Raw genomic sequence first — 576,716 nt, 5'->3', positions numbered from 1 at the left:
GGGAATGACAGATGGGAAAGAGGCCTTTTCTGGCCTGGATCTGAGAATACAATAGATGGAATATAAGGAAGATGAGATGGGGATGGAAGAGAGAATATGGGAGAGAGAAAATGTTTGATGGAAGGTTTTTCTAGCTACTTTTAGGGGTTTACATTCCATCAGAGAACTAATGAGAAGGCAGTGCTGTTTTTTTCTGATAAATATAGTGATAGTGAATAAAATAGAAAGTTATTATTGGGAAGGCTCTTGGGAGCCTTCTAGTCCAGTAATGTTAAAATTATATAGAAATGAATCCCTCCGGGGAGCATATTGACTTAGAAAACCATAAATTAATATTATTTGTTAAATTTGTTAGTAAATTATTTCTTTATTAATATTATTTATCTTGTATTTAAAATTTTTTTGTTAAGTATTTCTAATCTGGTTCAGGTGCCCTGGCCTGAGTGTTTGATACCTCTGATCCAGACTAACCTCCTCATTTTACAGATGTAGGAACTAAGATGACCAAAACATTTTGCAGTTCAGCTTTATAAAGGTCAATGGCTTGCCCCTATTTATGTCAAAGACCTAGAAGTGAAGATACAACTCATTTTTATGAACAGAGAACAGTACAAGAATCCTAGAATCAGCATCACAGGGTGATCAGGCCCATCTTTCTCTGTCTCTGAGCTATGGTTTTGTGTATTTATAGGGGCCATCTGCTTCCTGAGTCACTTCTTATATCTGAAGCACACTCAAATTGCAATAAGATAAGGCCACCCAAAATGTACAAGTGGGGTTAGGTCAGTTAACCTACTTTTCAAAGCTACTACACAAATGTCAAATTTCTCACTGACTTGAGTTATTTAGGGTGACAACCTTCCTTGGCAAGAGTTATCGGTAGATGTTGCTGAGGTAACTATTTCCACAGAATTAAAATATTTTATGAGAGCATAGGGCAGCTTCAAATGCAGAATGCTGGGCCTGGAGGCCAGGAAGACTCATCTTCCTGAATTGAGATTAGCTGTGTGACCCTTTGCAAGTCCCTTAATCCTGTTTGCTTCAGTTTCCTTACCTGTAAATGAGCTGAAGAAGGAAATGGGAAATCACTTTAATATCTTTGCCAAGAAAACCATGAATGGGTCACAAATACTCATACATGACTGAAATGACTGAACAACAGCAAAAATAAGAGAATTGTACTTCTAAACTCTAGATCAGAGTTTCTCTTTAATTAATAATGATTGAGGGAAAGCTTTAACCCTTTGGCACCTATTTTCCTCTTTTGGAATTTAGTCCTCTTTATTGAACGTTATAATTATAACAAAAGTCTGTCTCTTGACTTGGAAATTATCTAAATCTCCAAATTATTTGGTCCAAATTATGTCCAGATTAGGTCCAAATTAAATGGCATTCCTGCAATGCCATTCCAGAACTCCAATATATTTGAGGATCCCCTTGTATTCCTGAACTCCAACAAAGGTGCTACTTGAGTTGAATTCAGAGAAAAGGGAGAGATTCGATAAGAAAGGCATGTGTTGCAAGGACAGGAGCCAGCTAGGACAAAGGCAGAGATAGAAGAGGGAGTAGCTTTTCCCCTACTTTATCATGCTCCCCTATACAATCTGGACTGTGTGTGTGTGAAACTGAATTGATGGGATTGGCCCAAAACAATGTTAGAACCAAAAGTAGATTTGGGTTCATCTAATCTAATTTCTCCACTTAACAAAGAAGGAAACTGACACCTGGCACTAGAATGGGAATCCATTCTTACTTGATAATAAATTTGTCTGGAAACTGCTAAATTTGCAACTTTTCTGGTAGCTTAAACCAGGCCTAAAGGAGTTTGGGGCTCACATATAGTTTGTGAGACACCCATCCTGAAGCCCTTTGGCCAAAGTACATCTGGGTGATCTCATTGTATGAGCCACCATACTTTACTTAGTGTTACAGTTATAATAAAACTCTGCCTCTTAACTCAAACATCATCTGAACCTCCAAAGGCGGAAAAAATATCCAACTCCACCCAGAGCCACAAAGAGGAATCTTAAGAGCTGCAAATAGCTTCGATCTGATGATGGCTTCAGTTGCACTGGAAAGGAAAGCAGTGTGTCCCCCAGAGAGTCTAGCCTGTGACCCTAAAGGTATTTGGGAGTGAGGGCAGAGGTCAGGGATGGGTGTTAGAACAAACATGTCTTGGGAATAGCGGTAGTGGATGGAATAACACACCTAGTGAAGAAACTGGGAGTTAAGCATGGAATGCCAGTTACTGTCAGGAATGTGCCATCCACTGGGGAAGAAATATGCCCCCTTAGATATCAGGATCCAGAGACAAATGCCAGTCAGTCCTAGCTACGACTTTGCCTTTATCATCACCCCATTAAGCCTATTAGAGAATAAGGGAAACTGTGGAAAATATTCAGGAGCTCAGTTTCAACTACAGCTTATGACCATCTGGTCTCCCTTCCTGCCTAAAGTCTTTTTATCTATCCTTCCATCTGCCTATTTATTTATTTATTTATTCATTCATTCATTTATTAATGCAGATTTCTCTAGAGGCATTGGGGCATTTGATGGAAAGAGGGCTAGACCCAAGCATTCCCACTTGCTCTTCCCTGAATTCTGCATACCGTGGAATCTTTGTGTCAAGGATGCTCCATGCTCTGCCTTTGAGCTCCCAAGCTGCTTTCAAACCTCAGTTGCTTTGCCTCCTCCTACAGGAAGCCTTCCCTGATTCCCCTTTTTGTTAGTATTCTCTCCCTCCTCAAATTACTCCAAATTACTTTTTGCAGTTGTCTAATTGTATCTGACCCTTGTGACCCGTTTGGCGTTTTCTTGGCAGGAATACAGAGTGCTTTGCCATTTCCTTCTCCAGTTCATTTGACAGAGAAGGAAACTGAGGCAGACAGGGTTAAGTGACTTGCTTAGAGTCACACAGCTAGGAAGTGTCAGATTTGAACTCAGGAAGATGAGTTTGTGACTCCAGGGCTGCCTCATTCACCTCTGCCTGCACATGAGGTGGTCTGGTGGAGGGTCAGAGTTTTCCCTTTTGTCTTTGGCCAGTGGCAGGTGTTTCACAAAGGCTTCTTGGGCTGAAGTGAATCGGGCAGTTGCCCAGATCAGGCTCTTTGCAGACCCTTATGGCCCAGCTCAGGTCTGATGGGATTATTCTGGTCCTTTGCTCTGCAGACCCAGTGACAGCTTGGGGCTGTGTCAGACTCACTCTCTCTTCCAGTGTCCAGTAGGAAAATAGAAGTCAGGCCGGCTGCCTGGGACTGAGAGGCAGGGATGCCCCAGAACTTTCCTGTCTAAAGGAGCTCTAAGCACTCCACAGCACCTGTTTCAGCCGCCCCCATGGCCATCTCCTGTGCCCATTCTTCCGCCAGGAAAAGTCTCCCCATGCCTGGGCTAGACAAGCCCCTCCCTCCTTGAGCCTCAAGCTGGCTCCCCTCTGCCCAGGCAGTTTCAGCAGGGTACAGGGGGCTGCTGGGCATGTGACAGCTGCTTGGAGTCATGGGTGGGAGCTGAGGGCAAAGTGGCTATCAGAGGTGGCTGAGCAGCCCTGAAAATGTCTCAGCAAGCCCTCACCCCTGAGGGGCAAGTCCTCACATCCCATCATCCCCTCTTCAAGTCCCATTCCTCCAGGAAGCCCCCCCCCCATTGGTGTTCCCATAGGACAGGACAGCCACAGTCCTGCACCCAGAGATCCTAGATTAATTCTGATGATAATCATGTCTCCCCAGTAGATCAGGAGTTCTGTGACAGCAGAACTGGGGTCACACGTCTTTGACCCCAGATGGTGCCCAGGACACAAAGGCTGCTGGGTGAAACAGTTGGCAGGACTCGACCATCATTCGGGTCTTGCTTCTCAATCAGCAGCATCCTTTGCACTTGCTCTTCCCCTCCCCTTGAAGTCCCCCAAAGCTCACCCCCAGGAAACTCATCAAAGATATGACCTAGCTTTGGGAAGCAGAGCTCACCTATACCCCCTTTGCTTCTCTGATTGAGGCTCAAGAAGGGAGCAAATATTTTCTCATTCGTTTCTCATCAGTGTTCGTACCCTTGGATTTGACTCCATCCCCATCATCACCCTGCACTAGAATCCTAACCCTTTGTAAGCCCCCAACCCTTTCAGCTTCTTTTTGAGCCTTATCTCCCCATTAGCTGTAAGCTTCTTGAGGGCAGGGTCTGTGTTTCCTTTTCTCATTTGTATCCCCAGTGTTTAGTACAGTGTCCAGCACATAGTAGGTGCCTAGTAACTATTTTTTGTATTGTGTATTTCTTTTAAAATTCTAGTTAAGAATGCCAGAGTGCCCAGAATTGCTAGAACAACCCTGACCTCCAGTGTTTGCCAGAGGAACTGGAACCTGGCTGCTGCCTCTGGATGCATCAAAAACTGGGAAGCTTCTGCATATTGATTAATTTCCCCAAAACTGGCTTGGGATGTCCCAAGGACTCTGACCACGAGACAGGAAGACCATGTAGAGCCTCAAGTTACTTAGAAAACTGTGTAGGATTTCCCCTTAGGTCCCTGAGCAGAAGTCTGACTATCTTGGGGTAAAGGAAAGAGGAATACCACTCCATTTTGTGTTCTCTCTCCTTCCTTTTCACTTTCTCTATCAAACTTCTTTCTGAGCCAGGGGACAAGTGTAGAGTGTCCTATGATATGATTCTAGAATTGAGGCCCCCTTGCAGGCCATCTGCTCTAAAGTACTTCTAAACAAGTGACTTTTAAATCATCTCAGAGGAATGAAATGATTTCCCTTAACCGATTTTCATCAGCATCATTCTTTTTTTTAATGGCATTTTATTTTTCCAAATATATGTAAAGATAGTTTTTAATATTCGCCTTTGTAAAACCTTGTTTTCCAAATTTTTCTACCTTTCCTTCCCCAAAACAGCAAATAATTTGATATATGTTAAACAAGTCATTCTTTTTTTTTTTTTTGAGAATCCAGTTAATATAATTTTTTTGGTAAAAAATATGATTAATTTTATTTTTAAAAATATCCAGTCTTTGACATGTCCAATACTTGCCAGTACTTTTTTTTTTTAATTTACAAAGCATATGCGTGGGTAATTTTTCCTTTTTTTTTTTTTTTTTTTTAAATTTTTTTTATTTAATAGCCTTTTATTTACAGGATATATACATAGGTAACTTTACAGCATTAACAATTGCCAAACCTCTTGTTCCAATTTTTCACCTCTTACCCCCCCACCCCCTCCCCTAAATGTCAGGATGACCAGTAGATGTTAAAATATATTAAAATATAACTTAGATACACAATAAGTATACATGACCAAAACATTATTTTGCTGTACAAAAAGAATCAGACTCTGAATTATTGTACAATTAGCTTGTGAAGGAAATCAAAAATGCAGGTGTGCATAAATATAGGGATTGGGAATTCAATGTAATGGTTTTTAGTCATCTCCCAGAGTTCTTTTTTCTGGGTATAGCTAGTTCAGTTCATTACTGCTCCATTAGAAATGATTTGGTTGATCTCGTTGCTGAGGATGGCCTGGTCCATCAGAACTGGTCATCATATAGTATTGTTGTTGAAGTATATAATGATCTCCTGGTCCTGCTCATTTCACTCAGCATCAGTTCGTGTAAGTCTCTCCAGGCCTTTCTGAAATCATCCTGTTGGTCATTTCTTACAGAACAGTAATATTCCATAATTTTCATATACCACAATTTATTCAGCCATTCTCCAACTGATGGACATCCATTCAGTTTCCAGTTTCTAGCCACTACAAAAAGGGCTGCCACAAACATTCGTGCACATACAGGTCCCTTTCCCTTCTTTATAATCTCTTTGGGATATAATCCCAGTAGTAACACTGCTGGATCAAAGGGTATGCACAGTTTGATAACTTTTTGAGCATAGATCCAAACTACTCTCCAAAATGGTTGGATTCGTTCACAACTCCACCAACAATGAATCAATGTGTGGGTAATTTTTCCAATATTGACCCTTGTAAAAGCTTTTGTTTCAAATTTTCCCCACCTTCCTCTAGCTGGCAGGTAGTGCAATACATGTTACATATGTTGAAATACAAAACAAATCATTCTTTTAAAAAATGTTTAAGTCTTGAGATTCTGCATCTATATTGGGTATCCTTCCCCTGAGAGTCAGAAATTTGTTGTATAGGTTGATCTTTTAAAAGAATTAGAGTAGAGAAAGATAACAATTCTCTTTATCTTTTAAATACCAAGCTCAAATGGAATTTCCCTTTATATCTTTCCTTCCCTCCCTAGTAAGATACAATCTTTCTTCTTATCTGATTTTTTTCATTTGTGTGAGATGCTAAATTATACTTAAATTTATAGTTTCTTATATACATTCCACAGGCCCTTCACCCAACAGCAGCACTCACTGAAGGCATTAATTGTGTATGACTACCTTCATGGTATAATGGTGAGGGTAGCTACCTTTCAGATTATAAGCTCTCTGAGAGCAAGGATTGTGTTTTCTTCATCTTTATGTCTCAGCATTTAGAACTGTATCTCATACATAATAGGAGTATGTATATGTTGGTGGAATTTTATTTAGACCAAACCTCACAGCTTCATGTGAATAGTAGCATGGAACAAAAGCCTAAGCAGTGAGTATCAGAACACCTGAGTCCTATAATAATGGTCAATCCACAAACATGTGCTGAGTATTGGACTAAATTCTAGTTAAAAAGACAAATTACTATATTCTATAACACATTCCAAATGGATCTTCAACCTTAATATTAAAGATCATACTTAGAAGAGAAAAAGATATGTATCTTTTCCAGAATAGAATATGTATTTTTTACCAGACAAAAGATACAATTACAAAAATAAAATAGTTAATACTGATTACATCAAGCTGTATAGCTTCTGTTCAGACAATATTGATATATCTAGAAAGTGGTCAAATGAGGAAAAAAAACTTTGTATCAAATTTGTCTGGTAAAAGTTTGGTATTCAAGATATATAGGTTATTATAAATATATATGACTCAAAGTGATTACTCAATAGATAATCAATGGATATGAACAAATGGTTCTCAAAAGAATAATTGCATGACTGCACATATTTCACCTAGATCAAATTGCTTAATATGAGGAGAGGGTAAAAGAGGGAGAGATAAAATTTGGAACTCCAAAGAATGTTTTAAAATTTATTTATTTTTAATACACATTGCTTTATGAATCATATTGGAAGAGAAAAATCAGAGCAAAAAAAATTAGAGAGAAAAAGAGAAAAAAGAAGTGAACATAGCATGTGTTGATTTATATTCAATCTCCATAGTTCTTTTTCTGGATGCAAATGGCATTTTCTGTCCAAAATCTATTGGGATTGCTTTGGATTAAAAGAATTTTTAAAAAATGAATGTTAAACGTTGTCTTTATATGTAATTGGAAAAATATTATTTTAAAAACTTTAAAAGAATAATTGTAAAACATTCCCAACCATGTTAAAGAATATCCCAGATGGCTAAAAAGAGAAATACAAATCAAAACAATCTGAAGGTTTCACTTTATACCTTATAAACTGGTAGATGAAAAATGTCAATAGCACTGTTGGAAGGGCTGTCGAATGATAGGCACATTAATGCATTTCCTGGGATGGTAAATCAGTTCAATTATTTTAGAAAGCAATTTGAAATTATGCAAATATATTTATTTAAATGTCCATACTCTTTCAATCAGAGATTCTTTTAGATGCGCTTAAATCCACAGGAAGCCATTGATAAAGAGAATGTTCCCAAATACATTAAAATATTTATAAAAGCACCTTTTGTAATAACAAAGACTTGGAAGCAAATAAACTTATTGCTCTGTGAGCCTGTGCTATCCCTGAGTAAACTCAGTTTCCTCTTCCATAAAGTAAACTGATAAAAAAAAATCCAGAATCTTTGCCAAGAAAACCCCAAATAGGGTCACAAAGTATTGGACATATCTGAAAGATTGAACAAGCTCAACAACAGCACAAAGGTTAATCTCAGGCACCTTTTAGCAACTACCACATAGCTTTCAATATAATAAGCGAAATGTTTTCAAGATTCCATGAGGAATCTCTCCTGTAACTTGATGACAACGTCCTAGAGTGAGGTACTCTTTTCAAATTATATTAGGATCACACCTGCATGAGCCCCTCTCTTTGCGCAACTTAATTTTCTAACCCCTTGGGATAAGAGTCTCCTTTGGGGGGAAGACTCATCCCTTAGGTCTTCCTCAGGTAACCAGAAGAAAGGGAGATGGTTAAGGGTGAAGGCAGTGGGAACATCAGCCCAAACAGGTTTTTTAAGCAAAGGGAGAGAACATTCGGAGGAAACCTGGCAGAGAGGAGGGCATGATCAGGAAGAGTGTTCCAGCAGGAAGCCTTCCCAGCCGTGAATAATCAACATTTACAGTAACCGTCTTTCTTCCAGGGTCAATGGGATGACTGGGGAACTTCGGTACCTGGGAAATAGGAGGATGTACCAGGAGGGGTCCCAGGATGGAGAAAAGAGGTTCTCAGGTATATCATGACCTGAATCATGGCCATCACTGATCAAAGCTGGTAAAGCCCAGATCAAGAAACATGCCCTGAATGGAGTGCACTTGTCATGATCCAGTGTGAGATGGTTCTGAGAAGGAGTCTATGAATCTCCATCTGATGCCGTTTGAATAGCACGTTCCCTCCCAGACAAAGCCTGAGAAGAACATCTTCAGCAGCTGCCAGGACCTGTGGGGATGGAGGGTCTCCTGACTACTCATTGAGTACTTCCCCATCTTCTCCCACTTCCCCTTCCCTCCAGAAAATCCCAACTTTCTTCATAACTTTTTTTTATTTCTCTGAAAACACATGGCCACCAAACAGATCTTAAATGAGCATTTCTACTCCAACCTTAACAACCTTTATTCTAGTGAAAAGGTTAAGGAGGAATTTAGCAAGAAGTGTGGGTGGGATCAGGTTTCTAACTGGCTTGGAATCAAGCTTATCAGATATAAAAAGAATATTGGGAAATTCTAGGGAGAGACAAATATCTTTGGAGCTCTGAGTTCCCCTTCTTCCATAGGTGCTGGCTGTTCTACCTCCCTGCATCTGAAGCCATGTTTCTGGGGATACCAGGGCTCAGTGGAGCCTCCTACTTTAGCTCTCAGGTGGAACTGCTGTTACTCAGTGGATGCTGGGGGTTATGGATATAACCTGAAGGGAGGCCAGATCTATATTCCTGGAAAATGAGGGATAATGTGGCTGGCAAGAGCCTGACCCTATCTGTGACATCCCCAACTGTAAACCCTGGATGAGCTCACTCTAACAGGTCTGATTGATCCATCCTCTGCCTCAGGGGTGAGGGAACATGGGAGTGACCCTTGAATAGGACAAGGCATCCAGTGGATATAACTCAACTTGAGAAGTATAAGGCAGAAGTGGAGGAATACAAATGGGGTCTCTGATCTTTCCTATTGGTCTGGTTTCTTCAGTTTCCATCTCTCTCTCACATGATTTCCTGCCCTCATCTTTATTCACCCTACTTATCCACTCTAGAATTAGGAGAAAGTCCACCGTGCCTGCCCAGAGATGGCAAAAATGAGCCTACAGCTTCTGGATCGAGGACATAAACCTTGTTTTCCTATACATCCTACCCTCAAGACAGTTCTTTTTTTTTTTTTTTTTAAACCCTATATTCAACTTATTGTAAACTAACAATCATTTGGTAAAAAAGTGTCTGACTCAGGTATCAAGAGAGTTTCTGCTATTTTAGAAAAATGTTGACTATGCTTTGAGCTTTATTTTTTAAAAAAGAAAAGGAAAGCATAGGGAGAAATTACATAAGAATTCTTGGATCTGAAGACTGGATTTTAATAGGATTTGGAAAGATCCCAGGAAACAGGGGGTGATAATATTTCCTATTGTAACCCCAAACAGAATGGGAGAGATTGCTTTAGAAACGGAAAAAAAAGACCAAGTTTTCCTAAAAGTTCAACTTATCAGGGATTTGAATTCTTCACTATTTAACAAATACTACTATACATCTATTAGATGCCTGGTACTGTTATACAAAACCAAAGAGGAATACTTACCTTGGTTTGTATTCAAGGGCACTGTCCCACTAGACCTTAAAGGAAACTAGACTTATTTTATATTGTCCCCCTTCTCCTTCCCTAAAAAATGTATAACTATCATTATAATTTCCTTGTTTCTTTAAAGGAAATCTTCTTTAAAGGTCCTTTAAAGAAAGGACCCCTCCATCCTTTTAGGTAGTCACTCAACTTTGAAATTTTAATGTTCTGTTATCATTCATACTCATGCAACTGGTGGCCAAATCTTCATTCTTCTTCTACAATACCTTTCATAACTTTCCTTTCCTCATACACCTCCTAGTTCTGGCCTTTAACCTCTCTTACCTGTACTGTTGCTATAGCTTTCTGATCTTGAAGACATCCTCCATAGATAACTCTCTTTATTTATAATATATTTCTCTAATAGATAATCAGTTCCTTGAGGGGAGGGATTATTTCTCCTTTTGTCCTTTGGACAGTGGTTGATGATTAATAAATGTGGATAGGATGGTAGTGAATCTGAGAGTTGCCAAGGTCAGGGTTCTTTCCAGTCCTTTATGTTCCAAGTCAAGTCTATTTCTTCCTTGAAGCCCTCAGTAATGTCCTTCTCATTTGAATTCTTGTAGGATGAGACTTTCATAGTCCATACCACATCAATAAGCATTGGATTAAAAAAATTCTTTTTTTTTTTTTTTTTTTTTTTTAAACTATAATCATGTCTTTCCAGCTAGATCATGAGTTTTGTGACAACAGGTACTATGCCCCATACAGAAGCTAGTTAGTGAAATGGATAAGACTCTAGGCCTCAGGGTTACCAAAGTTCAAATCTAGCCTCAGACACTTTCTAGGTGTGTTATCTTGGGCAAATCACTTAGTCTCTATTTACCTCTGTTTCCTCAATTTAAAAAAATAACAATAATACCTCTCAGAATTATGAGGATCAAACGAGATAATCGTAAAGCATTTGACCCAGTATCTATTATATAAATCTATCCTTCCCTCTCTCCGTTCTTCCATCCCTCCATCCTTCCTTTCCTCTTCCCTCCTTCTCTTCTTTCTTGCTTCTTCCCTTCTTTCCTCTCTCCTTCCTTCCCTCCCCTGCTTCCCTCCCCTTCCTTTTTCCTCCCTCTCCCCCTCTTTTCCTCCTTTCCTTTCTCCCTCTCTTTCCCTTTATTCTTTCTTCCTTTCCTCCCTCCTTCTATCTCTCCCTCCCTTTTCCCTTCCCTCCCTCCTTTTATCTCTTTCGTTCTTCCTCCCTCCCTACTTCCCTCCCTTCCTCCCTTCTTTTCTTCCTTCCTTCTTCTCTTCCTTTCTTCCTTCCTTTTTTCTACTTCTGATGGTACGAAGCACAATGCTGGACCTAATAGGTGCTCTGAAAGTACTTACGAAATTGAATATGAGAGCTATACTCGATCATTTCTCCCAATTACAAAATCCAGGGAGTGCCAGGTATTCCTAGATCAATCCTGACCTCCAGTGGCTATCAGAGGTACTGGAGCATAGCTGCTGCTTCTGGATGCACCAAGAACTTTGGAAAGCATCTGGATAAGGCGATTTGGGATGTTTCAGGGACTCTGGTCATGAGACAGGAAGCCTAGGGCTTTTGAACATTAAAAAAAAGTCATGTATCCTCCCCAAGTAAAAACCACTGCATTATTGTATTGAGAAAGCATAAAATGGCAAAAAGTTGTTCTGAATTCAGTAACATTATAAAATAAAATTAATCACATTAATCAAGTAAATTAATTGAAGTGTCATTAATCATATTAAATGTATTCATCAGAGCAACATCTAGATATCTATGAAAAAATAGAATGTATGATATAGTTAGTCTCCAAAGTATATATTTGATTATTGTGGATTGAGAGGTAACTTGGTATAGTAGATCTCTGGCCAAGCCAGAAAAAAAAAAAAAACGGATACAAGTCTTACTCAGACACCTATTTGCTGTGTGATTCTGAGCAAGTCATTTAATTTCTTACTGCTCCAAGCTGAAAAATCTGAAAGTATCTTCTGAGAACCTCTGTGGGTTTCTTTCCTGGAGGACAAAACTTCTTTTACAAAAATACTAAAACTCATTCTCTCTCAATATACAGTGGAGTTTTCTTGAGTAGTCTCGGTTGTTCAAAGACATGTAATTTACCTTATTGTATTTTACACAATAGAAAAATTACAAATAGTATTATGGTACCAATTAATTTATGACATCATTTACAGACCAATCATTCAGAATTTAAAGAAAAAGAAATTGAATATTTTATTTCTTAATAAATATCTTTTTCTTTCTTGGGAGAAAGTGGAGATCATGGGACTTGTCCAGGATCACACAGTTAGTAAGTTTCTGAGGCATTATTTGAACTCAGGTCTCTCTAACTCCAGGGCTGGTACTTTGTTTACTGATCACTTACCTGCCCCAGAATTTGATATTTTAAACATTGAAATGATGAGTTAAGAGCCAAAAATTGTTCGTTTCAGCTTCTTAAGTAGAAATTTAAAAAGTCACAGAAGTATCTTTACAAGGTTATTTTATTGCAATAGCTGGAAAAGTGCATACAATAGCTGAAAGACAAATAAAGCTTTGAACAGTTGATATTGCTGAATACCTGAAAAGCCAGTAAAAGAAATCACATCCATGCCCCTTTCCATTTAGACAGAAATTCACTGAATTAAAGATTTAGCTGCAAACACGAAGACTGTTACTATTTCATGTGCAAAGTTATACTTTTGCTCAACAAATGGATAAATCTATAGACATGACTAGACTGGCTGTTTTGCCTCGTCTATTAGCAATATCCACAAAGCATTGAAAAAGTCTCATGTTCTCGGCATATAGTAGGCACTCAATAAATGTTATTTGATAAATAGAATGATTATGTCAATTGTTGGCAACAAAAAGGTAATGAAAGATTCAAAGTGTTGAATAACCCTTTTGAATCTTATGGTTTATACTGGTTCAATTGTGTTGGTATTTGTATCTATGGTCCAAAAGCAATAACTGCCAAGCTGTTGTTGCTTTAGTGAGAATCAAGGCATTACACTAATCATCAATGTATTCTTCACCGTCAGGCACTCACTGTAAAAATTAAAAATGAAATAAAAATAAAATAGCAGTTTAACTTGGAATGTTCTTGGTGAAACAATACAAATGATTAATTTTATTAAGTCTTGGCCTTCAAGTATATTTTTAAAAAAATAGTCAGTGTGACAAAATGGGAAATGCTCAGAAAGGACTTCTACCACCTCCCGATGTAGGACAGTTGTCTCAAGGGAAAGCTCTTAGTTTGTCTTGTTGTTGTTTGTTTTGCATTTTAATTGAAACAGCATGAAAAGTTTGGAAATAAATTACCATTATAAATTATCAGCCATGGAAGTTTATGGTGGGGGGGGGGGGGTGTCTAGCTTTTACTTTTTATTTTTTAATAAAAAATTTTTAGTACAATTCAGACATTTGCCCTTTTATAGAAAACTACGGAAATGGGCTTTTTTTGTATGCAAACTAACCTTTTTATTTTCTTTTCTTTTTTGTAAGTAATATCTTATTTTTCTAATTGCATGTAAAGATAGTTTTCGACATTCTTTCTTTTTTTCTAATTTTTTCTCTGAGGCAATTGGGGTTAAGTGACTTGCCCAGGGTCACACAGCTTAAGTATCTCACTTAACTCAGTTAAGTATCTGAGATCAAATTTGAACTCAAGTCCTCTGACTTCAGAACTGATTCTCTATCCACTGCACCGTCCAGTGGCCACCTAGCTGCCCCCCTCCCCTTTTTTATTTTGTTTTTTTTTTTTAAAGATTATGAGTTCCGATTTTTTCTCCCTCCCTCCCTTCCTCCTCTCCACTTCTCTAAGAAGACAAGTAATCTGATATCGGTTGTTCATGTACAGTCATGTTAGACATATTAAAGAAAAGTCCTGTTTAACTCACAAGCTAAGCACTTTCTTCACGAAATACCATTTTTACTTGAAATAATGACTGACAGACAAACTATAGTTACTCAGACTCAAGTATTTGGCAGACATTTTCCAGAAAATGAACAAAGTAAGTCTGTCACTTCAAGAAAAACAGCTGACAGTATTTTTTGCCAATGATAAAATATGAGCTTTCAACTGAAAATTAGAGTTTTAGAAAATTTGTAGCTGCAATCTTGACACCTCCCTGAATTGAAATACTTTTCTTTTTCTTTCTTTTTTTTTAAAAGGTGAAAATAACAGAGTATGGAAAGTTCATTAATATGATCTCAGACTCTATGTTGCAACTAACCTTTAAGAGCATAACTAATTGTTGGGATTTGGTACACTTTCAAAGGAGAGTGTGCACAGCTATCTGAAAAGGTTAATTATATTAGTCAACTATATATCTGTAAAGTAAGATTGCCTTCATATATTTCAACCAAAACAACATAGTGCAACAGATCTGATATGGAAACAAATAAGAAAAGTCATATTTAATCTTGTCTTCTATAAAGTCAGACATAAAAAATATTTTCAAAAAAGGTAAAATAATGTCACTCTCATTAACTTTTTAATGATTATTTTTCATAGAAATATGTTATGTTAACTTGTCTATTATTTTATTTAAATGAGTTGGTAAATATTTCAATTTTTTTTTCAATTTTTAATATAGTAAATACGAATAGATATAATCTAAATAAACAAAAGCCTTTTGAAGTCCTCAATAATTTTTAAATGTCAAGAGAAAATGATAGAAAGGGAAAATGACAAATGTTGGAGGGCATGTAGAAAAATTGAAACACTAAAACACTGGTGGTGGTTCTGTAAATTGATTGAACTATTTTGGAGAACAACCCAGAGTTATTGTCCAAAGAGTTATAAAATTTTGTATACTCTTGGACTCAGCCATATCACTATTATGTCTGTTTCCCAAAGCAATCAGGAAAAAAAAAAGAATCTATATGTTTTGAAATATTTATAGTAGTTCTCTTAGTTGTCAAAAAACTGGAAATTAAGAGGATGCCCATCAACTGGAATAAACAAGTTGTGGTATATGATGGTGATGGATTACTACTGAGCTATAAGAAATGACAAGCAGATTGATTTTAGAAAAGCATGGAAAGACTTAAATGATATAATGAAGAGTGAAATGAGCAGGACCAAAAGAACATTGTATATAGTAACAGCAATATTGTTTGAAGAATGACTGTTAAGGACTAAACTATTCTAAGTATTACAAATATTCAAAACAACTTCAAAGGACCTATGAAGGGAGATACTGTCCACCTCCAGAGAAAGAACTCATAAATAGAAGTATGCAAATTAAAATATTCATAATATAGTGTATATGTATGTATTTGTGCACATACATATACGAATGTAATCTCAAATGGAGAGAGGTCTTCTCTAGTGCAGGCTGGGGACAAAGGGAGGGAGATAACTTAGAACTTAAAATGTAACCAAAAAAATAAGTAATTTTTAAAGAGTGTAAAGGGATCTTGAGATCAAGAAGTTTGAGAATTGATGTTCTATTCAGCTCCTTATCACTCTTAAGTTGCAGGGATGGTGCTTGATAGACAGAGTACCTCTTTTAAGAGTTCCCTATCCTAATGAAATCACAAATCTAATCCCTATGCTTCCTTTTAAAAATTAATATCAACATAATTTCTTGGCTATGCTAAATAATAATGACACTTATAAGTATTCAGATAAATTATAAAGGGTCATTGTGAGGCTTGAAGCTAAGGCTGCTTCCTCATTAGGATAAAAAAAAGAATTACTGACTGGGATCTTTTTGCCAACTGCTGTTAAGATTGCTCTCAGCTCTGCACTTTTTTTTTTAATACTAACTTTTTATTTTCAAAATATATGCAAAGATAGTTTTCAGCATTCACCCTTGCAAAACCTTGTGTTCCAAATTTTTCTCCCTCTCTTCTCCCCACTCTCCTCCTCTAAAAATTTTACATTCGATTTCTGAATAACTTGGTGTAGGGAACTCCCAGGGCTGACACTCTCTCTTCCAATGCAAAAGTCTTTGGTCAGTTGCCAAGGTCATTGACCTGGGCAGAACTTGAAGTTAGGTCTTCCTGAATCAGAAGCCAGTTAATTATGCTCCTTGCAATAATTGGCTTTCTGTTTGAAAAAAATTCCTTAACATTGATTATTTATCTTTTTCTTGTCCTAAATGTAAAATGCATTGCAAAACCTAAGCCCCCATATAAATGCTATTATCATCACAATCACCATTGGTCTTATCTTTCCAACTAGTGTCAATATTAGGTACCTACCATATAATAGATAATAAATAAATATTTGTGGATTCCCTGATTGAGTCTGATCATACTCTTTAGAACAAGGAGGGATCCTCTATATCTTCTAATCAAGCCCTTTAATTTTACAGTAGAAAAAGAGGGTCAGTAACCCAATGGGCACAACAGAATGACTACTGGATTTGCCCTCAGTGTTTCCACTACCTGTGTTTCCACTGAAACTACTCTCTCCAAAGTTACTAATGATCTCTCAGTTGCCAAATCCAATGGTCTTTACTTAATCCTCATTCTCCTTAGCCACTCTGCAGCCTTTGACACTGCTGACCACTCTCTTCTCCATGACATTCTCTTCTCTCAGCCTTCTCAGGTCATCCCTCTCTCCCATTCTCTTCCTACCCGGATGGTGGCTCCTTCTCAGTCTTCTTTGCTGTTACCTTCCTCCCGATCTTGCCCTGGAACTGCAGGTGTTCCCCAGGTTCTGTCTTGCTTCGTTTTATGTTGCATAATTTAGTGACCTGTTCAGTTTATATGGTTACTCACCATCTCTGTGGCACACAGTTAGAGCGCTGAGCCTGGAAGCAGAAAGACTCATCTCCCTGAGTTCAAGCCTGGCCTCAGGTACTTCCTAGCTCTGGGGTTCTGGATAAGTCATTTCTTTCTTTTTGCTTCAGTTTTCTCATCCATGAAATGAGCTGGGGAGGGAAATGGCAAACCACTCCAATATCTTTACCAAGTAAACCCCAATGTAGGATCACAAAGAGTTGGACATGACTGAAAACAACTGAAAAACAAAATACTAATGATTCTCAGGTCTATTTATCTGGCCCTAACCTTTCTTCTGATCTCCAATCGCATGCCCCTGACTGCCTTTCAGAGATCTCAAACTGGATTTCCAGAAGACATCTTAAAATTGACATGTCCAAAACTAAACTCTTTATCTTTCTTCCCTCCTGACCTCTTGGCTACAAACAACTCTCCATTTCTTGACTCTGGGCATTTTCTCTGTTTCCTATGCCTAAAAACCTCTCCCTCCTCTGCTCCAACTACTTACTCCCTGGCTTCCTTTAAATCATAACTAAAATCCTATCTTCTATAGGAATCCTGTAGGGAAAAAAATCTTTTAAATTTTATCATAATCAAAATCATCTAATTTACATCTCCTCTAATTCTTGTTAATTCCAGTGCTCTCTTTTAATTATTTTTATTTATTATAAATATTATATCATTAATATTATTTAATTATGTTGATCAATTGTTTTAAAATTATTTTGTATATGTATATATTTGTTTGCATGTTGTCTCCCCCATTAAATCATAAGCTCCTTCAGACAGAGACCCTCATCTTTTATTGCATCCCCAGTGCTCAGTGCAATACCTTGCATATTTGTTGTTCAGTCACTGTTCAGTTGGGTCAGAATTTTCGTGACCCCATTTGGGCTTTTCTTGGCAAAGATACTGGACTGATTCGCCCTTTCCTTCTCTGGTCTATTTTGCAAATGAGGAAACGGAGACAAATAGGGTTAAGTAGTTTGCCCAGGGTCACACAGCTAGTATGTGTCTGAGGTCAGAGTTTACCTTGGGAAGATGAGTCTTTTTCTCCCAGGACTGGCTCTCTATCCACTTTATCACTTAGCTGCCCTACCTAGTATATAGTAAGTACTTCGTAAACACTTACTTACCTACTGACTTTGATGGGTTGGGGCACAGGATTCTCAGGGTATATTTCCATAAAAGAATGCTTCTTTTTTCCCTATCTCCTTGGTCCAGTGACTGTGGAAAGCCTAAATCCAGCTATCCAAAAGTTCTATGGGCAGCCTTGTGAGTGATTCTGTCTCCAAACCAAGATCAGAAGATCACTCTGTGGGGATACTGTGGTAGGAATTCCCACACGTCTCTCCTTTAGATGGCTTCTGAAGCTTCTTCCATGGCCGTAAGACTGAGACACTGTCTTTGAATATTTTCAACTGGTGCCACGTGGAAGAGGAAATAGAAATGTCTTTGTGTCCAAGAAAAGCAATCTCAGTTCAGCATAAGGCAGGAGTAATGAGAAATAGTTAACAAGTGAAGGGGCTGTCTGGTAGAAATGAGTTACCTTCTCACATCAATATTCAAGTAGACACTATTTGTATTATAGTGATATTATAGCATGAATCCTGTCACTGAACAAGAAGGAATTTGAACTGGATGATCTAAATTCTTTCCCAATCCAATGGTTCTTCCACCACTACCACCTCTTCCCACTGGATCTTCCCTGAGAATTCTCAAACAGGAATTCTCTCTACCAAAGCAACATCTTCCCATCAACTTATATTTCTGAAGAGTTGCTTGGGGGCACCGATAAATGACTTGTCTCAGAATCACACTGTACTATTTGTCCAAGGCAGGATTTCAACTCAAGTCTTCCTAACTCGGAAGCCAGTTCCCTATTATATCACACTGACTTTACAATTCTAGATATTCTAAACATTTCTAAAATAACATTTATTTCAATCTAATTTAGCATTGATCCTTAGATAGAGGCAGGAATATAAGCTCAAGATACCTCCTCAACTCTCCAAACTGGCTTCCCTTTCTTCAGGATCCTCCTCCCTATTAAGAGGCCTTCCTGAGGAATCTTCATAGGTCACTTACTTTTTTGCAAGTATCCAGTCTGTTTTAATTTCCTAATTTGTCTGTGTGTCCCTGACTTTTAAATCAATGTTTGAGTTCTTTTTTCCTCTCTGATTTCATCCTGACATTTCTTGACATTTTTGCTCCCTGATCCCATCCCTATCCCAACACACACACCCCTAATCTCCATAGCAACTTGCCCTCATTGTTCCCCATTCTGTCACACATTAACAGTTAGTTATAAGCATCGAAAACTTATTAAACACTCAACACCATAGAATGTTAGAGCTGGAAGAACCTCAGAACTCACCTAGCTGAACCTCCTAGTTTTTTTTTTAAATTGACAGAACTGGAGATCAGGAGGCAAGGTCTTGGTCAGGATGATACAGATGATTTTTGCCTGTAGAAAGTTGGAAATCAGAAAAATGTAAGTTCTAGTTCAGCTCAGCTACTTAATGTATGACCTTTCCAAAACTCAGTTTATCCACTTGGGAAAGGAGTCTCAATACTATAAAGTATTGTCTCATAACTATATGAGTTACAATAATATTATAATGAGTATCAACTACAAAAGACTGAGCTATTCTGATCAATTCAATGATTCAAAACAGTTCCAAAGGACTCATGAGGAAAAATGCTATCCACCTCTAGAGAGACAACTGATGAACTCTGAGTGCAAACTGAAGCATATTTTTTCCACTTTCTTTATTTTTCTTGTTTTTTTTTAAACATAGATATTATGGAAATATGTTTTGCATAATTGATTTCTTATGTATAATTGACATTGCTTGCCTTCTCAAAGAATGGGAGAAGGATTAGAGGAAAGGAGAGAATTTGGAACTCCAAATTCAAAAAATATATAAGAAATAAACAAATAATAAATTAGTAAAAATTAAGAGAAAAAAAAAAACTACATGACCTCTGAAGTCCATTTCAACAATAATCGATTCAGAACTGGAAAGGATCTTAGAAACTATCTATAAAGGGGAAACCAAGTCTTTGGGAGGGTTAAATGATTTTTCCAAGTTCATACAGCTTGCTGGTCTGGGACTGACTCAAACCCAGATAGTATTCTAGAATGGAAGAATGAATATTCATTGAAAAAACTTCAGTGAAAGAAAAGAAACTTAGCCTGCTCCCTCTGGACAGTCACTTGATGCCAGGCCTACTACTTCAAAAGGTTTCTCCCTCTAAGTTACAGTAGAAAAAATCCAGGTAAAGATGTGAGATCCAGGGGATCAGGGGAGGTGGAGGAATGTATCCAGGAGGCTTTGTCCAAAAATTTTCCTTCCTGTCACTATGACTCAAGATGTTCATGGATGGCTGCACTAAATTCTTCCACACGGTTCAAAAGGGAGGCAAATTTTCATAATCATTTTTGGTTTTCATCACTCTTCCTCTTGACTGTGGTCTGATGGTTATGATTGTGTTAAGAATCTGAGAATGAAAATGCATTCTTGTAGCATGTTGCTACAAGCCCATTCTTGAGCTGGGGCTTTGAGCTTCAGATGACCCAGACTGGCAGCTGAGATCTTATCACAGGGCCACATAGACCATTATTCCATAGTTGGGGAGGGGACCTAGATTTTCTGCTATTCCAGTTGTCTTCCTGAAAATTTCTCTGTCTCTGTTTCTTTCTCTATCTCTGTCTCTCTTTTTCTCTCTTCTTCCCTCTCTCTCTGTCTCTGCCTCTTTTTTTTCTCTTTTTTTCTCTCTCCCTCTTTTCTTCTCTCTCCTTCCATTCTTCTCTCTCTTTTCTTTCTCCCTATCTTTGTCTCTCTCTATGTGTCTCTCCCTTTCTCCTCTCTCTTTCTCCCCCTCTCCCTCCCTCCTTCTCTCTGTCTTTCTCTCCATCTCTTTATGGCTCTTTCTCTTTTTTTTCTTTTCTCTTTCTTTTTTCTTCTTTCCCCCTCTTTTTTCCTCTCTCTCCCTCTTTTCTTCTCTCTGTCTCCGTCTTTCTGTCTGTCTCTGTTTTTCTCTGTGTGTGTGTCTCTCTCTCTCTGTCTTCTGTGTCTTTGTCTCTGTTCTCTCTCTTGTCTCTGTCTGTCTCTCTGTCTTTCTCTGTCTCTCTATCTCTCTCTGTCTCTCTTTGTGTGTCTCCGTTTCTTTTCTCTTTTCTTCTCTCTTCCCCTCTTTTTTTCATTCTCCCTCTTCTCTTCTCTGTCTGTTTTTCTCTGTGTCTCTGTCTCTGTCTTTCTCTGTCTCTCTTTCAATGTGTGAACCTGTGGCCAAATCCAAGAGAACAAGTATTATTATTCCCATTTCACAGATGAAGAAAGTAAGATTCAGATACCTAAGGTCACTTAAAACCTTAACAATAGCCCACATCTCAAGGTCACTAGAATCACCTTTTTCCCATCCAGTGTAGGAGGAAGGGAAAGTGCCCGTCCCAGGATCACGGGATGACACAGCTGTTGCTCTCAGCCAGTCCCAGAGGCTCACGTGACTGTTGGCAGAGGGGGGGACGCTGGGAGGTGAGCTCCAGCTCCGTCTGCCTCAGCCCACCTTGGGTCAGAGCCCTCGGAGCTCAGATTTGGGCGGGGGGGGGGGGGGGGGGGGGGGGTGGGGGGGGGGGGGGGGGGGGGGGGGGGGAATGGAGAGAAGGTCAGGCTTCATTGGGAATGGAGGGGAGGAGTAGGAGAAATATTTGTCTCCAGGCCACACATAGGTGCTATGGCCTCTTTTCACCATTAGCCTGATTTATGGCTGTCTGGGCTAAGCTCCAGGGGAGCAGAATAAGCCAGATCAAGCCAAATGTCTGTTGATTTTATAGATCCAGCCTCCCAGCTTGCTGCACAATGACAGGACCTGTGCCAAGGGGGGAGGGGAGCACAAAGTGGTATAAATGGAGCAGGTGATGAGGTCCCAATGTTCTTGAAAACAGAGTTGTTCTGTGCTTAGAGAACCGGGGGCAACTGCCATTATTCTAGTTTAATACTGAGTCTCTGGGAAGTCTGTCTCTGGGAAAAGGATTAAAATCAATATCCGAGCTTCAGTGATCTATAGAAGTCTCCTAACCCAAATGCTTCATTTCACGGAGAAGGAAACAAGCCCAGAGAAAAGTAACTCGGTCATGACTGTAGAGATGCTAAAAAGCAGAATTAATAGAACCTTCTGACCCCTGACTCGATGGGTTCCATTGTGCCATCCTGCCAGTCTGTGCTGCTGGTATGGAGGGAGAAGAGAAGGTACAGTAGAGAAATGGGGCTAGCAGAAACTCAAGAGGGAGAGAGAAGATAGTGAAAGACTAAAATGCATCCTATGCAAAGCTCAATATTTGGAGAAAATGAATCATGGACTTGGATCTTGAATGGTCCATAGTAGCCAGAGGCAGTGTAAAGTAATAGATAGAGGACTGGACTTAGGAAGACTCAGATTCAAACTGCCACCTTAAATACTGAGAAAATCACTTGATTTTTCTGTGCCTCAGTTTACCCAGTTAGAGTCTAATATAGATCTAAGGCAATCCCAAAGAACTCATGATGGAAAAAATCCTGTCTCAGAGAAAAGAACTGATGGCGAATGAATAAAGACAGTTGCAGGAATTGGTCCCTCTGGTGCCTTCTACCTATATTCTATACCCTATGAATGGGGTGACAGTATGGTTACTGGAGAAAGTACTAGATGGGAGGCAGGAGATTTGGATTCTAGTTCCAACTCCCCTATGTTCCCAAGAGGCTGATTTGCTGTACCTTGCTTTGCAAACCTAAAGGCTTTCTTGGGATGTGGCTAATGTTGGGAGTCCACGCTAAGAAAAGTGTATAGATGTAGATGGGAAATGGATAAAGGTAGTGGAGATAAATAAGGCCATTTAGGAAATGTAGCTCAAGACAGAAGAGAAATTTTGAGCAAAGAAAATGGCAAATGTTCTAGCTACTCTTACCCATTTAGCTGGGCTCAGGGGCGGCTGCCATCTTCTGTACTTCCTCTGTAGCTTCTTCTGTCCTTCCTCTCAATGTTTTTCTTTTCACAAAAAGTGGAGAACTGACCTGTAGCCATTAGATAAGAAGGTGAGATTCTTCACTGCTCTACCACCCCTAAGCCTCATTCCATCCCATCCAGGCCTGAGGTGGGATCAAGGCAAACCTTGTCAGCCAGGAAAAAGTTCTCTACCAGCCCCTTTCACTAGGGAGAATATAGACTTATTTCATTAGCTGGAGGTGAATACAAAGTATGGAGAAAGACACAGGCCCTCTCTAAAAATGTCTCAAGACTGAAAGGGGCCAAGATTATAAGCAGACCCAGAGAAATATCAATTTGAAAGAATGTCAGAAAATTTTCTAATAAGATGAAAAGGAAGAATCATGGCATCATGGATTTATAGTTAGTTAGAAGGGACCTTGGAGAATATCTTAAAGGCCAACCCCCTCATTTTACAAACAAGGAAACCGAGCTCCAAAGAAGGAAATTAAATTACAGAAAAGAAAACAACAGAGCTGAATTCTCCAACTGATCCAACATTCTTGCTATTGAGAATTGCTAAGAATGCAATACAGATATTAACAATGTTCAAAGCATCTTTCAGTCACTTTTTTTCTTTTCTTTTTTTCTCCCCCACAAACTAGGTCTCCCTATTTCACTCAAGTTGGACTTTAGAGGCTACTTATAGGTCAAATACCCCTTTAATCAGCTAAGGAACATTAGCTTGCTCTGTTTCCAACCCGGTCTAGTTTGCCCCTTCTTGGATAGTCTGGTGGCCTTCTGTTTCAGGGGGAGGGAACATTGGGGATATCTTCGCCACGAAGGAGCAAGACTTAGTTCAAATGAATCTATTTTGGTTCAACCCACAATGTTTCAGAACTTAATAACTCAAGAAACACATGTTTCCAGCTTCCCATTTAACTGGAGTCTGTACCACTTCAACTAGTTTAATCATCTTTTTTTGGGGGGGAGGGGCAATTATAGGGTCTAAGAATTTTTGGAAATTTTTTTAAGATAACTTGGGAATTGTTCTAACAAACTCCTCAAAATTGGGTCACTCCTATCATAGACCTTATCTATCTATCTATCGATCGATCGATCCTTGATATACAATCCAACTATTCTTACAATCTTTGCTTTCTTCAATGTCATTTCTATTTGCTTGAAAAAAACACATTGGGAATTGTGATGCTAAAGTCTAATTATGGATCCAAGGAAATCCCAAAGGATTCATGATGAAAAAATGCTACCTCCAGAGAAAGAACTGATGGCAAATGAATAAAGATGGAAATATGCAATTTTTCTTTTTTTTGGAGGGGGGCGCTAATTTTTTTTAATCATACCTTTTTATTTACAAGTTATATGCATGGATAATTTTACAGCATTGACAATTGTCAAATCTTTTGTTCCAATTTTTCCCTCCTTCCCTCCATCCCCTACCCCAGATGGCAGGTTGACCAATACATGTTAAATATGAAACACTATTTTTCATTTCTTTTTTTTTGTTTGTTTGAGTTTTCTTCCACACAATGACTTATATGGAAATGTTTCACATGATATCACATGTATAACCAATATCAGATTACTTATTGTCTCAGGGAGGAGGCAGGGAGGGAGGGAAAGATAGAATTTGGAACTAAAAACCTTTTTTAAAATATTAAAAAATATTTTTACATGTTGTTGAGGAAAAATAAAATATTATTAAAAATAAAGCAAAATCCAAATATGGTAGCTTCATGCTCATTGATGAAGAAAATAAAAAATATAATTATAAAAATCTATAAAGATCTTTAAAAAATCTATTTGGTATTGTCCTCTAAAATGTCATAGGGATGATTTCATTAACACTATTTTTTTAAATGTAAAAAGGAACTTATCCTGACCCAGGTACACTACTTCCAGAAAGCCTTTTCGTATTAAAATTATCCATTCTTTATTATGTCAGCACAAGAATGGTAGAGTAGAAAGAAACAAGAACCAGAGGTACAAGGAGCTTCACACCTTGTCAGACTTTAGAGCAAAAGGGAAGAAGAGTCCTTTTCCCAGAGTCCCTAGAAGCATGCCCAGGCAGCTTGCTACAGTGGTAATAAAAACAGGTTTATTCACTGCTATGTCAATTAAAAGTCTCCAGTGACCAGTTCTGTAAGGATAAGTTATGCAGCTGCACACTTTCTGTACTCTAGGCAAAAAAACAGTTACTTGGTATTTTAATTAGCTTCAAAGGGTCAAAAGATCAGGACAAATGCTATACCCCCTTCTAAATCTATAAAATGAGTCCCATGAAAAGTGAAATGACTGGTATTGGTGATAGCATTGATTGACATTTGTATTTGTAATTGCATTTATATTGACCTTCCAGCACTTTTTACAGATGAAGCAAAGTTAAATGATTTGTGCTCCTTATACTATAGTTGCTTCCTGTGGAGGGTCCCTCTTGGATGCTTAAATGCCTTTTGAATCATCAAAGATTCTTTTTTCCCCTTTAGTAGAGCATAGAGGGAAGTGAATTCTTAGGAATACAAGAGTGATCACACAAGAAAACCACTTGCAATCCTTTTAGTACCCCTAGCACCTGAGGGGTACAAAGTAGCTCCCACCTTCTGGGGACCCAACTCACCAATCTTGAGTTGAGATCTAGAACAAGAAGCTCAGAGCTTATGTTAGAATTATAAGTATGCAATACACACAAGATTATAAAAAAATATACAAAATTTGTGACTGTGACTCCATTTGGTGTTTTCTTGTCAGAGACACTAAAGTGGTTTCTGTTTCCTTCTCCAGTTCATTTTAAAGATGGGGAAACTGAGGCAAATAGGGTTAAGTGACTCACCCAGGGTCATACAGCTCATATGTATCTAAGGCCAGATTTGAACTCACAAAAGTAAGTTTTTCTGACTTTAGGCCCAGCACTCCATCCAAAGCATCACCTAGCTGCCCTAATTAGTAGGGAGTCAAATACAAAGTAATTACAAAAGAAGAGAAGGCACTAAGGTTGTTGGTGAAATTAGGAAAGCCTTCTTATGGAAAATAACATTTAGGCTGAGTCTTGATGTACAGAGTTTAAGTCCATTTAGATATTGAGAATAATTTGAGTACTGAGGTAAGAGATGGAGTGTCAAGTGTGAGAAACAGATGGAAAGCTAATTTGACTAAACTAAAGAATGCTAAGAAGGGGAGCAATGTATGAAGCAGAAAGGTGGATGAGAATGCCTTTAAAAACTAAAACAAAAGAGCTTGTATTTTACCCTACACTCAACAGGGTAATACTGATTGAATGGGGGTGACACTTGAAGAGAAATCTCTTTAAAATCTGTGTGGTAGGTGAATTAGAACAGAGAGAGACAGTTCCAGGGCAAGAAGATCTTAGAATTAGGATTAAAAAAGGGAAGAGATAATGAGAACCTGAAATAAAGTGCATGTTCCATGAGCAATGAGATTTTGTGAAGAATGTGGGGTGAGAGAGATTGAGAAAACAAGGATGATGCTGAAGTTGTGGACTTGGGAGACTGCAGAGGTAGTGAACTTTGAAGGAATAGGAAAGTTTAGAGGAAGTGTGGGTTTGGGAAGAAAGATGATGAGATGGTAAATTCTCTTAGATATATTGAATTTGAGATGATTGAGAATCAAGAAGGTTGAAAGTGACTCAGGACTGCTAGGTATGGTTATGTTACCAAAAAGACTGAGTAGGTAAAATCAGGAGACCAAGAATTCTGAGCTTAGTGGGCTAAGCTGATGAAGCATTCACACTAAGCTTGGCACCTGTACAGTGAGCCCCTGGGAATGGAGGGCCACCAGGCTGTTGAAGGAAGGGTGGGAAAAGCATGTCGCTCAAGAAGGAAGGACAAACAATAACTATAAAGGAAGAGAACTCTCAGAGGCAGCATTAAGGAGGGAATGTATTTCAGCCATGGAGGATGACTTGCACAAAGGAACAGAGATGTTCCTGTCCTGTCCTATATGAGGAATAAAGAAAAAGCCAGTTAGGCTGGACCACAAAATATGGGAAGTGGAAGGATGTCTAATCAGGTTAGAAAGATAGATTAGGGACAGATTATTCCAGGGAGAGAGATGTATTAGGGCTTCAAAAGCCAAAGAGAAGTTTACAGTTGTTTCCACAGGCAATAGGAAGCTGCTGGAATTTCTTGAATAGGGGAGTCACATGGTCAGATCTGTATTTAAGGAAAACAACTTTGGCAGCCTTGTGTAGGTTTTGTACAAGCGGAGAGAGTGGTGAAGGAGGGAGAGTAATCTAGAGGTTGTTGCAATAATAAAGGGGAGAGGTGGTAAGAGCTAAACCGGATTGGTAGCTGTGAGAAGGGAGAGAAGGGTTGGATTAGAGAGGTATAAAGGTAAAAATGGTAATGTTTGGCAATTGGTTCAATATGGAGCAATAGAGACAAATTTAGAGAAAAATATTGAGAAAGAGAGACAGAAAAAAGAGAACAAAGAAAGAGAAAAGAAGGGAGGGGAGAGAGAAAGAGAGACAGACAGACAAGGAGGGAGGGAGGGGGAAGAGAGAAACAGAGAGAGACAGAGAGAGAGAATTCTGAGGTGATGAATCTAAGAGACTTCTGGTGACATTTTTTTAACAGAAATAGGGAAGTTTGCAAGAAGTGAGGGATATAGGGCAAGATAATGAGTTCGGCTTTGGACATGTTGAGTTTAAGATGTCTAGTTCAAAAGGTCCAATAGACAATTAGAAATTTCACTGAAATTTCACTGGTGCTCTACATGCAGATCCTGGAGCCACCTGCATCAATAATAGTTAAAATCAGGGGAGCTGATGATGTTCTCAAGAAAGAGTGTGTATATATAGGCAGAAAAGAAGAGCTCCTAGGACAGAACTTTTGGAGGAACACTCAGAGTTAGGAGACATGATTTCTATGTTGGCCAGAACAAGCGTCTGAGGAGTACTTAGCAATCATGATTCCAGAGCAATGATGATGAAGAAAGAACATTACCCACATCCTGACAGAGAAGTGATAGACTAAATATGCAGAATAAGATGCCTATTTTAAAATTTGTTTTGCTTGATTGTGCATATTTGTTAAAAGGCTTTCTTTTTCTTGTGGGGGGAAGGGAGGGAGGAGGTAGAAGGGTGAAGAAAAATATGCTATTTTTCAGTTTCACTCATTTTTTCAGTGCTTGTTTCTTGAAAAAGAATTTTTAATTAATAAAAAAAAGAGTAGGAAGGGTCACACAGGTAGGAGAATCAGAAGAATCATGTCATGAAAAATCTAAAAAATGAGAGCTCTTTCCAAAGGTGAGAACATTTCAAGTCAGAAATATTATACTACTGTATAGACTTGTTTAAAAAGGAACTTTTCAGTTAAAGACTAGCACTTCAACTTTTTTTTTTATTATTATAGCTTTTTATTTACAAGTTATATGCATGGGTAATTTTTCACCTTTGACAATTGCAAATCCTTTTGTTCCAATTTTTCCTCTCCTTCCCCCCAGCCTCTCCCCCTGATGGCAGGTTGACCAATACATGTTAAATATGTTAAAGTATAAATTAAATACATACATATATATGTATACAATATATACATATGGTACATATATACATATACAATACATACATACAATAAATACATATATATATATACATGTCCATACAGTTATTTTGTTGTACAAAAAGAATCAGACTTTGAAATAGTGTACAATTAACCTGTGAAGAAAATCAAAAATACAGGCGGACAAAAATAGAGGGATTGGGAATTCTATGTAGTGGTTCATAGTCATCTCCCAGAGTTCTTTTTCTGGGTGTAGCTGGTTCAATTCATTACTGCTTTATTGGAACTGATTTGGTTCATCTCATTCCTGGAGAGGGCCACGTCCATCAGAATTGATCATCATATAGTATTGTTGTTGAAGTGTATAATGATCTCCTGGCCCTGCTCATTTCACTCAGCATCAGTTTGTGTAAGTCTCTCCAGGCCTTTCTGAAATCATCCTGTTGGTCATTTCTTACAGAACAATAATATTCCATAACATTCATATACCACAATTTATTCAGTCGTTCTCCAATTGATGGGCATCCCCTCAGTCTCCAGTTTCTGGCCACTACAAAAAGGGCTGCCACAAACATTCTTGTACATACAGGTCCCTTTCCCTTCTTTAAAATCTCTTCGGGATATAAGCCCAGTGCACCTCAACTTTTTAAACAATTTTATTTAGAGTTATTTGCACCCCAGCCTGCCCATTATTGTCTCTAGTCCTAGGAGTGAACTGCACTGATTTAGAATATAAGACAGGAGTGAACTGCACTGATTTAGAATATAAAACAGAGAACAAAATTAAATTATTAATTAAGAGTATTAATATAATAAACCAATTAAATATAAAATTCACTTTAAGTAATTCAGTAATAATTATAATTAAATGCATTTATTATTTTAATTAATTCAAGTGGAATTGCCTAACTTTGTTGCTAATAAACCATGTGATCTTAAGTCATACATTTTACTTCTTTTGGCCTCAGTTTTGTCATCTGTAACATGATGAGGTCGCATGAATACCCTTTGACCCAGCAATACCACTATTAGGTCAGTATCCCAAAAGAGACAAAAAAAAAAAGGAAAAAGACTTACATGTACATATTTATTTTTATATTTATTTATAGCATCTCTTTTCTGGGGGCAAAGAACTGGAAATTGAGGGATGTTAATTAATTGGGGGATGACTGAACAAACTGTGGTACGTAGCTGTGATGAAATACTAACTACTGTGCTACAAGAAATAAGCAGGATGCTCTCAAAAGAGCCTGGAAAGACTTGCATGAGCTGATTCAAAGTGAGATATACTGTGGACAAACAGCAATATTGTAAGATGATCAGCTGTAAATGACTATTTTCAGTAATACAATAATCCAAGACAACTCTGTAGGACTTTTGATGAAAAATGCTATTCGTCCCCAGAGAAAAAACTGATGGAATCTGAATACAGATTGAAGCATGCTTTTTTTTACTTTATTTTTCTTGAGGTGGTTTTTTTTGGGAGAGGGATCAGTGCTTTCTTTCATAACATGTCTAATATGGAAATATTTTGCATTACTACACATGTACAAGCTATATTGAATTGCTTGCCTTTTCAATGAAGGGAATGAAGAAAGAAGAAGAAAATTTGGAATTTAAAGTTTAAAAAACTAATATTAAAAATGTTTTTTATCTATAACTGGAGAAAAATAAAATAAAATACCAAATAATTTTTTTTAAATGATGGGATTTGGACGAGATGATTTCTAAAGTCTTCTCTGATGACATAATGGCCAGGTCTATATCATATTCACATAAATCCTACCAGGAATGATCAACATAATTATCTCAAAAAGATTTTCTACCAGGATTACTCCCAATACATAAACATTTTGTTCATAATTAAACTATTTGATCTAGGGGAGTCAGGGAGGGGGAAGTGTTGGAAGGAGGACTTTAGAAAGGTCACATAGTAGTGGATGGGGGGGGCAGAATTTGGAGTAAGAGAATATGAATCTTAGCTCTGAGACTTTTTATTTTCCTGTTTCAAAGGACAGTGTAGTATCAGATGGTCCCTATGATACTTTGCAGTTCTTACATTCAAGTTGAGTTTTCCCTCATTCCTTTTCCCCTGATTTTATCCTCTTTGTTTATTTGGTCACTCAATAAGAATGAATAAGAAAAGAAAAGAAGTGACTAAAGACCTCATTCTAGATCATTTGTACAATTATCTTCCTGCACAAGAAAGATTAGAGCAAAAAGGAAAGAAAATGAGTAAGAAAACAAAATGCAAATGAACTACAACAAAAAGAATGAGAATGTTATGTTGTGGTCCACCCTTAGTTCCCATGGTCCTTTCTCTGGGTGAAGAGGGCTCTCACCATCACAAAATCATTGAAACTGGACTGAGTCATTTCATTGTTGGAAAGAATCACGTCCATCAGAATTGATCATCATATAAGATTATTGTTGCCATGTCCAATGATCTCCTGGTTCTGCTCATTTCACTCAGCATCAGTTCATGTAAGTCTCTCCAGGCCTTTCTGAAATCATCCTGTTGGTCATTTCTTATAGAACAGTAATATTCCATAATATTCATATACCACAATTTATTCAGCCATTCTCCAACTGATGGACATCCATTCAGTTTCCAGTTTCTGGCCACTACAAAGAGGGCTGCCACAAACATTTGTGCACATACAGGTCCCTTTCCCTTCTTTAGTATCTCTTTGGGATATAAGCCCAGTAGTAACACTGCTTGATCAAAGGATATGCACAGTTTGATAGTTTTTTGAGCATAGTTCCAAATTGCTCTCCAGAATGGTGAGTTCCATTCACAGTTCCACCAACAATGTATCAGTGTCCCAATTTTCCCACATCCTCTCCAACATCCAAATGACCTTAATCTTAACTTTTTTAAGTGTCAAATTCCTTCTCCATAAAGATAATAATGATCTTCGTCCCACAGTCTCACAAGGTTGTTGTGAGAAAAGTACTATGTAAATGTGAATTGGGAAGGGCATGGAGTCAGGAAGACTCCCCTGAGTTTAAATCTGATCTCAGACCTTGTTAACTGTGTGACCCTGGGCAAGTCACTTAACCTTGCCTCAGTTTTCTCATTTTTTAAATGAACTAGAGAAAAAAATGGCAAATCACTCCAGTGTTGTTGCTAAGAAAAGAATCAGACATGATTGAAAATGACTAAAAAAAAGGTGTGATTTATCATTATTATAAATAAATTAAAATTATTTCCAGGATCCATGCTTTCCATGATCTAGAAATTCCTTCCACTGATGCAGATAGCAACCATTCCCTGACTTAGTAGACAGGATTCATAAATTAAAATGGTCTAAAAATTGTTACTTGGTGATCAGTCTTGTGGTGAGGGGCCTCTCTAATTCAGTCCGTCCTCAGATGGCAGGTCTGGTCTGTCGCTCAAAGTCTTTCTAGCTTGGGAAGGTCTGTCAGAGTTTCTGTTACAATAGCAAAACCTTAGATTTTAGAATCCAAGGTCATCTCCCCATCAGCATGAAGCATGGAAGGAAGAAGTCACTGGAGGAATTATAAATAAAGCAAGTACAAATTATCTACATTTTTAACGAAAGCTGTGAAGCCACCAGTGTTGGATAGAATTCAGCACCAAAAGCTTGGAGGAGGATTATCAAGTTGAATTTTAATGAAAGAAAAGTCCTGGGCTTGGTGGAGGGGGAAGGGTGGCAAGGCACAGCCATAAGAACAAGAATGCATTTCACTGGAGGGTATTTCACTGTGGGAAAGACAAACCCAATGGCTTTGCCCTTGCAGCCCTACCTGGAAATGCCTCCCTCCCCTTGCCAGAACAGGACTCAGGAAAGCTTTGGCAGCCTTACCACTCCATGGGTCTGCCTCCTGGACTTTCTTGGAGCTTCCACACCCCATTGGTCTCAGCAGCCTTGTACACCTTGTAAATACTTAAGAAAACAATCCCTCCTGGGCACACCTCCTTCCTAACCCCATCTTATAAGACACCAGCCACAATGTCTTTCAAGGCCACCGTGGGAGACAGTGCCCAGAGGAGCCATGGCCATCCTCGTGGGCAGAAGGGGAATGAGGAGAGCAGGGTGGGACAGGACTAGGTCTCTGAAGCTGTCTTGCCCATCTGCCACCTGGTTGCCACCTACCCTCTTTCTGTACCCTGAAGACTCGCAGGAGCTGGGGATGACTCTTTGTGAACCTGGGGAAGCTGAGAACCTGGTACAGACTTCCCTAGCCCAGGTACCACCTTCTGGGACTGATTGCCTACAGATCTGGGATGTAAAGCCAAGGGTATTAATCCATTGTTTCACCAAGCCCAGGACAGGCATGAGACAGCCAATCAGTTACATCTTATTCTCTAGGACCCTACTTGGAGTTTTCTTGGCAACGGATACTGCAGCAGTCCTCCATTTCCTTCTCTAGCTCATTTTACAAATGAGGGAACTAAGGCAGATAAAGTTAAATGACTTATCCAGGGTCACACAACTAGTGTCTGAGTCCAGATTTGAACTCAGGAAGATAAGTTTTTCTGGTTCCCTATGGGATGCTTTATTCAATGCTCCACTTAGCCAAGAGCAAGGGAAAGGAAGTGACTTCCCAGGGGAAAAAATTTTGTAGATTTTTGACAAAGTTTCCCTTTTTGCTCAGGGTGAAAAATTCAACGGATCCCTGTGTTCTTTGGGTCCTTACCACACCACCTTTGCTGGAAGCTTCCTTCTCTTTCTCCATCCTCCCCTCCTCCTCCTCACTTTTTCCAAAGCTTCAATAACAAAAGGGAAGGCATGGGCTCAGTACTGATGACAGTACCTTTTGTGACAGATGGATATGATGGTCATCTTTATTCCAGCCTGGCTCATGCTGAAGAAAGACCTAGAAGTGCTTGGCTTTGGCTCTGTTTGGGGGTTTCCAGCTGCAACTCGCCTTCCTCTTTCCTTTCTTCAATTAAAGATAGGTGCCAGGGAGCATGGCTTGGATTTTGGCCTTGAGTGTTCAAAGCGGGACATGGTCTGCAATATTCTCACTCAGCCTGATCCCCAGAAGAAGCCAGACTGTCCTCCTTGATGGGAGGAGTTTGGGGACCCCTCCGAGGTAGATGGCCAAGAATAATGGCCATCTAATTGGCAGGAGGAGAAGGCCAATGGCAATGATCACTGCACAAGGACAGAACACGCAGAGAATCCAGCCCACGCAAATTTCCTGACTCCCTGGATGTGGTTCCCTGAGACCAGAATGGCCCAGGGGGAGGTGACATGCCCCAGATATCTCTTTGGAAGGGAGGCTGGTGTCTCTTAGACCACTTCCACTTGGGACTTGGTTTTTCCTCAGTCAGGACCTCAGGATAGAGGAAGGGTTAAGAGTACTGAAGACTAGATAAAGCAGAGACTGATGGATTTAAACCCATTTACCTCCTCTGAAGGTATCTTATTATTCTCCAGGTAGAAAGTGGATTTCTTAAGGCTTATTTCTCAAACAAAATTGTTGCTGAGCCTTGATCAGGAGTTGCTGTGAGTGGGAAGAAGGGAAATTGTGGCAGGATAGAATTCTTGGATTGCTATAAAGAAATGTCAGTTCCTTGTTTTCTTCCCTGAATGAAAACAAGGAACACGTATGAAACCCCTTTTGTATTAGAGTACTTTGTGGGTCACTAGAGAAGATACAAAGCATCCCTGTCTTTATAAAACTATTGACAGATTGGTAAGGGGATGACACAAACACTATAAATCATGAATCACAAATAATGAACACATTAGGGAGAGACAAAATGTTACATGAGGTCTAAGAGGGTGAGTTCATGAGACAGCTAGGGAAGATGGTAGATTCATAGTTGGCCATATAGTCAAGAAGACCAGGCTTGGATTCCTTACTCAGGCACTTACAAGCTCAGGCTCAGTTTCCTCATCTCAGAGATGGGGAGAATATTAATACCTACCCTATAGTGTTATATTGAGGATCAAATATTTGTAAAGTGTTTTATAAACCTTAAAGTGCTATGTAAATATTAGTTGCTATTATGATTATTGATATTGATATTATTATTACTTATGGATGGGGAACAGAGCAGGCTTTGGAGATGATGACATTTGGTCTGGCTTTTAAAATATGAATAGAGATTTGACAGGCAAAGTGGGGGACAAGCATTCTAGGAATAGGGCAAAGGCATGAGCCAAAGGAATGGAGATGATATATCATGGTGTGTGTGTATGTGTGTGTCCATTCTAGCCTGAGTATAGAGTATATGGAGGGAAATAATAATAAGGGTAGAAGTGGGGAGAACCTTGAATGCTAAGCAGGAGAGTTTGAACTTTATTTATTGGGCATTAGGGAGCTAATGAAGATTCTCGAATGAGCAGTGATAGTGGACAGTACAAAAATGGAATTGGGAAGACCCATAAAGAATCCATTGCAATAGTCTAAATGGGTGGTACAAGAGCCTTGTGCCTGGGTTCTGGCAGAGGAAATGGAAGAGGGGATGAGAGATATCCTAGAGATAGAATCAAGTAGACTTGGAAAATTTTTTACAAGATTACCAAGAAGCATTAAAGATACCTACAAGATTACAAACATGGGCAGTTGGGTGATTGGTGGGTCAATGAACAGCAATTAATCAATAGGTATTTATTAGGCACCAGATACTGTGGTAGGTACTGGGGCTACAGGTGCTAAGAATAAACAGTTCCTACTCAAATGGAGCTTCTGACTTCATGGGGAAAAAAGTAAATTTCATATATGTATATATACTTATGTATGTGTCTATGCATATATGTGGGTTTTTATATACATACATGTATATATAGTGTGTATATATATATATATATATATATACAAACGTACAGCACAAAAAAGTACAAATAGATAGAAAAAAGTTAAACAGAGAATTCAACTAGTAGTTTGAGTGTTCAGAAAAACTTTTAGGCAGAAAATAGTACTTGAGCTACATATTTTTTCCATTTAGTAATATTTTATTTTTTCTAATTACATGTAAAGATAGTTTTCACATTTACTTTTATAAAATTTATTAAAAAAATTTTTCCCTCCTTTCCCCACTCCACTCCCCAAGAAGGCAAGCAATCTGAGATAGGTTTTAAATGTACAATTATATTAAACATATTTCCACATTAATCACATTGTGAAAGAGAAAGAATAAAAGGGAGAAACACACACACACACATACACACACACACACACACACACATACAAAACCAAAAAAGTAAAAATAACATGCTTCAATCTGAATTAGACTCCATAGTTCTTGCTTTTGATGTGGATGGCATTTTCTATCATGAGTCTTTTAGAACTGTCTTATATCAATGTAATGCTGAGGAGAGCTAAGTCTATCAAAGTTGATCTTGCTCAATATTGTTGTTATTGTATACCACATTCTCCTGATTTTGCTCATTTCACTCAGCATCAGTTTCTATAAATCTCCAGTTTTTTTCTGATATCCACCTGTCGAGCTGTATTGTAAAAGAAAAGAGGAATTTCATGAGGTGGAGGTCTGGAGGCAGTTCATTCAGACATGTAGTTTTTACCAGTGTAGAGGTAAAGAGATGGGAGATAGAGCATCCTGTATAAGGAACAGAGAAAAGGCTAGGCTGTTTCTGAGAGTAAAGGAGGGAATATAATGTCCAGTGAGGCTGAAAAGACAAATAGGGACCAAGTTGTAGAGGGTTTCAAAAACTAGCAGAGTTTTATCTTTGGTCCAAGAGCCAATAGAAAGCATCATAAATGGGGAGATTCAGTGAGATTCTAGGTAAAGTTCTTAGTATATTGCCCGGCACCTGGCAGATGCTTTTCATAAATGTTGGTCCCTTCCTTTCCCTTCAGTGGAGTCACATGGTCCCATCAAAGCTTTAGGAAAATTACTCTGACAGCAGCGGTTAGAATAGACTGGAACGGGGAGACTTGAGGCAGAGAGAGACCAATCAGGAGACTATTGCAATCATATGGGTGAGGTGATGAGGGACTGAACTAAAGTGGCAGCGGTGTAAGTGGAGAGATGTATGAAGGTAGAAATCATAAGCTTTGGCAACTGTTTGTGTGTGGGCAGAAACAATGAAGTCAGAAGGGGAAGCAAGATCACACAGAATAACAAACAGCTCAGCTTGGGACATGAATTTGGGTCTGTCGCACCCAGGTAGAGTCATAGAGCATACATTTAAACTTGGAAAGAGCCTTAAATGTCACCTGGTCTGACCATATCATTTTACAGGTGAGGAAATTGAGTTTTAAGAAAACTAAATTAATTTTTCCAAGGTGACACAGGTAGAAAATTATTTGCTCCCAGAATTTTTTCTCAGAGCATATATATGACTCCAAATCCAGTATTTCTCCTATCACAAATTTCCTAAATGTGCTATGTAGGTAGTAGGAAATGTGGATTCTGAGCTCAGCAGAAAGGTCACACCTAGAGATATAAATGTGGGAGGCAGCCAAAGACCAGAAGTAAATGAGATTGCTGAGGGAAAGAGCATAGAGAAGAAAAGGCTGAGGGCAGATTCTTGGAGAACACCCACATTAACGGCCCCAGAAATGGCTAAGAATCCAGAGCCAGTGACAAGGTAAGAAAGCCTAGAAAGTGGTTCTCTGAAGTCAGAGGAGAGATTAATGGTTAAGAATATCAATTTTAGAAATCCAAGTGGACAAAAAACTGAAAAAAGACATTGGGTTTCATGAATAGGAGATGACTTAATGGCCTTGAAGAGAACCATTTCAGTAAAATAGTAATTGATAAGGGAAGTGGAATGAGAAACCCAATAGTAAGGGATTAGACTAGTGAGAAAGTGGAGGCATTGAATACAAATAACATTTTTTCCCTCACAAATTTTAAAAAAATCACAAGTTCTTTTTGTAGATTAAAATTATGTAAGGAAACCACACCACAGACTGTTAAGAGGTCCAGATTTTTGGTCCAGATTCATCATTGACTAAATATATGACCTTGTACCAAGTTACTTTTTCTCTCTGAGGCTTCGTTTCCTCAACTATAAAAAAGAAAAAGAAAAAGGGTTGGACAATATCATATCAGTAATCCCTTCTAGCTCTAGGAATCTGTGAGTTAGGGCCTGTTGGGAGAGAACCCCTTCCTCAAAAGTGGAAAGCTTGAGCTTGATTATCATTTTTGACTAAGACTGAGATGTCACTTGCCCTAGCTTGAGGGTGATCTTCACAAAAGGATAAATTTGGGGAACTGTCCTCTTGACAGTGAGGTCAGGAATGAGGCCAGATAACTCCAATAACCAGTCCATGATGGCTGGTTGGTTGTGATGGTTTGTTCTTCATTTTCAAAGAAGGCCATAATATCAGAGAGGTGACCCCATGACATGTAAGTGTTTGGAGCTAAATGAGGGAGTCAGTAATTAAGGAGTTAGTGAAATAATTATCATCCTTGAAGTCAGTTTATTATTATCCAGGCACTATCAGCCTAGAATGTTATTACTAGAGGGGACCTTAGAACAAAGAACTTTGGAACAAGGCATATAGAATGCAGAACTGAAAGGGAACTTTAGAAGGAAAGGGAAAAAGTATTTATTGAGTATTTATTCTATTTCAAACACCGCGTTAAGTGCTTCACAAATATTTCATTTGATCCTCACAATCATCCTGGGAGGGAGGCACTATTATTACCCTCATTTTACAGGTAAAGAAATTGAGGTAGCAAAGTTAATTTATTTGCCAAGGGTTACACATGGGACAGCTAGGTGGTGAAGTGCACAGAGCACTGGGCATGGAGTCAGGCAGATTCATCTTCCTGAGTTTAAATCCAGCCTCAGACATTCACTAGCTGTGTGATCCTGGGCAAGTCACTTCAACTTGTTTGCCTCCATTCCTCAACAAAATGAATTAGGGATGGAAATGGCAAACCACTCCAGGATCTTTGCCAAGAAAACCTCAAATGAGTTCACAAAGAATCGAAAATGACTGAACAATATGCTAATGAGTGTCTGAGGCCAAATTTGAACTCAGGTTTTTCCAATTCGTGTTCCAGCCATGTAGCTACTATGCCTCCTAGTTGCCTTAGAACATAGAATGTTAGAAAAAAGAATAGGGAATAAATAGCTGGAAGGGATTTTAAAGACCATCTCATCCAACCTTATCATTATATAAATAAGGAAACCAAGGCCCAAAGAGGGTGTGTGATTTACTCAAAATCACATTGCTCATGGCTTTGCAGTTAAATACAAACTTTAATTTAATTTTTTAAATTTTAAGTTTTTAGTTAAATTTTTTTATTACTGGAGTTTTTTTTGCAATGAACCTTGTTATGTCACATGGGTAACATTAATACATTAATAACATGCCATATGGTGCTGATCACATGTTTTTGCATTTTTAGAACAGTTTCCATCTCTGAGTTTCTTTTCCATTGTCTTCGTTAGTTATTCCCTTCAGTTATATCCTCAGGGGTAAAAGTTGCTATTCTTCACAGGAGGAGGAACCCAGAAGTTACATTACTGAGGTTTCTATAGAGAAAAAAGTTAACTTAAGGGATTCACAGTCTCATAGTTTTCTGCATTTCTAGTCCCCACCCTTGTAAGACTTAGAATTGCAAAGGGCATCTTTTCATGATTCCAAATCTCACAATTTTAATGTGACCTTCTCAAGGTCAGAGAGGTGATAAATGGGAAAGCTGAGATTTGAACCAAGATCCTTTGTTGGTGAGCAGCAGCACTGTGAACAATATTCTGAATTAGTAAACATTGGTCAGGAAATTTGGAGGAAACTGGCTTTCTAGGTTCCTTAAATTTTTTTTTGATAGTGTCTCTGTCTGCTCTCTCTCTCCTTCCTTCTTCTGTCTGCTCTCTCTCTCCTTCCTTCTTTTGTCTGTTCCCTCTCTCCTTCCTTCCTCTCTCTCTTTTCTTCTCTTCTTCCTCTCTTTGTCTCTCTCCTTCTGTCTCTCTCCCTCCTTCCTCTCTTTCTTTTTCTCTCTCCTTCCTCTGTCTCTCTTTTTCTCTCTTCTTCCTCTCTCTGTCTTTTCCTCTCGCCTTCTTCTCTCTGTCTCTCTTTTTCTCTCTCCTTCCTCTCTCTGTCTCTTTTCCTCTCTTCTTCCTCTCTCTGTCTCTCTTTTTCTCTCTCCTTCCTCTCTGTCTCTTTTTCTCTCTCCTTCCTCTCTCTGTCTCTCTTTTTCTCTCTCCTTCCTCTCTCTGTCTCTTTTCCTCTCTTTTCCTCTCTCTGTCTCTCTTTCTCTCTCTCTCTCTTTTTCTCTCTCCTTCCTTTCTGTCTTTTTTCCTTTATCTCCCTCCTTCCTCCATCTGTGTCTCTTTCTCTTCCTCCTTCCTCTGTGTCTTTCAGTATTTATCTGTGTTCTCTCTCCATTTCTATCCCACCTTCCCCTCCCCTATATGTTCAGCTTGGGGCACCAAGTCTTAAGAAGGACATTGATAAGCTGGACGGGATCAGGAGTTGGGCAAGGTGGATAGTGATGCACCTTGAGGTCATGCCATATGAGCACCAATGGAAGGAACTTGCAGTATAAGTTCTTAATATATTTGTCTTAAAATATTTGTAGAACTATCATGTGGAAAAGGGACTAATATTATTCTGCTTGACCTCAGAGGGCAGAACTAGAAGGGTTGGATAGAAGTTGTCATGAGGTCAATGGTATACTTTATGTAAGGAAAATATTTCCTAACAATTAGAGCTAACCCAAAGACAGGGCTGCCTCCAGAGGCAGAGGGTGGATAACCCCTTGTTAGGGAAGGTACAGAAAGGATTTTTGTTCAGTTATGAGATGGGCTAGAGAGCTCTGCTTTCCCTTCCATCCCTGATGGAGGATGCTGGGACGAAGCAGAGATATGCTGCCTTTTTAGTCACTTCCTGTCTGACTTTAGCATCCCAAAGAGATCTCATTATGTAGCCATGCTTCTGGCACAGGCCAGGAGCTGGGGCTGTAGAGAAAGCCTCCCTCTGTCATCACCACTTCCTGAGGTGACTCTGAGGGCCCCGTAAGGCCCAGGAGAGTGTCTGTTCCATTGGAGGAAGGGTAATTGCTGCCATGGGAATGACCTTCAAGGGTGAATTCAATCCCCATTTCTCCACACCTCTGTCTGACTAACTTGAGTCTGGATACCCAGTGTTTGGGAGAATGACTCAGGAAGATTAAAACCTAGAGCTTGAGTCTCCTTCAGTGGCTGTGCTTTCTGACTGTAAAGGAGCATCCTGCTAATAATAGTCTTCCAGGTCCTGCTATTACAGCTGCTAGATGGGAAGTCCTCACTTTGAGAGCAGAAAAGGTCCTGGAGTAAAATAGCCCCAGCCGGGCTACACTGAAAACACTGCAGGCCAGGGAAAGGTTTAGGACTTCTTAGACCATAGATGCCTCCTGGACTCCTCAAACTCCCTACCGGTGAGACTGTAGTAGGCTAGGTTAAGCTAGGACCATATGGAATCCGAGAGAGGGAAGGGACCTGAGGGGACATCTGTTTTATCTCATTTTATAGATAGGAAACTGCAATTCTGCCTTTTGGGTCATTAACCCTCAGCTTCCTCCACTTCCCTATATCAAGTACAGGCTCCAAAAGGATCATAATTTCTGGCTAATTTCTTCCTTGGCTAAAAATCCCCCTAGATTTTTAGGGGGGATCCCTCCCACTAGACTTAGAGACCATCCGGTCTAAATCCTCAATTTATAGATAAGGAAACTGAGACCCAGTGACCAGCCCAAGATCACACAAGTTCAAGGAAGCAGAGCCAAGAATAACCCAATTTTCTTTTCCCCGTCCCCTACCTCCAGTACCCTGTGACAATACCTGGGGTTTCTTAGATATAGACTGCGACTCTGCATCCTGTAACCTGAGCTCTGCACAGACAGGGCTGTGGTTTGCTCTTCAGAGGCTTCCAGCTTCCTGCTCCACCTGGGGCCAGGTAGCATTCAGTCTCACGTGTATCCTCTCCCCATCCCAGAAGGCATTAGGTGAGGGGAGTCCTGCCAACCCCTCCTCCTAGTTGGGTTGGGTTTTTTGGTTGTTGTTCTCCCTCCCCTCCTTCTCCCCCAATCTCAGATGGGAGTGGGTAGGGTGGAAATTGCCACTGCTTTCATCCCTGGAGATCCTCTTCCTTACACCTCTCCTCTCTGACCTCCACACAGGCAGCAGCCCCGAGGACATGGACAGACTCTATTTTGGTAAGTCAAATACAGAGCCTTGATCTTTTCAGGCTAGGAGATCCTTCATCCCTAGGTGTAATCCTGTGGGTGAGAGATTCCTAGGACTTTGGGCAACAGCATGAAGAACAAGAATGGAATAAAAAGCATTTATTTCATATCATCTAGTTATCTAGCTGAGAATGGGATTAAGAGTCCCAAGGTCTGTGTCCTAATTCTGTTTCCATGATTTTCTGGCTATGATTAGATATTCATTAACTCTTTAAAAATTTTTTTTCATTCACTTTTTTATTTATTTATTTTTTTGTTCACTCTTTTAGCCTCAATTACAAGATTTAGACCTAGAAGGAGCCTCTGGATTAACTACTCCAACTCCTTTATTTTAGAGATGAAGAAATTGAGATTCAGAGGCATATGCTGACCACCTCTGGTTGCACAGTTGAAGTCATAACAGAGCCAGGATTTGGACTAACAATGGCTTTCTCTCCTATACGGTGCTTATGGCACTGGGTTTTTGGGGGAATACCTAGAGATCATGCAAGTGAAGTTACTTTGAGAACTATAGAAGTCAAGGTAGACTTATTGAATCATTGTTCATGTAATAACTTAGTGTAAAGAAGCCTGAGGATCTGGGGTTCAATCTGCTATTTACTACCTGTGTGATAGTGGCAAAATACCTTTCTCTGAATCTCAATTTCTTCTTAAAAAAATAGAGGGGAAAGGGATGCTGACCTGGAAAGTTTTAAGGGTTCTTCCAGCTTGACATTTATTATTCCATGACATTTATTGTGTGATAGGAAAACTGGGTATGTTGGAAAGAACATTGAACTTGGATTCAGGAGACCCAGATTCAGGCTCTATTTCTACTACTTATCAGGATGGTGACTTTGGCAAAATGAATTCACTTCTCTATCCTGTTTTCTCATCTGTAATGTTGTGGCCGTCAAGCAAGATAATGTGCCAAATCAGCCAGTAAATGCAAACCTTTACCTTTCTGCCTTTTCTCCCCTTCCACGCCTATCTTTTACCAATGAGGAAAGGGGAAGGAAGAGGGATCTAGGTTATACTGTGTTATCTTACAGCTGATGTTCAACACCTGGCTAATATCCACCAGTGTAAATGAAACACAAGAGCATGATTCCTACCCTGCCCTGCCTTTCTTTCTTCCAAAACGTGATTCTTCACATTTGACAGTCTCTGGGAACAGAGACAAAGGTGGCCTGGTACTCCCCAACCCCTGACAGGCTCCATAGTCTCTGAACATGAGAAGTGACATCCACCTGAGCCCTGGCTTGGGGGCCAGGTGGCTGACTTGGGGAGAGGGGGATGTTGGCTCTCCACCCCTACCCCAGAATCGCCTAGGGTTTCTCAGCCTTGTCCAAAGTTCCAGCTGTGGCTTGTTCACCGGACAGAATGACGCCATGACTAAGGCCCGCAGCTCAGAGTGTTGGAAATTTCCTTTGGAGGGATGTGTTGTACTATTTCTTCTCAAATTCCTCCTCTTCATCCCCCCCTCCCCCCGCCCCGTGCAGGGATACGCGCACTCCCTTGTCCCTACATTCGGACTGTATCCCAAGCCCTTCTTACTTTCCCAGAGCCTCAGATGGCTCTTCTCCTTCACCCACCCCCAGCCTGCCCAGAGCTCTCCTTGTGACCAGGGTAAATATTATCCTGGCGTTGTTAATGTTTAATGCCCCCTTCCAGCCCCACAGTCTTACCTTCCCTCCCACCACCCACCCCAGACACACTCCTAAAGCGGGCAGCCACCGAGAAGACTTAGCCAGTCCAATGTCAGAGATGATGATGGCCCAAAGTAAGTGTGTAGGGCATGGATGCATGGTGCATGCGGGCGTGTGGGTAGAGGGAGATTTCTTCCCCTTTGGAGCTTTCCTGGGAGGAAAGCAGAGCTAGATTTGGGAAAAGTGGGGAGGGGAAGGCCGTCTGTTTCCCCTCATGATGCTCCCTTATATTATATCTGAAGAGAGAGTCTTCTTTGCTGCCAGAGCCAAGGCTCTGATGGAGAAAGGTTGGGCTCAAGCAGAGAACTGGACCAAGGCCAGGCTGCGTAGTCCCAACCCAGGCCCATCTCTCCAGGGCCCAGATGGGGGAATCAGGGAAGCTAGCTTCAGGAAAGGGATGTAGCACAAAGGGAGACTTGTTTCTCCCCCTCCCAGTCTTATTCTAGACCCTCTACAGAAAGTAATTGCAAGGGGGTGGTACTAGGACGCAGGGGTCTGGGTTTTTTCCTTGACTCCTAAAGACTAAGTGCCCCTGACCTCCCTTTACTTTAGGCTCTTCTCAGGAAGAAAGAACTCATCTCCCTTTAATTCCTGCCCAGAAAGGGCAAGGTTGGCCCTGCTCAGGAGCCACTCCCTGAAGGGCTCGCACCCCATGGCGCTGACAGGTGCATTTTTATAGTTGCCAATGCTGCCCAAGGTGCCGGGGGATGTGCCCGTGTGAGGAGGCTCCCTGGCCAAGGACATCCAACACTCGTGTCACTCTGGGCTGCCCTGGGTCCTAGGGCCTGGCTTGTGTTACCCAACAGGTGGTGCAGTGCATTAATACCTTGGGGGCAGACATCCCACCCCACAGCTTACTAACTGACCCTGGGAAACTGGGTCTAGGTTATAGACACCCACCTAACAGTGTTCGGGGGCAGCCAGGTGGCACAGTGGGGAGAGCACCAGGTTTGGGGTCAGAGACTCATCTTCCTGAGTTCAAACCCATCCTTAGACACTTACTGGCTGTGTCACTCCATCCTGTTTGCCTCAGTTTCCTCATCTGTAAAATGAACTGAAGAAGGAAATGGCAAACTGTTTCATAATTTCTGCCCAAGAAAACCCCCAATAAGATAGGCTTACAAAAAGTTGGACACACATGAAAAGACTGAACAACAAAAACAGGGTATTGTGAGAATCAAAATGAGATAATCTATGTAAAGCGCTTTGCAAACCTTGACGTTCTCTCCAAACACCAGCTATGGTGTTCAGTGAGAACCATCACCGAGTTTGGCTTGGTGAAGAGGCCACAGGGCAAGGCAAGGTGACCTGTTCCTAGGGCAGGAACGCCATGACGGCCTAGAAAGGAGTCCCAGGACCTGGGTTCCAAACGCAGCCCTGCCACCAGAGTGGTGTGAGCCTGAATAAGTCATTTCAGTTGTCATTTCCTTCCCACCCAGACTCTCCCCGGATTTCAAAGGCTGTGCCAGTGACATGATGGTTCCTTGTTTGCTCTGCATTCTGACCCTTACAATGATTCCTGTGTTAGCCCCTCTGCAGCACTCTCCTCACCCCGTCCCTTCTGATCACAATGTGTCCTATGTTCTCCAAACCGAATGTATTTCCTCCTTTGTAAATGGAGGATGTTCCAGCCTGTTCCTTTCTAGCTCAGGCCCCTCCTGTCTCTCTGGGTTTCTATTAAGAAAACTCACCCCGTCTTTTTAAAAAATGTTTTGTGAGGCAGGGAGAAGAGAGGAATTGAAAGCTTTCTCGAACCAAGTCATCAGGGATCCCCAGAGACACAGCATGCTCTGTATATTTCAGTTTCTTGTTCCATTTTTTGCTGCTGGGTTTCTAATGGTTTTACATTTGAGCCAAGACATACCCCCCAACGTTCATCCTCCCCTAATCCATCTGCAGTTTACTTACTGCACCCTACTTTGTTCCCTGTAATAACAAGGACATTTCTGCTTTTTCAAGCTAAAACCTAGAAGTGCCGCGTGGGAATGATGAGCCTTTTAAAGGGGAAGGGCATACACAAGGTCACACAGCAGGTAGATGGCAGAGCTGGGTTGCAAATTGCTGTCCCCACCCGGCCCAGCCTCTTCTTCCTCGGGGGGACCTTCTTAACTTCATTAATTATATTTTCCTCTGCCCATGGCATACATGTTGTGTTGAGGGAAGAAAAGGAGCCCTGGCTGGGGCTAGTCTGGTCCCCGCTGGTTTTCAAAGGTTTCTTCTTTGACTCTTTCTCTTTTCCCAGGTGGTGGTCCCAAGGGGGACGAGGACAGATTCACCTATGGTAAGCCCTATTGTAGCACCTCCCTGTCCTAGAGCCCCGCCCCATATTATCCCCACCTTATTCAGAGGCTGCTGCAATGGTTCCTGGAGAGGTGGGGTGAGGGGTGGCTGGATGCTAAGGACCACTGGCACATCTGGCTTGTCAAGCTTCTCTACTAAGGGAGGAGTCCTATTTACCTTTCCTGGAGCTGTCCGGTCCCCCCTCAGCCAACCCCAAGGTTAACTCACCTCCCCCAGATCACACTCCTCTTCTTTTTCCCCTCCCTGAGACTATGACACCATCCGAAATGGAGGCCTGATTTTTGCTGGCTTGGCATTCATCGTGGGGCTGATCATCATCCTAGGTAAGTGGGATTTGGCCAACTTGGGGCAAGGGGGAGAAAGGAAGAGTCAGATCCAGCTGCGGGGAGAGTGTAAGATGACCACACAGCTAGTAAGAATATAGGCATTCTCAGGGAGTGGAGAGGGACCCCATCAGCAGTGGGGACCAGGAAGAGAGAAATTACTAGAAGCTAGTCATGACATTTTGGAGCCCACTAATAGGGAACGTGAGCTGGGATTAGACCATTGTGAGACAGGTTAGTTTTACCCTACTGATGATGGAATGTAGGTAAGGGAAGTCGGCAAGCCGGATCCGTAACTTCGGGATAAGGATTGGCTCTAAGGTGTGAACCAATAAGCATTGTATCAATTCCATTGAGTTAACACTAGGATTCTGACATCTCCCTTGAGTTTTCACCTTGTTTTAAGTTGAGTTGACACTGGGATTCCAACAATGACACCTTTAAAACAAATAATAGCTTTATATTTTCAAAATACACACAAAGATAGTTTTCAACATTCACCTTTGCAAAAACCTGTTCCAAGTTTTTCTCCTTCACTTACCTCCACCTCCTCCTCTAGACAGCAAGTAATTCAATATATATTAAACATGTGCAATTCTTCTATACATATTTCCACAATTAGCATACTGCACAAGAAAAATCAGATCAAAAAGGAAAAAAATGATAAAGAAAAAACAAGCAAACAACAACAATGAAAAAGGTGCAAATACTATGCTGTGATTCACATTTAGTCTTCATAGTTTCTCTCTGGTGCAGATGGATCTCTCCATCACAAGACCATTGGAACTGGCCTGAATCGACCCATTTTTTTTTTTTTGTTTGTTTGTTTTTACAGCTTTTTATTTACAAGTTATACAAGTTATATGCATGGGTAATTTTTCAGCATTGACAATTGCCAAATCTTTTGTTCCAATTTTTCCCCTCCTTCCCCCAGATGGCAGGTTGACCAATACATGTTAAATATGTTAGAATATAAGTTAAATACTATATATATACACGTCCAAACAGTTATTTTGCTGTACAAAAAGAATCGAGATTTGAAATATTGTACAATTAGCCTATGAAGGAAATAAAAAATCCAGGCGGGCAAAAATAGAGGGATTGGGAATTCTATGTAGCGGTTCATAGCCATCTCCCAGAGTTCTTTCCCTGGGTGTAGCTGGTTCAGTTTATTACTGCTCTATTGGAACTGATTTGGTTCATCTCATTGCTGGAGAGGACCACGCCCAGCAGAATTGATCATCATATAGTATTGTTGTTGAAGTATATAATGATCTCCTGGTCCTGCTCCTTTCACTCAGCATCAGTTTATGTAAGTCTCTCCAAGCCTTTCTGAAATCCTCCTGCTAGTCATTTCTTACAGAACAATAATATTCCATAACATTCATATACTATAACTAATTCAGCCATTCTCCAACTGATGGGCCACTCAGTTGCCAGTTTCTATAAAAAGGGCTGTTACAAACATTTTTGCACATGGGGGTCCTTTTCCCTTTTTTATAACATCTTTGGGATACACACCCAGTAGAAACACTGCTGGATCAAAGGGTATATAAAATTTTATAGCCCTTTGAACATAGTGCTAAAATGCTCTCCAGAATGGTTGGATGAGTTCACAACTTCACCAACAATGTGTTAGTATCCCAATTTTCCCACAACCCCTCCAGCATTTATCATTATCTTTTCCTGTGTGACACATGTTTAATCTATATTGGACTATTTGCTGTCTAGAGGAAGGGAAGGAGAGAATGAAGGGAGAAAAATTTGGGACACAAGGTTTTGCAATGGTAAATTTTGAAAACTGTCTTTGCATGTATTTTGAAAAATAAAAGCTATTAGTAGATAAAAATGAAGCTAGTAGTGACAACAGAGTTTCTGACTGCCCCATAGTCCCTCCATCAGAGTCTTGGGGCAACAAAAATCCCTAAATTTAGAATCAGATAGCTTGATTTCAAATCCCAACTGTCTCTATCACTTGTATTACTTGTGTGACCTTAAGAAAGTGACTTTTTTGCTATTTACCTTAATTTCCTCTCCAGAGATATGAAAAAGGTAAAGTAGAGCTAGAAGATGTGGGTTTAAATGATAACTCTGTTATTTACAATTCTTGTGACCTTGAACAAGTCATTTAGCTTGCTGCACTTGAGTTTCCTCATTCATAAAATGAGGCAGTTGAACTAAACGAATTCCAGAGTATCTCACAATTTAAAATCCTGAGATCCAATGAGTTCTAAGGTCTCTTTTTCCTTTTCTTTCTTTCTTTTTTTTTTTAGTAATAATATATATTTTTAATTTTTCAAAATACAAGCAAAGATAGCTTTGACATCCACCCTTGCAAAACTTTTGTGTTCCCAAATTTTTCTCTCTCCCTCTCCCCTACCCTCTTTCTCACAGACAGCAAGCAATCCAACACAGATTACACATGTGCATGGCACTGCTTGACTTTGAGTTTTTAAATCCACCTTCAGGTTGCCCTCTGGGCCCATTCAAAAACCCTTTTGGAGCCGTGGCTCTGCCCTTCATTTCTCTGAGGATAGGAATGCTAGTTTGTCTGTCAGAGTTGGAGCCAAGGACCATGTAGGGCTAGGGAAATTACTGAGACAAAAATGTAGAGAAATGAGAGATTTCTTGCCTTCTAGGAGGCCTTAGCCTTCCACCTTATACCCAGGCATGGGGAAGGGAAGTTCCTTACCAAGATCATAAAGCTGGCTTGTGGCAAAGCCCAAGATTTGGACACAGGTCCGGAGGTCCAAACTGATTATAGTTTTTGTTTGTTTTTTCCTCTGCATCACACATTACCTCCATGGCATACAATGATTGACTGAAGGTCTGCATGATATAAAAATATGATTTTAGAGAGGGAAGGAGGGAGAAGGAAAGGGAGAATAGAATAGGAGAGAAGTAGGTTTTTCTTGAAGGCAAAAGTTAATGAAAATAAATCTTGTTTGTCTTCAAAGGCAAAAGACTTCGCTGTGGGGGCAAGAAGAAACGCCGGTAAGTTTCTGAACAAGTTGGGGGTGAGGAGAAGGGAAGAGAGGAAATCCCCAATTAGAGCCACAGAGATGTAGAATCTTAGCATTAGAATCATATAGTTTACAAGGGATTAGATATAGTGCAGTCCAATCTCTTATTTTCCAGATGAGGAAACTGAGGCTGGAGAACAAGGTCTCCCAGATTTGTGCCATTCATCTTCTCAGTCTAGCTTCCCCTTTTCTCCTCTCTCTTGTCCCTTCTACCTAGCATGGCTTAACAAAGGACTTTTCTTTCCTCTCTCCTCCATAGGCAAATCAATGAAGATGAACTTTAACTACAGGTAGGTGTCAGGAGGGTGGAATTTGAGAGTGGGGAGGGATGGAGAATTCAGGGATTGTCCTCCATGTTGATAAAGAACCAAAGCAGAAATAAAGCAGAAAAGCTTGAGGTTTAACTTTAAAAAACCCACACAACAAAAACAAAACTTAAAAATAGAATAATTAGTCAGATTTTAAAGTGTCTATTATGTGCCCAGCCCTGGGCTAAAAGCCTTGTAACCGCTGTCTCAAATTCCATTGATATGGGACTCTCTCCTTATTGGTACAATGAAGATTAAGTCATCAAAGTATCATCTCATCCAGAAGGAGAGTCCCGTACCTTCTTCTTCACCAATAAGGAAAGATTCCCATACCTTCATCTCCACCAATAAGAAAAGAGTCCCATACCTTCATCTCCACCAATAAGAAAAGAGTCCCATATTTCATCTCCACCAATAAGTAGAGAGTCCCATACCTTCATCTCCACCAATAAGAAAAGAGTCCCATACCTTCATCTCCACCAATAAGGAAAGAGTCCTATGCCTTCATCTTCACCAATAAGGAAAGAGTCCTATGCCTTCATCTTCACCAATAAGGAAAGAGTCCCATATTTCATCTCCACCAATAAGGAAAGATTCCCATACCTTCATCTCCACCAATAAGGAGAGAGTCCCATACCTTCATCTCCACCAATAAGAAAAGAGTCCCATACCTTCATCTCCACCAATAAGGAAAGATTCCCATATTTCATCTCCACCAATAAGGAGAGAGTCCCATACCTTCTTTTCCACCAATAAGGAAAGAGTCCTATATTTTATCTCCACCAATAAGGAAAAATTCCTATATTTCATCTCCACTAATAAGGAAAGATTCCCATATTTCATCTCCACCAATAAGGAGAGAATCCCATACCTTCATTTCCACCAATAAGGAAAGATTCCTATATTTCATCTCCACTAATAAGGAAAGATTCCCATATTTCATCTCCACCAATAAGGAGAGAGTCCCATACCTTCGTTTCCACCAATAAGGAAAGAGTCCCATATTTCATCTCCACCAATAAGGAAAAATTCCCATATTTCATCTCCACCAATAAAGAGATAGTCTCATACCTTCATTTCCACCAATAAGGAAAGAGTCCCATATTTCATCTCCACCAATAAGGAAAGATTCCCATATTTCATCTCCACCAATAAGGAGAGAATCCCATACCTTCATTTCCACCAATAAGGAAAGAGTCCCATATTTCATCTCCACCAATAAGGAAAGATTCCCATATTTCATCTCCACCAATAAGGAAAGATTCCCATACCTTCATCTCCACCAATAAGGAGAGAGTCCCATACCTTCATTTCCACCAATAAGGAAAGATTCCTATATTTCATCTCCACTAATAAGGAAAGATTCCCATATTTCATCTCCACCAATAAGGAGAGAGTCCCATACCTTCGTTTCCACCAATAAGGAAAGAGTCCCATATTTCATCTCCACCAATAAGGAAAGAGTCCCATATTTCATCTCCACCAATAAAGAGATAGTCTCATACCTTCATTTCCACCAATAAGGAAAGAGTCCCATATTTCATCTCCACCAATAAGGAGAGAGTCCCATACTTTCATCTTCACCAATAAGAAGAGTCCCATACCTTCATTTCTACCAATAAGGAAAGACTCCCATATTTCATCTTCACCAATAAGGAAAGATTCCCATATTTCATCTTCATCAATAAGGAAAGATTCCCATACCTTCATCTCCACCAATAAGGAAAGGCTTCCATATTTCATTTTGACCAATAAGAAGAGTCCCATACCTACATTTCCACCAATAAGGAGAAAGTCCCATACTTTCTTCTCCACCAATAAAAAAAGTCCCATATTTTCACCTCCACCAATTTAGAGTCCCATACCTTCATCTCCATCAATAAGAAGAGAGTCCCATGTCAATGAAGACTTTATTTCCACCAAGAAGGAGAGAGTCCTATATCAATGGACTTTGGGGCAGGAGTTATACTGTAGAGTGGTCTAGAATGGGAAACTACAGACTTAGCTGGAAGTTCTTCCAGAATTAAAAATACCTTTATTTAATCATTCCCTGCTGTTATCTTAATCTAGGGCTCCCCTGTCACTATTGCAAGAACCTCTTCACCTGTCTACTTGCCTCCAAATCTTTTCTTGGTTATTGAGTGAATGGACAGTGATAATAAGAATTAATTTTTTACATGATTAATAATCATTATTCACAGACATGAAACGTTCAGTTGTTTTTCAGTCATGTTTGACTCTTCATGATCCCATTTGGGTTTTCTTGGCAGAGAAACCAGAATGATTTTTTGTTTCTTCTCTAGCTCATTTTACAGTTGAGGAAACTGAGGCAAACAGGTCAGATAGTAAGTGTCTGTGGACAGATTTGAACTCACAAAGATGAATCTTCTGACTCCAGTGCTCTATCCGCTGCCCTACTTTATTTAAAGTTTACAAAGTACTTTCTACATATAGCAGAAAGAATTGTCCTTGGAATTGAGGTTTCTAGACTCCAGTGTCATCTTAGCAGCTGTGTAATTATGACTAGCCCATAATTGATTGAGCCTCAGTTTCCTCATCTGTAAAATGGGGATAATAATGGTTGTCATTCTACCTCATGGAGTTTATTTTCAGGAAAGAGCTATGTAGTCAGTTATTTTAACAAGAACCCTGTGGAATTCATTGTGAAAGTATTTTTGCTTTTGTGGAAGTATTTCTTCAACTGAGGAAGCTCCCTGTCTCCCCCACTAATCAAGGGACATCCCTCCACCAAAGGGGCAAATTGATACCCAAGAAAGAAGCCAGGAGTTCCATTATAATTATATAAGGAGTTTAATAATCACATGGGTTACTTACAAAGAGGGTCTCTGGAGCCACTGTCAGATGATTCAGTAGATCTCTGATCTCTGCCATGCAGTCTAAGTTATCAGCAAGACTATTCAGTGGATCCTCACAAAGACCCCCAAAAGGGGTCTGCGGGATCATGACTTGTATGAAACAGACAAATGTCAGCTATGAGCCTTGACAGTTTATACCAAAGATGCCATCCTGGGTTTAGTGACCTAGGATGTTTGGGAAAGAGGAACTCATTCAAAGAGCGTTGCAACGTTAAAAACAAACACACACCATCTGATTTAAATGTCTCCATGAAGAATGCATCTAATAGTCTATGAAGAGCTTCCTTCACAACAGTCCTGGGTGTCACCCTGAGATGTTGAAGGCTATAGCAATGGAACTATACCTACCCCCCGACACATCCTATTATACTGAAAAACTTTACCTGCATGGCCAGCAATTAACAGTATAGTCATAGTTTGGTGATTAAAAGACTCAACCACAGAGGGCTGACTACCGGGGGATAATTGGTTTTTGACCCAGAAACTCTACATGTCATAAAGCATGAAGGAGTCGGAGGCAGGACAGCTCTGTTATGTATTTAAGGATATACAATGTAGTTGTGCACTCAAACATACATACATATGCATATATACATACATGTACACATATATAATAAATCCCTATTCATACTTATGTATATGTGTATATATAATGTATGTCTGTGCATGTGTATGTGCTTGTGGGTACATGTAATACCTACTTAGAAATGTACTGGGTGAAAAAAAAATCACTACCTCAAATTCTCTTAGAGCACTTTGGCCATAGGCCTTCTTTGCCCCTCCCTTCCCATTCCTTATTTTGTGTAATATTGTTCTGCATCCTCCACTAGTCTTTGTAAGGTCCTTCCTGGAAGGCAAACTCCATGACTTTCTTCTTTGTGTCTTCCCTGGTACCTCACATAGAACTGAATTGCCTTGAATAAACCTGAAACAATCTGAAAACAGCTATGATGGGGCCTGGAGGGTTGAGGACTGGGGTGAACACTGAGGTTAATAATACCAAAAATGCTGACTGCACACATCTCTAAACAAGAAGACACAATCTCTGGGTCTGACAGAAGATGTCCTGTGTTCTCCATCCATTAGTTTTAAGTGTGACCATGACAATGAATGAACTGGATGTAATAACCAGAGCACTGATTACACAGAGTACATCTCTGGGGCACTTTTGTTTATATCAAAGTCCTTTCAGGTACATTATGTGTCATTTAACTGTGATACACATTTCTATAGTGCTTTGAGCCGGGCAAGCCATTTGCCTCATGAAACAACCTTGAAAGACTGAGGGGTTGATTTATTTGGGCTCATGAAGCTACTAAGAGTTTAAGATAGGATTCAAGCAAGATATCCTGACCTCAAATCCAAAACTTCCTCCATATGCTGTCTCTTATTTTGATCCTCACAATGTTCCCATACAGTAGATATTATTAATATTTCCACTCTATGGACAAGGAAACCAAGATATGAGGATTTACCAAAGGTCACAAATATATTTAATGACAAAACCTACAGCTTCAGCTCAATGCTCTCCCTTCCCTGCTTCAGGGAGCACCTCTGGCCTGGAACATTCTGATTTTGGGGGGAACTTGGATTCTCACTAAAAGGATTCTAAGGGGAAGTGGAAATACTACAAGTAGGTGAGCTGAATAGTAATAATTTACATTTATTGAAGAGGCATCTGGGTGGCTCGAGCAGTGGGCTTGGACTGGGGAAGACCTGAATTCAAATGTAACCTCAGATACTCACTAGCATTGTGGCCCTGGTTAAGTCATTTAACCTGTTTGCCTTGATCCACTGAAGAAAGAAATGGCAAACACTCCAATCCTTGCCAAGAACCCCCATAGCCAGTACTGACATGCTAAGGTCCAGGGAGTCACAAAGAGTGGGACATCAATGAGCAACTGAACAACAACAAAGCCCATTTAAGTTTACAAATTGCTTTCCACACAACTCCATGATGTAGGTAGTGCAAATGTTTTCCCAATTTTCCAGATGATAAAGACTGAAGTTTTGAGAAGTGAAATCAATTTGTTCATGAAATTATATTGAGTCAGAATTTGAATCCAAGTCTTAAGATCCTAAATCCAGGGAATTTTTACTCCACAGCCTCAAGGCATAAAAAAAGAATCTGGGACTCCACTACACTGCTCCACGCTGACTCTTAATTCCACAATTCACTGGGCAGAGTTTGCTGGGGAAGTTACTTTGGAGGACCTCGGAGCAGGAGGGCTGCTTTTTAGGGACCTCTGATATATCATATTGTCTTTATCTTTTCAGGGCCAGTCACATCCTCGCTTGCAGATTCTGCAGTTGGTTTCCTTTTACAAGGTTGCTGTGTCTATTCTGGAACCTGCCTCAGTTCCCGCTATCATTTATGCCTTTGCTACTGGAACTTTCCCCCAAGGCCAAGACTGGTTTGGGCTCTGTGGTCTGCATCCCCTGTCTCCCTCCCTCCTTCCCTCCACAGCCCTCTTTGAATTAATAATAAAGCTGGCTCTTGAGAGGATGCCTTCCCTGTAGTGTTCTGAATCAGTATAAAGGGATTCTAGTACATCTGATCATAGCATCCAAAAAAGGGGCTCATTACTTGACGTCTGATTTTTTAAAATATTTTGATCACTACTTCAATGTAATTGTTTTCCTTTGAATCATAAGTGTTTTTTTTTTATTCTATGTGTTGAAAAACATTCTTCTGAGGGATCCACACACACACACACACACACACCTTGAAAAACTCCTACTGGAGAAGGAGGGGGATGGTTGAGATCACCTCGTCTTCATGTCATAGATGAGGAAAGATGTACAGAGAGGATGGCCTAAGGCCACCCAGGTGCTACATGTCAGACCCAAGGATCTCTCCTTCTGGCCAGATAGACAAGGTTAGTCAGAGACTTAAATAATTCACCATCATCCCCACTAACATTCATGGAGTGGCCTCTGTGTGCCAAGCTCTTAATAGCTACGATCTTATTTGATCCTTACAACAACCCTGGGAGATAGTGCTCTTTTTATAGAAGAAAAAACTGAGCAAATAGGCTTGCCCCAGTAGGTCTTCTGGATGACAGGATGGTGTTCGGTTCACTGTGCCGTGTAGGTAATTCTCAGCGATGTACTGGGATTAGAGGCACCTCGTCCCACCTCCTCAGTTTACAGACTAGCCTCTCTGAGGCTGGGAAAGATCAGGATATTTACCCAAGATTACACAGTAGTAAGGGCCAGGTCTGGCCAGGGATCAAACAGTTCTTCTGCATCCAGATTTCATGCTTTTTCCACTAAACATCCCATGCTACAATTCAAATCCACATGGAAAGGACCCGACATGACTTAAGTACTGTGTTAACCCTGGAGATTCAAAGATGAAAATCATAGTTCTTATTTCATGACACAGAAGAAAGCCTGCAGGAATGGAGTCAGGAGAAGTTGACCCAGATAGACTGATGGAAGAGCATAGGGGACATAGACAAATAAGTGTATACATTGAGGCAGAGTGGGTGAGGGCTGAGGAGAGTGGGGGAAGGTGCCTTAAGAAGTCTTCCCCCCAGGATCACCCACCCAACCCTAGAGCACAAGGGATATCCCTGGGGTCATGGAGGATCTGAGCTCTCATGTACCTGACACATGGCGCCATGTTTGGGCAAAGCCATGGGGCCAACGAGGTTCGTTTCTGAACCCCAGGCAGAGATATGCTGGGAGCATCTGGCAGGGGATGGGGCACCTCTAAAATAATGAGTGTATCCATAAAAGGCCTCCATTTCCCCTTCTCAGTTTCCCAAGTCCCAGTGAGCCTACCTGATCCAGGAGTACCTGACGGATGACTGAGACAACTGCACCCTCTGGTGGCTAAGAGTTTGGCTCGGATTGAGGATTGAGGATAAAACCCCCCCTTTTTTTAATGGGATATTTCTGCCCCCTCTATCTCTCTCTTCCCCTGTTCCTGTCCCCCCCCCCCCCAACACTAAAGTAAGCCCAGTAGTCAAAGGGAGTGATGTAAGTGAGATAATATTTGTAAAGCAAAAAGTTAGATAAATGCTAATTTTCATCAACATCAATTCTCCTCCTAGTTATTGCCATCATCATTATTAGTGTTTTCACCAAACTGGGCAAAATGGAGACGAGAGATGAGACAGAGAGGAAGAAAAAAATCATTTGGTGAAGTCCAGAAAGGGAAAGCATAAAGATGGAGGGGGAAGAGGGGCAGATGGAAGTAATCAGGAAAGAAGTGGCCTGAGGGAAGGATGGGGCCGGGATCCATTAAATGTACTTCATATCAGCAAATCTTTATTTGTCATTTAGAGAACTTGCTAATGTACCCAGCTCTGTTCTGGTCCCCATAAAAGATTCAAAGATGCCCTTCCTACTATCAAGGAGTTTACAATCTACCTGGAATAACAAGGACTTTTTACACATGAGAGAAGAATGGGAGAAGGCAGTCTGTGACCAGTTCAGTGAGATGACCTACAAGGACCACTTGCATCCAGGAGAAGCAAGACGAGATCATTTCTCTTATGATGTATTTATGTGACCAATCACATAGAACCTTCACTTAACATTATTTCATTTCATCCTGTGACAACATGTTACTCAGAGAGCACAGGTATTAATTACAATCTCCATTTTATAGATGAAGAAACTGAGGCTTTGAGAAGCTAGACGACTTGCCCAGGATCACACAGGTAACTAGAATTATCCAAAAAATTACTATAGTCCAGGGTCCTTTTTCCATTTTGATGTTTATGGTCCCCATGAGCATGTTGTCCTTTTCTAAGCCTTTATTGGGAAAAGATCCATAATTTCTTAATAGGATTTGACCTAACCATCTACCCAGGAAAAACCTAGTGGATGAAGAAGGCCTGTTAGCCTAGCTATAATATACAGTTGGATGGACAGCTTCTATAGCTCATTAGTCACCATACATGTCTTGGATCCAGAGTTAAACAGGAGTAGAGTTGGCTAGTTTGACCTTGTTCTTCTAATAATCCCAAATTTTCCCCTAAAACAAAGACCTATCTTTTTGTTATCAGTATCCTGGTTTTGGTTATTGTGTGGCTACAAGTCAAGGAGCATTAGTCTCTGAAAAGCTGAAATCAGAGATCACCCAAAGGACAATGGGGAGGCTTATGGTAGGTGTGAGCCAACTGTAAAAGATTATAATCAAGGAGGACTCAAGGGGCATGATGAAACATTTACTTTTGGACATGTCCAATTCAAGAATTTGTTTTACTTGATGGTACATATTTGTCACACCGGTTTTATTTCTATTTTTTCTTTTTCAGTGGAGGAGAGGAAGGTAGGAAAGAGAAAACATAAATTTTTGGTAAATAAGAAAATAATTTGATTTTTAAGAAATAAAATGAGGCAGTTGAACTTTACCTCCAAGGTTCCTTTGAACTAGTGAAAGTTGATGGACAGTTCATGTGCTCATTCCACTGGTATTCTTGATATGTCAAGAGAAATCAAGAGAAGTCCCCAGAACATTGGATTAATTGGCTGTGGTGAGTTTATGAAAAGACCCAATGAGCATATATGGAAGAATTGGGATCTCTATTGTTGGAGGGAATACCCACAACAATGAGATCATATATCCATAAAAGAACCAGAAAGTATATGGCATTGGTACAAATTAGATCAAAGAAAACCTTTTTTTGCGGTTGAAAGAAGGCATATTTGTTGATCCATTTATTCCAAAGTAGCCAAATTATTTCTATGATTTCTTTAGCCCTCCTAGTCAGCACTTGGTTCTGATCTCCAGAAATGAAAATTGGGACTTGACTATGAGAAGTAGTATCAATAAATGCCCCCAAGGGCAATCTATTTCCAATGGACCTTCCAAGGCTGTACTCCATCAAATTTTGTTCTCTAAGTCAGTGGTTTTCAAAGTGTGGTCCAGGGAACAATGGGATGCCCTTTTAGGGCATCCATTGGGTCAAAAATTTTCATAATAATACTAGTGCATTTTAATTTCTATTGTGTCAAATATCAATAACTATAACCCACATAAATAAGAGCCATTAAAGATGCTCAATAACTTTTTAAGAGTGTAAAGGGATCCTGAGACATAAAAAGTTGCTCCAAGAGGCCTATAGAAACAGTTCTGAAGGCAGAATTCACTTTCTGTTACAGCAGCCACCAACTACTCTCTACCTAACCTGGACCCTAGCCCTGGCTTCTGTTATGACCAGGTTATTTCCTCCCAGCTTTCCTGGTCTGGTAAGGAGTAAAAGTTTTTATCTGATTCAACAGGGTGGGGTTAAAAAAACAATAACCACAACCAAAACATAAAGTTTCAACAGTTAAGTAAAGGAAGAAGTAAAAAACAAGCTCCCCCACCCCCTCCAAAAACCAGAAGTACATATTGACAAGTCTATAAAAATGTAAATCATCAAATCCCACTTCTGCTACTTACTATTCATGTGGCATTGAATGAATTTTTAAAATTTTCATGGTCTCAATTTCTACACCTTATAAAATGAGGGGACTAACACTTCCAGAGGACACATGGTAAAACATGCTGCCCATCTCATGAAAGAAAGTTGATGAATTCAAGGGATTGAATGTAACATGTTTATTTGTTTTAAAGGGCCAGTGTAGAAATTTGTTTTGCTTGACTGTGCATATTTGTTAAAAAGGTCTTATTTTTTCTTTTTCATTTTCAGTGGAGGAGGCAGAAAAAAGGAAGGAGAAAAAAATAAATTTATCTTATTTGAAAAAAATCAATTTATTATTTAAAAACAAAAAGAGAAAGTTGAATTTGATGTCTAAAGTCCTGTTGAATTCTAAATCTGTGACCTTGATTAATATGCTATTAATTATTAATTAATAATTAATTCTGAACATCTCTACCCAGACAGGACTCAAATCCTATTTGATCTGTTTTTGCCATCTTCAATTTTGCCCATTTTTCTGTCTTCTTCTTCTCTCTCTCTGATCCCAGTTTTATGATTTATAGTAAACATGGACTGATCAGATGATTTGGCCTTTTCATCATTCCCTTAACTGTCTACAGATGGAAGCCTCCTCCTCCCCAACCCCAGTAGTGTTAGAGAATGGTCATTTCTAGGTGATGTTGGAATATTATACTAGGATAAGTCACAAATGGAGAGAGGCTAGGAAGCATAGGAGTAAAAGGAGGGAGGCAAGGAAACTGTAGCTCTGAGAGAAATCTGACTTTTTGGGACTTATCAGGGTGGTCTTCATGACAACCCAGCAACTCAGAAAAATTGATGGGGAGAGCTTGGATGTGAAGACCATAAGAATTACAGTATAAAATGTGAAGGAACAACATGAAATCAGAGCCAAGTGTCTTTTGATTTTCATGAGGTTAAACACATTTTCAGTTGGTGAGTGAAAGAGAACTAGAAGAACAAGGTTATATATTGACCTTGGCTTACATCTATAAGGCAAATTGATACAATATGGCCTGCATTCACAATAATTCTGTACTTAAAAGCATCTTTATAAAATGATTCATGCCTCTTCCCTCAGTCAGAGAGCAGAATTCTCTTTAACAATGGACTTGAGGTGGCTTCCAGAGTGCTAGGAAAGATACCTCTCTTCCCTGTGGCTCTCATTGTGCCCTCATGATGAAAAACAAAAGGATTTCCAGCAACAAGTTCAGTGACAGCTCTTTATGAGAAAGAGCAGTAAGTCAGGCAAATGTATTCTTTAACAGAATAAATTTTTTAAAATGCAATTAAGTGGAAGTAAGTCTGACCCATTTGTTCCTCTCAGCAGGCTTATTTCTCTTGGCAGTGCTATCAAGGCAGCTCCTAAGCTAAGAACACAGTCACCTCCCAACTTGTCCATTTAAAAGTCATTTCTCATAGTCTAAAAAAGAGAATCACAGCTGAAGCCGACATCGGCTGTGACCGTAGTCAGCATTAGTTCCATGGGCCAGTTGTCATTTCTTCCTTCTCTATTTGTTTTCCTTGAGAGTCCCACTATCATTAAAAAGTTCTACTCCCTGGTCAGAGATGATATTGTATTAGTTTTCTCTCTGACTTTGCACAGCCTTCCTCCCTTAAATCCAATTCACTTGCGTGTCATGGTATCATCTCCCTGGTGTCATGGTCCTCTTGGAGAACGAGGGACAAACTGTGAAGACCGGGTATTTTAAAATCAGCCGGAGTCAGGAATTCAGGTTAGGGTAAGGGTTAACTACAAATGCTGAAAGTGGGGGAAGAGGGTGGGTTGTGGCTACCCAGCCCCTTGTTATATATTACGGGTGCAAGACATGTCTGGGGCTAGGAGATCTTAGCAGATGCTTAAATGATGTAGAAGAAGTTTCATACACAGGGAAGTGAGAGTTCAGGGGGAAGTTTCAGACCTATGGTTCAACATGGGAAAAGCTGCGGCGATGATGGGGAAAGTCATTCTGAGCAGTTTTTCTTCCTTTTCATGCTCACCGAGATTATCATCCTCAGAGGGGAATTCCTATGCTATCTGAGAAGACAAAATAATAATAGTTCTCAGGCTTTAAGCACTTTCCCTTTTTTATCACAATAACTTTCCTCTTGGAGCATTACAGTAGGGGGATTCTGCCTCCAATGTTCACTTCTCCCAGCCTCCCAGCAATCCTCAGCTGAGTTTAGACACTCGAGAGGCAGAATGAGATATCGTAAAGAGTGCTGTACTTGGAGTTAAAGATAAGGATTTGAATCTTTATGACACAGGAGCTATGTAATCTTGGGTTTCGATTTCCTTACATTAAACATTAAATTAAAAGGGGGTAATGACATCTGAACTGCCTAATTCACAGAGGAAAACATTTTGTAAATTTTGAAAGAGATTATACTAATGAGGATTGTCAAACATTATGGGAGGCCAGGTTAGGAGAGGACTTTAAAATTACAAGGTGTTATTTCTTCTATGTCCCTTAGAGGGAGTATGTGATTCATGCTGAACCTACCCTGAATTTAGGTTTCTGATACCTGGTCCTCTCTTCCTGTTTATCCCAGGCATCCTTCCTCCTTGGCAGGGTTACGCAAGAGGGCAGACAAAGGGGCATTTGCCCACTGGCCTGAAAGGGAGAGTCTCCATTTAACTCATATCCCTCTAACCTAATACACTTTTCAGGGGAGAAGAAAAGGAGTGATCTTGGAACTAGAGAATCTAGGTTTGAATTTTACCTCTTATTGATGGAGGCAGCACAACACAACGGAAAAAGTGCAGAAAAATCGGAGGATTTGGGTTCAAATCTCACTTCTGACATTTTCTACCCTCCTGATCTTAGATCTAGCACTTCATCTGCCCAAACTTCAGTTCCCTCATCAGTAGAATAGGGGAATAGGACTAGATGGCCTCTGATGTCCCTGACAGCTCCAAAATCTATAATTCTATGACAGTACCATAGCCCTAGTGAGTGGGAAAGGCATTTTTCATAGTAGACACAGTGTGGGACTTGGTTTCTCTATATATGTATGCATTTTGATTGTGATTTTTTTTTTTTGCTATCTTCTCTGACATTTACTTCTAGCTGAATCCTCTATTATTTTTTCTCAAAAGCCTCCAAACTTTTTCTTAAAACTCAGTAATACTAATACAAAAGTCCTCAACTTTAGGCGTTGGGGATCATTCATTCAGGATCTGTTAAGTACCTGAGTACTGTGTACTCAGGGTTGGACTAGGGCTCAGTATCTCTGGTACAAGCTTAAGGAATAAAATCAGCCACATTCTTGTATGCTTGTAATCAAGTGCCCAGATAATGATGTTGGTGGTGATGATCTTGATGATGATGATGATAACTGACAATTTAAATAGCAATTAACATATATTAATTACCTCATTTGACCTTTATAAAAAACAAACTGAAGTATCTCTATTTGGCAGATGAGGAAATTAAGGCCTAAAATACTTTAGGGATTGATGATTATGTCAATAAGAAGGCATTCCAGCTTAGCTACTCCCTTCATCAATGCAGATAGCAAACAAGAAATCAAAGGCGTTTATTAAGCATCTGCCATATATCTTAAGAGACAGAAAATGAAAGAATTTCTGCATTCAAGTTTGCATTCTGTGGAGAGGGAGAACATTCTTTTTTTAAAATAGCTTTTTATTTTTCCAATTACATGCAAAGAGTTTTCAACATTTACCTTTGTAAAACCTTGTGTTCCAAATTTTTCTCTCTCTTCCCTCTACCTCCTCCCACAGATAGCGAGCAACCCAATATAGGTTAAATATGAACATTCCTTCTCAAAATATTTCCATATTCATCATGCTACATAAGAAAAATAAGATTAAAAGAAAAAAAACCTCACAAACAAACAAACAACAACCACCACAAAAAGGTGAAAATACTATGCTATGATCCATATTCAATCCCCCATAGTCCTATCTCTGGATACAGATAACTTTCTCCATCAAATCTATTGTTCTGAATCACCTAATTGTTAAAAAGAGTGAAATCCATCAGAGTTGATCATCACATAATCTTGTTGCTGCTGTGCACAAGGTAGAGAGAGAATTCTCTATGCATACATATAGGTTGCTAGGTGAAGCAGTTGATAGAAGGCCAGGCTGGAGTTGGGAAGACCCGTGTTTCAGATATTTACTAGCTGTGTGATCTTGGGCAAGTCACTTAACCCTGTTTGCCTCAGGTTCCTTATCTGTAAAAAAACAAAAAGAGTTGAAGAAGGAAATGGCCTTTATCTTTGCAAAGAAAATCTCAAATAGGGTCATGAAGAATCAGACATGACTGAACAACACACACACATATAGAAACTACATTAACTCAATATTATTTATAAAGAAATATGTATTTTAAAAGTTAATATACATGTATAACCAGAAAAATAAGACAATAAAAAGAGCCTAAAAAGGAAAGAAAAAAACTACATTAAGAAAAAATAAATGCAACATAATTTGTTTGGGTGGAAGCACCAGCATCTAGGAAGATGAAGAAAAGGACTTAAGTAGGAGGTTGCACTTGGACAGAGCTTTGGGGGAAAAAAGGATACTAAGAGGTGGCAATGAAGAGTGGGAATTCCAAAAATAGGGGATAGTTTATGCAGTCATAGGAAAATAGGAAATGGAGAATTCTAAGCCAGGAACAATAGGAGTCAGGCCGCTGAGTGTGGGAAGGAGGACAACATAAACTAAGTCTGGAAAAATGGTTGTGGGCTCCACTATCTTGTGTGACTAGTAGTTGAATCCTAGGGCACTAAGGCACTTGATCCTCTTGCTATATCCTCTTGCACCTGATGCCATGTTGTCTCTTAATTCTAAATTATCCAGAGATCTGTGAGCTCAGTGATGAGGACACTTCCTCCAGAGGTGTAAGACATCACCTACCCATTCCTCCCTACCCTATGTGACTTTCACAAGGTGACACACTAAACACTAAATTAAGAGCCTTTTCTTTCTCTCAACACCTGTGAGAAGCCGACAAAGAGCCTAGGCATCCATTGGCTATCCCAGGCGTTGTACAAGCTAGGACATTTACCTTGGTTGGGCACAGAGGGAGGGCTATTTCTTCCCTCCTCAAATTCATCTCTTACTTTCTTTCAAGATTCAGCTCAGACCCTGTCTTCTGCAGGTTTTTCTGGTCTTGTCTCCTGTCCTTTCCTTAACCCCATCCAGAATTTTCCTCTCTTATATTAACTTTCCTCTATTCTATATAGACTTTGTATGCATGTGATTATATACATCTTCTCTCTCCCATTAGAATGTAAGCTCCCTGAAGGCAGAGATTATTTCCCCCCTTTTCTTTGTATCACTTTTAAAACACTTAATAAATACTTATTCACTGATAATAATAAGCAAGCTACCTAACTTCTCTGAGACAGTTTTCTCATCTGTAAAAGTGAGACAATATTTTAGAACTTATCTCAAAAGATTGTTTGGGGCATTTTAGAAGAGATATGTGTTAATCTGCAAACTTTAAGGCATTATATAACTGCCAATTATTGTTACCTTTGTATATTCCCCAGACTTAGCAAGGTTAATAGTCACACATATATTTGGTAATCTGAACTAAATTACATAGAAAGAGAGGGAGAAGCACAGAGAATGGGAATGATCAGATCTTCTTCCAAGGTTTTTCCCACAGCAGAAGGAGGTAGATCAGGAATCCAGTTTCCCAGGCCACTTGTAGGCCCCATAATCCTTTTGCCATCAAAAAACTTACCTCTCATATGTGGAATATAACTGGGATGGAAGAGATAAGTAGAAAATAGGTAAATTCCCAAGGGAGGCTAGTCCACTGGCCCAGGTCATTGGGTTCCCCTTTCTTTTTCTTTCTTTCTTTCCTTTTTTTTGCTGAGGCAATTGGGGTTAAGTGACTTCCCAGGGTCACACAGTTAGTAAGTATTAAGTGTCTGATTTGACTCAGGTCCTCCTGACTTGAGGGCTGGTGCTCTATCCACTGCACCACCTGGCTGCCCCGTTCCCCTTTCTTTTTGAAAAAAAGTAGAAAAACTGTAGATTCCTTCCCAAGGCCATATCCATGCATGCATACAAACATACATGTATATGTGTATAGGTAGGTTTATATATACATACATGAATGAACATTTGTGTATGTGTGCTTATATGTATATGTGCATGAGTATGACGTGTCTATATACACCTATGTATATGTATGAATACACGTATACCTATATATACATACTTATGTAAATACATCCTATTGCTCTCTGGGAAAGTTACCCTTTCACGCATCTCCTGTACCCAAATTCTCTTCCTAAGTAAGACATGTTCAAATGTGAAACCTCATCCTGGTTAGGAATGAAAATGATATGACTCTATTAAAAACTCTGAAACAGGAAAAGTTGATTTGGGGCACTTTGTGGTACAGCAGAAAAAGCACCGGAGAACCTGCACTCCTATCCCATTTCGGATACTTATTACCTGACCCATATTAGGTCAGTCATTTAGTTTCCTTGGATCTCATTTTTCTCATTTGGAATATGAAGGGCCTTTGAGGGCCTTTACTTTTTTAAAATTAAAGCTTTTATTTTCAAAATATCTACATGGATAATTTTTGACATTCACCCTTACAAAACCTTGTGTTCTAATTTTTTCCCTCTCCCTTCCCTCCCCCCTTCCCATAGATGGACAATTCTTCCATATATGTTAAACATGTGCAATTCTTCCATACATATTTCCACAAATATCATGCTGCACAAAAAAAAATCAGCTCAAAAAGGAAAAATATAAGAAAGAAAACTGAGGTTCTTTTCAATTCTTAGAACTATGATCTTACCATTCTCTAATCTGGGTTCAAATCCTGCTTCTTATGAGACCTTGAGATCCTTGCGTTGCTCTTCCTGACCCCCTGGTGAGCATTTGCCCTGTGGAATTCTCCATAAAACCATCTTTTTGGCAAGCCTACATCTGGCATCTGAACAACAAAGTTGTGCTCTCTGCAGCAGAGTTTAGTGGTTGGCAGTCCAGCTTGAGAAGTAACCTCAGAATCTGGTACCTCATTTTGCCAGATGATCTTCAGAATCTTCCTAAGACAGAGATAGGGGTTCAGTTTCGGGGCACGACACTGGTCTGCTGTTCAGGCTTCTTTCACAGGCCACAGTAATGAGATCAGCACGATCGGTACAAGCAATGTGTGCATCCTTATCAATCACACAAAATCCAAGGAACCTGAAAGACAAAGGGCTCTTGTAGTGAGAGAACTCAACAGACAGCAGCTCTGAATGGAGCAAGGTTGGCAAAAGAAGGCCAGCTTGCTGAGTTGGAGCTGGAGTCACATGCCATCATCATCAGTGCTTATGTTTCCACCATAATATAACTCTACCAAAAAGCTGATTTGGGCACTTTGTGGTACAGTAGAAAAAGCAGGACCTGAACTCCTACCCCAGCTTACTGAGCTGGGAGCAGGATCAATATTTTTTTTGGAGTAGCCACAATGAAGGGGAGTGCTGTGAAACTGGTGCAGGTTTTGCAATCAAAACTCATTATTTAACAAGCTCATATGCCTTCCACAAGGAGTGAAGGATAAGTTCATGAGAATGCAATTGCTATTTGCAGGAAAACACCACACCACCATGATCAGGGCCTTTGCTCCCAGCATGATGATTCCTGATAAGGACAAAGAAAAATTTTATGAAGATCTGGAGGCCTTATCATCAATGTGCCAAAAGAGGATCCTGTCCTGAATATCTCTATACCTTTGAACTATGAGGAAACAGATTCCAACACTCCCTGGGGTTTTCTCCTTTTTCTTTACTTTCTACCCTAGTCAACCTCTACTTAGAGAGTCAGTCCCTTTCTGTATCTCTGTTGCTTCTACCAAACCATGCTCATTCGTGGCAAAAATGTTGTCAAGCTACTAAGACAGTGAGTAGATTTCTCCAAACAATTTGATGAACATTTAAAATCACTTTGACTCAGTTTTTTAGAAAATATAAATTTTTATTTTAATAGGAGCTTAAGAAATGATTATTGGAGGAAACTGAACTGAAGCAGGATTGGATTACAGCGGGTACTGAGTTACTGTGCTTATGGCAGAGAGGAGGAGAAAATAATTTGGGATTGGGGATAGCAGATCTCTGAATCCAGAGAGCCAAGTGGGCTTAGGGACCAAGATGATATATAGACTTGGTCTTTTTGATGTAGTGTAACTCCTAGGGAATGTGTAGCAATAGGCCTTAACCCTAAAGCCACCTGGCCTTGGGAGTGCTGTTGTTCCACAATCAATGCTGGCTGTCAGATTATTATCTGTTGGTTAGTAATTACAAATTTTTTGAGACAATCTAAGCCATAGAAATCAATGGGGTACAACTCCATCTCTAAGCCAAAAAATTCAATACTAAGACCACTTCTCCATTCTACCTTTAAGCCATAAGATTAGCATATCTTTTTCCTATAAATTTATCTCAATTATCAAATAACATATATTTGATTACTTGCTGTTTAGGGGAGGGAAAGGAAGGAGAAAAAATTTGGAACACAAAGTTTTGCAAGAGTGAATGTTGAAAACTATCTTTGCATATATTTTGAAAATAAACTATAATTAAAAAAAATTACCTTCTTGTTTTTTGCTAAATTCCTTTGAAACTTAGCTGATTTTACTATTAAGAATTAGGCTTTAGTGATAAGTAAGAATTGAGAAAGTAGTTAAAAGCAAAAGAGTCAAGGGCAAGGTCTCTGGAATATATTTTTGTTGTTGTTTTATTTTTTAAATTAAGTAATTAAATTCTTCCTCTCCCACTCCTATCCTCACTCAAAGCAAAAGAAGAAAAAGAATTCTTTGTAAATATATTCCTTGTTAAAAAAAATATGCAGAGTCAAGCAAAATAAATTCCCTCATTAGCTGTGCTCAAAAAATAGATTTCATTCTGCACCCTGAATCTATCATCTCTGTGTTAGGAAGTGATTAGCATGCTTCATCATTGGTCCTTTGGCTTCATGGATGGTCACTGTATTGATCATAGTTCTTACAACTTGCAAAGATATTTATTTTTACAATTTTGGGGGTTTGTCCTGGTTTTATTCATTTCGCTCGCCACAGTTTATAAAGTGTTCATAGGTTTTTGTTTTTATAATATTGAGGTCAAAACATAAATTATTCTTCTGGCTCTGCTTACTTCCCTCTAAATCAGTTCATAAATATTTTTCCATGTCTCCTTGAAATCATCTATTTACTCATTTCTTTTTTTAATTTTTAATAGTATTTTATTTTTTCTAATTACATGTAAATATAGTTATCAACATTTATTTTTTATGAGATATTAAATTTTAAATTTTTCTCCCTCCTTCTTTCCCCTCTCCAAGATGGCAAGCAATCTGTATAGGCTATACAAATGCAATTATGTTAAACATTTTCATATTAGTCATGTTGTATATTTCTTCATTTCTTATAGCTTATTAGTACTCCATTATTACTGTGTGGAGGCAGGGGAGAGGGAAAGAAAAAAAGAAGGGAAGGACAAGGAAGGACAGAGAATAAGTATTTATATAATGCTTATCCTGTGCCAGGCAAATATTAGAAATTTTCTAGTTAGTAGGTTTTCCCCTCTTTGGAAGTTTTCAAGCAAGGGCTGAATGACCACTCAAGTGATAAGTGGATTCTCAATCAGGTATGGGTCAGGCTAGAGAGCCTCTGAGGTCCTTCCCATTCAGATTCTAGGATTCTGTAAATTCCTAAGAAGCCGAGACCAGCAACATTACTGACAACTCATTAATGTAGAGCTCTCAAGGCTTACAAAGCACTACTAAAGTTCCTAGGACAAGTGCTAGGATTCATGTTTGACATGTGAAGTAACTAAGTTCAAGTGCTCACAGTCACATTTCTGGTTGAGCATCAGAACCAGGATTCCAACTTCAGGACTGGGCTCTTCCACAACCCTTAATAAGAAGTTTTCTAGCAGAACTTGCCATTAACAAGGGTGAAGACTCATTAGGCAGGCAAAGTTCCTAGAAAACAAGTTAGGCAGTTTTTAATGAATCCTAGACACCATAATGCAGGCTAAATTCCTAAAGAAGTCAAGGAAGAAGTGGGGTACCATTAGGCTCTTTTATAGGAGAAAAATAATCTTTGGGGTTGACATAAATTGGCCTTCTGATTGGATACAGTAACGGTGATAATTTTGTTTAGCAAGGAATCCACAAGGGTCTACTGCAATAAAGATCTATTTAAGGACTGAGATAATCCTATCAGAAAAAGCTTGGCTTCTGATTGTTTACAATAATTCAGGTCCTCTCCTGCAAAATCTCTCCCTATGACCTACCCATCTACTAAGGACCAAGAACTCCATTAACTTAACCCTGTTTGTCTCAGTTTCCTCATCTGTAAAAGGAGCTGGAGAAGGAAGTGGGAAATGGCAAACCACTGCAATATTTCTGCCAAAAACAAAACAAAACCCAAATGTGGTCATCGAGTCTGATGTGACTAAGAAGAAAATAACAAGTAGTACAATGAATAGAGTGTTTGGGGGTCAAGAAAATCTGTGATCCTGGGTAAGGATCTTTACTGCCTCAGTTTTTTCAACTGTAAAAGTAGAATGATAATAATTGAATGAGATAGTATTTTTTAAGTATTTAATACAATACTTGATATATGGCAGGCATTTAATAAGTCCTTCCTTCTTTTAAGTCCTGAGATGAAGCCATGAGCTAAGGAATAAAGCATCTTTAAGTGAGCAGCAGACTTGCCATCCTGAAGGATATCCCATCAAAGAGACCCACAAAAAAATATTTATAGTTTTAGGGGGGAGGAATAGAAGGTAGTATGGAGTAGCAAGACCTGGTCATGAGATCCTAGTGGTTCAAGGAAAACCACTTCATTCTGGCTATTTTGTCCCTCATGCCATGAATCCCAATAGAAGGAAAGGGGCAAGGATACTAGTAGCTGAGCTCCACCTTGATCTGGGCTCCCCACAAAAACAAATTCCCTAGATGGGGGGGACCTAGAATGTGGGACAGCTTTAATCAAAAGTAAATTTCTTAAGAGTAGGAATATAGGGATATAGGGATATTACTGAAATTCTGACATTACAAAAAGAGTGGCAGTTCATAGTACAATTTTCGTATTTGGTATTAACAATATTTGTCATTATATGAACATTTTTTTTCCTTCCCTTTCCTTTTGAAGGGTGGAAGTATGTGGGATGGAACTCACCTCACCATTTTGCAAGGAATTGTCTATTAGAGGGGCAGAGGTCTCGGGGCATACTAGGGAAGGGGACAAGGAAAAGGTCTAGAAGGAGGTGAAAAAGTCACCCACACTCCACCCCCAGGACAGATGAATTCCCTTCAATGACATTTTCCTTAAGTGTCACTGAATCATATAACAGCCTCATTCCTAAAGCAGATCTTCCTTCCTCAAATCTTTCCCCACTTCAGTCTATCTTCCACTCATTGTCAAATATGATCTTCCTAAAACACAAGTTTGACCACATCATCCCTTTTCAATAAACCCTTCCTAGACTTCTTACTCCTACCTCCTGCTCTCTTTTCTGATGACACTAACCTCCTTGCTTTTCCTTGCACAAGACACTTCATATCCCAACTCTGTTTGATTTCTCTGGTTGCCCCCCCATGTCTGGGATGTTCTCCCTCCTCATTTCTGCCTCTTGGATTCCCTGGTTTTCTTCAGATCACAACTTTCACCTGCAAGAATACAACCTTAATCTCCTTTAATGCCGGTGCCTTTGGCCAGTTGATAATCTCCATTTTATTTAATATATACCTTTTTTGTTCATAGTTGTTTACACATTATTTTCCCCAGTAGATGTAAGCTCCTTGAGAGCAAGGACTACTTTTTGGTTTTCTTTGAATCTTCAGCATTTAGCACAGTGCCTTGCACAGAGAAGGTGATTAATATGATAGAAAATTGTTAATTAATGACAGAAAACTGTTAATACCAAATGTTACTTGACATTCCCTTAATGACACTAGGAATGTCAGAAACTCAATAATGTCTTCACACTCTTGGTACCCCAAATCTCCCAACCCAGAAATTTAACCTTATAAAGATAAGAGGTTTAAACAAGAGCTCAGCTTCTAATGTTTCTATCTCCTTCCATTGGGATTCATGGCACAAAGGGGCAAAACAGCTAGAATGAAGTGGTTTTCCTTGCCCAGAATGCCATGGGCCACTGGGTTTCACGTTAAAGCCTTACTATCTCATACTGTCTCCTCCTCCTCTCCTCCTAAAGGAGATCTTTTTTTGGGGGAATCATGAAGTTAGGAAATTCATTGTGTTCTGCACTCATATATTCCCCAGGGTGGTAGGTTTTATTTTAGGACTTGACAAATATTTTTGTTGAGATTTTTTTGTCTCCAAAAATGGAGTCTCCGTGACCCCATTTGGGGTTTTCTTGGCAGAGATACTGCAATGATTTGCCATTTCCTTCTCCAACTCATTTTCCAGATGAGGAAACTGAAGCAAATAGAGTTAAGTGATTTAACACAGGGTCACATAGCTAGTATGCATTTGAGGTTAATTTGAACTCAGGTCCTCCTGATTGTAGGGCCAGAGCTCTATCCACTGTGCAGGATGATTTAAGCTTATTCTTCCTCTGTGGGTATCATGATTGAAGTGTCTGAATACTTCTCAGCCCCTCGAGGTGACAGCACATAGAACTGCAATGTATTTTTGCTGCTGCCCACTTGAAGTTGACATTCTGGGTTTGGGATTGAGAGATATTGTAAGTATGCACACATTTTCTCATACCCCAAGTCTCCTCTTACCTGTGCCTTGATTCTTTATACCTGTCTAATCTTGTCTGTGCTCAGCACTTTCAGATTCTCCTGCATCCCCTACCCCACCCCACTCCAACCTGGGACAGTCTCAGAGACTCTTTTCCCCAAACCCCCCTAGAGTTGATGAGGCTCCCCAACCAGCCTTCTTTATGACCATGTTAATGGTGAGAAAAACTGAGGCCGAGAGAGCTGATGTGATTCATTTGGACAGTGGCAGGTTTAAACCCGAAGTTTCCAATGGTAAAACAAATGAAATGTTGTCTCCACCACAGCTCAGTGAAGCGGTGGTTGGTAGGTCTCTCCCACCGCCCCATTTCCCCAGCAGACTTCTCCTTTAGCATCTTTATCCAAGTCTACAACTAATCAGATGAGCAGCACCCCCATTCCTGTCTGTGGGGAAGGACCAGGAAGGGAGGGTTATTCCTCCCAGTGACCCTTCACTCCCTCCTCCATAGCCCCCCCAGATGCCACCGACCCATACCTCATGGAGATTAATGGCCTTCCTCCTGATTCATGGACTGAGATGGCCAGAGCACTAGATTGCTATTGGGTGGGGGTCTGTCGGGCAGCGATCCTATTCCTCACCAACATTTGTGTTTGTTCTTCACTCCCTCAACGACAAACAGTGGAACCAGAGCATAGGCGAACCACAGTCCCAGCTTCTCTGCCATCCTTCTAGCCAGAAAGATGAAGAGGGAAGGGGTCCCCTGGACTCTGACTGTGGGTGTCCCATAGGACTCTCCCTGAGGCTCTCTTCTTCCTCTTTCCGGCTTCATTTGGTGATCTCATTGGCCCCCCTGAATTCCATTCTTCCCATGATGATGATCCTCAGACCCACCTACCCAGAGTTCATCTCTCTGCTGACTTCCAGTCTTGTCTCACATCTCCAGCTGGACATCTCCAACTGCAGATCCCGCAGACGTCTTAATGCAACATGACCAAAACTGAATTCATTATCCTTCCCTTCAAACCTTCCTCTCTTCCTACCCTCCCTGTTCTGTCAAGAGGTCTGTCATCTTCCCAGTCACCTAGGACTTTACCCCTCCTATCAGTGAGTTGCCAACGCTTCTGGATTTACCTTCGCACAGGGTCCATTCTCCCCTCCGATAATGTCATCATCCTGGCGCTGGCCCTCAGCACCTCATTCTTGGATTGTAGCAGAAACACCCTGCTTGTCTGCCCAAAGTCTCTCGCTGCTCCAGTCCATCTTCCGCTCAGCAGCCAAATTGATTTTCCTAAAGAGCAAGTCTGATCAAGTCATCTCCCTATTCAATAACCTCCAGTGGTTCCCCATTATCTCTAGAACCAAATACAAGATCTTCTGTTTGGCATTCAGATCCCCTCATAACTGCATGCACAAGTGCACGTGCACACACACATCCCTTTCCAGTCTCTTACACCTTACTCCTTGCTACGTACTCTGAAATCTAATGATACTGCTGATAGGAAATTGTTAATATAATGACAGAAATTGTTAACACCAAATGTAATATGGATCAACACCCTCTTAAATGATCCTGACAATGTCAGAGTCCCAGTAATATCCTTACATTAGGACTGGATTAAGCTGAGCCACACCTTAAGCCTGGATCCCATCTTGGAATCTTCAAGATCCCATCTCAGAATCTTCCCCAGTTTTTAAAAAAAATGGCTCCTGTCAGGTTGCTTCCTTCTTTTGAGATTCATGACATGAAGGTCAGGGCAGCCAAAATGAAATGGCTTTCCTTGTCCAGATTGCAAGTCACCAGGTTCTCATAGCCAGGTCTTGCTACTCCATGATGCCCACTCCTCTACTGCCTAAAATTATAAACACTTTTTCATGGTCTCTTTGGTTGGGAAATCCATTGGACATCCCCTAGGGTAGCAGATTTGCGTCTCTATTATCTCAATTGAATTTATTCCTCAACTCATGACTTTGATTTATTTCAAGACTTGATTCTACCTTCCTTCCTTTTCCTTGCTCAAGATACTGCATCTTCCCAGCTCTGGCTGGTTCCCATGCTTGGAATGCTCTTTCTACATCATCTGTACTTCCCAGCTTTCCCAAGTCCTAGCTAAAGTCTCACCTTCTATAGGAAGCTTTTCCTGATCTCCTTAATTCCAATGCCTTCACTCTGTCATTCCGATGTAAACTGTCTATAGCTTGTTTGTACATAGTTGTTAGCAGTTTGTTCCTCTATTAGACTGTGAGCTCCTTGAGAGCAGCAACTGTTTTCTGCCCCTTTTTGCATCTCTAGGGACAGTGCATGGCACAGAGTAGGCAATTAATGTTTATTGACTGACTGTCTGACCACAACTTCAACCAGGGGCATATTTAGAGAAGGAGAAGTAGGAAAGAAGTGGGGAAGGAGAGTGAGGAGCAAGCCCTGGATATGAATGGTTTCATCAATTTAGAGCTCCTTCAATTTTACAGCCAAAGACAAAGTACTTAAATGCTTTTTGCTCAGTGTCTCTCTCTCTCTCTCTCTCTCTCTCTCTCTCTCTCTCTCTCTCTCTCTCTCTCTCTTGTCACACACACACACACACACACACACACACACACACACACAGAGTAATTAGCAAAGTCAGAATTCCAACCTTGATTCTCTAGCTCTAGATTAATGGTATTTCTTCTGTAGCTCACTCCTTCTCTTGAGCCTCTGGAAAATTAATTCCTGAGACATTCCCTACTTTATCCTCCAGACAGTCCCTCACTCAGAATATCTTTGTTCCAGACTGGGGATGGTGTGAGGGGAACATTTTAAGTTGTTTTTAGTTTGAGCAATTAAGAATTCAGAAGAAATCCAAACATATGCAAGATCTCTAATTCTGAGTTTAAATGAACAAATTTATCAAGTTATCTTAATAAATTGATAAATGTGTTCATTTATAGTTTTTTAGTGAACCTTTATTTGGTTGAACTATTCAACAAAATAGTTTTCTCTAAATTTTTGGATAACTTTTTTTCAAAATGATGCTTTCAAGGACCCCCAGCACCATTTTAATAATTGGAAAAAAATTCAAAAATAGGCACTGCAAAATTAAAATAAAATCCCAATTATGTGGTATCTTGAACAATTAAATTTTGACCATTTGAAGTGACCTTAACTTCTATGTTCCTTGAAGAAATGTCAAAAAACTATTTTCCTAAGATCAAAAAATTTCCACCTTTTCTCCTTTCATCTACACCAAAGGTCACTGTAGAAGCTAGAAATAACTAAAAAAAAAAAAGCAAGGTGTGTCTTAGAAAATCAGAGGAATTGCTTGGAATCCTTCTGGTGCCTCTGGGCTGGACCTTAAGGTGCTCAATGCTTTTGTTAAATGTTTCTAGCTTCTACAATGCCCTCCTCACTACTCCCTTAGTCCTCATGATTTATCCAGCTCCCTTGGAGCATCATTGTGGCTCTGACCTTGAGTTATTGCTTTGGGAAGCTGTTCATTTACTCTAAATACCTGAACTTGGTCTCAAGCAATTCTAAAGTTACCCTTTGCTCTTTAATTGGACTAGTTTCCTTTCCAGGGAATTCCTTCTGCTCTTTGTCTGAGACCCTATACTCAGACCCTATACTTTGAGAAACCTCTGTGGAGAACTGGATTATCTTTTGCTTCTTTGTGTATCTCTAGAGCTTAGCATATTGCCTACAGAATAATCATTTAATAAATGCTTATTGATTGATTGATTGAATTTCTCTCATTAGGGTGATCCCAATATAACTAAGTTAATTCCTTTAATGAAAGGAGAAGAATAGTTCTTATTTATATATATTAAATCATGGTTTTCAAATGTTTTTACTTCTATTACTTCTTGTGATCTCCCCAACAGCTGTTATTATGAATATTACATTGACTATCATGATATTATAATTATTATTTTAAAGATGAAAAAAATCATTTTAGTGATCAAGGTCACCCACCTAATGAGTAGCAGAGATACATAGAAATCCTGACCTTTTAACTCCATATTTAGAAGTCAAGACCAGGGGCAGAAGGAATTTTACTAATATCAACTCCAGAGCAAAAAAAAAAAAGAAAGAAAGAAAGAAAGAAAAAGGAAGATTATTTGGGAGATATAATAGAAGATGACAGAGATGAAAAAGGAGGTTCTGTCGTATATGTATTAACCTCGGACACAGCCATTCTCTGGTTCCAACTCTGGGGGAGGAAAGACTCCAACAACCAAAATACCTTGAAAAATCATAAGGATTAGACCTGGATGGGACCCTAAAGATTTCCTCATGTACTCCGGTTGTTTTACATGTGAGGAAACAAGCTCAAAAAAAGGATTCGCTCATACAGAGACAGGCTCTGAATCCACTTCTCATTCCAAATGTTGTGCCCCTTCACAGACACATTACTGTTCCTAAACTAAGCGTTCCAAGGGGATTTAGTTCATCAACTGATATTTTACAATCATTCTACCCAACCTCTCCCCCAACACACACACACACACACACACACACACAACTTGACTACCATTTTTGGCAGGCCCGTGGCAGGAGCATCCAAGCTCAGAACAGGAGAGATGGAAGACAGGGCACAAAAGGGGAAACACCATGTTGTCTCTGGCTGACCCCTTGTTCCCTCCTGACCCCCTTCCTTCCCCACCCAGAGCAGCCATTTTTAGTCATGAGCCCACATACCACCCATCCACACTGACACACACACATGCTTGGTCCTCACATTAGCTAAAACAGAGAAGCCTCGGAGAATGATAAATGCAGACAAAAAGAAATACTTGACAAAGCAGAGGAGATGAGGCTGCTTTGGCAGGGAGCCAGGAGCCAGCCGGGTGTATTCTCCCTGGGTTTTTGTTTCCTGAAAGGCCTATCAATCAATAACAGAGTGCAAGCCAAAAACACAGCCCTACATGGTAATAAATTGTCCTCTCCTCTAAAGTAAATACGATTTCAGTTCTCATTTCGATGTTACATATGCCCCCAGAGCAGTTTTTTATTAGGGATTGACCTAGGTCACCCCAAAGTGGTGTTTGCCAGCTGCGAGAGTGGCAGAGAATGGCAGGCCGGGATAGCCGGCATCAGGGCCCTGCCCTGTGGGAGAGGGCCGTCCGAGGCCCTGGAGCCCTTTGAAGGCCACAGCCAGAGCCAGGCTCATGTCTCCGAGGGTCCGAGGTTCTGTTCAGGGACTTCCTCCCAAAGTGCAATCCCCACATTCCTGCAGTTTTAGGGTTTGCAGGATACTTTAATCACAGCTGCTCTCTGAGACAGGGAGTGTAAAAAAATATTATTCCTGTTTTACAGATAAGGAAACTGAGACTCTCAGAGGTGAAGTAATCTCCACGGACACACACTGCTGGAGCTGAGACCTAACCCTAACTCTAAGGGTGATGCTGGGGGACACAAATAGTGGAGGCGACTGGGGGAAAAGACTGGGGTTACAATGGCGCAGGACTGTGAGGATGGCACAGGGACTCCTGGGACCACAGAAAGGAACCACCTGAGGACCCAAGCGCAAAGTTCTATTTGCTCCATGCTTAACTATGGCCTAGCACCAGCTTTTGACTCTAATCGCTCACCATATTGCCTTTGTAGTGTTAATAGAATAACTTTGTATCTGCTTAACGGAGGCTATTGAATTAAATGACCCTTTCTTTGAGGGGATGCCCATCAGTTGGGGAATGGCCAAATAAGTTATAGTATATGAATGTTGTGGAATATTGCGATAATATAAGAAATGAGCAGCAGGATGATTTCAGAAAAGTCTGGAAAGACTTCCATGAACTGATGCTGAGTGACATGAGCAGAACAAGAGATGGCTGTACACAGGAACAAGAAGATTATGTGATCACCAACTGTGATAGATTGGCTCTTTTCAACAAGGAGGTGATTCAAGGTAATTTCAATAAACTTGGGATAGGAAGTGCCATTCACATCCAGAGAGAAAACTATCCAGACTGAATGTGGATCAAAATGTAGTATTTTCACCTTTTTTGTTGTTTGCTTCTTTTTCTCATGCCTTTCTCCCTTTTGATCTGATTTTTTTCTTGTGCAGCAGGATGAATATGGAAATATGTTGAGAAAAATTGCACATGTTTAGATATAAGATTTCCTGCTATCTTGGGAGGGAGGAGGAGAGAGGAAGAAAAACTTTGCAAAGGTGAATGTTGAAAACTGTCTTTGCATGTATTTGAAAAAATAAAATACTATTGAAAAAAAATGACTCTTTCTCTGCCTCTTTCTCCTTCAACACTGGACCAGCTTCTCAGGAGACAGTTCATCTATAGATAAGGTACCATTTGTGTCTTCCAGGCTCTCTTATCCCCTTAGCAACTTTTCCCCACTGTTCTTTTCTCTATCCCAGGGCTTTGAGGGTATAAATCTTTTTTTTTTAATTTTTTGCTTGCATGGAGGATAAATGTATTGAAGGTTCTTTGAATCTTACCCCTAGGACATAACCCTAGGCGATACAGAATCTATCTAGTGTTGGTTGGCCAAATTTGGAATTCTCAACACTCTCCCCACTCCAATTTCTAGGTGTCATCAAGTATTAGGTAAGACAATAACACCTGCCCTTTCTCGTCTCCTCACCCAGCTGCAGCTTAAAAAAAAAAAAAAAAACAGAAATGAAAAGGAAAAAAATCATTGCAAAAGCCTGTGCAAAATAGGATGAGGTTGGGTGCCCGTGGTATAATCATGAAGTCTTCTGCTTTCTCAGCAGAGCTGGAGGAGGGGCTAAGTGGATAAAGAGGAACATAAACCCTTGGGAAACTGAAAAACAAATTCCACCCCCCCCAGTATACTTACAATACATATACATATCAACTTCTCCTTTCACACATCTATTTTGTTAGCAAACCCCCTTGCTACTATCCCATTCCTTTCCCATAACACTAGAGGGAGGCAGTCAACTAGATTCACTTCTTGGAGGATGTGGAAGGGCCAGCCTGCTTTGGAGGATAAGGTGTTGTGTTCAGCTTCCAGCTAAAGAAAGGGTAAGCAGACATCTCACTCTCAGTGGGATAGAGAATATCCTTCTGAAAGGAGGCTGGGTACATCCAAGGGGCAACACATAAATGTACCTTCCTTCAGGACCATTGCTGCTATTTGTCTTCCTGGATAATGTGCAAACAATCTAGGACATAGTTCATAGAACCTGGCTGGTGTCCCCTTAGCCTGGGACCTGGACTGGGGCTCTCTGTGTGTGCTGCTTTTCCTAGGGCCATAAATACCCAGAATATTAGATCTGGAAGGGATTCCATAGACCATCTCATCTAACTCTTCTTTTCACAGGTGAAGATGAGACCTGGAAAGAAAGAGGTTGTAGAATCATAAATTTAAAACAGGAAGCAGCCTCTTAAATCACCTACCTCCAATCTATCATTTTAGGCAGGAGGAAAAGGAGAACCAGAGAAATTAAATAATGTGCTCAAGTTCACGCAGGACCACAATCAGGTGTTCATCAACTCAGGCTCATGTCTTTTCATTAAAACATAACCATTGGGTTTCTGGGCAGGGAATTTCACTCTTTTCTCCTCAAAGTGTGACTTCGTTCTGTGTTTCAGTCACCAAAGACTAAAATTTCTCTCCTCTCCAATCATCAGTGGAGGAAGGGAAGACACTTGTGAAAAACTTGTAGCAATTGTACCAGACAACAGTGTCTCTAGAATACAAGTCTCTCAGAAATCCAGGCAAGGAATAGATGCAGGTAGCAGAGAATTCCACCAGAGGACAGACAATAAGCCATGAGTTTGGGAACGGGGAGTGAAGGAAGCTTACACTTTGTAAACTATTTAAGGAGGAAGGCAAAGCAGTTCCTGGTGTCTCTGAGTACTTCTTGCATTGACTGAGCACTTGGGTCTGCTCTGGGGAAGATATCTCCTCTCCTGTGACAAGGTCCAGATAGTTTGGGCCAGAGTAAAAGGTGAATAGATTAGTTTCCTTCCAATTCCCCAAATTCTAAAAACATGAGTTAAATCCTTCCTTCCTTTACCTGCCCCACTCAAGAGCTAGAGCTGTCTTATAGAAACAATCATTACTTTCTTGATAGGCATGGTAGGAGTCTTAAACTTTGCTGAAGATGAGAGGATTTGCCTAAATGACAGAATTAGTGTCTCCTTACCTAGAGAGGCCCCATATAGACTGGGAATCAAGAGACTCATGGTCAGAGTAACTCACTTTGTAAAAGATAGTACACATCTCTGGTCCTGAATTTCTTTATCTATTAAATGGAGTTGGTATATTTGATGGAGTCTTATCTAACTCACAGGGTTATTGTGAAGATGAAATGAGATCATATAGAAACATAATGAATATTTGGGTTTTTTTGTGTTAATGGAGAAATCTCAGAATCTGATTTTGAGTTCCAGTTTCAATAATTACTCACTTGAAGAACTGGTAGATTTCTATGAGCCTCAGTTTCCTTTTCTGTAAAATGGGGATGACAATACTCACATTACCTATCTTTTTTATTGTGAAGAAAGTGCTTTGTAAATTAAGTTAAATAAAAATTATTTATGATCATATTGTTGACTGCTGCCACTTGTTGGTCACAGGAAATGGTCTGTCTTTTGGTCAAACACCAATTTTTTTTTATTAAAGCTTTTTAATTTTCAAAAGATACGCATGGATAATTTTTCAATATTAATTCTTGCAAAATCTTGTGTTTCAGGTTTTTCCCTCCTTCACCCCACCTCTTCCCATAGATGGCAATCAATCCAATATACATTATACATGTTAAATATATGTTAAATCCAATATGTGTAAACATATTTATACAATTCTCTTGCACAAGAGAAATGAGATCAAAAAGGAAAGAAAATGAGTAAGAAAACAAAATGCAAGCAAACAACAAAAAAATTGAGAATCTTATGCTGGCAGTTCCCAAAGTCCTCTCTCTGGATATAGATGGCTCTCTTCATCTTAAGGTCATTGCAACTGATCTGAATCTCATTGTTGGGAAGTGCCACGTCTATCAGAATTGATCATCTTATAATTTTGCTCTTGCCGTGTACAATGATCTCCTGGTTCTGTTCACTTTACTTTCTGAAATCATCCTGCCAATCATTTCTTACAAAACGATAATATTCCATAACATCCACAACTTATTCAGCCATTATCCACCTGATGGGCATCCACTCAGTTTCTAGTTTCTTGCCACTACAAAAAGGGCTTGCCGCAAACACTTTTGCACATGTGGATCCCTTTACTCTCAAACACCATTTTAAAGTTACATCTTTCCAACTCTTTTTAGTTTAATGGATGCTATGGGAATCCATCCCCTCTTTGTGGATTATTACCTTCATTTAAGCTCTGAGGGTTGTGAAAGATGGACATATTCTATGAGCCAGAAAAGATGACGCAATGTAATTCAAGAGATCAAGGAGGAAGAGTTGAAGTTGTTTTCTCCAGGGGAAGAGAAAGTAAAAGAAAGAAAGAAAGAAAACTTAAAAGAATAGAATATAAGAGGTGTAGGGGAATTCAGAAATTGCCTAATTAAGATGTTTTTCATCTTTTTTGTGTCATGAACTGTTCTATCAATCTAGTGACCTCTTCTCAGAATGATTTTTTAAATAAATTCTTTTTTTAAAAGCTTTTTATTTTCAAAACATATGCATGGATAATTTTTCAACATTGACCCTTGCATAGCCTTGTGTTTCAGATTTTCCTCTCCTTCCCCCACCTTCTCCCCTAGATGGTAAGCAATCCAATATATGTTATATATGTTAAAATATGTTAAATCCAATATGTGTAAACATATTTATACAATTATCTTCCTGCACAAGAAAAATCAGATCAAAAAGGAAAGAAAATGAGTAAGAAAACAAAATATGAGTGGACAACAAAAAGAGTGAGAATCTTATTCTGTGATCTACATTCAGTTCCCACAGTCCTCTCTCTGGGTATAGATGGCTCTCTTCATCACAAGATCATTAGAACTGGTATCAATCATCTCATTTTTGGAAAGAGTCATGTTCATCAGAATTGATTATCATATAATATTGATGTTGCCATGTACAATGATCTCCTGATTCTGCTCAGTTCACTCAGCATCAGTTCGTGTAAGTCTCTCCAGGCCTCTCTGTATTCATCCTTCTGGTCATTTCTTATAGAACAATAATATTCCATAACATTCATGTACCATAACTTATTCAACCATTCTCCAATTGATGTTTTTAAAGATAGGAAATAGAATACATAGGACTGATTACAAAGGAAATTGATTAAATTGAAATAAAGATGTAGTGGTTTTTTTTTTTTCTCTTTCAAGTTCACAGGCCCTCTGGAATCTAAGAATCTTTGATTTAATTCAACCTTTTACTTTTCAGATGAGTAAATCGAGAAGGTGCAGAAAGGTTACTAAAGCAACCAGATAAGTATCTTCAAGCATGTAGGTTGCTAAAGTAGATTTCTAAGGTGAGGGAAAGAACAAATTGTTTTCCTCATCACAAAGGTCAAAACAAAAGGGAATGGGGCGTAGGCCTCAGCCACAGACTGGTATAACATGAGGAGGAACAACTGCACTGAAAGATAGTCTCTAGTCTAGCAAAGGAAGTTCTTAGGAGTCTTTGAGAATACAAAAGAAACTCTTTGGAAGGAGTTCAGACAGTTAACTGCCCAAAGGAGGGGTCTGGATTTTTTTTTTAAAGTCTGTTTAAGTCCCGGAGTCTGTAAAACTATGATAACTCTACCCTCCATTAACAAATTTGGTCAATTCAATAAAAAAGATTAGTCTAAATAATTAAATGACAATCATCAATGGTCAATTCATCAAAGATTGAACTGGACTTTTCATATAGATATAGATATATATCTTTACAACCATATGTAATTCCTTTAATGATATAATAACAGAGACAGCTTTGCTTTTCAATCTTGTGATTATCAATACTGAAGAAGGCATAAAGTCACTTATAATTACGCCCAGGAACTATATAAGCGAAAAGGTAAGAAACACATAATAGAAGTGTCTCCAGGAATGTTTCTAACATACCACTGGCCCATTTTCTCTACCTTTCCCCTATAACAGATAATGAGCATGGTAAATAGAAAGTGTGTTGAGTCCAGACTCAGAGGATCTGGGTTTTAATACTACTTCTGCCACTTTTTGTATGACCTTTGGTAAGTAATTTAATCAATCAGCAAACATATATTAAGTACTTAATATGCCCCAGACACTGTGTAAATGATGAGGATATAAAGAAAAGCAAAAAAAGTGTCTGTCCTCAAGGAGTTTACATTCTAGTGAGATAAGACAAATAATTGGGTAAATAATTCTTTTACATATCAATTCTGTCATCTTTGAAATAAAGAGATTAGACTAGATGATCTCTAATATTTTTTCCAGTTCTAAATTTATGATCCTTATCTTTTCTAGAGATGACAAAAAAAAAAACTTTGGTGCCTTGTCTTTGACTACCTATAGCTTGTCCATCTTCTTCCCTATCCTGGAAGCTTTCCCTAACTTCTCTAAACATTTTTTGTTTGCTCTCCACACTAATCTACAATGACCATTTTCTTTACCATGTAATTTAGAGCCATACAATCATGGGATGTTAGGAGGAGCTAGGAGGGACCTTAGAGATAATCTAATCCAGGGCTTCCTAAATTTTTCTACTTGCTACCCCTTTTGGCTCTAGAAATTTTTATGTGACCCTGGATATATAACAATATAAAATAGATATACAAAACAAATATTTATTGATAATAAATCATAATTTTGTGACCCCTACATTCAGTTATAAGACCTCATAGAGGATTGTGAACCACAGTTTAAGAAGCTGGGATCTAATCAAACCCTCTCATTTTGCCATATTTGAAAACTGAGCCTCGTATAACCTTGAAATTTGAGGGAACTTTGAGGTCATTTAGTCAGCCTCCTGACAAATGCATGAATTCTTTCTACAACCCAACAAAAGGTCTACTCTGCTGGACCTTTATCTAGTGATGGAGAACCTAACTCACAGAGCTGACTATTTTGTTTTTGAACAGCTCTAATTGCTATAAAATTCTTATTGTTGAGTTGATTTCTGTTTTCATGTATCAATCCTAGTTGTGTTTTCTGGGGGCCAAGAAGAGTAAGTATTTATCCATCTTCTACTTGACAATTCTAGAAATACTTAAAAATAGTGATAGTGCTTATTTCTTCTTTTCTCCAACTTTATCTTCTGATTTCTCTCACTTTTTTTTAATAGGACATGACTTCCAGTCATCTCACTATCCTGACACTTCAATATCCTGAAATGTGGCACTCGAATACAATGGTTAAGATGGCCAATAGTCCAATAGATCAGCATGAAGTACAATGCAATTGCCACCTGCCTTTTCTAGAGGAGAGGTTATTTTGAATGCCTTTGTTTTTTGAGTCAGCCTGCTAATGAAGAATAATCAAATATCTGCATGATTTTTTTTAGATGGGGAGAGATCAACACTAACCTTCAACATTTTTTCTAATGGACTACAACTTTCTGAATTAGATAAGGCTGCTCTGTAGAGGTTCACTCCATGATATCTGTCACTTCTGTTCCTTTTGCTCCATGTACATCGTCACCATTCAAGTACTGGCCTTTATCACCTCTACTGTACTGTAAGAGCTTCCTAATTGGTCTCCCTGATTTTAGTCTCCCTTTTTAAATCAAGGCACTCTATAGCTGCTAAAATAATCTTCCTGAGGATCCTGGTCGCTTCCTTTCTCAAGAACCTTCCATGGTTTTCATTGCCTTGGAGGGCAAAATTAAAATGTAACCTGGAATTTAAAGCTCTTTATAATTTGGCTCAAACTTGTTTGATATTTCACAATACCCACTTTTGTGCAGAACTTCCTTCTGGTCAAACTGCAATATTGGAATAGGGCTTCAATTTGACCTACCATCTCTTATCTACTAGATATGAAAAGTCATTTTCCATTCATCCCTCATTCAGGTCTTTGTTGCTTTTCATTTGAACTATTATAATAACCTCCTAATTGGTTTCTGAGGTTTCAGCATTTCATTTCTCCAATCCAGGCCATACAGCTGTCAGACTGACATTTTTTATGTTGTCAATTTTTTTTATTTTAATAGTATTTTATTTTTCCAAATACATCCAAAGATAGTTTTCAACATTCACCTTTACAAAGCTTTGTGTTCCAAATTTTTTTCCTTCTTCTCCCTAAGAAAACAAGCAATCTGATATAAATTAAATATGTGCAATTCTTCTAAACATATTTCCTATTTATCATGCTGCATGCAGAAACTCAGATCAAAAGGGAAAAAACACGAGAAAGGGGGAAAAAATCAAACAACCAACAACAGAAAAGGTGAAAATATTATGTTTTGATCCACATTCAGTCTCCATGGTTCTCTCTCTGGATGTGGATGGCATTTTCCATCACAAATCTATTGGAATTACCTTGAATTATCTCATTATTGAAAAAAGCAAAGCCCAGTTGTAGATTGATATTTCTAAAGTACAGGCCTAACCGTGCCATTTCTGGGATCATGGAGCTTCAGGGGCTTCCCATTGCCTCTGAGATAAAATATAAATAAAATAAAAATAAATAAAATATAAAATATAAATGAGTCATTTAAAGCTTTTCACTGTCTGGCTCTTACTCCACTCTGTATTCCCTATGTTCTGTTTCCCATATACAACATTCCATCTCCTTGCACAGGGTATCCCCCTTTTTGGAATGCTCCTTTTCCTCAATTGCAACTCTTAGATCTTAGCTCTCTTAGAGGTCCAGTTTAAGTAAAGCTTTCCACAAGAGAGCTTTGCTGATTTACCCAGTACTCTGCCCCTCTCTATTACTTTCTAATGATTTCATATATAGTTTGTATTTACTTTTCTGTGGATGGGCAGTACCCATTTCTCAGTAGAATGTTAGTTTTTTATGAGCATAGTTTTATTTTTTGTCTATCTTCAAAGCCTAGGACAGTGCTGGGAATAAGGTAAATGACAGTTTAGAAACACTTATTGAATTTACTGATTTGAATTGAATTCTTCCTCTACCCCATATCTGAAATCATCTACATGACCCATAAAATCTTACCTGAGTTCCATATGAGAAGTTGGCTCAAGAGATCTGAGATGAAGCGTAAGAGATAATGATTTCAGATTGTGATAGTATTGAGGGTTTAGTAATAATTATAGAGGAAATTTCCCCTATCCTTTTCCTCTACTAAATTAATCAATCCATCAGGGTTCCTGCCAGTTCTAGAAGGTGTAATTTTAATTTCATAGTGATAAAGAGGCAGCTAGGCGACACAGTGTATAGAATGCCAAGCTTGGAGTCAATAAGACTCATCTGAGTTTCAATCACTCGTTAGCTGTTTGACTCTGGGTAAGCCACTTAAGTTGATTTGACTCAGTTTCCTCATCTGTAAAATAAATTGGAAAAGGAATGAGCAAACCAGTATCCTTCTCAAGCAAACCTCAAATGAGGTCACAAAGAATCAGACATGACTGAAATAACTCAACAGCAACAAGAGTGATAAAGTTCCAACCTTAGGTGAGAATGAGGACAAGCAGTCTCCCAGGACCTGGGAGCTGACCTGAGTCTTAAAAAAAAAAAGATGTTTTTCAACAGTTGTGAAAGAGGAATGAATGCATTCTAGGAGGATGGTTTATGTAAACTTATAATGATAAGAAATGGTGAGTCCAGTTTAAGGACATGACTGAACAAAAACAATATTTAGTATAGAAAGTCTTTGGATGATGCTTTATCTGTGGTGATGCTCTGTCTTCTTACATTTTTTTAGACTAAGGTGTTCTAGGACCTCCTGAGCAGGTGTGTCAAAGTCAGTCTGGTATATATCCTAGCTTACTCATGATTCTAATCAATACATCATCCATTCTTGTACATAATTAACAAGGCTGCAGTCACAGGTCTGGGAAAATTTGTCTTTAAACTCTAGGAAGTAGAATTCCTGAATCATATCCTGAAATTGTTTCATTTTTTCAATCTGAATCTCTAACATTTAACATAGTACCTGACATAATAGATGCTTAATAAATATTTGTTGATTAACCGATTGGTTGATTAGCTTCCTCTTAAGCCTTTAGTTGGATTCTCAGGAGATGAATATCATTCTTCAAGAGCACATCCCAATAAGCACCAAGGACTCCTAAGGATTCTGGGAGTGGCACAGGGTCTGGCCACAAAGGTTCATGCTATTGTTCTCTTATCATGTGGTGGCTTTTCAGAAAAAACCAAAGCTGGTGGTCTGTTCCCATGGCGCTACTTTTGTCAGGAATTAAACCCTGCTGAGTTCAATTATTCAGTCTGAGATTTTCTTTGTGTGTCTTTATATGTCTATATCTATATCTATGTTGTTCTTCAGCTGTTTTCAGTTGGTCCAACTCTTTATGACCCCATTTCAGGTTTTCTTGACAAAGACACTAAAATAGTTTGCCATTTCCGCCTCCAGCTCTTTTCACGAAGGAGGAAACTGAGGCAAATGGGGTTAAGTGACTTACATAGAGTCAAACGGATAGTGTCTGGGATCTTACTTGAACTCAGGAAAATGAATTTTTCTGACTCCAAGCCTAAAAATTCTACCCACTGCATTCTCTCTTTCTCTCTCTGTCTCTGTCTCTCTCTGTCTGTCACTCTCTCTCTTTCTTTCTCTCTCTCTTCTCTCTCTCTCTCTCTCTCTCTCTCTCTCTCTCTCTCTCTTTCTCACTCTCTCTCTCTCTCTATATATATATATACACACACACACATATCTATGTATAAGTGTAAATCCTTCATAAAAGCAGAGTTCTTCTTTGGCACAATGGAAGGGTCAAAAAGTTTTTCAAGGACTTTCCAGATCTAGATCCAGATCCAGATCCAGGCACTTTGCTCCTAACCCCCAGGATAAGTGTAAAGGGTTTTTTAAATCTTAAAGTACCATATAAAATTTTATCATTATTATAATTATTACCATCATCATCATTAGAAAATCACAATAACTTCAAGAAAAACAGGTATTAATCCCATTTTTAAAAAAAGTTGGTTAAGTTGAAGAATTTTGCAGGAGGCACCCAAGTCACACACAAGTCATAATCCCAGAATTCATTGAAATTGTATTTATTCTGACCCCAAGTAGGATTTCTATCTAATACAAAATAGATGTTCAATTAAAACTTGTTAAATGAATGAAGCCATATTAATAGAAGGCATCTGAAGTTAAGTAATCCAAAACATCAAGTAATTCAAAAGTCAACTATACCGAATTTTGAAACACATTCTATCATTACTTTCCTAATTTTGTTTTCCTTGGGTTGATTTTCAAATCACCTGACATGCTCTCTAAGCTTCAATGACTGGAGGTGTCAGGATGTGGGGGGAGAAGGCAGTCATGAGAATGAGGAAAGCTGTAAGTGGAAGAGAAGGTGAGAACTCTGATCCAGGGGTTGAAAAATCCAGCACAGAAAATGTGTAAAGTAGTTTACCAGAAGTAGAAGCCTTCTAAAAGCGACAGAAGGCAGGGGCTGGGTCCCCTGTTTGCTCCCAAGATGCAGTTTCCCAGGCCTGATTAGGGGCAATGAGGATGTTTACAGAGGCTGTGTCAGCTTTTGTAGGGCTGGCCTTAGGCAGAATCCTGAAGAAGGTAAAGTTTGCTGGCTTTCTCTTTCTGTCCTTTCCCTCCTGCCAAATGCCCTCAAGCTCTCTCCCCGGCTTTTCACCATTGTGAACTCTCAGATCCTTCATTTTTACTAAGGTGAAAATGATTGTTAACAGCTTTAAGTTAACCCACTCTCAGAGATCCTCTCATTCTAGCAGACTCTTAATTTTAAGTTAAACTGAGGCTCTTGTCATTCAAAGGCCTGCCTTGCTAGGGAACCCTTCCAGCGCTAAATTTAAGATAGTATGATCCTAGCATCTGCAAGAGTAAGGGTTGGTCAGCACTCCCCTCCCACCTTTTCTGTTGTTCAGTAGTTTTTTAGCCATGTCTGAATCTCTGTGACCTCATTTGGGGTTTTCTGGGCAGAGCTATTCGAGGGTTTCCTATTTCCTTCTCTAGCTCATTTTACAGATGAGAAAACTAAAGTAAACAGGATTAAGTGACTTGCTCAGGGTCACACAGGTAGTACACGTCCGAGACCAGAAATGAGCTCAGGACATTAATTCTTCCCGATTCCAGGCACTGTAGCCAGTGTGCCATCCCCCAGCCTCTCCCTTACGCACAACACAAGAAAATGTTTACATGTGTATGTGCCTCCCCATCCACACCTTTACAGACATATATATATATATATATATATATATATATATATGTTTGTAAATACATGTACACACAGGATTATGTATCTATGTATCAGGGTATCTATCTATGGATTTCTGTAGTCTGCATTTATGTTTGCCCTGGGTGCATTTTTTTTTTTTTTTACAAACATGTCTTTTTTCTTTAAAAATTGATTGCTATTTTTTTTATATCACCTTCATTTCTAAATCTATCTCTCTTACCCAACAAGTTATCCCTTTAAAAAGAGGTGTGTGTGTGTGTGGGAAGTGGTTCATCAGAACTAGCCAAAATAACAACTGATTTTTGACAATATAGCCAGTAGTCCACACCCATAGCCTCCCACTTTTCAAAGAGGGGAAGAAGTGCACCTACATCATTCCTAAGGTGAGTAAGGACCTTGGAGACTATCTAGTTCAACTCTTTCATTTTACTGGTGAGGAAACTGAGATTCAGAAAGAAATGGCTTCACAAAGGAACAGCTATTTAACTAAAGAGACAGCAGGAAGTCCCAAACTAGTGTCCTTTCCACTATACTTTACTGAAACATCATTTAAACATTGAGAAAGTAGGGAAACTTGTCTTTCTTTATACAGCCTATGAATAAACATGAAGCAGAAGAGAGACTAAATTATCTGCATGACCATATATTTTAAGATTTTCCTATTAACATGGCTAAAAGTCAGAATGTATTAAGCTATATTTACAAATGAAATCAAATAGATTAAAAACACATGCAATGAGCATGACATTGTGCACTCAATGCTGGGAAGGGGGGGGAAGAGTAATGTCAGCCCCCAGAAAAAACTCCATTACCAGAAAGGAGGGACCTGAAAATCAGGGAATCCCTCTGTAGGGCAGAGATCCTGTATACTTGTTTTCAGGATTAATGGGAGAGAGTTAGAGAGATGATGGCTAGTCTGTACTAAGGGGAAGAAGAGATGAAACCGTTAAGTGTTGGGGAAAGTGATGTTGACTCCCACTTATTTGATCATAGTCAGCTAGGTAAAAACCTCCAAGTTTTACTCTCTCTGCTTCTTGGGAATTGGATCAGGACTCAAGTGGGGGGGAAAAAGATGGAAAGAGTCTGTCAGGGAGAATGTGCAGCACATTCTCTGCAGTCCATTATGTGCATGCTAGGAGCTTTAACATCAATATGTTTTACTCTATTTTATTACTTTAATTAAATGCTTTTCTAAACTAATGACCTTTGCAGTAGGATTCAATAAACTACAGTATGAAGGAGAGAACCTTGTAGGAGAGAGTAAAGATGAGACTTTCAATTTAGGAACACACAACCAGCTCACTGTCCCCTCAAAGGATGAGGCTTTTGGATCAAGCAGCTGCTCAGGGAGGAAGAGCAACTTAATTTGGCTGAAATTTATAATGCCCTCTGGTGGTGCACACTCATTATGTAAATACAGTAAAATCAGAATTTTAGAGATAGAATACCTAGTCCAATTGCCTCAGTTTACAAATGAGGAAACAAATGAGGGTAAATGGCTTTTGTGACTTGCTCGTGGACCCACAGCCAATAAATCCCAGATAGCTATTCCATTAAAATAATGAAATCTTTTTCACATCAAAGAAAAATTCCACAATATGTGAATATTTTTAATTAAATTTCAAAATTGTCATTCTTGGTGATGATTATTGTCCTAATACGGTAAGGCAATAATATATACCCTCAGCATAATAATAGTCATTTAAAAAGTATAATTTCCATTGCCTTTCCAAATACGATGAGGCAAGGCACTTATTTAGAACTTTCAGGATTATAGAGAACCTTCTGATAATGACCCGGTCTAAAAAGGCTGAATTTTAATGATTCTGTTTTACTGATGAGGAAGTTGAGACCCGGAGAGGTAAATGACATCCAAGGCCATGTAACTAATAGAAGGCAGATTGATTGTCTTGTTAAAATAATCATGATTATTTGTTGTTGAATACAAATATTAAACTATATGATTTTCTCCTTTAATTAGACATATTGTGTTGTGTGGTGGATAAAGAGAACCAGTCTTGAAGTTCAGAAGATCTGGGTTCAAGTCCTACCTTTGACACATACTATGAGTAGGGTATAACCCTGGGCAATACTCTAAGCAACTCTCTTAGGCTATAAGTTGGAAGGAAGGAAGGAAATAAATATTTATGTGATACAAACAAATATTTATGTGATAAGTACTTACCAAATATCTCATTTGATCCTCATGACAACCCTACAATGTAGGTGCTCTCTTTATCTCCATTTTACAATTGAGAAAACTGAAAAAGATAATCTAAAATGACTTGCCCAAGTCATACATCTAGAAAGTGTCTGAGGCTGGATTTTATTCAGAGCTTGCTGAATCAGAGATCCAATGCTCTATTCATTGTACTATCCAGCTGCAGAGAAAGGCAATAAATGATCCGTACTGATAGAGGGAGTTTCCTCACCTGGCAGTTCCCTATAACAAGGAAGCCAGATTTCCAGTCCCTAATTAAAGCTTTGGGTGCTTTTGGTGATGGTTTTTGTCCTTGTTATTTCTTTCAGACTTCATGTGGATGGATCCACAGTCTCCTTGGTGTAGGTGTTTCCTGTCTAGGTGCAAATCCTACCCACATTTCATTCTAATGATTCTTGTCCATATTTTTCAATAGCTCCTCCAAAGATGATCTCCCCAGTTTTCTGGATCCCGTCCAATATAAAGCTGTCCACCTGTTATCCCTTGCTTTCACCAGAAAACCAGCCTCTATCCTTTTCTGCTCACATGTGACCTTGAGCATCTCTTTGATGCTTTTTCTTGCATATAAGCCATCCATGGTGATGTGCCCCAGCTGACCTACAAATACCTATTCCCCTCCTGATACAATGAGGTGAGACATAGCAGAAATAATCAAAATTAACTTCAGAACGAACAATTCTAAATCGCTCACAATAAACTTTCCTAAGACTTTAAAGGTTTCCTAATAGCATGCATAGCATGGTAGAACTTGAGGGCAACTTGGAGGCCATCAGCTTCAACTCCTTCATTTTATAGATGGAGCCACTGAAAGGTTAAGTGACTTGCCCACAATCGTGCAGCTAGTAAGAAGCTGTCTCCAACTCTTGTGTCCTATCCATCTCACCATGCTGCTTCTCAGTTAACTTTGGTAAATAAAATAACTAAATTATCATTTAGGTTTCCAAGGAAACAACATATCAAATTTAATGACATTTCTAAAGTACATCCTACTCTTAACAATTTACTCTAATTCCTCATCCTAGATGGAGATGGCCCTGTGTTTTTCAAGGCTATAGCATCGGAGCTCAAGCTTTGAAACAATCTGCAGATGGAAAGCCTTCAAGTATAGGTCTGGTAAGAAATATACACACATGCAGAGTCTTGTGTGTGAGTTATCTAAGGACTTTTCTAGCTAAGTTTGTAGAGACTCATCACCAGTTTGCGAATGATTTGGGGGGGACATCAATTCTGGGTGATAATTTACTAAATTATAGGAAAAAATCACCCCAAGAAAAATCACAGATCCCAGAAGTATTAAAAATACATAATGGAGATTTTTTTAGGCACTGAGCCCATATTCTTGCATTACTTGTGTTTATAGCAGCGTCATGGTTCTATTTCTGTGTCTATGCATGTGTGTAGGTTAATGCGAGTTCATCATTACCTGGGAACATTCATTTATTGAAATATATGAGAAGGTATTTATTTACATTTGGGCATGAATGTGTTTCTGTGGGTGTCTATGGGCTTCCACGTGTACCTTTAAAGCCCCCAGCTGAGGGTCAGCACAGTGTTGTGAAAATAGGACTGGATTTCTAATCAAGACTAGTTCAAAACCTTGCTGAGCTTCTTGCGGGCTAAGTGGACTTAAGAAAGTCATTTCACTTCTCTGGGACTCCCTTTTCTCTGTGTGATAAGAGGATCGGAGGAAAGGACCTTTGAGGGACGCTGCTGTTCTGAATCCTGTACTCTAAATACTTCTGCAGGCTGGATGCTGAGGAAGAAATTAAGTCAGGGCATTTGTGATGAGGTACTTATGTTCTTAATAAGACTGTGGGGAGGGAGGGGAGAAATAAACGACAAAAAACAAGCAAACAAACAAACAAACTCTCCACCTTTCCTTAAAGGCCTGGGCTCTCCACTTCCCCCAGGTGATTCCCTACTTTTATCCTGCCCTGCTTAGTGGTTTATTTTTGGCAGTGCCTAGACAAGTGCACTGGGTCAATAGGCTTAGTTTTAAGTAACCCGATTCCTTCCATGTTCTCCTTTAAGGGGATGAGAAATTGTAGGGAACACATGTCCAGACTTTCAAAAAAATTATTAAAAGGATTTTACAAGAGAAAAAAAAAAAAAAAAAAAAAAAAAAAAAAAAAAAAAAAAAAAAAAAAAAAAAAAAAAGAGAAAAGAGAAAAAAAAAAAAAAAAAAGAAATAAAGGAAACGAGAGAGAGAGAGAGAGAGACAAAAAGGGGGCGCAGGGACAGAGAGGAGAGCAGGAGTAGGAGCAGAAAGGAGAGACAGAGAGAGCGAGAAAGAAAGAGAGAGACAGAGAGAGGAGAGGACAGAAAAGAAAGGAGACAGAAAGGGAAAGAGAAGAGGGAAGCAAAGACAGAAAAGACAGAGAGAGACAAAAAGAACAAAGAGAAGAGAGGAAGAGACAGCGGGCGGGAGGAGGCAAAACGAAAACAACCAAAAGGCAAGGCGGAAGGAGGGGAGGAGGGAACAAACAAAGGGGGACAAAAAAAAAGGAAAACAGAAAAGGGGACGGGAGCAAAGGGGGAGGAAAGGAGAAAAAAAAAGAAAAAGGGGGACGGGGGGCCCAAACGGCGGGGGGGGGGGGGGGGGTCCTGGTTTGGGGTGGCCCTTTTGGAGGGAGGACCGGGCCCCCCTTTGTTTGTTTGGGTCCCGGGGGGGGGAAAAACCCCCCCGGGTGGGAAAGGACCGGGGGGTTGGGGGGAAAAGGGGGCCCCGGGAGGGGGGGGGGCACAACGCGGGTCTGCAGGCGGCTCCCTCTGAGCAGACTGCCAGCCTTCCCCGTGGCCCGCGTTCCCTGTGAGGAGGGAGAGGGTCCCCTCTGGCTGGCGTCGGGGCCCCTCTCCGAGCCACCGGGAGAGGGGGGGCACTGGGGCAGCGCGGCTCCCGGAGCTGAAGCGAGACCCGTCTCTGACCCCGCTCGCCCCTCGGGCCCTCGCCCGGAGTGAGCGGGCGCCTTTGGGCGGCGGCTTGGCCGAGTCGTTGCGGGCTGGGGGAGAGGGCGCATGACGCGGGCCCCAGAGCCCCGGCTCCCGGAGCGGGCCCTCCCCCCGCACCCGAGGGGCGGACTCCCGGCTGGCGGCCGCGGCGGTGCCCTCGGTAGTGCCAGGACACCGCGTTTCCCGGGGCATCCTGTGGCAGCCCCGGCTCTGGCCCGCGCTTACTCGGCGCGAGGAGCCCAACTGGGGGAGAAGGCGAGGGGGCTGACCCGGAGCGCCGCGCGAGGCCGAAGGGCCCCGCGCCGCCTCCCCGAGACCTTTCCGGAGACCTTGCGTGATGGTGGCAAACATGTAACACGTGCGTGTGTGGAGACGGTGTGTGGTGTGGAGCCCGTGAGGCAGAGCCCCCCCCCCCCCCCCCCCCCCCCGCCCCGCGCCCCGGGGCTGGGGGGCAGATGGGCCGGAGCTCGGCGCCGCGCTCCCCCTCAGGGCGCCGCTGGGGTGGGGGGTGGGGGCGGGGGCGGGGAGAGCGGCAGCCTGGCCCAGCCCCGGCGATGACAGGAGCTGGGGAGCGGAGGAGGGAGGAGCCGCCGAGAGCTGGGCTGTGGAGCGGCGAGAGCGGAGCGGGGCGCGGAGTGCGGGCGGCAGGGAGCGCGCGACAGCGGGGGAGAGGCGCTGCTGCACGGCCGGCCGTAGGACCACCTCCCCGGGAGACTAGGGGCTCTTTATGGCATGTGGCTGGTAACTTTCCTCCTGCTCCTGGACTCTTTGCACCAAGGTGAGACCGGCTCGCGCAGGGGGTGGGGGAGGAGGGCGCCGGAGCGGAGACGGGGCGCAGCCCGGGCGAGCCGGACTCCGGGCGCCGCGGGGGCCGCCCCCCAGCCCCCTCTCCCTCGGTTTCCCCGCCAGCTGCCGCTGGGGAGGGGAGGCGTGGAAGGAGAGAGAGAGTAAGAAGGGGCGGAGGGGGAAGGTACTCTGGCCCGGATTCCCCCTTGAAGCCGACCACGGGACGGCTCCCTGCCCGCCCCTCCCTTCCACTTCCCAGCCGGGGCCTTGCTCGGGTGGGGCGGACCGCCGCCGCCTCACCCGGCAGTTTTAGCCTGCCCTTCTGGCATGGACGGGGCCGCTCTCGGGCTGCCTGCTGCCCTCCCTCCCCGGCTTCCGTCGGGAGGAGGGAGTTGCGGCAAGTTTGTTTCCATGGTGTCCAGTCCGTCGGCTCCTCCCTCCGCCTCCCCGGGCGCCCCGCCCGGAGGTGAGAAAGCTGGGGATGCCTGGTCCGGGGGGAGGGGAGCTTTGGCCTGATCTCCCTGCGGGGGTTGTAGGGCGTGCGCTGGGGGCGGGCGGGAGAGGCGGCCTCGAGCTCCCGAGATCCTCCTCTGCTCCTCTTGGGATGAGGTGGCAGGAGATTCTGAACTCCTAGCCCTTGCCCTTTGGTAGGCGCCACAGGGGCCAAAAGCTCCACCTGTCCAGCCTGCCGCCTCCAACTTTTCTCCTTCCTGGTCTTGTGGGCGGGCTGGCGTGCCTGGGCTGGACCTGGTGGGGGGGTTGAGGGGCGCATGCGGGTGGGGTGTGGGACGCGAGGGGAGGGGGGGGAGCGTGTTTCCGGGGGGGGGATGGATAGGGGGGCGATTCCCGGTGTTGGTTTGTGGGGCTAGGGAGGCTTCCGTGCTTGGGAGGGAGGGGGTTTCCAGAGGGGGAGGACATGTTGTGGAGTTACTTGGAGGTGGATGTGGGGTGTGTGTTAGGGTTGGTATAGAGTGGGAAGTTTGTTTTAGTTTTTTAATTCACCCTGGAAAGAATTTTTCTTTCCGTTCAAAAGTTTTCTTTCTTTTTTGGAGTTTTTCGTTTACAGGTGTTTCAGTGCTAGGTATTCATTTAAATAATAAGGTGGGAGGGAGTTTTTTCTTGTTTTTTGTTTTTTTTTTTTTTCTTTTCTTTCTTTCTTTTTTTTTTTTTTCTTCTTTCTTTTTTTTTTTTCTTTTCTTTTTTTTCTTCTTTCTTCTTTTTTTTCTTCTTTTTTTTTTTTCTTTTTTTTTTTCCTTGGAAATTTCATTTTTGGGTAGGTTGTAGGGAATCTATCTCTTTTGTGTTAAAGACCTTCTGCTTTTTCCTTTTTTTCGGGTTTTTTATTGGAAGCTTCTTACTTTTGGGAGGGAAGAGGGAGTAGGAAAGTTGAAGGAAAATCGAAATAAAGATGCCTTTTTATGGGGGGGGCTTAAGGGGAAGTTTTAGGGTGGGGTTGGGAGCCAATGGGATTGTGGATTCTGGTAGGATGGAAGAGGGCCTGAATGGTGGGTTTTGGGGTTTGAAACTGTTGTAGTTTGAATGAAGCCTCCGGTTTGTGTACAGTGATGTGGATGTGGCTTTCTCTCTTTCTGCCCTTAATTGGGTCTCAGGCGCCATGCTGGATTTGGTGGCTGTTCTACCTTGGGGATGAGAGGAAGTACTGGATAAGATGGGGTTTGGTGTATTCTCTCTTATTGCCATTCACCGTGGAGACAAGAAAATGTAAATGTTTGAGGCTGCTGTTTCAGGAAATGATATCCTCCTGTAATAATTTGTATGTCCATCTGTGAGACTAGAGAGAAGGCAGAGCAAGAGGGAGGAAAATAAAATGAGATTGGAAGGGGTAAGTAAACCCCTTAGGTTAACTAAAGCAATTATTGACTATATTTAAAACCTTTATTAATCCCCTTCTCTTCAAAATATATTTTATTTGCTAGCAACCAAGCACATGTTGATCTCCTCTCCCCAAGCTAAACCTGGGGAATTATTTTAATAATTGGTTATTGAGCATCCAATGACGTCTTATTATTGCAAAGGCAAACCCAGATTTGGGCATCTGGATGAAGCCCATCTCTGCTTTCAGTGCATTTAGGATGGTTGCTATAGTCAGCGTGCCAGCATCTGTGTTGCGTGAATTTGCATTTCTACAGTATAAAATAACAGCCGTCCGCAGCTCTAAAATTCCTGTTTTCTAAAAGCCAAAATGATGCTTTGCATTGATTTTTCATTTTCCACCAAAGCCACAGGAACTGGGGGCTCATGTTTTGTTTTTTTTTCCCTCCCTAGAAGACCAAATTAAAAGCCTCTGTCAGGTCATTAAGAAAATCTCCCATGCTCTGTGTGGTGTCTAATTAAAAAGGGGGTGAGGGGAATACATTTTTTAAATATCCCAACAGCAAAGCAACTTCTTGAGCTGGGTGAAAGCATCGGGGATTGAGCAGTGGGGGGAGAACGGAGGGAGAAGACCCGGGGACTTCATTACTGGAACAACACGATGAAAAATGGAATTGCTTTAATGCCCGATAAACCTTTCAGACCCTTCATATTTCTGGGCATCAAAGGCAGCTGCCTTTAATCTATTTCTGCAGCAGGATGGGGAAGCTCAATTAGAACATAATGCAAGTAAGCAATTGACCCAAAGACAGAACTGAAGTTGAGTAAGTCCCAGTGGATTGGGGCTACCTGCTTATTTCTTTACCTTCAGGAAGAGAGGCAGTTGGTCAGCAAACAAATGGGGAATTTAGCTGAGCAATGGCATACTAGACAAACAAGAGAGGAGATCTGAATCAGAGCAGGGAGGATGAGGAACAAACAGGAGTGTTTAGATTGTAATCCCACTAGGCAAGTGAACCGGCCAAATGCTTTCCAGGATGCTGTGGCAGTAGTGAGGTGAGCAAAGAGAGGGTTGGATCTGAATTCAATCCTTGTCCTATCTCATTTTCTATTTGATGATGGACAAGTCCCTTTCTTAACTTGATTTCAGTCTTTCATTTATCAATTGAAGGGAATCAATCTAAATGATTTTCTTGATCTCACTTCCTCCTCCAGTTTTAAATCCTATGACAACTTTTAAGGGTCATTGCCTTTTACTTCTTAGGAAGCTGACCATCCTTAGTAGTGTCTTTCAGGAGTTTACAGAGAGTGGATTTTTGTAATGACCCCTCTGTCCTTCCTGGGTTGGAGACAATTTGAATTCTTGTGTGAGGGGGACAGGGATGAGATGCAGCCATGGCAGAGTAGATGGGGTGTGCTAAATCTGGACTTAGGAAGACCTGCCTGAGACAGGTACTACCTGTGTGACCCTAGACAAGTCATTTAACCTTACTGTGCCTCAGTTTAGTCACCTGTAAAATATGTGCATGTGTATTCAGTGATCTTTGGGGTTGTTTCCAGCCCTAAATCTAACCTCCTATGAATATGTATAAGTGTGTTTGGAATGGGAGGGCACAGGCAGAGATTTCTGTTGTGTGTGGTGGGTCTGCAGATAGGATCTTGGCAGCTATCCAGGTGTGCTTTCTTTTGGTAAGACAGAATTTTTGCAAATAGAGTACAGCTTGGTAATGTTCTAGGTGGGAGAGTTTCTTTAACCCAAGTGGGATTTATGCTGGGTGGATAGGAACCTTAAGGGACCAGGACTAGGGCCTGGGGTTTGTGGATTAATTTGCTTCTGTGGATTGTTTCCACAGCTAACCCAGATAAAGATCCACATCACATCTGTTTTTCTGGATCAGCCAGAATACTCCTTCCTTGGCCACAGAGACTGCTCAGTATCAGCTCTCCTTCTTTCGGTGTTAGAGGGTCTAGAGCTCCCAATCCAGGGTTCTCCTATTCCTTTGGGGGTCTTCCAGGCTCAGAGCACCAATTTCTCTGCTTGACTGGGCAGCCCCAGTCTCTCTGGGCCTGTGTATCCAGAGACCAGACTGCGGGATTGGGGGTAGAGATCTGTTAAAGAGTGCTGAGGAATAGGAGATCTCACTGACCAACGTCCTCTTGCTGATCTCTGTGATAAGGTTCAGGGGTGGAGAAGAAGGAAGGAGAAGAGAGAAACCAGTGCGGGAGGCACACACCAGTTAATAGGAATCCAGTGTTAACATCAGCCATCTGTCGAGACATGCAGATTCCCCGGAAATAGAAGGAGCTGATGTTTATCATTATGGTTCATAGATGGAGACGCACTTGCTGATAGTGAGGGGAAGCTGATTACTGAGTAGTCAAGGCCTCAAATCTGACCTGCCTTTCTCTCTGTAGCTTTGGCTTCTCCACCAGCTGGGCTGATATTTCCCCTTTGTGATGCTTTTAAACCTAAATAAGTGTCAGAAGGGTCCTGAGAACTGAATCCCAAGCTCAGTGTCTCCCTTCCCCCAGCAGAGTTCTATCTTGTCACTTCCTCACTCTACAGCAACACAATTACTGATGCTAAGAATAGCTCATATTTATATGCGTATTTTACAAAATTTCTTCCTTACAACAACCTCATGAGGTAGTTAGGGTAAGGATCACCCCATTTTACAGATGAGGAAATTGAGGATTAGGAGGAACTTAAGTCACTTGTCTTTTGCTTCAGTGAGTGCTATGTGTTTTCCCCAGTATACTAGTGGTTTAAAAGTCTAGGAGAATAGATGGGAATGACTTTCCTGGAGGGAAAAATAAAACCCTACTCCTGTCTAGGAACAACACTCTTAATCAAGTAGAACAGGGTCAGGCTCAGGAAGGCAAACCACTACCTAGGGCCTTCTGGGGCACCAATGTAGAAAAGAAAAATTCCTTCAAGCTACCAGCCTTTCTGTGTCATCTCCATGGTACTGATTTTCAAGACTTCTAGGAAGTTTGTGCATTTCTACTTCTTCTTACCCCTCCACTACTCTCCTGTCAAGACATTTTTTCCTAAGACCAAAATTGGGAATATATATATATATTCAAAATTCTTAGGAGTTTCTGTACATGAAATGGCAAGTCAGCTCTGTTCTCTTCCCTCCAATCCTCCTCATTCCTACCATACACCATATTTTTTTTTGCATAGAACAATATTCAAAATCATTAAAGTGCTTCATTATCTCTAGTCCATTCTGTTATAGTTCAAGACCACATCTTCCTTTTCTGATCTGACCTACACCCAAAAATCCAAACATGGGCAAGGCAGATGAGGGCATTTTCCATCTGTTTCTATTTTTCCCACTGATCAGGTGATCTCAGAAGAGTACTACATGGTATTTTCTATGAGAGAACCCAAGAATACCTGATCTGCTGCTAACTTTTTTTTCCCCTGATGTGATGATTCCTAGCGATGTGGTTTGTCTGGGCAGGCTGTGTGTGTGTGTGTGTGTGTGTGTGTGTGTGTGTGCATGGAGAAAGAATTCTTTACCTTGGATCCATGGATATAGATACAGATAAATAGGTAGATAGATGATTGTTGCTATTTAGTCATTGCAGTCTCTCTATCCCTGTTTGGGGTTTTCTTGGGAGAGATACTGGAGATATTGCTATTTCCTTCTCCAGGTCATTCTACAGATGAGGAAACTGAGGCAAAAAGGATTAAGTGACTTTTCTAGGGTCACACAGCTAAAAGTGACTGAGGGCTGCTTTAAACTCAGGTCCCCTAGTTCCAGGCCTGGTACTCTATCCACTTCACCACCTCGATGCCATTACATAGATAGATAACTATATTTAAACATAATTCATTTCCTTTGCAATTCTCTTTTAAAATATTATTTTGAGAAGGAATCCGTAGGCTTCCATAGTATATAATGGAGTATATAATGACATCACTGGATCAGTTCTTTTGTTCTTCCCAATGTGTCTGGACACATCTTCAGGGCCTGTTCTGAGTAGCAACATTAAACCCCAGTGTCAAGGCATATTCATTTCTGTGGTATATTAGTCTACCTAGACCTTGAAACACTGAAAGAAAAGAAGGAAGAAAACATGCATTTAATCTGCTTGGCTCAGTGCTCTAAAAATATTATCTCATCTTATTCTTGCAACAATCCTAGAAGGTAGTTGTTATTATGTTCCCCATTTTACAGATGGAAAGTGAGGCAGACAGAGGGTCACACAGCTAGGAAGTGTCTGAGGCAGATTGAATTTAGATTGTTCTGACCAGACAGCATCCTGTCTGTTGCATATCTGGCTGCCCTGAAAATGAAGATACTTGTAACACTGGTGAGAAGTTCATATTTATTCTAGGATTTCAGGGATCTGTGACCTCATGGATGTGGAAACTCTCCCCTGGCACAGAACTCAATCCTCTCTGTACCTTGGTAGGTGTTTCATGAGTTGATGTGGTTTAAAATATCATCATTTTCCATTGTCCAACCCTTTAAGATGTGCCTCTTAGAACCCTTGCATGACAAATCACTTTTCTGTTCCCACTTGGTAGGACCTGACAGAGCTTGGTCTCCACTGGTTTAGCCTCTGAGAGCCCAGATTCACCTTCTCACAGCAATTTGGTGTCAGGGACCACAGTGAAGGGATCAGTTCATACGGCATCAGAGAATACATTTGCATAGTTCTCTGTGATTTACAAAGCATATATATATGATCTCATTTGATTCTCCAAGTAACCCTGTGAGGTAGGAAAGACAATGCAATGAAGAATGAGAGAGATTTAAGTTTAAATCTTGTTTTAGAGCATTGCAAGGATAGCATTTCCTCACTGCAAATTCCCTCCACCAGGAAGACCACAGGTTTTATTAAAGAAAAAAAATTCATCTTTGTAAAGAATTGTAGAGTTTATAAAGTACTTTTCTCCAACCACCCTATTAGGGACAGCTATTATATAAATACAACTGTAATTAACCATGTTTTACAGATTAAAGATTAAGTGACATGTAGCTAGTGAGTCCTGTATCCTAAACTCAGTCTCAGGTCTTTTAAGGCTAAGTCTAATTCTCTTGTCACTGCATGGCACAGCATCTATAAATCCCAATTCTAGCTCTTTCCTAATAGCCAGTCAGGAAGCACAGAGACACCTTATAAATAATATTAGAGAGTTGATGAAAGGATTGCATGACTGTAGAGTTGCTGTCTAGATAACACAGGCCCTCAATTTGGTTATCCTGTTCTCTGAGTACCAACTGGGAATGGAAGGGGAAGGAGAAATAATTTATTTTTATAAGACTGTTAGAACTTTTGTGAGAATTTTGTCTAATCCCTTGATTTTGCAGATAAAGAAATTGGGCCATCTACCTCTGAACAGTGCTCATCCACACTGCCCTTCTAATGTCATTTCTTGGATGGTTTCTAGGAACTTCTATTAGCCAGTAGTCCTGAAAAGATATTTTAGGGCTGCTTTTAGGTTGATAATAAAAGAATTATTAAACAAATATCTGAGAACTCTATCAGTGGCAACAAGATAGATTTGTGAGGTATATATTGCTCTATGTTCTTCTTTTACCAAAGAAAATTACCAGATACAAAGATGAAAAGACACAAAATCTAAGATTTCAAAATAAATATCATCTCATTTAAATTGTCCAATACAGTTTATTGACTGAGTTCTCCAGGATATTTTGAGGTCTGAATTTGTAGTATGCAGATTAATCATCTGTCAGTTCATACAGAATATAGTGAGTTTCAGATGTATAATTCTAACTACCAGGTTATGTCTTGCCTAGACATTTGATAAGTGCTGAATTTTTACAGCTGTCAGTGATATGTTGCACTGTTTCTATCACTTGGATAATTTTTTATACTAGTCCCTAAATCTGGACTTCTTAAAGATAATCCTTCTGTAATTTCCATTGGCAACAACCTTGTTCTGAATGGGAATGATAAACTTGAATTCCACAAATGAATTCACATGTTTCAGCCATTAGTTCTGATTTTTTTCTTTTGTTTTTAACATGGTATTGATTGAGTTCATCTGTATATTGGCCCTGGAGGACCTTTTGATTCTATTCTTAAACCTTAGCCATTTCATAAGACTCCACACAGAGGAAAACCACTTTTAGTAATATTAAAAAAACCCATTGGTGTTTGCCTATTATAATATTTCCTACTTATGATTGTTTATTATTGTCACAGTCATTGATGCATATATTAGATAACCATTTGTCAAGAAGTAGTACCTATTCAAATTTGCATCAAAATTGATCTCCTAGGTCCCTTCCCATTTCTGACATTTTGCAAATAATTGATGAGACCTTTCATGAGTCCTTAAGGCCTTAGGATTCTATGGATACTCCTCTCCATTGCCAGGATGTACCTATTTTTTGAGGGTAATCTTGTAGCAATAGAACACCCTGGATAGTTACTTGTTCCAGGTCACCTTTGGGAGCCTCTGGACACATCTCACTTGCCCGATAGCCTGATTGCTGAAGGAATCATCCTCAAAGCTGTTTTGTGGGAGTAGCACTTGACATAAAGGGTAAAATATTTTACATTATCAGGGATGGTTGATGTGCCCTTCCATAGGGTGTGGGTACAGCCGACAAGCCTTATTTAACAGCTGTTTGCCTGGCTGCTTAAGAGAGCTGGCTTTTGCCTTGGGTACCACCCATTGCCTCTCAGCTGCTTATCTCCTCATCTCTCCATGCTCACCCAGCCTCCACAAGATGTCATTTACTCCGACAGCCTCCAAGGTCACCATCTTCATTAAGAACAAAATTATTCAAACATTCCCCAAGTAGTCATATTCAGATAAAACTGATCTTGAAGAGATATGTGTGTGTGTGTGTGTGTGTGTGTGAGTGTGTGCGTGCGTGTGTAAAATCCACACCAAACCTATTGAGCATTATATATTTATATGAAGAATGAGACATAATTACTATAATTTCCAAAAACTTAATAAGTCCTCATGGCTACCCTAAGGCTCTGTTCATTCTCTTCTCTTTCCTTCTTGCACAGAAAAGTCAGGGGTAATGTGGTGGAACAATCCTGTGTGTTATCATTAGAAGATGTGGGTTCTAGTCTGAGCATCCCTAGCTGTGTGACATTTAGTACATCCTTCTTTAGAGATGAATTTTCCATCTCTTTAAAATGAGGGAGGGGAACAGAATGTTAGATGGCAGTGATGGAGCCAAACAAATAATCTCTGAGACTCCTGGTGCTCAGAGCCAGAGTCTGAGTCTGGAGCTTCATCTGAAAGGGCTTTCCCAGAAGGAAAGGACTGTTCCTCTGTCTGAGGATGCTGAAGGAGGATGGTCCTTCTAATTTTAAGGGCCTGAGACCTTTTTGATTGATGGTTCTTGGAAAGGTTACTGATAAAAATCACTGAAAACATTTGAATCTGGTGTCCAGCAAAATACTTTTCTGAGCAGGTCACACATGTCTGGGTTTCTGGGCAGAGTGTTCTGAGTCTCAGGATCTCTGGGTCTCATTGATATTTCCTCTTTTCTGTTGAAAAAGTAAAAACAGTGTAGGTAGGTTCTTCCAAGTGAATGTTTCATTCATTCATTCATTTATTCACTGACCAGCTGAGTCTAGGGAAATTGCCATTCACTTCTTTCACTCAGTAAGGGAGGATTGTCCAGAGGATTGTGTTAGTCACAGAAGAAGGATAAAGATAATTAAGATAGTAGAACCTACCATGTAGTAGTAATACTGGAAAGAGTAGGATTGATATGATACAAAGGGAAGGAATAACTATGCAATAACTATAAGGCAGGATAGAATATGATAAATAGTATGTGATAGACACAAAATGCTGTGTGAGATCTAAGGAAAAAACAATTTCTGACTGAGGAAATCAGAGAACACTTCATGGGGGAGATATCATGAAAGATGGGTTTTGAAGGATGAATAAAATTTAAATAGTTGGAGGTTAAGAGTGTGGGAAATGAAAGGAGAAATTCTAGACTTGGAAAACAATGTGAAAACACTGGATATATAAGGGACTGTGGCATTTGTAGAAAGGAGTTTGAGATAAGTCCCAAGAGGTAGTTGAATTATGGAGGGCCTTCATTATCCTATAAGCAGAAATTGCTGAAGAGTTTTGATTAGAAAAATGACATGACTAGATCTATGTTCTAGAAAGATTGATTTAGTAGCGGTACATAGAACAGAAACTTTATAGGACTGTAGCAAATATTTAGGCAGGAGCTTCTTTCCTTTTCTTCTCGTGAAATCTGGGCTCAAAAGTTTTTCCAAAAGTTTGACCACACCGATGTTACAAACTGAAGAGATTTTTTAGGCTAGGAACTAAAAGTCCTTGGTGAGCTAGGTGTGGGTCTGGGTTCTGTGATTGGGTTGGTGTTTGACCCTGAGTTTTTATGGACCTCAGTTTCTTCAACTGTAAAATGCAAATGATAATCCTTCTTCTCTCACAAGTAGAGTGTGAGGAGATTAAAGCTGTCTTGAGAAGAAATGTTGTGGAAATGCATCAGATACCCCAAATTCAATAGTGCATGCCTTCATCAATTATTTTTCAAGGAGATTTGGAAAAGGAAATGGTTTTCTGAAATATTTTGCTGTGGTTCATTCATGGGGCAGCTAGGTAGCATAGTGGTTAGAGTTCCAGGCCTGAGTTCAAATCTGAAGCTTATTAACTGTGAAACACTGGGCAAATGACTTAACCTTCATTTGCTTTAGTTTACTCATCTATACAATTAGGTTAATAATAGCACCTACTTACCAGGGTTGTTATGGGGAATCAAACTAGGTTATAATTGTAAACCCCTTAGCATAGTATAGTATAAAGGGCACATAGTAGGCAGTATATAAATATAAACTAAACTAAACCACTGGAACTTTATTAAATTCATTCATGCATTTATTAATGCCATCTTAATTGACTGCACTTCTTGTATTACCCTCTCATTCTGAATTGTCATGCTTTTTTATCTTTCTATCTGCTTTCCATGTTGTATCAGTTGTACACCGTCTTCTCCCTTCCCAAAGATCATATGCTCCTTGAGGGAAGGGAAAGTATTGTATTTTGCTTTGTGTCCTCCAAGAGTAAATTAATCAGTTTGTTTTACATGAATGAATAAATGAATCTTGGGAAAGAAATAATCTGGTATTATGACAGCCCTCACTGCTGCCTGAATTGATGTCATTATGTGATAAATGACATTTCCTCAAGATTCCAGTGACTATGACTATGAAAGATCCCCTGTTCTCCTAGGTACTGGTTCCACCTCTTCCTAAAGGTTGAGTCATAGTCCCCCTCCCTGGAGCAGGCCTTCCTCTGTTATCAAGAGAGCTGGCTCAAGCACATCATCCTGGAAGGGAATACAGCAAGTAAATATTCCTAAAGGATGAGAGCTTCTCTGCCATGTGGGGGTGGAGAGACATTAATATTTTAGTCTCTTCCTGTTGCCACTTTTAGTCATTTTGGAGGGTGATCCTGGGGTGATTCAAAGTACACCTCAAGAGTAGCCAAAGCAAGGGATCTTTGGAGGCAGCAGTCAGACCCAGAGTAGTGAGGGAATGGATGGAGAGGAAGAGACATTTTGGGTCTAATTTTCCAGACACAAGCATCCTGCTCGTTTTGTTCTTCTCTACCCTAATCTAGGTGCTGAGACACGGGAGGGAGAGTGAACGTTGGGGGCTGTAGATAGATTTCAGGGAGCAATGACCCTGGGAGCAGCAGCCCAGATGCCTGGGGGTGATTTCTGGTTTAAAAATATTGCTGTGCTATTTCTACATTTTTAATCTCTCAGCGATTTGGAGGCTGGTTTTTTTTTTTTTTCTATGAAACACAGCATTTGGATGATGCTCAGTGTTAAATGGTGAAAGATTAAATGTCTTTAACTCTGCACGTCTGTCACATAACAACCAATCCCATAACTTCCATTTTCTATTAAAAATCCATTTTCCCCTTTGACCAGAAGCAGCTTTACTAGTAATCTGAATGTCTCTCTTTTTATTTATGAGGTATTTTTCCACTCTTTTCCTTTCTCTCTTTAAATATGCCTGATTCTGTCTGCATAGAAGAACTGATGGGGAAAAGACTAGGATTAAGGAGATAGTTGCAGTTTTCTAACCCGGGGATTTGATCTATAAATTAGGGCTTCTTTTCAAGGAGAGATGGAGGAGAAATCTATTCTGTTCAGTGGTTATTGGAATTTCAAAAAGACAAGAATTTGACTATTCTAACAGTCAACATCAAGAACATCCAGACAAATGTCAATCCCCCACACTGCTGCCAAAATAATCTTCCCAAACTATAATTCCTCTCCTCAAGAAACTCTAATGGCTACCTATCACCTCTAGGACAAAAGGTTTGTCTAACTGAAAACTCTTCATGGTTTGGCTCCTTGGACATTATCCAGCTTCACGTACCCCTTTTTCTAACACATTGGCTAACTGGAATTTAGCATTCTTTTGCCTTCCTCTGTGTCCTCATGTATCCCCCATGCTTGGAATACACTTCTTCCTCCACTTCCTAGCTTTCTTTAAGGCTCAGTGCCACCTCTTCCATGAGGTTTATTATGATCCTTCTAATGGTTAGCATTGTCCCTCTCAATTAGTTTTTATTTTATTTTACATACATTTTGCATTTATTTATCTATGTACTTAGTGATTTCTTCCCATCTTGGCTCATTAGAAGGAGTACAACTTGACTATTTGTTGGGCTAATCATTTGCCTGTGTGTTCTAGAATAGGTGTTCAATAAATGTTTGTGGAATAGAAGAAGGGTAGGTAGTGAATGACTTATTATAATGATACAGGAGAGGGAATGTGATGTTGTAATAGGTGCTCTGGATTTGGAGCTAGACAATTTTTTTTTTTTTTGGTGAAGCTCAGTTCTGCTACTTATTTATTGCTTTTGTGACCCCAAGGAAGTCATTCTACTCCTATGAGCATCAGCTTCCATATCTGTAAAGTGAAAGAGTTGTTCTAGATTAAAGGATCTCAGAATATATTGTGAAGATTCCTGGGAATGCCTGCGATCCTTTTGAAGGGGGGAGGGAGGCTGAAAGGGCAGAACAATTTTCATAATTATGATAAGATATCAAAATATTCCTTTCTTTCCAACTACATATCTTTGTAAAGTTCAGATTTTTTTCATAGACTTTAACCAAAACAACACCTTAGCATCTCAATGTAGAAGCAAGTATGAGAATCTAACTTCTATTAAGTCAGATATTAAAGAGTTTTACAAAATTATGCAAAATAGTGCCATTCTCACTATATTATAAAAATATGTAGTAATTTTCACAAAATGTTATTTATGTTAATATAGAATGAGTTTGTTATTTCTAGATGAATTAATATTTTTCAAATGTATTAATTTTAACTTCTAATATGATAAATAGCCATGATTCATATATTCAAAATCTCTTTGGGTTCTCAGTCAATCAAAAGTTTTAGAACCACTGGTCTAGATCATTCCTAATATCCTTTTTACTTCTAGATTCAATAAACCTGGAATCTTATAGTCTTTCAGATTGCATTACTGACTTGAAATAAGTAGTTTTATCATGATCTTCCATTGCTCTCTAGCTTTATTTTTTCCTCTGTATGTACTTGATAGATCCCAATCTTGTGATTCACCTCAGTGTTAGCACAGTGAGGAATCTTTATGGATACTTTTTTTTTCTGGTTGAAAGAATGACTTGACAAATGATTTTTAAGGGACCACTGTGTACAGAAGGAAACTATGAGCATATTTACATTGAGAAGACACTTATCATGTAAGGCATCTAATGCCAGTGAGATAAAAAAGAAAAAGGAACGTGTAGAGTATATTGAACAGGTTGAGAGATTAGCAAGGGATAATCAGATAATGTAGATTTTTGCCTATTTACAAGCCACCAGAATGTGCTACCTTCAGAAAGGGTAGTGATGAGGATCCTTCAACTCTCTTGTAATATCTCTTAGTAGTTAGTCAATCAAACATTTATTATGTTCTAGGCACTGTGCTAAGTTCTGAGGATACAAATAAAGGTAAAAGATAGTCTTTTGGACTGCTCTTTTGGATCCATAGCTTAATGGAGGAGAATAACTGTGTACAAAAGCTAAATACCAGATAAACTGGAGAAGATCAATAGAGGGAATGCACTAGTGTTGTAGAGGGTTGGGGAAAGGCTTCTTGTAGAAGGTAGATTTTTAACTGGGACTTGAAAGAAGTCAGGGAAGCCAGGAAGCCAAGATAATGAGAGAATCCCAGGCTTGGATAGCCAAAACAAAACAGAACTGCCTGGAGTGGGGAGATGGAATGTCTAATGTCAGGAACAGCAAGGAAGCCGTTGTCGTTGAGATGAAAAGTACATGAGGGACTGGTTATAAGGAAGGAGTAAGATCTAGACCTCTGGTCCCTCTTTCTACAAACATGGTTCCAGTGGACTGGGATGACTACCAGTTGGAGACCAGGACCAGTAAAAGAACTTTCAGCTTCCTAGATATTGTGTACTTTCTGAATATAGAGTTTGAACTAAACTGTACACCAACCTTCTGATTAAGGACATCGATTCCTGCTTTTCCCCACTCCCCCTCTTTCCCTGAAAAGCAGTAGGATATTATCCTGAGAATAGGAAAATTTGGAGTCCAGTCCTGGTTTCTCTATTAACTATGAAACCTTAATTATTATTATTTCCCTCTTCTGGGTCTTAGTTTTCTCATTTTTTTAAAAGAGATTTTTCCTAGAAGACCTGAAAGATTTAATTTATGGTCCTATGACCTCTTTGTCTCATTCCAATGCTGCCATTCTGTGATTCTATGGAAAATTACAAAATATGTATATAAGACCTTTGGGCTCTGGAAAAACTCCCCACTGACCCATCTGGAATCATAATACCTTGCCCTCCAGATGCTATGCTCTGTCTTGTGCTTATTCCTTAGTAATAAGGAATTATTGTTGCCCAGAGCTCAGGGCAACCCTCGGTGCCTCAGTTTGCCTCTTTCTTGGATTGTTTGCTTCTCTCTTCTGTCAGGTGAGGTGAGGCAAAATTAATGTTTCGTTAAGGACTCCTGGATTCAGGGCTGACAGGTACCTTGTGATTGTGAAATATGAACAGGATATAAGTGCAAAATGCTATTGTTTTACACCTGAGGGTGATGTTTCATAATGGCAATGTGCTGTCAGGACAGTAAGCAAAAATGAATGGTTTGTCTAATCCTCCCCAACTCCCCCAGACTCAGACGACAGTAACTCGCATCCCAGGGTTAGAGAAATATGAAGCTACTCTTCTTCTGCTATAAATCTGCAGTTTCATCAGCCTTGACAGGTGGTTGGACAATCCTAGTCAATTCATCAATTAAATCTACCAATTTGTAGTTGCTGAGAACCTTGTGTCCTTGGCTTTGGCAGAATCTGAGGCCTCAGAAGCTCAGAAAAGGCAGCTCTGTCATTGTGGTTGATGTTTCTGCTTGGAGCTGAGGGAGGCGTGGGGAATAGAATTTGTCTGGGGAGGCTAAATATGGAGAGAAATGAATTTCTAATTCTAGGAGAAGGAATAGGAATGGGTTTACCTTAGTCCCAAGGAGTCAACTTTTGCCTTTCTTCTGGTTTGCAAATTGTCTTTGAATTTAGAATTACTAAATGTCAAAGGGAAAAGGAACCTTAGAGTTGCAGAATCCCTCTTATTTACAGATGAAAATACTATATCCTAGAAAGATGGAGTATCAATTAACTTATTATTGATACTTATAACTTATCAGTCAATTCCTGTTCTTATGGTGGTTACAGTCTCCTAGAAGAGACAATACCTACATAGATTAGTATCAGAATAAGGGAAGAGAATATATTGTGATTTCATTAGTTTAATAAACTCCCAGGCAAGAAAACAATTCTACCATTGTAGGCCAGTACTTGCTCTGCATAGAATCTTGAGGAGCCGTTTTGAGCTGGGATTGGCAAACTATGGCCCATGGACCAAATCCTATGGCCCATGGACCAAATCCAGTCAACTGACTATTTCTCTATAGTCCATGAACTAAAAATGTGTTTCTATATTCTTTACAAATGTAAAAATCACACAGAAACAAGCAGTTGGCTAGATTTGGCCCATCGGCCATAGTTTGCCGAGCATCGGTCAAGAACCTTGAGAAGTTATATGATATACAAAGTCTTCCTGTGCCAGTGGCTTTCCTGACTTTGGGGCCAGCTTTCTAGTCACTGTGCCATACTATCTCTGAATAATTATATCCAAATTAAATACAAAATCAACACAAGGTTTATTTAAGGGAGGAGGGCATTAGCATTTACGGGGATCAGAAGAGACTCTATAGAGATAATATTTAAGCTGCATCTTAAAGGATATGAGATGGAGGGAGGTAGAACATTCCAGGGATGGGGAAACAATCCCCAAGGTCACACAGAAAGACTGGTCTGAGAGAATTTACTTGTTCCTCTTCCTTGTGATATTTCTGCTGGTGCTGATGCTGCTGATGACGGGGAGCATAGAGATGGTGCCCTTATCCACAGATGAGTTGATGAAAGTCCCTCTTTTTTATCTTTCATCCTTTTCCAGCTGAGAGTGAGCATGAATGGACTGCCTGTGTTAAACAGAGATAGAAATCTGTCCTCCTTTGACATTTAATCAAGGAAGTCTTCTTGGAGGAGGTAGGCTTGAAAAAGAGCCAAATTATTGGGCTATTAGGAAGAGCAAGCATGCAGCCTGAGACAAAATTCTTGAGGGCTTGATTTGCTTAACAGTTAATTGGGAATAAATTTATTATTTTTGAGACATTTCAGGCTTCATTTAGGACTTGAACTAGTTTCCACTAAGGTGCCTTTCAGTGTGAAGATGTGTTTTAGCCTTGAAATCTTTAGGTTAAGGTGAAAGGATCAGTTTCCCAGTTTGTTTGTTTTTTAAGAGAATACTTTGCAATAGGATCACCTTTATGAAAACCCTAGATAGGAGATACACCCTCTTGGGGGAGAAGTGGAAAAGCAGCAAGGGAATCTCCCCTGTCCAAGCTCTTGCAGAGATACTCCGATGCATTTTTTAATTGTGACAGCAGCAAATGCAGTTGGCACTGAGAGGAGGGAGCCACTGACACAGTAGCCAGGAGTCCACAAATGTGTTTTCAGAGAGAAGCTGCTAATGGGCTCATCAGGGCTTTTTATGAGGTGATGTGAATTGTTTTGGCCAATGAGGCTTAATGGGCCTTCCTCAAATGAGCTGCCCCCGTGTATTCCTTCTCCCTAGAGGGGCGGCTCAGAGTTAAGCTAAGAATATGAATATGTGGTAGGGGTGCTTCCCCCTCCCCCTTTCTCATAAAGTTGTAGAAATTGAGGTCAGGTTGGTCCCTGGTGACTCTCTTTAAGCAAACAGCCTGGTAGTTTGTTTGCTCATTGATCTTCCATTGTGCAGGGAGAGGGGCAGGGACTCTTTGTGGGTGAGAGCCAAGGATACCTTCATTTTCATAGCATATACCTTCACCTGTCCAAAGAAGTCACTTCTTAAAGTGACAGGTTTAGGATATAGGATGCTGATGAGTGCTCTGTGCTGTTTACAGCAGCTGAGCAAATAAACCCTAAACCATCATCATGTTTCACCAGTCTGCGCTCCCTCCCAGAGGGAGCAAAATTAATGAATATGGCTTCTTTTCCACTAACGTGGTACAAGTTGTTATTCACCAGAGGTGACTGGGAAGAAAGGATCAGGAGAAGGATTTAGGGGCTAAAGGGACCTTAGGGGTTAACTGGTAGAATATTTTGCATATAAGGAAACTGAGGATTTAGTGACTTATCCAAGATTCTACAAATAGTAATAATAATGATAGTTCACCTTCATCTAGAACTTAACTATGTACCAGGCACTGTGCTAAGTGCTTTTACCTCATTTGAGTCTTAGAACAAACCTGAAAGGAAGGGGTTATTATTATTATCCTCTTTTTGCAGATGAGGAAACTGAGGCAAATAGGGTCATTTGACTTAGCCAGGGTCACACAGCTAGTGTATAAGGCTGTATTTAACTTGGGTCTTCTGGTGCTCTATCCATTGCATCTAGTTGCCCTAAGTATGAGGCTGGGTTTGAATTCCCTTGGCTTCCGAGCCAATACTGCCATACTACACTGTCTAGTCTTTTGGGAATGCTGTGACATAAATAATACAAGTGTAATACTAGGAAGAAAATAAAAAAGGCAAAAGAGAGAGCCAAACAAAGCTTTCTAGGAAAATTTAAGGGAGAAGTCACTGTTAGTTGGGATGAGGATTCAAATCAGGGAAAGGTTCATAGAGGAAGCAGCATCTGAATTGAACCTTAAAGGTAGAGAAATATTTTAACAAGTAAGAATGAGGAGGAAATGTGTTCTAGTAATGGAGGATGATTTGGGTGAATGAAGAGAAGCAAGAGATTGTAGTTCCCAAGGAGGAATAGCCATAGCCCAGTCTGGCCAGAATAAAGAGTAAGTAAAGGAATGATTTCTGTTAAATAATGCTCTAAAATCAGTTGAAGGCAGCTTAGGGAAGACTTGGAATGTCCGGCTCAGAAGTTGGTACTTTATTCTCTGGGCAATGGAGCACCATAAATGTTTTTTACCAGAGGAGTAACATGGCAGGCCTGTGGCTCAGAATTATTTTGGTAGTAGTGTGAAGGATGGATTGGAAAAACAAGACACTGGAGTGAGGGAAATAAGTTAGGAGGCCCTTGTCCACCCTCCAATTGAGGGGAGCAATAAAGGCTTGAATTAAAGTGATGACCATATGGGTTAAGTCTCAGGGGTCCTCAAACTTTTTAAAGAGGGGGCCAGTTCACTGTCCCTCAGACTGTTGGAGGACCAGACTATAGTAAAAACAAAAACTTTGTTTTGTGGGTCTTTAAATAAAGAAACTTCATAGCCCTGGGTGAGGGGGATAAACGTCCTCAGCTGCTGCATCTGGCCTGCAGCCGTAGTTTGAGGACCCCTAGGTTGCATGTGAAAGATATTATGAAAAGATCCTCTGCAGAACAGCCTTATCTAATTCTAAAATACTAAAGGGAATGTCCAAGAATCCCAGTCACTGTTATTTCTTTATACCGGAGGGAAATACCTACTGTGTCACTGTGCAAATATTTGATTTCCTTATACATAAAGCTTACCTAAGAATCATAGCATCTAGAAATAGGGAGGAACTAAAGACTTTCCAGTTCAACCTCCAGCTAATGCAGGCAATCCCTGTCTCCCCCTCCCCCAGCAAAATCATTGACAAGGAGCAGTCATCAGCCTCAATGTAAATACCTCTGGTGACAGAGCATTTACTATTTCCTGATCCCATTCAGGTTTGGGAGAGCTCGTATTTTTAGAGTTCCTTACTGTAATTTCCACTAATGGATCTGAATTCTTCCCTCTAATCTGGAGTCCTGAATCTGGGGCCTGTGAACTTTAAATATGTATACATGTACATGTACACATACACAAAAACACACATACACACACATGTATATGTAATATATGTGTGCATATATTTATCTCCATGATATATAAACGACTGTCTTTATGTTTTGTATTTTGTTTTATATATTTAAAAACTTAGGTTTCAGAAGATTATCAAAGGAGTACATGATATAGAATAGTTGAAGAATGCTTTCTCAATCATTTTTCTTTCTCACAACCGGGGTCTTTGCTATGAGAAATCTGAACATTTAACTTGGCTTTACTACTGGATAGCATGTTAGGAGATTTGCACATGCTCAATTTGCTTACAATAAGAACAGTTATTGTTAAGTTCTATGTGAGTTCCAAGTTTAATATGTTTTAAGGTTTTATGTAAGAGTTATCAACCTCTCACATGTACTGGCTGTATAACTCAGAGTAGGTCACTTATCCACTCATCTGACTAGATCAAGGCTTCCACTCACAACCCCTTTTTGCTCAAGACATTTTTGTGGCATTTTGGGCATAAAGGTATATAAAATAGGTGTACAAATCAAACTTTTTCTGATAATAAATCATAATTTCATGACCCCCACATTCAGTTACAAGACTTTCTATGGGGTCACTAATCACAGTTTAAGACACTGACAATTAGGCACTTTCTAAGAGTCAGAGAGAAAGTACTGACTTGCATTTGCAAAAGGGAGTTTTCTTCACTTGGGAATTTCTTAGAGCAGTGAAATCACAGGTGCAGTCTCTATCCCTACCTTGACAACTAAGTTATGTGCAACAATCACGATTTGTTTTTGTTTTCTTTTTTGCTGAATAAGCAAAATTTATATATTTTATATATATATAATTTTCTATCTGAACAATTAAACAATTTTTTCTGCAAATAATGTAAAATTTGTAATTTTGTAAAAGTTGTAATTTGTAATAAAATAATGTAAACAATGTAAAAAATGAATGTAATGAAGGTGCCATAGTGGATAGAGCACCAGCCCAGAAGTCAGGAGAACTTGAATTCAAATCTGGCTTCAGATCCTTAATACTATGTGATCCTGGGCAAGTCACATAATCCCAAATGTCTTGTAAAAAAAAATAGATATTCCCCTCCCCCTGCTCTATGCCTATATGGGAATCACTGTTCTACAAGACAGACCTTTAACTAAGTAAAAATAATAAGCATATTTACCCTCACATCACTTCTCCAAGTTAAACATATCTAGATAATAACAATACTAGTATTTGTATAATACTTTAAAATTAGCAAAGTATTTTATATGTTGTCTCATTAGATTTCAATATCCTCTTTGCATCACTCCTATTTTACACTCCTATTTTACTGAGGTTGAGAGAGATTAAAAGACTTGATCTATGTTATAAAGCTAGTGAGAAAAAAAAAGAAAAAAAAGCTAGTAAGACTATAAGGCAGAATTTTAACTCGGATCTACCTGACTTTTAAGACCAGTAACCTAATCACTTTGCCATCTAATAGCCATTTATACCAGTGGATCCTTATATGGCATAATTTTACATCCACAGAGTCTTCTGGTTGTTTTCCTTTGAATTTGTCATGAAGTTATAGAGTAGCTGAAGGAGGCTGTCTACATTTTTTTCATGACAAAATTGAGACTTAGGCTTACATGGATTATCCCAATGTCTCAGAGCTCATGAGAAGCAAATTAGAAGTTGGGACTCTGGACTGAAATAGTAAACCACTTTTTAAAAAAAGTTATGTAGGGGACTAGAAGAGTATCCAAGAAATAATAGGGACTGCTGTTAGGGATGGATGAAATGATGGTAAAAATAATTGGTGAGGGAAGGCTTAAATATTTAAGACCTCTTTTGTACTCATTTTTATTTCTAAAGAGGATGGGGTTTTTTTTGTTGTTGTTATTATTGTTGTTGCTGGGTTTTTTTTTGCCTGGAAATAGACTGAAAAATGATTAGCAAGCAGTTAAAACCCAAGGTGCCTGATCAGGCAGGATTTAACAACCCTCAATTAGTTAAAATCATCAGGCACAGCTGAATTACCTCTCAGGACACCAAAAGTAATGACAGAGGAGAATGCTGAGCCATTGTCTAAAGATTTTGGAGAACAGGAGAACTCTTAAGGAGTAAAGAAAAGCAAATTTTGTTCCAACTTTTAAAAAAAGAAAAAGAGATAGAATCCCTTGGACTTAATTTAAATTTGTGGGAAAGATTTAGAATACATTTTAAGATGATGAAAACTTAGAAAGGAAATCAGTGATCATTAAAAGATATCATGGCTTCATCAAGAATAGGTCAAGACTAATCCAGTTAACATTTTCTGAAAGGTTAAGAAATGTCTTGTACAGGACTGAGAGTAAATCTCAGAATCAGAAAAAACTTGGGTTTAAGTCCTGTATCTGACATATAGTGTTTAAGATCTTGTGTAAATCATTTAAATCCCTATTTGTTTGTTGGGCAACTTTTCTAAGACAGAGATTTTTAACCTAGCAGGAGGGAGGTATCTATGAATTTGTTTTTAAATAATATTTTGACACTTGTATTTCAATATAATTGGTTTCCTTTGTAATTCTATGTATTTTATTTCATTCATTTAAAAAATCCGGAGAAGAGTTCCACAGGCTTCACTAGATTGCCACAGGATTCTATGTTACACACAAAGATTGAGAATACCTCTTCAAAGTATATAAGTTGGCAGAGAACATGGTCATCTTTGCTGGCAGAATCCTTACAGGATCAGGGGAATATTGGAGACATATTCTTAGATTTCAGCCAGGCATTTGAAGAAATCTCTTGTAGATGAGATCAAAGAATATGGACTAGAAGAGAATACGGGGGGGGGGGGGTGTAGATTCAGAATTGGTTGTGAAACTAGATCCAACCGAATAATCAATAATAGACTGAATGCTCCACTACAGGAAAAACTTGTATTATAGAATCTCCCAATGATTTGTTCCTAGCCCAGGGCTAGGTAACACTTTGATTGATATCTTAGACATAGATAATACCTTTGTCCAGTTTGTAGGTGAGATGAAGTTTAGAGGGATAGCTAATATGTCAAATAACATAGGTGGATCCAAAAAAGACCATGACAAATTAAAACAATGGGCTAAGTCTAATGAAAATAAAATTTAATAGGAAGTAATGAAAAGCTCTATACTTGAATGCCAAAACCCCCTCAACTTTACAAATACAGTGTGAGAAATTCATAGCTAGACAAGCATCTCCGTGAGAAAAGATCTGAGGGGTTTAATAATAGATTGTCAACAGTATGACATGGCAGCCAAAAAAAAGCTAATATTAATAGACGGTCTTTAGAGAAAGCATAATATCTAGCGAGAGAGTGAGTTTTGTGGTGCACATTGTGCAGTGTCCACATCCAGGACATCTGATTCTGGGCACTATATTTGTTGTGAGATGAACAGAAGCAGGAGAGCATGACCAGGTGAGCATGTTGTGTTAAGGTAGAAAGTGGAGGAGGAAGTACATGAGCTTGACCTTGAAGGAAGAAATCCTGTTGCTTCAGGGTGAGAAAACGAATGGAGGGACAAGATGGCTACCTTCAAATATCTGAAGGGGGACTAGATTTGTTTGTTTGGAGGGTCCTCAAATTACAGGCTAGGGGCCAGATGCGGCAGCTAAGGACGTTTATCCCCCTCACGCAGGGCTATGAAGTTTCTTTATTTAAAGGCCCACAAAACAAAGGTTTTGTTTTTACTAGAGTCTGGCCCTCCAACAGTCTGAGGGACAGTGGACTGGCCCCCTATTTAAAAAGTTTGAGGACCCCTGGTAGATGAACTAGTGTTGGGGGGAATTCTTATTATTTTGACACTCACAAACCGGCTCAATTTGCTCCTTTAGACAAGGCCTGAGGCGGGCCCAGACAGCCTTGCGGCCCTGCAGGCTGTGGCGGCCGAGAGGGATGGGGAGGTGAGAACTTGATGCCTTTTCTCCCTCTGCAGCCCGCCCTGAAGATGTCGGCACCAGCCTCTACTTTGTGAATGACTCCTTGCAGCAGGTGACCTTCTCCAGCTCCGTGGGGGTCGTGGTGCCCTGCCCGGCCACGGGCTCCCCCAGCGCGGTCCTCCGGTGGTACCTCGCCACAGGCGATGACATCTATGATGTGCCGCACATCCGGCACGTCCACGCCAACGGGACGCTGCAGCTCTACCCCTTCTCGCCCTCTGCCTTCAATAGCTTTATCCACGACAATGATTACTTCTGCACCGCAGAGAACGCTGCGGGCAAAATCCGGAGCCCCAACATCCGGGTTAAAGCCGGTAAGGGAAGGTAAAGGGCGGGAGGGGGAGGAGACCGGTGGGTGTGGGCATCAGCCTAGACTCTAGAGGCGGCAGGAAGGTGGGCGCCCATCTACTTCCTTCTGTAAATGAGCAAGCCCCCCCCTGAAGTCAGGAGGATCCGAGTTCAAATCAGACACTTAACACTTCCTGGGTAAGGCCAATTGCCTCAGCAAAAAAAAAGCTGAGGCCCAAGGGAGTCCAGCTAGAAGTCTATGGTTATACAGCTAGTTGGGAGCAGATTGAGAATTTGCACCCAGCTCCTAGAATTTCCCTTATACCATCATTAAGCACATTCCTGCTCCTCCCCCCCCCCCCCCCCCAGACTAAATTCTGAAAGTGAAGGCGAGGATGTCTTTTTTTAATTGTTTATTTTTTAAAATTAGTTTTTATTTACAAATACATAAATTTTTTTTTTTTTTTCCCTGAGGCAGTTGGGGTTAAGTGACTTGCCCAGGGTCAAGTTCCAGTTAAGTGTCTGAGATCATATTTGAACTCAGGTCCTCCTAACTGGTGCTCTATCCACTGCGCCACCTAGCTGCGGGTTTAATTTTTATTGACATGTTTTTATATTACCCCAAATTTCCTCTATATCTTTTCCTCTGTCTTTCCCAGAGAGCCATCACATTTTAAAAAGAATATTTCTGAAAAGAAAAAAACAGAAAAGACAAAACAATAAGCAAAAGCCATCAATATAGGGGAAGAATCTGAAAAAAAAACATGCAGTATTTCTCATAGACTACTATCTCTGTAAAAGAGTAGGGGGAGGTATTTTCTCCTGTCCCATTTTTGGATTTCGCAGCATTTTCTTTTGGAGACAGGTAGACTTGTGAAGTCATTCGTGTTGTGTTTAGAAATAATCCAAGAAAAATCACAATGATAGGGGTTCTTGACCTTTGATTGGGGATGACTTTTTTTTCTTACATATTCTCTAGCAAGAGACAGAAGATAGAACTTCCCGATGGAGGCAATTTGTTTGGACATTGGGACAGGCATTTGAAGTGGAATATAGAGTCTTCTGGAGGTTTCGTTAAGGCAGAATAGATTTTCATCTCTTTGGACTGGGCTAGCAAATCCTACAGTAAAGATTTTGTCACTTGGTTCATGTTTGAGTCTGTCCCCACACACCAGAAGGGTAAAGGGCAGGGAAGGAAACATCTGTTTGAGAATAGCCAGATAACAATGGTGTTTATTGGGTAACTAGGAGATGGCTTGCCCCAGGTTTTCTGTCAGAAGGCAAAATCATTCTGCAGTGGTTAGTAGCAATAGAGAATTGGATCAAGGCTGTATCTACAAGAAGAGAATTTGGGTCAAGGGAATACAGCCAAAGACCTGCAAAACCCCTGTTACTAATGATAGACTTGAAATGGTCTTTTTAAAGAAAAAAGGCTTGTAGTATTAATAATAATAAAACCTTCCCAGGCCATTTGCCACATGCCAAAAAGATAAACCATCTCTTTTCCTAAATCCCTCCTATGTAGAGCTCTTATGTAGGTCCATCTGAGAAAGAGAATAGATTTTGGGGGTTAAGGTGATATATTTTTGGTCCTAGACAAACAGGGCTTAGAAGTCTAGCTACCACCTCCACTCATTGGAGGCCAGAACCACCTGTTTAGGGTACTTGTTATTCTGGATGGTTTTGAAGGGACTCTGGGAATACCTTCTCAACTCCCCCTCTAGATAGGTTTTGTGCTCTTGGTTGGATACTGATCCCCGGCCTGGGAAGCTGGGCCTTAGAATTGGGTGCCAGGTCTGCCCCTTCGTAGGAGCATCTCTTTTCTCAGCCCCCCTCTGAGGGGACTGAGAAGCAGAATTACTCTCACTCTATCCTCCTCCCTAACAGTCATACTAGAAATAAGGGATTATGTGTGAGAGGAGGAGGGGAAAAGGCTGAAAAATGTTCAAAGCCAATTATGTGCCTGACTCTTGATGAGGACAGAGGGGCTGCAGGTGCACAGTGAGGGGACCCGAAATGTTGCCTTGGCAACCATGAAAGAGGGTGGGGGAGGGGAACTGGCCCAGGTGCCTCCCGATGGGCAAAGGAGAGAGAACAGAGAGGACTTTGGAACCTTTAGCTCAATCTAAGAGAGTAAAAGCTGGATTGTGGTTTCAAGGAATAGGTCTGGCATGGGATGGACTATTTATGTAAAAATGAGGGCTGGGGACAGGAATGCCACCAGGAGGAGCTCCACCATGTAGGGAAAGGGCACAAGGGAGGAATGGGACCTCTGCCTCTGGTGTGACAGATCTGTGGCATCATCATCTTGCACATCAAGTCTGCAAAGTGTTTTTCTTGCAAGAATCCACTGGGTTAGGGAGCATGAGTATTAATATCAGCATTTTACAGATGAGGAAATCAAGGCTTGGGGGGATGAATGATTTGTCTGCCGTCAGCTTCTGCATTTCAGAGCCAGGGTTTGAATCCAAGTCTTCCCAATTTGAGGTCCAGCCCTTTTTTGCATTGCATCACACAATGGATCATGGCCCAGAACTACAATGGCTTGAGAAGTTGAGATGGGGGCAATAGGAAATTGATCTCAGTTAAATGATTGTAGGGTGGTGAGGGTAGTGAGATTTCCTTGATAATTAGATGATAGGACGTGGCTCTGCAGGATTGAAACCAGGGGAAGCTGATAGAGGGTGAAGGACTGAGTCAAAGCTTAGAAGGCAGGGGTTTTTTATAGGAAGAGTTTTGGAGGACATCCCTTAAATATAATAGAAACCTGGAAAAGTGTAGAGAATTAAAGTTTTCTCTGCATCCATCCAGCTTTCTTGTTATTAGCACTTAGAGATGCTGTTGTGTTTGGTGCTGAATGATGCAATTAAATTAAAGAATTCATTCCTACCCTTGAGGAACATGTAGTCTAGGATACAAGGCAGGTGGAGAGAAAGCGCTTTTCTTCCTTAAATGCAAAATCATAGCACCTTGAATTTCTGCAGAGCTTTATAAAATTCTTTCCTTACAATAACTGTAGGAAGAGAGAACAAGTGTTATTACATTTTACATGAATACATTTTTTTAAAAATAGGAATAGGGACTAGCCCCATAATTTTCCTTTTATAAGGATCTCCTGAATAAGGAAACTCCATTTACCAGTGCAAGGTGGCATCTTGTTGTCAATTTATAATCTTAGTAAGTTGCCCAGAATGCTGAGAGAGTAACGAGTAGAGTCACACAATTAGGAAGTGTCAGAGATAGAACTTAAATCCAGGTCTTCTTGGCTTTGAGATTACCATGTTGCCTCTCAAATACAGTTTTATATTTTATGAAAGGGAGGTTCAGAGGGAGTTCAGAGGGAGCCACAGATTCTTGGCATTAGAAGGATTTTCAGTTATTTCTTAGGTATCCTCCAGTGAAATAACTTATCCATAGGCACCAGAATCCTTTGACTCCAAGCCTACCCCCAGTTTTCTGAGACCTCTTCTGCTCTTCCCATACCTCCTCTTGAAGAAAATCACCAAGTTTACAGGTGTGGGCTATGGCAGGATCCTTTTCATTGATTGATTGCCTATTTTATTCTCCACAGAAACTATTTCAAACTTTCTCTTTTCTCCTCAAGCTCCCCATGCCTTTTCCTCCTGCCTCAAGTGAGGACCCATTTTCTTTATCTCAAATCTCTATCCACTGTACCACCATCATTTCTAAATGTGTGATTCCAAAATCAATATAATTAAGACAGTCTCTCCTCAGTCTTGTATACCAATCGCCTTTTGGACACTTTAAAATGGATGTCCTGAACCATCTTAACTCCAACATGTCTAAAACTAAATTTGTTATCTTTGTCCCTAAACCATTCCCTTCTTGCAAACATCTCAATTTCTATAAAAGTACCGCCACTGTTCTAGCATCTCGAGCCTATAATCTTAGTGTTATCCTTGACTCCTCACTGTCCCTTGACCCACATATCTAACTAGGAGCCAAATGTTGCCATTTCTACTTGGAATAGCTCTTATAACTTCCCTCTTCCCTCAACTCACATAGCCAAAACCCTAGTTATGGCCCTCATATCTAACCTCTTAATTAATAAAGGCACAGCCTCTTACTTTGTCTTTCTACCTCAAGTCTCTCCCCTTTCTAACCCATCCTGTACCTTGCTGCCAAAGTCATTTTCCTAAAATTCAGATATGATTCCTCTACCCAACTAATTCTGGTGACTTTCAATTTCTGCTAGCATCCAACAAAAATTCTTTTGATTAAGTTTGAAATCCCTCTGCATTAACTTTCCAGACCCAGAGGGCACTCCACTCGTACATTCTGTAGTCTAGCCAAACTGGATTTCTTTCTGTTCCTCACACAGAACACTTGCTCTCCCATCTCCCCATCTTTACACTGGCTATCACCATTGTATAGAATGCATTTCTTCCTTGTCCCCTCTTTCTTTAAGTTGTAATTAAGGCAGCATTTTTTTGCCTTAATAGAGAATTAGAGGCCACAGTGGATAGAGCACTAAGTCTGGAGTCAGAAAGATCTGAGTGACCTTGTTCAAGTTACTTCTGTCAGTCTCAGTTTCCTCATCTGTAAATTGGGGTTGATAATAGCACTTCCCTCCTAGGGTTAAGGTGAAGACCAAATGAGAAAATATTTGTAAAGCAATCAACACAATATCTGGTATATAGTATGTACTATATAAATACATACATCTTATTAAATTATATTATAAATATATTTTATTATATAATATTATTACATAATATAATAGATATAAATAAATACATCTTATTTCCTGATTCCTCCAACTTGTGACCTCCCTAAACTACCTAGGAGTACCAGTACTACTTTGTGTATATTTGTATTTATTCATTTTATATTTTAATTTGTACTTAATCATCTTTCTCGTTAGAATGGAAGCTCCTTGTAAATATTATTTCATTACTTGTATTCTAAAACCTAGTGTAGTATCTGATACATAATTAGCACATAATGAATAACTTGTTGATTGATTGATTGGTTCTTAGAAGGACTATATCAGGAAGAAAGTGTTCCAGAAGTTAGGCTGCCAGAAGAAAGCTGAAGTGGGATTTGGGGGCAGTAGAGAAATTGCTGAAGGAGCTGGGGATGGATGAGTGGGATATGTATGTCAGTAAGGGACATATCAGGAAGAGTGTTGGGAAGGTGGAATGCATGCAAGGGATAAGGCGCAGAGGCAATTGACTTTGGATAAGTCAGCTTTTCTGGGTCTCATTTTTTCAAGCAAACTTTTTGAACTAGATGGCATTTTAAGATATTGTATCTCTAGTCAATGATTTATGTATTCTTTGGGTTCTGGCCATGTTGCAGTCCAACTGTCTGACTTGATATTTTCTCCCTGATCTCCATTGTTGCAGTTTTCAGGGAACCCTACACCGTCCGGGTGGAGGATCAAAGGTCAATGCGTGGAAACGTGGCTGTCTTCAAGTGCCTCATCCCCTCTTCAGTGCAGGAATATGTTAGTGTTGTGTCCTGGGAGAAAGACACAGTCTCCATCATCCCAGGTAAGAGAAGACTAGAGGACCAAGGAGGATGGATTGGGCTGGGGAGGGTGGTGGTGGTGGTTGTGGAGGGTAAGTGATTGATTATTCATTGGTGGTTGAACTGGTGGTTGTCAGCAAAAGGTCTTGTTTGTTCAGTTTTTATGAGTGATTTGCTTATGGTTTGGTGATATTTTGGTGAAGTTTATTCTGAAAAGGTCATTGCCCTTGTTTGGTGAGCCCTTTGTAGATGGTAAATAGCTTGGCAAGAAGGACTGACTGGTTTCTCCATTAGAGTCTAGGGACAAAGCCTTGCTATGGAGTCATTTGTGATCATGACCTTTGGGGTGGAATCTTGGGTATGTGATCATTTTTTGTGTGGGGGAGAAATTGCCAATAGTGGGGAAGTTTATGAGATGGGGTGATAGTGACCAAGACCGAGGACCATTTATTGGATGTTGAGTATTGAACTGTATCCTAAAGGGGTGAGTATAACCAGATAATGCTTAGTTTTTTCATGATTGGCCAAAGGCTTCTTCAGAATGTGGGTGCTTTTATTGTTGTAGACTCGCGTGCATGAATAACATCTAAGTGTCAGACTTCCCAGGATATTGTAGTGGCGTGGATCCAGGCCGGCACATGGGTGAAGTAATTTGACCTGAAGCAGAGGGTGTGGGTAGGGTAGAGTTTTTAGCAAACCAGTGAGTGGAGACAGGTGCCAGGATCCACGTAGTAGGTGACCTGGATTTCAGGATTGGCAGTCTTACAGTGCTTTTAGATTAAAGAGGAAAAAATCCAAACCCTTCCACCAAACTGGAAGCTCCAGTTCCTTTCCCCGTGTTGGATTTGTTCCTCCTCCTTGGCGTGTTTCCAAGGATCTCTGGATATTTTCTTACTTTACTGTCAAGACTGAAGGAGAAATGACTTTACTTGGGGTTCTGGGTAGCTGTTTCAAATCACAGGCCTGAAGTGGTGGGATGCTGAGGGAAGGAAGGCATGACTCTATTGGCATATGGTGGGCAACTTTTTACAGGCTGTGAACTGGGAGGGTTCTCCTAAGCAGCCAAGAAGTTCCATTTTATAGACCCAGAGCAATGAAGTAACTTTCTTCAAAATCACATAAATAGCAAACCACAGAGTGGGTTTTGAATGCAGATCTGATTAGTATAAATCAATGTTCTTGCCATGATACCAGATTTCTTCATATCTTTTCCCAATTGATTTGTCTGTACTTTGAACCTTTTGTAGGAAGGTGTGTAAAATAGCCTAGCAAATGTTCATCAGTCCTGACAATAAATTTAATTAATTTAATTTGAATGGCCCCTAGAGTAGCAGGCTGGAGAACTGGCCTCAGAGTCTGGGTTTCAAGTCCTGCCTCGAACACCCAGCTGGCTATGTGACGATAGGGAAGGCTTGGATCTGTATTAATAGAGCAAGTTTCCTTATCTGGGAGCTCCCCATTCTAATGAAATCCAATCCCTGCTCCTTGAGTGACCCCTACATGCTGTTAAAGTCACCAATTTTTGGATGCACTGGGGTTTGCATGGGTTGGAATTTTGAAGATTGTGAGATGGCATTGAAGGCCAGGAAAGAGATTTTAAATTTTATTCAGTAGACAAGCAAAAGAATGATATCATTAGATGTTGTTCAATCATTTTGGTCATATCTGACTTTCTGCAACCCCTGTGGGATTCTTCTTGGCACAGCTACTGGAAAGGTTTGCCATTTCCTTCTCCAACTCATTTTACAGGTGAGGAAACTGAGGCACACAGGATTAAGTGACTTGCCCAGGGACACACAGCAACTATGTATGTGAGGCTAGATTTGAAGGAAAATGAGTCTTCATGACCCCAGCTTGGCACCCTATCCAGTGTACCACCAGCTTAGCTGCCCCATGAATAGATATATGTTTGAGTTAAATTAGTTTGACAGTTGTTTGAAGGGTGGATTGAAAGGAATACCTATTGGTAGACTATTCCAATACTCCTGTCCAAAGGTAATGAAGGTCTTTTCTACATTGCTGTTGATTGGAATAGAGAATAGAAAGGCGGTACAAGGTAGAGGGGCTGGGAACAGATGCAAGGGATTGTTACAGAGATAGTTACTAAATCATTGACTAGATATGTAAAGAAAAAGAGGGAAGAGTAAAAGGGAATTCTACAGCTTGTGAGTAGAGAATGAATAGCCAAAAAGTATGAAAGCTAAAAGAGCACAATGTTTGCATAGCACAAGAAAGACAGAAACATGACTCAGTTATGTGTAGGAGAGATCTAGATGGTGGAAGGCCTTGAATGCCAGAATAAGGAATTTGAACTCTGGTAGGCATTGGGGAAACCGAGGCAGGTGCTCTCTCTCTCTCTCCTTGACTCCCACATCAAGTGGGATTCTATGCTGATTTTATGAAACACTTCTTGTATTTGTTCCATCCTTTTCATTCCCACTGTCATCTCCCTGGTTCAGGCCCTCATTATCTCTCACCTGGACTACAGTAATAGCCTCTTAACTGTTCACTGCTTTCCCTGCCTCCATTCCATCCTACACCCTCTGAATTCAAACAACAACAAAATATAAACAAAAAAGTAAAAAACCACCAAACCAGTTTCTGGGCTTCCCTTGGTTTACAAGATAGCATTGCCTTAGTTTGTCATTCAAGATCCTCCACAGTTGGATTCCATCCTTCTTTTTCAGACATTTTCCTTTCAGCTAGTCTGCATTTACCTAAACTCCATTTCCCTGAAACTTTTCCCTTTCCCACTTCCATCCTTTTGTTCATGCTCCATGCCACCTACTCCTGGGTAGCTCTCCCTCCTGCACACACCTATCTTTGGTTCTTGAAATACTTTCTGATCTTTAATTAAGGTCCATCCAAGGTGCTACCTCCTCTTGTTAAGTTTCCTTTCATCCAGCAGAACAAAATCTCATGCTAAAACTTTCTTAGCACTTTGAGGAAGGAAGGAAGGAAGGAAGGAAGAGAAGGAAAGGAAGGATGGAGAGGAAGAAGGAAAAAGAAGGAAGGAAGAAGAGAGAGGAGGAAGGAAAGAAAGTGAAGGGAAAGAAAGAAGGAAAAGAGGAAGAAAAAGAAGGAAAGAAGGAAGGAGAGAAGGGAGGGAAGAAGAGAAGGAAGGAAGGAAGAGAGAGAAGGAGGAAAGAAGAAAGGGAGGGAAGACTGATGGATTGATTTATACAGTGCCTACTATGTGATTTGATCCTCAACAATCTTGGGAAATAGGTGCTTTTCTCATTTCTGTTTTACAATGGATATAAACACAGGTTAAGTGATGGACCCACAGTTGTACATTTAGTAAGTGTGAGGGCAGATTTGCACTCAGGTCTTCTGTCTCCATACATTGTACCACCTAGCTGCCTGAATAGACTTAACACATTTCAATTGGTATTATACATATATGTATTCCAGCCTTCTCTCCCTTGCTAGAGTTTAATCTTTTTGAGGGTAAGATTGTGTCTTATTTATCTTTGTTTTTTCCATATTACCTAGCACTGTTTGGTGTATATGATCATTATTACTACAATTATTGAATGTTTAATAAATACTTATTGGATTTTTGAGTCAGTCAAGATAATGCATTAATGCTCATAGGTATGCAGGAAAGTTTCATGAGAGTGAGCCTGAAGACTTGTCTTCCCAGACCTTTAGCCCTGGTTCCTCTAGCAGAGATTGCCAGTGACTTGAAGGACTGTTGTTGGATCCTTTAGGGCATAATTATTACTAATCTGTAGCCTCTGGTTTCCTCAAAACCTGGTTAAATTTGTTTCCAGCCTCGGGCTTCTATATTTAATACTAATCTGCATAGCTGTTTCAAACCTCTGTGTTAAGAAGAATACTTTGAGTTTTAAAAGATGGGGTCCCTCACCTCTGCCAAGTCCCCTTCTCCTCAGCCCAAAGTTCCTCCAGGAATCTTTCTGACTGGCTTTTCAGTTTGGTGGCTGCGGCCCCCTGGATCATGAGAGGCCACAATTGAAATGGTCCCCTGAACTACAAAGAAGTAGAGCTTCATTCCCCTCCTGACTGGATGAGGCGGGGAACTCAACCCCAACACCATACTATTTAATATTGAGGAAGCACACTGTTTATGGATTTATTTTTTAATAGGATTTTGTACAGGACACACAGTGCACATGTGCAGGGAGGGAAGGTGAAAGTAAAATATGTCCTCTTGCTGTAGGGGAAACCAAATCTTCTTGATGAGAGTCGTCCTTGGCCAGCAATGGCTGACCCCACAGAGGGGGTACAGAGTCACCTTCCTTTTTGTTTCTAGGATTCTCTGGCTTTCTGAGAGGAACCGTTGTGCTCATTCTTTAGAGCTGTTGGCTGGATTCAAACATTCCAGCAGAGCACAATAAGGGATAGCAAAGGGAAGGATGTGGAGCCTTCTCCAAGGTGCTGGCTTGTGCTCCTGTCCCCTCTGGACTTGGGAAGTGACCTTTCCCTTTGGGAAACCCCTGAACTGGGGGTCCAGACAGGAGTCCCCAGGGGGACATGTTCCCAGGGGGATTTGAACGGCATTAAACAATTTGGCCCCAGGTTAGCTCTGGAGGCTGGGTAAATATCCACAGGGCAGGGAGTGCTGTCCAGGGGTAGGAGGGAGCCTGGGAGCTTGACCATTAGCCACTGGCTTCCTGGCTATTCCTTCCCCAGCAAAAAGGAGAGTCCCAAGCCAGGAGCTTCCCTGAGCAATGTGCCTCTCCAGCTTCGCTTGCCTTGTTTCTCTTGTTCAATCTGGTCAAAGACAGGTTTTATTTTAAGATATGATTTTAAAAGCACAGAGCTTCTCACCTTCCGGCTGCCAGCTATTACCCTTTATTCCTGAGGGGGAGGAGATAAGAGGGAAGAGAGGAGCTTGGTCTCCTGGTGGACTGACTGGCTTTGGGCAGGGGAGGTAGGAAAAAGAGGGAAAAAGAATAAAATAGAATTAAGGTCTCCAGTGAAGCTGAGATGTGGCTTAATTTCCCATCTGTATGATCACCATTACAATGTGTATTATTGGTTATAAAGATAAATTCAGTCCTGTTCCTAATAGCTTTTAATTTCCACCAGAACTGATTATATCGATGTGAGCCTCCTGGTGGGAAATCTTTTTGTTGGTTGAATGGCCATCCTTGCCCCAGTGGGGGCTTTTGGATAGTATTCATTTGTTGGTCAGATGTGCATGATTTTACCTCTGGAGATAAACTGGAATAATAACCCCTTATCTGTGTTTATGGGGCTCCTAGAGGTTAGGTGATTGTTACCTTGACTGAGTTTGGAGCACAGCTGGGGAATGGAAAAGAAAAACCAAAATGGTGGCTATGGTGACACTTGGCTTGGACGGTTTGATGCATTCACTAGGAAAGAAGGCCAGAGGGAACTGGGAATGGGGAAGAGGGGAAGGAGAACAGAATTGCGGCTCCTAGAACAGAAAGCAATACTCTCAAGTTTAGCCTCCATGGGACAAGGTATTTTAGCATTTCCTTATTTTTGGCTTCTATGTGTCTCTTGATGCAGCCCCAAAGTTACATTAGGGCAGCTAGGTGGCACATTAACCCTTGCAAAACCTTGTGTTCCAAATTTTCCCTCCCTTTCCCCACCCCCTCCAATATTAGATGGCAAATAACCCAATATATGTTAAACATGTTAAAATATATGTTAATTATAATATATGTATACATATTTATACAATTATCATGCAGCACAAAAAAATAAGATTAAAAAGGAAAAAAAATGGGAAGGAAAGCAAAAAGCAAGCAAACAACAGAAAGCATGAAAATGTTATGTTGTGATCCACATTCAGTTCTCACAGTCCTCTCTCTAGGTGTAGATGGCTTTCTTCATCACAAGATCATTGGAACTGTAGGTTTGTCATTCTTGAGCCTCAGTATTGATACACTGGAGTTTTCCATGGCCAAATATTGAAATGGTTTAACACATGAAAGAGACTTGTGGAGCTGGAGTTTCCCTGTGAAAAGATAGCGCCCTCGCTCTCTCTCTCTCTCTCTCTCTCTCTCTTTCTCTTTTTTTTTAATATTTTGCAATTGACATTATTTTTTAAAACAGCAAACCAACTAAGTACAAATTTATGTGATTTTAGAGGGGGAAGATGTCTTAAAAGTGAACAAATGTAATTATCAGTGAATAAACCAGAGTGCTTGCTTTCTTTGCAAGAAGCTGCTTTTACTTGGAGACTCGGAAAGGGTGGTTGCTTCAGTATCAAACTCATTTTTCTCTGTAGTAAGCTAAAAAGTCATTGCCCCAAGCTAGGGCAACCTCCTGTGAAATCAGTCTACCTTTACCACTAGAAAAAGAATAGATTAAGGTGAGAGGAACTATCCTACTTCTGCCCTGCGGTGTGACCGTTCTTCTGCAGAGATTGCTGATACAGCTGATGGAAGTTCATTGTTTTACTATATCAAGGATCTTGGGCTGCTTATGAACATTACTGTGAATGGAAACTTTTCATCATGTTTTATCAAGGTGCTTGCTGTTCCCCTTTCAGAAAAAGTGGAGCCACCTTTGGCAAAAGGTCATTCTGTATCATAAACATTTTAATTAAAAGTGTTTTTTTTTTAAGTTTACAATCAGCTGATGGAATGGGGGTGGTGACATACATCATCTGAAAAATAGTGATAACAACAGTATCTCAGTATCCATTGGGCCTTAAATACATTATATTTTCCCCTAACTTCCCAACATAATCACTTTTCTTTTTTGTTTTTGAGACAGTTAGAGTTAAGGGACTTGTCTGGGGTCACACAGGTAGTAAGTATCTAAGTTTGGATTTAAACTCGAGTCCTCACTTCAGGAACTTAGTTTTGATACCTGATTAGCTTAGAATTCCCAAATTCAAGAGATTTTCAGCCTCCTCAGTAGCTGGGATTCCAGGATTTTTAATGTGTCTTTATGTACTTATTTGTGTACGTGCTATTTCTCTCCAGTAGAATGTAAGCTCCATGAGGGCAAGTGTTACAATTTTCGTTTCTGTTGCTTGGAATGTATCGGTGTTTCTTGAATGGAAGTGAATTTGCTTCTTGAGGAATTGCAGAGCATCCTTGGGTAGATGCTGATAAGATCTTGCATCCTGAAGATGGTGCATGAGGCATTTGGAAGGAGCTCTAGTTTGGAGATTAGGAATCCTGGGGGAAATCCCATCTCTACCACTATGTGACCTTGGACTTCAGTTTCCTTATTGCTTGGTGACAGCCCGATAGGATAGAAAGACTCTTGGGTTTGAAGGCAGAAGGTCTGGGTTTGAATCCTAGAGCTACTGTTGACTCACCTGTGTAACCTCTTTGGTCCTTCTTAAGGATGGGAGTAAATAATTGCTAAAATCCCTTCTGGCTCTGATCCCATCTGTGAATCCATGTGTGTCTGAATTGTTCGGCACCCCCCACCAGTGGCAGATTCCCTGGGGGCTGCATACTTGAAGTCTGTCACTGGCTGAGACAATTGTGAAAAGGAGAGCATTCGGTTCAGTTCCATTCTATATGGGAGAGAAAGGGGCGGGCCCTGCTTATCCACTCAGAGAATGCAGAGAATCCTCTAATGCAGTCAATATTCTAACTGCTCTTCATCCCCAAACAAAAATGGGTTAGTGAGAGATGGCAATGAAGAAATAATAAAAAGAATACAGATTTGGCTTTTTCTTCTTCCTCTCCACATCTTCTTCTTCCTCCCCTCTTCCCTGTTGCTTTCTCCCTTTTTCTTCCTTTTCCCCCTTTTTTTCTTTCCCCCCTTTTCTTCCTTCTCCCCTTTTCTTCTTTTTCTTCCCTGCCCTCTTCCCGTTCTTTCTTTTTTCTTTTCCTCCTTCTCTCTTATTTTTCCATCTTCTTTTTCTGCCATTCTTTTTCTTAATCTTTCTTCTACCATCTTTCTCTCTTTGGATTCTATTTTCTCTCCAGTTTTCCCTCTCTTCCTTGCCTCTTTCTGTTTCTCCTCTGCATTTTCTGTCTAAATCTCTTTTTTCTCTTTCCTGTCTCCTTTTGGTTTTTCTTTTCCATTCTCTTCTCTCTCCCTCTTCATTCTGAGCCTCTTTTTTCCCTTTTCTCCCCTCTCTTCCTATAATCTACCCTTCTTCCCCTCTTCTCCCCTTCTATTTTTCCTTCTTCCTTACTATCTGCCTACTCTTCCTTTCAGTCTTCCTGTCTCCTATCTCTCTCACCTTCTTTCTTCTCTGTCTTTCTTTCTTCCCTCAACCCCCTTTCTCTCCTCCTACCACTATCTCTCTCCTTTTATTCCAATTCCCAAACAAATGGTTAGTGAGAGATGGCAATGAAGATTTAACAAAATAAAGAAGCATACGGATTTTCTCTTCTTTCCTCTCTCCTCCTTCCTCCCTCCTTCTGCTCTCTCTGTCTGTCTCTCTTTTTCTCCCTTTCGTTCTCTCTGATTTTGGACAGTATGAATGGAGCTTATGAGGTGAGGAGATGGAACGTTGAGCATCAGCTCATTAGAATCCCTTCCAATAACTAAGCAGGCAGCAGCCCTTTGCTGGAGGCTCCCATTCTGTTGGTCCCAGAGTCTTGAGTGGCTCACTCTCAGCCATGCGTAAATGCCTCATTTTCACCAGGTGCCTCTCCCTGTGTGCTCATGTGTTGTATTTTGCTTCATCATTTAGTTCATGGCAGACACTGAATTTCCAGAGCACCCCCTGGGTGATTTTCCAGCACATGCTTTGTGCTGGGATCTGGTCACTGCCGCAGTGGACACAGAGGAAACAATCTTGTTTGCTTAAGTTGGCAACAGCGTAAGTTACCCTGAAATCAAAGATAAATTCTTTATAGAAGGTTATTTTACACATAAATCATCATTAGACTACCTCATTTTTGTTTAATGCCTACCTCACTGTGCTGTAGTCTAAAAATGTGTGTTTAGGGAAGTCAAGGGTTGCAAGGAAATTATAGGGTTTTCAAAAACTCATTTGCTTTGCTGGTGCTTACATCGAAATCAATCTTGCCTTCAGTTCTCAAACTCATCGCAAACACAGAGCAGCACCCGCGGAATCCTGGCATTTGATGGAGGGTAGCATTTATTCGGGAGAAGCCCATGGTGCTGAAAGAATGGCAGTTATGGGTAGATTGCACTTCCTGCCAAGCCAGGGATTTTGAACTCTGTTCTTTACCAATGAGTCTCCCTGGCCAGAGACAGAGCCAAGTGGAGCCATTGGTAATGGTGGCCACTGTTAGAAGTATATTAGAGAGTGAGAACTTGGCCCAGAGGCAGGAAATTCCAGGTTATATGATCACAAATGTACAAAGGAAAGGAATTGTAGAAGTGGTCTGGTTCATCTTCCTCCACCCCACTCCCCTAGCAGCAGTCCTCTTATGTCTGAACCTTACTCATAGTTCCATAGGGAAGGACTGAGCAAATTAACCTGCTCCACCTCTCTGATCAACATTAAGTAGCCAAATGAGTAGCCCAGGAGTCCTCCAGCTGCCTTCTCTGCAGACATCTTGTCCCCTTACACATATAGTTCTGCAAAGTCTACATGTTTAAATCACACTCATATAATTTTTCAGAAAAGGAAACTGAATCTCAGAAAGATTAAAGCCCCAGAAAGAGTAGGATTAAAAAAAAGGTACTGTGAGTTCAAATCCAATGCTCTTGATTATATATGTCACCGAAACTTGGGTTTCAATTCTGTTTTTAGCACTTAGCTCTGTGACCACAAGTTTACCATTAAGCTTTCCAAGTCTTGATTTCCTCATCTAAAGAATGAGGATAATTATAGCTCCTTGGAGGGGAAAGGATATGAATTGTGGCATTCAACTGAGTCAAATTCATAAAACACTTTGGAAACCTTAAAGTTCTAAATAAATATTAGCTATTATTATCATCACTATAATGACAAAGTGAAAGGGAATTGGTGTGTGGGGTGAGGAGAAACCAGTAAGTGTTGTCACATGAATACTTTAACTAGGTAGATGTTAGATATTTGTCCTGATACTATTTTGGAGATGGATATGGATGGAGCCAAATCAGGACTTTCCAATGCTGCCACTTATCAAATGCCCTCAATTAATTTATTCCCATTTTCATTCATTTTGTTTATTTTCCTTCTGTGTTTCTTCTTCCCTGCCAAGGACAAATATCTAACATCTACCAGAACAGGAATATTTATCCTCATCCTGACAACATCTTCATTTCTCAGTACTTTGGAAGAAGCTCTAGTCCTTTTGGACGTGGGATGTCTGCCTTGAGTTGTAACATTCTCCAGAGCATCGGCCTATGTAATACCTATTTGGTCTGGCAAGAAGTCTTGTCCTAGGTCAGGATTTCTTCATATCATGGGACTCTTTGGCAGACTGGTGAAGGATCATAGTCAAAAAATGCTAAATTTCAAATATGTTAGTGAAAATAAAAATATAATTTTTTTCCTATCTACATTCACAGACATTCTGAAATTAATCCTTTGACCCATTAAAGGTCTGAATACCCTCAGTTTAGGAACCTCTGCCCTAGGTAAATAGGCTATAATGCGAAACCTGTGACTGAGGGAGAGGTTGGGGTAGGGGTCCTTCAAAGTTCCTGGCTTAGATACCATGCTCCTGAAATGGGCTATGAGTTCTGGCTCTTGCTGAATTGAAGAAACCCACAGGGGCCTGCGCTAGTAGTAGTAGAACCAGTTAGTTGAATCTTGAGGTGGAATCATACTACTTTCCAATACAGACTATAGAAAGGGAAAATTTCAATTTCCCAGGGGGTTCTGTCAAAGAGCTAAAACATGAGCCACCCAGTCTGCTGTCCAAGTATAAGGGTTTCTTTTACAGAAAGGGCCAGGACAATTGGAGGTTCAAATAAACACTCTACTTTCTAAGCCATTGAACATGTAGGCTTTGTAGAACTGCACATGTGAGGGGACAAGATGTCTGCAGAGAGGGCAGCTGGAGGAAAGGCCTCCTGGGCTCTGTTTCTCATTTGGCTGCTAATGTTGGTCATGAGGTAGGGCAGGTTAATATGCTCAGTCCTTCCCTATAGTCTGGTGCAGCTGTGAATATTCAGGCTCCAGAGAGAATCTGAAGTAAGGTTCAGACACAGAGAGACTACTAGATCATTCCAAATGGAGAAAGGGCATTCATTCCACTGTCTGAAGCAGGGACATGTGCTGGTTGTTTCTGGTCTAAAGGAGCAGGTTCATAAAGTCTGTTGTAGGGTGGGAACAGAGCAGTTCACAGAGTAAAAGTATGCTTATGGTTTAAAAAAAGACAAGGCTTTTGTCAGGGGACTGTGTTTACATGATGCTAAAACTTCCAATCAAATCCACACACCAAAAAAAAAAAAAAAAAAAAACAGTCAAACCACTTATTTTTGCCATTATCATGAGATACCCAGCTGATTGAAATGCCTACCACAGAAATAGTGAATGTTAAGAACTGGAAGAGATCTTAGAGATCACCTAAACCAATCCCCTTATTTTTTAGATGAGGAAAACAAAGCCCAGAGATATGGGCTCCATTTACTGGTTGAATGTCTTGGGATTCCCAAACTGATTGCTCCATACTTGAGGGTAACATTAATTATCCCAAAGAGATGTTGCAAAATCCTAAAAATACATTTTTTTATTTTAAAAAAATATATGCTATAACCTTTAAGAAAGAATTGTCACAAAGCTAGATTAAAATAAAATAAGACAATCCTTGATTCTTCACACCTTCCCAAAGCTAAAAAGTACTGTTACTTAGCCTCTTTAGACCTCCCTTTTTATGTTTATTTTTTAAGTCATATTTTATTTCTCAACTACATGTAAATTTTTTTAACATTCATTTTTCAAAATTTTGAATTCCAAATTATGTTCCTCTCTTCCTTCCTTGAGAAGGCAAGTCATTTGATATAGATTATATATGCAGTCATGCAAAACATATTTCCATATTAGCCATGTTGCAAAAGAAAACACAGACCCAAAAAAGCCTGACAAGGAAAATTAAAAGTTTTAAATTATTCCTTGATTTTCATTCCCACCAGTTCTTTCTTTGGAGGTAGATAGTGTTTTTTAAAATCATAACTTCTTCAGAAGTGTTTCAGATCATTCTGTTGCTGAGAATAGATAAGTCATTCACAATTGATCACCATACAACATTGCTGTGTACAGTGTTTTCCTGGTTCTGCTCACTTTGCTTTGAATTAGTTCATGTAAGTTTACTGGGTTTTTCTGAAAGCATTCTGCTCATCATTCCTTATTGCACCATAACATTCCATCAAAATGGTATACCACAATTTTTGCAGCCATTCCCCAATTCATGGGTATCTCTTTAATTTCCAATTCTTTGCCACCACAAAAAGAGTTAACTATAAATATTTTTGTACATATCAGTCCTTTTAAAAAATTTCTTGGATATATCTTTCAATCTCTAGGACAGACCTAGTAGTGGTATTGATAGGTCAAAGGACATGCACAATTTTATAATTCTTTGGACATAGTTCCAAATTGCTGTCCAGAATGGTTGGATCAATTTACAATTCTACCAATAGTTCCTATGTTCCATTTTTTCCATATCTCTTTGAACATTTGTTATTTCCCTTTTCTATCATATGAACCAATCTGATAGGTGTGAGGTGGTGTTTCAGAGTTGTCTTAATTTGCATTTCTCTAATCAAGAGTGATTTAAAACAGTTTTTCATATTACTATAGTCATTTTGGTTTTTTTTCTTCTGGAAACTGCCTGTTGATATCCTCTGACCATTTATCAATTGGGGAATGACTTGTATTTTATTTTTACTCAGTTCTCTACATATTTGAGAAATGAGGCCTTTGTTAGGTAAACTTGTTGAAAACGTTTCCCCTCAGTTTCCTTATTTCCTTCTAAAATTGGCTGCATTGGTTTTGTTTGTGCAAAACCTTTTAAATTTAACATGAATGGAAAAAAAGGAAAGTTCATCCCCTGTCTCTGCATCTTGGGGTTTACTCAGAAATATATCAGACAGACTAAGTTGATGGGGGTGCATCAGATGAATAGTCAAACTTAGGTCAGTGTTTGATGATATGTATCTCCCAAAGCTGTGTTATGATGGTCAAATCTGTCAGACCAATCGAAGACTGATTAGAAAATGATGTAAATGACTGATGATATATTGGTGTGGTAGAAAGGTAACAGGTTGGCTACGTGCTGTCTCTATTAACCTCTGTTTTCCCTCTGGTAAAATAAAAGATTTAGGCTATATTATCTCTAAGGGATCTTCTTTTAAACAAATATTTTTATATGAAGATTTTTTTTGAAAGGAAAAAATAAAATCTACTTCCACATTAACTGAAAATTCCCCAATTATAGTTTCTTATATACATAAAATCGGAGGAGTGGACCCAAAAATATTTATATGTATTTGCATTCATACTCATAGACTGTAAAAGTTGGAAGGTATCATGAAGGCCATTGACCTAATGACCTAAGATCATTGAAGACAATTGGCTTGTGTGGCTCTGCTCTCTACCACCTCAAATTTGACGTTTGGAGATTCCACATGAAAGACTTCACTATATTCCAAGAACTTGATTCTCATGGGGTGGTGTTTCCATTGTGCAGATAAGAAAACCAAAGTAAAAGCATATTTGCCTAGTCGGTGTCAGGGCCAGAATTAAAGGCTTTCTGGCTTCCAGAGAGGTATTCTTTCTCTATATAGCGTCTAGTGAGGAAACCATATGTAAACCTGGATTTGTTGAATTGCAGCCTCATGATCTTACTATTGGAAAGTATCATTACAGTATCCTAGTCTAGGGAATGACAATCTCAAGCAGGAAGTTGGACACTTTTATTTAAGTGATACCTCAATAATCTATAAATGACTTTTTAGAGTGATATCTGCTCTTATTCCTCCAACTGCTAGTCTCTCTCCCCAAACTCTCCTCTTGTATTTATTTTGTATATACTCATTTATATATTTGTTTTCTCATCTGATATAGTGGAAGCTCCTTGAATTCAATTCGGTAAACATTTGTTAACCATTTATTATGTACCAGACCCTGTGTGAGTGCTGTAGTAAGGCTCAAACATAGGAGCTATTCTCTTCTTGTTATTATATCAGTAGGGCATATCACAATATCTATCTCATAGGAAAAACTTAATGGGTATTTTTTGATAGATTCATTTCTCCTTTGTGCTGTTTCCTTGCTGGTCAATACTGGCATATTGTGGTAGTCAGAACATGAGTTTGGGAATCATGAGTCAGAAGAGGGACCAGGGAGTCTGAAGGGAATCAACCATTTCTTTGTGCAGATTATAAATAGTTTATAAAAACTGAGAGGAAATTTAGAGGTCAGCTAGCCCAGTTTACTAACTTTACAATTGAGGAAACTGAGACTTGAAGATGGAAAGTGACTTGTCCAAGGTCACCCAGTTAGATGGCAAAGAGAAAATATGAACTTAACTCCTCTGAGACTTCTCATTTGAGGAAGACTGGGGAAGGACAGTGAGAAGCTAGAGTAATAATGATGAGTGTGTTCTAGTGCTATTACTATCACTAATCAGTGTTGGACCTTGGGCTTCCCTGTGACTCAGTTTACTCATCTGTAACATAAGAGAGTTGAACCAAATGGTCCCTAGGTTCTTTTCCATGCTCTTATATGTGTGTGTGTGTGTGTGTCCCTCTGGGCCCCTATTTGTGCCTGCTGTCTGGATGTGTCTGGACAGTCCAGCTTTGCCACTCTGGGATAATCTTGAACAGTATTATGGAAGAGCAGTTTAAATAAAAGCAATTAAAAGCTGTATATATGTGAGAGGAGGAGAAATGTATCTGCTTCAGGTTCCCATTGTAATCTGTTTCACAGCTTAATGAGAGCCTAGAGACCCAGCATGAGGCCACTGAAAATTAAGAATACAAGGAATATTTATGGGTTGTGAGACCTCCACATTTAACTGCTTTCTGAGCAAGCAGAGGTAGCAGAGGTGATCGATGGCAAGGGTGAGGGCCTGGGATCAGGATGCTGGGGCCCCGACTCTGCCTCCTGTGAACCTGTTCAGTGGCTGTGGACAAGTCCCTTCATTATTTTAAGAGTCATAAAGGGATTGAGCTGAGAGGGACTGAATATCTCATTCTCCATTTTTAACAGAGTCCCACATAAATTGTATTTTTCATGGTCACAGGGACAGCAGCAAAGCTGGGTGTGAGTCCCAGGTCTTGGGCTATAGGATGATGAATAGAAAGCTGGAAGAGAGTTCAGAGGCCATCTGAGCCTTAGTTCTGTGAATGGAGGAAGCGCCTCAAAGCAGATTAGGACCTTCTGTCATGCAGCTGGTGTCCTTAGGCTTAGGGTACAGAGGAGAAAAATGATCAGGGAGCTCTGGTGCTGAACCAGGGTGGGGTTACATATAATTAGCCACTGTCTTTCTCAGTGGACCCCTTTTCAGGCCCATCCCCTGGCTTGTGTTACAAGAGAAAGGCGGGGAGCCTGTGGTCTCTGCAAATAGGGAAACCCAAGTGAGGAAAGGCGATCCCCTTGGAGGGCCTGGGCGTGTTCTGTGTGTCACTCAAGGGGGGGGGGACTGATGGGCAAAGTGGGCAGAGAGGTGTTTGCCAGCTGCTGGCTTCTTGTCTGGCTCAGGCACAGAAGCTCTTGCTTTTGATTCTATTCCGGAATAATGATTTCTTTTCCCTCCCACCAACACCAACCTACCCCTTCCCCCAAGGCACACAAACCCATTTTTGCAGTTATACTTCCCCTGGTTGTAATTCATTCATTTATTCATTCATCAGCTCATTATTAAGTACATCCTGTGTGCAAAGCATGTTGCTTTGCATCATAGAATCTTAGCACTAGAAGGGACCTTAAGGAGTCATTTAGCACAACTCTCTTATTTTCTATATGGGGAAAATGGGGCACCGAAGCAGCAATCTCACTAGATAGGCAGGACCCACACTCGGGTCTCCTGGTCTCCTGGGGTCAGTGACCTGTCTGTTAGAACAAGTGTATTTTATTCTCAATGGGAAGGCCTGGGGCTAGAAAAGAGTTGGCTAAGAATTCATTTTGGTTTTATGCTTCTGGGTATGTATGGTTCATTCCTGGAATAACTTCAGGTTTGGGAATATTTTTTTGGGGGGCAGCCAGCTGATGCAATGGACTAAGATTTCCCTTCTTGATTTAAAATGTGGCTTCAGATACTTCCTAGTTGTGTGACCCTGGGCAAGCCACTTAACTGCTTGCCTCAGTTTCCTCATCTGTAAAATGAGCTGCAGAAGGAAATGGCAAACCACTCCAGTATCTCTGCCAAGAAAACCCTCAAATGGGGTCACGAAAACTCTTTACAACTGAAATAACAATACAGGTGTGTTTTGCCTTCATTTGATCATACTAGACATGGTTGACAAACATTTATTAAGAGAGACAATTATGTGGTAAAGTATGGGAATCATGAGGTTATCAATTTAAACCTTGACTCAGATAGTAGCTGTATGATCTTAGTATGATCACTCAACCCTTCTCAGTCTTAGTTTCTTTATAGTGAAATAGAGATTAACACCAGTATTTAACTCCTATGGCTATTATGAGGAGCAAATGAGATAACATATATGCAAACTCTAAAATATCATATCATTGCTAGCTACTATTGATTATTATTACTGTTATTATTGTTCTTGTTCCACACAAGGGATGAGTGTGTATATGGGAGGGTGACAAAGATAAAAATTCTACAGTCCCTGCTTTATAGGAACTTACATTCTGCTTAGAATTTTTTTTAAATGTTTACTTAATTTTTAATTTGTGGAATACAGCAAGCATTTCCTTAACACATTCCATAAAAATGATTGCAAATCAAACTGCAAATGTTTTTAAGAATATTCTGTAAATATTTATAATATTCTTGGAGAAATATATAAAAATCAAAACTGAGAATTATAAGTAGAGATGGTCCACCTTTTAAAACAAGAATAAATCAAAACTGTGTTGTCACACTTTTTTGTAAAGCAAAGAACCTTTTGTAATATGACCTCCTCATTAGTAGTCTTTTTGTTATTGATCTATTTTCTAAGTTCTGGGAGTCTATCTAGTAGTTTTTTTCTTAAAGAAGGTCATAATGATGGCACATTACAACATCCTGATAAATTTCCCTGATAAATGGGATTTTAAAAATTTACTGTGTCTGATCTGGGATTTGGTCAAAGTACAGGAGAAGATCCTACAGATATCTGTTATTCAGATGTGGTACTCCCTTGAGTAAGAATGCCTTTTATTCAATTAGAGACACTTTTTCCTTTCTTCAACTTCTGATTGCTCTGAATTTATTCTGGAACTGAAAGTGGAGTATTCTGGTGGCTCTGGATTTCAGGAAGGACAAAAACAGAAAGTGTGTGCTCAGAGTTGAAAGAGATGGAATATAAGATCCTTTAGCTACAACATTCTATAACTGAGATAAGTCAGCATAGATTATTGGGGAAAAGTATTTTTCATATTGTGAAATATAAGTCATGGAATATAGGTAATGGAAAGAGCTTTGGATTTGGAATCAAGGGGCTTGGATTCAAATATTAGCTCTGTTATTTATGGTGGTAGGATGACCTTAGCCAACTTATATTCCATTTCCTCATCTCCAAAATGAAGAAGGGTTGGAATATTTACAATTTCTAAGATCTCATCCAGAGTACTAAAAGATTGTTGAAGGTCGTCTCATTCATTCTTTAGCTTCCAAGTAGAGTCCAGACCCTCAGGAATCTGCTCTGTTAAATAGTTAATACTTATGTCCTCCTCCTCCAAAGCCTTGTTTAAACGTTCAACTTCAGTGGAAAAAGCTTAAAAGTTTTCAACCCTTCTTCTTCCCAGTTCCTACTTTTCAGAATTCTGACTCGATGGGGAACTGTAGGCAGTGGCAGTTAAGGGGGGGGGGGGAGAAAGGCTGCCTTTAGAGTTTTAAATTTTAGCAAGGTGAAGAGACTTCACTACAGCATGGAAACTTAAGTAGCTCAGGTGTCTCTCCTGTGGTCTCCCCTCCTCTCTCTCCCTCTCTTCTGTTCTCTCATGCACACACAACTCCCTCCTGAAAAGGCTATAATTATAAAGTTGCTGTTTCAAGAATAGCTAATAAACTGGGGTGAACCAGGGAGCTGTCACTGTCAGCTTTTCAAATCCTTCTTTCTTCTCCAGGAGGGAGAAACACAGCTTATTGCCCATAGTCCTCTGCTTTCCATCTATTTAAATATGTTGTATAGACCTGTCTACTTAAAGCTCTTCCTCCCTCTCTCCCTATAAATGTATTGCGTGCATTTCCTACCCATGCCCTCCTGATTTCAGCCCCAAGTCTTGGTCTGGAATATAGTCGTAGTTTCAGGTGACAGCCAGGAGAAACCTTTTTTCAAGAACTTTCGACATGAAAGTATGGAAAATCAAGGAGAGATGGCTGTTTAGGGGAGAGGGTGACAGAGACAGACTGATGGCAGTGAGTTGAATTAATTCCCTGGTGTCGAATTTAATGAAGGGTTGCCTTCTGTGCCTAGCTCAGAAAGGCACATCATAAAATGATCGGTCCTGATGCACACACTGCTCCAATTAGGAGTTCCTGGCTGGCTCTCAGCAGGGATGAGCTTGGGAAGGAGTGTTGTGGACGCTCTGGGCTCTGGGGGCCAGTGTCTCCTCCCATGGCTTCCGGCAGGTATCATCCTAGGACACAATCTCTGAGTGTCCCTCCAAGCTGTTAGGAGCTTCCTCAGCTGTCTTTCCCAGTGTCTCCCCATCACTCTTGTCAGTCTTCTCCTAACATTCAGCTCCAATCTCTTTCACTCTGTAGCTATCAGAGGGCCCTCTTTCCCTCCCTGACATGGTCACCAGTCCTAGCGTGTGAGATAGAAGGAAATTCAGAGATGATCTAAGGCAGTGCCTTCACTTTTCCAATGAACCTGCAGAGGTTCAGGGAGACCGAGGGGCTTGGCCAGTCACCTGGCCGCTCAGCATTAAAGGAGAAACAAGGAGAGCATGCTGTTTTTGATTTTGGTGACATCCCTAGCTCAGCCCCTACAGCATCCATGATCTGTCATCTTGACCCATCCTGCATGAAAAGGGGCAGCAGTTAAGTTTGGGCAAAGAGTAATAAGTCAATTGCAAAAATAAAGCTCCTTCTCTTTCTTAATATCCTCAACTTACATGTAACCCTGACTATAGAGGCTCTTCCTGGGCACCAGGATTTAGGAAGTGTCTGGGACACTGATAAATAATCACTTCTTCCATTCTGTTCCCCTCTCCAGGGAATGGAAGGAGATTGCTTTTTTTTCCAGTTGGGGATCCTAGTCAGAGGCAATTAGATAGTGCTATGAATAGAGCACTGGGTTTGGAGTCAAGAAACCTGAATTAAAGTCCAGCCTCAGAGAACCCTATGTATGGTCCTAAACAAGTCAGTTTCTCCAACTGTATAAAATGCATATAGTATCACCTACCTCCCAGATTTGTTGTGAAGATCAAATGAAATCACATTTGGGAAGTATTTACAAGGCATAGTGTCTGGTGGTATATAAATATTAAATATATTTATATATTTAATATATATATACTATATACTATATATATTATGTAATATATATTATATAAATTATATATATATAATACATATAATATATTTAATATATACAATATATTTAATATATTAAATAAATATAAATAAATAAATATTAAATGGTAATAAATATTAATTCCCTTCTCCTTTCCTTCTCTTAACTCCTAATGGGATAAAACCTACCTTCTTAAACCGTGAGTCTTATAACTGAATGTGAGGACTGTGAAATTATGATTTGTTGTTAGTAAAAGTTTGATTTATATGTCTATTTTATGTATCTATATTCCCAGGATCATGTAAAAATTTCTCAGGTGAAAGCATTTTCGTGAGTAGAAAAAGGTTAAGAAGCCCTGATATAAAAGACAATTGGGATCCAGAAAGCATTTTTCATAGATCATACAGAGATTTGATCCAGTCAAGGTCTGGAATCTTGGGGTCTTAAAAACCCTAGATCACTCAGCTAACACAGGACTAGGTTACCTCCATAACTAATCAGAAAGGAAAAAGAAAAAGAAATAATATGCTTCTTTCCAAATTGCCTAATTACTTTAATTTTTCATTTAAATCTAGTTTAGAGAGAACCAGTCTAGGAATTTTGGATTAAATTGTTACATGATATAGGATTCTCTCTTGCCCTCTAGGTTTTTTTCTTTAAACTCTCCATTAGTTAAAAACACAGCTAGAAGTGATTGGAGTTGGGGGTGGGGTTGGGTTTCCCCTTCATTGACAAGATTATTAATACGATCTTCTCAGGAGTTACTGAAGGAAATAAACACAAATTATCACTACACGCTTTATGTTTTATTGAGCCATTTTTGATTTTTATAAGGCTGAATTACATTTCTTTAGGCTGAGAGAACAAAGGATCTTTTCAGAACTTGATGTCCCCAAAATTCCTATAACCAGGAATCCAGAATGAAGGTCCTTATCTGAAGATGTCTTAGAACTGCGGAGGGAGGTTTTTTTTTTTTTTTTTTTTTTTTTTTTTAACCTGTATTATATTTTAGGTAAGTAGTCTATCCCATAAGAAAAATTCACACATATGGTAGAGGAAGCCCTAAGAAACAAGGGTATAAATAGCAACACAGTCAATACAGGTTTGTTTTTCTTCAAATGCTTTTAATAAATCATGTCCATTTGTTAATTTGCCCTCAAGAGCAGTAATCTCTGGCAGAGAGACTTGTTAGTCAGGATGCACATGGGACTCAGAGAGTTGGGGTCCTCACCCTCTGGAGAAGGCAATATTCTTGGATCAGATCTGGTGGGGGGGGGGAATGGAATTCACACATTCAGGAAGCAGGGTTCGAGTTCTGTCTCTGACTGACCTTGAAGAAGGTCATTGTCTTCTCCCATCTGAGGCCTCTCTTTTCTCCCAGTTGGCTGGAAGTGAGTGAGAAACCTGTGGAGTGGTCAGAGATGGTCCGTTGTAGGGTGTGGGGCAGGGAGTGAGCACATCACTGAGGATGTTCTCGGGCCCTTCTCCAGTTCTTAGAGAAGCCTTCAGAAATCCAGCCCATTCCCTGCTTCCCTGTTTTCCTGCTCAAGCCAGGGAGATGGTGCCCAGGCATGTTACAGAGAGGGGTGAGAAACTGTCTGAAATAATTCCATCCTTCCCTGGAGACTTGGCGTGAATTTTATCTAATCACCATGGCAACAGATAAAAAAAAGAAAAAGGTGTGAGCGCATTGCCTTTGCTGTGATAATTCAGATTTATATATTCAGATCAGATTGGAGTTGGAGATCTCTCTCTCTCTCTCTCTCTCTCTCTCTCTCTCTCTCTCTCTCTCTCTCTCTCTCTCTCTCTCTCTCTCTCTCTCTCTCTCTCTCTCTCTCTTTTTAAGGAAGCAGATGCAGCAGAAGGTGTGACTGCAAATAATGTGGCAAGGATGTTTGATGATCCTGCCCTTTAAGAAGGAGAACTCGGTTTCCTGCAGTTCCCACCCCCCCAACATAATTATTCCATCAAACCCATTGCAATGAAAACTCATTATGAGCCTGGATAATGCAGAGTCACGATGTTGCCGTCAACATTGGAGGGCACCCACCAACACGGATGCCCCGCCAACCCTTCCTCTGCCCTGCTGCCAGGCGCTTATGGAGGGAAATCACTGAGATCTCCCAGATAAACACTGAGGGAGCTAAGGGGTCAGGACAGAGGGGCCCTTCCTCCTTCCCTGGGGGCCCTCAGAGGGCCTTAACACTGACCTGTTAGTGCCTCTTATTTGTCTGCTCGCCGCAGTCTGTCTGTCAGCTTCTTGCATCTAGGTCTCCAGAGCAGACCTGCACCCCAAGCAGAGGCAGGGGCTGGAGCTGTAGGTAGCCACCTCCTCAGCGGTAGCTCAGCTAGGTTTTCTAATCAGGGGTTTTTGTTTTTGTTTTTTATAACTCTCATGAAGCATGTAAGAACTAGAAAAGTCCTTGGAAATGGTCCAGCTGATCTCCCTTACTTTCCAGATGATGAGATGGAGGCTCAGAGAGAGAAAGATCTTGCTTGAGGGCACACAGGAAATGGATTGATAGAATCATGGGACTGAGGTCAGTGTCACTGACCCAGGCAGGCATGTCACCCCCAAAATGGCCTTATGGTAGTCTGGGGAGAATCACAGATTTCTGCCTTCTCTGGCCATCAGGTCCAGCCTCTTCATTTTCCAGATGAAAAAAATGAATGTTAAAAAAATTAAGTGACTTGACCCATGATGTAGATGGCTCAGAGAAGGGAAGGTTTTCATTGGCCAAAATGGCAGCCTCTGGGTAGTTAGAATGCCTGTCCTGGAGTCAGGAATACCTGACTTCAAATCCAGCCTCAGATAATTAAACATGTACTAAGATTTAAAATCACAAAAGAATGTACAAGGTGACATGGAATAATTTCGAGAAGAGGGGAGCCTGTAAGGGTTGGTACTTGAGCTAGGTTTTGTAGAAAGCCAGGGATTCTATCTTTCTCTCAGGGACCCTAAAGATCATGAACTCTAGAGGCCCCTCCCCAGGATCACCCTCTGCCAATGTCATTGCTTCATGGCTTTTATAGAACTGAGAAGAGAAAGAAATGCTCTATTCCAATTCACTCATTTTACCAATAAGGAAATTAAAACACAGGGAAGGTAAATAACTTGGCCCCAAATCTTGGAGTATAGTATTCAACTCCTGGTCCTCTGAATGAAACCTGAGTGGTCAGATTAAGACATCTGTGTGGGCAAATGTACTCAAGGAGTTAGGGTCAGAGCATACCCAACTGGCACAAAGGATGGAGTAGCTCTAGTCAGTAAGGACAGAGAGGCAGTGAGGCAAGGTAATAAGCTTTTATTAAGTGCTTCGTGTGTGATGTTTGGGGCAGCTGGGATAGAGCACGAGGCCTGGAGTCAGGGATATCCGACTTCCAATTCTCCCTCAGAGACTTACCAAACTGAGTGACCCGGGCAAGCCAACTTGTTTGCCTTAATTCCTCATCTGTTAAAAAAAAAAAAACGGGGCAGGTGGAGACACGCTGGAGAAAGGAATGGCAAACCACTATGGAATCTTTACCAAGAAAATGCCATGGACTTCCATGGGGTCATGTGGAGTTGGATGCCACCAAACAGCAATAACGTGCTAGGAATCTTGCTGTCTGCTGGGTAAATAGAAGCCCCCATGCTTAGTCCATGTTTAATTCTTCCAGGCTTTGAAAAAAAGTTGCTAGGTAAAACAGCAGTTGAGGTACAGTGGCAAAGTCCTGAAAGTTAGAAATAGAGACAGATGAGAAATCTCCCACAACCAGAAATTCTGTCCTGAATTTTGACTTCCCCTGTACCTGACACAACGAAAGCCTCTTTGCCTTTCTGAGTGTGTTTCCACATCTGTAGAACAGGAGGAGAGTTGGCCTTTGAGGTCTCCTCCTAGCTCTGAATCGGGGCCTCTATGATGGGCCCCGCAGGAATATCCTGTGGTGATCCTCAGCTAACCCTGAGGCAGACTCTCAGGCTCCTTTATGAGACATGGGTAGGTTACTCTTAGGGCTATCCTGTCTTCCTGAAGAAGATCATGACCCCCTCTTTTTATGGTTGAGGAAGCTGAGCCCAGGGAGGTTGAGATGGTTGCCGGCAGCAGATGCTTAGTAAGCAGCCAAGTTGGATTCAAACTCAGGTCCTCGATGAAAAATAGCTTCCTCCTGCCCTGGTTCAGTTACAGGAAGATGACAGGCAACTTCCTTTAACTCACTTTAATGGTCTCCACCTTAAAGGACCAGTCTTACAGCTGCCTGGCGTTATTATGGGGCTGTGATTGACTGGAGGGGTGGGGGAGCACCACCACCCCTCCTCACAGGCCCCCAAGGCACTTTGGATAATGTAGGAAATGCATCCCAATAAAGCTGCTCCCAAGAAGATTCATCTCTCCTGTGTGCCACCGGCTTCCTCTGAATCGGGAGAGGCAGGTAGCAGATTGTTTCTGTTTGGTGTGTAATTTATTTACCTAGGAAGGTGCAGCTCCGAGGCAGCATCTGGTTTTCAGTGTGTTTCTAGGCTCTCTCACATGCTCGTGTCCCATCTGGCCCAGCCGGGGCCCAGGAGCCAGGGCAGAGGTCGGTGCAGGAAGAATGGAAGCCGGCCTCCCCATCTTCTCTTATCAGATGCTCTGTCTTCCTGGGAGGAACTGGGACTATGTTACTGAAGAGAATGATGAGGGAGAAATAAAGCATCACCCCTAAAGGGTCTCTCTGTTTCTCTGTCTCTGTCTCTTTCTCCATCTGTCTGTCTGTCTCTGTCTCTCTCTCTCTCTCTGTCTCTCTCTGTCTCTCTCTCTCTCTCTGTCTCTCTCTGTCTCTGTCTCTGTTTCTCTCTCTCTCTCTGTCTGTCTGTCTCTGTCTCTCTCTCTCTCTCTCTGTCTCTCTCTGTCTCTCTGTCTGTCTCTGTTTCTCTCTCTGTCTCTGTCTCTGTCTGTCTGTCTCTGTTTCTCTCTCTCTGTCTCTGTCTGTCTGTCTCTGTTTCTCTTTCTCTCTCTGTCTCTGTCTCTGTCTCTGTCTCTCTCATACATACATTCTTCCCTTCTCTTTCTCCCCTTTCTCTTTCTGTTTCTGTCTCTGTTTCTCTCCATGTCATTCTTTCTGCTAACCCTTTGTCCCAGTAACTAGAGGCCACTTCTCTGTCATCTTCACTTCCTGACCCTTCATGGTTCGGTGGAGAAGAGGCAACAGAGAGAGATGTGGGCTCCCAGCCTGATCTTCTGTGTATATAATCTCAAGGTTCCCTGGGTTATTGATCAGGTCATCTCCACAGATTGGCTCAGTACTAGAGGCACTAAGCAGGAGAGGACTTTTTGCCTTTTACTTATCCAAGAAAAAACTGTATTATGGAGGAGGTTGTGTTCAGGGCTGGGTACCACATTTCAAGAGAGATGTTTATAAACTGGAACCCATCTCAGAGAGGGGACAGTGAGAGAACTGGAAACCATCTCATCAGAGAAAATTGAACCTTCCTTCCTATTTCTTTTTTTTTTGACACATAACTTTAAATAACTTTATTTTATTTTTTTAAATAACTTTTTATTGACAGAACCCATGCCAAGGTAATTTTTTACAACATTATTCCTTGCACTCACTTCTGTTCCGATTTTTCCCTTCCCTTCCTCCACCCCCTCCCCCAGATGGCAAGCCGTCCTATACATGTTAAATAGGTTACAGTATATCTTAGATACAATATATGTGTGCAGAACTGAACAGTTCTCTTGTTGCTCAGGGAAAATTGGATTCAGAAGGTAAAAATAACCCAGGAAGAAAAACAAAAATGCAAGCAGTTTACATTCATTTCCCAGTGTTCTTTCTTTGGGTGTAGCTGCTTCTGTCCATCCTTGATAATTGAAACTGAGTTAGATCTTCTCTTTGTCAAAGAAATCCACGTCCATCAGAATACATCATCATATAGTATTGTTGTTGAGATATATAATGATCTCCTGGTTCTGCTCATTTCACTCAGCATCAGTTCATGTAAGTCTTGCCAATCCTCTCTGTATTCAGCCTGCTGGTCATTTCTTACAGAACAATAATATTCCATAACATTCATATACCAAAATTTACCCAACCATTCTCCAATCGATGAACATCCATTCATTTTCCAGTTTCTAGCCACTACAAACAGGGCTGCCACAAACGTTTTGGCACATACAGGTCCCTTTCCCTTCTTTAGTATCTCCTTGGGGTATAAGCCCAGTAGTAACACTGCTGGATCAAAGGGTATGCACAGTTTGATAATTTTTTGAGCATAGTTCCAAATCGTTCTCTAGAATGGCTGGATGTGTTCACAATTCCACCAACAATGCATCAGTGTCCCTGTTTTCCCACAGCCCCTCTAACATTCCGCATTATCTTTCCCTGTCATTCTAGCCAATCTGACAGGTGTGTAGTCTACCTTCCTATTTTTAACACCAACAATGTAGAAAGTAAAAAGTAGGAAAACTGTTTATATGAGTATGGAGATGTTTAGACAAAGCATAAAAAGTAAAACTTAGAGGGAACATGAAAGTGATTGTCAAGTAAAATTTCAGAGGTATTCAATTTAGTGTGCTTGATTCTAGAATTCTTGTTCTATCTAGAGGATAGAACAATGAGAGATGGATGCCTGGTAGGCAGATTTTGGCACAGAAAATAGTATTTTTTAGAGATTAGATTGTCCAATGTGGATTTTGCAAATATTAGTGTTGCATTAATGCTAGCTGTTACTTTTCCTCATATTAGAACACTTTGTTGTCAAGTGCCACCCCATGATTCCTGCACTATTTGCATTCTATACATTTACTTTTATCTGCAAGTGTTTTTGTGTGCTTCTTGTGACTGTGTTGTATATGTGGACACAGCTTGCCTCTCCCAAACTGTGAGTTCCCTGAGAAGAGGAAGCTCCATAGCTCTCTGCTTTTTCTTTCCCTCTGCACCTATCTTCCTCCTTATCTATGCACTATAGTGGCAGGCTCTGCCATCAGAGGAGAGGAGCTGCTTCTTAGATGTTAAATATTTTTACTCCTTTCTTTCTTGGAAGGTCAGCTCTGCCTTCGTATAAGAGCAACGTTGTGTGCACATGCATGCGCCCACACACACACACAATCTGCCCTCTTAAGTTGTTTTTAAATTTCTTTTTTCTAATAGTTGGGATGCATTTACACTGAGCCATTCTCATCTTTCATATCATAATGTGGGAGGATTATCATGAATGCTTGTTGGTTGACTGAATATCAGTGGTTACAGTATTGCTTGAGATCATGGAATAAACATAGAGTGAACCTAGCCAGTTCATTGATTTTGGTACTCTAAGAAACTACAGACATGGAGAAAGGCAATGATATGTCAAGATTTTGAAGTGATGTTTCAGTTTGGTGCTTAATATTGTTATATTCTGCTCTGAAGTATGGGTTAATGATGCTGATAGCTAACATTAATATAGCACTTTTCAAATATAGTTTCATTTGATCCCAACAACAACCCTGGGAGGTGCATTCCATTTTTAATTCCAATTTTACAGGGAGGAAAACTGCATCAGACAGAGGTTACATAGAATTACATAGGTATTAATTCCTAAAACAGGATTTATACTCAGATATTCCTGACCTCTAGTCTAGTGCTTTTATATATTAGCCTTCTAACCAATTTTTTTCAGAGGAAAGAAGACTGACTATAAATCTAGAAGACTTGGGTCTGAATCTTTATTAATTTAATGTTTTTCCTCACTTACATTTAAAACAAATTTTTTACATTTGTTTTTAAAACTTTTGAGTTCCAGATTCTCTCCTTTATCCCCACCCCCAACCCCCATTAAGAAATTACATGTGAAGTTAAGGAAAACGTTTCCATGAAAATCATGATGTGAAAGATCTCCCACCCTAATTAAAAAAAACCTGTGGGGCAGCTAGGTGGCTTAGTGGATAGAGCACTAGCCCTGAAGTCAGGAGGACCTGAGTTCAAATCTCATCTCAGACACTTAACACTTCCTAGCTGTGTGACCCTGGGCAAGACACTTAACCCCAATTGCCTCAGGGGAAAAACCCTCAAGAAAAATAAAGTGAGAAAGAATGTGTTTCAATCTGTATTTACTCACAATCAATTTTTTCTCTGGGTGTGAATAGGATTTTTCATCATAAGTCCTTGAGTATTGTGGATCATTATACTGCTGAGAACAGCAAAGTCATTTACTGCTGGTCATCCCATAATATTGCTATTATTTTGTGCACAGTACATTTCCCTTTGTTTGAGTTCATGGAGGACTTTCCAGGTTGTCCTGAGAGCATCCTGCTCATCATTTCTCATAAAACAATAATATTCCATGACAATCACATATTGGGCCTGAATCTCAAAATCAAGGGATCAAAACTGGAAAGAACCTCAGAGGTCATTTAATCCAACTCTATTATTTTACAGATGACGAAACTGAAGTGATTTTAATGTCACATGTATGATCAGCAGGAGAACTTCAGTTTAAACTCACCAAAAAACTTCAGTTCTCTGGCCCCAAATCCAGAGCACTTAAAATAATGCCTGGAGTCCTCGATTTGCCTGTGTGTCACATGGGCAAATAAATCATTCATCTTTCCTCTCCTGTAATCAGATATTTAGATGGATTTGGGATCTCATCTGTGTGGATGTCCTCTCCACCAATGTAGATTACAGCCCCTCTACTCCTTTTCATGGTGCTTGATTTTTATCCAAATCTCTCTTTAAATCAGCTATGTAATAACTATTCAGTAGAGTGTATTTCCCCCCCCCCCACCCAAATTATCTTGTATTTTATTCTGTATCTATTAATACATGTTTATGTTGTTTTCCCGAATAGAAAGTAAGATCTTGGAGAGAAAGGACTTGAACACTTTTATTTTTGAAACCTTCCCTCCAACCCCATTCCTGCACTTAAAATCTGATATATTATGGGCACTTAATAAGTGGATATTGATTGATGGGTTTTTTCTTTTTTCTCTTTTTTTCAAAGTAGAATGCATTTTAATTGTAACTATTAAAAAGAGAGGATCTGGACTCAAAACCTCCATTTTTTTGGTAAATAGTATTTTATTTTTTTCCAATTATACATATAGTTTTCAACATTCATTTTTTTTAAATAAGATTTTGAATTCCAAATTTTTCTTCCTCCTTTGCTCTCCTTCCCTTTTTCCAAGATGGCAAACAATCTGATATAAGTTATACATGTGCAGTTATGTTAAATGTATTTCTGATGGGTTCTTTCTTCTGATTCTTTTCTTATATAGTGGATTTAGCTGCATTTAGGCTGCCCACTTACAAATTCTCATTCTTGTTTTATGCCCTGCCTACCTCCTTTTCCATTCATCAATGTCTTTAATGATATCTCTTATATCTACATTTTGTACTCTCTTAATTTTTGTTGATTATAGATATTCCTATCTCCCAATACTCTGCATTGCCCTTGAAATTACCAGCAGTTTTGTTCTTCTGGGATCATGGCTACAATTCGCAGTCGTGTGGAATCCCTGAGATCTTCACCTGCAAAATGGGATTCATAGGGAAGTGTGCTCTATAAGTGGTAGTGTTATATAAAGAAGAGCTATTATTACTAAATCCTGGAATCACTGGCCCTCATTGTGTGTGACATCAATGAGATAGTCCCTATTGTTAGACTTCAGCCTTGTGGGTATTGGTGCCCAGGGATGTTAAATCATTCTGCTTGCGGGTGCTAATGTGGAAGGAGTAAGTGGGCAGAGAAGAGAGATTGAGTGGCTGCAGCTGAGCAACAGCCCAGGCAGAACAGGGCCCAGCCATTGAAGAGGGAGACAGGAAAGAGTGAGTAAAAAGGACAGGGAGTGGGGAGGGAGGCAAAGAGAAAGAATTCTGTAGATTGCTGTTGCCGAGTTGTGGTATCTCTCAGAAATTCCCCAAATCAGAGCATTCTGCTCAGGCTAGAGCCAGAAATAGGAAAACCAAATGGAGTTGCTACTTTTCCTCCTGGCCAAGAGGGCTCTGCTTAGACTTAGGGATGAAGTAGAGCTAGAAAAGGGAATCCAAGCTTTTTTGGATAGTCACAGAAAAAAAGGATCTGGACCAGGAACAAACTTAATTTGTGTAATTGGGATAAAGATGCTCAGAACAAAGAGCTCTCTAGGGATTGTTACACAAACTAGACAAAGCCAAACTCTGTCTGGCCCTGTCCGGTATGTGTGTGTGTGTGTGTGTGTGTGTGTGTGGGTTTGTGTGTGTGTGTGTTCATGTGAAAGAGAAACACAGACAAATACAGAGAAGATATCCTCATAAAGTTCTTGGAGCCTCGGTTTCCTTATCTGTAAAATGGGTGTAATAGTAGCAACTATTTCACAAGGGTCAAAAGAAATAATGTATGGAGAGCACTTTGCAAACCTTAAAGTGCCATTATAAATGTTAGCTACTATAACTACTCCTACTGCTGTTGCTAGTACTACTACTACTACTACTTGTACAACATAGTTATCCCTTCCACATCCTGATTTTCCCCATCACAAATATATTGATGGTTGGCATAAGAAATTTAATGGGAAGTTTTTAGAAGCCTGAAATTCAGAAATGTACAAAATATGTATATAGTTTTGTATAATAGCAACATATTTTATCTTTTAATATATAACACTTCAGACTTCTTCTCTGGCACTAACGGAGGGCCTGAAATTTTTACATAGATTTCAGATTGCAGGGTTAGGTGCACCCCTAACCTTTGTAATAATGGAAGGAATATACTTGGTAGCCTTTACAAAGGGCATCCTTTTTTCTATTTTTTTTTTAAAAATATATGTTAAATCCAATATATGCATATATATTTATACAATTATCCTTCTGCACAAGAAAAATGAAACAGGAAAAAAATGAAAAAGAAAACAAAATGCAAGTAAACAACAAAAAGAGTGAGAATTCTATGTTGTGAACCACACTCATTTCCCATAGCTCTCTCTCTCTGGGTGTGGATGGCTCTTTTCATCATAAGATTATTGGAACTGGCCTGAATCATCTCACTGCTGAAGAGAAAAAGGGCTTCCTTTTTAGAGAAATCTCCATAGCTTATAGTTTGGTGTAGGTTGCATTGTAGGCTTCTAGCTGGTGAGTGTGTGAAACCTCAGAATTCTACAATTGGCAGGTACTTCACACTCATCTAGCTCAACCCACTCCCTAAATTGTACATTTCTTTCTTCATTGTTAACTGACAAGAGTGTCAGCCAGCCTCTTCCTCCAAGGTATGGAAACTCAGGACCTGATGAGGCAGCCCTTCCTATTTTTGGACAGCTCTGATTCATGGAATCAATGGAGCTCAAAGGTCCAAGCTTTCCCCAAATCACAAGTCCTCCTTAAAATATTCCCGGTAAGTGCTCATCTAAGTGATGTCTGTCTAAAGAAGCCCATTACAAGGAAACTTCAGTGATGGGAAATCACTAAGTTCTTCCTTATTTTGAGGCAAAATCTGCCTTGAGATAATTTTCATCCATTTCTTCCAGTTCTAATCTCTTTCATAAGCTAGCCTTTCAAATACTTGAAGATAGCTATTACATTCTCTCTAAGTAGTTTCTTTCCCAGGTTAGGCATTGCTAGATCTTTTAACTGTTAGTAATAATAGCTGGCATTTATATAGTGCTTTAAAGTTTACAAAGTGTTTTGCATATATTATCTCATGTACTATGTAAATGCTTGCTGTCATTACTATTATTATTATTATTCCATTTGAACCTTGCAATAAGTCTGTGATGCAGCTACCATAGTTATTATTAGCTCTGTTTTGTAGATGAGGACATAAAAAATAATAGCTAGCACTTATATGTGTGCTTATATATAGGTGAGCATACATGTGTACTTTTCAGAGTGCTCACCTTGCTGCAAATAGACATGGAATTTTGGTGTGGTCCAACCTAGATGGAAAGGGAGAGATGGTCTGACCTCTGGAGGAGGGTCCTGTCAGCCTGGGAAGTCTGATCCTTCTGGGCTAATCACTTTCTTAGTAGGAGCTCAGAGACCAACTTCCTGAAACTCCCGTCCTTGGTGAGGAAGGTTCATTGTTTCGACAGACAGGGAAGGGAACTTTGGGAGGGAACTAGAGTCAATATTGACCTAGCTTTCAGCAGAGTATGCGTGTCACAGAGACTTCAGCTGCTAATAATCATAGCTAGTGTTTAGATAGCGCTTGAAGGTTTACAAAGTACCTTCTTCACAACCCAGTGAGTAGCTTTGCATCAATCTTTTCATCCTTATTTTAATAGTTAGGAAACTGGGGCCTAGGAAAGGTAAAAGACCTGCACAAGATCAGATAGATTTCTGATCTAGCTCCGAAAATTACTAGCTAAGCCTCTTTTCTCCAGGGCACCATTTGAAAGGGATCTCAGAGTTCTCTTAAGTTCTAAAAGAACCCAGAGCAAGAGGAAGCTCAGGACATTGCAAATCTAGGGAATAATTGAGGGAGTTGGTCTTTTTCTCTTAAAAAAAAAAGGATCTCCAAACTGTTCAGTTCTGCACACATATATTGTATCTAGGATATACTATAACTTATTTAACATGTATAAGACTGCTTGCCATTTAGGAGAGGGGGTGGAGGGAGGGAAGGGAAAAATCAGAACAGAAGTGAGTGCAAGGGATAATGTAAAAAATTACCCATGCATATGTACTGTCAACAAAAAGTTATAATAAAAATTAAAAATAAAAAAGTATTACTATTTATAAATAAAAGGATCTCCAGGAACAGAGTAGCCATAGTCTAAATTCCTCTTCCTTTCAGGATGTCTTCCTTTATATGTTTAAACCAAGCCTCTCATGCCTCAATCTAGACCAGTTTCCTCAATCTAGATTTAGCTCCCAGGGGAACCTAGAACCTCCTCCACTGACTGAAAACCGCATTCTCCTGCAAGAGAGCTGTGTAGCCATGGGAAAATCAAGATCATTGAGCAGGGTCTAACAGGGTAAAAAATGGGATTCCCAGTAGCAAGACCACTTCGGTGATCCTTTTGAGTTGTTAACTAGCCCCTGATACTCAGGTGTTGAGTTGACTCCTTTCCTCCTCCTCTTCATTGTGCTTAAGAAACTTTTCTCTTTTCCCTTCTTCTCAGAAACTTTCCATGGTCATTATGCTTAAAGCTTACTAGGACACTTTCACTGCTAGGATGAAGCCAGCCTGCAGCTTGGTACCATGGACAGAGCATTGGAGTTGAATTGTGACTCTGCTACCTGTTAAATTATGTGACTTTGGCTAAATCCCTTCGCCTCCCCAGGACTCATATCTAAAATGGAAGGGATGACTCTAAAAGGGTCTAAGGCCCCTTTTAGCTCTAGAGACTACTCAATGGAAAAAGTAGAGTCATACAGAAGACCACAAACTGGGTTTTCTGGTGACCTCTAATGTTACTGTACTAAGTGGTTATTGAAGTTGGTTTGGGAGGGAAGGGAAGCAAAGAAGGTATATATCCTCAAAAATAGCTAGGGACATTTAGGGGAATATCCAGAAAGATTTGGGTCAATCTATGCTTTGTTAGTCTTGTATCATTATTGAAAAAATAAAAATATAAGAAAAGAAAATGGCACCCTAAAAAGTAAAACATATTTTGGATACTTTTAAACAAAAAATGCCTTTCTAGCCTTTTTTTCTGTGCTAATGCATAAATTAATAATTTAGGGGAAAGAACTACTTTTCTGCAATGTCACCAAACTTAGACTGGAAAATTGCTCAAACATTCTTGTCTCCTTATGGTTTAAGCAGGCAGGTCAGGCATCTCACCTGATTCAGCTAGTCAAATATAGGCCAACAAAGGATCTGGGCAGTGGGAGGAAAGGCTGCTTCTCAAGTGACCAGGGAAGAAGATCTCTGGGGTGGGGGGTGAAATAAGAGGAGCAAATTTCAATCAGAGGATAGAGATGGAAGAAACTTTAAGAGGTCAATTGGCCCAAGCAAACATCTCATTTTACAATGGAGGAAAGCATTCCCCCAAATGAAATGAGATGTCTCAGAAAGTAATAGATTCCTCATTCTCATTTAAAGGGATCATAGGTGACCCCCTTTTATACATATAACAGAATTCTTGTGCAGAGGTTGAATTAAATGGCTTGTCCTTGCCAAAGCTGAGAGTGTGTGTGTGAGTATGTAAATGTGTGAGTGTATAAATCTGGGTGATGGTGTGTGAGTATATATATGAGTGTGTATGTGAATGTGTTTGTGTGTGTCCATGAGTGTGTACATGTTGGGGGTATGTGTGTGTATGAATGTGCTTGTGTGTGTATGAATGTATGTATATTGTGAATGTATAAGTGAGTATATGTGTGTGAAGGTGTGTATATGTGTGAGTGTAAATATCTGCATAAGTATAAGTATGTGTGAGTACATATATGTGCATGTTTGTGTGTGCATATGAAAGTGAGATTTAGAGGAGTTATGTGATTTCCCTGAGCTCACACAGATCCCAGGGGGATTGAACTTAAAATCCCAGATCCAGAGCTGTATTCACTGGATAAGGCTGCTTGAAAAAGAAACAGAGATTTCTCTTCTGAGGATCTGGGAAGAAACTACAAATGTCAGAGCTGGAAGGGAACTTAGATCCCTTTGTTTCAACCTCATCATTTTATAGATGAGAAAAATAAAGACCAGACAGGGTAAGAGATTTGGCACACAGTTAGCAAGCAAGTGGCAGATCTTTTAAAGGAATCCAGGTCTCTGACCTTGGTCCTTGTCCCAGATGTGTGTTTGCTGAGAACAGCAAGCTTTTTCTCTGGGGACCTTTGGTGAAAAAATCTAAAATGAGGTTAGACTCAGTTTTTACCCCTCCAGGGTTGAGCTTTTTGCCTTCTTCAGAACATAGATACTGGTTGGTTCTGCCTGGGAGTGAGGATTGAAACTAATATGCTCTTAGTGCAGACTATGTCTCTGTCTCATGGCATTTATTGCCATTGTCAAAAAATATTTATCAAGTGCCTAATTGGGCATGAACCCAGCTAAGAAGGATGTGTCACAGGCCCTGCCCTCCAGGCCCTTGCAGTCTAGTGCAGGTATACTGATGCATGTAAACAGGTAAATGTACAGTAATGACAGCTATAGAAACCTGGGAAATAAGCATGGAGTTGGACAGTAAAATAAGTGGAATCCCTTGCCCTTGCTCTTGAACTTGGAAGAAACTGGAGCTACTACAGACATCAGATAAACTAGTTGAAGGGAAAAGATTGAGTAGTAGAGGGGTGATAGATAGATGATGGTAAAAAAAATTCTTTATTCTTTTTTAAAATTTCATTTAACTTTTGGAATTAAGAGGAATTTTTTCCCTCCCTTTCATCTTATCATCCCTCTCATCTTCCATCTCCTCTTTAAAAAAATAACCCTTTGTAACAAATATGCATAGCCAACTTAAACAAATTCTTGTTTTGGCCATATCTAAAAAATACATACTTCATTTTGCACCAAGTTCATTATCTCTTAATCAGAAAATTTTTTTTCTCTTAAAAATCACCCCATAATACTCCCCTTCCCCACTCTAGTCCCCACATCACCAAAAACAAAGTATGGTGCAGTGAAAAAGATTTCTCACTTTGTAGTCAAAAAGCACAGGGTCACATATTGGCTTTACTACTAGGTATCTATGTGACCTTAAGTAAATCATTCCATTTCTCCTGGCCTTCATTTCTTTATCTGTAAGATGAGCACATTAGGTAAGATAGCCTTTAGGTAGATTTAGGTAAGTAAAGATTTCCTGCTCCACATCCATGATCTTTGTTGAATTTATTACTTAAAAGAAAAAGCAAGTTACTCTAATATAATAGTCACAAGTTTCATCTAGCTGCTTTTTTTTCTATTCTCTTTGCAATGCAGTGTTTATTTTATTTGGTGTTTGTTAGGTTCAGAATAAAAAAAATAAAATTTAAGAGCCCCCAAGATTCAGAAAAAATTCATGACTTTATGATCTTGCTTTTCTTCCTGTTGCTGCTATGCTGGATATTGATTTTAACCCTTTGGGGATTCCTCTCCCTTTTCTGGGCACCCTTGATAGTCACCAGTTAAAATTGGTTAGAAATTCTGAGGGGAGGAAACACCATGTTTTGCCTGTCTTAGACTATCTTCAATAGTATTCATATTTATGTAATAATATAAGGTTTTCAGAACACTTTGTGAATATTATTTCATTGAATCTTTATACTATAATAGCCCTATGAGGAAGTAACACAAGAATTACCCATTTTACAGATTAGAATAATGAGGTCCAGCGATTAGAAGATATCAATTCAAGGTCACATAGATAGTAAACAGTGGAGCTGAGATTTGAATGCCTTCTGGTGACAGCTAGTGGGTATATGTTAAGTGGTACGGTCTCCTTGGTGCAGACTTTGAAAGGCTCTGGTATTCCCCAGCCCCCAGACAGACTTGATGGTGAACGATCCAGGCTGTGACTGACCCCTCCCCTCAGTGTCAAAGTGCTCAGGTTCAGGCGGCAGGCCTGGGTAAATGCCTGATTGCTCCCTGTGATGGAGAGCTAACTGTTAAAAGAATCCTGGAAACCTGCCGGGGTCGGAGTCCTCATTCTCGCCAAAGAAGCACATTTGTTTTGAGGGAGAAAGAGCTGGCAGTAAATCTTCAGCCATAATTATTGGCAATCTTTGTTTCTTAAATAAAAGGAGGGAGGTCAAGGAGATGCAGGCTGTGATTTCTGCCAGTTTGTTGCTTATCAACAATTGGTTTATGCTCCTCTCAGAACCTGCAAAGTTGTTAGAGCCGTGGGGGTAAAAAGAAGGTGTAAAGCTATTCTGAGTGTTTGAGGTAGGAGCCTTCTGGGTCTCCTGAGCTACTTATGCTGTGACTGGCTTCATGGCTGAAAGGGACTGTGGTACAGGACAAGGAGATTAGAGAACCCATACAGATTCTGCCATGTGATCAAAGGCAAGTCACTTAACCTCTCTGAGCTTCATGTCACCATCTTTGAATTGGGGGCTCGCCTCATGGGGTTGTTGGGAAGATCAACTGACATAAAGTACTTGGGAAACTTTAGTGGGTGCAAGGGGGATCTCTGGATGTCAGCCATTATTGTAGTGAGAGGTTGGAAATAAAGAATGGAGGCCTGGGGGAAGATAGCTTTGCTGGGAGTTGAAGATTGCCCTGGGCATGTGACTGGAGAGTTTGAAATGATGTTGGGCTTGGATCATAGAACTGGATAGAATGGCCTTGGAGGTTGTTAGTAATATCTCATTTCTTTAGTGTTTTAAGTCTTTAAAAGTTTAAGATTGTTGTTCCATCATTTCAGTTGTGGGGTTTTCTTGGCAAAGATACTGGAACGATTTGCCATTTCCTTCTTCAGCTCATTTTACAGGGTGAAGTGACTTGCTCAAGGTCGCACAGCTACTAAGTGTCTGAGGCTGGATTTCAACTTAGAAAGATGAATCTTCCTAACTCTAGGCCTATCCACTGCGCTACCAACTGCCCCTTTTTTAAGGTTAATGAAATGCTTTCCTCACAGTTCTTTTGAGGTTGATAGAGGAAGTACTGTTATCCCCATTTCATATTTAGCAGTGATTTTTCTGGCCCCCACTACCAAAGGCCATGTATTTCATTCATCTCTTGGGGTTCTCCAGTAAGTAGGAGGATTGGGTGTGAGGGTCTAATCTCTGCTATTGACTCAGTCTCCCGCTGATTATGTTTTTCTCATTTTAGATGTCTTCTGTACCCTAGGTTCATCTTACCATTCAGTCATCAGATTAGCTTTTACACAGTTATATTTACTTCAAAGAATAAATATACAAACATTTCCTCAATGCCTGTGGCCATAATTACTCTCTACCTCACCTCAGTCTCTAGGAAACAGAAAGGGATTAGTTTTACAATTTAATCAGGCTCCTCTCTAGCATAGTTTCACCAAGTTGCAAGTCCAAAGCCCCTCAAACCTCCTCAATTGTTGACACCCTAGATTTTTGCGGCTTTGCTGGGCTGGCATACACAATGAGCTCAGAATCTTACAACCAGAGAGGGTCTCCAGGGGGACTCCACCATCTTTGCCTAAAACTGAAAAAGACAAATGAACTAGACCAAAATTGCAAGCCTGAATTTTCAGTATCTCAGGGTCTAACAGGGAAAAGGGAAAGGTAGCTCTTACCACATACCAAGCTCAGTGTATGGTGGCCATACTATGGGTGAACAAGATTGGGTCACAACTGAAAAAGAGAATCTTAAGATGGTCCCAGTCTGGTAGTTTTAAAATTAAGGCCTGTTCTGGCTATAAGTCATTGGCAAGAGGTTGTTCCCACCACCATGGAAAAAGGTATCTTCTCCTACAAGCAGGTCCTGTTTTTCCCATACAGGTGCCTCCATATTAGGAGATCAGGATATGGAAGAGGAAAATGGGGCTGTGCTTCCCATCTAGTTGGTGATGGATTTCAGGCTTCTTCCTAATTGCCATTCAGGGACTAAAAGAGAAGAGATCCATGCATCCCAAACTGCAGTAATGTGCTACCTCTCTTCCTCTTCTGTGATCTCATGCAGCTGTTTCACTGGACAAACCAAATTGGGCACATGAAAGCCTTCAAGAATACAAACCATATTGGATTGCTAGAAGTCTCACACAGTCATGCAGCATGCTACTCTCTTATCAGTGAGCAGTGGACATTGCTGCTTGAGAACAGGAATTAGCTTAATTTGTTTGTTAGGTGTTCCCAGCACCTATCATAATGACTTGTACATAGGTGACTGACAAATACTTTTTAATTGTTGGATTAGATCTTAATTTTCTGCTTAGCACATAGCAATCCTTAATAAATTTTCATTCTTCTTTTAATTCATTCAAGCCATTAAACAGTTACTGGCAGACATCCTATATTTAATTCTTTGTTTTAATCTGCATATCACTCCTCTATTCTTTCTTAATTTGTAACCTTCAGGGTTAAGGTTCTGGATAATCTACTCAATTTCAAGACTTCAATTGACCTATTGCTTTCCTTTTACTCTGGAGGATTAAGGTCATTTTCTGTTTGGGGGTTTAAGATATTATTTCTTTGGCTTCTAGGATACAGCTGTTCCAGCAGCCATATATGTAATTGTCCTTCATTTCAGTTCAGTTTCACAGTCATTTATTAAGTGCCTACTACATGCAAAATGCTATATATGTTATGTGCTGGGGGATCCCAAGATGAGCTATGATCTGCTGTTAGAGGAGCTTGCAATCTCTAAGGGACCTATAACATATATTATATATATGTACCTATTTATACACACACATATCATATGTGGCATATGTACATACATGTATTATATATATTCATGTGTGTGTGTAAACACACATATCATTGTATTGCAAGGCATTCAGAGTGCAATGACAGTTGCTGAAAATAAGTTTACTTCCATTTGGGGGGCTCTTTTATTGGAGAAGGCCAATAAGCAGAACCTCAAAGGAATGCACTTTAACTGATATAAATGAGTGAGTGGCCAGGTTGATAGGGGAGAGGCACAAAGAAAGACCCTTTTAGGCACAAGGGAGAGCTTGAGTTAAAGTATATGATTAGGAGAGGACATAAGATCACCAGATTGTAGGCAAGTTCCCACCTATTTTATCAATGGCTGAATTCTAGCTCTAGCCCCAGTTTTATGGCAAAGTCGATAACCCCAGAGCAGAAATGTAATGTGATTGGTACAAATGGGTATAGTTGCAAAAGACACAGTTAATTTGGGAGATGCAAGGAAGTCAGATTGAAAGATGCCTTTACTGATCCTTTCTCCTGGACTTTAAAAGAAATCAGGTGGAAGAGGAGAACTGCATTAACAACTCAAGATTCATGTCTCTACCTTTGCAGGACTTAACATTGTCCTTTAGATTCTCAATCACTGTCTGTGCATTATTAGGACAATGGGGATTATAGGGTGGGGTACAACTTTGATCCCCTTGGACAGTAATGCACACTCAAGGCATGGGGCCTGATCCTCATATAAACAGCTAGATGATACTGTGTGGAGTCAGGAAAACCAAGTTAAAATCCAGCCTCAGATAGTTTACTAACTGTATAACCACGGGCAAGTCACTGAGAAGTCACTTCTGAGTACCTCAGTTTCCTTATCTGTAAAATGAGGATAATAACACCTAAAGGATCAAATGAGATAATAATTGTAAAGTGGTTAGCATGGGACATGGCACATAGCAATAAGCATGATATAAAATGTCAGTTATTAACTATAGCATTTAGCACATAGTAAATATTGTACTATTATACATGTAATATGTACATTGTGTGCATGTAAATATTGACTATTATATTTATATAAATGCATTTGAATAGTTTATATGCTCAGTCATGACCAATACTGACACTGAGCCATGCCATACTGACGTTAACATTTAAAGAAATGAAAAAATAGAGAACAAAACCAAGATTGAATCCTTTTAAAAATATTTTAATTTTTGTGCTTAGCATATATTATAGTACCTTGTATATAGGGAGGACTAGACTTGTTGATATCATTAGTATGATTACTATTATAAATACCTAAATTAACTATAAAGGACATAGAAAGATGCTATCCAGAGAAAAAGCTGATAACTTTATATGTGTATGTGTGTGTGTGTGTTGTGTGTGTGTGTGTGTGTATTGTGTGTATATATATAGTTGTGTATATATATATATATGTGTGTGTATATATATATATATATATATATATATACATATATATATATATAGTTCCGTGTCCTATAGCTTTTAATACCTAGCTGTTGATTTGATTTAAATGGCTTTCCCAGGATCACAGAGCTAGCAAGAATCTGAGGCAAGATTTAACCCCAAGTCTTTGTGACTACCCTATCTACCATATCATGCTACCTCACAGCAGCAGGGATCATAGAGTAATAAATGGACTTTAAGGCCAGTTAGTGAAGAAACTTTTTTTTAGAAATTTCGGCTTAAAGTTCTTGCCCAAGATGACTTGGGCAGGAAGTATTCACGCTCAGTGCAAATGTAGGCCTTCTGCCTCTAAATGCAGTGCTCCACATCGGTCCTATAAGAGGTGCTTACAGGAGCACTGCTGTGCTCAGAGTATGCTCAGAGGTAAACTGGAAAGCGTTATTATTCTTATAGTTGTTATTGTTAGCCACCTGGTTGTCTAAGCCTGCCTTTAAGGCAAGGGTATTTTTCTTCTAGTTAGCTAGGCTGTGGGCCACCAACGGCTCTCACCTGACTTTGCTTCTATCCCTGGGGCCAGGTCTGCCTTGCATCCCCAAGGACTGCAAGACAGGTGCATTCACATAGCTTGAAGAGCTGGATTGCTGGAGGGGTGGGGGTGAGATGAAGTCAGAAGGAGGGGGTGGGGTGTTGACTGCAGGAACAAGCAGCCCTATTATCTATTTGGGGGCGACAGTGACAGGATCTGCCAAGCTGGTGGCAGGGATGCCAAACTCCCAGCTCAGGCTCAGCATTATTATAGTCCCTCTTGTTTTCCGAAATCTCTTTCATTTTGTATGAAGAGACAGATGTGAGGGGCTGCAGGCTTTTACAGTCTGCCATTCTAGAGGAAAAAAAAGATTTGTTTGTTCCCTTCCTTTTCCATGGAGCTCAACTGGGCTCTCTTTCCTATTCTTTCATTTATCTAGTTCCATTTTAAAAGGATGCCTTTTATTTCTTTTTCTAAATAAACACTGCCACTCTTGCTCCAGGGCATTTCCTCTGCTCTCTGGAAGGTAGCCCAGAGTCCTTTCCTCTGTCCAGATGATGTTAAAGCCAGGAGCCAGCAAGAAAAGGCCTAACTAAAAATCTACCTTGGGTTGTCCACACTTGCCCTGGATCATTTTGAGTATGTCACTAACCTCACTAGACCTCAGATTTACCCATTCCCAAGTACTGGGAGGCAAGTGCTGACTTCCTTCACAAGCCCCACCCCCACATCCTAGAACAGTGGAATATTCCAGCTATAATACCCCTTCCCAGATTCAACTATCAGAATTGGAATGTTGTGTGGGTGAGGGGGAATCACTGTGACATCTTGAAAAGGAAGTCATAGTCTAAATTCCAGGGACTATCATGACTGCCCCATAGATATACTTTGAGGTTAAATGATATGATACCTATGAAGTGTCTTGAGGCTCTTTCAGAGAAAAGGCTTTGGGCCTGTTTAAGGTGTGACTTTGATGAACTGGGAATCATGCATGGTACCTTATTTAAGACTGACTTTAAACCCCATTTCCAGAGCCAGACACTAGCATTTTCATAAGGTAGTAGCTGAGACCTGGAGAGCTTTATAAAAGCTAACAGCAGCTTCTACCTAAAGGTTTTCTCTATTACTTTCTTAGAGTTGGGATTCCTGCTTCTTGACATTTTTTTTTGTATCCCAAGTCCAAGTAAGAGTCCATCTGAGGACTAAATGTATTAGCAATCCCCTCCAATCTGTAAATTCCCATTAGGGCATTGACTAGATCAATTGATGGCTGAGTTCAGACTATATTTTTTCTTTTCTCTTTCAGTATTTGATAACTTCACTCAATCCTTACTATCTAAGGGATGGAGTTGGGCCTTTTGTCCTAATGGGGAGGGTGGGAAAGGAAAGGTGGCTCGTTTGGCCAGGACTCAGGGTTAGTGAAGAAGTTGAATGCTTAGCATTTATAATAGTTAGCATTTATATATTGTTTTAAAGTTAAAAAAAACTTTATAAATATCATCTCACTTTATCCTACAGTACACCTGGGAGGCAGGCGCTATTATCGTCCTTCAGTTTCCCTGAGGAAACTGAAATAAGAGTAAGGTTAAGTGACTTGTCCATGGTGACATAGCTATTAAATTCTCTGAGACAGGATTTGAATTAAGATATTTACTTAACTCCTCATACAGCCACCCCACGTGAGACACAAATACATTCATTCATAAAACCAGTTCCCCCAACTTCCAAGGTACCAAGGGGCCTGTTTTTCCCTCCCCCTCTTTCCTTCGCTTACTATCAGTTTATGATTCCTTTTTCCATTCACAACTGCCTTAGAAGTTTGTTTTTAACTTCATTTTTACCTGGATACAACTATGGAAGTATTGCATATCCACAAGGAGATTGATTTTTCAGGTCAGGTAACCCAGATACCATTCTATCCCACTCACTCTATAAACACATCTGAGTGAAAGGCATTTCTAATGAAATTTTCTAATGAAAATGCTTTCATTTTATCTGGAGGCCCAAGAAAAAGCAGTGCCCATATTTAGAAATGGAACTTGCTGTTCCTCCCCCTCATTTAGTCTTAAGGCATGGCCACAGTAGACACAGTTTCTACACGGCACTGATGAATGTCAGTATAATACAGTCCTGGTGCCTCATGATGAAAGGGGAGCTCCAGGTAAATGAATGACAATTTGACTTTTACAATCTTGGGAAAGTAGTGGGGAGGGGGCTTAGCTCCCTGCAAAGCCAATGATCCAGTCTCAGTTTTGAAGTTCACAGGACTAGGACTAAGATAGTGCCTTGCAAGGTGGATGTTCCTCAGGCAGCAGTTCATCTGAATCATGTGAAATTTCAAACCTTTCTCTCTTCCACATGGAGTCTTTTGCTTCTCTTCTGCTCTATGTTGTAGAGAGCCGTAATGAACTTTTCAAGTCTCCTCTCCTTCCCTCCATGATATTCTTATTTAAAAATAAATTGTTCCTATCTTTAATTGCAGACTGAATAATTACTTCATTTTATTTAAATGTGGCTCTGAGAAGTTCTGGGAACAATTAGTAGAAAACAGGGCAGAGATGGGGGCAGGTTTTCAAGCATGTAATTTTTTTTATTACTATTATCATACCTATATTTGCAGGGATCTAGAAAAAGAAATCATGTAATTCCTCATGGGTTAGTCATGCATAGTTTATATGCAAAAATAACAATAATGACAATAATAATAACAATAGTAGTTGTTCCTAAGAACAACTTGGTTCCTAAGAAAAGCTTGAAGACCACTGCTTTGAGAAGTCTGTATATTCACAGCTAGATGGAATGATTTAAGGAGTCCAAGCAAGCTCCAGATATCTGCTCCTCCCACTTCCTATTACACTGTCTAAAATTCTGCCATTTCTGTTTCATTCAATATCATAGAATTTTAGAACTTAAGAAATTATTTTATAGGTTTGAAATTCACAAATTGAGGGGGGAAATGGAATATTAAAAAGAGCATCAGATTTAGTGTCAGATCACCTGAATTAAAGTTTCAATTCTTAGATTTACTAGCTTTGCAATATTTTTTTTAAAGTCAGTCTCTTTAAGGCTTAGTTTCTGCATTTATAAAATATGGATAAGAATTATGGCCAATATTTCTATTGAATTTTAGGATTTGCAAAGTGCTTTTGCATATATAATTATCTCATTTTATTCTCATAACAATTCTTTGAGATAAGTCTTATTATTTCCTCCATTTTACAGATGAGAGACCTGAGTCCGAGAGAGAATATAGCTTGCACAGGTCTCAAATATATTGCGTCTGAGGAAGGATTTGAATTCCAGTCCTATGGATTTGATTCCAAACCCAACCTCCATCTACTATCTCAAATTGTCATCATTGTCATAGTGGTTGTTACTAGCATCATCATTATAAATTTAGAGCCAGAAGGGACTTCCTAACAATTCTATGTGGTAGGTAGTATAAAAATTCTTATGATTGAAATACTTTGTGAACTTAAAAAATAATATGTGAATGTAAATTATTATTGGTGTTTTTATTAATTACATTACAATTAAAAAATCATAAATGAGTTCCCCAAAGTCACATAGCTACTTATTCCCCAGAAGAGCCAGGACAAAAATGTAGGCTTCGTAGCCCTTGATCCAATGCTTTGTTTTTTAAAAGTCCTCTGATAAACCATAAATTTTCCTCTATTAAACTAATACCTTCAAAGATCATCAGCTTATCCCTCAGAGAAGATGGCTACATTTAAAACTAGAAGAGACTTCAAATATAATCTAATACAATTTTTTACTTTTCCTGGCCTAGATTTCTTCATCTGCAAAATGAAGTGACTCATCTAAAGTCACACAATTAATGGTAGAGTCAGACTGGAATCCAGTGTCTGGACTCTGAGGCCAGTGTTGTTTTCAGGAAATCACATTTGTGTATCAGGTGTTGTCCAGAATACAGGTCATTCCTTTAAAGGACCATGGGCCTAAAGAAGGTATAGGATCATAGATCTAGAACTGATAGGGACATTGCACTGTTAACTAGTCCAATCTCCTTATTCTACAGATGAGGAAATTGAAATCAAGAGGGATGTCACTTGTCCAAGATCACATAGCTTAATAAGGGGGAAGATATGGGATTACCAGGTCCGCTGACTCCCAGATCAGAACCATGGACAGCAACAAGACCATTAATGTGCTGATGGCACTTGTTCAAGGTCACACAGCTAGTAAATGGAAAGTATAGGATTACGCAGGTCTGCTTATCCAAATCAGCACTAAGGACAGCGCCAGGGACATTAGTATGCTGCTTCTTCTCTTCCCTTGGGGTGGGAGTATCCAAGATGCAGGAATCCCCTAAGGGGAAAGAACTGAGAAATACATCTTCCGTAGGTGCTGAGGGCTGCATTGTGCCGGACTCTGTCTTGAGACTCACTTAAGCTTTCAGAGGACAGATTGGTTACAAGCCAGGAATGGATTCATCCATCAGCACTGACTGGAGATAATGATAGCTTATGAGGATGATAGCTAACATTTGTATGGCACTTACTAAGTGCCAGACATTGTGGTAAGCACTTCACAATTACTCATGTGATCCTCACAACAGCTCTGCAGGGTAGATGTTTTTATTGCCCCCATTTTAAAGATGAGGAAACTGAGACAAACAGAAGTTAAGTGACTTGGCCAGACACCTCATAGCCAGTAAGAGTCTGAGTCCAGCTCTGAACTCAACAACAAACAGGAAAATGTGCAAACTCTAACTGAAGAGGAGGGATGCCGGGATTGTGCCTGTGTTGGAGAACTTTTGTGCTTTAAAGTCAGGAAAAGTGGCAACCACATCTTCTGGAGACAGAAGAAATTAGATTAAAAGTACCCAAAAGCTTTTCTCACTTGTATCAGAACTTTCAAGAAACTGCCCATGGTCTCTGTTTCCTTTTATGAGCAAGGGAAGCCCCAGGATCTCCTAAAAGATGTGCGAGCACCATCTATCTTTTCTGTGAAACAATTTCCAGATTGTTTATATCTCTGTGATGGACCCATCGGTGAGGGCCTGGTAAACTGGCCCCCAGCTGGCATCCTATTCAAAACAAAGAATAAAGGCCCTGGGCATCAGGGAACCTAGATTCAAATCCTGTTTCAGCTCTTTACTGCCGATGTGACTTTGGGGAAGTCTGGTTTTCAGTTCTTCATGAGAGAGTTTGGATATATGGGCTCCCAGGTCCCTTGCCCTCTAAATTCTACAATCCTCTGAATGCCTTAAGCATGCCAGCTGTAATATGTTGTGCAGAAATGTAGGATAGGTAAATTGTGTGAGTAAAAACAGACTAGAGTCAAGTCTTTATTGACTGAACATGTTCCCTCAGTGCCAGAATACTGTGCCAATCACCTAGGATCTAGTAAAACTAGAAACAGGGAAAATGGGACCACCTCCTACCTGTAGGTAGAAATCATATCATAGCTATGGACCTGGAAGAGACCTCATAGGTCATCTAGTCCTGGGGTGTCAAACTCACAGTCCACAGGAAATAAATTAAAATGTCATTGGGAAATGTTTAAAAAATGTTGTAACTAAATAAAAATACAATAAAACACAATTAATGTTAATATGTGATTTTTCTAAGATGATGCTCATGTAAGGTTTATATAGATCCCTGTTTGACACCATTGATCTAGTCTATTTTTAACTAAGAACTAGAAAAGATGAATGATTTCTCCTCTGCCAGACAGCTACTGTAGTGGTGCTGTAATTTGATCCTAGGTCCTTTGATGCTAAACCCAAGGATCTTTTTACTCCAACATTCTGCCTTCTGATTCTCAAAATCCCCCTTTCTATAGCTGAATTCCATAATTAAATTATATTTATTTAATTAATAACTCCATCATTTAAGCTTTGTTGTGAATTAAATATTAAGCCTTACCAGTCATTTATAGCTCAATATCCAATTCTTTTTTGAGAGCATACAGGTACTGGGAATGGAAAGGTTTTCATAAAACTACTGTGAGCTCCCAAAGCCAGTGAATTGTTTCTCATGGTGATACTGGGTGCAACATAAAACATGTTTTTCAGTCCCTATATTCCCCGGGCCTGACTGCATTTTAGGGTCCTTTAGTCCTAGTATCCTCTATGTTGTCTCCTATTATTTAGGAAGATAGGGAGTGGGAAGAAGGCTGGACAGAGGAGGAAGTAATTGAAAGCCAGTCCTACCTAGAAGGTAGCCCAGCTGTGAATTTAGGAGAGCTTACTTCTAGGATAGTTCCACTGTGCTGACTTGAATGAAAATATTTTCAGAGAAGGAGGGCTGAGTCTGAGTCACAGAAGTTCCATGGGAGGGAGGCCAAATGGAGTGTTCTCTTAGTTTATACCACCACATGGGAGGGTCCAGGACCCTTGAGCTTTTGTCTCTTCTCTCAGCATGAATATTCTAGGCACCAACCTTCTGCCCTTCCACCCCAGAGTGGGGAGCCTAAGAGTGGGCCATGGGTAAGTGATAGATGTGGGATGTTTTCTTATAAGGCACTGAAGAGGTTAGTGAAGACTGAAGCCCATCTCTTCAGATCTCTGTAGATGATTTGAACAGTTTTATTAAAAGCTATAGAATACTGAGCCCTGAGCAGAAGCTACCTTCTCCTATCTTCTTTTTTCTATTGTCTTTGTTGTTCACTCCTCCCAGAGATCCTTCCAGAGAGATCTCTGGTTCTGTTACCCAGAGCCAGGGAGATCAGATCTCCCCACTGGATAACTGGAAAAGTAGGGTACCATAGGGAAGTTGACCATTTCTCTAGGCCTAGGTCCTTTTCATCCTCTGGGGTACCTCCCAGAACTAGGGATGGGAGGGGTGGTGTGGGTTCCCGCTGGCTGATGGAAACGGATGATATGTTTTCAGTCTGGTGTGTTCAACAGTGCAGATCGGACAGGGAGCGGAAACAGGGAAGATAAGTGGGAAATAAATCATCCAACTTGATTTAGTCATAATGGTAAGGAGAGGCTGCTGCCTGCTTTGAGAGGGGGAATCTCTGGCTCTCTATGCCTCTTAAGCTTCTCTCCAAAGAATTTTGAAGAGGGAGACATTATTGGGGAAAAGGGGAGAAACAGTGATATATGACCATTCATGGACTGCGGAAAGATTCAAAATCGGAGAAGCCTGTGGGGCTTGATAAAATCCCTGCCCCTCTAAGGGGAACTGACAGTGGGAAATAAGGAAATTTGAAGAGTAGGAGAGTATTTGGGGAACACTGACCTAATATGCTTCAGGGCCATGAAGAATCCAGTAACTTTGCCTGTTGAACTTTGGTGGGTGACGGAGGAGTTGCTGATAAATACTTCTGTATGGAGGCTGGAAAATGCAGCATGAGAATGAGGAATAGCTCATACAGGATGAGAATATAAAATGTGTAAAGCAAAGTGGTATGAGATAAGACTATAAAAAGGCAGGCTAGAGTAGTGGTGTCAAACTTTAAAAGAAATGGATCCCTGAGGGTTGCCTATTGACTCAGAAAACCACAAATTAACAAATTATCTATGTTGAATTCTAGTTTTATTTATTTTATAAAAAATTTCTCAATGAACATTTTAATCTGGCTTTGGAGGTCTGTGCTTAGAAGTTTTACCGGCAGCTAAAGCAGATTGTGAAGAGCCTCAAGGACTAGGCTAAGGAATTTGTGAATAGTCCTATAACAATAGGAAGCCACTGAAACTTTTTGAATTAAGGTGCTCACACCTGTGCTTCAGGAAAATTGTTTTTGGAAACTTTGTAAAGAATAGATCAGTGAGGAGGGGGGGCAGTATTTGAATCCAATTAGGAGGCTACTATAACAGTTCAGGTAAAAGGGGATAAAGAAGGTACAAACTGAGCTGGCAGTGTGTTTAAACAGAAGGAGTAAGATGTGAAACATGAAGATAGACTGAAAAGAATTTATGTAGGCATGAGCAAAATGAAAGAGGTAAAGGTGATTCTGACAGTTCAAGCCTGGTAGGTTGGAAGAATAGTAGGATACCCTTAATAGATGGAGGGAAATTGTGAGGAGGGGAATTGCAGAGCTATCCTGGAAATATTCAGATATATTCTAAAGATTCCATGAGCCAGAGAAGGTGGTTCCTCTGTCCATCCCAGACAGGACTGAATCTTATCCATATCTGACAAATGACTTCATAACACTATCCCAAAATAGAGACATCTCCAGCTCCCATGGATACCTATTCCAGTACCTCCCAGCCCTAGGAATCAGTCTGAGAGATCACTTAAAACCTTTCCACTGGGTTTCTAGGTGATTTCTGCTCTCTGGGGGTGCAAAACAAGACTGTCTTCCTTCTCAAGGTCCAGTAAAGCCAAAGGTAGAGACCCTGTCTCACAAGGATTGGCCCTTTTAGAGCACATATTCTACTTGCTGTTTGGTCTTATGTGTACCTTGCATTTGTCAGGGGCCAGAAAAGGGAAGCTCAAGCTCAGAGGCCCCATCGTGAGGGAGAAGACAGCTCTGGTGGCACTAGGATATCTGTTCTGATTCACTAAGGGATATTTGCTCTGGCAAGTTATAAAATACCATTTCCACTGAGGCTACAGAATTACTTACAGGAGCTACAATGAAACCAGACAACCTTTCAATCAAACTGCCTGTTGTTCCCGCTTCAAGGCTGGTGAAATAAATACTGAGCAAATAAAGTTAGTCGGCATCCTGAGCATTTTAATGAATGAAGAGCAGGGGGGTGGGCTGGGAGTGGGGGAATTGCTGTTGATTCCAGGAGGATTTACCAGCTCTGCTTTGGTGTCTACTGCTCAGGCCTGTGCTGGCTTCCTTGGGCATGTTACTGCTACTCTTCATGTTTTTAACTAGCCTTTCCCCATGTGTTTCACCTCCTACCCTCCTATGGCGCGCGCGCACACACACACACACACACACGCACATACATACTCCTTCCCTCCCTCCTTTTCTCTGTCTCTGTCTCTGTCTCTTGTCTCCGTGTCTGTGGCTGTCTCTCTCACTCTCTCACAATCTCTCTCTCTCCTTCCCTCCAATTCAGAATCTAGCAGTGATTCCTAGGAGGGAATCTGACCCTGACCTAAAGATCCCTACATTTTAGTCAATTTGGTTTTCATTTTCACTGGATATATGCTAATTTTACAAGAGTTCTAAAGCCAAGATCCTGATTCCAGACAGGATTTCCAAGACCTAAGAACAAGACAACTTATTGCTGTCACTGTCTCTTAACCCCTTTGAAGGGTACTGCACTATCCTTTAAAGCTTAATTTTTCAATCAATAAGCAATTATTTAGGCATTGCCTAAAGTGCCAGGCTTGGGGATACAAATACAAATGAAATAATTCCTTCCCTCAAAGAGCATCCATTCTTTCTGGGAAACAACATATACTATGAAAGGTTTATATAGAAAAGGGAGGGGAAGATGGAAGAGATAGAAAGAAATGGAAAAAGGTCTCAATCTATTCATTCTATAATCTTGTATTTGTAACTCTATTTTGATTTCCTTACTTACTCCTGCTTTCATTCACCTAAAATTTATCATCTATACATACATCTGTTTACACATTACACCTATCTGCCTCCAGTCAGCTAGAATATAAGCTGCTTGAGGGCAGGAACTCTTTTCTGTTTGGTCTTTGAATGCTTAGCACCTGGACCAGGGTCTTAAACTTGGTCAGGATGTCTCAGGACCATTGAGAGTCTCTTGACTTTGGTCTTGCCACTGGATTTTGTTGAATCTAGAAGAGAGAGTGAGGCTGATGACTTTGTGAAACTCTGTCTTACTTAAGTCCAATTCATTCATAAGTCAAGACATCACCCATGATGTCATTGATCTTCTTCAGAAATGAAGGGCCTTCATTTTTGTTTTCAAAGCACTTTTTGGTGCCTTGAATATAACAGATATTTGGCAAATACTTGTTGGATGAGATTAGATTTAAAATCAGAGAGATAGTTCTTAGCTTCCTTCCATCATTAAATTCCACCAGTAAAAATCACCAGGATCCTAAAACAGAAGACCCTGTTTTATGAGCAGCAATTCTGTACCCCCACCCTCACCCCTCATAATAAATCTGTCTCTATTGCCTGCAACTACTTCTTAAGAAGCTGAATAATATAATATAAACAACACTAAATTTAGGCTAAAAAACCCTAAGCTCAAGGCCTAATTATGCCACAAAACTATGTGGACCTCTCTGAGCCTCAATTTTTCCATCTGTACAATGGGAGTACTAAGATAAACTACTTACCACACAGAGATGCTATGAAAATCAAACTTTGCTTCCTCCACAAAGTTAAAAGGAATGGCCAACTCATCAGATAACAGATTCAGCACCCAAAAAGATCTTGACAATCTATAGCTGTGGATAAAATGGCATAATTCCTTTTTTAATAAAAAATTGCATTTTATTGTTTTGTCCTTGACAAATGCCAGCAAATATCTATGAGCTTTTCCATACACAAAACAGAAAAGGGGAATTGTAAGTGAAATTGTGACTCTCTAATTCATATAACTTGATTTTTCTTTTTTAACATATAGAATACATTTCAGTGCATCATTTTTATCTGCTTGTGTTTTCTTGTAAATGTAAAGTCCTATATTTGGGTACAAAAAATAAACTTCATAAGTACAATAAAAGGAGGTGTAGCTAGGTAGTAATATTTTAAAAAAAATTTTTTATTAGATTGCAAATTAGAGATGAGTCAGCAGTATGATTGCAACCAAAAGAGCTGGTGGACCATAACTACAATAAAAAAAATAGAAAACTGAATGCTTGAAGCTGTTGTAACCAAACTTGCTCAAAGAAGAGATATAAGATTGCACCTTCCTACCTACTTTACAGAGGTGGGAGACTATGAATGTGCAACACTGTTTCAGATTTGGCTGATTATTTTTTCAGAACTTTTTTTTCTCCTTTTTATCTTATGCTATAAGGGATGACTTGCGAGGGTAAGGAAGCGAAGAATATTTTGAGAAAATACGACAATGTAAAGACAAAAGATTTAATAACTTTTTCTTTTAGAAGCCAATGATACAGTCTGAGATTTTGGAGAGGCAGCATGGCTATTTGGTTGCATGCCAACCATGAAATTAAGAAGACCTGGATTCATAGTTCTGCTTCTCAGGGCAAGCACCTTATACCAGAAAGGGTCATTAAGGACTAGAATCCTGTAAGACTGTAAGTAACAAATAGGTTGCTAACCCATTATTAATGAAGGGAGTTTCCACAAAGGAAGTTTCTTATGCTGATAAAATTTTAGACCCAGACAATTAAAAAATCTTGGGTTGAATTAAAAGAAATATAGTATCCTAGGCAGACCACATCCTGAAGCATTGTGTCCAGTTTGGTTGCCACATTTTAGAAAAGGCCTTGAGACCCTAGGAAAGAAAGCACCTAGAGGAGGAGCAAATATTAAGTCAAGTTCACATGCAAGAGGATGTTTGAATTTCTATGGAAATGTGTGGCATAATTTCACATGTGCCTTCTCAATCTCAATGGGAGTTGAGGAGGGAGTAGAAAAGCAGGGATAGAATCTGGAACTTGAGGTTTTAAAAACAAATGTAAAAATCATTTTACATGTTAACTGGGTAAAGTGAAAGTATTAAAATAACAAAAAGATGTTTGAAAGAGCTAGGGGTGTTTAACCTAGAAAACAAAACCTTAAAAAACAAAACATGATTGCTGTCTAAAATGCTTAAAGGTGTCATCCGAACAAGGGATAAACTTGTTACAAATGACTCCACAGAGCAGAATAATGGGGATCAATTGCAAAGGTTTAGGTTTAAGGTAAGGAAAAACTTGTGAATGCCAAAGCTCACTAAAAGTGGACTGGGTCTCCTGCTCTCCTTTTCTGAAGAACTGGATGACCTTCTTTTGTTTATGTGATAGCAGGGATTATTTGTCCCGTTATGGGTGAGACTATGTATGTGGCTTCTTAAGTTCCTCCTAACACTGAGATTTTGTGGTTATAACTATAAAATGGATCATAAATTTAGAGTTGAAAGAGACATCAGAGGCCATCTGATAATAATAGCTACCATTTATACTGTGCTTTTAAGATTTACAAAGCATTGTACCTATGTTTTCCTCATTTGCTCCTCACAACCATTTTGAGAGGTAGGTGCTATTATTATCCCCATATTACAGATGAGGAAACTCAGACACAGAGGGACTAAATGACACAAAAATAAATGTCTGATGCCGCCAGATTGGGACTCAAGTTTTCTTGCCTCCAAGCCCAATGCTCCAACCACTGAACCACTGCATCTTCTCTCTATCCCAACATTATCCTCTTTCTCCCACTCCAGCTGCTAAAGGGGCAGAATACGGCTATGCCGTCTGTTAGTTTTCTTCTTAGCATGGTGCTGAGTGCAGGTGATACCTTTAGGAAAGCTTGGGATGATGGTGATGGTGATGAGCCCAAAGAAGGGACCTTTCTCTTCCTAGGTGATTGATTTCCTCTTCTCACCAGAGTGGAGGGCAGGAAAAGTGAGAGTCACACAGGGTCCCTGTGGCTTCTGAAAAAGCAGGGAAGTTGTGTTCCCCTCATGATTCAGCTCTTGGCTTCCCCAGCCTTCCAGCCACCTCACTCTGGGCTTTTCTTTCAGCCTGTCTGACTCCATCCCTGCACTTTGTCCTGCTAATTCCATGGTTGGGAAGGCGTGTGAGTTCTTTATGCTGTTGCAGTCCTAATTAGAAGTTACTGACAGCTTGTTTGGGGCTCTGTCAGATTCTCTGACTTTTTGCACCACTAAGTAAAAAGGAAAATTGCTATCTGCGCTGTACCTGGATGCCTATGTGTTATTATAAATGACATGGCTGGGTTCTTTGGTTAAGGGGCTGCCAGTACGGAGGCTTTGTCATTCTCTGCTCAGGGTTCACTCCCACCCAAGTGGCTAAGCTGTGGAGTGCTAATTGATTTTGATTTGTCCGAGAAGAGGGAAAGAAGCTCTCTGAGAGGAGCCTAAAGTTTTTACAAAGGGCTCCCTATCCATCTCCTTGTGGTCCCCTCCTAACTATTATTATTCAAACTGCCACAGCATATTAACATTCTGGACACAGGTAGGGCCAAAAATCCCCAGAGGGCAAAGAGGCATTTTGTTTGTGGTTTCATGTGGGAATCTGTACTTTTTCTGGGGTGAGGGAAAAAGAAGAAATAGTATAGTAGATATGGTGCTGGATTTATAGTCTGTTGTTGTTTGGACATTTTATGTCCAACTCTTGATACCCCCATTTGGAGATTTCTTGGCAAAGATAATGAAGTGGTTTGCCATTTCCTTCTCTAAATCATTTTATGAATGGGGAAACTGAGGGACTTGTCCAGAGTCACATGGCTAATAAATATCTTAAGGCCATATTTGAATTCAGTTGCCCTATCCATTAAGTCACCCAAATAGAAATCCCTTCTCTGACACCAGATCTGTGACACTGACACTTAATGTCTATGGGCTTCAGCAATTCCCTAGGATTTATGTACCCTTATATTTCTTACTCTGAGAGTTCACTATGCTAATATTATAGATCTTTCCCTTCATTGTAAAGGAAGAAACTACAGAAACCTGAATCCTGGGTACTTTCTTCAGTAACCTGGGCTTTGTTAGAAAGGGCCTTCCACTCTACTCTGAGGAAATATCAGTAGTATCTTTTATCTCCAATGCTTTTCTAGTGGTATTATATGTTTGTGAGATATAGGGTGCCACAGTGGCCAGAGAGTCACAAAGTTGAGGATCATCCAAAATTCAGTGTAGAGGCTCCTAGTGAGTGTGAGCAGGGTGCATTATGTGATAAATGAGGAATTACACAGGAAAAGTGGGGTAAAGATGTTATTAAATAAATATACAGTAGAAAAGATGTGCACTGGTAATCTCTGCTGCCTGAGGAGGCTGAGGTTAGTGGGTCAAGTGACCTTGGGAGTTCTGACCTTCAGAAGAATCAGAGCTGATCTGGCATTCACACTCATTCAAAGTCTAGTGCCAGTATGGTGATTCTTCAGGAATGAAGGGTCATCAGGCTGGCCAGGTTGGAAGTGAAACAGATCTAAGCTTCCATGATGATGAATAATGAGATCAGATCCAAGAATGGTTGCTGTCCTTCTAGCTTCGGTAAAATATTAAGACCCAATCTTGAGAGAGAAAAATAGAAAAGGAGAGAAAAGAGAAGGGAGAGAGACACACACAGATAGAAAGAGACAGAGAGAGAGAGAAAGAGAGAGAGAGGGAGGGAGAGAGGAAAGGAGGAGGAGATAAGAAGGAAGGAAGGAGGGAAGAGAGGGAGGGAGGAAAGGAAGAGAGGGAGGAAAGAAAGGAAAAGAGGGAGGGAGGAAAGGAAGAGAGGGAGGAAAGAAAGGAAAAGAGGGAGAGAAGAAGAGAAAAGAAACAAGGGAAGGTTGGAAAAAGTAAGGGAAGGAAGGAAGGAGAGAAGGAAGGAAAGAATCCTTTGTTGAATCCTTTCAGTTATGTATGATTCTCTGTGACCCCATTTGAGGTTTTCTAGGCAGAGGCACTGGAGTGATTTGTCATTTCTTTCTCTAGCTCATTTTAAAAATGGGGAAACTGGATTTAAATAAAACAAAGTGTTTTACTTGGGATCACCTATCTAGTAGGCATTTGATATTGGATTTGAATTCAGGTCCTCCTGACTCAAGGTGTTATGTTCTATCTACTGCTAGAAAACCTTTTCCTTTTTCTTTGATCTCCTCGGAACATATTACCTAGTTCTGATATCAAAGGTAGCTGAGGCAATGAATAGAGTACAGACTTTTGAGTCAGAAAGACATGAATTAAAATGTTTCCTAGCAATGTAACCCTAAGACAGTCTCTTAGCCTCAGTCTCCTCATCTGTAAAATAAGGATAATAAAAGCACCTGCCTCTTAGGGTAATTGTGAAGATCAAATGAGATAACATGTACAGCAATTTGCAAACATTTAGCAAGCACTATTTATTCTGTAACGATGATGATCATCACCACTGGGTCCTAGAATTTGCACAGTTTAGTGATTTGGGGAGCATACTTCCAAACTGCTTTAAAAACGATGGGATCAATATACAAGTCTACCAAAGTGTGTACTAATCTACCTGTTAAAGAACACTTTAGAAATTGCCTACTCCTCCATGCTCATGTTACAGGTAGGGAAACTGAGACCCAGAGAAGTAAGATAACTTGCCCAAATTTATAAAGCCAGTTAATAGCAGAAGCATGTCAGTTTTCCTTCCACTACATCAAGCTACCCCATCCAGTCAAGGCCGGAAAACCCTGCTGTCAAGTTGTTCAGCTGGTCATTCATTAGTAACATTGTTCCTATGGAACTAACTGCCCCCTGTGATGTTGTTTCACCTAATGTATTTTCACTGAAGCGATTAATTACATTAGGCAGGGTTTGCCTGTATAGCTATGCTCAGGGCTCAAAGGTTTGTTCCAGCTTGGAGGATAAAGGGCATTTCTGATCTTTATCTCTCTGAGACTATGACCTTGAAATAATAATAACAGCTAACATTTATATAGCACTTACGATATACCAAGCATTGTGCTAAGTGCTTTATGATTATTATCTCATTTGATTTGAGGAAACTGAGGCAAACAAGTTAAATGTCTTGCTCAAGATCACACAGCTAGTAAATATCTGAGATTAGATTTGACTCCACTACCACCTACCTGATAGCTGGAAAGGACCTTCGAAGTGATCTTGTCTCATTTACAAATGAGGAAACTGAGATCCAGGGACATTTAGTGATTTGCCCAAGAGTATCTAATAAGTTGGGAGAACCAGAGGTTTAAAACCAAGTCCTCTTACTCTAATCTAGTATGTTTTTTACTATTTTTTAAAATAGTATTTGATTTTACCTGATTACATGTAAAGGCAATTTTTAGCACTCATTTTAAAAATAACAACTTTCTATTTTCAAAATATATGCAGAGGGGCAGCTAGTTGGTGCAGCGGATAGAGCACCAGCCCTGAAATTAGGAGGACCTGAGTTCAAATGTGACCTCAAACACTTAACACGTCCTGTGTGACCTTGAGCAAGTCACTTAACCCCAGTTGCCTCAGCAAAAACAAACAAAATATATGCATAGTTTTTTACATTTACCCATGCAAAACCTTTTATTTTAAATTTTTTCCCTTCCTTCTCCCCACCTCCTCCCCTAGATAACAAGTAATTCAATATATATTAAACATATGCAATTCTTCTTTACATATTTCCACATTTATCATGCTGCACAAGAAAAATCAGATCAGGAAGGGAAAAAATGGGAGGAAAAAAAGAAAACAACAAAAATGGTGAAAATAATTATGTTGTGATCCACACTCAGTTTCCATTATCCCTTTGATGCAAATGACTCTCTGCATCATAAGTCTATTGGAAATGACCTGAATCACCTCATTGTTGAAAAGAGCCCCGTCCATCAGAATTGATCATCACATAATCTTCTTGTTGTGTACAATGTTCTCTTGGTTCTACTCACTTCATTTAGCATCAGTTTATGTAAGTTTCCCCAAGCCTCTCTGAATTCATCCTGCTGATCGTTTCTTATAGAACAATAATATTCCATAACATACATTTACCACAATTTATTAACCCATTCTCCAACTGATGGGCAGCCACTCAGTTTCCAGTTTCTTGCCACTACAAAAAGAGCTGCCACAAATACCTTTGCACATGTCGTTCCCTTTCTCTCCTTTAAGATCTCTTTGGGATATAAAGCCAGTAGAGACAATGCTGGATCAAAGGGTATGCAGTTTGATAATCCTTTGGGCATAGTTCCAAATCACTCTCCAAAATGGTTGGATACTTTACACTCACTTTTATAAAATTTTGAGTTTCAAATTATTTCCCTTTCTCTTCCTTTCCCCTTCCCTAAGATAGTAAACAATTTGATATAGATTGTATATGTGCAATCATATAAAGCATATTTCAATATTAGTCATGCTGTGAAAAAAGGAACAGAACAAAAGGAAAAAAGCCTACCAAAATAAAGTGAAAACATATTTCAATCTGCTTTCAGACTTCATCAGTTCTTTTTGTGGATGTGGTTATATACTGTCTGATCTAAAAGCAAGGATACGAACCCAGGAATCCCATCTCTTCTTCATTTAACATCCTGTTTTCTCTACTGAACAAACTTATGATTTTGAAAAATAACAGAAGTCTGAGTATGATGATGAAAGAAGACCTCTGATCCTTGATACCAGAGAGGCTGAGTCTGGTGAATCACTTGAGTTCAGGGGTTATAAGTGCCTCTAAACCTTATATGGTGAACCCTCAGGAATTGGGGGGGGGGTGAGATCAGGCTGCCTACGGAGGAGTGAATTGCACATGTTAGAAATGGAAGGGGAAGAGAATAAGCATTTATACAAGGGTTACTGTGTGCCAGACCCAGGGCAAAGTACCTTTAACTGTCTCATTTGATCCTCACAACAATCCTGGGAGGTAGGTAGACTAGCTTTCCATTTGAGGAAAGTGACTTGTTCAGGGTCATACAAATAGTAAGTGTCGGAAAGCTTGACTGTAAGCCCAGCACTCTTATCTACTCCCTAACAGAGTAGATTTTGTGATGAAAAGGAGTGGGACCAAGCCCCTGAGTGGTCATTGCACTTCTAGCTTAGGTGAAATATAGAAACCCAGTCTCAGAAAATTAAAAAAAATGAAGGAAGATAGTAATTGGGCAGGCAGGTGACCCAGTGCATAGAGTGCTGGGAAGACCTGAGTTCAGATATAGCCTTAGACACTTATTAGCTATGTGACCTTGGGAAGATCACTCAACCCTGTTTCCTCATCTGCAAAGTGGACAAAGAAGTGGCAAAGCACTCAAGAAAACCCTAAATGGGATCACGAAGAGTCAACAACTACCACCACCAACAGCTAACAACATTTTGCAAAAGCACTTTAAAAATATTTATTTGAGAAATAATTGTTGTAGTGCTTCAAGTTTTATGTTATATTGGCGTTTGAGATTCCCAAAGATCTTGTCAGGTGGTTGTTAAGTCATTTTTCAGTTGTGTCCAACTCTCTGCGATCTCATTTGAGATTTTCTTGGCAGAATACTGAAGTAGTCTGCCCTTTCCTTCTCCAGCTCATTTTACAGATGGGGAAACTGAGGCAAATGGCCTTAAATGACTCGTCCAGGCCACAGAACTATAAACGCAAGATGAGTCTTCTCAATTCCAAGCCCAGCACTCCATCCCCTGGGCCATCTTGCTGCCCCTCAGGTAGTCACTGCAGATATTATTATCCCCATTTTATATGTTGAGATTGGGAGAAGTAAAATGACTTGCCCATGATTGCAAAGCACATCTCAGAGGTAACATATGTCCCTATCAAAGGTAACTGAACTGAATCTTAACAGCCCTTCTCCCACATCTCGCTCCCTGTGTTGGTGGAGGGCAGCTTGTGCAGTAAGCCGACCCACAAAGACTCACTCTTCCCAGCTGTGCTCTGGGAATAGAATGTTCCTGTATCCTTCTGTGCAGTTTGAGAGGAAACAGACCTGCCATGGATGGGCTGTGCTGGCATAGGGGAGGGAAGGCCTGTGGGAGGCCGGAGCCTGAACAAGAATGCCTCATTGATTGCTTGTGAAGCCGGTCTATTATTGCTCCATCTCGGAGTAGCGCTCTGGACACTGCTCTGTCTGTCTTGGGACGTGTGGCTGTTAAAATATTAACTGCTGGCATGTTGCAAACATTTGGAATATGCTGAGATGCTGAGACAGATGGGCCTTGTGGCAAGGGGCTGCTTCACCTGTGCCGTGGTTTGCTACGGGTGGGCCGAAGCTGCCTCCCTTGAAGTTGACTTGGAGCCTTTGCCTGCTTCTTTCCTTTTCTCTAGTTTTCTCCTTGAGTGGGCTTGGGTGGGCTGCTCCTTCTCTCTCCCACCAGTGGCCTAATAGGGGCAAGGATGCCCTGGTAATTGTTTAAGGGTGGAAAATTTAATAATAATAATAATAATTTTCTTGTTAGTCTGCTTGAGATGGTACCAACCACTCCTGGATAGGAGGGCTGATGGCCAGTAACTGTGGGACAACATAAGGAGGGAAGGGCACCTGGGTACCATCTTTTCTTGATATTTGGCTTTGCAATGTATCATGAATTAATCCCATTGTGGGCCACCTACTTGCTGTGAAAGTTTGGGAAAAATCGCCACTTCTCCAGATACTTTGGTTTCCCTGTCTATGCCATGAGACAGGTAGGACACTATACTATTACTCTATGATCTCAGGCTACTGCCATCTTAGCTAGTCACACTGCATTTGTGGATGGATCCCCAGGAAAGAAGCATCCTTTATCTCTCAGGAGACCAGATGATTATGGCAGTGTGAGATGTAATTATATATCATACCTGGAAAGAGCATGAATCTGAGTTTGATTTTTGCTCTTTGCTACTAACTAGCATTATTTAACCTCTCTGAGAGCAACATTTAAACTTTCTGGGTCTCAGTTTCTTCATCTATAAAATGGGTGAAAGCATTATTTGCATTATTTATTCTTAAGGTTTTTGTAAGAAAAAAGTAGAGTAAACCTTTCATGTACTATACAAAACTCTATCAAACTGCCTATTATCTTTGGAAGAGGGAAGGGAAGGAGAAAATTTGGAACTCCAAATCTTGTAAAAATAAATGCTAAAATTTTTTCTTGACGTTGTAACTAGAAGAAAAAATAATTTTAAAAGGTAATATACAAATTTGCATTATGATTAGGCTTCCCAGGGTGTGTAAACTTTAGAGAATCTCTAGTAGTCCCTTTCTCTCTTTTCAATAAAGACTGCCCCATAAGCCCAGAGATAATAGCATCCCTCCTTCAATTTGTGGTTAAGCATTCTGATATTTCAGGGAAGTATCAGAACCATGGTAAGAGCACAGCAGAAGTTTACTAAGATTTTAATTTCTGGTTAGGGAAGGAGAAACTTAGGGAATATTCATAAGAAAGAACAAGTCCCAGAAAAACTAGATTCGAGCTTCCAACCAATAGCATAGTTTTGAAGAATGAAAAAGGAGGTTTTAAGATGAGAAAATGGAGGCCACAGGACCTGCCCAAGGTCACATAGGCAATATGGTCCAGTTTCAAGCCCAGGTTCCCAGCACCCTTTGCTCCACAATTCCACCTCTCCCTTCACCCACTGTCCTTTTCCCCCTTTGCCCCAGACTCTAATGGGGAGGGGTCCTTTGCCAGTGAGTCCTTTATATACTCTATACATTCACTATCTTGGTTACTCCTGAGAAGGGAAGCAACCCCCCCAAGCAACCAGCAGTCCCAGAAGCACAACAGTAAAGGGAGAAGTTAAGAATGATGAATGACCACTAATGTGGCTGGGTGACTGAGATAAAGGCTGCATTGTTTGGGCAGCATAAATCAACGCCCTGAGTTGGATGACAAATAAAGCAGTAATTTAAATCTATTTTCAGGGGTTAGTGGGCTGTGGGACCCACCAGGAATTGCTATCAGAGCTGTAATATGAGGTGGGGGAGGGCTGTATAGATGAAGAATACTTCTCCTCCTCCTTTTATTTGAGTCTTCCATGAGTGACCTTTAGGCAGATTTGTAACTTCTTACAGGGGTGTTACAGGTGAACAAATGGAGCCAGCTGAACCAATAGAGAGCTGATTGTTAAATTTCCATCTTTAGCATTTCCATCTTGGAAATTGGCTGATATCACAAGTCAGGGCTTGATTTATTGTCTTCTTAATTGTCTAGGCTGAAGGAAGTATTAATAATAAAAATTAAATTTAACAATCTGTCTAGCTTCTGGAAAGATAGTTGTTAATAAAGCACCTGATTTTTCAAGTCAGGAGGATCTGAATTCATATCCAACCTCTTAATAGTTGTATGATCTCAAGCAATTTATTTAACCTGATTGCCTCCCCCCCAAAAAGAAGAAAAGTTGTTTGTTAAATGTTGACCAACACATCCCTGCTTCTACATCAGCTCTAGAGAGAGATTTCAAAGATATTAGCATCTTTACAGAATGAAACAGGCTGTGTGCTCAGCTCTCTCCCAAGCTGCCACCCATATATGAGTGTAGGATAGTGGAGGTAGCATTTGACCTGTTTGTCAGGAGCCCTGGTTTAGCATGCCAGCTCTAATACTTACTGGATGGCTAGGTTGCTATGGATAAGTTTTTTCATTTTTATGTTCCCCAGTTACATGTAAAGCAACATTTTTGGTTTTACATATATGTTCATTTTTACATATTTCCATATGAGTCATGTTTGGAGACAAAAATCAGAACAAAAGGGAAAAGTTATGAGAAAAAAACAGAAGAAAAAAGTGTACATATTATGTGGGGATTTACATTTAGTCTCCATAGTTCTCTCTCTAGATGCAGATGGCATTTTCCATGCAGGATTTATTGGGATTACCTCGGATCACTGAAGCACTGAAAAGAACCAAGTCTATCATAGTTGATCATTGCACAATATTGCTGTTGCTATGTATAATGTTTTTCTGGTTCTGTTTGCTTCACTCATCATCAGGTCATGTAAATCTTTCCAGGCCTTTCTAAAATCAGCCCATTCATCATTTTGTATAGAACAATAATATTCCATTACTTTCATATACCATAACTTATTTAGCCATTCTCCAATGAATGGGTACCTACTCAATTTCCAATTCTTTTCCATTACAAAAGAGCTGATAATAAACATTTTTGAACAAATAGATCTTTTCCCCTCTTTTATAATCTCTTTGGTATACAGACCTAGGAATGGCACTCCTGAATCATACAGTTAGACACCTTTTTATTGCCATTTGGGCATAGTTCCAAATTGCTCTCCAGAATGGTTAGATCATTTCACAACTCTACTAACAATGCATCAGTTTCCTAGTTTTCCTTGGACAACTTTTCAACCTTCTCTGAGCCTCAACTTTAAAATGACAAAGATAATCCTTGCACTGCCTGCCTTGTACAGTTACTAGGATTGGAGTTGGCTAGGACCACAGAGGTTATTCAGTTGACCCTCTTACTTTGCAGATGAGAAAACTGACAGACAAAAGTCATACAGGTAATAAGTGGTACAGCTGGGATTTGAAGCTAGATCTTTTGACTCTAAATTCAGCATTCTTTCTGTTAATTTACAAAGGGAGGGATTATAAAATGGAAAAATGTATTTTGGGTTGTTTCAGAAAAACCTTCAAATCTCTGCAAAAATCCTATCTTCTTCAAGAAGATTTTCCCCTTCTTCTTAATGCTAAGAATTTCTCCTCCATTAATTATCTTCAATTTATCCTGTGTTTATCTTATTTGTACAGAGCTGTTTTCATATTGTTGCCTCCCTTAGATTCCTGAGGGCAAGAACTTTTTTTTTTTGCCTTTCTTTGTACTTCTAGTGCTTAGTACAGTGTCTGGCACATAGTAAGTGCTTAATAAGTAGTTGTTGATTAACTGACTATAAATGTAAATTTTACCCAGCAATGCCATTCCCAGAGATGGAAAATACCGTGGAACTGAATGAAATTGGAACCAAGGTTATGGACTCTTATTTTCATTTAATTCTCAATTATTCAATTTTTCCTTGTAATTAAAATTACTTCCTTTAGTCTTTGATAATTTACACTGAGTTCTTTTGTTCAAGAAAGTCAACAGAGTTTTTATAACAGATGGGCAATTAAGTGATGTGTTGGTTCTTAACCCTGAGTAACAGATAAAAGAAAGGGAAGGTTTGTTGGTTAGATACTTGATGAAGGACAGGCATTGGGAACCTAAAAGCATGATGTCATGATCTGTATCAGATAAAACCACAGTTCTTTCAAAGTCCCATGGTCACATTTGTGGATAGGTATCATCGTGGAGATAGTAGGATGTAGTAATAGCATAGGAGTAGGAGGAGACCTGGGTTCTGGTTCCAGACAGGCTGGTGGTCAGTTGTGTGATACTGGACAATCACAGCAAGTCTCAGTTTTTTATTGTAAAATGAATGGATTCAAGAAGATAATATCTAAGGTCTTTTCTAGCTCCAAGATTCAGAAAATAATAGAATTTTAATAATCGAAAAAGAGCACTGGGTATTCCAGGCTAACTCATGCCTGTAATATCAATGCCCTCTGCAATATTGATTCATTTGAACACCTATAGGGAGCAGAAATTCACCACCTTAAGGGAAAATCCATTCCATATTTAGACTATTATAAATGTTAGGGATGTCTGTTTTATATGGAGCAGAAATCTATCTTTCTTTTACTTCTGCCCATTGGTTCTAGTACTGCCTTCTGGGGTCAAGCAGAATAGGCCTAATGTCCCTCTTCCACATGACAGCACTTCAAATATTTGAAGACAGCTGTCATATCTCTCCTTAAATCTGCTTTTTCCCCAGGCTCAATGTTCCTAATTTTATTTGTTTCCTTCTTGTATATTATGTTATAGAGGCCCTTTGCCATCCACATCCCCTTGTACTGGATGTTCTCCCACTTTTTAATGTCTCTCCTAAAATGTAATAGCCCAAAATGAATTTCTTTAGTCATTCTTTTAAATTTTAATTTTGTTATAATGAATTTTAACAAACAAGACTAACAAATATGAATATAAAAAATAAAAGAAAAATATTTATGAATTTATTAATCTCTTATATACAACTTGTTTCTCTTTTAATTTATACTAAATCTATCACAATGCTGACATTGTCCTAATTGCATCATCTTCTGAAATTTCTTCTGCTCTCATCTGTGTATTTTCAAAATGTTTCATTAACTTGTTTCTTTCTTTCTTTCTTTCTTTCTTTCTTTCTTTCTTTCTTTCTTTCTTTCTTTCTTTCTTTCCTTTTCTTTTCTTTTCTTTTCTTTCTTTCTTTCTTTCTTTCTTTCTTTCTTTCTTTCTTTCTTTCTTTTCTTTTCTTTTCTTTTCTTTTCTTTTCTTTTTCTTTCTTTCTTTCTTTTCTTTTCTTTTCTTTTCTTTTCTTTTTCTTTCTTTCTTTCCTTTCTTTCCTTTCTTTCCTTTCTTTCCTTTCTTTCCTTTCTTTCCTTTCTTTCTTTCTTTCTTTCTTTCTTTCTTTCTTTCTTTCTTTCTTTCTTTCTTTCTTTCCTTTTCTTTTCTTTTCTTTTCTTTCTTTCTTTCTTTCTTTCTTTCTTTCTTTCTTTCTTTCTTTTTTTTCTTTTTTTTTCTTTTCTTTTCTTTTCTTTTTCTTTCTTTCTTTCTTTTCTTTTCTTTTCTTTTCTTTTCTTTTTCTTTCTTTCTTTCTTTCTTTCCTTTCTTTCCTTTCTTTCCTTTCTTTCCTTTCTTTCTCATCACTATCACAACTCACTCACCATCTCCTTCCCCCAGCTCCCAAATAAAAATGCTCCCTTTGTAATAAATAAACACAGTCACACATTGGTCACTTCTGAAGATATTGTTATATTCTGTACTTCTTCTAGACAGTCAACTTTTTGCCAAGAAGTTAGTCATATTTTGTTATTACTCTCATGAAGACATTAAAAATTGTTAGGTTTTTTAAAAAACACTATTCCCTATATAAATTGTTCTTCTGGTTCTTTTCACTTATTCTTCATCAGTTCCTACAAGTTTGCCCAGGTTTCTCTGAATTTGTACCTTTGTCATTTCTTGAAGGGCAATAATATTCCATTGTATTTATGGACCATCATTTGTTCAACTATTCTCTGTTGATGGCTACTCATTTTTATTCCACTTCTATGTTACAACAGACAGTGTAGCTATCATTATTTCGTACATATGGCTCCTTTCTCTCCATCTTTGACCCTTGTAGGGATGTCCCTAATAGTGATATTGCTAGTGGGTGATAGTCTCTACTTTCAGGACAGCAAACCTCAATTTCTACTCCCTGAATCCTGAACTGGTGGGGGGGGGCGGCTTGTTTGTGGTCACAGGTAGAACTAGCAATAAAACCTTCTGCGCCATAAGTCTCCCTTAGCACATGATGAAATTGACCAGGGCAGTGAGGAAAAGCCTATTCAGTTTAGGGAGGGTACAAACACATCTGATTGGTGGTATAAAACCCAAATGGGAAACTGGGACAGGATGCTGAGCTGAAAACCACAGAGCGAATGTGGTGTCTAGATCAGAAGTAGGATCATACAGAATTCTGGGAATCAGATGGAAGAAGTATCTCTCATTTCTAGATTGAGAGGTCACACAATTTTGATGTTCTCTGTTTACTTTGGGTAGGTAGGTGGAACAGTGGTAGAGTGCCAGGCCTTTGTAAGTTCAAATATGGGCTCAGATACTTCCTAACTGTATGACCCTAGGTAAGTCACTTAACACTGTCTGCCTCATTTTCCTCATCTCCTCATCTCTAACGTGAAATGGAGAAGGAAATGGCAAACCACTCTCTTATCTTTGCCAAGAAAACCAAATGGGATCCTGTAAAGTCAATTACTGAACAATTACTGAACAAACCACCACTGCTTCCTTGGGAAAAGCATGACCCTATTTTCTTACAGCTTAAAATTATCTGTTACACTTAGATACCATAATTTGTTCAACCATTCCATCACTGATATGACACTCACCTTGATTATTCTTCTGAATGGGCTTCAACCAGGTTACTTCATCTCTTCTGGCACAGGACCCAGACTCAGTTGCTTTGCTCTATATTTCATTATCTGTATACATGTCACAACAAGCTTCTTGAGGGCAGGTACAGCTTCTTTTTTTAATTTTTGTATTCCCAAATTGCACAACATCAGGCATATAATAGCCAAATCAACAGGAATTTTTTAAGCACTTACTATGTGCAGACACTATGTTAAGTGCTGGGGAAATAGAAAGGCAAACTAAATGATCTCTGCTTTCAAGAACTTCATTGTCTAGTAGGGGAAGCAATATGCAAATAACTAAATATAAAGATAAATAAATGCAGAATAAATTAGAGATAATCAACAGAGGGAAGGTATTAGAGTTAAGAGGTATTAGAAAAGATTTCTTTCAGAAGGTGAGATTTTTAGCTGAGGCCTGAAGGAAGTAGGGAATCCTGAGGCAGAGATGAGAGGGAAGAATTCCAAATAAGGGACATCCAGTGAAAATGCTCAGAATCTGCAGAGGGAATGTCTAATGCAAGGAACAGCAAGTCTGCCCATGTCACTGGATCACAGAGCATATGGTGGGGATTAAGGTGAAAGAAGAGTGTAAAGGTAGGGAGGGGTCAGGTTCTGGAGTGCTTTAAATGCCAGGAAAAGATTTTATATTCGATCCTGGAGGTGAAAGTAACCTATGGCCTTTATTGAATAGGGAGATGATAGCATGAAATCTCTACCTTAGAAGGATCAGTTTGATCAAGCTGAGTGGAGAAAAGATGAGACAGGGAGACCAGATATTTAATAAATAACTGTTGAATTGAATCAAGGGAAATAGCAATTTCTAAGAGGCAGGAGACACTAAAATATGTGTTGATTGATTGGTGTTCCACTGAGGGTGGCCTCTGCTGTGTGTGGTTTCTGATCTCATTCATTTAATCTTCACCATTGTAGAATAGTCAAGGTTGAAAGAGGAAGTAGAGAGTTGGAAGGGCAGGGGAGTAGGTTTCCCCCAAGTAGAAAGAGTTACCAGGGTTTTCTAAGCCCTTTCCCACCTCATGTCCATGGGCCATTAACCCCATTAGGTGTTAAGATGAATGGATTCAGTGGAGTCTGTCGTGGACTGACATTGGGGGCACATCTGGACCAATGACAGAAGCTGTAATTTTTATGTTCATTATGTTTGTTTAGTTTGGTTTAATTAATTGATCTATTAAACTCAATCAAGCTCTGACCTCTTTTATAACCATTATAAATCAGCTTGAATCGCTCTGGGAGAGTAATCCATGTCATTATCCAAACCTCCCTGGGGATGCTGGTCATTCCATGGATTGAAGCTCAGGAATTCATGGGAAGAGACAAAAGTTCATTAAACTGAATTTTCTGGAGAGAGAAGATTATTGTTGAAGAGTAGAGAGTAGGAATTCAAGGATCATTAGGGAAACTGAGACACTGATCTTGTTCCATGATCATCTTTAGGTCATATTACATCTTAGCATTGGAGCTAGAATAAGAATCTAGTCTTATCATTGATCATAGATTTAGAGACAGAAGGGACCTTAAAGGCTATCTAGTTCAACTACCTTTATAAATGAGGAAATTGAAGCTCAGAGAGATTAAGTAATTTGCCCATGGTGTCTAAGTAAGGATTTGAACTCAGATCTTCCCGACTTCAAATTCAGTCCACTATCCACTATCCCACAGTGTTTCTTTTTCCATCTTTCATGTAGATTCATTGATCATGATGACCAGAATTTTGTCCAGAGAAGGAATAAATTCAATCAGTTTTGACCAGTAGTTATTCTTTTATCTATAGATGCCAAGGAAAATGATCAAGAAAGAATGCTAATTAGGATTCCTGGCAACCAGTTGGGCTTCTTCAATTATGAAATAGTTTATATTATATTCAACTTAAGGATTGCTTCTATGACTCCAATGGATTTTTCATCACGAATATCTTGAAATACTCTATCCCACTAAAGTTTCATTTTTTCCCCCTGCAGGATTAACTTTACTTTTTCTTGGATGGGTTAATCTTGATTGTAAGCTTTTATCTTTTAGACTATTTTATTCCATGTTCTCCTCTACTTTATTGATAGCTGCCAAGTCTTGTGGAATCCTTATTACAGTAGTTTAAATCTTACTTTTAAGGCTGCTTGTAGTATTTTTCTTTGATTTGCAAGCTCTGAATTTTGGCTATGAATTTTCACTTTGTAGTTTCAGGAGGTGAATGGTGGATTGTTTCTGTTTTTATTTTGCCTTCTATTTTTTTTACGAGTTCCAAGTAATTTTTATTTGTAATTTCTTAAAATATGGCATCTATTTTGGGGGGAGAATGTGATATGATTTTCAGATTAAATCACATTATCTCTTTTTGACCTATTTTTGGTCAGTTGTTTTTGATATAAACTTTCTTAGATCTTCTGCTTTATTCACAGTCTTTTGATTTTCTTTTAATTTTTCTTATCTTATTGGATTTGTTTTCTCTTTGTTCCATCCTAATTTTCAGAGCATTCACTTCCACCATGCTTCCCCAGTAGTACTAAGATATCAGTTCTCCTCATCATTCTTTCTTTCCTATCCATTTTTAATTATGTATAATTTATTTCATTCCTTCAAAGTATTCTTGTAGTCACCGTGACTCAGTCATTTTTTTCTCTAAGGCTTTACCTGGACTTGTAACTGTAACTCCAAACTCAGTGTGCTCTTTCCACTCTGCCACATTATCTGTCTAATAGAATTAGAAGTGGAGGTATCATGTCAAGATTAGATAGTACCATAAAAATCAAGTAGAGGTATTTGGATTTCATATAATAGGGACTAAAGGTAGATACAAGAGAGAAGTTATGACATTATGAAAGTGAATACATCAGAAAAAATTTGATTTGACAGGATTGTGTGGGATAGATTAGAAGGCAGAAGACTATTTCAGTAATACTGCTATGAGGTGAAATAGGATCCAATTGGGGTAGGGGCCTTAAAGGTAGAATGGGGGGAGACTTTCAGAAGAAGAAATGACAATCTTTGTGATTGTTTAGACACAGGGAATGAAAGAGAAGGAAGAATCAAAGATGACTCCAAGCTTCCTAATATGGGACACTAAGAAATGGCAGCGCCCCTGACAAAATAGGCTATCTAGTACAACTTGTTTAATTCTCACTCCATCAGGGATTGGCTGACAGATAGTTGAGATTAAGATCCTGTGGGAATAGATTGCAGGTTCTGAATGGATAAATGCCCTCCCATTTCCTGCCTTGCTGAAATTGCTGACATTGTTCCCTGTCTAAAATGTTCTGTTTTTCATCTGTTGAATTCCATTATCCCTTAATGTCCAATTCAAATATCACCTCTTTCACTAAACCTTTTCTGATCCAACCCCATCAATAGCAACCTTCCCTCTCTGGCTGCCAATAGCATTTTATTCTATTTTTCTGTAATGTAATTAATACATATTATTAGATGTTATAGTTTTCTCTAACTTATTCTCCACTCCCATCTACCCCCTACTAAACTATAAGCTCCATGAGGACAAGGATTTTTTCAACACTTGGTATCACCCCCATGACCTAGAACAATGCTTTGTAAGCTAACACTTAATAAATGTCACTGAATTAAATTACACATGTTCCAAGTCAAATGAGAATTACAAAAGGGAAGCTGGAGGTCACTAAAAAACAAATTTTATCCTGCACAGTCTTTGGTGATGGACAGGTCCTAATGACTGGTATTTGTTAGTCCTGAGAATGGTCTCTTGGGGAATTTCCAGAGGCCATGCAAAAAGTGGTGACTGATGTGACTTGCTGAAGAGGAGGCTTCCCTAGCCCAGAGCACTGACCCTGGTGTCTATTTTCCATCTCTTCTTTCTATGGTTTGATGAGCAGAATGATTGAGTATGATTGAGCAGGTCACAGATGTTGGTTCTCAGCTATTAGGATGAATGGAAGACTGGAATATCAGAGAGGAAAGGCCTGTGCCTGTGTAGGAGTCTCTGTGTGTGTAATTTTTTTTAAAAATGAAAGGCACAAAATACATCTCCACATTAACATGCATAAGCAGATAAAGAAAAGCGCCAGTGCAATTATCAAAAATTCCTATTTCCATAAGAAACTAGCACTTCATACATTTTCCAACCCGAGCCCTTCTCTCCAGGGGCTCTAGATTTCTATGAATATAGAAATTTGGTAATTTACAATGGGAATGAATGTGCTCTTTTCTGTATTAATGAGCAGCATCACCTTTCCTTTGGTTACAATTCCCCACTAGAACTATCTTCCCATCACTATTGTATTGAGTTCTATTCTTTCTTTCAAGCCATTTGTTGTCTGAATGTATTATGTGTGTGTATGTGAGAGAGAGACAGACAGAAAGAAATAGAGAGATCGAGAGAGAAAGGAGGAGAGACAGAGAAATGGAGAGACAGAGATAAAGAGAAATAGAGAGACAAAGGAGAGACAAAGAGAAATGGAGAGAGAGACAGAGACATAAATGGAGAAAGCCAGAGACAGAGAGAGAACAAACTAAAGCATTAGACACAATGACCTCAAAGTCTTTTTAGTTCCAAATCTATGATCCCAAGGTCCTGGAGAATAATCTGGGGGGCAATTAATAGATCTATGGAGGTGTGAGGGAAAAGGGTAGGCACACACACACACACACACACACACACAGAGTACACTGTAGTGTGCTGAAAGTAAAAAGTACTTCCTGCTGAGGGGGAAGTGTCACCTCCCATCAGTGTCCAGGATTTGCTGCTTGGTGCCAGCAATGGATTTATATTTGGATGCAAGGTGTTAAAAAAAATCCCACCAAAATAAATGCACCATTAGCTAAAAAAAATGCACAGCATTATATAGCTCATCATGCTGTGGTCGATTTTAAACCTTTGAAAGCATGTGCATTAGAGCAATTTTCTAAACGAATATAGTGCGAGGTCTTTAGAAACCCTGCAACAGTTGATAATAGTTGCCATCTTCAACTGATGATAATGATGTTAACAAATGTAACGGGAGTAATGAGTGGAGATTCAAAATGCTGCTTTTGTTTAATTTTTTTGTAATGCAAATCAGTTTGGGAATAAAAGAGGGGAGAAAATGAAGAGGAAAAAAAAAAGAAACTTTCATTTGAAATGAATCTTAATCCTAGCAGATGATAGGCCAGTTGTACAGAAGTGGCTGCATTGTGAATTTAAACAATTCAGAAAGAGAATTAAGGTGCTGATAATGAATTATTATTATTATTATTATTTTAAAGCAAGACACAAAATTGAATTTTCCCTTTCAGGTTTAGACTTGCAGATGTCTGGGTAAAGAAACTCCTTAGTTCTATGTGGAGTTTTCTTACTTCTTCCCCTTCTGTCTTTTGTACCCCTCCCTCTCTCATTGTTCCCTCCTCCACAGGTGGACTGAGGTTAGTGGTGGGAGAAGTCCTCTTGTACAGTGGAAATCCTTGGGGCTCTGGATTAAGAGCACTTGTACAAACTCTGCCTCTGGGCAGGTCATTTAGCATCCCTGAAATCCCTGATTTTTCTTGTGAAATGGACTAGATAGCCTCTCCATGTCTACAGTCTATGATCCTGTGACTTTCTATACTGATATAAAACCAGAGAGGCAGGAAAAAGAAATCACTTTTTGGTGATGTTTTAAAATTTCCAAAGTGTTTTCCTCATACATAGAACTACAGAATGGGTAGCACAAGCATTATTATCCCCATTTTAACAGATCAAGAAACTGAGGCTCAGAGCTGTCAGTCATCTTGCCCACTAACTCACACAGATTGTACTTGTTGGAGTTAAGAATGAAATTCAGGCCTTCTGACACCATCTTGCTCATTGTCCCTGATATTTATTTTGAAACTAGAACAATCAAAGGAGACCTTTGGCCCTGTGGGATGGGCACACCTACCCTGTTGTCCAAAGAGAATTCAGAGTTTCTCAGCTTTCTATCAGGTGTGAACAAATTATTGGAACTGCTGAACGCTCTGCCCAGAAGCCTGGTCACATTCAGCCTCTCAGAAGCCATTGACTCTACTGTCTATTCACTTTTTTTTTTAAGATCTAGTTCAGAACACTTAATTGTTTGTTTTATAACAGCTTTCTGTTTTTCAAAACACATGCAAAGACAGCCTCCAACATTCACCCCAGCAAAATCCCAGGTTCCAAACCTTTCTTCCTCCCTCCCCACTTCCTCCTTCCCTCAGACAGCAAGCAATCCAATACGGGCCAAACATGTGCAGTTCCTCCAAACACATTTCCACATTTATTATGGAGCACACAAAAAAATCATATCAAACAGGAAAAAATGAGAGAAAAAAATAACAAAAAAACAAACAAAAAAGGCAAAAATACCACACTGTGATCCACATTTATTCCTCACAATCCTCTCCCTGGATGCAGATGGCTCTTTGGCCATCTTACTGGCCTTCTCTCTGTTCCTCACACAGAGTAGTTGTTTTATTTCTATGTCTACTTCTGCACAGGCTGAACCCAAGCCTGGAATGGACTATATCCTTTCCTGGTTCTGTCTCACTGAATTCCTCTCTTCCTTCAAGACACAGCTCAAGCACCATCTCCTGTGGGAAGACTGAAGACTTGCCTGATCTCAATCCCTAATGTCCACCTTTTCCAACAACTTGGTTTAAAGCAATATATAAATCTTAGTTATATTCTACATAACTACATATATAGGCTTATATTTATATATATGGGTGTGCATGTGTGAATATATATATATATATATATATATAAGTCTGTATACATGCATGTGTATCTATATATCTATCTATACATATTTGTAGTTACATCTCTATGTAGGTGAATATATATGTGTGTATAGATATATATACAAATCTGTATATACACGTATATGTATATATATATACATATCTGTAGTTACATCTCTATGTATATGAATATATATATATATACACACACACACATAAGTCTGTATATACACATGTGTATACATCTGACTATACATATCTATAGTTGCATCTCTATATAGGTGAATATATATATACATATATATATATACAATTCTTTATACACACATGTGTATACACCTATCTATACATATTTTAATTATATCTCTTTGTATGTGAATATATATATATATATAAATCCGTATACCCACATGTGTATATATTTATACATATCTATAGTTGCTTCTCTATGTATGTGAATATATATATATATATATATATGTCTTTATATACACATTTGTATCTATATATCTGTACATATTTGTAGTTACATCTCTATGTAGGTGAATATATATATATATATTCAGATATTGCATCTCTATGTATTGTGGAGTGGAGGAGGCATAAACTTTGTTGAAATCCTAATTAGAATGTAAACTCTTTGAGAACAGTTTCACTTTTTTTGCTTGTAGTCCCAATAACTAGCCCAGGGTTAATAAATACATTCTGATTGACTGTCACCCTTATTAAAATATGTCTACCCTTTATTCACATAGTTGGCTTGGGGGGAGGAGGGGATGTTTATAGTGAAAGCATCTGCAAATAGTGGATTGGATTTGCCAGATAATAAGGGTTATCCTTAAGCTCTCTTCATTTTCTCTGTCATTGGGTTTGTATAAATATTGATCATTTATTTATTTATTTACTTTTTTGCTTAGAGGTCTGTTCTCTGAATTAACTGACTGCCTTTAGCAAAGGGCTTTCTATGTGTTATTAATACATCTCACACTCGCTTGGCCCTCTATGTTTCATTCACTTTGTGGATTACCTTGGGCAAAATCTGTATCCCAGGTGGGTTCCTTCCTGCTACCCATGCTAAGCCACACATAATTAAAAAAGGTAAACCTACTACTGGAATAATCAGATGAAGCGTTTCATAATCGTGACAGTCTCTCTGAAGTCCGCAAGACTTGAATGTGACAGGCTGCCTGCTGCAGATACTTTCCTCTCTACTACCTGTCCCATGCTCTCGCTGGTTCAGAACTTCTCTATCTGGTTCTCTAGAATTAAACAACATCAGAGATAGTGAGCCAAGCAGACATACCTAAGTCTAAACCTTCCCCATTTAAAACTTCCTAAGACCTTCAGACCTAGTCCCACCATTAATAATGCCCCAGCATTATTGGACATGATTCTCATGTCATGTATACACAGTCCAGCCAAATTGGCCTTCTTATTATTGCTAATATAAGATACTTCCTCATTTTTTACCTTTGCTCCTCATGTCTAGAATATACTCCTTCAACTTTGTGTCTTAGAATTTCCTTTAAAACTCAGCTCAAACCATCTTCTACATGACATCTTTCATCAGGTGCTCCTAAGTGCCTTCACCCTAAATTACTTTCCATCTATTTTATATGTCTACATGTTCTCTCTCCTTAAAGTCAGGGACTATTTCATTTTTATCTCAGATCCCCAATCCATAACATAGTTCCTATCACATAGCAGGCACTTAATAAAGATTTGTTGAATAAATGAAACCAGTGAAAGTCCTTTTGCTTATCTTTTTATTTTATACAAAATACTCCTATATCCAAAGATGACAGAAATGGGATCAGAGAGATCAAAAATATATAGTTGGAAGGGACCTTAGAGTCATCTAGGCTGATTCTCTCATTTTACAGATCAGAAAATAATATGCCCAATGTCACACAGTTAGAACCAGGATTCAGATCCAGGGTAGAAATTAATTATGAATTGTCTAGTTTTCAAGGTTGAGCAATAGGCACTTATTAAGCCTTTATGTTATTATGCAAGGCACTGTCCTAAGGTATACAAAAAATGAAAAAAAATGGTCCCTGCCCTCAAGGAGCTCAAAATATAAATAACTGTGCAATACAAGTTAACTGCATTTGTAAATGGAAGATAGGAAGAGACTGTTGGGGATTGGGAAGACCAGTGAAAGTCCCCTGCAGAAGGCAGGATTTGAGCTGAGTCTTTAAGGAAGCCTGAGAAGTTGGAATATGGACATGAGGAGAGAGACTGTTCCAGGCATAAGAATAGCCTGTACAAATGCAGTCAGCCATCAGGACACGGGCTTTTTCCCCCTATGACAGGAACAGCTAGTCCAGCATAGCTGAATTGTATGAAAAGTGGATTGAAGAGAATCAAACATACAGGAGAAATGAGCCAGGGTGTAAAAATTTTCAGCAGGCCAGAGGGAGGATTTTCTATTTGATGTTGGAGGTAATAGGGAGCCAGTGGTGTTTATGGAGTAGGGGACCTAATATTATTAGACTTACATTTTAGAAAGATCTTTTAAGTAGCTGAACTGAGAATGGATTGAAGTAGAAAGAGATTTGAGGCAGAGTCTCTCAACTAGCAGGTTATTGCAGTAGACCAAGCATGAAGTGCTAACAATCTGCACCAATGTTCCAGCTATGTAGGTAGAGGGAAAGGTCCTCCATAATCTGTCCCCACAGTCCCAAAATAAATTCCCATTTTCCATAAGTTTATTTGGAGCCAAAAGGAGCCTTCAGCATCATTTGGCCCAACCATATCCAGTAAAGACCATAGGAGGAAATGTGACATTTCTAAGGTCAGACAGGTAGTAGATAGCAGAACCAAGATTTGAAATGACCCCAGTCCTTTGACTGCTTATCCAATATTCTTTCTATTATACTATGCTACTTCTCAATGATATACTGTGCTACAATCTGGCAGATCTCATGTTCACCTCAGTACCTTAGCTCATCCTGTTTGCTTCAGGATGAAATATCTCCCCTTGCTCAGTTCCCTAAATTTTACCCATCCTTTAAAGCCTAGTTTGGTATCCACCTGCTTCATAAGCCTACCATAAAAACTCCTGATCTTCTGAGAACCTTTTTTTTCACCTGTGATTGTCAGGTGAATCACACCTTTGATTTGATTCTTTTCTAACTTTTTAAGGAACTTTGGTTCTGCTTGGCCAGATAGATTTCTAATGGCTTGAAAATATTGGGGAGAGGGGAATGCTCCTCAATGTTCTTTGCATAGTGTTAAATATGTAATAAGCTTTCAATTTTCTTTCTTATTCTAGTTGGTTGATTGATTCCCCAAAGGGATGCTTTACCCAAGACTGAGTTCAGGACCCAGTGTCCCTTATAGTATAGCACTGATAGATAGGATGATGATCCATGTGAGATTGCCTCCCTGCTGGCCGGCATAAAGGCTTTGGGCACAGAATTTCTCTCAGAAACCACCATAAAACTATCTTTTGAAAGGATGCAGAGAAATGGAGAATATGAGTTACAGTCACTGCCTTGCCCAATTTACAGCTTTAATTAATCTGAAATTGCAACATAGATTTTTATGATTAGCAGAAGCATCTCAGCGAGCAGAGAAGGAATCTTTAACGATGATCCCAAGATGAATCTGGGAGATGAAATATCCATGCAATAAACAAGGTGGTGTTACAGGAACCAATGTAAAATAAAAATCCTGAAGCATTGGAGCAGTAATCCATCAGCAGGGCAAGGCCTTGCGGGCCAGGTCCACTCATCAGGTGCCCATTGATATGCACTCTGATGGCAGCAGCACTGCTATGTGCTTGCTATGACTGGGAAGCACTCTGTGATTTATCCCTTGGGCCTAGAATGCAGAAGGACAGAAGTAAGAGACTGTGGGATTCCCTCTTTTCTCTCTCTGTGATTGGCCAGTGTTTCCAGTGGGTGGGGTTGGATTTATAGGAATCTTTAACTCCTCAGTGGTCCCAGCTCTGGCTCCTCCAAATCTCCCCCTCGTTCTGTGTCTGTAATTATTCCAGAAAACTTTATTGTTTCAAGGTTCTCTGTATAATTTTTATTTTATTTTATTTTATTTTTTGGTTTTTATTTAATAGCCTTTTATTTACAGGATATATGCATGGGTAACTTTACAGCATTAACAATTGCCAAATCTCTTGTTCCAATATTTTACCTCTTACCCCCCCCCCCCTCCCCTAGATGGCAGGTTGACCAGTAGATGTTAAGTACATTAAAATATAAATTAGATACACAATAAGTATACATGACCAAAACGTTATTTTGCTGTACAAAAAGAATCAGACTCTGAAATATTGTACAATTAGCTTGTGAAGGAAATCAAAAATGCAGGTGTGCATAAATATAGGGATTGGGAATTCAATGTAATGGTTTTTAGTCATCTCCCAGAGTTCTTTTTCTGGGCATAGCTGGTTCAGTTCATTACTGCTCCATTGGAAATGATTTGGTTGATCTCGTTGCTGAGGATGGCCTGGTCCATCAGAACTGGTCATCATATAGTATTGTTGTTGAAGTATATAATGATCTCCTGGTCCTGCTCATTTCACTCAGCATCAGTTCGTGTAAGTCTCTCCAGGCCTTTCTGAAATCATCCTGTTGGTCATTTCTTACAGAACAGTAATATTCCATAATATTCATATACCACAATTTATTCAGCCATTCTCCAACTGATGGACATCCATTCAGTTTCCAGTTTTTAGCCACTACAAAAAGGGCTGCCCTCTGTATAATTTTTAATAGCTCCCTGCATTCTCTCCAATTTTTCCTAATGACATTCCTTAGAGAAGAAGCTCACCTGGCCAATCTGCTGCTAAAAACGGGCTGTTTTATAGAATCACAGATCTAGAGCTAGAAGGGTTCTCAAAAGTCATCTAGTTTAACCCCCCTGTTTACAGGTAAGGAAATTTATTGGACATTAAGTGACTTGCCCAGTATCACAAGATATCAAGTGTCAGAGCTGAAATTTGAATTCTTTCTAAACTATTCCCTCATGGTCCTCTTTTCCTAAGTACTTGGGGACACTGGAAGGAAGAGACTGAAGGGAGGAAACTTAATCATCATTTATTAAGGGTTAGTATAGTGTTTCTCTGATGAATTGCAGACTTTGCTCCAATATAATCACACAGGAAAAAAATAAGACAGTCTTTCAGTTCGCAAACATAATTAAAGATTAATTTAATTTAAAAGTGGGATGAATAAAAATATTCAATACTCTCGTGGCACACAGTCTCCAACAGGTTTTACCAGGCTGGAAAAGCATCAAGTATGATCCTAGCAACAGACTGAGTTTGCTGCCGGAGGACCAACCTAGCTTAGTGTTAGCAGGTGATACACAACCACTGCAGTAGCTGTGTACTAAAGAATTTGTTGTTCATTGCCATATACAAAACATAAAATATAAGATAGTCCTCTGTCCCAGATGATCTACTTCTTCAATGATGATGGTAGAGTGATGGGAAAAGGGAAGGAGGAACTAAGAACCACCCCTTTTAGGCTGTCATTATCCATTAATTTAGCTGTTGTTATTTTAAGTGGAAGATCCTTGTTCCAGTAAGTCAATATATTACTGGCAGAACTGAACTATATCAATATTGACATTGCCACTCTAAATGAAACTGGAAGATATAAGGAAATTGAAGCTCAAGCTGAGCAGAAGCAAAAAGACCACCCTGAAGATAATTGTGGCTTATGTGCCTACATCTGGTGTGTCTGATGAAGTAGTAGGGAAAATGCTACCAAGGTAGAGGTCAAGAGAAATGCTATCGAGAACTTGACAAGATCCTCCAAACCAAGCCAACATTATACACTGATACTTGGTGACTTCAGGGCAGAAGTAATCTCAGAATAGGATATTGAAAAGCATTGTGGAGACTTACCATTCAGATTTTTTAAAGGAACAGTTCCAAAGCTTTTAGATTACTCAAAAACTGACTTTTTCAATACTTCCTTCAAGAAGAGAGTTGAAAGGCACTAAATAGTTTGCACTGAACTGTGTTGTGAAAAAAATAAATTGATGATTTCTTCATAGATACCAATTTTGAATTCAGTTTTAATTAGCTGTTCATGTATAGTAAAACTAAGCACTATTTAGCAAATATGTTTTAAAATCACTAAAGCAGGAGAAAAAAAGATGCAAAAAGACATAAGAGAATATTAATTACAACAGCCCTTGCCTCACTTATGCAAATGAACTATTGGCATACACAAAAATAGGAAATTAATAAAAATAAAGATGTTGATTCTTATTCTCACTATTTCCTACAGACATTTAACCAACATAAAGCAATCACCACAACAAGGGGGCCAAAAGCTCAAATAGTTGATCCCCTTCCAAGCACAAAGATATGAGCCAAGGGAAATGTCAGTTTATAATATTAACTCATTTGCAAAATGTTATGAAAGAGGATGGCGGAAGGTTATGAATAGTATTATCTCACAAAATAACAAAGATTGATGGAGAAGAAAATGAGTCTGTAGAGAACTTGGCATGAAACCCATTTTGAGCTATGTCATCTCAAGAGCAGAATCAAAAGCTCATAATCTTTGAGTTGAGAAGGACAGCAGAGGCCAGCCAACTGATAACTGAAGAATTCTGGAGACATCCCACATATTAAATGGTCATTCAACTCTGGCTTGAAGATTTCCAATGGTACAGCATCCACTACCTCCCAAAGCAGCCAATTCCCCTTTAGGACAGCCCTAAAAAATGTTTTCCTTATATCAAATCTAAATTTGCATCTTTTATGACTTCTACCCATTGCTGCATTTTGACCTCTGCATCTGAGTAGAACAAGTCCATGTTCCATGTACTAACCCTTCAAATATTTGAAGGTGACCATCATGATAGTCTTCACTTTCCCCTACTAAATATCACCAAGTCCTTCAATTTATCTTCCTTTGTTTGATGTGATTCTTGCCATTTTCCCCTCAATGCCCTTCAGTTTAGGAATGTTTTCTTTAATTGTGGCACTCAGAGCTGAACATAGTACTTCAAACATAGTTTGACTAGTGCAGAGAGAGGACCCTACTTGACGGGATGTAGGGTCATTTTGTGGAGAACTCACACAGGGCAAGTGCTCACAAGGTAGTCAAAAAAAGTGGTAGGAGGATATTCTTAAGGTGTTTCTTAAGAACTTTAGAATCGATTGTGCGATACGGGACACGCTGACACAGAACTGCAGAGCATGGTGTGCCCTCATCAGAGAAGATGCTGTGCATTAAAGTCATAATTCAAAATTAGAGAAGCTACCCCAAAAGTTCATAGGGACTATTTGTGTCCAACCTGTGGCAGAACACTCCAAATTCATTTTGGCTTGAACAGCCATAATCAGACATATTGTAACTCGACTCTTAACATTGTGATGCCATTTTGGACCTTTCTGAGAACAAAGGATGATAACCAACCCTTTCTTGATAATATCTTGAATCCATTGAAATATTGATAATTATAATTATAAATTTTAAAAATCAGTTATTTTTAAGATAGAACCCTAAGACTTTTCAGCATAAGTTCTATTCCAATTTTTAATCCTTATTCATCTAACTGCCATTGAAAGGGTTATGACCAGGTGGAAAATGTAAATATTACTGGCCTGAAAACCTTCTTCAAATGGAATTTCTGGAAGGAACCTTTCCATCCTCCAATCAGAAAGGCCCCAGAGGGACAAGATATTGATAAAGTGTCAATACCAGAGTGGATGTGATCTTGCAGGATGGCTCAAGGTTATCCTGGGGCACAATAAAGAAGTCCAAGAGAAGGAGCCAGATGGGAAATGAAAATTTAAACTTGGTATAAAAAAGTGCTTCCAGGTGCTAAGGAAGCATGGAAATTAAACTATGACTCTCCCACCATCTAGTTGTGTGTCTTTGGGTAGATAATATATCTTTGCTGGAATTCTGTGTTTTCATAGATACGATAAAAAGGTTGTGCAAGAAAATTTGTGAAGTCTCTTCAGCTCTAATGCATCATTGATTCTGTGATGTACATCTGCCCTGCGTTGTCTTAGGGTACTTCTCTGAACCTCTGTTTTAGAGTTCTGTGATTTAGTGACTGAAGAAAGGTGGTTGGACTGAATGGTTTTTAAGGTCTTTTTCAACTATAAATTTGTGATCCTAATGAAGTCCTTTTTATCTCTTCCTCCTTGACCCTGTCATTGGCATGGAACTAGGAAGTATCACTGTGGCAGAATAGTGGATAAAAGGCAAGCTCTATAGGGAGACAGTAGCAGTTGAAGGAAATGGGTTCCAACTAGAGAGATTTTGACAGTAGAACTAGAGAGGGGTGAATAAGTAAATCATCAGAAGGTTCATTAGGGGAATATTCTCCTCTTCTAGTAGGCCTGACATGACCAGGGCCTTCATGTCCTGACAGCAGTCTTCTCCCATGTTGGTCCAAAGGTGTTATTTATTGAATCACAAGGAATATAAGCTGGCTCTCCAGGCAGTGGTAGCAGTCCCTGGGCACACTTCATCATAGCTGCCTGCTGGGCTGGTTGTTTAGAGCTAAGGGTCAATCATGTTGGGTAGCAGGAGCACTAGCTTACACAAAGCCCCAAATTTGTAGGTAATTTAAAACAGATTTAGTCTCACCTTGAGTGATCTCAGCTCAGTTTATAGTTATCTGACCTCCTCCACTTGAGGAGTGAGGGGAAACAAAGAAAAAAAAGAGGTGAAAGGATTAATAAGGTAGTAAAAAGGAGGGAAGGATGGGGGGAAAGTGAAGGAAAGAAGAGGTGTAGAGGGAAAAAGAAAAAAGGAAAGAAATGACAGAAAGCAGGAGAAAATGGGGAAGAGAGGGGAGAGAAAAAGATGAGAGGGAGGAATGAGAGAACAAGAGAAGAGAGTAAGAGGGAGAAAAGAAGGCAATGGAAGAAGAAAAGAAGAGGAGGGAATAAAAAGAATGAAAGGAAGGAAGAAATCAGGGAAGTAGGAGAGAGAAGTAAAAGAGGAAGGAAGGGAAATGGAAGCAGGTAAAGTGGAAAATGGAAGGGAAGCAATGGGAAAGGAAAAGGATGATGGAAAACATTAAGGTAGGTTGTATCCTGTTGTGAATATCATGTTTATAAACACATGCAGAATGGGGCAGTTCAAACTGAAATTGCCCCTAAATATCCAGTGCATAATTATCCCTTCTCTCTCTTCAAGATCAATCTTAAGGTAGAATTAGGGTATCAGCTGCCTCAAGGCATGACCATCTATTGAGAATTTAGATCAACAAGTACCTTAGAAGTAATTTCTTCATCCACATTTCATGGATGAAAATACTGAGGAGCAAAAAAGTTACTTGCCTAAGGGTTCTCAAGTAGGAAATGGAAGAAATGAGATTCAAACCCAGGACTTCTGACTACCCCACACTAAGACCACATATCCAGAGGCAGCTTTTGGGAATTGGATAGAGCTTTGGCCCTGGATTCAGGAACACACATAAATTCTACTATCCCTCTGTACTGACTAGTGCCTTATTAATATTTCCTATTGTTATTCATTCATTTGTAATTGTTCGAACTTTTTGTGAGCCTCTTTTTTTCTTAGCAAAGACACTGGAGTGGTTTGCTATTTCCTTCTCCAGCTCATTTTACAAATAAGGAAACTGAGGCAAACAGGATAATGTGAACTGCCTAGAGTTATACAGCTTGTGTCTGAATATTTCCTATGATCCTAAACAATTTAAAAATATCCTCAAATACTTCCTACAAGAGACTTAGCATTAGCTGTGTTACACTGAGCAAGTTGCTTAGTCACTGCCTGCCTCAGTTTCCTCATCTGCAAAATGGGGAAAACAATGGCATCTAGATCCCAGGATAATTGTGGAGATCAAATGAGACATAATTATAAAGCAGAGGTATAATAAATGCTTATTTCCTTCCTTTTCCCCTACAATATTTACTTTAGGGGATGAGGTGATTAATGGAATAGAAAAAGCTCTGGACTAGGAATCAGAGGACCTGGGTTTAAAGTCCCAGCTTTAGTATTTGCTTTGGGAATGACTTTGGACAGTAGGTGAATCCCTTTGCTCCTCCTCTGCTGCTATACAAGGATATTAATAATAATTTACACTAGCTAATTCCCAGGATTGTTAAAAGAATCAGATTAGATAATGTATGCAAAATGTTTTGTAATATTACAAAGAACAAATTCAGAGTTGATGGGTATTACCCTTGGTGATAGATGCTCATCAGATAAGAATTGTGTTCATCAGGGTATGTGGAAACTTATGGCAGAAAGAAATCTTTGATTTCTGTTTGACAAGTAAGATAGTGATGTTCTTAGTAAGAAAGGGAAAAATTAAGAAATTTGGGGGAAATGAAAATTCATATAAGTAGAGTTAGTAAAATTTGAATTATAAAAGACAAATTCTGACTCATCCTGTTTATTAATTGTGTGACCTTGAGTAACCTTTCTTGCTTTGAGTTTCTCCTCTACAGATTGAAAAGGTAGAAATAGATACATTTCTAAGGGATGGGCTCTTAACCCTTTTTGTGGCGTGGATCCCTTGTCAGTGTGATGAAGTCTTTCACTCTTTTCTCAAAATGATGTTTTTTTGTATTTAATTTTTTATTAAAGATTTTTATTTTCAAAACATATGCAGAGATAATTTTCAACATTCACCTTTGCAAAACCTTATATTCCAAATTTGTCCCTCTCTTTCCCCCAACCCTTTCCCTAGACAACAAATAATTCAATATATGTTTTTTCTATACAATTCTTCTATATATATTTTCACAATTATCATGCTGCACAAGAAAAATCAGATCAAAAAGGGGAAAAATGACAAAGAAAACAAAATGCTGACAAACAACAACAAAAAGAGTAAAAATACTATGTTGTGATCCACACTCAGTCCCCAAATCCTCTCTCTGGGTACAGATGGCTCTCTTCATCCAAGACCATTGGGATTAGCCTGAATCACTTCATTGCTGAAAATACACGTACATCAGAATTTATCAAATGATGTTTAACTCATATAATAAAATACATAGTATTTTTTAATCCATATTGAAATAGTTATCAATTAAAAAAATTACAAATCCCAGGCTAACAATTCCTGCTCCAAGATCTAAAACACTTTCTCTAGCTGTAAATTCTATGAATTTATAAAATGTTAGAGTTAGAGGGAATCTTAAAACTCAAAAGTGTCTTGCCCAAAGTCACACAGCTAGTCAAGTGAGAGAAGCAGGATTCAGCATACTTTATAAGTTATATATGTTGAAGGAAGGCAAGCTTATTTTAAGGTCAACCTAAGCCAAGAACAATTAAAAAATCTTAGAGGGAGGGAAACAGAATTCCAATGTTAAACAGGCGCTATCATAAATGTTTTTGGTGATTTTTCAGTCATATTTGACTCTTCAATACCCCATTTGGAGATTTCATTGCAAAGATACTGGATGATTTGCCATATCCTTTTCTAGCTCATTTTATAGATAAGGAAACTGAGGCAAACAGAGTTAAGTGACTTGCCCAGGATCACACAGCTAGTTAAGTATCTGATGCTAGATTTGAACTCAGGAAAATGATAATATCTATCTACTGAACTACCTAGCTTCTTCTATTATTAAATTATTGTTCTTAAAAACTACCTGCAATTTTCTTCCCCACTACCTCCTAATGTAGGTGAAAGAGAGTTCTCACAGAGTGCAGACCAGTACCATATTTGGGCTCCATTTGATTTAACTGCCTTCACCACCCACCAAATGATCAGAAAGGGGAAATGAGAAGAATTTTACAATGTTCTCTGAATGAAGAGCTCTTTATTAGTCACCAACAGGCTAGATTCGACCCCCAGCAGATAGTACCATCTCTGCTCTGAGTTGCCAAAATAAGCGGCTTTTGAGGCACTGCAGGGAAATAAGCTGAGAACAGCAAGCAATTAAAATAGTTATTAAGACTTGCATCTTTCTCTATGTGTGGGTGTGTTCTACACCTACCTATTTCCTTTGGCTGAAGCTAAACAAGGGAACATGTTCCTGCTACTGTTCCTGGTAGGCCACAGCATCCCTAAATTTAAGAAATAGATGCTCAGGAGTTCCCTAGACCATCTGCCCTGGAAGGAAAACTTCTGAGACTGGGAAGCAGGATGTTTGAGAATTCTGATGCTGATAGTGCTATGGTAACCACATGACTCTGGGCAAGTCACCTCATCTCACCTCTGTGTGAGAAAGTAAAAAAAAAAATCAGTTTTACAAGTACAGAATGGGGAAATGTGATTAAACAGTCTGTTGGGGAAAGATCAAGATGAGACTGCAAGTGGACTGCAAGGTCAATGTGTTAATAGCAGCAATCCAAAAACTAAAAAGACCTATTAAGAAGGGGGCATAGTGGAAATTATCATCCAACTACACTCTGCCGTAATCATACTCTTTCTACAGAATTGTTATGGTCAGTTCTGGCCCTGTCATTTTAGGAAGGATACTAATTAACTGTAGTGTGTCCCAAGCTGGATGGCCAAGGTGGTGAAGGGCCTCGAGAAAATGCTATGGGAGAATGAGTTGAAGGAACTGAGCATGGTTAGTCTGGAAAAGACTGGAGGGTAGGAGGGATTTGACATTTGTCTCCAAACATTTGAAGTGTTACCACTTAGAAGAGGGATTAACCTTATTCTTCTTGGCACTAGAAGACCAGCTAGCAGCCATGTGTAGAATTTGCAGAGAGGTAGATTTTGGCTGGAGGTAGAGAAATCTTCCTGGCCATTAGTGCTTCCCTGGAGTGGAAAGATTTGCCCAGAAAATTAATGAGTCTTTCCATCACTAGAGCGAGCCTTCAAGCAGTGACAGGATAACTACTTCTTGGGGGTGGTTTAAGAAGGGATTCTTATTCAGGCAGGGGTTGGACAGATGGTCTCTGAGGTCCCTTCTCACTAAAATTTCTGGTTGTATGAAAGGAGACAAGGGGCAAAGTGGGGGCCAACTTCTAGGAGCATTTGTCCTGTGGATTGTTTTGGAAAGCTTATATAATGACACTTCTGAAATTCTCCCACCTCCCCACCCCAGAATTCCACTACTGGCTTCAGGTATTTGGGACTCCATGCTTCAGGTATGATACTTCTTTTCTTTGACTTTCCTGGGATCAGCTGTCAAGATTATAGTTCAGACAAGCTCCAGGATGGTTCCCTCCTAAGAAACACCCAAATTCAAACTTAGAATTTAAGTAAGCTAGAAAGTTCCTCCCTACATTATGGAAAGATTATTCTGTTTTTTTAAAGGGTGCACTTATCAAAGGTGTCTGTCTGTTTTTGAACCATTCAAGTCTTTAAATTATAGAATTTTAGGTATGGAAAAGACAGCAGAGACCAAATCCATCATACCCTCAAAAAGAATCCTCACCACAAAACCCCAAAAGAGGTCATTATACTTCTACTTAAATATCTCTAGTGAAGAGGAATCCACTTTTCCTAAAGGCCAGCCATTTCACTTATGCCTCACTATGTTGTTAAGAAGCTTTTTTTCTTGTAGGAAACTTAGATTTATCATTTTGTAACTTCTGCTCATTGCTTCTGGTTGATCCTTCTAGGGTCTAATTCTAATCTCTCTTTTTAAATCCTCTGAAAACAACTACCATTTGTACAGTGGCTTCAAATCTTCACTTGCTACTTGTGTAGGGGTCACAAAATTGTCATTTAGTACCAGTAAATGTTTTACTGTATACCTATTTTATAGAGGACAGGGACAGCTCCAATAGGAGATGGGAGGGCTTCCATTGAATGTTGAAGCATTCAAAACTATTATAATTCAGAGGTAAAGCATACCTAAAATTATGATCTTAAGGAAGTCATTTTTTCAGATCTGTTAAGATTTGACAGATATATAACCTTTTTATTTAATATTTTCCTTCAATTACATGTAGAAACAATTAACTTTTTTTTCAAATTTTAAAGTCCAAAATCTCTCTTCTTCCACCCCTCCTTTATCGAGAAGGCAAACAATTTTGCATACGTTATATATGTATAGTCATGCAAAATACATTTCCATGTAAGTCATGCTGTGAAAGAAAACATAAACAAAGAAAAATGATGAAAGTAAAGAAAAAGTATCTTTTATTTGCATTCAGGTTCCCCCATTTCTCTCTCTGGAGATGGATAGCACCTTCATCATAAGTCCTTCAGAAATGTCTTATATCATTATGTGGCTGAAAATAGTCAAGTTATTTATAGTAGATCATTGTATAATGTTGCTATTACTATGTACAGAGTTCTCCTGTTTATGGTCTTTTCACTTTGCATCAGTTTATATAAGTTTTTCTAGTTTTTTTTTCTGAAAGCATCCTGCTTGTCATTTATATAGCACAATACTATTCCATCATAATCCTATAAAACCACTTGTTTAGCCATTCCCCAATTGATAGACATAGTCTCAATTTCTGATTCTTTGCTATCACAAAAAGAGCTGCTGTAAATATTTCTCTACATGTAGGTCCTTTTCCTTTTTGTTTTTTTAGGGTTTTTTTGTCTTTTGGAGATATAGACCTAGCAGAGTGTATTGCTTGAACAAAGGTTATGCATGATTTGATAATCCTTTGGTCATAATTCCAAACTGCTGTCTCCAGCATGGTTGAATCAGTACACAACTAGATGTACAACTTTTCCAGAAGACCTGTGTGATTTTGGGAGGGGGTCTTGTTTGGGTCCTGATTGACCCAGATTGAATGTAAATAGCAGTTGTTTCTTCTTTGGCTAGAAATCCTGAGGGTCTTCCCCTACCAGATTGATTTTATCTATCTATCTGTCTGTCTGTCTGTCTGCTGTCTATCTATCTATCTTCATTCATTCATTTATTTGTTTATCTATTCATTCACTCCTTTGTTCTTTTTTTTTCTTTTCTTTTTCTGTTTTTGGAACTAGACTAAAAAGGAGATTTCTTTGCCTCAATTGCTGTCTAGCCTTAATCCCTGAATAGGTACAGCCTCAGTCAAACTGAGACTTGTTGAAGACCTTAACTTAAAAAGGCCAAGTCTCCCTCTTCATCCAGGATCACCTCCTGGTGTCCTGATCTGTCTCTTGCCACTGGACCCAGATGTTTCTAGAGGGGAAGGTGAAGTAGGTGACTTTGCCCAGCCTCCCTCCCTTAAATCTGACTCACCTGTATGTTATGGCCTCACATCATGGTCCTTTTGGAGAAGGAAGGACAAACAACAACAACTGTCCTCTACAAAATAAGAGTATTGAAACAAATGTTTCCTGAAGATCTTTCTGATTCTAACTCTTCTAAATCTTTGAGCAAAATAAGATATACCTGAACTTGGTGATGAGTTCAAAGTCCTGAGGTATAAATAGAGCCAGTAAAACATACTTCTTTATACCCCTCCTTTCATCCAACTCTTCTATCTCGCCTCACTCTGGGTTTACTGACAATTATTGAGCCATTTTCCAGGGTGTTTGCTGAGATTTGAAGTGGACCAGGAACAGGTTATCAGAGAATTTTCACTCCTGGTGATTCTTTCCCCTACAGAGTGGTATCATAATTTTTACAAAATATGCTTCCCCTGCCTGGGGGCTGGAACAAGCCTTCCTTGTTCTTAGAAGTCAGGGCCTGATGCCTCTTGTTCCAAACACTGGCATTTGGTGCTTTATATCTCCATCCTGAATGAGTCATAGGGTAGGATGTTGTTGCAGGGTCTTAAGGAGGAGACTTTTGTGACTGAAACAGGACTGGGGAGGGTCAGGGTAGGAAGCTGCCCATCCTAAGTCAATCATCTTACTCCAAGTGGCCTTCTCAAGTGGTATGTCTATCACAAATGAGCCTTGGTCAGAGCTGACACTTGAGCCTTTGAAGTCTGTACTTCTCTGCTCCTTGATCAGTGTTCCTTCCATATTGTCCCAAGACCCTGGTTTGTCATGATCGAAGTGTAACTTACTGATGCCATTAAGTAGGTCAGTCAATAGCCAGTTGCCCTCAGCCTTCCTATTGTTGACTAGATTCCTCCCTTGTCCTTAGACTTGCCTCTTCTCCTGACTGAGATTGGAATCGGCTGGGACCCGTAGTGAACATGAGAGCTGGGAAGCCCAACATACGCTGGTTCTTCTACTCATTCCTACTTCTAGAGAAGGGTGAAAAAAGGGAATTTGTTTGTGTATGTATAGAAAAAAAACACTATATGTGAGAAAGGGTCACTGGGTTGGGCTGAAACATAATAGCATTAGTAACAGACATTTGTTTAGCATTGTGTGCACTGTGAAGTGCTTTTCATATGTTCATCTCAGTAAACAGCAGATTTTTTGAGCATTTATGGAGAACAAAAGTTCCAAATAACTTGGGATAATGTCTCAGTATTCAAAAAGAGGGGGGAAATCAAGTAGATTTCAGGACCTAGGCAACAATGGATAGAATGAAGGATCTGAGTTCTAATCCTGTATCCAACATGTACTAGTTGTGGACCAGATATTTATCCTCTCTTAGGCTCAGTTTCCTCATCTGCAAAATGGCATTAATGATAAGCACTTCCTTCACAGGCTTTCTGTGAGGATTAAATGATAAATGTAGGAAATGCCTTAGAAGCTCTCAAATTTTAAATAAATGTTATTATTATTGGTTATAGATGGATGATCTTCAACATTGAACTTTATCAATATTTTTTTTTCCTGAGGCAATGGAGTTAAGTGACTTATCCAGAATCACACAGCTAGAAAGTGTTAAGTGTCTGAGACTAGATTTGAACTCAGTTCCTCCTGACTTCAGGGCCAGCATAGCAATATTCTTGAATAAAATATTAAACTAATGATTTGTCAGCACTTAGAAGACAAAGAGGCATATAAGTAGTCAGACAAACTATCAGTGTATGAATTGGTGTCAGCATAAGAAAAGGTCTCTAGTGGTGGGATTCAGGGCTTTTTCTTATTCAACATTTTTATCAGTAACTTGAATGAAATCGAGAAAGGGAGGTCTGTGAACTTTGAGACTGAACATTGCTGGTTGCTGGAAGGAGGATAGTGATACATTGAATGGGAAAAATCAGCATCTCAGGTATCTGTAAAGATGGAGCAAAACTAACAGGATGAAAATTGACAGGTATGAAGGTCTTCATTTAGTGATCATTTCATTTGATTTTGTTTTGTTTTGTTTAAAAACAATTGCCCATATAAAAGTTGGGGGCGTGGTACACTCATTGAATAAAAACCAGGGAGAATTCAGTGGAAGTACTACAAAACTCCTGCAGTTTTAAAGTGTATTATTCATAGTACCCAAGCCCAGAGCAGGTAACTCTCCTTTGTCATCTATACTGACCATATAAGGGAGACTGTGGTCCAATTCTGTATGCCAAAGAGAGAGCTGGTAAACTGAAGCTTGCCCTGAGTGCCCAAGGGAGGACATAAAAATTAATTCCTGAAAAAAGAGAGAGTGCAGGGAATCTAATTTTGTTCTTCAGCCACAAAGGGCTACCACACTCCAGAGGATTAAGCATAATCCTTGTTGCTCTCCATTTGACTTTCTGAAGTAGCATAAAATAAGAGGCATCCTGGTGGAGAGGGAAGAAGGCTAGATTTAGAATCTGGGGATCTGGATTCAAATATCAGCTCTTGTATTTGCTATTTCTAAGATATTGGACAATTCTTTACCTCAGTCATCCCTTCTATAAGACTGGGGGGAATGGTTCACCAAAATAACTTCTAAGATCTCTCTTAGCTCTATTTATAGGGAGGTGTTTTTCTGTCCAATTTAGAGAAGAGTTTTCTAGCATTAGAAGATATTTTGTAATATTTTTGTAAAGCAGTAAATTACACAAAGTATTTAAGCAGAGTCTGGACAATTGCCTTTATTGAAGCTGAAGAATGGATTGCCAATTTGGGTGGGAAGTTCCTAGGATCTCAAACTGGACCCTGGAGACCAATGAAACCATCTCTACCTTATACAAGTGGCACTTCTGAGGTTTAGAGAAGTAAAATGACTTGGCCAATATCACTTAGGTAGTAAGTAGCATTTGATGGAATTTGAACCCAGCCCTTCCAACTGACTGCAGAACCAGGGCTCTTCTCCTGCCTCCTTTCTATCCCCAAAGTAAATCTGTGATAGCCACACAGAAAATATGCCAACATAATCCAGTCCAGCCCCAATCTCTAGGTGGCTGCATAATTTAAAACTAAATAATCAGGAAAATTTATCAGAAATGTAGAATGGGGGAGTGGGGAATAACACTGAACTTAGAGTCAAGCCTGTTGTCACTTCCACCATTTATTAGCCATGAGAATTTGGAAAAATCATTTCACTTCTTTTAGACCCCTTTTCCTTATCTCTAAAATGGAGATAACTACATATATTTTTCCTGCTTCTTCCTGAAGTTCTGCTCAGGTGAGATGTAACTGAGTAAAATCCTAAGTGGAATCAGGGGAGCTTTTCTAGAAACAATCTCATCTTTGCCCTTAAGGAATTTTAGAAAGAACCAAGAGCAACCTCAAGTGAAGGGCGTGTCCTAAAGGAATGGGTAAAGATAGATGGGGAAGTGGAGCTTTAAACTATTCCTTACTCTTCCTTGATGATAGCCATCTCCAGAGCAGCTGTCCTGCCAGCATCCTTAAATGAGATAATATTTGTAGAGCACTCAGCATGAGTAGGTACTGTCTACTATTTACATAGTAGAGCCTTAATCTCCCCTCCCTCTGGGTCACTCGTAGGCTTTTGAATGTACAAGTAAAAACCAGACCTTACATTCCACTGCATTTGACATACATTATTTAAATCGAGCCTTAGGCACCCCAATGAGGAAGATCTCAAAAACGCTGTTATTCCTGTTTCTCGTTTTTAGTTAAGAAACCTGAGGCTGGAAAAGTTAGATAATTGTCCCCAAGGAAGTGCAAGTACTATGATTCCCACTCAACAGATGTAGAAACTGAGACTCAGAGATTTTTAAGGGCTTGCCCAAAGGATCAAAGTTAGTAAGTAGCTGGGAGCGAAGAGCCCAGAACAGGACTTTATTCTATGCCATGTTAGCTTTAGCTGATAGCAGAGTTTGGACCAGTAGCCAAAAGTCTTCACCTCAAAAGATCTGAGTTTTAATCTTACTTCCATTATTTCTTGATTGTGGGACATTTTAAGCTAATCTAATTGAGCTTGAATGGGGCTATTTAGACTTGAGAAGAGAAGACTTTTAGGGGCAAAGAGATCCCTTTCTTTTGATGGCCAAAGGCCTTCCTTACGGAACATGAATTTACGACTTTCAGGAAGAAGATTGGATGGGTGAGAGTTGCAGACAGCCAGATTTAGGCTTGATGAAAGGAAAGACTTTTCAATAATCAGAGCTATCCCAAAGTGGAGAGTGGACTTCCAGCTTGGGCCGAATGTTTTAGAGAAGATTCCTGTTTAAGTAGATTTGGATTGGATGACCACAGAGATCCCTTCCAGATTTGAAATTTTGTGATTCTGTATGACTCAGTGAGGAGAAAAAATTGGAGAGTGGGGGGTTGTGAAGAATTATAGAACCCTAAATTTAGAGCAGCCAGGGACCCTAAGGGCAGCTAAATGTTGCAGTGGAGAGAGAGTACAGGACCTGAAGTCTGGAATACCTGATTTCAAATCCACCCTTAGACACTTACTTATTAGACGTGTATCCTGGAGAGGTCACCTAACTCTGTTTATCTCAGTTTTCTCATCTGTAAAATGAACTGGAGAAAGAAGTAACAAACCAGTATCTCTTCCAAGAAAATCCCAAATAGTGTTACAAAGAATCAGAAATGACTGAACAATAACATTTAAGGAATTTAAAGTTATTTATGTCCATCTTCTCCTTTTCCATTTGAAAAAATAAGAACAGGTATATGACTCCAGAATATGATGGGGCAACATTCTGAAGGCCTGACAAATAGTTTGATTATCATTACTTTAAAAAAAAAAAAGGCCCATCCTAGAATCTTCTCAGCAGATTGAAAAACTTATAATTTCTTTTGTTCTATGGTGTGCTTCCTGAATTTTATTTTATTTTAAGATAAAAATCCCAGGTCTGTGGCCTACCCACTATGTAACCTATATGAAAGATTTGGGATTTGAACTCAGAGCCTCTAACTTCAAATATAGTATCACCACTGGAATTGGAGAGGTGGATTTAGGTGGGCCAAAGTAGTGGAAAACGGAGCCTGGGGAGCTTGGCTAAGTCTGGATGGAGACAGTATCATTAGCTGCCTTGCCTTAGGAGGTGGAAACACCATGAGGCCTTGTTCAGTGCTTCTTAAAGACTTCACACTCCCCTTGGCCTGACTTCCGAGTCGAAATGGACTTATATATTTTTAATATAGTCCATTTGAGGCAGTCATGTTTTCAAAGGCTGATGTACTTGTAAGTACTTCCCATGCTCTCAGGTACAAAAAAAAATCCTTTTGTAGCTGAAACGCTGAACTCGGGGTGGGGGGGAACACTTCACAGCCCCCTGCAGCTTTATCCAAGTGTCTGTGTGATCTGACTCCCACTTGGAAGAGTGAGCCATCACGAGAGGTTTAAAAGGTGACCTTAACAAATGTATTAGAGAGAAGGTGGGGAGCCAGAGGAGGAAAGGTGAAAGGGGCCTTTTTCCCCCTCTGCCGCCTTTCCCTGTTAGAGTGTCAATGTAGTCATAGCTTTTAAACAGCATTACCCACACTTGTCGTCCAAGATAAAATGTTATTAAGATTAAATGCCGAGCAGGGAACAGTATTGGACTTCCCACTGTCATATTTCAGAGGCGGTGAGTGATGGCATTTCAGTGGCCCTGGCTCCTGAGCAGGGAAACAGCGTTATTACCATTAATAAGCCTGTAATGGGGGAGAGAAATTATAAACATTCCTGCAAAGGAGCAGCCCTCTAACATTAATATTTTATGAGCATGGGGAGAGGGCTGAGACTGAATCTAAATGACGGCATTATATGTAACAATAATGTAAACATTCATAATTGCACTAGGTTAGTAAGTAGAGAAAGTTGCTGAGGGTGATGGTGGTGGGCAGGTGTAAGATCCAATCTAGCAAGCACTTATTAAGCTCCTGTTAATTCCCAAGCAGTGGGCTTAATATCAGAGATGCAAAGATACATTAAAAGGGGAAAAAAGAACTTTTCTCTAGAGGAGTTGGGAGATCAGGGTGAAGAGGGTTACAGTATGTAAATAGATGCTCATACCCATGATACTTTGAAGAAGGGGTGAGTATTAACTCCTAGGGTCATATGAAGGCCCTTGAACAGAACCCTGGAGAAAGCCAAAGGTTCTGAGAGGCAGAGGAAAGGAAAGACTATGTCCTAGGTATGGGGGATATCTTGTACAGAGGAGGTAGAACAGTGACTTCAGGGAACAGCGAGTGAAGAATTCGGCTAGAACATAAAATGTGTAAAGAGATGAAATGAATCTGGAAAAGTAGACTGGAACTAAAAGGTGAGGGGCTTTAACTCCTAAGCTCAGGAGTTGGTGTTTTACCCTAGAAGCAATAGGGATCCAGTGAAGATTCTTAGAAAGCAATGTGGGGAACGGAATGAAAAGTGGAAGAGTCTTTTGTAGTAATTCAGATGAGACATGTCAAGGGTTAGAACTAGGTGGCATCATATGATTGGCAAGAGCAGGAGAGATGAGCTGTATTGTGGCGGTAGAATGGACAAGACTTGGAAACTGAGGGAGAGATAAAAAAGGAAAGGATGACTTTAAAGCTGCCAACTCCAGAAAGGTGAAGTTACTTTCTGCAGGAAAGAGCAGATAGAGGAGATTGCCTAATCCCTAGACCTCGGTTTTCTTATCTGTACAGTTATCCCTTCCACATCACACCTCCAATGGATCTGGAAGATCTGGAAGATAAAAATATTTGGTCCTCCCTTCATAGCAGAGAAGTCTTGAATTATTATGATCTTAAAAGACAAAATGTGTTGCTCTTATGCTATTGTATAAGTATACAAATGTATACTATGTATTCGTATATTTTAGGAGTTTCCAATCTTTTTCTGTGTTGTTTGCTGGCCTTTGTGTATTATTTGTGTCTTCTGCAAAACTTACCCCCCCCCCAATTCCCACCCCATGCTATAATGAAAATGCAGTGGGGAAAGTTGCGATGTGGAAGGGATAACTGACTAGTGATGGATGATTGCTAAGGCCCTTCCCAGCTCTGACTTCTGTGAGACTGAGTCTTAAGAGAGCTGGGATAAAGGCAAGGGGCACACCCCGCTCCACCCCATGTCTGTCACCTTTCCTTCCTCCCCAAACTTTGACTAAGCCAGGTGGAACATAGGTAGAAGAGTTACCCAGAATAATTTGACTTATTCTGATGGTGACAGAAGGCAGGTCAGTACCAGTGATGGAAAGTTACAAAGAGGCAAATGTGGACCCTACATAAAGGAAAACAACTAACATTTAGGGCTACTTGAGGGAGCATGGCTAGTGCTCTGTCCACTGTGAGCCTGAGTAGCCACTTGCTGGGGTTCTGTAGAGAGGATTCTGGTCCAGTTAGGGCTCGGACTCGGGTCCCTTCATCATTCACTGAGATTCTGACTCTGGGTCGAGATCAGGAGCAGATATCCTCTAGAAGGATCAGGAACACCTTATTTCCGACCAGCAGCTGCAAGTCTCCTCTCCCTCCCCCTTCCCTCTGCCTCCATGATTTCCCTTTCCCTCCGCTCCTATTCATTATTCCTCTCTGCAGTTATGTTATTATTGGCCTCAGCAAAGAGTTTCAGGGGTGTCGTTTGTCTGAACAGCATTATGCAGAATTAAGTTCTAGGGTAATTTCTGATGCAAATGGATATCGGAGGAGAGAGGTGGTGAGGGAAGCCCGGCATTCTCAGCTCTGTCACCCCAGCGGTGGCACATGAATCCAGGAGCTTTTATGATGGACTCTCCTTTGACATGTAAGAATGTAAGCACTCTGGAGAGTCCATCTTATCCATGATCATATAATTTTACATATGAGGCTCTAGGGCACAGGGAGGAGGGGAACTGATCTGTCCAAAACCCCACAGCAGGTTAATGTCAGAGTCTCAGAAAGATGAGAACCATTCTCATTTTGAAGCACACTTCTCTCCGCAATCTCCTCCTTTCACCTCTGCTCTCAGGAAGGTTCCACTAAAATGGTGTTTGAGCATCTAAGGCTTCTATCTGAAAGTTCTTCCTTGGTATAGCTTGCTTCCCTTCTGCTGCACAGGACTGATTTACAAAACAGAAATCGATGCTTAAAACAAGAGGGTCATTTGAGTAGTGCAGTGGATGGAGCACTGACTCTGGAGTCAGAAGGACCCCAGGTCCGATGTGACCTCAGATGCTTACTAGCTGACTGACCTTGCCCAAGATCACATCCCCAACTGCCTCAAAATTAACAACAAAGGACAAAACCGCTCTCAGGTTTGGGAGTCTGTCCTGATGGAGATGGTAAATATTTGGTCTCCAGGCTTGCCTCTGTTGGCGGTGCTCCATCCCTGGCCACCCTGTCACTGTCTAGTTTGGATTAGAAGATGCAGAAGGAGAGGAGTGAAGTTCAAATGTTGGTATTTAAATTCAATCTAGGCTTTTCCAGAGAAAGATATGGCGTTCATTGAGCTTAGTGGTCCCTCCTAGCCCACACTAAAGTCAACAATGCCTCACAATGCAGCCAAAGCATCCTAGATTCTTCACTTCTATGTCCAGAGATTATAAGCCCTGCAGGTTCCTCTGTCAAAGTAGAACACTTCTGAGTATGACCTCAGTGTACCTGCCACCGGCTACTCAAGGAACAGCTTAGCTCATCATCAGAAGGTTAACTATATAAAAGAATTAATTTTCCCCCACACCCACTTAATAGTATTTTATTTTTTCCAATTACATGTAAAGGTAGTTTTCAATATTCACTTTGATAAAATTTTGAATTCCATATTTTTTTCTCCCTCCCCTCCCTTCTCCCCAAGATGTCAAGCAATTGTTTATAGTTATACATGGACAATCACATTAAACATATTTTCGCAGTAGTCGTGTTGTGAAAGAAGAATCAGAATAAAAGGGGAAAACCAATAGAAAGAAAAAAAGTGAAAATAGCATGCTTCGATCTGCATTCAGTAGAGAGATTAATTTTTACAGCCACAGTAAGGAGTTCATGAAGATTATCTTTGAAAGGAAAGAAGAAAGCAAATATTATTAAGTACCTATTATATGTTAAGTATTTTATAAATAATCATCTCATTTGATTTTCACAACAACCTTGGGAGGGTAGGTACTATTAGCATATCTATTTAATAATTTGGGATTTTTTTTGGAGGGGTGAAGAGAATTCAATTAAAAGTCAAACATTGACTTATAATGTCTTTTTGCTTTTCACAGCAAAAAACTGTTTTCCATGGCATCAAAAGTAATGTAATCATTACTATTAGTCTGATATCATTATTTGATCTGTCTATTTTAAAGTTGAAGAAATGGAGACAAATGGGTTAAGTGACTTGGCCAGACTCTGACATCTAGTAAGTGTCTGAGGCTGGATTTCTTCTCGATTCCAGGTTCAGCATTCCATCCGCATTTATATAGTACTTCTGTGTTTTACAAAGTATTCTTATATATTTCAATTTGGTTTATTTCAATGATCACAGTGTGTGTGTGTATGTGAATGTGTGATAGTATGTGTATGAGTGTGTATGTGTGTGTGCATGTGTGTGTGAGGAGTATGTGAATGTAAATGTGGGTGTGAGTGTAAATGTGTGAGTGTGAGTACGTGTGAGTGTAAATGTGGGTATATGAGTGTATAATGTATGTGTGTGCTAGGCACTAAAGGTATATATTTATTATATGTTGAATATATATTCAAGCCTGTGAGCCCAACTTTTCTAATTTGTTCAATGGGAGTAATAGATTAAATGTACGTGCTGCTTCACGATTACAAAGAACTTTTTCCCTCCTGAGGTAATTGGGGTTAAGTGACTTGCCCAGGGTCACACAACTAGGAAGCGTTAAGTGTTTGAAGTCATATTTGAACTCAGGTCCTCCTGACTTCAGGGCTGTGCTCCATCCACTGCGTCACCTAGCTGCCCCCAAAGAGCTTTCTTTACAACAACTGTCTAAGATTAAGTCCTTAGTACAAGTTTATTGTTTCCCCATCTTCCAGAAAGCTGAAGCTCTAAGCAACCCTACCAAAATCACACAAGTATAAAATCAGGATTTGAATTCAAGTCTTTGGACTTGAGTAGTGTGATGCTTCAGATTTTGTACCCTTTTATGTGATGGGTTTGAAGATAATACAAGATACAACATTGTATGATGGTCCACTGTGATTGACTTAAGTTTTCTTGGCAATACAACGATCCAAGACAATTTAAAAAAACTCATCATGGAGAATGCTATCTGCATCAAGAGAAAGAAGTATGGATTCTGAATGCAATTCAAAGTATATTATTTTCACTTTTTGTGTATTTTTTTATGGCTTTTCCCTTTTGCTCTGTTTCTTCTTTCACAACATGACTAATGTGGGAATACATTTATGTGATTGTACACATGGATAATCTATATCAGTTTGCTTGCCATCTTGGGGAGGGAGAAATGAGAGGAAGGGAAATGGAAATTTAAAATCTCATAAAAAATGAATGCCAAAAACTATCTTTACATATAATTGAAAAAAAGAAAATACAATTTACAAAAAAAGAAAAATATTACATGATAATGAATCTGAATCTACTTTAAAATTGCTCATAGGGGTTAGAGCTAGAAAGTGCATGGAAGTCATTTTGTACATGAGGAAGCTGAGGCCCTAAGAGATAGTGCTTCGCCTGAGGACACACAGGTGGAAGCAACGGAGCTGAGACTCAGACTGATTCTTCCAACTCCAGACCTAGGGCTCTTTTCACGGTACCGTACTATGCTATTCAAATGTCAGCGATGACTTGTCATTATGATTTATTGCAGCTTTATTCCTTGGACTTTTCTGGATCAGATTTCCCGGCTAGCTCCTCTCTCTCCCCCTCCCCCTCATCCTGCTCAGAAGGTTTCGGACCCTCTATGGGGGAGAAGGAAAGCAGGGGATCAGGACTTGTGCTAAGTGAGCTGAGGCGTCAGCATCCAGGCTGCATGGGAGTGAGCGGGGGGACCCATCCTTCATGGATCAGGACATGGCTTCCTGCCCCACATCCCTCCCCGTCTGCCAGCTGGGAGTCCCAGTCCCTGCCTTGGTAGTCATTCTCCTTACAGACTCCCCTCCAACCTTCCGGCTCCAGTCTTCTTTACCCCCCAGGGGTTCTGCCCTTGCTACTTGGATTTCTTCCAGGGCCTGTGTCTCAGCTCGTGTTGTTGGATGGGTGAGTGAGAGACTGGGCAGGCCAGCTTGGCTCCCCAGCTTTCACATCTCATGGAGACATAGGAAATGTCAGTACCTGCTTGGACCTCTGTGCTTCTGATCCAGCCTGAGAATGTCATCAAAGAGTTGGCAGCAGCCATGCTGGGTGAGATCACAGGATTCAGAGCTAGAAGGGATGGTAGATCTTATTCAGTCCCAAAGCTCTCGTTTTATAGATGAGAAAATGGAGCTCCAGAGAGGATGGGGCTAGATAGAGTTTTGGAATGGGGAAAGACTCACCTTTCTGAATTAGTGAGGCTGGTCACTTAGGCAATAAGCATGTATCAAGCATCTATAGCATTCCAGGCACTGGTGAAATACTGGTGATACAAAGAAAGGCCGAAGACAGTTCCTGGATGATAGATTTAGATCAAGGAAGGAACTTAGTCCCTTAGTCCACCCCTCTCCTTTTAAAGATGGGGATTCTGAAACACAGAGAAGTAGGTGTCTTGCCCAAAGTCACACAATTTATTAAGTGGTAGGGTCAGACTCCAAATCTAATGGGGAATCCTCTATAACATTTTCTTTAAATAATTTATATCACTCTGTTCTTTAGTATTCTCCTCTGTAGAATGAAGAGAACAATTTTACCCTCACTGTCTTTCTCAGTGTTTTTTCTCTGTCTCTGTTCTCTCTCTCTCTCTCTCTCTCTCTCTCTCTCTCTCTCTCTCTCTCTCTCTCTCTCTCTCTTTCTCCTTTCTCTTTCTCTCTGTCTCTGTCCTTTCTCTTTCTCTCTGTCTCTGTCCTTTCTCTTCTCTCTCTCTCTCTCTCTCTCTCTCTCTCTCTCTCTCTCTCTCTCTCTCACACACACACACACACGAAAGGGTGACTTGACTCTGAAGTCATAGGAATTTTAACTCCAGACCTGTTATGTGGTGCCCATGTGACCTTGAAAAGTCACTTAGCCAGGGTCTTAATTTACTTATCTGTAAAAAGGAAAGACTCGAGCTAAATGTCCTTTGAAGTCCCTTCCAGCCTTAAATCTGTAATCCAAAGGGTTATTTCACAAGCTTACCTCTATAAATTCAGAACCGCACCTATCCCACTCACAGCTAATTCAGGAATGGATTCTAGAGTTAAAACTTCAGGTTTTGATGCAAGGAGAGTAACACTTTAAACTGCTATCAATAACTTCTACTTCTGTATTAATGACTTTATCAGATGCCTCTCAGAGGAGAGGCCAGATCATCCGATCATCAGGATTTTAGAGCTAGACCTTAGAGAACGCATCTGTAAAATCAGGGAATTAAACTAGAAATCTTCTTCTTCTTCTATACATTTATGTTTATTTTGTTAAATATTTCCCAATTACATCAGAAATTTTTAGAATTCATTTTAAAATATTTAAAGTTTCAAATTCTCTCTCCTTCCTACCTCCCCTCATTATTTGAGGTGGCAAGGGATATGATATGAGTTATGAAGTCATGTACAATAGATTTCCAGATTGGTCATGTTGTAAAAGAAAACACATGCAAAAAAGCAAAAAAAAAAAAAACTATAAAAACCAAAGAACAAGAACACTTTGACCTGCACTGAGACTTCATCAGTTCTCTTTCTGGAGATGGGTAGTACTTCTCATCATGGGTCTTTTGGAATTGTCTTGGATCCTTGTCTTGACCAACTTTGCTAAGTCTTTCACAGCTGATCATCATTATAATATAGATATGACTGTATAGTTAAACTAGATGAGTTTTAAAGTCTCTTCCGGCTTTGAAGCCATAATTTAGGATCCCATGATAATATAATCTCCTTTAATGTTCCAGAAGAGAGAACATAGGTTTAAGAAATCAAGTGACTTCTCCATATCACATGGATAGCAAGTGACAAATCTGGGATTCAAACCCCAGTCATTTTATTTCAAATCTCATGTTCTTGCCATGGCAAAGTTCCTCAAGGAGAGACTTTGGGGATATGGAGAAACTCAGGAAGTGTGAGAAATAGGGAAAGGTGCTGATTGAGAAATGGGGGAGAAGGGAACTGAGTGGGGAAAAATTGGAGGGAGCCAGAGAAGACAATCCAATTCAAGAAGCATTTCTTAAGAGGCACCATGCTAAGTATTAAGAATCCAAAGACAAAAAAAAAAGTCTCTGCCCTCAAGGAACTTACATTCTTTTGGCCAAGACATTTTATCTGACTTACAATTTGTAAAGGGTGAAATAGTAAACTGGCAAAGTAAAGACTGAAGGAGAAGCTGGTACTTAACACCAAGCCCCTTGCAATTAAGCCTGCTGAGCCCTAGGTCAGGGGCTGCACTAAATACTTCACAATCCCGGCAGTTCATCAATAGGATTAATGTACAGGAGCCTGGATTCCAGCCCAGGTTTAGCCCCTGCCTGCCTTATCTCTTCAGGGAAGATATTTGGGTATTGATTTGGGGCAGTAGCCAAGAGGCCTAAAACCAGAAAAAGTGGCTCAGATAGGTCAGTTGTGGTTTTGGTTCTATATGAAATTTCCTCTTCCCTCCATTACCTCTGGAATATACTGTCCAACTCTTGGTTTGGAAGGTTGTATAGAAGGCTGATGTCTGGAACATTTTTTTTTATCTAGCACAGCTCTTTATTTTACAAATAAAACACTGAGTTGAGTCAAGTCAGGGTGAGAGTGGATCTGAGCAACACTTTTTTTTTTTTTGATAATTATAACTTTTTATTGACAGAACCCATGCCAGGGTAATTTTTTACAACATTATCTCTTGCACTCACTTCTGTTCCGATTTTTCCCCTCCCTCCCTCCACCCCCTCCCCCAGATGGCAAGCAGTCCTATACAAGTTAAATATGTCAAAGTGTATCCTAGATACAATATATGTGTGCAGAACCGGACAGTTCTCTTATTGCACAGGAAGAATTGGATTCAGAAGGTAAAAATAACCCGGGAAGAAAAACAAAAATGCAAACAGTTTACACTCATTTCCCAGTGTTCTTTCTTTGGGTGTAGCTGCTTCTGTCCATCCTTGATCAATTGAAACTGAGTTAAATCTTCTCTTTGTCAAAGAAATCCACTTCCATCAGAATACATCCTCATACTGTATCATTGTTGACGTATATAATGATCTCCTGGTTCTGCTCATTTCACTCAGCATCAGCTCATGTAAATCTCTCCAAGCCTCTCTGTATTTGTCCTGCTGGTTATTTCTTATGTCTGGAACATTTGGAAGGGAAAGCAGGATTTCATATTCCCAGGATTACAGGATACTAGTTGACTGAGCAATCAGAATAATCAGTGAATTTAGTTCATTTTGGCATCATTCTTCCTAATGGAAATTTTTCTCCTTACATTAATCTTTAAATCTTGTTATCCACAACTGTTATTTTTTGTTGTTCAGTCATGTTCAATTCTTTGTGACTAAATTTGGGATATTGGAGTGCTATGCCATTTCATTCTCCAACTCATTTAATAGATGAGAAATGGGAGTAAATAGGGTTAAGTGACTTGCGTAGGGTCACACAGCTAGGAAGGGTCTGAAGCCAGATTTGAACACAGGAAGCTGTTTTCCTGACTCCTCGTTCAGTACTCTATTCACTGGGATGCTGTAACTGTAACCTGTAACTTCTGTAATTTGCATTCATCAATCCTACTTTTACATTCTATTACCAAATGGGAAAAAAAGTCTAATCCCTCTTCCAAATGACTGCTTGTCAAAATTTGAATAGCCAATGGGTGGGATTCCTCCATACCATATCCTTCAGTTTCTTCTTTTCCTTTTACTAGACTAAAGGTCCATGATCCCTTTTGAAGGTCTTTCTATGGAGTGATCTCACTGCCTTTCACCATCCTGCCTGCCTTTTTTTGGAGATAGGCTCTGGTTTACCAATATTCTTAAATGTGACACTCATATTCTATCCAAGCAGTACAGATATGTCCAAAATATGGAGTAAAGTGGGACTATCACCTGACTTAGTCTGGACACAATGTCTCTATTAATTCAGGAATTCAGGACAGTAGAGTTTTAATCTTTTTGACCATTGTATCTCACTGCAGTCTCATATTAAACTTGCTAACTACTAGAAAGCCCAGATTGTTGTTGTTGTTTTTTTTTTTAAATTTCAGATGATCTAGCTGTTTCTTCTCTGTATTTGTACATAGTTGTTTGCAAGATGTCTTTCTTTATTAGATTGGAAGTTTCCTGAGGGGAGACTATTCTTGCCTTTCTTTGTATCCCCAGTTCTTGACAAGAACTGAAGAGGGTCATCTCCAGTTGTCCTGATCTATATCCAGCCATTGGACCCAGGTAACTCTGAAGGAGAAAGTGAGACTGGTGACCTTGCACTTAAATCCAATCCAACTTGCAGATCAAGAGATCATCTCCCCAATATCATGGTCCTCTTCCAGAATGGAGGAAGAACAACAATAGTTCTTGATATATAATTGGTGCTTAATGAAGGTTTATTGACTCGATTATACTTGTGAGAGGTGTGTGTATCTGTATAAGCAAAATCTTCTAGCTCCATCTGTCTTGATTGATCCCAACAGTCTGGAAATCTGTAAGGGTCCTGACTGATCGGATGGATCTGTTAGGGATTTGATAAGCATGGCATCTGTGCCTTGACCCAAGTGACTGACACCCTATGGGCAAGCACAGACCCTTGAGGCACTCCAGTTATAATTATGACTAATAATCACGATTTATTGAAAAAGTAAAAATGGTCTGAGGGGGTAAGGGGAAGGTAGCATTAAACTTGAAGTCTAATGAAGGTGAGCAGGAGACTGAATGGAAAAGGTCTCCAGTTAAAAGAGAGACTTGAGCAGATTAGGGGAGAGAATACATGTAAAGGAATGGGAGATGAGAGTGTTTTGGTCCGAGAAGTCCCAAGTAGAACAATAGAGTAGTCAGTTGGTAATGCTGATTTAATTAGAGTTCTCAAGTAAAACATAGACAGGGAACAGTTCCAAAGCTCCATTAGGGAATGGTTTCTGAAGGTCTAGTGGGAGAACAGTAGCAGCAGTAGCTGATTGGAAAATGGCCAAAAGTCAAAAGTTTTCTTTTTATCTGTTTCTCCTGCTGACTCCTATGAAACCTCATGCAGCCTAATATGTTCTCTATGGCTTTCAGTTTCTTCATCTTTACAATGAAGACAGGACCAGACAAATAGCCGTAGTCCCTGCTGCTGGGGAGGCTGAGGCTGACGCATTGCTTGAGTTCAGGAGTTCTGAGATGCAGTAGGGCTAACACTGTATTTTTTTTTTTAAACTAAATTTGGCCCCCGTACAATGAACTCCTGGGAATGGAGGGCCTTCAGGAAGGGGGAACCAGCCCAGGCCAGAGTACAGAGAAAGTCAAAGCCTCTGTGCCGGTCAGTAGCGGGACCTTTTTAGCCTGAAAGAGATAGGGAGTAATCACAACATTTTAAACAAAATAAAATAGAGATTGAATGAGGGGCAGCATGCTGGAGTAGATTCAAAGCTGAGTTCGTATCCGGCCTCTGGTGCTTATTGTGTGACCCGAGGAAAGTCAGGTCCTCATCTGTAAATGGAGGGGGTTAAATTCATTGATCTCCAGGGTTCTTTCAAGCTCTCAATCTACAAGAATATGACTGAGTACGTGCGGGAGGGCTAAATGAGAAGAAAACAGGGGCCCTTGTCCTCCCATCCAGGAGAGAGTGAGCCCCAGCAGATGTCTGGGTAATTTAAATCCCTCATTACTGCTGTCTCCTGCCTCCCTGCCAGACCCACTCTGTATAATGGGCATACTACTGCTAGCACTCCTACCTCTTAGGGCTGCTGTGAAGCTCACTTTAAAGGCCTCTAAAAACGACACATGGGCTGTTATTTTTCAATATCACCAAAATCTCATCCTTGTGCAGGTTTTTTGTCATGAAATCTTCATTGCAGTCTCAGAATTCTGGTGGCGCTATTGATGACTCAGCTGCTCCCACTCCAAACTTCTCCCTTCCAGGGCTTACCTTTTGTTGTAAGGCCCCACTCCTCCTGCTACAGCCCCAGATCTGCCGCCAACACTGGTCTTTGCTCTCCAGCCCTGTTTGCAGAAACCAGGGTCAGAAAAGGTGCATTCTTTTCAGGGACTCTTCCGGCCTTAGCTGATGGCTCAGAAGAGGCCCAGATGGAAGAAGTAAGATGGAAGCCCGAGGTCCTCCAAAAGCACCTCCAAGTGCTCTCCTTAGTGTCCATGGCTCTACAGTCCCACCACAGCCCAGCTTATTGGATGCTTCAAGAACCACCTTCACTTTCACCATAACTCCAGACCCCCCCATCGTACTAAAGCCTTCTTCTGGCCTGAGTTCCTTCTGCAGAATCTGGCTATGTGACTCTGGGCGAAAATCATGTAACCATCGTCTGCCTCAAATATATCAGTGAGGATTATAAATGATAGTATCCACCACCTAGATTTGAGGTGAACATAAAATGAGATATTTAAATGTTTTGTAAATCTTAAAATATGTGTGCATGTTATATAAAATGTTAGCTACTAATAGTGGCTCACTGGGGAAAAGGGCAGGAGGATCAGAAAACTTGAACTTGAACCCTGCTTGAGTCTGCTATGATCGTGATCTAAACTGAGGGAACTGGACCAGAAGATGATGTCAGAGGTCCCTTCTATATCCATAAGTCTTGGAGTCTGTGTTCCTGATCAGCTCTAGGCAGAGAAAGGAAGGAGGCATATGACCTTAAGAGATTTTTAGCATTTGGAAAGGGAAGCAACCGGCCACTAAGCTCTCATGACTTCATCAAGAACAGGTCATGTCAGACTAACCTTATTTCCTTTTTAACAAGGTCACTAGACTGATAAATCAGGGAATGCCATAAACATAATATGCCTAGATTTCAGCATAGTATTTGATCAACTTTCTTGTGGGCAAAATGTAGAGATGAGGGATCAATGATAGTTTATAACCACAAAGAGGTGGATTTGGAACTGGTTAAATGATAGTACCCAATGAGTAGTGATTACTGGTTTCATGTCAATATAGAGGGGAGTTCATAGTGGAGTTCCCCAGGGATCTCTGACCCAATGTATTCAATATTTTAACCACTGACTTGAAGGAAAGTATAAGATGGCATATATAACAGATTTTCTGGTGATATGAATCTGTGAAGATAGCTAATATACTGGATGACCTGAATATCCTGAAAGGCTAAAATGTTTTGGTTCAATTAATCAATAGGGATATATTGAGCACATAATATGTACTAGACACTGGGAATACAAAGATTAAACTAGAACATGTCCTGCTATTAAGGAGATGAATCCCAAAAGTTGAAATTGAAGTGGGATTCACTGACCCAAGTTTACTATATGGATTCAAAATATCAACCATAGAAATATGATGTGAGATAAATAGCTAGATAAAATGTCTTTTGAATAAGATCTGGGAGTTTTTGTGGACTTCTAGTTCAATACAAGGAAACAGTGTGATATAGAAGCTTAAAAATTAATTTGATTAAAAAAATTTCAAGGGAGTATATAGTTTCCAAAATAAAGGAAATCATAGTACCAATGTATTCCTGGTTCTATGTTCAGTCCTAGGTTTTGTGTTTTATTAGGATCATTGATCAACAGAAGACCAACCAGAAGCGGGTAATCAGGATGGTAAGGAACTTCAAGGCAATACCCTGTTTGAGGATCAATTAAATGAAATAAGCATGCTTACTCTGAAGAGAAGGGAGTATTAACTGTTATCCTCCTTTTGAGGGAAACTTAGGAAAGTTCAGAGGGAAAAAACTTATATCACCAAGTGGTAATTGAAGAAAAGTAGATTTCATTTGACTACAAACTTTGCCCTCTTTCCTATCCCCCCAAAACCAAACTTACCAATGAGAATAGTTTAAAAGTAAAATGGACCATTTGCAGGAGGTCATCAAGCAAAGAATGGATGATCAATTGGGAAAGTTGAAGAAGAGATCTCTGTCCATATGACAAATGGTTTCTCTTCCCTTGCTTCTCCCAACATTTCTCCTTCTACCTCTGAGCCACTATGGTTTCAGTCTCATCCAGGAGCTTGGCTGAAGAACTATATCATCCAAAGTCAGTCTCTGGAAGACTTTAAAGAAAATGACAATTGGGATCCACTCTCTACCCCATTATTTCTTTTTTCTCATGCATACACACACTTAAAAATTACCCTTACGTTTCATATTATTGGCTTAAAAGTGTTAACAATTCCATGAAACATTAAAAAATATATGGACAGATTTTATCAGAAAAAAAAGAAACCCAGAAATGTTGCCCCCTTCCAAGGCTGATCTTTCTTAATGAAACAGTTTTTTCCCTCTTAGCTCTTTGCTAATTTCTCTGTCTCTCTGTGTAATTTAGTTAAATGGGATCAGTATGCTCCTGTTTTTCCCCCTTTCTTTTTTCCCCTTTTAATGAAATGTGTGAACAGTTTGTTCTTAACCGAAAACAAGAGCTGATCCATTTCATACCTTTCTGTGTGGGAGGGAAAGAGGTGAGTTCTGAAAGCAAGTTGGCTGGCAGGAAGGGGGTGGGAGCTGAAGGGGGAAGCAGGCAGAAAGTGGAAAGCATGATACAAAAGTTAAAGTTAAAGTTAATCCTCTTTTATTTTCACTATGTGCAAAAAAACATTATGTACTTTTTGATCAATAGAAGAGCACAAGGGTCTCCGTAGAGCTCCAACTCTTTGAGAAGAGAATTACTACATTTGTGGGTTGGGGAAAATTCAAGTGAACTCATCAGTACTTTAATGGAGGGAAAGCAATTGCCAATGTTTTCATTTTTTATTAGCCATGCTGACAGAGGGGGAAAGATATGGATAATTCAAAATAAAAGATGTTCATAAAACAACCACATACTATTTATGTAATGGTGGTCTAGGCTTTATAAACTTGTGCAATTAATTCTGCCTTTTGCAATCCCTTACATGAATTTATGTAACATGTACAGGTATTTTATGACTATTTCCTGTTTGCTTACTGTGTGACAAACAGGAATCTTTTTTGTATGCTCATCCAATTCCAGTTCAGAAGCCAATCAAAAGAGCCCCCTTTGACAAATCATGAGTCCAAAGAAGATATACATAGAATACTTGTATATTTTCTGAAGTTTATTTTATCATCTTATCATTGAGAACATGATGTGCATGCTCATGAGGATGGGGCTTTCATTGGCTGGTCCTCATTACACTTTTATTTAGACTTTTAAAAACTTTTTTTGTTGTTATTGTTCAGTTGTGTCCAAGTCTTCCATGGGCCAACTGTCCAAAGAATTTTCATGGCATCCATCCAAAGTCTATTGGAATTATCTTAGGTTATTAAATTGCTGAGAAGAGCTAATTCTATCATAGTTGATCATCACATAATCTTGCTATTACTTTGTACAGTGTTCTCCTGATTCTGCTCCCTTCACTTAGCATCAGTTCATGTAATTCTTTCCGGGCTTTTCTGAAATCAGGTCATGATTTCTTATAGAACAATAATCTTCCATTACATTCAAATACCATTCAGTCATTCCCCAACTGATGGGTCAATTTCCAATTTCTTCAGGCCCAGTGTTCTATCCACTAGCAGACTTTTAAAAAAAATACATATGTACATAAATGCACATAGCTCCACTTTGCCCTTCTTAGCTCTCTAACCTAAAGGCCTCATGCTGGGATCCAGGTGAGAACAGGATATTATGGTCAAGCCACCCAGCAGACACAGTGTACCTACTAGACAGGGGAGAGCTGAGCTACTTAGCCTCTTCTTACTTCCACTCCAGAATGGGGCTTTGACTTCCCTCTCTCGAAATCTTTGGCCCCAAATCTTTTTCTAAATTGCTAGGCCTTCCTAAGGCTGTCACACTGACTCCCCATGTACCATTTGGTGACAGAGTAGTCTGGGAAGATGTTTTTTGTCTTGATCATTGTTTGGAAAAAAAAGTTAGAATTAGGAAAAGAAAAAAACACATTGTTCCAATATGAAGCATCTGGGGCCGCATAGGCAAATTCCCATTAAGACTGTATCAGTATCCTCCAATCAAAGTTCTAGCATTTTAGGCTTAAACCTGGAAAGGACCTTGGAGGCTAATTTAATCTACCCTCTTCATTTTACAAATGAGCAAACAGAAAGATCAAAGGACTACCCAGCATTACATTAAGCAGACTCCAACTTCACCTTTCATAGTATATGTATTCCCCTTATTCTACATATGAAAAAAAAAATGATACCCACTGAAAGTAAGGGACTGGCCCATTATCACAAAATACCTAAGCAGTGAACTGGGACTTTAGCCCAAAACTCCCAAATGTAATGTTTTTCTTCCTTTTTCTACTCTACCACATTCTCTATGGTGGGAGGGGCAATGCCCTATCTAAACTTTGGATTTATCCCCCTGTCCCTTACACATACTCTTTCCATCATCATGGATTACCAATGTCTATTGAATGAGTATTTGTTTCTTTAGAATGTAAAGCAAGAAAATTCCACAGACAAATTTTACTAAATAAGTTTAAAAGTCTTATTCATTAATGATATACATCTGATTTGAGTTGTTCTTATTGTTGTTGTTTAATAGATAGAAAGTTAGTGTAATGAGTGGGGAGGTGGAGAAAAAAATTGAAGAGCCCCAGAGGCAGAGGTGTTGGAGAAGCAGCTTGGTCTTCTTGTCTCCTTGCATTCACCATGGCTCTTGTCTCCAAATTTAAAAAGCAGAAATTAAATAACAGCTCCATCTGTCAAGAGATGCTTCCCCAAGTTGGCATTCTTCAATCAGCTTTGTCTCATCACATTCTGTTCCTACTTGAGAGTGAGTCCTGGATGAGGTTGAAGGAAGCAAGAAGAATGTGATTGCTGGACAGAGGCAAGCCCTGTGCATTCATTCTGCTGACCATTACAGAGCCCAGTTTGCAGGAAGTGGGCACCATATTTTGAGGACAGGGGGATTAGAAGAAGGATTATCTGTAACCTTGTGATGTGTATCTCTTGAGCTCAGTCTAGTCTGGTTTTGAGGCATCCTGGATATAGCTGGAGTTGGATGGAAGTTCTAAAATGATTTCAAAAAATTGAGGTCAAGAGAAAGATAACAGTAATAATAACATTAATATTAACCCTAAATGCCCAACATTTATATCACATTCTAAAGTTTGCAAAGTATTTTACAATGCTTTACAATACAAAGTATTTATTTTTAATTTTACCCTATTTGACACAAAACAATTCTCAGAATTCATTTCTTCTTTTGGTTATTATAGTACTTATTTAACAGATATGAATAGCTAAGTGGTATAATGGATAGAGTCCTAAGCCTGGAATCAGAAAAATATCTTCCTGAGTTCAAATCCAGCCTTAGAACACTTACTGTGTGACCTTGGACAAGTATATATCTCTAATTGCCTCAGTGTCCTAATCTATAAAATAAACTGGAAAAAAATGGCAAATCACTCCAATAATTCTACCAAAAAAACTCCAAATGGGGTCCCAAAGAGGTGGGCACAACTGAAAAATGACAGAACAACAAAAGATGTAACAGGAAAACTGAGGCTTAAAGAGGTTAATTGACTCTGCAGTGCTTTTCTTACACTATCTACTATACCAAAGCTTCTTAAACTATGGGTCACAACTTCCTATGGGGTCATGTAAATGAATTTGGGGGTCATGAAATTATAATTTATCATCAGTCAATGTTTTACTTGTATACTTATTTTATATATCTATATCCCCAGGGTCACATGAAAAACTTTTCAAGTGAAAAGGGGTCAAGAGTAAAAAAAAGTTTAAGAATCCCTGCACTTATACTGCACTGACTGAGACATCTCTCATCTTCAGTCAAGTTCAGCAAAAGCAGCGGTCCAAATCCTTCTACCAGGTAGTCGCTAAGGTGCCTTAGAATTCTAAATCTGGGATCCAGATGAAGAACTGAGAAGAGAAAATGTAAAATTTCTCTGGAATATCTGCTAATTAGTGACAAAAGTTGAAACTAGAACCAGACCTCCCGACTTCCAGACCAGTGATCTTGAACCATTCTTTTTAATCATTCCTGATTTCAGGACGTTTCCATCCCTGCCAGTCTTCCAGGAGGAGTAGAAAATGTTAAAAACAAAAAAAAAAAAAACAAAAAAAAAACTCAGGGCTTGCTGCCTTTTCATCGATTTCCATTTTTTAAAGGAAATCTAGAGATCCTGCCTTTCTCCCATTTCCTCTGCAAGCCCTGTCCCAGAGGTGTCAGAGAATCACTGATTTTTAGACCATGAATAGGGTCTCCAATGTGTGCCTCAAGAAGGAGAGGGAAAAGCAGGCCCCTCTGTCAGGGGATATTCAGGGAAGTGCTCCATCTGATCCATGCTCAGCAAAGCAGGAAGGGAGGAGGCTGGAGTTCTGACCTTCTGAGAGCCAAGCAGAAAGCCAGAGCTGTAGTTACAAGCCTCAGTAATCCCCCTGTTCAGCTGGAGTATGTATCGTGAATGTGGCCTCCTCCCTGGCACGTGGTTGGCATGTAAGGGAATGAATGTAAAAGCAGTGCTGTTAGCTGCCTTATTAAAGCCTGCCCTGAGTCGATACGCACATGTCCCAGGTGAGTTTGTGCAGTAAGTTGGAAACCTCCATGAATCACTATGTCTTCAGTTTTGTACAGAGCTTTTCAGTTTGGGTAGAAAACATTTCCGTAATCCCAACTTTCTTTTGTTGATGAATTTTAAACATTTCCCACCCTGAGAACAGAAGGGATTTTTGTAGGAAAGGAGAGGTAATTTGGTTTGTGGAAAGAGAAGGTAATTTAGTGCCTGAAGATCTGAATTCAGATTCTGGCTCAACCACTTCCTAATTGTCAAACTGTATATGTAAGGGAGATTTTCTAAACCTCTAGTTCAATTGATTTAATATAATCATAATAGGAGCATGATGGTGGTTCAGATGTGTAGACATTATGGCTCATTTCCTGTGATTTCTTTATAAGATATGAATTTCTTTGATTGGTTCAAGAAGAGAATAATTGCTTGGCTAATCAAACTCATTAACCGAGAAAGTTAGTGTAGTAAGTGCATTTATACCAAAGGTTATAAATAAATTGAAGCCAAATGTCAAGGTGCCTAGCTGTGGACTAAGAGTTAGGGAGAGAGATCCTCCAGTTTAGAGATGAAGGCTAACCCCTAATTGAGCCCCTGGGCCTCCCGGCCCTTTTTTTCTTACAAGGTGGGGAGGCTCTGGATGGTCTTTCTCTCTGGGATCTAGGATCCTTCATATGGACTTGATAATGGATTATCTATAGACTCGCTAGTAGTCAGTATAAAATGGAATCTTGCTGCTAAGCAGAAAGTTATACTTTATGATAAGGCTTCATGAAGGCTCCACAAAGGAAGAACTAGGACTTGTTGAACATGTTCCCTATGTGTTGCTTCAAATTTGAGTTTACTTTCCCCAGGGACCTATATGTGTGGAGGGTAAGGTGTTTTGTCTCATCCGTTAATAATTATACCACTCAAATACCCTTGCTAAAAACTAGTTGAGGCTACTGGCTGATAATCATTGAAAAGCAGATAGTTGGATCTCACAAGGGACAGTACTAAAACCTGAAGTCCTTCAGGGTTACTTGGAGAGGTGAGCTTTGTCAGCCTGTGCTCTGAGGACCCAGCATGCCAATGTGAATGGGAATTGGGAAAGAAGCCCTAGCAAGGGGCTTGCAGAATCACTTTACCTCTCTAAATTCCAGCTTTCTTATTTGTAAAATGAGAAAATTGAATTAAATCTTTTAACCCCCAACACTGCAATCCTTCCTCTTATTACCTCCAGGATCAAATATAAAATCCTCCATTCGGCTTTCAAAACCCTTCATAATCTACTCCCTCCCTACATGTCCAGTAGTCTTATCCCTTACTTCTCTCCACATAGTCTTCAACCCAGTGACCCTGGCCTCCTTACTGTTTCATGCATAAGACAATCCATTTCCCAAGACTGGGATTTTCACTGCCTGGCTCCTAATGCCTGGAATCCTCTCTCTCTTTATCACTGCTTCCTTAGCTTCCCTAGATTCTTCCAAGTCTTAATTAAAAGTCTACATTCTGCAAGAAGCCTTTCCTGATCTCTCTTAATGCTAATGCTTTCCCTCTATTATCTCTTAATTTATCATATATGTATATATACACATATATACATACAGAGATGATAAACATATCTTCATACAAAATTTTATGTATATATGTATAATATATAATACCTATGAATATATATATATGTGTGTATCTACATATCTTCCTATGTATATATCTCTCATTTGCATATTGTTTTTTGCATATTGTCTCCCTCATTAGGGAGGGACTGATTTTTGCCTTTCTTTTCTTCCCTAGCACTTAGCACAGTGCCCGGTATATAGCAGGCTCCTAATAAATGCTTGGTTCTTTCCTTCCTTCCTACGGATGCCAACTGTGGCAGACCCAGACACAGTGGCTCTGTTGATTTGTTTCATTTGATTTTTATTCCTTGTGAAAAGAGAATTTTATTTTGTGGGTAAGAAGAGGTGAATACCAGAAATCTCTATGGTATAACAATAAAAGACATCGATAAAACTTTTAAAAAAACTGCCTTCTGCTTCCTACCTATTTAGGATTGCTTCATTCTTTGTGTCTTCAATACCTAGCACAATGCCTAGCACATAGTAGGAAGTGATTAATAAATGCTCAGTTCAATTTTGTGGGAACAGGATGAAAAAGAATCATGCGTATTAGAGAAAGCAGTGAACTGAAAAAGGTATCATTTGATCCAGTATCCTGATTTCAGGAAGGTAAAGTATTTTTATCCTTATTGGGTAGAAAGAGTTCAGATAATATAAGTAACTTAATGTCACATACCTATGAGAGAAATTATTATTGATAACCTAAAATTTGGGGAGATTCAGAATTTTCCCCTTTTTCTAAAGTTCTGATTTATAAAAATTTAGTTTCTTGAAGGACATTGATGATTGTGAGATTGGACTAACTTTTTTTGTTCAGAGGCTTGGGTGGGGAATATCTTCTTTGAATAGATTGTCCAAGCCTGTAAGTGGTCCAGATATAGAATTAAATCTCTTTGTCTCAGGGTAATATGATGTCAGCCCTTCATTGGCGACCTATTCTTCCAAAGGATATATAAATTGTGAGCCTGCTACCATGATTATCTTTGCTCTAAGAGAAAGATGGCCAAATTATTAATAACATATTGGCCTTAGTAGTAAAATGATTAAATTACCCCAAAACTATGTATCTCAAATCTTTTTAATCATCACAGCTATATATAGTACATGACAAGGTGAAGGAGAGGTATAAGACATGAAAAGTACTTGGAGTTCTTTTGAGGCAAGGTGCTTTGTGAATCCAAGGGGTTGTTGTTAATAATATTATTTATGAGCATAATCATTGCTCTTGGTCTCCAGGGTGCCTCAAGGAGGAGGGTGTAGTAAAATGAATTATAAACATTTAATAACCATTTTATGATGGTTTGTTCTCTGCTAGCTATTCCAAGTATAAGTTCATTCATATGAATGGTTAGGGATTTGGTGCAATGTCTATTTGTTTTCTGTTGTTCAGTTCATGATTCCATTTGTGGTTTTCTTGGCAAAGATATGGAGTGATTTGCCATTTCCTTCTCAGGCTCATTTTACAGATAAGGAAATTGAGGCAAACAAGGTGAAGTAATTTATTCGGGGTCACACAGCTACTAACTGATTTGAACTCAGAAATATGAGTCTTCCTGACTTCAGGCCCAGTACCCAGTATGGTTTTAGGAGGTATATTTGTTAGCTATGTCCTTCATTGAAGTGAGAGATTCCCCAAGGGCAGAGATCTTGAGAAACTATGAGATGGTAAATAAGAAAATCAGAAGCCTTCGGTCTCAGTTGTATCTATGTCACTTGGGCAAAGTAGCTAATTGAACTGAGTCTGTTACTTTTCATGTCTTATACCTCTCCTTCACCTTGCCATGTACTATATATAGCCGTGATGATTAAAAAGATTTGAGATACATAGTTTTGGGGTAATTTAATCATTTTACTACTAAGGCCAGTATGTTATTAATAATTTGGCCATCTTTCTCTTAGACCAAAGATAATCATGGTAGCAGGCTCACAATTTATATATCCTTTGGAAGAATAGGTCGCCAATGAAGGGCTGACATCATGTTACCCTTAGACAAAGAGATTTAATTCTGTATCTGGACCACTTACAGGCTTGGACAATACAAACCGCCCTTATGTGGCACAGGTGATTAATAAATAATTGAGTTATGGAGTTTCCCTGCAGAGCCTTGTATTGGTGGTGGTACAAGAAGAAAGAAGAAGGGTCATAGAGTAGAACCATAGAACATCAAAAATGATAGGTATTTTAAAGATCAACATAGATAACAGGTTTAGAGTTAGAAGTTCAACTCTGTTCTTTTCTCTGTCTGTCTCTGTCTCTCTTTCTTCCTCTCTCTCTCTCTTTCCTCTTCCCTCAAATGAAGAAACAGACTCAGTTCAATTAGCTACTTTGACCAAGTGACACAGATATAACTGAGACCCAAGGCTTCTGATTTTTTATTTACCATCTCATAGTTTCCCAAGGTCTCTGCCCTTGGGGAATCTCTCACTTCAATGAAGGACATAGCTAACAAATATACCCCTTAAAACCATACAGAATAGGTCTGATTAATAGAGTTACAGACACTAAACGTCAGATATGAATTTAGAGCTAGAAGGGACTTCAGAGACTAGTTGGCCAATCTTCTCTTTTAGCAGATGAGGAAAGTGAATTTCATAAAGTTATACAAGTAGTTTAGTGCCTAAGGCAGGACCTGAATCCAGGTTCTTTATCTCCAGAGCCAATCCTCCTTTAATTCAATTAAATTCAATAAATATTTATTAAGTACCTATTTGCTAGATATTAAGAGTACAAAGACAGAAAAAGAAAAATGTAAGCCTTCAAGGAGCTTACGTTAACTACTTTGGCTCAGTTTTCTCTACTGTGAAATGAGGGTTTTTGATGTGGATGGCCCCTACCTTCTCGACTTTGGATCCTTGTTCCCCTCAACTTCAGACTCATTCTCCCCCTTTGTTAGCAAACTTTGATACTGTGAAGGCTCCTTCTTGCCTACTTCTCCCTAGCTAACAATAGCTGGGTCAGGAATTAGCAGGTAGCTTTAGCTCCATTTACAGTATGGCCTCAAGTCTGTTTTCAGCTCAGGAACAGTGTGGCTCCTGGGCCCAAGGGAGGCCTGTTGTTTTGTGCATCACACTGTGGGATGGGTGGATTGCATTCACCAGTGCCATCTGGTTCTGTGAAACGAAGCTCGCATCCGCGGTCTCCCAGCAGCTGAGGCTCTCTGTGCCTATTTGGGGAAGCTGTCCCCGGAGCACCCACCCATCAGCCCCTTCTCAGCAGGATGGAATTGGGGCAGGGAAGTGCCAGCCTCCTGGAGATGGTTGACAGGCAGGCAGTCATTGCAGGAACAACTCCTAATCCTCTTGGACCTTTGTCCTTCAGACCTCCTTGGAAGGAAAGGGTATCCTAGTCTATGATTAGAAATTTGTAAGTCTGGCCTGTTGAAGAGAGAAATTTTAGGATTCAGAGTGCTCATAAAAGGGCCTTGGAAATCATCTACTTCACAAGCATGAGACCTTTTTTGTACCCTGAACCCTTTTGTTCCTTGAAGGCAAACCTATGGTGTTTTTAAGTGCATACAATAAATTACATGGGATTACAAAGGAAAATGGTTATTTTAATTATAGTTTTCAAAATATTTTTAAGACCAATTTCACAGACCTTAGATTAAGATTAAGAAGCTTTCATTATAGACCAAACCTCTGCAACATGAGTCCAGGAGAGATGAAATCACTTGTCATACAGCTGGAATTTGGAATTCAAACCCAGTTATTCCAGATTGAGCACTTATCCTTCTATTGTGTTAGGCTTAGCAGGGTGATGGGATAAAATGGAATAGAAAGAGTAAAGCCTCATTGCCATACAATTCCCTGCATCCTGGATCACTAAGGAAGGATTTGCCTTCCAAGGAAAGGCTTAAAAAATTGAATCCAAGAAAGAATTTCCCCTAACTTGGCCTTTCTCTTTCATTGACCTCTTATAAAGGTAAAAGAAACAGCCAGACCTTCATCTTCCAGTTATGTTTCCAGAAAGAGCTTGCTATTTGCTAAGACATTGTTTCTCTCTCTCTCTCTCTCTCTCTCTCTCTCTCTCTCTCTCTCTCTCTCTCTCTCTCTCTCCTGTTTCTCTCTCTCTCCTGTCTCTGTCTCTCTCTCTCTCTCCTGTCTCTGTCTTTCTCCCTCTCTCTCCTGTCTCTGTCTCTGTCTCTCTCTTTCTCTCTCTCTCTCCTGTCTCTGTCTTTCTCTCTTACTCTCCTGTCTCTGTCTTTCTCTCTCTCTCTCCTCACTGTCTCTCTCTCCTCTCTCTGTCTCTCTTTCTCTCCTGTCTCTGTCTCTCTCTGTCTCTTTCCTGTCTGTCTCTCTCTGTTTCTCTGTCTGTCTCTCTCTCCTGTCTCTCTCTCTCTCTCCTGTCTCTCTCTGTCTCTCTTTCTTTCTGTTCTTTCTTCTGTCTTTCTATCTCTGCTTCTGTCACTGTCTGCCCCTGTCTGTTTCCCTTTCTCTGTTGTGTGTCTCTGTCTCTCTCTCTCTGTGTCTCTCTTTCCCTCTATCTCTCTGTCTTTCCCTCCCTTCCCTTTTCCCTCTCCTCATAAAAAAGCATATTTTCTATTACATGTCCATATCCCCATCCTCTTTTGTCATATTTTCCTATTTGTAATAATACTCCTATTCCTTTAATTGACCCTTTGTGTCTCTCATCTTCCTCATAGTAATGAATTTTTAGGAGAATATCTGGTGGACTCGGAGAGCTTTTTGGTTGAATGTCAGCCTAAGGGTCTTTCTTCCTCCCTTCCCTCTCTTTCCCTCCCTCCCCATCTTAATAAAAACTCTGCCCCAGGAGCCAGAGCTACTGAAAAGAGCATCATAATCAGGTCTGGGAACCGTTCAATACAGTTTGCATTTAAGCAGGAGGAAATATTGATAAGACAGAAGCTGAAGTGGCCAGTGGAGAGTTTGTGGATTAAAGTCTGTTCTGGTGGTAGATGAAGTATGAGAACAGATGTCAATACCTGACCTTTCCTTGAAATGAGAAACAATACCCAAGTTACTTTTGCTCTAGTCTCTACTGGGGAAGGTAAGAGGTGGGTGATAGTTTTCTAAGCAGGGACCTTTCTTATCTGACGATCTCTCTTAGCCATATTTTTCCCCCTATCTGTCCACTAATTATAGACAACAGAGCCAATTCTGGGATGGAGAGTAATGGCCCAGCTATAGGGTTGAATTTAAAATTTATATCAAGTTCTGTATGTACGGAAGTTAAAAAGCATTTCTTACAGAGGCTGGCTGGACTCAAGAAAGTGAGTAAATAATATTTGGAAAGATAGTATGAAAACAAAAGATGCAAAGAGTAATAAAAAAAGTTTAAAAGCATTACTGAGATGGTCCTATGTATACTGGCAAACACATGAAATAGACAATATGGTCCAATGGTCAAAGCTCCGGATTTAGAGTCTAGGTTCAAAACTGAGCTCTATTCCTTTCTAATTGTGTGGGCTAGAACAAATCACTTTCCCTTTCCAGATCTAGGTCTTGTCATCGATCAAATAGATGAGTTGGGCTAAGGTTCCTTCTAGCAATTCTTTTAAACATATTTCCATATTTGTCATGTTGTACAAGAAAAATTAGACAAAAGGGGACAAAAACATAAGAAAGAAAACAAAAAGGTGAAAATACTATGCTTTGACCCACAACCAGTTTTCTCTGGATATAGATGGCGCTTTCCATCATACATCTGTTGGAATTTCTTTGAACCATCCCATTGGTGAAAAGAGCCAAGTCCATCACAGTTGACAATCACATAATCTTGCTGTTACTGCGTACTATATTCTCCTGGTTCTGCTCACTTCACTTAGTACCAGTTCATGTAAGTCTTTCCAGACTTTTCTGAAATCAGCTTATTCATCATTTCTTATTCAATTATCTATTTATTCAGGAATCACTATTCTCTAGAAAAGAGCTAAAGGAAACCTGGCTTCTTCTCCTGGGGTAGTATCTGGGGAAAGAAGACTTAGATTTGGGGTAAATATGTGTTGAAATCATTGCTGCCCTATTCTAATATGACTCCTCTTTCCACTGTACTTCTCTTGAATGAATAACTCTTGTATTCATGTTGATTAACATAGAACATGGAGAAACAAGATCATATATCATACTCTCATATTGTTTTTCAATATTTCTGTAAGTTGTATCTGACTGTGACCTTATTTGGGGTTTTCTTAGCAAAGGTACTGGAGACGTTTACCATTTTCTTTTCTAGCTGATTTTACAGATGAGGAAACTGAGGCACATAGAATTAAGCGACCTATTTGGGGTCACACAGCTAGTAAGTATCTGAGGTGGATCAGACTACATGGGAGCCTTTCCCCAGGGTTCCAGCTTGTGTCCTGCTCAAATATCACTGGGATCTCACTTTCCTAAGTATCTTCTGCCCTGGACCACTCCAAGACAGCTGGGACATGGTCCCTCCCATTATTTAAATGAATAGAGTTTCCAGCTATAATTTTTGTAATAAGGTGGAGGACCACCAACTCTCTCCATCTGCCCTAGGGCTCAAACTTCTATGGATGTTTCCTCATCAGATTAAAATGTGACCTCCTTGGGAGAAGGAACTGTCTTGATTTTCTATTTGTGCTGTCAGTGCTTAGCACAGGGCTTGGCACAAATGTAAGCAACCACTTGGATGCTTTTGATTCATTCACTCAGGCATGAATTCATTTATTCATGGAAGTGATAACTGAGCCATCACAAGTATTCCTTGTCTCAGTGCCACCTGCCTGGTCAAAGACTGTTTAACCCTTCTGTCCCTAGGCTTGTGCTTGTACCCTCTCCCTCCACACACACCACCACCACCGCCACCACCATATTACTAGGACAGTAGAAAAAGAAATGGCCTCAGAGTTGAGGGCTGTCTCTAACTATGTGACCTCACTAAGTCAGTTCATATCTCTAGGCTAATTTCCATCTCTGCAAAGTGGACTAGATAGAAAAATGACTAGGATTTTTTATTTTATTTAATTTATTTTTTGCTTAGAGCAAAAATAGTTGGTATCAGTGTCTTAGGGAAGAGAACAGTTAGCTGGAGAAGGCAGTGATATCCACTTAATGTTACCGCAGGAACATTAAGGTTGAGGGGGGACCTTGAGACAAGGTGTGGACATTGGGATTAATTAGGGTAGAAAGTAGCAACTCCCTCTGGACGGCAGTAGTCTGGCAGCTAAATGGCGCTGTCAGTCGGCCTTCCTGACTTGAGACAGTGCTCTAAGTTCAAATGCAGCCTCAGCTAGTTGCTAGCTGAGTGCCTGTGGGCAGGTCATTTAGCCCGTTTCCCTCAGTCTCTTCATCTGTAAAATGGAGATAGCCGTAGTAACGTCCCAGGGATTCTGCAGGGGTCGGATAGGATAGCAGTTTTAAAGCGCTCAGTGCTGGCACACAGTAGCTGTGAAATCGTGTGATACTCTATAAAATCTCCGCAAAGCAAATGCTTTGTCCCTTCCTTCTCCGAGTGGGAGGCGAGTGTGCTGAGGGGCTGCGGGGGTGTGAGCGGAAGGAAACGAGTACTCCCCTTTCCCTGGTCACCCGGGCTCCTGGACTAGATGGCCTCTCAGTGCGAGGAGGCGTCTGTGACTCTCTCACAGAAGCTTGAGAGCGGCCGGCCCTGTAGCCAGGATGAAGCCAAAGGCAAGTGGATGTCAGCGGAGCTGGCTCCTCACTCCACATAAATAGTTGAAGGTGTAGCACAGAGAACACGGATGCTTATCGGCGAAGTAGATCGGTTTGGGGGCAGATGCGACAGGAGTCGCCACCGAGGTGGGAGTGAGGGGCGCTGACCTCCTGCTGACGGCCGAGCAGACGGGAAAGAATAGCGGGGGAGGGACCCAGGGAGAGAGGAAGGGGCAGGCGTCCTCTCCAGACCAGAGCTGATCTGCGGGAGAGCCCGAGACTCGGCGAGAAAAAGAGCTAGAAGAGACGCGTTCCAAGGCGGCCTAAAAGCCTGGGGGACAGGATCGACGCTTTCCCCAGCAGCTGTCCGCCGCCAAGTGCAATGGTTAGTGAAGGCTGGTCGTGCGCACATGCAGCTGGTGCCAGGCAAGGGAGCGAGCCCGGGGTGAGCAGGCTAATCCTCCTCTCTCCCTGCGCCCCGACCCCCGCTCTCGGGCCGAGCCATCAGACTCGGAGGTCGCAGATCCAATTAGAGGGGGTGCCGGAGGCTGGGACGTCCGCGCTAGCTGCGCTCCTCCGGCTTTGCTCCTTCATCTCTCCCGGCCCTGGGCCCGGCACGCACCCCGAGGCGGAGGGCCCGGGGCTAGCGGGCCGTCCCTCAGTCCGTCAGTCCGTCAGTCACCACTCGTGCGGGGAGGAACCGCGGCCCCGCCCCTACCCCTCGCCCCCCACATCCCCCTACCCCCCCTCCCAGAGTTTCTAGCCCTCGGAGACAGCTCCCGGAGGCGCGTGTACGTGAGTGAGTAATGCCCCTGCAACAGACTCCAGTGAGCGTAATCCAGATGTCACTGAAATGCGGCCGAGTCCGTTTCTGACGGCTCTCCTAGCAGAATTACCCACCTCCCTAATTCTTTCCGATTTAAACAAGTAGTGTAATTGGTTTGTCTTTCTTGGTCCCTCGGTGACTGCTTTTCCGGGAGAAGGACCCAGTTCTTGGTTGTCCTAGTGCAAACCTCCGGGGGCTACGCCGCTGGAGACCCTAAAGCTCCCGGTCTGAGTAAAGCCTCCCTAAATTTAGAAACAGTCGTCTAGAGGGAAGTCAACAAGTCTAGTCAACAAGCACTTATTAAGCCTCTGCGCCAAGCAGGCACGTGGCAGCGTCTGGGCCCGCGCCTCCTTTTTTATTGGGTGTCTCTCAATAGTGAGAAAAGAAAGGATTGAAAAGAGAGGTGTGGGGGTCCTGACTACAAACTGGGAGTGCCACTGTCAGCAGAAAGGAAGGTTTCTCGAGCAGTTTGCCTGTTTCTGTAGAGTAAAACAACACATAAAAGGGAAGTGCTGGATGGGAATAAAGGCCAAAAAATGGGACCCTATGTAGGCTGCTAGGTGAGGCAGTGGAGAAGGCACTCCAGAAGGCAGGAGGATGTCTCTTCCTGAGCTCACATCCTGCCTCAGACGCTTACTAGCTGTGTGAGCCTAGGTAATTAGTTTCATCCTGTTTGCCTCAGTTTCCTCATCTGTAAAATGAACTGGAGAAGAAAATGGCAAACTACTACTGTATCTAAGAAAACCCCCCAAAACGGGTCAGGAAGGGTCGGACAAAAGGAAATGTGACACATCCACTCTAGTATCTCTGCCAAATAAGTCCCCTAAAAGGAGTCGGGAAGAGTCGGACTCGACTGCACCATAACAACAAAGGAGACATAGAAGAGAAGAATTAAGGCGGGGATATATCTTTAAAAGGAAGCTTTGGGAATCTATTTTTTTTTAAAGAGGTATACAGGACTTCCATGAAGAGAAATTAGCACAAAATCTAAGTTGAGAATGTGTTTGTTGTTGATTAAAAAAAAAATTTGATTCATTTGTGGAAATAACTTTCTCAAAAAAGATATCTTTAGCTGTTCTAATGTTGTTTCAGTTATCTCTTAGAAATTGTAGTGTCAGAATATTATCTAATTATCAAATGGTAGCCTAGTATCAATTTCCTAACAAATCGCCAGGACATGTCTATAGAATTAGGTTCCAAGAAGGAAACTTCAGTATCTTTTATGCTTCTGATTAAAGTTTTCTAAGCACTTAAGGGGTGTAGGAGGGGGAAAGAAAGCTCTTTGAAAGGAACCAGCCAATCAGAGGGAGGATACATTCAATTTGTCAAGTCCAAGACTGGAGTGAGCTTCCCTGGTGAAGTTTGATGGGGTGGCAGCGAGGAATTATGAAGACAGACTAGGAAAGTCAGAAGTGCAAACCTGGAGAGGAAAAAAGGGAGGAGAAAATAAAAAGGAAGAAAGAAAGAGAAGATGACCACAAAGAAGTAAAAATAGAAGCAAATCCAGCACTGAAGGAGAGATACAGGCAGAGACAGTCTCCCCCCTCCCCCCAAAAAAAGCTAGTGAATTATGGGGTTGAAAATATCAAGTGGATCTACAGGTGTCAGCAACTACTGAAACCTAAAATTAGACAGGGTAGGTCCAAGGGGCATGTGGCCATGCCCCCTACCCCTTCCTGTCTTACCAATCTTCTTATATTTATTCCCTTCCATATATGCCATATATTCTATACAAGTTTATCTCCCAACTGGTCTCTTAAGTTATGGCTCCTGGTTTTCCTGGTATTCTTCATGACTGGGCTCAAATACCACTTTCTTCTATAGGCTTTTCTCAGTCTCCCAGCTTCTAATGCAGGGAATAGAGGGCTGGGTCTGGAGTTCAAATTCAAGTCTCAGGCACTTAGCTGTGTCAGTTTCCTCAACTGAAAAATAACATCACCTACATTAAAGGATTGTTGTAGGGATCAAAGAAGATAATGTTTGTAACTAGGGTGTCTGGCTTAGACTGGGTGCTTATTTCCTTCCTCTAAGGCCTTCCCTTTAAGATTACTTTCCATTTACCCGGTATATACTGTATCTTGTTTGTGCATAGCTGTTTCCGGCTGTTTCTCCTTCATTAGAATATGAATCCCTGGAGGACTGGAGCTGTTCTTGCCTTTCTTTGTTTCTCCAGCATCTATGATTTCATGAGTGTAGGTGCCCTTTCCATCAATAAAGATCACAAACCTTATGTACCTTGCTAGATGCATTCATCAATCAATCAATAAGCATCTATTAATTACCTATGTGCCAGGCATTGTTTCCAGGCCCTGGAGATGCAAAAACAAAAGAAGAGTATTCATTCTGTCAACATGCACACATATAAATAGATATCAAATATATGCAAATTAAATTCAAGATAATTGTGGAAGGAGGAGGAGAGGGCCTTAGCAGCTGTATGGATCAATAGTTACTAGGGCTGAAAAATACATAACTTGATGACCAACCTGATGGTGAGCCTCTTCAAGCAGCGAGGCTGATACTTTTATTTATGAAAGATAATATAAGATCATAGAAAAGCCAAGTCATCATGATTTATTGTCTTTATTTGAAATGCACTTGGAAAATGAAGGAAAGGTATATTGGTACCTAAATACAGTGGACTGGCTTAAACTCTGTGTCACATCACTGAACCTGTCAGAGGCAACAGAGGAAGAAGTATGGTAGCTTCTAGGAAGCAGACAATAATGAAGGTGAAGAGGAGGGTAAGATCCCAAGGAGAGATCTCTTGTATTTAGAAGGGGAGGTGGATAGGTAAGGCAAGGTTCAGAACTTTGATGAAAATTCTAGGAGTTCTACTCCTTTTCAAAACTATTGAGGCATTGTTTCTATCAAGTATTTTTTTTTTTTAATTACTGAGTCAGCAACCACTCAGCTTTTTGATTGTTTTTTTGTTTTGTTTTGTTTTGTTTTTTGATAAGAGAGTTGCTTACAAATGCTTGGAGAACAAGGTCATGCTCTAGAGCTGCTGGTGGCCCACTTTGGCCACAGATAATCCTTGGAATGGAGATATCTGCACAAAGATAATTAAAGCTTCCTGCCTGTGTGCATAGCAACAAAGCCCAAGAACACTGGAGACAGATGAGGCTCCAGAGAGGCAGGGCTGTCTGGGGAGCCTTCTTGGCTTCCCAATCCCCCTTAATCCTAGAGTGTTTCCTCTGTTGATTATCTATCTCCAATTTTTTCCTGCATACACTTTATATGTACAGAATTTGTTTGAAGATTATTTTCTCCATTAGACTGTGAACTCCTTGAGATCATGGATTATTATTATTATTATTTTTTGCCTTCTCAGTGCTTAGCACACTGTGCATTTGTTGTTCGGTCATTTTTCAGTCCTGTCCAACTCTTTGTGACTCCTTTGGGGTTTTCTTAGCAGAGATATTGGAGCGGTTTGCCATTTTCTTCTCAAACTCATTTTACAGCAAGCTGGGTTCAGTGACTTGCTCAAGGTCATACAACCTTTGTTGAAGAAGTAGCTTTTTTTTTTCTGGGCCTTAAAGCTAAACAATCAGAGAGAAGAGGCAGGACCTTGAGTAATAGTGTAACTTTGGGAATAGATAATCACTTGAGAGAGTAACAAATACTTATTTGCATATGGACACTCTGCTTAAGTATATGCATAAATCAGTTAGTGACCTCATGATGAGGGATCATTATAATTGATATTTTTATATTACTTTAAGGTTAGAAGAGCACATGGATTCCTCACAATCTGAGGAAAACGAAGTAAATGCTAACGTTCTTACTACTATGAGTACATCATTCTGCATTCCAAAATAAAATTTGTCATCTTTACAAAAAGAAAAGCATGTGGAGTTAGGAGTCCTGGGTTCAAATTCTTGCGCTGTGTGTATTCCTGTTCAGATCAGAGCCTTTCTGGATCTGTTTCTTCATCTATAAAATGAGCAAGTAGTGCTAGATGTCCCTTTATTCTAGCTTTGAATCTGTGATACTAAGATCCTCATTTTATAAAGGAGGAAACTGAATCACTGAGAAACTAAATAGCCCTGAGTGGCAGAAGTAATAAAAATAAGAGCTTCTCATTCTTAAATTTTCAGTGGGAGTGTTTACATTTTAAAAATTAGCAAATGCTACAAATCAGGGTTTGATAGATTGTTTTGTTAAGGGTCTTGTCTTTAAAAAGTGATAGAGAGAAAATATTAATATTGCAGATTAAATATAAATTGTGTCCCAGGTGCATTTTGGGGCTGGGAGGAGAGTCCATTGATTCCACCCCAGTCTTTCTTGGCTCTTAAGATCAGCACTTTTCACTTCACTATCTTTGGATATTTTCTATTTCATAGCTGTTAGATGTTTCCCCTTGATTGGCATGTTACATGAGTTTGGAATAACTGTCCAGATTTTTCATTCCATACACACCTGGCTTGTAAACATAGTAATAATATGCCTGTGGTGGCTAGAAATACCTGAAGTCAGGAAGATTAATTTTCCTGAATTCATATCTGGCCTCAGGCATTTACTAGCTAACTGTGTGACCTTGAGCAAGTCACTTAACCCTGCCTGCCTCTGTTTCCTCATCTATAAAATGAACTGGAGAAGGAAATGGCAAACCAGTCCAGCATCTTTGCCAAGAAAACCCCAGGATGGGGTTAGGAATAGTCAAACATGACCAAAAAGTAGGACATTCTTAATCAATGCTTTTTGAGTTGAATTAGGAAGAGTAGTGGCTCTTGGGAATCAAAATGGAGAGAATGGGGAAAGTGAGAAGAAAGCACAATATTTTGTCAGTCTTCTAGGCCTCCTCCCCGACACTTATTTGTTTTTTTTAAAGTGGATGTGAGTAGTATATAGGTGGAATAAAGGACAAAATAGGCAGCCATTGCTTGGACCATTGCTGCTTAGCAGCTTCTCACTCTCAATGTTAAAATGACTTTTCCCAAATAGGTTTGACCCAGAATCATCCTTTGGAAAATCCTGATTCCACCAATTTATTTTCTGATGTCTTCTAGGCTCTAGGGCTTCTTCTTTCTCTGAAACTGCAGGAAAGGGTCCCTGTTTTTATTCCTTGCAGTGCTTCATGAACCGAGCAATGCTTCATGAACTGAGCAATACTTTTGACTGACTGTACATGTAATAGAATTTGTACTTTCTCAAAATTTAATTACTAGCAGTAAATGATCAATCAATCCATTGATTAACTACTATTGATTCCCCCTGACAGGATTCTGAGACAGTTAGGCTGCATTCTGAATACAATCCACTAGTAATTGGCTTATCCCCCAGTTAAAACTGCCTCTGCTGAGAGATCTTTTGAGTCTTGGCAAATGGCATTTTATCTGTTTTTATTTCTCAGAACCTGGCATTGCCATTGGAAGTGGAGAGTATATGCTGTCTCTAGGGAGTAAACCATAAGATGTCTAAATGTGATAAAGTGGGTGAAAGTGGGTTCAACGATTTGTTGTTAAACCGGACAAATCATCATCATCTTCTCTTCTTCCTCTTCTTTCTTCTTCTTTAAATGCGGGAGAAGGTGGATCAGATCACCTCAAAGGCCTTTTTCCAGCTCAATATATGAATCCATAGTTCTAACTAGGTCTCCATTTGCACATACAGCCCAGATTGGAAGGCTAAAAAATTTACATATCAAACATTCTAGCTGGTGCAGGCTGCCCAAACTGGATTACTCTCTAAAATCTCAAGGGGAAGATGTGGACACCATGAATGCTTTGAAGCTTAAACATTAGGTGTCTGCCTTATGCCAAGCACAGGACTGTAGAGAATTGCTTTCCTAGTTTCCAAATATAAATTGCTTTGAAAATATATCTGGTTCTCAGTTATTCACATGTGTGTTGTCTTCTGCAAGTGTTTAATCCCCAGCCTGCTCCCTCCTGCCACCCAGGGCCCCCTACTGAATGGTTAGCTAGTGTGTGCTAGGAGATTGCAAACTTGTTTTCGTGACCACCTCATAAGCCATGGTGGATTTGCCCGCTGTTCCATCTCTTCGTGTCCTGTCTTTCCCATCCAAATCACTGGTCTGGGCTCCCATTATGCTCCCATCACAATCAGGTCTCAATGGAAGCCCCGCTCTTCCTGGGGACTCCCTCTTCTGTAACACTCCCCACAAAATCCCAGCTGAAAGCATTAGCTCGCTCCTCAGATTTTCTTAAAGCTCTCCATGTCCCTCCTTTGCCTCATACCTTTGCCTCTGTGTCTGTACTCATCTGCTGGAAAAATAAGCAGGCAGAGGCTTTCAATTACGTAGGCTGCTACCATGAACATCTCAGAACAGATAGCTCTTGATTTTTTAATGAAAATTGAAACTACATGGGTTTGGTTGTTTGTATTGATGTACAATGTCAAGATTCTAATAAAACATTTAATAAAGAAAAAACGATAGGATTCAGCGAGGCAGTGTTGAATAGTACAAAGAGTAATGGGCCTACAATTAGGAGGCGCAGATTTAGAAGGGGAATCTATTTGTTGTACTTCCCCCAGAAAGGTCAGAAAGAGGAAGAAGAGAGGTAGAAGTAGCTAAAAAACAAACTTGCAAGCCAGAGAAAATGTAGAGCCATCCCAAAATGGAGTTGACTGCCTCAGGAGATAATAGGATCCCTTTCACTAGAGGACCTCAAGGAAAGGCTGAATGAGAAGTTGTCAGAGAGTGTTTTAGCAAAAGAATGGATGGGATAGAATTTGGCCTCTTAAGTTCCCTTCCAGATTCTGTCATTCTTTTCATCCTTTCTAGCTGGATAACCTCCAGTCAGGCACTGAACCACAGTTTTCTCATCTGAAAATGGGACAATACAGGAGTGATATGAGGAAAGCATTTCATAATGATAAATGTGAGACATTATGTTTTATTTCCCTCCCCTCTCCCAAGTAGAGTAACTGACTCCTCAAGGGTAGGGGGCTAATTTATTTTTTCATCTTTGTAGTATCCTGCACATGGTGCTTAATGGATGTTTGTTAAATTGTTTGTTTTTCCTTTGCTAAAAAAATAAATAATATATATTCCAAATTACATTAATACCTAATATCAAGAAAAATTACTATATGCAAAGAAGTGGGCTATGGAGATGTGAGAGTAAATAAGATATTTACCTTACAAGTTCATAGCCAAGGATGACTATTTTTGGTATTATCTGTTGTTTTGTGTTATCAGGTGAATTAATTCCCTTCCATCCTTTATAATATGAATGAATAGATGACTGGATGCAATGAAAGATGGGTAGATGGATGGGCAGATATAGAAAGTATTAAGGGCTTACTATATAACACTTTGTTAAGCACTGGAGATACAAATACCAAAGAGAGATGATACCCATAGTATCCTGTTTTATGAAGTAGCAGCTCCCACAACTGGATTGGACTAACAAGCTCTCTGGGAAAGTCTTTTCTGATCCACCTAGCTAAAAGGCTTCTTTCAGATTTACAATTAATAATAATAATATCTAACATTTATATGGTGTTTATACAAAACTTTTTATATATATTATCTTTCATTTGATCCTCACAACTCTATAGCAGGGGTCCTCAAACCTATGGCCTGAGGGCCAGATGCAGCAGCTGAGGACATTTATCCCCCTCACCCAGGGCTATGAAGTTTCTTTATTTAAAGGCCCACAAAACAAAGTTTTTGTTTTTAACCATAGTCCAGCCCTCCAACAGTGTGAGGGACAGTGAACTGGCCCCCTATTTAAAAAGTTTGAGGACCACTATAAGTACTATTATCATTCCCATTTTACAGAAGAAGAAACTAAGGCTCAAGGAGACTAAATGAGTTGTTCAGTCACATAGCTAGCTAGTAAGTATCTGAGATAAGATTTGAATCCAGGTATTTCTGACCCTCAGTACAACATTTTATCCACTATGTTACTCAACTGTCTAATAAATAATTGATGAAAAATCTTGACTCTGGAGAATGGATGATCAAATACACCTCCCTTCTCTCAGTAGATATATACCAGACCTGGCTGCTGTGTCTATTGATTTATCAAAAATGTTTTTTTTCTTTTTAACAAGAGCAAATTTAAGGATGGAAGAACAATAGGAAGGTAGAAAGGGAACTTATTTTGGAAATAACTACATTGTAACAACAAAAGAGATTGATAACTTTAAAAAATTAATTTGAGTAAAATAAATATGTATTTTTTCCCTCACATTTTTTTGGAGTGCTTTGTCTAATTCTCTTCTTGGCTTCAGTCATATTCCACCAAGTTTTAGCCCAAGTTTGAGGCAGCTAGGTTTTGTAGAGGTGGACCTAGAGTCTGAAAATAGTTGTGTGACCCTGAGCAAATAATTACACTTGTCTGCCAGAGTTGTGCAGATCAAAGGGGATAATCTTTGTAAGGAACTTTGCAAACTTTAAAATGCCAGCATTTTTTCTTAGGCCCTCCTCCCACATAGTAGAGGCGCCACAATGGCAGGAATCTTTCCACTATTGACACTGTATTCCTAGCACCATACACAAGCTTTGTACAATGGTAGACATTTGTTATATTTTAGTAAGCCAGAAGGATTCCTCCTGCAAAGAGCATTAGGCTTAGAGTCAGGAAGACCCCAGTGTCCGCCTCAGACAATAGCCCTATGACTATAGGTGAGCCACTTAATCAATTTGCCTTAGTTTTCTCAACTGTAAAATGGGAATGATGATAGCAGCTACCTCTTAGGGTTGTCATAAGGATCAATGAGATAAGTGAAAAGCCAGGCACATCGTGCTATATAAAAGTTAACTATTAAAAGCAGTTAGGTGGCACAACAGATAGAATGTGACCTCAGACACTTACAAGTTGTGTGACCCTGGGTAAGTCACTTAACCCTGTTTGCCTCAGTTTCTTCATCTGGAACATGAACTAAAGAAGTCCAAAAAAATTCAAATTGGGGTCATAAAGATCCTATAAGATTGAAAAATGACTAAACTCCCAGTAACATAAACTATTATTTAAAAAAATGATTCCCAAGACATCCCCTCATCTCATTCTACTCTCCCATCCCCTTCATGGCTATTTCTATCCCCTTACCCAACCCAAATAGGTGGGCTTCTCTCTCGGTGGTAAAAAAAAAAAATCTTATGGGGAAGGAGAACAGAATGAAGCAGGGTGGGACGCCCAGGGTTCCCAGAACTGTGTCAGTTCTATTGACCTTGAACAGTCCTTGAATGAAGGATGGATTTGGGGGGTTTATGTTCCCCAGCGGGCAGCCCTCTGGCTTTCTCCTTTTATGGGGAATTTTTGCTGCTGGATTGTCTGTAATTGTTGGATTTGCATTTCACACACCTGCAGCAGGAGGCCCCCAGGGCAATGAGCGGCCTTTGGAAATCAATGGGAATAAACAAACAAATAGCGTTCGGAAGTAGAAGAAGGGAGGGAAGGAGGGAGGTGATTGCGGGGGGCTGGAAACACTTCCTATCTTGGAAACTCATCTACAAAGACCTCCTTCCTCCCTTCCCCAGCAGATCGACTCACGGAACTCTGTGCCAAAGTACAACACTTTATATCACTAACAATGGAAACCTAAACTGTAATTTCCATCTTAGCCTGAATGGGTTCACTTTTTATTAACTTCAGTACTGAGGTTTTAGGAAATCTGGCTATTGTTCATCTAGTCCTCATCATAATCGCAGAATTTTAGAGCTGGGAGGGGATTTTAGGGATTACTTAATCTAACCCTTACTTGTTTTTATAGATGAGAAAATTGAACCCCAGTGACAGGAAGTGACCTGTCCAAGGTCATTTCTTAAATTAGTAGCAGGACTAGGATTGTAATGAGTAGAATGGAAGCTCCTTTAGGGTAGGATTTGATACTGTACAATTTTGACTTTGTTTCACAGAATAAATGTGTGCCTAATTGAACTGAATTGAACCAAGGTCTTACGAGTAATGAGAAGATTCTTTACCATCCCACATTTCCAACGCCCCCTAGTACCAGGTATCTGTGGGAATGGAGCTGAGTGCCAGATGGAAGTTTAGCTTGATGATAAATTGAGTTGAGATGATGGTAGAGGGCTCTGTCCATATACTACAGTGGAAAGTTCTAAATTTAGAATTGGGGTACTTTTGCCACTTAGTAGCTAAAGCCTTTCCTAACCTTTAGATCTCTTTTAAAATCACTGGACTGGACCAGATGAGTCTGCTCCTGCTCCTGCTCCAAGTGTTCTCAGATCCTTTGAAGGGAACAATCTTTCTTCCCTCCATCACCTATAGGATCCTCATGCAAACGTCTATTCTGCTAAGACTGGCTGGCCACTTGTCATGTAATGCCAGAGAAACTGAGGCAAGACAGAGATTGGTTTTTAATCTTTTAATGCGGAGAGTTTTAGGCTAGCCGCCCAAATGGAACTCATTCGGCCCTGAAGAACTGAGGCAGGGAATTTTTATAGGGTTTTAGCTAAACAGGATAATAACCCAAGTATACAATCTTATAGGGAAAATAAAGGCAGATGGGGGGAAGGGGAAGAAGTGAGGGCACTGGAAGGATGGCAAGCCATAATTGTAGGAAAGGATTATAACTTAGTCCTGACGGGATAAGGGTCAAGATAAGAAGGTTAAGGGCAGGAGACAGCAAGGGAGGGGCAATACTGAAACAGAGGGGGAATTATGCTAGGAAGGATCGAGTTAATACACCTGGATTTTATGATGCAATGGTATGTAAAGTGGCCAGAGCTTCAAGGTTTTTCCTGACTCAATTCTCCCAGCCCTAATGGCAAGGGGGGTACCCATAATAATTTTATTCAGGGCATAACAATTCAAGGCATAACAGTCAGGGATTTTGGATTCCAAAGAGCATCACAGTGTAGCAGGAAAATTCCTGCTCAGGTAGAGAAGAACTGGATTTATGACCAGCTGCTATGGATTACATCTTTCCTAATGACTTAAGGGTCCTAATTTATCTTTGGAGCTGCCTTTTACCTTGCCCTCTAGATGGTAAGCATCTTGAGGTCTGGGACTGCCTTTTCATTATTTTCTGTCTTACACAACTAGCTCACTATTTTGTGAACTGTGTGAGTCTATTCATTAGATTCTTATTCATTCAAAAAAACCTTGCATTAATAAGAATACTAGCTCCTCATTTTTTAGTCCTCCTCTTCATAGATTGTCTCAGAGTCTTCCTTTCCATCTTGCCCAGAGCATCCTGCTGGGCATTCTGCTGGGTCCAGCCTGTCCCTATCTGAATCCTGATTTCCTGACCTCCCCCCCCCTTCCCGATTCTTAAGCTGCTTCATTTCCCCATCCTCCATCCTTGCCTTTGTCTCCTTCTTGCTTCTGTGTGTGAGCCACAGTGTTTCCCAGAGTGCGTTGTTGTGTATCAGATGTTTGGTGTTTGCGCTGAGTGGTACAGAACCGGCATGCGGCCTCCGTGTGCCTGTTACAGCTCAGTGGAAACACCGATGCTGTTGGCAGAGCAGGGGAGGAATAAATGTTTCAGTCACGCTATAAATAATGGAGCGGGGAAAGATGTTGTATAAGTGGTGCTCTGGGTTTTGCCAGGAGATATGTTTTCTTTCTTTCCCCTTTCCTGGCCCCCCTTTATTCAGTCCTATACAGAATGCTCACACTGGGGATCAGAGAAAAACAACTCTACTTCAAGGGAAGGAAAAGATTAAACTCTGGAGCCCAGATCCATCAATTTCTTTCATGGGTCCCCAGTCTGGTTGGGAACCAAGTGGTTGTTTGGGCACCAGAGCATCCAGGGTCTTGCTCTGCAGGGGTGGTAAGGAATAGGAAAAGGGGAATGGTGAGAAAAAGGAAGCGACAGAGATACATTTGTGGAGCTTTAGACCATTTTTTGCCCCTCTCAGAGATTTTGTAGTCAAGATCTGTCTATGCTCCTTACTAACTGTTATATTTTAGGGCAAGTAAAAAAATGTTTTAAATGAAGAGACTGGGATCTCTAAATCCCCTTTCCTCTATAGACCTCAGTCTAATGACAGGATGTCTTTGATGTTTTAGCTGGTTGGTGGGAAGAAGGCTATCACAGAACATTCACGTTGAAAGACAATGGGATATACACAAGTTTTCATAGCTAGATAATGAGGTTGGAACATGGGTCTCCTGACTCTTTCCACTGTGCCACATACTCTCTGGCTTACCAAAAGTGAGGTTAGGAAGTCCGGTTGGAAGAAGATTTGGTTTGCTGTCAAAGAGGTCATTCAAGCCTGGATAAAAGTATTGCCTCTTATCCTTAGTCAAATGGTCTTAGCATTATGGAATCAAAGAACTCATTAGAAGCCTCTTGGTCCAGTTTTCCATCAAATGGAAGAATTTCTTATGCATTTAGTAGTCTTTTTTCTTGAATATTTATACTAAACAGAAGCTACCTTACAAAGTAATCTCTCTGATGGCTACATAGATTACTAGAAAGTTCTTTCTTATAATAAGCCAAGTTGGTCAAAATTCTTTTCTGCAAGCTTAAATGTCCTGATTATCAATTCATTCTTCTTCATGCAACATGGGTCCCAGATTCTCTGCTCCCCTTTGCATGTGTTATAATTTTTCAGTGAGCCTTTGAAAATATCTTTTAGAACTTTGCACCATACTCCAAGTATGGCCCCACCAATATGGAGTAGATTAGTTTTAGTTACTTCTAGTAATCCAGGTATCATTGGTGAAGTGTGAGAAAAGTAGGGCTCCAGGAATCAGAAGATTCAGATTTTTCACCTAACTCTTCCTCTTGCTAGCTAGAGGAATTTGGGCAAGTTACTCAAACTCTCCCAGGCCTAATTTTCTCATCAGAAAACTGAGAAGAAGAAGAATAACAAATAACTGCCTACTTCTAGAATTAGAGCTGTAAGGAACTTTAGAGGCCACCTGGTCCAACTTGTCTTTTGACAGATAAGAAACTATGACCCAAAAAGGTGTTTCTCAAAATTCACATGGGTAGCAAGGAGGAGAGTCAAGATTTGAACCTAGGCCCCTGACTCCAAATCTAGCACTCGGGAGGATGATATAGAAGGAGATAGGCTTTGAAGGCTATAAAGGATTAAAAACAGGGAGAGTACATCATCATAGGCATCATGAAGGTTGTTATTTGCCTTTTCTTGATAATGAATAGTTTGTGTTATTTGAAAATATGCATCTCCTGTTTTCTGTTAGTTATAATTTTGAACATTGCCCTAATAAATTAATAAATTCTTTGGTTTATGCTTTTCCCATCTTGACTAGAGGGAAACCTGATTCTTACTAGGAATGTTGGTATCTTGTCCCGCTTTTAGATTGTAAGCTCTAAAACGAAGGGATTATATTTTATCTAACTTGTATACAGAACAATTCTCTGCCCACAGTATTTGCTTAATAAAATTTTGTGTGTCTATCCTGTATTGATAATGAAAACCATTTATGTAAAAGGAAAGGGAAAGCTATGAGTAAGGGACTCAACACTTCCAGGTGTCCATGAGTCTTCACTCCCCCAAAGACACCGTTTTCTCCTCTATAACCAATTTTGACAGATGAGGAAATTTTAAGTCAATACCAGTCAAAAGATGGAATAAATTCTATGCCCTGCAAGCTTGCAAGTAAGAATTGCTTATACACATTCTTGTCCTTTTCCCAATGCGGTCCATGGAACAATAGATTTAAAGCTGGGACCTTAAAGAAGATCTATTTCAATATTTTCACTTTACGGATAAGGAAACTGAGACCCAGAGAGATGAAGATTGCACAAGTTAAATAAAGGGCAGAGTCAGTATTTAAACCAAGATCAATAAATCATCGAGCATTTAAGTTATTTCTGTGTGCCAAGCGTATTTGTGTTCAGAGAATTTCAGTCTAGTGAGGAAGACGACAGGTCCATATATGTATTGATGTAACCTATGTTATTCATGATGAAAACAAGCTTGCTTTGGCCCTTGTAGTTAAGGGGGCTGGGGATCAGAAAGGGCTCCATGTAAAGAGTGGTATTTGTGTATTTAAGAAAAGTAGGTGTTTCCAGAGATGGAGGGAAGGAGGGAATACATTCCAAGAATGGAAGCCAGTACAAAAGCACAGAAACAGGAAATTAGATCCTCCCATTTCAAATCCAACCACAGTCTTTCTTGCACTGATTTCTATTCCCATCAGGCCTCTCTCTTCTCTATTCTTCTCCTTTCCCCACACCCCAACTCCCAGGAAACTCCAAGACAAAAGATGCTCATTAGCAGGAAGAGGAAATGAGAAGGAAGGATGGATGGAGACAGGCTGGCCCACACAGACGGTCTCTCTCTTTAGGTGGTGGTTGGCATTCCAGAGCTAGTCCCCTCAGCCATGGATGGGGAGTAGGGGACCAAGATAGAACCAGCAGCAAGCCGTGATTGAGCAGGGCAGCGTTTGGGACTGATTGGGGGAAAGGGAGGGTGGGGAGGGCTCATTATAATAATTGTATCCTTCCCCTGTAGTTAGTGACTCTAAAATGCAACTTGTAATGAGACATAATTAGACAATCACCCAAAGTTCCAGCGAGTGGAGCGATGGGAGGAAGGGAGGCATTCCCTTTCCCAGGATGTTGGCTGCCTGTGCCAACGCAGGTGTCTGCAGCAACTCCACAGCTCTGACAAATCCTTGAGTTTCCTGTGAGCTCAGTTTTGACCCTGGCTTGGATTAGGGAGACCGTAGAGGGGTGTATACAGTTTCATAAACATCTTTTTTTCTTCTCTGACTCTGATTCATTAGAGAAAGTGGCTTTTCTGGGAAGAACTATCTCTGCTAAAGGTGGGGCACTTTCCCCTCCCCAGTATCTAATCTCCTGAGCAAAATGTCCAGTGATTTCTAGTTCATTACTTCTTCTGACCCCTAGAATATGTCAAATATAGTCTGTGAACTGATACCCCCCACTAGAAAGGCCTCAAGCAGTTGACTCTGTTCAGTAGCATCAGGGTTTTTTGATTGTTTTGTTTTTTTTTTTGAAAATTCAGATATTTCTAAATGCGAGAATATTGTTAAAATGACACAAGTGCACATGCTGGCATTAGTGTGACTATTCTTTATTTTAATTAAAACTTTTTAATTTTCAGAAGACATGCATGGATAATTTTTCAACATTAACCCTTGCTAAACTTTGTGTTCCAATTTCTCCCCCTTCCCCCCACTCCCTCTCCTAGATAGCAAATAATCCAATATATGTTAAACATGGTAAAATATATGTTAAATCCAATATATGCATACATATTTCTATATTTATCTTGCTGCACAAGAAAAGTCAATTAAAAAGGAAAAAATAAGAAAATAAAATGCAAGCAAACAACTAAAAAGAATGAAAATGCCAAATTGTGGGAACGGGGTGTGGATCACAATCCTTTTTGTGAATGTAGATGGCTCTCTTCATCACCAGGTCATTGAAACTGGACTGAATCATCTCATTGTTGAAAAGAGTAGTGTGACTGTTCTTCACACCGATACAGATCATGACCCTCTCTACTCACTACTACCATCATATGATATGGTGATGAACTTCTTCAAATTTGGCCAAACTGATAAGTATAGACAGTAACAAGGCCTTTCTTCCTTGGTAGGGCTTGTCAGAACCTATAGAATTGAGAATAATTATTAATAATTAATAATTTAAAGTGCTATTTAAATAGCATCGTGGACCCTCTTTTTCCAAAAGCACAAGAATTCTTCATGGGAAGTTTGAGACATGATTAAAAAGCACTTGTGTATCATATCAAAAAATTCTTTCTTTTTTCAAATGTGCTAACTTGGGCAAAGCATTTAACTTCTCTGACCCTCAGCTTCTTCATTTGTAAAATGAAGGATTTGTACTAAAGTTCCAGTAGTCTACAATTCTATGTTGTTGTCTAATGCAAATTATAACTTTTTATGTGTTTTTCTTTCATCCCATCTTCTTCCTCAAAGACTTGGAGAATTTTAAAGTCTAACCCTTTATTTTACAGATAAAGAAACTGAGATTGAGGGTAGTAATTTGGATTTCTCAAACTCCCAAATTGAGTTAGTAGCAGAGATGAGTTTTCCACAAAGGCTTCTCTGACTCCCTTGATAATTGGGGAGATGATTTTCTCCACATTGTTTCCCCTTTAGAACTGTTAACATTACCTTGTGTTGTGGCATTTGTCACCTGAACCAAAGAAATGACTTTTTTTTATTGCAAGACAGTGGGGTTATGTGACTTGTTTGGGGATTGTACACCTAGAAAGTGTCAAGTATCTGAGGCTGGTTTGAACTTAGTCCTCGTGACTCCTGCACTGGTGCTCTATTATCTGTACCAAAATGTATCTATACATTTGTACTATCTGTACTATCTGTACCAAAAATGACTCTTAATGATGAGACTTCAGGCATTAAAGAAGTAAAGGAAATAAAGCAGAGACTTAAGAATCTGGGGCTAAGGAGGTCATTGACAAAAGATACAGATTCCATAGACACAAATATAACAGCACTTTTTGTGGTAGCAACAAACTGAAAACAAACTAGATACCTCATGATTAGGGAAAGAACAAACAAAATGTGGTATCTAGATGTAATGGGAATGTGATCTATACAGAGAAGCATGAAAGAACATATATGAACTGATGCATAATGAAGTAAGCAGCTTCAGGAATATATCCACTACCACAATATAAATGAGAAGAAGAGCAACTCCAAAATATTTTTTTAAATGTTACAAAATTATAAAAATTAAGTTTGGCCTGCAAAAAGAGCTGAGAACTTTCCTCTCTGTTCCTCTGGAGAATGGGGAGAATCATTGCACATAATAACAAATTTTTTTTCAATGAGTTGATTGTTTTTGCTGAAATATTTCTTTTCCTCCTCTTCCTTCTCTCTCCTTTTTTCTTCCCTCCTTTTTTCCCTTTTTATTCTCTTCCTTATTCTTCTCTTTTCCCTCCTCCTTCCATTCTTCCTCCTCTTCTTCTTTTTTCTTGTTGTTTTTCCTCTTTCTCTTCCTCTTCTTTCTCTTCTTCTTCCCCTTATCCTTTCCCTCCCCTCCCTTCTCCCTCTCCTCTTCCTCCTGCTCTTCCTCCCTCCCAACCCTAAATTTTTGTTATAAGGACTAATTCTCAGAAAGAGGAGAAAGAAGGAAGGAAGGAATGTAGGGGGAAATGTAGACTGTGTAAAAATTAAATCATTTATATTTTATCAGATATCAATATAGAGCCATTTAAAAAGCACTGGGAAACACAAGAGCTTTCACAGTTCTACTCATCTCCTAGGGGAAACTTCCTACTTTCCCTCTAAGCTAAGGCCAGCCCTATTCTTAAGCCCCAACAGAACACAGTTTCCTATCCTCTCCATTTCTATGTTTCATTCAAATGAGGCACCCTAATGGTATTTCTCATTGACCCCATAAACAGGGTACCTGTTAATGGTAATGATGGTGAGTGGTGCCCTAGACCCTTCCAGCAGCTGCCTCCTGCTCCCAGGGAGGGAGAGAGTTTGAGTGTTTACAGCATTTACATTTTAATTAAAATCACTTTTGGACTCTCCAGAGTTTCCTGTGAATTTATTACTCCTAGCTACAGCTTCCTACCACCTCCTCCTCCTTAAATTCAACAAATGAAGACCTTTCCCCCATTTATTACAAAATCATTGTAGAGGAATTCTGCCATGGGTGGCTGCTGACTAGTGTAGCCATCTTTCCCCAGTATGATAAAACTACAGGTAAAGGAAGAGCTGCAAGGAAAGGGGGAAAGGGACCTGGAAAGTAAAAGGAAGGGGAAGTTCAGATTCACCTTTCCTGGAATTTGGGCTTTTACCTTTCTGGAAAGGAGTCTTTGACTTAAAGAAAATCAAATGGCCCTTCCCGAAGAACTCTGCAGGTTGTATGTCATAAACTGTGACTCCTGTAGCCAGCCTTGGACTCAAAAGTTGGGGTGGGGGTGAAGGAAAGATAGAAAAGGCACTGCTGATGGAGGTTAGACTTGGGGGAAGGGAAAGGATGAAAGGGACTGGTGATAATATAAAGGGCTAATAAAGCAACTTCTGAATAATCCCCCAAAGCAAAACCCCCGGAGTCAGCATCCCTTGCTTCCCTGGGAAGTGTTAGCTGCTAGTTAACTCCAGAAAGTAGCTACTATTTTACCTTGTATGGTCAGCATACTTAAGTAATAAAATAATTACCTACATATTTATATAAACAATTACAAGTAAAATTATAGGTAACAAAAGCGTGTCTTGCTATCTTGATTGGCCATCTTATTTTGGAAGACACTCTTCAGTTCTTAGAGATTAAATCTCAGTAGCCATATTTAGTTTTTGAGGACTCAGTTCTCTCTTATCTTTCTTTACCCTCACCCCAAAATATAAATAGACATGTAAGTGTGTATTTAATTATTTGTGCCTATGGTTTTCATCCAGTGCACTGTCAGTCCTTTGAAGATGAGAAGAGTTTCATTTTTGTCCATACATCTATTCCCAAAAGCTAGCACAATGTCCAGGTACTTAATCATATCATAAATTGGAGGAATCATCTTTAGCAAATCACTGAATCAAGAAATATTTATTGAATACCTATCATTTACTTGGCTATCATTATTTCTAGAGTTCTTTAAGTGTGATATAGATAATATTTTCACTGTATAGATGAAAAAAACAGGCTCAGAAAGATCTAGTGACTTCCCAAGAATCCTTCAGCTATCAAATGTCAAAGGTCAACTCAAATTCAGGTCATTTGACAAAAAGAGCAGAATTGCCTCTCTAGTAGGATAGAATTCAATGAAAAAAAACATGGACTGAATTCCTGTCTTCAAGGGGCTTAGTTTAGATAATGATTCTCAAAGGAAACAAGTATGAGAAAAGTTTAAAGAGGGGAAAGTGTGGGTTAACATAAAAAACAATTTAACTTAAGAAATTACTTGCGAATTGCCCACAAAAAATGAGTAGGGTTTGGATAGGTGAAAAGGAGGATAAGATGTCTGGGTAGAGATAATAGTATAGGGGAAAACCATAGAAGTGGGAAACTTTTCTGAGCTTTCATTTCGTTATTGTTGTTGAATTGAGAATAATAATCTTTATACCCATTACCTTATAAGGTGGTTGATGATCAAGGTAACATTTTTTAAAGTATTCTTTTTTTCCCCTGAGGCAATTGGGGTTAAATGACTTGCTCGGGGTAACATATCTAGGAAGTGTTAAATGGCTGAGGTCAGATTTGAACTCAGGTCCTCTTGACTTTAGGGATGGTGCTCTATCCACTGTGCCACAAAGCTGCCCCAATCAAGGTAAAATTAAGTATAGTTAAAAATGCTCTGGAAAATGACAATCCAAGCAGAAATTAGGCATGGACCCACACTTAATACCGTATACCAAGATAAGATCAAAATGGGTCCATGATTTAGACATAAAGAACGAGATTATAAATAAATTAGAGGAACATAGGATAGTTTATCTCTCAGACTTGTGGAGGAGGAAGAAATTTGTGACCAAAGATGAACTAGAGATCATTATTGATCACAAAATAGAAAATTTTGATTACATCAAATTAAAAAGCTTCTGTACAAACAAAATTAATGCAAACAAGATTAGAAGGGAAGCAACAAACTGGGAAAACATCTTCACAGTCAAAGGTTCTGATAAAGGCCTTATTTCCAAAATATATAGAGAACTGACTCTAATTTATAAGAAACCAAGCCATTCTCCAATTGACAAATGGTCAAAGGATATGAACAGACAATTTTCAGACGATGAAATTGAAACTATTACCACTCATATGAAAGTGTTCCAGATCACTATTAATCAGAGAAATGCAAATTAAGACAACTCTGAGATACCACTACACACCTGTCAGATTGGCTAAGATGACAGGAAAAAATAATGATAAGTGTTGGAGGGGATGGGGGACAACTGGGACACTGATACATTGTTGGTGGAGTTGTGAACGAATCCAACCATTCTGGAGAGCAATCTGGAATTATGCCCCAAAAGTTATCAAACTGTGCATACCCTTTGATCCAGCAGTGTTACTACTGGGCTTATACCCCAAGGAGATACTAAAGAAGGGAAAGGGACCTGTATGTGCCAAAATGTTTGTGGCAGCCCTGTTTGTAGTGGCTAGAAACTGGAAACTGAGTGGATGCCCATCAATTGGAGAATGGTTGGGTAAATTGTGGTATATGAATGTTATGGAATATTATTGTTCTGTAAGAAATGACCAGCACATCCTGCCATCTAGGGGAGGGGGTGGGGGGGGTAAGAGGTAAAAAATTGGAACAAGAGGTTTGGCAGTTGTTAATGCTGTAAAGTTACCCATGCATATATCCTGTAAATAAAAGGCTATTAAATAAAAACAAAAAAACAAACAAACAAACAAAAAAAAAAAAGAAATGACCAGCAGGATGAATACAAAGAGGCTTGGAGAGACTTAGATGAACTGATGCTAAGTGAAATGAAAAGAGATCATTATATACATCAACAACGATAGTGTATGAAGATGTAATCTGATGGAAGTGGATTTCTTCGACAAAGACACCTAATTCAGTTTCAGTTGATCAAGGATGGACAGAAGCAGCTACACCCAAAGGAAAAAAACACTGGGAAATGAATGTAAACTGTTTGCATTTTTGTTTTTCTTCCCGGGTTATTATTACCTTCTGAATCCAATTCTCCCTGTGCAACAAGAGAACTGTTTGGATCTGCACACATACATTGTATCTAGGATATACTAGGACATATTCAACATATATAGGACTGCTTGCCATCTAAAGGAGGAGGTGGAGGGTGGGAGGGAAAAATCGGAACAGAAGTGAATGCAAGGGATAATGATGTAAAAAAAATTACCCTGGCATGGATTCTGTCAATAAAAAGTTATTATAAAAAAAGTCACAAAAAAGAAAATGACAATCCAGATTTAAATATAAAATATTTTGTATCATTTTCCACTGAGAGTGCACTAGATGGATACTATAGGCACAAATAATTACATACATATGTATTTGTCCTATATATTTGGATTGGGGATAAGGAAAGATAGAGAAGTGAGTCCTCATAATCTAAATTTGGCTGGTGAGGTCTCATCTCTGAAGAAATGAAGAACGTCTTCCAAAATAAGATGACCAACCAATATATTCGACATGGGTGAGCAAACTCTCAAGGAGGCTTTAAGTTTCCTGTTCACTAAGAAAGAGGAGCATTGTCTTTAGTCCTTGAGCTTTCTTCAAGGATAGCAAACGCTCTGCCATCCAGCATACTTATAACCAGAATCCATTTTTTGGGACTTCCACACATCTGCAGTGGTAATTGATGTTGATAATGATGACTCTGAGGCACGGCAAGGCCCTGAAGTGTCTTCTGAGTCATCAGAGAAAGATTCAATTATGTTTGTGGTAGCTTTAGTACTAAGTGTATTTTATTCTCTCCTAATTATGTGGAAATCGGTCATTTGTGTATGGTATATATGGTAGCTCTCCATTAAACGTAAACATGGGACTCACCCTGATTCCTCCTACCCTGCTATGTTAAATAATAAAGTGCTATATTTGGCCCAGAACATTTCAGCAATGGAAAGGTAAAACATCCCACATCCACTCTAGAACAGAAAGAAATTTACCCAGGGGCCTTTGAAGAGCCTTTTATTGTTTGTGTAATTCTTCCCAGCTCTGACAGGAATCAGGATCAGGAATTGGTATGAAACCAATTTGAGGAGAAGTAATTCATAAGGATTTTGCCCAGGTTCCATTGGTGTTTGTTCTGGATGATACAGTACACTGCTTAGGGACTTATTCACAGGTGGAGTTTCCTTTTCCTCAGTAACTTATTAATAACCAAGATATTTGGAGGGGTAGGGAGTAGGAAGTGAGAGTAGGGAGGGGAAAATGAATATATACAGGGCCAAAGGTATGAGTAGCCTAGGACTATTTCTAAGGGACTCTGTATTCTAGGGCTATCTTTAGACATGAAATGAGATCCAGGACTCAAGATGATTAGGGTTTATTATTATTGTTATTATTATTCGATTATTATTACCAGGGAGGGGTGGGACTTTTGACCATCCCTGTCAATTCTTCATTAGACATTTTTTAAAGAATCCCAGCATATCCTCAAGGAGCTTACTTTGGGAAAGGTTGGGGGAAGGGGAGGGGCAGATGAAACTTATGTAGATAAGCAACTTGAAAATATAGAATAAGGATCAGCTTTGATACAGAAAACTCCTGGTTGAGGGAATTCCCTTTTCCAATGCAGGTCACGATTTTCTCTACAATTTACTATTTCAATATACATGCCCATGAACATATAGTTCTCTAGAGCACCAAAAAGCTAGGGCCCCAGAGCTACCATGTATAAAGAGTTAGGAAGTGAAGTTAGATTCTCCTGAGTTTAAAGTAAGCTTTCTATCCACTACCCCAAAGATGCTTCCTAAATACAAAATATACATAACATAAATTCAAAGGGATTAAGTGGGAGTTGGGGCAAAGAATAGCTAAAATTGTTTAAAAATCAAGGAAGCTTTGTTGGAGGATGCTAACAAGAAACAAGAGGAAGGAAAGCTTTCTAGGTGGGATAGACAGCCATGCTCAGAGGAAGGAGATATGGGATATTATAAATGGGATATAGTTTGGTTGGAGCCTAGAGTTTTTGAGAGGGAGTAACTAATAAGTACTCAATCTGGAAATGATGGAGTAGTAACATACTGTGAAGCATTTGAAATCTTTAAAATGGAGAGAAAAGAGAGACAGACCAAAAAATGGAGGAGGAGGGAGGAGAGAGAGAGAGAGAGAGGATCATCCAGTGTGGATTCCACTGTACTATCTAAGTAGAAATGGTCTTGTTACTGAATCTTCAGTCTTAGAGGATGCCCAAAACTCCAGAGTATAGATTTTGTTTTTCAGGTCCTAGGTAGATTCCCAGAGTCAGAAATGTTCTTATGTTAGCAATTTTCTAACCAGCATTATGGACTGGTAATTATTTTCAGCTGGAACACACCTGGGTGGTAGACATCTAAAAAGCACATGACCCCAAGGATGCCCTCAATGATTCAGTCTGAATTCTTCCTGCACACATTGACTCTGCTAACAAGGAAATCCAAGATGGCCTCCCCAGTAGTTGTTGAAAGGACACAAGGTAGACATTTCTTCTTCATTGGTTTGAGCACTCCCAGGACTGGAGGAAAGCAGCATGTTGGGAGAAACTTAAGCACCAGCCACCTGGAAGTTTGAAGTGAAAGGATAGAGGAGGGGAAAAGACGTTTGCTTGTTGTTTTTCCTTGGAGAGGGAGATTATTGCATTCCATTTAAAATCTATCTAGGGGTGTAAGTTAGAGGGAAACAAGGTTCCAGGTGGCCCTGTCAGGGTGCCCAAGTCTAATCACTCATCAAGGTCAATAGCTTAGAATTCTTCATGCACCAGATACTCAGTAAACAAACATGATAAGGAGAAAAAGCTGAACCTGAGTGGGTGAAGGTGTACAGGCCCATATAGTTGAGCAAGTATGGATCCCTGGATGGGTTTCTGATCAAGTCAATGAAGGCCCAGCTTCCCTAAATAATAGTTAACAGTAAATTTGGCCTATCCAAATAACAGAGGCTAAGTAACTCGCTAAAAATTGCTAAAGGCATAATTTAAACTCAAGTTTTTGCCTCCAAGCCCAGATCTTTTGACTCCGGACCCACTGAAGTAGTATAGTGCTTCTTAGGGACATTCCTCCCTGAAGTGCCTTTCCACCACCAATTCTATTTGCTTAGGACATTTTTTCACCTGAGGTTGATTCCTTATATTATTAGAGTTAAGTCCCTCACCAGGTTTACATTAGGAAAAAGGACCATGGCACCTGAATCTCTCACCATAGGCTGGGAGGAAAGAATCTCCTGAACTGATTACTGCTTCCCCCCCTCCCCCTGCAATGTATTGAATCCAGGTCTTCCAACAACCATCTGAGCTATTCCCAACCACTAAATATCAAGAAAGACCTTATCAACTGTTCCCTGAATGATACTCCTTTCAAGGAAACTGTGTGGTTTGGCCCTCCCCAAATCTGTATCCAACAAATGTTCTTTGGGTCCATTTGCATCCTCTCTCTCTGCAGCACAGAAACCCAGCCCCCATCTATTGTCTTCTCAGGCTGTTAAGCTGTTCTCAATTTTCTTGCATGGATGCTTTCTGTTCAACTCTTGCAACTTGCTCCAGGAGAGCGGAGCTGCAGTGTTTGGTGAAACTTGTTACAGAGATCCCTTGGGGGAAATTTGAGAAAGGTACTGTATATGCACAATGGTATTCACAATCTGTATCTTCCCAAGGTCTCTGACTCTCATTACTACCTAACTTTAACCTTCTGATAGGTGTCTTTTTCCTGCACAGAGAAACCTGGCAAGGGATCTTGGGATCATGGATATAGATGTGGAATGGACTTTAGAGATCAACTAGTGAAATCCAATTCCCTCATTATATGGATAAGAGAAACAGATTCAGGGAATGTTAACTCAGGGAGCTGTCCAAGGTCCCACAGATAACAAGTGGCAAAGGTGGGATTTGAATACAGGATTCTCTGATAGTGGAACCAGTTTTCTGTCTGCCATGTCATATTACATAGTAGGTGTTTCATAAAGAGTTTATTGGTTAATCAATTAATTGATGAGACTGGGACTCTGAAAATGTATCTCTAAGGTCTCACTCATTATTCATCTTCAAGGGGACTTTGGGCAAGATCTGTAGCACTCTATATTAGACATTTCCTTTGTAATCACCCAAAGACAGACCACTCGGTGTGAGTTCTGGAGAAGCATAATAACTTGTTAAACCAGTTACTGAAGTGGGAAAAAGGGTCTCAGTTTTCCTCCATTGAGCACATAGAATGAAAATAAAATCACAAGTGAAATCATTGGCCCTTGGAACAGAGTACTGGATTGGGAATCAAAGGGCTTGGGTTTAAATCTCAGCTATGTGACATATAATCTACATATTGTTAAGAAATCCATTTACTCTTCCTAGACCCTCAGTGTCTTTATGTGTAAAATTAAGGACTTGGTCTAGATGACTTCCAAGGGCTCTAAATCTGCAGCCCTGTAATCCTAGATGGAAAAAAAATACTATATTCCAAAGAATTCAGAGAACTAGATTTGAATCCCAGCTCTCATAGGCAAATCCTTCATTTTCCTCATTTATAAAATTGGGTAGTTGGAATCAATGATTTCTAAAATCTTGGCCTCAAATTCTATGGTTTTAAAGTATACACCTAGCTCTGTGCTTGGAGTTGGAAGAGATACAAAGTTTAGAGAAGACATAGAACTCATAGATTTCATAGAATTTTCTCATAGATTTTTCACTGGAAGGGAGCTCAAGGATCTACTAGTTCAAACAGAAATTGAGGCTCACAATGGATGACTATATGGTCAACAATATAGTGTCACACAGATATTAAGTGGTAGAACTTATATTCAGATACAGATATCCTAATTCCAAATCAATCAACAAGCATTTATTAAGTACTTATGCCAGGCACTATATCAAGTAATGAAAACACAAAGGAAAATTTAAAATAGCACAGAGAAAATCACTTAACTTCTGCATATCCCTGTTAATTTGTAGATAAGCCAGGGCCAAGAAGAATCCCTGCTTTGGAGAAAGCTGATGAGATGATAGAGCTTCTTGAGCTATAGCTTGAGCTGAACACTTGGTAGGTGCTATTATTATCCCCTTTTAAAGATATTAAACTTAACATGTTAAGTTAAGATGTTAAACTGAGTGTGAGAGATTAAATGACTTGGTCTAGCATCACACAGTCCCAGGCCAATCACTTAATCCACTACTAACCTGCCTCTGGTTAGTAAGAATAAAATTAATAACTAGCATTTATGTTGTCCTTTCGGGTTTGCAAAGCACTTTACCTATATTATCCCATGAGTGTGAGGTGGGTGATATTATCACTTTTTTACAGATGAGGAAGCTGGGTCAGAGTGAAGTCTAAGTGACTTGTACAAAGTCACACAGCCAGTGTGTGTCTGAGGCAGAATTTCACCTTGGGTTTTTCTGAGTGTTGTTTCATCATTCTATTCACTTTGGCATGTAGCTGGTAATATTAGTATATATTTCTAAAATACTTTAGGGTTTCTGAAGTAATTACCATCCATTGTCATTTGGTCCTCATGACAATCCTGAGAGGTTGGCTGGACTGGTATTTTTAGCTCTGTCTTTACAGATAAGGAAACTGAGTATCAGAGCTGTGACTTGCCCACAGTGAAAGAGCAGTGGACTCTGGCCTTGAACTTCACCTTCTGATCCCAAATCTGGTATTCTTTCCATCCTGCAGACAATTTTTGAGACAAGGTGAAAAAAGGGGAAAAACCTGCCCCCAGATGCTCTCTCTGTTCCTGGGAGATACTCAGCTAAGCCTTCATTGCCTTCATTCCCAATGGAGGTGATGGCAGTGGGAAGACAGCCCCCTCCCCCAAACAGTCAGCTTAGTCATCTCTTCAAAGAAAACTCCATGTCAGTCACTCTAGCGCTTGAGCTGTGCAGGTCCCAGCTGGGAATGGTTTTTCCCTAGGACTCTAATGAAAAGAACTCTGAAATGCAGATATTTCAGGAGGGGAAGTGGGAGTGAGGGCAGGAGTGCCAAGCTAATGATCTTTTGGCATCTTATACTTGAGACAAAACTGATGGCTTCTGGATCCCAGCCCCTACCAGTCTCCAGGCACAGGCTGAGACTGAGGAATGCCTTGTCCTAAAAAGAACATTTACTCTTTCCTTTAGCATCAGAATCTTCGACCTGGAAGGGACCATTGACAGATCTGCTAGTCCAACTCTCATTTCATAGATGGGGAAACTGAGACCAAGCTCAGTAGTAGCTCAAACCCAGGTTTCCTGAGTGCCAGTCTGTGGCTCCTGTGAGATGCTAGGTAGAAGGGTTGGATCAGACAGGTCTATAACAGAGCCAGATAATCAGCAGAGTGCAAGAAGTCGGGAGGGAGCAGTAAGCTGGGGCCAGATATCCAAAGAATGGGCAGGCCTGGGATGAGATCACTGGGCAGCATTCATTGTTCTGTTTGTTTTCCTTCACCTGAACAGCTCTTTGCCCCCTTCCTTTGAGAAAATGGCCAAAGGATGATAAATTTAAATCCCAAAGGATCCTAGAGTCAGAGTCCAGCTCCATTCTTTTAGAGACAAGGTACAGAAAGGTCAGTTACACTAACTGACATACACTATGTCGTAGTATTTGAACCCAGCTCTTCTTGACTCCAAATCCACTATTCTGCCCAGTGCCCTATGCACTCTCCCACACTTCTTGTCAAAAGCTTGAAGGGACCCTTAGAAGCCATCAAATGTAAGCCTCTCATTTTTTACAGAGAAGGAAACTGAGCTTAGAAGGCTGAAGTCCCTGTCCACACGAAGCTTATGATCATGTTTGGGAGCAGACTTGTTCAGATTAAACAATTCTGAGAGCAGTATCTTGTAACAAGGCCTTGTTCTGTTAGGAGATGAGATGGCAGGACCCAGGGAATGCAAGCTCTGCCAGGTTCCGGCCCGGGGCAGACCCAGGGATTAGGTCCTTGTCTGCTGTCTGAGGACCAGCCGGCTGGCTCAGACAAGGGTGGAAGTTTTTCAAAGCAGAGTACATGTCAGGCTCAAGGTGACAACTACTGCAGGAGTTCATAGAAGGGAGAAGATGATGTGAAGAGCTGGGAACACAGGAAGCACAGCGGTCCTTGAAGGACTTGAATAAGTGGAGACTCTGTGTTCATGTGGTAGAAAATCATGGGGGCAAATAAGTATAGGGAGGGAAGTCAGCCCCTCAATGGGCATTTATTACCCACCTATTATTATGTGCCAGGCACTGTGCTAAGCACCAGGGATACAAAAATACGAACCCTGCCTCTTAAAGAACTCACATTCAATAGGTAAACTGTGAAGACAGCGTATTTTAAAATCAGCAGGAGTCAGGAATTCAGGTTAGGGGAAAATCGTCAGTCTTTATTCTCAGTGAAGAAGGATCGGAGGTGGAAGAGAATGGGCAAGAGCAATGTGTGCAGCTGAGTCAAGAAGCTAGCTAGACCAGCAGCCACACGACCAGCAGCCAGGAGTATGGAACCCAGGCCCAATCTCTCCCAGCTTCTCTTCCTGTCTCTCTCTGCCTCCACCCACCAAAATCGTCATTTCCTATACAACACATCAGGACTTGCACAGAGAGTGGGCAGGGATCAACCTGTTTTTTGTTGTTGTTGTTGTTGTTGTTGTTGTACCCACAACTTTATATATATATATATAGGCAGGGACCATTCTTTATCGAATCATGTATATTAATAGAGTATAGCCCAATTACTATTTAGCCTCATGTACTTGGGACCTCAGTGCATCAACTCAAGCCTCAGCCCATTACAGTAAACCACTCTGTGTAAGCAAGATACATACGGTGTCCCAGGGGGGTGGTCAATCCTCATGGAAGGCATTGGGTGAAGGGAACTGGGAAATGTCTCCTTATAGAAAATGGGACTGAGTTTGGAGATCCGAGTAAGGATCTTCCATAAAGGCTGTTTTGGTTTGAAATAGACTCATATGAGTATGAGTGCCTTATTGGTCTGCAGTGATATGGATTTGAAGTCAAAGGACCTGGGTTCAAATTCAGACTCAAGTGCTTTCTATCGGAAAGTTGATCTTGGGTAAGGCTTCATTTGCTCATCTTTAAAATGAAGGAACTGGGTTCACTGATATGTAACAGCTATTGTATATCTGGAGAGAAGACTCTGAAGTATCTGGAACAAAGGTCCTTTCTCTGTGTAAATACCATATACTTGGGGCCTAGGACATTCTTGCACCACTATGATTAATTAAAGAAGGAAATGAGGAAGAAAGGTAGGGAACTGACCTCAGGCTAGAGAGTTGAGAGCAGAAGCCTTGTCTGCAAGACTGGGGGAGAGGACCTCGGTCTAGAAGAGACCGGGAGGCTCAAAAAGTACAAGTAGATTCTGAGTGAGGATGGGGTCCCTCGGAGCCCCTGTCCCTCACTCCTGGCCTCTTGCTCTTTACTGCCCATAAAAAATGCTTGGGTTGTTAGCCCCTTCATGGAGACAAACTATTAAAGGATAAGTGGATTATCCCGTAGTCTTTTCAGATTTGGTAAGTCTCAGAACTAGACCTGATTCTTGGTGTCCTGGCGACCTGGCCATGACTAAACCTAGGGCTCAGACAGCTGAGCAGATGGAGAGCAGAAGGTAAGCTGAAGAATTAATAGGTGGGAGCAGGTCAGGTGAAGTGGGAGGTCCCTGGCCAGAAGGCACTGGGGCTCCTGCTGCTGTTGCTTTTGCAGCCCATGTGTTATTCTCTTATCCTGTAGTTTCTTTCACCAAAGGGAATTGAAATTGGAGGGAGGGGGGAGTTGCCATTGCTGTCCAGTGTTATCTCATCCATGGCATCTCCAGATCATCTCCTTTTACTATTTCTCCTCTTGTCCACGAGATATGGGTCTTATGGAGAAGGCCTTACCTTTCACCTTTCCTTCAAGGCTGATGACTTGGAATTTCCAAGAAGCTTACACATAATGCAATTTAAAAAAACATTTACTGATTGCCTACTGTATGCAGAGCATGGTGTAAAGACTGAGTGATGACATTCTTATTGGAGCTTAAGGTCTAGTCCTATTCTAGAATACAAAATATAATAAAAAAACCAGGATTGAAACTCTGATTTTGGTTAATTGGTATTGGACAATATCAGATTTACTTGGTAATTTGTCTGATATTTGGGTATTTAAAAGCAATAATAATAATAGTTATTGTTATTAATAGTTGGAATTTATATGCCATTTTAAGGGTTTCCTAAGTTCTTTTCTTTATCTTATTTGAACTTCACAACCACTAGTCTAGAGTTGCCAGTTCAAAGCACCCAATGCAAGGTGATAGGATATCCCATGTTCCTTTCTGGCTTTGTGTTTAATTTTTTAAAAAAGATGTAAAGAATGGAGATGAAGGGGAGAGGGAAGAGTCTTCTAGATACTATAGCTGGTCCTTTTCAAGGTCTAATTATTTATTCAGTAGATATCTATTGTATGAAAAAATACATTATTCTAGAGCTTTGGGGAAATAGAAGGATGTAGGTGACATATGTATGTGAAAAATTAATTAGAATTATCACAAGGCAGTATTTAATTCCTAAAAGAATGTTACAGACAATAAATTCAGTGGAGCAAGAGATCACAGTGGCTTGGGTTGGCCAAGGAAGGTTTCATAGAGAAGGTTGGATTTGAATGAAACCAAAGTATAGGTAAGGTAGCTAAATGGGGCAGTGCATAGGGTATGGGGCCCGAAAGAATTTGTCTGAAAGAATCCCCTTTCTGAATTCAAATCTGGCCTCTTACTTCCAGTTGTTTAATCTTTTTCCCTAATCTGCCAAATGAACTGGAGATAGAAATACCAGATCACTCCAGTATAATTGGAAAGAAAATCCCAAATATTTGGGATATGACCAAACAATTCAGAAGGCATTTCAGCCTGGGATAACAAAGGCATAGAGGAAACTGTTGGAAAGCAAATCTTCCCTTTGGTAGGGAAATAAAGAGAATTGGATAAATTTATTAGGACCAGAAGTAAAAAGTTTTTGAATTCCAGAAAGGACAGTTTGAACTTGTACTTATAATAATAGATTTCCTTCAAGACTCATCTAATGTCCCATTTTCAGCAAAAAGTCTTTCCCAGTCCCCTTTAAGTGTTGTTTATACATGATTATTTACAGACTGAGCTACTTGGAAGCTTTTGCCTTTTTTTGATTCCCAGAAACTTAATAAGTAATTAATAAATTGCTAATTGATTGACAGAATAACTGACATTTATATAGCATTTGAGATTTATCAAAGTGCTTTATATACACTATCTCATTTGATATAACAGATATTATGATAAAGAGATTGAGCCTAAAAGGGGTTGGTCAGGGACAAACTCAGGTCTTCCTGACTTCATTCATGGAACTCATGGAACTTCTTTGTGTTTCTTTAGGTTTTTTGATCGTGACAAGAAATGGAGAAAATATTGTTTTAGGCAGATTAGTCCATGAAAGTCCGGATGTATTGAAAAGGGATCCAGAGATCCAAGAATGATCTAGAGGTTCTTACTTAGCCTTGTTTCTAGAAGAATGATATTACCATTGACAGAAACAGAGAAATTAGAACAGGAAACTCATTTGGGGGAAAAGATCATGACTTTGATTTTACAGGGGATCAATCAGCGAACATTATTATGTGCCAGACACTGAACTAAGCTTGGGGGATCCAAAAACCAATAGAGAAAAATTGGGGGGAATGAGATGTTGATTTCAAGTATTTGAAGGATTATCATGTACAAGAGGGACTAGCCTCATTCTGTGAGGTTCTGAAGGGCCGAACTTGGAATAATGGGTGGCAATTGAAAGAAATTGAAGAGAAGCCACTTGGGGCTCAATGAAAGGAATACTTTCTAAACCGGAATTATCTTAAAATGGAATGGGTTGCCCCTCCCTGGAGTTTCTCAAGCAAAGGCTTGATAATGATTATATATATTTATAATATATAATTGATGAAGGATAAATAGTTGAGTAGGTTGTAGAGATCCTCGTTTGGATGTGAAGATGACCCCATGAAGTCTTTTATGATAGACAATAGGAGTCCAAGGAGAGAAGGCATGGCAATGGAATATCTGTCCTTTGCTATTGCCATTCTCCTGAATGGACTGCAAGGGTAACCTTGAACCCTATTAGGGAATTCAGGGCAGCATCTCCTGTCGTCCTGCTATGCATGCCCCTCTCCCTGTTTCCAGAGTGGAAGTAATTCACCCCAAGGACACACAGCTGGGCAGAGAAATCTGGGCCCCTGCTTTCCAGGTCATCTCCCTTTCTTCTGGGACAGATGGGTTGGGAAGGATAGTGAGTGAGTACTGCTGAGGGTGAGATGGTGACTCTAGATAGTGTGTGTGTGTGTGTGTGTGTGTGTGTGTGTGTGTGAGAGAGAGAGAGAGAGAGAGAGAGAGAGAGAGAGAGAGAGAGAGGAGGAGAGAGACAGGGAGAGGGAGAGAGAGACAGGGAGAGGGAGAGAGAGAGAGAGAGAGAGAGAAAGATAGAGACAGGGAGAGGGAGAGACAGAGAGAGATAGAGAGACAGAGAGAAAGAGAGAGAAGAGAGAGAAAGAGAGAGAGAAGAGAGAGAGAAAGACAAAGAGAGAAGAGAGAGAAAGACAGAGACAGAGAGACAGAGAGAAAGAGAGACAGAGAGAGAGAGAGAGAGAGAGAGAGGCAGAGAGACAGAGAAAGACAGAAAGAATGTGAATGGGAAAGTGGAAGGGAAGGAGAGAGAATTTTCATTGTCACCAATGGCCAAAGTCTGAAATGAGATGGCCGTTGGGGCCCCTAGACCTTCAGCCCTCAGAGGGTTAGGTGTCCTGCACAATTTGGCATCCCTTGCGATGTGGGGGTATGCCAGTGAGGATGGAAACCTTTTAAACCAGATTTTCACCTCAGAAACACTTGGTTTTTATGAGGCAGAAACACTTGCGCTCCGCCATGTCTGCTTGGTGTCACTTGGGCTCTGTACAGGAGATATACAAAGAGACTTTCATCACTCTGGCAGGAAAGATTTGGTGAGAGCAGCTCTCTCTTCTCAGTCTGTCTTCTGTCTTCTTTCTTTGAGCACATCTTTTTCCAAATCACTATCCAAAACACTATTGTGTGTTATTTCTTTTAGCTCTCTTCTCCTCTCTTCTCTCGCTTCCCCTGTTTTCACCCTTTCTCCATTGATCTTCTCCCTCTTTCTTTTTTCCTGTCTTTCTCTTATTTCACCATTTTTCTTATCCTTTCTTCTCTTAATTCCTTTCCCTCTCTTACTGTTTTTGTTTTTATGCAAACGTCGGGCTCTGTGCAGTCACTTCAGCTTCCCTGCTGCTGAATGGACCTCAGTGACAAATGGCAGAGAAAAGGAATAGTACCCAGTGCAAAAAATAATGTAGGGCGCATGCAAACACACACACACAGCATGCAAACACACACACACATACACACACACACACACACACACACACACACACACTGCTCATTTTTGTTTCCCCTCCCCTGCATCTTTTTCTATCATTTTATGAATTACACTTTTAGGGCTATTCCCAACAAAGGCAAAACCAAACGCCTGCTTATTGCTTTGGTGGCTCTGCTCCAAACAGCCCTTTACTAGTAGGTGACAAGAGGTCCTGGTCCTGGCTCCAAGAGAATTTCATATTGTACCATAATATTAAAAGAATCCATTTTGCTATTTAAGGAAAATCTGCTCACCTGACTCAGAAGAGTTAGGTTAGGATAGAACTAGGTTCTAGTTCTAAGATAGAACACTGGTCCTGACGTCAGGAAACTGATTCAAATCAAGACTCAGACATTTTCTAATTGTGTGACTCTGGGCAAATCATCTAACTTCTGTTTGCCTCAATTTCCTTAATTGTAAAATGTGGATAATAGCCCCTACTTCCCAAGATGTGAGGACCAAACAAAGTACTAATTGTAACAGGTTTGACACAATTAAATTAAATTCTTTTTTTTTAATTTAATAGCCTTTTATTTACAGGATTTATACATGGGTAACTTTACAGCATTAACAATTGCCAAACCTCTTGTTCCAATTTTTCACCTCTTACCCCCCCCCACCCCCCCCCCAGATGGCAGGATGACCAGTAGATGTTAAATATATTAAAATATAACTTAGATACACAATAAGTATACATGACCAAAACATTATTTTGCTGTACAAAAAGAATCAGACTCTGAATTATTGTACAATTAGCTTGTGAAGGAAATAAAAAATGCATGTGTGCATAAATATAAGGATTGGGAATTTAATGTAATGGTTTTTAGTCATCTCCCAGAGTTCTTTCTCTGGGCATAGCTGGTTCAGTTCATTACTGCTCCATTAGAAATGATTTGGTTGATCTCGTTGCTGAGGATGGCCTGATCCATCAGAACTGGTCATCATATAGTATTGTTGTTGAAGTATATAATGATCTCCTGGTCCTGCTCATTTCACTCAGCATCAGTTCGTGTAAGTCTCTCCAGGCCTTTCTGAAATCATCCTGTTGGTCATTTCTTACAGAACAGTAATATTCCATAATTTTCATATACCATAAATTAAATTCTTAACAAGTATTTATTGAGTAGGTAGATGGTAGACCATGCTGGAAGAATCCTTCAAGGTCATCTAGTCTACCACCATTACCCCCATTTTATAGGTAAGTAGACTGAGACCTGAGGAGATGATGGTCACATAAGTACTAAGAACCATAGCTGAAATTAGAACCTAAGTCCCAACTCCAATTCCAGTGCTTTTTTTTTTTTTTAGTATTCAATGTGCTTATCTTTTTTCTGTGAAGGGGTGGGGTGTGTGTGTGTGTGTGTGTGTGTGTGTAAGAAACATGGATTATCATGGTTTATCCATTGCTAATTCTGTTCCACAAACATTTTTAAGCATTTATTGCTTGAGGGGTACATATGTGCCCTTCTGTTCCATAAACACACTTTCCTTGTTCCCAGCCCCTATTCTCACATAATCTAAATCTTCCCCATCATCCAAGATTCATCTTAAATTCTGCCTCCTTGACCATCCCAGCCTTTTGGGATCTCACCCTCTCCTTAATTTTGATAGCTATTCATTATAATCTGTATAGCATATTTCATATTGATCCAATTGCAACTTGTATTGTTATTGATTAGTGTGTGTGTGTGTGTGTGTGTGTGTGTGTGTGTGTGTGTGATCTTTTCAAGTAGATTGTGACAAGTATTTGGTGGTTTGACCACTGTATGGAGTACCATACCTTTCAGGGTGTTTTGGTGGTGGGTGATAAACAAGGAGATGAAAGAGAAGCAGTACCTAGGGGAGGATACTTGTGAGTCACATAGAATTATATATTCCACATTATGGGTGTTAGGAGCACAGCACCCCTGAGATCTGGAATATCCATGTAAACTTTTTTGGCCCTCCCTTTGTACCAGAGAAGAAGCCTAAATTTCTTCTTTTTCTTTTATGTAGTATTTACAGTACTATATCTAACATAAACATATATTACATGTCTTCAGGTTGTACATCCTAAAATTTAATGTTTTTAAGCTTGACATTTATTGAATAATCAATCTTAAAAGGCACTATCTTATTCATCAAATTATATAAAATTAATTTTTAAATTAGCAGCTAAACTTTACTTAAAACATAAACTTAAGTATGATTATGTTATTCTGGGATGTCTGTCTGGATAGGTGAGGGATTGAAGGGGAAATTTGGGTGATATCAAAGCAAAATACAAATTTAAAAAGATACAAAGTTGAAGCATGAAACAAAATAAAAAATATACCAGATTATATCTGGATATACCTGGCATCCCTAAACACATACTTGTGATAAAAATCCTAAGATGGAGGTTGGAGATATTAATATTTGCAGGCCCTCAAGAAGCAGAGTAATTTGCTTAAAAGATTTCTAGCCAATGGTAGTTTTAAGGCCAGAGCCTAGGCTTTCAGATTATAGATCCAGTATTTCCACTATATCTATGCTGTTTGGGGATTTATCTTGCTTAGACCTAGACGTGACTTTAATAATCACAACTAATTCTTTCATTTTATAGTTGAGCAAGCTAAGACCCCGGTACAGAGATGGATCATTTAATGGTTTATTCAAGGTCATTTGGAGAGTAAACCAAGGTCACATAGATGGTAAACCCAAGTTTTCAGAAACCAAGTCTAGTGTCCTTTCCACTATTTCAAAGAGTACTTGGATAAATATAGACATATTAATTCCTTTCCTGGACATCCCCACATCTGTGTTGAGTTGAATCAATACAGTGGGTTTATGCTAAATTTTCAGGCAATGTCTTGGGGGGAAGGGGAGAGCTGTGTGTATTTGCCCTGTGTTTCAGGCTGTTTGCAGAGGGCTCAGGCAGGAAAGGGCTTCCCCCTCTTTGAGCACACACTTACCTTTTGCCAACTTGGTTGGTCTACCTCATTTGAGCAAGCAGAAGGGGAGCTTTTCTAGAGAGGCCTTTTGCAAATTTCTCCTTCCATCGTAAGATCTTCAGGTGGCTGCCTAAGAAAGGGACGTACTTTAGAATCCTTTAGAAACTGTTCTACCAGAAGGGATGGTGTTTGTCTCACTTCTTGGAAAGACCAAAGTAAAGACACATAGAGCTCTAAATGGAGAAAGAGGGCTAGAGGTGTAAGACAGAGGCTATATGAATGGCAAGGTTTCCTTTTTCCTCTTCACTTTCTAAACGCTGACAGCTACAAATAGGCTATTGACTGTATTTAATAAAGTCTTAGAAAGGAGTTATTGCAAAGCTTGCTCTGCTGAGGAAAGTGATTGATATTTTCAGTGAGTTGGAAGAAAAAAACCAAAAGGAGTCTAATTTAGGAGGGAAGTCTGAGATGTTTTTGTTTTTAAAGACAAATATATGTGTGTGCACGTGTGTGCACATGCACATGTGTTTGTACCAGTGAGGAATGCCTTGGTGCAGCTCAGGTACCTCCTAAGTTTTTTGCAAAGCAGAATATTCTTGAGGTCACTGCTGCTTTTTCTCTATTCCTGGAAAAATCATTAAAGTATAAAAGTTGCAGATTAACCCACAAGCTGCTGGAAACATGCCTCAATTATTCCTTGTGAATCCCCCCCCCCAAATACACAATTATATCAATCAGTGAACTTTTATTAATTACCTACTGTGTGCTAAGTATTGAACCATTCTCTGGAGCTCAGATTCTGGAAGGAGGGAAACGAAGGAGGGAAACGAAGTAGTGAGGAGAGGTAGAACATTATCCAAGATAAATACAGAACATATACAAAATAAATACCCAATGATCTGAGTACTTAGCTTCTGAGGAAATAGGGAAAAGCCTTTTAAAGGAGGTGACTTTTGACCTGAGCCTTGAAAGGAACTAAGAGTTCCAAGAGAGAAAGGTGAGGAAGATAAGCAATGAGGAGCATCTTTACAAAGATGCAAAGGGAGGAGGTATTATGTTTTTCATGTATATGAAGAGGTACTGGTAGATCACTGTGGCTGTAGTGTAGAGTGAGAGAACATATCATCAGCCTTGAAGAAAAACCAGACCCTAATTATGAAGGACTTCAGTTGCCAAAGTGAAGAGTTTTTTCTTTTTTTAAAATCTGTTTTAATTTTTTTGTCTTTTATCCCAGAGGCAATGGGGAGCCATGAAGCTTCTCCATCTCTTCTTCCTTCCTCCCTTTCTCCACCATCTTTCTTTTTTTCTTTCTCTTGCATCTTTCTTTCCTTCTTTTTCTCTCTTTTTCCTTCTCCTCTTTTTTTAAATTCTTCCACGTTATACTTGCTTTAAAAAGAAAAATAAAGTGGAAAAATATGTTTCAATTTGTACTCCAAATTTATCAATTCTCTCTGTGAAGGTGAATAACTTTTTTCATCAAGTCCTTTGGACTTGTGGATCATTGTATTGTTCAAAGTATCTAAGATTTTCACAGTTGATTATTTTTACTATGTTGCTGTTTGCACACTGTGCTCCTGATTCTGCTCATTTCACTTAGTTCATGAAAGTCTTCCCAGGTTTTTCTGAAACCATCCTGGTCATTCTTTCTAATAGCACAATAATATTCCACCACAATCAGATATCACAATTTGTTTAGCCATTCCCCAAATGAGGAACATCTCCTTGATTCCCAAAATTTTGCCATTATAAAAAGAACTGCTTACAAATATTTTTGTACTTATGGGTCCTTTTCTTTTTTATTTGATCTCTTTGAAATTCAGACCTAATCCATTGACATCTTTTAGCATAGTCAGACCTGTGTGTAGTCCTTCTTACTCTGGGAATCACTATCCCAATTCATACTCACCGTGAAAAATTGGATGCCCCAGAGTAAAATAAGCTGCACCTTCCCTCTCAGGGTTCTGGAAGCAACCATGTTGAGGTTATCTTGTCTAGTGATATTGACTTGAGCACCCATTCTGGCATCTTCTCAATACTAATTATGAATTAAAGTTATTATCTTTCTTATATTATCAATACTCTCCAGTGCCCTAATCCAATGATCACCTAGTCAACCAAATCAAGAAACTTTCACAAATTTCTAAGAAAATATAACAAGAGCAACAGGCTCTATATTTGCCCTAGCGAGGTAGAACCTGAGGTCTCTCCCCACCTACAAGTTTACAGCACACCTTCTTTATTTGAATCAGCCAGACAGGAAAGAGAGAGTCTTCTGTGTTCATGTTTTTTGAATACATGCTTGGTTCTGGCTCAGCAACCAATCAAAAGTCTGTTTCTTCAACACTTGGTTAGCAGACCAGAAAAAGTACTAGCTGTGAATGCTCTCAGGTCCAAGAGAGGGTTATATCAATCAAACAAGCTGGCTATATTCATAAGGGCTGGGCATGATCCCTTGACACAAACTCTTTTGCAATATTGCTTTGCATCCTAAACATAAAGTTTTAAGAAAATACCATGGTAATGCTTCTTTATGATATATCCCAGTCTTTTCTTTTCATATAGATTTTATAACTAGAAGAAACAATCTAGCCCCAATCACTTCATTTTGCAGATGAAACAACTGAGGTCCATGAAAGTTACCTAAGTAGCAAACATTACATCTAGAAGTCATATTAACAATATTACAAAGATTTTAAAAAGACTTAGGTAACTCTGATCCATACAGTGACTCACCACATTCCAAAAGTCTCCTGATGAAATATGCTATCCATCCCAAGATAAAAACAGTTTGTGGATCATAGGGCAGAGTGAAACATGTTTTTTTTTCTTTTTTTGAATGTTTTTTTAAAAACATGATTAATCTAGAAATTTGTATCTACCTTCCAAGACTGTTGTGATAGTCAAATGACATAATGTATGTAAAGAACTTTGTGAACCGTGAAGGTATACTCTACATGGTTGTTAATAATAGATGACTTGAGCATAGTGGTTTATAGTTCCAAAGTATATTCTGTTCTATACCCCATGTGGCATCTTCTCAGATGATCATAAGAACACAGGGAGATAGAGCTAGAATTTTCCCCAATGTAAAAATGAGGAGTTTGGAGTTGAAAGAAGGGATGTGAATGTTGCAGTATCTCATAGGTAGCAAAGTTGAGACTGAAGTCCAATGCGGCCTACGCTCTATATCCAAACATATGAACATATTGTGATTTCATCAGCTTGGGCAGCTCCCCAGTCTTCAAGGTCCATTCATTGAGACAGGGTGCAACCATCTATCAACAATCATTAAGCACCTACTAGATCATAGGTATAAAGTTGGAAGGTATCTTAGGGATCATCAAGTGTATCACTCTGAGTCTCAGGAAGGCTAAATAATTTGACTAAGATTTAAGAGGTGGTAAAATGTTTAGGAACAGATTTTAAATGTCAAACCTCTGGTTCCAGTGTTAGGAATCTTTCTCCCAGTCCCTACTGCCTCTCTAGGAGTTGAGATACATAGTACACAAATATTAAATGAAGACAGAATTTGAAGTCAAACTTCAAGTCCAATACCCTATGCCCCAGGTCAGGCTGCTGAGTTACTCACTCTCAAATGAGGAAATCAGTGTAAATTTGTACACACTTTGAATGGAAGAAGCTTGGTTTCCAAAAGTGGTTGCTGAATTTTAATAAAGTTGTTCTAGTAGAAAGAAGCAAAGGAAGAAAGGGTCAGAAATGGGGATGGAATGAGGGGAGCCCTGAGCAGATTAGCCCTTAAGTCGGTGGTCTTCATCTCACCAGTCTGAGACCTTTTTCTTTGTTGCTGAAGGAGTGGGGATTGTTCCTTCCACTGTGTTTAGGGGAAGGGGTTGGGAGGAGACATTTCCTTTCTCTCTTCTTTGGCCAAGCCCTTTGCCCCAGCTCAGTGACCCATTACCCCTGTATGTCTCAGAAGTGTGCCTTCCTATGAATGCCACATGTCTCCTCTGGCACAGTGGCCCTCACTGTCATTGTCTGCCCTCTCTCCAGCGGCTACCTTGGTGACTTCTGGAACCTCCTGGTCCATCTGGCCCTGCCTCTCCTCCCTCCCATTACACTTGGCAGCAGGACCTCTCTTCCATTCTTCCCCTTACCCTGGGAGAAGGGGCCTGCTAGGCTGAACTGTTTTCACAAGAAGCTTCTTCTACAGCTCTCCTGTATTCCCCAGGCCCTCCTCATGGTCACTGCATCTGGGGCTTAGTGCCTCCTCCCTCTGCCTCTGATTAACATTCTCGGGGGCACCAGAGTCTGCCTCTGAGAGCTCGCTGTTATGTAGACTTCTCTCACCAAAGGGACCATTTTTTATATTCAGACAGGGGACAATGACATCCTTCTACCAAACATACAGTGGCAAGAAAAAAAGAAGTACTAATTTGCATGTTGTTTTGCATATAACTCAAAGAGTTTTTAAATGTCCAAATGCAGGGATGGCTTCCAAGGCTCTGCTCCTTCCCCTGCAGAGCTTGAACTGCCTGCTGAGCCTGCACTGGGCTTGATCAATCTAAAAAAATAATTGTTTGAACATGGGTAAATAAGCCTAATTTAGATTGGTCCAAATAGAAGCTGCTGTTATTTCCATGCAAATTGCCATCCTCTACCCCCCAAAAAAAGAAAACTGAATGTAGCCTGGAATCATACTCACAGCACCAATGGAAGGAAGATACTGAAATGGCATTTGGAGAGACAAGTACTTCTTGATTTCTCCTTTGCCTATTCTACCTTGTATGATATTTGTGTGCAGGACATAATCATAAGTAGCTAAGTAGTTCATTGGATAGACCATGGACCTAGATTTTAAAAAATCTTAGTTTGGATCTAGCTTCAGATACTATGTGAGCCTAGGCAACTGTTTGCCTCAGTTTCCTCATCTGTGAAATCAGAATAATAATAGCACTTACCTCCTAGAGTTATTGTAAGGACCAAACAAGATAATATTTGTAAACCTATTTTGATGTTAGCTATTATTATTGTGGCCCCCCCTATTTAATCCTGACCCTGAGAGGAATCATTTTCATGTTTCCGCTATGATGGTAGCTATCTTGTGGTAAGAATTTAACAAATATTTGTTGAGTTTAATTGAATTAAACTGAAGTCATTGATATTGGATCATTTCATTCATTTCTGACAACATTTGGGATTTTCTTAATAAAAGATTTAAGAGCAGTTTGCCATTTCTTTCTCCAGCTCATTTTACAGAAGAAGAAATTGAGGTAAACAAGATGATGTGACTTGCCCAGAGTCGCAAATCTAGTAAGTGTCTGAGGTTGTATTTGAACTCTGGTCTTCTTGATATTAAACTTGATTCTCTTTCTACTGCACCAGAAGAAAGCAGTGGAAGTGACTGAATTGAATGAAATGTCCAAAAGACTTTCATGGCAAATTATGTTAAAATGATTAAATATTAATAATTAAAAGCAAAGCTTTTACCATAATCATTAGACTCAAGTAGGTAAAAAGGAGAAACAGAGTGGAGATAGAAAGGGCTTAGCTTTCCCTGCTTCTCATTGAGATCCTATATATCCTTTAAAGTGAATCTTCAATGCCTCTTCCTCTAGGAAGCTTTCCTTGATCCCCCAATCAGTAATAATACCTCTTCCCTTTAGACCATCCATGGCACTTGGCCCAAGCCTTTCTTTGGCATATATCATATTTTATTTTGTACTTCGAGTACTTGTGAACATGTTATATCTTCCTATTATGGGTAAGTGCCATTAAGATAAATGCATATTGTTTGTAAACTATATGTTAGTCTCCTAGCATCCAATATAGTTCTATATACCCAGTTGGTATTTGATAAATGGCTTCCAGATGAATACCCCCCCCCCAGAATTCTATATGTTAATTCATTGGTCATAGTTAGAAGTCATAGGACCATAAATTTAGAGTTCCAGGAGATCTTTAGAGGCCTTCTGGCCGAACCCCCTCACTTTACAGGGGAGGAAACTGCAGTTCATGGATATTTTACACATATAGCACGTGTAGCTATGTATTGCTGAAATGCTCTATCTCCAGATCCACGTTTGCATCATGTTGCCTCCCCCTCTTTTCCTCTGCAGATTCCTTAGAGCTTTAGGGATCATGTTATCTGAACCAAAAAATTAGGGCACAAGAGATGGTAGAGGATATTTCTTTTACCAAGGCTCATTAAAAGTCGACTCTTTTCTTTATATCAAGACTGTCCTAGAAAATCCAAGGCATCCAGTTGTCATGCACTTAGAACCAAACTGAGCTTTTAGCAGTGGGAAAATGTATGGTTTCTAGATTGTTTTTAAGAAATCACAAGAATTCTATCAAAGTTTTGAACAAAAGGCCAGATCCAGGGCTTCCATCCATGACCTTTCTTGACTGACTCATGAAGCTGATCCATGCGTTTCATAGTCTAAGGTAAGTCCAACATTTTTTCTCTGGAAATAAGGTTACTGTTGCCTGTGTAGTAGAATTCACCTCCTTTCTATAGGGTGATCTGTCTCCCTCACTTCTCCCTCCTGACTCCACTAAGTTCAACTTTGCAGTGCACTCAGCTGAGCTCCATATAAACACCACAATTTATCCCAACCAGAGAGCTAACCCAGAATCATATGTGAAGTATCCAAAAGTGTAAGCTTTCTATTTTATCTTTGAATCCCTCCTACTTAGCACACTGTATGTGATTGATCAATGCTTGTACAACTGAATTTTCCACCATAAAATCAGGTTGGTTGGTTGTCCCTTGATCTCAACCACAAAATCACCCCAAGATCATTGCACTATGACAAGGGAGATGATTTCCTAAGCAGAACTTTCTCTTGTCTGACACACATGGTTCTGGATCCTCTCTTTGGTCACCGAATTCTGAAGGGCTTTGAATTAATCACTTGTTTCACAAGTATTTAGTGAATGCTTCTCTTGTTCCTACTTGTGCCCAGGATGGTGGCCTTGCCTATTAGTAACTTATAATTGGTTGAGAAAAAAATGTAATACAATGAAAAAAATTGGAGAATGGTATACTGCATAATAAGATGATAGACGGTAAAGTTTGAATTGTTGAGAAAACAGGAATTTAAAAAAGAAAGCAATTCGTAGAGATCAGAATAATTTGCTTCAAGGAGGAGATGGCACCTGGGTTGGTCCTGGTGTAGGTCTGAGAACAATGGTACATGGGTGGTAGACACTTACTTCTTTGGATAAACAGTGAGAGCTGGAAATGAGTCTTGGAGACCATCTATTTCAATTAGATTTTAGCAATGAGTTAACTGAGTTCTAAAGAAGTCAGGTGGCTTATCCAGAATGAAGTATCCTCCTCTTTCTATTTGATGGATCTCCCCTCTTAAGTCCCAACCTAGATGCTACCTCTCCTACAATTATCTTCCATGAAACCACCCCTCATCCTCTCATTTTCCCCAGTTTCTCACAAGGCTTTGTTTGCTGTCTCATTCGTACTTGTCTTATTCTCCCTCAGATCAAAATTCTCTGTTTGCAATTCTGTTTTTCTCTGACTGTAGACTTCCTGAAGGCAGGGATTATGTGTTGTACATTTCAATTCATTCTTGTCACTTCAAGCCTAGTCCAAGACTCGACACACAAGGCACTTAATAAACATTTAATATAAATGAGTATTTGGATGGTATCTACTACTTAGTAAGTAAGACTTTGGCAGGGCTTTCTGTTGCTGTGACCCCACTTCCTATCATTTAGTTTCCACTGAGTCTGACATTATGCTACCCAGAGTTTAAAAGCGCTGTGATCTGTTATTCCAAAGGGAGTAAGAGAAGAAAAGGTTTAGATGAACCCGCTATCAGCTCCTATTTCTTTCATAGGCAGTATATTTTTTTTAAATATCTTTTCTATGGCCCAGATCATAGAGAAAAACTGCCCTGTTCATATGATTGAATAGGAGCATTTCTGAATGGCTGTATGCATATGTGTGTTTGTACACACTTGTCTCTTGTGTGTGTGTGTGTGTGTGTGTGTGTGTGTGTAAGAGAGAGACAGAGAGAGAGAGACAGAGAAACAGAGAGAGACAGAGAGAGACAGAGACAGAGAGAGACAGAGAGAGACAGAGACAGAGAGAGACAGAGAGAGACAGAGAGACAGAGGGAAAGAGGGAAGGAGAGGGAGAGGAAAAGAGATGCATAGGGAGAGGGAGAGGAAGCGAGGGGGGGGGGGACAGGGAAAAGGAGAAGAGGGAGAGGGAAAGGGAAAAGGGGAAAGTTGGGCAAAGAGAAACCAGGAGAGACAGGGAAGAAGTAAGTGGGGTGGGGAGAGAAAAAGGAGAGGTGAGAGAAAGAAAGGGAGGCAAGAGAGAGGGAGAGCGCATCAAGGGAAGTCATTATATCTCATTATGGAAGTAGGCAACTAACCATCAGAGGCATCCTTGTACTAATGTGATCGCAGAAGATGCTAAAATCAGACTTGAAAAACAAAGGCTGGAAAACAGGGGTGGGACAGGGGCTGCCATGTCCAACAGCCTACTGGGTGGTCAGACTTAGCTGTGAAGAGGGGGTTTTGTCACAAGCCCCGAGATCTGTCAGAGGAGGCCACAGCTTGGTCCTCCTGGGACAGCTGGATATTTGCTCTGGCATTGGATCCAGTCTGGCGACTTGGCAAACAGACTGGGGAATTCACGATGCGGCATTTACCTCATTGCAGACATGTAATCTCATCACGCCAGTTGGAGTGACTCTAACTAGATTTGCTACAAAATGGAATCTGTTTTTTTTCTTTATTTTCTTTTTATTTTAAAGGAGTTGACTACATGGTTGGATGTTTTGTCATGTGTTGTGGCGCTGTGCCTGGCACTTGTGTTTTTTGGGTGAATGTTGTACAAACACACATATGTCTCCATACACAGAATCACATCAGCACACACTGGTTCATTCAGTCACTTGGCAACACACACTCCAAGCTTGCCGTGTGTCCAGCCTCAATCAAGGTGCCCAGTCAGTTTCAGGGAAAAAATAAGACTTGAATCCCATCCTCATGCAGTTTTTAGTCTAATTGTTTGAAGTCTATATTTGATTCTCCTCTTGTCAGAATTCCAGTGACTGTTTCCTCTCAGTACTAGAGGCAGAGTGGTTGGTGCAGTTGAAAGTGTTGGATTGAGGCAGCTAAATGGTGTACTGGATAGACTACCAGCCTTGGATTAGAGAGGACCTGAGTTCAATTATGACCTTTAATACTTAATACCTGCTAGCTGTGTGATTCTGGGACAGCCATTTAACCCCAATTACCTCACACGCAAAAAAAGAAAGAAGGAAAGAATGTTGGATCACAAATCCTAGATTTTCCACTTATTTCAGTGACTTTGTTATTGTTGCTGTTATTTAGTCACATTCAACTCTTCATGACTCCATTGGGATTTTCCTGGCAAAGATACGGGAGTAGTTGGCCACTTCCCTTTTTATAGATAAGAAAACTGAGGCAAACAGGATTAAGTGATTTGCTCAGGATCACAGAGCTAATAAGTGTCTGAGGTCAAATTTGAATTCACTTCCTCCTGATTCCAGGCCCAGTACTCTATCTACTGCCCCCACCTAGTTGCCCCAGGCAACCTTGGGCAAAATAATTAAACCTCTTGGACCTCTGCCTTACCTATTAAATGAGTTGAACAAGATGATGTCTAAGATTCCTTCCAATTGAATCTATGATTCTGTAATCATCAAGACATATGGCAACCTCCCAAGCATTTAAATCCCTCTATCAGATGCCTAGGAAGGAGAAGCTCACTTGCCCAGCAGCTGACCACTCACCTGTTTCTCACTTTTGGTATTCACTGGTCTCTGCCTACAATCTCATGCATTTTAATACTTCATGCCTTCTTTGCCAAGGAGTTAACTTTGCATAAAGGATTGATAAAGACCAAGAAGAACCAGGAAACATAAAATATGGGGAAAAATCTCAGTCGCCTTCCTTTCTCATGGAAAAGAAACAGACTGCTAGTTCAATGAAAAGAGATCATAGGTGACATGCTGAGATAACTTCAATATGCTTTCAAAGGCTGACTTTTCAAAAAAGAAGGGACTAAAAGTGGTGGGGTTAGATATGAGGAACCTGGAAAAACATGGGAAAATGTATATATAAATATCTATACATATCTATGATATGCTTCTGTGTGACGTGTGATTCTGGGCTTCTCCATTGGTCACTAGATTTCCACTTTTAAGACCCGTTTGATTACACTGTCCTTAATTTAAGTGTTTACTCAGCTTGCAATATGTAATTTGTAATTTAGCTTAGACGGAATGCCCACTTTGGCCAGGAGTGGCTCTTAAGGAGAACAGGGGAAGAGTTTCCACCGTGTTCTCCTGGGAGATTTCCTAGGTTTCCAGTCAGAAGACAATCATAAGCTGTCATGTTTTGCAGGATGAGAATTGGGCCAGAAAAGGAGAATTGTGGTTGGCATATTTTCAAGTGACAGTGAATTTTCCTTTAATGATCTATTAGACCTAAATATCTATACCTAGGATGAAAGCATGTGAACAATATCCAGTGCTTCCTAGTGTGGGGAATTAAAATTATCTCACCCACAATAAAAACAAAACAAACAAACAAAAAAAAAAAAAAAAAAAACTGAGGCAAAGCTTTGAGCTAATGGCACTTTATTAAAAAGTCCATGGTCCTTTCTAATGAAGTAGACCTCAGATCTTCCTCAAGATCTGAGATATACACTCTCCTTCCAGGGCCCTATTTTTATAGGGTTAGCTGTCCAGTCATTCAAGAACAGCTAGATTAAATACAGAATAATTTCATTAATTGACATGTGATACATAAGCTAAAATAAGCAAAATAATATGTCAGTAGGATCACAGGTTGGGTGAAGCAAGTAATATCTTGAAAGACAGGCTTCTCCTTAGATTAAGCAGGAGAAAATGATATAAGCTATCACAGTCAGTGATCTAAGTGGTCATAAGATGGTCACCTGCTCCTATTGGACAAGATATTGGTCCAGAGGTACAAAACTATTTTATGAGATTTTCCATGTAGTTGAATAACCTCTGGCATTCTGGGCTTGGTCAGCATGATAAGGAAAAACAAGGGGAAAGGGCCTTTAGTTAACTTCCTATAGTTAAGCAAGTGAACTTAGGATGTGTGGCTCACAGGTCTGGGGCCTTATATAGAGAACATTGATATTATTCTATCAAATTAATTAATACTAATTGGAATAGAGTAGGAACCCAAGTGAATTATTTCTCACACTAGGCTGGCATTTAGAGCTATATGCCCTCTTGTTATAGGTTAGCAGAAACCAGGGTCTACTCTTCTCTTATCAGTTAGGAGACAACGTGAGGAGAGATCTCTGAAAGTCTGAAATCTACCCTACCGTTCAGATATTGCTTTCTTATAAAGAAAAAATATGGTATATGCCTGCAAGGCATACAAGACAGCAATTTCTGAAGAAGTGAAAAACATATCACAGATGGCAATGGAGGCTGTGCACGGGTTACCACATATGACCACAGAGGAATTTGGCAGGACAAGAGTGAAAAGTGTCAACAGGGAAATGTATGATAGAAAAAGGAGGTGCTGTAGTCACAAGGTAAGAGTGAGAGATGACAGATGGAGGTCCCAGTGTTCCATTGTTCCACTGGAAATGTCAACAAAAATGGAGGAAGACTGCCAACCTATTCAGTAGACTCCCTATGGCAGAATTGTGTTTGGACATGGATAATAATCATGTAGAATGAGCAGGCATTGATAGGTTGAGTTCTGTATCATTGAAAGGAGCCTTCAAATTGGTGAATCATAGAGCTATTTCAATATAAGGAAAAATATTGCAACTCTTAGTGTTGTCCTAAAGTAGAATAGCTACTTTAGTTGGAAGGAAGGAAGAAAGGAAGGAAGGGAGAGAGAAAGGAAGGGAGGGACAGAGGAAAAACCCAAGCCAGTCATTGTGCTAAGTACTTGACAAATAATCTCATTTGATCTTGACAACAACCTTGAGGCGTAGGTGTTATTATGTCTATGTTACAGCTTCAAAAATAGGCAAACATAGGTGAAGTAACTTAGCCAGAATCATATAGTTAGTAGTATGGAAAGACCACAGCACTATGATACAGTAGAAACTATTATACTTTTATCTTTACTAAAAATTAGCTATATAGCCTTAGGCAAGTTAAATTTAGTATTCCAAATCCTCAGTTTCCTCTTTACAAAAGTGTTGAACTAGATGATCTAAGGATTCTTCCAGTTTTGCCATTCTTAAATGGCCACCACCCACCCTACCCCACCCCCTTACTCAATAAAATTCACTGATTCCCTGTTGCCTCTAGGATCAAATAGAAAATGTCCTCTTTAGGACATAGCCTTCTACTTTTCTAGTCCACCTTACTTTCTAACATGTATACTCTTAAATGCAGTGACACTGGCTACTTGGCTCTTGGGGAACAAGATACTTCATTTCTCAGCTCCAGGCATTTTCTCTAGCTATCCCTCTTGCCTGGAATACTTTCCCTTCTTTGCTCTGGTTATTGACTTCCCCTGGTTTCCTTTAAGTCTCAACTAAAATCTCACTTTTTACTGGCAACTTCCACCAACCCCTCTTAACTCATGACTTTTGTCTGCTAATTATTTCTTATTAATCCTGTACTTGCCTGTATATATAATTATTCCTATTTATCCTATATGTAGCTTAGCTGTATGTGTATATAATTATTCCTATTTAATCTGTATGGAGCTTACCTATATGTGTGTGTATATATACACATATATATGTATATGTATATATGCTCATGTTGCCTTTCTCATTTGATTGTAGTTTCTTGAGGGCAAAGACTAACTTGCTTTTTTTGTATTTGTATCTCTGGAATGTAGCACCTCACCTGGCATAGATACTATTGTGCAGTTCTGTGTTGGGTTGTTGTTTTCTAAATGGCTTAATACCCCAATGCTTGTGGAACATCCTTGGATTGAAAGTGTCTTTGGCATAATTATTCTTAATTATGCATGCTATTCTATAAATTCATTCATGTTGGTTAACTTTAATTGGATGGAAACAGAATTTTCAAGCCAAGATCACAATATTTGAGTTTACTGCAGTGGCCTCCTTGAGGTGTCTCAGAAGAAGTTAGGTAAACTAACTGTGTGTTTCCTTATCTTTAAAATATTTTTAATTTAATTTTTTATTGAAGCTTTTTATTTTCAAGATATATGCAAGGATAACTGTTCATCATTGACCCTTGCAAAACCTTGTGTTCCTATTCCCCCCCTTCATCCCACCCCCACCCCCAGATGTCAAGTAATCCAATATGTCAAACATGGTTTAAAAAAATGTAAATATATATACACATTTATACAATTGTCTTGCTGCACAAGAAAAATCAGATCAAAAAGGGAAAAAATGAGAAAGAAAATAAAATTCAAGCAAAAAACCAAAAGAAGTGAAAAATTCTGTATTGCGATCCACACTCAGTTCCTATACTCTTCTCTGGGTGTAGATGGATCTCATCATCACAAAATCATTGGAACTGACCTGAATAGTATCACTGTTGAAAGAGCCATGTCCATCAGAATTGATCATTATGATGATCAATTATATAATGATCATTGATCAGTATAGTCTTGATGTACAATGTACAATGATCTCCCGGTCCTGCTCATTTCACTCAACATCAGTTCACGTAAGTCTCTCCAGACCTCTCTGAAATCATCCTGCTGGTCGTTTCTTACAGAACAATTATATTCCTCTTTAAAATATAATGAAATGAAACTGGAATGAAGCAAATGATTTCAGGAGACCTTTCCACCTCTAAATCCTCTGAATTGTTGATCCCTCTTTCCTTCTTTGTTCTCCCATTCTTCTTTCCATTTTTACCAGTCAATCCCTTGTCTCCTCCCCTTCTTTTTTCCTTTTTTTCACTTCTTCACCACCACCCCTCCAAATTGACTTCTAAGCACTACTCCCCTCCCTTCCAGTGGCATTTCCTGAAAGATATAGCTCCTACAAGGGGGCCCCAGATGGGAAAGGGTTGGTAAACACTGGAGCTACCGGAATAAGCTCATTGAAAGTCCACAGGCCACGGTCAAGAGAGCCCCCTGATATTAACACCTCCTCCTGCAGCCTTGTCCAGTGCAGTGGAAACAGCAGCCCACTTACTGAGTTGTCGGACTTACTGACAGTCCGGGCTGAAGCATAGCACTATTTGACCTATTAGAATGGGGGGAGTGAAAGTCAAGCCCCACCCCCTCCCTTTCCTGTGAGCATCCAGCGGATGCGATTGTCTTTCACTCGGGAACATCAAAACACTGAAGAATTGCTTAAGAAGAAAATATGCATTTTTGAGCAAGCTCTACTCAAAGTCACCCCAGAGGCTGAGCAGCCATCTTTTCTCCTCCACCCCCTCCCCAAAAGGGCCATTTGCTTACTGTGGAGTAGCATAATTAGGGCTTGGTGAACAGTGGGGATGGGGGTGCCAACTGAGTGAGGAGCAGGCTTATAATTGCAGCAGTGCCGTGCCTGGCCTGCACCAGTGTTTCAAAGAGGAAATCTGATTTCAAGGCCCATTTGTTACCAGAAGCCTTGATCTTTGAGAGACACCAGAGTTTCACTTCTTTGGAACAGAGTGGTAGGGCAAAGAAAAGGATATATACTCTGTATACATGCAGTTTTTCTTTCTCTCAGCAGAGCAAGTTTAATTCCTTATCCCCTTTTTATTTTACTTAGGTGAAACCAAGCTTTTGACCCCAAACTTTAAAAATAGATTGCAGTACAAGTGTGATTTCCAGAATTCAGGAATGGAAAAAGAAGAAGAAAGAATTTGGAAGTGGAGGCAGGGCCTGGCATAAGCGGGTTAAGAAAAACCAGTTATTCAAATTCCACGTAATACTGACTTCCAGACTTTGTGAGGGTCTGAAGTATTTTGAGAGAATAAAATCCACTCCTTCTCTTAATTTTACAAACTGGTGAGCACTGGTTTTTTTCCCCCCAGTTATAGTGGTTAGTAACTGAATTCCCATGCCCAGTTCTGCTTCCCAGAAAGTCCAGAAATCCCCAAGTGGTTTAACTAGGATCAGTATAGGGGGTAGAAAAAGATAGGATTCCTTGTGTAGGCAGTTAATACATCAACAAGCTTCTAATCCCTCTACCTCTGCCTGGATTAGCTCATCTACCAGCTCATCAAAACCTATTTACCCAGAGATTGTGAAAAGAAATGAAATCTACATTCTCTTCTATTTTTTATTGTTGTCCAGCCGTATCCAACTCTTCATGACCCCAGTTGGAGTTTTCTTGGCAGAGATGTTGTGGAGTGGTTTGCCATTTTCTTCTCCAGCTCATTTTACAAATGAGGAAACTGGCAAACAGGGTCAAGTGATTTGTCCAGCTAGTAAGTGTCTGAGGCCGGATTTGAACACACGAAGATGAGTGTTTCTGACTCTAGGCTCGGCACTCTATCCACTGTACAACCTACCTGTTCCTCCATCAGGTAATATAGGACATCATCTAAGCTGGTTGGTACAACTCAATTTGGGGACCTTAGGACAGATTCTTCAAAAGACAAATGGATTAATTTCCCAAGGGACACTGAGTCATGAATCCAAGTGGGGAGATCTAAGCCTTGGGGCCAATGTGGAGGGTATCCGGTCCATGTCGGGAGGTGGGCAGATGGTATGATGCCCCCCTTGGTGTTTGATTGAATGGGATGGGTTAGATGTAAAGTCAGGCCCATGATAGACATACTGGACTAAATGGCCAATGTGTATTCAGTTACTCATTATGACATACCCGTAGTCACAGACAATATCAGTAGCAGGACTTCTTGCTAAGTCTTCCTGGCCCCATTGTTTTATCAATTTTACCATGCTGCTTTTCTATTAATAGGGTTTCCCCTTCTGCTACCCCTCATTTTACAAGAACACCTTCAGAATTGCCCTGGGCAGCAATGTCAAAGCTGACCTCAGCCTTGTCTAGGACTTTTAAACCCTACCCTTCAAACCCTTTGTAAAAGTGTGGAGAAAGGGTGACAGCAAGGGTTAGTCCTAATAATCAATTTTTTCCTATTGGCCAAGATGGCTCAATTGGGTTTGTTGTATTGAATCTGGAGGAGACAAGTATCCTTCCCCTCACCCTTCAATCCAGAGTAGGGATTTGCACTTTGATTGTTTTTGAAAATGGGTTTCTGTAGAAACAGTCTTCTCCCACATGCTGCTGGATTGAGGACCTGTAATCCCTCTTAAATCGTCCAGATGAGGCCGGTATTGCAATGCCAGTATCAGAGCTAACAAAAGGGGATTAGCAAGGAAAATTCTGTGTGAAAACCTGCCACACGTTGAAGGCTTTTAGTGTAAAGCAGATAAGATAGGTAGTGCCAAGCCATTTTTAACCCAGTTTTCAAAGCACTAAGTGCTCTCCTTCCACACTGAGGGAGAAGAGGGTTTTGATTTAAAGTCAGGTCAATCTCCTTTCTATTCCATTTTTTTCCCTCCCTCCTCATCTCACCTGCGGGTTGACAAGTGAGTGTTGTTAAATGCAGGGAGTATTGCTTTGAAAGCAAGCAGCAGCTGCAGGAGTCAACCATGACATCCCTGACAAATGGCTGTCTGGAGTCTTATACCTGAAAACCTCCACTGAAGACCTACAGCAATGGTGAACACACTATTTTTTAGGTCAGCTTCTCCTTTGTTTGGTCAGATCCTACTTAAAACAAATTCTATATGTTAAACTGAAAACTGCCTGGCTAGAGCTCCGAATCACAGAGCCCGACTGATGGAAAGGACCTCAAAGACCATTCAAAACATTACAAGCTTTCCTGTCTAAAGCTGGTTGTTGTTTGTTGTTCAGTTGTTTTTTAGTTGGGTCTAGCTCTCTGTGACCTCATTTGGGGATTTCTTGGCAGAGATGCTGGAATGGCATGCTATAGATGGGACATTAAAGGTCATTTAGATTTTATTTTATGGGTGAGGAAACTGAGAACTAGCATTGCTGAAAACTTGCCAAACATAGGCCCTACCAGATAGGAAATGGCTGAGCTGGATCCCATGATCACCAGTTCAATCCTTCTCTGTACTGACTTCTTTGCCTTCTCTTCTCAGTAGCCAAACAACTCCCTTCTTATTCCATGTGAGAGCTCTTCAGATATTTCAGGATAACTATCATGTTCCTCCAAGTTTTTCCTTTTCCGATCTGAAAATCCCCATGATCTCCAACAGTTTTTCATATTCAATTCAGTAAACATTTATTGAGCATCTACTCTGTGCTAGACACTGCTAAGCACCGGGGATACAAAAAGATTCAAGAAACAGTCCCTGTCTTCGAGGAGCTTAGTCTAGTGGGGCAGACAACAAGCAAACAAATACATACAGGGCCAGGAGTTGGAAAAAGCTTCACGTACACAATGGGATTTTAGTTGGGACTTGAAGCCAAGGAGAACACGAGCTTCAGGAGGTAGGAGGAGGCAGCCAGAGAGATTGAGCTCAGAGACAGCCAGGAGGTCATAGGATATGGCTTTGAAACCCTTTGCTCTTATTGGATACAATCTAGCTTTTTGGTATCCCTCCTAAATTGTGGTACAAAGGATTGAATACAGTTTCATTGTGATCTCATAGAGAAGGTAATGGTGTAGACCATTTCCCCCTGGCTCTAGATAATAACGGATTTAAACTCGGATACTGTACTGATAAAGCTATTCTTTTATGGCTACGTGATTTCATGAAGCATGGCTGTTCTCTCAAAACGGTGCAGGTTGAAATCTGTCGGCACCTTCTTATCCATGTCCTTTTTTCAATATTTCAGATGACTTCCATTAAACATTCTGGCTGCCTCTTAGTTATGGCCATCATAGTTCCTAGTGTAGAACAGGTATAGTATTCAGTTTATTGCTTTCTCTCACTACATGACTAGACCAATTTCTTGTCTAGTCATACATTTAGCTGATTGTTTTCTTTATACTGCTTCTCTTGTTTAATTTTCTTTTGGTAATGTTATAGAAAAGTCATTTAACTTCTCTATGGCTCAGTTTCCTCAGCTGTAAAATGGGAATAATAATAGGGTTGTTATGAGGATCAAATGAGATATGGGATTGTAAAGCTTATAACATAGTGCCTCCCACATGGTAATTGATATAAAATGTTATTATCATTATTATTATTATATTGAAGGGTTGCATGTGATGTTCTCTAATTTCTTTCAAGCACTATATGGTCTTATCCTACAGAGTTTCATTTGTAAAAGTCTTCATCAAGGATGCCTTTTTCATGAGGATGTAGATTATTTTCATAAATGATTTTAGAGAAAGGTTGGAGATTGTGTTGGAGATTGTTGAAATTTTCTTGATCATCTTTTTTTCTCATAACCTTAAGAGTCATGATGATGGTTATTTTTTCTAAGTATTTAGATATCTCTTATCAGAAATCTTGAAAATAATGGTTGTTAAAATAATTGCACACTTTCCCCTCTTCCACTTAGTCTTATTCACTTGCTCCTCCAATCTGTGATTTTTTTTGCATGGGAGAGAGTATCATAGCCTTGGCATAGTTTAGCTGTAACCTAATAAAAGCTCATGTTTATACAGTGTATTGAAGTAGATGCTATTTTTACTTCATTTTACAGATGAAGAAAGTTGAGAGTCAGTATTACATGACATGGCCAAGCTCACACAACTTACAAAGATTTGAGGCAGGATTTTAAACCCAGATCTTATTAAACTGAGCCCAGAATTCATTGGCCCATAGTGTCTCTTATGATGGCTAGGCTTGAGGTGCATAGAGGGATAAAGTAATAACATCTAAGATTTTGTATACGCTGTATAATCTAGGGGAAGTGTCGCATGCATCATCAGTCAAATCCTTAGGAACAGAGAGGTCTTAGATAACAGTGATTAGAAAAGGGTGACATGTCAAATTTCTTTCTTTAGTAAATAATATAGAAAAGGAAATAACATAGAGATATGAAATAATATAGAAAAGATGGGAAAATGTCTCATTAGTGGATAGAGCATGTTCCTGGGCTCTTATCAATCATTTTCCTTTGGAGTCAAATCCATAATTAAGGCATGCTTAATTCTTCTTGCCCTTTGCACAATTTGTGGTGCTTTATCTAAGGGCAAGAATTCCTAGTTATGTCTCTGCCTGAATCTTGGACTCTTAGCCAAATTCAGTTTCTGATAGGTGAGCTTTCATCTTGTCTTGCTTGAAACCAGGCCTCCAAATCACTTCCATCTCCATGTTATGCTTCTAGAGGCATTTGCAGATTGGATATTCATTATCTTAACTAACTCACCCAATACTGTTCTATCACCTAACCTTGCCTTTTCAGAGGACCAATTATCAAAGATAATTGGGAGGTACATCTAGACATAATATTATATTATCAATACATTCAATTTCTACTTTATATATTTTGTTCCCCCATTAGAATGTAGGTCCCTTGAGGTCAAAGAATGTCTTTGCATCCCCATCACTTAGCACAACGCCTGGCAAATAGTAAGCTTTTAATAGTCAACTATCTAAGGATTTCAAGAAGTTACTGGGTAGTCATGGCCCTAAGAAATGGGATGAACCAGGTTCAAAGCAATAAAAAACAAAATGAAAATCCAAGGTATGTGATGTGGGATGGGAGTCCTTTCCACTCTCCAAACCCTAGTATCTTCTGTAAAAAAATGTAAAAAATGAATCAAAGGTTAGTAACCTTTTAAAAGTTGACCCATTTTTGTATATTTTGAGTGTATAACTTTTTGGGAAAATCCCATCGTATATTTCATACATATATTTTTTCCAATTGCTGCTCCCAGAGAGATTTTATACTAACCCTATATGAACTGAATGATACACTTTCCATTATTTAATTTATAAAAGTGAAAACAGTACAACAAAAAGACTAAATTACAGTATTTATTGTCTCCAGAAGTCCTTCTCCTAATGGGTTAAGAAGTGGAAGGTTAGCTTTGAGAGTTCCTAGTGCTTTTTTATTTTAGGTGTATTAGTACAATAATTCAGCAGACCAAGGGGTTGTCATCTGGGAAAACAGAAAGTTCTTGGACCTTCAGGGCAAAATGAAGAAACATGGAGAAGCTTTGGGACAATAAGCCTTGGGTGATGATGAGAATGTTACCAGATTGCTTTGGGTATTGGCATTAGAGGAAGAAAAGGGTGTCTGAGAGCTCTGCTCCTGTGACCTATTTTCCAGAAGGAAAAGCATTTGGTCCTTAATGATACGTGTCAACACCTAGGCAATGTACAGACCCATCCACTTATTTTTTACTTTGGAAAAAATCAAACGTGTACATTTAAAATGTAACTAAGAAGCATGCATTGCTGAATGATTACACTGAATGATAGAAGTCATGAGACTTGGATTCAAATTCTGGCTATGTGATCTTGGCAAATTCCTTTACATCTCTGTGAATTTCTGTGGATTACCTTTTCTATAAAATAAGTGTTGGTCTAAATGACATCTAAGATTCCTTTCATCACTAAAACTTCTAATATTTTGATCCTCAAAATACTATCCAGTTCTTCTGAAGTATCTGAATTCCAGCCTTGTGCATTGAATATTGGGATAGGAGTTAGGGGATCTTGCTTCTAGCCTTGACTTTGACACTGGCTGGGTGGGTGTCCTTGGGCACATTACTTAATTTGATCAATTTATATTCAGTCTAGCCCCTGCCTATCTTTGATAACTTGTTCTATGAAAAGGCAGGATGAGGCCATTTAATATTTATTGGAGCAGTTAGTTCAGATATTAAACATCCAATCTTCATCATGGACAGATTAAACAAGTCACAGAGTGGTTCCCTATATTAACAGGGGTCAAGACAATATTATATTGGAATCTGTCTATAATAATAGGTCAGCAATTTACAACTCACAAAATAATAATCTGTAAACACTACCTCTGTGAGATAGAATGTTATTCTATTTTACCAATGATAAAATAGGGTCTGAAAGGTCAAGTGACTTGTCCAACTCATGTTGGAGTTCAAATTCCGGTACCCTTCCCTTAGTCCACAGAGCTTTAATTGCTCTGAATCTTGGTTTTCCATTTGGAAAATAGGGTATGTACTAAGATCTAATTCAGTACTAATATACTATGATTCTATGGTCAGTTTGTTTTTGAAAATACAGATTAAAAATTATTTTGAATTCTCTCTTCTCCTGCCTTCCATACTGAAAAGGCTAGGCAAAGAAAAAAACCTCTAAGTATTGCCATAATTAGGTTTTAAAGGCTTATAGTACTCCCATAGGCAGAATTGTTTCTGAATGAAATCAATTAATTGAACTTTGTCTTTAGTTCTTATACCATCTTGTCTGCTTCCTTTCAATGACCTGGTTCATCCCCTAATTCTTCACTTAGTTCTCTAGTCACCATTACTTGCATATTGAGCTATCCAGGACCAAAGTGTGCTCAGAGCAACTAATGTTCCTTAAATTATTAGTGATTGACATTTCATCTTCCATATTGATTATTCTTGCCAGGGTAGAGCTAAATCCAACGTTCTTAAAAGCTCTGTCAGCAGAACACAAGATTCAACCAGGTTACAAAAGACACAGGTACAAGCCTGACACAGACAAATTGTCTGATTATCAGTCAGTTCAACTGAATATATAGAGATTCCTTATCAAAAGCTTAGTTACTAAATGATGAAACAGACTTCCTTGCTATAGATCTTTATTTTTTGTTTTTAAAAGGGAGAGGGTATTTGAAGAACTTGATGTTTACATTCAATATTATAAATCTCATTTTTTTCTTTTTAGGATTTCCATTTTGATTTAATTGAGGATTTTCTAGATTTGTTTTTCTAGTTTTTTAAGTGTATGCTCAATTTGTTGATCTACTTTTCCTTTCTTTTATTCATGTAAGTTTTTTACTATCTGTATTCCACAAATTTTGACATATTGTCTCATTGTCATTATCTTTAATGAAATTATTGGTTGTTTTTATGATAAGTTCTTTGACCACCTCATTTTTTAGGATTAGAGTATTTAGTTTCCAATTAATTTCTAATCTATGCTTCAAAGGTTCTTTATTGAATGTAATTTTTTTTTTTATTTGAGTATGCTCTGAAATGGGTATACTTCATATTTTTTTGCTTTTCTGTATTTGTTGGTGAGGTCTTTATGCCCTCATACAGTCAATTTTTGAATGGTTGCTATGTACAATTTGGAAATGGGTGTAAACCTTTCTATTTCCATTTATTATTTTCCAGAGTTTTGTCATATCTAATTTTTCTAAAAATTCTATTAATCTACTTCTTTCTTGTTCATTTGATGGTTAGATTTGTCTATAACTAAGAGAGGTAAATTGAGGTCTTTCACTAGTAGAGTTCTGTTGTCCATTTTTCTACTTTAACGTTTCTTTCAACAATTTGGATGCTCTGCTAGGAACATAAATATTCAGTACTGATATTAATTCATTTTACCTTTTAGCAAATTGAAGTTTCCCCAATTACTTCCTTGAATTTGGTATGTTTTTACTTTTTCTTTGTCTGAAATTATGATTGTACCCCTTACCTTTTTCATTTCAGCTAAATAATAATATGTCCTGCTCCAGGCTCTTATTTTAACTTTGTGTGTATCTTTTGAGTTTTAAATGTGTGTGTCTCTTATAACATATATTATTAGATTCTTGTTTCTAATTTGCTCTGCTATCCTCTTCTATTTCATGGACGAATTGATCCCATTCAAATTCACAGTTATTATTTCTTCCATCTTATTCCTTCTATTTGTCCTTCTTTTTTTCACTCTGTACCTTCCTTGAAAGTTTATTTTTCTGGCTGCCTTGATCTACCCTCTCTTTTATCAAACCTTGCTCCTTTTTTCTTAGTTCCTTCTCTTCCTACTTCCCTATTTGGCAAAATAAATTTCTATATTCAAATATTTGTGTGTGTGTGTGTGCGGTGTGCGCGCATGCGCGTGCATGCGTATGTGTGAAGATGCATAGATGCACTCTTTGTTCTTTGAATCAGTTCAAGTGTTACCTGCTCCCCCACTTATTTTTCCCTCCATTGTAAAAACTTTTCCTTCCTTCTTTTACGTGAGATCTCTCCCCATTCCTCCTGCCTCTTTTCTCTTCTACCTGCATATCCTTCTCTCTCACCCTTCCATTCTTCTTTTGAAATCATCCCAACATTCTAGACTCATACCCCATGCCCTATGTCTATATAGATTTCTTCTGACTGTACTAATGATGATAATGTTGTTAGGAGTTCCTGTATCATTTTCCCATATGGGAATGTATACAGTTTAACCTTGTTAAATCCCTTATAATTTGTCACTCATGTTTACCTTTTTAAACTTCTTTTGAGTCTCATTTTGAAAGTCAAAATTTACACTCAGTTCATGTTATTTACTAGAAATGCTTGAAAGTACTCTATTTCATCAAATCTCCTAGCTCCTTTGACTTCTGGAAATAATATTCTAAGCTCTCTGCTCTCTTATACTGGTAGCTAGCTACTGAATCTTATGTGATCCTGATTGTTTCAACAGTATTTGAATTCTTTCTTTCTAACTGCTTGCAATATTTTTTTCTTGATCTAGGAGTTTTGGATTTTTGCTTGAATATTATTGGAAATTTTCATTTTGGGATTTCTTTCAGGAGTTGACTGGTGTAATCTTTCAATTTCTACTTTAACTTCTGGTTCTAAGATACCTGGGCAGTTTTCTGGTATAATTTTTTTACAATATGCTGCCTAGGCTCTTTTAAAAGAATTTTAATTTAATTCTTTTGGTTTCATTTCAATTTTCAAATTGTCTACTTCTCTTCTTCCCTCCCCATCCCAGATAGAAGGGCACCATTTGACACAGATATAAATTTTATATATATACACATATGTAAAACCATATTGTGCATACTTCTATTTACCAATTCTTTTCTCTCTAGGTGATAACAACTTCCTTCATAGGTCCTTTATAGTTGTTTTAGGAATTTATAGTACTCACGATAACTTGGTTGTTTACAATTATTGTGTGAATAATATTGCCTTTTACTGTATACAATGTTCTTTAGATTCTGTTCACTTCACTTTTCATTATTTCATTAAGTCTTTCTGTGTTTTTTTTCTCTAAAATAAATTACTTCATCATTTCTTACAGCACAATAGTATTCCATCACAATCATATACCACAAGTTTTTAGTTGTTTCCCAACTGACAAGCAATCCTTCAATTTCCAGTTCTTTGCTACCACAAAGGGACTTACTCTAAACTATTTTAGAATATAGATTTTTTTTCTTTTTTGCTGGTATCTTAGGAAACAGACCGAACAGTGGTATTTTGGGATCAAAGAGTATACACAGTTTTAGAATTCTTTGGGCATAAATCCAAATGACTTTATGTAATAATTGGATCAGTTCAATTCTACCAATAGTATATTGATATCCTAGTTTTCCCACATCCCTCCAACAGCAGTCATTTTCTTTTTCTGTCATATAAACCAATCTGATAAGTATGAGGTGGTACCTCAGAATCATTTTAATTTGCATTTCTCTAATCACTAGTGATTTAGGGTATTTTTTCATAAGACTATAGAAAGTTTTAATTTCTTCATTTGAAAACTTCCTATTCATTTAATCATTAATCAATTGGGGAATGACTTGTATTCTTATAAATTTGACTCATTTTTGTATGTGTTTTTAAAATGAGACCTTTGTCAGACTCACTGGCTATAAAAAGTGTTTCCCATCTTTCTGCTTTCCTTCTTACTTGGTTGCTTTGGTTTTGTTTATGCAAAACCATTTTAATTTAATATGATCAAAATTATCCATTTTGAATTTCATAATGTTTTCTATTTCTTTTTTGGTCATAAATTCCTCCCTTTTCCAAAGATCTGACAGGTAAACTAGACCTTGTTCTTCTATTTTTATACAGTATTGCCTTTTAGATCTAAATCATATATCTATTTTGACCTGATATTGGTATAAGATGTGAGATGTTGGTCTAGGCCTGATTTCTGTTAAACTTGTTTTCCAGAAGTTTTTGTCAGGTAGTGAGTTCTTATCCCAGAACCTGGAGTTTTGGGGTTTATCAAATAGTAGATTCCTGCTCTCATTTGCTGTGTACCTAACCTGTTCTACTGCTCTACCACTCTATTCCTTAGGCAGTTCTAAATGGTTTTAGTGATTGCCATTGAGCAGGCTTTTTTAACTGGCCTTTTATGTCCTTCTCCTTTCAAAGCTTTATCTGGGCAATTGTAGGGTTTTGGTGCTTTGAGCATAAAATCCAGGGAAAGTTCTGGTAATTAATTATCCTTTTGCTTGGTGGCCTAGAAATTACATTACCTGCTTGCAAATAAGACTGCTTCCATTTGCCCTGGAATTATAAACCAGAACTCAGTAATAATGTACAACAGCTCTGGTTTATGGTACCTTTTTCTCTATCCAGTACAGAGGTTCCATGGGATGTCTTTTTGAACAGGTATTCGAGATTACCCTTATAGACTCTGGGCACTTCTGCTATCCCATATCCTAAAACTTGTCCTCTTTCTGTCATATTGTCTTTTTGGTTAGCTCTCACCTCAGTACTTACAAATCTGTCTTTCTGTCTTTCTAAGCTGTACAACTTAGAAAAATGACCCCTTGTGATTTTGTTGGCCATACAGAATTCTGTTCAGTGTTTTCTCTGGTCATACTTTAGAAGGTTGTAGGAGGTTGGACAATTATGACTTTTCACTCTTCTGTCTTGACTCCATCTCAGTTGTTGTTACTTGACTCCCCCAAATGAAATTCTAATAGTGAAATTCCATGAACTATGACCTGGGAAAGGGAGATTTGCAAAATTTCCCTTTGCCTCTGAAATCAAATTTTATTTCATCTTCAGATCTCCTTTCTTTCAAACTACACACACACACACACACACACACTACATTGAGAAGGCAAAAAAAAAAAAATCACTCTCTTTTAACCAATATATCTAGATAAGCAAAATAAATTCCTGAGTTGGCCAAGTTCTCCCCATCTCCTCAAAAAAAGGCATTCTGAGTCTTTTCTATCAGGAGGTAGGTAGCATGTTTTATTCTGAGTTCTTTGGAATTATATTTGATCATTATATTGATTAGAGTTTCTAAGTCTTTCAAAGTTATTTTTACAAAATTGCTGTTGTTTTATAAATTGTTTTTTTTTCCCTAGTTCTGCTGCATTTCATACAGATTTTCTGGGTTTTCCAAAACTATCCCCTTTATTTTTTTCTTAAATCACATTCATATGCCATAACCTTTTTAGATATCCCCCAAATAATGGGGAACCCCTCAAGTTTTCAAATCTTTGCTACCATAAGAAGAGCTGCTGTCAATATTTTTTTTAAATAACTTTTTATTGACAGAACCCATGTCAGGGTAATTTTTTACAACATTATCCCTTGCACTCACTTCTGTTCCGATTTTTCCCCTCCCTCCCTCCACCCTCTCCCCCAGATGGCAAGCAGTCCTATACATGTTAAATAGATTACAGTAGATCTTGGATACAATATATGTGTGCAGAACCGAACAGTTTTCTTGTTGCTCAGGGAGAATTGGATTTAGAAGGTATAAATAACCTGGGAAGAAGAACAAAAATGCAAGCAGTTTACAATCATTTCCTAGTGTTCTTCCTTTGGGTGTAGCTGCTTCTGTCCATCCTTGATCAATTGAAACAAAGTTACATCTTGTCTTTGTTGAAGAAATCCACTTCTATCAGAATACATCCTCATACAGTATCGTTGTTGAGGTATATAATGATTTCCTGGTTCTGCTCATTTTGCTCAGCATCAGTTCATGTAAGTCTCGCCAGTCCTCTCCGTATTCATCCTGCTGGTCATTTCTTACAGAACAATAATATTCCATAACATTCATATACCACAATTTACTCAACCATTCTCCAATTGATGGGCATCCATTCATTTTCCAGCTTCTGGCCACTACAAACAGGGCTGCCACAAACATTCGTGCACATACAGGTCCCTTTCCCTTTTTTTAGTATCTCTTTGGGATATAAGCCCAGTAGTAACACTGCTGGATCAAAGGGTATGCACAGTTTGATAACTTTTTGGGCATAGTTCTAAATTGCTCTCCGGAATGGTTGGATGTATTCACAATTCTACCAACAATGTATCAGTGTCCCTGTTTTCCCACATCCCTTCCAACATTCTGCATTATCTTTCCCTGTCATTCTGGCCAATCTGTGCTGTCAATATTTTTACCAACTTGTAATAATGTCCTGGTCTATGGGAGAGGGCCTCTTTCCCTGACACCTCCTGTTTTCTTCTTTTTCCTTATCCTATCTTCCACAGTCCATCACGTTCAGTTAATAAAACCAGTTTCCTTCCCTAGAAAAGTAGAACTTACTGTTGAGTTTAGAGATAAATATCAGGAAGTTTTCAACGCAATGTAATTATACAGATGTACTTTCTTAAGCCAGTTAACAGCAAGTGAACATATGAAATATATCCAATGACCTGTTTGGGAACTGTGGTGGTGGCTATACTTATAGTCATACTCATATTTTTTTGTTTATCCTTCTTTCTCCCCTTCTCTTTTCTCTCTTGCCTTTTCTCTTCTCCATGGCTCTCTCCATTTCAACAGCTAGGAAAGGACTGAGGAAGGGATATCACCTGGACACAGGACACAGCTGCCAAATCCTGAAGGAACAGGCAGGTGCTATTTGTCAAGCAAAATAGGAGCAGAGTAGAGAAAACAGGGGAAGGAGTGGAGCAAAGAACATTTTGGCTTGGATGGTTATTGTGTGTTTCTTGTCCATTCTAATGCCTGATAAATCAGAAAGGGGCTGTTTGTGTGTGGGGAGTGGGGAAGGAACTAAAAAGATTTTGGAAGGGCTGGCCTTTTCACCGCTGGAGCCTGGTCTTACCTTCTACAGTCTGCTGTCAAAGTGATTCCAATTTGCTTGTGTCTTGGGTTCCTGTGTCGCCGCATCTGTCTTTTTTTCCTCTCTTTCTCAGGCATTCATTTTCATTCATGTTCTCTCTCTTTCTCTCACTGATCCCTGGCTGGCTGCTTCTGTTGTACCTCTAGTGCCTGGGTTAATCAAAGCTATAGCTTAATCAATGCTTGTCAAATGAATAAATGAATCACTATCATAGAGACTTGGAAAGGATCCTTTCCATCAGGGTTCTTAATCTTGAGTCTATGAACATTTTTATCTTAAATTTTAATGGCTATTTAAATGTAATTGGTTTTCTTTTCAATCATATGTATTTCGTATTTCGTTTGGAGTATTTAAAATCATTTTTCTGATAATGGGTCCTGGACTTCACCAGACTGCCAAAGAGCTCCATGACCCAAAAAGGAAAAGCATTCCTGGTCTAATCCAACCCTGGACCTCGTTTTACAGATAAAGAAAGTGAAATACAGAAAGCTGATGTCATTTCTTTGCCGTAAACCTCACAGGACGTTCGTGGCAGAACCAGGGCCAGTTTGCTAGTTCAGTGCTTTTTCCTAAACCACGATGTCTTTCTCTCATTCTGTCTGTCTCTTGTTATCTGTCTTCATCTTTCACTGTCCACATCCATTTTTATTTCTCTTATTCATGTCATGTCTTTGCTTTAGCCTGGTAAGGACCCTAGTCTGTTGTGTCTTGGGCAGAAAAGAGCCATCCGGGTACCTCTTGTCTTTTATCTCTAGAGTCATACTTGGGGTCTTTGAAGATGGCTCAAGCTGTGTATCATATGGACTCCCAATCACAGTCACTATAACCCATTCAGGTTTCATTTGGAAGATGTTTCTTTCCTTTGAAGTACTGAAAATAAATCTAGATCTTACTGCTCAAAAAATTTTTGTTTTAACTTTTACCCACTCATCCCCACTCCTCCTTCCCTCAGTAACATAAAAGATCCTTGAAGACGAGGATTATTTTTTAATTTTCTTGCATCATCAGAGCCTTGCACTTAATAGATAATTGTTGAATTGAATTCTAGCAGTGTGACTATAGGGAAGCATGCATGGGGAGACGTTCTGGATATGTAATAGAAGACTATCTAAATTCATCAAATCCTTGGTATTATAGATCAGCAGGAACTCCCAGGTTGAGTCTATTTTAAGACACCTGAACCCCCACAGATCACACTTTGGGATTCCCCTGGAGATGTTTCAACAGGTTATTGAAAGCAGCCACGTCTCCTTTCTGTCCAGTTAAGTTTAAACTTGAAATCTGGCTATTTTCCTTTGAGTTCCTGGACCTGCCAAAATGCCTCATTAACACTAATAAATCTGCCATGTCTAATTCCATCCAGATTTGGGGACACTGCATCTTCTATCAGATTGGTCCTGTTTGTTAATGCTTGAGTATAGTTACCTAGGATATCCTCGGCTTTGGATGGGGACACTTTGGGTTTCAGAGTGGGGCAGCAGGTGGAAGAAATAATGGCAAGGGAGGTAGGAGAGCCAGTTGCTACTCCCATCATTGTTATCTATGAGCTCCTATATTCCCAATCTCCTTTATCTCTTGCCATATATCTTTGATCCAGTGACATTGGCCCCATGGCTATTCCATGAACTAGATACTCCATCTTCCATCTGTGGACATTTTCTCTGACTGTCCTCCATCCCTGGAATTTTCTTCCTCCCCATCTCTGCCTACTGACTTCCTTGGTTTCCTTTAAGTCCCAACTGAAATCCCATCTTTTACTTAACCCCTATTAATTCTAATGCCTCCCCTCTCTTAATTATTTCCTACTTATCTTATATATAACTTTGTATATATTTGTTTGCATCTTGTTCTCCCCCATTAGATTGTAAATTCCTTGAGGGGAGAAACTCTTTCTGTATCTCCAGGACTTAATACAGTGCCCGATACATAATAGGTACTAAATAAATGTTTATTGATTGACCATGTTACTGTGGGTTAGTCATTTCATCTCATTCTATATCTAATCCTCATTCTATATCTATAAAATAGAGTTGGCAAAAAACCCTAAGGTTTCTTCCAGCTCTAATATCATGTGATTCTAAGCATGCCCAACCAAACATAGTAAAAAGAACACTAGAAGACATGAGTTAGAGGCTTAGCTTTGTCATTAACTAGCTTTGTAACTTTGGATAAGTCATTTAATATTTGAGCCTTAGTTTTCTCCTCTGTGATGAGATTAGGTTATATCATTTCTAAGGTGCCTCCTAGCTCTGACTAACTATATATGCAGAGAAACAAAATTTTTTCCAAGTTTTTATCTTATTTTTCCTATTTACACATCCTACCTTTTCTTCAAATTATGTGAACTCAGCTTATCAAATGGTTCCTGAATATTGAAGTGATTTGGAGGGAGACCTATTAAGTGGAAAACTTGGGATGTCCAATATTCAAATACTAACCCTTCAACTGGCCAAGCAAGCTTTTATTAAGTACTTCCTACAAGAGATGCCAGGCCCTGTGCTAGACTCTGAGGAAGATGAAAACACCAGGGGAAGGGCCATCCAGATTTAGAGAGCCTCATTGACTACAAAAGCAGCCATCTTTTTTATTTGCTTATTTTCTATTATGGCTAATTTTTATTTTCTTGATTAAATTTTAGTTATTTTTCTACTCTTTGGTACTTCTTGTTTTTTTTTTTACGGGCATATGTAATTCTGCTACCATGATTATCAAGCTCTATGTGGAGAATCCATACAGTAACTGTTTTCCTTGAAAATTCTAAGTTGACTTTAGACTGGACAGAGAAGAAAAAAAATGTATGTACAGATATATCTGTATCTATATACAGGCCTGTTTTGGATTTGAATTCAGGTCTTTCTGATTCCAAATCCAGCATTCTGGACTCAAGAATAGGTAGGACTCAAGTCTGAGCTGTTTACCTGTTTCTAAGCATCTCAGTTTATACTTGACGTCTCTAAAGCTGGTAGAGATTGGAGACTTGGCTATATTTATAGTGTAAATAATAACAGACTTCAAGAGTGGTTTTATTCTTCTAGACTATATTAGCCTCAAAAATTAGAATATGACTAGTATACAGGAGAAACACAAAATGCTACAAGAAATTTGGAAAGAGAGGTTACTTCTGGCTTGGGTTGAGAATGGTAGGGAAATGTCAATAGCTTCCAGGAGCAGTAGGAACAGAGAGAAGAAATCTTCATTCTAAATGATCACCTGTAAATAATTATTTTCAGTTCCAGACATCATGCCGTAGGAAGGAAAGTGCTAAGGTAATCATCCTCTAGAAAACATCAGCCAGAATGGTGAAAGGTCTTGAATCTGTGTTATATAAAGATCATCTGGAAGAACTGGAAATGCTGAATCTGGAGAATAGAAGTCTTGGAAAATCACACTAGCTCCCTTCAAGCACTTGAAAGGGTGACTTATGGAAGAAGAAATGGATTTGTTCAGTTTATCCCCACAAAGCCAAACAGGAGCAAAGGTCATCTGGTCAGAAGACCTTATTTAGGATTGAGTGAAAATTGCAGAGGCAAATTACCTTTGAGATAATTTATTCATGATTCTTCATGAATTACTTCTTGATTTCCTCTTCATTGAAGGTCTGTACAAAAAAACTTGAGTACCACTTCTTGTAGTAAGAATTCTTGAGGATGAGGGGGAAGAAGAAGAGGGCATAATTTGTACTAAGTGGCCATCAAAGGTTCTTCCTGAAATTCAGTAGTTAAAACAGATCTCCAGAACCCATCACTGATAAACTCTGACTGTTGAGAAGTAGGGGTGGAACACAAACAGAAATACAACAGAAATTAGTCAGGCCTGTCCATGGTGGTTTTTACCATAAGCCTTTGCATTCAGAAAGCCCAGGATGACATTTATGGTAGGGAGTTTTTATTCCTGTTGTAAATAACCTCTAATAGTGTAGGTCATTACACTAATTACAGCACATAATTAATTTCCTAATTCTTTTTTAGATGGCCACATATTACAAGAGAAGAATAATTCTTCTTTTCTCCCCCTAGGCAGACGTGACATAACTCCTCTCTACCTTTTGCCTCCTCCTCTTAGCATCAGAATAGTATTCTCCTTTAGCTGCTTGAGCCCACTAAGAAAAAAATGAAATTTTAAGGAATGGACAAGGGTTTCTCAACATTCTGGAGTTCTTTTCAGGAAACATGCCTCCGATTATCGGGTTTCTTCATTTCACTATAAAACTATTGTCAATTTTATTTTTTGAGTTGCCAGAATTTCATTTGAACCTTGCATTTTATTCGTATCTTGGAACCTGCATATTCCATTCTTGGACCAAGGCCCCAACCTTCTCAACCTATCTAAATTATGGCCATTTTCAGGACTCTGTCAAGTCCTATCTCCTCCTTCATAATCTTTCCTGACCAAGGTGGATGACTTCCACTCACCTTAAAACAAGTTGAGAGGGATACATTGGTAGCCCTCCCTTTCCTGAAATTTCATAAAACTTGATAATAAATCATAACAAGAGATTGTTAGGGCTGTTTGCATCTGTATTGAATTTGACAGCTTACAAAATACTTATATATATATATATATATATAAAATCTTATTTGAATCACTGTGAGCAGGACAGTGCTACTAAATGTTTAACAACCAGCTCTTGGGGGGAAGTATATATACATGATCCATCTTTGTTTCATATGTATTGTTAACATTTTCTCCATCACTTTCTTAAGTCGAGAAATCAACAAAACAATCAAGCCCTGATTTGTTGTGTTTGCTTATAATTTCAAGGTGTATAAATGCTTACATTGAAAATTTAGCAATCTGCAAGAGCTAATAAGAGATGACTTTAACATACCCTGCTATTGAGGCAAGTAAAACAAAATTATCACCTTGTGCTCCTCCCTATTTATTTATTTATTTATTTATTTATTTATTTATTTATAATCCTCCTCCTCTCCACCCCCCCCCCCCTTTTTTTGGCAATCTAGGAACTTAAGGTTCAGATTGGGAAAGTGATATAGCCAAGATCCTGTGGTAGATAAATAGCCAAGTCAGAACTCACAGTGACTTTACCAACCTAGTGTTCTTTCCACAATAATCTCTTAATTGCCTGTGCCATTTATTTGGGTACTTAATACCCTTCAACCTTGTAATACTCCTGGGCATAGCTTGGTGACATAGTTGATGAAGTGCTGGGCCTAGAGTCAGAAAGATCTGAATTCAAACATAACCTCAGTCATTTGTTAATTGTGTGATCCTCAGCCAATCACTTAATCTCAGTTTCCTTATTTTTAATATAGGGATGATAACAGCATCTATCTTCTAGGGTAATTGTGAGGATTAAATGAGATAATAATTGTAAAGTGCTTAGCACAAACTGGCATATAATAAGTGTTATATAAATGTTAGCTCACTTGCTCTTTCTGTGTGTGTGTGTGTGTTACGTGTGTCTAAATGTCTCTTTCTCTCTTTCTTTCCCTACTGCCTATCCCCATGCTGATCACAAAGGAGGTATTTAATAAAGACTTAAAAATTCTTAAATTATGTTTTAATTTTTATTTATTTAATTTAATAAAGATTATATATATGGGTTGTATAGTGGGATTCAATTCATTAATCACTGATTCAAAACTGCATAAGGCACTATGATGAACTCTAGGAAACAGTATCTACTCTCAAGGAGCTTATATTCTGAGGGGAGAGATGTGAATACAACATGGGAGGAATAAGTAAATACAAAGTTATGTGAGTGGAGGACAAGAGAGAAAAGAGACTAAAAGCAGAGAAACCAATTAGAAGGGTATTCTAATAGCCCAGGACATTGATAAATGGTTGTATCAGAGAAATAAGTAGAGAGATGTGAGGTATACAGCCTCTAATTAGATATGCTAGTGTCAAGTATCTAAGGCTAGATTTGAACTCAGTTCCTCCTGCCTCCAAAATCTGTGCTCTATTCAAAGTACTGTCCCTGTAAGATTTTAATAAATGATTATTGACTTGACTTTTAAACAATAAAGTGAGGGTTCCAGATAGTTCAATGGAATGGAGAAGTACAGGGGATGTGTAGGACTAAGGTAGAGAGGGATGATAGTGTGTGGAGAGGAAGATGAGAGAGAGAATTTCCTTCTCAGCAGATGTCTATTCCAATCACCCAGATGGGGAGAATGATTCTCTCAGCACTTAAGACAGTGCCTTGAAAGTAGGAGGCGCTTAATAAATGTTTATTGAATTGTATTACAAATAATACAAAATTATCTGCTATGGGGGACAAGCTAATTGTTTGGGGCCTCCTCCCTTTAGGATCCTGTGGCATACTGAGCACAGTCAGTATGGAGTGGCAAAATCAACTTCCCTAACAAACATGAGGTTTTGGGTATAGATACAAAAAATCTTAAGAGTATAAATATAAAATTAATTTTTATCTTAAAAAAAGAACTTGAATTCTTAAATTCAAACAATGTGCTGCATTTTTCTTGGTGACTTATCTCTTTGACCTGATTGGAATCCCTTGCCTATTCACAGCAGGCCTTTAAGCTATTAAAGTCCATTTGTCACCCTAGGTAAATGTAACTTTTTGAACTTATTGATTAAACCACTGCAAGAAAGCCTCTGGTTAATTTTAACATAGAAGGAAAAAAAATTCCTGAGTTACAAATCAAGACAATCATTTTTAGGTCCTGGCTGTAACACTTTGTAAACCTGGGACAATGCTCACATCTCCTCACCACTTTAAGCTTCAGTTTCCTCATTTGTAAAATTAGTTTAGTAATAATTTACCCACAGCCTGGTGGCACAGCAGAGAGAGCACAGGGTTTGAAATCAGGAAGAAAACTTCATGAGTTCAAATCTGACCTAGGACACTTATTATCTGTGTGACCCTGGGAAAATCATTTAATCCCGTTTTGCCTCAGTTCCTCATTTGTAATCCTCTCCCCCAAAAGATGGGTCACAAAGAGATAGACATGACTGAACCATAACATGATTTACCCTTCCTACTTTACAATGTTGTATGCCCTAAATCTAAAGCCTCATAAAATAATCAATTATTGTGCCAGGCATATAGTAGGTACTTCATAAAAGCCTGTTTCTTCTGGATATCTCATATAGCCCTCCCAAAACAAAATCTTCTTTCTGTTTTTCTTACAGAATAAATTACGTCCCTTGAGATTCCCTCTGAGCATCTGGGAGTATGGGGTAGCTAAACATCATATTATACAATACACAGAAAGAAATAGAAATATTTAGCATAGGAAAAGACAAGATTTTGAGGGACATAAAAGCTATCCTCAGGTATTTAAAGGATTGTTGCATAGACTTACTCAGTTTGAGCTCAGAAGCCAGAAATAAGAAGTGTTTGGATGTTCGGAGAGGAAATAAAGGCTTGATGTCATGAAAGATTCCCCAACAATTCTTGCTATCCAAAAGTGGAATAGGCTGCCTTTGGAGGTGATGATTTTCCCATCAATGTAGGCCTTTGAGCAGAGACTGTATGGCCCATTGTTTGCTTACAGCGGGGATCCCTATATAGCTTCATGTTTGACTAGATGGTCCACCTCTGAAATTCTGTGATTCTGGAAAGGGAATAAAAGTTGGAGGGAAGAAGAAGAGAAAGACATATAAAAGTGAAGTACTTTTGCTTTGCCAAAGCAAGGGTTCAAAAAAAGTAAAGGGACTTACCCAAAATCATAACTAGTTAAGTGTCAGGTCTGGGTATTGGGGATTAGACAGTACTTTCTGAGAAGAAGGAGAGGGAAGGAAAGGAAAAATAGGACAAGAGATAGAAAAGGTGAAAGTAAACTGGCCTACTTCACAATTTGTCAAAGATCAACACTGGTTCTTGAGTTTCCAGGAAATAGTAGGCTTTCCCTCTGCTCCTGTAGTTAGTAAATAGGGGCGAGTTAAGGATGATGTTCTGTGGGGAGAAGATACCAAGGGAGCAAGACCTCCCATCCACACAGAACAATTTGTCAGCCAGGAAGAGATTCAGAACTTGCCTGTCTGTAAAAGACTTGGGGACACTTAACAAAGCTACACAAACCCTTCATTGTTACCAATTAACTGAATTGATTTGAGCTTGATGCTGCTGAGGCAAAGCTCATGAATTTGATCCCCATTTGGAATCTCCAGTAGTTTCCCAGTCCATACTCTTAACATTAGACAGCATTTCCCAAATGTGTGGTCTAGGTCACAAAAGGAAAGCAATTCATTTTCAAATGGCCTAGTCATGGAGGAAAAAAGATCATATGAAAATCCACAACTGATAGCAAGGACAACTTATTTTTCAATATATGGACAAATGAAGAAGAATGGTGATAAAGTCACATATTGCTTAAAGAAAAGAAGATTCAAGAGGGACAAGTGAGCTGATTTCACATATTGGAAAAGCTGTCATTTGGAAGAGGGATTTGATTTGTTCTGTTTGATTTCAGAAGAAAAAACTAGAACTAATGGTTTGTGGATGCAGGAAGACAAATTTCATCCCAATGGAAGGGGGAGAAAACTGCCTAACAATCAGAGCTGCCCCAAAGTGCAATGAGATTCCTCAGGAGGAAATGAGTTCCTCATAATTTAAGGTCTTTGAGGAGATACTGGATAGCTATTTGCCAGGGATGTCATAGAATTCCTATTCATGTTTAGATTAGGTTAAACCAGCAGACCTCTTGGGTCTTTCACAGCTTTAGGATTCAATGATTATAGAGAAATAGTGCCATTCTTATGCCCTTTAGAGAAAGCATGACTGAATAGGGAATGGGAGGAGAGGGAAACTAGACACCTCTATTCCTTACAGAGATGCAACCACCTATCTGTAGATCAAAGGCACAGGGCAAGTGCTATCCTTTCCTGTTGTTTAGGCTCATTAGTGAAGGCAGGCAACTTGAATATCTGGTCGAAACTATTTACTTGGTGAACCATCCAGCACAAATTTTTTTGTGTGGTTTTGATTAGAGTAAGTAGTACTGCAAATAGGACACATCTATTAAAAAAATAAACAAGCCTGAATAAGACATCTTGATTCACAATAATGCTGGACAAATAGTCCAATTAAAAAAAATTAAATCCCACATGAGCCCCCAAATGACATGCTAAACTAATCACAAATTTTATTACATAGAATGAATTTTATCTATAAATGTTAATGAAATTTAAGTGAAGGAGTAATAAGAGCTGGGTTGGATTAATTGAAGAATCTTGCTAGCAGAGATCCATTTTGAACAAATTTAGGGAGAGCATAGGTATGGCCTATCTTCAGTTCCTACCTACTAGTCACCAGAAGCATTATCCCCAGAGTATAACAACAACAAAAATAACAATACCTTATTCTTGTAAAACACTTTTCAATTTATAAAATGCTTTCAAATAATTTTAGTTTATTGAACTGAAAGGGTCTCGTTAATCTCCATTTTCCATATGGAACACCTGAGGATCAAAGTGGTCACTTTCTCAAGAAGGTGAATCAGCTTGTGAGTGGCAAAAATAGGACCAGAACTAGGAATGGTGGAGTGCATGATTAATCTTGGAGACTTGAGGATGGTGCAATACCTGAGCTCAGGAGTTCTGAACTAAAGCAAGTTGATCTAATCACATTTCCATAATCTATATGGTGAAACTGTAATTATGGCAGGGAGGGAGGTGGAGGGAAGGTAGTATACTGACTAAAAAGGAAAAAAAAATCCCAGATTGAAAATAAAGCAGGTCAAAGCTCCCCTGCTGATCATAAGTGTGATCCATCCTGTGAATGACATTTGAACTTGCAATCTGGATGATATAGGCTGACCATCAAAAAAAAGAAAAAAATAAAAAATAATTGCCAGAACCTCAGTCTTCTAAGCAGCCCACTGTGTCTATAAAAACTCCAAGGACATAGCAAGCATCTCAATGATTCTAGACTGGTCAATTTTTCATGCTATCTCTAAGGTGGATGACATGCTGGCCAGGAGTCTGATACGATCCCCACTTATGTTATCCCCATAACAGTCATCCATTGCCAGAGGGTGGACATTGCCATTCTGCCCACTTGAGATTTGGTCTGATTTGCAGTAAGAGGATTTTCTCCTCTGACAGATTTTTAACTGCAAGGGATCTCAGAAAAAGTCTCCATTCCCATCTTATAGACAAGAAAACTGAGGCCCATCAAATGAAGCAACTTCCCAAAAATCATACACCTTCAAAATGGCAAAGGCAGTACTTGAACTCAGGTCTTCTAGCTTCCACTGTAGGGTGCTTTTCACTAGTCACTCCACCTCCAAGAAAAGGGTCTTTTTATACAACTGTCATGGGAGGCAATCCCATTCAGGTGATGTCTCTGAAATCTCTCCCTCTAGTTTAAATTTAACGTGTCATGTATTTTCCATTAAATGTAGCAATGAATTGGTCCTAGATGTCAAAATGTCCTAAATAGGAACCTAACCTAATCTGAGAGAGTGTGTATGTGTGAGTTTGGGGGCAGGAAGTACAAGGGAAAATGTGCTTTGAATTCTTATGTGTCTACATGTGAGAATGTGTAAGCGAGAGAGACAAAGAAATAGGGAAAGAGAAATAGAGAAAGAAAGAGACAGAGATGCAGAGACAGCCAGAGATAGAGAGAGACTGAGAGACAGAGAGAAAAAAAAGAAGGGAGGGAGGGAGGGAAAGAGGGAGAGGAGGAGAGAGAGCAACAGACCACAAATGAAAGAGAGACAGTGACATAGAAGAGTTGGCAATGTTTGGTGGTACAGGTGGAGAGTAGGAGAGCAATTTGCTAACTTGGCCTTGATGGTTGCTGATCCAATCCAGATCTGGTTTGCATTGGATCTGAACTGAAGGTGTTCCCAGCTTGACTGTGGTATGGGAGCTGGCCATTTCCCTTGGCAGCCATTAACACTGGGTACCTAAGCTGCTGCCATGGGAGGTGGCAGGACCACTCTGGATTCAGCCCCACCCTGGGCCTTGGGGATTTCCAGGCAGGCAGCAACTGGTGCTCCTGTCCGGCTCATCCTCTTGGGGGAGGGAGCTCTGGGAGGCAGGGGGCAGCTGCAGTGACAGGTGATGAGAGATGGTTGGCAGAAGGCAATGGTGCGTTTTCCCAGTGGGCTGACATTCAGAATCACCAAATCATAGAAGAGCAGAGCTCAAAGGGACCTTCGAGGTTATTTGGTCCAACCCCCTCATTTTACAAATAAGAGGGGAAGAATAGTGATGGGAGGGCTCAGAAAATCAAGATGGGAAACAATGCTCTGAGCCCTTGAAGAAAGAGGAAAAACTCAGTTTCCTCCCTAACTTTTCCCATTTCCCTCAAATCTTCACATCTTTAAATATACCCACTATGATTGTTTTATGAGCAAATAGAGTTACACATGCTATCATTTTATATTCTGAAACAATGAATATAAAATATTTAGATCTGTAAAAGAAATAAAAATACATTGCATATATTTCCATTTCCCCCAACATTTCTATTCCCCTCTCCTCCCAAGAATGTAATTTTTTTCTCCCCATGGCTTTTATAGATAAATTTGCATCTCTAGTCCCTGGGCATCCTGCACTTCTTCATAAGGCTGGGGGCCTATGATCTGGCGTCCTGAGGCTCAGCCTCAGAAGTGCTGAGCCACCCTAGGGACTGCTCCGGGGTCCAAGCCATCCTCAGAGGGGTGCACTTGCCTTGCCACCATACCCAGTAGGCCCTCTTCTGTCCCCAGCACCACAGTGCTGTTTCTTAGCTATTTGGCCAGACAGGAAATGCAGCAGACAAGCAGCTCCAGGTTGGAGTGGATGCGCTCCCAGACCCTGTGTTGGCAGCCCTTGCCATCAGCATATGGGACTGAACAGATGGCCTGGGCACACAAGCCCCAAGCTAGAACAATAAAGGCAAGAATGGCGATGAAAAGAGGGAGGGGGAGGAAGGGAGGGAAGGAGGAAAAAGGGAAGGGAGGGGAGCTTAGCTGGATAGGATTGGATGGAGGGAACCCGAGGAAGCATTGATATCGAGTGGAGAGGAACTGAATTCAGGAGCCCCAGATAAAAGGATTCGCCTGTTTTCCAAAGCCCTACCCTATTTGTTGACAATAGTACCTGGTGAGAACCCCCAAGAAAGGACTGACTGGGAGCATCTGAATCACAGTCTCCCTCCATGACAGAACCTGGGCTCCGTCCCCCAGTAGTCTTGACTGCTTCCTTACAGAGAGTGATTGTATTGGGTTACACTTTTTATTGTCTCTACCCCTCTCTCTGAATGTTCCCTCACCCCTGTTACCCACATGGTACTCCATAGGACCCTTCTCAAGCCCAAGTATCTTCTTGCAAACCACATGGAATAGGACTAGGAAGGAGAGGTAATGTGTCTTACTTATACTTACCTCTGAGACCCTCTCCCTGATTTCTTTTAAGCCTTCCATCAAAAATGTTTAAGGGCTTTGGTCTAGGGAATGTTGCTCATTGTCTCAGCTGTGTTGCAGCAGGGGTTTCTGAAGCTGGGCTGGGCCCAGTCTTCTTCAGGAGAGCAATGACTCTAAGGAAATTCCATATATAAAACCAAGAGTTTCTGAAAACTAAGGAACGAGACCTGTTTGGAAAGCTGTCACCTTAAACTACAAAGATCCTGAGTTGGAAAGGGTCTTGGAAGTCGGAAGTCCCTGCCCATCTTCACAAAGGTTTTGCAGAGATCCTACAATGTCAGTGAGAACAGGAGCAGGGCAATGGTGAGCAATGGTAGTTGGCCCTAGGGAAATCTGGGTGAATCTGTGGATATGAGAGTTTGGGGGAAATGGAACAACTTGTAGAGGTTTCTGTGGGTAAGGGAGCAGGGAAGAGAGGAAAGGAGAAGGTAGCAAAGAATTAAAGAGAAAGACGTAGACATATTGGGAGACCAAAGTTAGCCTAGATTTCTCATGAGACAGGCACAAAAAAACAGACAGACAGATTGAGAGAGACAGCAGAGACCAAAGATAACGCAGGTGTCTATGAAACAGACGGTTAGACAGGAAGCTGCGACCAAAAGTAGCACAGCTGAATGTCAGACTGACAGACAGACAGAGGAGGAGTCCTCCGAGATTCCCTTACCGCTCCTCAGCAGGGGCTGCCCCACACAATTACCTTGGCAGCGGGATTGCCTTGGCAGCCGTCACTCAGAGAACACCCGCAGAAGCAAGTCCTGCCACCCCACTAGCCAGGGGCAGACACTCGGGGTCCCTGATGCAGCCCAGGGCTTCGCGAGGAAAGCCACGCTGTCCCTGGGCCTGGCGAGTAGGGCCTGAATCCTCCTCTGCAGTGGGCTCTGCAGTGTGTGTGGGGGGGGGGGGGGGGATTGTGCAGTTCTGTGTTATGTTGTTGGGCGGTTGTTTTCTAAATGTCTTAATACGTCGATGCTTGTGGAGCATCCTTGGAATGAAAGCGTCTTTGGCATAATTATTCCTAATTGCACACACTATTCTATAAACTCATCCAATTAAGAGAAAGTTATTAACTTTATAAAATATCACAGGCATCCCACAGTGAAGTGTGTAGATTGGCATAACAGTTCAGGAGGCATGGTATACAATGCAAATGAATGGGGTTGTTTACTTAGAGCAAGAACATCCCCCAAAGGATGATCTGTCCTTTCAACCGAGGGGGAGCAAAGTGGTGGAGCAGAGGGACTGCCTGAGATCCCAGGGACTGCCCGAGACCCTGAGGACTCAGTTTCTGAGCACAGTCCTGGCCCAGCCACTTGTCACCCATATGACTTTGGCCAAGTCCCTTCACTTTAGTTTTCCTCACTTGTAAATTAAGAATTTATTCATTCATTCATTTCTTTATTTTTGGTGAGGCAATTGGGGTCACACAGCCAGGAAGTGTCTGAGGACTCATTTGAACTCGGGTCCATCCAGTGGCTCCATCATCTGTAAATTAAGGATGATCATATTGTACTTCCTCCTTCATAGAGTCATTGTTCAGGTATTAGGGGAGGGGGAGGTATAGTCCTTTACAAGCTTCTGTGGAATATCTCAATCCTTTTTCAATCCCTATCCAAACATCAATTGCCTCTGTAAGTCTCTGAGGTTGGATTTGAACTTTACCACCTAGGACTACTGTTTGTTGTTATTCAGTCATTTTAGCTGTGCCCAACTCTTTGTGATCCCATTGGGGTTTTCCTGGCTGAGAATGGCTTTGCCATTTCCTTTGCCAGTTCATTTTACAGATTGGGAAACTGAGGCAAAATAAGGGTAAAGTGACTTGCCCAGGGTCTCACAGCTACAACATGAAGCCAGATTTGAATTTAGGAAGATGAATTTTCCCACCTCCAGATCTAAGCACTCTTATCACTGAGTCACTTAGCTCTACTACTAATTAGTCAATTGACTTTGATCATATTGACCTGGGGGAGGGGGGAATCCTAATAATTACAGATGTTCAAAGGTGGAATGGGCCACTTTTATAGGGGTATCCAAAAGGAGGCTGGATGATTCTCACTGTTTATTTGTGTGTGGATTAGACTTGATCTTGGAAATTGCCTCTGAGTCAGATTTTCTCTGATTATATGGGCCCTGTTGTCTCTCTGGGTCTCAGTTTTACCATCCATAAAATGAGAGATTTGTGTTAGATTCCAGCTCTGCTCCTTCAATCTTCTAAAGTGTAATAGAAAGGATACTCACTAGGCCTGGGTTCAAGAAACCTGGATCCAACTCTTACCTCTCTCACTTAGTTAACTATGTTGATTTGGGGCTAGACTTCTGTTTGCTTATCTATAAAATGGAAATAAAATCAGCATTGCCTTCCTGATAGACCTCACAGTTGTACTTTTCTTGGAAAAGTTCTTTAAGGCTCTGGAAACCTTACAGGTTTATATGTATTAGCCATAACTGACTTAATTATTTTAAAAATTATTTCATGTGTTTACCCTCATGAACAAATAGCACACATATATAATATGATGATAACTTCAAATCCAGTAGTCTTTCCTCTGTTCCACACGGAGATGACTGACAACAAAATGTGCAGGTATTTGAAAATGCAGGTTGGGGGATTGTAAGGAAGAGGTCAGAGATGCAAACCAGAGGATTGGGCAGACCCATTGGGCTAAATTCAAGGGCAGCTGCTGGACCTAGGGAGAGAAATTAGGGCCAGATCAAAGGGGACCCTGACCTCTGGGCCAAAGAGCATGGACAACTGTCCCCAGTAAGTGGCTCCCAGTATCACTAAACTTCCTGCTGTTTTCATCATCTCCTCAGGTGAGCTTCTCAGGCCTTGGTCTGAGGTAATTTCCCAGCTCCTTTATGGGGCCAGGAGCAGGCTGATGTTTGATATTCAGCTATCCAGTAAGATCATTGTAGTGAATCAGGTGATTGCATTGTTGGAATATGAAGGACACCCCCAGGGTAAGTATAGCTGGCTGAGCCTTTCTTGGAAAAGGTGATCTGAATGGGGGCGTTTCATAAAGCCTCTTAGCTGGAAGACCTTAGGAGTCATTTAGCCACAACATTCTCGGGAAAGCACAAATTTCCACTTTATGGTCTCTGACAAGGTTGTTGAGTTCCTGCCTGAATACCCCCTGGCAAAGGGGAAGTTGTAAAGAAGCATCCTCTAGACAACTCTAATGATTCTTTCTCCCCTCCTCCATGCCCACCCTCCATGGATCAGCCGGGTTCTGTCATTAGAGTAATCTCAGGAGCTAATTAGAGAGGATAAAAAAGAAATCATCCCTCATAAGATGGAGCTGATCCAGCATCAATCTGGCTCCCGTTTCAAAGAGTCCGGGTGAACAAAAGTCCAACCAGCTCAGTTATCTGGGGCCAGGCTGATCCTTGGAGTTAGGCAGCGGGCGCTGGGACAGAGCACGACCAGCGGCTCTCAGCTACTTACCAAGTAGCTTTTGGATTCTGGAGAAATAGGCCTTGGAGAATGGTCAGCTGGGCCTGGGTGGGGACTTTGAGTGGAAGGCTGAGATGTGGCTCTAGCCAAAGGCTTCCTCTCTGGTTCCTCTGGGGGTCTTAACCAAAAGGGGGCAAGGGGAGTATGGCAGCTAGCCCCCCGAGGCTGGCACAGGGAACCAGGCCTGGAACCTGTGGGCCAGACAGATTCTGGTGGGAGAGACAGAAGCACTGCGTAGGAAGGAGGCAGAAAAGGGTCCTCACCACGCTCGGCTTCCTTCTGTTCCAGTGCCAGGCCTGTAGGAAACAGCCGAACTGGGCAGCAGCTAATGGCCTGGTCACCTTCACCAGGGAATTTGGAGGAGCTTGGTGATTATGACTTATGCAGACCTTTAAAGGTTGCAAGCCACTTTACATACATTATCTCATTTGGTTTGCTTCTAATATTGCTCCATGCGTGGTGGAGAGAAGATATGGAAAGGGGAATGAGCATGTGATATCCATTTTCAATTTATTTTTATTCTGAACTTCATAACAGCAAGTAAGATGGATATTTCTACATAACATAGTAGAATAGATCAAAGAATTGTACATCAAAACCTGATTTCTGCTATGTATAGCTCCAATCAAACGGTCAGGGAGTGGTGGATGTGGCCAAGGAGAGCCCACCAGCTCTCCCTGGCCAAAGGGCTGATGCTTTAAAGGTCTGTGGAAATGTGAGCTCTCGCTGTGGGCTGTGTTAGTGGCCTCCGTGGTGTTAAGTGATGACTGAGAAATGTGGGGAGGAGGACACAATGACTTTTTAAATTAATTTTTTAAATTGTTAGCAATTATCAATAAACACACATTTTAATATAAAAGAGGCTTGTATAAGATGCTTTGAGCTTCTTTGCGTAATTTCTTTAAAATAAAACTTTACCAAAGTTCAAAGTATATATAAATATATACACATATATAGATATAGATATATGTTTACAATACACATTTATGTATATACATAAACACATGGATACATATATATGCAAATATATATTTGCATATATAGACGTATACTTTAAACATAGCAGTTCTATATGTGTGTTTATATATGTCTTTACATATAGATGTATTGTATATGTATATATAACATATATATAATTTATAATTGAATGGATAACTAACAAAATTGCTCTTTTGATTCTGGTTGATTTTCACCTTCACAGAATTATTACTTCCCAACTTGGGGGAGGGGTGACAGAAATCCTCTTTTTCTGGCTTATCCCAGTGAGGTCCTGTGATCTCTCTGCACTATGTCTCTCCATCATGACACACATCACAAAATCCCACAAGTGCACAACTGGAAGGAACCATTGAGATCTAGTGCAAATCCGACCCAAATTCTCAGTCCTATCACATTTTCCACAGGTGGTTGGTGCTGACTCACCAGAGTAAAAAGAAAAAGAGCAATTAAGTAGGAGTCAGAAGACTTCAGTTCAAAACTCCATTTCTACCTACCCTAGCCTATTGGCCTTAGTCTCATGGACTCAAAATCAGGATCACAAAGAGCTTTAGAGAAGATCTAGTCTTCCTGAGCCAGTTTTTCCATCTATAAAATGGGTATAACTAGGCTTGCCCTATTTGACAAATAATTTTATTTTTTTTTTAGTGCAAAGAACTTGAAACTAAGGGAGTGTCCATTAATTGGGGATTTGATGCACAAATTACTGTATATGAATAAAACTGAATACTATTGGTGCTTCAAGAAATGATGGAAAGGGATGCTTTCAGAGGAACCTGGAAAGACTTACATGGATTGGTACAGAAAGAAGTACAGGAGCACAATTTATATAATATAATTTGAAATACTTAAGAACTCTGGTCATTGAAACAACCAACATTGCATAGAACTTAAACTAAAGCTTTCTACCTCTCTTGATAGAAAGGGGTCTTGATAGAAAGGGGATCAAAGAAAAAGCCAAAGAGGAAATATATCTTGCTTGGTTACGCACCTTTGTTTTTCCTTCAGTGGAGCATATTAGAGGGAAGGTAATTAGAAACAAATATCAAAAAAGATTAAATGAGCTAATGTTTATGAAAGTATTCACTATGAGATAGTACAGATATTTTTGTTCCCATTTTACAGACAAGCAAGCTGAGGGTCAGATTAAAGAAGGACAATGCCGTGGTTATACTGTAAATAAATGTTAGGGCAGGTCCAGTCCACGACCCTGGTTGCAGAGAGCTGGAGATGAAGTGCGTTGCTGTTGGCAGAGAGGGTGGGGGACTAGAGATTTGGGGCGGAGTGTATACTGTCAGATGTGGTGACTTAGACTGGCTTTGCCCGATTGTTGCGGGCTTTTCTTTTATTCGGCGGGGAGAGGCGGTTCAGGCAGAAGTATCTATAAAACATTTCTTACACTTTCTTTGGAGTCCTTGAGCATCACGTGCAATGGTCTTTCCACTGCAGCACACACAGAGACTTTGGTGTGAAGCACCCTGAGACCCGAGTTCTAATCTCAAACCTCCTTCATTACCTCTTGAAACCCAGTCTCTTTTTCTGTCAAGTGGGGATCCTGGGCACTCCCGAAGGCCTCTCTGGGGGAATGAATGAGATACCGTGTGGCAGAATTTTGCAGAGTGTAGGACCTCCATGAGGTGATGCATCTCTACATTTTCTATCTGTGGGAGCTTTCCCCTCCCATACATCTGGTAGGGATGGAAGAGGAGGGACAGCAAGGTGGGAGAGCATCATGAGGGATCCTCCCTCTGGGTGTCCTCCTCAAACAACCCGGATCACATTTCTCAGACCAGCTGGATCTGTCGGCACCAAGTGGCCCCTCAGAAGCAGCTGTGTTTAGGCATGGGTGGGGAGGAGATCCTGAGGGGGAGGTTGGACTGTGGGAGCCCGGAGAGCCCTTGGCAGGGGCCTCCCCTGGAGAGGGCAAAAGCTCCCTGGCTTCTGGCAGATGGCAGCTGAGTAGGGCGGCTCTGGTCCCTACCCCCTGGGGCAGATTATATTTGGATGTTAAAAATAATGATGCTTCTTTTTGCCTGATGTGGAAGTAAGTCACCCAGGCCAGGAGCGTGCTGGCTTCGGTGTCTGGGGCTTATTTTTAGGTCTGGCATTCCCTGGTAGGCATCCTGTTCAGAAATGGAAATTCTTTTAATAGCCAGCCAGTCAGCCAGCCACGAGGATTTAATGAGCCCAGCCTTGACTTCCTATCCCTTGCTAAAGCTGGAGCACAAGAGCTGCTTTGGGGTTCCATGGGCAAAGGGTCCCCCTCTTTCAGAGGAGTAGTCTGGGCTGTCTTAGTATACCTCCTTGTCATTCTTGCCTGTCCGGAAAGAAAGCTGGGTTTTAGTTCAAGGTTCACCTCCTCCAGAAAGCCTTCCCTGATTAACTACAGCTCAATGAACACTCCTTCACGCTGTGCCCTTTACCATTGCCCTGAGTCTTTTCCCAGATCATCTGCTCTGTTTCCTCAGTGAAGTGGTAAGCTCCCTGAGGGCATCTTGGATTTCTTTCCTTAGTACCCAGTGCTGAACCAGGGCTCTGTTCCCAGCGGATACCCTGGAAAGGGACCTGAGAGGTCAGTCTGCTCAACACCCCCCCCCCAATCTTTCCTTTCTATAATATCTGTAAAAGGTGTTCATTTGGTCTTTGTGTGAATACTTCCAGCCACGAGGGACTCACCGGTTCACTAGAAGCGAGAAAAACAAAGTTCATTGTTATGAACACTGGACCTTTTTCAGTTCTTAGGATACACCAAAGGAGAGGCTGAGGATGCTCCAACAGAGCAGGACAGGGACGCAAAGGGAGCTGAGGGAGGCATGTGGCCTTAACGGCAAGATAGAAGGATGATGGCAGCCAGCCCCTCATTTCTGGGCAACTCCCTGAAACTAGTATTGATCTCTTTATTACCTTCTCAAAGGGCAGTGTCATTTTTCAAGCAAAAGCACCTTTGTATCTGAAATATAGAAATTGATTCCAACAAGGGCAGGGGAGTGAGGGCTGGATCAGCAGGGGTGGAAGGAGAACAAGCTCAGGGAGAAAGTGATGGAATAAAAAGTGAAAATAGAAACTTCCAAACTGATGAGAAACATATGATTGGTCTGGTGTTCTTGCCTGAGTTCTGGGTTACAGAGAATGTTCTCTGAAAGGTCTGGGAGGTCTGGTCTGGGGATGCAGAGGGGAGGGAGGTAACTTAGAGTCACTGGAAGAATGCGGGTCTGGAGGCAGAGAAGCTGGATTGGGGGGTAGGGAGAAAGAGAGAGGGGGGAGGGTGAGAGGGAGAGAGGGAGGGAAAGACACAGAGACAGAGAAACAAACAGACAGAGACAGCCAGCCAGAGAGAAACAGAGAGACAGGGACAGAGAGACACATGCACACATAGAGAGAGAGACAGACAGACAGACAGACACCTTAGATGAATTGTTTCAGTATCTGGGATGAGGAGTTTGAAGAGAACTATCTCAGAGCTGCCTTAGAGCTCTTATGCAATTCTTGCCTCACAGGCAAATACCCTGCCAACAAAGCTGAGCTATATTTGATGGAAATAATTTACCCTTTATACGATCCCTGAAGTTCCTACTCAGGAGTTCTACAAACACGTGGCTGTGTCTAAGTACCTGAGGCAGCATGCTACCATTTGACTAAGTCTTTGACTTAGAACACTTGGATTCAAATACCAGTTCTGTCACTTATTAGCTGTGTGATTATGGCCATGTCATCAATTAGCATTTATTAGGCACCTTCTGTGTGCCGGTGCTTTGCTACATGCTGGAGATATAAAGAAATATTTTTTTAAAAGATCTTGTTTTGAGGAGTTTGGTGGGGAAGACAACCTGCAAACAACTATATACATGATAGGGCACAATCAGCATCAAATATGCCCAGGTCATCCACTGCCTTCCAGGCCATCCCCAGTTATTCAGACTTTTCTCCTGCTACTGCTCTTTGATGAATCTGGAAGACAGTGTGTGACCAATGACTTGGTGTAGTTCTGCCCGACTTGAATCCAATTCACCCACACATCGACACTAACCAGTGATACCATTAATTCTCTTCAGAAAGGACAAAAACTCAGCAGAGGGGAGGCCTTTGGATTCAGAGAGATGCAAAGGCTTCCAGTAGAACTTGTCTTTTGACGCCTTCCCGGCTCAGTTAGGTTCTTCCTAAGTTTTACTTCATCTCCAGGCTCTTCTGGCTTCCAAGGTCATCTCCGCTTCAGGATTAAGCAATGGAGGAAGAGGAAGTGCTTAATAATGATTGTTGAACTGACTTACCTCTCGGGAGGCATTATGATATGATGGAAAGGATGACTTGTGCGGTTTACCATTTGTCTGACCTTAGGTCACTTAATCTCTCTGGACCTCAGTTTCCTCATCTGAAAATTAGAACAGAGAGTTTCCAAGACTCTAGCCAGCTCCAAATCTAAGATTCTATGTTTAAACCCCAGAAGTACATGTCTACATAGTTCTTCTGGTAACATGCCCCATGTAGTTATATATTCAGTCCAGCTTTTTTGATGATAAGAATGATGATAGAAAAGTCATCCCACATATATTTGCATATATTTTTTCTATGCATATTATACATTAGATATCCCTCCTATAGAATGTAAACTCCTTGGAGGCAGGGACTTTTTGCTATTGTACCCCAGCACTCAGCATGAAGTTAGGCACACAGTAAGTAATTAATAAATAATTGTTAATTGATTCAATGAGGTCACACACATCCCCCCATACCACTTTAGCTTCTGTTCAGGAAAAGTCTTCAACTGATATTTGCATTTAATAAAGTCATTCATTAAATATTTACTTAGTATTTTCCTTGAGAGAGGAGGAAGAACAAAGAAGAACTGGGAGGGTTAGCAGATATTTATTAGAGGTAACCATTCTCAGATCTCTCTAGTAGAAAGCTAAGGCCTTCAGAGAGATGTGTGGTATGATGAAAAGAACACTGAACTTGGAATCAACATAAATGTATTCAGTTCCTAAATTTGTCACATATTAGCTGTATAATCTTGAGCAGATTGCTTAACTTCTGATGTGTAATGATGGATACATGTCCCACCTCAAAAAAAAAACAAAAAAACCCCAAAAAACAACAACCAGAATTTCACCTTCTTATTCTATTATGCCTTGGAAAGTAGGACCATCTGGGGATCAGACCTTAAAAGTTCATTTGTTCATTATAAAGAAAGTGCTTTGTAAACCTTAAAAGCATGCTAAAATGTGAACCATTACTATCAGCATACTCTAGTTTAGAAATAAGTAACCTGAGGTCCAGACTATTTAAGGTACTTGCTCACTCACATGACAATTTTTTTGTTTTTTAAAATAATAGCTTTTTATTCTCAAAATATATGCAAAGATAGTTTTCAACATTCACTCTTGCAAAACCTTGTGTCTCAAATTTTTTAAAGTAATCCATTAGATGTTAAACATATGCAATTCTTCTATACAAATTTATATACAAATGCTTTTATCATGCTATACAAGAAAAATCAGAACAAAAATTGATCATTACATAATCTCATTGTTGCTATGTACAATGTTCTCTTTGTTCTATTCACTTCACTTAGGATTGGTTCATGTAAGACTCTCCAGCCCATTCCAAAATCATCTTTATCATTTCTTATAAATTAGTAATATTCCGTAACATTCATATACCATAACTTATTCAGCCATTCTCCAACTTATGGGCACCCACTCAATTTCCAGTTCCTTGCCACTGCAAAAAGATCTGCTACAAACATTTTTGCACATATGGGGCCTTTTCCATTTTTAATGTTCTTTTTGGATACAGACCCAGTAGAGACACTGCTGGATCAAAGGGTATCATATGACAATTTAATGGCAGATATGGGACCAGAATCCAAGCCTTCTGACTTTCTTCCACCCCTAGCACTCTTCCCTGATACAAAACTACAGGATCATTGCAGTTGGGCTTTGATTCAGGCAACCTTTTGACAAAAGAACCTGTTTTCCAAGCATTCCCAAGCCCTAAATCAACATATGGCAAGAACTCCCATGCACATGCCTACAACTGGTGAATAGTTGAGTTTTTATCTGTGTGTGTTGGGAAGGGGTAGAGTCAGGCAGTTAATTAGCACTGGTTTATAAAGAAATTGTTGGTGACTAGTCTATTAGTTGATTAGCTTATGGTACCTACAGAGTTGATAAGGACAGATCTTGCCAGGAAGCATGGATCTCTCCATTGAATGTGTGTGTGTTTGGGGAAGAGGATGCATTTTAAAAGAATGCTTCTCTGAGTAACGCATAACTGGAAAATTCCATTTATCTGAACTGAGATTGTTGGGGTGGAACAGGGAAGAATTGCTCTCCAGAGTTCTCTCAGTAGAGCAGCCAGAATGGTGCAGTCAAGAGTATCTTGTTGGCATTAGGAATATATGTAAACAGAGAAACTGATCCTAATCCCTGCTCAAGGGCTGTCTTTTCAGAACTGCCCTACAAGCCTAGACTCAGTAATTCTCTGCTTAAAGGGCACAATTTGGGGTGTGGTGGGGTTGCATGCACCCCTATATGCTGCATATTTCTACAAACAGAATACAGTTCTCACTAAAATATCTAGACAAAGGAGAAGGGCCATGAATTGAAGTCAGATTTATCTAGGAGAAAGCCTGCTACGCAGCTCTGCAAACATCTATTCCTAAAAGTTAGATCACTTCCAAGATTGTTCCTGGAATACCCCCAGAAGGTCCAGCCTAGTACTGGATTGTTCCTGGTCTTGAGGTTTCCAGAAGGCAAAATTAACTATCAATTCCCTCCTAGGAAAACCACCATTTTCCTCTCTAATACTGTTATGCTTTGGAAAGTCGGACTGTGTGAGAACAGCCTTCTTTGGATTTGTATCCTATATCCATTTGTAAAGTTTTTTCATCATACCAAACCACCAAAGAATGATTATGTCCTGCCCTGAATTATCTTCTGTATCACTGTGTTGTAGTGTGTCAGAATATCTTAGATTTGGAAAGCATCTCAGGAGTCATCAAAGCCAAACACTATCTAAAGTAGTTGTGCCCTCAACATCCATCCCTGGCACGGGGCCATCCATTCTCTACTTTCACACCTTCTATAGTGGGGGAACTCATGATGTAACAAGTCAGACAGTCAGCTATTCAATGTCTGTTCTAAGCACTGTACCACCGTGGGGATACCCAAAAAAGGACAAAACCAGTCTTTGCTGTTAAGGAACTTAAACACTAATAAATAAGAAAGGAAAGGAGAGAGGGAGGGGGGAAATAAGCATTTATTAAGCAAAACCCCAAATGGAGTCATGAAGAGACATTGAAAACATTGAAACACCTCAACAACAACATAAGGAAATATGCAAGGCAGTGTGATAAGCACTTTATAAATATTATCTCATGTTATTCTCAGCATCGCAAGAATTAAGAGTTATTACTACTCCTTTTTATATTTTAAAAAACTGAGGAAGGCAGAGGTGAAATGACTTCCCTAGAATCACATAGGAAGTGTTTGAGGCCAGGTTTGAATTCAAATATTCCTGGTTCCAGATCCAACACTCCTTCCATTGCCTCACCTAGCTGATGCTTAAGGGAGAAGATAAATTGTAAATATCTGCATAGCTATAGAAATGTGTAGCCCTATACAAGATACACAGATGGATATAAGACATATGGATATGATATATAGACATGACCTATAGAGATGTGACACATATGATATATATGTCATCTATATGAGATACACAGCAGCAGCAGCGGGTAGTAAAATGGACGTGTTAGAATGAGAAGAGCCAGATTATAGTCAGGAGTTCTGCCTCTTAATTCTTTGGGTGACTTGTATTACCTACTATCTCATTTTATAAAAGATGGGCGGTTCGAAAGCCAGAGTTGTCCCCAGTCACAGGTGGTGATTGATGGGGATAGGAATGTAACTACAGCCTTGCTCCAGGTCCAGCCTTCTTACCACTGTGTTCTTCTGCCGTTAAAATCTTTGAAGTTCCTTCTCCTGGTGGTTGTGGTGCTGACAGTCTTGTTATGTAGGATCAAGGATGGGAAGAAGAAAGTGGCCAGACACTTTGTGTAGCAGTTCCAGAGATAGCTTAGCACTTAGGGAATGAGCCAATAACCCACTCTGGTGTCCATGGATGGAGATATCTGGGTTCTTCTTCCAAAATCATCATTGCTCCAGGTCTCACAACTTAGAGCCACTAGAAGATTCTGGGTCAGACTCCATAGCAGGCTGGTCAGGTCTGTTCCTATAAATGCTATATATTCAGGCCCCAAAAGAGAGAAACTAATAATTCCTCCCTTTTTGCCTCTATAAACTGGAAAAGAGGTGATGGCAGAAGGAATTAAAAGCAGATGGGTCTGAAAGGAACTTACTATCACCACTGGAGCCCTAAGTGGCAAAATCTGGATGTGCTAAAGAAATTTCCATTTTCTCCTCAAATTTTTACATATATGTGTGTATATACATATATAGACACACAATGCAATTATAAAAATTCCTTCCCTTTTAATTTTTAGTTTTTAAAATATATTTTATTGGTATATTTTATTTTCAATTGCCATTATAAATTTTTTTAAAAAGAGGAAGTAGAAAAATTCAGCAAAACCCAATCAATGTAACCTTGATGCTATATGTACATTTCCACACCATATTCCCTATCACCACCATCTCAGCAAAGAGAGAAAGGTATTTTGGGGCCAAGTTTGTTCTTTTATGTAATTTCTTGACATTCCTATTCCACTGTTTTTTGTGAATTTTGTCCTCATTATTCACACTAATGTACACAGTATGTCTATTGTCTTCCTGGCTCTGTTTGCTTTGCATCAGTTCATAGAAGTTTTTCCATTTTCCTCTGTATTCATCATTTCTTATAGTGCAGTGATATTCCATTACATTCACATATCACCAGTTGTTTAACTATTCTTCAAACACCCTTTTAATTTATTTCTAAATCAGTTTCAGGAATCATCTTTTCACTCCTCCAAATCCAGCCCATCCTTCAAGGTTGATCATGATTCCCATCTCTTCCATTCCTAATGAGATCATGAGCAATCATGGACATCAAAACTTAAGGGAGATAATAGGATTTCAAACTGAAAGAGATCTTAGAGATCAACTTTTCTGGGACAGCTAGATAGCGCAGTGGATAAAGCACTGAGAATGAAATCACTAAGACCTGAGTTCAAACTTGGCCTTAGATATTTACTAAGTGTTGGGTGATCTTGGGCAAATCATTTCACCCTGTTTGCCTCAGTTGCCTCATTTGTGAAATGGTTGGAGAAGGAAATGGCAAATCACTCTGATATCTTTGCCAAGAAAACTCCAAACGGGATCATGAAGAGTTGGATGTGATTAAACAACAAAGTCCAAACATCCATTTTACAGATGAATAAATTGCCTTCCACCTGAATGGTGCTTCCTTCTGCTACTTCTTGATCACCAACCACTCCTCTTATTTAAATTCTACAGCACTTATGGTTCCCAACACTTAATCTAGTACTTAGTTGTAAGACAGCACTTATTGTTATTGAATTATTCAGCCATGCCTGACTCTCTGTGACCACATCCAGGCTTTTCTTGGTCAAGATAATGGAGTAGTTTTTCATTTCCTTGGCCAGCTTATTTTACACATGAGGAAACTGAGGCAAACAAGTGACTTGCCTAAGGTCACTCAGCTAGCAAGTGTCTGAAGCTCAATTTGAACTCGGGAATGAATATGAGTCTACTACAGGCCTACACTTTATTCACTGGGCTTCCTAGCTGCCTAAATTAGCAATTATTCTTTAATTATTTTTATATGTGTAAATATCTTGTCTTTGATTTGAATATAAGCTCCTAGAAGAGAGGGTCCCCATTTTATGCTTCTTCCATATCCTTAAAAGCATCTAGCACCATGCCAGACATATGCATGGCATCTTAGGAATTATAAGGAACCTCAAAGATCATCTAGTCCTGTCCATAGTCCTCTTCACCATCTCTGACAATTGGCCACCCAGCCTCTGCTTGAAGACCTCCAGTTGTGGGGGGAACCTCTCTAAGATTCCTAAGTTCTCTAAGCAACTCATTCTACTAGTAGACAGATATAATTATTAGAAATGGAACCTAAATTGGTTCCAGTCGGGACCAAATACTACAAGTCTATTCCCTTTCTACATAACAGCCCTTCGAATAATTTGAAGATAATTGTCATGTCCCACTCCCATCTCTCCAAGATTTTCCTCTTTCAATTTAAGAACCTTCAATTCAGGAAGCCAATTCTCACATAGCTTAGTCTCTGGTCTTCCTATAATGCTTCCAGCTTTTTTTGTTGTTGTTGTTATTCTCCAACTTAATTATGTGCTATCTAAAATGTGATATCCAGAAAAAAACTAAAGGGCTTAGTTAATATCTCCAATCCTCACTTCCTTTAAGTCACAATTTAAGATAACTACCTTTAGGAAGTTTTCCTAGATCAGTTATTCCCTATCCCAGTCTACCTGTACATTCTACAATTTCTAGCTTACTCCCATGCCCTTAAAAAAGTTCTATTGATGACTTCTTTGCACTCCCTGTTCCCAATGCCTATAATTCCTGCCCTCTGAACCTAAATTCTTAGATTCCATGGCTTCCTTTAAAACACAATTCAAGAACGACCTATTCAGGAAGGCTTTTCTGGTTCCCCTTCTGCTAATGTCATCTATTCTAAAGATTCTTTTCATTTACTTTATATTTATATGATTTGTTCTGATGTGTGTGTGTGTATATATATATATATATGTAGTATGCCCTTTTAAAATATATGATCCTTGAAGGCAAAAGTTTTGCTTTTTTTTTTTTTGTATCCCCAATGCCAATCAATTGTTTTCTTTCCCCTTTGTAAAATGAGAGAATTTGCAAATATGATCTGGTACTGATTCTAGGTTTTGGGGCCTTTTAGTCAAACTAGTCTGTTTCCTATCCCCACTCCATGATATCCTGTCTCCATACTTTGCGCGGACCTTTTGCCAAGCCTAGAAAATCTTTACATTAAGGAATTCCCTAAATTTCCATACAGTATTTGTCAAATTCAACTCTTGTTCTTAAGAAATTATAAAAAATGGAGGAGCTGCCAGAAGGTTAGAAATAGGCAAGTATTAATCTAATGCAGACAAGATTAGAAGGGAAGCAATAAACTGGGAAAATATTTTTACAGTCAAAGGTTCTGATAAAGGCCTCATTTCCAAAATATATAGAGAATTAACTCTAATTTATAAAAAATCAAGCCATTCTCCAATTGAAAAATGGTCAAAGGATATGAACAGACAATTCTCAGATGAAGAAATTGAAACTATTTCTAGTCATATGAAAAGATGCTCCAAGTCATTATTAATCAGAGAAATGCAAATTAAGACAACTCTAAGATACCACTACACACCTGTCAGATTGGCTAAGATGACAGGAAAAAATAATGATGATTGTTGGAGGGGATGTGGGAAAACTGGGACATTGATTCATTGTTGGTGGAGTTGTGAACGAATCCAACCATTTTGGAGAGTAGTTTGGAACTATGCTCAAAAAGTTATCAAACTGTGCATACCCTTTGATCCAGCAGTGTTACTACTGGGATTATATCCCAAAGAGATTATAAAGAAGGGAAAGGGACCTGTATGTGCACGAATGTTTGTGGCAGCCCTTTTTGTAGTGGCTAGAAACTGGAAACTGAATGGATGTCCATCAGTTGGAGAATGGCTGAATAAATTGTGGTATATGAAAATTATGGAATATTACTGTTCTGTAAGAAATGACCAACAGGATGATTTCAGAAAGGCCTGGAGAGACTTACACGAACTGATGCTGAGTGAAATGAGCAGGACCAGGAGATCATTATATACTTCAACAACAATACTATATGATGACCAGTTCTGATGGACCAGGCCATCCTCAGCAACGAGATCAACCAAATCATTTCTAATGGAGCAGTAATGAACTGAACTAGCTATACCCAGAAAAAGAACTCTGGGAGATGACTAAAAACCATTACATTGAATTCCCAATCCCTATATTTATGCACACCTGCATTTTTGATTTCCTTCACAAGCTAATTGTACAATATTTCAGAGTCTGATTCTTTTTGTACAGCAAAATAACGTTTTGGTCATGTATACTTATTGTGTATCTAATTTATATTTTAATATATTTAACATCTACTGGTCATCCTGCCATCTAGGGGAGGGGGTGGGGGTAAGAGGTGAAAAATTGGAACAAGAGGTTTGGCAATTGTTAATGCTGTAAAGTTACCCATGTATATATCCTGTAAATAAAAGGCTATTAAATTAAAAAAAAAAAAAAGAAAGAAATAGGCAAGTATTATCCCAGTTTTCAAAATGGGAGAAACTGGTGAATTTTAGAAACTAAAAGTAATAGCTAAGTTCAATACCAATCACTGATAAAAATAAAAGAATACATTTTAAATGGCTGATTTCTGAGAACTTATGTTCTCCATGAGCTAGAATGGGTTTACTAATACACACATGCTACAAACACCCACATATGAATACATACCAAACTAACTTAAGCACATTAGAAAAAAGGAAGGGGAATGGGAAGCAAGCATTTAATAAACACCTATCATGTGCCAGATATTGTGCTAAGAACTTTACAAATATTATTTTTATATGATTCTCACAACATCCAGTTGCTTTCAGTCATGTCCTACTCTTCTTGGTCCCATTTGTGATTTTCTTGGCTTTTTTTCTATTTCATTTTACAGATGAGAAAGCTGAGGTAAACAGAGTAAAGTGACTTGCTCAGGGTCATACAACTAGAGAGCATCTCAGGCCAGATTTGAACTCAGGAAGATGAATCTTCTTGATTCCAGGCCCGCACTCTATTCATTATACCACCTAGCTACTTAATAGGTCTATAATTATCTTCATTTTATAGTTGAGGAAACTGAGTTTAAAAGTTTAAGTTTAAACAGTTAAGTCATTTGCCCAGAAATACACACTGTTATAGACCAGACTTGAACTCCAATATTCTCAGCCTCAGGCTCAGGACTTTATCGTACCATCTAGGTGCCAGGTGATAGACTTGGACTCTGAAGACATAGCTTCACATATTTTCTTAGCCATTTATTGGCTATATGTCTTTGGACAAACCATTTAACCTTTCTGAAGTTCAGTTTCCTCAACTATGGGATTAACAATGCTTACATAACTTTAGACTAATCATATCTGGCAGCAAAAAATATGTCTTGTAACTTATAAAATCTTGTACACACATTAGCAGAAGTTATTATTAGAAATATTAATTAACTCTAATGGGATTATTAGATTGGTAGATTAGGGGAATACCATAAATACAGTATATATTGATTTAAACAAAACTTTTGACAAAGTTTCTCGTAATTATCCTTATGGACCGAGGTGAAGAGATTTGGATTAGATGATAGCATAGTTAATTGATCTAAAGCTGCTTGAACAAATGTACAGCCTGAAGAAGATGTGAATATGAGTAAAAGATTAATGTCAATGGAAGTTGTGAGAGAAAATTCAAGGAAATGTCCCAGGGCTCTGTACCTTTTTTTAAATTTAAAAAACCATTTTGTTAATAATTTGGTTGCTTATTCAATTTGCAAATGACATAAAATTAGATAGGAGTAGCTTTGAATAATAGAATCAGGGTTCAGGAAGAGCTTGACCCAAACTATTACTATAAGATTGAATTGGTGGGAGGAGGCAAAGTCTTATACTTAGTAACATTCAGGGTTGGAAAGCTAATGCCATCGGACAGTGTCCACAGCAGAAGGCATAATAGTCCCACTTCATGCTGGGGTGACTAGACTGCATCCAGAAGAATACATTCAGTTCTGGGGAAGAAGGATGTTAATAAATTGGAATATATTCAAAGAAAAGTAAGCCAAGTAAAGAAGCACCTAGAAAACATATTCTATGAGGAAGGGTAGAAGGATATGATGATGTTTCACTTGGAGAAGACAAATTAGAGAATTACTTTCTTCAAATATTTGAAAGTATAAGAAAGAGGTATTTAACATTTTCATATGTGTATATATATTTCTGTGTTCACACATTAGATCCAAAAATGATACTCAATGGGTAGAAGTTACTGGGAAACATATTTTGACCTAAAAACTTTATAATAACTAGATCTGAAAATTGAATAGGTTATTTAATGAGATAATGAATTCCCTTTACTGGAAATATTCAACAAGAAATTAAATGATCACCAGTTAATGATATCCTAAGAGCTAAATAGGTTAGGGTGGGAAGCAGGTCTATTCTCTCCACCAGAGATGGAACCATAGTACCCAGGTTCTAATTCTGGCTTCACCATTTATAGACCATATATGACCTTGATCAAGGAACAAGGAAGGAAGAAAAGAAAGTAGAAAGGAAGGAAGGGAGAAAGAGAGGGAGGGAGGGAAGGGACGAAGAAAGGGAGAGGGAAGAGAGAGGAAAGCAAGGGGGAGTATCAAGGAAGATTTTCTGAAAGGGATAACATTTGAACTGGAATTTAAAGAATGGTTAGGGACAGCTAGATGGCACAGTGGATAGAGCATCAGCCCTGTAGTCAGGAGGACCTGAATTCAAATCTGGCCTCAGATACTTAACACTTCCTAGTTCTGTGACTCTGGGCAAGTCACTTAACCCCAATTGCCTCAGCAAAAAAAAAAAAAAAGAACGGATAATTCGCAGACAAAGAGGGGAAAAGGATGAAAGGGAACAGTATAAATGAAAACATGGAGATAGAACAGTGTGAGATACTTGGTGGGGGGAAGATAGGGCAGAGGGAAATTCATCATTAACTAGAGCACAGAGTGTGTATACAATACTATTAAGTAAAATTGGAAGGATAGGATAATAACAGATTGTGGCCTTGAATGCCAGGCAGAAGAATTTGGACTTTCCTTAGAAGAAAATAGGGAAACGTTGAAGATTTTATAGAATTGTAGATTTAGAGCTGGAAAGAAACACAAAAGGTTGGCCAATTGAATCCCCTCATTTTACAAATTAGTAAAATGAGGTTAGAGGGGTTAAATCATTTACCTAGGGTTACACAGCTAGTATCCCAGATGGATTTGAATATAGATCTTTGTAATTATTAATCTACTTTCTTACTTTACTTTTCCTTTAGTAAAAAAAAAAAAAAGGTGACACGAACATATTATAATTAAGATTATATTATTCTAATGTTGAATTTATATACATCTAACATCCTTAATTAATTCCACAAGAGCCCATTATTAGACAAAACAGTGTTACAAACTCCCCAGGAAAAGGTTATAAAAGGGTAGTTGGTTTTACCTTGTTCAGTGGGACTTTGGGGTAAGGTTAAATTATATTTTATTGGGCTCATTACTATGAAATAATATTGATCGAGGCACTTTTGCATAAATCTGGATATCTTTGTGATGGCAAAAGAATGTTCCTGAGTGTACTACACAAGGAACAAGTCCCTAGATGCCTGGGAAACAATGGAAAATAGGGAGGAGAGGCCAGTCCTAGGCAATCACCACATAAACTTCTAAACAAGTTACCTCTGGAATTGAATGCTAGTCTACACTAGGTATTTTTGTGATGAGGGCTTATTCTGTGCCAATTTAAAACTCAAGGAAGAAGGGAGAGAGAGACACAGACATTAGACTTGTTTTCCTTGACTCAAGATGGTAGAACTAGAAAATGGAAGTTAAAAAGAGGAAGAAAAAGCAGCGCCTAATTAGAGCAAAATATCCAAAATGGAATGGTACCTTGAAAAATCCTGTATTTTCCCTCGTGGAAAGTCTGAGTAATTATTTGTCAGGTATATTGTAGATTACAAGTTGGGCTAAATGATCTCTGACATCTCTCCCTACTCTGAAGTTACGTGTTCTAAACTAGAGAAGGAGGGAAGGAAAGATGATTTTCCCCTGTCACTGGCTCCATCATAAAAGAGTTTCTCTAAAGAAGTCTCTTCCTGTGTACCAAAGCATCCACAGATGAGGAGATGGAGTGGTCCCTAGCCAGTGAAGAGCCAAGTGTCCCAAACTAATTCCAATACTTCATGGGCAGGAGAAGAAAAATGGCCAGAGCTAAAAGAAGAACTTTCACACCTAGGGGTGGGGTAGGGACTTTCCAGAACCACCAATACCCCAGTGCCTTTTGATTTAACCTAGTATAAACTGCCTGAATGAACCTGAACTTGGCCAGATTTCTGAAAAGGAGAGGACAGGAAGAAGCAGCTTTCTTGGTTGTGATTTTTCCTGGCAATGGCTGTTGATGTGACAAAGAGACTATAATCTCATTCTTCCCCTTCCCTATCTGGTTTTTCTCAAGGTTCCTACGGTGATGATTGAGTTAGATTTTCATCTTACCTTCCACTGGGACACTTTGGAAACAGTTTTAGTGTGAGTGGGAGAGGGGTAGAAAAAGAAAGAGGGGATAGGAAAAGTGGGATTATATGGGGGGAAGGGAAGACATCCACAAACTGGGTTGGCCCACCCCATTCAAAGCATGAATAAATAAATAGCCTCAGAAATGAGTGGGTTTCCATGCCACAAGGCTCCCCTGGCCAAGAGAGAATTCCTTCAAAAGAGCCAAGCCTGGAAAAGATTCATTATTCATGCACAGGGCCCCACCAAGGTAGAAACCTCCCGGAGTTGTTGTGATTTAACACAGCATGTCTTGTAGAAAAGGGATTGAGGGGAGGGCTGAAAGGGAATATGGGAAAGCTCTTCTTACTGAGGATGAGAGCCAGAGAGGGGCCCAGTTCTTAGGAGCCATCTAAGACAAGGTGATATGGGATTTTCCCCTCCCTTTCTATGCTATGAGTTTCAACCAACCTGCCTCTTCTTAGAAATCAAGACAATGGGGCCAAAGAAACAGGGATGAAAATGGGGGAACTCAGCCAAATATTTGCCTCCCTTACAAACAGCTTGATCCCGGGAATCATTTGGGAAATTGGCTGGCTTTTTCCATTTTCGCCTCGGTTTGACATCACTCAGGCTTGCCTCGACAGCGATCTGTCTTAGCCCTTCACATACCAGCCTCAGAAGGAAATTCTTCTTGGAACCCTTCTAATGGGGCTTGACTGATATTTTCTACCACTGTCAGAAGCTGAGTATCCCATGTTCCCTATGTCCCAATAAATCACTCATTTAGGAAAAAGCTGGAGAAACTCATTCCTATTAAGGTGTAGAAAGAGACTGATCATAATAAGTGCTGCCCCGCCCAGGAGTATTTGCTTATTTTTTTTTAACAAGCACCAAAATCTTAAGCTAAAGGATATCTGATCTAAGATGAAGTTTTAGGCTTGAACCAGTGGATGAAGGAGATGTTTTAGACAATCATACCAAAAAGCTTGTGACTTAGTCTGTGTACACGCCTGAATCAGCTCTAAGAGATCAAAAAAGGCTCAAAGTCCCCCCTCCCCCTTAATCCCTACTCCCTGCCCTTGGCACTATAGGAGACATGCTTGGACCACCAGTTCTACCACTGGCATCCTATGACATGTCCTGATCCAGGGAGAGGGGAATCCTTTGTTTCCATCTCTCCTTCCCTCCCTTGCCTTGCTCTGAAGATAGAAATGCTGGGCTAGCACAATGAGCCAATGGGTGTTTGGATCTCATGGTGGTTTATTTCTGGGGGCAGGCGTGGGGGCGGGTGGAAGAGAAGTGGTGGGTGCTGGGGGAACAGCTGGGGTGCCTGTGTGATGTGGCAGCTGCTGCAGAGCCTACTCAGTGGAGGGATAGCAAAATGGTGGCTTTTAATATTTTTCAAGGGATAATCTCATTCAGTAAATTCCAGCTGGGAAGGTGGGCTCAGCCATCCGCTGATTCCTGCCACCCCCACCCGCTGGCCCTCTCCCACATTTCCTTCACACATCTCATCCCCCGATATTGTCTCCCTGAGACAGAGCAGAGAGGAGCTTAGTTTGTTTGTTCCCGTACAGAATTACATCTTCTCTGTATGTCACCTATTCTAGACCCCCTAACCTGGCGCCCAGGAAAGAGAAGGAAAGGGAGATTCTTGTTCCTTAAACAATCCCATTTACACACGCTGTCTCAGCCTGGCTCTGGCAATAGCTACAAACATCCCCACAGCAGTCCTAGCAGTTACTAGACTGATGCCAAAAGATAATGACAGGTTGAGTCTTCTCTGCCTTGCCAATGAGTTGCATGCAAATGACTTATTTTTGAATGGGCTTAATTGTCATTGCCTGTTATGGTTGCTCAGAATCCCTCAGGGTTAGGAGAAAACTAGAAGGAGGAGGCGGCAATCAGGGTAGAGCTGGGAAGGAGGGCTGATGAGATGCGGTCAGTAGGGACTCTGAACCCAGGGAGAATTGGTGGAAGCCAGCAGTTCCTCTCTGCCAGAGCCTGACCTGTCAGGGCAGAGGTGTGTGATGAGAGCTGAGCATCTATTCCCTCCCTGATGTGACGGAGATAGGGTTCTACATCTGTAAATCTTTGTGCATTGCTGCTCAGCTGTGAGGGCCCATTAGGACATGTGTCTAACAACCTCTCACCCTTCTCTTGGATGTTCTAGAAGGAAGGGTGGGGAGCTGAAAAATGGGACATAACCCAGTCATGTGTATGGCTAGATCTTGTTTCAGGGGCACGGCTTTTCTGGGGATACAGACAGAGAAAGAACTATTTTTTCCCTTTTAAAAAAATTTAGTATTTTTATTTTTTCCAATAACATGTAGTTTTCAGCATTTATATTTGTAAGATTTTGAGTTCCAAATTATTTTCTCCTCTTCTCTTCCTCCTACTTCCCCCAGACAGCAAGCAATCTGATATAGGTTAAACATATACAGTGATGTCAAACATATTTCCAAATTAGTCATAGAATTAGGGAAAAATGGAAAAACCCACGACAAAGAAAAAATAAAAAACACATTTTTAAAAAGTGATAATATTCTCTGATCTGCATTTAGGCTTCATAGTTTTTCTTCTGGCCTCACAAGTCTTTTGAAATTGCCTTGGATCACTGAATTGCTGAGAAGAGCTAATATTCACACAATGTTGCTATTCTATTTACAATGTTCTCCTAGTTCTAGAGCAAGAAATCTTTAGGCAGATCTGGAACACATTGTAATAACTGCGCCATGCACACCCTTGGTGTTCCCAATGTCAAAATAATTCCTGGGCTTTGATATATCTATAAGTACTTCTGTTTATTCACTTCTCACATGCGCCTATCTGTGTATGTGTGTCATTATATCTGTGTCTGTGTTGGGTATCTGCCTTCTCTTCATGAGAGGTCACTGAATCCAGTTGGGAATTCAAATCAACTGAAAAAATATTCATTAAATTCCAACAAGAAATCAAGTAAGAGGCTAAGCACTGAAAAAATCCCAGGATAGTAGACAAGTAAACACCTTGAGATCAAGAATTATGGGTTTTAAAACTTTTATTTCTGCTATCTTAAAAATCATTGTATGCACACAATAGGTACTTATTAAGTGTATATGTGCATGTGTGTTTTAATGAATTAGTGTTTAAAATGCTCCCATTTACATGGTGCTTTACAAAGAATTTTATTTCCAATAGTCCCATGTAATAAGGAAATGGAAATATTATGACCTCAGTGTTGCAAATGAGGCAGCTAACCCTCAGAAATTAAGTGAGTTACACAGTTATACAGCTAGGACTCATGTTCAGGTCTTCTGACTCATGGTCTGGCTTTCTTTCCAGAATTGCCTATGGTCCTTAGAGAGCTCAGTCTAATAAGAGTGAGAAAACCCATACACTAATGACCATTATATAGAGAAAAACACAGGAACTACTTGCTGCCTGTGGGGCCTTGGGCAAAAATATTTAACCTCTGTGGGCCTCCATTTTTCATCTGTAAAATGAGAGCATTTCCTAGATTGTCTCTATAGTCCATGATGGCTCCAAATCTATAATACTATGTCATCAATACCAGGCAAAAACTGAAAATGAAAACCATTAAGCATAGGATTAAATCTGCAATTTCATTGTTATAGATGGCTCCCAGATGAAGAGATTTATTCCATCAATGCAGGCTGACAATTTATAATTCCATAGAGTTGCTTAGTATCCTTAAAGATACAATCACAATGCAAGTATGTGTCACAGGGAAGACTTGAACACACATTTTTCTGACTTTTAGAGCAGTTCTCTATCCATACTTACTAAGATACCTCTCAGAAAGTAAGGACAGAGAGACAAAGCTTGACTGCAAAAAACAAAGAAGAAAAAGAATCAGAAAAAGATTCACGGAGGACGACATCTGAATTAAGTTTTAAAAGTAAACAGTCAACAGGATTTCAATGGGAAGAGATAGAAATGATAATAGAAAAGGAAAAGTGTTCCAAGCAAAAATGGGAGGAAAGGTTCAGAGGTGAGGGTATATACAATTTCTGCATTGTCATCCCAACTGGCTGAAATAAAGAGCACATGATAAGGAAAGGGAAAAGGGGAATAAGTATTTCTACAGGATCTACTAGGTTTGCTAAGTGCTTTTATAAATATTATCTCACTTGATCCTTCGAGGTAAATGCTGCTGTGATTTCATTTTACAGTTGAAGAAATTATGATACACAGGATCCCATAGCTAGTAAGTGCCTGAACATAGATTTGAACTTGTAAACACCCAGGGCTCTATCCACTGTACCACCTAGCTTCCTGTTAAGGATTAGAATGGAATAAACCTGGGAAGAAAGGGCATTATTAGATTGTCAAGGATCTAAATGACAGACTAAAGAAATTGGTCTTAATTTCTGAGCCAAATTTCTATAATTTATTATCATAGTATCTAGGGAAGAGATGAAAAGAGCTTAGGGAAAATCCCCTGCAAATATTCACCCTCCTCAGGAAACTCACCTTTGGGATCATTATGAATGTTAACAATGAAAAAATGCACTCTGAATTCCTGGACAGACAGTTCTACCTTGGGGCATCTGCCAGTTGCTGTGGTGGTTGAAGGAATCATCCTAAAAGACCTTCCCCTAGAGTAGCAGGGACCCAGACACATACAGTGAAGATGATAAAAAACATTGGCCAGAATCTGGTGGCTCTGTTCATCTACTCACTCTCCTTGTTTAATCATTTTATTCACTTCATTCATTCACTTATTCATTCAGAAAGATTGTTAAGTTCCTACAGGAGGCCCAGGCTCATGGTGGTGATATGGGGAATTCAGAATAAATATAGGGCATGTCCTCTGCTTTCAGGAAGTTTATAATCTCATTGGAGGGACAAAATTTGTATGAGTCAGAATTCAAATAGCAAATAGCAGCTAATGAGTAGTACAAAAATATTTTGGAATCATGAGCTAGAAGATATCATGAAAGATATAATAGGTGTATATAATTAGAGAAAAGGAAATAATATGAATATTAAGGGAATAATATGCAAAACGTGGGGGTAGGTGTGTATGTGGTAGGTATTCTCAGGCTACAGCTATCAGGCTAGACTGTCTAAAAAGGATTGTTCACATGGTGGAAATGAAAGACAAGATTGGGCTCAATATGATGGAAGACCCTAAATTCTAGAAATATTAATTTGGACTTTGTCCTGTAGATCAGGAGCTCCAAAGGGTGGGATGGGGTATGGCCCCCTTGAGGTAAGCATAGCCTGACTTCAAATGACCTAATTTCAGGCCTAACATGATCGTTGAATCAAAGGCTAAGAAGATTTGTCCCCAACATTAAACTCCTCTCTGTTCCCATGCCTCCTCTGTACAGGCTGCCAACTTCTACCATGAATCAGTCATTGATTTCTCCGGATAATCATAGTTTATCTGATACCTTGAGATGAAAAGCAGGACCTGTGCAGGTGACGTTGGGAAAATTTCCCCAGATCTCCATAATATCCACTCCTTGCCCCTACGACAGCTGTCCCTCAGGAAATGGCTAGTGGGGAAGACTCCTACCTCCCCCCATTTCATTTTAAGTGGCTATATGGCATCTAGTCTGGAGTTCAAATCCAGCCTCAGGCATGGAATAGACCCTAAGCAATTCACTTAACTTGTGTCTGCCTTGGTTTCTTCACTGATAAAGGAGAGATAATAATAGTACTTACCTTCCAGGGTTGTTGTAAAGATCCGCTGTAAAGTGTTTAGACCTTGCCTAGGACAGAATAGGTACTTAATAAATCCTCCCTTCCTTTCTTCAGTAGGCTACTGAGGGTGCAAGCTATAGATATGGATTGGATTGTAATGTTCATCACAGAATTCATTACATTATATAATCCCCAGAACCCCATCTAATCAATGTTGTCACCCTGGTCCACAGTTTCAGTGGTTCACAGTCCACTTGTTCTTCCTCACCTCACATACCCAGTGTCTTTCCCATTGTTCCCTTTTCTTTATGTGCAGAGCCCTGGCCCCTCTCACCTAGATCATTATATAACGTCATTATTGCCTCCCCCCACCTCAAGTGTGTCCCTATTCCAATGCATCTCAGCTGACAAAGTAATTTTTCCAAAGTACAGACCTGATCATGTCTCTCTACTCAATTAAATTCATTTGCTATCTATTGACTCTGTGATTAAATATTATTTCATCTTCTTTTTATTCTTTTAAATTTTCTATTGCTTGTAGGTTTTGTGATTTTATATATATAACTATTAATATAATACATATGTAACATAAACCTTAAATATAATGGTTTTATGTTCCTGAAAAAGGTCCAGACCAACCCTAATCATGGAAAACCACGGTCTAGCTAAGGATATAGAAATTTGAGTTCTAACCATGACTCTGTCACTGACCAGTTGTGTAACCTTAAGCAATTAATTTCCTCTCACTGGGCTTCAGTTTTCCTTTTTAAAAGGAAGATTCTAGATGATATTAGTGATTCCCACCTTTTTTAGTGTAAGGGCCCATTTTTAACATTAAAAATATCATGAACTCCATAAGATAGTAGCTGCATCTTTTGTTGGAGCTAAATAAAATGGAAACATACTACTTAATGCACAGATAAATTCTCAGTGTGTAGTAACTAAACAACAGCCCAAAGGTTGAGAACCACTGGCCTAGATACTCTCTTTAAGATCCCTTCCTTCTCTAAGGCAAGATTCACAGGTTCCAATATTTTGTAATTCTTATTAAATAGATTGTGCTTGCCTGTGGTCATAAAATATAAGATTGGCATTAATATCACCAATTCCCAGAGCCTCATTGAGGAGAGAAGAAATCTTAGAAGGAGGAGTGAGGATTTAGATTTGCTGGAGAGCACATTATGATCCATTGAACCTCAGCAATGGCAGAGGTTCCCATGTTACCAGGCTTGGGAATCCTGTCTAATCACCAAAAGGAAACTGGTGTTGAGATCCGTATTACTGTGATAATTCTGTAAATTCAACCGCATTAGTGTTATTAAAATGTCACAGAGTGATAGCTTTCCAAGCATTTAAACTCTTAATACACTTTATCCTTTAAAAACTTATGGTGCTCCAAGTTAAGGCCTAGAGAAACGTGGTTAGAGAATTAACAGTGAACAAGAAAGAGAAAAAAACCCTGTGTCTGCCACAAAGCTAATGTTCACCTAGCTTTCTCTGTACTCTCAGAGCCTTTTAATCAGTTTAAACCCACACTGTACAATCCAGATTTTGAGCTAAAGGCTTAATTCACTTTGGTTCTGCTGAACTGAGTTCACTCCATGCAAAAAAAATGAATGCTGACTTTGATTCTCTTCTCCAAATGCACAATATCTCCCTATCCTTTCCCTTATTCCTCCTTTAAATGCATAAATAAGAAGCATAACAACAACTGTGATGTACTATATGCAGCGCTTCAGAATTGAACAAACTCTATTTATATGGTGCTTTGTGGAAGTTCTGCCTAGAGTCACAATAAGAATCAATGTACCCATTTTAGATAGGGGATGGAAGCAGGGAACTCTTCAGAAAAGTAAGAAGTTCTGCCTAGAGTCACATTTCTAGCTAGATTCAGGGACAAGATTTAAACTGAGCCCTCCCAACTCTGTGTACAAGATTCTCTTTACACTGTGTTATGTTTCGTGTTTTAGGATATGAAATGAGCTGGGGGAGGCTGTGAATGCACTTCTACATGAGGCTGCTGGGTTTAATTCAGAAAAGAAAAGTTGTTAGTGAAAACCTCTTGCCTACCTTAGCGTTATAGTCCATTCTTTGTATCAAAAGCTACATGTAGAAGTGATAGGTGTGGGGACAGGAGTCACACATAGTGGGTATCTCATAAATATTATATTGTGTTACATTAAATGTGGCTCAGCTTACAAATGACATGGCTTAGGGAGTGTTCACCTCCTACATCAACCTTCCTTTAAATACCCTACCACAAAGAGATCCTATGTAGGAAAGCTCAAGTAAAACCTAGGGTAAAGACTCTTTTATATTGTCAACTGAACAATTTGGAATTGCCAGATTCTACTCTAATTTCCTCATCATGAAAACTGATCTTTTGGGAAAAAAATGTATTGCTTTGACCAGAATGGATGAGGAAGTTACTCATGTAATTCACATAATTGAACTTTCCCACCTTCATGAGACAGCTGGGTGACTCAATGGAGAGGCTGCTGGCCTTGGATCCAGAAAGACTCATTTTCCTAAGTTCAATTCCAGCCTCTGACACTTAGTAGCTGTGGGACCCTGGGCAAGTCACAACCTGCTTGCCTCTATTTCCTCATCTGTAAAATGAACTGGAAAAAGAAATGGCAAACCACTCTAGTATCTTTGCCAAGTAAACCTCAAATGGGGTCACAGAGAATCAAATACAACTTAAATAATAACAATCTACCATCACTCTTAGCAGATTCCATGTTCCTTTGGTTTTGATGAAATTAATTTGTGCTTAATGACCCAGAACTTCACTCTACCTAATACACTGCCTCTTATTGTTAATTATATTCTCCCATATGTACATCTTGTCTCACAACTTGGTTGGAAAATCATCAAACTCCTTATCTTTTCCATAGCACACAGCAGAAAACCAGATACATATTAGATGCTTAATGCATACTTAATATTGGAATGATTGACTGACTAATTGATAATCTCTCCAAGATTACGATTGAATCAGTCAGGCAATAGTCAATAGACATCTGTTAAGGAGACTCAATACAAAAATACAAATACAAAATTTGTACAAAATACAAAAAATACAGGCAAAACATAGTTCCTGCTCTGAAGGAGCATATATTGTAATGAAGGAGACCACATACAAATATCCATGTATATACAAAATATATGCAAGATACAATAATCAACAAAGTGAAGGCACGAGAATTAAGATAGGGTCAGAAATGATTTCCTGTGGAAAATGTAATTTTAGCAGGGTCTTCACAGAAGCCAGAAGTGGAGATGAGGAAGTACAGCTTGGAGAATAGCTAGTGAAAATGCTCAAAGGTGGGAGATGGATTGTCTTGTTAAAAAAACAAAAACAAAAAGGAGACCAGCATCACTAGATTAAAGAATATGGGGGGGGGGGGGGATATAAGTATAAGATTATTAGAAAAATTTGCAAGGGAAGGGGGGGGGAAAATTTATGAAGAACTTTAAATACCTAACACAGGATTTTATATTTGATCCTGGAGGTGATTGGAAGTTTATTTGAGAAAGAAGATGATATGAACAGACCTGTATTGTAGGAAGATCATTTTGTCAAATGAACGCAGAATGAACTGATGTGGGGAGAGAGAGAAACTTGTGGCAGACAGAACAGCCAGCAAGATACCTTGATAGTCCAGGGGAGGAGAATCTGAACCATGATGGTGATGATGTCAGGGAAGAGAAAAAGATTAACCTGAGTGACACTACAAAGGTAAAATAGATGGGCCAAGGTAATGGATTGGATATTAAGAGAGGGGAGTGGACTGAGGGAATATTTTCAAGGTTAGCCGCTAGATCTGGAAGAAAACTTAGAGACCATCTAATCCATCAATGAGAAGACCCAAATCAAGGGCCCAGAGAAGCGGTATGACCAAGATGATGCAGAAATTTAGTGGCAGAAGCAGGACTACAGCTCACATTGTTTCCTGAGTGCTAGCTGTCAGAGAAGCAACACTGACAAAGCAGAAATAAAAGAAAGGGGATTGTGAAAACAGTATCCAAATAAAAGCAGGAGTAGGGCCCTGATATCAACAGCAGTTCATTCTCCCAGTATCAGAAAAGGTTTCTTATCTTTGAAAAGCAAGTTTTAAACATACTGCACCTCCCTTACATACTTTCCTTACTTATTCCACTTTCTTGAAGAGCCCTAAGGGCCAAGGGGGTCGAGATACAGGCTCGGTGCTGTCCAAGGTACTGAAATGCTCCTGCTTACTATCTTGGTGATTAAAGTGGCTCTGGGCATTCTCCCCTCCGGTCTGCTGTTGTGTGGAGACTAATTTCCATATAATAACATTTTGTTATTTGCAATAAATCATACTCACAGTAAGGTGACTGGGTTATGTCATTATTTGCAAACCTACCGAATGTAATTATAATACATCTGAAAACCTCCATGCAGAACGGTGCAGTTCCAGCAGCAGCACCAGTCCAATAATAATAAAAATTTATATTGTGCTTTATACGACTGCTCATCACAGTAACTGTTCTTTGCCAAGGGAAAAAAAAACCCACAGCAGTGACAAATCCACTAACACAGAAACCTTGTAAATGCCAAACTAGTTGATCCCAAAGCTGGCTTCAGGTTTCTCTCTTTTTTTACCGTACAACTTTTTAGAGTAATCATCAGTTAGCATTCTACTTTGCTTATATATTCTAAGCCAAGTAACTTCTTCCCAAGTGTTAAATACACATGCATTACCCTTCCCTGTCATGATGAGTACTCAGGGGATGAGGTTCTTTGAACATAAAGCCCTAGTAATCTCCCATCACCACTTCTTCCCCATCTCCCATTTTCCCCCAGACTATACTGCCTTCAGCAGTTCCCAAGAGCAGAGCAAAATGCAGACTCCTTCAGCAATGATTGAAAGATGGGCTGGTTATTCATCTTACATTCTGTTTCTAAAACCTGACTCTCTTGGAATCACACCCAGGAAGAGAAATATGTAGTTGCAATTAGAAATGTGGCTTCCAACCCTATCTCTCTTCTCCCACCTGTTACTGACTTCTCTGAGTTTTTGTGGAACCCTGCTGGGATTTGTTGGAGAGTAACAGCAAGTTCTGAGTGATCTGGTAATAATCTGAAGTTCTGGTAAGGTAGTGCTTCCTAGTAAGAATTCTGTTTTAAAAAGAACCTTGTAGTTTCTAAAGACCTGGACTTAAGCATAGTAATTCTTCACCAAGCAGTGGCTTGAGTTCTTTTACAACTCAAGGGAAACATTCCCCTACTTTAGCTACAATCTTCTTACATTTATTACACATGTGGTGATGGCAGTTCTCTAAGATAATTTTGTTTAGAGCTGTGAAATTTGCCTTCAAAACTAAAATTGAATTCAATTCGCTGCTTTCTGCAGGAGCGATGGGCTTATGTGTGTATCTCTTTCCTTGGGATGTTTGCAGTTATTGATGCTGAGTGTGATCATTTATCATAGACAATAGGGAACAAAAAAGAATTTATTAATAAGTCTCTTGCTACCACATGATCTCTTTTGTAGCCTGAAACATGACATTTTGTTTTTTATCCATTTATATCTTTTTTATGCTTCCCTTTGCTCCCAACATCACTTTTCCATTCCATGCTTCTTCTTTTCCTCCATCCAAGGAGACTAGATGCTTGGACATTGTACAGAAGAAAAGTAATTGCTGTATTAAATTTTAAGTATGAAGGCTGTTTTTGATCCACCAGATGAGTGGAGTAGGTACAAAGTACTAATATAAATTAAAAAGCTCTTCCTGGCATTAAAGATTGTGAGAAAGTGAAATGCACTAATAAAAAAAGGAAGTTGTGTTTCTCCTCCTCCATTGAGCTTTTACAAAAGATACTAAGCAGGAGAAACCATGGAAGCTTAGTGCTACAAGAGATACTAAGATATATAGCATAGTGTAAAAAGCACTGGTTTTCAAATCAGAAAATCTAAATATAATCTTGGCTGCTGACTAGGTGACTCTGGACAAGGCACTTCCTATGTCTGGACCTCAATTTTTCTGTTCAGTGACAGAGTTGAATAAGGTAATCTCCTACGTTTTTTCCCAAATGAGGTTTTGAACTGGTTTTTATTCCTTTCAGAGAAAAAGGACCCAATTCTTTCCTAGGTCACCTAATCTTGTGTTTGCCCCCAAGATGAGGAAACTCTTCCTTATTATAGCCCTAACATATTACTCCCACACCCTTCAATTCTGTCGTGGGACTACATCAAGAGACAAAGTAGAGGAAGAGATGGAAACAGACAGTAATAATTATATTAGGCAAGAGGAAGCCCATCATAGAAATGCAAAGCAGGATGGTTCAAAAGAAAGACACAGCTGAGCAGCAGAGGAGTGCCACCTTGACAAAGGTAACAATGAATTACTAGAATCCCATCATCAAAACTGTCAAAAGGCAGAAGCAGTCAGAGAAGCTAAATAATAGGAGAGTCCCATCTTTGAGTGAAAAAGGGTGGGAGACACTCCCCTCCTCTACTCCCCCAATCTGTCCATAGGTGCAGACATCACAAAACTTGTGAGTGAGTGAGACCTTCCCCAAGAAGATTGCAAGCCAGAGACCTAGGAAAGCTAGCAAGGTAGAAAAGAAAGAGGGAATACAGCTAGATAAATATGAGTTTCCTAGATACCCTGTTCTAGAATTGTTTAACAAACTCTGGAATCCCAGGTGGATGTCCTGGCTCTTGTAAGAGCTGGAGTTTCTCATTTGTTGTGTTTCTCTGAAATAGAAAAAGGACCCTTTTTAACCAACCCATATCCTTCATGCTACAGCATGAAGTCACAGACACAGTTTCCAGAATGAGAAAGGAAAATCTTATGTTCAGCCCACATCTGAAGTGTTATATTCAGTTCTAAGTGCCACATTTTGGGATAGACATTGAAAAGCTGAACTATATCTAGAAAGGATTGACTAGAATCTTAATGGGACTGGAAATAGGACTTGTCAGCTAGTTCATCAGTCAATAAACATTTATGTGTTTACTGTGTGCCACAATATATACTGAATGCTGAGAATACAAAGAAATATAAAAATAGCTCCTATTCTCAAGGAGTTCACATTCTAATGGAAGAGACATCATGTAAATAATCATGCACATATTATACCTATCCAGAACAGATGGGTTTTTAACCTTATAGGGTAAAACTTTAGCCTCTGGAAAGACTGGGGCAATAATCTCCTAAAGAAAATATTATTGGCTGGCTCGATGATCTAGGGATATATATGATTTTTGGTTTGGGTCTGAGAAGATAATATTAAAGGTGGATCTTGAAGAAACTCAAGGATTCTAAGAATTAGATGGAGAGAAGAAGGGATGGAAGGAGATACCTGATTACAGGTATCTGAGATGGCCAGAGCAAAGTCTTAAAGTCATGACATCAGTATCATGATTAAGTAACAGTAATTAGGCAAATATGGCTAAAATATAGAGTGTATGGACGGGGGAAAGTGTCAAAAGGCAGGAAAAGTGAGAAAAGGCCAGGCTGTAAGGAGCTTTAAATGGCAAAGGATTTTATTTTTGCTCCTGGAGATAACGAAGATCAACTGGAGTTTAGTGAGTAGGGGGAAGGATTGCTATGGTCAGACCCATGCTTTAGAAATATCACTTTAGGAGCTGAATGAAGGATGGATCAGAGTGGGGAGAGATTTGAGGCAAAGAAAACATTTTGAAAGATTTGGAAATAGTTCATATGAGATGATATGTGATGGCTATTTGAGTGAAGAAAATGGGAGGTGTCTGAGAGATTATTATAAGTATCTATAAAAGGAAGTGAGTATCTTAGATTGAAGACATGGGAAGGAAATGATATGATGGCTGGCTCCTAGTATCTGAAGGGTCCTTATATGGAAAGCTGGTCAAAATTCTTCTTCCTGAATAAAGGGCAGAGCTACAAACAATGACTAGATCTGGCAGACAGCTTTGTCTGATATGAAGACTCCCTACTAATTTAAGTTGTCCAAGAGTATAATGGATCTTTTTTTAGGATATAATGAGCTTCCTGTCATTGGAGATCTACAGAGAGTGACTTAACAAAGGGAGTATTAGATTTAAAGTCAGAAAGAGTTCAAATCTAGCCTCAGATACTTACTAGCTGGACAAGTAATTTAACACTGTTTGCCTTAATTTTTTAATCTGTAAAATGAGCTGGAGAAGGAAATTGCAAAGTATTCCAGTATCTTTGCCAAGAACATCCCAAATGGGGTCATGGAGAGTTAGACACCGAACTGAAAAACAACTATGCAACTAGAAAAGATAAATGATTGGGTCAAAGTCACTTACATTTTAAATGGCATGTATGGCTCTCCAAGGCAAATGCTTTGACTCCAAATCCATTATCCTTTTCACTTCCCCATCCATTCTTTCTAAAGTTTTATTGAATTGAACTTGAAAATATGAGAACTCGTGGCTCTAACAGTGCCCTTGGAAGAGGCATTTTCTCTTGTTCTATAGAACACAGATAACTCTCTAAAGAATCATAAATTATCTGAACCTTGGAGAGCTTGAAGATCATCCAGTCCACTCCCATCATTTTGGAGCAAGTCACTTCACGTTTTTGGAAAAGGCCTGGGTTGATTCCTGATTTTGTTGATATAGTCCACAGAAACAAAGACAAATTGATAGAATCTGACCTGAGTGAAAATAGGGAAGGGATACTGAGTAATTAGAACTAGGAGAATGTTATACAGTGAAGGTTCCCCTAGGAGTGTTTTGAATGATTTGAAGACAGAGGAAAATGACTTGGCAAAAAAAGAGTAGGGAAGGTTCCAAAGCTTCACTGTGAGGCTGACCTCAAACTTCCTTCCTACTGCCCCTTTCCCTCCCTTGATTATTCCCAGTCAACATTAACAAGAGAACAGATGATCTGTTGATCTACTTGGTCGTTTTGCCAGAATTACCACTCATGACCTTTCCCTGACAGCACCAGCACACTCACAGACCAGATCCTGTCCCTAATCTCCCTAGAGCCCGCTTCTCTGTTCACCAACAATCTCCGCAGACCCCGTTGGAGGATCCCTGAGGAGCATTAACTCCTGTTTATATAGTGCATTAAAGTATCTCCCACTCTGCAGATGAGACTAGGACCTCCTGATTCCTAGCCCAGTAGTCTTTTTTGGCCATGCAGCTACTTCCATTACTGGGGATGTACAGCAGGAAGATGCTGGTTTCAGAAGGCAAAGTCAACAATAGCCATTGGCTTGTGCTGTATATGTGTGTCATTCCCACTCACTCCCCAAAAGCTTCTTTTTCCTGATGGAAGATTTGGGATGGAGGTAGAGGGGAAGTCAGCAGCTGTGGAGTCCTATTAAAAGCCCATCAGAGAACCCAGGAAATTTATGGAAAGAGTTCTAAAGGAATGCATGCTCAAAGGCAAAAGCGAAAGGAACATGGCCCTCGACACATAAATACCTCAAAGAAATGCATGGATTTTTGCCTCTCTCCATCCAAAGATATATAATATTACAGAGATCTCAGCTTGCATGGCCTGCGTACGTTCTGGGAGCCTCCCATCCAGTACAGTAAATGCATTGTGACAGTGGCTGAGTGAATTCTGTGTGCTGAACAGATGTCTTCTAGCAGACGAGGTTTCTGTGACTGTATCACATTGTGCTTTCATCAATTATACATCACTCCTCATTACAGAGGCAGGAGCTCATGACTGGATGTGGCGGCTAGCAGAGAAGCATGGCCACATTAAGAAGGAGAAGCCAAATTTGGGAGATGCCAGAAGTCTACATTGCATTTCTGGAGAGCTTACATCCCCTTTCCCCAACCAAAATCTCCTCCTGGGTCCCTTCTATCTGCCCCCAACACACACACACACACACACACACACACACACACACACCACCTTCAACTTTGACAGTGTTTCCCTCTAGGTTTTTAATGTCTTCCTGTTCTCTAACAGCTAAGAGACCCTGGGGTCACTTTTCATTAAGGACCTATAGATTCAGAAAATGTCAGAGCTTGGATGGGACCTTAGAGATCCTCTAGTCCAGGTTTTCTTCATCTGTGGTTAGTTTTTTTTTCCTTTAAAAAAAGAAAAAAGATGTTATATTCCAATATAAGTGTCTTCACTTGTAATCCTCTGCATCTTATTTTGTATGTTTAAATATATTATTCTGAAAATGGATCAATAGGATTCTTCAGACTGCCAAGAGTCTACAACACACAAAGTTTGAGAATTCCTGCATCTTGTCTAATTTGCTTGTTTTAGAGATGAGGAAACCATGGCTTAGAGAGGGGAAATTGACTGTCATAGCCAATTAGTCACTTAGCCATTTTCACTATTTGCTGGCCAATGAACACTCTACCGAATTCAAACCTTAGGTGCACGCATAGGTGCAAACCTTAAATTGTGGAGGCCACAAGTCTTTCCTAATTTCCAGATTTTTATGGTTTCTGCTGTAATTCAGAAAGCATTCTATTCCCTGTCTCCATTCGCTGTGCTTTAGGACACAGACCAAGAAACTGAGGACTCACTCTATACCCTGCTAGTGGCTTTCCACCTGCTTCCTTTGCTTCTTTGGAGTTAATTAATTTCGAATCTTGGCTTTGACAAACACTAGCTACATGTCCCCAAACCCAGCTCTGGGTTTGTTACCTCATCAAACAGGAGTCATGATACTTGTACTACGTACCACATGAGATTATGGGGAAGGTGATTTGTTAATCAATTACAATAGAAAAATGTGAATTATTATCAGGTGGGAGAGCAGTTAAAGGCTGCCTGTTTCACAGTTTATGACATGCAGATGAACTGGCAACCCATGAATTTAGTTTGCAGTACATATATCTAGGACAAGTGCTACAAATGGGTAATCAACTAGAGCAAGACTATGGCTGACTAGCCAAATCTGACCTGCTTCTTATTTTGTAATCCCAGGAGCAAAGAATTGTTTTTTACATTTTTAAGTAAAGCTTTATTATATTTAAAATTATAAAAACTATTCTCAGCCCCTGGGCTGTACAAAAATTGAGAGGCCAGATTTGGCCTATGAGTCGTAACAGTTTGCAGATTCCTGAATTATACTCAAGATAGACCAGATCAGGCAGGGTGATACTTGGGAAAGCTAATCATACTTTCAATGATCTTAAGCTTACTGAAGTTGTAAAAATCCACCTTTTTTGATATCATTTTATTTTATTTTATTTTTTGACTTTAAATTTTTTTATGTATGGGTAATTTTACAGCATTCACAATTGCCAAACCTTTTGTTCCTATTTTTCCTCTCCTTCCCCCCATCCCCTCCCCAGATGGCAGGATGACCAGTATATATTAAATATATTAAAGTATAAATTAGATACACAATAAGTATACATGACCAAACCATTATTTTGCTGTACAAAAAGAATCAGACTCTGAAATATTGTACTATTAGCCTGTGAAGGAAATCCAACATGCAGGCAGGCAAACATATAGGAATTGGGAATTCAATGTAATGGTTCTCAGTTATCTCCCAGAGTTCTTTCTCTGGGTGTAGCTGGTTCAGTTCATTACTGCTCCATTGGAACTGATTTGGTTCATCTCATTGCTGAAGAGGGCCACGTCCATCAAAATTGATCATCATATAGTATTGTTGTTGAAGTATATAATGATCTCCTGGCCCTGCTCGTTTCACTCAGCATCAGTTCATATAAGTCTCTCCAGGCCTTTCTGAAATCATCCTGCTGGTCATTTCTTACCGAACAATAATATTCCATAATATTCATACACCACAATTTATTCAGCCATTCTCCAATTGATGGGCATCCACTCAGTTTCCAGTTTCTAGCCACTACAAAAAGGGCTGCCACAAACATTCTTGCACATACAGGTCCCTTTCCCTTCTTTAAAATCTCTTTGGAATATAAGCTCAGTAGTAACACTGCTGGATCAAAGGGTATGCACAGTTTGATAACTTTTTGAGCATAGTTCCAAATTACTCTCCAGAATGGCTGGATGTATTCACAACTCCACCAACAATGTATTACTGTCCCTGTTTTCCCACATCCCCTCCAACATTCCACATTATCTTTCCCTGTCATTCCAGCTAGTCGTTCAGGTGTGTCGTGGTATCTCAGAGTTGTCTTAATTTGCATTTCTCTGATTAATAATGACTTGGAGCATCTTTTCATATGACTAGAAACAGTTTCAATTTCTTTGTCTGAGAATTGTCTGTTCATATCCTTAGACCATTTATCAATTGGAGAATGGCTTGATTTCTTTTAAATTAGAGTCAATTCTCTATTATATTTTGGAAATGAGACCTTTGTCAGAACCTTTGACTGTAAAAATGTTTTCCCAATTTATTGCTTCCCTTCTAATCTTGTCTGCATTAGTTTTGTTTGTACAAAAACTTTTCAGTTTGATATAATCAAAATTTTCTATTTTGTGATCAGTAATGATCTCTAGTTCTTCTTTGGTCATAAATTCCTTCCTCTTCCACAAGTCTGAGAGGTAAACTATCCTGTGTTCCTCTAATTTATTTATAATCTCATTCTTTATGTTTAGGTCATGAACCCATTTTGACCTTATCTTGATGTACTGTGTTAAGTATGGGTAGATGCCTAGTTTCTGCCATACTAGTTTCCATAAATTTTTAAAATTTTTCTTGATTAATTTGGCTAAAAATCCATCTTTTTAAGACCAATATGATCCTAGGGAATGCCTAACTCTAATACTTTGCTGTGTCATGGTTCTTAAAGGTTTTAAGGATTTGCTTAGCGATGGCTTGAGTATACCGGGACCAGCTTCCAAAAGATTCATCTCCATAGTTGGCCATAGGATGAAGAATTTGTAGGCCATAGCAATTCTTGAAGGCCACTAATCAAATCATAAAGAGGCTGTGCTCTAGTTCACATACACTAATGAAATTATAGATGCCAGGAGTACTGAAGCACTCTCCAAATGATGCTGCTGGCTGCTCCTTATGAAATGTCATGATTTCTAAAACATTGTGAGTGTAAGTGACCCAACAACCCAGTGGTGGGTATTAGCAGACTGTAGCATATAACCAGTGATAACTCATATGCAAGAATTAATACCAAAGGCATTACCAAGGACAGGTACAACCAGAATGGGGGGAAGATCAATCTTCCTGATAAGAAAGATGGGTGACAGACATATTACCAGAGTATAGCCCTGAAATCCCTGAAACATTTTTTATTTTATTTTCAGGTCCACATTTTTCTCCTTCCCTTCCCATCTCTCTGTCTCATCCCCACTAAGAAAGATTCCCCAAAAGATATATATATACACATACACATTTTAGGTCAATGAATTGTCAATTGGTTGTTTTTAAATTTCTGATCTTTAAATACACTTTTCACAAATTGGGCAAAATGAGAAAAAAGATGTAATTAAAAAAAAAGGAATGGGAAGAAAAAGCTGCAACATTGGATTAATTTCCAAAGTATAATATGCTTGCATATCTGTTTAGCATGTGAATTGATCCAGTTCTTTTTGTTTTTTTTTTTTTAGTACCATTTTGCTTTACTGTACTATAGTTGTTTCCCAAAAGATATTTTTTAGAGGAAAGCCTTGAGGGTACTGGATAGCTTCCTCTAGGGAGGGTTTAATCTGATGATATAAGACAAGGTGTGAATAGTTTGTGGTCTGCATGATAGAATGACCTGCCCACTTGATTAGTGAGTTCATGGGCTTGTCCAGGCATTAAAGTATTATTTGAGCCCAGGTTGCTGGGCCCTGAATCATAGGATCATTTCCTTACAAGTTACCTCATCCAACCCCTTTATTTTTACAGGTGAGGAAACTGAGTCTTAGAGAAGTAAAGTATCTTGCCATGATCATAAAGGTGGGGGCGAGCATATATTCAGACAGGTCATCTAGCTCTAAAAGCAGCATTCCCTCCCACTCCACTATGTTGCTTCTTACAGATGTTTTTCTGTTTGCCCATTATCAGCAATACAGAAAGAAGTTCTGTATGCCCTGGAGCCAGTGTTACAGCCTGAACGACTTCAGACACAGCAGAATTATAAAAATGTGGAGAATGAAACAGGATGCTTTTGAAGCCTGGCCATTATTAAAACCTCGGACCATTATTGTTGTCATTATCATTCTGTTTACCTAAGATCCCTGGTGCCTGCCCCTTTGGGAAGGGCTTCTGCCCACCATACATTCTCTCCACCAGGAGAATGATCGGTCATGTATGAAGACCGTTTCCAGAATTAATTTGCCCACTGCAAACAGTTTATATTAATGAAAACACATTGAGTGGAGAGAAAGGAGGGGGAACCTGGGTAGTATGTTTGCTTTATCCACCTAGAATTTTAAAAAGGATCTTTAAAATAAATAAAACAAATCAACAAACAAATAAATGAATGGTGGAAAGAAGAGCATCCCATTCCACTTAACACAGCCCGGTCTAGCAGTTGTCTCCAAGGCAGATTGCAAAGGCTGCAGGAGGCGAGGTATGCTCTAGTCGGCTACAGTTTAATATGCAGAGATGTCTGTCATCTGCTTTTCTCTATATACAGATTCCCTTTAAGGCATATGCTTGATTGCGGGTGACAAAATGCCACTCCTGCCTTCCCCAGCTCTGTCTGATGCTTGGCATTAGATAGCCAGCATGGGGGTGGGCTGCTGTTCCCCTGTCATGGCCCCTTTCCCCAGCCCACCTTGTCTGGTGACAACAGCAGCATTGTAGGAGAACAGATGCTCTTGAAAGCAGCCATCCTGGGGGCTTATTTCCCCTTCCCTCTCTCTCTCCAGGTGGCATGAGGGGTGCTCTGCCCATGGGCTCAGCTTTACATGTGATTGACTCTGGGGGTGGGAGGGAGTGGGTAGAGAGAGAGGAAACTGGGGGGGGGAAGGGAGCTGCTTTTGCCAGGGACATTTAGACCAATTTCCCCTCTAATACCCGACCCCAGTGGAGCTTCCTCAGACTCGGTGTATTCCTAACAAATCAGCACAGGCTTTTCTTCATCTAGCAAAGGGAGAATGAGGGTCAACAGGGAGGGAGGAGAGGGGAATGTCTCTGTTCTGAACACTCTGTCCCTATCCCTACCCCTGAAATCCCTTCCCTCTGTTGCTCGATATTTTCTTTCCATTCAAGTGCTGGAAGTCCCCTGATGATCCTTTTGCCTTGTCTGTGTATTCAAAGCTTTTCCAGAGACACACAGCCCAGCAGCCATGGCCTCTCTCAGCTCAGTAGCGGCAGCAGCCCACTATGTGCATCCCCCTGTGGCACTGGCTGGGGAGGCACATTTGCATGAAAATAGAGAGGACACCTTGTTTTACTAGCAGCTCCCTCACCCAGACCAGCTGTGATGGCCCCTGGATAAAGGCATCTTCTTCAGGAAACTATGGCCAGCGTGTGCCAGGATTAATTTCTTCCCTGCAGATTGTAAGGCTTCAGTCAGACTGAATGTAAAGCAAAGAATCTTGCAAATAAATCGTTCAGATTTCCTAGCTTACACCAACTGCTGAATGGCTCGCCCTCCCCCAAGGAAGGTGATTTAGGGTAATGGGATCATAGGATTGTGGAACTAGAAAGGGACTTAGAGATCATTTAGTCCAACTCTCTCATTTTACAGGAAGGGAAATAGAGGCTCAGAGAGAGATGTAGTCTTCCCAAGGTTAAAAAGGTGTGAGTTTTTCTTACTCTCTTTCTCAATAGCTCTGGGAGAGTGGAAAATATGTATTTGCAAAGCTGGCACATTGTCTAACTCTTCTTTTGTTTTCTTCTTTTTAAAATACTTGAACCTATAAGAACCTGTAAAACATAGAAGATTCTATAGGTTCAGGCATTTTATTCTATAGATACAAGTGTTTTATTCTATAGGTTCAAGTAACCCTAGGTTACTCTCTTGTGAAAGATCACTCAATCTAAAGCTAAACCAGAATCTAGGTCTTCTACATCACAGGCCAATTCAAAGTGCCTCCAACCATCCTCACTGTTTAGCCATATATTGTGGCAATTCAGTTTAATAAACATGTCCTATGGTCTAGGCCCCAGGGATAAAAAAGTATATGATATTAATTTGCATTTATGTAATGCTTTAAAGTTTACAAAACCCTTTACATATGTTATTTGATCCTTGCAACAACACTGTTGGGTACATACCATTGTTATCCACATTATACACATGAGAAAACAGAGGCCCTCAGCATTTGGCTTTGAGGCAGAGAGAGTTAAGTGACCTGTGAGTGACAAGGGTCACAAAATTAGTTCAGTATTGAAGGAGATATTTGATTTTGAAGTCCAGTGCCCCAGCCACATCAGCTAAGTCAGTATTGAGAGATACCACCATTACTTATTGACAGATTCAACTTCTCTGCAACTTATAATTCTACAGCAAGAGCTGAAGCAACTTATCCAAGATTTGACTTTGGTGTCCTGTTTCCCAATCTACTGCTTTTTCCTTTACATCATCTAATTTTTGTATCCAGTAGGAAGAATTTGGGCTGAATCATTATCCATTTCCTGATGTAGGTTCCCCCAGTAGGATCCCTATCTGTCTGTGTAGAAGCTTGAGGCTTGTCCTGCAAATAAAAAAAAATCATCTTTAAAGGGCAGAGGCAGAAAGGGAAACACTCCTAATTCTGAGAGTCAAAAAGAACAGCTAGCTTGGTACCTTGAGTAGGAGTAGGAGGGGCTTAAGAAATGCTTGTTCCCTTTGTTTTCCATTCCCTTTCTGGAGGAATGAAGAGTAGTTGAACAGACATCAGTAGCCCTTGCATCTTGAACAAACTACAACGAGAACACATAGTCTGTCCCTGTAGTGTGAACCAAGCCAGACTTGGGACCCAGATACTCAGGGCAACTTGCAAGCAACTTTACTCTCCCTATTATCTGCTATTCATTCATCTAAAACAGGGGGAAGTGAAGCAGTAGGGAATACCTGGAAACTGAAATGAGTTAATGTGTCCATATGCAGTTGTATATATAGATTGTCAAAAGTGTTAGCATCTTAGAGTCCATCCAATTCAATCGTCTCATTTTAAGATTAAATAATTTGCTCGAGGTCACCCAGCTAATCAGTGATAGAGACAGGCTTTGTTTCCAGCTCTTCTGAGTCCTGATTCAGTGTTCTTTTTTGCTAAGTCAGCTGACCTTAGCTTAACTTGCTTTACTTCCATATCCCTAAGGGTACCACGATGGATTCCCTTCTAGCCATCTTATCTGTGTTCTCTGTAAATGAAACTTTTAGAAGTAGCATGGAGTCCAAGGATGGACAGAAAACCACCCGGTTCGAATCCTACTTCAATTACTATGTGATAGTAAGTAAATTGATAGACTTCCTGTATCTTGGTTTGCTCACATGTAAAGTGGGAGTAATCATATTTTCATTACCCACCTCATGAGATTCTTGTGGAGAGAGGGTTCCATCCACTTATGAAATCTCTTCATAAAGGTGAGTGACTTTTGGCACAGTAGAAAGGAGCCTTGCCTTGGAATCAGGAGGCCTGCATTCCAGTCCCCAGTGCTCCAGCTGACAAGTGGAGGGATTTGGGGCCATCATTTAAATCTTTGTGATGTTCAGTTTCCCACTCTTTAAAATGGGGTTGATAATAATACTTTATAATATTTATCTCATGGAGATATTGTGGAGATCAAATGAGATAATGTGCCTAAAGTACTTTATAAATTGTAAAGTACTATACAAATGCCATACATTATTGTATAAGGCATTTTGTAACCAGAAAGTACCATAAATATAAGCAATTATTATTGGTCTCCTTTCTGTATAATCTGGATAAAGCCCAAGCTAATAGAGACCAAGACTAAGGTATATAGAGAATTTAGGAAACTAGAAATCAGTGTCCTATTTGATAGGAAGAAGTAGTGCCCAGAGCACATGGTATCATAGGTGGTGGAGTGGTTAGAGAGGTCCATAACTGGACCTGGAATCAGAAAGACTTGAGTTCAGATATTACCTCAGGCATTTATTAACTACTATTAACTATTAACTACTAGCTATCTCAATTTCCTCAATTGTAAAAATAATAATAATACCTAAAATAATAGCAATTGTAAAAAATAATAGCAGATTAATGATGTCCCTTGCCCAAGGTAATATAAGTAGTATCAGAATCATTATTTGAGCCTAGGTCCACTGGGCTCTCAAGTTTTCTCTTCTTTCTCTTCTTCCTTTCCATGGGTTCTACATTGAGAATGAATCCCTTATCTTTGGTGGCTGTCACCATTTGACTTATGAGCCCTCCTGGTATTGCCATGGTGACGTCAGACAACCTTCTCCCCCTAAATCTAATTACTGTCTCATATCCCACACTTCAGAAAGAGCATTGGAGAAATATGGACAGCCGTGCCTGCTGCCTCTGGATGCTGGCCAGCTGGGTTGAATAGCAGCTGTAACAAATGAATCATTTGTATCCCATCAGTTTTGAAAGGCTTTTGGGAATGCAGATTTCACTCCATCCATCATTGGCAGAGCCCTGGCCTGGAGCTGGAAGTGGTGAGGAATGAGAGAGAGGGAGGGAGGGCAAAGGGACAGGAATCTTTGGAGAACTTCATTTCGCTTCTCTGCTCAAAATCTTCAGTAACTCCCTATTGTTGACTGAATAAAATTTAAGCTCATTATCTTAGCATCCGAACTTGGATTCCATCACCTGGTTCCATGCTTCCTTTCCAGATTCACCTCATGTTGCTCCTTTCCAGCCAAAAGGAAGGACTTGCCATTGTTCAAATTCATTGCTTATGATGCTTTCTTTAGTTGTAGTTCCACTTGCCAAGTTTCGATCTTTCCTTTAAGACCTAAATCAAGTGCAACCTACTGCATAAAGATTTCTTTAATCTCCCTCGTGGGGCTCTTCTTATAGTAATGCATGTTTTAATGAATGCATCTTGAAGTAATATCAAATATGTATTTGTTGAAAAGGAGTTGTAGCATTATAGATATGGAATGAATGTTACATTTTTAGACATAGTCAACATATTGATTTCCTTTTCTTAGTTGTTCTTGGTACAAGTAAAGGTTCTATGGTATATGGGGAGTGGGGTTGGCGTTGGGGAAGAAATCATTGAGAACTGATTATGATGTACAAATATGTTAAAATATATGTTAACTGTATAATATGTATACATATATTGAATTTATCTTGTTACACAAGAAAAATTGGATCAAGAAAGAAAAGAAAAACTGAGAAAGAAAACAAAATGCAAGCAAACAACAACAGAAAAAATGAGAATGTTATGTTGTGGTCCACATTCAGCTCCCACAGTCCTCTTTCTAGGTGTAGATGGCTCTCTTCATCGCAAGACCATTGGAACTGGTTTGAATCCTCTCATTGTTGAAGAGAGCCACATCCATCAGAATTGATTGTTGTATAGTCTTGTTGATGCCTTTGTATAATGATCTGGTTCTGCTCATTTCACTTGGCATCAGTTCATGTAAGTCTCTCCAGGCCTTTCTGAAATCATTCTGCTGGTCATTTCTTACAGAACAATAATATTCCATAACATTCATATACTGTAACTTACAAAACAACATTTTTAAAGAACAAGAGTCATGGGTCTTGGCAGATGAGCTAGGGACCATATTCTAGTTCTCAGGCCCTATTCAGACAGGAGAAGCAAGGGGGTTCTTGTGGTACAGGCCTGGAAAACCTTGCCTAGGTATTTAGATTTGGGAGGAGCATCAACTGAGAATGTCAGTTTTGAGCTGAAGCTCCAGACTCCTTTCAGCAGTCCTTTTTACTAAGAAGAAAAAGGAAGAAGCAAGAATAAGGGGAGCCAGGAAGAGCAGATCTAACCTGGTGATTGTGGTTACAGTCGCAGCAAAGAGTCCCAAGTGCTGGAAGAGTGGGAGGAGGTATTGGGAAGCTGGAGGGATGCCTTGGGTCAGATGGTTGACATTGTGACTATCATTCTTTATTGATTAGAGGACATATCCTGCTGATCTTCAAATAGCACCTTGTTTATGAATCAGAAGTGTGGAGAAGCAGAAAGCCACAGAAAGCCTTAGATTGGGAGTGAGTTTTACTGGTATAGGTATCCCTCCAGCTTCTCCCAGCTCCCAGAACACATGCTGAGCTCTTGTTGTTTCACCTCAGATTAAATACTTCACAGGTAGTCTCTACAATGTGTCAGGACCGTGAAAGGATGGGGAGGTTGCGAGATGGTATTCCAAGGTGAAAGTGTTCTGCATTGAAATCAGTGAAATGGAAGAAGGGTCATTTGTAATATTTAGCTTGGGCTGAGATTTTGTGAAGGCAAAAATGATTTAAGGAAGAGTTTAAGAAGCAAGGCAATAGAAACAGGATAAGGGTGAATTAGAAAGGAAAGCAGCTGAGAGACAAAGAGACCAATCAGGAGGCTACAATCATAGTCTAAACATGGAGTCCCAAGAGCCAAAACTAGGCCATGGCAATGGGGATAGAAAGGAAGTAATAGATATATAACATATTTGGGAAGGGTACACCAGCAAGATCTGGAGTGGGGGGTGAGAGAGAGAAAACAGCCAAAGATGACTGAAGAGATGCTTTTCCTTCTCCCTACAAGCCTAGTAATAATCATCCAAAATACAACTCAATAAATATTTACTAAGAGCCTGCTGGGTAAGATATATAGTTGAAAATTATCTTTTTTACCTACCCTTGAGGAACTTCAGGAATTCAACATGTCCCTAAATAGTTTTTAAAACTAATATGATTTTGAGGGGCAGCTGGATGACTCAGTAGATATGTACTAGCTATGTAATCCTGGTCAAGTCACTTAACTCCATTTGCTTTGCAAATAGTATAGGTTCCAGGGAGTAGGTAGGGCTCTGCTACCAGGTACAGTATGGTGCTCAATTCTGGGTACCACAGTTTACAGACATTTATGAGCTGGAGGCTGTCCAGAGAAGAGTAATTGGGATGATGAAGAGTTCTAGTATGTCATATAAAGGTCAACTGAAGGAATAAGTTGTGTTTAGCTTGGAGAAAAGAGGGTGTGGGAGAGGGGCTTGGGAGAAGGGGACAAGATAGCCACCTTCAAGCACAGGAAGGATTATCATCTGAGGAGAGATTAGGCTTGCTCTGATTTTAGCCCATTGGGCAGAACCAGGAACCATGAGCCTAAGTCTTAAAGAAGCCATTTTTGTTGACAAAATGTTGTAAAGCTATCTGAAAAGTGAAGTGGGTACCCTAGACAGTGGAGGAATCTTCTTAGAGATCTTCCAGATGAGGCTGACCCTTTGGGACGCTGGGGTGTGTCTGTGGGTGAGGTGACCAACTCTCCAATGATGTAATGCTATAATTGTGATATAAAAGAACTGGGGTGCTGGAGTGTACAAAGTTGTCTACACAAAGACCTCATTCCTTTTAAAGATTGGGTGGTACAATGGATAGAATGCCGTTCTTGGAGTCCAGAAGCCTCATTTTCCTGAGTTCAAATCTGGCCTCAGACAACAGCTAGCTTTGTTACCCTATGTAAATCATTTTGTCCTATTTGCCTCAGTTTTCTCATCTAGATTGTAAAATGAAATGACAAGCCACTGCAGAATGTTTGCCAAGAAAACCCCAAATGGGGTCACCAAAAATAAACAACTGAAACATGATTGAACAAGTTCATTATAGATTTAGACTTTAGAGATCAATGAGTTCAGTCAGCCTCTTCCCCCATTTTATAAATGAGAAAACAGCCTCCAGAAATTTAAGGGATTGGTCCAGGATCATGGAGCTCCTATTTTAGGAGGGATGAGAATCCAGCCTCCCACTCTACCTCACTGTCTCTCAACATGACCATGAAGATGTATGGCCTGAGGCCAGACTGAGTGAGTAGTATAGAACACACACACACACATATATATTGAGAGACAGAGAGAGGAGAGACAGAAAGAGAAAAGAGACAGAGACAAACAGAGACAGAGACATGGAGAGAGAGACAGAGACAAAAGACATGGAGAGACAGAGAGAGACATGGAGAGACAGAGACAGAGAGGAGCAAGAGACAGAGGGGCAGGGGAGGGAGAGAAGAAGAGAAAGAAGAAAGAGAGAGAGCCAGAGAGAGAGAGAGAGAGAGAGAGGGAGGGAGAGAGAGAGAGAGAGAGAAGGGAGGGGGGGGAAGAGAAAGGGAGGGGGGTGAGACTCCTGTCTCCTCTTCATGCCTGCTCGCCCGGCTCAGGTTCTCAGAGAAATCTCCCTCAGCTCACACTCAGTAAACCCCAGGATCCCTCTTCATCTGAGCCCAGAGGCCCCCTGCCCCCTTGTCTGCGCACGTGCTCACCCAGGCGTCCTTTAAGCCTAACCACCTAATTTATTTATATTTATAAAACCTCTAACTAGGTCAGCACACTTCCCTGCGCTCCTTAATAATTATTGATATAGCGGGGGTCACGTGGGCTGCCGGAGTCTGGCTCATCTCTCTCTGCCCAAGAGGTCATTAGGGAGCCCGGCGCGGGGAAGAGGCTTTTGTCTACGTGCTAATCGCCGGCTCCGCAGCCAACCTCGCCTTGCCCGGGGCCGGGCCTCCCGCGGGCTTGGCCCGCAGCGCCGAAGCGAGACCCGGAAGCGCGGCCAGGTGCGCGGGAGGTCGGCTCCGGCCCCGCCCCCGCCCCCAGCGCGCTTGTCCCGCTAAGGGGCCGGGCGCGAGGCCCCCGGGGTCCCCTCTGACCCCCAAGCTCTCCCTTTGGGCGCCTTTCCGAGCCTCGCTGCGGCCGGGGATTCAGTCTCGGAGGCAGCCGCCTGTGCTTGTCCTGGCTGGCTGTGGAACACGGCGGGATCGGGGCCTGCGGGGCGTGGCAGGCGAGGGAGCGCGTGTTTCTGCGGCCCTCACCACGAGGCGCCCGTTCCTCCAGGTTCCTGGGTGCGGGACGCCAGGGACCGAACTTTCGGGAAGATGCCCCGAGCTCCCTTCCGGGAGGGGGAGGGGGAGGGGGGTGAGAGTGGCCGCCGGCCGCGCGGGGGGTTGTGGGAGAGCTTCGTTCCCCTGCCGGGAGGCGCCCCCATCACAGAGGGGCTTTTACCTAGCAGTGGCTGGGAAGCTTTGTGTTCTACTTTAAAAGCGCCTGGCGGCCGGCAAAGCCGGGGTCCTGGCCACCTTAGGAGAGGGTGATCTCCCCCGTTCTTTTTACCTCACCCCATTGTTCTTTAAAGTGTGTGATTTTAGGGCCCTGTTCTGTGCCTTCTCCGAGCTTGCAGCTCCCATTAATAATCATGATTAGCGCTTACCTAGGTGCTTTTCATTTTCAAAGCCCATTAATTAACACTAATTAATCCACACAGCAGCGCTGGGAGGAACAGGAGCTATCATTATCCTTGTTGCATAAAGGCCAGGAAAGCAGAGACTCAGAAAGGCTTAGGGATGTGCCTGTGGCTACGGGGGGGGGAGGGGAGGTAGGCCCTAGAAAGCTGGAGTTCCCGCTTCCCCGCCTGACTGAATGTGAAGCTGAACTCCCAAGTTGAATTCCCTAGCAGGAAGGCAGCTGCTGCCTTCTTTAACCCGTATTAGGAGAAGGGAAGGATGCCTGAAAGCAAAACAGTCCCATAAACAAAGAGAGGCTGGGACTGAGGAGCTCGAGGCCACCGCAGATGGCCTGCGGTCGGGAGAATCCATCTTCTTGGGTCCAAGTGTAGCCTCGGATGCGGTCCACCTGTGTGACTCTGAGCAAGTCACTTAACTCTGACTCAGTTTCCTTCTCTGTAAAATGAGTTGGGCAAGGAAATGGCATAGCACTCCAGAGTTATACCCAGCCAGACACCACGCACACACGCACACACACACACTCAGAGCAAGAACACTCCCAAAGGTATCAGTAAGGTGTCATATGACCTAAAGTATATGGCTGTCCTATTCTGTGCCTCAGTTTCTCCTCTAGCCCATAAGAAGAAAAATTATCCTTTCTACAAATACTTAAAATACCTGTTATATCCGCAGCTATTATTTTTCTAAATTATTGTCTCTGCTAATAGCCATATAGGGGTAAGCAAAGTTCTTAATATATTTTCAGACACGAGTCTGTGGACAAAGGCAAAGATGAATGGCAGCAATAGCTGCCAACCCCTGGTTAACTAAATGGCCCAAGCAGTATATATGGATTCCTCCAATTGCACTCAAGAACTGGAGACTGGAAGAGCTCTGCAAAGCACTTCTGACCTCCCTGGGACAAGAAAATCAGACCTATGTCCTTTCCCCTGGCACTGAACCAGGGAAAAGCACATAGATTTATAGCATGCAAAACAAGAGGCCTCCAGCTACTACGGGATGGAGTTCTACAGAGCATAAATGGAGTGCATTCCTCAATACACTTCAGTGTTTGGGAGATGAGGGTATCACCCACAATCATCTTTCCCCCGTTTTCATAGCTGCTGTGGTACAGAATTGTCATATTGGGAGAGGTAACCAGAATTACCAAATTTCAAAGTCTGAAGGGTACTCCAGAAGGTATCATCTAGTCCAATCTATACCAGAAAAGGGTCCCCACTACAATATGATTGACAGATGATCAGATTTTGTTTGAAGACCCCCCATAAGGAGAAACCTACTACCTCATGAGGCACCCCTTCCATTTTGTGGTAATCCTAATGATTAGGAAATTTTTCCTTATGTTAAACCTAAATTTATTTGTTAACAGTTCTATCAAGGCCCTCTTCAGAATTTAGCAGGTATATGGTTTCAATCCTGTTGCCATATTTCAATCTTTCTTATAATGTGGAAGGGGCAGGGTAACCAAGAGTAGGGAGATTAACATTTGATAAATAGCAACTAATTTATAAATGGGAACAGTTTATGCAGTGCTCTGTTCCATGTATTTAATGCAAAGCGAGGTCCTATATAAAATACAACATTAATGTGACTATTTTCCTTTTTTGTGTATGACTCAGGATCCCCCAAGATGCTCATCTCACATAAACTAGGTCCATTCTCTGGAAATGACCCCAAAGTTCATTCTTTTCTTTGGCTTATTGTAGCTTTGCTTAGCTTTCCATAGATGTGTGTAAAAGAGGTTCATAGCTCCCATCTAAGTACTAAGGGTAACAAATGCATGCTAGGTAAAGATAATCTTAATTTTTGCCCCATGAAAGAAGAAACTATTTTAAAGCCCCTAAACAGATTTTAAAAACCCAAACATAAAGTTTTCACAAGGCAACTCTTAAGTTGCCTATGGGACAACATACCAAATTCAGTGAATTTCTAACTCTCCCACAAGTTCCAACATATTCTTTCAAAAAGTCATTCCACTCACCCCAAACCCCACAGATTCTTCAATGAAATAGTAAACAGATTTTCTAATTTTTAAACTGGTGATCTCTTTCTTGTTGGACCTGCATTATTAGAATAACCCATTGTAATCACAGTGGACATGGCAAGAACCTGAACATTTGCTACTCTACAACATCTGTTCTTCTCCTTTAGGAGCCATATGGGCAATCCTTTTTTTCTCCAAAAGGCCCATTGTCCAGGAGCTCTTCTTTTTCTAGAAACCAGGACCCCAAACTCTCAAACTTGGGATTATTGTTACCAACTAGTCTCTCTTCTCTGGCAAGGACTGATGATAGAATGATAGATGGTAGAATATACTGCCTGGGAAGTTGCTGCTCTAATACACAGGGGACTGAAGTTCAAAAATATTGTCCACTAATTTTCCTCATGGGCTGACTTCATAAGTTCATGTCTATTATTTCAAAGTGATTCTGCTTTTCCTCAACCACCACCTTCCCTTGACCAAGAAAGCCCATTCTCAAGTCTCTGGCTCAGCAAGTTGTGGGCAGATACATGTAACTCCATCTCAGGGATACCATTAATGTCCTTTGTCCCATCGTGCCTCCTTTCCTTCCTTTCAGTTTCTTAGGGTTATGATTATAACTCTGTACTGGCTTCTTCCCATGGTGCTGAAAAAAGTCTCTGCCTAGTTCACTCACTAGTCAAGACATCACCCTCTTGATGGCCCTGGTCGTCTTCAAGAATTAAGGATAAACAATAATAACAGCTTTCAGCCTCTGGAGAGGATATAAAGTTGCTCCAAGTATTTAGGCCTCCCTCTATGCCCTTTGCCCATGTCAAACAAAAAGAGATCTAAGTGGAATGGTCCTCCCTCTTAGCCCTGCCATTTGTATGGGAGACTGGAGAAGCTGTAAGGAATGAAGAGTTGTTATTAGCATTTGAAAGAGTCTGTAGTCTAAGGTCTCCTTAATTTTTTTTAACTTTTCATAGTCTGAATTTTGACCACTCAAGACTGTAGCTCACATTCATCTCACCAAGTACCCCCTCTAATGTTGCTTCCCTAAGCTTCTTGTTTTTGTAGAATCAATTAACCATTCTGGGGGAGGAAGGGTTATGCCTGAGCTTTTCAAAGAATTTTCATATTCATTATCTCTTTTGATCTTTGGAATAACTCTGGGAATGAGGGCAAGGAGCATTGTACACTTTTTTTATTTCATACAGAATCATAGCCTCTTGAGAAACAGTGTGATGTAAAGGATAGAGAGCTGGCCTTAATGCTAGAGTGACCTATCTAAATTCAGTACCTGCCTCTGATTCATACTGGCTGTGTGACCTTGAACAAGTCACCTGAATTCTCAGGGCTCAAAGACTATAAATTGCAAAAGTGTTGACCTGTGTTGGTAAAAGGGATTTCTTTAAATGAGGCTTTTTCATACCAGTGAAATCAAAGGTCCCAGGCCCACCTCTATCCAATAGCATCTTATATAAAGGTAAAAAGCATTTCACTGAGTTCAAACTTTCCTCAAATTAATCCATAAGCATTTTTAAAGACTTGTCATATTCTAGACATTGTGTTAAGCACTAGAATCCCTTGAAATAGATGATCATCCAAACACAGTGTGACTGTTCCCACTACTACACCAGAGAGCTCATTCTCTTTTTAGTGGCTCTAATTTTGAGAAGGTGCATCTATCCATTGAGCTACAATATAGCCCATTTGACTTCTGCCCTGCTCTTGGTTCCACTCCTAGAGCAACAATAACAAAAGTCTGTCCTTTCTTCTATGTAAAAGCCTTTGAAATATTTCAAGATGGCTATCATATCTCTACCATCTCTCCAGGCTAATCACCCCCATTTCTTCAGTTGCCCTTTATATACTGCAATTGTTACCTCCATCTTGGCTACTTTCCTTTGTAAACACCCCAGCTTATCAATGTCCCTCCTAGAGATGGGGACATAAATTGAATGTAATAGTGACCTGATCAAGGCAGAGTGCAGAGGGACTATTACTTTCCATGATTTGAATACTGAATTTCTATTAATGGAACCTATGATTGAGGTAATATGTTCTGGCAGTCACAGTACATTGTTGGCTCATATGGAGTATAAATTGCTGCCAAATCAGGTCTCCCTCATCCTATACTTGTACTGTTGATTTTTTTCCATTTAGATTCAAAGCTTTTATATTTATCTCTATTAAATTTCATCTTATAGAATCATAGTATACTAGATTGAGAGCTGGAAGGGAACTTTGAGGCTACTTAGTCCAATGCAATCCCCTTAACCAACTTGCACAAGGTAATAAGTAGCAGAGTGAGAATTTGAACTCAGGTTTTCTGACTGCATATCTAGCATTCTTTCACATGCTGATCATGTCCATATCAGTCTCAGAGCAGTAGTGATTTATTCAGTGATGTAATTATTATCAAACTGTGCAAACCCTTTGATCCAGCAGTCTCACTACTGGGTCTCTATTCCAAAGAGATCATAAAAGAGGGGAAAGAACCCACATGTGCAAGTTTGTAGCAGCCCTTTTGAAGTAGCAAGAAATTAGAAATTGAATGGATACCCATCAGTTGGGGAATGGCTGGATAAGTTATAGTAAATGAATGTAATGTAATTTTATTGTTCTGTAAGAAATGATCAGCAGGATGATTTCAGAAAGGCCTGGAGAGACTTACATGAACTGATGCTAAGTGAAATGAGTAGAACCAGGAGATCATTGTACACATAACAACAAGATTATGTGATGATCAATTGTGTTGGACTTGGATCTTTTCAACAATGAGGGGTTACAGGCCAATTTCAATGGATTTGTGATGGAGAGAGCCATCTGTGGCCAGAGAGGATTATGGGGACTGAATGTGGATCACAACATAGTGTATTTGCCTTTGTTGTTGTCGTTGTTGTTTGCTTGCTTGTTTTTCTCATTTTTTCCCTTTTGATATGATTTTTCTTGTGCAGTATGATAAATATGTTTAGAAGAATTGCACATGTTTAACCTATATTGAATTACTTGTTGTCTAGGGGAGGGAGTAGGAGGGAGAGAGAGGCAGAAAAAGTTGGAACACAAGATTTTGCAAGAGTGAATGTTGAAAACTATCTTTGCATATATTTTGGAAAATAAGAAGTTATTATTTTCTTAAAAGGTGATGTAGCCATGCCAGGCCTCCTGTTTCCCATTTGGAAGTTTCTTCTATCACCTTACACTTTCTTACTCATCATGTACTTCTTCACTTGTAGGAGACTTCTTCCTAAGAGTTACCTCTCCAGATTAGCAAGGCTTCAGCTAGTTGTCTCATCCTTTCAGTTTTGTCCATATCAACTTGAAGAGGAAGAATTACAAAGTGAAACTGCTAGGGGTGGTTGTGACTAGCAAAGTCCCTGCTTAGCAGTGCTGGGAAGCTCTGAGTGTCCGATGGAAAGGTCAATCCAAAACTCTTGCATTTGGTCACGTTTAAGAACTGAGAATGGGATGATTTCTTGAAAGGGCATCATCCTCAAGGGCTCAATCCAGATCATAATAACGTGGCTTGAATACAGTAGCACAGGCAAGGCATCTCTGATCAGCCTTCCCTGAAAAGGGGAAAATACTGGTCATATTATATCATAGCTGCCCTCCATATGGAGAAATAGAAGTCTCCTCTAAACAACCAAGCAAACTCCTCTGTGCTAGGCACCTGAGCATAATTCTCAGGGAACCATAGCACCATTATTTCCTTTTCCCTTACTTCAAAAAAAATGTATAAGGTCCCCATGCATTGTTTAACCCAAACCATCTTATGTAATCAGTTTCATATGCACTATGGGGGTTAAGGAATGAATTAGCAATTGTCCTTACTCTTCTGGGACCTACAAATTAATGGGAGAGAAAAGACAGTACACAAATGCCTGTGATAAAAAATAGAACATGCATAGGAGACGTACAAACAAAACAATAGCAAACTGTGAAGAAGGAAAGAACATTTCCAGCTAGGAGAGAACACAGAAGGCTTTCCAGGGGAGGTGCTATCCAGAGACAGGAAATGTGCTGTAGGCATGCATGGAGTTGTTCAAAAGTGGGACATATATGAGATGACAAGTAGTCCAGATTGATTGGAGTATAGAATATGTGGTATTGGAGAATATTGGAGTATAGAAGTAGTGTGGTAGAAGGCTAGAAGGGCAGATTGGAGCCAGATTATGGGGATTGGAATTTGGCCAGGATAAAGAGCTTGGACTTTACCTTGTAAATACTGTCTAGCCACTGAAGGATTTTGTTTTGTTTTGTTTTTAGCAGAAGGATGACATGATTAGAGCTGTGTATAAAAAAGATTAATCTAACAGTAGTATAAATGGAGGTGGGGAGATTAGTTAGAAGGAGGTAACCTGGATGAGAGTAATAATAATAGGGATAGAAAGCTGGAAACAAATGTGAGGATAGAAATATAGTCGGTAGGAATAACAAGATGCAGGAAATGAAGGAGAGAAAGGAGTCAAAAGACAATAATATGTTTTGAATCCTCACTGACTGTTGGACTGTAAAGCTATTTACAGAAATGGTGATGTCGAGAAAAGAAAGCAGGTTTAGAGAGAAAGATGATAAATTTGAGTTTTGTATCCATTGAGTTTGAAGTATTCATTAGCCATCTAGATGGAAATATGCAACGTGCAGTTGAAAATACGAATCTGAACATCTGGAGCTCAGGAGAGAGGTCAGAGCTACAGCTAGAGATTTGTGAGATCTCCATATAAAGTTGTGAAGTCAAAGGGATGAGATTGCCAAGAAACCAAGTTGTGAAGGGAAAACAGACCTGAGGACAGAACCTTTGAAAATGCCAATGTTAAAGGGAAGAGAAGGTAAAGGCAAGAAGTGAGACAAGGAAGTAGCAGGTGAACTGGGAAAGTATACTATACACATACACACACACTTTAAAAAATGTAAATAGTATTTTATTTTTCTCAATTACATGTAAAGACAACTTTAAGCATTCATTTGTCATAAGATTTTGAGTTCCAAAATTTTCTTACTTCCTCCTTTCCCTCTTCCCCAAGACAGGAAGCACTCTGATACAGATTATAGATATGCAATCATGTAATATGTATTTCCACATTAGTCATGTTCACACACACACACACACACACACTTTCCAAGCTTGCCTGCAACCCTCTGTGCTTTGTTCTCCTTCTTCTCTATGCTCAAGGCACAGCACTATCAGTAAAAAATAAAATTGTGCAGAGATATTTTCAGAGAAAAGTGGCTTGAACCAGGAAGACCAATGAGGAACCTATTGCAATAGTGCATACTATCAGATGATAAAAGCCTGAATAATAGCAGTGGCTGTGTGAGTAGTGAAAAGGGCTCAGATGTAAAAGGTTTTGTAGATGTCAAAACAAAAAGATTTGGCAATTGATATGTGGAATTAAAGAGAATAGAGTCAATAATAAGCCCAAAAATGACAACCTGGGTGTTTAGAAAGATGGAAGTACTTTCAGCAGAAGCAGAAAAGTTTAGGAGAGTGGGCTTGGAGAGAAAGGTATTGTGATAAGATCTATGATGTATATTGCAACTCATCTGTGTCTGCTCATCCAGTGTGACTCATTCTATCTCACCCAGAATGAAAAAGGGAAAAGAAAGATTCACTTGTTACCAGCCATGGAGCCCTATCCCACCCTCAAAAATATGCCTTCTGCAGATTTTCATAACTTGAGTACTTTGTGGGGTTGGCTTCCCAGTGAGACCCCCTCTTCTCCACAACTTCCCTGAGGCACCCACTCATGATGCACTTAAGTTGGGAACTTGCACAGTAGGAGGAAGAGGAGAAGAAGTAGGCAAGTGTTGGAGGATTTGGATAGATAGGATTGTGTTGAAAATAAGCCCCACCATCCTGCTCTCTTATTGGCCACAGGTGCCACTTTGGAGAGCACTCATCTAAAAGATATTTTTATTACATGTATTTGGAACTGGTTAAGAAGTGAAATTCAAGGCAAGTTAAAAAAATATTTAACTTCTATCTGCCTCAGTTTCCTTAACTATAAAATAAAGATAATAATAGTATCTACTTCCCAGGGTTGTTGTGAGGATAAAGTGAGATGATAGTTGTAAAGTACTTAGTACATAGCACGCATTTAATAAATTCTTGTTTCCTTTCTTCCTTCATGATTCATTATCATTTGGTAGAAGGTCTGCAATGGAGTGCCCTACAGAATCATGTCTGACCCTATGCTATTAACTATTTTTTCAAAGGTTAAGAATCTGTTTTATTTTTCTTTATTTTTTTGCAAGATAGTTGGGGTTATGTAGATTTGTCCACAACTAGTCTGAGACTAGATTTTAACTCCAGGACTGGTGCTCTATCAACTGCACTACCGAGCTTCCCCTGTTTACTAAATTTTTTTTTTAACATGAATTGGATAAAGACAAAAGCAGTATGGTTATCAAAATTACAGATGGCACAAATTTTGGAGGAATAGCTAACACACTGGATGACATAAAGGAGATAAAAAAAGGGCTAGAACAATGGTTCTTGAACCTCTTATCCTCAGGACATTTTGACACACTTAAAAAATAATGAAGATTCCAAAGAGCTTTTTTTTATGTTGGCTATGACTTTATATTTTCTTTTAGAAATTAAAATTGATAATTGTGAAAATATTTATTTACTAAAATAATAGTCAATTCATCATATATTAACATCTATTTTCCAAAATAAAAGAAATTTAGTAAAGAGAGTAGCATTGTTTTACATATTTTTGCAGATCTCTTTAATGTCTGCTTTAATAGAGAACAGCTGAATTCTCATATCTGCTTCTGCATTCAATCTGTTGGGATATGGTGTTTTGGTTGAAATACTTGAAGAAAATCTGGCTTCATACAGATATGGATTTTGAAAGGAAAGGATTATTTAACAGGCAAATTACCCTTTAGGATTACTACGAAAATTGTTTTGACCTCTTGGAACTTCTGAAGGGAGCCCTCACAATTTGAAAGCCACTGTGCTAGGATATTGGGCTGAATTTAAAATGATGAAATTCAATAGGGATACATGGGAAGTCTTCTGGACATTCAAAAGATCAACTTCACAAGTGTAAAAATGGGGAGGCATAGGCAGACAGCAATTTGTCTGGAAAAGAACTGGGAGTTTTAGTGGACTTCACTAATGTGATGAATGAATCACCGATGTAATGTGGCAGCCCAAAAGCTCATGAGATATTGAGTTGCATTAAGGAAGGCATAGCTTCTAGGAATAAAATGGTGAGATTTCCTCTGTATTCTGCCCAAGCCAGACCACATCTGCAATATGTGGTCATTTCTGAGCACCAACAGTTTAAGAAATACAACGATGGGAGGAGAATATCCAGAGAAAGGCAAACAGCAAGTGAAGAATCCATTAAAGAAACTGAAAATATTTAGTCTAAAGAAGAAATACCTCATAGCATTCTTCACTTTTTGAAGGCCTGTCCTTCAAACATTCAGATCTGGATATGTTGGGCAGTTAGGTGGCACAGTGGATAGACTACTCAGCCTGGAGGCAGGAGAATTCTGAGTTCAAATCTCACCTCAGACAGTTGTGTGACTCTGGGTAAGTCACTTTATCCTATTTGCCTCAGTTTCCTCATCTAGAAAATGAGTTGGAGAAAGAAATGGAAAACCAGTCTGGTGTCTTTGCCAACGAAAAAACAAATGGGGTCACAGAGAGTTGGACACAACTAAAATAGCTCAACAATAAACAACTTGTCAGAGGAGTTAAGAGGTAATCTACTTAGTTACAAAAGGCAGAACCAGGAGCAAAAAGTAGACGCTAGAGAGGCAAATGTAAGTTTGAAGTCAGCTTGTTGGACCTCTCCAAAAATGAAATGGGCTGCCATGGGAGACAGAGGTGTCTGCACACTGGAGGTCTTTACCCAGAGACCAGATGATAACTTATCGGATACATCAGGGGAAGTATTCCTCATGGGCTTTGGTCCCTGAGAGCCCTTCCAAATCACAGTTATGGGATCCGAGTTGTGTATAGGCTATCGAGATGGTATTGATGAGGAAACAATCCTGTCCCCCAAGAGAATGGGGATGAATTTTTTTGCCTCTTAAATTGCGGGCTCCACTGGACCTTTAAATCAGGGTCAAATGGCCTTCTGACCTTGCCATGCTCTTTCCATTGAGAGGTTGTAAGTTAATTTTTGAGGGGAAGGGAAGAGCAGAGGTCCAACTAAAGCCAAGTGACACCCCACAGTAGGGCTGGATGCTCCATCCAGTGGCTCCAGCTAAAAATCTCTCCCTTGGATTTCCTTCCTCTTCCTTTTGCTTATGACATACACTAAGCAGCGCTCGGCAGATTCAAGGCTATTTGTAGGTATTTCAGCATTTCCATAGCACCAGTGAACACTTTGCATCTTCAGGCTGGTACTTGGGAGCTTGAAATTTTTCCTGATCCCCCTAGATGTTAGTTCTAGCCACCCTATAACCATGTACTGATTTTGCATTTATCCTATATACTTATCTGTATATGTTGTACTCATCCAGGAGAATGATTATAAGATCCTTGAAAGGATTATCTATCTCAGTTTTATATTTGTATCCCTAGAGTTTATAGCAAAATATCTGTATATGAAGCCCTGTGATCCCATGAAGAAAAATGAAAACTCAAACAAGAAAGGCTCCCTCTTTTGTGAGGTTATGATCTAGAAATAGGAAATATAATAATATGAGAATTCAGAAAAAGGGAGCTTAGGGAAGGGAGATAATGAGTTCTATGAGTTTGAGATGCCTAAAGGACAACAGATTCAAGGTGTCCAATAGGCATTTGATGGTTCAGAGCTGATCAGTTGCTCAGAAGAGATATAGGTCTGGATATGTCAATCTCAGAAGAATCAAGCAATTCATTCAGCCAATAAGTGACTATTAGTTATATTAATCATATATTTAAAGGTGAAGGAGAACATGTTCTGTTCATGCTCATCAGAAAACAGCCCTTTAACTGACCAGTGGATGAACTGTCAATCACCATCAGACTAGCTAGAGTGCCTTCACTGTCTCCTTTTGACTATCCAGTGGTCAAATTCCTTTCCCTTTAAAAATCAGCTCAAAGTCAGTTCAAACTCTCTCCTTGATAAGTTCCTCTCTAGTTTCCCCTCATTTCTTTTTTTTTTAATAACTTTTTATTGACAGAATCCATGCCAGGGTAATTTTTTACATTATCCCTTGCACTCACTTCTGTTCCGATTTTTCCCCTCCCCGAGATGGCAAGCAGTCCTATACATGTTAAATAGGTTACAGTAGATCTTAGATATAATATATGTGTGCAGAACCAAACAGTTCTCTTGTTGCTCAGGGAGAATTGGATTTAGAAGGTATAAATAACCCAGGAAGAAGAACAAAAATGCAAGCAGTTTACATTCATTTCCTAGTGTTCTTTCTTTGGGTGTAGCTGCTTCTGTCCATCCTTGATCAATTGATAGTTTCCCTTATTTCAATGACCTCTCCCTCCACTGAATTTCTTTGCCACTTTAACTACTGTACAACACTTATTTGGTCCTTAGCATGCTATTGCCATTTATCTTTACAATCATAAGCTTGTTGAAGATGTGACCCATCCCTTACACTTTTATATCATGACAATCTCAGTTCCTTCTGCTCCTGGCATAGTTCTGTGCACATAGTAAGCAGACACTCCATTAACACTCGTGGATTGGTTGATTGATTAATGATCAATTAAGCACTTATATGCCCAGCACTAATTGAAACACATAAAGACAAAAGTAAATCAGTCCTGTCCCACAGAGCTCTAGCACAAGAGACAATACATGGACACAGATGAGTATTTGCAAAATACTATATAGAGGAAAGAAACACAAGGTCATTTGAGGGTGGGTGGAACACTCTATATGCAGGCTTAGAAGAAGTTAGCATGAAGAACTAATTGAGCAAAGACACTTTTCTTCTTGGGCTATTGGGCTTTTCTACTTTTCCTATTGTTGACTCAGATGTGAGATTTCACATCATATCTGACAGCTGTTCCAACCCACCAGAATCTCCTCCCTTTCCTCACAACAACTCCATGAAGGTGAGTTGGGCAAATATCATCACCTCCCTTACAGGTGAACAGAATGAGGCTCCAAGAGGGTTAGCCCTTCAACATGCAATTGTTAATTACCTACTGTATGCACATGGAGAGAATTGCAGTATCAGCTTAGATAGTCTCCTTTGTTTCATGATCATAGAGTCTAGAGGGAAGAAAAGGCACAAACAGATCTCTAGGAAGGTTACGTACAAACTACAGTGAAAAGGTACTGTATGAAATCCAGTGGGAATGTCCCTACCAATCAGGGGACATTTACAGGAAGTGCCAGCTTTTGAGTTGGGGTTAAAAGGGAGCATGAGAACACTGCAAGAACAGGCAGCAATGTGAACAAAATTACGAAAGTGAGAGCTGAGAACTGTATACAAAGGCAACATGATATAGTGGAAAGAGTTCTGGATTTAGAGTTAGAAGATGTGAGCTTTAACTGCAATTCTGCTATCTACAATGTGTGTCATGTTGAGCAAATCATTCAGTTCTCTGGGCCTCTCTTTATATACTTCTGTTAGGTAAAGGACTTGGCAGATGAATTGTAGCTACCAAGCTTAATCTTAAAAACAGATCATAAAGTGTATTGCTTTCCTCTCAGTAGAGAAGTGAGGGAATGGGGATGGAAAGTTATATATACTATTAGATGCAACTACTTGTTATCAGTTTTACATAACTTTTTTTTGGTCAGAAGTGAAGGTTCAATGTTGGGGGAACAGTATATCAGAAAATAACTCATATAAGAAACAAAAAGCATCAATCAGCCTTTTTTTCAAATGAATAATGGAATTAGGTTGAGTGAACCCTAAATTTCTTCTCAGCTCTTTCATCCTAATATCTTACAGAACTGTCCAGTTTCACAGAAGCACAGAGTGTTTGGTACAAGATTTAAACTCAGGTTTCCTAAGTGCTGATCAAGGACTCTATCCATGTCTGTGGCAGCACTATGTACCAGACACTTGCTAAATGCTGGGGCAAATAAAGACCAAAAAAAAAAGTGAGGGGGCAACTATTTCCTGTCTCAGGGAGCAAACAGGAAGGGATAGAAACTAGTGGGCCCATAAGTCATCAGTATTCATATATATCACTAACAAAATCCAACAGTCAGAGTTACAAAGAAAAATTCCATGTAAAGTAACTACTGATAATATAAAATATTTAGGAATCTGTCTGCCAAGGGAAAATCAGAAACTTTATGAGCAAAATTACAGACCACTTTTCACACAAATTAAGTCTGATCTAACCAATTGGAAAAATATTAAATGCTCTTGGATAGGGCGAGCAAATATAATAAAGATGACAATATTACCTAAACTAATCTATTTATTTAGCACTATACCAATCAGACTCCCAAAAAACTATCTTAATGACCTAGAAAAAATAACAACAAAATTCATATGGAAAAACAAAAGGTCAAGAATTTCAAGGAAATTAATGAAAAAAAAAATCAAATGTACCAGATCTAAAATTATATTATAGAGCAACAGTTACCAAAACTATTTGGTATTGGCTAAGGAATAGATTAGTTGACCAGTGGAATAGGTTAGGTTCAAAAGATAAAACAGTCAACAACTATAGCAACCTAGTCTTTGACAAACCGAAAGACCCCAAGCTTTTGGGATAAGAACTTACTGTTTGACAAAAATTGCTGGGGAAAATTGGAAACTAATATGGCAGAAACTAGGCATTGATCCACACTTAACACCGTACACCAAGATAAGGTCAAAATGGGTTCATGATCTAGGCATAAAGAATGAAATTATTAATAAATTAGAGGAACACAGGATAGTTTACCTCTCAGACTTGTGGAAGGGGAAGGAATTTATGACCAAGGAAGAACTAGAGATCATTACTGATCACAAAATAGAAAATTTCGACTATACCAAACTGAAAAGTTTTTGTACAAACAAAACTAATGCAGAAAAGATTAGAAGGGAAACAATAAACTAGGAAAATATTTTTACAGTCAAAAGTTCTGATAAAGGCCTCATTTCCAAAATATATAGAGAATTAACTCTAATTTATAAAAAATCAAGCCATTCTCCAATTGAAAAATGGTCAAAGGATATGAACAGACAATTCTCAGATGAAGAAATTGAAACTATTTCTAGTCATATGAAAAGATGCTCCAAGTCATTATTAATCAGAGAAAGGCAAATTAAGACAACTCTAAGATACCACTACACACCTGTCAGATTGGCTAAGATGACAGGAAAAAATAATGATGATTGTTGGAGGGGATGCGGGAAAACTGGGACATTGTTGGTGGAGTTGTGAATGAATCCAGCCATTCTGGAGAGCAGTTTGGAACTATGCTCAAAAAGTTATCAAACTGTGCATACCCTTTGATCCAGCAGTGTTACTACTGGGCTTATATCCCAAAGAGATACTAAAGAAGGGAAAGGGACCTGTATGTGCACGAATGTTTGTGGCAGCCCTTTTTGTAGTGGCCAGAAACTGGAAACTGAATGGATGTCCATCAGTTGGAGAATGGCTGAATAAATTGTGGTATATGAATATTATAGAATATTATTGTTCTGTAAGAAATGACCAACAGGCTGATTTCAGAAAGGCCTGGAGAGACTTACATGAACTGATGCTGAGTGAAATGAGCAGGACCAGGAGATCATTATATACTTCAACAACAATACTATATGATGACCAGTTCTGATGGACCTGGCCATCCTCAGCAATGAGATCAACCAAATCATTTCCAATGGAGCAGTAATGAACTGAACCAGCTACGCCCAAAGAAAGAACTCTGGGAGATGACTAAAAACCATTACATTGAATTCCCAATCCTTATATTTATGCCCACCTGCATTTTTGATTTCCTTCACAAGCTAATTTTTGGACAATATTTCAGAGTCTGATTCTTTTTGTACAGCAAAATAACAGTTTGGTCATGTATACGTATTGTGTATCTAATTTATATTTTAATATATTTAACATCTACTGGTCATCCTGCCATCTGGGGGAAGTGGGGAGGGGGTAAGAGGTGAAAAATTGGAACAAGAGGTTTGGCAATTGTTAATGCTGTAAAGTTACCCATACATATCACCTGTAAATAAAAGGCTATTAAATAAAAAAAATAAAAAGAAAAATTAAAAAAAAAGAAACTAGTGGACCTGTATACCTTGGGTATCCCTGGAGAAAGGGGAGAAGGGGAATATGTCTTTTTTGTCTCAGGCACCCCCAAAAATTTTGGAAAAGACCATATAACAGCCCAATTCCCTCATTTTATAGATGATGAAACTAACACTCCAAAGGTTAGAAGCAAGGTCCAAAGCTAGCACTCTGTCCACTGTGCCATGATAGATCTCCAGATTTAGCTCTGACAACCTTCTTGGGCTTTCATCATTTTTGTACCTCAGTCTAAGTATTGACGAGGGACGAATTTTCATTTAAAGCTCTAAGAAGGATTTTGGATGTTCCTTTGATTCTTCTGCCGTGGGGCAAGAATAATTGACGTCAAGAGATAGAAGAGAAGAAAAGAGGTTATTGCTCAGACTGCCTGATATTGCAAGCCCCTCCCTCAAATCCTGGGATGCTAAGAGCTCTGGGGAGCCATCCAAGTTGGACCTGGGGTGGTGGGAGGGAGGAGAAGGAAAGAACAATGCTGAACAAGTAAGCACAAGCTTGGCCTTCTGGGAAAAATCAGGCTAAACTTGAAAGAGGTCAGTGGGTAGGGAAGGAATCTGACTTGATTCTGGTCCCAGTTCTGGACCCGAGGTCCCCAGGGCTCTCACATTATGTGACTATTAGGATTCCAGCAAGATTAGGTTGCTAACAAATGTCTTGGGAGGAAATTGGTGGGCTGCCTTAAAAACCCATGTACAGATGCCAAGGAACTTCCCCAAATTCTCCCCTGAAGAATTGTGTACAAACCAGACTGAAAGTCACTTTTCCTTTCCCTCGGCCTGCAGAGAGGACTATTTTGAATCACTCATACTTAGATCAATGTTTATAAAGACCCTGTGGCAGAAAAAGACAATCACAGATTAAGCTAGGACTGGATGCAATTCTGGCCAATTCTAGTCCCATTTTCACATTATTTCATTTTATTAATTGTAGTATAATGGAAAAAATTGGACATAGGGTTAGAAAATCAGGTTTTGAGTTTTGTTTTCCTTATTTGTGGCTTGTATGACTTTGGGTCAGTCATTGTATTTGTCTATAACTCAATTTCCTCATCATCACTTTCCATCATTCATCCCCTAAAAAGGGGGGGATATTGGAATACATAAGTAGGGGCCTTTACATAGAGTCCATGAACTTTAAAAAAAATTTCATAACCATATTTTAATATTTTTTTCTTTGTAATCCTATGTATTTTATGCATTTAACATTATTTGGAGAAAGGATCTCAGGCCTCATTATACTGCACAAGGGTTCTCTGACAAATGCAAAGTCGCTGGAATCTCTGGACAGTACAGGTGACCTTCAAGGTCTTTATGGCCCTGATTTTATGGTACAAAATGGTACAATTTTAGGATATCTATAAGTGGGTTGTAACCCCAATGGAAAGTGGAGTTGTCAGTAATCAGTATAGGTAGGAGAATCAGCTCTCCATTTGGCAAAACATCATCATTTCTATTCGGATGTATTCATCCAGTTCATTCGACAATAGGTAATGAATATCTGCTCTAAGTAAGCCACGTAGCAGTTATAACTAGGGCTGTACAATAGAAACTTTGTCCCAGGACACAAGAATTTTAGAACTTCCATAGTTCTTCTGCAACATGGAAATAAATAGCACTTACTTAGAAGGAATATTTCCTTAAAATAGGAAACTAGCAGATGATGAACTGTACTGCCCTTCATCTTTCCCCAACATCCTGATGACGGCCCCAGGTACTGTTTGTGCTATTTGTCTCGGGTACAAAAGTTTCTAGGTACAACACTGGGCACGGGGGTTTACCTTCCTAATTATCAGATATACATGTGTGTGTGTGTGTGTGTGTGTGTGTGTGTGTGTGTGTGTGTATAAAAATGCTAGAAAGACATCTAGAAGGACCATGGGAAATAGTAGAACAAAAACATCACATTGGTATTGAACATTAACTGTCAATCATTCTTTTAGTGGATAAACCATGCAGATAATTGCGAGTTGACTATATTTTTGTGGTAGATCCCAAAGCTGGGCAGGGAGACTATTTCTATCTTCTTGAAGCTTTGGTTCCAGTGCTGCTTCTTTTGGGGAGGTTGCCTCCCCAAATTGACCTTATATGGCCAATTTGAAGTCTGAGATCTTGGCAAGGAGATGTGGTCCAATGTACAACTACAACATTGTAGATCTGTGTGTGGTTCCTCCCATAACTGGTTCTTTAAAAGTCTTTCCCTGGTTCCCATGAGTCTTTGGAGCTATTTATTGGGTCAGAGCTTTTTGAGGTACAAATCCGACAGGTTTTGTGGACTTAAGGTGTTTTGTAACTTAGATACTAAGATGAGTGCCATCTGATGCTCTTCAGCCATGATAAGGCTTTCTCTTCCTTAATAGGTCTTTTTGACTTAAGGAAAACCCACAAGGTGAATAGTAAGGGGGGAAACCCAGGGGAATAGACCCAGCTCTCTTCAAAGGATCTGAAAATTGCTGGGAAGACAGATATTCAATCAATATGGTGAGAAGACTGGAATTAGGAAGGAACATGGTCCAAGATTGTGGGAGGAGCTTGAAGACTGGCCTGCATCAATTCAGGAGGGTTTCTAGAAGTAATAGGGCTGGATCTATGTTTTAGGGGAGAGGAGAGATATGGTAAAATGGCCAAAAAGATAATAACAATAACAACTGTGATAGTGTTGATAAAACACCAGACTAGGAAGTTTTCAATCCTGGACCTTGCTGTGGTGGTAACTTATTATATGACTTGGGGAAAGTCATTTAAATGCTCTATATCTCAGCTTCCTCTTCTGTAAAATGGGATAGGAAGGGGAATTATGAGAACTAAATGAAATAATGAAGGGAAAATTCCTTTGCAAGGTATAAAATACTTTTATGAAGGATCATTGCATATTTGGGAAAAGATAGGGATATCATTAAAATAAATCCAAATAAAAGAGAAGGAGATGAGGATCCCGCAATAGGTGTTAAATTCATGGGAAGGAGAGGGGGCACTATTGTAATCTCTCTGTAGCTACTAGTTTGTCTTCTCCCACTCTCTTCCCTCTTCTACTTCTTTCTTCTAGCTAGAAGCCTCCCCTAGGTTAGTAGGGAGAACAAAGAGTTGGCCCTGGCTTTGTGGGACCTGGCCTTGCCCCGAGTCTGGCCTCCAGAATCACCTCCCAGGACCTGGCCTTCACCTCGGCTCCTACCTCAGGCTTCGGCCTCCCCCTTCCCACCCCTCCACATCCCCTCACGTCCCCCCACCCTTTGTCCCCCCACCCTTTCTTCTGATGGAGGGCCTGCTAAGGCTTTGATCAGCACAGCCTGCTGCTTCATCATAATACGGCTTGGATTTCATTATCTTGTTTGTGTGGGGCTCCCGGTGTCCTGTTAAAGATCATTTGATCCGGGAGCTGTACTCCACGGGAAGCATGGTTTTAATCCATAAAGCTTAACAACTCCCCTCAGCTGCCATGGTACCGGGAAGAGAGAGCTGGGCTGGGGGTAGTGAAAAGCCAGCCTGGAAGCAAACAGGAGGCTGCTCTGCTTAGAGATGATCCACCCCCGTCCCTTCCGAACCTTGTTGATAGGAAAACAAGACCTTTGGATTGCATATACTTTGGTATAAACCTACAGGAGGCTACATGCCCTTCTTCTGGTCTTCCTCTACTTTTGGGGAGTGAGACTGGCTTTAGTCCAGTGTTGTATATACGCTAGCAGTCGCCAAAGGTGTGAGGACCAAGGAGGGGTCCCAAGAGCCACAAGGTCTGTAGATGTCAAAGGCAAACCTTAATCCTGGCTCTTCCTAACTCTCGGCTGCACCGGAGGCTGTTCCCTGGCTACCTGCCACACTGAGTCATATTAGAAAGGAAAGATCTTAGAAGTTATTTGGTCCAATCCACCCATTTTACAGATAAGAGACTGTGTGGCAGGCATTGTGCCACGTTCTAAAAAGACAGGGTCAAAAACTAAATAGTTCTCACCCTCAAGAAATGTGACTCTTGTTGTTGAGTCACATCTGACTCTTTGTGATTTCACTGTTGTTCAGTTTTTTAGTGATGTCCAACTATGGGACCTCATTTGGGATTTACTTGGCAATAATACAGATGTAGTTTGCCATATCCTTCTCCAGCTCATTTGACAGATGAGGAAATCAAGGCAAAGAGTGAAGTGACTTGCCCAGAGTCACCCTACTAAATATCTGAGCTTGGATTTGCACTCAGAAAGATGAGACTTTTTGACTCTGGGTGTTCCATCTACTATACCATCTGGGGGCAGACTCCATATTCTTCTAAAGCTCTGAGCCTCAGGGAGGACCACAGTGGGATGTCACCGGACGAGGGAGAGAACGTGGGGTGAGCAATGGTTTCTTTGAGACATTAGCTCTTGGGTATGTGCCAGTCACCTTCTATTAGCATAGGAAATCCTGTGCTGTCCTGAAGAGACTGAGTCATAGTTGAAAGAAGTGACTTTACAAAGTTGATGTAGGTAATTGATTGTTGAGCTCCAGAACCTCTGATTCCAAAGCTGATCTTCTAATATTTATGAAATGAATATTGTGAATTGATATTTAATGATGCAAGCAGAACGAGGAAAATATTGTACACAGCAACAATAAGATTGTGTGATGATTAACTGAAAAACTTGGTTCTTCTCAGCAATTCAGTGATCCAAGGCAATCCCAATAAACTTTGGATGGAAAATGCCATATGCATCCAGAGAGAGAACTATTATAGAGAGAACACATACTATTCTCACCTTTTTTTCCTTCTGTTTTTTTCTTCACGACTTTTCCATTTTGTTATGATTTTTCTCTTCCAACATGACTCATGCAGAAATATTTTAAAAATCAATGTACATGTATAACCTAATTTTTTTTTTAAAAAAAGAAATGCATGTCAATTTGGATTGGTTAAATAGTCTCATTCATCCCACTGTGAATCTAGTGATTTCATACCCCTCTGCTCACTAGTTGGAATCAGTCTTGTCCATAATCACTTCCCTATATCTTTGACTCTCTGAACCCACAGAGGAGGAGCCTGGTCCATATTTGCCCAGCATCTCATGCAGCAATACATGCAGATGGGCCCCAAATTTAAAGGTTTTAATGATGGAAAATTTTTTTCACTCAGAAAAGAATGAGCAGAGGAACCTTACAGAAAGATAGTCTCCAAGAGAGATCTGTTGATTGTGGAATCATTTTTGTGAGCCTAGAAAAAAAAAATCTTTTTGGTTTTCTCAATTGGGGAATATGTTCCCCAGTGGTTATGAAGTAGATTATTTTAAAAGCACAGATGGTTCTCCGATCCTCCTTCCCAGCTTATTCTGGCTTTTCCACCTGAGTAAACAAGGTTTTGATGCAGCCAGAGGCTCTGGAGCAAGGGGTGCTACGCTGATCAGTCAGCATTCTCATCAGTGCTGGGCTGTCTTGTTCTTCTCTGTCTGGTTTGTTCCTTTTTTCTTCAGATTTCTCTTCTTCTTTCTTGTAGGCCCTTTTTTTGGAACCTCCAATTTCTCTGCTTCAGGCAAGAAACAAACAGATAAAAATAAGGGAGAAAATTGTTACTGAGTTAGCTTCAATCTAACTCCAGTCAGAGATGGTGTCTCAATGTCAGTCATTCTGTCTCCATCTGGAGAGGGGGCTGGTATTTCCGCCACTGCATTTACATTTTGTATGGAAATGGAGTGTACAACTTACTATGGATTTAATAATATATACAGATCACTTTACTATTATGTCTCTAGAAAGCATTGCTTTTGTTTTCTCTCCTTGTTTAGCCCAGTGAGTTGTTTAATTTTTCCATAGTTCCATGGATTAAGGAAGAGCTGAGGGAGTTTGAGGCTAGATTTGGGTGACTGACTAACTCTATGGATGGCCTTAAGCCAGTCTTTTTTCCATGCAGAGCAGATCTTAGATACACACTTGGTATTTATCTGTAACATTCTGATCTGCTTTATAGTCATTGTATAGGTCTTGCAAGTACCATATCCCAACTGTTTTTATATTACCTCCAATGTCTAGCACTTGCTGCTTCACCAGGGGGAAGGATAGAAATTGGGACTCAAAACTTTAAAAAAATGTAAAAAATTGCAACATAATGAGGGAGAGATAAAATGTTATTTAAAAAAAGGAAAAAATCATAGCTGCTTAATAAATGATTAGTGAATAGATCAATGAATGCTGACCCTGTTTAGTCAGGGGGGTATACTACATGAGATATCAATGCCTGCTGTGGAAGCCTAGTGTCCAGACGGAAGAACATTTCTAATCACACTATGATCTGCCTTGAAGTATTGTGCTCAGCTCTGGGTATCACAGTTAGAAGGGATGGAACCTATCTGGAATGCATTAAGAGGAAGAACAATGGATTTAGACCCAAGAACTGAGTTTGATGACCAGCTCAGCTATTTACTGCCCATGTGAGCTTGAGCAATCTTTGGTCTCCTCATCTGTGAGATGAAGGGTTCATCTGATTGTTGCCCTTCATTATCAAAGAGGACCAAAAGGACATCACTATGTTGGAGTCAGATATCTGACTGTAGCTGATTAGACAATACAAACTGGAAAGGCTCTGCCATGGCTCGGTCACAAAGAATCCACTTGAGTATTTGGTGTGGACATGTCCCCAGACTTGCACATCTCACGTTTCTTTGGAGCGCTTGCAATTCTGTTTTGCTGAGAGAGCACGTTGCCCTTTTTGATGTGGGTATGCCATGTTGGACAGTCTTTTGCTAGTGTCTCCAATGTCGAAATCGATTTTGAAGGGCTGATCCAGAGGTAGGTCCCTTTCAGCTCTAATATTCTATAATTCTAATAAGGGTGATGAGGTGACTTTAAATCAATCCATATATTATTCAGTTAAAGGGATATTTAGCCTGAGGAAGAGAAGGGAGACTTAGGGGAAACACAATAGCACACCATCACATATTTAAAGATTTGTCATGTGAAAGAGGGACTAGTTCCAGTGGGAAGAACTGGGGACATAAGGAGAATTAGCACATTATGGCTCTAATAATTAGAACTGTCCCAAAGTGGAGTGGGCTGCTTTGGGAGGACATTGAGCTCTCTTCCTATTCTACCCCATACCTTTCCCCCTGGCAGTGTTTACACCCCTCTGGAAGAATTGTTAAGCTCTAAATGAGCTCTCCTCCTCAGATTTCTCTTATCTTGGACTTTTCTCCTATGTACTTATCATAGTCTAACCTTTTACATTTATTTGTGTGCATAATTAATCCTCACTAACCCTGTACCCCCATCACATTATATCATGAACTTCTTGAGGACAGAATCTATGTTAGAGGAACATCTTTGCATAGTGGAAAGAGTACCTGACTTGGAGTCAAGAGAAATTTGGATTATATGTATATACATATAATACAGTTATATATATTCACTCTGAATCCATCACTTCTCTATCTGGAGGTGGGTGGTGGGTTTCATCCCCAGTTGTGTCATCTTAAGTTATGCTATTCAGAGTTCCTAAGACTTTCCGGGTTTACAATATTGTTGTTATTGCATAAATTGTTCTCCTGGGTCTGCTCACTTCACTTTGCATCAGTTCAGATAGTCTATTTCAGGATTCTATCATGGGACCCTTCTCTTCTCTGTACATACTACTTCACTTGGTGATTTGACCAGCTGCCCCCATGGATTGAATTGCTATCTTTATGCTGATGATTCTCAAATCTACCTATGCTGCCCCAAACTCTCTGCTGACTGACAGTCTTACATCTTCAACTGCCTTTCAGACATCTTGAACTGGATGTCCAGTAGGCATCTTGAATCAATATCTAAAATGGAACTCATTCTCTTTGCCCCTAAATCTTCACTTCCCTCCTCCTCCACTTTCCCTTGCCTTCATGTTGTTCCCCTCGTCCTCGGGCTCACCACCAAGGAATCATCCTGGACTCCTTCCTATCCTCCAACACTCTCCCCTCCATATCCAGGCTGTTCCCACAACCTCTCTTCTGGTGCAGACTTTCATAATATCTCCCCCTAGACTACTGAAAAAGCTCACTGCCTCAAATCTCTCCCCATTCCAAACCATCCTCCTTTCAACCCTAAGGCGATTTTGCAAACACACAAATCCCATCATATCCCCCTCCTCAATAAACTCAATAAACAAGAAGAAATCTTCTGCTTGGCATTCAAAGCCATTCATAACTTAGCCTCCTCTTCCCTCCCCAAGCTCCTGACACATGACATATACTCTGGCCTCAGGACTGTTCCACAACAAGTGGAACATCTCTCAGCTCCAGGCGGTTTTCCTGGCTTCCCCCAGGGTTAGAACACTCTCCCTCCTCTGACCACTGACCTCCCTGGCCTCCTTTGTGTTGTTGTCCAGTCATGTCCATGACCCCATGGACACCAGACTTTTCTGTCTTCTATTGTCTCCCCAAATCTGTCCAAGCTCATGTTCATTGCTTGCTCATCCTCTGCTGTCCCCTTTTCCTTTTGTCTTCAATCTTTCCCAACATCGGGTCCTTTCTAATGAGTCCTGTCTTCGCATTATGTGGCAGAGTATTTAAGCTCTAGCTTCAGAACTTGACCTTCCAGTGCAATCCCACCTTCTTCAGGAAACGTTCCTTCTGTTTATCACCTCCTATTTATCCTCTACATAGTGTTGCTTTATGTACATTTGTTTGCATGTTGTTTCCTCCATTAGATTGTAAGCTACTTGAGGGCAGGGACTTTTGCCTCTTTTTGTATCCCTAGCACTTAGCACTGGGTCTGACACATGTTATTGCTGTTGAGTTTTTTCAGTTGTGCCCAACTTTCTGTGACTCCCTTTAGGGTTTTCTTGGCAAAGATACTGGAGGCGTTTTCCATTTCCTTCTCCAGCTCATTTTACAAATGAGGAAACTGAGCCAGACAAGAGTTAAGTGACTTGCCTAAAATCACACAGCTAGGAAGTGTCTGAGAAAAGATATAAGTCATAAGGATGAATCTTCCTGATTCAAAGCACAGTGTACCATTCACTTTGACCTAGCTACCTATCTAGCACATAGTAAGTGCCTAATGTTTGCTTGGTTGGTTGTTTGCCTTTGTTCTCTAAGAGGACCCAAATGACATCACTACATTAGAGTCAAATTTAATGTATCCAAGCATGGCTGATTAGACCAGTACAAGCTCGGAATGTTCTGCAGCTCTCCCATTCCTGGAATTCTCTCAATCTTTGCTTCTTCTTCAAATATGACCTTATAACTTCAGCACCACCTTCCACATTAAATATTTTCTGAACCCCTGGATGATAATGAAGTTTTAAAAGCTTGCTTTCTTTTTTTCTACCAATGATCCTCCTTGTATTTAATTCAATTGCCTTGTATTTATTTTCAAGTATATGTAACCTTCTTGAGGGCAAGAACTGTTTCTTTGTATTGATCATTGTTGTTGTCTTAATATCTATTACAATAAAAATTTTTAGAAATACAAAGAAAACAGGCAAATCTGAAGAAAGATATTGTAGGAATTTAGACTCCAATTAATTCTGTCATGGACCAGTCACTGTTCTTTGGCAAAGAGTGGTAAGAATCTAATGGATTAATAAGGATCGCTAATATTCATAAAAAAGTATAGTAAGGAAGAGAAGACTCAGACCCACCAGCTTTCTTTCACTCTGAGTGAAAATATCAAAGGGGAAAAGGGGTTAAATCATGTAACTAAACAAAGTAATTACATGAAGTAAAAGCAGAAATTATTATAAATCATTAAATGGAATCTTAAGAAAAAAACAATAAAGATTTTTAATATGTGATTGTTGATTGTTTGATCGGGCTAGATGGTTTTGAGGTTACTCCAGATCCAAGTCCTAGGAGCTAGCTATAGTTTTCACAGTTTCCAAGCCTCTCTGGCTGGAGGGATCTCCTGAGAGGAGAAGACACAGAAAAATTGCCTTCCCATAAGGAGTTATCAGAGACATGGTCCCAAATTGCTTCCTCCTTCCTGTGTTTTCACTGTGTAGGCCCTGGTACCTTTCCAAGGCAGCTACCCTTAGTCTAGGCCCAGCTAGGATTTTTTAAGGGAAGTTTTATCAAGCATTTCCCTGTTTCTGCCTCTTTAATTATTCAGTGGAGTAGAGATTAATTTTACAATAATCAGTAAAGCCCTTGGAGGGGCTGGGTGATGGGGGGGTGGGGGTGGGGGGGAAGAGCACGTGTGTAGGATGAAAGCCTTGCTTCTGCAGCAGCAGTGGGTGGGACTTAATGCCGATGCAACCTGACAGCTCGGGCCCTGGAGCCCTCTCCCAGATTGCTTAGGAGGCTGATGGCAAGGAGGTCCAGGCATGTCACACACAAGCCCGAACCCCCTGGAGAAAGCAGGGATGGAGCTGGAGCTGTCCTCTGCCCAGGGCTGAAGGGTGTCACCCTTGAGATAAAGACAGTGTACATTCAACTTCCAAAAAGGGAAAAAAGGATGGGAAATTAAATGTAATGGAGAGAGCATCTTCCTTCTGCTTCCTTGCTTTGTGATTTTGAGCAAACTCTTTGAGCCTCAGTTTTTTAATTTACCTACCATGCCCACAGTCAGAGTTCAAATTCTACCTCCATCCATGTTAGCTGTTTAAATTAGCTCTCAGTTTTCTCATCTGTTAAAAAAAATTTTTTTTTCTTTTAAATGCATTGGGAATGAGAAGGGAGACTAGGTGACTTCTAAGGGCCCTTCAGTTCCTAAACCTTACAGGGTTGTTGTCAGGATCAAATTAAATAATGCACATAAAAGCACTGTATAATTAACTACTATAAAAAATAGAAGCTATTGTAATTATTAGAAACATCGTACATCAGAGCTGAAAGGAGACTTAGAGATCATGTCATACATCCCCCTCGTTTTGCAGATGAATAAACTGGAGACCCTAAGAAGCTAAAGCAACTTGGTCAAAGTCACACAAGAAGTGTCACAGCTGTGATTCATCTACCAGTCATCTCTAGTCTACCTCTCAGATGCCTACTGGGGCCAGGAGTTGGAAAGATCCAAGTTGAAATCTAGCCTTAGACATGTCCTAGCTATGTGATTCTGGGCAGGTCATTTAACTTTTATCTTCCTCTCAACTGTATAATGGAGATAATAATAGTATCTACCTTTCAGGTTCTTGTGAAGATCAAACGAGATATTTGTGAAGCAGTTCTTTGGCAGATAGTAGGAGCTTATTCTCTTTCAATATCAATGTAACTATGGGGAAACACCAATTTCCTTATACAGCATATGGTACTGTATAAACATGTATATAGTATGTATACAGTATAAACTATGTACTGTATAAAGAGCATGTAAAGTGCTACATAATAAATATGAGCTGTTATTATTTTAGGGCAGCTAGGTGGTGAAATGGATAGAGTACTAGGTCGAGAGATAGGAAGACCTGAATTCAAATTTGGCTTCAGTTATCACTGTATAACCTTGGACCTGGACACTGTTTCAGTTTCCTCATCTGTAAAATGAGCTTGAAAAAGAAATGGCAAACCACTCTAGTATCATTGCCAAGAAAACCCCAAAAGAATCACAAAGACTTGGACACAACTGAAAACAACTAAACAACATCATCATTTTATTGTAAGAAGAATTAGGAAGTTAGGGAGTTTAAGAATGTAACTGTGGTTTCATTGATGTAGAACAGAGTTGTCAAATGCACAGCCCCCTTCCCATCCAGCCAGCAATGCTCTTGAATCACATTAAAAATAATTGGGAAATATTTAACAAAATAAAAATACAGTAAAACAGGGATAACATAACATTTTAAAATGCGTCAATATGTAGCCAGTAGGGATCCTTGTGTATAGATTAGTGTCTGTTTCCCCCTTTCTCTTTGACTTTGATATCACACACACACACACACACACACACACACACACACACACACACACTAATTCCTTGCAATGAAGAGCAGCAGCTTCTGTGGCTACTTTTGCAACCTTTGAGAAATGGCTGGAAGACTGAAAGGTTGAGTGATTTGCCTACAGTCTCATAACCAATTTGTGTGACACAGAGGTGGAAATCAACTCCGAGTCTCCCTTCAAAGCGAGCTCACTGCCCATGACCACAGGCTGCCGTGCCTCTAGTATTGCCGTTGTCACTTATTATAGTGATCATCTTAGTTCAGCCATTCTGCAGCCGGATGCCCTTACTGAAGTCCTAACCTCTGACTCGTGCACAAAATAGTGATGATAGCATCTGCTGACCCAGCCTGAAGGGGTAGTTTGTGGACTCCCAGCTCTAAGTCTTGTGATCGTGTGAACCTGTCCTGTTACCTTCCAGTAACAGCATCTCCCTTCCATTTCGTTAGCCCTGGTCTGGCCCTAGCCTTCCTTCTGGAGCCCCAAGTTAGACTGCTTAGATATGAGACCCCCACAAAAATTCAAATTATACAAGAGAAAACAGGAATTGTTTCCAGCATGGGGCCTCTTTGTGTGTCATTTCCTTAGATAGAAACCGAGGAAAATGGCCCCAGGCTCTGAAGGAGGAGACTCCAAGGGAAAAGGAAGGGTAAGGATGGATATCTAGACTGGGTTCTGCTTGCTCACTGTAGTCCTAGTGAAAGCCAGGCTCTCTGGGCTTTCAGAATGGGCAAGATTTTCCAGGAGGAAGATTCATTTGGCATTTGTTCATTTGTGTGTGTGTGTGTGTGTGTGTGTGTGTGTGTGTGTGTGTGTAGATGGGGGGAGGGATAGGAAAGCCTGTTGTTTTCATGAAATTAGTGGAAAAGTTCACTAACAGCAAGGATTCCCAGAAAATAAGCACAGCTGGATTCTGGAGGTGGAAAGGATGGGAAAAAAACCTCATTCCTTGCAGACTTAAAGGCAGGAGGGCCATCTCTCTGTCTTAAAGTTAAAGACTTTTAATTTGGGATGAGTAAGGTCAGGATGACTAATCTTTAGCCTTCCAAAGGCCAGTTTCTTATGCTGACCTTTTAGTCTCCCAGCCCTGAGATAGTGCCTCCTATAATCTGAGGGTATTTTAAACTTTTTTCCAAGGAAGCCATTAAGGATCCTGAGGAAACCCTCATGTACAGTTTAAAAATCCTCCTTTCTAGATTTAGCCCTTTCTCCCAATTCTTCATAGGGAGCATAAGATTTATCTTTGTAAAGACCCTTTTTGTCTTTTTTATAAATGAGGAAACTGAGTCCCAGTGAAGCAAATGTTCTCCCATTTAATTTAATTGGCTGTGTGACCAGAATTCCCATACACATCTTCTGACTACATTTCCAGCCCTCTTTTTACTAGATTGTGGTTATAGCCATATGGACCAGTCCCTCAGTAGGATCTGGGATGGTAGGTTGGCTGAATGGTAGGGGTATATAAATGAACAGCTTTCTAGCACTCCAGCCTTCCTCACATTATCTTTGTCTTTTTGTTTTTGTTTTTAATTAAAGCTTTTTATTTTCAAAACACATGCATAGATAATTTTCAACATTCACCTTTGCAAACCTTGTGTTCCAAATTTTTTCCTTCCCTTTCCCCTACCACCTCCCCAGACAGCAAGTAATCTAATATATATTAAACACCTCACATTATCTTTGTCAAACAAGAAACAAGTCAAAGGGACAGTTTTGTCAGACACCAAAGGCCCATTATCTTCATTTGGTCACTGAAGGTTTCTGCCAAGTCACATTAAATCTAGAGGAAGAAGGATTATGCTGAGCTATCATCAAAGCAGCAAGCATTTATGAGCGCTTGCTTTGTGCCAGGCATTGTACCATGCTCTGGGGATACAAATACAAACAAAAAGAAAGACAATTCCTGCCCACAAGGAACTTATATTCTGATGGAGAAAGACAACATATAAAAGAGAGGTGAAAATGAGGGGGGGCAGATACTTGAGTAGGGAGCATGATGTTGAACCCCAAAAAGTCAGAAGCAAAGCTTAAAGGGGAGTGAAATTTGGCCAGCCTAGATCTCTCTCCACAAAGGAGGCACAAGGAAGAAATCACTCATGGAAGAAGGGTGCCATCTTGGAAAAGACATGTTCTAGAATCAAAAGACTGCAGAAATATATGGATGTTCAGGCAAAGGAGACCCTGAGTACTAATGGAACTTATGGGGTGACCCACATGTGTAAAAATGTTTATGGCAGCCTTTTTTGTAGTGGCAAGGAACTGGAAACTGAGTGGATGCCCATCAGTTGGAAAATGACTGAATAAGTTATGGCTTATGAATGTTATAGAATATTATTGTTCTTATCAGGAAGATGATTTCAGAGATGCCTGGAGAGACTTACATGAACTGATGTTGAGTGAAATGAGCAGAACCAGGAGATCATTGTACATGGCAACAGCAAGACTATATAATAATCAGTTCTGATGGACATGGCTCTCTTCAACAATGAGATGATTCAAACCAGTTCCAATAGTCTTATGTTGAAGAGAGCCATCTTTTTTTTTTTTAAATAACTTTTTATTGACAGAACCCATGCCTGGGTAATTTTTACAACATTATCCCTTGCACTCACTTCTGTTCCGATTTTTCCCCTCCCTCCCTGCACCCCCTCCCTGAGATGGCAAGCAGTCCTGTACATGTTAAACAGGTTACAGTAGATCTTGGATACAATATATGTGTGAACCGAACAGTTCTCTTGTTGCTCAGGGAGAATTGGATTTAGAAGGTATAAATAACCCGGGAAGAAGAACAAAAATGCAAGCAGTTTACATTCATTTCCTAGTGTTCTTTTTTTGGGTGTAGCTGCTTCTGTCCATCATTGATCAATTGAAACTAAGTTAGATCTTCTCATTGTCGAAGAAATCCACGTCCATCAGAATACCTCCTCATACAGTATTGTTGTTGAAGTATATAATGATCTCCTGGTTCTGCTCATTTCACTTAGCATCAGTTCATTTAAGTCTCGCCAAGCCTCTCTGTATTCATCCTGCTGGTCGTTTCTTACAGAAGAGAGCCATCTACAACCCAGAGAGAGGACTGTGGGAACTGAGTGTGGATCACAACATAGCATTTTCACTCTTTTTGTTGTTGCTTGCTTGCATTTTATTTTGCTTTTTTTACTGGTTTGATTTGATTTTTCTTGTGCAGCACAATAATTATATAAGTGTGTATGCATATACTGAATTTAACATATATTTCTACCATATTTAACATATATTGGACTATTTGCCATCTAAGGGAAGGCATGGGAGAAGTGAGGGAAAATTGGAACACAAGATTTTGCAAGGGCTAATGTTAAGCCCTTAATGTTAAAGAATTATCCATGCATGTTTTGAAAAATAAAAAGCTTTAACAAAAAAAAAAAGGAAGTTCTGGGGTGAGACTGCAGCTGAGGCACAGTCATAAGCCCCAGGATGGGAGGAAAGAAGTATTTACTAAGTATTTAGTATGTGTCAGGCACAACGTTAAATAACACAGATACAATATAGTGAACAGAAGGACCCCTACTCTCAGGGAGCTTACATTCTAATGGGAACAAAGAACAAGGACAAATATAGGTATGTTCTGAATAAAAATTAAAGAGAAAAAATATAAATAAATAGAAAATAATTTAATACAATGACATCTGAGAGGGAGAACACTAGGAAATTGACAGGATCAAGAAAGAAAAGATTTGAGTTTGTTCAAAGGTGGAACTTCTTCAAAACACAGAATGTTAGGACTGGAAACAACCTGAGGGATCATCTAGCCTAGTTGCCTCATTTTACAGGTGAGGAACCTTAGACTAAAAGAAAGGGAGTGATTCTTCTAGGGTTACCCAGGTAAGTATCAGAGCGAGGATTCAAATCCATCTTCTGATTCTAAATTCCACTGACATCCCATGATGAGAAGGACTCTGGAGTGAGTGGCTGAGGCTGGGCTCATCAGGAAATATCTCTGCTAGTCTTTAACCCAAATCTGATCAGTTCTGATAGCATGTGATCCTGATTGGGAGCAAGATGACTACCTAAGGTCTGGGTCCCTGTTCAGTCTGGTACTCCCATGAAAGCAAAGAGAGCTTGGACAGCATCCTCTTCTCTCTTTTAACAGCTACAGTGAGGAGGCAGGCCAGTCTGGAAGGGGGAGGAAAGAGTGTCTCTTTTCCTTGAATCTAATGCAATAGCAGAGATGCTAAAATTTATGTGAGGAAAAATAAAATTAAATTGATGTCAGATAAGTAGATAGATAGATACCTGAGGGTTGGTTATAGGTACCAATGACTGAGTATGGAAAGCATGTCCCCTCAAGTTTTCTTATCAGTTTCCTTATGATCAAAGGGCAGGGACAGACTCAATTTATAGGATTCTAAAGTAGACGGGGACCTTGGAGGTCCTTTAGTCCAGAGGTATCAAACACCCTCAGTCTGCATGTAGCCTACATATTCCCCAGTGTGGTTGACCAGATTAAAATGTAATGGGGGAAATAGTTAAGAAAATAAATAGAAATGAAATAAAACATAGATGATATATCTTAAAATCAAGTCACTATGCAGCCCAAAGGGATCCTTGTACATGGGTTAGTGACCCCCATTTTTATTTGTGTTTGATACTGCTGTTCTATTTATGGAGTATTTATGGAGAATAGAACTGAAGCCTGGAGAGAACAATTTGCTCAAATCCAGAATATTAGAGCTGATACAAACTCATGTTCTTTAACTTCAGACCCAGTACTCTTAGGATTACACCAACCTTCCTCCATGCAGGAATACAGAAAAGGAGTTCAGTTTATATTAATATCCTTATTATTTAATTAGCCTCCTTGTCTCTAGTGTTTCTCCCCTCCAGGTCATCTGGCATGTCACTATTAAATCAATCTTCCTGATAACAGCTTTAATCACCACAGATCCACTCCTGTTCATCAACTTCCAAAGGGTTCCCTGTTACCTATCAAGTAAAGTCTCAACTCCTTTACAGACTATTCTAACTGATTTCTCACCATTCCTCAGTACCTTTTGCCCCGGTTAATTTAGCTCTCTCACAGTCCCCTGAAGACTTTATGTTTATGCTGGGTAATACCCTGCCAATTTGAATGGTTCCCCATTGCTGCATTCCTTCTTCCTCCTCTTTAACCTTCAACCTCCATCTCTAGTCTTTAGGAATCCATCCTGGGTAACTCCAGCCAATTTTTCCCTCTTACTCCACTTTCTATATGTACCGTGTATTCACAACCTTGTGGTCCTTGAGCCTTAATTTTAATATATAATATTATCTATGTGTTATTGCATTTTTATTTATTTTATTAACTATTTCCCCATTACATTTTAATCTGATCAGCCACACTGGGGAATGTTGTGGGCTACATACAGACTGTGGGCAGTGTTTTGACACCTCTGGACTAGAGCCTTGTAATTTATTATATCTGTATTTTCTGCTCTAACTGAAGCAAATCAGGTATGGTGGATAAAGCACTAGACTTCGGAGTCAGACTGTGTTAGCTTTGTTACCTTGAGCAAGTAACTTCACCTGTCTGGGATTCATTTTCATCTTCTGTAAGTGAAAGGGCTGGACTCAATGACCTTTAAGGTCCTCTCCTACATTAAATCATCAAGCTGTGATCCTCTATCTTCCTGACTAGACTATTAGTTTTTTGAAGGAAGGAACCATGTCTTACATTGCTTTACAAGCAATTAGCTCATGCGTCATTGTTATTGTTCAGTCATTTTTCCATCATGTTTGACTATCACCCTATTTGGAGTTTTCTTGGCAAAGCACTAGAGGGTTTGCCATTTCCTTCTCCAGCTCATTTTACAGATGAGGAAACTGAGGCAGACAGGGTGAAGTGACTTGTCCAGAGTCACAAGAATAGGAAGTGGCAGTACCTAGGTTTGAACCCCACTCCCTTTCCATTGCACAATGCTACTACGGGGATCACATAGTCGGCACTAAGTGCATGTGTTGAACTTGTCCAGTGATACGCAGGAAGTTACTGGTAGAACCAGGAGTCAGAATCAGGTCTTCTTGTCTCCCAGCCCAATGTTGGTATTTTTTTATTTCTTTTATATTATACAATTATTCTATTATACAATCTTTTTTCAGACCAATATTCAGGCTCTCTAAAGATATTTGGTATTTCCCTTTAGACAAAAACCTTCACGAGTTTGAAAAATGGAATAAAGGAAAGAAGGGAAAGATGTCCTCTTCTTCCTTCTTCATTCCAGAACCCTGTTTTGGGTTAAAGAGCAAATAATACCCTTGCTAAACATGAAAAATTTACAAAGTTATCCAGGAAAACCAGTTCTTTCAATTTATGACTTAATGGAATACTGATTGGATAAAGAGCTGGCTTAGGAGTCAAATAAAACCTTTCTTCTGACCTATACTAGTGATGTAGTGTGAAATCCTAAAACTTTTGGTTTGGGAGTCTGCGTCAGAAAACTCCTGTGCCCAATCTGTCTGATTCTGAATAGACTATTTCTCAGTTCATTGCTGACTGATGATCTGGTCAGTGATAATCAAATTTTGGAGACCACCCTCAATTTATCTGGAGATTACTCCCTAACCTTACCCTCAGTCCATAGAATTAACTTATCTATGATTGAAAGCTGTATAAGTGTATCTCCTTGCTTCAGTTTCTTTACTGGATTCCCTCAGAATTCAGTCTGCTTTGTAATGGCATATATTATTTTCAATAAAACTTTGCCCCTTGACTAGGAAATGGGTTTAAACATGCAAATTCTTTTGAGATACCTCAATTCACTCAGGCTCCCATTCCCTTCCTCTCCTCCCCAATTCTAATTGTAGAGTAGGGACCTATTTGCATTGGGAGGGGGATTCCTTATACTGATGAAATCCTGGTTCCAGATCCCCTTCCTAAATTAAAATAGACAGTGGACTGGGGAGGCCAGGAGGGAGTCCTCCCATTCCTCTGAGTATTATGCCCATCCTGGCCCATGAGCTCAAGCTATTCCTTTGACTGTGACCTAGACTTTATTACCACATTTCCCCAAATCCCCAAATGACCCTTTTCTGCATTTAATAAAGTAATCGAAAGACAGAGTGAGAAAAACTGCCTTTCCCTTCTCTCCTCCCCTTCCTTTTCCCACCCCTCACTCCCCCCTGCCTCTCTTTCCCCTACTCTGGCTCTCTTTTTCAGAGGCATAATGAGTTTGATAAGAAATTGTCTCGTTAACAGGATTAGCCATGGAAATCTCTTGTCCCCTCCCATTCATTTTGTAATGTTCTTCATCCTGTCCTGTAATTTTCTGCTGGTATCAGTCGGCTCTGGACCACCTCAGGGATATTAATTCCTCCTTGTTCTTTGATAGTTTGAATGCTGATATGCCAAGAAGGCTCTCTCTGCAGCTGGATATACCAGGCAGTTGTTAACGGCAATTTACATGAAACCCCCTCTAATGCTCTCTTCAGAAGTCGCCTCCTTGGATTTCTGTGACTTTTAATTCCACCAGGTCCAAGGCTTCCAATTTCCTTCCCAGAAACACTTGGGGGTTCTCATGGGAGGCTGAACCACAGCTGGTGCAGAGGGGAAAGATGGAAGGAAAACGAGGGTGCTTCCTAAACCCACCACCACTGCCCGGACCCGTCTGGCCCCTAGGGCCCTGGGGCAATGTTGGGCTTTCCTCACCCTCCCTTCCATTAGTACCTGAGATCCATGACTTCTTGTGCTTCGTGCTGAGCAGGTAAGCCTTGAACGCTACAACAGGGGAGAGCAAGTTCTCGAAGGTTCCACCACGTTAGTATTGCTTTGAAGTCTTTTTTCTGAAGGTTGCCCACCAGTTTTTTGTCTCTATTAGAATCAGACCTTATGGACACATTGGAAAATTTTGATGTCAGTCCGTCAGCTTCATAGGAATCTTATGAAGATGCACTAGCCTTCTATCATGAAGCAAATATAGTTAACCCTGATCAAAAGCATGTTATGCCTCTGACAGAATAAGGGGAGTCTAAACATATGCTATTATAACCTCCGAGTTTTTGCTTCAGCTAAAGCTAAGATACTTGATTTATTTTTGTGATTATCAAAAGCACGCTGCTCCCCAATACCATAAGCAATTCAGAAATTTAAATTTCACAAATATAACCAACAGCCTGGTGAAGGTTTTGCTGTTTATATTGCAGAACTATACCATCTGTCTTAACATTGCCATTTGGGGAATATCTCGGGGTGCATGTTATGGGGTTGCCTTATATATGAAATTTGCAATGAAACCCTCCAACAGCATGTCCTGACTGAACCAAACCTGACATTTATAGTCACAAGACAAGGTCTTAGCCCCAGAGAGTGAATTGCCATATGTCACATAAATTAAAGGGAGAAATTCTAATATCAATGCTGCCCATAACCTGCAGGCAGAGAAGTCTTGCCAATAGAGTCAACAGAATATGGGAAATATGTACTTCACAGACCAATTCAGACAATCTTGGGCTCCCGCCGAGAGTTACAGTGATCTTCAGCTTACAGATTGAAGGCAGACCTCAGATTTCTGCAAGAAAGAGGACTACCTTGAAAGAGAAGAAAAGTCCCAGAGTCACCTTTGTAAACCAGAGTTTCATTGTTCTTGTTTCTTCACACAACAGTAAAGATTTAGGAGTTCCAATGACAGGATCAAACTTCCCCAGGAATTTGAACCCAATAGCATTTTTTCCACTGAACCACATAAGTGCTCAGAGCAGGATTTTGAAAAAGGACCACAAAAGATACTATCTCTAATACTGGTGAATCGATAATGAGTTAAGGTATTTTTTCTTACAAGACCTGTTGCCAAAGATGTTGAAGATGAGACACATGATTTTTCAAGATTGCAATGAATTTCATTATAAATGTGCATGCAGTTGAGTTTCATGAGGAAATTTCTACTCATCCTACAGGAATAATGCAAAGCTTTTTAGGGGAAAAGGTGACATAGAATAGTAGAGAGAACTTTTGGTTTAGATAGAAGTTGATTCAAATCCTGGCCTTGTTACTGTGTGACCGAGCATGGTCAGGGTTGTTTTATTTGTCAAATTTAAAATGTGAAATAGAAGATGTGTAAGATTCTCTTTTGACCTGAAATCCTGTAAGATAAGGAATTTTTTACACTAGAAACACATATCCAAGGCATGTATACTCTTAGAAAAGCTGGAGTATAGGAGGATATCAACATATCTTCTAGGGAGTTTTCAACAGAAACCATTGACCTTAATCTGGATGTGTCTGGATGCCTCTGAATCCCTCTTCTGGTTTTAGCCATCCCATAAATTTATTTGAAAGCTAAAAACTGGGCCTGTTTTTCCAAGTGGGAACAAATGAAGAGCTTAAAAGTCTGGTTAAACAACTAGCTGCACTTCCCTGTAGAGCCACACAATATTTGCCTATACTAGAAGAACACAGTAGTGAGGGTAAACTGTGTGGAGACTACAAGTCCATGGTGAATATTCAGGGCCTTCAACCAGAGAGTTCCTTGTTGTTCTTGCTAGGGAAAAAGTCTTTGCAAAACCTTGCCTTGCAGTCCCTGAACTTAATACTATCATTCACTTCTATATATTTGCCTTATATGTGTCCAGTCTCTGGAATGTCCACCTCATTAGAAAGAAAGCTGAATTTAGATGAGAAGGGATTCTGCATCAGATCCTGCTTTTTACCTCTTGTGATCTGAATGAAGTCAATAAATAAACCTCTTTAAGCCTCAGTTTCTTCATCTGTAAAAAAAAAAAAAAAGGAATTTAAGTTAGGGAGGAGATGTTGATTCAGGGAGTTTTCACATCAAGAAATACACACACACACACACACACACATCTCCATAGATATAGATTCCCAAAATGTACAAGAAACTATGCTAGGGTGGGAGGGAGGGAAGTTAAGTGGTGCAGTGGATATGGCATTGGTGCTGGAGTCAAATCTGACCTCAGTCTTTACTAGCTATGTGACCCTAGGCAAGTCATTTAACTCCAATTGCTTTCACAAAAGAAAAGAAAAAGAACAATTTTTTAAAAAGAGACTGTGCTATATGCTAGGGATATAAAGGCAAAATGAAAAATAGAATCTCCTCTCACAGAACTGACATTCTACTAGGAAAGTACTATAGAACTATAAGAACAGAGAGGTACATAATCATCTGAGGAAAAAGAGCAGAATTAAGAGAGTTAACAAAGGCTTCCCCCAAGGCTTCCTTCCATAACTGGACCTTCTAAAGGGATTTAACACTTCCAAGAGAAGGAGTATAGAATTAGAGCTGGAAAGGACCTTATAGGTCATCTGGTCTAATTCCTTTTCCAAAAAGGAAGGAGGCACTTGAGGCTTTCTAGGAACAACTCAATTCCTAGCAGATTTTTCTTTCTTTACTAAGCCACTCCATTGTCTCTTGTAAAAAGGCATCCTATGGCAGCAGCATGAGGAAATTTTTCTAGAATGTCAAGCAGTTATTGACTCCTCAGTCTATGAAGTACATTATCATGAACATAAACCCCTGACAGCTCACCTTGCTGTGTTGAAGCTGGGCTTAGCCATAGAACGTGAGGAGACACCAGTTGCTTACTAATAGTGAGCAATGTCATCTACACAAAGGAAGTATTGACATATTTACTCTGAAATGATGATGGGGGAGAGCCGTGTCAAGAAGTTCCAGGGTGAATGAATACATGAGTGAAAGATAATTATTAAGCATTCACTAAGTCCTAGTTAATATGTTAGCCCTAGGTATAAAAATATAAGATACTCCCTGCCCTCGAGGAGCTTACATTTTAATAGCACAAAATCACATGTGTGTATACATACTTGCAGACATGTACATATACACATGTGTGTAATATGTGCACAATTCATACATGCATATACATGTATCTTTGTGTGAGTGTGTATAACCAGGGAAGAGTGTTTGGGAGGAATGGTGAAGAGCCACAGAGGGGGAGAAGGATGGCCTGATCTATTGGTACATCCTTTCCAGAAGCATGGATGGGGAGGAGACTGAGGCAGTCTATGGACAGATACCCTTTCTAGAAACAAAGTTAGTACTGATTTGTCATGCTTCCCAGAACAAGAAATAGAAGGGTGGCTCCAGAGGAGGGCATACACTCAGTAGCAGAGTAGCCTGCTGCATAGAATATGAAATTTGGTCTGGTCTAGGGCCAGGAGGAGATAGGGAGCCATGTGAGCTTTCACAAATTCATTCATCTACCAAAGACAGCTCAGCCCCAGGGCAGGAGTATCAAAGATGAAAGGATTAAATCCCATGACTCTCGGCCTCTGGAGGGCTGGTGGGTCCCCCACAGCAGTGCTTTTATAGTTGATATTGATCACAAGCTTCTCATGGGATTCTTCTCTGGGGATAAACTCAGACCTTAACTATGTTACCAAGTACGTAAGGAGCACTAGAATTTTTTGCTCAGCATTTAAGCTACCACCATGGAAAGGAATATCAAAAGCTAAAATCTACAGCTTCAGATCCTCTCTGCCTTGGAAACACTACCATCATAAGCTCTCATCACATCACCCAATATAATGCAGATTCGGGCTGATAAAATGTCATATTTCACCACACAGAATCCTAAATTGGCCTGTCTTGGACTGGGTAAGGAGCACTGTTCAACTGAGAAAACTGCCTGAAAAACTCATGCCATCCATAAACCCATAACTTCTCTGCCCATAAAGGGATGGAGAAAATTTGTTGTTATTCTAGGAGGTGGTCATCCTGTTATACTGGCCATAGGGCAAGCCTAAATTGGCCTGTCTTGAACTGGTAAGATTCTCCTGTGGCTCTGAAAAAATTGCCTGAGAAATTCATGCCATCCATAACTTCTCTGTCCATAAAGGATTCCTTGGATGGAGAAAATCTGTTATTATTCCAGAAGGTGGTCATCCTGTTATACTGGCCACAGGGCATGCAGTGTTTTTAAGAACTCTTTATAGCAAAGCATTGGCTAAAAGCTAGAGAATATCTGGTGACTTGGGACTTATAGTGATATTCAAAGACTAGAAATAAATATAGCATATAACTACTATTTGGGCTGCCCTGCCAAGGACATCTTCTATGGGCAGTGCACATTGAGCCTTGGTTAAGGCTTGGAGCATTTCAGGAAAAGAACTTGACTGCAGTACAATGACTCACGATACTCCTAATTTCCATTTCATACCTTTACAGGAATAATCACAGCTTATTTATTTGAGGGGAGAAGAGGGTCAAATGCAGATAAATTATGAGAAATAATAGTATTTACTTCAGTTAAGAAATTTGAGTACAAAATCTTTAAGTGTTCACCACTGCATCTCCTCCCTCATGATCATCCCGAAATCATGATAATTATAACTAAAAATATTTTGAAGCAGATTGTTGAAGGAAATTAGTCAAGAAAACCAGCCAGATATCTTACCCTTTTCTTAAGCTGCTTTTCCATGTTCAATAGGAGGAATTGGTCCTCCCAAATTACTAGCAGCTTGTTCAGTATACCATCTGAGTGACATGGTGGATAGTGTTGGAGTTAGAGTCAAGAAAAGCCGAGTTTCAGTCCAGACTCAGACATTTATTAGCTATGTGGCCCCTGGACAATTCACTGTTCTGATCTCACCCTCAGTTGCCTCATCTGTAAAGCGTGGGTGATAACAACTGTTTCATTGGATTATTGTGAGGATTAAATGAAATAATAAGCAAAGCACTTCATAAACCATAAAGAGCTATTTAAATGTTTTTTTCAGTCATTTCAGTCATCATGTTTGACTCTTTATGATCCCATTTGGAGTTTTCTTGGGAAAGATACTGGAATGGTTTGCTGTTTCCTTCTTCAGCTCATTTTATAAATAGGAAGCTGAGGCAAACATGGTTAAGTGACTTTCCCAGGGTCACACCGCCAGTATGAGTAGAAGGCCAAATTTGAACTCAGGAAGATAAATTTTCCAACTCCAGGTCCAGCAATTCATCCATTGCACCACCTAGAATATAAATGCTAAATGTTTTTACTGTAAAGACTTGTCTTATCCTATTTACAGACATATGAGGACTAAAACAACAATACTTTATGTTGCTCTGTCTACATCTGCTCTTTGCTCATTTTTAGTACAAGTTACTCTTTGGTAGGAATGAATAAGCTACAAAAGATGCTTTGACCAGGTGGGTCATAGGGCCCATGGGCTACAAGTCTAGGAACCTAACTCAGATTTATTCACCATATTAATCACAGGTGAACCATTACCTTCCATGGCGATTAGACCACAACAGAACCATTAGCTTCACTCTTTCTTGAACCACTTGTCCTTAATCTTCTGACTGCATTTCCAGGAGACTCAGCAGAAGCACTGAATGAAAGAGCACATAATTCTCTGGTCACAACAAGTACTGAGGAAGCATCATCTGTCCCTTTTATACCCATTAGCATAATGATCCAAAATGAATACTCCAATGCCAGTTAAAAGGCTATATGAGCCAAGTGGGGTGAGGGGAAGGTACATACATACTTTAGGATAGAAGACACATAGGACTTTTCTGGTTCCTTGAGGTGTACTTATTTCTATGCTTCAAGGGATCCCTGATCTCAGTGGTGTGGGCACTCACTCTCCCAGGGCAAAGCACAGCATTCATGTTTTCTCCGGCTGCATAACTCTTGGGCCTGTATATCTATATATTCCTTACAGAAAATCTACCTAGAGTGCTGGAGGCAATATTAGGATTTAATTCCCCTTGAGTTCTTTAGTACTCGGAACATTTCAGGCTCCCAGAGTTGCAAACTACAGTGAATTTTAGGTCAACTTCTGCAGTAATCAATCAGAAACAGTTATATTAAGTGTTTGATGATAAAGACTTTAAGCGCTGCTGTACCTAGAACTTCAATAGCTCTAGAGTTCATCATTTTACATATATTAAAGGTATAGTGAGGAAACTTGTCTAATCTGCTATTTGTTTGTTGTTTCTCTTTTGTTCTCTAAGGGGCCCAAAGACATCTGGAAGGTGACATGACTTGCAAGTGAATTGAATTTAAGTGAGGCAGGCTGTGCAAGGTCAGCAGCTTCACTTTTTCCTCCAGAACCGATATAGCCAGGTATAGCAAGACTAGAGCAGGATGTCCCCAATTTAGGGAAAGACCTTGGCCTTTTTAAGCTAAGGTTTTTCCCAGATCTCAGTTTATGTAAGATAACATTCATTCAGTGATTAAGGATAGGTAAGAGAGATAGAGGCAGAGAAAGAGACAGAGAAGAGGGGAGGAGAGACACAGAGAGAGAACAAGAGATACAGAGAGAGACAAAGACAGAGACAGAGAAGAGGGGAGGAGAAGAGAGAGTCAGAGAGAGAGATTTGGGGGGAGCAGGAAGACCCTCAAGGTTTCTGTGCATTTTCTTCTCCATTTAGAAAGGAAGTTCCTTGAGGGCAGAGACCATCTAGTTTTCTAATTTTTTCCTCCTATATCAGTCATCATAGTAAATGCTTAATAAGTGTTTCACCATTATTCCATAATTATTCACTCCCTACATCCACTTCTACTCTTCTGTTCCTTTTCTTCCTCTTTCTCCCTTTAGGAGTTAAGCGAACTCAAATCACATGCTCACTCAATTTGAGATTGGTCAAGAGCTTAGAGTTAGTTTGGTTTTCTATAATATTAATCAAATGAAATTTATGTTCCTGCAAGCCTTCTGAAAACTGAATTATACTAATGTAAAGCCTCTTTTATGGTTGTTATTAGAAATAGTAATAGTAGATAAGATGAAACTCTGAGGAAAAACATGGGAGAATCCACTGGAGATATTTTGAGCCCCACTCCACCACCATTCCATTGTATGGTATTAATAGGACACATCAAGAATAAGTCACAGAATCATAACACCCTTTTTCTTAAAGTTGGAACAGACTTCAGAAGCCACCTAGTTCAAGCAGGATCTGAAATAGGAATTCTCTTCATAGCATCCCCAAAGAGTGATGATCCTTTAGCCCTTGCTCCAAGACCTTCTGTGAAGTGAAACTGATGGGAACTGTTGAAGCCAGGTCATGAGGAATTATTACCATAGGTAATCTCAGGCCATATCTCAGAGAAAGGGTGGCAGTTTTCCTTTTCATGAAGGATTTGCTTAAAATAAAATGGCTTCCTATGAGACAACTATAATCATGGTCGCCTATGTCAATAATTCCCCATCGCTTTAACAGCTTTCACCAGAGCCCTCTACCTTCCACAGCAGCCCATTCCACATCAGAGGGTTTTCCTTCCTTAGGGATGAGATCTGGACTCAGGCATTCAGTTCAGGTCAGGGGATGATGTGGACAGGATTCTCACACCCTCCTGAACAAGGTTCCTTCGTGGGTCCCAGGATTATTGGAGCATATTCCTCCCTAGCAGTGCTTGATGGAAGAACAGAGAGAAGACAGTGGGAAAAATAAGTGTCTCACAAAGTGAGAGGTCTCTTGGCAACTGATTATTTCAGGTTAAGGTGATGGTGAGGGTCTGGCCCTGGAACAGTTAACAACAAAAGAGGGTGGGGAATTAACAGGAGCTGGGGAGGTGAAGCCTGAGATAAATCTAGGTTAATTTCGAAACAGTTTTGGTGATCAATGGCAGCAGAAAGTGTCTGGGAGTGAGAGGTGGGAAATTGCACCTGTCTTGTGAATGAGCTCAGAATCCCAAGTGCGCTGTGGTGGGAGAGGCGTGAGTGTGACCCCGGCATGCTTCTCAATGGGATGGCAGAGAGTAATGAGCAGCCACAGAGATGGAGGTGGGGACGTCGGGGAAGGAGGGAGAGTCTTGGGAAGCAGAGAACTTTTGGTGGAGTTTAGGGTAGAGAACGTGTCTGATGGACATCTTTAGTGATGGGGAATATCGATGGGAAACACCTAGGGAAAACTAGTACTAGCTACCTTTGCTAAAAATATATACCTGTACTTCTGTAAGGCATCTGGGGATGCTTGGGCGTGAGGATTTCACAGAGCAGCCCTTCCTGCCTTAGTCAGTGGCCTTGCGTCCAAAAGAAAGGTCATTTATCTAGTGAACAACTTTCCAATGATGGACAGGTTAGTTCCTCCTGTGGAGACCCATTTGATCTCCTCAATTGCTACCACCCTCCATCCTCAACCAATCCCCAAATTATCCAAGTTATTTGAGAGGACGACATGGTCCAGTGGAGAGAAAACTGGATTTGCAGTTAGAGGACAAGGGTTTGAATCACCATTTATCCACCTGTGATATTTGTGAGCAAGGCCAACTTTGAATACATTGACTTTTCTCTGTATTTTTACCCAACCTCAAATAAAAGGTAAACTCTGTGAAAGAGATCTGTTTCTGTTTGGTCTTTTACATTGCGAATAACACAATAAGCAAAAATAAAAGCAAAAAATAGGATTCAAATTTACATGTTTCAATGAATTTGTTGATGTTATATTTTTTAAATATCACTAAAAATGAGAATAATTGCTCATCTCGTACCATGTGCACACTAGTTGGCATTAGTGATTTGCCCTGGATGCAGTGTGGATTTCTAAAAAGTAGAAATTTTAAAAGGCAGAACTGCAGTCTATTTGGGGAATTAAGACAGGATATTCAAAAGAAAAATAGGTTTAAAAAAGACATGAAGTAGTGTCAAACTATAGCAGTTCAAAGGCAAGAAAGAACATTGTGAACTGAGCTATTGGTCAGTGCAAACAAGTCTTAAAGCCTTTGTGATTTGCAAAAATGTCAGAAATTGTGAGCACTGGAGACAGAACTTGGAACTGAGCCAACCACATGTGGGTAACCATGTTGGGGTTTATGGGGTAAATCTACAGCAGAGCCTACTGGGATATTCACTGACTTGGGAAGATAGAAAAGCTGGAAAAGAAGCAGAGAAAGGGGTATACTCATAAATGCATCAGTAGTTTCAGTCCTTCTCAGAAATCCAGAGAAACTGAGATGAGAATTTGCTCTCTTAGGCTGACAGGTATAATGCTCTGACATAATTTTCATTTAAAAACAAATGTATTGGTCACTAAAGTACTTATCCACTTTATTGGAACATGCTGTTCCAATATGAGGTCAGATTGATACTTTCCTGTAGGATTCGTTCTGCCTCATACCTTTTTACACTATGAAATGAACATTTGTAGTCAGAGGAAGAGGTTTCATGCTCTGGTTCTGTTATTCTGCTATCTCAGAGAATTTGGCCTGGGAGCCTTCTACCTTTCCAACCTTCTTCCCCCTTACTTTTTCCACTTCCTCTTCCATCTGTCGGCCCTGGCCTCCTCTCTGTTATTCTTAGAAGACATGCTACTTCCCAACTCCATGAATTTCCATTCACTCTTTTCCCCTGCCTGCACTTGTCCCTTTCCTCCTTTCTTCAATTGGCTTTTCACACTTCCTTCATGTCCCTGCTAAAATCCACCTTCTACAGTCAGCCTTTCATGATCCCCCTTAATTCTAGCACCTTCCCTCTGGTGATTAGCTTCAATTTATATACACACACACACACACACACACACATATACATGTTGGCGTGTGATATATATATATATATATATATATATATATATATTTATATATATATATATATATATGGCATATAGATAGATAGAACCTGTGCTTTGTACATAATTGTTCCCATGTTGTCTCCCCCATTAATAATTGGGGAAATTAAGTAGTATCGAATGGGAGTTCAAAGGTGAGAATGATGATTGCAGACTAGGCTATTGGTGAATACAAACAGGCCTTAAAGCGTTTGTGATTTGTAAAAATGTCAGAAATTATAAGCACTGGAGATAGAACTTGGAACTGAGCCAGCCACATGCAAGTAACCATGTTGGGCTTTGCCCTTCTTTGTGCCTCCAGTGTTTAGCCCAATACCTAATGCTTAGGAGGTGCTTTGTAAATGTTTGCTCACCCGACTTCCTCCCCACTCCTAGGGCTCTTTGAATTGAAGGAGTGGGAGGAAGTGATGAGGTCCATTCCAACTTTAGATCCAGTGATTGCCTGACCACTTGATAAAGGGGGAGAAGGGGAAAGGAGACAATCAATCCATAAACGGTTAAGTGCATGCAATGCAGGTCAGGTACCATATTAAAAACTTTACAGAGACATCATTTGATATTCACTATAGTCCTGGGAAGTAGGAGCTTATTATACAGTTGAGGAAATTGAGGTAATCAGCAGTTAAGTGACTTGTCTGGGCTCATACAGCTGGTAAAGGTAGATCATTTTATTATTTGATATCACATAAAAATTCTTTGCTAACATCTATGGTTTGTTTCCTCAACAAGGAAGTCATCTCCATGAAGGTAGAAACTTGGAGATTTTTCACAGTACTTAACAATTCAGTAGCTGCTGTGTTGGTTTTATAGAGTACCTTAGAATATAAAGGTTATACCCTCAAAAGGAGATCTCTTCAGGAAGATTGTGTATGTGTATGTTTGTACACAGGTAGGTAAGTATACACTAAAAAAAATTATGCAAAGTTACCATTAAAATATATTTATTGTGAAAGTGTTTTACATTCATTTCAATTTAAATGAAGATGTTTTATTCATCTGTACCCTCACACATGTTGACTCAATTTCAAAATCAAGACAAAATGCTGTCTCATCTCAATGATGTCTCAAGATGAGATCATTGATGATAAAAATGAATAAAATGAAGGACATTACCAACTATATTCTCATAAGTTTTAGATTGAAAAGTTTATTTTGGGGGGCAGCGAAGTAGCACAGTGGATAGAGCACCAGCCCTGAAGTCAGGAGGACCTGAGTTCAAATCTGCTCTCACACTTAACACTTCCCAGCTGTGGGACCCTGAGGAGCAATCTTTGCTTCCTTTCTTCTCCATAAGATAGACTTGTGGCCATCAATGTGCCCCACTCATGAGTTAGATCAGTTGAGTAGGAATAATGATGGGAAGGAAAAAGAGGAGGAGGAAGAAGATGAAAAAATTAAATTAGAGGACGAAAAAGTATTGACATAGCACTTTAAAGTTTAAAAAACATTTTGAACATATTATCTTATTGGATCGTAGGATAATCTGAGGATCATAGATTTAGAACTGGAAAAAATCTTCAGAACTCTTGAGTCCAGTCTCCTCATTTCACAGATGAGAAAACTAAAGCTAAAAGGAGTTAACAGTAATTCTACTCACTACACCATCTAGTTGCTATTCCCATTTTACAAATGATAAAATTGAGGTTCAGAGAGGATAAGGGTACCAGGACCTGCTGAGTCTGGGAGGGAGTTGAAAAGGGGAAATTAAGATGGGTTCACCCACTATTATGGCTCTGCAATAATAAGGTGGGACATAGAATGTTAGAGCTTGAAACTAGGTCATCCATTCTTTCAATTACAGATGAGAAAGCCAACCTACCAACCGAGGTCTCCCAAGCCCAAATAGTTCAGTGAGGTAAAGGGACTTGCCTCATTCAGAGTCGGAACCTTCCTCTCTGGCTCTCAGTACAGTGGTCAATCACTCTGTCCTAATAGAGCTAACTCTGCTTGAGGGGAAAGGCTATCCTGCTTTTTTATTCTATTCCCCAGTGCTAATCCTAGCACTTTGCACATAGTAGGCACTCAAGAAATGTATTTAATAATCATTTTAATAATTAAGTATGTATTTTAATGAGCAACATTTGTTGACCAGAACATGGATGGGGGGAGTTGGGGATGGATGTTATGGATGGATGTTATAGGATACAATGTTGAAAAGGATTGGATGGTGAAAGATCTTGAATGTTAGTTAGAGGAGCATGAACTTTGGTTGGAAGGCAGTATGGAATCATTGAAAATTTCTCAGCAGAGTAGCACCATAACCCAAACATAGAAAGATTGCTCCAGCAGCAAGATAAAAGCTAAATTGCAGGGGAAAGAAAGAGCAAATGGGAAGACCTGGGAGGAAGCTCTGATAAGAGTACAAGTAATGAGGTCTGCATTAGGGCAGTAGCCATGGGAATAGGGAGGCGGGGACCAAATCAGAGAAGTTGCAGAGATGGAATTGACAGGACCTGCTAACGATTACATATGAGGGAGGAAGAAAGGTAAAGATAGCCCCAATATTCTAAACATGGGAGACCAGGGGGATTCATTAAGCAATTACTGTGCTTCCACTATGTGTCCAGCTTTGTGTGGGTCACTGTGTGCTATAAAAGAGAAGTTATCCTACTTCTCCTCAGGGAGTTTCCACTCTCACTGGGGAGACCAGTGGAGCAAACAAAAATCAGTTCAATCACATTGCAAGTATCAGGCATTATAATTGTGAGTCAAGGGATTAAGTGGCTATGGATGGGCGTGGAGGAGGAAGATCAGTTTGACTGGAATGGTCATAGAAAGCTTGATGGAGAATTCTGGCCTGGAGATGGACCTGGAGGGAGATGGATAAGCCAAGGAAGGGAATAATAATAACTGACACTAGTACAGGACCTTAGAAAGCATGATATTCTACCCAGTCACATGTAAGCTCCCCATGGGCAGACTTTTTTCCTTTTGGTCTTTGCATCCCCAGCGCATAGCCTAGTCCTTGCCTGGCACACAACAAATGCCCAATCAGAAGGGAAGAGCATGGGCAAATGCAGGGAGTCCAGAAAAAGCTTGGCACATGCAGGGTACAGAGGGGGAGACCGGCCTTAACTATAGCTGAATTTAGGTACTAGAGGGAAGATCAATCACAGGAAAGAGCAAAAATGAATCTCAGAAGCTAATTTTGGAGGCAGGTACTAGGACCAATGCGACACTATCAGTTTCCCCCTCCCCATATCCTCTAGAGCAGTGGAGACCCAGGGGTCCCCCTCTCAGCAATGTCTTGCTATTGGGGGGTTCTATCATAAGACGACGTTTTCCTCCATCCGTAATAACAGTTATTTTTGTTGCAACATGTGGATCTGACACATCCAGCCAGGAACCACAAAGCCCCCCGGCGGGCTGCATAAAAGTGGGGGTGGGGGTAAGAGGAAGGGGGAGGCTGTTGCCAGTGGATATATTCTGCCACGTGCACTGAGCAAAGAATTTGGAATAAAGAGCCTTATTTCAGCACCCTGTTATTATGGCATCTTGTTTTCATAGTTTGTTCAACAAACCTCTCTCTCTCCCTCCCCCCTCCCCCTTTTTCATCTTCCTCTCTCAGCAAATCCATTTAAATGCAATTCTATTCTTAAAGCATCCCTCTCATGCATGTCTAATGAATGTCAGGGAAATGCTATTACAATGGGGCTGAGTAGGATCCAATCTGCGGTGTGTGTACAAGTCATTTGAAAGAAACCCTGGGAGTGCTCCCAGTTTTATTACAGCATAATTAGAAATAAAATCTTGTTGCAAGAGGAGAATGAGAGATGTGTGTTAATCCTGTAACAGAGAAAGATAGAGCTGTACTTAGAGAAAGGGATTAAGGGAGAGAAAAAGATGCTCACCACAGCATCCCCCATGCAGCTCCTGCCTGTAATTCTCGCTGCTCGCCCATCTCTACCTCCCAGCGACCCATATCTGTGCCCATTCTGCAGCCGTTCAGTAGATGGAAGGAGCACCATTGTCCACAGGCTCTCCACCCAACACTGGCCTCCGGCGCTGGCCGGGGAGACAAACGGGGAGATGAGAGGCAGACAGAAAAAGCAAACGGGCGCCTTCCCTGTGGGCTGGGTTCCTCTGCTGTAATGGGGAGTCAGCATTTCTGAAAGGGGCAGCAGGTGGGGTCCCCACCCCCATCCACAGCTGGCACACACACACAAGCCACGGAAGAAGGGGCAGAAAAATGAAGAGGAAGATGAGGAGGGAGAGCTGTACCTATTCTGCTGTCCCCTCCTCCAGGGCGCCTGCTATCCCATGGCTCTGAGCCTGTCCCCTCAGGGAGCCCCCCTTCCAGTTTGTATTTTAGAGGGGCTGCTCTCCTACATTCCTGGTTCTTGTCCCTTGGCTGGGATTGGAACCCACACCCCCAAGAGCAGTCCCAGGCTCCTCGCTCCTCCAGGCTGCCTGCCTGCCATGGAAGTTTTTTCCAGAAAAGACATTCCCACAGATGACATTTCTAGGCCACAGTGTTTTCTTCCAGACAAAGCTTCAGTAGGGCCCTTTTTAGAGAGTCCAACAGCCAGGCAAGCGTGTGAAGAGAATGCCCCTGGAGAAGTGTATCTATTCCTCATCCCCCCAAGATCAGCTCCAGGACCACTGCAGGCCGGCCGAAGGGCAGGGTTCCGTCTGGGAGCCCCTGATCCATTCCAGACACTGCCCCTTATGGGCGGCTCCAGGACTTCTCCAGGCTCTTAGTTTGTTTTTCACCAAGGATGAACTAGAATTGAATCCAGTCTTGTGGTCTGGGCCAAATCTGAGCAAGTTAGTGGGAGGGGAGCATGAGCCCCCTTGAAGTGGATATCTTTGTGGAGTACTGAGCCTGGATAGCCTGGGGGAGAGGAGAATAAGGAAGAAAAGAATGTGAGCAGGGAGGAGGGGGAAGCCCTCTGGAGCCAGATTGACATATATCCTAAAGGCCAAGGAAAACTTATATTGTGTTTCTTATTACCCTTGGGTCCAGGTGGCACCATTAGGGTGCCCTACATCAGGGACATGTGTCATTTCTTAAATGGTCAAAAAAAGTGGCAGTGTTTATCAAAGGTCCTCCAGGAATTGTGCCATAAATATAGTCACACCCCGGACACAGGTTATTTAACTGGCATCCTCCCCCTGAGCCTGACTCCACACTGGCCCCAGTTCTCCCAACCCCCTCTCTCCTGCTTCTCCCCACTCCCACCCCCACTACATGCTGAAGAGTAGCAGGAGAAAGGCCTGCGCTCTGTCCAGCCCCCAGTGGGAGGGGTCTTGGCCCCTGCTCCTCAACCAACAGAATTTCATGCAAGTGGTGGTACCAGGGGCATTTGCAGGAACTGCCACCGATTGTGATGGCCTATTTCCCTACAACCGGGAAGAGAGTCCTGGACTCACGCTCCCCTGGAGACCTAGCTTCTAAGCACTATTCTGACACTAGTCAGCTGCGTACCACCTCAGAATTATAGACTAGAAAAGATGGGAGAGGTCACTTGGGCCAAACCGCTCATTTTACAACTGAGAAAACATGGCTCTGAAGAGGTGCCCAGGGACACACAGCTACAACAGGGAACGGCCCTGACTCCAGGCCTTCTCACTTCAGTCAGGGCCTTTCCCACCATCCAAGTCATGTGGGAGGCCAGAATGATAGAAAGGTTGGATGTGAAGTCAGAATGCCTGCATATGGGTTCCAACTCAACCACTTAACATCCTCTAGGACCTTTGGCGAGCCAATTGGTCTCTCTGAGCCTTGGTTTCCCCATCTGTAAAATGAGAGAGACAATTTCTAAGATTCCTTTCCAGCTCTAATAACCTATTAATCTGTGGCTAAAATCCATCTTCCCATCCCTTGTCAAAATCTGGACTCCTTGAGGATGGGGCTGTCCCATCGCTCACTCAGTGCCATGTATATGTGTGTTCTTGTTGTTTATTACCATGCAAAGCTCTGAGCTATAACAGGCTTAAAAAAAGACTTAAAAAAGACATCACAATGGGAGCCCCTGGGAACAGAGGGCCCTCAGGCTGCCTAAGTATGACCAACCAACTCAGGTTGAAAAAAATTGGAGCAGGTTAGCGCTTCAGGGATGATCCCTATTCAGATCAGTCTAGTCAATAATCCAGCAAACATTTATTAAATACCTATTATAATCCAGGCTTTGAGCTCAGTTCCAGTAGAGTCAAGCTGACCTTGGGCTCTTTTTCATGTGACACATAACATCCCGTTTCCTACCTCCATGCTTTATACTGGCCGTCCCCCATGCTTGGATTGAATTCCCTCTCCCACCTCCATCTCTTGTACCTTCCTTAAAGCCTAAGGTCAAGGAACGTCAAGTACAGGAAGTTTTTCCTCCTCTGCCTTCCCCATCCTTCATCCCTGGGCTCAGCATACCTGCGATTGGTTCTGTACCTGTCTCCATAGTTGTTGTGTTGTTTCCTTTGACTGAATATAAGTTCCTTGAGGTTTGGTATTCTTTAGTTTCCTCTTTGCAACCTTAGAAGGTTCCTTGGTATATAGTAGGTACTTTAAAAATCTTGTTAATTGATTGATTATTGAGAGCTCAGACCATTACCCCTTTGTAAAACACCACCTTAGTGCTAATTGGGCACTCAGCCCACATTCCTACCAACCACTCCTTTAGCACAAGACTTCCCTTCCTTCAGTTTGTGGGCAGGCCAGAATCCCTGGCACAGCCAGTATGGGGCCATAAGCTCAGTCTCCTTTCTCAGCCACGTTCTCTCCATCCAAGAGTTAGAAGAATATCACTGTCACAATCCTCATCATTCTGTACCACTCTGCCGCATTTAACACTATTGATTGCCTTTTCCTAAAGACTCTTTTCTTCTAAGTTTTCTCTCTTGAGTCTCTCATCTTTCTGGTCACCCTTTCTCAGTCTCTTCTACTTGATCATCAATTATGATATTCTCTAAGACTCTGGGCATTCTTCTTTTCTCTTTATACGATCTCTCATTTGGTGATCTCAGTTTGTCTATGTAGATGTTTCTCAGATCAACATAACCCATCTCTAAGTTCTCTCTTGAGCTCCAGCTCTGCATCATATGAGCTGTCAGTTGGACATTTGGAATAATCTCAAGCCTAGGATATTCAAAATGAAATTAATTATCTTCCCTAACCCCCAACCCACTCCTCTGCCTGACTTCCCTATTACTGCCAAAGGCAACACCATCCTCCCAGCTCAGCATTATCCTCAACTTTTCATTCTTACCTCACATTCAGTCAGCTGACAAGCCTTTCTCCACCTCTTTCACAGAGGTCTACCTCCCCTTACTCATACAGACATGACTCCAGCTCAGGCCATCACTACCTCCTTCCTAGGTTATTGCACTAGTGTCCTAATTATTATACCTGCCCTGAATCTCTCTGCACTCCAATCAGTCCTCCACACAGACAGCTGCTAAAGTGATTTTCCTAAAGTACAGGTCTGATCACGCTCTACTCCCTGCTCCCTCATCAATAAATTCTGTTGGCCCCCGGTTACTTCTAGAATCAAATGTACGTGCCTCTATTTGATATTCAAAGCTCTTCACAACATAGACTCTTCCTATCTTTCCAACTTTCCTTGTAGTCCAACCATTCTGACCTATTTTTTACTTTTCACACATTATGTTATATCTGTCATCTCTGGATATTTGCACTGACTAACCCCCATTTTCTGGAATACTCTCCTTCTTCACATAATTAACATCTGTCTGCCTGAGTTTCCTTAACTATAAAATGGTGATCATAAAGGCACTTAGCTTACAAGGTTATTGTGAAGATAAAATGAGATACTTGTAAAGCTCCTAGCACAGTACTTCAAATATAACAGGCGCTTAATAAATGCTTATTTCCTCCCCTCCCCCCTCTTATTTTCTTTCTTGCATTCCCCAAACTCCTTCCATCTCTCTGAGGGAGGGAGGTCTTTCTCTGTTTACTTTTCCTCTCACCACCAACTACTAGTACCATAGTCCTTACCTTGTGCTAGAGTGAGAGAAGGGACTCTTTGCTTTTGCTTTGTATATCCAGCACTTAAGCATTTACAGCAGGGCATATATGATGTTAGTAAATGTTTATTAATTGATGGAGGCTGCAGCAGGTGGAAAGCTGATAGTTTGCCTCCTCAGGGAATTTTGATAGTACTTGGTGGAAGAGGGAGGATCTGACATAACTTCAGAAGGATCCTCAGTCAGGTAGTAGTAGTTGGACTACATGGTTGCTAATGTCCCTTTCAAGAATTTGTGATTCTCCTCTAGCCCCCCACTGCCGTGTCATTGCCAAGAAGATCACCACTCCCAGGAAAATGAGAGCCCCCTCTCCATCTTCCCTCACACTTAAAGCCCTAGCCTTCCTCAACCAACCATTTCAAAAACGGTTTGAGAGCTCTGCTCCTCACATCAGTGGGGCAAAGCTCATGTGTTCTTGAGACCTTGAGTCTCTGAAAGAATAGGACTCCATCCTTACTCCTCCCACACAGTCAGAATCCTTGTCAGCCCACGGATTAAATAAATAAATGCAGGCACAGAGATTTTTGTGCCTTCCTCCCTTGGGTGACTCAGGGGCAGCCCTGGAGAGTGGCCCTGAAATAATATCCCAGAAGCCCGGGCTTGTGCCAACGGGGGCCAATTCATAAATGGTAGCCCTCATCGATCTTCCCCCAGCAGCTCAAACAGAGCGTGTGCACAAAAAAAGCAACCCTGGGTGTTGGGGGTGAGCAACTCATTAGTCTTATGAACTATCCGCCAGGCTCAGAGCTTCAGGCCTGACCCCATTGTTTTTATAAATCTCTATTGGAGAGAGCGGTAACTGGTAACCTGTATTGATTGCAATTTTTCTTACAGAATTGGGAGGCCTTTGGGGCCAATTGCTGCTCTGTCCAGCAGCAGCTCCGGGAAACAGACTTGGGCAGTGTGACAGGTCTAAATATCTCCTTTCTTTTAAAAGAGAACAAATTATTTTCTGATAACAGGACCTGGCTAGAATTCTCTCCCCATTCCCCATGTGGCATAGACTGTGGGTATATTTGTAAGCTGCAAAGCGGGGGCAACAGGGCATTCCCACTGGTTCTAATACTCTAAACCCTAAGCAAACTTCATGGGCTTGAAAAATAATCCCAACTAGAGTTCACATGACAAAAACCTGGGGTTTTATCAGACTGCACAGTCCACATGAGTCAACAATGTAGCATGGTAGCCAAAAAAGCTCATGTAATTTGGGCTGCATTAAAGGAGAAAGTTTCCAGAACGAGGGAGATAATAGTCCTGTGGTATTCTGGGATGGCCAGTCACACTAAGGGGGAATCCCATGGTCACATCTGAAGCTGCATTTTAAGATGGAATTGATAAACTCAAAAGCATCCCTAGGAGATAAGCCACCAAGATGGTGAAGAGTCATGAAATCATTCCATTTGTGGTTTATTTGAAATAACCAGGGATCCCAGGTTTCCTGCCTGACTCACACGGATATCATATCCTTTCAGTAGGGAAGGTACCATATCATTTAGAAGACAGAGTGCCAGTCTTTGACAGAAGCCACAGTAAGGAAACCCATAACTTGATAGGATATTAGCAAAAGGTCTGGATGTTTCAGTTTAAGAAGGGGAGCAAAGGCCATTATTACCCCGATTAGAGCTGCCTCTGTCTACTCAGTCCTTGTTGCCTAAAAACAGAAGCTCCTAAGACACCTTAGGAAATCTTCCCTTCCAAAGTACCCTGACCAAACTACCCACCAATCCACATCAAGATTTTAGCCAAGTAATCATATAAGAACAAGAACCATTATTATTGTCCTTTTTTCTCAGTCATGTCTGACTTTTCATGATCCCATTTGGGGTTTTCTTGCAAAAGGTACTGGAGTGGTTTGCCATTTCCCTCTCCAGCTCCTTTTACAGATGAGAAACTGAGGCACACAGGTTCAGTGTCTTGCACTGGGTCACATACCTAGTGAATGTCTGAGGTCATATTTGAGTTCAGGTCTTCCTGTCTCCAGGCCTGGCTATATACTACTCCACCTAACTACCAAGAGTACAAGAAGTGTTCTCCTCGAGATAAAAGGGATTGGGCTGCACTGGGCAAGGAAGGGAGGAAGGGGAAGGAAGCTGTTGCCCAATGCCCATAACATTGGAGTCTTCTCCAACAAGCATTTTAATTGTAGTGACCTCAGGCCAGCTGTACTGCTTAACTCACTTTTCAGGCAGAGACCCAGGCAGCTAAGGAGAGCTTAATGCTAGGATTCAGTCAATGGAAGTAAATCCAAAGGTGATAATTTAAGCAGCTGAAAGTTGAGGAAGTTAATTGGGTACCAAATCCTTCTCTTGAAATGGATGGAGCTGGTATTCTCTCCTCCTCTGTCTGTGCTGAGCTGGGCTCAATCAGGACTTGGTTGACTGAACACAATGCTCCACCCCACCTCCAGAAAGAGACAGACAGACGAGACAGAGAGAGGGAGGGAGAGACAGAGAGAGAGACACACAGACAGAGAGACAGAAGTCATGAGAAAATGAATGAGGTGAACTAAAGCAAATAGAAAGGGGGGAAAGAGTGAAAGAAGCTAAAGGTAGGGAAAGGAGTAAGGGAATGTGAAGAAGAGCAAAATCCAAAGACTCAGTCTTCATCTGCTTCTCATAATCCTCAAGGAAGAGATGATGGAAAGAGCAAAAGAACAGAAGAATTCAGGATTGGATCAGGCAGGGGATCTCCAGTTTACACATGTAGGTATGCTGGGAATCTGATCTCAGGGAGTGCAATACCAGACAGGTTTTAAAGGCAAAGGAGACACAAGCCCATGTCCCTGTTTGTCCTCTGGCTGAGATGTCCCAGTTCATGGAGCTGTCATTTCTCAATCAACAAGCCAGCTCAGTAGAGCCCTGGGCACAGACTTTGGACACTCACAGAGAGATATGAAATCACTTCCTCTCTTTGATGTTTTTTTTACCACTTCTCAAGAATTATCTCTCACAAGTCTTCCAATTTTAGATCTTTGGGGATATCCAATGGAAGAATAAGCAAGGAGGGTACACTGAGCTAATAAGGGAAGACTACATGATAGAAGCAAGAAAATATTGAAGGTAGGGAGGGGAGCAGATGGGTAAAAATTGTGAAAGGGGGCTTCCCAGGTGACTCTTCAGCAGCATTTTGCCAAAGGGCAAGAACAAGATGGAGAGGACTAAAAAAAAAACATTTCAGATAGAAGTATTTTTTAGAAGAGTAGGTTGAGATTTTGGATTGGCTGAAACAATGACTTCATGTGAAGGAGTGGGGGGCAGTCTTAGTTGGCTTTGAAGGCCAGCCTGAAGGAGAAGTTAGTCTTAAGCCTTTTGTCACTTACCTCTCAAGACTCTCTGACTGCTCCTCAATAGCAATTCAGTTGAATTCATCAAACATTTACCTAGAAGTCAGTGTACTAAGCATACAAGGACAAAAAAAAAAAAAAATGAGAAGTAATCCCTGCCCTTGAGGAGGTTACATTCTACTGAGGAGATATGATTGTACATTGATAAGTAAATACTAAGTAATTTAAAGAGGTAGAGAATGCTAATAACACGAGAGGAAAGCAGGATGTTTGTCCTTAATAGCAAGGAATTGATTCCCTATTTTCTTTTCAATAAATGGCACCCTACACTCCAGCCAGACTAAACCATATATACCATTTCCCAAATGCAACTCAGAATCTTCTACCTCCCTGCCTTTATCCCAGGGGATTCTATTTCTTTCCAGGGAATTCTATTTCCATCCAACTCTGCCTATCAAAAACCTACCATTCTTCCAAAGCAACTTCCTTCATGAAGTCTTTGATCCTCTTCCTTGGAAATGATGCATCCACTCTTGTGTTTAATTATTACACTATTTTTTTTTATTGTATTTTTGTTTATATTCTCTTTTTTTTTTAATTTAATAGCCTTTTATTTATAGGATATATACATGGGTAACTTTACAGCATTAACAATTGCCAAACCTCTTGTTCCAATTTTTCACCTCTTACCCCCACCCCCACCCCCTCCCCTAAATGGCAGGATGACCAGTAGATGTTAAATATATTAAAATATAACTTAGATACACAATAAGTATACATGACCAAAACATTATTTTGCTGTACAAAAAGAATCAGACTCTGAATTATTGTATTACACTATTTTTATTCTATTTGAGCATATTCATTATTTCAACCACTAAACAATAAGCTCTCTTCAGGCAGGGACCTTGTTTTATTTATCTTTAGCATCTGGCAAATGCCTTGCCCACAGAGTTTGGGCCAAACAATCATCCCAAAGTCATAACAGCAAATCACTAGCAGAACTGTGATGAGAAACCAGGTATCCTGACTCTCAGAATGGTTAGGTTGCCTTAGGAACGTAAAGGAGGTCCCTACTAGAATAGGTGCTGAGGAACACATGTTAAATTGAGTGCAATCAGGGATGTTGTAAGGTTCAAGTTAGATAATGGATGCAATATACTTTGAAAACCCTTAAAGAGTTATATAATAGCCAATTATTGATGATGGTGATGATAGTATTAGTAGTACTGGTGGTGGTAGAAGAAGTGGTAGTAGTAATAATAATACTAGTGGTGGTAGTGATAATTCTTATAAAACTACTAGTAATGCTAGTAATGTGATGATGGTAGTGGTAGTAGCAGTAGTGGTGGTGGTGGTGATGGTGGTGGTGGTGGTGGGAGTAGGAGTAGGAGTAGGAGTAGGAGTAGGAGTAGGAGTAGTAATAGTCCACAGCTTATTGATGACTTCATTCCCAGAGCCTTCTACTGCATTCCTGCTGAGCAAGCTCAAGCAATATTAATAGGACAATATATAATTATGCTGATAAATATTTAACAACCAGTCTAGAGGTCGAAGAAGTAGGGGCATGTATACATATACACTTTTAAATTTAATCTGCATTTTTAACACTTTCTTAAGTCTAGACAAGAAACAAAATAGTAAACCAAAGTCTAATTTGTAGCAATTGCCAATTTGTGAAATGTAAATGATCATGTTGAAAATTTAGCAATGAAAAGCTGAGCTGGCTCCAGTATATATCCCTGAATATAGAAGTCAAAGAAGACTTCCTAAAGGAGATAATCTTCTATTGAAAGCTAACCAAATTCTAGCAGAACTTTCTCTAGATTCTGTTTCAGATAATGTGCGTAGCCTGGCATTAAGCAACTCCAAAAAGAATGAAAGATAAAAAACTACTATTACTAGTAGTAGTATATGTAATATAATATTATTATATGTAAAATGTATTATTCATGTTTTAAAAGGAATTCTCTGCTTTAGAAGAGGAGACAGTTTAAGCTCATTTATGTTATGGAATCCTTTGATTATTTGGTGGAGCTTATGGACCCTTTCTCAGAATAAGGTTTTGAAATACACAAAATAAAATACATAGAATTATAAAAGAGACTAATTATTCTAAAATAAAGTTTTCAAAATATTAACCCTCCGTATTTACAGACTCCCTAAAGAAACCCTAAGCCCTTTAGGGTTTTAAGAAACTCTAAAGTCTATCTTTCTCCTTTTACAGATAAGAAAATATAGACTCTGAAAGGTCAAAAGGCTTCTCAAAGGTGACTCAGGGAATCCATATCAGATTAGAATTGGAATCAATTAAAATCAATAGAATTAGATTGTATAACATAGAAAATACTGGCACAGAAGTGCCCAGAATGGTGTGCCCTCATCAAAAAAGGTTCTGTGCTCTAAGAGCAAAGCAGGAGTGAATTAGCTCAGAAGAAATGTGGCATGTGCAAAGTTAGAGAATCCACCCCAAATGTTCACAGAGACTATTTGTGCCAACCTATGGAAGAGCTCATATTGATTTGATCAGTCACAATTGGACACGCTAACTTGACTCTAACATAGTGATATCATTTTGTTCCTCTTCAAGAACAAAGGATAACACCCAACCATATCAGAAACAGGATTTGAATCCAGGTCCTATCACCTCACATCTGACTTTACATTTTCAAGGCTTCCTTTGAAAGCTTCTTCAGTGCTTTATGAAAAAAAATTCTATTTGCAAAAATTCTGTTTCCACCCAACTTTGCAGTAGCATAAACAGAAGCATACTTGCCTTTATAACCTTCCTCAGTCCTTCAGGTCATATCTGGGACAACTGTTACCATGCCTTGTTAAGTAAGCATTGGAGATCTGCTATCCATAACTCTCCCAAAAGGCACTGTAAATAAAATAAAATACATTTTGCTGTTATCATGACTAACTCATCATACTGAGCAGGAAACAACATAAATTTGATGGGGACATTGAGTGAGCTTGAAGCAACCCTCTACAGACCCCAAAATAGGCATTTCCAAAGTTTCCATACATTTGCACCCTCCATTTTCTGGCATTCTCTCTGCCTGCCCCACCCCCATTTCATTCATTAGAGAAGCAGTGTGCTATTATAGAAAAAGAATCAGACTTGGAATCAGGACTGCTGAGTTTTTAATTTTGGCCACCGCATTACTATGTGTAAAAAAAAAAAATCATTTGTCCTCTGTCATCTTCAGTTTTTTCACCTGTAAAATGGAGCTAGTAACACAGGGGCATAGATCACAGGATCAAAAATCTTAGCGTCATTTTAAGCTTTCATAGCCAACCCGGCTTAGCACTACCTACCTCACAGGGTATTTTGTAAACTTTAAAGCTTTGAAGAAATGTGAAATGGTGTTCTTAGTCTAGCACTTCCAGTCTTGCTTATAAATGAAAGCATTTGAACATTATAGGTCCCCACCCTCCTTCTTCCCTTCCCTCACCGACTCCACATACTATTGCAATACTAAGTCCTGTCTTCCCCCAACAGCACTCTTGGGAGTCTTAGGGCACAGCCAAGGGATTTTTTCCTAAGACCTTCCTCGGTGGATCCTTTGGTCCAATTTCTTGCCTGTGAGTCCCTCCTGTGTGGTCTTGAACAGAGAAGTTTCTATCAATTATCTCTCCATGGCTCCCCTGGGCCCCAGGGATTCTTCCAACCCCAGCTGTTTGACCTTTTACAAAAAAGAAAGAAAAGATGTTGTCAGGTCACTTAGCATCTCGGTTCAATCTCCCACAGCTGTCATCCCTTGATTTCCCCCCTCCCAATCTCCTTCATTTCCCAGGAGGCCAGGATTGGAGGCAAGAAGCTGCGGCATCAGAATAATGATAAAGGGAAAGTACAAACTAGAATGTAGACAGGGACCAGGTTCTCTGCTTTCCAATTCAGATAGCGCCACTCGTTCTGAGTTTTACGTCCTTCCCCATCTCTGCCCCTAGTTTACCTTAATTGTCCTCTCTCACACATTATTCCCATTCCTCAGTGTGATCTTAGACAAGTCAGACTCCCTGTACTGGAGCCATTTTCTCTTTTATAAAAAGAGGGGCTTGCAAGTACTGCTTTATCCCCTCCCTTCCATTTCTAAGATTCTCCTCAGTCACTAAAGACCTTGACAAACTGGAGCCCATCCAGAGGACAACAGAGACCTCAGAATTATGTCACATGAAGGAAAGTTGAAGGAAGTAGGAAAGTTAAAACCCAGAGGAAAGAAGGTTTTGGCTTTTGGTTGTGTTATTTAAGACTTTGAAAAAAAATTTTATTTTCCTGCACCTTAGTATTCTCATTTACAAAATAGGGATAATTATACAAATACATATATATATATATATACTTCATATATATATATACACTTCATATATATATATATACATACACACACACACACACACACACACATATATATATATATATATATATATATATATATATATACACGTGTGTATATATAAAACCATTGTACAGAGTGGTTCCAAGACCAAAATGATATGATTTCTGTAAAGTACTCTGCAAATGTCAAAGCAACATATAATGACAATTTGTCAGGGGATGATGTGGACAGGATTCTCACACCCTCCTGAACAAGGATCCTTCATGTGTCCCAGGATTATTGGAGTATATACCTCCCTAGTTGTGCTTGATGGAAGAGCAGAGAGAAGGCAGTGGGAAAATAAGTGTCTCACAAAGTGAGAGATCTCTTGGCAACTGATTATTATTGACTGAGGCCCCAGCTTTGCATGAGTTCCTGACATCCCTTGGGTCTGCATGGGGCACTTGCCTATGCCAAGGATGTAGCCATGTTTATCATCACCCTCTTAGCTGTTACTCCTGCCTACCTTGCCCACTACAACTGATCTAGAAAGAATCAAGAAAGCAAACAGAGAGGCAAAGAGGGCAGAAATTAAATGAGATTAAATGATTAAGAGCAATTAAATGTAAAAGGGCAGCTCTGATAATGAGAGCTAATTGCAGTTCTTCCATTTATGCTTTCTGGGAGAGGCAGCTGTTATTCTTCCCCATATTCTAGGCAGGCAAGATGAGACACAGAAAGGTCAAGATCCAGGCTCACACAGTGAGCTGGTGAACTGGTAGCCTTGGTCTCAGGGCCTGAGGAGGGAGCGTGGCTCCCGTGCCAACTGGGCAAGACTCTTGGAGGAAAAAGGAGCCAAGCGCTTTGTTCTTCACTGACTCCTAAAAGCCAGTCCTCCCGAGGACGCTGAAGGAAGGAGGCTCCCATTCAGGTCTCCCGTGGTTTTGTGGAGGAGGAAGATGGTGGGTCCGGGTCACCCTGGGGCCCCCTCGGTCCTACTTGGTCCCAATCAGATCTCGTCATCACTGCCGGCTCTGCTTCCCCTCCCCGGTTGTGGGACCCCGCCTTGTCTCCTTCGCTTCTCCCCAGAAGGGTCTATCAATGGATCCTCATCAAACATGCAGAACTAATGTTGCACAAGTTCCCCCCCAGAGGAGATTAACATAATACCCCTGATTTCTCCTTCCCTCCATCATACTGCACATCTCTCCACTGCCTTTGTTTCACAAGGAGCAATAGACTGTGTCTGAATATGTTACTGCAATTAACATGCACAGAAAAGGGGGGAGGGATTAAACGAGAACAGTGAAAGATGTGAAACATCAGATACAGCAGCTGCTTTTGTTGCTATAGAAACAACATCTCCCCCCAACCGCCACACACCCTCCTCCCCCTATCCCATCAGCCACCCCCCACTGGTGGCTCCAGTCTGGCCAATAGGTTCTCCTCCTCCTTTTGCTGGGAGCGAGGGAATCATGAGGTGCTCACATGCCACGGGCACCTGTGGGCTGCTTGATGCTTTTCTTCTGTTTCTCTCTCAGGGGCCTGGACATCCTCCCCAGGCCCCACCCCTCCTGGTGGCTCTGATTGGTACCACCTCCCTCCAACTGTTCTGCATTCTGCTCCTGGTTACGTAATAAATTATTCGGGTGCTTCTGCAGTGACTTTGGGATGTCACAGGAGGGGGACAAAACAGCACAGGCAGACTTAGGCTAGTGAAGATCCAGCCTCTCTGCACTCCTCCCTCCCCTGCCTCCTTGGGCCGGCCCCTGCCCCACCCCCGACTATTTCCCTTCCTTTCCTTCTTCCGCCCATTCCACAAAACTCTGTGTTTGACACAACATACACACACAAGTGTGTCTGTATGCTTGTTTTGGAGGAAATGGCATAGTGATAACTGAAGGCTGGAACCACCCAAATGCCAGTCCAAAAGAACCCCTGTCCTACTAAAACCATGTCATCTGATTTCCCTCACTGAGAAGCTCTCTTACTTCTCCCCCGGGTAACATGTATTGCCCTTGAAGCAGCATAATTAAAATAATAGCATTTATTTAACACATTAGGGTTAGCAAAGCACTATGCTATCTCATTTTATGCTCACAACAACCTTGTGAGGTAGATTCTATTATTAGCCTCATTTTATAGATGATGCAACTAAGGAAAGCAAAAGGTGGGTGACTTGCTAATAAATGTCTGGGGGAAGATTTGAACTCTGCTCTTTCACACTCCCAAGTCTACTCCTATCCACTTTGTCACCTCAATAATTCCCTAAATAATAAACTAAAAATAAAAACTAAACACCAGCTCCCATAAACCAGTGGGAGTAGAATACTCAAAAGGGTTAAGTAAGGCACCAGCATAGCATCCAGACCAATTTGTCCCAAGTTAAGGAACTGCGGGGCACTGATATTTGGGACTGGGGAATTAGGAAGAAGGACATATGGCCAGCCATCCCAATGGAATGAGAAGCCATATACTTATCTATATCAGCGATTGATGGAGGTCAAGGACAATTCCTCAAGAGAAGAGGAGTCCATTTTCTCCCAAGCCTAATCTCCTAAATAGGACTGAGTATTAGAAAGTTTTTTTCCCTTAAATTCTGCCCAACTTACACCCAGTGCTCATGATCATGCCTTCAGGGACCAATCAGTACAAGTCTTAGAATTCTCCAATATGGCATTGTTCAGTCATTTTTCAGTTCTGATTGAGTGGAGTTTTCTTGGCAGAGATACTAGAGTGGTTGGCCATTTCCTTCTCCAGTTCATTTACAGATGAAGAAACAAAGGCAAACAGTGTTAAGTAACTTGCCCAGGATCATACAGCTACTAAGTGTCTGAGGCCGGATTTGATGATTCTTCCTGACTCCAAACCTGGCACTCTGTTCATTGTGCTACTTACCTGCCCCATGTCGTCTTCCACAAAACTGTCTTTCAAATACTTGCAAACTTGATTCATGTCTCCCCTTATTCTTCTCCACATTAATGCATTACCATTTCTTCTAATCATATCATAAATAGCTAGGTGGTACAATGGTTAGAACAGTGAATTAAAATCTAGCCTTAGACACTCTTTTGTGACTCTGGGCAAGTTACTTAATCTCTCTCTACCTTAGTTTCCTCATCCATAAAGTGAGGATAATAATAGCAACTGCCTCCCAGGATTTTTGTGAGAATCAAATAAGATACTATTTGTAAAATACTTAGCACAGTGCCTGGCACATGGTGGGTGATAAGCGCTTGGTTCCTTTTTTCCTCCCTTTCCTCTATCCTTCCTTCCTACCTCTTTTAGTTATAAGACTGATTGTTTGAACCCAAAGAGAAGACTTTGCTTTTTTTATTTCATTTATGATCTAGCCCAGGGGTTCCCAAATTACAGACAGAAAATCAAATCCTCTCCTATTCCTTTTTATATATTCACCCCCTTCCACAGCTAGAAAAATGTAATAACTCTTCTTAACTCCCCAAGAAAACAGGCCTGCTGCTTGGCCAGTAGATTTTGGCCATCTACTCTAGCCTGTAGAGATCATTTTGGATCTTGATTTTGCCCTACTGCGTTAGCTCTCCTTCAAGTTTTAGGTGTTCTGCAAAGTCAATAAGCTTGACTTTTATACTTTTATCCAATCCATTGATAAAATTAAAAGAAAAACAGGATCAAGGAAAGATTCATGAGGGCTTCCACTAATCATTGATATTGAACCATTATTTGTACCTTCTTCGGAGAGAATAGTCACAGAAATCAATAAGATTATAGATTTTGAACTGGAAAGAACATTAGAGATAATAGAATCTAACCCCCTATTTTATGGATGAGAAAACAGAGGTTGGGAGGGGTTAAATTACCTTTTCAAGGTTAGAGAGCTAGTCAACAGCAGGATTTGAAGTCAGATCTTCCTGACTCTACTGCCCAAAATTTTATCCAACAACTGCCAACAGTAAATATGTGGCCCTGAACTTATTCCTGGAAAACATCACTGGGTAGGCTTTGATTAACACCTAAATGTGCTAAATGATTATGCCTCAGAGATGGCTTATGGGAGAGAGCAGATCATATTTCTGTAAGATCTAACATTGTAAGAGGCTTCAGAGACAATGGAGTTCTTCTGCCTTGTTTTACAAAGGAGGAAATTGAGACCTCAAGAGGCTAGGTAATCTGACCAAAGCAAAAGAGGCTCCCAGGGCTCCCTCTTGTCTTTAGAGTCAAATACTCGGTCTTCTACCTTTCCAAGCTTGTTACATCTGATTCTCTCCCGAATACACTATCCAGCCAAGGGACTCATTTGTTCTTTTCTGTGAGAGACCCTCCAACCTCTCTCTCTTGGCTTTTTCACTGTTCTTGCCTAAGCCTTCTTATTTCTACTACCTCTTATAGCATATAACTTTTTTCAAGTTTACCTCAATTCTTATATCCTATACAAGGTCTTTCTCCTCACTTGTTAGTACCCCTTCCCATTACTCTATATTAATTTTCCCATGTAGACATTGTTTCTGCCTAATAAGTAAGTTCCTTAAAGGCAGAAACTATATTTTGTTTTTGTCTTTGTAAACCTAGTGTCCAGAACAGAGCCTGAGAAGTAACAAGTATTGAATAGATGGATGGTTGGATGGATGAATGAGCGTTTGACTATGATTCTTGGTGGTATCTGTATACATGAGTAAAATTTTCACTCACTTGGAACATTCTTCCCTATAACAAATTTACTCCTCTGTTCTTATTCAGTGGGTGACCCCTTCCCAAAGTGGCAGTTTGGGGCCTGCTCCTAGTCATTGATGCCCAGCCAGTCAACTAATAAACTATTTCTCTTCTGTTTGTGTCTCTGGAAAATAGGTTTTTTATTACTTTCTATGGTGGGGTTTGCTCCTAGTCATTGATGCCCAGCCAGTCAACTAATAAGCTATTTCTTTTCTGTTTGTGTCTCCAGAAAATAGGTTTTTTATTACTTTCCATGGTGGGCTATACATCTCAGATGTGCAGAAGGAGGACGCCCTGTCCACATACCGCTGCATCACCAAACACAAGTACAGTGGTGAGACCCGCCAAAGCAATGGGGCCCGACTCTCTGTGTCAGGTAGGTCACTCGGCCAAGATGGAGATGGAAGATGTATGAAGATCAAAATGAATTTTTTAAAATTTTAATTTAAAAATTTTAATTTTTTTTATAAAGGGAATTTCCATTGCAAAGTCCAGAAGTCATTGTCAGCATCATGGATAAGGATACCCATTACATAAAAAGATTCTGAATGAGGAATTAGAAGAATTGAAACATTACTTCAATACTAAATACACTATACTTTTAGTCTTGGAAAGATGGTAAATAAACATGTATTGTCAAGAAACTTACCAAGAAACATATTTGTAGATTCAGATTCATGAGATATAATCTAGTCCTGATATAATTTATACCACTAAAATGAAAATCCCTTGAAAGGAAAGAGACAGAGGTTAAAAAGTCAGAGACAGAGACAGAGAGAAAATATCCAATGAAGACTTTCATCTGAGTCCTACTGGGATGCTTCATCATGGAACTGAATTGACATTGCCTTTTGCAAAGCTATGCTAAGGAATGAAAAACTCTGCCCATTCTTCCTATAAACGAAAATAGAGTATCATGTACAATGTTGTACAAATTTAGAATTTGGAATCAGAACTGAGCTCAAATCCCAGGTCTGGTGATCACTAGCTTTGTGACTTATGAATTAAGTCATTTTACTTTTCCAAGCTTCTGTTTCCTCATTGATAAGATAGGGAAAATGTTGACGCCACCTGTCATTGCACTCTTACACCTACATGTTGTGATATGCAATATAATATAATATAACATAACATTATATTATATTACAATTTATTACATAAATAAGTTATTTCATTTTTATTATCAGATTTAAGATACAGTACAGTTTATATAAAGTATAAACTCTGCATCTGTCCTGTTCTCTCAGAACCAAACTAGCTAAATTCAGAGAGGCTGTTTTCAAGAATGGTGACTACTGGATGTTGAATTTTTTGATCATAAAAAAAATCACAAAGTAATTTCTATTAAAGGTGTGAAGGGGTTGCAATCTGTGTCAATGGAGGGAGTATCCCTACAGGTAACATCACAAATCTTTTGAAGTATTAAAACATAATATATAAGTTTATATATATATATATATTACCATATAATTGCCACATAAAAGTGTTTGCTGTGATTTTTTAAAACATTTCTTTGCATCGAAATGAATGCATAGTTTTGTCATCTTCATCTTTATACCACTTCCCTTGTTCTTTAGAACTGGTATAAGCCATGTAAAAGCTATATCTGATGGGGATGATGGGGAGAATAATAATAAGAAGAATAACTGACATTTATATGGATCATTAAAGTTGGCATGTTTTACAAATATTATCTCATTTCAGCAGCAACTATTCCTACCAGTATATTGATCATAATTAAGTCACTTAACCTCTCAATGTTCTAGGCAATTGTCTAGGCAGCAGAGTGGATAGAGCATTTAACCTGAAGTCAAGATGACCTAAGTCACTTAAAACATTCTCAAATCCTCAGTTTTTATCATCTGTAAAATGGGGATAATAATAATATTAGCACTTATTTAAGTTTTTGTGAAGATACAATGAGATACTATCTATCTGTAAAGCACTTTGCCAGTGCTTTAGTTTTATATAGATACTAGCTAGCTATGATGATGATTTTGATGTTGATGATGATGATGCAGAGAAGGTTATAACCTTTACTAGTAGAAGAAATGTCTTCATCCAGAAATTTCCTATGTGTGAAAACACAGGTCCAGCCTCTACACTTACGTTGCATGTGTTCTTTAAGGAACAAGGAGTAAGGTAGCAAATATAGCTGGGAAGGATCTTTTAAAAAAAAAAAAGTCTTCCCATAAAGGGAGATTTTGAAGTAGAAATATCTTCCCTGCAGAGAGCTTTGGTACATTCTTCACTTTTATAAACGATCTAAGGAAAAAACACTTGATTTTCATGCATTCATTTCATTCCACTAAAGTCTATTGAGTGCTTACTATAGAAGGCACTGGACTAGATGCTGGAAATAAAAAGCCAAAAACAAAAATGAAAAGAAAATATCTTCTGTCCTCAAAGAACTTATATTCTACTGGATAGAAAACCATTTAAGAAATATTTCTTTATTTTTTTAAAATAAGCCATAATTAAAAATATTTTCTTTTGAGTTTCCTGGTATCCCTTGGATCAGGATCCCTAGCAGAATGCAACAGAAAATAAGACAAAGATCCCTGTTCCAGAAACCAGGAGACTGGCCTTTTTGTTCTGACTGCCATGTACATGTTGACTATGTAAGCTGGCCCTCGCTTTCCCTTTCTATAAGATGAGAAGGGAGGACTAAAAAACCTTTAAAATCCTACTTAATCCTGACATTTTACATAGAGTACTGGAACTGAAGTTAGGAAATGAATTTGGATCCTGCCCTAGACACATTAGCAGTGTGACCCCTAGGCAAATAAATCACTTAGTCTCTGCTTCCCAACTGTAAAATGGGGCTAATGAAAATGCTACCTCTCAGGATTATTGATAATGAGATAACATTTATAAAGTGCTTAGCACAGTGTCTGACACACACACACACACACACACATATATATATATATATATATATATATATATATATATATATATATATAGCATTTGTTTAATGTTGATTTCCTTCCTTTCTTCTTTCCTTTCTCAGCATCAGTTTTCCTTAGGTATAAAATGGGTATCTCACAAGGTTCCTTGAGGATCAGATGGGATGATGGGTACTTTACAAACCAAAATGCTAGCTATATAAGGGACTCTCCAATTGAGAATCAGTTCAGGTTGTCAGAAGCATGACTTTCTGAGTTTCTTCCTAATCTGCAAAGTCAGTTCAGACACACAACGGGTAAAGAAGCAGCGAGGGCCTGGAAACAAAGTGCTGCTGGTGCCAAAAGAGCACGGGTTGCAAAGAAGGAATAGTGACTTGATGTAGAGAGGAAAGAAGGCAACACGCTCTTAGGCTGAGCTCCAGAGAGACCAAGACCAGGGAGGGGATCACTGAGCCCTCGGCAAACCACTTCTGGGTACCACCACATCCAGGAAGGATGTTGACAAGTAAGAGTGTCTCTGGAGGAGAGGGAGAAGGAAGAGGAAGCATCTCAAAATCACAAGAGCTTTGATCGAAGAAACAGAAGGAACTGGAGAAGAGAAAATTTCGGCATTTGAGGGAGCAAGACATGATCCCCATCTTCAAGATTTTGAAGGCTGTCAAGTGGAAGGGAGATTTGATTTGCCTGCTCTGGCCCAGAGGGCAGAAAGAAGAGCAAGGGGAGGAAATGGCAGTGGGGCAGATTTAGGTTTCATTTAAGGGGAAATTCACTAAGAATTAGAATTTTTCAATCAAGGAATGTCTCAGAAGACAGTGAGCTCCCCATCCCTGACATTCTTCAAGCAGAGGCTGAATGAATATTTGTTGAGATTACCATCAAGGGAATTCCCTGTTCCAATGTGGGTTGTACCTCTGCGGTCCTTTCTGACTTAGTTCTGTGACAAGTTTCCCTTATCATAAGTGTCTTCTTTGGGTCTAAAGTCCTACTATTAAATATTACCTGAGAGATTCACTAAAAAAATTATAAATGTTGCTTAATGCCATTCTGCATCATATTTGCATACTACCCACATAACACTGAAGTAAGCCTTCCAGGTCTCATTGAGTCAGATATGGTGAATCCCACTAGAATAAACTCCTTGGTGGCTCTCTTGCTTGAGCTACCTGGCCTTTCTACACTTTGAGGTAGGAAGGGGTTTACCTAGGACCTTTGTTCCAGGGAAGATCCTTTTTCTTCTTTGTGTGGGATGAGGGTAGAGGGCTATTAATAATAATAGTTGTCATATTTTAAATAGTTCTTTAATGTTTGCAAAACATTTTACAAATGTTATCTCATTTGGTCCCCACAACAATCCTTTCAAGTAGGCACCATTTTTCTCCCCATTTTACAGATGAAGAAACTGGAGCTAAGAGTTAAATGACTTCCCTAGTTAATCACATGGATAATAAGTATCCAAGGCAATATTTAACTCAGGTCTTTTTGGCTCCAAGCCTAGTCTTGTATTTATTGTATCACCTACCTGGACTCTCAGGGAACTAGCAAATTAGAATGAGAAACGAGAAGGGAATGTAAGGGGTAAGGCAGGAACTCTAGTTTGATATATTGTAACAGGCTGATTTGTAAGTTCTCTCTTGGCAGTGCTACAGCTGTGACTAGGGCACAGTTAGCTCATCCTGGGTGAGTGCCCACTGACTGCCCACACTCCATTCTACCTACCTGTGAACCAAGCCACTTTTACCTTCCAATGACTATTGCTCTACCTCGGGCTTAGTCTCCAAAGCTCCTATACTGATGTCTTCTGAGTTCTTCATTTGTAAAGTCTGGCTAGCATGGATGTGCTAAGAAAAAGGACAGAGTACTTTCTTAAGTAATAGAAGACTGGAAGAGGGAAATAGCTTAGAGGGAAATAGCTAAGAAAAACCCTCCAAATCACTGATAACTAGAAAATTACAAATTAAAAACAACTCTTGAGATCCTACAGTGGGTACACACACAAGTGATAAATGTTGGAAGGGTTATGGAAAAATGGGTATCTTATTAATGTACTGTTGGTTGAGCTGTGAACTGATCCAGTCATTTTGAAAAGCAATTTGGAACTGTGCCAAGAAGCTGTAGCATGTGCAGTGGCCACTCCACACTAAGGCATATAGACAGGCTAAACCAGGTTTAGCTGACAGGTTTTAAACCCTCCATCAGTGAGTTAGGAGGATCGCTGGTGTGAAGATTTCTCCTGGCAGAATGGACAGATGAGAACAGTTTGTTCCAGTGACCATGAGGGCAGCTGATGGAAGCACTGTGGAGCACTTAGAGCTTAGTCAGACATTGAAAACATCAAGGTCATCCACTGTGTCCTGGACCATCATTAGTCATGCTGACTTTTGTCTTGCCAATGTATTTTGGTGACTCTGGAAAAGAAAAGGAGGTTGATGCTTCGTGCAACTCTGTCTCACTAACATCCAATTTACATGTAAGTCAAGACATCACTCATTTGTGATGCCATTGGTCTTCGAAAATAAAGGAAAAATAACAATAAAATAAAAGAAGATTTAAAAAAGGGGGAAAGGAGCCATATGTTTGAAAAATATTTATAGCAGCTTTGTGGTAGCAAGGAATTGGAAACAGAGGGTGCCCATCAGTCGGGAAATGTGATATATTGTAATGGAATACTATTGTGCTTTAAGAAATAAATGAGCAAGGAAATGGTTGCAGAGAAAACTGAGAAGACTTGTATGAAATGATACAAGGTGAGAAGAACCTTAAGAATAAATTTTCATACAATAACAATATTATAAACAATAACAAAACATAATTCCAGAAGATTCAAGATGAGATTCATGATAGAAACATAATAGAAGGCAAAGGCAGTAATTTTTTTTGCTTGACTATACATGTTTGTAACAAAGAATTTTGTTGCCCTTGGTTTCTCAATGGGTGCCCAGGGAAGAATGGGGAAGAGAGAGAAGGTTTGAAAAAATTAATTTTAAGAAAAGGAACTTCAGATTTACAGCATCTCTTTTTGTAATGACAACAAATTAGAAACTAAAAGAATACCATAGATTTGGGAAGGTTAAACCAAGTATAATATATGAATTCATACATGAACATAGAATAATATAACATTTTAAGTGTTTATAGTGTTTTAAGAAATTTTAAAAAGGATAGTTTCAAATAAACCTGGGAAGATTCATATGAACTTAAATAAAAATGAAAAGAATCAGAGCAATTGATAAAACAAAATGTTGCAGACTGGACAACATTATAAACAACTTTGAAAGACTTAAGAAATCTGCTCAATACCATGATTAATCATGATTCCAGAGAACTAATAATGAAGCATATTACCCCTCTGACGTACAGGTGACAAATAAAAAATGCAAATGCATCTTGCGATATAAAATGAGCTGTACATTTTAGGACATGGGCAGCACAAGAAATTTTGATTAACTATGCATGTTCATTATGAGGCGTTTTCTTTCTTTTTCAATTGGAGGTTGAGAGGAAGAAAAATGAATACTTATTCATTGAAAATTTAAATTAAACTTTTATCAAGAGAGGGAAACTCTGGAAAGAAACCTAGCACTCCAGATCCAGAAGATCTACAGCTAGGAGAAAACCTAGAGACTACTTAGTCTAACCCTTTTAGTCTAAACCCACCTAGTGTAACCCTAATGTCTCAGAGCTAGGGAAACTGAGTCAGGGAAGTTAAGTTACTTTGCCAGTATTACACAGGTAGCAAAGTCAGAGTCTGGATTAGAACCAGGTTCCAAGTCATTTTTTCCCTATAGCATATTGTCTCCTAAGATTTTCTCTACTTCTTTGTAAGCATTGAGCACTGCATCCCACCAATATGGCATAGCAATTGTCATTCTCTGTCTTCCATTTTGCTCATATCCCTCTGAATCATCCACACAAGCCCCTCTTTTTCTTTGTTAACCTGAGACAAAGGCTGGATTTTTTATTTTGATTTTGTTGTTTTTTTTGTTTGTTTGTTTGTTTGTTTCAAAGAGACTTCTGTTAAAAGCTAAGGAAATGAGAAAATATATAATAGTATGATTCAACAAGCACTTATTAAGCACCTACAACATGCAGAACTCAATGCTAGGTTGCAGAGAAGGTACACATTTTAGATGTGATTTAAGTCTCTGCTCCCCTGGAGCTCATGCTCTAGTTAAGCAATATATCATCAGATTTTTAAAGTTTTCTATAAGGAGTAATGTCATATGGTTCTTATAATAAGCTCTCTCAGGAGAAGACCCTTGAGTTAGCATCCTTTCTGGTGCTATCGCCCTTTCCCTTTCTTTTCCTGCACATTCCACCAAAGCCCAGCCTAGGGCAGTGAATCTCTAAGGCTAGGTGTTTTATTTTATTTGGGGTCAAATCATGGGACTTCACTAGTACTTGATGATTTCCAACAACATTGGAAAGGATCAAACTTTCACATCATTCATCACAAGGCCCTTCCTTTCCTGGATCTCTAGGCTCTACCATCACCAACTCTCTACAAAACAACGTATGGAATCGTCTTAGATTGCCGCTAGCCCTTTCTTGGGGGGTGGAGCCACCTGTCTTCCAGCCCAGGCACGGGAGTTGGCAATGCCCTATCCCCTCTGGCTGGCACCATGTACACATCGCAGCATTTTACTTCTGCTCTGGAGTAATGAAAGAGGTTTCTTTCCCTTGGAATTTAATTTCACGCCTGAGACTCAGTGATTAATTCCCTTCTCCCCCCTTTATCCCGCTTTCCAACCTTTCCTTGGCTATTTTAACAGTCCCCCTGCTTCTGAATTTTGCAGTGTGGCACTGAATTTGTATATTTCCTATCAATTAAGTGTTCTGTAGAGTAATTCTTCTGGCGTACACTACCCTACCAATTCTCTGGGGTCAATGAGGAAAGATGCCATGGAGTCCTCCCAAGGGGAGGGTCCCGGGAAGTAAGTCAGTGAAATTGGGAACATTGAATGCTTACCTAACCCTGAGTGGGGAGTGAGGAGAAAAGGGGCATCGGTCTTTTTTTCTGAAACATAATCAGAATGGTACAATCAAGATGTTTCAGGACACCAAAGGTAACAAATACCCCTGCAAATATTCTTCCATCTTTTCCCAGTTGAACTAAACATGCCCCAGAGGCCACCATTCCTAGTCATAGCTCTGGTCATCTCCCTTTTTTGAGACTCCATAAAATAGAAGGAATTTTTGTTCCTTCCCAAGAAGAAGCATGATTCAGCAGAAAAAACAGTGGATTTGAATTTAGAATCCTGGGCTCATATCCTAGTTTCTGTTACTTGTGGGATCATGGACAAATCACTTCCTTCCTCCGGGCTTCAGATTCTGCATCTCTCAAATGAGTTTGTACTAGATGATCTTGAGGTTGTTAAACACACACACACACACACACACACACACACACACACACACACCACCTTCTTTCTCCTTCCCTGTCCTTCCTATCCCTTTTCTCTGTCTCTTTCTTTCTACACACACACACACACACACACACACACACACACACGTGTATATATGGTCTCTGTTGTTGTTCAGTTCACACGTCCAACTCTTCATAACTCCATTTGGAGTGGGATGGTTTGCCATTTTCTTCTTCAGCTCCTTTTCCAGATGAAACCGAGAAAAACAGGGTAATTGCCTTGCCCAGGGTTACATAGCTAGTAAATGTCTGAGACTGAATTTGAACTCATCTTCATGAGTCCTTACTCCAGACCTAGTCCTACATCCACTGCATCACCCTAGTTGCCCTCAATATGGCTTTTTTTCAGTTCTTAATTTATGATTCTATGATCTCCAAGATGTTTACAATGCCAGGCTTTATTATCCCTTTCCATTGAGAACGATTAAGATTTAACAGTAAACAGCAGTAACACAATTATTCACTGCTGCTGTACAATTATTCATTGGTAACCAGAATATGTGAAATGTAGGTCCATCTTGGATGCTATCCATGAGGAATCAATTACTCAGGTATTCAGAGGACTTCATGAAACAAAGATCCTAACTACAAGGAACTCACCTGGGTCATGATGCCTTCCTTCCCTTAACCACTAGTGTTGGAAACAGCTATTCACCTACTTAACCCTGGATGAGGCTATCTATGATCAGCAGGTAATAAAAATGTGTTTATTACTCTCCAGATCCTTTTTGTGAGAAGGACACATTAATAAGCAAAGTAATAGAAAGACCATTACAGGAAAATTTAGAATAACAGGAAGGACTCTGCTGATAACTAACTGCCTGAAATTATATGAGCTACTTCTCCTTTCCGAGTGTCAGTTTACTCACATATAAATTAAAGGTGATGGTCTCCAAGATCTACTCCAGCACTAAGATTCTAAAGTTCTAAGATGGGTAATTTCATCCCCTCTAAAGAAAAATGCACCAAACCACCTTGATGGAGGAGCACCTTCCATAGGTAATATCTGCTCTGCATTGAGAAGGAAGGCACACCAAGGGAGGAAGAGATCTGATCTCTAACCCCAGTTGATGAAAAAGTTAAGACCCATAGCCAGGAAGAATAAGTCATACCTGTAATGGCAGTTTTTTGACTTATAGAGTGATTTCCTGACAGCCCTGGGAAATAGGCAGCATAGGTATGTTTGTTTCCATTTTACAGATTAGAAGTTCAGAAGGTTGAAATAACTTGCCCATTAGTTTACAGCGCTCAGAGCCAGGTTTAGGGCATCCACAGAGAATGCTGTCAATAAGAGCAAATTAACACAATCCATTCTCTGTTATCTGCACTGATAGAGGAAGAAAGCAACTACTCGTATAATTCTCCTAAATCTCTTTTGATTTAGGAGTGGACAGACAGCATAGTGTACCAGTCAGTGTCCAGCATACTGAGCTTGAAGTTAAGTGATACATATTTTACTGCTGCTGAAAGTTTAGCCATTGTCAAATCATTTAACTCATCTAAACCTCAGTTTCCTAATTGGGCAATAATACCTGTAGTGCATACCTTGAGGAAGATGAAGTTCAAATGAAGTAATGTCAATGACTTTGCAAACTTTTGAAAACCCTGTCAGTATCCCCTGGTATGATGACCTGAGTGGATTTCCCACCTTCTGTTTTAATTCCCGATTCTACTTCATTAATGTTAAAGCAAAAAGTAGCCTCCACATGTATTAGATGGAAGGAAAAGATTAGCCATGGTGGCAAGAACCCTGAGCTGAGAATAGAACCCTTTAGGCAGAGTCTCAGCTTCAGTGCTTATTAATTAGATGGCATTGGGTAAGTCCTGGGCAATCTTTTTCCTTTGCAAAATGGAATTTATCAAATTATAGCGTGAGAGCTGAACTGACACCCCCTCTTTCTATAAATGAAAAAACCATATCAGGAACAGTTGGTGCCTTGGGGCAGGGTCTCATAGCGAGTAAGTGTCTAGAGTGGGATTGAACTTCCTGACCCCAGTTCCATTACTTGTACGCTGTGCCATACTGCCTTTCATCAATCATAGTAGTAGTGATGGAAATGGTCTCAAAGTCCAACCCTTTTCCTAAGTCACACACTCCCTCTACAGTCACCCAACCTCTGTGTAAAGATCTGCAGCAGTGGGCATGTGTGGTCCTGGGAGGGAGGAAGAATGAGGATTGGAACCAAAGCATGGCGTCGTTGTGAGGTGGAGACAGGAAGTTCCTCAGCATTGTGACAGCCTATGCAGTAACATGGAGTAAGAGTGATGGCCCCCGTGTATGCTTGAAGGCATCTCTTTAAACTGGAAGAAAGAAGGCCTGGGATAGAGTCTGAGACTCCTTGCCACTTACTAACCATGAAACCTTGGGCATATCCTCTACCTCCCAGAATCACAAAATGTGAAAGTTGGCCATATGTCCAAGCCATTCTTAAAAGTATTAACATACCCAACAAGATCTCTTCTTGAAGATCAAGGAGAGGGAACCCAAGAGCGAGGTAGCAGCCATGAAACTCGAAGGCTAATCATCTTTTGAGGAAACCCATTTTCTTCTTGGATAACTCCTATCCCATAGCTAGGAAGTATCCAGTGAAATTTGAATTCAGAACTTCTTCATTTCAGTTCCATTTATCCTTTATGCCATACTATACTGCCTTTCATCAATTACAATATTATCTGTAAAAGGAACTTTAAATTCATCAAGTCCCATCCTTTTTCTAAGTCACAAACCCCTTCTACCACATCCTTAACAGTTGGTTACCCATTAGGAAGTTGTTGATAGCCTTAATTTGCCTTTTTATAGCTTTGACTCATTATTCTTAATTCTGCCCTCTTGAGTTCAATAAAAATCTAATCCCTTCTCTACAGGACAGCCTTTCAAATACTTGTACACAATCATCATGTCCTTCATGAGGCTTCTCTTCTCCAGATTAAACATATCTTGTTCCTTTAACTAATACATGGACTCAAAGCCCTTCACCATTACCAACCTATCAGGGAATAAATATAATACTCCAAATGAAGTCTTTATTCACTTCTTTATTCCCAGAAATTATACCTTCTATATACAACCTAAGAATACCTTACCTTTTTTGACTGCCACATGGCATTGCTAATTCACATTGTGTTTGTGGTTCATTAAAAACTTTAGCATTTTGTACTACTGAAGTTGATTGTTTATGCCCAAGAACAAGACTTTGCATTTATCTCTCTTGAATTTCATTTTAGTAGTTTGAACTCAATGATCCAGTCTGTCAAGATCTTTTTGGTTACTACCATCCAATGTATTAAATATCCCTCCCAGTTTGTGTCACAAATCTGATGTGCATTTTAACTATGTCTTTCTCCAAGTCATTTTTTAAAAAATATTAAACATCAAAGAGCCACACTTATTCCACTAGAGACCTTCTGCTAGGCTGATGTTGAGTCTTCCATTCAACCAGTTCTAAATACTTATAACTGTATAATCATCTAGTCACTATCTCCCTATCTTCCCTGTAGGAAAATTCTTCATCAAAAAACCTAGCTAAAAACCAGGTAAAATAGACTATAGAATCTCCCTCATCTACTAATCTAGTAATCCTATCAGAAAAGAAAATAAGGTTAGTCTGACATGACCTCTTCTTGATGAATCTGCACTGGCTCTTTGTAACCATTGGCTTCCTTTCTATATGTTCAACAACCATCCCCATAATGCTCATTTTTCAGGAATTGAAGTCAAGCTCACTTGAGGAATGATTCTAATTCTCTTTTGCCTTACAGACCCAGCTGAATCGACCCCCACCATCCTCGACAGCTTCCATTCCAGGGAAGTGAGAGCAGGCCAGACAGTGGAGTTGCCCTGCACTGCCTCAGGCTACCCTGCTCCTGCGATCAGGTGGCTCAAGGATGGGCGGCCCCTCCCCACGGACAGCCGCTGGACCAAGCGCATCACAGGGCTGACCATTAGCGACCTGCGGACTGAGGACAGTGGTACCTACATCTGCGAGGTCACCAATACCTTCGGCTCAGCGGAAGCCACAGGCACCCTCACAGTCATCGGTAAGTGCACGTGGGTTGCCAGAACAGGGCTGCAAAAGCTCCCAGCTTCAGAACTCCATCTGGATCACTCCCCAAAAATGTTGAGAGTGATAAAAGAGCATTTTTCTAGTGGCCTTTAAAAATAACCCATGTTTTTCCAACCAAGGAAACAGAGCCAAATTATACTAAGCTTCTTGGATTTTTGTCTTTGAAGCTCTAGCACCTAACATAACGTTTGGAATATAGAAGGTGCTCAAAAACTGATTGTTTGGTATCTGTTTCTTAGGACCAGTAGTCCAAACTTCTTCAGAATGTCCCTCTCTGTGGAGGAAAAGTTGTTCCATGCTATTGTTCCATCTAGATAGAGTCTACCTTAAGGGAAATGTAATGCCCATTCAAGTCACTTGGATATGAAATAATGTCTCTCTCCCTCTTCTATCTTCCACCTCATCCTCTCCCCTCTGCCAAATAATGGACTGTTCATATAAAAGAAAGAATCAAGCAACCTCAGAAGCTAAGAAGGAAGGAATGTGTGTGTAGAATCCTAATGGGCTAATCATAACCCTCCTTGCCATTTCCCAATATGGGGTAAAGAAAAGTACAATTACTGATTGTACCTTATTCATTCGTTCATTCATCCATCCATCCATCCATCCATTCATTCATTATTCATTCAATAAATACTTATATAGTGCCTTCTATGCACACGGCACCAAGCTAAGGGATACAAAAATAGATCCATCCCAGGCTGAGTTCTTAAGAGGCTTATGATCTAATGGGGGAAACACATGAAAACAAATTATGTATGGTATGGTGGGGGAAAGTATATTTAAAATTAGAGGGCCTCTAATCATATCCTGGATCATCTTTAATGCTTATATGACCTGGGACAAGGCACTCCATTTTTCTAGCACTCAGTTTCCTCATCTGTAAAATTAGGAGGTTAGACTAGATCAATGGTTTTCAAACCTTTCCTTAAGTCAGTCCACAAGAATTTATCAAGCACCTGCTATGTGCCAGGACACATACTAAGCACAGGAGATACAAAGAATGGCAAAAAATGATTCTTGCTCTCAAAGAGCTCATGAGGAAAATAAAAACAACTGTGTACCAAGAAAGCTATTTACAGGATAAATTTTAGATAGTCATTAAAGGGAAGATATTAGCATAAGGGAGATTAGGAAAGGCTTCTTGTAAAAAGTGAAATGTTAGCTGGGGCTGGAAGGAAGCCAGGAAAGCCAGGAGGCAGAGACAGTGAAGGAGAACATTCCAGGCATGGAGGACAACTAGTGAAAATGTCCAAAATCTAGAGATGGAATATGTTGTGCAAGTGGTGCCATGGAGGCCAGTGTCACTGATGGCAGAATTCGTAAGGGGATAGGGGGGATAAGGTATATGAGGACACGACAGATGGGAGGAAAGCAGGTTATGAAGGATTTTGAATATCTACCAGAATATTTTATATTGCATCTGGCAGGTGATGGAGAGACACTGGAATTTACTGAGTAAGTGATGATATGGTCAGAACTATGCGTGAGGAAGATCTCTTTGACAATTGGGTGGTAGATGAATTAGAGTTGGGAAGGATTTAGAACCCATCAGCTGAAACAAAATTTTTTCAAAAATCTTGCTTTTGAAATCATTGTCAATGCCTATTAAATAATATAAGGTTCGTTTAAAAAAAACTTAGAATGTTCCTTACAGCCCAGTTTGGCAAACATTAAATTGATCAAATGACCACTAAAGTCACTTCCAAAAGTAGGGTCTATGTCAAGGAGATGGTATAGGAAAACTGCTTTGGAAAGTTTCAGGAGAAAGAGCTCAATTGGATTTTAGGAGGGGAAGATTAGAAAGACAAGGAGGTAACTTCTAAATTGGGACTCAAAATAAAGTTTTTCTAATAGACAAAAGAAGCTTACATAGAATCCATCTCACCCATAGGAGTGGAGGGATATCAGGATAAACAAAAGCACAGTTTGGAAACATACACATTGCTGTCACTTTCCTAAGTAAAAAAGGATGTTAGCCACATGGGATGTCACACACTTGTAATCCCAGCTACCAGGGAGGCTGAGGCTGGCAGATTTCTTGAGCTCAAGAGTTCTGAGCTGTGATGGGCTATGCAGATTTCTTGAGTATCCACACATGAGTTCAGCCATTATGATGAGATTCCTGGAAGGTGTGCACCATCAGAGTGCCTAAAGAGGAGAGAACTAGCGTAGAACAAAAATGGAGCAAGTCAGTAGTAGGATAGTGCTTGTGGACTGCCCCTACACTGCCAATCTTGGTGATATGGAGAGATGGATGGATGGAAGGAAGGAAGGAAGGAAGGAAGGAAGGAAGGAAGGAAGGAAGGAAGGAGGGAAATTGATGGATCAGTATATGCACATGTGTGGATCCATGAGCAAGGAGAAGAGTTGTCAGCTTAGTCATACGTGAAGCTCCTCATTTCTAACTAGATTACTAGACCACCAGGATCCAACTCAGTCTCTTTTTTTATTGAGTGAGAAATTATTTAGTATATTGAAGAAAAGTACTATATTGACATTCAGAAACTTGTCACTAACTAGCTATGTGACCTCAAGAAAATCTCTCCTCTCTATGCCTCAGTTTACTCAACTGTAAAACCAGGGACTCTGGCTAGAGATTCTCTTAAGGTTCACTTTCCACACAAATAAGGTTAGCTCTAAATAACTGAAAGAATATCAAGTGCTCATGGATAGACTGAGCTGCTATAATAAAAATGACAATTCTTTTTAAATTAATCTCTTTATTCAGTGTCATACCAATCAAACTGCCAAAAGCGAAAATCTAAGGTTCTTCCTTCTGTCTATGCTTGGGAATCTATGTATTCTTGTTTTCCCAGAATATATGGAAATGAGGCAGAATAAGGATTTGGGAGGGTGATACAGAGGGAAGTAGGACATGTGCCTGGTGGACTGGACTATGTGGGAGCCTGCCCTCTCTACCCTTTCTCAGGATGTGAGGGGTGTGGAGCAGATGTGACCTGAAGCCCTGAGCATTTATTTGCTCTTCCTAAAGGCAACATGGGAGGTTGCATATCTAGAACTGAAGAGGTGATAGAAGGGACTTTCCCAAAAGAATGGGGCTCCCTTCAGGGAATAAGCCACTTAAGGAGACAGAATGTCCCAGAAAGCTCTTTTCTCATCCTTGAGAGGCACAGATATCCTTGGGCCCCCTTCCCTCTCAAAGATGGTACCATTCCTTGGCTTAGTCTAGTTCCTCTAAGGATCAAGCTACAAAGCCCATGGTCTGCACCTCCCCCCTTTCCCAGGCTGCACAGGGAGCTAGTGGGTGATATTATCTATGGTGCTCCTGTGGCAGAGCTGTCCCTGCTAAGATTTACAGTGTGGTTGGAAGAGCAGACAGCGGTCCCCAGCAAATCAACCCCATGTGTTGAGAATGACAGTAAGTGATGTAAATGCTTTGGATGAAATGCTGAAAGTTCAATATTAAGGTGCCTTGTGTTTCCTGTTGGGACCTGAGCTATATTAAATAAGCCTGAGACATGCAAACAGCAGCAGAAAGATGGATTGGGGTTTGTGGATGGGAGTCTGATTTAGGTTCGGTTTAACGCATCCTCCCCTAGAGCATCGCTGGACAGAGTTGGTAGGCTCCTTCCATTAAAAACTGGGCACTAACTCAGAGTGCAGGTGCATGTGTGTGTGCATGCACTCACACTCATGACCCAGTCATCCAGGTAGAGCAATACAGTGCCAGAGCTTCTGTCAAAAAAGAAAGAAAGTTCTGAGACGCATGATCCCAAGCGGAAGAAGAGCACGGAATTTCCATTCACTGATGAAGCTCATAGACACTGATTGAGGAACCCAGCTGGGGTAAAGGGGCTGGGCAGTGGGAGAGCGAAAAACCACCCGCCTGAGTGTGGGTGACTGCTGCAGGCCTAAACCCTGGCCCAGCACGCCTGGGCTCACACATGCTTACTCCTCACCTCCTGGCACATGGACGCACATTAAAAACACTCCAACATATGTATGTCTGTATACGCAAACATACACACATGTACACGCCAACCAATATGTGCTGGCCCTCACATGTGTGAGACATTGGCATTCGTGCATACATGGGACAGAAGGGCTTTGCTGAGCACGCCCCCACAGAAGTGAGCATCCCTCGGCAGCCCCTTCAGCCAGGCACACATATGTGCACATGCCCCCACCCGCACACACGCACATCCCCACGCTCCTAGCCCCTCACAGCCATGCACACCTGCAAGGTCCGGGGCATCCTTCCACTGTGAGCTGCCACACGGGGACAGGACCCCGGGACAGGTTGAACCTAGGAGAAATAGAAAGCAGAGCCCTATGCAGGTTGGGGAGAAGAGGAAAGGAGAAAGGAAGGGGGATCAAGGCATCTACATACTCTCTGGGACCAGCCGAGTTGCTGGAAGTAACTCTGCCTCACTTAGTAGCACAAAGGGTGTCCAGCTGAAGGAATCCTCCCCTGGAACTTCAAAGCCCTAATTCCTCACCTAGTGAGGAGTTCGCTAGGAAAAAAGAGGCTGTGAATCATAGACTCACAGCACAGCAGGGCTGGAGGGAGCCTTAGAGGCCACATAATGCGGCCCCCTCGTTTTACAGACCAAAGAACCTGAGGCACAGAGGTTACAGCCTTCCAGAAGTCACACAATTAGCGTCAGGGGAAGAATTTGAATCAGATGGCTCCTGACCCCGTCGCCACTCTGCTGTTAGGTGACTTGTCCAAGCTCAGCCCCGAATATCCCACCCCCACTCCCCAGGCCGGGCTGTTTCCCCTGCACCCCCAGCAGTAAGCCTTTTTTTTCTTCTCTTTCTCCTTGGCCCCCCCTCCCGGCCCAGACCCCCTCCATGTGACCCTGACGCCAAAGCAGCTGAAGACAGGCATCGGGAGCACCGTGATCCTGTCCTGTGCCCTGACGGGCCCCCCGGAGCTCACCATCCGCTGGTACCGCAACACGGAGCTGGTGGTCCCGGATGAGACCGTCTCAATCCGCGGCCTCAGCAACGAGACCCTGCTCATCACCTCGGCCCAGAAAAGCCACTCCGGAGCGTATCAGTGCTTCGCCACCCGCAAAGCCCAGACAGCCCAGGACTTCGCCATCATTGTTCTGGAGGGTGAGCAGAGTGCAAGGGAAGGGGCTGAGAGAGCAGGCAGGCACTCAGGCACGCACACGCACACTCACACTCACACACACACACACACACACACACACCCCTACGCCCTGGCCACCCTGGCCAGGGCAGAAAGCAAAGCCCCTCTCACTCTCCGCCTCTCACAGGGCCTGAAGTTCTGCCCTATCCATTCTTGGGGTTCTGAAGGCTCTTTATCTTCCAGAATCCCTGCCAAAACCCAACTGATCTCCCCGAGTTTCTTAGGACCAATCCTACTTGCGGCCTTTATCAGCTCTCACCTCAAGGAGGATTAGTTAAGGCTGAGGGCCAGGGCCCAGGCCTGAGTGGGCCAGAGGAAGGAGAGGCTTGTGCAGAGGGGAGGGGGAGGAGCCCTGATGTGCCTCCTGTCGGTGCTGGGGGCCGGCCTGGCCCTGCCAGACTCCCAGGCTTGGGCAGGGACCTCCCCTGGAGCTCTCCCGGTCTGCTGGATCCAGAGCCAGCTTTTATGTTACCGTGACTCACAGAAAAGTGACTTCCATCCATCATCTGGTTAAACACTAGGAGAGGTAGCCTCCGGTGGCTGGGGCACAGACAGGACAGCCCGGCCCTGGCTCAGGTCAGCATCTGTATCTGAATCCAAAATGTGCGGCATGCAAATGTGGCAAACCTAGCCATAATAGTAATAACAACAACGTATTCAGGAATATCCAGTTTTAAATTCACAGATTAGCAATGTCTCCTCTTCCTATGTCTGGCACTCTTAAATTGGCAAAGTGCTGTCCTCATGATGATCCTACAAGCAGTTAAATTTGTCATCCCCATTTTAGGAAACTGAACCTCAGAAAAAGGAAAGTGACTTGTCCAGCGTCAATCAGCTAGTTCATTGATGGCCTCTGGATTCCAGCCCAAGTTTTCTGATTCCAAATCAAACATTCTTTTCACTACGCCTCATTTTACATCTGTTTGGTCCTCACGGTCACCTGGGGGGTAGATGGGACAAGCATCACTTTCCCCCTTTACAGATGAGGAAGCTGAGGCACAGAGGGACTAAGCGATTTCCCAAAATCATGAGCTAGGATTAGAATCCCGATCTTCCGGCTCTGGCCAAGAAGGAGTGCCCGGAGACAGACCTGACTGGTGCCTTGGGCAGGTCGCTGGGGCTTTTCCTGCCCCCCGGGTCTCCTAGTTCCACTGGGGTGGGGGAAAGGCCCCAGGGACTCACTCTGTGTTGTGTGGTGATACCAAGGCTGGTTTCCTCCTGCCCCTTCCCAGATGGGACACCCCGAATCATCTCCTCCTTCAGCGAGAAGGTGGTAAACCCCGGGGAGCAGTTCTCTCTGATGTGCGCAGCTAAAGGCGCCCCGCCTCCCACCGTCACCTGGGCCCTGGACGATGAGCCGATCCAGCGGGACGGCGGGCACCGCACCAACCAGTACACCATGTCAGACGGCACGACCATCAGCCACATGAATGTCACGGCCCCCCAGATCCGAGATGGGGGTGTCTACCGATGCGCTGCACGGAACTCAGTGGGCAGTGCTGAATACCAAGCGCGAATAAACGTAAGAGGTGCCTGTCTACATTTAAATATCAGAATAGGCGATTGATTTCCTTTGTCATCTTTTTGGTCACCGTTATCATTGTGGTTATTATTATTGATTACGATTGTTAATTATGCTTTTGATTTGGGTGGAGGATCTCACTCTCTCCCCATCCCCACTCTGTCTCTCTCTCCCACCTCTCTTTTGACTCCGCCCCCTTGTTCTGCCATTCTCATTTGTGTGTATGAGTGATGTGTTTTATTCCCCATCCTTTTCTGCCTTAGGCCTCTTCTCTCTCGGCCTCTCCCCTCCTTAATCCTGCCCCTCTTCTCTCCCTCTCCCCGGTCACTGAGGGGCTCAGGCCTGCCCCAGATTCACCCACCATCCGACTTCCCTTACCACTGCATGCCAGCCTGCCAGGACTAGGAAGATGGAGGGGCACTGTGGAGCCAGAGACCTCACAGAGTTACTTGTTATATAGCCCATTTCCTCCCAACCACCGCTTGGGACCCCGGCCCACCCGAGTTGGGAAAGGAACCAGTCCAGCTGTCCCCTAGTCATGAATTACACCCTGGACTACCCATGGGAAGAGTTAAGATTAAGGTGAAAAATAAATCACAGAACTGTGAATATAAAAGGGGTCTTCAACTCCAGGTCTAGAGAGTGGAACTAGAGTCAAGGAGTCAGCCCAATCCCATGTAGGTTTTATTTCTTTTCTGCCATCTTCCTCATTCAATCTTTATTGGCTAACCTCTCAGAGATATGGAGGCAGCAGCCCCTTTATCATGGTGTGGGGGAAAGTACTGGATCTGGAGTCAAAAGAAATGGGCTGAAATGACAACTCTAATCACTGATCGCTGTATGACCTTAAACAAGTCACTTCTCCTGCCTTACCCTCAGTATCCTCCCAAGTTAAGTGAGAGGGTTGGATTTTCCACTGCAACATATTGCCAGACTACCCAACCCTGAACTGCACCTAGCCAATGGTTGCGGCCATGATTACTGCAAGGCCACAATACAAAACATGTCTTTCTTTTGTTCAGTGGGGGAGAAGGAAAGTAGAGCAGATCTTGATTGCCCACTTTCCTCTCATAGATAGACATCTTTCTGTAGAATATTAGGAAAGAGATACAGTGATACAGGGCATCCTTGCTCATCCTCTAGCTGACTTTTCATAAGCATCACCCAAAAGAAGAAGTTTCACAATCAAAGAGGGTACCCTCGGGTCTTGGTCTCCTCCTCCTGTCACTTCCTCTCGGATAGCACCCTCATTCCATTATAAAGTCATACATACTTTTCATTGCAAAAAGAAATTCATAAAAGTTATACCCAGACTGAAATTATACTCCCTTTGTGTTACTCTGCACCAGAGTCATTGAGCCTTAATGTGGGCACATGAGATTTGATATCACAAAATAGATTCCTCCATCTCCTGGAAAACATGATTTTCTCGTATTAAAAAAATGTATGGATCTCTCCTTTCTCACTTACGTCAACTGCTAAAGAGTTAGTCTCTCTTTTTTTGAGAGACTAAAGTGCTCTAAGATTTTCAAATGTGCCACATCACTAGCATAATGTGTTTTAAAATATATGTATGTATATATATATATATATATATATATATATATATATTAGTTTTTGTATCAAATTGGAGGTTAAGGTTATTAAAAGTCCAGTGGCAATCTCCCACTTCCATCCAGCCTTCTCTCTTCTTTTTCAATTCTGGGCCCAGCTCCTTTTCCAGCTGCTACTCCTATCCTAGGTATATGTAGTGAAGGACTAACTCAGTGAAGAAGCCTTCCATAATTTGCATAGTAAACATTTTATATCCATTTAGCTCCTCACATGTAGTGGTTATGAAACATTTTTTTAAATCATCATGGATTATTTGAGTGAATGATGATTATTTTTAGCAAATCTCATTGGGAGGCCCCGAAATATTTCAAGACATAGTTTTAAATCATTAAAATTTTATCTCATAAAGAGATACCTAGAGCAGAGGTGTCAAACTTAGGACCAGTAGGCAGTCTGAAAAACTCCTGAGTGTGGCTAGAACCACACTAAAACATAATTGGGAAATGTTTCAAAAAATAAATACAAAATACAGTACAATATAGACAATGTTAATTTCTGATTTTTTTAAGTCAATGTGCTTTCCCTGGGAGGAGTTCTATTTGAGTTTGACACCACTAATCTGAAGAACTTCCTTATCTGGGAATCCCTCTTCTGGACTCTTTGTAGGATAGCTTCCATGAAGTGTCAATCACCTTTAATAAGCATATCTATGTAATTCTTCTTTTAATATTAAAATCAGTGTTGTGCAAGAGAGTTATAACATATTTTAATGATAATCAATAAGTAAAGGGATATTAAGAGGGAACTTGATACAGTAGAATAAGCATTTGCTCTGGAGGCACAGATGATGGATTCAAATCTCCTCTCTGATCTTTTCTTGTCTGTATGACTCTGGGCAGGTCATATAACTTCTTTAAGCCTCAGTTTCCTCATCTGTAAAATTGGATCAGATGGTTACAGGAGATATGTGACCAGAAAAGGAAGTAAACTAGTCATATAGGAAAGGAAAAGATAATCGGTGGCTGGCCCAAGAAAGGTCCACTGGAACCCAAACAATGTCAGAAAGCCTCAAGCAAAGCCTACAGATTGTTGAGTAGAGAAGCAATAAAGAAAAACACAAGCATCTCGTGGGATAAGAAGGCAGGGATGGGCAGTGATCTGCCCAAGTGAGAAGAATGCCTTCATTAATGCCATTTTAGGACCGTTGAATTATTGAGATATATATAAGTACAAAAACATATGCATTTATAAAAATATGCCTTGGGCAGCTACCCCCAGTCCCAGCTTTGACCATCAGTTAAGTTACCCACCTAGTATTTCCTCTGCTGTGAGGGAAGTTCAGGAAGCCAACTATATATAGTCGAGATAAATCACACATTGAGACTCAAATTATGCATTTTTCTTGGCTCAGGTTTATAAGACAAAATCCAGGTGCTACTGTCACCATTCCTATTTAAGTCTCAAAGTCTTGCCTCTTGAGATGATAATTATTCTTAGTACTTAATATTATTTTTTTTAACAATAATAGCTCATGCTTATATGGTATTTTAAGGTTTATAACACAAAATAATCCCTTTCAGATAGTACTATTATCATTGCCATTTATGAACATTTAACCTCATTAAGACTTTGGTTCTTAGGATTACAGTCATTCATGTTGTTATTATTAAAAATAATAATAGTTCATATTTGTATAATTTTTAAGGTCTATTAAATGACTTGGGAAGTAGATAGCACCACAAGTGGCATTATCCTCATTTTATAGAAGAGAAATTGAAACTCGGAGAAAAAACGTTTCTTTCCAGCTCTAAATCCTATAACCGTCTATAAATCTGTGTCTCCTGACTTTTTCAGATTACTCCATCCTCTTTCTGTCCTCCAGTTCTGGGCTAAAGTACTGCCTTTTAGCCCCTTCTTTTGGTTCCTGGAGATGGCCAAGGAGTCCTATATGGACACCAGATCCTTTTTTTTATTTTTTAAAGTATTCCCTTGGCCCTGGCCATAGGAATCCTGTTCTCTACCCTCTGCCCTACTAAAAGACTCTGTGACAGGACTATACTTTACATCACCAAATTCTGTTCTCTTTCTCCCTCCACACCCCTGCTTACACAGCTAATTTTGTTTTTAAAAAAAAATTACCTTTTGAACATTTCTTATTCCACTACCACAAGCATTATCTCCCCACTGTAAAATGAGCTAGAGACAGGTCTCCAGTATTTTGCTAGGAAAACACCCAAAAGGGGGTCACCAAGAGTCAGACATGATTTGAATGTTAGAGCTGGAAGAGACCTTTGAGGTCATCATATCAAAACCCTCCATTGGACAGAAGAGGAAACTGAGTGGAAGGACTTAGTCAAGGTCACACAACTAGTTGTTGACAGAGCTGGGATTTGAATCCTGGTCTCCTCACTCTGGACACTGCAATGCTGTTTCTCACCATGTGCTAATTCAGGAATCTGTATTCCTATATAAAAAGACAATCACCAACTTATTTAGGGAAGACCTCGTTTTAGTCTTCTCTTAAACATTTAAAAGACTTAAGACTGTATATTTTACATTAAGACAGAAAATCTCATTGTCCACATGGGGGTAAAGCACAATTAACAATCATCAGGAAGAAGGAGTACATTTAGGTACTAACCATCCCTCTGCTCCCCAGGCTGGCTAGTGGATTATTGTCTTATAAAAGGGTGACTTCCAGGAAGGGGAGGGAACCCTCTAAAGTGAGCAATTTTGTAAGTTCAGAGGCTTCTTTGGGAGGTCAGAGAAATGCCCCAAATCCCAGCTTTTCTCAATCACTTCAAGTCAGAGGAGTTCTTCTCTAGCCCTTCTTTGACCAGACCTAACACTCCTCTCCCACTGCTGCTAAGTGACCTGAGAACAGAATTCCAGGGAGATACCTAGCTCTCTGTGGCTAACTTTTCCCCCTGTTTTCCCTCTCCCAACCTCTGCCTAGGACCCCCAAGTATCCGGGCAATGAGGAACATCACAGCAGTGGCAGGTCGGGACACACTTATCAACTGCAGGGTCATTGGCTATCCCTACTACTCCATCAAGTGGTACAAAGATACCTTGTTGCTGCCTGACAACCATCGCCAGGTGGTCTTTGAGAATGGAACGCTCAAACTGATGGATGTCCAGAAGGGGATGGATGAAGGGGAATACCTCTGCAGTGTTCTTATTCAGCCTCAGCTGTCCATCAGCCAGAGTGTCCATGTTGCAGTGAAAGGTAAGGATAACAAGAAAAAGCATCTTAAAGGGATTTATCAGAAATGATTATAGCTTAGATCTGCCTTCATGTGTACCTTGTTCCTTGCCTGGATATAAGCTCCCTGAGAGCAGGGATCCTGTTTTAGCTAAAATTTATATCTTTCTTGTTAGTACTACTAATAATCAGTGGACCTTGATAAGTCAATAAGCATTTATTAAGAGTAGAGCTCTTAATTATGGAGACTGAATGTAGATTGAAGCATAGCATTTTCATCTTGCTTTGTTTTTGCTTGCTTTTTCTTTTTCATGCTTTTTTCCCCCTTTGGTCTGATTTTTTTTGCACTTCATGACAAATATGGAAATGTGTTTAGAAGGATTGTACATGTTTAACCTAGATTAGATTGCTTGCTGCCTTGGGGAAGGGGGAGGTAAGGGAGGAAGGGAGAAAAATTTGAAAGTCTTACAGAAATGAATATTGAAAAGTAACTTTATATGTATTTGGAAAATTTTTAAAAATACTATTAAAAAGATAAAAAATAATAAAGTCCTTTGGAGAAATTAAAAAAAAAAAAAGAATAGAGCTCTGGGGATAGAAAGAAAGGAATAATTAGTCCCTGCCTTTGAGTTCATAGTTTTATTGGGGGAGACAATAAAAAAGAATACGTACATATTCATACATACAAATCTATACAGAGTGGATACAGGATTCTGTGGCCCTCTAGAAAAGGAGGTAACATAGTAAATAATAGAGTTAGAATCTCTGTTTCTCTCTTGTAAAATTGTGAAGGGTGAGAGCCTACTAAGACAGGTTCTCCCATGAACTCACTCCTAATTTTTGGCCAACCCCCAATCACACCATACCTGGTACTTCACTGAGTCTCTAATAAAGAATTATTATCATACCTCTTAGTGGTGTGGAGGTCACTCTTGGGTTCTTGAAAGCTATGCAGATGGAGTACACTCCCCAGTCACTCCTACCAGAGATTAAAAGTACAAGCTTGGTAATGTACTGCATATATATTGTCTGGGAACCCACCTAAGAGCCTTTGGCTCATCATATGGTTAGTGGCAAAATAAAGATGATATTTTGTGGAGTGACAGCTAATCCCAAAGATCATATTTTAGATTCCAGAGGTTTCAGTTGATTGGATAAATTGCTAGCATTTCTGTGGTGCTTTAAGGTTTGCAAGGTGCTTTAAAAACATCTCTCATTTAATCCTCACAACAACCCACATCCATGGGTGGGTGCTATGATGATCTTCATTTTAGAGATGGGGAAAATCCAGCTGTGTCCTCAGACACAACTAATGTGTTTGAGGCTAGATTTGAACTCAGGGCTCCCTTATTCCAGACCCAGCACTTTATCCACTGTGCTACTTGGCTAACCTAGAATCATTGCACAAATGAAATCCCAGATCCCCACTGATGGGGTACCATCCATTAAAAAAAAAACATAAACCTAATTCCTGATTTGGGGGAGTTTTAAAAATACACACTGTAGAAAGTTTTAGACATTCACATATAACTGAAGAAAAGTCTCCATCCAGTATAGGTATGCAAAGTTTGATTATTTATGTCTTCTAGAGAGGATTTTGTCATCACTGAGCCATTTCAGGAGGATAAAAACACAATTTAGGGTAAGGAAAGAGACTAGATATCAGTGGAACCTGAAGACCAAGTTACTCAGGCACAAAAATAGGTAAGACCTACAGATAACATGAATTAGGTTTTAAGTAGCAGGAAAAATTGAAAATGTTATGGTTTCATTCAAAAAATAGTGATTAAGTATTTGTGATTAATTTAAGATATATGCGTTATATAGCTACCACCTGCCTGGTAGGGCAACATGGACACAGAACAAAACAAGTCTTTATCATAAAATCCAGTTTATATTATGTCCATTATGTCTTTATCATAAATTCCAGCTTGTAGTGCAACTGATGAGTGGAATGTATGGAAAGTTTAATAAGTAGACCTGACCAGGTACAATAAGAACCCAATAACTGTTAGAATGCTACCGGAGTTCAGAAAATGGGGGAATCTCTGTGGTCTGGGAAGTCTGGAGAGAGCTTTTCAGAGGAAAACTTGAAATGGGCCTTGAATGGTGGATATTTAAATAAAAGAAGAGGATTTTAGAGGAGACATTCTAGGTTAGAAGAAGAGTTGAGCAAAGACACTGAGGTGGGGAAATGGATGGTATATTTGCAAGACTGATCAATTGAATATTGATTAATTAGAAAATGGTAGATGGATCAGCCAGTCTCCCTCATATAGAAGGCTCCTATTGAGGATCAGTGAGAGATTAAACTGATGAAGGGCCTTAAATATCCTGCTAAGAAGTTTGAATAAATCATTTTTGGTAACGGGGAGCCATTAAAGGTTTCTGAGTGGAGGAGTAAAATTATACAAATTATCCTTTAAGAAAAATTAATCTGGTAACTGTGTGCAGGAAGGATTGAAACAGAACACAAGAGGCAGAGAAACCATTTGGGAAGCTATTATTTAGTCCATATATTAGATGATAAGGGACTAGTCTAGGGTTGTAGAAATGAGAACTGAAAGAGAGGGATGAATTCAAGAAACCTTGTGATTCATTAGGTGATTAGGAGTAGGAAGAAGAGATGGAGAATGAAAATAAAAAAGTTTGAATAAGGAAAAATGAGTTCTATTGTGGACAAATAAATGTCTATTGGATTAAAATGGTCAATTGAGCTTAAGGTTATGGAAGGACAAAATGGAGGTCTAGTAATGGATATATAAATGATTATGGATTGTCATCTACAAAATAATGTCACTACATGTGACACTGTGTAGAACTTGTCGACATGATGGTAGACAGAAGGAATAGAAAATATGAGACTCAGGTTAAATGTCCAAGGTCATACAGCAAGTGACCCCAATAACTTCGCTTCAGGGGGCTTCAATTTCATCATCTATACATAAAGAGGGGGTCGGACTAGATGACAAAATCCCTCCAGCTCTGAATCTGATCCTTTGACAGTTCTGAGGGTGCTCTTCCCCCCCTTCCCCCAGACCCAGCAGCGATCCAGCATGCGCTGCCTGCGCGAGCCACGCACCCCAACCGCAATCATTGTGCACCGAGATTTGCAGCAGCCACGGCAAATTAGCTCAGTTGCAGCTGAATTAGAGCGAAGCCCCATCTCTCCCTCTCAGCTGTCAGTGGGCCGCCTGGATCCATTTCCCGTTACAAGCAGCGGAGCAAGAGTTTACAGTGTAAACATCACATATTAAAACATCTAACCTTTGCTCGGCTTATCCACACCCGGCGTTTGGCCATGTTTGTTGGCTTTTAAAAAAAAAATTACAGTGTTCAGTCTGTGGAGCACACTGCACATCCTGCAAGCTGCTCCTGCCCATCAATTATTCAGCCCCATTCAGGGAGCCATCGGTCCTAATGAATTGAATCTGATGCATTCCATCTCAGTGACTTGCTAAAGCTCTTTGGATTGCACTGAAAAACAGCGTTTTCTCAGATGATGCCATTGAAGGATGTGTGTGTGTGAGTGTGTGTGAGTGTGAGTGTGTGTGTGTGTGTGTGTGTGTGTGTGTGTGTGTGTGTCCCCACCCCAGGAGGCTGTGAAAATTCATTAGGAGAAATGCAGTCCCAGAAGGGGAGGGGGTTTGCTGGGTTGGGAGTGGGGGCAGACCTGAGAGCCCTTTCTTTGTGTCCAAAGCATTTCCTCCCCCGGCCCACCACCACCAACCCCCTGACCCTGTTTCCTGACACCTCCAGTCACCAATCTCTCCTTACTCTGATTAAAAATTCAGCTTTGCAGAAAAACCCATCATAGCTAATTAGTGATGATATAGCATGATTAACTGATGCCCTCCTTCAGGGGCTGCCCAAGGAGGTGCTGGCTGGCACAGAAAGGGGACACTAACAAGGTGTCCAAGTCCGCAGGTACCCGAGGGCAAGGCAGGACCGAGGGCCAGACCCTTCCCAAGCTGGAACAACAGGGTGGCAGGAACCAGGCTGGGCTGGCTGGGGTGGGGATGGGGCAGCTCCTCAAATACCTTTGTTTTCCTCCCTACAAGCCCCGCCCCAGCCCCCTTCATGCCAGCTTTCCTGGCAGCGATTAGGAATGGTTGCAGGTGGTGCTGAGTCGAAAATTCCCTGGGCAAGCTGATTATGGCCCAGGGAGATGAAGGGAGGAGGCAGAGCCACGGAGGAGGCTGGCACATGGCTTCCCTGGGCCCTTGGCACAAGTGCGAACTGGCTGGCAGGAGAAAGCCAAGCTTTGCTGGGAGGGGGAGTACTTATATCACTGGACATCAGGCAAGGTCCCTGGCAGGATGCTGAGATGCAGGCACATAAATCCAACATGGACAAGATGTCTTTGGGGCCCCCTTTAGCTGCAGAATAACGTGGCATAAAAGCAGCTCTGGGCATGCATGCTAAATCTTTAATTAAATGAGAAGGTGCAGCTGACTCTCTGGGCTCCTGGGTGCTGAATGTGAGGGAACATTTCCATCATCATATTAGTACCACTTAGGAACTCCAGAGCCGAAAACAGGCAGGGAAGGCATCGTCTTCTGGCTCGCGCCAGGACGTTTCTGAACAAGTAGCAAAGGCTCCTTTTTAAAGGCACCTGGGGGCTGTGGGTATGCAGAATGAACTAACACAAATACACTCTACAACCCTCCTTTGCCGTCTCTCAAAACAGGTGCGCCTACTACCCAAAAAGCCCCTGGCATGCTTCCTTCCTTCCTTCCTTTCTTTCTTTTTTAATTTTTTGCTGAGACAGTTGGGATTAAGTGACTTCCCCAGGGTCACACAGCTAGGAATCTGCTTCCTTTCTTTACCCCACCCTAGCCGAAATGAGGAGCATGAGAGGATATCTGGGGATGAATGCTAGATTCTTGACCAAGTGGGTTTGGGCCAAAATTTAAATTCCCACTACTTGTCAGGAAATGTATTTCTGCTGTCTACACTATCAAAAGAGCTCTTTTAAAGACACCTTGATTATTACGAAAGATGAAAAAGATGAACCAAGCACATCTTAATTTATGGAAAGGAAAGAAATTGGGCAGAGGGATTATCAAAGCAGCTAGCAGGAATTTTATTTTGCCAATAGAAGAAGCCAGGAGAATGATATATAAAAGCCCTCTTTATTAAAGACATAGGGCATTAAGTATCAAAAGCAGGCCATAATAATAATAATGACCCCTTGTCAGGGTTTCACATCTACTGATTATAAAGGTACCATAATCTCTGACACAAGCAAATCTACAAGAACAGGAAAAGGTTCAGAGAGGATTGTCATGACTGTCACTGACCATGTGACAAAGAGTTATCATTTCTCAGCTCTTCAACATATTCTGTGCCTGAGACCTCAGGCAATTCAGAACTACAGAAAGAGAAAGACTCCCCAAAGAATAAACAGTACAGGAAACAGAAATACAGAGCTATATTGTTCTGGTAAGAAGGTCTCACCTGGCTATCTTTCTTTTTTCTCCCTCCAAAACACAGCTCTATATCCTTCTACTATCCTACCATAGACCATCTTGATATTACCCCCAGAAGATTATTCTTATCTACTGTCTACAATCATCCTTAGAATAGAAGAAAAGCTTGTGTACTCCTTAGGGTCACCCTAAGGGTGACCTTAGGGTCACCTAGGGTACTTTGCAGTAGCTATGATCTTCCTGCCCCACATATCAGCTGTCTCACCTCTGTGATTGTAGTAACACTTCCATTTGTATGGCCCTTTGTAATTTTCTAAACACTTTTACATGCAGGGTCTCACTTGATCCCCACAACACCTCAGCGAAGGGATGGTAGGCACAGTATCCCATTCTACAGATGAGGAAATGAAGAAACAGAATTTAAGTGGCTTGCCCAAAGTCTCAGAGCAAGGTGGTGACAAAGGTAGGACTACCAGTGTCCAGGTCTCCTAACTCCTAGTCTACAACTTAATACTACTGCAAGTCCAGTCTCTCCTACCATCCATAGTTTGCTAATGACTGCAGTAAATAAAGAGTCCAGTCTAGCAGAATGACATTGAGAGGTACCATAAAGTCTTTACGGGCCCAAGCCATCAGTCAACACATCATTCACTAGGGACTTGCTCTTCACAAATGACCATGGCTTTATGTAGACCATGATTTGGGTTACCATATCTGCTGCTCTTGTCCACCATGATTCCTCTTTAGATTCTCCTCTTCTACCTCTTCCTCTGACATTATCATGATTAAAGGAAGGGGGGAAGGAAAAAACATTAAGTATTCAATATGTGCAAGGCAAAATGTATGTTAAGCCTTGAGCATACAACTTTAAACAAGCAAGACAGTCTCTCCTTTCAAGAAGCTTACATTCTACTTGGGAAAGTCAAAGGGAATGGTCATTAGAAATAATTGCTCTCTTCTAACCTTGTTCTCTAGAAGGATGACCCTTTTTCTTGGGTAGAGAAACTAAATGGTAGAAGCCCAATGGTACCACATAGTGAGGTTCTCAAGGTTCCCTTATTGAGGGGAATGTGTACCTCAGGCAGTAATCATCCATCAAACACCAAAACACATAAGAAAAGGATAATCTTTGTTGTTAAGGGTATGGACTGTTCCTTTCACTGAGGAGTCAGGATGGAACCTGAATACAGAATTCTGCAAGTGTTGTATTGTTTTTTGTTTTGCCACCTCTCCAGAAATTATCTCCTCCTCTTCCCATGGAGATCTAGGAGGATCCCTAAAAGGCCACCTAGACTAATCCCTCTTGCTCCCCACCCCAGAATTTCAGGCAGATGAATGTCTAAAGTACCCAGGATAAATAGTTATTTTTTAGCTCTTCTTAAGTGGTACCCAAACCATACCAGACTGGCCACTAAATCCTATTCCTGATGACCTACAAAAAAGGAAGCCACAGACTTTTCCCTAGAAGACCCAATACATTTTTTTAGGTTTTTTTTATTACATTGAAGAAGGAGGAATGAGGAAGAAAGAAGGTTAGGAAAGGTGGTATTTGGAGTGATCCTTGAATGATTCTGATAATACTAATAATAGATTCCATTTATGTGGTGCTTTAAGGTTTGCAAAGCAATATGTATATATATATATATATATATATATATAAAATCTATCTTGATCTCACAAAATCCTCCACAGTAGATATTACTGCCCCCTTTTCACATATGAGGAAACTGAGTCTGACAGAATAAGTGACAGCAGACAAGTATCTAAAAGAGTATTTGAGCTCAGATCCTCCTAACTCTGAGTTCAGTGATCTATGTGCTATGCCGCCTAACTACCATGGTATAGAAATGTTTCTAAAATGCAGAGGCAAGGAGGTTATGTATGATGGGAAATGGAATGTCATATATGAAGAACAACAAAAAGCTCAGTTTGAATCATCTGGAGAAGATATAAAGGAGAATAATGTATTAGTCTGGAAAGGTAGGTTTTGTAGTTACTAAAGAGGATTTTCTATTTTACCTTATAGCTAATAGGAAACAGTAGAGTCCTTGAAGACAGGGACTCTGTCTTAGGAATCTTTCTGTTCCTTCCCTCATCCCTACCCAATTATCTATAACAGTTCCCTTCGTATTGTCTCCTTTGTTCCAAAATCCTTTTTATTTGAAAGGTCTTCTTCATGTATACATCTTCCCTACTCCAATTTCAATCTGACTGGATTGTTTCACATCCAGTAGAGATGTAGACATCTGATCAGTAACCTTCAAAGTCTTTTAAGACTTCCTTTTCCAAGCTGAGTCATCCCAATTCCTGTTTCCTTCCATGCAAGGTGATTTTTAGGCTCTCTTTCTGTTTAGATCCAACACTTGGGTCATCAGTGCAAGACTAAATCATGTAGTGATTGACTACATGTAGTGCAGAGGAATGAGCATCCAGCTCACTAATTCTAGGGCATTAGGGCACTTTCCTCTTGGAAGCCTTGAGACTCCTTACTTCCTCGCTCTTCTATCCCATCATTGGCCCTAGAGCCAGATTCCAATGAGACAAAAAGCTGTCACTTTATGACTTAAATCCTAAAAGTCATTCCTTCTCTCCAGGCCTACAATTCTTTCCCATCTTCCCCATCTTCTATCCCATCATTGTCACGGAAGAGATTTCTCTCTGTGAGGATCCATCCTTCCCAAAAAATCAAACTCCCCAAGACAGTCTTAAAGTAAGTCCATGCCAGAAGGACCAGGAAGAGCCTACCCCTGCCCACTAGCCCCTCCACCACTGCCCCCCCATTCCCTAGAATTCTACTAAGGGCATAGGCAGGCCCCCACGTAAGTGACACTTTTCCCTGTGTCTATCAACACATCCAGATGAAAATGAGGGTCTGTCTTCTCCCATCCTCCTGCCTTTGGGGTAGGCTCTTGGGGTAAGAAGCAATCAAGGAAACTAAAAAGGCAAGAATGGGAGTAGTTGGTGCCTTAGGGAAAAGCTCTTGGACTGTAGACAGCCTTATAATTTAATTTCCAGACTATAGAAAGGAGTTCTCATCCATCTATTAAGTGCTTGCCCTTGTTAAGCTCTTCTCTCTTCTCCTCCTACCCCCTACTTGCTGGAGAAGCTGTGGCCTAATTGAGTTATCATAATGATAATAGCTGCTTCTCCATCTAGACCTTGGAAAAGAAACATCCATCTGAAAGTCACTCGGGCTCCAACCAGTCCCTCCATTCCTCCTCCACACACACACAAGCAGACCAGAGGCTAAGATTTTGGCACATGGAGGAAATTTCCTGAGGGGAGGACTTAAGTGGCAGGGGAAGGCATTCTAGGAGATCAGTTGATGACATGAATGATCAGATAAACCCGCCAGGGCAGATGACAAACACAGTTCTACTACTCATACTCTCCAAAAGAAGGGTTCCTCGTCCAAGCTAACTCAAAGGGAAACTATAAAGAAAAAAGATACATATGTACTTGCCCCAGTCTCCTCTGTGGGATCTCTCTGTCTGGGGCCTCTTCCAAGAAGCATCTCAGTGATAGCTGGATGTGAAATCAGAGAGACCAAAGTTCAAATCTAGCTGTAAGACACTTATTTATTATGTGTTCCTGAGCAAGTCACTTAACCTTTATCTACCTCATTTTCCTCATGGGGGATAATAATAGCACTCCCAGAGTGTTGTGAAAGGCAAATGAGATAATATCTGTAATGCATTTAGAACAGTGTCTGATACATAGTGCTTAATAAAATGTTTATTTCCTTCTATCTTCCTTCCTTCTTTTCTTTATAATCTCTCTTTTCCTGAGCCCTCCATGGATAATGTCAGACTTCTTAAAGTCAGCTTTTAAATATGAGCCCCTTTGGGAGAGGTGGGGAAGAACCACTTTTTGAATAGTACTTCATTTTTCCAATTACATGTAAAGATAGTTTTCAGTATTCATTTTTGTAAGATTCTGAGTTCCAGATTTTTTCTCCCTCCCTTCCTTTCCTTCCACCTCTGTAAGATAGCAAACAATCTGATAATAGATTATCCATGTATAATCATTTTAAAACATTTCCATATTAGTCATGTTGTGAGGGAAAACTAAGAACAAAAAGGAAAAAACTACGAAAGCAAACAAAGGAAAAGCAAACCAAAAACTGAAAATTATATGCTTTGATCCACATTCAGTTTCTTTATTAGTTCTCTCTATTTTCCATCCCAAGTCTATTGGAATTATCTTGTATAAGTGTATTGCTGAGAAGACCAAGTCCACCACAGCTGATCATCACATAATCTTGCTGTTACTGTATACAGTGTTCTCTTGGTTCTGCTCATTTCATTCAGCATCAATTCATGTAAGTCTCTCCAGGACTTTCTGAAATCAGCCTGCTGGTCATTTCTTACAGAACAATAATATTCCATAGCATTCATATGCCACAATTTATCCAGCTATTCTCCAATTGATGGGCATCCACTCAGTTTCCAGCTTCTTGCCACTACAAACAGAGCTGCCACAAACATTTTTGCACATGTGGGTCCCTTTCCCTCCTTTAAGATCTCTTTGATACAAGCCCAGTAGTGACACTGTTGGTTGCACAGTTTGGTTACCCTTTGCACCTAGTTCCAAATTGCTCTCCAGAATGTCTGTATCAGTTCACAAGGGAACATCTTCCTGAGAACTCTGTGAATCTAGGTAACCTCTAGAGGTCTAGACCCTCTGGTAGGATCTGGATATCCAGAGGCTCTGCAGATGTGGGCCACTCTGTGGACCTGGGAGCTTCTCCTAACTTCCCTCTATGATCTCATAATCTTCCCTGCTTCAGTTTTAACCCATTTCCACTGGCTTTGCACACATCAGAGATGCAGGAAGCTGATCAGTAGACTTTAAGATGCCTCAGCCTTCCTTTCTCCAGGCTGACTCATCCTGCAACCAGGTGTTATTCACAATTTGTCAATCTCTCACCCTCTCTCTCCACTTGGTTGCTTAGTCTTGCCTTCACAACATCTCTCACATACACTCCTTTGTCTCCTCTGGCACTGCCATCACCCTGGTATGGGCACTCCTCCCCTCAATTCTGGATTCTTGCAATAGCCAGCTGATTGGTCTCCAGTCCAGCTCTCTAATTCACCCTCCACTGAGCTGCCAAAGTGATCTTCCTAAAGTGCACTCCTGATCATGTGAGCCCTCAAAAATCATAATGATTCCCTGTCATCTCTTTAAGATCAAATAAAAAAATCATCTTTTGGGCACTGAAAGCCCTTAATGACTTATCCCACCTTCCACTCTTTCAATACCTTAAGCCCTTCATACACACACACACACACACACACACACACACACACACACACCTCTTCAGAGACACTGGCCTCTTGGCTACTGCCAATACAAGACTTTTTTACTGGCTGTCCGCCAGATCTGTAATTTTCTTCCTTATCCTCTCTCCCTCCTGGCTTCCTTCAAATCCCAGCTAAAATTTTACCTTCTATAGGAATCCTTTCTTTTTTTTATTTACAAGTTATATGCATGGGTAATTTTACAACATTGATAATTGCCAAACCTTTTGTTCCAATTTTTCCCCTCCTTCCCCCCAATGGCAGGTTGATCAATACCTGTTAAGTATGTTAAAGCATATATGTCCTAACAGTTATTTTGCTGAACAAAAAGAATTGGACTTTGAAATAGTGTACAATTAGCCTGTGATGGAAATCAAAAATGCAGGCAAGCAAAAATATAGGGATTGGTTCATAGTCATCTCCCAGAGTTCTTTCCCTGGGTGTAGCTGGTTCAGTTCATTACTGCTCTATTGGAACTGATTTGGTTCATCTCATTGTTGAAGAGGGCCAGATCCATCAGAATTGATCATCATATAGTATTGTTATTGAAGTATATAATGATCTCTTGGCCCTGCTCGTTTCACTCAGCATCAGTTCATGTAACTCTCTCCAGGCCTTTCTGAAATCATCCTGCTGGTCATTCCTTATTCCATAATAATATTCCATAATATTCATACACCACAATTTATTCAGCCATTCTCCAATTGATGGGCAGCCACTCAGTTTCCAATTTCTGGCCACTACAAAGAGACCTGCCACAAACATTCTTGCACATACAGGTCCCTTTCCCTTCTTTAAGATCTCTTTGGTCATTATTAATCAGAGAAATGCAAATTAAGACAACTCTAAGATACCACTACACACCTGTCAGATTGGCTAAGATGACAGGAAAAAATAATGATGATTGTTGGAGGGGATGTGGGAAAACTGGGACATTGATTCATTGTTGGTGGAGTTGTGAACGAATCCAACCATTTTGGAGAGTAGTTTGGATCTATGCTCAAAAAGTTATCAAACTGTGCATACCCTTTGATCCAGCAGTGTTACTACTGGGATTATATCCCAAAGAGATTATAAAGAAGGGAAAGGGACCTGTATGTGCACGAATGTTTGTGGCAGCCCTTTTTGTAGTGGCTAGAAACTGGAAACTGAATGGATGTCCATCAGTTGGAGAATGGCTGAATAAATTGTGGTATATGAAAATTATGGAATATTACTGTTCTGTAAGAAATGACCAACAGGATGATTTCAGAAAGGCCTGGAGAGACTTACAGAACTGATGCTGAGTGAAATGAGCAGGACCAGGAGATCATTATATACTTCTACAACAATACTAGATGATGACCAGTTCTGATGGATCAGGCCATCCTCAGCAACGAGATCAACCAAATCATTTCTAATGGAGCAGTAATGAACTGAACTAGCTATACCAGAAAAAGAACCCTGGGAGATGACTAAAAACCATTACATTGAATTCCCAATCCCTATATTTATGCACACCTGCATTTTGATTTCCTTCACAAGCTAATTGTACAATAATTCAGAGTCTGATTCTTTTGTACAGCAAAATAATGTTTTAGTCATGTATACTTATTGTTATCTAAGTTATATTTTAATATATTTTAACATCTACTGGTCATCCTGACATTTAGGGAGGGTGAGAGGTAAGAGGTGAAAAATTGGAACAAGAGGTTTGGCAATTGTTAATGCTATAAAGTTACCTATGTATATATCCTGTAAATATAAGGCTATTAAATAAAAAAAAATTTAAAAAAAAAAAAAAAAAAGATCTCTTTGGGATATAAGCCCAATAGTAACGCTGCTGGGACAAAGGGTATGCACAGTTTGATAACTTCTTGAGCATAGTCCCAAATTGCTCTCCAGAATGGTTGGATGCATTCACAATTCCACCAACAATGTATCAGTGTCCCTGTTTTCCCACATCCCCTCCAACATTCCGCATTATCTTTCCCTGTCATTCTAGCCAGTCTGACAGGTATGTAGTGGTATCTCAGAGTTGTCTTAATTTGCATTTCTCTGATAAATTATGACTTGGAGCATCTTTTCATATGGCTAGAAATAGTTTCAATTTCTTTGTCTGAGAATTGTCTGTTCATATCCCAGGAATCCTTTCTTGATGTCCCTTAATTCTAGTGCCTTCAGTTTACTGGTTATCTTCAACTTATCTTGTATATGACTTGTTTGTACATAATGGTGTGCATGTTCACATTGTGAGCTCCTTGGGAGCAGGGACCATATTTTGGCTTTCTTTGTATCCCCACCACTTACTTAATACAGTGCCTGGAACATCTTAATAAATGTTTATCAACTGACTGACTGACTGATTCTCTCCTTGGGTCTACTGTGGAGCTGGGGCCTCTGTCGGGATCTTTCTGTTCAAGTTCTCTATGGATCTGGGCTCCTCTATGAGATCTCTTTCTTGCCTGACACCTTCTAAAACAACAAATGCAACAAGCTCCCAGTCTCTCCCCTTGTATTAGAAAAATGAAAGACTACGAGTGGGAGCTCCACAGATAGAGACAAGAATAAACTTAGATAATTTCAAATAAGGCAGTGTGGGGACCATATGGAAAGAGTCTCATGACTGGGGCATGTTTCATTACATCTGTCAGCACTGATCCTGTGGGAAGCAGTGGGTTGTGGATATATGATAAGAAACTAGGGCAAAATATATCATGACACATCAGGGAAATTGGGGGTCTGGACTTAGTGATAGGTCAGCAGTCAATCAGCGGTCCAGATGCAAACACAAAATAAAATTTATGGCAAAATAGAGAGTTGTGATTCATGAAAATAAGCAAAAAGGCCATGCTGGGTAGGCAGTCAGACGAATTCAAGGCTACACATAATGAAGGGCAAGGCAAGGTGAGCAGTCAGATGCATGGGGGACAATTTTGGATTTTCACAGGACTTGATGAGTAAAAATAAATGGAAGACACTAAAAACCAAGGATCTATCCCCCCAAGAGGAGTTTTTTTTTAATATATTTCCCACTAAGGCAAGAACCAGTCCTTGGACAGAGGTATTCCAGAGTTCATAGGGAAGTAAGGATAGATTTTCACAATTTCATTTCCTTCTTGCTTCTTCTCTTGCCATGTTTGTCTAGTTCCTCCCCTGATTCAACCCTTTGAGTTTCCCCCTGCCTCCATTGGGCAGCTGCTCTACATTCCCTGTGTGGTCTCCTCTGGGGACATGCCGATCCGGATCACCTGGAGGAAGGATGGCCAAGTAATCATCTCCGGCTCAGGGGTGACCATTGAGAGCAAGGAGTTCATGAGTTCCCTCCAGATCTCCAGCGTCTCCCTCAACCACAATGGAAACTACACCTGCATTGCCAGCAATGATGCTGCCACTGTCAGCCGTGAACGGCAGCTGATTGTGCGAGGTGAGACCCCTGTGGGAGAGGGGCAGGAGATGACGGGAAAGAGAACCAACACAATCCCATGGTCCTAGGGATAAGGGAACTGTGATTGGCTGTTGGGCTAACTTCTCTTGATACTGACTTGCAAAGACCCTCAATTGTGTCAGGATGTTAGGGGGGATAGATTCTTGCTTTCTGCAGTACAGGGAAAGGAGTTCCAGCTCTGTCCGAGATGTGGCCATGGATAACCATATCCTGACACTGGGAAGGGTGGTTCCTTCCCCCTTAAGGTTCAGATAGAAGTTCTAAGCAAGCTTGTCTTGGTAGTTACTGATCCACCGAACTTTTCTCCTCTCTTCTGCTCACCCCAACTCCCCTAGTCCCACCTCGTTTTGTGGTGCAGCCCAACAATCAGGATGGCATTTACGGCAAAGCTGGAGTTCTGAACTGTTCTGTGGACGGCTACCCACCTCCCAAGGTCATGTGGAAGCACGCCAAAGGTAGGCACGGGGGCCTCAGCTAGGAGTTATTTCAAGCAGAGTGCATGGACCCCAGGCTAAGAAGGTTGTAATGTGGGAATGAATACATAGCATTTGTGAAGTGCTTACTCTGTATCAGATACTGCACTAGCTAGGACTGAGGATACAACACAAAACGGTGACCAAGGAAAGAGGCTTTTTTGGTCTGTGGAGGTGCAGCAATGGTGAGTGGGATAGTTATCTGACCTATTCTATCCAGAATCGATGGTAGTCTTTGATTATGGTTTCCAAAACAAGAAATGGAAAACGGGAAAGCAGGGGTAAGGGAGGGGAGGCGGGGAGGAAAGTACAGAAAGAAAGGGCGCTCCTGAATAGCAACAAGGTGGGCAGCTGAATGGAATGAGAAGCTTGATTTTGTATTTCTGCCACTCATTCACTCCACAATCAAGCCTCAGGGCAGGGATACCAGATTTGAGGGGATTAAGTGCACTCAAGGTGGACATTCCCTCTATTTGTCTACCCCAATACAAACTGGAGAAGAATCTCCAGGCTCTGAAATGAAAAGAAACTTGCCCTTCTTCTCCGTTTTAATAGAGGTGGTGGTGTCTATACCTGGCTTTTTCCTTTTTCTTATGATGTATCTTATTCTGTGATACTACCACCAGCTGGCCCCATACAACATATGTGGAAAACCCATATTCCTGTATCTATATATAATTTCTAGCAAATTCTGCTAAAATCTATGTGGCCCAGAGGTCCTAAGACTAAGACCAAAAAAGTTTTCTCTAAATTTCTTCCTGGAGTCAAGGACTTAGACTTTCCAGCAAGGTGAGAATCTGAATCCAAACATTCAAGTTGAGATAGTATATGGTTATCCCCTGCTACATCACAGTTGTGATATATTGTGGGTTGGCTTAAGAAATTAAATGAGAAATACTTTAACATATTTAACATGTATGGGACTACCTGCCATTTGGGGGAGGGGGTGGAGGGAATGAGGGGAATAGTTGGAACAGAAGTTTTTGCAAGGGTCAATGTTGAAAAATTATCCATGCATATGTTTTATCAATAAAAAGCTGTCTGAAAAAAAATTAAATGAGAATTTGGAGGAGTTTTGCAGAAGCCACAGATGACACAGAAAAAGTTTAGAGATTCAAAATTCATAAAATGTGTATATAATATTCTATAATATCAACATATGTTATCTTTTAATACCATTATAATTCAGCCTTCTTTATATGGCAAAAAATTTTATGTGTATTTTCAAGATCATGAAGGCACTGAATCCTTTAGCCACGTAATGTGGAAAGGATTACTATACTAGAAAAGAAATTGACCTGAAAATTAGAAGGTCTGAGTTCCAGTCTTCAGTTAAATGTTGGACTTGAAGGAATCCAGGGCTTTTACCTCTCCAGACTTCAATTTCTTCGTATGTAAAATGAGAAGTTTTGTTTTAGTGAGCTCTAAAGTCCTTACATTGGGTGATTCTATAAAGCTATTTCTCAATCATCTGGCACCACAGATTTTCTCTCTCCTGATCTCTGATCAACTCACTTATCACAGTTCTATCAGATCTCAGTGTCCCTTCTCAAGCCTAGCCAGGACTCATGGACCCTTTTGACCTTAAATTAAATTCCTTTTCTAAGAATGATGCTGAAAATATCACAAAGGGATTTCTCAGGGGGTCTAAAAGACAATATCTTGGGAATCAATAGAAAAGGCAAGAGCTAGAGCTCAGTACAAAATTCTGGGCCTATCCCCAAGCAATCTCCTTTGGTTTTTAAGCTGGGGAGCCTCAAAAAGTCTGTCTCTTCTACAAAACGTTCTTGAAAATTTGCTTTCTTAGCTAACATGTTCTTTCACCAATAATGCCTGTAAGAGGAAGCTTGAGAGACAATATGATACCGTGAAAAGAATACTGATCTTGTAATTAGATCTGAGTTTAGGTCCCACCTTCAATACTTGTTATATATAACTTTGGTCAAATCAACTAAACTATTTTATCAATCAATATTTGTTAAGCACCTACTTTATGGTCAGGTACTGTGCATGTCTTTGGAAATTTGCAGACAAAAGGGAAATAGGTCTTGTCCTCTGGGAACTTACATATTTTCTAAGCCTCAGTATCCCCTCTGTAAAACAATACTAAAACTACCTCCTTTACAAGGTTTTTTGCTTGTTGGTTTTGGGGTTTTGGGGGGAGAGGGAGAAGATGGGAAACTAAATTTTAAGGCATGATAGCAATCTGTAGTGCCTTTGGTGATTAAGAGGTTTGGAGTTCTGCTTTTGATGTAGAATCTTTGTGGCTTCAGTCTGTTTCTTAAGTTTACCATTGTCTGCCATTGGTCAAGAGATGTCTAAATGATTAATGTGTATCTCTTAACCTCAAAAAATATTTTCCCCCTTGGTTTCTGTCCAGAAATGAATTGGAGCAAATCCCTTAGGCTAATGTCCTCCATGAGCTTAACCTTGCCAGACTCTAGTATTTACCTTTTTTGAAGCTTCATCAACAAGATGATTTGGTGAGCTGGAGTAACAAATCAGGAGAGCCCTTATAAAGGATTCCCCCTCTCTGATATAAACCCACACTTGGACTTCTCCAGTCTACATAATGCTCCACAAGAGATACTTCACGTTTCTGGATGTTACTATTTAGTTGCTGATTCCTTCTCTTTGGATTTGCTTCCAGGCAGTGGCAACCCTCAGCAGTACCACCCTGTTCCACTCACAGGACGCATCCAGATCCTTCCCAACAGCTCGCTGCTGATCCGACATGTGCTGGAAGAGGACATCGGCTATTACCTCTGCCAGGCCAGCAATGGGGTGGGCACCGACATCAGCAAATCCATGTTCCTCACCGTCAAAAGTGAGTTCCCTAATTTCCATCACTCACCTCTCTATTGTCTCCCTTTCCAGGTCTAACTTGGTTCTTGTCTCTAAGTTACTATCATTTCATCTAGAGGAGGGGAGGGAAAAGGGTGGAAGGAATGGAGAGTCTCCAAATTATGAGAAATGAAGTCCCTCAAATGGATGTTTCTTTGAGCCTTCTAAGAACAAAGCATCTTGGAGGGGTTCAGGCCCTGGACAGCTCCCACGGGAAGAGGTTTATAGTAGATTCTTATTTATACCACAGAGAGTGTGTATATTTGTTTAGGGTTGTATTTATGTCTTATAGATGCATATCATACAGTATAATTATGTCAATTAACATATCTGCTTAATCAATCATATTCATAAGATATAATAACATAGAACATAGTTTGAAAGAATAGAGGAAAAAGTCAGCTCTTTCACCAATCTCAGCTCTTTCACTAAATAGCTATGTGATTTTTTTTAAAGCCACTTCATTTCCTTAGGCCTGATGCTATTTGTAAATTGAAGTGTTTTTTCTGCAGCTGAAAATACTGACTATTGTGATTTCACCATTCTAAGAAACAGTGTGAACAGTGACACAGAAGTCAAACCCATTTTGCTTAGAGAGCAGGACACATTTAGGTATTGCCTTTTTCAAATACAAGTTGTATCCTAAATGGAGGAAACATCCTTGGCATTATACTAAGTATTATAAAGTATATTACCTAGAGAAAATGTTCTCTGATTCTGGGAATTTAGAATTTAGTTTAGGTAACCAAGCAGCAGTCAAAGGCTAAATGAATAGAAGTGATTATGAAATGAAACTGAATCCAAACTTCCAGTTTCACTACTTTATAGTCATGTATTTTATATATTGAGGTCTAATATTTCAGAATGTATAGGACTCTATACATTCTGCATGGTTACTCACTCTCCAGCCACAGATAGCACTCCTTCCATACCTTTGACAGTCTTTATGAGCTGTAATAGCTAATCTTCCTGGTGATAAGTCTTTCTGAACTTGACTAAATTAGTCCTGGGATACAGATAAATAGTCTGTTTCTGGGCAATGGAAATTGTGCTGAATTTGGAGTCAGTGGACCTGGGTTCAAATTTCAGCTCATCACTTAGGATATATTAAAGACAAGCTGTTTCATCTGTATCCATTGTCCAATGAAGAAGTTAATCTAGATGATCATTAAGGTTACTTCTGATTCTGAGCCTTTGATGTTCTCTAATGTACTCCAACTATAAATCCCATGAGCCTTTGTATATAAATCAGTGCTTAAGGAGAGAAAAGGAAAGGAAGCTCTGATCTACCAGAGAATAGAATAATCACCTACTATGAGCCAGGTACTGTATTAAGAGCTTTACAGATATTGTCTCATTTGATCCTCACAACAATTCTGAGAGGTAGGTACTATTCTTATCCCCATTTTACAGTTGGGATACTGAAGCAAACAGGATTAGGTGACTTACTCAGGCTCATATATGTCTTGCTGACTCCATCACTTAATGCACCATGGCACTGCCTAGCTGACTGAGACAAGATTGCTGATTTCTCTTCCCATCTTCTACTGATTCAAAGTAGAATCAGTACTCGACATCTCTGCTCCCCACTTTCCTCATCTATAAAATGAGGGGAGTAGATATGGCCTCTCAGGTTCCTTACAATGCAAACATTCTAATTCAAGTCACCTCAGCACTCTGTGTCCCATTTTCTTCCTCTGTCAGATGGAGATAATAATACCTGCCCTACCTACCACATAGAGTTGTGAAGAACAAATGAGATAATAAATGTAAGTATATTTAAAAAGTGAAAATAGCAATACAAATGAAAGGGATTTTTTATACTCTTCTCCCCCTCCCTTACCCATCATCATTTTTTAAAGATCTGTAATTTCATCAATTTAGGAAACTCCTAGCAACTCCAGTTTACTGATAGAAATCAGTAATAGCTTTACAATTTACAGTTTTAAAGAGTTGCCTAGAGTACTAAGAGCTTACCAGGATCACATAGTCATATGTACTGGAGGTGAGACTTAAATCCAGGTCTTTGTGGTTCCATGAAATTTCTCTATCCACAATCCTCTCAACTGTATTGACCTTATATTTTATAAATATGTCCTCATTGTACTATATTCATAAAACATAAGATTACTAACACCACTTGGTAAATTCAATTCAATTAAATAAACATTTCTTTAACATCCATTCTGTTCAAGGTCACACAGTGTCATAGCATAGAAGTAACTTTGGGATCTAGAAGACTTTGCCACTAGCGCACAAGTCCTGGCAGGTTCTATCAGGCAGGGAAGACTACAATTATGGTCCCAGTGATAGAGTGAGACCACCTTGATAAGTATAAAGTGGTACATTCCTGGTAGATTGGTCATTTGGTAAATATCTCCGAAATCCATGTGACTCCCTTCTGCTTCTAACGTGACAGAATGTCAGAAAAGAGGATCAGAGAATGTCAAGAAATATAATTTTTAAACAATCTATAAACATTAAGTTAGCCATTGTTACTCTAAATTGTTACTCTAAAAGTTAGCCATTGAAACTCTTATCCAGTAATCAATACATGGGTGTCCTGCTGGAAGAACTGAATTATATAAATCTTAACATTCTTGCTATAAATGAAATCAGAAGAAAGAAGGACAGAAATTCCTTGGGAAGACAAATAAAGGAATTAACAAAAATGGTTTTGTTATGCAACCAAAGAAAAGAAGAAACATGATTCTTGGGATACCTGATCATTTCATAATGCAGTTCACATGAAAACTGTATGTAAAAAGACCAATATGAAAATAATTAAGCTTATCTACCAATATCTGTTACAGATGATGAAGAGATAGAGGAATTTTTCAAAAAATTCATTAAGATCCTCCAAATTAAATCAACATACACTTTGATATTTAGTGACTTCAATAGAAAGATGGGAATAGGTGAAGATGGCCAGAAATATATTGGAAGATATGAGTCATGAAGAAAAAATGAGTGAAGCCAGAAACTTGTAGGCTACACAAAAACCTGACATCTCTAACTCATGAATACTTTCTTCAAAGAAAGAACCAGTGGATACTGAATATGACAAACACTTAGTAACATCACACAAATAAAAAAAGAAATTAATTCTATTTTGATAAGCAGGAAATGACACATTACTGACGTGGGTATCATCCCTGAATAATCTGTTTTTGTACACTCATAGCTCTAATTTGTTAAAAAGTAAAATTAATTCAAAGCCAGAAAAAAGAATTTTTTTAAAAATGTGAGACATAGTATCAAAATAAATACAACCTGACCTTTTGAAATAAGTTATTGATATCAATAAATTGGAAATGAATAACAGCACTTATTTAATGGCAAATATATTTAACCATTGTAAATAAATTGCCATAACCAGAAGAATCTAAAATCTGATAGTCAGCAAACAATAAGTTTACTCACCAAGCTGAAAACTGTAGTAACTGAAAGTAATGTCAGTCTCAATATAAACACACTTGTAAGATCTTGTGATGAAGGTTAATGGTAATAAGATCAACTCACAAAACAACACAAAGCAATGGAAAAAATGTTGTTGTTTTTAAGAAATCTTGAAATAAGATCTCACTAAACAAGTTATCTCCAAGATATTTAAGGATAAAATTGGAAAGATGACATTAACTCAAAGATGGAAAAGATCTGCAGAAATTTTTATAACAACCATTTTCTAACCATCAAGGATAGTGGAAACACCATATATATACTCTAATGACTTTACAATCCAAATGTGCTTACAGAGGATTTGGAAATGGCATAGAAAAGGATAAAGTTGGAAAAAGCAGCTTTGTTGCTCAGTCATTGTTCAGTCATGTCCGACTTTTCATGACTCTGTTTGGGATTTTCTTGGCAAAGATACCCAGAGTGATTTGCCACTTATTTGACAGATGAGGAGACTGAGGCAAATAAGGTTAAGTGACTTGCCCAGAGTCACACAGCTAAGAAGTGTCTGAGACTAGATTTGAACTCAAGAAAATGAGTCTTTCAGACTCCAAACCTGTCGTGTTATTCACTGTACCAATTTAACTACCCTAAAGCAACTTGATTAGAATAATTATAAACATGAATGTTCTTATTCATAAAGGTATCTCCCAAGTATTTGTCAAAATTATAGAAGATTCCCTAAAAGATTTAATTTTAAAGTCAGGCATAGTGGTACACACTTGTAGTCCCTGAACCTGGGTAGACTGAGACTGATGAATCCTTAAAGTTCAGGAGTTCTGACTTACAATAGACCTAAAGCTGATCAAGTATGTGCATTAAGTCCAATATCAAAATGGTAACCCTCCTGGGAAGAAGACACTTGGATGCCCAAATAGGGGCAAAAAAACAAAACAGGCTAAAGTTATTATGCCAATTATTATTGGTATTATTTGTAAGAGTGTCTGTTGTCCTTTCAGCCTGAAAAAAATTAAGGATATTGGGAAGAAAGAGAGAAAGAGAAGAAAAAAGAAAGACAGAAAAGGAAAGAGAATCTTGCTTACTGAACTTCCATTAATATGAATGAAAGCATAAAATAAGGAGATATATGGCCACCAAAAGTGTTTGCTGTTATATTGGAGGAGACCCATTGCATTCCAAATTTTAAACTATGCATAATAAAGATATATTATATCTTATAAACATATAGAGAAATTATATAGATATATAGATATGTAATATATATGATATACTATAATTATATGTAATCTTCTAATGTATAATAATATACAACTATATTATATATCATATTATATTATTTATATCTATTATATAATATAATAATTATAATGTAATATCATATAATATTTTTATATATACCAGGTCATCCAAGTACTTCTATTTGCAAAGTATATTGATTTCTTATATCAATCCCCAAAACACAGTAGAGCATCCTAAATAAAATTTATACTGATTCCAGAGAATTTGACCTAATCATCCACAGAAGAAGAACCAAATGGATAAAGAATGCCTATTGTCCACTCCATGTTATATGAAATTGAAGGAAAATTAATTAGGCCAAAAATTTAACTGAATGAAAGTGGTCTTTTTGCCTTTGGAAAACTACATCCTTTTATTTTTAATCTTCCCCATGGGGGAAAAAAAAACCTGTGTTTCCAATACCAGTATTCTTCAGTTGAAATTCTGTGTCTATAAGTCATAGAATGATACAAATCTCTGAAAATTTGAATCTGAGTATCACTGAAAGGGCAGTAGAGAGGTCCATGGCAGACTATAACTCATTACAAATAGAAGATTACACAGGGTAAAGTTCTATAAAGGAAATAAATAAAAAAGTGCATAGTTCAAAAAGATGTGCTGGTGATATGGAGAAGATGAGGTAAATAACTGGACAAGATGCATATTCCATTAGTAGCCTCAGGATGTCAGGACAATTCAAGAAAGGTACCCACCACATTGAGTGTAGAGACCCAAACATATGAGAGCAGAGAGACTTGAATTCCTGAAATCTGTAGAGGGCATTGTTCTGGCATGTAAGGAATGCAAAGTACAAAGATTCTCCTACTCTGCCCTCAAGGAACTCACAGGGAGGGATATAAGAAGCATACATTCGATAGATAGATAGACAGACATTTTCATATATACATCTATTCATAAGTATATTTATATGCATTCAAAGCACAGAAAGGAATACAGGATAATTTCAGGAGTGAAAATACTAAAAACTTATGGTTTAGAAAAGCCTTTTGTAGGGGTGGTATTTAAGCTGTGCTTTGAAGAAAACTACGAATTTACAAAATAGAGGTAAAGAGGAAATACATTCCAAATATAGGATACCATTTAGGCAAAAGCATGGAGAGCCAAAATAGAATATTGTGTATGGGAAAATAGCTAAAAGGCCATTCTTGCTAAAATGGAAAATGTGTGAAGTGATATGAAAAAAGGCCAAAAAGCTAACTAGGTTCCAGTTTGTAAAGACCTTAAAATGTCTTTTGGAATAGTCTGTATTTCACTTTAGAGATAATGAGGAACTATTGAAGATTTTTGAGTGAGAAGTGTTAAGGATAGAGAATTGACATAGGTCTGTATTTAAGGACAATCTGTGGGTATATGCATTGGGATAACATTGCCATTATATAATCTTACCCATATTTTAATTTGTCTGTGTCCCAAAATACTGTATAATGGGTTCCCAGGAGCAGCTTTCCAAGGAACATTCTCCAGTGCTGGGGTAGTAAATGAATGGTAGGTAGTCTCTCTTGGATGATGGGAAAGGTTTAGAAGAAGGGTGGGGAACGTCCATTTCATGGGCTATATAAGGCCCCTGAAATCATTTGCTAAAGCAACCAAAGGCAACGATGAGCTGAAAGCTACAACCGCTGCTTGAGTTCTGTAAATTGATAATTTTGTATGGTTCGCAAATGATGTTATAAATATCTTTGGCAGAGAAACGTTTTCCCCATCCCTGGTTTAGATCAGAAATGTCCAGGTTCTGTGTCAAACCGGCCAAGGAGGCCCGGGAGTTCCCTTCCTTTCCGCTGTGGCACAATCCTCAATCAGCTCTGTGCAGCTCAGGACCCAGAACCCTGGTGATGGATGCAGAGGGAGCACAGGGGCTGGAATCCCTGCCCCGGGGAGCAGCTTCCCTTACACTATCAAAAAGCACTTTGTCCTTCATAAAAGTAGGCAATCAATCTGCATGGCCCAGCCAAAGAAAGAGGGGAAGGAAGGGCCTGGCTGATTCTGCCTGTGCTGGAAGAAACCTTATTGAAATTGGGCTCTTTATCTGATGCTTATCTTCCTCCTGTCAGCAGGAGAGATAAGCTCTCACTCTGAGATCTGTTTTTCTTGTCATTTCCTTTTCTTCTGTGAATGAGGGGATTCCCATATCTGCTGCTGGATTGCCGGTACCTTCTGGCACCTGGAGGTCTCCCAGGAGTCTCTACCATGGTAGTCCACTGGCTGGTATAGAACGTAATCATAATGAGGGTGTAGCAGCCAGGGGTTTGCCCTCCATGCTAAGAACCAAGGGGCACCAACACACGTACGTTCGCTCTCAGGGGCTGTCTTTCCTGCATTTTACTCACACTTTTTCTTACCAACACTTAGTCACTCACAAGCCATCATAGCTTTTTGCTTTGAGCTTTTCCCCCCTTTTTCTGTATCTCCCAGGACAAACACGGTACCTGACACACAGCTGGTGCTTGATAAATCCGTGTTGACTTGTTGACCACCTTGCCCCATCTTTCTCAAGCCTGGGACATCCTGCTAGCCACTCTTTCCACTTTCCACCAGCAGCAGCTCTAGAACCAAGTCAGTAATGGAGGAAACAGGGAGTTAGTACCTGGAAGCACTGGGTGTGGAAGTTGGGAGAGAGTCAAGAAAATCAATGTGACTGGATCATAAAATGTGTAGAAGGGAGGTTAGAAGACTAGAAAGATAGGAAGGGACCAGGTTCCAGAGTATCCTGCCCTACTTTTCTCTCTTCTTATATCCTTCCTCTTATAAGATCCTGGATTTACCTGAGGTTAACCCCCTCATCTTAGAGATGAGCAGCTGAGCCCAAGAAGGGTATCCAATTTCTGGAGTACTGCTTTGTATTTCTGTGAAGGTACTTGACATCTAGTAAATGCCTGATAAATACTTTCTCATTCATTCATCTGTATGTACAAGTGGTGATGGAAGCTGGTTGATTTTGTGGAATGGGGCTTGAGAGATCATTTTTTAAAAGTAGAGTACTGTGAACCCTGACCTTGAACCTTATCCCAAGCTCACCTCAGTCTTGAGCACCCTTCTTTGCCAGTCCCTTGCTTACTCTATTTGTGCTAAAGAAGGAAAAAGGAAAGAAAGAAAAGGAGGAACCATGGTATTGGTAAAGGGGAAAGCACGAAGAGAAAAAGAATAGAGTGGTGAATAGTGTGATACTTTAGATTCAATCCGGGGAAGACCCCAGCTCAAATTCTACCAAGAATACTTCCTGACTGGAAGTTAGTTAGTTAGGTTATTAGTTCATTTCATTTCTCTGAGATTTAGTTTCCTTCTCTATAAATTAGGAATAATAACACCTATCTCCCAGGATGGTTGGGAAGCTCAAATGAGATAATGGAGTAAAGCGCTTTGCAAATCACTTATGCTATATAAATGCTGTATAAATGTCAGCTATTTTTTCTTTTTTCTTAATTTTATTATTTTTTATTTTCAAAACATACGTATGGATAATTTTTCAGCATTGACCCTTGCAAAACCTTATGTTCCAAATTTTTCCCTCTCTTCCACTCCCTCTCCTAGATGACAAATAATTCAATATATTAAAAATATATATCAAATCCAATATATGCATACATATTTATACAATTATTGTTCAGTCATTATTTTTTTATTTTTTTTTATTTTTTTATTTAATAGCCTTTTATTTACAGGATATATACATGGGTAACTTTACAGCATTAACAATTGCCAAACCTCTTGTTCCAATTTTTCACCTCTTACCCCCCCCTCCCCTAGATGGCAGGATGACCAGTAGATGTTAAATATATTAAAATATAACTTAGATACACAATAAGTATACATGACCAAAACATTATTTTGCTGTACAAAAAGAATCAGACTCTGAATTATTGTACAATTAGCTTGTGAAGGAAATCAAAAATGCATGTGTGCATAAATATAGGGATTGGGAATTTAATGTAATGGTTTTTAGTCATCTCCCAGAGTTATTTTTCTGGGCATAGCTAGTTCAGTTCATTACTGCTCCATTGGAAATGATTTGGTTGATCTCGTTGCTGAGGATGGCCTGGTCCATCAGAACTGGTCATCATCTAGTATTGTTGTTGAAGTATATAATGATCTCCTGGTCCTGCTCATTTCACTCAGCATCAGTTCGTGTAAGTCTCTCCAGGCCTTTCTGAAATCATCCTGTTGGTCATTTCTTTCAGTCATTATTTTTAAAAGGTGGGGTGGAACTGGAATCAGAGAGTCTGGGTATTGATTGCAGCCTTGCTCTTTACTATCTGGTAGCTCTTCAAGTAGGTCACTTTCCCTTTCTTGGACTCAGATCTTCATCTATAAAATGTGAGACTTGGTCTAAGATCCTTTTCTGTTGTAAATCTATAGTCCTCTGAAAGAGGAAGGCTAGTGATGCAGTAGGTGGAGTGAATGCTAGGCCAGAGAGGTCAGGAAGATTCATCTTTCTAAGCTCAAATCTGATCCCAGACGCATACTGGTTTTATAATCCTGGGATAGTGACTTAACCCTGTTTGCCTCAGTTTGCTTATCTGTAAAATGACCCAGGGAAGGAAATGTCAAATCACTACAGTTATCTTTCCCTAAAAACTCCCTTGGGTCATCATAAAGAGTCAGACATGACTGAAAAATGGCTGAAAAACAACATGAAAGGGGATGGAGACAAGCAGAGATAAAGGTGGGACATGTGCTCTGGAACCTATTCCCTTTCTACCTTTCCAATCTCCTGACATCTTACTTCCTTCACTCATTCTTTGATCTAATTCTGCTGACCTACTTAGAATTCCTCCAAGACAACCATTCCATCTCTCATTTCCTTGCCCTTTGCATTGGCTCTCGACTCCATATTGAGGATGCTCTGCCACTTTACCCACTACCTTTTAGTTCCCTCAGCTGCCTTCAAAACCCAGTTCAAAGCCCAACTTTTTTCAAGAGGCCCTTCCAGTCTCTCCAGTGACTGGTTCCTTCCCCTCCCAGATTACTTTAATCTATTCTCTCTATATTTTATATGTCCCTAATTATCTATACATTATCTCCCCATTAGAATGTCAGCTTCTTGAAGACAGGGAAGGGAAGGAAGCATGGCTAGAGTGGGCCAGTTTCTAAAATGAAGGCCCCCAGTAGAACATACACTAGTGGTGTGATGTTCAAAGATCAGCTTACAAAAATAGGGTTCCATTTTTTCTAAGTGTGATGACAGTCAATACAAGGATACTGACTGTGTCAGTAAAAAGGAAATACACAGGAGGTGTTGTGAAGGTAGAAGGGACTAGATTTGGCAATTACCTGGATATGTGGGCAGAGTGAAAGTAAAGAGCAGAGGATGAGACCACAATTGAGAGCCTAGGAAGATACTGGTATCTCAACAGTAATAAAAGAGTTAGAAGAGTTTAGAGTAAAATATCAGAAGTTCTTTTTTCTCATTTTTCCCCTTTTTGATCTGATTTTTCTTGTACAGCATGATAAATGTGGAAATATGTATAGAAGAATTGCACATGTTTAACATATATTGAATTGCTTGCTGTCTAGGAGAGAAGTGGGGGAAAGGAAAGAGAAAAATTTGGAACACAAAATTTTGCAAGGGTGAATGTTGAAAACTATCTTTGTATGTATTTTGAAAATAAAAAGCTATTATTAAAAAAAGAAAAAATATAAGTTCTACTTTGAACAAGTTGAATTTGGGATGTCTCTGGGACATTCAGTTCCAGATGTTCAAAGGTGGTTGCTGAAGTGGGACTGTAATTCCAAAGATAGACTAGAGTTGAATTTATAGATCAATGTATTTACTTAGATATCAAAATGTTCCACAAATCAATTTTTTTTACAACTTCCTAGATATTGTGATTCCCCCTGATGAGAGGCAAAAGGCCACATTTCAAGGCCCTCACTCAGCAAATCATACACAGCAAATGTTTTACACTAGACTTCATCCCTCTTGTCAGAAAATACATATCTGTGAGCTTCCAAAAAACAGACCTACTTTATTCCCTGCCTAAACACAATAAGATTAAAAAGACAAAAGATGCTAAGGTAAATGCAGACAATAAATTTCATTCCAAAAATCAAAGAGCAAAGAGTTTGAGCTCAAGCAATCATTTGTATCTCCTAATGAATATGAGAGTGAAAACTAGCATTTATATGGTATTTTAAGGTTTATAAAGCACTTTACACATATTTTCTTGTTTGATCTGCACAACAACCCTGTGAGATACATAATATCTTCATTCCCCATTTTACAGATTAGGAAACTCAGACTAACTCAGATTAAATGATTTACTAAGTGTCACACAGCTAATGAGTCTAAAACTGGATTTGAACTCAGATCTTCCTGACTCTTGCTTTATGCATTGTACCACTTAGCTATTTGATAATTGCTTAATCATCAGGCTCCTCCAATACCATATAATGGCTTAGTAGAAAGAATACTTGAAGTAAGAAAATAAAGATGCAATTCCTGATTCCAACACTTACTGGCTGTGTGATCTTAGGACATGTCATGTTGAGCCTCAGTTTTTCACTTATAAGATGAGAATAATGATATTGTTACTACCTGCTTCACAGGAAATTATAAAGAAATTTTATAAATGTATAAATTTTATAAAATTTTTGGTGTCTAATTCAAACTACTTGATCACATCTTTCTAAGCATCCAGAAGATGATACATTTTTACAACCTGCGGTGATATGTTGCAGTTTTCACCACTTCGTTGTATAATCTGCATAGATCAACAAATCTTAGCTTCTTAATTATTAATAATTTTCCTATGATTTCTGATGGCAATGATCTGATTCTGATCCTGAATTGCTATCATAAAGCCCTTTATTTCTATAAATAAACCCACATCACAGCTATTTGTTAAAATAATCTTCTTGTCAACATATTGTTGATTAAATTCTTACGGATGTCAACCTTAGAAGACCTTTATATTCCACTCTTGCTTGCATTGTAGCCATTTTATAGTCTCCACCTAGAGATCATTTTCAGCAGATCAGTGGTATTTACCTGTTGCCAGCCTTTACTATTGTTTTGCGAAAGAAGGTGATATTCTTTTTTTATAAAGGTATTTTTGTAAATTGTTAACATCTTTATCACTTGCTCTGAGTACATCTATCAGGTTTTTTCCTCCTCTTTTAACAAGGAAGTATTAATCTTTCTCTACATGCCTTAGAGTGATGAGCTCTGTAGCTTGTAACCATTGTAAGGACTTTTCTTTGGACACCTTTTTTGTCATTCACTTTACTAAAGCCAAAGTTATACATGAACTAATTCCCCTAAATGTATTTTCTATTAATCTTTTACTTCATTATACAATAACTCTCTTAATTTACACAGCTTCAGCTTTCTCCTCAATAGAGTCATTCTTGATATGTCCTCTCTGGAGAAGACTAAGATGTTTATAAGCATCTTTTAGTTCATTTGACCTCCAGATTCAAGCTTAAAATATTCAATCCCTGTTCTTTTTTGGCACACCCAAAGAAAGTTTCATTTAAGGAATCCAAATAACATTTCAATATCACCAGACAAAGTTTCCAATAGACAAAGTAGGTATTTAGTGTGATTTTCAGTGGCGTTGTTATAACTTGATGTCATCCATGTACATTGAGTGATTAATACATTGTTTTGGTACAACTCCTTCTTTATCCTGAAAACTATGCTCAATTCTACTCAGAAACAATGATAATGGATTGAAGGTTAAACAGAACCATAACAGATTTAAACTATCCATCTAAACGATGCCACATTTTATAGAATTTTTTCTTTTGGTGATGGCATATTTTATAGGGAGAACAGTTTTACATATGGACATCAAATAATCTTGCATTCTAACTGGCATGGATTTATTTTATATTTATATATTTGTAACACATGATAAAGCCCTGAGAATGGAACGGATCAAAGACTTTGTGATTTTCAGTAAAAGTAGTGTAAATATTGTGGCACATAAGTGATTTATTTAACATCTACAAATTTATAAGATTATTCTTAGCTTAATTAATATGTAGCTAATGAGATGGTATTTGTAAAGCACTTATCACAGTACCTGGCACATAGTAGGTACTTAATAAATGCTTGTTCCTGTCCTTTTCTCTTTTCCCATTTATAGTTTGCAAAGTACATTACATATGTTATTTCATTTGATCTTCACAATAACCCTAGAAAGTAAATGTTATCTCCATTTTACATATGAGGAAACTAAGACTGTCAGAGTTCAAGTGATAGGCTCAGGATCACACAAATTTGAATTGAAATGTTCTTAATTCTAACCCCAGTGCCCTTCCTACTATATTATCTAACTACTCTTTCAGTCATTTGCCTTGATGATTGTCATTAATTATATTAATTGTATACAAGCTTTCTCTTTTGTGTTTGATCCAACTTATACTTCAATTATATTCTATTTCTTTTGACCATAGAGACAACAGGGCATTTTCTACATCCTCTTTCTTTACATCCCTCCCTTCTAGAATCTTTGCTTCTCAAACTTCTACAATTTTTTAAAATTGGTGTTGAATAGTTTAAAGTGTATTTTGTGTTCTTTTGACTTCCTGGATTACCTTTATCTTTTAGCTTGGGTTTTCAATTGTTGATAAAGATTACCAAATTTTCTGATATGTGCTTGTTTTCTGGATTCCATTCCATATAATGATATTTGTTGTTCAGGCTTTTTACTATGCATTCCAGTTAGATATTGATGTTATCTCTCATTCTCTTTCTGTACATTTTAAATAGTTTTCTCAAGCCACTTTTTCCATTTGATGTGTACTTGTAGGAATATTTCTACATAGTTCCATCTTTCTTCCTGTATCATTCCTTCCATGACTAATATAATAACATTAGATACAGCATGTACTATAGCAAGCAGTTCCTGAAATGTTCTACCTACCCTCTGTCAAATATAGTTAGAAAATACATTCATTTGTGATGGTTATAAAAGATTTCTGCTTTTTTTAAATTACTATTTTAGTACAATTAGTCTATTAGTTGGATTCATCTTGTCTAACACAGAAAGGGCTTTTCAAAATTCCAATCTAAGTATGTCCATCCCCTTTTTAAAATAATTCGAGACATTGTCATTTTTCTTGCTATCATTTTCAACATTCCAAAAAGTCACTAGTAACAATATTAGAGACAACAAGAAAGAAATAAGTGAAATGGAATTCAGAAAACAAATGAATATTAAGGATTTCTGACAATAATAATCCACAATTTAAAATCAAAGCTAAAAAATAAAGGTGATCTAGAGAGTCAAAATTGTACACACCATTAATAATTCACCAATTTTTTAACAAAGGAGACTGGAGGGGCTAGAGAAACATAGGTAAAACTTCCTAGAATTTGTTTTGAACAATGGTTTTTTCATATCTTCAGGTTGTTCAACTTTTCCTTCTTCAGATTTAGTAATTTCTCCATTTCCATTTTAATTTAGACTTAGGAATGAAGTTATTTCTTACAGTTGCCCTGCATGATCTACAATATGTCATCAAATAAAGTAGAATTGATATATGTTACTGACAAAAAAGTAGTATGAAGTTCTTGCCTATAACTAGTAAGATTTGTCAGTCCATTTCATGAGCACTTACAATTTACTTGCTACAGTGATCAGCACCATCTGTACCAAAACAATCCCATCAGATAGAATATTGATATTTCAGATTTATTTTCTATTGGACTTTAGTGGTACCATAGAATGAAACAAATTCACTTGATATATTCTCCACGCGAAGTTATTCATCACAACAGTCTCAAATAAGGCCAGCCTACAACCCTGTGCCATGCCATTTATTTCTTAGATCCATAGGAACAGTTACATTACATTGTCCGAAGTGCTAAACCAATCAGTGGTATTGCAAAGTGGCCCATATTTCAAGGTTCCTAGGAGGCCTTCACTACTAGCAAAGAAATTCTGCTGTATACCTCATCCTGCCTGAAGTTCTGTAACTTTTACATTTCACATGCTCCCCCAATAACATAAACAGATTAGGCTTTAAGAAGTTGTTCTTGTTATCATTTTTATGACCTAAGTAAGTATGTTGGTGGCAATGTCTGACATTATTGGAAGAGATAGGACAAAGAAAATAGAGTGACAGTTCTTTGATAAATTAGCCTTCTCTGTGCTTCCTTCTGTCACTTCTGAAAGGATGCAAACCATTCAAAAATAACCCATCTCACTTTTCTCTCCTCTTTCCTTTGCCCCCTTTCTCTCTTTCCTCTTCTTCTCTATTTCTTTTCTCCTCCCTCTCCTCTCACACTGTTCCCTTACTTGAGCCAAAATTGAGCAATCAAGGGATAAGGGAGGATATTCAGTCTAGATATGAGGACTTGTGATCTGGATTGGAGGTGTGGAAGTACTGCTCCAAATTCTTTTTTATTTCCTCTCAAACCTCAATCCGTTCACATCCATCAACTGCTTCCCTCTTTCCAGAAAAACCACATAGACTTGTCATTCCCTGCCATCTAACAATTAAATCCTGGAGCAATCTGATAGCATCTACCGTTCTGGCTTCAAATGTTAGGTTCTGAAGCAGCCTGTTCACATATATACTCAAAGAACTTCTGCCCTCCGAGGTGAAAAGCATTAAGGAACTCAACTTAATATAGGCTCACCAAAGAGTCCCTAAAATGCCAACTTGTTTCTCTAACCCTTGCAAACACTCAAACATGGTGACATGATGACACAGGGATCAACGCCCTGTGATTTCACACCATATACAAGATTGAATTCTGGTCCTCTGACACTTTTCCATTTGTCTCACCTATTTTTCCCTAGCAGTTGACTGCCATTGCTATAATTAGTAAGTTTTGTCCAGGACTTGTATGGTTCCTCTCCAGTGAAGAGATGGAGAGAGCAGTAACTTGACAAAGTAAAGTCCCTCTGCTGGTTTTTGAAGTTTTAGACCTGATGTCAGGAAGCCCTGGAAGCAAATCCAGCCTCAGTTATTTATTAGCTGTGTGACTCTGTCAAGTCATTTAACCTCTGTCTGCCTCAGTTTCCTGATCTGTAAAATATGGATAATCATAGCACCTACTTCACAGGATTATTGTTAGGATAAATGAGATATTTGCAAAATGTTCTGCAAACTTTAACATGATATATAAATGCTATTATTGTTTTTACTAGCCAGCCTTCTCTCCATCTCCAGATGTCATCTCGTCCCCCATGCCCATACATGCATCACGTAATTTCTTCAGATAATTTCTCCCTTGACAAAATTATACTGGGATTCTTGATGAGAGGGTAGAGGATAACGATCACTTTTCAGATTTTTTCCCAGCTGTTTTTTCACGAGGTATTTTAGAGGTACTTTATATATTGTTTATTAAGTACTTCACTTTTCCACAAAGATATGTACAGCATCACATGAAATACTTTCAATAGTCTTATCTTTTAGGTCCTAAGGCCCTTCTTTAACTAACAGTTCTCTGTATTTCTTTAAGAGCATTACTGTACACTAGAACTCTAAAAGCCTAACATCTGTTTTGATTTTTGGTCTCATTGTAACTCACTACACAATCATCACAGAAATAAAAATAATACTGTGATGACACCTTGACACACAATAGTAAAAGTTGTTGTAAAGCAATTGATCTGTGTCACTAAATACACACACACACACACACACACATCCCTAAAATCCTGAAAGTCCAATCACAATCTGAGAAATATCCCTGCAGCACTAAAGTATCCAAGGTGGAAATCTTAAGACAACCTCAGCAATGTAGCATCTAAGATCTCTCTCCCATGCAGACTTGTAGAAAACTGCTCCAGTTTCCAAGTACTTTGATGGTCAGAGTTGGTTTCTGCTGCAGTTCCTAAGTCCCCTCTACTGTGTTTGCTTTGCTCATCAACCAAAAGATTAGTTCAAACCAAAGATATGTAATGAAATAACTTAGAAGTAAAATTTAAAAGATCATTGCTCCCAATGACCTTGAACTATCCTTCCACATAAAGAGTGAACAGTACATGAACCCCCCCACCCTGGGACATACAAACAGGGCCCGTGGATAGCCAGAGCACCTGTGGAGAGGGGCAGCTCATACCACAGGTATTTGCAGACCTGTTTATGTCTTCCCTTGATGTCACCATGATGCTCTCTTAATCATGGTGCTCCCCACGAGATATTGTGCCTTAGCCATTCCCCACAGGGTGACCTTCACATCTACAGTACATCCAGCTTTTATCTATCTTCCGAGTCCCTAAATACCCTCTCTAATATCTCCTAGGGATGCTGTGGTCAGTAAGCCCCCTCCCTGAAGAGGAAGATGGTTCTCTCAGCCTTCTTCTGGCTTCAGCTACAGGACAAACAATTACAACCAGCAGCCAAGGGGCTCCCTCACCATCCACTAAGAGGTGTTGTGATTAGTAAGCCTCTCCTAGTTATTTATCTTTTGGTTAATTCTCCTCAAAGACTCTCTTGGCCTGTGGCACTGACATGCCTTCTAATAATGGAGCCATTGTTCATGATAGGGTCCCATCTGCTTTATGACCTTCTCTTTCAGTTACAATTTCCTCTGAATAACAGAATCATGTATCATAGAGTTAGTCTGGAAGTTACCTTCGAGGCCATCAAATCCAGCCACCTAATTTTACAGATGAGGAAATTGAAACAGAGAGAATTAAAGTGGCTTCAGTTCAGTTGTCAGCTAACAGGGTCAGAAACCCATTTTAGTTCTTAGTCTATCAAACTCCCCTGGTTGATGCAGATATCCCCCCAGGGTTCTATTTCCTCAAATGGAAAAAAGAAACTGAGTAAAACTATGCTAAGAAAACTGCTTTTAACCATCTCTCTGTTCCTTTATTTTATGTAAATCATAGAAAATCTGAAGGTTCCTGCCTTGATCAAGCTTACAGTCTAGTACAGGGCATAAAACACAAACACGTATGACTATAATATTCAGTATTACATAAGTACATTCAAGAGTGCTACATGAGTTCTGAGGATGAAGGTTCAATCATTTGAAGGTCAAGGGGTTAGAAGATGAGATAAAGAATCTCTGATTATTTTTTAAGTTCTGGACCAGTAATCCAGAGATCCAGGTTTGAACCCTGACTGTTCCACAGACTAAAAAAAACAAAGGGGTTGGATTAGCTTGTCTCTGAGGTCTCCTCCAGCTCTAGATGTAATCATGTATGATCATTCAGTCAGAAACCCTTTGTAGCTGTAACCTCTTGGCGGGTGGTCCCCAAAGGGAGTGTGATCCCCCTTGTGATCCTTAGCTGGTCAGTGAAATCCTGTGAAAAGAGATAAATAAAACTTGAGGAAATCCCTGTAGGTAGCTACAGCTGGGCGCAGCCTCCCATCTTGCTTGCAGTCCCCCAAGCCCGACAGGGGAGTTCACAAGCCTGTGCCCCTGCTGAGCCCGAGGTGCAACTGGGGAGAAAACAAGCAGCCAGCCTTAGCAACCTTGGGAAATTTGTTGAGAATGAATGAAATTAGCTTCGCCCCCTCCCCCTGCCAATGCCACTTCTCCAGGGCTGGCTTTTATCTTTCTTTAAAAACATTTTTTTAAAGAAGAGAAGACCAAGAAGAGGAGGCAGTAATTTCTCCCACTGATTGACACATGGGGAAAAAGCAACTTCAAACAAAATACTTCAATAAAAGGCAGGTACAAAGGAAAGCTATCTCATTGGGGCTGGGGGAAGGGCAGAGGGGGCTGGGGTTTGAACTGTCTGCTCCCCCCAGCCACCCCATGTGATTGCATCCCAGACCTGAGTCTGGTTGCCTTGAATCCCTTGGCATAACCTTATTATGCGTGTGCTATTACAGTATTCCCCCAGACCTTCCTGGGGCTTTGCAAAGGCCCCAGTGAATTGACAGACAAAACCCTGTAGCCAATTAAACCTGATAAGGGCCCTTTGTTTAGCTTGGGTTTTGATTTGTTTGTTTAGCGAAAATGTCAGGCCAATTAAAGGGAAATCACACACTCTCTCACCAAACACCAGGCTTCTGGGACTCAGTCAAATAGAAGCTGAAGAAAAGCTAAAGCCCCAGATGGATTGTGGATGAAGACAGGGTCCTGAAGGGAACAGGCAATCCCAACAAAAACCTGGCTGGTGTCTCTAGCCCTTCCTTCACTGGTTCTCCCTCACCCCCTCCCTCCATTCCATGGCCAAATCCTATGGATCCTTCCTCCCCATCTCTCCTTTGCTTGACTCACCCAGCCAGCACCCCTGGTCAGGCCCTCACCCACTCTTGGCTAGGTTATTGGAATAGCCATCTAATTGACATTAGACTCTCCCCCTCTAATCTTTCCTCCACACAGCTCCCAAAGTAGCATCTTAAAGCACAGATCGAACCCTGTATCTCCTGCTCAGCAATCTTCAATAGCTTCCACTGCCGGTAGAATATAATGCGCACCCCTCTCTAGCATGTAAAAGCCCCTCACAATCTGCTCCCAAATAATCTTCCCAGTCACCACCTGGGCGCAGTAGATAGAGCACCACTGAAGTCAGAAGGACCTGAGCTCAGATCTGGCCTCAGACACTTCCTAGCTGTGTGAACCTGGGGGCAAGTCATGTAACCCCAATTGACAAGGCAAAAAAAAAAACAAAACTCTTTCCCCCCCCCCACCATGTTCTCCCACCCAGACAAGGCCTGTGTGATGTTCTTCATACAAGACATTCCATCTTCCTCATGCCGAATCTTCAACTTTGTATAACTCCTTTTCTCTCCCCAGTTATTGGTATTCTGCCTACTTACCTCAATTCTTCTGTATTTAACATATCTTCGATATGGTATATGGGTATAATACTAGATTTATCTGAATACGTATCATCGCACTTGGTGGTGTTCTTCCACTTATCCCATTCTTCATCCCTTCTGTATTTAACATATCTTCAATATGGCATGGGTAGAGTATTAGATTTATCTGAATACATGTCATTTTCCTCAAAGAGAATGTAAACTCATCGAGGTCAAGAACTTTCCTTTTTGCCTTCATATTCCCTGCTTCATACAGTGTCTGGCCCATAACATTATTCAGTAAATTGATTCAGTAAAAATTATTCAGTAAATGAAGACAGACAAAGAGGAGAGCTCCATCTCACAATCATGGGAAAAAGGCTAGTGTACAGGGGAGAAGAAGAATATGGGACTGATTTCTTAGGCTAGCAACCACTCTGACCCATTTATTCACTGAAAAAAAAAAGATTTTAAGTGTCTCTTGTGCCAGACATTGTACCAGGCAAAAAGGTGGTCGTCCATTTTCTGCCCTCAGGGAGTTTATATTCTCCTGGAAAGATGGAATGGATTTGAGGGGAGGGCACTGATTGTCTCCAAATAAAAATAGTCAGCCCAGAAGCCAGCAGAGGTTAGAGAGATGGTTGTCAGGGATGTTGATAGCACAGATCCATGCTTCAGTGAAAGGCTGGCTGAGATCATAGGGATTATAGAGTTGGAAAGGAGATTAGAGCCCAATGCTGTCATTAGACAGATGAGACAACAAAGGCCCAGAGAAGCAGATGACTTTGAAGGGTGTCTCCAAAGCATTGATGCCACGGCCCTCCAGTGGCACCGTACTGAAGACAAGAAGACTTTTCTTTGTAAAACATCTGTCAAGTAAGTAAAATTATGTGCAAGCAATTATTATTGCCCAGCATTTATCCAAGGAGCAAGAGGAAGATTGAGAACTCCCTGGAAAATCCCAAACCAAGTTAGGGCATGTTTAACAATTATAATCACAATAGCTAGCATTTGGGTAGCATTTTAAAGTTCACAACAACCCTAGAAGGCAGGTGCTTTTATCCCCATTTTACACATGAGAAACCAGTGACTTGCTCAGGATCACACAACCAAGTGAGCATCAGAGGCTGAATCTGAATTTAGACATCCTGACTCCAAGCCCTGTGTGCTATCCAGGCCGCCCCCTAGCTGCCTAAGAGACAATTCAGACATTTCTCTTCCTAGCCGGGAAAGGAGGAGGGTAGACAAAGAGGGAAAGTGGGGAAGGACATGCAGACATGGCAGAGAATGGGGGGGAAAGAAGGAAAGAGAGAGCAAGAGAGAAAAAAATGAAACAGACAAGATAGAGAGGGAGGGAGGGGAAGAGACAGGCAGAGGGGGGAAGGGGCAGATGAGGGGGAAAGTGGGAGAAGAAACAGTGACAGAGGGAGGGAGGGAGGGAGGAGAGACAACAAGAGACAGGCTGAGGGAAGGAAGATGAGGGAAAAGTGGGAGAAGAAACAGTGACAGAGGGAGGGAGGGAGAGAGAGAGACAGAGGAAGAGAGAGACACAGAGAGACAGGTAGGGGAAAGGGAAGATGAGGGGAAAAGTGGGAGAAGAAACAGTGACAGAGGGAGGGAGGGAGGGAGGGAGAGACAGAGAAGGAGAAGGACACAGAGAGACAGGCTGGAGGGAAGGGGAAGAGGGGAAAAGGGAGAAGAAAAGTGATGAGGAGGACAGAGAGAGGGAGGGAGAGACAGAGCAAGAGACAGGCTGGAGGGGAAGGGAAGATGAGGGAAAAGGGGAGAAGAAACAGGACAGAGGGAGGGAGGGAGAGAGAGAGAAGGAGAGACAGACACAGAGAGACAAGCGGGGGGGAAGGGGAAGATGAGGGGAAAAGTGGGAGAAGAAACAGTGACAGAGGGAGGACAGAGGGAGGGAGGGGGAGGGAGAGAGAGAGAAGGAGAGACAGACAGAGAGACAAGCGGGGGGGAAGGGAAGATGAGGGGAAAAGTGGGAGAAGAAACAGTGACAGAGGGAGGACAGAGGGAGGGAGGGAGAGACGAGACAGAGAGAAGGAGAGAGACAGAGAGACAGGCAGGAGGGGAAGGGGAAGATGAGGGGAAAAGTGGGAGAAGAAACAGTGACAGAGGGAGGACAGAGAGAGGGAGGGAGAGACAGAGACAGAGAGAAGGAGAGACACAGAGAGACAGGCAGGAGGGGAAGGGGAAGATGAGGGGAAAAGTGGGAGAAGAAACAGTGACAGAGGGAGGGAGGGAGAGACAGAGAGAAGGAGAGACAGACACAGAGAGACAGGCTGGGGGGAAGGGGAAGATGAGGGGAAAAGTGGGAGAAGAAACAGTGACAGAGGGAGGACAGAGAGAGGGAGGGAGAGACAGAGACAGAGAGACAGGCTGGAGGGGAAGGGGAAGATGAGGGGAAAAGTGGGAGAAGAAACAGTGACAGAGGGAGGGAGGGAGAGACAGAGAGAAGGAGAGACAGACACAGAGGAGGGGAAGGGGAAGAGAGGGAAAGTGGAGAAGAAACAGTGACAGAGGAGGACAGAGGGAGGGGGGGGAGGGGAGGAGAGAGAGAAGGAGAGACAGACACAGAGAGACAAGCGGGGGGGAAGGGGAAGATGAGGGGAAAAGTGGGAGAAGAAACAGTGACAGAGGGAGGACAGAGGGAGGGAGGGAGAGACGAGACAGAGAGAAGGAGAGAGACAGAGAGACAGGCAGGAGGGGAAGGGGAGATAGGGAAAAGGGAGAAGAAACAGTGACAGAGGGAGGACAGAGAGAGGGAGGGAGAGACAGAGACAGAGAGAAGGAGAGACACAGAGAGACAGGCAGGAGGGGAAGGGGAAGATGAGGGGAAAAGTGGGAGAAGAAACAGTGACAGAGGGAGGGAGAGAGAGAGACAGAGAGAAGGAGAGACAGACACAGAGAGACAAGGGGAAGGGGAAGAGGGAAAAGGGAGAAGAAACAGGACAGAGGGAGGGAGAGACGAGACAGAGAGGAAGAGAGAACAGAGAGACAGGCAGGAGGGAAGGGGAAGATGAGGGGAAAAGTGGGAGAAGAAACAGGACAGAGGGAGGGAGAGAGAGAGACAGAGAGAAGGAGAGAGACACAGAGAGACAAGCGGGGGGGAAGGGGAAGATGAGGGGAAAAGTGGGAGAAGAAACAGTGACAGAGGGAGGGAGAGACAGAGACAGAGAGAAGGAGAGACACAGAGAGACAGGCAGGAGGGGAAGGGGAAGATGAGGGGAAAGTGGGAGAAGAAACAGTGACAGAGGGAGGGAGGGAGAGAGAGAGAGAGGAGAGACACAGAGAGACAAGCAGGAGGGGAAGGGGAAGATGAGGGGAAAAGAGGGGGAAGAAGAAGAGACCGACAGAGAAGACAGAGAGGGAGGGGAAGAGGCAGAGACAGAGTGAAAACAGACAAGGACAGGGAGAAGGAGAGACAGACGAAGACATAGAGGGGAGAATCAGAGACATGAGAAGAGGGAACCAGAGAGAGACAGGCAGGAAGACAGAGATGAGGGTGGGAGAGACAGGGAGTCACAGCGGAGAGTGAAACAGAGACACAGACGGGGGAGCGAGGAGAAGAGACGGGAAGACAGCGACAGAGAGATGGGGGAGGGCAGAGACTGAGAGAAAGACAAGAGAGTTGGGGGGCGGGGGGAGCAGAGCCAGGCTGAAAGATTCAAGGAGGAAAGAAAGAGACAGGGACAGAGTGACAGAGACCCGAGATCGGGAGGGGGAGGGAGGGAGAAGGGGGGAAGGGAAGATGTGCTGAAGGGGTTTTTAAAATCATTATTGTTATTATCTGCTTAGCTCTTGGTCTGCATTGATTTCCATATACTTCGTAAAATAAAGAGGAGTGTTTTATCTCCCACTTCATTAAAATGGAGAAGACAGAGCAGGGCATCAACCCCCCCCCCTTCTCCTCCCCTTCAGCCTCCCGGGTTTTTCCTTCCCCACTCATCCCTGCCCTCCTACCCCCCCCCCCCAGGACCAAGGTGCAGCTTTAACCCCTAATGGTTCCTGGCCCAAACCAGAGACTTCTCAAAACTGCCCTCCCCGCCGGCCCCTCCTCTCCTCCCCACTCCCCTGCCCCCTTCGGCGGGTGCGGAGGAAAGGGAGGCTGGGGTATGAGCACGGTGGGATTCACAGACTCAGACCTAGGGCTTGAGCCGCAGGTCACCCAGAGGAAGAAGAGCAGAACCAGAACCTGAACCAGATCCACGGCAGCTACTCCTACAAAGGCGATGGGCCCTCCGGGAAGCGAGGATCGGACCCTCCCCGGTTACCAATTACCTGGGTGAACCGCCCCCTCTGCAGACCCAGTCTCTTCGCCCGTGAAACGAGAGTTGGCTTAAACAGTTCCTAAGGCTGAGGAGCTGCTAGACAGTTGTCTTTTATTGATAGAAGGAAGACCTGAGTTTGAATTCTGCCTCACACTTACTGTGTGAAACTGAGCAATTCACTTAGTCCTTGTTTGTCTCAGTTTCCTCATCTATAAAATGGGGATAAGAACTGCACCTACATCCCAGGGTGGTTGTGAAGACCAAACGAGAGCATATGTAAAATGCTCCAAAAACTTTAAAATGCTGTAGAAATGGGGAAAGTGGGGATAAATCATAGATACCACCTGGGATGTATTCCAATACAATTGACTTCCCTGGTAATCTTGGATATTTCATTTTGTGCCTTTAGAAACCTTCTGAGAAGGTCTGTAAGTTTCACCAGACTGCCAAAGGGACCTGTGAAAAGTTAGGAACCTCAGCCTTTGGTCTGATGAATGGGAATCCTGGGGGAAGAATTCTTGACTTGCCTAGAGCACAAGATTCTTTATTTTTTCCCAGATTCCCCTTTTCCCCTCTAGATCTAGTCTCCTCCCTGACTGCCCGAATTGTGAAGGATGCAACATAGGCCTCTCTCCATTGTCTGTCCTGATGAAGCCGGCAGCGAAGTTGTAAATCCCTACTATCATCCACAGCAGTTCATGGGGCCAGAGGGAGAGAGGGTCTGCCAGGCAGACACCATCCTGCCCTCCCGCAAGGGAGACAGGGTAAGGATAGGTATGGGCGGAATCCTGTTCTACTCACTAAAAATGCAATGGAACTTCCAGGGACTAGCGGGCTGCAATAACTGGAGAAGGCTTCGTGGAAGAGGTAGTGTTAGAACAGGATAGGGTGAGAAGGAGGGAAAGGGAGCTCTGGGAAAATCACTGTAGACAAGAGAAACGTTAGGTACAAAGGAGAGAAATGGGAATGAACCCGATAATGTGGGAGACTGGAATAGAGTGTGTGTGTGTGTGTGTGTGTGTGTGTGTGTGTGTGTGTGTGTGTCCTGGAAGAGAAAGGGATGGAGGGATGGAGGAGAGAGAGAGAGAGAAAGCCAAGTATAGTCAGAAATTAGGTTCTAGGGTAAAATAATTAGATTGTAGGACCTGGAAAGCCAAGCAAATGTATACCTGATAAAACAGATAGTAATCTTGGGCCCTTGAGCAGGACAGTAACATAATGCAGAATGTCAGATGAGTGGGAAGGAAGCCTGTGTTATCAGTTACTACTATAATCATCCAGACGAGGGTTGATGAGTTCCTAAACAAAAATGGTGGCAGTGGACAAAAAAGAGGGGGCAGGGAGAGAGAAGGGAGAATATAAAATGTGAAAGAAGTAATAGGAAGGGCCCAGAGAGGAGAATTTGTGTGTTCTACCTTCTCCTTGATATTTGCATTTTAATAGGCTATTTCTAGAGGCACAAAACCTTAGCTCAATAGAGGCATACAATCCCAGTCTAATGATAATAGCTAACATTTTTATAGCACTTACTCCGTGCCAAGCACCATGCTAAGTGCTTTACAAAGATTCTCTCATTTGATTGCCACAATGACCTCTAGAGGTTAGGTGTTATGATTATCCCCATTTTACAGATGAGGAAACCGAGATAAACACAAGTGACCCACCCATGGTCACATAGCTGATAAATGTCTGAGGCTGGATTTGAATTCAGGTCCTCCTGACTCCAGGTCCAGTGTGCTCTATTCATTGTACCACCTAGCTTCCTCAATTTATGTACAACTCTCCTACCCCCATAGAAAAGAAAAAGAGAACAATAGAACAAATATATATAGATGAGCAAAATAAATAACCACATTGTCCATATCCAAAATGAATCATTCATCCTGCTTCTGAGGTCCATCATCAACTTTCTGTCAGCAGACAGGTGTAAAGCATCATCATCAGTCCTCTGGAATCACAGTTGGTCGTTTTTATTCATCAAGAGTTTCTAATGTACTTATGTAATAAAATCTATTCTGGTTCTCAGCATTTTTGACTTGTTCCCCTTCTAAACTAGGAGATTGATATATTCAGTTTCCAAATCTTATTGGTTCTATTTCTACAACTTCTCTCCTATTCCACTTCTCTCCCATCACACAGCCATTCACTTCAAGCTTTCTTTACCTTTTATCTGGATTTTTGTGATAGCTTTTTACTGGTTATCTCCTTTTTTATCACATCTGACACCTCACTTAGCTGTCCTAGTGACTAAAATACAGCACTGACCATGTCACTCCCTTGCTCAATACGTTTTTTATTACCTCTGTGTTCAAATCCATAACTCTTCTGTTTGGTATTGAAAGCTACTACTTGCCTTTCCAGTCTTATTATAGATTACTGCCCTTCATGCACTTTATTGTTCAATCATACTATCTTCCTCGCTGTTTTTCATACTCACACATTTCATCTCTCATCTCCATGTCCTTACTTATTTCTTTCAAAAGTCACTGCAAGTATTGGCTTCTTTGTTAGACCTTTCTACATCCTATTGCCTCCCCCTCAAAAAAAGCTGCTGCTGCCTCCCCCTTCCTTTGCATATAATTTATATGAATTTTGAATAAACTTATATTTGCGCAAAGTCTCTCCCCCATTCAATTGTAAGCTTCCTCAAACTTGTTTTTTTATTATCAGACAGTTCTTGTCAAATTGGAAGCACTCAATAAATGCTTGTGGTTTGGCCAATTAATTCCTGAAGATTGGGACTGGATCTAAATTAAATCTATACATCTCCCTCAAGGATTAGCATACTTTTCTGCACACAACAGGTACTTAATACATGTTCTTGTTGTTGATGAGTTCTCAATTCTAGGTCCAGTGATGGATTCAATTAAATTCAATAAGCATTTATTGTTTACTATGATAAAAAGATGAAGGGGGAAAAGGCACAATCCTAGCACAATCCTTGCTTTCTAAAAACTTGTAGCCTAATCAGGAGGCATTCAGAGCAGGGATTCAAGATCCATGGACTCAATTCTTTCCAAATCTAGGCAAGAGAATTCTCCTCTGGAACACAAGCTGAGAAATAAAAAAAAAATCCCATTTCATAGCTATTGAAACCAAGCCTCGGACATGTTGAGTCATGCATTTAAGGTGAACTAGCAAAGAGCCAGAACTGACACCAATATTTCCTAAGTAGTACCCTTCTATTTTTCTCAGCAAGTGATGGATGTCTCCCTAACAAATGCAGTGGCTTATCCTAGTTGCTCCAATCCTCTGATCCTCTGGAGAAGGGCAGGAGTGCCTTCACTGCTTCCTTCCTAGCTTTCTAACAGCATAACCAATTGCTTCCATGCAATTTGCATTAATCTCATGCTTCAGGTAGAGCTTGGCTAATCAGGGGAGACAAGAAGCCAAAGTTGGTGCAATCAAATTAATAACATCACAGTCCTGGCTCTTTAAGGGAGGGAGGAGTCAGAAGAAGCCTCCCCCCAAAAAAAAAATCTTCCTCGGGGAGAAGCCTGTTTTTATCAGTGGGACTGAGCTAGACTAGTCTGGGAGGAGCTCTTGGGGTCCCATCACCCAACACACCAACAATGCCCTTTGTGGCTGGCTTATCTCCAGCTACCAAATGAAATTCCTCCTCTTGTTGGAGTCTTGTTAACAAGCAGAGACAAAAAAGAACCAGAGCTGAGAGAGAAGTGCCAGGGGGAACACAGGGAGGGCTTTCACACGGAAGGATGGAGGAGGAATATAATCCTTTTACAAAGCAAAAGAGCAAAGCTGGGCACAAGCATCCCTTCAAGAAAAGGCTGCTCCCGTCTCTTTTTAGGGAAATGATCCCTGAGGTTTTCTACATGCCCAGAATTGTAACTAGGGTGAAGCAAGGGGGCTTTGTCCAAGGTGGATAGCACAGGGTTCTTCATTGAGAAGAAAGACGCTTCTACCCTCAAATCTACCCCGATATTTCACCCAGCACTACAATAAGGAACCACCCTTACAGTCCCCTTCTAACCCCAAACCCACTCCTCTTCCTGACTAACATCATGGAGACAGGATTTTCTGGAGAATGCATTCCACCATTTCTATCTCAGGTAAAAAAATGTTAGTTACAGCTCTGTATGAACGTACCCTCTTCTGGAAAGATCGAGGAGTAGGTTGGTAGGTAGGGGATATGGGGGAAAGCTGTCTATTGTTAGCATTTTTAGTCTCTTTTCTCAAAAAGAATTCTAAGTTCTGGGAGGAACTTTGTGAAAGGAAGGGGCAGCAGAAACAAGGTCAGGGTAGAAAATTTTAAATTTTTGTTTCCTGAAAGATCAAAGGATAAGAATATAGAACATTAGAACTGGAAAGAATCTTAGAGATTCTCTATAAATATCAAATGTTTCATTTTACTGGTAAAGAAAGCATGAAATTGTCCAAAGTCACACAGTACTAAATAAAAGTACCAGAATTTGAACCCAAGATTTCTGTTTCCAAAGCTGGAACTCTTTACTTTGTAATCACATATGTTTTTCAAATTTAAAATTCAGTATGAGATAAATATTTGGACAAATAATTTTTACTATTTGATCACTTAAGACAATAACTGCACTGAAAAATATCAGGTAGATAGCACAATGGAGAGAGTGCTGAATCTGGAGTCAGGAAATCTTGAAGTCAAATTCAACTTCAAACATATACTATCTGGGTGACCCTAAGCAATCCACTTAATCCTGTTTACCTCAGTTACCTCAGCTATAAAATGAGTTGAAGAAGGAAATGGCAAACCATTCCAGTGTCTTTGCCCAGAAAACCCTATATGTGATCATGAAGAGCTGGATGCTACTAAATGACTGAACACTCTACCTCTGCCTCCAGATTAGTTTTGTGACTTTACCACCTCATCCAGTCCAACCCCCTTCCTGTCCCATCTCTGATATACTACTTCTCCAGCCTCCCCTCTCCCAAGCACGAGAGTGGATGTTAGCCCACTCAAAAATGCATTTCACAGTTTCTCAGTTCACTCACTCATGAAATTCCTATCTTGTTCACCATAAAATTCCAAGCCCTCCTACTTCCCATAAGGGCTTCTTTGAGTTTTTGCTTCCTCTGGTGATTTGGTGATTTGTCAGAAACTCCAACTGAGCCAAACTCATTAGTGAAGAAAGAAAGAAATATGAAAAGGAAGTCTCATTTCTCCATTATGCTCTGTCTCCTGTACAGAAACTGCCTGAGGTGACACATAAACCCATGGGAGGGAATGAGATACCAAGAGAGAGAAGAGGACCCAGTGTAAAACCTTCAGGGACATTCATAATTAGGGGGTGGAAAATGGATGATGAACCAGCAAAGAACACTAGCTCAGGCAACTAAAAGGAAAAACCAAGTGACCCATGGTCTATTCCCCACCCCACCCCATTGCCCTATTGCTTTGCAACACTTTTTGAAACATTTCATCTCTCTGACCCTCAGTCTCTTCTTTCAATTGGAGATCAAAATACCTGCCCTGTCTGAGTTCCATGTTTGTCATGAGTTTGGAGAAACAATCGATAGGGATAAATTTACTTTGAAAAAACAAAAAGGCGCTTTACAAGCATATAAGGTATTAGTGTTATTACTTTTGCTGTGATGCTTAGTTATTTCTTTTTCTGCTTTATCTCCTTGAGATATCCTTTCCTTCAGGAAAGGGACAGGCACTTGTCCATGTATATTGCCTATCAGGGTCCAGAGAAATGAGTCAATAAGCTTCTAGGTATGGCTTTTCATATTCTCCTCTTGGGAGTTACTCGAGTGATACAAAGAATAACACTAAATGTCCACTGTGTGCTAAGCACAGTGAGAAAAGGCAAAATATGTGAGTATACGTGGGTGTGTACACACATTTACATCCACCCCCAAGCACACACTACATGAGGAATGTAGGATATACATATAACACATACATCCATGCACATATATACACATATAAATCAAATATGGCCCAGCCCCATGAGAAAGATGAGATATACATACATATATACACCCCCCCCTTTTTTTTTTCAGAGTAACACATAAGTGATTACCAGGGAAAAACTGGAGTAAAGAGGGTACAAAAATGTGTGGTTGATCCACCACAGAGAAAGTGAGCTTTGAACAAAGTTTTGAAGTAGGGGATCAGTGGAGGTGAGGAAGAGGAGCATCGACTGGAATAGTGGAGCGAGTAAATGGGTCTGTCTGGAGCAGAGTCCAAGCTGGACATCCCTTACTGCTGTTGTTCGTCCTTCATTCTCAGAGACAACCTGTGAGGCAGTGAGAGGGATGTCTTGACTTGTTCATAAATGGGATTTAAGTGGGGCATTAGGGTCCAGCCCGGATGCAGAGTGACGACATGGTGGGGGCCGAGAAAAAGATCAGGTACCGGGGGAAGGACCAGGCTGAGGGGTTTGTATCAGAGATGAGGGGGCTTCAAGCTGTCCGCTCTCCCATCCCCAGGGGGTGTTGGAAGGTCCATGGCTCCCCTGGGAGTGAGGGGGGGCTTGTGGGGTGTGGGGTGCTTTAACTCTCCATCCCTCTCACCATCAAATTAAAATGTAAATAGCATCTCTCCTAGGCAGAGAGAGCCTCAGTCCTCGGTGACAGGAGCCAGCCAGAGAGCAATTTCACAGATGGGAACAGGTTACATCGGATTCTGACAACTATCTTGTTACTGGAATTGATTTCTTTGCCCCTCTGCCTGCCCCGCTGGGGAGGCCCCCAGATGGAGGGAAAACCTCCCCCCGCACCCCTCCCACTACCTCTCCCCATGTGTGGGGAAGAGAAGAAGCAGCTCCGGGACAGGAGGGCCAGAGATGGGCAAGAGCGGATGTTGGCCACTCTCCAAAAGGGACGGAGCCGCCTTTGGGGTTGTAGAGGGAGAAAGAGGAGTGATGGTAGTGCTGAGTCAGGGAAGGAAATAGTTTCCTCTTTTTACCAGCTGAGGTTGGCGGACTATTGTCCCTAGAAGCAAAGGCTGGGAAGAGATAGGTCATCCCTGCCATTAGGTGGGAGCCCAAAGCAGTGTGATGCGCTGGTTTGCTCCTCGCTCTGCATCTGACTTTTCTCAAACATCAAGCTAAAAAGTAGAAGTTCTGTATTGAAAAAGGTGATTGCTGCTGGGTCCATTCCCAGGCACACATAGGGAGGAGTGTGCTAATCAATCATTCAATCAATCATGGAGCATTTATTAAGCAATTACTGTGTGCTAAGCACAGCATGAGTAGCTAGATACAAGGAAATAGCCAATAGTTCTTGTCTTCAGTAAGCTTCCATTCTAATGGGAGAGACAACACACACGGCCACGAATGTACAGGATGAGTGCTAGATACAAGGTAGTCTTAGTAAAAAGATACCAGTTGATTCAGGCTGATTCCAACAGACTTGTGATGGAGAGAGCCATCCACATTCAGAGGTGGGGGGATTGAATATGGATCACAACATAATATTTTCACCTTGTTGTTGTTGTTTGCTTGGTTTTTTTTCTCTCATTTTTTCTCCTTTGATCTGATTTTTCTTGTGCAACATTCATCCCTGCAAAACTTTGTACTCCAAATTTTCCTCCCTCTCTCCCTTTCCTAGAGAGCATCCAAATAGCAGGGATGAATGTTGAAAACTATCTTTTCATGTATTTTGAAAAATAAAATACTATTATTATTTTTTAAAAGAAGAAGATAACCAGAAGCTGTGAGGAACCTAAAGTGGTTTTCTGTCTAGGGTGACATTTGAGCTGAATCTTGAAGGACTGAGGCAATTTAAGAAATGAAGATGAAAATATGGAGGACAACCAGTGCCAGTGCAAGGAGACAGGAGTTCTTTTGCCAAGGGCCCAGCCAAGATGGCCATTGTTATGGGCTCTTGGCAGAATGTCCTTGCAAATGTAGATCTTTAACTATCAACTAAAAACAATTTTAAATCTTAAATGAGATGACATCGTGAATAGGGCACCAAACTTAAGAGTCGTGAAAATCATGTTTAAATCCTCTCTCAGATAATTGCTAGCTATATGACCCTGGAGAAGTAACAACCTCCCTTTATTGCAATTCATATATAAAATGAAGATAATAATAATAACTACCTCACTGTTTTGTTGTAGGGATTATATGGAATGATGTAATTAAGGTCCGTTGCAAATCCTAAAATGCTATATGAATGTGCATCACCTCATTGTCATTATTATAAATGCCTTCTAATCATGGGACTGAAAGTTGATTACTAAGCTAAGAGAAAAGGGAAGTGAGAAGAAGTAGCATGGGAACTAGACTTATTGGGGTGTGTGATTTCTGATTTCAAGTGCTTTAAGGACTGCCACTGAGAAAAGCCTTATATGATTGATTCTGCCAGAGAGATGGAAGTTACAGAGAAGCAGGTTTGATCTCCATTTAAGGAAGGACTTCCTTATAATTAGAACTGTCCAAGTATGGCATGGCCTGGCTCAAAAGGGAATGAGTTCTTCATCCCTAGAGGCATTTGAACAGAGGCTGATTGGCCACTTACCATAGGATGAAATGGAAGAGATTCAAGTTGAATGAACCAAGCAAGCACTGTTGGTATAGGGCCATGAATGGTGGATTGCACTGAGGCAACTTGAGTTTGAATACTGACTCTGCATCCCATCCCACAGGGATCATGGAAAAACAGATTTGCAGCTAGGAGGGACCTCAGAGCTCACCCAGTCCAACAGCTTCATTTTTCTAGACAAGGAAACAAGCCTAGAGAGGTCACTGTGAGGAAAGTTATCTGTAAACCTTAATATCCAATTGGATTACAAAGACCCTCACAAATGTGAGTTGTTATTATTATTGGGTGACCTCTGATGTCCCTGTCGATTCAGATTTCTTGATTGTATGATGCTAGCCCTGGGAGAACCTATACACAAACAATCTTGTTGCTGTTCCCCCAGGCCAAACCATTTGCTTTATTTCTCCTGAGCCCAGAGCTGGAGGTCTATGGTGGATTTGAAATCCTGTCTCCCATATGGGCAGGAGGGGCAACATGGAGATCCCTAATTTGCCCCCATTTTACAGATAAGGAGACCACAACCCTAGGAAGCAAAGGGACATACACAAAGTCAGGGGCAGAATCAAGTTGGAAAAAAGTTAGTTTTGTAGGCAGGCAGGATTTGGAGCAAGAACATTCCTAGTTCCATGCAGACCCAAAGCTGCTTTCCTCCTGTGCTGACCTCACCTCAAAGACCCCCAGGAAACTGGCTTTTCATTCTCTTCCTTAGACTACTCCATCACTACCTCCACCCATGTCCCTGCTCCCCATTAGGTTTGTATGCGACTCTGTAGGGCAGATAACATTCAGGTCCCTTGGGGAGAGTCTGTTGACAGGAAGGCCTTGCAAGGGTCAGTCCTGACACCCTTGCCCCTAACTCCTAGCCCCCAAATCTTCCTGCCCTTCCTATAAAGCCCCCAGACAATTGTCTCTCCCACCACCAACACCCTTAAAAAATGAAGTTTCCTTCACTGTTAATTGAATTACATTGCCACAGAAAGCCGGGAAGTTGTATCTCATTAAAGCCTCCTGTGTCCTATTAGAGCAGTGTGTTGCTTTTGTGACTGTCATTACCATACATTACTGCAGGACTCGGGCTCTCTGTTTGTTTATGCATTACATTTCTTCCCTCTCCCAGCTCTGCCTGCCAGCCTGCATGTTGGTGCCCACCCTCCCCATCCCCCAACCAGTTACCTCCTCCCCCCCTGTGCTGCCCAGACCCAACCACAAAGGAGGGGACTTTCTAAAAGAAGGTGCTGGCTGCCTGGACAGAGGGAATGGCTTTGGTCATAACTAAATTTCCTAAATCTAGATTAACTCCTAGTGCAAGAGGAGGAAGGGAGCAGAACCCCTGGCTGCTGGGCTCTACCTCTGTGGGGGCTTGTGCGCCCATCTGCTTGTCTGCAAAGGGGCCCTTTGGTATGCTTCTGGGTGTGTTCAAGGCTGTAAATTGACAGAAGTGTGTGTAAGGATGGGCGACTCTCTGTGGTCTGGTGTAAGTGTAGATGGTGCAGGAATCCATGTGCATTCATGAATGAGCGCAGAGCTCTTTGGGCTGGAGATTTTAGGCTTTGCCTCCCAGCAGCATGGAGTGAAGCATTAATAGTATTTATTGCAGTAATTCATTGTAGTGTGGAGCGATGCTGCAGTGCCACGGATTGGAGGGGGGGAAGCGGTGGATGAGGAAAGGCGGTGTACTGAGGACCTAGGGCGACAAAGTTCAACCAAGATCCCTAACCCAGCTGGGCTACCTTTAGTAAGTAATAATAATAATAATAAACATTTATGATGCACTTAACACATATTTTTCTCATTTACTCTAAGAAGTAGATCCTGTTTTTTTCTCCTTTTTACAGATAGAAAAATTGAGGCTGAGAGAAATTTAGTGATTATTCCAAAGTCGTTCAGGTAGTAAGTTATCTGAAACAGCTTGTGTGAACTTGCATTTGTTTGACTCCAAATCCAGCACTGTCCCCACCTGTTCTCCTGACTCAGGCAGATCATCCCCTGGTCCCTCATTGTGTGTTTTGGAGGCAAAACAGAAAGAAACTGCACCAGGGTAGGGAAGAAGGACTTTATTTCCTTGCCCAGAGAGGAAGAGGGGGACCAGGAAAGGTTCTCTTCAACCATCACCACTAAAAAAATTATTCTTCCACTAATTCCTGAAATTCCACCGCTGAGAATTGATTATAATCATGATAATTGACATTTATATAGAGCTTTAAGGCCTGCAAAGTACTGTTTATATATTATCTATTTGATCTCCATAGCAACTACCATGAGGTAGTTGATATTCCCATTTTACACATGAATAAACTGAGGCTGAGGACAAATGAGTTGCCCAGAGTCATATAGACTGTGAGCAACTGAGACAAGATTTGCACTCAGGTCTTCCTAACTCTTAACTCCAGTGCTGATTTTGCTTTCCTTGAGGTCCTATTGAAATGTGAATTCCCCTGAAAAGAGAAGCTTTAACTCACTAACTCTTTGGAATAATAATAAATGGAACTACTGGTTATTGCTTGTGGTACCAAGAGATTGTTAAGAGAGGACCACAACTTTTGGGCCCATTTAATCCAATGTACTCACAGATAAGAAGCATAAGCACCAGGGGGTTACCTGCTGCAGGTTGCACAGATGTTAGGGCTCAGCATCCTCCTGGGGACAGGGACCTGCCATTTCCCAAATTATGTACATGCTAACTGATGTCCAGGAGCATGGCCCCTCCTAAAACTGGTCATCAGCTATAGCCCGTAGCCTGCGCTCTGTAGCAGTGCACCGGATTCAGAAGTCCCCACGGTCCCGGGGGTGGGGGGGGGGCAGACAGAAGGCAGGGCAGAGCCAGCTTCTCCTGAGGAGGGGCCCTTCTCCGGCATCACGTCCCTCCCCTGCTGCCCGCCCGCCCTTCTCACTATGATGCTCTTGCTGTGCGCCCCCGGTCTCCTGGGCTTGCTCTCTCCTGAGCGTGGCTATGGATGGGTATTCTCAGGGAAACCCCCTCATCACATTGAGTCAGTGCATTGGGTTTGATGCCCTCACTTGCCCCCAGGGCCCAGCCTGTCCTTGAGGATGAAAACGGAAGATCCCAGTGTTGGCGACTGTTCTGAGGAGAGTTGGGGGGTTGGGGTGGAAGGCTGCCCTTCAGGAGGTAAGGGGGGAGCAGCTGGGTGTCACCAGCTACAATTTTAGTAGGGAAAGTGTCTCCCCCATCTATATCAGTTACTACCACCCCACAGCATTTCTATAAAGACTCTAGAAGCAGCAATCCCAGAAGCTTTAGACTTTGCTTCTTTCCGGTACTTTTTTCCACAGGGGATTTTTCTGAAGGAGATGACCAAGAGCCACCAGTTCTTCAGAAGTAATCAGGGTCCTTAAGCCATCCAACTGCACCCTCTGCCATGATACTCCCCTCTCCTGCCTAGGAAACTGAACCACCCCTGTACCCCCTAGCCTGGTTGGCCCTCTGCCTCTTAAGTCTGTCTGTAGCCAGGTGGCTTTGCAGGGGGTTTGGGCCATCAATATGGTCAGGGTCGGTGATCCTGGGACCTGTAAGGACAAGCAGTAAATGAAGTACCCAGAGCTTCTACCCTCACTGAGGAGCAGCAGGACCTAAGCAGCTCTATATTTCAAAAGATTTGAACAGGGGATTTTTTTTATCATTATGATCCCCTCCTCCTCCCTCCCACTCCCGAGCTTCCTATATTTTCTTTCCTCTTCCCTGAAGAATCATTCTTCCCTCTCCCCTTCCTCTGTTCAATGTTCCCTGCCCTACTCTTCCCCCCACCCCCAGCCAGAAGAAACCAAAGCAAAAGAAGACAAAGGGAGAGACCAAAATCCCCATGTTTTGGATGAAGATGGGATTGGTCCATCTTTCCTGTCTCTCTGTGTGCTTGCCAGCCTCTCTGAGTGACTGGTCTGATGGATCACAGACAGGGCTTCCTGAGGGCAAGGGCCGCAATATAGATTGCCCAATGGAGACCTCCGAAGTCCTCTTACAGCCCCCAGTCACAGCTGGCTTCCCAGTGAACAGTCTTCCCGTCCTCTTGGGAGGCTCGGTGTCTCCTGGTTAGTTAGCATTAGCCCCCTGCCCACTGACCCCTACCCCTCAAAGGCTCTCAACTCAGAGCCTGATTCTCCAGCTCCCCTTTGAGACAAACCCTCCCGGGCTCCAGGCTTGGGTCCGACCTAAGTCCTGGGCCCCAGACCCTCGGATGCAGTCTCCAAGGGGAGAACAGAAGCAAGCCCAGCTCCTCCCTCCACCCTCCTATTCTAAAGCTCCCCTAAAACATGGAGGGCATCTGCAATGCAAAGCTCGACTTGTTGATGTAAAATCATACTCTATATTCCACCCAGGTTTATACGAGTGAATTATGCAAATCTTTGATGGAAAAATATTCCTCCTCACATCCTTGAGAGTGTAAAACCTTAGTCAATAATTCATACTCGCATGTCTCTGACTGCAGGCTTTTTCTTCATTATAACTTGCACCTAGTTATTTGTCTTTCGCATTTTATTGTATATCCTGGTGTAATGCTGCGCATTATAAAATTTATCTGCTTCATTATTTGATGATCCGGGACTGGGGAATGTGCTGAGATCCTACCACACTGGCAGGGAGACCTAGCGACGGGCCGCTGAGGCCGGGCTGCCTGCCTCTGGTGATTTCAGGGAAGCCACGGAGGCCTCTCGATCAAAAAACAGAACAATAGCAGCACCAAGACAGACTCGTCCCACCCACGGGCTGAGCAACCCAAAACGCCATCCTCAGTGCCAGTGGCTCAAAGGCAGCATTTTTAACGTGAATCATTATAAGATGTTGTTAATAATGATGACTCACATTTGAGAAACGGCAGAGGCAGGTCTCAGGGGCAAGGAGTTCTGGGCTCAAATGCTGCCTCTTTTCCTCATCAAGTCCCGACGCAGGAAAATTCATTTAACTACCACATCCCGGGCAATGCTTAGACCATAAATTACAGTCAGTATGGGTCCGTATTGGGAGAGGGAGTTCTTTGCAGAGAACTCCTACATCAATAGAATCAATCCCCCTCCCCAGAAAGCCCTCACATGTATACTTTAATGTCTATTGAGAGCTGAATCAGCAATTTATATTTCACTTAAGTTTGCCAAACCCTGAGAAACTTCTGATTGAAGAAAGCGAAGGCCCCAGAGTTGTGACTACAGGGAGGAGCTGCCCGTGGCTGCTCTTTGGGATTTCTAAGATCAGGATCTTTGCTTGGCTATTTGGAATGGGTGAGGTAATATCTTGCCTAAAGAAGGTAGAAATCGTCTTTGAAGATTATTTCCCAGTAAGAGAGTTACTATTGTCTTAATAGAAGGGGCTGTAATTGTGAAGTCAGGACAGCTGAGTTCACACCCTGAATCTGCCACTTACTAGCTATATGATGCTACTTATTTAACGTCTTCTCCTGCCTCAGTTTTCCCACATGTAAAATGAAGATATTGAACTTGATGAATCCTTTATTCTTCCTAAATCCCTCCTATAATTCACAGATAGACTAGTGTCTTAGTTAGGTCTCCTAGGCTGGACCCCTGCTTTCCTGTGAATATATAACAGGACACACACCTCTGGACCATTCCCATCATGATGCACCCTGAGGAAGCACACACAAGCAAAGGCAGAAGAGAAGGGGGTCCCAACATGTTCTGGGTTAGACAGTGGGGGCCTTCATACCAGTGAAACCGAGCAGAGCTTGCCTCCTTTCAGCATCCCGGCTCTTACAGACCAGGTTAAGCCCCAGAGACTGATGGGAAGATAGGAGAGACCCATCTTCCACTACACACTTAGCCCCTTATGCTTTCTTGGACCTGGCAAGTTTGACAGCCGGTTTTGCTGGTTATACTTATAGGGTAAATGACCTCATGCACATAATGCTATTTATTTAAGGCCAGAATAGCAAGGAAGGAGGATGGTTTGAGGGATCTATTCCCCTCTTGTCATTTGTGAGCTATCTGAATCCCTGACAATTCAGAATCGGATATTCTGAGGAGGGGAGAGCAGCTGAAGGCAGAGGAGGAAGCTTTCCGAGGTTCTGGGATTACTCCATATTTTTCTCTGATTCTCCTTTTCCCTCTCTCTCCAGTACCAGCCATGATCACCTCCCACCCTAATACTACCATCGCCATCAAGGGTCACACAAAGGAACTGAACTGCACTGCACGAGGGGAGCGCCCTATCATCATCCGTTGGGAGAAAGGGGATACGGTCATCGACCCAGACCGAGTCATGAGATACGCCATCACCACCAAGGACAACGGGGATGAGGTCATATCTACTCTGAAGGTAAACAGCTGTCTGCCCACCTTAACATTCATACCCAAACCCCCAAAGTTCCCTTCAGCTAAATTCGTTAACTTTCTCAAGTATCTTCAGGCTAGGCAGATAGGGTGTGAAGGGCTGGGACCCCAGTGGAAACCAAGGGCCTCTGTTCCCTTTGGGAAAATCCCTAGGATACAAACAGATTTTCATTCAAAATTGTTTTCCAGAGCATCATTAACTGAGTTGTCATTGGAGAAATGGAAAGAGGGGAAGGTGAGGATTTATCCCACTGATCTCCCTGACCCAGAAAGAGTAGAGCAACCTATTTGCCCAGCTTCCATTTCTCCATTGTGGGACTTCTCAATATAGAGTGAAAGATTGCTGTTCGGTGGGAGGTCACATTAAAGCAAATCAGCAAGAAAACTAGCGAAGAAGCATGCTGACTATAGACCTGGAAACCAGGACTATGTCATGACCTGCTTGGAAGGGCTGGTTTCCTCCATCTCTCAATCTTTCCTTCGTGAAGCTATATGGCACAGTCACCTGGCCTTCATTCCTTTTCTCTGCAGTACAGCTGCTTTAATTTGGCAGTGATTGGGTTCCAAGATAACCTTGACTACTGGCAGGAAAATTAGAGCCTTCTCAATCCCACACAAGCAGTAGATTCTACCTACACCCCAACCTTCCTCTCTGCCCCCTGGAAAGTATGAATTGCTTCTCAGTTTTTGAAAACTCTTTCTTCTCAGAATATCACATTTCCTTTCCTGGAGCCCTCCATTGACAGCATTTTTAGAATTCCCTTAGCATTTCCCTTAGTACTTAGAATACCATAGCTTAACCCCATGCTTGGAATACCACAGGTCTCTTCATAATTAAGCCCTCAGATCCCTCCCTGTTTTAACTCCAAAAACTTTCAGACCGTCAGCATCCTCATGACCAGTCTATCTGCTGCCTCTTGTTACTGGCCCTGTATATCAATCTCTGGGGCCCTATTCTTATGTGACACAGCACTCGTGTCTCTCCTACCTTTGGACAGAAATGGCGTTTCTCCTTGGGTAGAAGATAGCATTCTCCATCCCCTTTCCCTATGATCTTTTTTGTCTCCAATTTATTGGTATCATAGGATCTCAGTCTTAGAGACAGAAGAGAGCTTATAGGTTATCTATCCACATCCTTCATTTAACAGATAAGGAAACTGAGGCTCAAAGAATCTTAGTGATTTACCCAGATATTAAATGGGAGAGAGAATCTGAACTAAAATCTGCTGACTCAAACCTAACACTCTTTACACTCTCCCAGGCTTGTTTGGAAGTAAGTAATAGGAAATAGGATCAGTCTGCCATATCCATAGATCTGAGGTGACTTGAGGAAGAAGCACAGGAAAAAAAATAACAAAAAATTACAAGAAATTCCCTTCCCCCCCCCCAAGAAACTATGCCTTTCTTTGACTCACTCTGAAATGCTCCCTTGTTTCCCTTCCTCCTCCTTGCCCCTATCTTTATCAAAGCTGAAGCCCGCTGACCGTGGGGACTCTGTATTCTTCAGTTGCCATGCCATCAACTCCTATGGGGAGGACCGGGGTCTGATCCAACTCACTGTGCAAGGTATCCTGTCTCCCTTCCCAGAGCCCCATCTCAGCAACTCCCTTACACTAGTCTGAAGAGGAAGGGGGTGGGTCTCAGTCATAGATGTGGGCAGGGGAAATGCAAAGGGAGGGAATCATCTAAAGGCATTTGATGTACATCAGGTCCAAGACAGGATAGCAAAAGTTGGTGATAACCATAGCCTACGTGATGCCCTATTGGCCCATTTCAGAAATGGATAGATGGAGCTGAATGGGACCAGAACCTATTATTTCCTCTTTGGGAGAAGGATAAGCAGGGTTCCTGTTGGTGGGTCTCTCCTTGGCAATGCTCCAAGGATGTCGTCCCTTGGGGAGGGTCCTTGACTCTGGAGATCCCTAGAAAACCCTCACCCTCAAGTGCCTTCCTTGAAGTCAAGGAAAATGAGGCAGAAGTCAACGGTGGGATTTTAAATTCAATTTTGAGGACACAAGGATTAGATCCTTCACCCAGATCCCAACAAAAGACTTAAGTCCAAACTGATCACATCAGGGACACCTAATCCCTTCTCAGGAAGAGGTAAAGAGGGCCCTAAGACCTCCACAGAAGGTGAGGGTGAGAAGAAAACTTCACTGTTACTTACTGGCTTCCTTCCCCTCTACCTTTCCCCTACACCCAAAAATCCCAGAGCCCCCAGACCCTCCTGAGCTAGAGATCCGGGAAGTGAAGGCCCGGAGCATGAACCTGCGCTGGACTCAGAGATTCGATGGGAACAGCATCATCACCGGTTTTGACATTGAATATAAAAACAAATCTGGTAGGTGCCAGCTGTGTCTGTGTGTGTATGTGGGGGGGGGTGCTAGGAGGATGGGGGACAAGACTTGCTCTGTCTTGGCAGTCCCCTGGGCTCAGTGCCCTGCATCTCACCAGTGAAACAAATCCCAAGGTCCTCTGAACTCATGCGGCCTTATACACGTTATAGCTAGGACTATTACTGTTCCAAAGCAACACAAGAATGGCAAATGCAGTGTTAGTTTTAAACTCTTGCTAGGGTTGGGGATCTAAATGAGTGAATTTTTTAACTCAACTTTGTGGCAGATGGATATGTCTCCCTTGTTTGACCCTGGAGTCAAAGTCAAATCGGACAATCTGATTAACGGGCAATTTGCCCACTTCCCTTGGGTGAGTCTCCACTTTAGCCAGATGAGTAGTAAAGCTGGCTGGCTAGCCTGAAGACTTTCTGGAAAGGGAGAGGATCAAGGATTGGTGAAACTCTGAGAAGGATGCAAATGTTTGTTGGAAAGGCTGGAGAGACATGGAGAGAGTAAGTTTGTGGGAACAGGGACTGGACGACAGAGGAACCGCCAGACTCTGACCCCAGCCAGATGACATCTGGAGTATTTTATGCCATGCTAGGAAAGATATTGACAATGTTGAGTAAAATCAGAGGAGAATGGCCAGGCTGGTGAGGTATCATAGAATTTGTCATTGTCAATCCATTGTCAATCCGTCTTTCCAAGAGTCCAAGGTCACGACACCTAGTAAATAACCTGAGATAGAATTTGAACACAGCTCTTCCTAATTCCAAGTCCAGGCTTCCATCTACACCCTTCCAACTGCCTCTCTAGAGGGACTGGAAGCCCACCCATACAAAAACTCAATTAAAGAAGATGGACATATTACATCGAAGAAAGGATTAAAATGGCAAAAATGCAATGATTGAGAGTAGGAAGGAAGGGGATTATTGGTAGGAATGAGCATGAGCAAAAATTCAGGTTTGAGAAATTTTAGAACATGTTTAAGATACAGCAAATAGTTCATATGCCTGAAATATATGGTGCAAAATGAGGGATGAGGCTCAGAAGGTAAGTTGGGGTCAGATGGGGGCTTCTTCAATGCTGGGCGAAGGGATTTGGACTTTTTCAGCAGGTAATAGGGAGTCATTGAAGGTTTTGAAGAGCAGACTGATACCATCAACGCATTGTATAAGGAAACCGTATTTGGCTGTGTTCTGCAAGATAGATTGGAGGAAGAGAAATTGGAGCTGGGGAGACTACTTGGGAGACTTGAAATATTGAAGGCACAGAATAAAAACCTGAACTAGAATCGTAGCAGGAAAACTGGAAAGAAGTATATTAGTGCTTTTTGAGATTAGGAACAATACACCTGCAAGGTACACAGGGCAAGGTTATGAGATCTGGACTGACATTTCCATATGGCATTGCACATTCAATCTTCCCTCCATGCTGATGTGGAATGGCAGGATCTTTACTCACATCTGGGCGTTCTTGTCCAGGGGATACCTAGGCTGTCACTAGATATTTCTCCCCATTGCTCAGTGAAACACCTCATGCCTTCTCCTACCACTATTGTCTTCCTATTACCTGTACCCAGAACCTCCCTAAGGCCTGGTTGGGCTATTAGGATCCCAGCAACAAAAACTTGGAGGAGATCACATCTGAGATTCTAGAAAGGATTGTGGATGAAAGGAAGGTGAAGAAGATGAAGACAGGTTAATCTAGTTCCATTTCATTCAACCTGATATATATGAATTAAGATCCTAATGTGAATAAACTGTTTATATTCCTTTGACCCAAAGAGTCTACTGCTGGACACGTATCCCCAGTACAGAAAGTCCCATACATAATCACATTCTATACAAGCCTGTAATATACTCTAAATTATTTAAACAATAATTTTTTCATTCACTTTTATTATCAGGTCCAAATTCTCACCCTCTCACCCCTTCTCCCCAATCTAACGAGAAGGCTAGAAAGACAAAAAACAGTTTCTATAGTAGCAAACAACCAGAAACAAAGTAAAGATGCATCAATTGTGTAAAAAAAAATGTTTCATGTGAATGTAATAGAATATAATTGTATCCCAAGGCATGAAAATATGAGAAATCCAAAGAAAATTGGAATGACATTTGAACTGATACAAAATGATATTGTTGTATGTATAAATGAGCTAAAGGATATAGAGTTTATGTGTTAGTCAGTTAGATGACACAATGGAAACCTGGGCAAGTCATTTAAGTTCTGACTGTCTCAGATTCATCTGTAAAGTGAGGATAATAGCACCTACTCCACAAGGTTTTTGTAAGGAGTAAATGAGATATTATATGCGTGTGTATAATATATATGGATATATGTATATGTATGTGTCTTTATATGTATATATATTTAGCCTGTAAACATTAATAACAAGGAAAATAGCATACATAATGGAAATGAAAAGAATGATCAATAAAAAAGAATGGTATATGATTATAATGATGTTTCTTGCATCAAAGAATTAATACAGAAATGTCTTTTTCTCCTTCAGTCAGAGAGACTGCCTATTGTATGTACTGAGTTTTAATTATATGAGTTTAATTATATGAGATGAATAATCTCATAATTATATGAAACAGTTCTTTTGGTTGAGACTCTTAATTTTTTTCTGTATTTTAAGGGAAGACACTAAGTTGGTGGGGGCATATTTAGAAATGACTATGATAGTAGTGGGCCTGAAATCAAGAAGATTCCTTTTCTTGAGTTAAAATCTGACCTTAGTCACTTAATGGCTGTGTGATCTTGGGCAAGTCACTTGACCCCATTTGCTTTAGATTCCTCATCTGTAAAATGAACTGGAGAAGGAAGTGGCAAACCACTTTAGTGTCTTTGCCAAAATAAACCTAAATGTTGTCATGAAGAACAACATGATTAAACAACAATAACAAAAATTACAGAGAAATAAGGATGAATAAATCTTTTTTTAAAAGAACCTATTAAGTGTTTAAAGCAAGTGACATGTCATGATGAAAGAATATTAGATTCAGAGTTAGACCACCTAGGCTTAAATCCTAGTGTCATCACTTAGTAGCTGTGGAGGTCAGAAAACTGGTCAACCTCTCTGAGCTCAGTTTCCTCATCTGTAAAATGAGCTAATCAAACTCACATTACCTTCATTATAGGATTGCCATAAGGAAAGTGCTTTGTAAACTGTGAGCTACTATCTGAATTTGAATTACTGCATTGTGTTAGGGAAAAGAAAAGAAGAAATAAAATGGAAATGAGAGGAAAACATTTTGTAAAAGTGAAAACATTACATAAAAAACTTAATGCTATTTAAATCTGACTTCTGCCCTTTAAGAACTCCCAGTCCAGTAGTTTATCAGCATAAAAAGCTATTTTCATTTGAAATTGCTCTCTTCAAGGATACCAACAAGCTCAGCTACCCAATGCCTTTTCTCATTTCTTACTCTGGCCTCTCAAGCTTTTTATGCTATCCCAGTTCCTCCCGAGCATTCTCCCCACATTGGCTTCCCTAATATTGCAATCTCCTTGTTTTCCTGCTATATGTGTGACCGCTCCTCTTAAGTTTCCATGGTTGAGTTATTTCTCACCCACTAATCATGGCTATCTCCTAAGAAACATCTCTCACTCTTAAAAGGACACCTCTCATCCTCTAATTGTGATTGTCTGAAATGTTCTCTTGTTCTGGCCCTTCTCTTTTCTCTCTTTGTTCTGTTTTTTTAATGATCCTCAGTTCACGTGGGTTCAATTATCATCTGTACGTGAATTATGCTCAAATCTGTATGTCCAATACCAATCTCTCTCCTGATAACACCTGAAACTCCACATGTTAAAAAAATGGCATTTATCTTCCTCCATCCCCAAAACCTGTCTCTCTTCCAACCTTCCCTATTTTTAATTGCAACTTCTGAGTTATCCTAGAATATTTCCTCTCCTTTTGCCTCCTGTAATGAATTAGGTGCTCAGTCTTCTCACTTTTACATCCAAAACAACTCTCATATCCATTTCCTCTCCATTTTTGGCCATTACCCTAGTACAAAGCTTTATCACTGCTTTCCTACACTATTCAACAGATGCTAGTCTTTTCCCTTTCCAGTGTCTATTCTCTTCACAGCTGACAAAATATCTTCTTTTTTAAAATGAATAGCATTTTCTTTTTCCCAATAACATGTAAAGATTGTTTTTACATTCATCTTTGTAATATTTGAACTCCAAAATTTTCTCCCTCCCTCCCCCTTCCCAAGATAACAAGCAATCTGATATGGATTACATATGTACAATCATGTTGAACATATTGCCACATCAGTCATATTGTGAAAGAAGACTCAGAAAAAAAGGGAAGGATGAGAAGAAGAAAAGAAGAAGACGATGAGGAGGATATGATCTATCTAGGACAAAGTGCAGGATTGCCAACTTGCCAAATCAGAGCTCCCAATCTCAATCCACTAGCATCAGCTTCAGGAATTATAGGTGTGTACCACCACCTCTGGTAACACTGATGAATTGTGCTGATACTACAGGATACTAAAACTTAAATATCTTTTTTCAGATAAACAGTGGTTTAGCCATGCCGCTTCCATAATATTCTTAGAAAATTGATTTTTCTGACGAACGAGATGGCCTCAGAAAAACTTGGAAGGACTTAACGTGAGCTGACATAAAGTGACATGTACTGTGTACAAAGTAACAGCAATATTGTGGGATGATCAGCTGTGAATGACAGCTATTCTCAGCATTATAAGTACTTCAGAATTGTCTTGGAACATTGTATTGCTGAGAATAGCTATCCATCCCCAGAGAAAGAACTGATGGAGCCTGAATACAGATTGAAGTATGCTTTTTTAAAACTTTATTTTTCTTGAGGTTTTTTTATCTAGGTTTTTTTACAACATGACTCATGTGGAAATATTTTGCCTAACTACATATTTATAACCTATATTAAATTGTTTGCCTTCTCTATAGGGGAGGGTGAGAGGAGAGGAAGAAGGGAGAGAATTTGGAACTCAAAATTTTAAAAACCAATATTAAATACTTGTTTTTACATGTAACTTGGGGGAAAGAAAATACTAAAATTTAGCATATAAAAGCCAATATCAAAGATCATTTTTAAGGAACTCAACATGAAGAAACTATTTAAATATGGTTGAATTGTTTTTTTTTTAACATGGGCAATGTAAACTATATGTTTAAGATTTACATCAACAATAGGTTAACTCAAAAGAAAGATTGACAGACTTAAGGTACAAATAGTAATGATGTTATACAAATGAGGTGCAGAGAAAGAATAGACACAGAGGCATTAGAAAGGGAAGGAGGGTTTGTAATTCTGGAAACCTACTCACATTGGGAATTAATTCAATATGCAACATTTTTTGCAAGGTTTTTTTCCCCCTCGATTCATTTTGACGGTTGTCCTCCAAAAACCCAGAAAAACAGCTTGTCCAAAAGTCATTTAAAACTCTACCGTACACTTCCTCCTGAGTCTGCATCTCATTCCTTCATTGGTTTAGCTTCCTTTGAGGTACCAACTCCTCCTACAAGCCTTTTCTGATCTCCCCAGTTGTCATTACTTTATTCTTCTTTACTTATATGGGCATGTTGACTTGTTCCTACAAGAACATAAATTCCTTGAAGGCAGGACCATTTCATTGTTGGCTTTATAGCTACAGTACCTTGATAAGCAGTGTTTTTATATCCTAATGTACAAGGAGGAACAAGAGGGAGACCAGATCTGTGATCCCATTGGTATAAGGAACTCCCAGGATAAAAATTCCCTCCACCAATGTCTTACAGAGTTGCCTGAGAGATAAATGACTCATCCATGGTTATGTAGCCAATATACTAGGAAGGCACTCTCCATTCCCATCTATACCTCTTAGACAAGTCATTTAAATTCTTATATAACTCTGTAAGAATACAAACTACAGAACTTTGATGAAGGAAAATTTTATCTGGGAATCTCCTTACACCAATAAAATCACAATTCTGGGAAGACAAAAAGATCAGTGAAAAAGGGCCAAGAGTAATGCTCATCCCAGGGTCTACTAGCACACTGAACCCAAACTCTGTATTATTCCTATAGCCAGAAATAGGACTTGAAATAAGGTCTTCCTGATTCCATTACTCCATACTATCTCTCACCTTGAATTTAATATTAGAAGTATTTAATAAAATAAAATGAATAAATGGACTTTAAAAATAAATAAAATAAAGTAAAATAAATTGAAATCAGGGCCCCTTTAGCAAGACAAAGGATCCTGTAGGGGAGGGGGAGAGGGGAAGAGGAGGCACTAATTGACATGGACAAAGCTGCTTGGAGGCAAACTTCTCATTCAGCAAGGACTTGGCTTCTTTAAACACCAATGGATTTCAAGGCTAGAAGGTATCTTAAGAACCATTTAATTTACTCTCCTGCCTTCACATCAAACTCTAGTGAACCTAAAACACACAGAAAGTGTTCATCCTACTTTTAAAGGCCTTTAGTCTCTGATACTAGAATCTCCGGGTAGCAGCTTTGTCCAGGTAAATTAGCAGCCTCCCTCCCATGACCATCCCTACTTTAAGGAAGTGTTTTCTTAGGTCTAAACTCAAAAACTGGGTGCTGTGGTTGAAACTCCTTTGAGTATAGCTGGTCATCGCCCTCTACAAATAGCCCTTCAGAGATCAGGATACTGATAAATGGGTGTGTAATTGAATATGAGTTAATCAACAATGTCTCTTGTGTCTTTTTGTTGTTGTTGAATTTTGCACTAGAGTTGTGTATGGGAAAGGCATGGAAGACAGAATGCTGTCTTTAGAGCACTTACAGAAGAGTACAAAACAGACACACACCTTTTCTCAGAACTATATGCAATCAAGGGGAATATCACTAAGATTGTTATTGCATTAACCCAGATATTCAGAGGGGACAAAGGTTAGAAAAGGCAGCCTTCCCTCTCTGGGTCTCAGTTTCTCTCTATATAAAATAAAAGGAGAAAACTTAGGATATCTAACGTCTCTTCCAACTCTATGCTTTCTATGCTTTCATGGGCTAATGTGTATTTGCATATGTATATGTGAATAAGGTATGGTTTATACAGACAGCATTTTGTCTTATTATGCATGTATAGGAACATATATCTATTTGTGTGTGTGTGTGTGTGTGTGTGTGTGTGTGTGTGTGTGTGTGTATTTTTAGGAGTCTAAATAAGCTCCTGTTTATTCAACAATTAATTCAATTAATTCAACAGTCTTCTACCGCAAACTCACTCTGGTCATAGGAAGTCACTTTAAAATATTTCCCATCCCTGTTCAACAGGAGTTCCCTCAATTAATTTGGCAAGACATTCCACTAAGTATTCTACTTCCACTGCTTCTCTTAGACCTCTTGACTCCCATCTATCTATCTCCTAGGGCAAAAAACAAGTCAACAAACACAACTCCCTGCTCAAAAATCCAATCTAAATACTGCAATATTTTGTTTCCTTTCTTCTCTCCTCTCTCACCCCCAACCCACTGGTTCTAGATCATTTCCAAGCATAAGCTCATTAACTGAGAACTGGGAAAGGAGCTCAAGGATCATTAACCCTTTCATCTTAACAGTATAGGAATTGAAACTTGGGTTTAGGAACAGAGAATTTATTTCCCGGTGTCACACCAATCATAAATAGTGTAACCAATATTCAAACACAGGTCCTCTCGAGAGAACTGGGCCATGCTCACTCTCTGAGAACTGAGCCCTAACAGTGATCTCAGCCACTGCCCTAGTGGTTCCCGGGCCAACCTTCTAGCTGGTCCTCATTTCACTAATTTTCCTAAGGAAATAACCAAATCTGCCCCTTCCAAGCCACGTGCTCATGCTGACTTCTCTTGGCCCCAGGCAGCAGAGTAATAATACATGAAAACTGAATGATAAATAGAACCATTCATACATATCTACCAGATAGCCCTGTACAGATTGTAAAATGCAGCAACAAATTTGTTCTTTGTTTCCCAAGCAAAGAAGGCAAGTTTCTATATTGAAGGAACCTCCCCAAGACAAAAAATTGCTTTCTGCTGTGGTCAGCTGTTGCAGGACTATAGACCGCAGCTATTATATTGGCTGGCATCTTGTTTGAGCCACATCAGTAGTTGCTGTTCTGGGTGTGGTCAGCTGTTTGTCTGGGTTGGAAATGGTAGTTTTTATTAAGTTATTAAGGGTTAGTTTGTGTGGGCTGTGAGGAGGGCTGTGAGCTATACATATGTTCAGAGTTGTGCCGGAGTGGTCAATGGGAGTTTTGCAAGGTGGTAGCTATGAGTTGTGATGAATATTCCAAACTGCTGTTATGAGCCACTATAGAGTAAGTTGGTGTTGTGAAGCAGTGTACTGTGGGGTATATTTGTGTATATGTGTGTGCTTCAGTGGCACTGTGAGCTAGTATGAAGGGAGTTATATTGGTATGGTAAATGTTGTAAGCTATGGTGAGGGTCGTGAAGCTTTTATGATACACACCCCATCCTCTGCTTACCACAGAAGTATTGTAATAATGTGGCTCCAAGGCCCATTGGAAAAAGAAAATCAGAGATGCAGAATAGAGCTTGAGCAGCCCACTGACACAAATGCTGCTTTTGCCTTAGTCATTCTCCTCCAGAACGAGCACAGCTCATGTTAGCAGAACAGTCCCCAGACTTGAGGGTAATGACATCTCCCCAGCCTCCCCCTTGGGTTTTTTTTAAAGAATGTTCTGCATTCTAGAGCCTTTGATGAAGAAAGGGAAAGAGCAACCTTAATGAAATATGTTCATCTCAGTTAGCTGGGCCCATATGAAAGGAATACTAAAAGATACAATATTTGCCAAAAACCAACTGAGCCATGAAAGGCTCTAGAGAAGGGAAAAGAACACACCCTGTGATTCTGCATCTCAGGGTCAGAAGACTGCTCTAATTGAGTTTGCAACATCAGCCAGATATTCCCCAATCTGACTTAGATGCATTAGAAGAAGGGATTGGGGGTAGGGAGACTAAAGAAAACTGTTTCTCATCAACATCAAAGAGGGTTTCAGTACAAGAGGTCAAATTCACCAGCAAACTTTTGGCAAAATCAGTCCTGACAGGGAGTCTCCTGCTGCCCTGTGACTGGCAGAAACCAAGAAAATGGGAAGCAGGGAAAATGTTTGTGGCAATCCTTTTTATAGTGGCAAGAAACTGGAAACTGAGTAGATGCCCATCAGAAAATGGCTGAATAAATTATGGTATGTGAATGTTATGGAATATTATTGTTCTGTAAAAAATGACCAGCAGGAGGATTTCAGAAAGGCCTGGAGAAACTTACATGAACTGATGTTGAGTGAAGTGAATAGACCCAGAACATTGTACACAGCAACAACAAGATAATATGATGATCAATTTTGATGTTTGTGGCTCTCTTCAACATTGAGATGATTCAAACCAGTTCCAATGATCTTGTGATGAAGAGAGCCATCTCCACCCAGAGAGAGGTGTGGGAACTGAATATGGAACATAACATAGCATTTTCACTCTTTCAAACATAAATAAATGGGAAGTCAGCAGGCAACAAGTGGTTACTGTGTTCTCAGAGTGCATGGCTTTATACCAGGTATTTGAGGATCAGAGAAGAAAAATACACGGATGGTTCCTTTTCTGGATTAATCAATGCACAAGCATTCTTTGAGTACCTAGTATCTGTCCAGCCTTCCTACGGGATGCAGAAGTCCAGGATGTACTCCCTGAGAGCTCCCCATCTAGCTGTGTGCCTAGATAAGGCATACAAAAAAAGATGCTAAGGAGCCAACCTACCATGAAGTACTAAAATGTGTGTACAGGGGAGGGAGAGAGGAAAGACATTCTAAGAGCCAAAGGAATTCAGAGGGGAGAGTGATTAAGGGGAGCTGGAAGAATGGAAAAGGCAAATAAGAGGAGGTGGGAATTGAATGGGGTTTTAGAGGATAAAAAGGATTTGGGTGGATACAGTATAACAGGATTTCTGAGAATAAATAGGCACCTGAGTACTCAATCAGCATTCTGGACTTTGTATAAACCTTGTATTTGGACTTCTTTTTTGCTCTGCATTGTATTAAAGATCCTTTTCACAAAGGCAGCATGGAAAGATACAAAGAACATTAAACTTAGAGTTGATTTCTACATTTGAGATGAATTTCTGAAACTTCCTAATTTTATCTTAATCAAGTCAGTTAATTTTTGTGTACCTCAGTTTCTCCATCTATAAAATGGAGATAAAATAACACTTGTATTACCATCTTAATAGGAGAGTTGTGAAGATTCAAATGGGATAATGGATTTAAATGCTATATAATTATCAGTTCTCAACATTGTCATTATCATCATCATCATCATCATCATCATCATCATTAGCTTCCTCATAATCATAGGTCTTTTGTATCCTAAATTGCTGTTAAATGAGATTAGATTACTCTACCTTGACTCAGATGCCATGAGTTTTTGTCTATAATTTAAAAAAAAAAATAATAGCTTTCTTTTTCAAAACGCATACAAAGATAGTTTTCAGCATTTACCCTTGAAAAACCTTGTGTTCCAAATGTTTCTCCCTTTCCTAGATAACAAGTAATCCAATATAGGTTAAATATGTGGAATTCTTCTAAACATATTTCCATTATTATCATGCTGAAAAAGGAATATCAGGTCAAAAAGGGGGAAAATAAGAAAGAAAACAAAAAACAAGCAAACAACAACAACAACAACAAAGCTGAAAATAATATGTTGTGATCCACATTTAGTCCCCATCGTTCTTTCTCTGGATACAGATGGCTCTCTCCATCCCAAGTCTATTGGACTTGACTTGAATCACCCATTGTTGAAAAAGCCATGTACATCACAGTTGATCATCACATAATGTTGTTGCTATGTACAATAATCTCTTGATTCTGCTCACTTCACTCAGCATCAGTTCATGTAAGTCTCTCCAGGCCTCTCTGAAATCATCCTGCTGGTCATTTCTTACAGAACAATAATATTCCATAGCATTCATGTACCATCACTCATTCAGCCATTCTCCAATTGATCGGCATCCACTCAGTTTCCAGTTCCTTGCCAAAGGGCTGCCATAAATATTTTTGCACATGTGCGTCCTTTTCCCTTTTTAAGATCTCTTTGGGATACAGGTCTAGTAGAGACACTGCTGCCTCAAATGTTATGCACAGTTTGATAGCCCTTTATTGTGTTTGTATGAATGCCTTCTTCCTTCCTAAGGTTCCTAGGAGTTAGGGTCTTTCAGAGTTTATTCTCCTTATTCCTTTTCCTAAGCCCCCAAAATTGTCCTCCTTGGAAACTGGAAAATTTCATTGTTTGGGACTGGGATTGGGACTTTATTCAAGAAAATTCGGGGCCATATGCGTGACCTGCAGGAACCTCTGTTTGGGGATCAGTGCCATGAGATTTGTGTCCTTTTCTCCCCTAGATTCCTGGGATTTCAAGCAATCCACCCGCAACATCTCACCCACCATCAACCAGGCAAACATCGTGGACCTTCACCCTGCCTCTGTTTACAGCATTCGCATGTACTCCTTCAACAAGATTGGTCGCAGTGAGCCCAGCAAGGAGCTCACCATAAGCACAGAGGAAGCTGGTGAGTCCCTCTCTTCCTTGGACCATTCCTCCTTTCCCCTGCTCCCCCTGCATGGGAGGTTTGAGTTTCCCTGTGACATACTGGTGTCAAGGCTGAGCATTAGGAACACACAACTGGGCAGATGTGCACCAGGAAAGGTAGGAAAAGGAAATGGACAACCAACGTGACTTTGAGCAATTCGCTCCCCTCTGTGCACTTTCATTTTTCACCTATAAAATGAAGTTACACTGATAATCTTAAGAATCCAGGACATTCTTTCTTAGTAACTGTGTGGTTCTGATTCCAATTTCTTCTCTTCTGAGCTATAGTAGCTGTCCTTGGTAGCAGCCTTACAGGCAAGCGCCTGAACTGAGTGCCCTGTGAGCGGTGCTCTATTCCTTCCCCAGCCCAGGCTTGTTTGAAGAGACTAGCTGTGCTCTATCTGCCTAAACTAGCGCCGGGGCAGTAGTGGAAAGCTTCAGAGGGATACTTCAGCCTCCAACTCCTACTAAAAGAGAGCCAGACCATCACTCTTCCCTGAATAGGGCCGCCTCTGTGCCCTGGAGATTTTGATATATTGTGGTGCTTATAGATAATCTTAGGGGACTGAATCTGGGCAGAGACAAAAAATAGGCTCTTGTAGTGTTAGCCCCAGAGTGGAACAAATTCACATGAGACCAGTAGATGTGTCCCTGACCCTCTGAAAATCTTAACCGTTAGGAGGAAACACATGACCTTACATGTCTTAGTTCTCCCATAGAGGGCCAGGGCACTTCCTGCCATAATTTGAAGGGCACTAAAAGTCTCTCTCTCTCTCTCTCTCTCTCTCTCTCTCTCTCACACACACACACACACACACACACACACACACACCCCAATCTGAAATTCCCTTTCTACTCTTAGCCTACCATAATAGAAATTCCCAGCATTCTCAGCATTAATATCATTGCTTAAGGGTGAAAGCCCTTTACCACCCAGAGTCACTCAGAAGAGCAGAGTCCTGAGGGACTTGGACACAAATTGTAGAAGTTTTCTTCTTCTAGAAGAAGAGGTTAGAAGTATAAGTACATTATATAAGCCTGGCTGAGTTCCTATATTGAAAAATCCCTTGATGGGCGCTAAAAAATTCTGGGGGTAGATATCAACAAAAAAAAAGGGATCTTCTGAGGTGCACAAATAAGGGATTTTTTTGGTCTAAGCATAGCCTTGTTATGGCCAAGTTTAATGTCTCTCTGAGGGGGAACGAAGCAGCATCTGATTTACAAATTAAAATACTACTCCCTGGAGGCTTTGATCTCTGCTCCCCCACCCCCACTACACACAACTTTCCTGACAAAAGAAGGCCACTTGTTCCCTCCCATGGACAAATGGGAGACTGAGGCAGCTGTTTCATTATCATCCAGGACAATCACTTCAAGGCCAAAGAAAATGTCCAGCCCATCTCTTTTACCATATGTTCCTTCTCTCTATGGTTTCCACATCATCTGCTCACATCTTTTGTGTGCCGAAAGTGACTTAAAGAAGCTTTTTCATTGTTCCCTGTAGGAAATTAGCTACAATTCAGTCATTTGCCCTCATGGTCTTAAAATCCTAGGGGTTGCTTACAGGAAATCTCATGCAGCTCTCTGCTTCTAAATTTGGTATAGCTGGCTAGGATTTTGCCATATTATCTTGAAATTCAGATTTACCCAGAGAAATTTATCTAATGCTTTAAAAATTCCTAAGGAGCCATAGTCACCAAATCTCCATTGATGCTAGCACTTAATGGTTTCCTACCAGGAAGTTCTTCCTTTTTTCTAAGCCAAATTTAGCTTGCTGTCATTTAAGGAGAGCAAAAGAAGAAAAAGATGTTCTCAGGGTATTGCTAGTTTCAGTCTTAAGGAGAGAAGACAAAGCTAAGGATATTAAGCATTTCTCTACTTTCAAGTAAGGAATTTGGTAATTTTTTTTCTATCTCTGGACTACTCAGGTGAGGAAAAAAAATAGAGGCAAGAAAAGTCTCTCCCCTGCTTCTAAACATGGTATAATTATGCTTTCTCTTCAGCTCCTGATGGACCACCCATGGATGTCACCTTGCAACCTGTGACTTCTCAGAGCATTCAGGTAACCTGGAAGGTGAGTGGAGTTGGCAAGACTTCCGAAAGAATTGTGAAAGGAGAACCTCACAGTTCATTTCTTCCATGTGAACTATAATTTCCTGTCATCCACCTTCGTGTGTGTGTGTGTGTGTGTGTGTGTGTGTGTGTGTGTATACACGGTCCTATAGAATATTCCCTAGACTTTCTCCCTCCCCAATCTTGTAATATACCTAGCAACCTAAAAAGCAGCAAGATACCCAGAGGAGTACCATATTGAGTTGGAGAATTTATTTTCTATTTAGGAGATTATTTTTTAATTTAGGTTTGAATTTGACACTCTTTGATTGCTTCTAAACCCTCTTCTAAATTCCTCTTAGACAGTGGTTCTCAAATTTTTGTTTTCAGTATCTTTATCCTATTAAAAATTATTGAGGATCTCTCCAAAGCGTTTTTGTTTATCTGGATTATATTTATAGACGTTTACCATATTGGAAATAAAAACTATTTTTGAATTTGTAGACCCTCTAAAAGAATTTCAGAGATCCCCAGGATTCTCTAGACCATACTTTAAGAACCACTGCTCTTAGACATTGTAAGATTAAGGGAGGGAATAATGGAAGGTGATTCAAATATCCAAAGTTATCATTAAGCAGGGAATGAACCCATCAGCCAACGTTATGGAAATGGACACCTATTTGTCACACTAATCTAGTCTGGAAAAGTAGGACCATCATTAACTAATTAAGAGCTGGATTTGGTTTTGTGTGAACTTCAAAAAGGCAATGTATATTATTATGAAAACTGTACTGAGAATCAGAAAGTCACTTATTTAGAAAGGATTCTAGTTTCATCTCTACCAACAAGTAAGATAGCAGAAAGAGCCTTGAAGATGTGTAGAATCAGAGAACTTGGATTTAAATCCTCATTTTACTTCTTACTAGCAGAGTCTCTAATTACTTCCCTCTTCTGGGTCTCAGTTTCCTAATCTGTAAAATCAGAGCATTGAGCTAGGTGATCTTTTTGGTCCCTTTTAGCTCTAAATGCTATGACCCATAAACTAAACCAATCTGATCCAATTCAACCAGCACTTGTTATAAGATTCTGGGGGCCAAGAGGTGCTGAGGATTCATGGACAAAATTAAAATCTGCCTTTGCCTTCAATTAATTCACATTCTACTGGGGGGTGTAACATAAACAAGTAAGTATATACATGATTATTTGAGGAGAGAGAGAGAGAGAGAGAGAGAGAGAGAGAGAGAGAGAGAATGTGTGTACACTAGAATTTGAGAGATCAGAAAACATTTTTCCTACTTTCTGTGGCATAAAAACTGATGCATGAGCAAAGTCAGAAATTCTACAAGATAGAGGTAAGGAGTGCATTCAAGGCATATTGAGAGGGGGAGGGAAAAAATGAAGGAGGGAGATGGAGCTCTGAGCTTGGACAACAGCAGACAGCCAATTTGACTGGAATGGAAAGTATGTGATGGGGATTAATGTGGAAAAAAAACCTAGAAAAGTAGGCTGGAGGCAGCCAATGAAGGACTACCTTGCTGTGTGCTCTTGGATAAGAATTCAATTCAGCATGTATTAACTACTTAATACAAAACAAGAAGGCATTTAAGTCTCTGTGGACTTATTTCTCCATCTGTAGAATGGCGATGAGAACATAATCAAAGAATGTCAGAACCTTGGAAATCACCTCGCCCTAGGCTAACCCCTCATTTTACAGAGGAGAAATCCCAAACTCAGAGAAAGTGAATTGATGTGCCTAAGGCCCCATATTGAATTAGTGGCAGAAGAAGGGAGAGAACCCAGGCTGCCTCCATCTTGTTCTTCCTATAGAATGGAAGTTCATAGGGTAGCTATGAACAAAAAATAGATGGAAATGTTCTTTTAAAAAAAGTTTAAAAGGGCAGGATTTAGGTAAGAGAAGAGAAGAAATAGAAAGTGAGAGACTAAAACTATCTTCCCTATAGAGGATATAAAAGGACAAACTAAGGAATGAGTGTCCTAAGCCCCATGCAGGGAAGAGACAAGTTCATGATTCTTCTTGTTGATCCTTGGATCAGAATAATGACGATTTGGTGGTTATTTGACTCTCACCAACCAAGACAGTTTCCAAGCCTACTATATAGGGTAACTATAACCACTTCATGGGAAAGACTCTTGCAATTACTTTTTACTGCTCCTGGGATCTCTAACAGAGTAAGCTTGGGGCAAGGTCAAGAACAGAACTGAGAATGACTTGCTGGTCTTTCCAAGAAGGAAACCAAAGTATGCCCTCCCAGGTGGCCCAGGACTCACTCTTCCTAAAAGAAATACCCAGATAGGAAGCAAGATGGAGATCTTGGCAATCAAAAAAATCCAGGAGGGTACCGAAGGCAATAAAAAAAACTCCCCTGAAACCCAGGATGTCTTCAGATTTGCAGCACCGACCACTTCCCCAGAACTGACATTCCTTGACTCAAAGACTCAGAAACAAAACCCATATCCTCATGTCCTCCTATCCTGTCTATTCTGAAACGTATGTCCATTTCTCAGGAAAGCCAGCAGATCTAACAGGGGAGGACTGAGCAAAAGAGAGGAACTGATAAATATGTAAAACATCAAAATTTCTGGCAACAAAACACAGGCCAGGAAGTCGATAAAAATTTAGAATCAGATTTATTTCTCCAAAGTCACATAATGAAAAATAAAATTGATTAGAAAGTTAGAACTTCAGAATAAACCAACTGGTCAATAAATTTTGGGTCAGCTTCTCCAGGGATTTCTTTCTTTCTTCCTTCCTTTTAGCACCAAGAAACAGATTAATGAAAAATAAAGATCCACTTGAAAGATAAGTCACTTCATCTTAAGACTCTTTCAATGAGATGGATCGTCCTGGCTTTATAACATAAATTTGCAATCAGCCCTATTGATTTCTTAATGCTTCAGAGAAATATTGTTAAGATTGATTTAAAACCTGAGAGGGGTGTGTGTGTGTGTGTGTGTGTGTGTGTGTAGAAATGTGTGGGTCAGGGTATGTGTGATATGTGTCTATCATGGTGTGTGTCGGTTTGTGTCAGGATAACAAGGAGAGATGGAAGTGCCTGTCAGGGTCTGTGGAGGGACGTGGTTCTGTGTGCAGATACTATATGTACACCAGTGTGTTTAGAAATGTATTTGTGTGTGATTTATCCATGTATCTGCTCCATTTTGATATTAAGTTTCAAGTGCAGAAATGAACCCATTTGCCAATTAATAAAGAGAGCTTACCCAAATGCAGAGAAATGCTTTATTGAGGACAGAATAAATATTCAACTTTTTTTAAAGCATCTTCTTGAGACAATAAGAAGCATATCCCTTCATTCTTTATAGAAATGGGGACCATAGGGATGAAAAACTATGTATTTTGCCAAACTCATTTGACATGATTATTTTTTTCTGAACTGCTTTTTTTCCCCTCTTTTTATTCTGTTACAAGATATGGTTCTCTGGGGAGGGGAGGGAAGAGGAATATATTTGGAAACGAAGGTGATATAAAAACAAAAGACAACAATAAACATTTTTTAAAAGATCTCTAAAAAGTGCTTCCTAAATTAAGTTAATTTAAAAAGCCATTTTATTAAGTTAATAGTCTTTTAAAAAACAATGAAATTAATTTAAAATAATACTTTGAATGAAGTAAAAGAAATAGTCTGATGGGTTTTATTAACCTAAGTGTTTTTTAAACACAATAAAAGGTGCGTGGTTCTTTTTAATTGTCTTCTTTGTTTTTAAGCCTAGCATTGATCTTATCTTCCCATTTTTAGATGGGTACACTTAGTTCCAGTGGGCCAATTTCCCTAAATACAGAGTCATAACTGGCTATTTTCCCTCTGGGAAAGTAGCCTAGAAACCCACCCTCAAACTATGCAAGGGAAACCAGAGTGCAGAGGGAAGGGGAGAGGAGGCAGCCCATGGTCTAGAAAAGAGTTTGTTTGGGGGTCAGCCACTACAAGTCACCTGGGAGCTTCCCACTTCCTTACTCTTTCTTGCTAACTAGGTACTTGGTTTCTACTCAGTCAAAAGACTGCAAGTGCTGTCCACGTGCCTTCTAACTCTTAATTCTAAGCCAAAATCCCAGTGATCCTGTGCTAATTATGACTGTGTGTTGAAGCCTTAATGTTGGAGTGTAAATGTGAAGGTGTAGGGCCATATTAATCCTTGTCCAGTGGCACTAACAGCGATTGAGACCCAGAGGCAATTCCCAGAATCCCACTTTCTTCCCCATATTCGGGTTCTATATCCTGAACTCATGCTCACACATACCACCCTACAAATCCCCCTTTCCCAGGCCCCCCTTCCTTTACCTGAGCACCCTCGCAAGACCAGAGCAGTCGTCTGCTCCCTCTTACTCCTGCTGCCCAGGCTCTCCTAAAAAAAAAGTGGGTGCAGCCCCCAGGCTGTGGACATGTCCCCCTCTGTAACTCTCCCTCCCTCCCTCTCTCAGGCCCCAAAGAAAGAGCTCCAGAATGGCGTGATCCGTGGCTACCAGATCGGTTACCGGGAGAACAGCCCGGGCAGCAACGGGCAGTACAGCATTGTGGAGATGAAGGCCACCGGAGACAGCGAGGTCTACACCCTGGACAATCTGAAGAAGTTTGCTCAGTATGGGGTGGTGGTCCAGGCCTTCAACCGGGCAGGGACGGGCCCCTCCTCCAGCGAGATCAACGCCACCACCCTGGAGGATGGTAAGGAGGGAAGGGGACCAATTATTATTTTTAATTTTAATGTTGTTGGCAAATACTCTTCTATTCCCCAAGTAGAAAACACTAGCTAGTATTTCATATTAAATTAAATTAAATTAATTCATATTAGTATTAGACTTAAAAAGAGAGAACAGAGAACCTTTGATACTTTTCAGAAGATAGTCAAGGATTAATTCCAGCCCCATCAAAAGACAAGAATAATTTAAGACCAATCCTTTCTCCCCAGAACCATGAAAGAATTTCCAGGGCATTTAGGAAATACAGAGGACAGAGTACTGGATCTGGAATTCAAGAAGACCTGAATTCAAATCCTCACTTGCTGTGTGATACTGGCCAAATCACTTAATCTCTCTTTGCCTCAGTTTTCTCATCTGTATAAATGCTAGCTGTACTCTATTTTCCAAAGCTGGGATTTTAAATACAAGATCAGTTACAGATCAGCCCCTAAGTCAGATCTCTACTTCCTGAAACCCAAAATCAATGACTCTGAATCATAAGAAGAACCTTAGAAATCTCTTAGTTTAACTCTCTCATTTTACAGATAAGGAAACCCAGAGTGGACATGGGGGTGGGAATGACTGGCCTGAGACCACATGATAAAGGGTTAGAGTTAGAGCTCAAATCTAGGATGTCTGATCCTAGTGCACTTTTCAGGAAACTATTTTCTGCCCTGGCAAGGCAGACTTTACTATTCCCAGAGACGATTTGAGGGTTACCAAAAAGTTCACACACATCTCAAGATTCCCCCAAGGGTTTATCACCATGCCTGAAATTCTACCATTGGAAATTTGTATCCCGTATTGTCATCTCCCCATCTGGTTGTTCTTTAGAAACTGGATGCTCCCTGTACAGAGGCAAGATTTGGAGATAAAACTAACTTAAGCCTCTTGTTATCAGAGGGGAAGAAATTGAGGTCTTAGAAAGGGAAGTAACTAACAACCTAAAGTTATACAGGTGATTAGGGGCAGAATTTGAATTCAAACTCAGAGTCAGAACCCTAGAGCTATAAAACTGTTTCCACCCTGACCTTCCAGGGGAGGAGAAAGAAGTTGTAAATTCATCAGAGACCAGAGGCAAAGGCTCCAGGAGTCTGAGAATAGTACTTAGGGAGAAAAAACAAGGAAAGAAGTGAAAAGTGCACAGAAACAAGAGGATGCTGTCCCCAGAGATAAACTTCCACTACTTTGATGCTTTCTACTTAAGAATCTGTCTTCCTTCACCATCCTCAGCCTTTCCTCTGTTTTCTCCCCTAGAATAAGGTTCCCTTCTCTTACCCCAGCTGAAAAGCATATAAATGGGGATAAATTCTTCATTTCCCAGAGATGAAGGGATTCAGGGTCCTTTGGAATGCTTCCCTCCACCCCAATCACTTCCACTTGCCCCAATCTCCCAACTCATTTTCTGGTTATTCTTTTTCCTCTCCCAGTGATTCCCACTCCCCATACTGTGACTCTATGCATATTCCCATTAAGTAAATATAAGTATTTACTATCTGTAGTAAATAGTAAATACATCTGAGACAGGCTGAGGGAAGTGGACAACACTGGGTCAAGGAGAGGGTCAAGCTCCCTCCCACCCCTCAGCATCCTTGTGTCCCTTGAGGTACTCTAGGGTTGGTAATGTCCTGAAAAAAGCATTAGTTTTTGAATCATACCTCTGGCTCTCAAGTTTTATGATCTTAGCGGTTCTGGCTCACACGTACTAGTTACATGACCCTCAGTCACTAACTCTTAGAATTGGAAGGAACCTTAGTCCCTAATCTAATCTGTACCAGAACAGGAATCCCTTCTATAACATCCATGGCAATTAATCATTCAGATACCACTTAAAGACCTTGAGGGATGGAGAACTCACACTTCCTATTTGTTGCTACATAACTTTAATCCATAAGATTTGCCTTAGATCAAACTAAAATCTGCCTCTCCAATTTCCACCCAAAGTTAACTAAAATAAATCTAGTCCTTCTTCCACAAGACAGACCATTAACTACTTGAAGATAATTATCACATACCCCCTAAATCTTCTTTTCTCCAAGCTAGATATTCCTGGTTCTTCCAAATTATTTTTCTATGTCCTGATCTCAAATTATCTCACTATCTTGAGCACTCTCCCCTAGATGTGCCCTTCCTAAAATGAACCCAATAGAGAACAGATGTACCTTAGAGCATTTACCTTTCTTGATCCTAGGTTTCCACATCTGTTACATGGGATAGTAACTACAATGACAATTCTCTTTATCAGGACATTGGTGAAGAGAAAGCACTTTATAAGCTTACATGAGTGTGAATTCTTATTGTCTTCTTCAAAGAGCCTTCTGTTAAATATCTGTTTGCACATAATGATGGACTAAGTACCATATTGTAAATTACAAGGACTTAAGACAAGAAGTAGAGCTATTCCCTTCTCTAAATTAAGAAAAAGGAAAATATTATTTTTAATACACTCTTCCAGATTTTAGTTTAGCCTAAGGGTAAACCTTAACAATTAAAGCTATGTTCCAGTGAATAGGAGGTGATGAGTTCCCCAATCCTCAAGGTCTCTTAGAAATCACATATACATGAAAAGCCAAAAATAATACATATTAAATGTAGAAAGAAAAAGGAGGAAGAAGAAAAGAAGAGACAGGAAGAGGAAATAGTGGGAAAGTGATGTACATATGAAGGAGAAAAAGGAAGAGAATGTACTTAAGAATGAGGAAAAGCCTAGGGAAGAGAAAGTCAAAAGAAAAACAGACAGGGAGAGAGACACACATGAGGAAAAGAGAGGGAAGAGGGAGACAGAAGTAAAGCTAACTTTTTATATGGCACTTTGCAAAACACTTAATTACATTATCCCATCAAATTCTCATAACTATGAGGTAGGTGCTGTCATTATGCATATTTTACAGATGAGAAAACTGAGGCAGACAGCAGTCAAGAGACTTGATAAAGTTCATAATGCTAGCAAATATCTTAGAAACAAGTAACGAAACACACTCAATAATTTATGAGGTGCATGTTAGCCAAAGGTTAAGTTATTTACTTGAGTTGTGGGATTCAAGATGATAACATTCATCATCTTTTACCTCTTTAAATTTTAAATTTAGAGTTACGCATGTATCTCCCATCTAGGGGAGGGGGTGGGGGAAAGGAGAAGAAAATTTGGAATAGAAGGTTTTGCAAGGGTCAATGTTGAAAAATTACCCATGTTTTGTAAATAAAAACCTTTAATTAAAAAAAATTAGGGAGTTCACAAATCTCCAGCCTCTCTAATACCTAACTCCTCCTCTGTTCCTCTTGGTATGGAATAAGTAGAGCAATCCACTAGAAGAGAAACAGGGTGGGCTACATTACTGATCTGGAAGTTACCATGACACCCTTGCTGCCTTAAGAATTTAGGACATAAGAGATAACAAAATAAGATAAGGCTATGACCAATTAAAAGTGATAGGCCAACTTTTACAACAAAATATATGACCATATGGGGAGGGTATGGTCCTGGTCATGGTGGAGGGTAGCCAGGAAAGTTACAAGGTAAGAAGGGGTCACATGAAGAGCTCCCCCTCATCGGATCAGTTCAGAATTCAGTTAAAAATTAAACATTTACTATGTAACAGCTGCTGTGCTTAGTACTGACTTTACATGGTCCAATTTAGGACAGAAGTGGTAGGAATTTCAAAAGCATTTTGAAATGTGAGAAAAAGATCACTGGGTAAGTGAAGGTTTAAAAAATCCATTGTTCTTTGGAAGTTATTCATCCTTCAACTGAAGTTGGGAGAAAGAAAGCCAGATGAAGAAGGCTTGGGTAGGGGTGCCCATGGGGATAAGAGGGTGCAAACTGAGGTGAAGCAAGTTACCAAGTGGATCCCAGCATCACTAGTCTAACTCAGGACCATAATGGGAAACAGTTGGACAAGGCCTATCCTGCCTGTAACCTTCAGCAGCTATGGGTCTTCCATCATTCTGTCCCCTCTTCTCTCCCCTGGGGCCATTGACATTTCCATCAGGAAGAGATCAGCAATGGTCATGGAGTCATTTCTCCAACAAAGAGGGTAGGAAAAAAGTTTCCAGCCACATTTGCTCAGCAGTTTTTCATACTTAATTAAGGCTCTCGTTATCCTGTCAAATCCTGATCGTTTCCTGGCAATATTAGCACTCCTCCTGGGGTATTCAAGGGCCCCAGCTTTAACAATGGTGTCTTTTCCATAATTATATTACCTTCATTTTGTTCGAACGGGCTATCTGTATTAGTTTATTACACTCGGTCCCTAATTACATGGCGCTTATATTTTTACACCTAAGTAATATGAAACAATAATCATTCTCAAAGAGGATCGTTAGGATGATGTATTATCATTTAAATGCTCATAAAAATTAGAGTTGCCTCTTGTGGGGCAACAGGATCTAATTACCTTCTATCCAGCTTCTACTTCCTTTCTCCCACTCAGAGCAAGGCAGATTAGGTCTGTCCTTTGTCCTTCCCCTTCAATAGGCAGTGGAAAGTCCCATTGGTGTTCTATCCAAGTAACACTAGGGGAAATCAATGTTCCCCCAGATTTGCCATTACACAATGAGAGGATCTGGATGTAAACACTATTGCAACTCTAGCACCAAACTGTATTAGAAGGATTTGGACTAAAACTAAGGAAGGCTTCTCATAAAGTGAGAGGGTAAAAAGCAGTAGAATGGGTAGGTTATATAATTTCCTTCCCTGGAGATCTTCATAAAAAGGCCTCATGTTATCTGGAGTTGTTTGGGTATATTTATGTACAGCATCAGGGAGATGGACTCTTTGATCCCAGAAAGTCCCATCCTACCACAGACACCATTTCTTCCCTTTGGTGACTCATTGTTACCTCCCCCAAAGTACAGCAGTCCCAACCTTTCTAGTCATCCCCCCATTTTACTCAGGAGTTCCCAGCCCCTGGGGTTGCTCTTTCAATTTCTGGCCAGAGTTGACAGTCAACTGACTCCATTCTATTAGGATCCATGGTTTGACATGGTGAGAACACAGATCCACCATGTACCCAAAGCTTTACTAAACATATTCTGGGCTTTACTAAACATATTACCTTTATTTCTTCTATCAGTTGTTTATCTGTGAAGAGCCTAACTAAGCATTATAGTGTAGTGGACCATGCTACAAGAGTATGTCAAAGGAAATTTTAGTATGTATAACTAAATTCTAAGTAGCTCAGGGCAGCAATTAGGTCTCCCTCTGGCTCTGTTCAGTACTATTAAGATCCTTGAACAGGGAGGATGCTGTAAGTCTGGAAGTTATCTTATCAGTTATACTGATTTTTATTAGGACTACACCTAACTGAGCTAAAACAGTAATGGGTTTGGACCCTGTGGAAGTATTTATTCTTAGAAACCTCAAGGAAATGTAGCTCACTGAACCTTCACATTACTCCTCCCAGTATCTCCTAAGTCACAGTGACAGAATCACAAATAGCTCTAATATTTGGGAATATTTAACGTATGGCAAGCCAAAATTCCATCTGTTGACCCTATTTCTGTCCTTTTGGGACAAACAGATGTCTATTCCAAGAGACAGCCCTTCAAGTGTTTAAAAAAAGTATTTTTACTTCCTAACTCTTCGCTTCCCCAGATTAAACATCTCCAGTCCCTTAAACAAAACCTCTTGTAGCTTCATGTCAAAGTCATCCCAGCTGTCCTCTTTTTAATATCTTCCAGCTTACCAGCATCCTTCCTGAAGTATGATACCCAGAACTGAACATAAAGCTTAAGCTGTGGTCTGACCAAGGCAGAGTATGAGAAACCTATTATTCTTCTCATTCTAGACATTTCTCATTATGCAGTGGCTTTCTTGGCTGCCTCAGGACCCTTTTGAATCCTATTGAGCTTACTAAAATCCCCCAGAAAATCTTTTTTGAGATGAAATCCTATTTAACCATGCTTTCTCCTAGCTTACATTTGTGGAGTTTTTTTTTTTAACTCAAATAATAAGACTTTACATTTGTCTCTATCCTTTGGGGTGAATCTAACATGAAGGTTGACAAACCATTTGGCTCAAGGGCCAAATTAAGCCTGGTCCCTGTTTTTTGTTTCATAGTTTGTTGATCTCTGGTCTAAACTGTGGAGATATTCTTGGTTCATTAACCTGTAAGCCAATGGATTAGCTCCTTGTCCTTATTGGTTTTGTAACATCTGCACATCAGATAAGCATAGATCCCTAAGGTCTAACCTAAAGGTACAAGAAAATGACAAATGATGGAGGAGATGTGGAGAAAAAATGAGACATTGCTGGCTGATTCAACCATTCTGAGAGCAATTTGGAATTATGCCCAAAGGGTCATAAAAAGGATGCATACCTAACAATAGCACTACCAGGTCTACATCCCAAAAAAGAAAAACAAACCAAGAAAACAAGAAGGAAGTGCACCTATATTGGAAAAATATTTATTGAAACTCTTTTCTGATTGCAAAAATTAGAAATTGAGGAAATATCCATCAACTGGGGAATGGCTGAACAAATTATAGTACGTGATTATGAGGGAATACTATTGTTCTATAAGAAACTATGAGCAGGAAGCTCTTAAAAAAAAAAACTTGAAAAGACAACAAAGTGAAATGTTCTATGTACAACATAACAGCAATATTGTAAGATATTATAAATTATCAGTTGTGAATGATTTAGCTATTCTCAGCAATAGAATAGTCAAGACAGCTCTGATGTTGTTATCCATACCTGTCCTTATTCAGAGAAAGAAGTGATGGTTCTGAATAAATATTGAAGCATACTTTTTTTTAGTTTTCTTGAGGGGTTTATTTGGTCTGTGTTTTCTTTTACAACATAACTATTATGGAAATGTTTTGCATGACTACACATTTATAACATATTGAATTGCTTGCCTTCTCAATGCTGGGGGGAATGCAGAGAGAAGAATGGAAAGAATTTGGAACTCAGAGTTTTAAAAAACAAATGTCAAAAATTGGCTTTTACAGGTAACTGGGGCAAAATAAAATACAAAATAAATATAATTTTAGAATTTTAATTTAAAACAAAAATAAAAGATGCACTGATTCAGCTTCATGGAGGTGACTGGCTTATTTGTTTTGTTCTATCACTCCCCCATCCCTCAGTCTAATTTCCATCCTATTCCTCCGGCACAGTGCCCAGCCAGCCTCCTGAGAATGTCCGAGCCCTGTCCATTACTTCAGATGTAGCTGTCATTTCCTGGTCAGAGCCACCACGAAGCACCCTTAATGGCGTTCTCAAAGGCTACCGGGTCATCTTTTGGTCTCTGTACATGGATGGGGGTGAGTACATAGGGATTTCACTTTTTAGGAAGATGAGAAAAAGAGAATGGATATTGTCTTTTGTGAGCAGACTTGTATTTCTCCTCCACTTGGAAAGAAGGGGATCATACATAAATAACTCCTGCTCTGCTCCATTTATTCCAGGTAAGACAAGATTATTATAAGAGCTGGAAAATGTTTCATTCAAGTGCTACTTATACTAATCTCGAAGTCAGGCCAGGTAGAAATGAGTATAGAAATGAGTATTAGTTTTATATACAGTAACAGTAGAGAATAACGGCCAAGAAAATCCAGTGTCATATAATCCTTCCAAAATTTTCTATTTCCTTTTGATAGATAGTCCATCTCCTATCTTCATTCTTTTGCACAGATTTATCTCTCATGCCTGGAAAGCTCTCCCTCTTAGTAGAATCCCTGACTTCCTTTAAGAATCAACCCAAGCATCATCTCCTGAAAGAGGCCTTTCTTGGTCCACCACCACCTCCCAGCTGTTAGAATCTAGAACTACCTTCCATTGACTTTGGATTTATCTTATATTACCAACTTAGAGATATGTTGGTTCCGCCATCAAAACATTAGTTCTATTCAGCTCATGACAGAGAAGGGGTGGACTGAAGATGTAGAAATGTCTTCTGGGGCACAATCAATTTTGTAAATTTGTTTTGCTTAACTATACATGTTTGTTATGAGAGTCTATTTTTCTGTTGTTTATGATTTATTGAGAGAGAGGTGGAAGAGAGAAAATACATACTTGTACTTGAAAAAATAAAATTAATTTTAAACAAAAGAATATTAGCTTCCTGAGAAAGGAATTTTTTTTTTTATATCACCAGTTTTAACAAAGAGCCTGGCACATCTTAAATATAACTATTTGTTGATTGGTTGATTGATTGATCAAATCAATCAGTCAATGAAATTTTTTTTCAACAAACATTTAAGTGCAAAAGACACTGTGCTAGGCAGTGGAGATAAGAAGACAAAACATTAATCCCTGCCTTCTAAAACCTTACATTGCAGGGTACAGCATTTAAACAGCTAAATACAAGATCATGGGAAGACAAAAAGGCAGCAGTAATTTGTGGGATAGAGAAAGCACCTGGGTTGTCTCCTTGAAAGAGGCAAAAAAAATCTTCAGGCTGAGGTAAAAAGAGAGTATTCTGGGAATGGGAAGCAGCCTGCATAAAAACACAAAAATGAAAGAGAGAATTTCAATTCTGGGAAACAGTAAATCTACCTGTTCAACTGGAAGGTAGTATGTTTGAAAGGAAGAATATTGAAAAATAGGTCTTGGCAAAGAGGTGCAAGTTAGATGGTGAAGGATTTAAATGACAAACTAAGGAATCTGTATTTCATTCTGAAAACACTAGGAAGCCATTGAAGCTTCTTGGGCAGGGGAGTGATATGGTCAGTTCTGTGCTTTATTGGCAAATATATAGAAAATGGATTTGAGAGGAAGAACTGGAAGCAAAGAGACCAATTAGGAAACCATAGCAATAATCCAGGACAGAAGGGATGAGGACTTTCCAGATTTAGTTGTGGAATTATCTTGTCCTCATTCTAAAATAAGTTTTCATTCCCTAATACTCACTGGTTCGAAATGCATGGACCTGGTCCGGAAGCATGGGAGGTTGCTAGGGGACAACCAGCATGGGAATAAATATTTGTTATGAATCGCTCACAAAATGGATGATCCATGCAAATAACTGAGAACTGACTCTTTTTACACCTTTTTACAGTGTACACACAGCCAAGCTGCAAGGTTTTGATTTTCCCTGCCTGGGACCCAACTCATTGTCCAAGCAGCTGCCCTAAAGCTTCTTCTGCAAATAAATAAGGGGCCTGAAAGGTGTTTCCCAAATCAATGTTCTATATTATGGGAAGGGGAAGAAGCCCCAGTGATTCGAAGGGTGAGAGAGAATCAGTGGGAGTCTTCTTAAAACTTTTCCACTTTTTCACTCAAGGAATTTTTATGCAACTTGGGTCTGTAGGTGCACATAATAGGTGTACAGATCAAGCATTTGCTGATAATAAATTGTAGTTTTGTGACCCTCCTATTCAGCTATGGGGCCCTTATTTGAGTTGTTTAACCAGTTTTGGTCCAGGTCCCAAGGTAATGCTGTCCCAGAGAAGCCCTTTTCTGGCCAGCTTTGAGAACAAAGACCCCAAGGATCTCAGCCTATGGTCACGGTGTCTCGCTGCTCCTCTCTCAAAGTGGGGCCAGCTTGAAATAAGGACCTGCAGAGCATGTGGCCAGTGTGCCCTTAGCCATGGGCTGCACTCCCGGAGGCAGGAGGAAGGGAACTGGGCCCCAAAATTCCACTCACTGGTGTCCCTCTTTTGGCAGAGTGGGGGGAGATGCAGAACATCACCACCACGAGGGAGCGGGTCGAGCTCCGGGGCATGGAGAAGTTCACCAACTACAGCGTCCAAGTCCTGGCCTACACCCAGGCCGGGGACGGCGTCCGCAGCAGCGTGCTCTACATCCAGACCAAGGAGGACAGTAAGTGTCTGCCCACATGCACGCGCACATAAAGCACAATGGGCAGGTGCACACTGCTTATAAATGTGTGCACACACGTATACACATGCACGCACATGTATTTATAAACTATATATATATATATATATATATATATTACACACATAAATGTACACGCATACAGGCACATGTATTTACGAACTATATAAATATGTAATACACACATAAATGTACACACACGTCTCCCCAGGCCGGGGACAATGTCCGCAGTAGTGTGCTCTACATCCAGACCAGGGAGGATAATAAGAGCGTTTTGCCCAACACACAAGCATATAAACACAAACACTGCAAGCACATCTACCACACACGCCCTCTCCTTCTCTGCCCTCCCCAGGTTCTTCCCGACTCTCTGTCCATTGCTGGATCCATTGTGCCTCTAGGTTACCCGGGGTATAGAGACTAAACCTCTGATTTCATCACTATGAGAAACTCCTCTATGCTAACAAGGGGACAAAAAAAAAACTTGTATACAGATTGACACCTTCCATGGAACCCGGCATCTCTAAGAGCTGCCCAGAGCACCGGGTCACTGTCACACAGGCTTCCAAGGCCAGACTGCCATTCTACAAAAGTGAATGAGACATGCTCCCTGCCCTCGAGGAGCTTACAGTCTAATGCTAACATTTGTAAAGGCACAAATAACTTGAATGCAAACTGTGGTGACAAACACATCGCGGGATAAAGTTCCCTGAGAGATGTCAGGAAGAATGATTGTGAGCCGGGAAAACATCACAAGAGAGGGGCCACCTGAATGCAGCTGTGAGTGGGAAGGATGTTGCACCCCCCCCCAACATACACACCCAATTACATGCAGGTTCTTAGAGGCACAGGGTCGAGCCCCCTGAACTGAGACCCCTATATATATATTCAGTCAGTTCAAAATCAGCTGTTATCACCATCACTCAGGCAGAGGGGAAGGGTCTGGCCTGCTCTCTTTCCACAGACCTCCCTTTTGAGACTTTTTCCCTCTCCAGTAATGCTCTCCAGTAATGACAGTGATCACTGTCACCTGATTATATCTTAATCCAAAACCTGGGGCGGGGGGTGGGGTGGGGTGGAGAAAGCACTGTCCCTGAGACCTGTAAGAGTAACCTTCAAATTAAAGTTGTTGTCCTTTCTACACATCCCTCTGCTGATATCTTCCCCATTCTCTAGGGAGGTGCAATATTAATAAGCCCCACCCTTGCTGCCATTAGAAGCCCACCTGTTTGGGTTTCATAGGGTCGGGATATTTCCAAAAGTACCCAAGCTGCTGGGCAGCAGATGCTGAAAGGTCCATCAAGGTATTGTCAGGATAAGCTGGTCAAGCACATTAGGGGATTAAGGTCACAGATGTTCGGACCCAGTTCCAACCCCCACCCGGGGAGAGAAGCTAAAGGCAACTCCTTTCCCTGATGTCTAAGGGCTGGCAGAAATTGGGGTGCTGAGAACAGAGTGAGGAGGGCAGGCTTTCTTAGCCAGACCTGACACCATCCCTAAGCTAAAACTCCTTCCTGGAACCACAGCCCCAAACATAATGTCCACATAGAGGGGGGAATTTCACCTTTACACTATTGTCATTTGATAAGAAACATCCCCCTTCCCTGAGAGAAGCTCAAAGAACTAAGACCCCTGCCTTGAGGGGTCCCTGGCAGTCCCCTGACCCTATGTACAGGGTAACCCACCTGCAGGGAAGAAGGCTGGAAAGGGAGGAAAGGAGAGAAAAAACAGGAAGAAAGATCAAGAAAGAATGCACTGACTCATTGGGATCACTAAACTAGAATCTCCTGATCCATAAGATCAAAGGACCATTAGACAGCTTCAGAGAGACCACACATCATCGTGGATGAAATATCGGCTTTGGAGTCAGAAAGATGTCCAACACTCACAAGCTGTAATCACTTGATCTCTCTGAAACTCAGTTTTCTTTCTGTAGAATGGGGATGGTGATAGCATCTACTTCCCGGGTTTGGCACAAGGACCAAATGAAATAATGCAAGCAAATCAGGTCGCAGATTTTAAGGGGCTGTAACTATTACCTCTTCCAAAATCCTGGAGGCATAAATAGGTAAAATACTTGTCCGAAGTCTCCCAGGAAGTAAGTGGCTGAAGCCAGCCCTCTGATCCTCTAAGCCCAAACGCAATGGGTTCCACCAGACTTTTCCGGAAGACACAATCCTGCTAAGCCATGTTCCCAAGTGACCAGCCCAGAAGGGGAGCAGAGGCTCCAGGGGGATTGCACTCAGTGTAAGAGAGCAATGATTGCCGCTGACAAAAAAACCCAAAATAGTTTTCCTTCTAAAAGCTGACTGAGGGAAAAGGTGGGAAGTACCCTGGGGAAGCACCACAGGCAGGCAGGCAACCCATCTTCCCTGCAGACGGAAAAGTCCTAAGAACTCAGATAGCTTCCATTTCTATAAAGGAGAACAAATAATTCAACATGCAATCATGCATGCAACATGCAAAAAAACAAATAAATCAACAGCAAAATATAAAACTCCAGAGGATAAAGATAGGATGGAAGGGGGAGCTCAGAAATTGTGTTGGTGGGTTGGAGAGTGGGATAGATTAATCTGAGGAGGATCTTCTGGAGAGAGTGACCACGAACTATGATTTGACAGGAAGAGGGATGTTGCTGGCAAGTGGGCAAAGACTGCATAGTAAGAAGAAACAGCTACATGGTGTAGAGCAGGGGTCCTCAAACTACAGCCCACGGGCCAGATGCAGCAGCTGAGGACGATTATCCCCCTCACCCAGGGCTATGAAGTTTATTTAAAGGCCCACAAAACAAAGATTTTGTTTTTACTATAGTCAGGCCCTCCAGTAGTCTGAGGGACAGTGAACTGGCCCCCTATTTAAAAAGTTTGAGGACCCCTGGTGTAGGGGATAGTGTGCTCCACCTGAGGTCCTGACTTAAAATTCTGCCTTGCCTACTTATTAACTCTGCCTCAGTTTCCCCATCTGTATAATTGGCATAACAATGGTAACTCTCTCCCAAGGTTGTTAAGATGATCATATGAAGTAACATACATAAAGTATGACTTGAGTTATTATATAAATGATAGCTATTATTATTAAAGGGGAAGAACCACAAGAAAGCCAAGTGGGTCAGAATGGCAGATGAAACCAGAGGCAAGGAGAGCAGAGAGTCTCATTATATCCCAGAGTCTCTTTCTGACCTTACTCTGTCCCCAGTCTCCAACTCTGAAATGTTAGGTAAATGTCAGCCCTGTCCTTATTTCCCCAGAGTGACCCTCCATCCTTCCCTGGGCTAACCTGACCTTCTTTCCCACTCAGTTCCAGGTCCCCCTGCTGGAATCAAAGCCGTCCCCTCCTCAGCCAGCAGCGTGGTCGTGTCTTGGCTGCCTCCCACGAAGCCCAATGGGGTGATCCGGAAGTACACCATCTTCTGCTCCAGTCCTGGATCTGGACAGCCGGTGAGTGAGCCGCAGAGAATGGCCCAGCTGGACACGGCCCTCCGGGGACAGTGAGAAGTCTGGTGCTCCTAGCAGGATGGGACAGCAGGCCGACTCTGAGCAGAGAGACAGACAGGCAGAGACAACGAGAGACAGAGAAGCAGAGACAGAGACAATGAGAAACAGATACAGAGAAGCAGAGACAGACAGACATAGAGAGGGGGAGGGATGGAGGAAGGGTAGGAGGGAGGGAGAGAAAAGGGGCAAAGGGCAGACTTGTTTTTTAGGTTGTCACCAACTAACACTAACTAACAGCTGTGCCTCTGAGAACTGCCCCTGCCCAGACTTCCAGGATTACAGGCCCTGAGAATTCTTAGCAAGACCCAGGACGGACAGATGAGCACGAACTCAGACACCGTGACATTTCCTATCCCTAAAGATTCTTGGACAAAATAGACCAACTTAGCCTGGACTGGGTGAGGAGGGGAGGGATCTGGGACAGGACAAGGGAGAGAATATTGGGGAAAGTTTGGTTTCTTCAGTGCTGAGTCCATAGTAGCCCTTTCTGAGAAGGAAATGATGGCAAGCTAAGGTATGAACCTGGTTCATACCCCCATAGCCTCTTCCTAGGCTCTGATTTCCAGACACAGAGGAGTAGAGAATGAAGGCTGCTGGGGAAAGAGACCGTTCTGGACAGAACCAGGAATGATTCCATGTGGGGGGCTACATGAGTCGCCGGAGGCAGCACATTCTGTGTTCTTCCTTTGCTCCCCTAGGAGTGATGGGGAAATGCCTCCAGGCCCCAGACCACCTCCCTATGCCTTTTGCACTATTTTTGCTTTTTCTGAATTACAAAGAGAATAGTTACAAGACATCCTTTTTATTAATAGAACAATCACCACAGCAATGTGGAAAATTCTAGGACTAGAGCCGGAATATTTCCCACTTGAGATGGAAGTTTCTTGAGGCAATCAAGTCAGGAAATACCAACCTCAGAGCATTCAGGGAGGAGCCAAAGACCTCTGTGTCTTTGCTAAGTTAATGTGAGTCTACAACAGAGTCTGTGTGATGTGGAAGTGAGCCGAAGTATCCATGAGTGTCTTAGGTACGTGTGTGCAGAATGTATGGTATGAATGTACACAGGAAGTGGGGTGCATCTACTTAGCATGCTGTGTTCATTGGGAACAGAGGAACCCAAGGTAGGGCCAGAGGGCATCTCAGAGGCAACTTTAGGCATAAGAAAGGAAACCCTGGTCAAAGGCCAAACAACCAGGGTGCAGGTGAGCTGCTGCCATCACCTTTTCCAGTCCCCCTGCATCTTCTCTAACCTGGGCACACACAGGATCTAAATACTCAGAAATAGAGGGAAATCCATTTTTTCTCTAACCTGGGCAGACAAAGGATCTAGATATAAATGAATATCCAGGTTTGTACAATCACAAACATACACATGCCCACAAATCTATCCCCACAAATAGGCAAACATTCAAGAAGACACAAGTGCACACATTTGACAACAGCCCCCCCATGACTTCCCCAGGCCTGCCTTCCTGCCACCGCAAGGCCCTTCTGGGCTGGAAGCCATACTCCCCATTAGAGAGGCCCCAGGGGAGCTCGTCCCAAGGCTGGGGCTGGTGTTGTCCCACTTCCCCACCAGAAGACTTCAGATCAAAAGAAACGTGTTTCCTCCTCCCCCTTCCAAGACCCACAAGGCCCTTTAAGGCTGGAGGCTCCGGCCCTTATATGTGCCTAGGCAGCGGAGCAGGAAATTACCTTTACACCCGGAGCATGGAGAGTACCCCCACACCCTCAGCCCCCGTGGTGTCTCTCGGTGTGCGCGTGTCTGGCCGTGTCTGCGCGTGTGCCCAGGCTGTGTGAGTGTGCGTGTACCGGGTGCCCGCGCCAGAGGCTGCGGCTGCAGAAAGAACTAATTATTCTCTCCCTCTGGCCCCACCACCCCCATCTGTTCCCCGGGCGGGGCCCCCTCCCCAGCCCTCTGCGCCAATTTCAAAGGGTCCCTGGCGCCATGCTCCTCTCCCTTCCCCGCGGCTGACCAAAAAATAGAATGAGAGCCAGCCCCGAATCGCCCGTGCCAGGGAAGAGGTTGACAGGAGGTCTGCAAACGGGCGCTTATCAAAAGCTCCTTCTCAAATTCATTTCAATATCTGAGCCACTGGTTTCCAAGGCAACATAATCTTTTCATCAAAGCAACTGGTAAAGCCACTGGGATCCGATATTGTTTTGTTGGCAACTTGTCCAAACTGTCATTCGGTTAAAAAATATGCGTGTGTCTGTGTGCACGGCCACACGTAGCATATGCAGAACGTCCGTGGAGATGTACAGTGCCGCTAATAGTAACTAACAGGGGGCTCCTGGCCGAGGCCGCTCCCTCCCGTCCTTGTTCCTCCCCTCCCAGGGCCGCCGCTGCAGAAGGGAAAGGGCGGCAGTTAAAGGGGGGGCCGAGCTCCAAAGCAGGCGGCCGCTGCTGGCCCCAGTTCTGGGTCCCTCAGGGAAGTCGGGGCGCCGGGCCCTGCCTCACGGGGCCTGGAGCTGGCGGGACCTCGGGCCCCGCCTCCGACCCCCGCAGAGGGGCCCCTCCGGAATCAGCTGCGGGGCGGAAAGCCGGGCTCAAGGAAGAGGTCCCTTCCAACCCTGGAGGTGCTGGGGCCCGCCCCTCCCCGCGCAGAAAGCCAGCTGTGCGGCCGGGACGCTGAGCGGGGGCTCGGGGCCCGGGGTCTGGTCCCGCCGGGGAGGGGCCGATGCCCCCGAGCCCCGGGGGAGATGGCGGGCGGGGGCCGCGGGGGCGGCCGCTAACCCCTCTCTCTCCGCCCCCCAGGCCCCCAGCGAGTACGAGACGAGCCCGGAGCAGCTCTTCTACCGCATCGCGCATCTGAATCGAGGGCAGCAGTACATGCTGTGGGTAGCGGCCGTCACCTCCGCCGGCCGGGGGAACATCAGCGAGAAGGTCACCATCGAGCCGGCTGGAAAGGGTGAGGCGGCGTGGGAAAGCAGAGGGGGCGGGGAGCGGCGGCCGCGGGAAGTTCGAGAAGCCCGGGGTCAGGCGGAGCCCCCACCCCAGCCCCCGGGGGCGCGCAGCACCCGCCAAGAGCGAGCCTCTGCTGCCCCCTGACTCCGGGAGCCCCGCACAGCCGCCGCCTCCCGCGGGCAGCCCCCGAGCCTGCAGCCCCTCCCCCTCGGCTCTAGCACCCCCGGGCCCCAAGGGCCCGGCCCCGCCCCCCGGAACCCCCGCCCCCCGGTTCGGAACGGGCCGTGTTACTCCGCTTTCCCCAAACCGTCGGCAGTAAGGTGCCGCGTCGGGAAGCACCAGCTTTTAGGTCCGAGGCTTTTAGGGGAGTTCTCAGAGCAGCAGAGCCCAGGACCGCCGCGCTGCTGCTTCCAGACCCCCGCCTGACCGCCTCCCGTGCCCGTCGTTTTCCCCTATTGGGGTATGGGGTCCCTGAGAGCGGGAAACCTTGTTTTCCTGTTTTACATCCCCGCACTTAGCACGGCGCTTAGCGCACAGCACTTAAATGCTTTTTTTTTTTATTTGTCCATTCACTCGCAGCATTAAGTGGTAGCTGAGAAACCAAAGAAACCTCCTCTTAAGAATCCTCATCTTTACCCTCCAGGGCAGCTGGCGGCCCCGGGGACAGTGCCGGCCCTGGCTTCCCAAGAAACAGGGCTCAGATTATAGTTTAGCCGCGGGACCCCCGGCAAGTCACTTAGTCTTGTTTGCCTCAGAAGATAACTGCGAGCCACTTTGGGAGATTTGCCAAGAAAAACCCCCAAAGGGGTCACAAAGAATCAGACATTACCAAAAAGTCAAACCCCACAGTCCTCACCCTCTCCCTTGGTATGTGGCCGCAACCACGTAGCCACGTCTCTGATGCCTGTTACGGGGCATCTTCCTCGGCTTTCCTCCGCCTCCCTGAGCCCCCCTCCAGATCCCCCCTCCATCCTCCAGGGGGAAAGTAGAACACAGCACAAACAAGCTTTGGGTCCGCCATCAAATCAATCACTAAGCAGTTGTTAAATGGTTCCATGTTTGCTATTAGGCCCCATGACTATGTCAATGCTGGGGATACAAAATAGGTGAAAACAGTCCCTGTCCTCAAGGAGTTTTCGTTGTGAAGGGGATAATATATAAATAACTAGATGCATACACAATATACAGAGAGTGGATGGAAGGAAATAAGGGAAACAAAGGCCCTAGCAGCTAAAGGGACTGGAGAAGGTGGGATCTGAGCTGAGTCTTGAGGGAAGCCAGGGAAAATGAGGAGGATAAACTGTGGAGGAAGAACATTCCAGGCAAGAACCTAGGACCTAGGACAATGTCAAGAATAACTTCCCCAGGCCAACTTTGACCTGACCTTACACCCTTTTGTCAAACAATTCAATAATTATTTATCAAGCATTTACTATATTCAAGCTGCTGTTCTGGACACTGTTCCCCACACACACACCCAAATACTGTTATTTAGTTCCTGATAATTTCCCCTCCCTCCTCTCCTTTTTTAGAGAATCTCTCCTTTCTAAGGGAAGGGAATTCAATTCATTTCAATAAGATTTATTAAGCACCTAATGTGTCTAGTGCACCTAGTGCTTGGGTGCACTCTAAGACAATTTGATGACACATAAATAATGATATTCCAAAAATAATATAATTGTAATGATATTAGAAAAGTACAAAAATAATATGAAAAATAAGTGAAGTCTGAGAAAGAAAAAATGATTACCAAATAAGCAGGCCAGGGAAGACTTCATTGAGGAGATGGTATCTTAAATGGTCTTTCAATGATGAAAACATTCTCTCCGATGGTACAGATGACAATCCATCCATGTTTCTTGTCTTGTGCTGACAGTTCTCAATCTCTTTCCACCAATGCTCCACAAGTGGAGCATTCTATGTGAGGCCTTCCTCTAGATCAGGGGTTCTTCACCTCAGATCCAAGGACCCCCTTGAGGGCACATGAGCATTTTCTTCCATTTTGAATGTAGGTAACAAAATCAGACTGATAAAAGGTCCATGACTTTTATTTGGTCATGGTGTCTATCTCTTACCAAAATGTAGATGCTAAGAGAGTATATTATCTGGCCACAGTTGAAAAATTACATGGGTATCCTCCACCCCTTATTTACCTATTTCTATTACCATCACTCAAAGGAATAAAGAACTAAAGGTCATTTGTGTCTTTTTTTAATGAGTTATCATGGCCAAAAAATTAATTACCTAGTTCTCTCACTGGTGGTGAGTCTCTCAGTTCTTAGGTAGATTAGCCTTGGACAACAGACACAATCTTGTTAGCAGAACTATACCTGAAACACTTCCCTCATGATAGAATCTGCCAGAGCTTGAGTTCTAGTGGCATACCACTTGCAAACCCAAGATCATTTCCCTGACATAATGAGAAAAAATCAGAGTAGAACTTTGGAGCTTTGCAGAAAAAGAGAAGCAAAGTGTTTCTTTCTCTCTATCATCCATTATCACCATCCCCAATTAGCCATGGTACCACCTGCTTTTATTCCTTTTTCCCCCCAATTATAACTTTTTAAAAACCTTTTTGTTCTCCTTAGCTTTCTCAACTAGTTTCAGCTTATTATAAATACTAGCACTCCTGGCACTGGTTTTCTTCCCATCTTCCTTACAAACCTTTTCAAAACCTTGTATCTTTTTAACTTCATTATTGAGAGTTTCTCATTTCTCCTGGACTGAATCACTCTATAGAATGTGAAACCAGGGGATTTTACCTTCCTTTTCACTGAACTTTTTGAATTCTACAAAAGCTAGGGAGCCTTTCAAACCATGCTTTGTTTTCCTCAATTTCTATATAAGAAATACTAAAATGGCATGGTAACTTCTTCCCAAGGGTCTCATCATTTCTTCTTCAATAGCTAGTTTCTACTCATTGGTGAGAAAAAGGACCAAAATAACACTTCCTGATGTTTCTTCTTCCCTCTTTTGCAGATGAAATTATCATTTGGTGGAGAGAGACAGAGAGAGAGGAGGGCAATTCTGTGAGATAGAAATGTCAAGATGTAATTCCACTCAACAAATGAGAAAACTAAATCTAAGAGAGAGACAGACAGACAGAGACAAAGAGAGAAACAGAGAGACAGAAAGGGAGAGACACACAGAGACACGGGGGCGGGGGGGGGGGGGGGGGGGGGGGGGGGGGGGGGGGGGGGGGGGGGGGGGGGGGGGGGAGAGAGAGAGAGTGTTTCATTAATAGGCTCCTTAACAATTGAAGTGTCCCATCATTACTATATATACACCTGTGATTTGTTTCCTGAATTCCTCATCCATTCCCCCTTGTGAAGATTCTGTGGTATATTCTGATGATAACATTGATTTTGCTTATCTCTCCTTTGATATTCACCCAAATGTTCTCCACTGTGCATTCCTTTTCTGGTGCTTGGATTTCCTCACATGAGTGCATCTTATAACACTTCCATTGAACTCCACCACATTTTTTATCTCTTCTCCTCATTTGAATGAGGTGGAGGATACCCTTTCAGAATAATGTTTTAAATACAAGCCTAGTCTCACTAAATCTCAGTTATACCTGTAAGGTCAAATTTGTCTCTGTACACAGGAATCTATAAATTCAATTTTCTTGTTATTCATACATTGTGTATTTTTGTATAGACATCTGAGTCTTGAATCTCCTTTCTTTAATTTTGTCCACTGTGAATAATTTAGGTGGCACAGTGAGGAGAGCAATGGATCTAGCATTAGGAAAACCTAAATTGAAATCTAGCCTCAGACACTATCTAGGGAAAATCACTTTGCCTCTTCCTGACTCAGTTTCCCCATCTTTAAAAATGAGATAATAGCACTTACTTCCCAGGGTCGTTAGGAGAATCAAATGAGACAACATTTGTTTTTTTTTTTTTTTTTATTTTATTTTATTTAATAGCCTTTAATTTACAGGATATATACATGGGTAACTTTACAGCATTAACAATTGCCAAACCTCTTGTTCCAATTTTTCACCTCTTACCCCCCCCCCACCCCCTCCCCTAGATGGCAGGATAACCAGTAGATGTTAAATATATTAAAATATAACTTAGATACACAATAAGTATACATGACCAAAACATTATTTTGCTGTACAAAAAGAATCAGACTCTGAATTATTGTACAATTAGCTTGTGAAGGAAATCAAAGATGCAGGTGTGCATAAATATAGGGACTGGGAATTCAATGTAATGGTTTTTAGTCATCTCCCAGAGTTCTTTTTCTGGGTATAGTTAGTGAGACAACATTTGTAAAGCATTTTGTAATACTTAAAGTGCTATATGAATGGTAGCTGTTATCATTATTATTGTTATTCCTACATTATAACCTTTTTACATTTTTTATGGGATCTAGCTTTCTAAGTATACATATACATAGACAGATAGTTTCTCCTTTCGATATTCCCAGATTCCCTTTCAACATCGAATCCAAAAGAGAAAAAAATTTTAAAAAGGATTTTGCAGTGACTGACAGCAATAAAAGCAATAGAGAGATCTAGGACAAGGAGGACTGAGAAACAGCCATCAGATCTTGATTCATTTTGAAACCAGATTGTAAAGGGTTAGGAAGAGATTTTAAAGTGATAAGGTAGAGAGGACAATGGAATCATGAAGACAGTCTATACTAAGACATGGGGGGACCTTAAATCTGTGCTGCAAAAGGGAATACCCAAAGCCATTAAGGAAAAAAAATGATAACTGAAGTATTAACGTTTATTCAGTTAATGCTTTATACTTTTTGAGGAATCTTTATTAAAATGTCCTTTGATTCTTACTAGCAATTCTGTGAGATAGAGATGTCAAGTTGTAAACAAATGAAGAAACTAAGTCTAAGAGATTACATTATATCAAAGCATAACTGGGACTAGGACCCAAGCATGTGACATATCTGATTATCTTTATACTAGGTTGTCCTGGTTTATTGGCCAAGGAACTGAAATAACTATGTCTTGAAGCATCATTCCACATTCCACATACAAACAAGATCCTTCAGGTCACAGGGCAAGTGGTGGAGATCAAGCAAAGATATCCCTAGAAAGCCTAATCCTCTTTTTGTGGTTGCAAAGAATTGGAAACTAGGGGTGATTGATGTCCATCAACTGGGGAATGTCTGAAAAGTTATGGGATATACATGCAATGAGATACTATTGTGCAATAAGTAATGATGAAGCGGATGGGATCTTTTTTTAGAAAAACCCAGGAAGACTTTATGAACTGATGAAAAGTGAAGTGAGGAGAACAAAGAGAACGTTTGAATAATAACAGCAATATTGTAAAGATAACAATTTTGTGTTTTTTTTTGTTTTGTTTTTTTTTAGTATGACCAAAGCATATTCTTTTTTTTTTTTTTTCTATTTTTTTTTTATTTAATAGCCTTTTATTTACAGGATATATACATAGGTAACTTTACAGCATTAACAAATGCCAAACCTCTTGTTCCAATTTTTCACCTTCTTACTTCTCACTTCTCCCTAAATGTCAGGATGACTCAGTAGATGTTAAATATATTAAAATATAACTTAGATACATCAATAAGTATACTGACCAAAACATATATTTTGCTGTACAAAAAGAATCAGACTCTGAATTATTGTACAATTAGCTTGTGAAGGAAATCAAAATGCAGGTGTGCATAACTATAGGGATTGGGAATTCAATGTAATGGTTTTAGTCATCTCCCAGAGTTCTTTTTCTGGGTATAGCTAGTTCAGTTCATTACTGCTCCATTAGAAATGATTTGGTTGATCTCGTTGCTGAGGATGGCCTGATCCATCAGAACTGGTCATCATCTAGTATTGTTGTAGAGGTATATAATGATCTCCTGGTCCTGCTCATTTCACTCAGCATCAGTTCGTGTAAGTCTCTCCAGGCCTTTCTGAAATTATCCTGTTGGTCATTTCTTACAGAACAGTAATATTCCATAATTTTCATATACCACAATTTATTCAGCCATTCTCCAACTGATGGACATCCATTCAGTTTCCAGTTTCTAGCCACTACAAAAAGGGCTGCCACAAACATTCGTGCACATACAGGTCCCTTTCCCTTCTTTATAATCTCTTTGGGATATAATCCCAGTAGTAACACTGCTGGATCAAAGGGTATGCACAGTTTGATAACTTTTTGAGCATAGATCCAAACTACTCTCCAAAATGGTTGGATTCGTTCACAACTCCACCAACAATGAATCAATGTCCCAGTTTTCCCACATCCCCTCCAACAATCATCATTATTTTTTCCTGTCATCTTAGCCAATCTGACAGGTGTGTAGTGGTATCTTAGAGTTGTCTTAATTTGCATTTCTCTGATTAATAATGACTTGGAGCAAAAGATAACAATTTTGAAAGACTTTAGTAACTGATGCATTTCCAAAGGACACATGATGGAACAAGTTATCCCTTATCCAGACAGAGAGCTGATGGACTCAGAGTACAGACTGAAACACACTTTCTTCTCTTTCTTTCTTCATATTTCTTTTTTAACATGGCTGATAAGGGATTTGTTACAATATATATTTATAATGGGTTTTGTTTTCCTTGCCTTTTCAGTGGGTGGAGAAGGAGGAGATGGAGGGGAAAAAATCAGGACAGGAAATAAAATAAAATTGAATTTTAAAAAAGAAAGTATTAATGGGTGGAGGTAAGTTGGAACCCACCCTTTTTTACTCATAGCCCCTGCCAAGATCATCTCATTTGGAGGCACTGTGACCACACCTTGGATGAAAGATGTCCGGCTGCCCTGTACCTCAGTAGGGGAACCTGTCCCAGCCATCAAATGGACTAAGGACAGGTAAGTGACCATCGCATCCTTCAACCTGGGTTTGACTTAATCCTTGCTTCACCCCTTCCTAAGAAATCGTAGGGAAGAGTCTAGGTTCATATAATGCCGTATCTTCTCTCTGAGTTACTCTCTGTTTGGAGACCCTTCTCCATTGAGATTTAAGGGAAATCCAGACAGTATGGTTGCTGAGTGAGAACCAAGGATCCCCAACTCCTAGTCAGAGCTCCATTTGTCACCTTTCTGCTCCCCCTCAAAACTTCCCTCAAGCCTTGGGGGAAGAAGTCACTAAGGAATGAGTTGGCCTACAATTCTGAACCCGTTCCCTGCCCACAGTGAGGACTCTGCTATTGCTGTGACTGTTGATGGGCATCGGCTCATCCAAACCAATGGGACCCTGGTGCTACGCTCGGTGAAGGCCGAGGACTCTGGTTACTACACCTGCACTGCCACCAACACCTGGGGCTTTGATACCATCATCATCAACTTGCTGGTACAAGGTGAGAGCATGGCCCGCGTGGAGTTGGAAACCACATGGAAAAGGAAAAATAGTTCCCGGAGGGGAGAGAAGAGTCCCAGGGTGGAAGAGAGAGAGAGATGTCTTGGAGGGAATGGAGGCAAGGGCTGAATAGGAAGGCAGAGGATCTTGGTTGGATTTGATTCTGACACCTTCGTTTAGACAATACTTTGGGGTCTCAGTTTCCTCATCTGTAAAGTAAGAAGGTTAAAAGATCTCCAACTATCCTCCAGGCCTAAATATATGTTTCTATGATTACAATGGAAGGAGATGGGAAGAATAGAAGCATAAAGGGAAACCTGACTGCAAAGAGATAGAAAGACAGAGACATCAAAATGTTCCCACCCTCTCCATTTTGGCTCTGTCCTTAAAATGAGAGTTTAACATTGTTCAAAATTTGGGAAGTACAGGGGGAGAGGTGGATGTAAACTCCCAGAGAAGCAGTTGACCCCCAGCCAAGGTAACCCAACTCAGCTGTGCATTAAGAGAAATCTTGTTATTTCTTACCACTCAGAAGTTCTAGATTTAACTCTTTGAGGTAAGCTGAGGTGATAGCAGGAAGTCTGAGAAAGCTCTGGAATCTCCTCTTACAGTTCCTCCAGATCAGCCCCGATTGACTGTGTCTAAGACCTCAGCTTCCTCTATCACTTTGGCCTGGATCCCAGGAGACAATGGGGGCAGCTCCATTCGAGGTAAGAAGGGGGTCCAGTGGTTGGGGGAGGAATAGACTGGACCCAGAAGCAGAGAGTTTGCACACAGGGACAAGATAGACCCTATACACCCATCACCACCACCCTCAAGAGTGTCTGCCACTAGGGTCCATGGGACACTTGGTTATTACAACCAGACTAGCAAAGCCACATTGAACATCTTGATTCTGGGTCCCTAAGAAACAAAGAATGTATAAAAGGAGCCCCTCTCCCATTATTAAATACAAAATAAGCCAACTTCTTGATATAAGGTAGGGGAAGAAAGCCTCTGTAATGCAAGGGCTGGTGGGAGGTGTCTACACTCATGTCTTAAGGTCTTTTCCAAAGTGTTTGACTCAGACCCAAAAGAATAGCAGTATCATGAAGTTCTTCATAGCTGGTCTTGGGGAACACATCCTTTATTTCTGTGAAAGGTCCTACCATCCTTCAAGTCACCCATATTTGAAACCTTGGAGTCATTCTCAATTTTTCATTCTCCCTATCCTCAAATATCCAGTTCAAATCTTGTCAATTATACTTCCCCAGCATCCCTCCCATCCATTCCCTTCTCTCCATTTACATGACCACCATCTTCACTTCTTCCCAGGAGCAAAGTCTCTCCCTTACAATCCATCCCACACACAGCAACCAAAGTATAGTCCCAAAATGGCTCTGAACCATCACTCCCCTGATCAATAGACTTTGATGGTTCCCTGTTACCTCTAAAATCAAATACTGACTCTTCCAATGGAATTAATAAATGTTTGTTGAATTGAATATAGCTTTGGAGCCCTGGTGTGGGAGAAAAGGGAAAGGATCAGTGGGTTACTGGCTACTTTCACAAGCTGACTCCAACTCACCTTCTTGCCTTATTATATATACTTTTTATATATACTATAGACTTTTAATGGAGCCAGTCTGTCCTCCCTGTTCCTCACAGCAAATGTTGTATCTTCCATTACCATGCCTTGTGCAAATTGTCCCTCATGCCTCCATTGTATTCTACTTATGCTACCTGGCTCCAAGTATTTGAAGGATCTTCCCATGGCAAAAGACTTAAACTCAATCCATTTGACCCAGATGGCAGAACTAAGAGAGAGCTAAGAAGAAGTGGAAAAGAAGCAAACTTAAGCTTATTATAAGGAAAAACCTCCTAATAACTAGAGATTCTCCAGAGAATGGGTACTTGCAGAAGCCAGTAGATTCCCCTTGATTGGAGGATCTCAAAGTCTGAATAGCCATTTTAGGGCATACTGAGGAGAGACTTTCATTCGCATGCCAACTGAAATTTGGTCCCTCTAAGGTCCCTCTGAACTAGGAAGTTCTGTATATTCAGCTCCCAAGACACTTTCTGAGGTCGAAGCTCTTAGTATCAACTCAGCAATCCCTCCTTTTTCTCTCACCCAGGGCTTCTGAACCCCAGTTAGAACTCCACATTTAATTCAATCCAGTAAACATTTATGAAATATTTAGTATGTACAGCCTACTGTGCTAGGCAAGACACAAAATCGAGATAAGACACAGAGATGTAGCAGCAAATGTTTTAATAACTAGTTCTTAAAACCACAAAAACCACCACCACCAAAAAACACCTCTGCAGGAAGGACATACTTTTAAGTTACACGGCATGATTATCATTCTCTCATTGATTTCTAACTTGAGACAGTCAACAATAAGCCAAAGCCAGTTTGTCGCCTTTGTAGATTTCCCAGGCGGTAATGCCTGCACTGAAGATGTTAACCATCATCTCTCTGGTTTGAGCTGGCTCCAGATAGCCTTGGAGACAATATTCCCCCCCTCGTGGAGTTTACAGTCTAGTTGGGGGGGGGGGGCGGGTAAGACACATGCATTTACTTTGCAGAATTACATGCAGAAGCTCTCCATTTGTAGAACAGCCTGTGACAGAGGTGCAGGGGTTTCTCCAGTTTGCACCTGCCTCCCTCCTTCCTCCTCTCTTCCTGGGCCCCGGCTGGGCCGCCGACTTCCCCAGCCCCCTTCTGACCCGGGCGGGGCCCCCTCCTGCCCCAGGTTTCGTGCTCCAGTACTCGGTGGACAACAGCGAGGAGTGGAAGGACGTGTTCATCAGCTCCAGCGAGCGCTCCTTCAAACTGGACAGTCTCAAGTGCGGCACCTGGTACAAGGTGAAGCTGGCCGCCAAGAATAGCGTGGGCGCCGGGCGCATCAGCGAGATCATCGAAGCCAAAACCCACGGGCGGGGTAAGGAGCGGGGCCGGGCCGGGCTGGGGCTCCCCCGGGCACGGAGCCGTCAGGAGAGGCGCCTCGGGGGCGAGGCCCGGCACTGCGGGAGCGGGGAGGGGGGGGGGCGAAAAGCGGAGAGATAGTGGGGCCCAAGGAACACAGGCACAGGATAAAACAGAGGCCCCGGGGGGAGGGGAGGGGGGTCACGGCTACAGGGGTGGATGAGGGAGTCTCTCTCGCGGAATGTTAGCTTCTTTTGGACAGAGTTGGTAGAAATCGATCCCTCTAATCCGCTTTGGGGTGGGGGAAAGAGTTCTACTTCCCCTCCCCCCTCTTCCCCCTTTTCCCCTTCTCTTTCCTTTTCCCTTCCCCTCTTTTACCTGCTCTCCATCTCTTCCCACTTTCCTGCGGTTCCCCTGCCTCTGCTCCCTATGGAAACCCCACCCCCATCTGCCCCTCTCACCCCTTAACCACCCGGGGCCACCATCAGGTGAGGAGGAGATGGAGGAGGGACCTGAAGACCCCCACAACCCCCCAGGGGAACGCCCCGCTTGGGGGCAGACAAAGGGGGCTGGTCCAGCCCACATTAACCCTCCCCCTCCTCCCGCCCGCTTACCCCCTGGTCTCCTCCCCACCCTACCCTCCCAGAACCGTCCTTCAGCAAAGACCAGCACCTCTTCACCCACATCAACTCCACGCACGCCCGACTCAACCTGCAGGGCTGGAGCAGCGGGGGCTGCCCCATCACGTCCATCCTGCTCGAGTACAGGCCCAAGGGCACGTGGGCCTGGCAGGGCCTGCGGGCCAACAGCTCCGGGGAGGTGTTCCTGGCCGAGCTCCGAGAAGCCACCTGGTACGAGCTGCGCATGAGGGCCTGCAACAGCGCGGGCTGCGGCAACGAGACCGCCCAGTTCGCCACGCTGGACTACGACGGAAGTGAGTGCGGCCCCCCGGGAACCCCGCGGGGGAGACCCGCCCGAGCTCACAGCCCCGCCCTAACGGCCTCTCCTCGGGCCGACCCGAGACCCCACGCAATTGCCGGCTCTCTGGGCTGAGCGTCGGTCCTGCTGTCCGTAAGTCAGTGGAGGCCGGCCCAGACTAAAAAAGTTACTGAGCAGGAAGTCAGGCGTGAAGGAGTGCACGTAACCGAATACTGGCTCAGCGGGATAAGGGAATGACAGTCCCGTCACAGCCACGCTCCTCACATCGCGCCTTCTCCGGGAGACAGACAGCATGCAATGCGTCCCGGGGAGCGCGGTCACTGTAGGCAGAGACCTCGAAGCCCACAATACCAGGAACCGCTGGAGGAAGGGAAATGTTACACTTATTCCGTATATTTTTACATAACTTCTTATCACTCCTTGAAAAACATAAACCCTCCTTGGGATTATTTCATTTGTTGCATTTATATCTCCAGGGCCTAGGACATAAGCGTTTGCTGAATACTCGCTGATTGAAAGAAATAGAAGCTTATCAGGTTACCAGGCTATCCAATTCAGCAAACATTTATTAAAAGCTTCCTAGATCCATAGCTGATGAAAGGAAAAAAAGTTTCAATGGGGAGGAGGTCTTCCCTACCTAGAGCTTACAGTCTAACTACAAAGGCATGGCAGAGCCTCCTTCAGCTTCCTCCTTGCCGTGTCTCCTGTTCTGTGTCCTGGCCAGCAGCTTAGGCAGGGACAAGACTAGTGGAAAGAGCGCTGTACTTGGAACTAGGGAGACCTGCCTTTGGTTATGCACTTAATAGCTTGGCCAGGCCACTTTACTGCTCCGAGTCTCAGTCCGCTCATTTATAAAACGACGGTGTTAGATTAGATGGTCTCTAAGGTTAGATTAGAGGTCTCCAACCTAGATCCTAGAAACCTTAGATAAAGTTCAACTCCTGGCTCACATCTAACATCTCAGCCTGACCTCATCTAGTCCTTCTAAATGATCCTTTAAGAATTAGTCAGTAAACATTAACTAATCACCTGCCATCTTCCAGGCATTGTGCTCCACACCTGGGATACAAAAAGAGGCACAGACATTCCCTGCCTTTAGGAAGCTCACAATCTAATGGTGCAAAAACTCCTCCATCCAGTCTTCCCCACGGTCCTTTATCTAGAAGGCTTTTAATTTCTAGCATCACCATCATAGTTGTTAGACCATTCACCAAATTTATGTTCCTGGCCTGAGAATGTCTCATGTTTCAACCCATTTTCAACCCAAGGCCAGTGGATATTTAATACCTATTTTGGCCCAGTTCCAATTTATAGCTTTTGCAAACTGGTCTTCTGCCACTGAAGAAAATGACCTTACAACAGCCGTATCTTGGGATTTTTATATCAACACGATATTTTTAATATATAGTAGAAAATGGGCAACTTCTACTTGAAGAAATTTGTAAATCCTATTTATTCCTAGTAAAGGAAGGGTTGTGTTATCACAAAGAGGAATCCAGGATATACCTGTAAGGAGATATTACTCCCACAGAAGAAACAGGACATTCATTCTTTTTTTTTTTTTTTAATATTAGCTGACATTTATTTAGTACATTAAAATTTATAATGCACTTATGTTATCTCATTTGATCATACAAATAATCCTGTGATATAGGACTATGGATATCACTAGGACATTCATTCTTGATGTAGTAGACATTGTACTAATGTGAGCTGAGGTTGTACCCTTGAATTAATTAATAAATTAAGTTTATTAATTAGTGTTAATATATAAATATTAGTTATTTTATTTATTGTTATAATTATAAATTTATAAATAAAAATAATTATATTAATATATAAATATAATAATAATTAAACATTTCTTAAATTCTAAATATTGAAGTAAGAATCAGGGATATGATATAAATATAAAAGACAGTTCCTGTTCTCAAGAAACTTTCAGTCTGATACAGAAGATAACACATACAGGAGAGCAGGGCAATGGAGACAAGTGTCACGATCAAGTATGGAAATCTGTTTTGCTTGATTGCACATTTAGAACCTATAGCAAATTGCTTGCTAATCTAAGGAAGAAGAATGTGAAACTCAAATAATAAAAATGAATGTTAAAATTGTTTTATATGTAATTGGAGAAATAAAATATTATTTATAGATGTAGGAAAATATTATTTCATTGCCAATCCTCTTTAAATCAAGTGTCTTCACCCTCAGATGATCTCCAATTTCTCTTGTATATAATGTCCCAGCATAGCTGTGTGTATGTGTGTCTTAATCTATGTTTCCTGTTAAACTGTGAGTTGTTGGGGGGGAGGGGAAAGAAGTGTCATGATGACTGTTTCTGGGCAAAATCAGGTAAACTCTCACCTGTCAGAGCCCAGAGTCCCAGGACAAGAGTCTAAGTTCTCATGGGTAACAGAAGAGCAGGTAGTGTCCAGAGATGGAGACCTCCTGTGTAATCACAGACAGATAATTTTTTTGTTTTTATTTTTCTGGACCTCACTTACTTCTGTTAAATGAAGAGATTAGATAAGATCATGGAACTAGAATTGAAAAACTCCTACTGTGTCATCTTGTCTATGATGTTATGAAGATGAGAAAAGACAGTATTCCTTCCACTATTCAAAGCCTGCCTCAGCTACTTCCTGAGTGGGTAAATTTACTTGGTTGTGAAACAGGAAAAGTAAAATTTGTTAATTTTTCAGGATATCAAGGCCCAGAGAGGTGTGACATACCTGGGTCTCAGAAGGTTGAACCCAATAGCCTCAAAAGGCCCTTACGACTCTATATCTATGACCTGTGACCATTATAGGGAAATAACTAAAAGTCAATATGCACCAAAAAATATATTAGCCTACTAAGAACTGCCAAATGCTTTTATTAGATAATCTCCTAATAAAGAGCAGGAAGTCTTCTGGAAGAAGGTGAATTTGAAGGTAGATTTCGGTAAAGTATGTGGGCCAAGCTCATTAGGCTCTCCTTGATGGCCAAGAAGAGCAGCTACTAAATGAGACATAGGAGGAACAAGGTCTTGAAGACCTCCAAATCAGGTTTCCCTCTGACCCTTATTGTGTCATCTGGGGCTAAGCTTCTTCATCTCTCTGAGTTTTAGTTTCCTCATCTGTAAGAGAGGATTAATACTATCAATTTATTAATTTATTCATTCTTTTTCCTCATAAAATTTATGAGGAAAGAACTTTTAAGAACTTTGAAATGAGAAAGAAACATGAGCTATAGTGACCCATCTCTAGAACTCATGGGCCCAAGGAAGAGGTGTATCAATCAAAGTTCTGGTGGAGAATCACGTGAAAAAAAATGGAAATAAGAGAATATAAAGCAAAGGGTTATCACAGTTCTGTGACTGGAGGGTAAGAAGAGAAAAGTAAAGCAGGAGGGGAAAGGAGAAATTTCAAGAAACAGGATAAATAATATAGTTCAAGCTATGTGTCCCAGGCATTGTGCTAACGACTATACAAATATTATCCTTTAATCCTCACAATTCTTGGAGGTAATAATAATAATAGCTAAAATTTATATAGCACTATGCTAAAAGCTTTATAATTATTATTTTATTTGATCCTTACTATAACCCTGGGAAATATTATTATCCCCCCATTTTACATTATCCCCCCCCTCTCTGTCTGTCTCTCTCTGTCTCTCTGTTTCTGTCTCTCTCTCTGTCTCTCTCTCTCTCTCTGTAAACTGGGGGGATTTGTAAACTGGGGGGAGGAAACTGAGGCAAACATGAGGTGACTTGCTTAGGTTCAGATAGCTAACCTGGGTCTGAGGTCAGATTTGAACTACAATCTTCCTGAGTCCGCCCAGTGTTCTCCTTACTTAACAGTCTACGTAGAGGGGACTGAATTATTATATGGGAGAGGATCTTCTCCAATTCAGCCCCAGTTGTCTGAGCCCTCCCTGGTACTCCTGTCTTAGGCACCATCCCACCCATCAAGTCAGCCCAGGGAGAGGGGGATGATGTGAAGAAGCTTTTCTCCATCGCCTGCCCTGTCATCCTGGCCACCCTTGGGGTAGCCCTGCTCATCATCATTCGCAAGAAAAGGAAGGAGAAAAGACTGAAGCGGCTCCGAGGTAGGAGGGGCTGCGACCTTTGGGGTTTTCTTCCTGAAAGGGGCATGTGTAGGACTGGGGTTGGGGAAGAGGGCAGCAGCCCCGGAGGGAAGGAAAAAATAAATCAGGGCTCTCACTTATCTGGACCTTGGTTTGTGGATTCACCCAAGTGCTCCTCATCACTAAGCTTTCAGCCTCCACTGAGAAGGGAAAGCTAAGCTTAAAACCATGCTGGTCCTTGGGGGCAGGTGCAAGGGAAGGGAAAGAGAAGCTCTGGAACAAGGTGGGGGATTCTCTTTGCTTATCCATGCTCTGTTTTCCCTCTGGCTATGTGGCCTATCCTCCTTCTCACTGTCTGTCTGTCTGTCTCTCTCTGTCTCTGTCTCTTTCTGTCTCTGTCTCTGTCTCTGTCTCTCTCTCTCACTCTCACACACACACGACAGCCACCAGCCCACCCGCTGCAGGGAGGACTTCACTACAGGCACCTGCAGTGCCCTCTGTCCGTTGTACCCCCCAGCACCCGCTCCCTCCTCCCTCAGCGTCTTCTCTCTTGTGTTTTGCAGATGCCAAGAGCTTAGCAGAGATGTTGATAAGGTGAGTGGACGCCGCCCCGCCCTGCAAACCTGGGACCAGGAGCTCTGCTGAGTGTCAGGACCCTGACCCCTTCCTTTCCTCCCCAGGACTAGGGCTCCCGGCCCTAGCTGCCCCCTACCTGCTTACGGCCCAGCCCCTGCACCACCACCTCCTCTAACAGACCTACACTCTCTCTGTGCCATTGAGATGGCTCTTATCTGGGCATCCTTCCTTTCCTCCATAGCAAGAGCAATCGAAGCTTGGACACGCCCGTGAAGGGGCCGCCCCAAGGCCCTCGGCTCCACATTGACATCCCCCGGGTCCAGCTGCTGATTGAGGACAAGGAGGGTATCAAACAGCTGGGTGAGCACAGCCTCTGGGGGGCCCAGCTGTAGCTCCCTGCTCATCCCCGCCCTCTAACCCAAGCTCGCCTCTGACCTTCTCTGGGGGTCGTCCCCAGAGGTGAATGGCTGCCACGGTGTAACGCCGTCAGGCTATTCACGGCCCGGTAGGAAGGGCCCTGGTCCAGCCCCGGCCTGGCCGACAGCTGTCTCTCGCCTCTGTGGGCCTTGGGCTCCTGAAGGATCCCTATCCCTCCCTCCCTGCTTCACAGGCGTGGGGTAGACAGTCTGGGCCCTTTGCAGGGGGCCCGGCATGTGATGAGTGCTGGCCAAGGATTATGATTCTTATTCTCATTCCAGGGGACGACAAAGCCACCATCCCCGTGACGGACACAGAGTTCAGCCAGGCTGTCAATCCCCAGAGCTTCTGCACGGGAGTCTCCCTGCATCACCCGGCCCTCATCCAGAACACAGGGCCCCTCATCGACATGTCTGACATTCGGCCTGGCACCAGTATGTGGGGCCTGCCCTCCCGCCTCCCCGGGAAGCTCCCCGGTCGTCCCCTAACCCTGACCCCTCTGCTTTCCTTCTTCTCCCATCCCCAGGGCCAGCGTAGTTGGAGCTAGACCAGAGATTGGGGCTTCCCCCCAATCAAATTCAAGACTTATGGGAAACCCTAGGGACCACAGAAGGGCACAAGGAGAGCGAGAAAAGGAGAAGGGAGGAATGAAGTTATTTCGAGTCAGGGAGAAAAGTGCCTAGCCCCCAAGCCCAAGGCTCCGGGCACAGCCAGGGCCATTCCATGTGCCGCTCAGAAACTCCTGCCCTCAGCCCTCTGGTCCTCTCCCACAAGTGGGACGAGCCTCCCAACAAGAACCCGGAAACAATCCTCCAGATCGAGTCTTCCCAGCTTCCTTTCTCCCCTCCAGGCCTTCACAAAATGCCCTCAGTACAGGCTATGGAAAGAATCAGTCTCTGCATCTTGGGGCAACCCTTCCCCTTGCTTTCTTTGTGCAGATCCCGTGTCCAGGAAGAACGTCAAGTCCGCCCATAGCACCCGCAATCGGTACTCCAGCCAGTGGACACTGACCAAGTGCCAGGCTTCCACTCCAGCCCGCACGCTGACCTCCGACTGGCGCACCGTGGGTTCCCAGCATGGCATCACAGTCACTGAGAGTGACAGCTACAGTGCCAGCCTCTCCCAGGACACAGGTGAGCCCTCGCCATTCCTCCAGGGTCCGAGAACTCCTGGGGAAGAGCAGAGATCAGGCGCCCATCACAATCCAGGTCCCAGCGGGGCAACAACTCCTTGTCGGACTCATTGTTTCCTTTTGGGCAGTCAGGGTTAAGTGCCTTGCCCAGGGTCACACAGCTAGTAAGTGTCTGAAAGTGAACTTGAACTCAGATCCTCCTGACTCCAAGGCTGGGGATCTATCCACTGTGCCACCCAGCCATCCCTTCCCTGTTTGACTTTAAGGATTTAACCTCTAGGAAATTCGATATTGTCCATTGGGGGGGTGGGGGTCTGTCAAGAATTCAGTTCACCTGAGCTCTCTAAACCCAGAGAGGTAGGTCGCAATTAAAAAGTGCTACTTAGGAAAGCTACTTAGAGGAAAGGACAACGGAGTAAAAAGGATGGTGATAACCATAAAAATTATCTTATTCGTTTCTGTAAGAGGTAGCATGGCACAGTGCACTGGCCTTATGATTGGAAGACCCGAATTCAAATCCTTCTTCTACACTTACCAGCCCTGTGCTGCTGGGCAAATCCCATGTTGGACAGCATGTGACTGATTTTCCTCTATGGAAGGAGTTCCCACACCAAAGAAATCACAGGTCCCTGACATATGTTAGTCTTAAGAGAGACCCTAAGAATATAAATTGTGGGACAGTTGCTAATCTGTATTAATAAATGGAGTTTCCTTACCATGGAACCCCTCCCCCCACAAAAGGAAATCACAGGTCTGAACCAAAATAAATAAATAAAGTATGATGATACTGCTATTAATAATAAAAATCTTGGAAATTGGGTGCACGATGTCATTATTAGTATTTTTATTATAAAAATTTGAAATTGTATGTCACTTTAAGGTTTACATAGTACTTCTTTCCAACAGCCATGTGATATACAGGTAAAGAAAATAAGAGAAAGTCAGGGACTTAAGCTTAAGAGCCCACACTCAGTTCTTCCAAGTATTGCTTTCTACTACATCATGCTGTCCCTACCATCTAAGGCTAATTCCCTATTCTTAAGCATTCAAAATGTGCCACCCCCCCCCATCACATTTCTGACTCCCCCAGCACCTTCTCCTTGGCGCTGTGAGCCCGCCACACTGTACTGCTTCCACCTACAGAGGATGAGCTGTGAGGAAGGAAGGAGGCCTTCCTCGCTAATCAGATCAGGATCTGACTATGATATTGTGCCCATATATGCCAATAATAATTTCACATCCTATGCAAAATTTCAGCGTACTTCACACATTGAAGCTAATTTAGTGCCCGTAAAAGCCCAAGGAGCTAAGGGAAATATAACAGGTCGTGGGATTTGGAGCCTTGGAAAGGCTCCTTCATCTATTTTGTTCTGCAAGATGGAGCCTTTTAAAGATGGAGAGCCTAAAACCCAGAGAGAATTGACTCGACCAAAATCACAGGGATAAAATAAGTAACAGCCAAGATTTGAATCTCATTAACTTGAATTTAAATCCAATGTTCTTTCCACTAGACTGCCTATTATTATCTCCAGAGAGAGGGGGGAGAGAAAGCTGGATCTGGAGGCAGAAGTTCTGGGTTCATATCTTGCCTCTGAGAAATAACTATGACAAGTTATTTAATCTTTCACTTCTAAGTGACTTTCCCACAATCATACAGCTAGAAACAGGCAGATCTGGTCACAAGCCCCAACTATCTTCCTCCATTATCTTTTCCACTGTGCTATGGATCAGATCTCTTTCTCTCCTTCTGTCTCCCTTCTTCCTTTTCCCCCTCCCTCCCTCTCTTTCCCTCCCTTCTTCCCTCCCTTTCTCTCTTTCGCTCCTTCTCTCCCCCTCTCTCTCTAACCCGCCTCTCCCCCCCAGACAAAGGGCGGAACAGCATGGTGTCCACGGAGAGCGCCTCCTCCACCTACGAGGAGCTGGCCCGAGCCTACGAGCACGCCAAGCTGGAGGAGCAGCTGCAGCACGCCAAGTTTGAGATCACCGAGTGCTTCATCTCGGACAGCTCCTCGGACCAGATGACCACGGGCACCAACGAGAACGCCGACAGCATGACCTCCATGAGCACCCCTTCCGAGCCGGGCATCTGCCGCTTCACCGCCTCGCCCCCCAAGCCTCAAGACAGTGACCGAGGCAAGAATGTGGCCGTGCCCATCCCCCACCGTGCCAACAAAAGTGAGTGGGAGGCCCCCGCCAGCAGCGGGAGGGGCCTGAGCGCCGGAGCCCTTGGCTGGACCCCAACACCCAGCGGCCCTCAGCGGGCCAAGGGAGGGACCCTCCCCGAAAGGGAAGAGGCGGCCCTCTGCCCCTGGCCAGGAACCAGGCAGCTCCCGGCAGCCCCACCTTGCTCGGGGCCCAGAAGGTTAAAAAGAGACAATAAAGGTCTCAGGATCCTGGATCTAACCTTAGAGACCAAGGGTCTGGGGCTTTGTTTAACAGGTAGCTGGTGCTCTAGGGACTTGCCCAAAGTCACCCAGGTCCTTTATCTCACTCTTGTGGTTGAGTCCTCTATCGACCCTTCCTGATCCATTCGGGCTTTTCTTGACAAAGATACTAAAAAAGTTCGCCACTTCCTTCTGTGGATCATTTTACAGATAAGGAAACTGAGGCAAGCAGGGTTAAGTGGCTTGCCCCGGATTGCCGGGCTAGTTAAGTATCTGAGATTAGATCTGGGCTCAGGCCTTCCTTTGGACTCTGGGCGCAGGGCTCTTTTCTTGGATACCCAGCTGCCCAACAGCTCGGTTGGCGGAGAGCCAGGCCTGGAATCAGGGAGGCTCATCTTTGGCAGTTCAAATCCAGCCTCAGACACTTCCTAGCTGGATGACATTGGGCAGGTCACTTAACCCCTGATTTTCCTCAGTTTCCTCATTTGTAAAATGAGCTGGAGAAGGAGGTGGCCAGCCTCTCCAGTATCTCTGTCAGGAAAATCCCAAATGGGGTCACGGAGTGTTGGACCCGGCTGAACAACAACCACCTTCTTATCAGAAATGTTTCTGGACACTTCCCCTCAAAGAATATCTGCTTTGTTCCAGTTCCTTATTCCTACAACAGTGTTGCTATGGGATGCAACAGGAGACAAAGCATCTATTAAGCTCTTACTGTGCTGAGTGCTTTACAAACATTCTTTTAATCCTCATGACAACCTTGTGAGAGAGAATTTTATCCTCATTTCACAGTTGAGGAACCTGGAGGCTGAGTCACACAAATAATAAGTGTCTGAGGCTGGGTTTGAACTCAGACCTTCCTGATGGCAGGTACAGCACACTACCATCCAGCTGCTAGGAACACTGGGACATCTATGAAACTTTGCTTTTTATCTTTGACCTTCTTGGGACACACCTGAACAGTAGAGTCTCGGACCCAGAACTTCCCTCTACACCATCTCTGCTTCATCTGTCCAGAGCTACCGTAGCTTATTTGCAAGACTGATGGCAGGTGCTTGGCACTTAATAGGTGGTTCACAAACTTTTACTGAATATGAGGAGGTGACAGGGGAACAGAAACACAAAGGTATCGGGCAGGACAAAGTCAAGCTGAAATGATTTCTTGAGCCAAGAGAACTCTCCCTAACCCATCAGAAACATTTGGGGGAGGGGGGGGAGGCAGGAAAGAGTTCTAAAATAAGAATGGCTCATCCATCAGCATTGAAAGAGTAGGAGATGGGGGCAACTATGTGGTGCAGTGGCTAGAGTATGGCCCTAAAGGCAGGAGGATCTGAGTTCAAATCCAGATTTCAGATACTTACTGTGTGACCCGGGGAAGGCATTTAACCCCAATTACCTTAAAAAAAAAAAAAAAACCAAAAACTAAAGGATGCATGGTCCTAGACATAGGAACCATAGAAACCAAACTAGTTTTTAATTATTTGGGATAACAGGATAATCAAAAAACATTTTATGTTGTGATACAGACATTCAAGGTTTACATTTCCTAATAACCCTGTTGAGTGAAAGTATTTTTGGTATTATTTGAGGAAGTTAAAGTTCAGAAAGATCCATTCACTCATGCAACTCACACAGCTAGTGTCAGAGTGAAATTTTAGCACAAGTCTCTCCTGGCACCAGGTCTAATGCTTTCATGAGTACATCATAATTGCCTCTCTGAAAATCATTTTTACTGGGCATTATAAGGGAGGGAAGCATCACCACAATTGCTCCCCCAGCCCCCAGCACTGGGGCTGGAGGACCCCACACCAAAATGGGAGACTCCGGGGAGCTTCTTCCCCCAGTCCCATCACCTGGAAAAGCAGCTGGGGGAACACTATGGGGAGGAGATGTCGGCAAATCTACCTTCCCAGTGATGTTCCACCAGGGAGTATGTAAAGTGAAAGGAGGTTGCCTGAATGCATAGTTTTACGTGGGGTGACGCAGCCCCAAAGTGTGTCGGGGCCGAGGGGAGAGCCAGTCCGGGATAAAAATGGCGCTGCTAATGATCCTGAAAAAACTCAGTCTGCCTAGAGACCCTCTGGAGAAGGCTGCGCTCCGGTGGGTTAGACGTCAGAATCCAAAGACAAGGGGCTTTTTTCTGACAGCAGCAGCACCTTGACACTGAACCTGGGGCTCTCTCCCCGGTAAGGGCTGGGCGTTAAGTCTGCGCAGGTGTCACCAGAGGACCAGGACTGGGTGGTGGGGAGCAGGAGACCACGTAACAGGGAAAGCGGCGTCTTGTTCTGTAACTCCGCAGAAGAGACAGCTGGGAGACGGGGCTTGAAGTCTGGCCAAGGCGGCCTTCCCCCTAACACGAAAAGGACCGATAGTCAGAGCCCTCCGGCAGCGGACTGGGGTGTCTTTTAGTGGGGGAGCCCCCGTCTCAGGAGGACTCAGGACAGGAGGGGTGCTCCCCTTGTATGACGTCATATATAATGTATGTTCACATATGTGATAATGCGTTAGCACGGTAACACATGAAACCTACCTCACACACTGTGCACACGTGCATAACACGAATTGTGCATATGCGCACTGTGTGTGCTGTGGGACACGTATGTAAGTGCCTAACACACACATATCCCACAGTAGAGAAGCGCTCAGAGGCCGGCCCCTAAGCCTGTGATTCTGTGATTCCAGGTGAATACTGCAACCTGCCGCTCTACGTCAAGGCCGACACCTTCTTCCGGAAGGCCGACGCCCACGAGCCCTGCCCCGTGGTCCCGCCGCGCGAGGCCTCCATCCGAAACGTGGCCCGGACCTACCACACGCAGGCCCGCCACCTGACGCTGGACCCCGCCGGCAAGCCCCTGGGCCTCCCGCACCCCGGGGCCCCGGCCTCCACAGCTACCTTACCTCAGCGGACTCTGGCCATGCCGGGCCCGCCGGCCGGGGCCGCGCCCCCGCCGCCCGCGGCCCCCGCCGCCGAGCCCCCCCCGGCGGCCCCCGCCACGGCCCCCGCGCCCCCGGCCCCCGGCGCCGAGCCCCCCCGGGCGGCGGGGCCCCACACCAAGATGGGGGGCTCCAGGGACTCGCTCCTCGACATGGGCGCCTCGGGGGCGGGCCGCTCTCAGAAGCAGGGGCCGGGGGCCTACTCCAAGTCGTACACGCTGGTGTAGGGCCCGCCGGGCCGCGCCCCGCCGCGCCCCCTCGGACTCTTCTTGCGCTATTTATATAAAACTGTCCGGAAAAGAACGGACCCAGGACCGCAGCAGCGGGGCCCCGCCCGACCCACACGCCTGTACATAGACTCTTTTGTACAAATGAAACTATTTTCTTCTTCTCGTGAAGCCAGGGCACAAGGAATCCCACCCCGGGTCAGACCCCGACCCTCCGGGGCGCGCACGGGCGGGCAGGCGTGACCCCGACCCTCCGGGGCGCGCGCGGGGGCAGGCGTGACCCCGACCCTCCGGGGCGCGCGCGCGGGCGGGCAGGCGTGACCCCGACCCTCCGGGGCGCGCGCGCGGGCGGGCAGGCGGGCGTCTCTGGGCGGGCACGGACCCACGCGGGCGCGCGCGCTCACGGATAGCCTCCCTCTTTGTGCCGAGGAAAGAGGCGCGGAGACTCAGCGGCCCCCTCCCCCTCCTTCCCCGCAGCCCGGTCTCGGCGGCTTCGGACAGACAGAAATCCCACATCTCGGACATTGCATGCGACGTTACTGTCCCAAGAAAACCAGGAGTTGCTTCACTTTGCAGATGCTTATGTGTTAATACCTTTTTCTATGAAAAAAAAACCAGCGCCGCGTGCAATAAAGGCTATGTTTCTACGCGGTGGTCGCCGAGTCTGGCCGAGCAGGCCGGGACGGGCAGGGAGGGGGCGGGCTGGGAGAGCGCTCTGCCGAGACCCGGTCCTGCAGCTCCGCGGGGCGCCGGGAGGGGGCAGAGCCGGGGGCCGGCGTTGTCAGGGGTTAGAAGGGCCCGAGGGGTCCTTCCAGTCCGGCTGTTTGTGCGTGTCAGGAAAAACACAAACGGCGCAAATGCTGGGGGATGAACCTGAGGTAAGGGAATTCAGTTTGGTTCGGTCCATGTTCAAGTATGTTTTCTTTTCCCCTGAGGCAGTTTGGGTTAAGTGACTCGCCCGGAGTCACACAGACAGGACGTGTTAAGCGTCTGAGGTCACATTTGAACTCGGGTCCTCCTGACTTCCGGGCCGGTGCTCTGTCACAGGGCCCCCTAGCGGCCGGCGGGATCCTGTTCTAGGGGAGGGAGTAATGTCAGGCTTCACAAGATAAGTTAATTTATTAAAATGATCTAGCTAAGTAAGGTTTCTGATTCTCAAGCTAATACTCCTTCCCCCCCCCCCCCCCCCCCCCCGCCAGGCGGAGCACCGGCTCACAGGACGGGCCGTCCGCGCAGGCAGCAGGAGGGCTCCTCGGGAGCCGTTGGAGGAGAGTCAGGAGGCCGCAGAGGGGGTGGAGGCTGGCTCCCGGCGGCGGCGGCGGCGGGGCCCTCACGCTTGTGAGACTGACTAAGAGAAGGGAGGAGGGGGCCGGGCGGGGCCGGGCCGTGGGCCCCGAGCGCGGGGGCCAGGCCGGAGCCGGAGGGCCGCGCACCCGGGCGGGCCAGGCAGCCTCGCCGCGGAGAGAAGGGCCCACCCTGCGGACTCCGCCGGCCCGAGGAAGCGCTCTGCCTGGGGAGGGGAACGAGCGGCCTCCCCACGGGCAGCTGGGCAGCGGGCCGGCCTGGGATCCGGGGCCCTGAGTTTTGGACACTTAGCCCTTTGCCTGGCCAGAGAAAAAGAACAATAAAACGTTCAAAAAATGCATCCAGGGCTCCTGCCCCGGGAAGGGGAGAGCGCCCCCTCCTCAGCCCGTGCCGGGCCGCTCCAGGGCGCTGTGGGGCCCGCGGACCCGGCCGGGCCGGCCTCCAGCAGCCAGGCTGCCCTGCGCTGCCCTGCCTGGGCCGGTACTCAGTTAGAGCGGGAAGGAACGATAGACGCCAACCAGACGACCCTTCCCCTCATTGACAGATAAGGAAGCTGAGGTCCCCACAGGTAGCCGCCAACCCAGTGTGCGCAAGGCCCGCGGTGCCTATGGGGAAGTCTTCCCAGAGGAAGGACCTTGAAAGATTATAAAATCGGGATTTACAGATTAAAGGGAAGATTTTTTAAAAGATTAAAGGAACCTTTGGGGCCCCCGCGGGCAACAACCTTCTTTTGTTAAGATTTCAGGGAATGGCTTGCCCAAGGTCACACAGATACTGACTAGCAGAGACAGGATTTGAAGCCAAATCCTCTGACCCCAAACGCGGGACTCTTTCCATTATCCTTTTCCCCCAAATCCCTGCTCCTGCCCTTCAACTCTGGGACAGGCGGTGGAGAAAGGGAGTGGCAGGAGGTAGCACCAGCCCCGAGATGCTTCCTGGCTGTGTGAGAGGCCTCCTCACCCAGACAGCAATTTATTCGTTTCACATTTCTTCCCCTGAGGCAATCGGGGGTAAGTGACTTGCCCAGGGTCACACAGCCGGGAAGTGGTAAGTGTCTGAGGCCGGATTAGAACTCAGGTCCTCCTGACGTCAGGGCGGGTGCTCTATGCACTGCGCCACCTTGCTGCCCCTTTGTTATTCTTAATAATATATTTAATAAAGGCCTTAAGCAGCAGAACAAGGACCCAATCCAGCGCCTTGCTGCAACTAAAAGCGGCTTTTGTGTCTGTGTCCCTCACAGCATTTAGCAGTGTCGGGCACTAGCCAACTATGAATGAATACATGAACGTGGAGGGGAACGGCCCTAT

At 40.7% G+C, this 576,716-nt stretch overlaps 2 protein-coding genes across 4 annotated transcripts; both read left to right on the top strand.

The window, feature by feature from the left end:
• The first annotated feature begins 32,291 nt into the window (after nt 1-32,291).
• On the top strand, nt 32,292-54,426 carry FXYD2 (FXYD domain containing ion transport regulator 2). Of its 3 annotated transcripts, XM_031961332.1 has the most exons (7): nt 32,292-32,490; nt 41,336-41,371; nt 45,332-45,370; nt 45,639-45,713; nt 48,671-48,707; nt 48,996-49,026; nt 54,198-54,426. In XM_031961332.1, exons 2-6 carry the CDS (start codon nt 41,353-41,355, stop codon nt 49,018-49,020), a joined length of 195 nt encoding a protein of 64 aa, XP_031817192.1. In that variant the 5' UTR covers nt 32,292-32,490; nt 41,336-41,352; the 3' UTR covers nt 49,021-49,026; nt 54,198-54,426. The 3 variants fall into 3 exon arrangements, with proteins under 3 accessions (XP_031817192.1, XP_012400443.1, XP_023355209.1); XM_012544989.3 differs by lacking the exon at nt 32,292-32,490 and having other exon boundaries at nt 41,199-41,371; XM_023499441.2 differs by lacking the exons at nt 32,292-32,490; nt 41,336-41,371 and adding an exon at nt 43,060-43,163.
• A 39,605-nt stretch (nt 54,427-94,031) lies between these two features.
• Nucleotides 94,032-574,751, top strand: DSCAML1 (DS cell adhesion molecule like 1). The gene is made up of 33 exons (XM_031961331.1): nt 94,032-94,167; nt 117,317-117,634; nt 122,978-123,124; nt 434,840-434,986; nt 446,701-446,979; nt 451,815-452,090; nt 453,360-453,656; nt 458,160-458,432; nt 472,268-472,546; nt 472,903-473,022; nt 475,691-475,867; nt 514,121-514,320; nt 515,804-515,900; nt 516,547-516,675; nt 528,072-528,239; nt 530,263-530,333; nt 534,768-535,008; nt 542,142-542,288; nt 544,633-544,788; nt 548,104-548,243; nt 551,059-551,212; nt 557,912-558,029; nt 558,354-558,517; nt 559,128-559,226; nt 561,252-561,440; nt 562,071-562,358; nt 566,300-566,455; nt 566,998-567,028; nt 567,252-567,370; nt 567,709-567,861; nt 568,366-568,560; nt 570,423-570,734; nt 573,626-574,751. The coding sequence occupies exons 1-33, from the start codon at nt 94,122-94,124 to the stop codon at nt 574,102-574,104; spliced, it is 6,165 nt and encodes a 2,054-aa protein (XP_031817191.1). The 5' UTR covers nt 94,032-94,121; the 3' UTR covers nt 574,105-574,751.
• The last annotated feature ends 1,965 nt before the right edge of the window (nt 574,752-576,716 follow it).

Source organism: Sarcophilus harrisii, chromosome 3, assembly GCF_902635505.1.
Source record: "Sarcophilus harrisii chromosome 3, mSarHar1.11, whole genome shotgun sequence".
NCBI lineage: Eukaryota > Metazoa > Chordata > Mammalia > Dasyuromorphia > Dasyuridae > Sarcophilus > Sarcophilus harrisii.
Note: the sequence above shows the minus strand (reverse complement) of the source record. Positions and strands in the feature narration are given on the sequence as shown.

What these genes read in the sequence shown, in the direction of transcription:
- FXYD2 (XM_023499441.2), top strand. Translation starts at nt 43,139, where the DNA reads ATGTCAGAGATGATGATGGCCCAAA. An exon ending in AGAGATGATGATGGCCCAAA is followed by an intron (nt 43,164 to 45,331) that starts GTAAGTGTGTAG and finishes CTCTTTTCCCAG; the next exon opens with GTGGTGGTCCCAAGGGGGAC. An exon ending in GGGGGCAAGAAGAAACGCCG is followed by an intron (nt 48,708 to 48,995) that starts GTAAGTTTCTGA and finishes TCTCCTCCATAG; the next exon opens with GCAAATCAATGAAGATGAAC.
- DSCAML1 (XM_031961331.1), top strand. Translation starts at nt 94,122, where the DNA reads ATGTGGCTGGTAACTTTCCTCCTGCTCCTGGACTCTTTGCACCAAG. An exon ending in CCTGGACTCTTTGCACCAAG is followed by an intron (nt 94,168 to 117,316) that starts GTGAGACCGGCT and finishes CTCCCTCTGCAG; the next exon opens with CCCGCCCTGAAGATGTCGGC. An exon ending in CCCCCACCGTGCCAACAAAA is followed by an intron (nt 570,735 to 573,625) that starts GTGAGTGGGAGG and finishes CTGTGATTCCAG; the next exon opens with GTGAATACTGCAACCTGCCG.